Here is a 442,343-nt window from a genome sequence, read left to right on the forward strand (position 1 = left end):
AAGAGTTTCAAACACAGTGATTAAGATGGGTAACCTGGATACAACCACTGCCAGCAGTCAGTGCTGCCTGCTGCAGCAGCCACCAAATCAGACATACCCATCCAAGAAAGAACAGCTGAAGCAGGCTCTGGCAGACAAGTGAATAGCACCAGAAACAGTCGGAAGTCTGTACAGAACAGCCAGGGAAGGAAAAATTGATGATCACCCGGGACAGAAATACTGGCAGTCCTTTCAAAATGTGCCCATGACATAAGCAGCAAGCGGGCTTTTCAAACTTGCCTGGCACACAGACCCTGCTTAGTTCAGAAGCATTTCATTATAGTTTCAGGGCCTCTCTTGAACCCAGCACTGTCCCTCCCTGCTGCATTATAAGCACAGTGAGATGAGGTTGGGTGATTCAGCAGGAAAGGCTTTAAAAACTCAGCAAGAGAGGTTAGCATCAGCTAATTCAAGCACATGGGGGCCGGAAAAACAAGAGGTTCCTGTTTGGCATGCAAGGGCCCTTTGCAATGCAAAAGCACTCTTACAGTCACTTGTTTCAGTTTGCCCTCTTCCCTCCGCCCACCGCCCACCCTTGTTTAAAGAATGCTCTCCCATTTTTTTTGCAGCATTAGGGAAAGCACTTTACATCTGGCTGATGGGCCAGAAGCACCTGGCACCACCTACAGAAGGCTAGCAGTTGCTTTTATCATGAAAATTGAAGCTGCCTTGGAGGATGAAGCACTCTACCCAGCTCAAAAAATGCTGAGAAGCAAAATTCAGAGGGAAGTGCAGAAAACTGTGAAGGTGTGAACTGGTTTTCAGTGATCACAAAAAGAAACAGGCTCCCAGTGAGATGGAGAGATGGGGAGAAGTGATAGCTCTGTCTCGGTGCGACAGCTAGCCATAATACAATTTATAGCACAACGTTATAACCGGTAATAATAATCTAATGGGAGGGCATAGCTGGCACTTATGAAACTCTTGGATATGAAGGTCACGCATTTTATCATCAAGATAATCTTTTAAAAGCACCATTGGTGTGAAGCATTAACAGGAGGGTATCAAGCCTTTTATCAACAGCAGGCTGCAGTGGCACATCATGCACCTGAAGACTGGGATGCCCCACTGAGTAAACACAGCACAGTGCCAGTTCCCAAATCAAACTGGCCAGACATCCAGGAAGAAGGCTTCATGCTACATTACTCATTGCAGGCTGCCATCTGCAGTGGTGGCCAGTGAAGCAGTGCAAAGGCAAATTCCTGCTCACATAACTCCATCCAGAGTGTGGGCCAGTCTGTCACCTGGGTCGTGGCACTGTAAGGCACCATGCCAAAGTGGATGTATTTTATTAGGGTCAGACCTTACCTATGGCAATTAGTGGTAAAGCCTAATAAAAGGATTAATTAGATATTGCCAAAGAGGCAAATTGTCTATTGCACGGCTGACTCTTCAACCCATTTCTTGGCTGAAAGATTTCCAGTGGCTTGCAAGCCAAATGCAGGCATAGAGTTAGAAGGAAGGTGAGAAGGAAAAACATAGTAAGGAGCTGTGAAGAGAGGGAGGTGGAAAGCCCTCCATTCATAGTGCTTCTTTATAAAGTACATGGACAAGGTTCTGCTGAGCCTTGCCAGTTAAAGACACACTAACACCAATAGATGACAAGGTCCTTTCTCTGCTAATACTTAATGAGTTTCAGAACCCACAATTTTCTAATAGATAGGTAATTTATATTGGAATCTTCACTGAAGAACAACAAAACACCACAATTATTTCTCCCTTGGCTGTGACACTAATTCCTTTCAGAATTAGAAACATACTATATACAATTAATGTAATGGCTTACATTCTGTATTTTACCTCTTACAGCCACTTCAACTGAGATGACACATTACTGCCTTATTTAAACAAATAAATAATAATAGCTTAATTCCTTTCCATGGGACATTTTGCATGTATAGAAGCAACAGAAGTAGAATGTATATATGCACAAACTGAACTTACGTCACTCTTCCACTTTATAAAAAATCACTTTACACTTAAGGAATGTGAAATGTGAGCTACTGGATATTCCTTTTCTCCCAGATAATAGAAATGGGATCTTCAGTTAGACTTAACTCCTGAAAATCTTCCTTTGCATTTTGCTATTGCCCTGGGGTTATGAATTAGAGGTGCCGTTAAGACAGCGAGATAATTCCACAGTACATCAGTCTCAGTCCTGCCTGGGGCTGTATGGGAAAACACACTCCAGTTCCATATAGAGCTGCAAGGGTTTTCAGAAACATTCTTCACCCCAAACTGTGGCAAGAGGCCAACACTTCAAACATTTTGGTTACACTGAAATCCCTCAGGACCGCATTTGGAAACATCAAAGAACAACATGCTCCTCAGCATTCTCCAGCTGCTAGTCTGGCACACAGCAATGAAATCGTAGCTGATTCAGATTTAAACCGGCACGGTTTCTCTCTCACCTATTCATAGAATCATAAAATCACAGAACCATAGAATAGTTAGGGTTGGAAAGGTCCTTAAGGTCATCTAGTTCCAACCCCCCTCCCATGGGCAGGGACACCTCACACTAAAATTCATTGAATTTTAATATTCATTGAAATAAGTTTAAAATCCATTGCTGCTGCTGCTTCAGGGGCCTGTGCCTCCACAAAGCAGGTCGCAATGCACAAGTGTGAATCAAGGTCCTCTGAACTTTGGTGCCGGAGAGTGCCTTGTTGGGTGTCTGGGGTGCTTGAACACCCATTTGGGATTCATGGCTCAGCAGGCTGACAGGAAGCCAGACAGATGAGCTGCTGAGAAACAATCAGCAGTTCCTTAGAGAGGTCTAGCATTGAGAAAGACCAAGAAAAGTCCAGGCCCTTGAGGAAGTACAATTAGTCACCACAGACGCTCTCATCCTAGCTTCGCCCACACCAAGTGACTGTGATAAATCCACCAACGGGAATTGCATGCTATCCAGTTTCCTGGTATTGTGCCACAGCAAAGAGCTCAGGTCGCACTAATTGCTGCTTAATGTTCACTGTCCACAGCTTTTAGCAGCAGGATTTATCTTACTAGGTGCATCCAGCTTCCCTGGAGAAAGAACTTGTGCCAGCACCAGCCAGATGTGACATGGAGGAAGATCTAATCCAGGACAAGGTGGAGAAAGGAAGGAGAAAACAAATGGAGAGTAGTGGAAATTGGTAAGAACTAGATGTGAGAGGGGAAAATCTGGAATAGTCATGTGAATTTTTCCAATGGGATGGGAGTTGCAATTCCCCCTAAGGAGCTTATGATAAAGTAAACATGTGTAAGAGCAGTACTCACGCTGGCTTCCACCATGCAGGATCAGCCATTAGAATAAACTCTTTCAGGACCAGGAGAGCATAATTTGCCAACATCCTTGTCCAAGACTGACACCAGGACCTAATTCCCTGGCTCAGAGCAAGGCTGTTGGATAAATACAAAATATTCTTCCATCACCTGAGCAATGAGGCTTCCCAGCAGGCTGAGCAATTGCTCTCCATCCTGACATACAGACCTGATCGATAGCCATCCCCCACCACAAAAGTTTTGTTTACACTGCATATTTGGGATGTCGGATAATCACGTTCTCCCTCCCTTTCATTCCCTCTTTCACTTATCCATGTCAATATTTTATTGAGTTAAAGTAGTTACTCTGCTCTGCTTTTGTCTTCCCCCCCCCACCACCAGTATGATTTAACTAAGTGAATTATTTGTTTATTCCAGTAAAGTTTTTTCCCCACTTGGAGCCAGGCAAGAAGGCGGAATAAGCTTAATTTAGAAAGATTTGAAATTCCTGAAATAGATGACAGCTGAAAGAAGACTGGCATGTTAAATCATTCTACTTCATAAACACCCTGCTTTCATTTAGGCTTGACAGATGTAAATGCCAGCCAGGTAGTACCTACCAGCAATGCTGTCTTCCTTTATTTATGCAAATACATAATACAAAATCCTCTTTATGTACACTAGCCATCTGCAGAAGAGTGGATTTTTTAGCTGTTTTTTCCCCCCAGTGTTTCATTTACATCATGTGCAGCGGTGGGAAGACAGACTTGACACTTTCTTCAGGTTAAATAGCTAAGAGATCGTCAAATGCTTTGCCTTAACCATACAAATTATGTCACGAGTTCTGCCAGTCCTCTGTCCTGAGTAACATACCTTTTTTTTTAATGCAATCCTCAAAAAAAAATACCTACCAGGCCTGCAATGTCTGTGGTAATGAGATAGCAGGATAAAACCAATCTATGAGAAAGGCAGTCTTTGCAAATGTGGGCTGTATAAAAATGCCTACCAGACAAAATAAGAAACTGAATCACATTATCCATTTAGTAGCCAGGCAAAAAACACATTCAGAGTCAGATTGAAATCTGAACTGAACAGGAGGTTTCAAACCAACTGCCAGGTCCACCAAAAAGCTATACCTTCTGCTCTGCATCACAGACTCCTGGTTATATTGGCAGGCACAGAGAGATCTGTTTCAGGCACAGTGCTAAGGTCACAACATTAGTTTACTGAAGGTCACCCTGAACACAGTAAGCTCCAGAGACTTTGGTTATCTCAGCTGAAGATTACAAGGGGTGGAAGGATAGGATAGTGATATGCTTCAAATAAAAGGTTTCCCATATTTTATGTTTTTCACTAAAGCAAGGAAATCTTTCCATCAGGAGAATTCCCAGCTGCACTCTCAGACCCAGTGGCTGCTCCTTTCTTACAAGGTGATTTGCTCAAACAAGCAGCTTCCAAACCACAGCATTTTCTTGTTTAGTGCACAAGTGCCAAGCAAATACTCAGTCAAATGTGGTTGGTTGGAGGTGGGAAGTTATCTTATTACAGTGCTCACTGCTTTGCCCACAGTGCCTTGCTGTGGGAGTGAGGAATAGGAAGCCTCTTCTTATTCTTCATTTTTGTACTGTTCAAGTTATTGAACAGTCAAAAATGCAGGGCCAAGGTATTCAACAGCAAAAAAAACAGGTAGCACTTTCTGTCTGATACAAGCAGTTCCTGATATTATGACAGTCCACACACCAAAGGAGGACATCTCAGTCATCCACCTTGGGAGCCCAAGGGCTTCAGATGGAGTCAGAGCCCTTGTGTGCCAGGCACTGTGCAGCTGCATATACACATAACACACATAAACCCAGCCCATGTCCCAGGCAATTTGCAGTGTTTAAGATACTATAATTAAGTGAAGCAGGAGGGGAAAAGGGTGGAAAGGCAAAAGCAGGTTTCCTGCCTGAAGTGAAACCACCCTATCCTGTCACCCCCACACTAAAACCTTCATCTCCCACCTCTCTCCTTTCTTCAGCACCACATGCTGGGTGAAACCACTTAGCCTACCTAAGGCTGACACAGAGACCCTTTCTCCATCAAATCACATCACTCAAGGTGCTTGGGAGACAGAAGACAGATCCCCAGGTCTGCACTCAAATCTCATTCTGATTCTCCCTGTTCAACCTCCTCTGGAAAACACTGAAGACTTGGCATTTTTTTCCTAGAAAAAAAAAACTAAGGAGCTCAGGATGCGTCCCAGGGATGACAGAAACCTGTGGCACCTACAGATGGGCAGATCCAGTTCTCTGCCTTAAGCCCTATCTACAGTTGTGCAGCTTTAATAGAGTTGTTCCCAGCTCCCTCTTCTCAAAGAATACACTGATATCAAGAGGTGAATTCACCTCTTGTTAATAATGTCATTCACTGGAGGAATGTCCCAATGTTTCAGATCTCCCCCAGAAAATTAGGAAGAAAACAGTACGCTGGCTCTCCCCATTTTCTTCTTAATTCCAGTCAGTCACATGTTCTTCTGAGGTCAGAAGCTCTTATAAAGGGACAAAAAGATGCTTGATGAATCCTGAGAACTGCAGGCAGCTTCCACACACATTGCCAAGCACAGCTGAAAAACTTTGGGGCAGCAATTATGAGGAGCCCAGGTTTATGCCTCCAGCAAGCTGTAGCAGTTCTACCCCAGGAGCCTCGGAGATGCTGAGGCTGAGCCAATATAAAATCTGCCCAAGATAAATGTATCTCAGAGCTATGAGCTCCACAGGGGCAAGCGGAACAGTAACCAAGTCCAAGATTCCCAACAGGATCTCTCCAAATGCTCTGCTGGGACTGCCAATGTCATGGCCAGAACCTGAGCACATGTAATCTCTGGTGAGCTGCCATGTGTCTTTTACCAGTATGACCCCTTGTAGGGAGACCTCCAGTATTCATCTCTGCCCAGGAGGTGCTTGTGTACTGGTAAGACCAAGACTTGAGCTAGCAGGGGTATCTAGCAAAATTATGACTGTAGCAAGTAAGATCAAATGTGAGGGTGCTCAACACTGTACGTGTACATATTTAATATAAAATTCTGAATATAGAGGTTGTAAAATGCACCACAATGCCCCTTAGATTGCTGAACTGTGTCAGCTCCATTGCGTTTCTGACATACTCAGATGTGAGCTCAGGCAGGAATGTTTCCCTCCTACTCAGCAGCATAGCCTGTCCTCCTGGAGGAGTTCGTAGAGAGGTATCCCTCACTGCAGGAAAAATAGTGGCACATTTTAAACCCTCCTCTAAATAACCCTGACAGTCTCTCTGAAAAAAGGATTCAGTTTCCTCCGGCAGCAGCTTCTGCTGCACACCCAGATTCTTTCTGTGCCCACTCCAGCGGGCTCAGCCCAGCCCAGCCCAGAATCTGTCAGGGTCTCCGACAGAAGCAAACCCCAAAGAACAGCCCTTTGCTTCTCCCCAGGATGCACAGATAAATCTCTTCCTCTCCACAATGCAAATTCCAGCTCTCTCTACACCTTTCACACACCCTCCTCTCCACTACCATCCCCGAGCTTAGCTGCCACAAATTTGACTGATGAAAGGTGACAGCTCTATTATATTAATTCCCCCAGAAAATGGAAAAAAAGTCTTGCATGCTTTTCATATCAAACACATAACACATTTCAGAGTTTCTCTGCATGCTGTGGCGTCTCTTCTGCAGGCAATGTGGCTGTCGAGAGGAGTGCTTCCCAGATTGGAGGATACTCCTGTCAAAGAAATGGCAGGTTTTCACTTATTCCTATTTTCATACTATGCACACATGCAAGATTAAGTATGCTTGTGCTATCTGTGACTGACCCAGTATGATAGCTGCCTGCAGCTGCCTGCAGTTTAATGGACTCAGACCCTGTCTGTATGGCCTGAAAGGTGTGTTTGTAGAAGATAGCACTTGGTCTGTAGTGTTCCAGTACATGAAATCACACCAGAGACCCTGTCATATCAGAAAATTAACAAAAGGTAAAGACCCAAATTCTCCCAAAGTAGGAAACTTTTATCTCCAAATTATCACACTGTATAAACTCAAATTAAAACACCTCCTGTTCATTTTAATGACAGCCTGTTTCCTGTTTCCATCCTAGCAATCCTCTGCCCATCGCACCATTATGGATGATTTTTACAGCTTAAACACCATCTTAATATCAGCTAATTGCACCAATCTGTGCAAAGTTTCTCCACATGACAGTAATTTCCAACAAACACTGTAATTTGATCTCATGTGTCTGGAGTCTTTTTCTTTAGTTCCCTTTTACAAAGCCTGTACTATGGTTTGTCCCAGTGCTGCACCCTGTGTGTTGGCAAAACTCCCTCTTCACCACAAGATTAACCACAAAAAAGGGCCTGGACCAAAGAACCCATCTTGCCTGATAGAAAGGTTGTTTGGTGACAACCTTCACAATTTATTCAAGCTGGAGTGCACTGAGGGAGACAGTTGCATCTAGTCCCTTCAGAAGTTAGTGGTTTCCCTGCACTGAATTTGCTTTCTGAGCAAGGCAGCTCCCACATTCCCTGAGTGGAGCTGGGTCTTTCTTGGAGGGCACCCTCAAGCCCACAGCCATCTTTTCATCATCTTCCCCAAGTTTCCGATCAGGCCCCTCTGTCTGCAGAATAAGCTCAGCCCCAGCAGAAGCAAAGCAAATGTCCCCCAGACACCCAACCCATGTCAGGAAACTGGCCCATGCAGCCAGCTTTGTAATAACCACACATCAATCAGAAAAACTGAAAACACTTGACCGTTGTCTTCTCTACCCATGTACAAAGGAAGGAGCAAAACTCCCAGACTCTGGTCACAGCCCGAGGACTCTGGAACACAGCAGGTTCCAGCTGAGCTCCAACGAACAGAAGGCAGCAGGATACGGAAACTTCCCTTGGCAGCCAGACATGCCTTTTACTAAAGAAGGGGAACAAACTGCATTTTGCCACTCCTCGGTTTTGGGCCAGTTCCCAAAGACTCTTTGTGACGCGCCGGGTGGAGGAAGCCGACCACCCGGAGGAACAAAAGGCTAGGGACAGCCCCGGCTTTGGGCTGCTGCCGCTCGCCTTGGCGGCAGACTGCTCCCTGAAAATCCCTCCCAAGACTTTTCCTTTAAGACTTTGTCCAAAATCTTCCCCAGTTTGGGACTGCACACTGTTCAGTGGCCTTGGGGCCGGACCCTTCCTTTAGATTGCCGTTCTTACACAGAAGTGGGGAATTGCTTTACAGCAGTTCCTGGGAAAATCAGAGGAAAAGCAACAGGCAGACACGCATCACCTCCTTAACACAGTTTTCTGCTACACAGTCCAGGCAGTGCTGCTAGATGTAGGAGTTGGACTCTGACAGATGAGGATTATTTTAAAATCTAACAATGAAAGATTGTTCTTCTCATTACAAAGTGGAAAAAAAGAGTGAGAGAAAGAAAGTCTTTTCTGCAGTAGTTTGTGCGGCACGAGAGTACATGAACAGATTTTGCAGAAGCAAAAAAGGGGAATTGGGGGCAGCCCTTTCTTCTCTTACAATACCTTGCTAGGAAGGCAAGGAGATGCACGTTTTAAAAGTGAATAAAGTGATGCTCATGCAGACAGGCACATTTATTCAGCACTGCTTCTTGGGATGCTGCAGCCAAAAATCCCACAGAAGAATGTCTCCCCCTCAAAGCATGCCCCCTATCCCCATATGGGCTAATCTAGGGATCTTCATGGGCACCAATCATACAGAAAAACAGGGATCATCAAAATGAGTGGTCTCTCTCCATGTCAGACCAGACTTCCTGCTTCACTTCCCAGCATATTAACACCTCCCTACCCCACCAAAGTAGTCCCTTGAGTATGTTAATGAGACCAAAAACCTAGCAAATGACAAAAGGATCTCATTAAATTGTTTTTACAGCAAGGAGAGACCCTCCCATGTAACTTCACATGGCCATCTGTGTCTACTGACCTCAGGAGGAAGAGAATCTCAAAGCTTTTGTATATCAAACTGGAACATAACTGGAACATCTGCATCTGTCAGAGCTGGGCACAGGAAGCAGTGCAGGGTGAGCAGAGGACATGGAGGCACTTGGGGACAACTGCTTTCTGCCATGGCTCCAGTTGATGTACCGAACAACTCACGTTACGACCCTGCTATCTCCAGCCTCCTCCAGCCCAGCTTGCTGTAGCACGGCTGTGTGTGTACATAGAATGCATTGTAGAGGCTGGACCCGACCTCAGTTGGGGCCTTCAGACCTCACTGGAGCAAAAAACAATTGTGTCACCTTTAAAGATGTGTGTTCACATGAATTTACTAGTTCAGGAAATTCATCTGCCAGTGGGTTTAGTGAGGAGGAGGACGGTATCACACAACCATGTCATCCAACCCTACTATGCAGCCCACCTCTCTGCCAAAACACTGTAGTACCTGTCCTCCAAAAGCCAAATCTGAAAACCGTGAAAATAAGTTTCTTGACTGCCAGAAAAGAGGCTCATAAACTCACTCACTATGGCCTGTGCACCTTGCATCTGGGAGGTTATTTCCCTGCTGCTGGGGAGACAAAGCTCAGCTGGAGATGCCCTCTGGTCCCAGGCCACAGAGCCACACCAGGCAGTGCTAACGGAGAGATGACATTTTGAGGACCTCCCCTTTCAGTCTCCCTCGGAAACCTGGATCTGATATACACAGTGTGTCCTCTCTGTTTTCCATGTTAGCTTCATGGCATTGGTCTGTATTAGGAGTAGTGGTTCCGCCACTAACTTGAACAAAGAAGTGGGGAAGACCAGGACGGTGGTTTCTTCCACAGCTGAGAGATCCCGTATGCCTGAGGAATTTCCCTCTCTTGCTCTATTAGTAGCAGTAGAAGTGTGTGATGGGGGCAAAGCTGTTATCGTATTACAGTCTGATATGTCTGTGTTCCTGGTCCCTGCTTTCCCACTGGATGCAAAGTGGAAACACCTCTCCCTCGCACCCCAGCACAAGGAGACCAGGAGCTCCATTGGAGGTGGCCAAGGAGAGGGTGTGCAGCACGGTTTGGGTTTCTCGTCAAGGGAGAGCAGGGACAGTTGAGCATGGTGAAAAATCATCAGAAGGGCTGCACTTTGAACTCCCCCTGCTCTGTCCCCATCAGCTCATTCCTCATCCAGCTGCTACAGAAAACCTGCTGGAGCACTCAGAGTTTATGTGCTATAATTTGACTCTTTGCCATCTCGGTGAGCTTTCTTTTTTAAAAAAAGGATTAAGGCCTTAAAACTCCCGTTAGAACTGGGTCCTACACCACAGACCTTCACTGCTATGGCTTAGCTGCCAAAACTTTGCATCAGCCAGCACAATAGCCTGGCACCAACTAAAGAAATACTGCATCTTCTCCTTGTGCTCAGCTCAGATCACAGATGTCAAAGTCACCGATGGCTGGAGCTGCTTGGAAATCCCAGGGTGAAACAAAAGCTTTTTTCAAAACATTCAAATCTCCTGGAACAGGAACTGTTTTACTCAAAGCTTCTCAAGCCTGATACACATTTAGCTCGGGGCAAGGTAGAGGTTTCCAGTGGGTCAGCAACGAGAACTGGGACCAGTACAAAGGCAGGTAATGAATGCAGGCAAGACTGCAGGGTCCCGAACAGCTGTTTAATGTCATTGCAATGTTGGCCACCATCCCTATAACAAAGTTGCTTTCACTGAGCAGCTGCATGGTCTAGGGATATTCACTTTGCCAGAAAACTGGAAATACTTTACTTATGTTCATAGTGAGATCAAAAGCAGACGTACAGAAACCAAAGTTTCTGGCCAAAGAGACTGCCTGGTTTCCAGACAACTGTCTTCACAATCTCAGATCCAGCTTTCTACCTCCAGCCTTCTTGCATTCCCCGCATCTCTCCTTCCTGAGGACTTTTTTTTTTTTTTTTTGGCTTCCATGATACTCTCCTATGCTGTTTCTCATACCTCCCTCACAATCTCTCCGAAGATCCTCCTCGCCTCCCTTTTCCCCCAGTGAGAGCACCCTGGTGGGTTCTGCTTTCAGCGCTGCCTTCTCCCACTGCCTCCAAGACCAATCCCATCTCAGACACCAGCTCAGCCATCCTTTCCATGTGAGTGGCTTCTGGGTCAATCCTGACTCTAGAAATGCTCAAAGCCTTGCACTGTCCCTTGATGTGACCATAGACCAAGTCCCTGATACAGACCAGGATCAGTACCTCCAAGCTAAACCTTCCACGTTCAGTCCAAATACCACCACTCAGACGTGGCCTTTTCTGTCATTCTGCATGAAAAAAGTCTGGCCAAATTCTCAGCTTCTCAGTTACTGCAGCATCATCTTTTCTGCTACTCACAGATACAATCCTCAGCCCTTCAGAGCCCCTCTGAATGCTGCTGCAGAATACCCACCATTCACAGTTCACACCTGTATGTCCCCCAAAAGTTCCCCCACAGAGCACTGACTCCAACACAGGCCATTTCCTTTCCTTTTCCACCCCTCTCCCTACTATTACCTGTGGGCCAAGAGGCCACCTCTAAGAGCTCAGCCTGCAATGTAGTTTTCCGCAGCCACACTTTCAGACAGGCACCCTGATGCTTTCCACATCTTGTTCCATGAGCTGAGCTGATCCTTCAGATTCCCCTTTGCCGCAACACCTCCAAAAACCTGGATCCTTCATAAGCTTCTGCTAAGGTGCCGCCACAGCTTGCTCTACTGGCTGGCATCACAGCACTGCTTCCTTGTGCTGCTCCATCTATCTGTACCTGCCTGATGCTGCTAATCCTATATTTAGGGTTAGTAAACTTGGTAGGGCAGGGCCTAGGTTTTGTTCTTTGTTAGTAAAGCAGCTGGCGCCTCTGAATCCTGACTGTGTTAAGAGAAACAACTGATAACAGTAATAATACATCTATCCAGACTAGTGGACTTCAGTTTTCAAAAAAAGCCTTAAGGAGCCTTTTATTTTATCAGGTCCATTCACTCCCTAAAGCAATTCAGCCTGAGCATACCACTGTTCCCCACTGCTCTTGTCCCAGTGCAGCTTCTCCAAGTCCACAAGCATCAGCATTGGTACCCACAGCAGAAACTGTGGTCATACACATCTGCATTTAGCTCAAAGTACTGACAGGAAAAGATCCTGTATCCTATTAGCACTTTCTAAGTATCCAAGACAGTTTCTATATGGGAATCCAGCAGCTGCCTTGACCTGCTTGAGAAAGGTATTATTGCCCTACAGCTATAGTAACATTTTATGGGCTTTGATGGTGTGCCACAGGTGGGATTTGATGAGTCACTTCACCATACTTGCAGCACCACCATTCCTGAGCAGGAAGTAGTTCATCAGCTACTTTAGGCTGTGTCCAAAACAGCATTACTAATATTTATGATGCACATAGTGTTAGCACCATAACGTCAGGCATGTGCACATACACACAGAACTGTGCAGAGACCAAGGTTTAAATAGATGTTGTTTAGTGCTGGCACTAGATCTGATTTTGACTTTGTCAAGCTGTTCAAGGCCATGGTTGGCTAGTGGCTGTCTCTTATTTTGGACCCAGGAAGACCAGAGGTAGCTGCTCCTTCTGTTTTATGTAGTCAGTCAGCCCAGCTGGTTCCTGCTGCATATACTCATCATCAGATGTTGCCATTTTGGTCTCTGTAGAATGCACAACAGTAAGAGGTGGTCTGGAGAATCAGTGAAAGTGGGTGTTAAGACTGCACTGTGCAGTAGAGCACAGCCCCATGAAGAGCTCCTTGTTCCTCATGGGAACAAACTAGTAGGTGCAGTAGTGCAGAGCTGCACTAGGCAGAACATTTCCTCTGTTGATTTGGTCCAGGCCTTCAGTGTGACCAAGCTATTCTCTTTTCCAGGACCAGGATAGTGTCATTGTAGAGCCCTGTTTGGAGCAGCCACACCATCCTGCTCAGAGTCACCTGGTGAGCTCCATTCATCTGATGCAGACATGCCCTTGGACAGCTACACCTACAATCCTATCTGGAAAGGCTTTAAATGGTATCAGCCAGCCAAGCAGATTTGAATTTGAGTCACCTCAGGGTTTTGGGGTGTTTTTTTTCTCCCACCCAGAATTCCCTTCTTCCCTCCCTTTCTCAGTCCCAAGGACTGTCTCTCTCCCTTTGCCCATGATGTGTAACTCACCTTGTAGCACACCCTTAGCCACTGCAGAGCTCTCCTCTGTGTCCCAGCCTGATGTGTCCAAGATGTCTGACTACACTGTAGATTACTTACTCTCTTGTTAGTCTTTCCCTTGGTATCCTTGCCTAGGACAGAGACTGTTTCAGCTCACATCTGTTTGCACACTGCTGGAACATCAACTTAAACTGCAGCATTTCTAGGTTTGTCAATACTAAACTAATCCAGGTTTACATACCTGGGTCCTTTCCGTTGTCATTCTTCACAAGGCACATGAAACATGATGGCCACAATCAGCCTGGAGGGACACTAAGTATAGAAATTATTGTTATGTTTGAGCAGGACATAAATTGTTGGAGCTACCAGACTGGCTACATACCTTGGCCACATCCTGACCTTTATTTGGAATGAAACATTTTTATCCAACTTCCTACAAAACCCATGTTTCCACCAGAAAACCATCCAGGCACAGAAAATAGATTTACAAGTCCAAAATCTTAAGTTGTGTTTCCTGTGCAGGGTTTGCCATAGACTAACAGAAAATAAAGGAAAAAGAGTTAAGAGAGTTCCAAGCCGAGCAGCCAGCTATAATAAATAGAATCGTAGAATCATAGAATACTTAGGGTTGGAAAGGACCTTAAGATCATCTAGTTCCAACCCCCCTGCCATGGGCAGGGACACCTCACACTAAACCATGTCGCCCAAGGCTCTGTCCAACCTGGCCTTTAACACCGCCAGGGATAGAGCGTTCACAACTTCCTTGGGCAACCCATTCCAGTGCCTCACCACCCTAACAGGAAAGAACTTCTTCTGTATATCCAATCTAAACTTCCCCTTCTAAGTTTTAACCCGTTACCCCTTGTCCTGTCACTACAGTCCCTAATGAAGAGTTCCTCCCCAGCATCCTTATAGCTCCCTTCAGAGACTAGCTAGAGACTGCTGTGCTTAGATGGATATGTTTGCATCTGTTCATCAAATAACCTGTGAAGAAACAGCAAAAAGTAAAAATATAGCAAAAAAAAGAAAAGCAAAAGCAGAAAAGAAAAAAATAGCAGCCCAGCTTGTGGTAGGAACCACACAGCACACAAATTAGATACAAGTGGGGACAGAATGGAGGTAGAGCTGTTAATAACTGCACAGGAGCAGGCAAAGCCCACAAGGATGACAAGAGCAGGGCTTAGACCAAGAAAAACCCTCAGCTGCTCCTGACTAGATGTCAGGGCATCAAAGGAGGACCATCGAGAGACAAATTCACTCAGCAGAGGCAGACAGACACCAAGAGCAGATCTACTGCCAATAACAATTATGTAAAGATAAGGTCAAGGGTGCCTGCTAGACCACAACTGAATGACAGTAAAAGCTGTGACCTTTAGGGTGGCCAGCATACTGGCAACCGATGGCTCCAGCAAATCAACAAACACTTGTAACATAAATAAATAAACATTATCAAAAGACACAGCCTGCCTATAACTGGGAGAGGGGTATCCAAGTTGCAGAAGGGAAAAAATATTGTGAGAAGTGTAAGTAGTAAATCAGGGCAGTATGAATGCCATCTCCAGGTACATTTTTGAAATAGTTCTCCTAATAAGGAGCCTCTGTCATTGTACAAGAGGAGAATCTTTGTCATGTTATTCCCCAGCATCTGATGCAAAGAACAGCAAAGGGCCTCCTATATAAGCACCAACTCTGCCCAGATCATTTTTAGCTCATGAAGTTGTTGTTACTCCTGAGCCTGTACTTCAAAACAGCTAGGACAAAGAAAGTGTTCTCAGATGTATGTGAAGAGAAGGTAAACTGCCTAGCAAGCAAAAAAAAAAATATAAAGTCCTAGGGAAAGGGGAAATAATTTATGAGTTTTCTTGTAAAAGAAACTTGCATTGATGGAAAAAACAATCTGGTATTGAGTGGAAAGGAAGCACCAGAAAAATTAAAGACTCCCGTGACAGCATCACCCAAAGAGAAACTGGACTGCAGAAAACAGATAAATCACTTCAGAGAATTAAGACGAGGTGCAAATGAATAGATGGTGTCACTGAAAGGGAACTGGCATTTGAGTGGAAAAAAAAAAAAAAAGGTCCTGTGCTCCTTGGATTTCCAGCCAGGAGAATAGTGTGCAGCCAGCTCAGAAGCAGAGGAGATGGCCACGGTCAGACTCTGGGCCACTACCAGCAAGGCATGCAGCAGCATTTAACACCATACATGCAGCACGCACATGGTCATTTCTGTATCTGAAGAAAACACACTGCTATATTAGATGGAACCCAAAAATCTGACAATGACAACTTGGTGAGCATGCAAAGAGAGGGCCCAGAGCATCACTTTGGCTTCACGGTAAACAGGAAACACACAATGGAAACATTGCACAAAAGTCTTCAGAGCCTCCAGCTACTGCTCAGAAACTATCCCCAGCTGGCAACACAGCTTCTCCACCAGAAAGGACTGGGACGACCCTTTTCTAAATGTTACTGACATGCATCAACAACTGCTGAGCTACAGTGAGGCCTTCTGCAATCACATTAAGGCTAGACAAAGCATGCAAGGTAGAGCTCTAATCTCCCATCTGCACACCAAGACTCCATCCAAATCTCTTCCTTTCTGCCACATCCAGATAATATCGCCCCTCTACCAGGTTTTGCCTCCTTTTCTCCTTTTTCTGGAAGGGGGAAGACCAGCCTGTTCCCAGTACTCCAAAGTTTCTTTTCAGAAATATAATAGCTCAGTCTTGAATTTCCTCAGTGTATTACGTCAATTCATCTCCACTGCTGTAAACCATGTGAATAAACCTAGGTGTGCAGGGGGACAGAAGGAACAGTTCTCAAGCTATGAAAGGAAAAGGGTTGGAAAGCTCCCAAAAAAGGTCTCACACAGGTCAATACAGGCAGCTCAGCTCTGTACTGCTGTGGGAGGAAGTGGCTTCATGTTACTGTAGGTGAAGTGTTTGAAAGTACAATAAAATGCTTCAGCCATGGGACACTTTAGGTTACACTTGGACATTTCATGTAGCACCTAAATTAGTACGTCAGAAGTGACATTCGAGATGGCAGTAATGTCATTGAACTGCTGCAACAAAAGCACAGAGTTTTATTACACAGGGGTTTATGACACGCTCACTTACAGAGAGGCCCCTTTACGCCTGCCTGGCACTGGAGAATAGCCTTACAGTGGGCACAAACAACATCACATTCATCTTTGTGCCCTTCACTTTGGCAGAGGGCTGCAAAGGGGCCCTGCAGTATAAACAAAAACTTGGTTCAATCTATTGTCTTAAGGGACTATATAGCCTACATCACCCCAGTAAATATTTTCCTCCACAAGAAACTAGCTTCAGAGGACAGTTTCACAAGAAACGTGGTTTTAATATAAGCTACAAGATGCCAGGTAGTTTTCTCATAGGGTCATTACGTAAATTTCCATCCCTTTATGCAGCTTTACTTTATTAGTATTTTTTTTACATTGCTGATGAATCCATGAAGCACTTCCCAGGCACACAGCTGGATTTTCAGCTCAGGTGCATTCGCATAGCTGGCCTCTTCCTTTCTGTTGGAATTCGGTTTTCTCCAAAGCCAGGAAAAAACAAACAAAGAAAAACAACACAGTGCACTGGCCTTCCGTGAGCCTAGGGCATCTCAGACCTAGATTAATGCTGACAAATTAGTCATATTCATTCACAGACAGTTTCTGCTTTCACAGTAACTTTAGTGGAGGCCCAGACTTTCACCACCAACACCAAAATGCCATTCCTTCAAGGCAGCACGTTCTGTTCATGGGTAATGAATATTGCCATAGGCAGAGAAAATGTCTTACGTGAAGTCCCACCTCCCTCCATGTCCTCATGCACCCCCGGCAATCCCGCTGCCAGATTCTGCCTCCAGATACATGAGGATACCAGGAGCAGGACGGGGCACCAAGTGTCTGGCTTGCAGACAGTGCCCTAAATGCTGCAGGTTTGCACGAATGCTTGACAGTGTGTGGTCAGGAATTAGGTTAGCATTGATCTGGGTGAGCTGGCGGGAGCGTCCTTTACTTTACCGATAGACAGGCTGGTCACATGAGGAACAGCTGGAGTGCACACAGAGCCTTCTTTAATTAAAGTGCTACTCGCCATTTTTCTGGCAGGGCTCCCAGAAAAGCAATAAAATGGCAGCAGCGAAAACAAATACTACATAACACACTTCCACTCTCCTTTATGTTCCCCAAGTCCCCCTTCTCCTTCAAGCATGATCTTCCTACTTTCTTTTTATATTTCTTTTTCTTTTTTATTTCTGTTAATAATCATTCTTCATTTGTGACAGGCTAGGAAAAGAAAAAGTCAAGATGGAAGAAAAAAGGGTCAGGAGAATTGAAGCAGCCATTCACTGCCGTTCATGATTAAACATGTGGAACAATGTACCTGCTTATTAGGACATCTCCCACTCCAAGAAAACATCTGCAGAGCGTGCACACCTTTTTAGGAGATGTGTGTGCCGTGAACACATGCCGGCACCTCACAGGAACGTTAACAGCGTTCACGTGTCAGTCGTTATGGAAACATTTTCTTTTCCTCTCCTTTCTCCCCCTGGATGTGCTGCTTAAACAACCTTGGGATTGTCAAAACACCAGTAGCTGCTGCCATTTCCCAAATTAGCCAAACTCCATTGGGTGTTGCTTTGTATTTCTCCAACCTCTGCTTCCCATCTGGGGAGCCCAAGAAGGCAGAAGTGCCCTATCCTGCAGCACATGGCCCATTTCACAGACCGATATTGGTTCCCAGCAAGAAACTTGTCTGATGCTAATAATAAAGGCGATGCTATTTTTGTTGTTGCTGTTCTATTATTAGCCACAGGGCATGGAAGGAAAGACACAGGGACACACAGAACAGAAATGTGAAACAAAAGACACATTGCTCCCATTATAGAGGAGATGCATAATCGTCACTGAGAGGGGGCAAGGTTATTGGGAACCTGCTGAAACACAAAGGGCATTTCACTTGGGAAAGCACCTTGGAGTTGAGAGAAATCACAAGCTAATTCAGCATACACAGTATAACAGGAGCTCTGTGCAATAGAGTCCAAGAGCCAACCCTCTCCAAACGTGAAGGAGGAAGCCGAACTTAAATGAGAAGCTGGTCCCTGATCCTCAAACCTGAATCCCTGAATGGAGCTCATCTGAAATAGAGAACATCAGAAAATTGGATTTGAATTTTTCAGCTTGAGCCCATCTCTGTGTCTGAGATTTACAGTATGACATGTTTATATTGAAACAAGATGTCTATAAATACAGTATATTTCTCTCCCAGTAGAGTCTAAGGAGAGGAATGTTTAAAAGCACTCAGCAGGGGACTAGCACAGCTCCCAGTGAATTTAATTATAAACTCTCCCTGCTTTTAGTCCAAGTAGTTTAGGCTGGGAGTAGTTAGACTGCTTTTGAAAATCCCGCTTTATTTGTGTATAGCTACAAATCATCTATATTTATATAGCTGGATGTGCATCATAAGAACATACACAAGAATGGATTTTTTATTAGCATGGCTCAGGAATTTTCCATGCAGGACTTTTTTAATTTAGGAAGAGGATACAAGATGAATTCACTGCATAAGAAAAAACAAATGACAAAACAAATTGATAATGTGAATATCCAAATAAATTATTTCACTTTAGCTCAGTTGGGCCTGAAACATCACCTCTCTGACCTGTTGCTATGCCCACAAGTGCTGTGGGTGGATGGATGGATCTATTCTCCTCCACAGTCAAGGCGCTTTGACTGGAAAACATGCCCTATTGTGCATAAGTCTCATTACTGCTTTAAAAGCAGGCTGGTATCATTCTGAACAAAAGCAACAGTGCTGTTAACTTATTGGGCAACACTGGCCTACTTAGGAGTTTTATCATATCTGTCTGGTGATCCATGGCAGGGACAAGAACCTGTTGCAAAATTTTAGCTGTGGCCAAGTAACCCTACGTGATTATTTTTCCCATTGTCTGAGCAGAATTGTTTTGTCTCATAAGGCAAATGGCCTTTTGCTCTGCACAGAATGAACCAATTTTTTAAATGAAAAAAGGTTGAAGGCACAAAAGCTATTGTGCCTATACAGGCCTCTTAATTATAACACTTTACCTTTGGAGAAAACTATTTTTCATTAACTGAACGGGTAATAGTATATGATGGTGATTAAGTTTAATGGGGCTGAGACCAAGGTGGGGAAGATAAAGTTACAACTGAGAATCCACTTTAAGTGCAAAACCAGCTTCTGTTTGGAGAGGCATTTGATGGAAAACTGCACTGCTTCTAACTAAATGAGGCTTAAATAGATGTAATTTTGTATGTATTAAAATTAAGATTCCTTTAGGTATAAGCCATACAAGTTTCCATGCAATTACCATTCTTGAGAAGCAGCAGAGAGCATACACCATAAAGAATATGGCACTTCTAATTTTATAAATGAGACCAAGCACATGCTTTTCCAATGAGGGAAGGTAATAGAGCCATCAATGAGCTAGGCTTAGCCAAAATAACTGAACAGAATTCAAAAGCATTCACTCCAGTGGATTTTGTCTGTTCCATCCTAATGGAAATGTTTTTCTTCCTCACTGTGGTTTTCCTGATTTGGGCTGTATCACATCACTGTGCTGGGTCCATCTCTTTAGCCTCTCAGTGTGCCTCCTGTGGACTCTCTGCTCCAGCCCCTCATCCTTGGCTCTGGCCTTAAGACTGTGTATTAACATGTTCTCTTTTGTATCTTTCACCTACCTCTGCTCATTTCATTTAACCCAGAGGTTTATCCTGGGAAGGAAGTGGCAAATCTTCCCAGTGGGAATTTCTCTACCACATACTAATTTGGAGTCAGCACCCATGAGCTATGCAATGACCTGTACCCATCCATCAATTACCATGAAATACAGAAAAGTCTGTAACTTCTTCATTAACCCTTGTCAGCAGAGTAGAATAATAGAGTAAAAAGATGGGAAGATAATAAACAGACACCATCTCACAAGAATGTCTTGATGAGAGAAATATCAGGCATCGAACAAAATGCATCCCCTCTTAAGTGGCATTTCTATATTTAACATCACCTAAAATGTGATAATTTACACTGTCACAACATATCTCTTAGAAACAGTCCCATTTTATTTGCAGTCAGCAAGTCTGGAACTCAAATTCTGACCTCTTTTCTAGTAGGAAGAAAAAGGGGTGAGGGCGGGAAGGGAGGAAAGCTAACATCTGGCAGAGCTGGGTATTTATTAGACTTTATAAAACTCCACGCTTCTGTTATACATAAGACAGGCACAAAAGGGGCCCCCAAACTGTTATTTCCCCACCAGTGTGAAACAAGTGGCTTATTCAGTAAGTTTTCAAAGAACAGAGGCAAATGGATTATCTCAAGGAGAAGTTAAACACAGAGAAACGCACTGTAGCTTACTGTTAGGTTTAGCTGCCTGGGTGGATGTGGAGGGGGAAAAATCTATAAAATCTATCATCATGGTGTCCAGCTGAGACTTTACACTTCTCAGGGAAATCTGAACCGTGAACCACCAACAGCTGCTTTTTTCAGTGACTTGTGAAATCACCCACAGAAGGAAAATGTTTTCTTAAGAAATTCTCAAAACACAGCAAGGAAGAACCTGCTAAATCCTTCGGCTCCTGACGCTGGGTCAAGATGACAAGCTTTTTCCAGCCTAGCTGCCACTGTCGGGTGCAATGAGGTGTGATTTGTGACTAACATAGCTGGGATGGTGAAAGCTCCAGGCTGGGGAGAATTACATGGGCTTTTGCTTGTTTTCCTTCAACATCACCAAAACACAGGTTATCCACTTCAACGCCAGGTCCTCCTCAAGCGTTCTTGACTGGTTCCCCACTCCCAGCTTTCTGAACACGGATCTGGACTTAGCCCTGACACAAAGGCAGGTCCAAGGTAGGATCGAGTGTTTCCTTCACATTCCACCCTGGCATAGTGCTCCCTGGGATCTGCTTCAGTCATTGTGCCCAACACCTGGATCACACACACAATAGTGTTTTCTTAGGTGCATGAGGCAAAAAAAAGCACCAGTGTTAGATAGCAAATTTCAGCCAATGAAAGCCAGGAACAGAGAATGAACTGTAACAGCAGGGATAATTTTTCTACCTAGTTTAAAAGCAGCAAAACTGCTCTAAAGCTGGATTTTGAGGTTGTTACCATTGGTCTTGGTCACAAGACACCCTTTTCTTCTCAATCTGCCTTCAGTGAGGCCCTTCACCAAGTTGAATGAGGAGAGGTTTGCACTCCTGCACCTGGATGCATCCTTTCATCTCATACTTTGCTCCTGTTGCAATGGAGTACAGGCAGCAGTTCATATGCATAGCAGTGAACTGCAGGGTTCAAACATACTCTCTGGAAAATAACAGGTGCTTTTAAGGTAGTAAGTTTTGAATCTGAGGTGTTCCTGGTCTTCTTGAGATGAACGAGACAAGGGAAGGCTGATGATGAACGATAAAAGTGAAAGATACAAGTGGGCTGGTGAGCAGCCCCATGGGATAATCAACACAGTACTTGGTCCTAGGTCTGTTTGTAGAGCACAGAGGTAAGGGACTAATACCAGAGCAAGACAGAGTTGCTGGACAGAGGGGGAAAAAGTCCAGGCTGACCTTTGGCTCTGACCACGACACAAATTCTCCATAGACTCTGGGCAGCACAGGGAGCTGAAGGTGAGCCGTTTACTGGCAGGACCCAGCAGCATGGTGCATTGGCTGAGTGCCAGTGAAAAATTAATTACTATAGTTTTCCTTCTCCACACCAAAGAAATTATGGCTACACAGAGATACCATCAATCAGTAACCCCAGTTTACAGACAGGCTGCATTTCTGCTTGACACCATGGTGCAACAGGCTGGAGGAGGCAGACCTGATACAGGGAAGAGCAATTTTTGTAAAGCATACAGTGAAGCTGCTAAAGGATCCTGTTTCAGCCAATCTGAAACAGTTTGGGTTGCACTCATTGAGTACTCTCACATGCACAAATAGTTTCAGGGCATTTGGCATCTTTCACAGATTGAGAGGCACAGCTGATGTCTCTTCTGTTGCAGCATCTCAGGCATTAATCTCAGTTCAAATCCCATCCCAGTTGAATTCAAGGTCTTTCTCCTCCAAAAATAGCCTAACCATCCAGCTATAGGGCATATCCGGGGCGAGCACAGTGGGGTATCCCCACGTACTATGATCTGTGCTTCCCTCCTGAGCTTGGCCTCACTAGACTGAGAAGAGAGACACTACCTCTTCTCCCCTTTGCGAGTTCATGTTCCACGTAAACAGCAGAAGAACTGGAAAGGAGCCCATATCCAATGCACCCTCCTGGAAGGTCAGTGATTGAGAACCTGAGCCCTTATCCAAGGAAATGTTCTTATAACAGACAGTAGAGGGTCATGGCAGGTATTTGTATCTGTTCTGTAGGTCCAAACTTTCTCTTTTATTTATAGGACTCATTTTGGTCAAATAAAGGACTCATTTAACCCTTAATCATCTTTTGACTTTCACTTTACAAATCAAAACTGGCCAACTCTAGGCCAGTCTAAGTAATTGCAACAATTGCTTTAAGGTGGAGCTATTCGTTTAACCTAGCGAATGTATTCATTCAGCCTATCCCTATCACCCCAGAGTCTATGTTTTATACCACCCAGCCTAGGGTGCCTCTACAGTGTCCCACCACCCCAGAGGATGGTTCCCACTGGCAGGAACACGGCAGCCTTGCTCTGTGTCAGGTGCTTTCAAAGTATCCGAAGAAAAATTCAAAACCAGCATCCTCAGATCCTGCTTTATTCTGTCTGCAGCAGAGATGTGCTAGTTACCTAAGGGCATCAAATTAACAAATGAACAGGTCTGGCAGACCAATTAACAGAGTGCAAGCAATTTTCAAACAGGCTGCAGTTGTCAGCAAATGAACTTGGAAGGAGGTTTTTTGAGGGGTTCTCCCTCAGAAAATTCCATATTAAAATTGTTGATAGCAGCTGGGTGTCACTGAGTGTCACTTACTGGACTTTCATGTGTTGGAAGTGCACTGAGGGGGGGGGGGGGGGGGGGGGGGGAGGGTGTGGAGGAAAAGAAAAGAAGGCAAAACTGGGAAGCCAAGTTGGTGTAATTCAAGCAGCACCTCACTGCTTTACCAGTCATTTAAGAGCACAGCCGCTTTGCTGAGCAGACATATCAGCTTCTCTCCGGACCCACCAGCTTCTTAACACCAAGCAGTGCACTACACACGTGCTGTAGCAACCACAGGATGTCCTGCAAGTTTTCTCACATGTCATCATGGGCCCAGGCCATCTCAGCTGCAACCGTGCTCTTTCCAAGCTTAACTAGGGCTTTCGTTAGCGCAAGACAGCAGGTGCCTTACGCCGCTCCAGGAACAGCCCAGGACTGTGAGTCTGCCCAAGAGGCTTTTCTTGGTGCTCCTCCCATTTTTAAAACAAAACCAAACCACTCTGTGATCCACAAGCAATTGTCTATCCCCATTCAGGAGTGAATAACCTGCATGTGCCAAGGGTTAGCTGTACTTCAGTGTCCCACAGGAAAGAATGTTGCTGAAAGTAAGGTGGGACAAGAGATATTTGCAAACCAGAGCATCTCATTTGGGACCTTGACTCCTTGTAGAGGTGTGTGTGTCAGGTTTTCTCACTTCACCAGCTGGCCCCTTCACAGGAGATGCAATCAGTCCTGGACAAGCAAATGAATTAACAGCCAGTATCCGGGCTGAAGATGGAAGGCCTCCTCACCCAGAGCAAGCTAGCACAGCTCTATTGAAGCCAGCAAAGTCCAAGTGATTTGCATCATGGAAGAGACATGACATCACTGAGAAAGAAAATCGTGAGTGCCTAGAGCATTCAGTTTTTTATCCTCATCCACATCCCTCCAAGATAGCAAAGCCTCAGTAAGACAGAAAGAAGCGTCAAGTAGGCTTCGGAAGGTTTTTTTCACATTCCCAAACCCCTTCCTCAGACAACTGGATTAAATGATTCCTAATGAGGTTTTCAGGAGAGTTTAGAGAGGGAACAAAGTAGTGCAAGAGAGCAGAACTGTAAGCGGCGAGGAGAAGCAGACAGGCCAACCCAATATGGGTGATAAGCAACTTCTACTTTATTTGTGACGCAGTTCACACATATATAGGAGTGGTATTCAGCCACTCCTTCTTGGCACAACAGCATTGGTTAGCCCCCCACAGCTTCCTCCACATTCTCCTCCCAGGTCCGGTCTCCGGCCACCTGTGGGGGCCACCCGCTGCCTTGCTTGCACAGTCCTCCAGAACTCTATGGTCCTGCTCTTAGAGTCATTCTGCAACACAGAACTACTGGTGGTTAGTTTTCTCATGCGCCCTGGATTTTGGTATGGAATAGAATCATAGAATAGTTAGGGTTGGAAAGGACCTTAAGATCACCTAGTTCCACGCCCCCTGCCATGGGCAGAGGCACCTCACACTAAACCATGTCACCCAAGGGTTTGTCCAGCCTGGCCTTGACCACTGCCAGGGATGGAGCATTCACAGCTTCCTTGGGCAACCCATTCCAGTGCCTCACCACCCTCACAGTAAAGAACTTCTTCCTTATATGCAATCTAAACTTCCCCTTCTTAAGTTTTAACCCGTTACCCCTTGTCCTACCACTACAGTCCCTAATGAAGAGTCCCTCCCCAGCATTCTTATAGGCCCCCTTCAGATACTGGAAGGCTGCTATGAGGTCTCCACGCAGCCTTCTCTTTTCCAGCCTGAACAGCCCCAACTTCCTCAGCCTGTCTTCATACAGGAGGTGCTCCAGTCCCCTGATCATCCTCGTGGCCCTCCTCTGGACTTGTTCCAAGTCCTTTTTATGTTAAGGACACCAGAACTGTACACAATACTCCAGGTGAGGTCTCACAAGAGCAGAGTAGAGGGGCAGGATCACCTCCTTCGACCTGCTGGTCACGCTCCTTTTGACACAGGCCAGGATACAGTTGGCTTTCTAGGCTGCGAGCGCACACTGAAGCCGGCTCATGTTCATTTTCTCATCAACCAACACCCCCAAGTCCTTCTCCGCAGGGCTGCTCTGAATCTCTTCTCTGCCCAACCTGTAGCTGTGCCTGGGATTGCTCTGACCCAGGTGTAGGACCTTGCACTTGTCATGGTTAAACTTCATGAGGCTGGCATCAGCCCACCTCACAAGTGTGTCAAGGTCCCTCTGGATGGCATTCCTTCCCTCCAGCGTATCAACCGAACCACACAGCTTGGTGTCATCGGCAAACTTGCTGAGGGCACACTCAATCCCACTGTCCATGTCAGTGATGAAGATGTTGAACAAGACCGGTCCCAACACCAATCCCTGAGGGACACCACTTGTTACTGGTCTCCAGCCGGACATTGAGCCATTGACCACAACTCTTTGTGTGCGGCCATCCAGCCAGTTCTTTATCCACCGAGTGGTCCATCCATCAAATTGATATCGCTCCAATTTAGAGACAAGGATGTTGTGTGGGACAGTGTCGAACACTTGCACAAGTCCAGGTAGATGACATCAACTGCTCTACCCCTGTCCATCAGTTCTGTAGCCCTGTCATAGAAGGCCACCAAATTGGTCAGGCAGGATTTCCCCTTAGTGAAGCCATGCTGGCTGTCACCAAGCACCCTGTTGATTTTCATGTGCCTTAGCATGCCTGCCAGGAGAATCTGCTCCAAGATTTTGCCAGGTACAGAGGGGAGACTGACGGGTCTGTAATTCCCCACGTCATCCATTTTCCCCTTCTTGAAAATGGGGGTTATATTTCCCTTTTTCCAGTCATCGGGAACTTCACCTGACTGCCATGATTTCTCAAATATGATGGCCAGCGGCTTAGCAACTTCATTCACCAGCTCCTTCAGGACCCACAAATGGATCTCATCAGGTCCCATGGACCTGTGCACGTTCAGGTTCTTCAGATGGTCTTGAACCAGATCCTCTCCTACAGTGGGCCCAAGGTCTTCATTCTCGCAGTCCCTGCATCTGCCTTCCAAGACTTGGGTGGTGTGGTCAGAGCCTTTCCCAGTGAAGACTGAGGCAAAGAAGTCATTCAGAACCTCAGCCTTCTCCAAATCCTGGGTAGCCAGTTCTCCCAAGAGCTTCCTGAGAGGGCCCATGTTGCCCCTCATCTGTCTTTTATTTGCAATTTAGCTATAGAATCCCTTCCTGCTATCTTTCACATTCCTGGACAAGTTTAATTCTAACTGGGCCTTAGCTTTCCTAACCTGGTCCCTAGCTTCCCGGACAACATCTCTGTATTCTTCCCAGGCCACCTGTCCCTGCTTCCACCTTTTACAAGCCTCTTTTTTCCTTCAAATTTTCCTCAGGAGCTCCTTATCCACCCAAGGAGGTCTCCTGGCCCTCCTGCTGCACTTCCTTCTAGCTGGGATGCAACACTCCTGAGCTTGTAGCAGGTGATCCTTGAATATCAGCCAAGAGTCTTGGGCCACTCTGCCCTCTAGGGCTGTATCCCATGGAACCTTCCGAAGCAGGTTCCTGAAGAGGCCAGAGTCTGCTCTCTTGAAGCCCAGGGCAGTGAGCTTGCTGCACGCTCTTCTCACTGTCCTGAGGATCTCAAACTCAACCATCTCATGATTGCTGCATCCAAGGCTGCCCTGGAGTGTCACATTTCCAACGAGCCCTTCCCTGTTGGTGAGCATGAGGTCAAGCATGGCACCTCTCCTTGTCAGCTCCTCTATCACTTGCAGAAGGAAGTTGTCTTCCACACAATCGAGGAACCTCCTGGATTGCTTGTGCCGGGCCGTACCCTCCTTCCAACAGATGTCAGGGTGGTTGAAGTCCCCCATGAGAACAAGGGCCTGTGACCATGAGGCTGTTCCTATCTGTCTATAGAGTGCTTCATCCGCAGGTTCTCCTTGATCAGGCGGTCTGTAACAGATCCCCACAGTAATGTCTCCCATCGCTGTTCTCCCTTTAACCCTGACCCACGAACTCTCTGTTAACTGCTCACCTGTCCCCAGACAGAGTTCCATACTCTCCAGCCTATCCCTAACATAAAGAGCAACTCCCCCTAGCTGTTTGCTGGACCTCTTTCCTAAAGAGCCTGTAGCCTTCCATTCCAGCACTCCAGTCATAGGAGCCATCCCACCGTATACCTCTTTACCCCCTATAACCCATCCACATCCACAGTACTTCAGGTGCTTTCCTATCTACCATCCAACTCTTCCCACACCCAGGAAGGTCATGCTGCAGTTTCTGATGATGGTCCCCCAAGGCTTCCTCCTGCTTCTAGTTTCGCAACACTCACAAGAACAGAGTATCTTTGAGATCTCTATCGCTCTGACAACTGCACTTGTAATCAAGTGGGGGGCTCACCCTTATTAAAGGTCAAGGGTGGATAGCTCCTGCAACTGTATATGCCTCATTCCATTAGGAAAGCAGGTTAAAGATGGGGGGAAGGGATTAAATTACCTGAAAATGCTTTAGAACAGCTTTTTTAGGTGATATACTGAACATCCACAACTCCTCATGGGAAAAAAACAAGATGAAAAGATTTTAATGGTGATTTGTTTAGGAGGAGCAAATTATTGATTATGTCTGGCTTGGATGCTCCCAAGTACGGGTTCAGACCAAAATGAACCTGAGAAAGCCTTTGCAATTAATATCTCTTTACTATGAGGTAGTGATAGCATCATCTGTCCTAAAGCACTAGGGTTACAGGTAATCATGTAGACCAAAGAATCGGAATAAGCTATTCTGTATGCTGTTTATTTGGTACCACACTGACTCAGAAAACTTAATTCTAATCCTGTTATTGGACCTGACCCAAAACCTCAGCAAGCTCTCGTGCCTCAGTTTCCCCACTACAAAATAGGGATATTAGCGTCAACTTCAGAAAGGGCTTCAAAACAGAAACTGATATTAAAAGGTTACTGTGAGATACATAAATTCTGCTCTCCCACGGTCTTCAGTGTTTGCACTTTCTTGACTTGCTATTGCGACAGAAAAAAGTAACACTTCAGTACATCTCCATGTACAGGTGTAGACAAGTTGCCCTTCAGGCACCCTGGGCACTACCAGAAGCAAGGAGAGACCAAAATAAAGAGCAAAAATAAAAACGGATTGCTATCCACTCTTTAACCCTGCTGTCTTGCAGTTGCAGGTACAGATGTGCTTGCTGCCCTGGGCTTGCTGTTGTCCTGCTCCCACCTCAGGCTGGTGGGATGCATCCTGGCTAGCTCTGCTCTCCTCCTCTTGTGGAAATTCCATTACTACCCTGACAACTGCTCCATAAGTACAACACAGATGTTGCCAGTCCTTGTTTATAGCCAGGGAATCAACAACATAACTTTACAAAGATACTCCCAGACTTGTTTTTTGTGATCTTATGCCGAGCATTTTTGTACAAGCTCTATCCCCACATCACATCTGGGAAGCTAAAGGAGCAGAATCGCTCGTCTAAATAAGAAGCATGAGCCAAGGTTCAGTAAGAGAGAAGACATTTTCTGCTGAGATAGGAAGTGAGATAATGAGCTGATAAGGAGAGATTTTATGTGGCTATGAATACATTGTTATTATATGGCCTTATACCATAAGTATGAGTTAATAAACAAGATGTACTTATATGGTTATCTATCACATCCAGCTGGTGATAAATACATTGAATGACATAACTATACAGCCCATATAGCCAGATATAAATGCAGTGCTTCTTTTGGCAATACACTATACTGCTTCTGGACATAAACATGTTTACTTGATATGTATTGGGCATACACTTTGTGTGTGTGCGTGTGTGTGTGTGTGTGTGTGTGTGTGTGTGTGTGACAACGGTTGATCTCAGCCCCTTTGCTCTGGTACCCCTGTTACAGGCTTCTTCGAGCCCCTTAGGCTCCTGCTGCCTAAAATCTCACCTGCATGCTTCTCAAACTGTGTTGAGTTCAGAGCACTGCCAGACTGGATTCATGCACAGCATGAGAGCTCACCACACCATAGAAATGAATACCCAGCTTTTAGGCCATCACTTTGAAATCACACTTAACACAAGCCAGGTTTAACTAAGACCTAACACAATAAAAACCCAAATCATTCCAAAGTGGACAGTAACATTTCAAAGGCTTATAAGGACATCCATCACAGAAAGGAAATAAAAGGGCATTTCATATGGTTGTTGCAAGGTCAAAACCAATAGGAAACTTCCTCCCCCGTGGCAAATCAACAGTCTGAGATACTTACCTCACCAGGGGATTACTCAGAGAATGCCCTTTCTGCATTCTCAGTTTGCATTCACAAGGGGGTGGGAAGGAACTGGGATTCGTATAGCCTGTTGCTTCGCCTCCTTAAATTCAAGGCTCCCTTTAGTTTTGAGTCAAGGGTACATTGATGGCCCTCCAACAGGAGGCAATTTCACCCTTTTTCCCTCTGGGCTAAGGAGAGCTCTCCTCTCCTTGGAAATGCAAATACACAGGTGCAATTAGCTCCTGCGCTTTCAAGCCGTTAGCAAATCATTCACCTACTAAACGATAAGCTGACCTTTCCTACCTGGGCAGGTGCTATACAGCTCTCAGCATGAAGTGTTTCTGCATACTTAGTCATTTCAGCGTGCTAACTACCTGCTCAACTCTGTCTCAAATCTTGCACATATGCTAATACCCACAAATGCCTCTCGACTGAGACCAGACCCAGCTGAAACCAGTCACTTTAGAATGCAAATGACCTTTGTGGGGAGTGACCTACCCCCATCCGAAAGAAATACTGTGTCATTCTTCTGCTCTGCTGGAGATTAATCACTTGAACACCAGTGAGAAACCTGCTGCAGGTGTGAACACCTGCAAAGGGCCTCCACCTATAATTTCTTTGGCTGTCTACCATAAACAGCATTTGTTGTTCATTTACAGTGAAACAATGGGTTTAAACTTTTAAAACCTGAAACACCACTTGGAGTGCTCAGAAATACACAGATTATAATGTTTCCGTTCCTCCCATCAGATGAAGGGGGTCAGTTTGAAAAATGTGTTCATTTACAACTTTAATTCCTGGAAATCTCAACATTTCACGCACATGCTCACATGCTCCTTAGCTCTGATTCTGAAATTAGAGTTTGGGTTTAGATTTCAATAATTTAAGTTCTATTTTGCTTTGCTTTAAGAGCATTATCCATGGGTTAAAATTACTGCCTTCAATTAAGCAAGAGCCCTCAAATTTCTTTTTTGCAAAGAAGTATACCTAAATCACCCCATATCTGATGATGGAATGTTCTAAGTGATGGAGGGAAACTGCGTAAACTTGGGTATGTACATGAAAACAGTGAGTGGCCCCAAGGACACCACTGCCAAAGCCCTTCTTTTATACTGCCTTTGGCAGGAGGAGAATATGTTTAAACACATTAATCGATTTAAATAGGCAAAAGGAAATTATTTCCTTTAGAATAAGTAATGACTGCAAATCAAAGAAACTTTCTGGAAAACGCAGTAGATGTGATAAAAGACAAAGAGAAACTAATTGCTATAGAAAACAAACAGAAAAAATGTTCAAACTGTGGTGTGTTAGATCCCTGTTCCCTGGGTGCAGGATTTTCCTTCAAAAAGAGAAAATAAAGAAGCAGTTGGAGCTGGTTTCTGTATGCCTCAGTTCATCCAATGTGTGCCTGAAAGATAACCAAGAGAGTCTGGTCTATGCTGTCATCTGCCTTTAATATCTCAACTCGATGAAGTGATGCTGAAGATATTAGGCAAAAGAGCAGCCCTATTAGCCAACCTTTGATCATTCATACATGAGCTATGAAAATAAAACACTGCACATTAAAATTAGCTTGGTCTTTGATAAAAGGGCAGTATTGAAGCACAGAGATGACTGAAGAGGAGAGTGGGTGCTGGGTCAGAACTTGACTGTTGACCTTTCAAAACCATTTTATGAACCAGACCCCACCTGAGGATCACAGACCAATTTCATTGTAGTGGTGGAGGTATGCGTAACTACTTGTGCTGTCCATTCAGCCACAGTTAGCAGGACTCCTGCATGGGCTCATCTGTCAGTTTCCATTCCATGATAGCCTTGAAAACTGCTTGTTGTCTTTGTTAATGCGTTTAAGTATTAAAATAATCCCTGCGAATTGTGGCTGCTCAGGGACTACCACCACGCTGTTCCGCCAGCCCTACACCAGCCAGAGAAGCGCTGTGGATGTCTGCTATGGGCAGAACCTGGTTTATCTTCCTCAGCCCACCCTGCTAGATAGCATGTGTCACAGCTTAGTTTTGCCTGTCTTCACCTGGTTTTATCTACACCATAAGACAAGAATCTGTTATTTAAATGTCTGAAACCATCACATCAAATCACATATTCGTGTTGAGAGCCTGAGACAGATGCCAAGGATGCCATTTGACAGTCAGCAGCATCAAGGCTGACTCAGATTGTAAAAGAAACCCATCCTCTGCTGAAATCAATGATATTCCTTCAAAGTACCCTCTTGTTTGGTTTGTGAAGCATGATACCCTGGAAAGTCACTTGGTATATATATTTTTTGTTGGCATGTTTCATTACGTAGCCACTTGACATTTCTTCCACAACAGGAACTATAATGAATGTGCATGAGGTGTGAGTCAATGCCAGGCAGCAAAGGAGAGCATTTACTGCCTTATCTGTCTGCAAGATTAGAAAGGTGCATAAAGGCTGGGAAGAGAAGAGGAATCCATTAGTTTTACCTGTGAATCACAGTGTGATCCACCCACTTTCCTCTCCCACCACTTACAACAGGCTCAGCATGGCTCAGTTCTCAGAGGTCTGTTGGTGATGAGGGCTGAACCCGCCTTGGTGCCACAGGACCTGTCCAGCGCTGCAAGAGGTGAGGCACTCTGACAAATCAGATACACTGCAGGCCGGTACTCAGCCTTCTTGCAAACCTTTGTTCTTAATATCACTTCAGCCCTGCAGTCACTTACCTGTCATCAATGGGCACAAAGAAAACCCGAGAGAACTTAAAGAGAACACAATAGCTCATGCCTGGGGCTGTGCGTTGAACAATAAGAAGCAAAGTGTCTCCAATAGCTGTTCAGTAAGTGAGGACCATCACTTCACTGCATTAACTGAGACAGGCTTTAGTGGAAAAAATAGACTGTGACAGGGTAAGTGAAGGTAAGATCATGGTGAATTAGGGTTGTACGAGCAACCGTGAGCCTGGACTTCTCTAACACTGAGACCTGAACAATGTTCTGTGAGCAGCAGCGGTATTTCTGGGGAAGCAGCATGTAACAGCCCACACTGAACAGGACAGTAATCAAAATGACGTGGATAAGGCAACTAAAAATACTCCAGGGTTTCTGAGGTTTTTTGGTTTGTTTTTGGTTGGGTTTTGTTTGTTTTTTTTTTAATCTTGTTTTCCTGAAGAACAGACAAAAATGATATAGGCCCTTCATAGCACCATGTTCCCACAGATGCTACACAATCCCTCCACACTAATATTGCATTACAGCAGTTCACATAGTCCTACGTCATGGAAGACAACAGCTAAGCCATGGGGCAAGCTGGGCATCTCTGCTTCTTGGAACAAAAATTACGCATTCACTGTGACCTCATGGCTTTCTCATCTGCTTCATTTTCCTATTCGTGTTGCTGACCATGGTTTTCCAAAAAAGTAAAGTTTTCTGCTTATAAGGTAGTTGGAAGTGTCATGTCCTGGTCTTCATGCCCCCTGAGGGAAATAATTAAGAGAGTGGATGAAGGCTATCAAATGATGGGTTTAGACCTAACAGTATGAAACTCTAATGCTCAAGACAGCCACCACTAATGAGAGCCCTTGGAGAGATGGTCCTGATTTCTCAGGATAGAGAGATACATCTGCCAGGAACGAGTTAGGCTGAAGTGACACTGCCAAGGGCCAAGAGAGTTGACAGATGAGCTCCTGCAGTTCCTTCTAGTCTGCTCCTATGATTTGTGGCCAGCATTAAGGCCTTGGGGTCAGAGAGGAATCACAGAAGTGGGGACATGGGTAGCTTTAACCTAGCTGAAAACATAACAAGATTATAATAATAACCTTCTGGGTTATACTATGAGTCTATTACACCTGATGGCCTGTCTCCAAAGTCAGCCAACCAACAGCAGAATATAGGGAAGAGCAGGAGGATAGGACAAGTGTATAGTAAAACCTCATCAGAAAGCTTTCCTAGCTCCCAAGTTTTTCAATTTGAAAACTTTCTGAGCCAAAACTGGAGGTTTTGATGTTAAGAAACTGCAGTAGACTCTATTCCAATTCCAAGTTTTTATTCATCCTTTTTGAAAATGCCTAGTGATGAGTTACAGTGAAGTTATGAGCCCATGTGACAAACTACCTCCCGTGTTTTACTTTGAACCTGCACTCATCTAGTAAAGTCCCATAGTGTTTTCTACAGAATTAGAGAGAAAAGAGTGACCGAATGATGAATTATTCTTTATTCATCTGCTGTTGATGTTTTAAGTACTCTATGCTTGGAAAACAGCTGATGCCTCTGTCGTTCAAACCCTCACTCAGGCTGAAGACCCCTTTCTAGTCAGAGGCATGTCACAAGGAAGCCACTCCAAACCTCCCCTTATCTCTGCAGCATTTCTAGGTCTGCATATCTTTTCTGAGGTGCGTCCTATCATAGCTGCATGTGTTGATACCACTGCAGAATGGTGCTGGTGGTCTCTATTCTCATCTCTATTGCCAACAACATGGCAGGCTAGGCGAGGAAACAGAGCAGGTCCATCAAAACATGCAGTCAGATTGTCAGCTTGATTTAAAACTTCTGCCACTGCATCTTTACTGTTGGCATTTCCAGTTGTAACTAGATTGAATGGTCATAGCAAGAGAACAGAAATGCTCTCCGTATGTTTACAGCTGGGGTCTAATGCAATGGGGGTCTAACCCTGGGATGACCACACTGTAATGTAGTTCACAGTCCTTCCCAAGCACATACAGCTCATTCAGCCAGTGGGATTAAGACACACAGATGCCTGCTGGCAACAGGACTTTTGACTCCAAGTTTCAGCTCTGGACAATTACCCAGGAATAGCAGGGTCAGTTGGTCCTCAACTTTAGCTTGCCTCAAGGATTCAAGTCAACTCAAATTTACTCTCTGAAACCCCCCCCAGAGGGTTTTCCTCTAGCACGATGCACCTGAAAAAAAGAAATCAGTGAAATGGCTGAGACAAACCTAAATACAATGTTATTCTCCATATAAATATAAATATATTTTTGATAGCAGTCAAATAGTCTAGTTCTGCAAGTCCAAATTGTTGACTACTTCTCCCTGCTCTCCAGGCTGCTAGGGCAATGCCTGTGCTAAGTTGGGTTTTACTTTGTTAACAGTATTTCTTTCTTTTTTTCCAGACCACTGCTCCTCTTCTTCTCAGGGACATTTGCCATCTGTTTTATAATTTCACCATTATCTGATGGTAGGACTCAATGACCTTTCTAGATTTTAATTAAAGTTTCTTTCTTTTTAAATCATCTTCATCAAATTCATGTTTCCAAGCCACCTCTCTTTGAATATTTTATCGTTCTGACTGCAAGGAGATACATGATGGAAACGTATTAGTTACTTTTTATTTTATCAAGCTGATGAATTAATCTATGATTGGGTATGAAAAGGGTAGAAAATGTCTTCTGAAGTCTATATAGATGTCATGTTAGTCATTTTACGAGTCACTTTACAGTTTTTACACTATTTGAATTTTCAATTGTGAATGCAGGCCTTAGCAGTTCAAACTCAACATGTAACCACCCAGTTAAGCCTAGTTAAGCATTTATAGAATCTGTACTTCAGCATGTCATGCACAGAGCAGTGGGATCACTTTCCTCTGCAGCATGTGCTTAAGATGATAGAAATGAGGTAATGAGGTCATTATCTATCCCAGATGGAGGAACCGGGATGGGAGCAATGGGGACATGAACTCCAGGTTTGGGCTGGGGGAAACCTCCCTGCCTCAGGAGCATGGGGCTGCCCAGGCATGGAGATGCTCTCCCCAGACCCAGCCGGAGCCTCCCTGGTGCCCAGGTGGCCCCATTGGCCAATGTCACTCAGCTCCTCTTCATGGAAGGGAAATATTTGGTGACATTTTCCTTCCTGTACTGGCTTTTTTTGATGGCTGTGGTAAGACAGTCAGGTTGAGCTTTAGCATCTCTACTCCACTCCTCATGTATAAAACAGAGGGAGAAGAGGGGAACACACTGCTTTGTATTCCAGGGAGCTGAGGATAAATACATCAAGCTCTGCCATGCTGTCAGGTGCTGTGTTTGTGCAGGGACATGCAAAAAACACAAGCTTAGAAAGTCAGCCTCTGCTTTTGAGTAAACAGCAGGACAAGAGTGACTGTATTTCCCCCTTTGCTAGCTTTAGAAATGGACTCCTCCAGGCTGGGAAGGAAGGGAGGAAACACCATAGCTCCATTTTATCTGCTGAAAGCAACAGAGCCCCAGCGATGAACTGCAAGTGCAGACTGAGCTGCATCTGTTCACCTGCAATTGCTGTTAGGACTGCTGCAATGGTGCATCCCAGAGAACAAGCCTGTAAGTGCAAATTTCTACAAGGGCTGAAAGATGTTATTAAAAGTAGGAACCACATTTCTCATTTAACCATCTGTGGTACAATGATCTCTTTCTTGAGTTTCCAGTATTGTATTACACATAAATATCACAAAAGTATTACACATAAATATCATTTTTTGGTAATACGATGTACAAGGTTTTACAAGAGTATGTCCAGAATGGAATTAGAGAAACAAGCAGCCTAATTTTCAGACTGACACAGAAATATTACTGAAAACAACTCTGGAGAAAGCACAAGTGGGTAAATGAACAACATGGCATGAAAATTATCATAACAGTGTTCAGAAAGAAAGAAGCGTCTTTCATTGTCCAGCCTGATCAGGAAAACTGTCTGGCATGGAGTACAGCAGGGAGGTGCATACCTGAACCCCAAGGAGCCCCAGGGAGTTTGTGAAGGCCACTACTCCTAACAACCAAAAAAATACACTACTATTATATCCATAGTAGACCAAAGTTTAGGTTGTCCTAAGCCCCACCACTGCACTCCTCTGTCTCTATATTTGGAGAAATCTGTCTTCTGTTCAGATGCCTGGTACAACTGTGCAAAGGATACATCAATTATGCATGAAATATGCATAAATTGACACTTGAATTGGGAGTTTCAGCACAGAAGCAGGACCCTGGCTTTACGAGAGGATAAGAAAGGAAAGGGCACAGACCATAGGCTGCCTCTTTTCAAAGGCAGTGGGCCTATCAAGGTGTTTGAGAGCACCAGCAGTGCAGTGAGTACCTGGGTTATGGATGGTGGGAGCATGTGTGAAGGCTTTCTGTGTCATCTGGAAGCCAGACTGACACTAACTTCCAGTACAACAACCCTCAGAGACACTTCATGCCTTGAAAAATGTAGAAATTATATGTACTTTTAAATTGAGGAAGCAATGAGAAACTCTTTTTTAAAGCAGGACAGGGAGCAAGAATACCTCTGCTCTGTCCTTTGGTTTACTGTAAACTATTTGTGCTAATTGCTGAAGTGTTTTGTGCCTCAGTTTCCCAATCTTAGTGGTGGCGATGATGCTGCTCTGCCCTGAGAAGTGTTCTAGGAGTACACAGACCCCTCTTTAGGGATGCAGAGTATTTTTTTAATACTCTGTCATTCTGACGGGACCATGCTGTGCCTATCCATCTTTCCATCCATCCCTCCACCTTCAGGAAGCATTACACTCAGCCTGCTAGGAGAGCCTCCCTGCTCTTGCACACTATAGCTGTTCATAAACCCTGCAGCACAGCTGTGCCTCTGTTTTCCCATTGCTCTGCCTGTACTGCAGAGCAAAGTGATGCACAGGGCCTCAGGACCCTTTGGGACTTTTAGCTGCTCTGAAAACAAACCTTTCCCCTCCACACTGGAGGGGCACCTCAGGGAAATAACTCAGCTCCATTGCCTGCCTTTCAGCTCCCCAACCAATGATCCCACTGATGATTTCCTCCCACCAAGCAACTCTCTGCTGGTTTTATGACACAATCCAAACAAGCATGTTGCACTTGTTTTTTTTGCCCCCTCCAGTTGGAGAAGGAAGAGTAATTGCATTTGTCACCTCGGATCGTACACCCACAACCCACTGAAAGTGAGCCATTATTCTCATTTACAAACAGGTAGGCAATCTCTTCTCACATGCCCTTAAAAATCATTGTGTTGTCGGAGCAGACGGTGCAGATTAACCGATAGTGGGAGATTGTCTTCAGCAAAGCAGTAAAAGCTTTAAGTGCACTAGATTGGTTTTTGATTGACTTTTGGAGGAATAGTATATCAGAAGAATCCCAATAAGCTCTCCCTGTGGTATTTTAAGTGGATATAATGGTCAGAACTGACAGATAGTAATGAGCCTTTTAGACAGGGGCAACTGTATGTTATTTAATTTCCATGAAAGAAGGTATCTCAGCAAGGAAGTTCAGGTTTAAGACAACACACAAATACTCAAAAGCCAGATATTGTTTCTGTCAATGCTGAAGCACAGGGTGGTCCAGTCCTTCTACAGCTTAAAATTTGGAAGCAAACATCTTAAATGTCACCAGTCAAGGAATGCAAATACAAAATGACTTTCTCTTTGGAAAGACTGAGAACATCTCTCATGCACCCTGCTTCCTAGCAACTTATGGCTTCCACACAAATCACTTCAAGCTGAAAATGTGAAACTGCTGATTAGTACCTGGGGAATTTCAGCTTGGTTGTGGGAGAATCACAGAATCATAGAATAGTTAGGGTTGGAAAGGACGTTAAGATCATCTATTTCCAGGCCCCCTGCCATGGGGAGTGATGACTCACCCTAGACCATGCTGCCCAAGACTCTGTCCAACCTGGTCCTCAACACTGCCAGGGATGGAAATGAATTAATCCCCTTTGCATCAAATGTCAGACAGCAAGACATGGACACCCTGCAGCCAGAGGTACCGTGGGTTATTTTCTTTGAAGTGTTGTGATTGAGACCTGAAGGAGAGTTTCTTAGAGAGCTTGGAATAATTACCCCGTCAGACACTCCACACCAGGTCTTGGGAAGGTCTCCCTGACTTTGCACTCTCCCCTGATACAGAGGGACAAGAACAAAAATTAAAAATAACCCTTTCATGGATATTCCTCACAATCCATAAAATGTTTGCTAAAATAAACAGTCAGTTGGATGCTTTCATCCACTCTACCGAAGATGTAAACAGGCTCTTCTCTGACTAGCAATGTTGCTGTTTTCTCATGGTTTCTGTCCATGAGATGGACATCCAGATTTTGGCTCTCCCAGCTGGGTCAAACAAGCCTGTAGGCAGAGCAGGCAGGTGCCAGCCCTGCAGGGAGGAACCACCACCCCATCCATACCTTGCTGAAATCTCTCCCAGGAAAGGAGCCAGTGCCAGCTCACACTGCCTTTGCTGCCCCACTGCCCAGCCCATCACAGGCAGCCGGGTGTGCTGCTGCTCCCACTGACAATGGAGTGATCAGCAGTCATGTTTTAATCAGGAGCCAGGCCAGCAAACCTACCTCTCCTGGACGCCGTCCCAGCATCTCATCCTATTGTCTGGCAGAAGCTGTTCACCATCCAGCTCCTTTCCTCTTACAGGGGTCTGAGGTGGTGGTAAAAACATTGAAGTGCCTTTTTGCCTCTGTTTTTATACAGTTGGAAGTAGTTTTAATGGATTAAGACCTTCCCTGCAGGAGTATCATGTCCTTCAGTTTCCAAGAGCTTGCAGAGGAACCTGTGGATCCTAAAATTGGAGCTATTTTTAGTACTGTTTCTTATTTTCATCTTGATTGTCTCAGCAGTCACCCTGTTGATCTCTGCTGCTGCCTATCTGTTTACTTGCTTGTCCTCTCCTGTGGCTTTTTAATTACATGCAGCCCAAGACCTTAAGTCCCTAGAAGATCTGGATAAAATGAGCCTAAGACCTGAAGCCTTTACGGTGAGAAAATGGTTGCTACGAGTCAGTCCCTCACTTACTGTTAAAGGCAGCAGTTGGTGGCAAGCGGTTCGCGTGCACCAGCCCAAGCAGCCGGCATTGTGCCCAGTAATCTGCTTTAAGTCTGCTGCTATTTGCCACCCGGATGGGGAGCAGACAGGGTGGGAGGCACAGCAGATAAGAGGCTAAAGCAAAATCTATAGGAAAGTAGAAGGCAGTAATTCTGCTTGTTTAATGAGAGATTGAGGCACTGTGGCTTTTAAGAAAAAAGGAATTAGTCACCGCTCAATCTGTATACTGCTGAAGCAGAAAGACCAATACAGGGAATCGCTGCTTGCGTGCTGCAAGATGTGTATTCAGAGGGTCCTGAGTAAAATTCATGGAGCCCCATGCATGTGGGTACCCTGACAGCCTGTGCCTGGAGCCACACACATGTACACTCTCTCTCACAGCGATCCTTAGCCCCTGCAGTAGCAGGAGTGGATGGATGCTTTTATGGGCCTCCAAGGGAAGGGAAAATGTCATGTCGAGGAATTCCAATGGAGTTCAGAGCATGTCTCAACACAGCTCTGCAAAACTTCTTTTTAGTGAGTTGTGTTTTCAGGGCATGGGCAAGAAGAAACCAAGCTGTGGCCAGGGCTGGCCACCACTGCAGGGAATGGCTGAAAACTGTGCTCAGCTACAGCTGCTCTGAGGGGCTGATGGTGACATTCCTGTGTTTCAGTTCAGTCCTATGGGCAGGAAGGGACCAGAAGGCACCCCTTTGTGCTCTGTGTCTCAAAGCCCTGTTATCGGCTCACACTCAAGTCTGATGTCTGAGAGCACTGGCAGTGAATTAAGGGCTAAAGGCTGCCTAAAAAGTGTTTCTAATCCCACAAAACCATCACAAACTATTATTTTTCCTTCTTTAAGTGTCTTGCTTAATTTCTTTGATTTTTTTCAGCTTTTGCAGCATTCTGTGGCCTTCAGAGATGGTCTAAGACACATTGCCTGGGTGTGCAGGTGCTGCACTGGACACCCATGACGCCCATGACACCCACGACACCCACCTCCCCCATTTTGCCTCTGTCCTCCAATCTACAGGAAACCCCAAATCACATTCTCTGAACTCAGTCCCAGGGTGGTAGAGGGGCTTTTCCACTTCTTTTTTAGCAGGGGGCTGTGACAGCTGGGAGACTCGACTCAGTCTCCATGATTTAAATGGGTTTCACCAAGGTTAGACATGAGCTGGGCAGCCAGCACAGCTCAGGAACTTGCTTTGACTATATATAGAAGATTTAAATAACAAAAGATACTTACATAAAGCCCCTGGTTGTCCTGCCTCCTAATTACAGTCCAAATACACTAATACCTGCCACAGCATTCAGAAACAAAAATTCACACAGGAGCAGGAATTCAAGCACTGAGCTAGAGACAAAAGTCTCCATTCTAAGCCGATCTCCTGATGCCTCTCCTTCTCTTTCCAGCATGATAAGAGCTTTCCCCTTCCCAGAGGCATTGCAGAAAAATTCACAGTTTTTAACTTCATTTTACCAAGATCTCCATCCCTTGGCATTGGCTCAGTGGGCCTTGTCCTTAGAGGAATATTCAGGAAAATTAACCCATACAAGAAACAGCTAAACAGGCTTTGCCCTGCTTCTCACATTGGGAGAGAAATGACAGGGGAAATGCGATAAAGGTCTGTAAACTGTAATATGGAGAGGGTGAGCAGGGGATGATGTCTTACTGCCTTCCACAGCACAAAACCAAGGTGGCATGAAACTAGTGGATGGCATGTTAAAAACAAACAAAAAAAAAGAGGGTTTTCCAGAAACAAAAAAACAAACCCTCTGAAAGCTTCTTGCAGCATAACCCAGGGATACTGAGGGTTTATCCAGCTTCAAAGGAGGCATGAACAGGTCTACAGGAAATAAATAAATCTTTTGGGGATGGTTAAACACACAGAAACCACATCAGGCTTGTAAGGTCCCTGAGATGGACATTGGTATGGAGTGGGGGTTGTTGCAGGGAAACATTAGCTCATGGTTACTCTGCTCTTACCCTCTTCCCTTTGTGGCCAGGATCCAGGTGCACCAGCAGCCTGTGGCGTCTTTGGGCTGTTCCCATACTCAGCCAAACCAAGTGACCCCATGGGCTTATCATGGAGAAGACACTCCATCACCATGCTCATCTGGGGATGCCTGCAACACAGCCAGAGGCTCAAGGCATGAACTGAATTCACTAAAAGTATTCACATCTAAGCAGTCTAAGTAAGCTATTTCACAAATTCAATCAGACAAACTGTACAGAGCACACCCATGCGGACACCTTCTGCTGCCTGTCTCAGCCCAGACCATGAGCAGTGCAAAGATATCCCACAACACCATCTCTGACTGGCTTCATTTTCAGCTGCGGATTCAAAGGAAAACCAGTATTGAGTGATTAGATGGTGGTTTTCATTTCCCACTGCTTTCTAATCAGCAACTAATTAATTCTCAATGCCCCAGTGAGGTAAATGTATCTGTTTCTTGCATTAATACATATATATGTATTATGTTTGATCTTTCCTTAACAAGTCCCCATAGTCCTGGAAATCTACACTGAAAACAGAGCAGGGGGAGAGGAGGGAGAAACAGCACCAGCTTTGAAATCCAGAAGATCTTCATTTGTATGTCAGATTGAAAGTAAAAAGAAAATAGTTATTTGGCAGGTCTGTTCCCACTGAGGGATTAGTTTGCCTCAATTTGTATTTAATAAGTGTACCACTGAAAAGTATTTAATGCATAATGTATAATATAACTAGCACTACACTAAATAATAACCTGTGACTTTAAACATTAATGACTGTTTGTGACTATTTCTTTTGAATTTCAAACAACACAGAAAATATTTGTCAGCAGTAAAAATAAGCTTGCGATAAATAAATAAAATATTGGTGCAATAAACCCAAGTCATGATGTGCCTATTTAAATGCATATATGCCTCTGTTTAATGAAGAACAGTGAACGCTGTTTTTGTATAATATTCTACTAATGCGTACACTACAATACAGTAATATTCAACATCTTTTCACTTCAGCTGCAGAAGAATTGGCAATTCAGTACAACACTCGCAGCTGAAGGATATGTTTATACCTTCTCACTTTTTTAGTTTCTTGGGTTTTATGCAAAGATGAAAGAAATCCTTTCACCCACATACAGACGGGAGATTTCACACCAAAGAATATTTAGATGAGATAAATCCAATTATTGCAATTGCATTTAATGATAGTTTTTACATTTCTGGAAACTGTACTAGGCTCATTCTCTCTACCCAAGGAGGCAACAGGTTCCAGGGACCTTTTGGATAACAATGAATTGAGCTCTGGACAGCATATAAGCATTTTCAAGGGCATGCTTATGTCCACTTCAAGTGAGTTTCAGTACACGCTTAAGGCTGGGAACACATTTAAGTGCTGTCCTAGCTAAGGCTGAGTTGAATTAACTTCATAACTGTTTTCTGAGCCAGGGTTTAAGTTCTTTTAGTTATTTATTTTAAATTGGACTTGAATCAACACTTGGCTGGCACAATGAAATGCCCTGCTACAGCTTGGATGGCCTGCAACACACAGGCTTTCCACTGGGATGCTTATGCAGATCAGAGCCTAAAAGTTTGTCCCTCACAACAGTTTTTAGTCCTTCTATTGCTCAGAAAACTGCTGGTCTCTGGGAAGCTGCCCTGAGTTGTCTCTGGAGACCATCCTGAAGGACGGGCTGCTCTTCAAGCCAAAGTCACGCTTGACAACACATATGTCAGTTCACCCAGAGCTTTCACATGGGGCACAGTGCCAGAGACAAGATTGGGGTCATCAGATTGGGTGCTCCCTGTAGGAAAACCAGCCAGAAGTATTAAGGTGAAACATTTTACTAAAAATGAAATTTTCAAGATGGCCAGATTTTATTAGCTTGGAATGGACTTCTTGAGTATGTTCCAAATTTAAAAAAAAAAAAAAAAATTGAAAAAAGAGGGAAGTGGAATTCTTGGAAATTCAGGCATGAAATACATGGCTTTGTTTCAAACGTCATAATGAAAAAATAACAAAGTTAAGTATCCAAGCAGTTAGACCTTATGTTCTCAGTAAAACAAAACATTTTGCTTAATATTTCACCTTGCAAAAATATTTAAAAAAAAAATAATAATCTAGTTTGAATTGACCTAACCTGAGCTCTCTTTCCACTTTGGTCAATTAACAAAAAAAGGAATCCAGCATTTGCATGGTTCCCTTGTGTTCAAATGGACATCCTATTTTATTATGACCCAAAAAAGATCTTTCACTCCTCTGATACCTGGTGAAAAGGAACACTGGTACTTCCTGCCTTGCTCAGCTCCTCTCAGGATCACAGAACGGTTTGGGTTGGAAGTGACCTTAAAAGCTCATCCAGTTCCAACCTCCTGCCATGGGCAGGGATCTTCCACTAGAGCAGGTTGCTCCAAGACCCATCCAACCTGGCCTTGAAACCTGCCAAGGATGGGACAGTCACAGCTTCTCTGGGCAACCAGTGCCAGCGCTTCATCAGTCCTAAAGAATTTCTTCATGCCTGATCTAAACCTACTGAGATGCAGAAGCTGGGCACAGGGGAGTGTCTCAAATGTTTTAAAAAGAGTTAGAAATTTTGTTTCCAAATTAAAGCTACGAAGTGTGGAACAAATGCAGCTGATGCAGAGATATTTTCCTGAGTTTGCCGAGAGCCTGGAGCAAAGAGCTCTAAGGTGCCTCACTTAGCTGATCAAGCGATGGCTCACAGGGCAGACAGACTGTTTTAAAGGACTTCAATGCAACACAGGAAAAATAATTAAATATGTAAGCTGGTAACCTACCTAAATAGCAATAGGTCAAGGACATACTCATTTTGGTACACAGAGGCCTTTACAAGCCACTCAAATTACAAACGCTACGAAAGTGCTGAGTTAACATCTATGTTGGTAAATGCAATTTTAATCCATGGCACAGGCATTCTTGAAGCATGCAGTTGTCAGGGTGGGGTCATAGTCAGGAAAAGATGGTTTCTGAGGCATTCAGATCTGCGCCACTGCTTTATTACTCAAGAACCACTGATAGCTCTGAAGTATGGGCCACATGCTGCTCTCTGTTACACTGGATTAAATCTGTAACCCATAGGGTGCTAAATCTGGATTTACACTTGCTTTGAAAATGCAGAGCCTGGCTTTTGTCCCTGCAAAGTGTCAAAAGGCACAAACACTTGAGAGAATCTTTGCAGCATCTCTGGATCTCACTGAATGCAGCATCCTGCATGACCCAGCACTCATTTGCAAGCACTCGACCAGTTTTCCAGCCAGTCTATCAGAAAAAAAAACCAACATGACAGAAGAGCGGAAGTATTCCCAAAACATAAACCACACAGTGTTTTAGTATGCTGCTCTATTGATTTTAATGAGATCACTTCAAAGAGGTACAGAGGACACTCTGTGCTTTTACAAAGAGCTGTACAACCTCCATCACCTGAACTTCAATTATCCAATTTCCCCGGCACCTGGAAAGGCAGTGCATGTTAATTACAATGAAAGTTATTTTAGTAACTCAATCATTCAAATTTTGCCAAGCTTCTCATAAATTCAGAGAAGCCAAGGTTATGCTACAGACATGGGTGTGTTCACATCAGCTTTATGTATCTAAAAAATTACAGACTTAACAGCAATTTATAAACTGAGCTGCTGGGTTTTTTTTATACACCAAACAGATCAAAGGGTTGATGCAATTTGGGGATATGCTGTACTTAACTGCTTTAGAAGGGATCTCCTAGACAGGCATTCAGTTTGAGCAATTGTTTGCAAAGGTATAGGATCACTCTGTATCTTCCAGCCTCAGAACTAGCACGGAAATATGCATGTGATTTACTGCAGCAGGGGAAAAAAACCCTCCTCATTTGGAGCTGGGCTAATCTCAGAGCAAGACAGCTGAGGCAGGAAAAGCCATTTAAGTAATGTAGTGTTTAAAAGGCCTGGGCTGACCTTCATTTCTGTCTATCTGCTTTCTTGCAGTGCTGCCTCTCAAGTGCTCTACAACATAAATAGCATCTGTCCTGGGATTTTTTAGCCTGAGCTTAGCAGAAATGACTCTGGTGACTGTGATGCACCCTTTTGCAGCGATTAGTCACCAAAGTTTTTCAGTTCTCCTACAATTTGGGCCCTATGTTACATTTCTATTTAGCCAGACACGATTGGGGAGGCGGCTGATTAGGAGTGACTGAGGGCACTCTTGCTCAGCAAACCTGTGTACAAGGTAAAAATAGAAAGCAGAAAGCACACAAAATAGGAGGGCAAGAGCCAGCCCAGCAGAGAAGGCAGCTTTAGGACATAAAGTTTTCCTTTAGCCTCCAAGTATGTTGGACTTAAACCTGTCACCAGAGTCAAGTGATCAGACTGGCATGGACTTTCTTGCCCTCTCTGCAGTGTGGGAGCACAGGCAGATTTCCAGGGTAAGTTATGCAAGAAGCTGTTATTGCAGTGGCTTGGCATTGCTGATCTTCTCAGCCTCCTCTGTATCTTTCCTCCTGCATTTTGGTCTTCAGTGCTATAGAATGCCAAGAAGCATCTGTAACCTATGGAAGGATAACCTATGGATTTCATGATTCCTCCTCAACATAAAACCTCTCATTCGTGACTGCAGCAGCTCGTCTCCAGAGCTGCGGTGGTCCCTGGCATCCCATGTGCCTTGGTATGGTTTGGTGGTGTCCAAGAGCCAGTCCCAGTCCTGTGAAGTGTCATCCTTCAAGCACAAATAGCACACAGCTGGCTCACATGCCCTGCTCCGAGGTTGGCAGGAATTCTCATCACACAAGTGACCGCTGCTCTGCGGTCACCTGGGAACATGCATCCCCATGCAGCCCAGCACAGGGGCCTCTCCCCCATCTGACAGCACTGTATAAGGTGCTGTGGAAGTACCAGGAGCTCTTGAGGTCTGCAGATTTTGGCTTACACAGAGATCCTGATGAGAGACCGCAGTGCACAAGCATGACAAGCATAATCCAAGGCAGAGACAGTGCAGGCCACACTCTGCTCTTTCTCCCAGGAAGAAAGGAAGAGACATGGTGGAGCTGTGTCTCAGTAGATCTTTGCAGCACCACAGAAGTGGTGGAAGCCTTTTAGGTGGAAGAGCTGCCATCATGATTTCACACCCCTCCCAGCACAGCCATGGGGCAGAAAAGGTTCGTCTGAATTCACTGCTGAGCACCAAGAAGGGGACTGCAGTAATGGGTACTGGGTACCGTCTGCTGTGCATTTGCATGCAAAAACACAGGGCTGTTTCCAGTTTCAGGAGGCTAGAAGCAGGACGGCAGCAAGCTCCTATGCACAGCTCAATTCGCAGCTGCTGCAGCTTTCGTAACTCTTCTCTTCAGTTCATCCCCTCCCGCCTGATTCCATTTGCACTATCATCCATTTTCCGGCCTCTGAATTATGTGGCCTCTGACTGGAGCTGGGGAACAACAGGGGTAATGCTCACCCTTCCCAAGTGCTGCACAAAACACTCCTGCAGCAGTGCCAGTGGAGGGGATCATGATGATACCAGGGAGTGACACAGGGAGGGATGTCCAGCTGGCCAGAGGGATGTCCACATAGAGGATGGGGTCTTGGAGCAGCCATAGGAACAGAGACAACTTTGCAAGCACAAAGCGAGGCTGATAAAACATCAGAACCTAACTGAAAGCAGAGCATAAAACAAACCAAATGCCAAGCGAGTGATTGTACTTATTGCTGTAACGATGTTATTCGCTCACTTGAAAACAAGCACACACCTATGCACTTCGCAGCTGAGGACCTCAGAGGAGCTGCTGGGCTGGTGCATTGCTTTGCACAGGACAGTGAAACCAGAAGGGCAACCCTTACTCCAGCAACATTTTGGGACAAATATTTTGGAATATTTGGAAATTTTTGGAATATTTGGAAATTTTCTCAGAGCACTGCCAAGGGCAGACAATGTATTAAAGGCCTTTTAAAGGAAGCCCAGCAATTCTGAACACATCCACCAAGCTGCCAGCGCCTGAAGGAGCAGAATCAACAGTCCTGACCGGGCGGTGAAATCATTCAGAAACGTTCAGCCTTAGGCGCTAACTTGTAACAGCAACCTGGGCACAAAGCAATTTGAGCATCTCCTCTCACCACACCTCAGATGTTGCACAGATAAAAGAAACAAACACCAAACCATGAGACACCTTCCTAGTGAAAATCTACCTTGTTGGGCTCTTAATCCAAAACTCTGGAAAACAGGAGACATAATTTCTCCATAGGGCTACCTCACACACCAGGGGGTGGAATCCTCCCACAGCTCCGCTCCTGGAAAGCTTGGGATCCCTGTTAGTTATCTGCCAGTCTGCACTTGAGGTTTCTCTTGTAGCTCCTGCCTGGACATAACAGAGTTCCTAGATGCTTAACGCAAGTCCATAAGCACATTGTGGGATACCACACACTGGAAACATGGATAGATGAAGGATGGGCAAGGAGAATAGCAGCATCCTCAGGTTGCAGACCAAAGTGTGTCCCCAAGACAAGGTGTGTTTTGGGCCCCCTGTGCCTCCTTTGCTGAGGAGGCAGCTCTGCTACAGCTCTGGGGGTAAAGAGTCAGGAGCCTCTAGTTTTGGTGGCAAATCTAGTTTCCAAAGTTCCTCTTTCCCAGCTGACCCCACAGCCCTGGTTGCAAACAGGACCACTGAAATAATCCCAGGATTGGTTTGGTTTTAACCTGTGGTTAAAAGGGCATATAACAAAGAAGGGTATTTTTAACGTGGATCACTTCAGGGACTCAAAAAACCCTCAGCTGTTGCCAGGGCAGAGAAGGACATGGTGATCTGACCCTGATACATCCATGTTTCTGTCACATCTAGATGTGACCCAGCAGAGCTGTTGAGCCCCCAGGGACCCCAGTTAGACCACTGGTCCCATGAGGTAAACGGGAAGGGGATGCAGCATAGTAGAGGCACCGAAGAGTGCGCAAACATTTTGAATTTCCCTAAAATGTGAAAGGGTGGCTCTCTGGTGGGAGTGGAGGCCTGGCTCTTCCTCCTGCCAAGAGGGAAGTTCCCATCCCCCTCTGAAAAGACTTGGAGCAATATGTGCCTCATCCAAAATCAACTGTCATGAATGAGAGCCTGGTATTGACTTCCAAGGCTGAAACTTCCAGTCCTTATACAAATAGAATATGACAGTAATACAAACAGAAAGTGCTCACCATTTCCAGCACATTTCCAAGGAGTGGTGTTTGCGCCCCAAGATTGAGGAGAAGTCCCAAGAAGGCAGGAGGAAGAAGTTAATAAAGTTTTTCCATGTGGTGTCAAGCTTCAGCCAGTTTGCCCATCTGGGATATCAATAATGCAAATAGTGCTAAAGGTTGCTTTGCTCAGAATAAGCCACGGGAACTTACAGAGTTCATTAGACTCACATATTTTCTCTCCTCCCACTTAAATAAAGAGAGAGAATGCCGTGCCATTTCCTTTCACACAAAACTGTTGGGCTTTGGCAAGGTTTTTACATTGTTTAATTAGCCCACTCGAATTTCACTGAATCAGGAATATTCTAGTGACAATAATGTCCCTCTCCTGCTGAGTATCAGAAGGTGGAAAATAAAAAGCTCTGTCATGCAAATGCAGCCTCAGCAAAACCCCTAAGGTGGTTGGAAAGATCATTTACTCAAATTATTCTTCCTGCATTTGCTTGCGAATTTTAGAGAATGAAAACGAGACAGAGTTTTCCCCTCTCTAAAACCTGTTTCTACCTCACCCTATGGAAAAAACCCCACCACTCCACAGCTCAGCCTTACTCGCTGTTGGTGCAGTATCCCATAAACCCCTGCAAAAACATCTTGCAATCACCAGAAAGAAAAACAACCAACACAACACAACCCAAAATATGATAAGCAGCCAAAAGCCTGATTCAGAGCCTAATGTAAAATACCCTTCTACCATTCACTGAAGTTAGCAAGCAGACATATTACTCACTGATTGATATATTATCCTCCCCTGCCAAAGCATCTGGGCACATCGCAAAGTGGAAAACAGTACATTAATCTCTGTCAGAGGGAAATCAATGGGAATCAGGCACCTAATTCCCTTAGCTGCTTTGGGAAGTCCCACCCTTTCTCCACTTATCATAAATCAAATTTAAAAGAAAATCTTTCTGTGTGTTCTGGGAACACACTGTATCTGCCCAGCTGTGATCTCTTCTCTCTCAGATTCATCCCTTAGCAGCTGGTCCTGGGTCCAAGGACCATGTGCCATTGTGGTGCTTCCTGAGGTCCACAGATGATGCTACAAGAGGCTGTTACGGTTTTGTGTGCTGAATGAGAGTCAGGTCCTCTGTACCCAAGCATCCCTTAGAAGGTGAAAGCAAAATGAAGGTGATGCCTCAAAATAAATATGGAATCAAGAATCAAACATTAATTTTGCAGTTGGATACCTGCTGGCTGAGTTATTCTGCTCCTCAAAGCATTGTGGCTTCTGCCTGCGGTAGGAACATTTGTCAAATTCACATTTGTTATTTGGTTGGTACCAGTTCAGCAATTTAGATACATATCTATGAGCAATCACTTTCTCATTCCTGGCTTGAAATGTTCTGGGTAGGTTTTTCATAGGAAAAGCTGATAAATCACAGGCTTCTGAAGGTAACATCAGAAGGGCTGAGCAAGGTGGACACCTGGTGGATTTGCCCACTGAACATTATGGAACTGGGTCCATAATGACCCAATTGTGTTGCAAAACATTGCTCCTGCCAAGAAGCCTCTAAACTTCACTCCCAGATCCATGCCTAATGGTGAGCTGAGCAGATGCACCTCTCTGTACATTTTTCTGAGGTGCCACAGAGAAAAGGTTTACACATGGGACAAGCACCAAGAAGCTGATTCTTCCTCTTTCATTTCAGACAAAGAGGAAACAGATGACCATCTACCCCCAGTCCCCCCTTACCACATTTCTGTGGCACCTAGTGCTCTAGAAAGCATCTCAAACCAAATGACACAAGTACAGGGCAGCTTCTCTGGGTCCAAGTGGGACTTACACCTACCTCAGCCATGTCTGCCGAAGTCCTGTTAATCTTGTTCCTGCTCAGATACCTCCACCAACAAGGGTGTGAGTTATTTCCAGCCCTGCTATCCTTGCTGGGCTGGAAATAATGTCTGAGCAAAGATGACGACAGTCTCTAGCATCCACTACCAAGCAGCACAATCACCACAGTGCTAAAAGCAAACACATTTTCTTTTTGCTCCTCAGGAGGCGTTGCGTTGTTTTGGGTTTTTTAAAATCTTCAAGAGAAATTGATTCATGTTAAATTGTATAGAAATAATTTTCCTTTCACAGCACCATGAAAGTCCCTTTCTGTCACGAAGTCCCACCTCTATAAAGCTGTTGGCTTCATGCCTATTAATTTTCTCCTTTAGAAATCAGCAGGAGGAAAGGCAGAAACTATCCCTGCAGAGATAGGAACACAACCAGGAAGAGGGAGCTCCATAAGGCCCCGGCCCTAAAACACCAAGTGTATCAATACAGAATGGTGCTTTCTTATTCTACTCTCTGAAATTGCCACTGGACAATGAGGAGTGATGCAGACACTTCTCAGCCAAGAAAAGGAGCAGGAGAGGAGCAGGGGCAGGTGATTGTGTTGGGGGCAGAGCAAGCAGAGCAGCTTTCTCAAATGCAGCGAGGAGATCTCTTTGTTCAGCGCTAATGCAATTGAAAATGCAGATTTAGATGGACCCAAAGAGTTTACAAATCCATGTCAGGCTGGTCAAAGCAAAAAGAGCCCAAAGGATTGTCTAACAAGGGGAAGCTTGATTACAAAATTATTTTCTTTTATTTTACATTAACTTTTCCTTTTGAAGCAGTATTTTAAAAGTTTATATACAGCCCTTAACTATAAATGTTAGAGCAAATGTACATTAAATGTGACTTACATTTAAGTGTATGTGAAGAATAAATATTACAAAATACAGTTTATCTGAAGTGAAATTAGATATCTGGATTTAAATCAAGCAAAATGTTTAGAGATGCGTTTTTTTTCCCTTCAGTGTTTTAGCTCAGCTGGCAAATCTAAACATCCATCATTGCCCTGCTTATTCTTCCATCCTGTCTGAGCTCAGATAATGCATCTCCACGTGAGGATCAGAGGCAGTGGCTTTCCATAAAGCCCACCTTCCAAACAGCGCAAGTAAATCAGCCTCAACAAGCCCTACAAGAGCTGCCAAGGAAAAGAAAAAAACACATGAAAATGAACTAGATCAAATCAGGGTCTGTGCATGCATTTGACAGGTTCTGTCCTATGTAGTTAAAATAAACCTACTGTACCAGAGATGTTTTCATTGTAGTGCACAAACATCAAGTGCTAAGAGCATTTCGGTTTATTGCAAAGAACCTGTTTCCCAGCAGATGCTCTGAATCCAATCTCATTTTTCTCTGATCTTACTGGTTTTACATCTATCAGAGACTTTAGTCTCCTGCTACTTGTATAGCATTTCAAACCCCAACTCTGACAGGCTTTGGGAAGAAGGGCGGCCCCGAGAAACCCCTGGCAGAGCAGGGCCTCCTCTCAGGAGCTGCCTTCCAGCAAAGCAGCTTATCATGGTATTGCTCAGGGAGGGTTTGTTCACATACCCACACCAGCACAGTTCAGCAAAGACCAGGAGAGTAAGACGGAGACCAAGGTTTCCAGCTTTGCCTGTTCTTCTCCTCCCCACAGCACAGTTAGCACTCCTCCATGCACCCCCTATGCTCAAAAGCTGACGTGGTATCAACGGTACCCCTACTGTACTGCTGTCTAGGGCTTGGGCATTGAGGAACAAGATGCTTTCACCTGCTTCTGTTCAAAACTGCACAAAAAAAACCCAAACAACTCCTTGAGCTTTGTGGGAACCTTGACCTACAGTCCCAAGGAGCCCCACAGCCCTGTAGTGTTTTGCTCCTCCCACAAGGTGTTTATTTTGCATTACATACACAGAAGCATTGCCCAGCAGCTCTGTCAGCACTTTGCCTCGCTGTACTCTCAGGTGTGCTGCAAACCACCCCACAGCAGAGCAGTATCCTGCAGTGACCCCAGCTCATTCACAGCCCTGGAGCTGCAGCTCATCCATACAGTGGAGCTGATCACACTCCCAGCCTCCTGGCCTGCCCTCTGTATGCAGTTAGCTAATACAGAAGGGAAATATCAAACCTGCCACTGTTTTGCTTCCTTTAGCTTCTGTGCTGGCCCACCCTGAGGTCAGTACGTCCCACTTGCTGGCAGAACAGCATCATAGCAAAAGAAGGATAAAAGGCATCCCCTGGCTATCTGAGCTTCTGCTGGCTGCTTTCCTGGGGAGTGAAGGGATGAGCTGCATCAGGATGTCAGCGCTGCCTGCATAATCCTACACCAACAGTTAATGTTCACACTTAACAGCTCTGTGAGCACAGACTGAACCAGCACAGTGGGAAAATGCTACCCCAGCGCCTCAAGGCTGGGGATGGGAGGGCTTATCCCCAAGAACCTGCAGATGTGAGTTCCTGGGGAAGGCAGACAACCCCACTAAGGGTGGAGGCCCTTAGTGCAAGTTGGGAAACTCCTGCTTTCTTCAGGGTAGCAAACTGCCTTTGCCCTCGTCCCTCACAGAGCCTGCAGCAGCATGGGGTGGGAGAGCACTGGCTGGGACATAGCTGCTGGCAGGGTTTGAGCTGAAGCTGGGGACATGTCTACAAAACCAGATGGTGGCTTGGCAAACAGAATTAACTAAATGTTATCACCTTCCCCAGCCACCAAGTGGCTTTCGCAGCACATCAGCACTCTTGACTGTCTGGCCACAACATCTCCTCTTACCTTTGCTTGCCAACTCTGCTGCCACCGCATCCAGCATGAACCATGCTGGGAATGCAGTGATAGGTAGGTAAGCAAGGGAGATTTCTTTTACTTCAAAACCAAACAAATCCAAAACCGGCAAAGTTCTTTTTAAGGAGACTTTTGCCCAGACCCCATCATTGGGTCTATTCACCAGGTGATTGGTGTGACACTGCAATATGATGTGTGCTCAGAAGTGGCAGCTGGGAACAGAGCTGTCAGGGGAAAAGCCAAGAGCTATAAAGGTGCAGGGGAAAAAACCTGAGGTGAGATTTCAGCTGTTAACACATAGCTTCATGTGTGCAAGAGGCAGTTGGCACCTATGGAACCAGGGGAGGGAGACATGCTTATTGCATTCAGAGATCACCTCGCCAGCCCTGGCCCCTCCATCAGGCTGGCATCCAAAGTAAAGCTAACGTATAACCTATGGGGTAGTTGCAGTAAGAGATCTGTGTGCCAGAAACCTTCCACTCCCAGAGGGCTGGAGGCATCTCAGGTCCCACTTGCCTGGTGTGGCAGGTCCCATGGTGGCCAGATGCTGCTGCACATGAGGGAAGCTGGCTGAGAAACCTGCACCCGCCAGAGATTGAAAACCATTTTATTCAATTAAATGCCAAGAGTGATCATGCAAATCAGCACAACCCCATCCCTGTTCCCATGACATTTTCCTGTTCAGTTTAATTGACTTTTATATTGGCCTAATGCCTCTTGGTTTCTTACCAGGAGAGATTTTTCATCACCAGTCCTTGAATCTACTCAAGCCACTGCCAGAAGCCAGCCACAGACAGTCCTGGAGGTGGGATGGGAAGGAGGATGCTGCCCATCATGGGGACAGGGCAGGGCTCAGGAACATTCATAAGCACATTCATTGTACATTGCTGCCAGAAGCAATTGCCAGCAGGACAGCAATGTTGGTGGGGACCTGGTTGGTCATTACATTTCACACTCAATCTCTGGGATGAAAGGAGCAGCCTTTATCTCCCTTTCCCAAATAAACAGAACAGAAACCCAGGAAAACCTCCCCAGAATACCAACAAATCTCAGAGTTTTTAGCCTAGATTACTTCACAGTTAATTTATTCTTGTACAACCTTGTTCCCTTTGCTTTTTCCTTTTCCTGGTGCTTGCCCCTTTGAGGTATTTATAGATTCAACTCAGATCCCCTCTTTGCCTTTGCTGGGTGAGACAAGCCACACACTTCCAAGTCTCTCCCAAGATAAATTCTCTATTTTCCTACCCATCTGCTCGTATTTCCATCCACATTATAGGATTGACCAGGACATGAGATCTGGTAGCCACATGCACCAAGCCAGGGACAGCTTCACACAACCAGCTCCTTCCCCTTCAGGGCCGTACCTCATGGTGACCTCTCTCTTGGGGCCAGACATCCCTTCTGTAAATGTGAGGACAAGGATGTGATTTCCGTGGTGCAAGGTGGCACTGTCCCCACAGCCCAGTGCATGACTGGAAGCATCCAAACCTACATCAAGGAAAGGAAAACGCACAGATACAGCGGTGCACATAGGAGCACACTCAGCCCTTTCTGCCAGCTGCAACGTCTCTATCTGCTGCGTGGAAATTGGTGCTGGATACCGCAAAATGTCCTGCTGCTGCTGCGCAGGGTTCCCACCTCTTGTGAAGCCCTGTGGGTTTGCACAAAGCTCCCAAACTCACTGCCTGTCCGTGGCTGCTCCGCTCACACCCCACCAGCACGCAGCCCTGTGGTTCTCCCCCACACGTTTCTTCTTCTCCTCTCTGTCAGCAGCGCTTAGGGGAATTTCACGGTGATGAAGCTACACAGTGATCAGTGGTGTTCGCCTGGGAAACAGAGAGCAGCAGAAATGGTCTAAATACTTTCAGACTTCTGGCAGTTCACAGAGCAATACCCCAGGCAAAGAAAAAGATATCTTGATTAGAATAATTATAATTGTCTTTTCCTTTGCTCTTTCTACAGAAATTCCAGGCTAAATTATCATCTAATTTCAGAGAGCTCCATGACCAAGATTATCTATGAGTCATTTGTAATTACGTGCCAGATTGTATTAAAGCATGAAAATACAAAGGTCTCTCATCAAATACTAAGTGGGGGAAGAGAGAGAATCAAATTACATCAGAGGAAGGTAACTGTTCCAGCCACTTTCTGATTCATGACATCCAGCAAATGGAAAGGGAGGGGAAGAAAAAAAAAAAAAAAAGAGAAATTTCTCATTTTAATAATTGTAGAATTGTGAAAACTGACAAATTACAGGAAATTCCAGTTTAAGGCTGACATATCAACCTTTTCCAGTGCTCTGGAAAACAGTGAAAGGAGCTTTAAGACACTCCCATTCTGATGCTGCACTAATTCTCATGGGAATTTCTACCACAGCTTCGCCACAGTCCTGAGTTTAGTATTAAGAAGCGTATAAAACCTGCCCATTCAGAAATGCAGCCCATAGCAACCCAAGTTTAGCCACACTGCCATGCTGCACACCCTCATACCCAGCAGCAGGCAGTGTTCCTGGACTCCTGCATCCCTGCCTGGCCACCTCCCGAGCCCAGCTTTCCTGGCAAATTGGGGCTCTTCTCCCATAGCAGGATATCCACAGCCCCGGATTTGCAGCACCAGTGGTGAGCCCCAGGATCAATCCTGGCATGCTGCATATTGTATTTAAAATAGCCAGAGGGAAGCAAAGGCATGAAGATGTGGAGAGAAAAGGAGTGAGGACACGGGGTGCTGGAAGTAGTCATTGGTTGTGTGCACAAAGTGCAGGGCTGCATGTCAAGGGAGACCCACATGACAGTCTTGACAAGGCTGTAACATGTGTTCATGAACAAATGCACATATGAACTTTAAATTAAATATTAACACACTGTACAACTTGGATGGGGCCATTTGTCTGTCCTCAGAAAACAGTCCTGTTTTTTCCCTACAAAAATGAGCAGTATTGAGCAGTCATAGACAACAGGGAAATATCTGAAACCTCAGCAGACATGTGCAAGCAAAGCACAAGATGATGATAGCTCCTGTATGAATCAAAGGTCTGGGATACATCCCTGCAGACTTCCATGCCTCTGGTTAACTTGGATGCTATCCCTGCAGCCACAGCCAGGGCTCCTCCAGGTGCACCCACCTACCTCATCCCAGGACATCACTCCTACCTCTGCTGTCTGCAGACACAGCAGCTCAAACTACTCACCATCAGATATACAGCTCTTCCAGAGAGTTGTTTCGTGAGAAATTGAACTCCTTTCATTCGGTTTCCTTACTAAAGGAAAACATTTGTTTTGCTTACTAAAACAAGGAGATTTTCAGATGCCAGTGTCTCCTACAGCTTCATGCATCTGCCTAGCTCCTTAATGACTCCCTGCCACAGGGAAGGGCACAAATTCACCTTTCCCTTCTCCATCTCACTGGAGTGTCTGGAAACAATGAGATCCTTTAGGTGAAACTTTATTTACACATGACCTTCCCCATGCAGCATTTCTCCAACACATGTGGTTGGCACAAACATCTAGATGGATGCCCATGTGTATCTATTGAGTGGGGGTTTGAGGGCAGCCAGCCCTGGGCCCTAATGAGCTCCTGCCTTCCCATTTCTACCCTTCAAGTCCTGACCTTCAGTGAAACATCAGGGACCAGTGCTGGTGATCCCTATAGTGGATGCCAGTGCTGCCAGAGCACAGACAGATTTCAGGGACAGTAGTGGGCAGGAATTTCATCTCCAGGTCCATATGACACTGTAACCCAGGTGCTTTCCTGCGAAGAGACTTGTACTTTAGCTTTAGGGGTAGAGAAAGTTCACAGTCACCATGACTCTGGATCAAAAGAGATCCAGAAGCAGATAGAGCACTCACTTCTGGAGGGATGAGAGCACTCTGGGGTTGTTCTGATGAATCCATGCCACAACACAGACACAGGCACCACAGGAGTGGGCCAGGGACAGGAGAATGTCCATAGCATTTAAGATGTGGCCTACATGAACTTCAGATTTCATTGATGGAGTCCAAATTAAACATGATCATGCATCAGGACATGACACAACTTAAGTAATAGAAGTGCAGTGTGGGAAATGAGAGAAGGAAGCTAGCAGCAGCAGCAATTAATGTGCAGGGCAAACAGGCCAGCTGCAGTTAATCCTACACGTGCTTCAGACATTCTGAATTCTCTTCATTCCGTGAAGTTTTTGTGATGCCTGTCGCATAAGCATGTTTTAAATGCCAAATTTAGCTGCAATAAGCGCTGCTTAGCAGCCTCATAAATGCTCCTCCTGCCTCTTGCAAAGTGGCAAATAAACAAATTATTAATCTAAGATATTTATGGTGCAACTTAAAAAAAGCTCTTTTGTTTTGTGGCAAGTGGTAGCTGGTTAATAGCAGACGGGAGGTACTCAAGCATCTTGCTCTTTAGAAGGATCAGGACCTTAAACTAAGGCTGAAAGAGGTGAGAATGGGATTTCCGCACCTCACTCCTGCTGACTACAAGGCAGACACTGTCCCAACAACTCACCAGGAGCTCCTTTATGTTCAGCGGAGAGAAACAGGCAGCCCAGTGTGTCACCAAGTGAAGATCATAGAATCATAGACAAAATTACAACAGATGCCCCCTATTTGCTAATTAATATTAGTATTGCAAAGCAGAGGAGAAAATGAAGAGCTGGTACTTCCCTTGATACAGAGGTACCTTTGTTGTGGGGATCCTGAAGGGCAGTTGATCACAATCTCCTTCCTAAGCTCCCCCTGAGCAGTGGGGCAGGGAAATGCACTGCTGTTAGAAGAAGGAAACCATGTCAACTCTTGGGAGCTCACAGAGCTTTTCCAAGCAACTGTTAGGGTTCTCAGGGCTCACAAGTAGAGAAATTCTCCTCTGCTGAGTGCGAATGTCCTAGCAAAATTCCTTATTTTCCCTCCTATACATCGGTGAGGTCATTGTTAACAAGTCCATCACTATAGGTCCCAGGTATCTTACAGCATGTTACTTCTCACTGGTGTTTAGGTGATCCTACGTGTTCAATCCGGAAAGAAAGGGGAAGGCTTTTCTTAATGACCTGTATAGCACACATAGCTGCAAGGCTTTTCCAAATCTGAAAGAATAGCTTCTGAGATTAGATCAGCTAGGTCTAGAAAAACTAGAAGGACAAAGGTCTCCAACAGTGCAAAAAGCTGACTCTGAAGCTTGGCCAGGTGTGACAGGGTCAGCAGTCCAGCCACGGGAGGAACAAAGGGCTGGACAGCTAAGAAGGTAGCCAGGCAATTACTCATTTAGTAAGCATCTTTTATTGCTTTTGTGAAGCATGATTCATCTCTTAATATATGCAGGGACAGTCAATCCTCTGGCTGTGCAGATGAATCACTACACACTCCCCACTCCCTGCTCCCACGAGGCCAAGACCCTGCACAGCCAAAACAAACCCTCAGAGGAAGCAGGTCTGAAAGTCAGCAAACCACTCACATAAAAAAAAAACACAAACAAAAGCTCACATTTTTAAAGGGACAGAAACCCCCTGTCACGGATTGGGTGTTCCAGATATGAGTATACTCCTTATGAGACAGCTCACACCTCCAAACAACATGGCATTGGTTGCTCAAGAGAGAAATAAAGGCATGGAAGAACCACTGAGACCTGAAAAGGTTTTTTTGACAATCATGTTCGTACCTGCTTTCAACACAAGCATTTTGTACCTCAGGAGATTTAGCAAAGGTGGAAGAAGGAAGCCAAGATTCATAAGGCAGGGTCTCTCCCATCTCCTTTTTCTTATCCTCACATGCTGCTGATGCCGATATCCATAAAGGATGTCCACAAGGAGTTGGCACACTGCTGTCCTGCCTGCAAGGGCTGCCTGTAAGCTTCCCAAAAAATTTTACTGCAGCAATGGAATGAGGCAAGTACACGACAAATGCAGTATTTCTCCTGAACTGCAGCAAGTTAATGACATTTCCCTCTCCCTTTGCACCTCTGTAAATCACGGCGTGACTGTGGAACTTGACAATGTTACACTGATGTAAAACCACCCTTGAGAGGAACCAGTCGGCATAAATCACCCTCTTCTATTTCCGAGTACATAATCTGGTGCCAAGCTCCACCAAAAACAAGGAGAAAACATTCCCAAGATTTTTTCAAAGGCAATAGTCTGTCTAAGCACAAGTTTAAATGTCTGCCATTAAAGTTTTCTTTATCTCATTAAAATGACTTGCAAAACCATCTGCTAGCTAATAAAGACTTTTTAAAGCTTTAATATTGTATTTTATAATGAAATACACTAAGGGGAAAACAGGACATGTATTAAAAAAGACAGAACAGCAACAATCTGCTGCTCTTGAATGGAAAGCCAATAATGTTCACTTCCTTGACTAACTAAAGAGACTGAAGACCTCAGCCCTTTGAATATTTCTCGTACAAATACCGTAATTCCTAAATGCCTCTACATTTTTCGTCAGACTGCTCCCAGACACTGCGTCCTTGCTCACATCACTGTCAGGTTTAAAAAGGCAGATTTCACTTTCATGTCTGACTCCATTCCATTTTGTTAGCTTTTCACACCTTAAATATTCATTACAGACTGCAGAGATTCCAGCAGGTAACTTTGCTTCCTCTAGAGACATTTTCTGGTTTTGCTGGCAGATGGGGTGACCACGAGTTTGACTTCCACCCACCCATAAGGGTGACTCTGGCATGGGACTGAGTCTCACAAAGCACTGATGGCTGCACCATCCAAGGATGCAACCCAAGGTTTTGATGAGCTGCCATCCAGAAGCAAAACCCACTCCTGTCCCTAAAGCTCTCCTCCAGCGTCGGTTGGGAAGTAGTTGTTACTCCTACTTTCCAATTAGACCAGACTGTGCCATGCTCCCAGCTCGGTCCTTTCTCACATGTTGCACCCTCAGATACAAGGACTCTCTTCATTACTTCCTTCTTGCTGGTCCTGGATGCTGCTGTGGCTGCGACATTGGTGCTTTCTGCACTGATCTCACAGTATCTGCAACAGTGCCTGACATAAGTGAGAGCAGCACTTCCAGAAACTATTTCACAACACCCATCTCTTCCAAAAATACCAATGATTGCAGGTTACAGAGAAGGGCAGACAACATACGCAGTAAGGGTCTACGTGTAAGGGGGACTTAGCAGCCCCATGCCAGTTTGCCAAAAGTCCTTGGTGGTTCTAGATTCCCTCAGCTTCCATATTCATCTCCTTCAGCTACCCATAAGAAATTGTACAAGACGTGAGATCATCAGAGACAGCAAAGCAGACTCAGAGCAAAGGCATGGGTGAAACCTCCAAGTACCAGAACTGCTTGCTCTCTTTCCAGGAACAGGAGCTACTGTGTCCCAGTCCTTTTGCCTTCTGAGTCATTGCTGGGCAGGATCTGGCAGTGAGCGAGCTATAGTCACTAGCTGGAGAGCAAGTCAGGCACCATGCCCATGTGAGCAGTTAAGAGTGAAGAGTAAGGGATGTCATGGGGAGCCATGTGATACAGTTTCACACACACACAAACACACACCTTCCTTTGCAGTATTAGGAAACAGAGACTTGTCTCACAGTGAAATGAGGAGGAATTTCAGATCACAGCTTACCAGCCCAGGTCTCCTCCACTGTGTTCGCTACTTGCTTCTCCACCTCTGGTGAGGGACATCCCTGTCTCTGACATCTGGAGCAACCGATGCTTGCATGCTCCAAGTTTCACCACAATTCCCTGCCTGTGCTGCTTTCCTCCTCTTTTTGTCTCACTTAACATCTCTGCTCTTCAGTAGTGATTGCTTACTCCTGCTGAGCGCTGAGCACTCTGCACTCTGAGCTCAGCGCTCACTTCCTTGCAGAAGGAAAGCTGCAATCACCAGCAAGGTCCTTGCAATTTATTGCAGTAGAGGGAGTAACTTAAAAGTAGACACACACATCCCAAGCCTCTCAAAACATTTCCTTGGATGGCAAGGTAGCCTATGCTCCAAGCAATCTAAGATCTACCCAAGAATTTAATGATAGCTAAGCTTGGCTGGGAAAGTAGGCTTGCAATGACACTGGAAGAGCCATAGCCTTCCTTCCAAACCTGATCTAAGTCCTGTAATAGCTTTGTCTTTATCCTGCCTATTTCTGACCTTGACTTGAGGTGTCACAGATGGCCTCAATTGCTTATCTCCTTCTGAGCATCATACATGCTGTAGTAGTCAAGGTGGATTAATGGATGGGACTGATCCATGGGCTGAACACAGCCCTTGGGACCCCCAAACTACCTCTCTGCACAGTGGTATCAATATAGCTGCTTGTCCCCACTGATGTGTGCAGCAGACTGGGACAGATGTAATCTCCTAATTGATGGACTATCATCTGTCATCTGAGATGTAGCCCCTTTCAAACTGGTATTATATCCACAAGCAGTGACAACACTTAGGGTCTAAGCTGGGCAGCTCTACAAGGGTTGATAGAGACCTTTTGCTTGCCAAGTGGCTAGGGGAGCCTACACTTGCATGAGTGCCAAGAACATTGGCCGAAAGTGTTTTAGATGGCATTTTATTAATGTAGTGCAGCCAGCTCCTCTGAAAAAGGATAAAATGTACAGGGAAGATGAACAACTGGAAAGATCCTTCATCTTACTGCAGGCAGCAAAATCTTTTCAGTCTTTCTTGTAGTGCCTGGTGGTCCAAAAAGAAAACACAATGATTCACATCGCACTGATTTGCTGTTGGAAACCTCAGAGCTTACGGTAGACCCTACTGATTTAATGCAGCACACAGCAGTATCAAGCAGTATTTCCCAGTGGCCTGGTGTTAGTTTGCTTGAAAATCACGGCTAAAGTTCTGAAGCCATCTGCTTTAGCTATATTCTACCCTGTGTCAACCCATGAATCCTACTTCGATTGTACTGGTATGTGTGTGGACTCTCCCCTGGTGAGCTCCCAGTGCATGTGCAGGAATCAAAGCAGGTACAAAAAACAAACACTCATGTGCACAAATGGTAGATGCGGATTTTGGCCTCCAAACTGTGTCGACCAGATGCTGATAAAATAACATGATTTTTAACTCGGCACACACCTTATTTATCAAGATATCACAACTTTCAGAAACAAGCACTGGAAGAGTTCCACAAAACACACACACTATATATTGTTCCCACAGTTAGTTAATTATATAGCTCAGTGGAAAAGACTTGTTAATGTTATGCAGTTTACAGAAGGTATCTACATTTATCAGTGGAACAATATCTTGTAAAAAACACTTGCCTGATTAGACATGTCTTCCATTTTACAGATGAAAGAAACCTCCAAATTATAAATTCTGGCCACTATAAGCCAACCATGCAGCAATCACAAACAAATGTTCATAACAATGAAGATAGAAAAATCAGAACTTAGAAGGAGAGCATCATAAAGGATGGATTCTGCAGGGGTTTATTTGTTTACTTACAGCAAATATATTACAGTAAAAAAGCTTAACATGGCTCATATTGTGGTTGTGTAAGGACAATACAGATGTTTACATCAAACAGGTTTAATTTCCTTGGCACTACCTGAACCAAATGCAAGAATGCAACGTAAAATTAAGAAACAGAATATTTATTAGGCAAATTCTACATTAACTGTACACATCTGCGGCTGGAGTTTCAATGCAATCCAAAGAATACAAATAAGCCATCAGGATGGCAAGAACTTTTTCAACAAACATGTTTAATCCTCAAGACAAGGCTGTCTGGCAACATTTAAAAGTTGCTGTACCGAACACAGTGATTTTAAGGAAATGTCATAGATGATTAAGACACTGAAAATGCACTCACCACACTGAAGAATCCCATTATTTTCCTTATTTTTGTCATTTTTTTTGACTCCCACCATGCAAGAATGTGAAAAGATTGCATGGCAGACAAGCTGAATGCAACTGCTGGAGGGCTTTGCCTGTCAAAAACAAAGTGACTTGCAGCAACAGACATGCTTTATGCAACAAACCCAATGATATATAGCTTGTGTGAGTTCAAATACAAAGATCTAGGAACAACAGATGTTGAAGCCTTATAAGCTCTCTTCATTATAATCAGAATCCTGAGAAAAGCAGGGTCCAAATTACTCCAAGTGAATTTAGGCTTACTTATATGCAACAAAATTGTCCAGATACCTCAACAGTAGTAAACAGAGTTAATGCAGTGTTAATCTTTTTACATTTTAATGACTAGTTATAAAAACAGAAACTAGCGTGTTCTAATCTGTATACATTTCCTGAGCTTAGTTAAATCAAGAAGGAATGAACATTATAAAAATCCTGGTAAGTCACCAATAAATTAAAAATGTACATAACCACTATCGCTTAAGAAGCTTTACAATACTCGGAGTGAAGTCTGCCTGTGTGATTACCATGGCTTTTCCTTTAGAACTCCTGTACAGAAACCATGCCAGCAATACTGAGATGCTATGGAATTGTAGGTCTTTTTTTTTCTGCTCTCCAAGTGGCTTCTAGCAGACCATATGATAGCCGTTCCTAATCAAATCAGATGAGACCATTCAAAACCTGCAATCCTCTACTTCCAGTGCAAGAAACTGTGTTCTTAGAAACACAGCGTGCTACTGCAATTATAATCTCCTAGCAGCAGCTATTTGGGTGGACTCTGGGCTCCTGCACATAACATCACCACACTGGCAGCAGGGTTAGCATCCTTTAGAGGGAACAAACCGATGAAAATCTACACGGAAGACAGGAGGAAAGACCCTCAGCAATAAAGAATTTATTGTGGTGGTTCCTTTAAGAGCCAACATCTTGCATTTGAGAATAGCACTGGACCTCCATGAGTCATACACATCAGAGCGGTGGATGTGGTCTCAGAGCGGTGGATGTGGTCTACCTTGACCTCAGCAAAGCATTCGACACAGTCTCCCACAGCATCCTCACGGCTAAAATGAGGAAGTGTGGACTGGATGATCAGGTAGTGAGGTGGACTGCGAACTGGCTGAAGGAGAGAAGCCAGAGAGTTGTAGTCTATGGGGCTGAGTCTAGTTGGAGGCCTGTAACTAGTGGAGTGCCTCAAGGGTCAGTACTGGGACCGGTATTATTTAATATATTCATCAATGATTTAGATGAGGGAATTGAGTGTACTATCAGCAAGTTTGCTGATGACACTAAGCTGGGAGGAGTGGCTGACACGCCAGAAGGCTGTGCTGCCATCCAGCGAGACCTGGACAGGCTGGAGAGTTGGGCAGGGAGTAACTTGATGAAATATAACAAGGGAAAGTGTAGAGTCCTGCATCTGGGCAGGAACAACCCCAGGTTCCAGTATAGGTTGGGGAATGACCTGTTAGAGAGCAGTGTAGGGGAGAGGGACCTGGGGGTCCTAGTGGACGACAGGATGACCATGAGCCAACACTGTGCCCTTGTGGCTAAGAAGGCCAATGGCATCCTGGGGTGTATTAGAAGGGCGGTGGTTAGTAGGTCGAGAGAGGTCCTCCTTCCCCTCTACTCTGCCCTGGTGAGACCGCATCTGGAATATTGTGTCCAGTTCTGGGCCCCTCAGTTCAAGAAGGACAGGGAGCTGCTGGAGAGAGTCCAGCGCAGGGCAACGAAGATGATTAGGGGTGTGGAACATCTCCCTTATGAGGAAAGACTGAGGGAGCTGGGTCTCTATAGTTTGGAGAAGAGGAGACTGAGGGGTGACCTTATTAGTGTCTATAAATATATAAAGGGGGAGTGTCACGAGGATGGAGCCAGGCTCTACTCAGTGGCAAACAATGATAGGACAAGGGGTAATGGGTACAAACTGGAACACAAGAGGTTCCACTTAAACTTGAGAAGAAACTTCTTCTCAGTGAGGGTGACGGAACACTGGAACAGGCTGCCCAGGGAGGTTGTGGAGTCTCCTTCCCTGGAGACATTCAAAACCCGCCTGGAAGCATTCCTGTGTAACATTATCTAGGTGTTCCTGCTCCGGCAGGGGGATTGGACTAGATGATCTTTCGAGGTCACTTCCAATCTCTAACATACTGTGATACTGTGATACACATGTTTATTTATGCATGTTTATTTCCTGCATAGAGAATAATGTGTACCTTGGAATAAAACCCAGCTTTGAGAATATACTGAGACTATGGGTATTTGTTGTAATGCTATTGGCAGAATAATCCAAACCCAAATGCTCAAAGTCAACTGTTCCGAAGACTTGCAGAGCACAAACTTTGATAAAACAAACTACTTTTAAAAATCTGCTTATAGCATGATTTTTAATTTGTGGTGTAGATAAAAGAGAGGTAGAAAGGTTTATACCCTCAATATTATTTTTTGTGCAGTATTTATAAAGTATCAGAAAAAAATCTATAGGCTTTTGGGAAAATACCAGCTTTTCCTCTAAGAGTTATATGGAATATCTTCTTTCCACTGAAGTGCTGCAAACTAAGCAACTGGCATCTGGTTCGGAAAAGCTCTTCTTCCCATTAGCTTCATTACATCATTTGCGTTACTGAATTCTGCTTTTAAGAAGTTATTCTGGAAATACTCCTATACAGGGCTCAAAAATACCTATCAGATACAACCTACCCAAAAAACTACATTTACCAGGCAAATAATATCAAGTCCGCTCCTAAAAAGAGCACTCGCTCTACTTACATGATCTACATGATCCCTCTTATGCATGCTACTGAGATGGAGAAGTATGGAAGGCCTTTTGGCCCTTCCCCCCTCTTTGCTGATGACCACAGGTATGAGCAGCATCATCACTCTGGCTGATAATAGCTACAGAGCTTCTTCCTAAGGCAGCTTCTCTTCCTCCCATGATTCACCCTCTGCAGCATGAGGATGGATGGTGCTTTAGTGATGAACACTCCTCAAAAAGGGTAGGAAAGACGACTTGACCAGGAGAGACAGCTTAAGAGAAACCACATTGGTAAGACAAATATCCATCTTTACCTGGTGTAAGACCAGCCTGCAGTGCTAAAGTTTTTTATGACTGTCACTAGACAAGGGAAAGAGATGAAAACATTTTGGGTACCGCAGCTGCAGTCATCAATACTGTGATCCAGAGTGCAGTGCAACCCCCACTGAGCCAAGAGCCTCGGACCGAGCAGTGCCAGGAAAGGGCAAGTCAGAGACAACAGGGTGGGATCTGACAATAAGGGCTCCGTCCCTGATCCCCAGTCTAACTGCACTGGGAGAGCTGATGGATCTGAAAGAGAAGGACCTGCCTGTTGCCATTTTGGGGAGCACAGGGCTGGAGCATTACTGCTCCATTACTGCATTACTCAAGTAGCAGCGACTGTTCCAGGGTGGGATTTGAGCCATGAAAGTCAGATTGCTGCATGGTGACCTTTAATTTACCCAGAGAAAGTGAAATAAATTAATTAAATTAAATTGGGCCAAAGCAGATGCTAGCTTATTTATTAAAAAGATCAGCTTTCTCTTTCCTTCAGCCAGTTTTAGAGACAGGCAGCTCCGGGGAGCAGACCGCCATTCCAACTCAGTTGGACAAGAATAGCTACATAGAGATGGTCAGAGTGACTGTCCTGCAGCAATACCAGCCACAAGAAGACCTGGCTGTTGCTAGGAATGCCCAGCAAAGGCATGTGAGCATAGCATTGTTGCCTGCCTGCCCTCTACACTTCTTGCCTCACGCAGGTCTTCTCCCTCCTCCCACATGGGACAGTGGAAAATGATTCTTCACTGCCAACATTGTCTCCTATTGTCGTCCTTTTAAGAAATCTATTACTTGATTAGTACAAAGAAGTATTTACTTAATTTCAAAGAAACAATACTGCATCGCAAACATATAACCTGTCATTACTTTCTGATAGACTTGGGTAAGGAAGCTTGTATACAATAACAGGGTCATGTTCACAATACACGCTGGAAATGTTTTCTTTCTTTCAGTTGCAGCATTATGAAACAACTAATGCTACTGTACTGAAATAATCAACAGGCACACTTCTCCTTTTTACCCGTCCTATCTGTCCTTCAATCTGCTCCCCTTCAACAGCATGCCTAAAAGCACAGTCACATAAATAAGAGATGTGTTGCTTTCAGCCACACATGCTTTATACGCAGTCTGTTTTGGCTTTTTTCTTTTGTTCTCTGGAAACATTAATCCCTTCATTCTGAAACTATGATCCACCACATAAAGAAAAATTCAAGTACAAACCCAAACACTGTTGCTGGGTTACAGGTCAAGGTAAACTGACCAGAGTCAATGGCAACCTAAAATTCACTTACAAAAGTAAGGATTGTTCGATTACATTTGCTGACCATAGAAAGCTTCTTTCATATAGAGAAACCTAATTAAACTCATACAGTTTGAAGACTGAAGATTTGCTGGGAACAAGACATAGTCCATGTCCTTTGGAAGTAAATGGAACTAATAGCCATCATCATCATCCACATCACAGCCATAATCTGAAATATACAAAGACAAAGGCATATAAAAGATACAATATTCCAGCTAGATACAACAGAAGTATTGCTACTTTCAGGTTGTTTTTCCACTGTTTAACTAGATGGTAAGTTTTGTCTTAAGCAAGCATTTTAAAAAAATCATGTTATTTTCTTAGGGCTAAATAAAGTTTGTGCATGTACTTCCCTCAATGAAATAAAGTTATTTGTAAGCATGTATGTACAAATATCTCTTCTGACTTGTCACTGGGGCCTCATTTAGGAATACTTGACACATGGACAAATGAAATATTTGGTTTAATTTGGAGGTTAAGCTGATCAAGCCTGATTGTCACAAGTAATTTGGAACACGGTGGCTGATAAGCGGCAGCATACATTTACAAGTAGGCACGGTCCTCACTAGACATAGCCACCAAGAAAAAAGCTGACTTGTTTACATTATTCATGAATTCATAAGCTGAAACTGCAAGGGTTCAGAGATAGCTCAGAGTTCCCATCAACACCAAAGGAGGCGTGCCACAAATCCTGACCAACGCATCTGACTCAGATCTCCAGTATCTACTTACTCCTAGAGGAGCAGCTTAAAATTTTGCCTAGATTTTTTTTATCCAGTTTTGTTTTCTTAAACAATGCTGAGTGCAGAGACTGTGTGATGTGTGTGTCAGAAGGTAAGACTGTGTGTTTCTAACGCACCAATTTGCCTTCTGTGTGCTATGATTCTGAAGGCAGCGAATCAGGTATTTTCTGTTGCACAGTCTAACCTGTGGATAGCCATTACATATGAGTATTCATTAAAGTTAACCTTTATATTCCAAAATCAATACAGTGCAACCAACATCTCATCCAAAGAGGGAAGCAAATGCTCAGAAGCAGAGTTAAATGTAATTTGTAATAATTTGAGTAGAATGGGTGAAGCTCACCGTCTGTAAATCCTGCAGTTATTCCAGGCAGACAGGTCTAAAATCTATGATGAAAGCACTTAGAAAAGAGCTATTTGTTTTGCTGATAGCTCTGCACACCTGTGTCTCAATGTTGGGAATATTCCTTTCTTTTTCTTTTCATTTTTATTGTTTTTTAACTCTGACTTTTCAGCTGTTGTCCAGACCAGACAGGGAGCAGTGGAATGTTCTCAGAATGGTTTAAAGATAGTAACATTTACAAAGAAAAAAAAGCTCAGTGACCTTTATTCTATTTTTGTGGGGGGGTTATTAATAAACATGGACCCACCCTCCCCCACACTGGTGCCTTTTCTTGGGAACATTATTGTAATAATAAATGCAGGCAACAAACTGTTTTTCCTACAGTTCAGCAACTATTTTCCAGTAGAGAAATCAATTTAAAAGCAACAGACACTCTCGTGAAATGTATACATATTGTCCATGAACACTAAATTTATAGCACTGGAAAGATTTTTGCAATAAATAACATTTCAGTAGGAAACTTACTCTCATCTTGTTTTTCACAACCCGTAATTGGCAGCTCTCACTTAAAAAAATATTTCTGTGTATTTTCAAAGCTTAAGTTCCTATAGGGAAGTTTTTAATAAAGTATAAATGTGGATGTGTCCGGTTAGGAAAAAACCCTGCTTTTTCCTGCCACCAAAGAAACCTAAATTAAATGAGTGGCTTTTTTGGGTAACCCAAAGAAATTAGCACACATCTGTGTACCATACAGCATGTCGTATGCTATCAATGTGACTTCTGTACTTGGTGAAGAACTACTTCCTCCTAACACTTTCCCCAGAAGTGGAGTGGGACCATTCATTCTGTTTTGAGCTGGACAGCCATGTACCCAGGGCTCAGGGACAACTGGATGTTGCTGCAGCCCTAGCTGAGGAAGGAGGCAGGAGCATGACAGCATCGCTTGGGAGGCAACGAGCCCCAAGCACTGCTAATGGAAGGGTCACTGATCCCATAAATCCTCAGATCCATGTTAATAAACCTACTTCAGAAAAATGTGTATAACATCAGTTTGTTTCTGAGAAATCCTCTTAGCTTAAAGCTCAAGAAGCAAAGTTTTCTCAGGAACAGTCTCTAAGAAGGTCAGGTTTTGGACAAAGGTGACTCCAGGCTTTCCCACAGGAATGGGCAATGCTGGAAATGTGTCCATAGCTCTGCACAGGATGAGATGCCAGAGAACAGGGACAAGCAGGGAAAACCTGTCTGTCCTCAGCTCTGAAACAACAAACCCCACAGCATCAGTAGATGATAATTTAGGCAGCAGTTTACCATTTCCTCCCATTAACTGCAAGGCACTCATGCAGTGATCATCATCATCTTCTATTTCTTCCTCTTCCACCTCTTCATCAGGGTTGTAAGCTACTGGGCCACTCTCCACTAGCACAGCTGCTGCTTTTTCTAAGCCAGGGGCTTCTGCTTGTGCACTTGGAAAAGTCACCTGCAAAAAAGGGAAAGGGACAGTAGAGCAGCCCTTCCTTTTGTTCAGTATTTGTATAAAACTTTGGCAGCTTCCAAATGATAGGACAGGAGACCTGGAAGCCCATGTACAGTGCTAGAGGCTTAGCTGTTCTAGCAGACATGGAACTTGCTCAAAGAAACATTGCCTAAATGAAAGTCAGGCACAAAAATCCAGTTTTCACAGAATTCATAGCCAGGTAACCGAAATATTCAGAGACGGTAACAGCAGAACTAGGATCCTCTTGCAAGCACAAGGTAAGGAGAAATCTGGGAGTGAAGGCTCCTCAGTAGAGCTCTAGGTAAAAACTTACAACCTTTTCCTCATTGTGCTTGACTCACATCAGGCCTATCACACAATAACAATATTACTGATACTTTAATGATAGCAAAAATGTACCCTTCAAATCAGAGAAAAAAAAAACGGTACGTATTGGTTTTGACAGCTCTTGGGTTGGTTTTATTTCAAGTCACAATGAGATATGGAACAAACAGCACTTAACATCATGGCAGAGCACTAGATTGATAATACACACCAGCACCAGTAACATTACCTATGAAATTCATCAGAATAATGATCTCCAAAGACTAACTTGGGAATTGATTATTAACGGGACCCATTTGGTATGTGTACCTGCCCAGTTAGCTGTTCCAAGGTTAGGCAGGACACAGCAGGGAGGGTGAAAAGAGGCAACACTGCAAGGAATCAGAGGTGAACTAGGAGAAAGTAATATTGGCTCTGGTTCATTAATGACAGATCTGGGAATGGGGCACGAAGCAGCAACACAGTCTGCCCCAGTACAGCCCAGGCTCTGGTCCCTGAAGTTCTCACTTCTACAGTGGGCTCACTCTAGGGCTGTATCTCCCTCTCTCATCCAGGGAAGAATTACCACAGGAGCTTTGGTCCCTGCTATACAAACAAAATTGTAGACAGAGAAGGACCACAAAGATGATCAAAGGACTGGGAAACCATGTCAGGAAAGGATAAAGGAGCTAAGCTTGTTCAGCCTTGAGAAAAGGCTCAAGGGAGACCTTATCACCATGTTCCAGTATTTAAAGGGTGGCTACAAAGAAGATGGAGACTCCCTTTTTACAAGGAGTCACATAGAAAAGACGAGGGGTAATGGGCACAGGTTACTCCCAGGAAGATTCCCGTTGAACACGAGGAAAATTTTTCACGATGAGAACCATCAGCCATTGCAATAATCTCCCCCGGGAAGTGCTGGATTCCTCAGTGTTGGACACTTTCAAGACTCAACTGGACAGGGTGCTGGGACATTTAGCCTAGGGCATGCTTTTTCAGGAAAAGTTGAACCAGATCATCCTTGAGGTCCCTTCCAAGCTGGTATTCTATGATTCTGTGATTCTTCATCTCCATCAGCTTTGTAACACTGTACTTTTCACAACTGTTCTGTACTTGGACACTACACTACAGCCTGTGACCCAAAAGAACACCCCATTAATGGCAACTTGAAGGAAACTGAAGATTAACCATTAACACCGTTTCGTCATGTACGTAATTTTGAGAAGAGAATACTTAACATACCTGTCACTACTCAGCAGTTACCAGCACTGAGAGTCATCTCCTCTACTAGGAAGGAAGGAGATGACCAGGACTGCTTCCTTGGGAAGAACAGTGGTGAGGTGCTCCTCAGAATCAGTGGTCCAAAGGAGATCAGGAAACCCCAACTCCTCTGGTCCCCACCACAAGAATAGTCCTACAGTACTTTAGGCTTTAAATTACAGTATGGAACTGCGTACTGCTGCATCTTCTGCAGTTCCATTAGCAGTAAGCTCTGATTTGGTGTTGTTAATGTATTTTTATTTATTTATAAATAAATGTATTTACTCAGGATGCAGTAACTCCCAGAATCCCTGTAACTCCAGGCACTTCAGAGGCACACCACAAGAGAAAATCCCTGTACCAGAAATTTGATAGTCTAATTATTCAAACATCAAAGCAGTACCTGAATGTGTCGTATACCATGACAGTCAACCTAAAGAATCTGCCCAAGTTTTTCAAAGTCACCTAAGGGTTTGTTCCAATAGCTCATTAATAGGGCAAAAGACACCCATTAATTTTAATAGAAAATCAAGTATTTAGACATTCAGACCACTCAAAGACAGGTTTTCATGATTTTTTAATGCTCAAATTAATCATATTATTTAGAGGCACTTCCCTCCAGTTTATTTTATATTTCCTACCGCTGCTTTTGTCTCTAGAGTGATCAAATTGAGTCTTATCTAGGTTTTCAGTATAAACAAAAATAGACACAACAGTTTGAGACGAATCAGCATCATAATATGTATCAATTTATATGCTTAAAAGTATCCATCTGCTCTGAAAAAGTGGGTGAATATAAAGGAGCTACAATTGAGTCATTATTTTTTAAAATTGCACCATGCTAATTAAAATGTGACCTTCTTCTAATTATCATGTCCACTTCCAGACAGCTATACTTCTGAAAATGTGCAGAGTTTTCTAATGAGCATAGCATAAGAAGTGAAAATGTATTTCCCCAGGCAGGATATCAAACCGCTTCTGAAAATCAATGGGTTTTAGTAATTTCAAAAATAAGGCAGTCAAATAATGCCTTTAAACAGAACTTCCTGAATTCACTTCCAGACATCCTGGACTTGAGGTTTGCACATATATTTACGGATGGATGGACCACTGGCAAAGCATGTTAAACTCCCCAAGGTTCACTTTCAAAAGGGTGTCAGTGTCACATGTTCATGGGGAAAAAGTAGGAGAAATATCTTTGTTTTATTAGGAGCAGAATTTTAGATACAGAGTAGACAGTTATTTTATCATACACAAAATGCTTATGTCTACTCTGTACAGTGTCAAAATATTAGTGAAAGAAAGCAGTTACCACTATGACTGATAATAATCAAGATCTCTTCAGGAGAAAATGCAAGTGCACAAAGCCATCCATAGAGGGTTTCTGGTGGCGGCCAGTTACTAGCTCTAACTTTTCTATGGCACTATTATATTTTCAAACTAAACAAACAAACCAGCCAAGGAGTAAGCCATGCTGTAAGCTGTCACTTTGTGTTTCCTCACTGGCCTCCTACAGAAGCCCAGCCCTTCCCTTGGGCCGTCGCCGGCTGAACAGAAGCGATGTTTTGCATCATCCCCCTTCTCTGCGGGGACCATCTAAGTGCTGAGAAACAGGCACGAGCTCTGCCCTTTCCTACTCGCCGGTTTGATATATACCTTTTTAGATGCTTGCAGTGAGGTTTTTTCACTGTCTAACCAGGTATTATGAGGCTGTGCTAATGTTACTGACGGGTAAGAAAGGGCGTATCTTGGTTAGAAAACAGGCAACCTTAGCTTGCAGTGTTTGCAGTAACCAGCTCCCAGTCTGATCAGAGAAGCAAGACTCACTTCTTTTGCCCTTATGTAGCACATAACCAGAGCTAGGTTGTGAGAATTTCCAGACTCCAACTGCTATACTAGAAGTGCTGGACTCTACTTACCTCTTCAGTGGCAGCCTTTTTAGCGAGCTGTGTTGAAATCAAGGGTCTTAATCTGCAAACAAGGAAATACAAAATGGTGAACATCAGAAAAGTTATAACATGCACAAGAGTTTGACAGAGTATTCACTCTCCAGACAGTGAAAGCACTTTGCCAGTTTTATGTTGTGCAATTACTTTTTTAAAGATATAAAGAGTGGATAGCCACAGATTCCACAATAATTAATACACACATTCCCTTGTAAGCATCTGCCCCAGTTCCAGATAATAAGAAAAGATGCCAGTCAACAAGCACAGTAGCGAAATCTCATCTCAAACTGCAGCCTGAGCCCATCCTGAAGGTCTTTGAAATAGATGTCATGTTACAAAAGTCAAAAGACAACTGATTTTTTCGGAAGAACACAGCCATGGTAAAAGCAAACTACATTCTGAAATGCCCGGCACCACTCTGCAACTGTTTCCCTGTGATTGATGATATATACAGGATACCCAATAAGATTATACATCCAGGGTATCAAAATAATCACAGGCAAAATTATACTTCCGGCTACAGAAATCACCATTAAAATGAAGGGCAACCTGCATACTTTGTATGAGAAATGACAAAACCTCAACATAAACATTTTGAAAAATGTTGCATATGAAAAAAACCTGCATATACGGGGAGGAAAGACAGATCAGTATTACTTTACAGTTAAGTGTTAAATATTGTTCTTTCTGAAAAACATTTCATAACCTGTTGTCTCCTTACTGCCATGAAGGCTGCTCTCAATCCATCATTTAGTGCTGCTTTCTGGTCTTTTCTCTTCATCGATATGTATCTAGTCATGAAGAGAATGACTTGCTTTCTACTGAAACACTGTTCAGACAGCTTTTCAAGTATGTCTTTTAACTAAGTCTAGGCAAACAACTTAATGAATATCAATTTATGTCTCCAGAGGTAGAGTCTTTTATGATAAACAGTATCTTTCCTCTCATTTTTCTATTAGTCATTCCTCCCTGTTCACACACAGTTACTGGTTGTCTTCCTTCTTATCTACTTCAAATAATCAGCAGGAGGAAACAAAACCCCAAAGAATAAGCAGGGGAGACTCACATCATTATCTCTGATGGGGAAGACAGTATTAAAACACAAGATATTGTCTAAGCTCCAAAAAAGTTCAGAAACTGGTCATCTCTGAAATGTTTTGCCAAGACCCAAAAGGCATTTCAGCAAACAAAGTAGTCCAAGATGCCTCCTTACAGTAGATCTAAACAAAAAGAATCCACAGGAATGCTTCAGGAGCTGTACCTCTGAATGATACAGAGCACATTTTTCTGCTACAGATACTTCTTGTCATATTTCATAATTATAAAAAATTTAAAGAAAGAAATACTCTTGACCCACATAAACTATCTCTTACTTACAAATCCTGGTGGAATTCTGAGCTTAAGAGAGAATGCATCTGAGGGCATGGACACAGTGCTCCCTATGTGCCTGGCCTCTTTCCTTTACTTAACCCGCATTGTAGTGTTTTCACAGAATCACAAAACAACTTGGGTGGAAGGAACCTTTAAAGGTCATCTAGTTCCAACCCTGCTGCAATAAGCAGGGACATATTCAACTCGATCAGGTTGCTCACAGCCCTGTTCAACCTGATCTTGAATGTTCCCAGGATAAAGGATATCTGCCACCTCTCTGGGCAACCTGTTCCAGTGTTTCACCACCCTCATAATGCAAAATACTTCCTTATAAAAATTTCCTAAAATTCGAGCCATCCTATCTATAGTCAATCATTGTTTTCCAAAAGTCACCCTGTTCGGATGCTTACAAGCACTCAGATGCAGCAATGTCAAAAGGTTATGTAGCTGAGGGATGCTAATTACCAAACAGGTTGGATTTTATTGACCTGACAGAAAAAAATCCACCCTACCAGGGGTAAGTAATGAAGGACTTTTATTTTAAACCAGTAGTAGTGATTATTGCAATTAACACTGTACCAAAGATAGCACCTATTTCCTCCTACTACCAAAAGACATTAGACCTCCCTGGAGCACCCTGAAATCCTTCCTCCCCCCAATTAAAATCAAGCTGTTGAGTAAGACTCACAAGGTAATCAGAAACTGCTGACATTTCTTTTAGAGCAAATTATACACGTGTTCACAGAGTGAAAAAAACAATCACAGCTATAGGAAGCAAAGAGTAAACATTCCAGTTTTGTTTTAATTAAAACCGTGCCCTAATGAAAATAAAAAGATTCATGCTTATGAAAAGCCTATTTGCACACCTTAGCGCTAAATCCAAGAGCTTTTCTATACCATTTTTCAGCAGCAACTGACTCTCACAGCCAAACTGAAACTAAACCTGTATTTCTGTTCCATGATAATTACTCACAAAACACACATCTCTACCACTAGAAATATAGTGCTGCCATTTCATTTGGGCAATACAATTTCTCTCTCAGCATAGTATCGAATGCATCCTGAAGCAGTGGGTTGGATTCTCCTCTTTCTCTGGCTGTTCAACATCTGCTGCATGGTAGATCCAAAGGAGTCACTCGCAACGTCTCAGCTCGCTGTGCTCATGGTACTATGTCCTACCTACAAATGGTAGCAATGAAAACTGGAAAAAAAGGTAAAACCATCTTAAGGAGACACAAAAACTTCCCTCCCTCTGAAATAATGTCTTTGATTAAAATGTCCTAAAAGTTATAAATGTACAAAAAGACAAGTTAATTTCTCATTTTTGGCTCTCCTTACACCTATGGAGAATCCCATTATTATGTACAAAACAGTGGGGTTTTGTTTTGCTTCTTAAATGCCCAGATGCCCTGACCTCCTTAAACCAAAGCAGCTGCTACCACACCAGCCATATGGAGCAATAAATTACTGGCTGCCATGGCTACAGATATGGGCTCCTTCTGCTGTCTGGCTGCACCACAGAGGGTGGAAATAAGTGTCTTCATGGAAGAACATGACTGCTTTTGAGGCTGGGGTAGGCCTGAGTATTAATGATCAAGAAAGCACCTTGAAAAAAACAAGTAACTGAAGTATCTTGTCCAACTTTCAATGTGCATGAAAACCTCATCTGTAAAAGGCTACGAAGGTACAAATAAACACACACACACTGTAAGTGAAAAATCCTGCCCATCACAGTCCAGTTTTAACTCGGGGTTGCCAAGTTCCATAAATAACAATAACATCCTGCATTAAGATATGATCCCATATATGCTAAAGCACCAACAGTCTCTATTGAAAATGCAATGTTGCAAATGGTCTTCCCAAGTGTTTCAGCAGTTGTTCACTATGATGATTTCTAGTTCAGGGCACTTTCATTTGCAAATTAATTTTGCAGGTTAATACAATACCTCATGCGAGGCAGTAACAGAACAAGAAACATTCTGAAGAGCAATATGATCCGTAAAAGGGGAAAGAAAAGATTTCACACAGCTCCAAGTGTTATATCCACATTTCAAACTACTTCAAAAATTATGCAGCTCTACAAATGCTCATGTCAGCCAACACACGTACCACTGGAAGCAGATAATCCTGACATGCTCACGACAAAAACTAATGGCATTGTACATGGCATCAGAGGCTGCTCCCTGCTGAATTCGCCCCACTCTCAGCTGAGGTGTGCATGATAACGTCTAGGTTTGTCCTCCAGCTTAACAATTTAAAAGAAGATTTAATATAATAGCACCTGACAGGGCAGATCACACAGACTAAACTTTCAAGGCAAGCAAATTCTCTGAAGAACATGCTTGCTGTGACAAACAAGTGTTTTTATTTTGCTTATTATTTAATAACAGAAGATTACGCAGCATAGTACATAAAATAGAAAGAGCACTGTGAGGTAACAAAACCATCTCACTTGCATTAGGCTGCTCACCCACCAAAAAGGTTTATGATACCATAACAATCTCTTCAGTGCAATCCTGCAAGTAATTTGGAAACTCGCTCAAAGCTCTGTTTCTTACTGAATTTTAATTTAATCCATCCAAGTAGGGAACATCTTACTGCTGCTTACTGCCCATACTAATTTTATACATGGATGATCCCAGAATACGTGATGGAAAGCAGAGATACAACGGAGCCTATAGTCACAAGCCAGCAGTGTAATTATGCAGGTCGTTTAAGACAACTGCCCATAAAACCTGAACATTCATACCACAGGCCTTTCATACGTATGTCACTTCTGTGACAGAAAAAGCTATTGAGAAATGAGTGAACAGAGCCCAGTCAGGTTCTCCAGGCTGGCTGAGATCCTCCTCCCACCTGAGGCCAGATGGTTTTGCCTCAGGAGGTCAGTTTACCAGACATCTGCGTAAGAAGGAAATGAATATAAATGTTTATCTAGGCTAAAAGTACCCTTTAATTAGGTACCGTCAATGTTATCCTTACCGGAAAGCTGGGAATTACCTCCCTGCAAGGATTTAATGCTCTTGTTGGAAATGCAACATCAGGAGATACCAACCCACCTTTCTGCCATAAAGTCAGGACAAAGGGGTGACCCTCCTGGCCTCGGACCACTGCTCTTTTCCACAGAGCAAAACAGAGACTGCAGTCATGACCGCGACCCCAGAGCTCTTCGGGGATCCCACTGCCTTCTACACCTGCTTCTGGCTGAGAGCCGGGTGCTCACAAGAGACATTCCCTCCCCAGGAAACTGAGGCTCATGGCCAAGACCATGGCTGGTTGTGACACCAACGAATGGCTGCACGATGTCTTGAGGACAGGGGCTAGGGTGTAAGAGTGCACTGTGGCGCACCAGAAGAAGTCCAGATACAACCGCAGACAACTTCAAGCTGCAAAGCAAAACAAAGCATCTCTGATGCTCACATCTTGAAACCCCAAATCACACCTTTTTTCCCTGAATCACATTCCCCAGTGACAAGGCCACAGAGACCCCAACCAATGGCAAAAGACCAGATGAAGGGCCTGTCCACATTGCAATGGGCTCAGCTCACACAGAGAGGTCTCCTGGAGCTGGCTAACCCCAGTGCTGCCAACTGCACAAATGTGACTGATGGAGCAGCAGGCAGGGTCCGAACCCTGCTAGATGCTACCAGACTCCTGGCCAGCAAGACTCGGATGCATTGAGCAGTGCTTGAGCCACCTACTTCTAACTCTGCTCCAACACAGCAGTGTAAACTCCACCAACACAGCCAGCGTTTTCTGCCCGTTTCTGAGCAAGCAATGCCACAAAAAGAGCTATTTGAAGCAGAAGAAAAGCAAAGCTGAAATGACAACAAAACCTACAGTGAAATGAGAAATTGTTCCCACTTCTGATTCCCACTCAGTCCTCTTTCATGATGGATCAGAGGAGTTTCACTTTCATCAGTGCAGCATCAGACAACAGCGCCGAGTATATCTTCAGTGCTAATGAGATTGGCCTCTTCTAGCAAATGCCCAGGCTTAAGAATCTAGGGACCAAAACTACAGGAATAAACTGGCAAAAAGTAAGAATCTCCATCATTCACTAAAGGAGATATTTATCAGCGAGGAACTAAGCATCTACGTCAGTCATTGATATGCTTTTGAAAAGCAGGAACTTTGTTATCATAACGTGAACTAAACAGCTATTTCAGAGAGGGACAGAGGCCATGATATCAGTCTTCAATATCCAGACTGAGAGCAGGCAGTATTTTTCTGCATAGCTGCAGCACTCATTCTTCAGTCAAATTCTATCAAATAGCAACTTGCTGTTCTTTCTATGGCCTAAACCAAAACATTTTCAACAGCAAAAATTAATAGAATGACATCTGAGGCCACCTTATTGGGACCAAATGAAATTATGCTACTGCAGCAGCTCCAAAACAATCTCTGCACATATCTGCTTCTAAAGGAAATTGCTGCAGACCATGGGAAATTACAATTGCTCCAGGACAAGAAAGGCTGACTGATCTAATATTTCTGGTTGACACACCTTCTTCCTGGGTTTGTCAATAAGGATACTGATGAGATCATCTCTCCACAGGTCAGGAAAATATTAGCTGAAAATATGCTATTCCTTTCACTATGAAAATTTTTCCAGATGAAATAATGGCAGCAAGGTAAATCTGCACCTTGCTGGGAAAAGCTACTTAAAATAAGGAAGCTATGAATCATTTCAATGAAGGTAAATAAGTAATCATGATGGTCTCAGTTAAGCAAGTCTAATAGAAGCGTCACTTTTAAAACACAGGTGTGAGACAACTCATGTGGCGACAATCCAAGTATGTCTATCTTGTAGGAGGCAGTCTTTCAAATGGTAACAGCGCAGAATGCATCTGTTATGGCAGAAAGCACCATTATTAGCAGATAAGGCAAATTAAATAATTTCTAAATCATGCTTGGAACTACAGTAACAGAAATGAAATATAAAATGTTAAATGAACACACTATCATCTCAACAGAAGGATTCTGCTATTGAAAAGTTCTCAGCAGTAGCACCGCCATCTGTTTCTGGTGCAAATATATTTTTCTAGACTCAAGCAAGGCAGATTAAAGATATTTGCTTTTGGACAGGTGTTTTGATCAATCTCAACCTCATAAAAACAGCTAATGAGGAAAAAGATGAAAAGAAAAACATCTCAGTAACCTGCAGTCTCTGAAAACAATCCACTGAGATTGTTATACCCAAAGGTGATGCCAGATTTATCGTTAGATCTTCCCCGTTGACATTACAAGGACAAAAATCATGCTAGGCAAAACAGTAACTCACCTCTTCCACCACCTAGGATAGCACATATCACTGTGCAAATTAAGCTTCCCTCATCTGTTTATGCAGGCAAACTAATAATCCAAAATTCAGGAAACTATAGATTCTTACAAGTAATCCATCAAGGAATAAACATGGATAACACTTTATTTTTCCTTGTGTCTGGTCTATGATACATTAAAGAGCAATTTCACTGCCAGCCATCTGGAAATCAATGTATTCCAAGCTTTATTTTATGATTACCAACATTCCCCTTCATAACTCATTTCTAATTATAAGCAATAAATCATTCCTTCTTGCTTGTAATTTGTAACAGCCAATTAAGGCAAACCTCTTATTTAAATAGCAAATCTAGCTTTAAAACATCACATATTTCGAGGTATGCACAGAACGTCTAATCAAGCAGCTGAATGGTAGAATAATGATTTAATGTGGCTTTTGCAGCCAGCAAGGAGACAATTGTGGTAGAACTGGCTCTCTCCTGTGCACCATGTACACCAGAACTTTAAAACTGAAAGCACAGGTCTCATCTGATTTCCTGCAGAAGAGATTGATACATAGCAATACGTAAACCAGGACAGGGAAGTCTAGTGTCAAGGCTCCCCTTTACCCTATCAGGAAATGAATAGAGGCTGTAACAGGAGAAGGTCTAGTAAGAAGTTCGGGGCTTTTTCTAATTACGAACTAACACTGTAAGAACACAGCTCTAAATCTAAAACTAAAAAACACCAACTCAAGCAGCTTTTCCTGTGCCTGGATTTGTGTTCAAGAACAGACTGGCCTCTTCCTCCCAAGCCAAAGGACACTACAATGCACTGCCCAGGCGCTTGCTACCTCAGCATCTCTCTGCCACAGAATCACAGAACTGTTAGGGTTGGAAGGGACCTCTGGAGATCATCTAGTCTCCAGAGAGGGAGACTCCATGACCCTCCTGGGCAGCCTGTGCTCTGCAACCCTCAACGTAAAGCACTTCTTCCTCATGCTGAGGTGGAATTTCTTATGGTGTCAGCATATAGCATGGCACTTAGCATGAGGATGTCACTCAGATCACTCCTCCCCATCCCTCCTGGACAGGAGAGGATCAAGCAGAACAAAGCAGTGAAACAGTCTGCAAAGAAAAGCATATAACCAAATAAATCCAGATTATTCCTTTGTGGAGAAGTCTTTAATGGTGGTTAACATTACAGCAACTCTTCCCAAGAAAAAATACTAAAGAAATGCAGTGGAGGACGTCAGATGAGACCAAACAGGGTGGGGTGGGTCAAAAAGCACTGGTGAGGACACTGGGAAGTTTTTACTTCTATTTGTTCTTCAGTGTAGGTCTGAGTAACAGGCATGTGAGTGCAAATACAAGAGAGAGGCTTCTTAAAAATAGCTCTGCTGGGATTTGTCCGTTAGGAAAAAACCCTCACTCTTGTCAGAAAAGTATTTGATACAATTTTGGATACAGAATTTACGACATGAGAAACTGATCTGAGGAACATGGAAGTGGTTCCCACTGAGATTTTATTCAGTCATCACACAGCTCTAGTCTGTTCCAGCTTCACATTGTGTCATCTGGTAAGCGTTTACAGTAGGAATCAAGGGAACTGGATTTGGAAAAAATCCATCACAACTGACCTAAATCTGATCTGACCTGAATAATCCAGATAAATACCAAACTCAAAAATGGCTAGACAGAAGCAAGGAGAAGGAATTCATCAGCTGCAGGAGTCATCTAATGATTTCTCTTTCCTTAACCATACATGAGGGTTATACACCCCACTTTTTTATTCCCAAACAGCAGTAGTGATGGAGGCTATGTGAGTATCTCCTTGTACCAAAGGTGTCAAAAGCCAAATGCACAAGCACTGCAGGCTCCACTGTGTTCCCTTTCCTTTTAAGACACCATTCATTCCTGAGAGAGCAGCACTTGGAAGCAGGGAATGGAAGATAACAAGTAAATAAGAAAATCCAAAGAGAACACCTTCAAAAGGCACTGGCAACCATGTCAGTACTATCTGGTCTTGTCTTTGTCATAGTTACCCAAAGCCATCCCAGAGAGTGGCCTTGGCTGGCACGGTGCATGGAATATGGTGCTACAACAGCCACGTAGTTGCGGGTAATGCCATGTTTGACCCACAGTCACACTTGCCCAACTTGCAAAAGTGTGTCACATTCACAAGCTGTCTCATCACCAAGGCTTGCCCGTACTGCTGCTTCAGGGTGTGAGGTTATGCTGCTAGTATCACTTTATTCCAAGTTGAAGATGTACAGGTGCAGCACCATCTAAGCAAATACACAGCAAGTCTCCAAACATGGATCACTATTTTTGTAGAACTTGTAGCGAAGTGTTCAACAAAAAGCTTCACTGCTTTCAAGACTTATCCTCTTTTTGTGAGAGATCTAAGTATTATTTATCAGTGTTCTCAAAACACAAGGCAAAGACATCTTAACATCTGGTTTAGTCTCTCAGAAATGAGAACAAAACACTAAGAAGGAAACTCAAAAATCATTAGCTTGATGTTGGCGAAAACTGGGCAATATTTCTGGCAAAAGCTCTGGATGAGGATGCAACAAAAAGGCCTGTGCAAAACTGCAAAGGGAGGAAGAAACAGACACCAAAGCCTATAAATTTAATTTTGAAAATAAGGCGTCATTCTTATTATGCCTGTGGATGTATATTTTCCCCATATAAAGTTTTAAAACCTTTACATAAACTATACTTCTAAGCAAGGTTGTAATTAGCTAGGGGCAGGCTTGGTTATAATTACAACTTGTAGAGACACACATTATGGAAATGCTTAGCTAACAATCATAGTGATGCTCTGCTGATGGCTGAAGTCAGGCTGGCATATGATTGCTGTGTAACCATCCCAGTACTTTCTGTCTTGTGTAAACTGGGCTCCTTAATGAAGCCTGTAGGACCGGCCTGTCAGGTCTTCCTCCGCAGCTGTGCCATACCTTGCTCGTATGCCGAGCTTTGCTGCCACTGATACTGTGATGCCCTGTGTGCCTGCATCTAGCTTCCCTCCTGCTTACAAGTACGCTGTCGATACCTGTCCTCATCTCACCAGGAGATGCCGTACCAAAGGGAACAGAGAACATGGTAGAGGGATGAAACTGCACCATTTCAGAAACATGCAAGATCAAACTGGATCCGTGCATTAATCAGCCAGATGTCATCACACTGTGAACATTCATCTGGTACAGCCTTTCTCAAAGTTAAAATGAAGTTGATCCCACATCCCATCCCCAAAATCCAACAGGATCCTCTACTGGAAGAATATCTCTCCAAGTCAAAGTTCCTGTAAAACTGCAAGTTCATAAAGCTCTCTCACACCTTTGGATTTAAACTCTACTGACATAAGAAAGTAAACTGTACCCTTTTATTCCAACCTTGGAAGCTGCTTGCATGGCAGTCTCTACTTGTTTGTCAGTAAGCATGGATAATACAGTGCAAAACCAGTACAAATCATTTGGAAAATGGCTATTTACCATCAAATACGACACAAGTTTAAAAGATGCATTGCTACACACTATAGGTGCTTGCTTGCACATACTGTTACGTGCTAATGAATCACAGAACTGAGCGGCAGAAGCACTTCATGTTATAAAAAGCCTATCTCCTTCACAATGCATTTGGTACATGTAAATAGATGAGTGTAAAAATTCAGCCACATTTTTGACAGAAAGAAAATTCCAAGTGGAAATGTTAAGACGAAAACCAAAATTAATTGCTGGTTTAAAATCTGCGTACAATATATTCAACTCCTTCCAAAAAAGCAGGATGCTACTTTTGATGTGGGGAGCAGACAGCACCATCTTCTCCAGTGTCTTGTGTAAGCTCCACATTACACGTCTGTAACTAAGTTAGGCTAGCTATTGGAGGGGATCCTACATGTAAAGCAGACTTATTTAATAGTGGTTTGTTTTAGTACAGTTTAATACTAGTGTTAACAGACACAAGTTAGCCAATAGAAACCTCATTCAAACTGCAGAGGAGGTGCCTCTCAAGCTGGTTTAACTGGATCTATTTGAAAACCTCTCCAGGTGAAGCCCATGCTGCTTGCAGTCAGCTGCACAGGGCTGGTGAACGGGACAGCTCTGCTTGGGCCACCAGCCCCTAATTTGGCTCAGTCAAAATAAGGAGCAAAACAAGTTAGCAAAGAAACCTTTGCTGACTATTACCTTTTGAAATTGCTGGAGTTTCTGAAGTTTGTTAAAGGGCACTTGCGAAAGCAGGTTTAGCCGGCAGATCTGAGGGACAGCAAGAAGCAGCTGAGTTCAGCTGGGAAGACGGCTCCTGATGCCTCCTCTTCACCAAGTCTTCACCTGGATGGATGGAAGGTGGACCCCAATCTTACACATTCAGATGGACTAAACTTCTATATATGGGCATTTGTCCTCTCTTGTCAAAGCAAATCACAGCAAAAATGATGTGACAAAACCTGCTTAAAAATCCTTTACTACACCTCATTTTTTTTACCTGTCCCTTTCAAGAAATTGTGGCCCCCAGTGCTTAGGTCTTTGGCCATCAAAAATGCAGCATCTGAGAAAGGTCAGTGTAAAAGCCGAAAAGTGATTCCTACAGCTGAACAATGTCCTTTCCTCCTCTTCACTGCAGCTACAGAAGATGCATTAAAAAGAAAATTACTGTAGCTACAAGGCTCCATCTGAAAACTGCTCATCCACAACCTCAACTTTGTGTACACAGCAATAATAAAATGCTCTAACAGTTGCAGTTGCCTTTCAGCACTGTGCTGCTCCCTTGGACATGTACGGCTACAGATGAAATAGGCCATCTGAGAAGGAGTAATATACATGCTGGGCAAGCTACATTCCTAGCACAGTTATTAAGATATGGGCTGTGAATAGTAAAAAGAGTTCAACTGACCGTGAAACATGCAAATACTACAATAAACAGATACTTATACACTGCCTTATTTATACAAAGTTCCTCCTTTCCACCCTATTATTCATATTTTGTCACTGTATTCTGTGAAGTTCTGGAGGCAATTTTTGACATACAATAGATTTTAGTACAATTCTAGTAAGAAGGAGTAAAACATGAAACAAACACTACCCATCTCAAGTAAATCCCTACTTCTTCCTCTGTATCTAGGAGACCTTGCACTTGAACCCTGCCATGAAATAACAATTGTATCAAACAGAGAGAGTACATTCCCACTGTAGTTTAAATCCTTCTAAATATTAACCTATGTTTGAAGATCAATAAAAAACCTGTAATTTGAGTTTAACATGCTTTTTTTTAAATTTTGAACTTTAACTCCTTGTATTAAAAAGTCACAGAAAATAAACCAATATTCCTGCATGACCTGAGCTACTTAAAGCTAAGTGCTAAGAATTATTGTGAGATTTGGTATGTACGGACCCTTTCTAGGCTTTGTGCTGCATGCATCCCTCTCCAAAGGGGCTCCCTGCTGTACACAAAGAGAAGGCTGTTTGGGCTGAAGTCACAACTTCAAAGACCAGTAGCACAAAATTTGCCAACTTACTTGGCCATTCAAGCAAATGTCAACTGAAACAAAAGCGCACCAAGGAAAGTTGTTACCAAATGCCACGCTAGGAAAATAATGCAGATTTGTATCGATGATCAACTTAGCTTTCACTAAGTCTAACGAGCAAGTTTGCTTATGTTCTTTTTCATCACCATGCTCATTTTGCTCTGTAAAGGCATTTTCGAAGCATCAGTTAAAGGAAAAAACTCTAATTGAAAAAAAAACAGTGACACCCCCTTTTTTAAAGAAACATTAGTCTTGAATGCATTAAGTTTAGATTTCCTACATTCTGTACTTGGTGAAAATATGCAGCAAATGCCTAAGAAGTGCTTGGTCCCATGAGACAACAGTCGGCACAAACTCACTTGTAATACATGTCTGCCTTTCAGCTGTTTAAATCTCCATACACAGCATTTCCTTTATCAGCACCACAGCATCATTCCAGTTTGCCTTAGTTTTTTTTTGTCTACAAAGTGTTGTGAGAACATCAATACTTGGCAACCTAACACTTGGGGTTTTAGCATGACACTACAGATCCCTGTGTTACTTTGCTCAGTTAGTTAGCAAATGTTACAGCAAATAAATAGATGTAGAAAGTATTTTTTTAATACAATGTGCCATATTGTAATGTAAACACTTTTCACTGTGCATGTTTTTATGTAAAAAGCTTTTCAGAGTAAACTGTCTTAAAGGAACTGAATCAAATTTAAACAAATGCATGACAAACTTACATCTGGAAATTAAGTTGGTAGTGATTTATGACCCTTTGATATGAATTTTCAGTCTTTCTTTTAGAACAAGAATATATTCGTTCAGAAGTCTTATGACTGGCTTCAATGGGAAGATTACAGCTGAAGCTCTTCTAAGGTTCTTGTTACCTCTGGGCTTCTGAGTGTTAATACTTATTTGAAAATCTTAAAAGATGAACAAGAAAAACACAGAAACCTCATATACAAAACACATGCTTCTACCACAAACACACGGTGTTAAAAACAGTTGCCAACACTGGCAAAAGTTGATCCATCCAATGCTGAACTTATTTACTGCCTCTGCATCTTCCCACTGAATTCTGATGTCCATGCAAGCTGTCTGAACATTTGAATTCCCCATCCATCTCACAAGACAAAAGTGAAAAATACACTCCAGAAACAGCATACGAGTGATGTGGCATTTTTACCAAATGGCAGCACCATGCAGAGAGCCCTGAAGCAGATTTCTCTCATCTCTCGACAAAAGAGATACAGGGAAGTCATTGAGAGAGTGCTGTCCCTCTGGTTGCACCCTGGACTCCTGGCCCATCAGTCCTCCTGGCGGCACAACAAGCACGTTTAGCAAAATCGTATTGGAACAGCCTTTCCTCATCTGCCATACACTGATCCCTGCGATACCTCCATGGGCCCTATGAACAGCTGACAGTATTTAATGCAGAAACAAAATCACGCCTACGGTGTGCTACATCTCCCAGGAAGCTCAGGGCACAGGCTTAGGAGGTTGCGATCACCGAACCCTTCCCCGTAAGACATCACCTAAACAATTTCTCCGAGATGATGCAGGAGATACCAGCCTGATGCTGACACCTGACCCACTGAGCGTGGCTCTGTCCTCCTCTCATTTTGCAATATTCAAAGGAGACCCCATCAGACTCTCTCCCCAGCTTTATCAACAGCAAGCCAGACCAAGCCAAAGGCAATTGCTCCCAAATGCTGGTATCTACCTTGGCCACTAAGCAAGTGCAGGTGTGTACCCTCTCACATGCCCAGCATTTTTGCAGACCAGCTTTTGTTTTCCTTTCATGTACACATTTCAACATCACAGTTTAGATAAGATGATGTGCAAGACCCCCACCTTTTTTAATGGATAATAACATCCTAAGTTCCGTAGGTGTCTTTAGGAGCAAAAGCTAAAAAGTTAGACTCTACATGTCAAACTGCAACACAAAGTTGGCTTCAGTTCTGACATAAATAGCATGCAAGCCTCACGTTTATTAAAAACAGATGAAAAAAGTCCCAATTCTTTCTGAATAGCAGAACTACTGAAGAGACCTGGTAGAGTTTAGCACAGCAGGAGTTTTAGTTGCCTATCACCACACGTTTAAACACTTGAGGACTTTGCAATAAGTGCTGAATTAAATTCATCATCAAAAGACAAAATCCATGTTCTATCTGCCAAAACCTTTAGCAGCCTAAACAGAAAATGTCACAATTGATTTTCAGCAGCAGTACACAAATAAAAACCAACATTTTCAGGTCTTTAGGGGATAGACAGATAGACAGATAAACAGCATGACAGACAGATGGATTTGTTGCTATAGGTAATTTTTTACCCCTCCTAAGCAAAAATCAGGCTTCAAACTGATTGAGAGATCTGAACAGATTAAGAAAAAAACACAACTAATGAGTAATTTTATTTTTAAATCCTGTGGTCTGTCAGAACCAGCAGCCTAGAGGTACACAGTGAACATTTTTTTTTTTTTCTAAAGCGCTACTGTTTTATTTGCATTAAGGTTAAAGAGCCTCCTCTCTCCTTGACTGGTGTCAGATATAATAAAACAAAAGCATTTGAAAGGAGAAAAAAAGGCCAAACAAAACACAACACCCTGAGCTATTAAAAGTGCTGGTTTGGAGGTTATTTTACTCCCTATTTCTCTAACAAAGTCATAAATTAAATCTGGGCTCACTCTGCACCCACAGAACCAGTATTAGAGGTATGTGTGCAGAGCCTCCCAAAATACAGACCCCCTCACACCTCAGCTGGCTCCAGCTCTTGCCAGCTGGGAGATGCATATTTTGTGGGAGGAAGCAGGGCTTGCATATTCACAGGTTCTCTCTTCTCTCTAAATCTAGCAGGGCTTTTAATACTCTTCATTTAAACAGTGCAGTGAAACACAGAGTGTAAGAAACACAAGCCAAGGACCGTAAACTCTCAAGGCTGACTTGCAAGCATTTACTAAACATACGATGTTGGCAAGCTGCAGTGGCTGCTGAGCTGATAAGCTGTCTGCTGTGCTTACAGACAGGCTCCCACATTAAAAAGGACTGAGAAATAAGCAACTTTGTAATACTGCTATAAGGGAATTAATGCTAATATTAGAAAAAAAGAGTGTGAATAATCAGGCTCTGCCAAATGCAGTCCTACTAAGCAGCAAGCTGGACCATTTCCAAAAATACCAAGTAACCTGCTTTCATATAACCTTTTCGACATGGATATCTGACCTGCATCCAGGATCACAGAAAATTAAGACTGTAGTTTCCCCTTCTGCTTGCTACACTAAAAAAAAAGAGAAAAAAATAGAACAAAACACCCTCCCCCCCCAACACCCCCCTCCCCACCCCCAAACCTCAACGTGATTGTTCTGATTTAGAATGGTAAAATGTCTGAGAAAGGCAACCTGAGTGGGGAAATAATTAACTGAAGATTTTTTTCTTTAGGACTAAACCCACTTCAGCAGGGTCAACAGAAGCAAAGGCAGAGAGGTCAAGATGTTTCCAAACCCTTCTGCACTTCTACTTGTATTATTAGCTGGGGGGGGAAGTCAGAGGATCCTATATAGGGAGATGAAACTGGGCCAGCCTGACATCCTCCTCTGTCACCCATTAGTGACCAGGACATGCATTATCCTCTGCTTTGACACAGTTTACGCTCACCTTCATCTACAGAGGGCCCACAGAAGTAAGTAAATGCTCCACCATCACCATTTATTGCTTTCTGCTTCTGTGAGTGCCTTAAGGAAGAAATTCAGACTTAATCTATCAGACACAGCTCCAAAACCAGACAAAGATCTTCTTATGTCACTTCAGTATTTGGCCCTCAACCTGTATTTTGACTGCTGTCTCCAAACATGGCACTCACCCTTACCGCCACTGAGACTTCCCTCCTGCTGTTCTGCTGAAATTAGCCTTTTCCTCAGTTCTGCCATGCCATATGCTGCCGTTTCCCTCATCTATGCTCCAAATGCTTCAACTCTACTATGCTATAGATAGCATTTCAGTGTTTCCTCCAGATCATCACTATTTTGTTTCTTGCTGAAACCACCCTAATGACTACAATTCTCTCCTCCACAGAAGCAAATGGTTCTCCAAGACAGGCCTAATGCCTCTCTAATCTGTCATGTGCTGCTTCTCCACTGCGTGGCCCAAATTGGTTCTTTTGTAGAGCCTCATATCTAATTTGCAGTCCACTATCTCTCTATCTCTTTCAGCCTTATGGCTTTTACAGCTTCTGCTCCCATGTATGTCTGCATTTCAGATTATATTTCTTTGGATGCATTAGCTTGGATTTTTTCCAAGATGCTCTTTTTTATTTCCTGCTCTCAGTTATATTTTTTTTCTTAGTGGCAGTGCTTTGCACGGCCCTTTTTGGTCTTCTTTGCTGTATGACTCACTTTATTGTCTCCTGCAGATTTCATTAGCACTGCTCTCCATCTCATTATGAAGTAGGACTGAATTTTACACATTGTTCAAGCTTTCCACAAAACATCTTCTTGCAAGTTAGCACCCTCCTTGCTGTCTGCCTGGGCAGACATGGTACTCAAAAGGAAAACTCTTGGGGTAAGAGAATCTTCCTGGACAGACAGTTTCCTGAAGTGCTATGAGGAAAATGCTAGCGGTGTTAGAGGAGCGGTGTATGTTAACACCATTAGCTCCTGGAAGAGTTTGGTTTTTCCCATGACCTGTTTTGTTAGGTATTTGAAGGTAACTCCTGCCAGGAACAGATGGTGTTCAAGCAGACAACTGGGCAGGGATCTATAAGAGTGCACTGAGATGGTGCTGTGTGTAAGTCTGGCCAGTTACCCAAAACCCGGTACAGGAGCTGCTAAAAGGCATTGTTTCTGAAAGAAAACGTAATAAGTAGGACAAAAAAAAAAAATACAGGTGAGGAAATTGAAGAAACTTTCCGATACAAGGATGGTGCCCTGTCTATTAGCTCCGTTTTTTGAAGCATTTGTATCAAATAGTCTACAGATGGTTGGATGTGAGTAACGCTTTGACACGTGCCTGTATAAAAGAATATGATAATGATCTTTCACAGATGTGATGGCACAGTTAAATCAGCGGACAAGAGAAGCACTTTTTGAGAAACACTTAAACCCAAACAAATCTTAATCCTCCACAAAATGCCTTCAAGTGGCTGAATAAATTTCCTCCCCATTTTTACTCCAATATTATCTTACTTCAGATCAGAAAAAGGATAACATAGGCGACCTGCAAATTAATTACACTATACATTGTGTACGTGTTCCAGATAATCCCTGCTAACTGTCCAAAAACATTTCATTTTCAGAAATTGCATACTCCCCCAGCATAAACATTACTAAGGATGCAAAATAAAACCAGAAGGGATTCATCTCCTTTCTAAATACTGCACAAGTAACTACCATCTATGTAATCTTAATGCTGCCTCAACACGATTTCCAAAATTGAATACAAAATTGAGAATAAATTGTTAGATTACTCTTCAAGAGAACTACTGCCAGTAATCTCCTAGTAAAACCTGTTACTTTGACCTTTGTGCATATTTTTTAACATCTCCACTTGCTGCAATGTTTGTGTGAGTCTGAGTGCAATGAGGAGCCCATTTAGGAAGAAGTCCCTTGTGCATTACACCTCAACAAGCCACAAGCTTGAAATATCAATGGAACAGTTTAAAATATTTACAGACACCAAGGTCAAGCTCTGGAGATCCTGGGCAGAAATCTATCACACTCTGAAACATTTCTTTCAAACTTTCCCCCCTCAAAAATGTATGTTAAACAAAGACTTAAAAGCATTGTTTTAAGCAAACTCTGCAGAGGTAGGGAAACGCATACAGACTATGTTTCCTCTGTCCATAATTCACCTTTTCTGCAATACATAGATAACATTAATCTTTACAATGCCCCCTATAAAATCTAGATGCAAGGGGTCCTAACCACAAGATTTCATGCCTTTATTTTGAAATACAGCATTTCCGGGGAGCAGGGGATGCTGCAGGTGGGAAGCCAGAGACAGCACTATAATTTCAAGTGCCAAACACTGCAGCAGAAAAGCCCCATAAAGCTGTTTACCAAAGACAGCCCTGATACACTATTACTCATCAGGGGACAGAAGGGCCAGAGCAGCTGCTGCACTTCAGATTGTGATGTAATGCATTGTACAGTTGCAGAAGCTCCACTAAATGCCCTGAGGATTCATCACCCATTGTATGCTAGCTCCACATTTATCTCATAGCAGTGCATATATTTACCACTTAATGGACATATAAAGAGCTCCACACTTTGGAATATCACAGTCCATTTAAAATTCATTTTTTGCCCCTTAAGCATCTCTCCCTGGTACATTATCTTTAAATTATTTTGATTAGGGCATCTTAAGCATAGTCAAATAATTTTGATTACGATAAGACATTTTAATAAGCAAGTAATTGAGGGAAACTTCTAGTTTTCTGTAGGCGCCATTTTGAAAAGAGCCATTTGCTCTGTTCCTCCCACTTCAACAGCAACAGGCTCCTTCTCATTCTTATCATCAGCTGAATGGTATGGAAGAACTATAAAGACCACAAAATGATACTTGCATAGCCATTAACTGCTTGCTGCAATCAAGGCAATAATTAAAACCCATTAAAAGTAAGTCACGTGCTGATGGAGCATCAGACTCAACCCTTTCATGGGACAAGAACTGTTACTGAAAGTGACAACTTCCTGGCTCATCAGGATACCTGCAGAAAAAAGGCCCCAAGAAAACTTGTGATTTTTTTAACAAGGTCCTCTTCTATCTCGTGAGGTTTTCACTGCCAGATGGTCAATAGGAATGCTAATGGAAAGAGTTGAAGCCAAAACAAATCTGCCACTTTTAATCAATCACAGGCAACTGTGTCATCAATAAGCAACACGTGTTACGAGAAACTCCCTTTCGTTTGCTACATGCAAAGTTGGTAACACCCATGTACTCATTGCTGATACTGGGCAACTCTGTAGTAGGCATTTTTGAGGGTTAAAGATTTTTCTTTACCTAGCAATACTGTGATTTTGGATTCACCCTGAAAATTGCTCAAAAGAGCAACAGTCACTAAATATTAGAAGACATTTAAATAGTGGCTCAGTTGAGAGAAAAACCCCAAAACCAAACAAACAGCAAACCAAAACCAAAAACCCCATCACCAAAAGTTCCAAAATTCTTATTAAATCAGCCACTACGTAATAGAAAATCACTCCTTATTTTCGAGTCTTTGTCTACACACGCAAGGTGCACTCTTGAGTGCATGGAAAAGTAATTATAAAAGGATAACTATGCGACATGCTGACAGTCCACCTATTTCTCACTCCACTCCAACCCCTCCAAACGTGGGGACCACAAAATCCGAATGAGGTAAAAGTCACAAAATTACCAAATTCCTATTCCCTTTGTGAAAATTAGAAGTAGGAAGAGGAGACCCAAAAGAGTTGACCATGTCCCACACAGGTTATGAACTGGCTGACAGCTATGTGCTCACACCGGAAAATCCACCTCTGCTTGCAGCAAAGTCTCACAGAGGAGAGCTGGGGCTCTTGCTCCAGGGGAGGAAAAGCATAAATCAAGGGAAAAACAATGGCAACTGGTAGAAAACTAGACTTCACTATTTCCACTGCGCATGGTAAAGGTTGCTTTACAACCACGTTTTTAAGAGGGGCTTCCAAATTTGGCCTCAGTAAGAATTGTGTCTTTTTGGTTTCACTGTTGTCCACCATTGTTTCACAATACAATTGCAAAACCAAGACTCTACAATTAGGCTAAGGAAATCTAATACTTTCCCAATTTAGTGGCAATATAGCCTTCAGTTGCTTGGAAGAAAAAAAAGAATAAATGACAAAAGTTATTACAGCACAACTGCCAACAAGTCATTTTGAATCCACTTACGGAGATGCAGGAAATTATAATTAATCCAAACTCAGTAACTTGTCTTTCAGTACAGCAATAAATACATAACTGAAGATGCTTCTCCTTCCTCACCAAATTACAACCTCCCAGTATGTAAAGATCACAAGTCAATGCAAAAACTTTTAAGCTGTTTTTGCAACTCTCACTGAGCAAAATCATGCTGAAACAGACACTCCTTTGCCCTCCCTTTATCACCAACTAAGAGAGACGACACCTTGACACCTTTGTAATGCTGAGCATCTGATATGAAGCTTGGTTTTTTGCTCTGTTCTTGTTTTCTCTTGGTTTTTTTTTTGCCATCCATCTAGCATAACCATGGACAGGGTCACTGGAACAGCATGATAACCCTTCAATACCATTTTGAAAGAGTATCGAACTGTGTGTGCACACAGAGAATGCTGTTGATCCATTTTATGAAATAATGAATGCCAGGATGAGTATCCCAAGATCTTCAAAATTTAAAACCAGCAATTTTTATTCTAGCAATAACACTCTGAAAGATAATACGTTAGAATTATTACAGACTGCTGCAGCATCATAGATTAGGCTCATAGTATTGGTCTTCAGGAGACCAAATGGCAGATACACGAATGTTCCCTACAGTTGAATCAGTGAGCACCTTTCAATGTTTTTGATTTTTTTTTTCTCCATTTTCCTATTTCTTTTTCCCCCTAGGGAAAAGAACAATACAGCTATTTTTCCTTTTCATCCAAAATGAAAGGTTCTTTTTCTAGATTTTGAGAAGTCAAAACAGTACCTAAAAGCCTAAGTGAGACAGAAAGATAATAAATAACACTGAGATACACTTGATAACAGCTGAAGAAAAGCAAGATCATTAAACACAAGGGTGATGTTCATCCTAAAAAATGTCTCACAAAAGAAAAGAAAGGAAAATACCTGCAGTGATAGACAGCATGTTTAGTAACTTATCAGGCTGTAGTGCAAGGTGGCAAAAATTCAGATGTTCTTAAGTAAATTGTTTTACCATTTCTTTCCAAAAGCCTGCACAAAGCGTGAGAACATCCATTCAGTCAATCACCTGCCTCGTTAGGGACAGAGTCTCACAATTCCTTGTGATGCCTGCATACATACCAAAATACACATTGCCCCACCATCTGACAGCTGAACCCAAATCTACCCATGTCAAAATCCAGCCCTAGGTACGCTACAGTACAGAAAATCCCAAGGTGATCCATTAACAAAAGACATGGGTGATTGAAATCACTTACCTATAGCATTTCCTATTTCATCTTAATGACGTTTTTAAAGCAGCTGCATTTAAATTCCTCTTTAAAAACTCTCTTGAATATTAGTGCTTCTACAGCTCCTGGCTTTGACCTTTTGGTTATTGAGTTTGGTCACTGAATTTGGTAAATTGGGAGAGTTTAAATCATTTCAGATTTGCCCTATTAAGTGAATTTAAACTGGAAGCTGGCCAGATATCTCTGGAGCTGTGATGTGGAGCACAGTTCATAGGCAAGAGGAGCTCCACTGTTCAGAGTGCTTTAGTAAAATATAAGTCTTCCAATAAAAGCCTCAAAATCTTGATCAACCTTTAACATTACATGTAAGCAGGGTCTAATACAGGTACCCTTAGGCCCACTGTGTCTCCTGTAAAGTATGCCCAGCAACCTGACCAGCACAGGCAACAGTATCACAAACATCAGCTCTTAAAACTGTGGTCTGTAGGGAGGTAGGGTATTAAAGGTCTCAATTACTATGCTAGAAAAATATTAGCTATTTCATTTGCTTTAAAATGGGTTTTAAACTGAAATCAGCAGATACTGAAATTGAAAAGAGATGGTAAGTAATTCAGACAAAAATCCATCTGTCACTGTGGCCTGCCTCTCACAAGCACTCTGCAAAAAACATCTTAAATGTGGACTTCCCTGAGTTGCAAATCCTATCAGCAAATGCTGAACCATTAACTTGAATTTTTTAGTGTCATCTTCACCAAAAAGTTGATATAATGCAGTGCTTAATACCTGTGGGCTACTGAAGTAGCAACAAAATAAGGAATATATACTATTCCCACTCAGTGCCTTGGATCTCAGGATTTCCTACTGTTTCATAATTCAAGACCTCCTTATGTTTTAAAGAGTAGTTTTAAATTGCAACCCAAAACTAACAGAAAACTACAGCCTAGTAATCATCAGATCTTAGAAATGGTCTCTTTCAATTCTCCTGTTGAGAGAAATCAATGCATAAAACACACACTTCCCTCCAACAGCTATTTAAAGAACTTTTTCTGCAAAACTTGCATTTATATATATACACACACATATATAAAATATATATATTAAAAAAATCCAGAACCTGAAAATTACAATGTGCTGAAAGACAAACTTTTGATGTGATTTAATTACATTCATGTTTTTTGTCATTGAACAAAATAAGTTACTTATCCGCTCCTGTATAAAATACAGGAAGCACTTGAAAAACGTTGATTCAGAAAAATCAGCAAATCTTCCAAACGAGTTTGGGCAAATGAACCCCAGAGTCAGGTTTCCCATCCATCAGGTTGGGAGCTGTACATTGTTCTTCCAAGGCAGAGTTTGAGGCTGCCAGCCTGACCCACAGCCATGGCTGCATTGTTGGTGCCAGCGGGTGAAGGCTCCGGAGCAGGAGCAGGCTGCTGCTTCCTGATAAATCACTCCTAAACACAATGGGACTCTTGGAGACAATGGCGTCTACAGTTCCTTTTGATGATAAGGGTTTTTCCGATAACTTCAGGTTAGATTAAGAGAGAGACAGCTAGGGTCGGCAAAGGTCAGCGGGATGAGGTTTATTTTTATGGAAACTTTTCCCTTCCAACCAAGACATCTATAGCAAGTCATTCACTTGCTAGTAACTTACTTTGCATTATATAGGATTTATGATTTCTTATGGCTTACACATACCACACTTTACACTGGACTCAGCTCACTGGTTGCAAAAAAAAACCCGAAACCAAACCTCAGTGGCTTTAAATCCTTAATCAGCCCTTTCTTTGTCTTTTTTCTTTTCCTGGTTCCCCTCCCTCTTTTGCTTTCAGTTGGTTTGGGATTTTTTAATAGAACAGAATTATGTATCGTCATTTCATGCTTTTAGAGTTGATGAAGCAGTATTTAGGTTTATTTTTTATGAAACGCATGATACAGTCTACCTTAGCCACATAAGATCAATGTATGGAATCTAGTTAAACCAAATTCCTTTATTACCCCAATGTTTTGTGGATGAAAAGGAACAAGGGTATTTTAAGAAATAGCAGGAAAATGAAAATATGGATGCATGGATAAAAAGTAGTTCTAGTTCTACAAGGATTTAAGAAAATATAAGGTATATGTACTTGGAACTTTTCCCATGATGAGACTGAAGCTTTTTCAGCAAGCTTCTCACTTATGTTTTTTAAGTATATGTTAAAACTAAAATAAGTTATATAAAATCTGACAGTAATTTTTTATATTCCAGATTGCCCAAAGGTCAAAATCACATTTGGACTGGACCAGGCTGTAGGCAAAGAAAACTCTTATTTCACCAATGAGTTTAGAGGATATGAAGAGGTGTGACAGAGGCAGTATCAAGAATGAACACGTCAGCAAAAGGTAGTTTTTTTCCACTGAAAGTCATTGATGATCCTTATCTCCTGGACACTGTCCAGGAGAGGAAGAGGGGGAGGAGTAAAGACCGCAGAAGGTACAGCCTGACGTAGGAACATCTAGAGAAAGCCTGCAGTAGGCATCCATCAGTGATATGAGCAATCCAAGCTCCTCTCCTACCCACTTTGTTCCACGAACAACCTACAAAAAGGAGTTCACCTTCCCTCTACTCTGTTCACATACTTTTTTGTCCTCAGTAATATTTCAAAAGGAATGAAAAAGTGCAAACATGTTTAAAATGTGCTATATTTGCATATCAATTTTTCAAGCCAATATTGCACAGGTCATCTGGCAGAAAAAAAACTTAAGTGTCTTAAACCACCATCAATTAAGTAGCACCTTTAGGCACAGAATTAACCCTTAAATTGACTTACTAAAGCCCCAACTAGAAGAGCCTGTTTCTGCCTCCAGGAGCTGGCCAGCAGGCGATGCTGCCTTGTAATAATCAGTTGTATGTTTCAAACCACCCTGACTTCTGTCTTGCTCCTCTTCGTCTAATAATTCGATTCACTGTTGACTCTCTGTTATTAATTCATCAGATGACTGATTGATTCAAAAACACCTTTAACCTGATGATTGTCTTACTCAACTTCAGCAACAACAGTTTCAGTTGGGATTACAAATTATTTTGTTTCTTCATTGCTGCATGACAAAATCTGTACAGAAGTGTGCAAAGCCATCTTTCCATTAAAATTACCATGTCACCACTTTAGACAGGCAAAGATAACTTTACAAAATAAATATGCCAGCCATTCCATTCCACTTCCAAATCTGTATGCATGCCCTTCATACTTCAGATCTCAAAACATTCAGATTAAAAGAACACTAAGCTGTAAAGTATTATATATTTCTTTCACATAAATACCATATCTAAACTAGTTTCTGAATAAAGAGACAACCAACTATTAAATACATGCCCAATACTTCTATTCAGTATGGGGCCTGAGAGTGATCTCCATGTCCAAGCATCTTCCAGCACTTCAGTTCAGCAAGGTTACACACAACCCTGAGTATCAATACAGTTTTCAAATCTACCACACGAAGTAATGCTGTGGGCTGCAACAGCCTCACTCTATCCTTCCCCTGCCAGCTACCACAGTCCTGCTTGCACGGAAAGATTTCAAATTATTTAGTTTTGGACAGCTGCTGAGCCAAGGGATGCCTTGAAGACCCCGATGCACTCAGGGTGAGAGTTGCCATCACTTGGGTGATGGATTGCAGGTACTGAGGTCTAGACTCTACTCTGTATCTTCCGGTATGACCTCTATAGCAGCACATGTTTCTATTCAAGTGTAAAATGTGGGGGAAAAGGAAAATGTATGTAAAAGTTGGTGGTTTCCTCCATTCCTTCCGGGTCACAACAAATGGGAATGTATGAGAGAAGAGAAGGAGATGGGCTGCTCTAGAGCAGGTGGCTAAGTTTCCCATACCCTAAACAGAGCAATGGGTTTGTTCAGTCTGTCATTGTGTTGCACTGGAGGAAAGGGAAAATCCTGGGCAAAAATTTCTGACTCACTATAAATTGGAAACTAACATAAGAGAAAGTTCAGTTTGCTGCATGCATCTTCCAAAACCACCTTTAGATGTTATATCAGTTTGTTTCATCCTATATTTTGTAACAATCGCAGTAAGGTAAAAATGAACTCAGTCAACACACCAGAAGCATCACTGGCTAATGGAACAGCACTTACATAAATGACTAAGTTACAGCACACTGGCCAATTTCAAACTAATTATGTAGATGCTGTTAAATATTACATGAACAAATAACACCTCAATTTTTGCAACAAACTGCTATAACTCTCTGATGCTTTACCCAGCTACAGCGAAAGAACTGCAGTCATAACCACATAATGACTACCAGCTATCTGGTCTGGCAATGCGTGCAAACATTTAGAAACAAGAAGCTTCACGTGACTGCTCTCCTAGTTTGGGTATTAGTCTTGGTAAAATAATGTACGCCATATTGCAGTGAGAAAAACGTTTTGTTTGTTTTGTTCCTCTTCCTTCAACATTTAACAAACATTGGCTACAGACTCAACTTCATTTGCAACTCTAAAACACATCAGACATACGCTTCCCTTGGTTTATACTAAAAAAATGAGCAGATATATACTGTAAAGATCAACAAGCAGACAGACCCTGCTAGGACTAGGGCCAAAGGAAAATGAATTCAGAAACAAACCATTTTCCACCCATAACAAAAAAAAAAAAACAAACAAAAAACAAAGGAAATAAATCAGAAAAAGATACAAACTGAGGACGAGTATTTCACAGCACTGAAGCACTCTCAGCTGTGACAGCAGGACATGCACCTCTAGGGTTTGATAATAAGAGCCATAACACTTCCACAATCTCTTTGTTTCTTCCCACTCCCCTCACCCTCCACATCACATATAACTATTTTTGCTATCACACTATTAAAGTTGAAGAGACCGTGCATACATATTTATATGAAATCTCCCATTAGACCCACTGAGTGTAATTTGGAACAAAAAAGCTTGCAGAGTATTTCCTTGTAACCAACCTGAAAATGAGAACATAGATAAACAAGGCACTCACAATCCAACTGTCACACAAAATTATCTTCTGGGCTAAAATTGTTCCTATTTGGTCTTAAAACGCAAGACAGAATTATTTCAGACAGTCACAAAAATACCCTCTGCATTTTTGCACTGCCCAGCTGACCTCCCCTGGAATCCGACAAGGAGATTATTTTCTTGAGTGGGAGGCAGAAAAGCAATATCCAATTTATATTAAACAAACAAGAAGGCTGCTGTAAAAATAAGGAGACTTGACCTGGGTCTGGGCCATGAGGTTGAGCCAGATCAATGCCTTTTTAGTTTTAAATTGAAGGCATTCTAATCATTTGGGGTAAATGGAACCAAGTACTGGATTTGGCAGGGGCTTGTTATTGCTGAAACAGTCACACAAGCCTGAATGTGTCCTCAACCAATCTTGAAGGGTTTTTTTTATATATATTTTGCAAAGGTTCTCGTAAGTCCAAATAAATGACAGTTCAGGAATGCTCCTCTGCAGTCCCAGCAGACCATGTTCTCTTACCCTTACTATAAACCAAAATTTGACAACATTAAATGCCTGCACTGTAAAATCTGAATGTCCTTAATGAATGATGCACACCTAGAGGTGATTTGCAGCATCACTGAACTTACATGAATTGGTACAGTTCACACAGGGAAGGCTTCTTTACAGTATTTCTCCTATCATTAAGATATTCCAGAGGCATTTTTCTCCAATTATACTTTACAGAGTGAAAATACAGATGGGTTAACTGCCATACTGAAATGTTGGCATTTTATTCCAGTATTCAAAACCCAGTTCTAGTACTCAAAACCTAACAAATTTAAATCTGGGATTCTTAGGAAAAACCTAAAAAATCCAAAACTGGGATTCTTATGAAAAATACTCCATTTTAAAAATATATAAAGCTAGAAAACCTTTAGCTTCATTTCTCTTAACTCATTTGCAGAACAGTCATAAAAGGGAAAAATGATTCCTTAACTCACGTCCTGCGGAAGGAAGGAAAGGACTGAGGGATGAAGGATGAAAAAATGTCCTTTTTTGTAACCTTGCCCTAACAAACCAAAGCTGCACAACAGAAAAGCACAGAGCTGCTGGAGTAACTGCTGAAATGACTTCGGTGTCAGTGGCAGAAGCAGTTCCTGCAGTAGCAGCAGCACAACTGCATGCGTACCCTGCAGGCTGGGGATTCAAGCTACGCCGAATGGAGCTCCTTTCTTAACAGTGCAGAGCAGAGCCACACAAAACAATATTCATACATGTTTCAGAGTTTAATGTTTTCAGGGGTACCAAGCCTGTCAGATGTGAAAGAAATATGCTATCGTTGGAATCAGGGGGAACTGATCTTCAAAACCAAAAAGAGTAATCAGAATAAACATCAAATCTTGACAAACACCTGCCAGCTTCCAGCAGGATGGGTTGGGAACTGCTTTTTCTTTTCTTCATTTTTTCTTTTCTTCCCCCCGCCCCCCCATTCTGTCTTATCTCTGTGTCACGAGAAGTGAATTTGAGGCTAAAGGGATAACCCTGCTCACCATTCCTGGACAGTGTTCTGGTTCCTGCCTCCCCAGTTTCTCGCCCCAGGTAGCATTTGCTTAACTCTCTCTTCTCAGGAGCATGGTGCTACACACACAAGCAATGCAGTTTTCCTCACTTAATGAAAAAGAAAAGGATGCTGGTCATCACATTTTAGTATTCAGAAGTTAAAAACACACATTCATTTTAAAACATGTTGGCTCAGATATGTTTCTTTCCAGTTCTTGCTTCTGATTTATCTCCTTAATACAAAAGGCTTCTTAGCTCATATGAACAGCAGTAACCCGCAGCATTAGCCAGGTTACAACATTACTACAGGCTTTACTAGATCAACTCCTCAAATCAACTGTGAACAAGTAAATGCATGTGTCAGCTCCTTTCAAGGTCATTCGTAAAGCTCTCCCCCATGCAGCTAACTTTAATAAGGAGATGCATGACTTGAAAAGCAGAACCTTGGAAGTCTTGAATTCATTTTTTCTTGGCTTTGCTTTTTGTAAATAAAATACTAAACATAATTTGTATAAGCTTGTCCCTCTGAAAGTTACAAGACTGGAAAATACTGGTAAGATTTATTTTAAGTGGAGGTACTTATCAAATGTCACCGTTTTCCTGTTCAAAATGACTAATCATTTTGATTAACCTTTGATTTAAATGATTATGTAACACAGCAAAGCACAAACATACATAAAATTACACTCAAAAAAATTCTCAAAGAACAGATCACATAAGAGAACAGTTATTCAAAGTGGTTAGAGAGTTTACTTACCACATACATAACATTCAAACCAAAAGCTGACTCTACACACACCCAACAGGAAGGCTTCCACCACATATACATAAATTCATACCCAGGAAATACATTCTAGTTAATCCCATAGCCAAAATGAGACTTCTTCCAGAGGAAACACCAAAAATATCAACTAAATAGTAATTAAGCATAGAAGGAACTCCTAACTACCACCTCAAAAATACTCCCAGTATCTTCTGTAAGGAATTTTATTCCAGTTGGGAAATTGGTATTAGCACTTTAGTCACATATAAATGAAGGCCTGAAGCAGCACAAGACAAGAAATAAAATTTAGTATTTCACTTTGAATAAATACACATAAACTCCAAACCATGTAACAGACTTCAAAGCAAAGAAAGAAAAACAGGATATCAAAGGTAAAGGAGACAAAGAGCTGAAGGCAATTCTGAAAAATAAAAATATATGGTGGAAAATTTAAGGATATTAAAATACTCTTCAGATCCCATCTCAAAGGGCCAATTTGTACAGAGAATGCATAACACCAAAGTTAGCACAGAAAAGACTCTCTCTCTCAAAAGCTTTGCATCTGCCAAACATGGGGATCTGTCCCTCTTTAGAAACTCTGCTTCATTTTGAATTGCTAGCACATAGGACTTACTGTAGACACTGACCAGCTGGCACTGCATCAGTTACAGTCAATGAACTTTTAAGATACCAATTTCCAAATTTCTAAACCATTACCAGAATGTCATTTTTCCTAGTGAAAAAAGGTTCTGAAACAACAATGCCCTTCCTGACACGGTGAATTGAGCGTGTTTTAACCTTTATAATCACCTGGGTCTAACTGAATAAAAGTTTTTTGTATACCCAGGAATTCCTTGGGTTATTCGAGCTGAACTTTGTTTCACACTGTTCTGGATTGATCTAAGTAATCTAGAACACATAAGCTCACACTCCTCCTGTCCACAAGCAGCAGTCTCACAATGTAAAACAAACTAAAAATATTGTATGTGACAAAAACCCTGTTTGCTTTGGATTTATAAAACTTAATTATAAGCCATGGCCAATGCAGAGTAAGCACTCAGGACATATGGACTTGCAGCTGAGTCAGGAACACCCAGCCGGGATGTGGCATGGCACTCAGCAAACACTTCCACCTGCCTAAACCCTAAAACTACAAGTAAAGGGCTTATCACAATCATTGATCCTGCATGTGAGGGTAAAGCTAGTTTGGGGCTTCTTCCCTCCTCCTTCCCTAGGAGAAAGAAATAGAGATTCTGCTGGACATCTGCAGTATCAACAAGTGAAGAGAAAGTTTTCAGGCTGGGTGTGAGAAACAGAACCCTATGCCCCCTTCTTCCCACAGTGTTACCAAAAATAATCTGGCAAAGACAATGAGCTCAAAACAAACTTCCACCATACAGTGCAGTATTTCCATCCTGGACACCAGAAAGGGCCAGCTGTAGATGAGGGTCAGAGCTGGGGAGCACTGGGGTAGTGCTCCCACTGCCTTGCAGGGGGGAGCCAACTCCATCTCCCCAGGCTCCCTCTGCAGCATGGGATCATCAGGCTCATCCAAAGTACCTAAATTATACTTCTACCCATATTTTACCCCCTGGGGGAACATGATTCCCATTAGAACCAAGAAAGTACCAAGTAATTTATCATGTTAAATGATACACTGAATACTGTAGAAAAGTATTACATACGTTCTCTGTCATAATAAAGGGGATTTTTCTGGGGTCATGACACCCACTAAAAAGCCAACAAAAATGCAGCCAGAGATGCTAATTGAAAGTGTGCATCTTAGGGCAGGAACTTGAGCAGCAGAACAAGTCCCTGGTACTGCAAACACATTGTTTGTGGATCCCATGGCTCCAAAGCAAAGGTGGAGCCGTGTGCCAATGTGTACTAGCAAAATGGGTAGTCAGTAAAAACAACTGAGACTGTGGATAAAATTTGGAGGTGAATTTCCAAATCTAATAAAATCTGAGATGCCTACCAAGGGCTTTTGTCATTTTCATAGCAGGCATGATTTGGTTTTCTATTATAATATTCATATGCTTCCATTCAGAACAACCCTGTTTCATTACAATGGATTCAGCCGTGCTTCGCAGTCCTGCTGCATTTCTTACAAGGCAAATTCTTCAGGAGATTAACCTGACACATTTACTCCCCTGATAATATATCCTGTCTTTTCTGATATCATTACCAATTTCAAGCACATAGCAATAAATAGGCTTCAAATTTTTAAAAAGTAGTGACTTGAAAGCTTTCTTGTTCCCACATTTTCTTGGTTCAACACATTTCACGTCACAAGTAATGCTGTAAGCTTCAGCTCAAGTAAATATATAAAATAAATTATTAAGCTTCTAACCAAAAGCTTCCAGTCCTAAAAAAACCCCTCTGTACTGGACTTGAAGAGCTGCAACACATGCAGAGCTCTAACTGGAGTTCAGGTTTTAAGTAGCTTGAAGTGGTAATCGTTCTTTTGTAGAAGTTCAACATATTATTCTTATGCTTCAGATGCATAGAAGACATTAGTGAAGATAAACTCAGCAACTGGTAATTGAAATTAAAGTTGCAACATCTATTATGGTAACATCCACTATGCAACATCTTGAACGCACAGAGAATGAAACAGCTTTTGCATATGAAGCACCAATCATGATACCCACTGGAACAAAAATGCATTAAGAAATGTAATAAAACACATTTGCACAATATAAAAGTTCCTAAAATGACTTACATTGTCATTACTAGTCTTCTACCATCTTGACAGATACAATAAGTAAAACCCAAGTATAATTCTGGGAGATGGGTCTGAGAAAAGCATCTTTTGCTAAAACTCAAAAAGTTGCACAGCATTCGTGGTAAAGAAACCTGTTCAAAAATCCAGTTTGCTTCTGAACACACTGATGCATATAATGTCTGTCTAAGAAGGAGAAATCCACATGATCTTTGGAATAATTCTTTGAAAGTACCTTCCTTACAAAATTTCAGAAAATACCAAACATTTCCAAGATTACAAAATTAGGATTTTACATGAAGTAACATGATAAACTATATTATCTTGGAATCCAAGTAACCATTAAGAGATTATGGTAGCAATAAAGCGACATTAAAAGGACCACCAACTGAAAGAATATCCAGTTTAAGCACACTCCTGGGACCATACCTAGCATTCCAACTCTTTGCAAATCAACAACTTTTTACAAGACTGTAAAATTTGCTTATTATTATCACATCAGTAAACAAAAGCTTTTCCAATATTTAACTGATTAACACTGTAACTGCTATTTTATCCCATGTTAAAAAAAGAAAAAACAGATTATACCATGTCTGACTGAGGATTGCAATTTTTTTTAGAGATAATCTGAAACTCTCTATAAGTAAATAGCATCCTAGTGTATTTTATAACAAGGGGCAATTAGAAAAATGGAGATGAAGATCAACTTCCTACGTCCCGGGTGCTACATCTAAACAAATAACAAATTTGTCTGCATTGTCAGTCCAAACCTGGTGAAGTATATAAAATTTTGGCTTGCAAAAGGAAGGTAATAAAAGATATTAATTTATTAAAAAATAAATAAATTTACTTTCCTAGTTTTATACCTTTACAGGAGTGCTGCTTTAATCACCAAGAATGAGTATTCTGTTCCTAGCCTGTGAAGTTCCCTGTTACTTGGTACTGGTACCTTCTAATTAAGTTTAGGGCTAACTCAGTAGCTCTTTAAAATCTATTACTCAGATGAACTAAAGGACCAGATCAAAGCATGGTTATTCAAGGAGCTACTGCTGTCAAATGCAGCTTACTAAATGTTTAAGACATAAAAAGATAAACACACAGGACTATACATCACTACAAACCAAAATGTTTGTACGATCTCTGCAAATGCCTCCTGGATAAAGATACATTATGTGCTTCACTCATTTTCTAATGAGCAATGTTCAGGGGTTTTATTATTATTAATTGCATATAAATTACCATGATTTTTGTATCACTGGAAAAGTATTTAGCCATTCACCTCTCAGAGGAACAATGCTGAACAAAGGCAATGAATGTGTGGCATATAAGAATAATGCAGAACACAGAAATTTATGCATGCCATTTAAAAGGCATGGCATTTAGACTACTACCAAAAAAAAAATCAAAAGTATGTCATAAATCTCTAATTGTAAGGAAAAAAAAAACAAACCCCAAGTAATGGTTTGCCAAGTCCTTGATATTATTTAAGCAAGCACACTGCCTACTTGGGGAATGCAAAACCTTAACTCACATATCTGCATGTACCCCCAATCCTCTCTCTGAAGTGTTCTGATGCAAAACTCTTTGTATCTGAGATCTGCTAATCAGCATCAGGAAACTCTGTTACGCATCTTAAGGATGTACTTTAGGCTCTCAAGAGGAAAAATAACCATGTTTTATTAGCTGCTTTTGGAAAATACAGATTTCTGTTTATTTAGAAACCTTTTCAAGTTGTACCACTATTAAATTTAATATTTACGGCATGATTTTCCAAAGAGTTTAACACCTGTTAAGAGTTTAACATGCTGACTTCAACAGGAGTTGCGAGTTCCCAACATTTCTGCAAACCTCAGGAGTGACAGGGTTCAGAAGTAGCGAAGCAGCTTGAGCGTGGCTCTTACCAGTGAGCTCTGAAACGCAACCAGGATCCTAACCAGACCCAATCGCCCATTGCAGCACTGCATTTCAGACAACTGAAATGTCCATGCTTTCAGTACATGTCCATGGACTGAAATCATTCATGTTTTACTAGAAATACCAAAATATGACTGCTTAAAGCACAGGCTAAAAGCTTTTAGTTAATCCTCAATGCATCTTCACTTTCCTTCACCAGTGGAAAATTTACATGCTTGAGTTGTTAGACATCACCTTAAGTAGCAACTTACACAGCTCTAAAGAAGAACTGGAAGGCAAAGCTGTGAGAAGTTGAACAAGGATGATGCCATCTTGGTAAAATACAGAATAAAGAAGGCACAGAAAAGAAAGAAAATATGTTTGGTACTCTGCAAAAACCTGTATCCCAGCAACACTGGGACCAGTGATGTGGTCTTCAATTTTGGCTGCCCATGCTCTGGCCTCGCTGCCACACGAGGTCAAAATAGGGGGTTAGGCTTAGTCATCCTTATTATGCTTAGCTTCTCAGAGGGAGGCACATACTATCCCTCCCAGCTTCATGTTTTCAAATATTCTAAGACTCCTGTCCTTGCAGTAGTAGATGATTTCTTGCACCTTGTGGCTGGCTGCCTGCCCTCCCTGTTTAGCCAGTTGCAACACATGCCTACATCTGAACTACAGTGCAAAGACATTGTCTTATATTTCAGAATTAAATTCCTAAGTTTCCTTGTGCTGTTTGGCCTATACTTCTGGAAGCAAAAAACTATGTCTTTTATGCAGCATGTAAATAAATAAGTAACATCTAAGTAAGAAATTACTACACATAGACACAATTTAAATGATCATCCAACATAATTTCATAAATGGAAGACAAATAAAATAGATAAATATTGCAGATAGGACACATCAATCTCCTTATACACTTCATAGCACGCTACAAATCAGCCCAGCAAGTCAAGAATTTTACTCATTTAAATAGGAGCTTTCACCACACTATAAAACATTTGCAAACGCAGACCAGAAAACCGACAAGAGTATTTACTGTAAAGCTTTATATTTGTGTCATCAATTAACAACAAAAGTTTGGAATAAAACTAAAATAAAAGCTAATCAAAGCAGCTAGCTGTCAAAACAGATGGAAACTGTATTTTTCAAATCAAGCAAAAAGCCAAAGCTTTTGAACATTTAGTATTGTGTCAGCTGATACAGACAATTCAGAAAGGAAGGACAGCAAATGTCAGGACCGTACGAAGAAAATGTGTCCCTAGCTGAAAGATTCACGTTTATGAATTTCCATTGATTCTTTTTTGTTGGCTTCAGGATGATTAACTCACACCAAAGCAGACCTTTGATACATGAACTATAAATAAAGTGCTGCCACGACACTGCAGGTAAAATAAATAAAAACAGAGCCCTGACATTATTTTAGCCTCAAACAAATGTTTCAGTCCCTACATTGTCTGTCTCAGAAAGATACACAGAGTCTCACAGACAGAGATATAAATCAACAATTGCAGTACCTTTTTCCCACACTGTTTACAGGGTTGGCTATATTCCTACTGGCAATAGATTTTCTTCTTGACAGCTTCTTGGTGTTGGTGCTGTCATCAGTGCTGTCATCCTCCTTCTTTGGTGCGTTACTTCCTTTGCTGTTCAGGTCCCTTAGCACATTATAATTAATTTTACTTGAGATTTTCTTCTGTTCTAACATCTTTTCAATTGCCTCTCCTGCTGTGCTGGCTTGAATTGGCTCCCGCTTCTTTGCAGATTTCTTTGGCTTAATTAAAACATAAAATTAGTGATGTAAATACAAACAAAGTTTCCATGAAGCAGAAGGGCAAGCTGCAGTTCAGCAGCCCTGGCTCAGCTGCTGCTGATTCGGGGGTGCAGGCAATGCAGCCCGGCTAAGCCAGTGCTCCCTCTCCAGCCACTCAATGGCACCAAGAGGTCTTTTTATTCCAAGAGATAAGTGTTTGCTTTTTGCCAAATGCCCACAGTTTATTACAAATTCTTTACTTAGTATGTGTCACACTGCCAGAGAAGAAACATGGGCCATTTCTCAGGCACACAAAAAAAAGGAACAGGGACCCTGTAGCATCACCCAGTGTGAAAATAAAGAAACTGCCTTGCTAAAATTTCCATTACAGTCCAGCTGGGTCATGATTCCCCTAAACACTGACAACTCTGTATCAAAACTGCAAAACTTAGTATTTTTATATCAAGTCTGAATATGGCCTGGAAGAGCATCTACTCAACTCCCCCTCCACATTGAAAAAGGACAAGAATATTACCAGCAGCTTTCTATGTGTGGACTGGCATTAACACCGACGGACAGAAAGCAGGAGGCTGCAGACACACACACACAGCAGCAACGTAACCTGCAACTGCCCTTCCCAGGCAAATGCTACAAGCCCAAGCCCAGCCTTGTGCTGCGAAGGTTGATGATGTGCAGAGCCAGACAACACAGAAATGACACAAGAGAACATTTCTACCCACGTCCCATAACTACTACCCCTGGGTAGTTATGAAAAAAAGCCCAGAACCTCTGTTTCCATTTGGCATTTCCTTTTCAAAGGCAGGTTTTAACACCAAGTTCTGCAGGAGATTTATTTTTTAATGGATAATAGCCCCTCTGTTTACCTACGTGGGTCAAGTGCTACCTTACAATTGGAAAGCACTATATTAATCAAGCTCTACTCAAGCTGTCAGAAACAATACAGAGTTTAGGAAAAACTCCTGTGTTGTCCGAACAAAAAAGTGGGTGTTTGGGTTACTTGGTGGTGTCAACAAGTTATACAACTTTGAAAACTGCTGGTAGACTGCCATGTTTGCGTCAGCACAGGATGAATGAGAAACTCTGAAGCATAAAACAGTGTTTCATTGTCTGGTTTTGTTTTTATTGTCGAAATACCTAGGGGAAGTAGGAAACTCTGTCTTTTGCATTAGTCAGGAAAAAAAGAAGAGGATATATGCACTAAGAAATAACAAGGATTTTAGTTGCATGTGGAAGATTTGACTTGTCACTTGCTCAGTTACACAAAAAACTAATGCTGTAAATTGTGAATATACAGCCAATTAGGCTGCTTTAAACTGCTAAACATGGAGACAGGACATGCCATTTGTTAACATAACTGTCGCATTCTTTATGAAAGGTAGAAGAAAATACTTCTTCAAGTGACTGGAACAAGGATCTGTTCAGTTTTTCATAAAGAAATCATTATTGTAAGAGCAAAGAAAACTACTGAAGTTATGGCAAGTACAAACAAAATCCCCATGCACATGTTAAAAAAAATTAGGCATGTCTTAAAACCTGTATTTAAATAAGCAAGCAATTAGGACAGCAATCACAAATGCAAAGAGCTAGCTCTGACTTTGCCATGCACAGAATTTCCTCATAATAGTAATTTAAAATAAGAGTTTGGGCATTAGTTTTACTCACCACCTGAAAAATTATAGCCTCATAATTCAATTACAGGTAGATACACAATAGCTTTTGCTCATTTAGTGGTGACCTGTACCAATATGCCCATATATCCTACATGGAGTTGATCAGCAATTGTAATGAATTTCCAGGACATTACCAAACAGACACAATCAGCACACAGTTTAATACCTTGTGTTCCTTATAAATCCCAAGTTCTTTTTCTTTTGCTATTCTTGCTTCCTTTTCTGAAAGATGACAAAAGGGTAACCAGTATGAAGATTATGTAGACTGCGTATTTCAGTAATACTAGCCAAAAGGAGAATTTCAGTCCTAATACTTACCTTTTTGTTCCTTCAAATAATCTGCATTTTCTTTCATCCATAGCTCTGCTTTTATCTGAGCTTCTGTTTCGTTAAGTATATACTAAAAGACAAAACAAGTTTATCTACTTTCAGAAATAAACTTGAAAACCGTAAAGCAAAACTCAGCTGAAAAACCACTGGCAAGGTCAATTCACATTCTGTTTTTAAAAATACATTAATAAAACACGGCTGAGATGTGACAATCACAGAGCATTTCTAGTAAATTCTAAAACTGGCGAAAACAACATGTGTTCAAAAACCAGTTCTTGGTTTCCAAAGTATGATGGGGTGACTGAAAACCATCCAGGAGTCATTGTACATGATCTGTAATAACCCAAAATGATCCCAAGTTTATGATTTTTTTCAGATGACTTTAGAGGGCACCATGACAATGTGGTCGTCTGCAAGTAATTCTGTGTGTTGATGGTGGTCTGTAATTCAAAACAGTATGGGAACCATTGCCCTGTGCCACCAAAACAGAAACATGTGTCTTCTGGATAGGTTTCTGTGAAGGTTTAGGCACAGTTATTGAGGTTATTAGTGCAATGGGCACATCTGTGTGAATGAAACCTGCTTAGATTGCTGTAGATTTAGTCCCCTAGATTTTAGAGCGTTGGGTTCAGTAACTGCACCTAGGCTCTTTTTACAGTTAACTTCACTTAGTCTTGGTAACCTCATTAGTATGTACAGAGCTGTAAAACTCATCTAGGCTTACTCAGATGAATTACAGAATTAAATAAACAGGTAAGTAGCAGGCAGGCTGGCAGACAGATCTCCTCCCAATTGCTTAACTGCAAAACTAAACCTAGCATTTAGCACAACTGTGTGAAACAAGTTCTCTATAGCCAATGCTGTCTGGCAGTGAAGAACTTCTGCAGAACGGAGAAGACAAATTGGGTCATTCTTCATGAACCTGACTTTATTTTTAAGCAGCAGACCCGAGACCTGCAAAACAATTTGAGATTTCTCAATCTTATGGGTTTGAACATGAGATATTCTCCAAAGTAAAATGTACATGTAGGATTTTATGAGAAAAATATCTCCAGTCAAATGAAGCTAATATAGGGAGGAATCTTTCCTCTGAGGACAAGTGAGGCAAGTAAACAGCTATGCAAAGTCCTGGTTTATCAAACCGATATTTTCATTCTTTCATCTGCTTCTATTAGAAGCCACAATAGTAAAACTCACTTTCTCTTAGCACAGTTATTCATCCTTCTTAAGCTTTTAGAGTCTATAATCTCACGTTCACAATATTACAGTCTATTGCCACAGAAATGAACATGAGGTCTTAAAATCAGTTACGGCTCATCACAGACCCTGGGAGGAGGAAAACATGTGCTTGCTCTTCCCCTATGATTGTTTAAATTAGGGACCAGCAATACTGAAAACCTTCAGCCTCCCCACTTCCTCCATACCATATCTGCTCAATTTACAAGACTTCCTACACCCAGCCTAGCAAAACCTGCTTCACAACTGAAGTCAAGCTGAGCATTCACCCACTGCCAACAATGTTCTGCAGACCAGTAACCCCTATGCAACATCATCGCTGTCAATGACTTTGTACCCCAAAATGAGTTTTTTGGCATTATCTGTCCAAATTACACTTTAAAAACAGGGTGGCAGCTGGAGAGGGCAATAGGCTGAGTCAGGAGAGCCGGACTTTGTCGCATGTTCAAGCAGTGACCTGTTCTGCGGCCTTCAACAAGCCATTTCCCACACATCTGTCTGTTATATTCAGGCTATGAGGTAAAGGGTATCTTTTGCTGCCACACACATAATAATAAAACCAGAAAATGTTACAGAAATCTTTAAAAGAACACAGAAGCTGTACACCCTGGTCTTACAGTTTGGTTTCCATAGCAGCCTTCTGTACTGAATAGATATCTTAATTAAATAATTAATTTAGAGCTCCACCAAAGACTTCTAAAAGTCCTTCTTCAGAATAAAGGATATTCTAAAACATAACTTTGGCAAGGAACACAAACATCACAGGCTTGTGTGAACATTAGTTTTGATCTCAGACCACTGAAATCACTGGAACCTCCCCATAGATCAGAGTGAAGAGACAGTGAGGGTAGAAGATAAACCAGGTAAAAATCATTTTGTCTTTCTGGAATATCCAGCTCCAGAGACACCTACAGTAAGAGCGCACCTTACCCGATCTATTTCATTGTCGTCGATCCCGCTCAGATCTAATTCACCATCTCCTGTATTCTCACCTATAGGAAAGAACACATTTTAATCAGGCAGATGTTTGTTCAAAATCTATCACAATTCAAGTTCTGTGGTGAAGTAACACTTAACGGTTGCCCTTCAGATATTTGCATCCTTCTGCATTAATTCAGGAGTTTTAATTTGCTGATGAGTATTTTCAGTCTGGGGTACAGGCACACACAAATCCATTTAAAATTCAGGAATCGGCATATTCTTCTTTAGTACTAAAGATCCGTCAGACACTTCAACTTGCCTTTTTACCCCATTTTAATTTACAGGCACAAATGTTCAGCAGGTAGCTGGGGAAACCATCTTAAAAAGATGACTGTTTTTCTTTCATCTGTCTGAGCCTATAAGTCAACAATTTATCTGTAAATTCTGATTTAGAAAGTATTTTCTGTTTTCAAGGAAGCAGCATGAACCAGCAAATAACATCATGCCAACAGTCATACCATGGTTTTTGTCTTAATTCTGATCTATCACCATTTGAACCACTTAGCTCACACCAGTTCTGTAAAAAGATGTGTATTAGTTTTTCTATCTGTAAAATGGAAATTATTAAAACATTTCCAAATTTTAAAATAACTTTTAAAAGCTACGGAAAGGTCTAGATAAATGTGAAACAATAATTACTTTCTGTAATTACATTTTCAATGTCTTTTTTCTAGTTTTGCATTTATTAAGACATCTTAAAACAATTTTTTAAATATTCTGTGCATTAAAAAGCATTAACAATGCAGAACTTAGGCCTAATTTGGGACTGGCACAGTATACAGCAGCAAAACCTGATTTTCCACATCACCTTAACATACAACAGTAATACAGTATTAAAGTAGTCCAGGTAGAGAAGAAAACAAATTATTCACTCAGATTTATGCTTGGGAATGAAGCAATTTTCTTGGTCTCCTCCATTACGTCTAATCATGACTAGACAAGAGATGACCTAACCAGTTTACTTGCAGAAAAAATAAACAAATACCGTTTCAACAATCTGCAATAACAAATTCAAACCAAAATGGTGCAGAACATCATGGCATCTTCACAGTTCCTGCTCTCCACAAACCAAGAATGGTTTGATTGCCCAGTCTGGTACTTTCCCAAGGAGCAGAGGTTCTGAGCAGTACAGCTCTGGATCAGTGGCAGAGGAAGGCAGCTGCAGCTCTTTGATCCAGCATCAGGTTATGGCAACCAAACGGCGGAAGACAAGCAAAGGTAGGAATTATGAGTATTCCCCGAAGACACAAATGATGCTTTTCTTTGCAAAACTCGGGCATTTAAACCAGTTGCCTAAAGTACATGGAATCACAGGGTCAGGAATCCAACCAAAACACCTGGTTAGGAATATAGGCTGTGCTTCTTGAGATGGTTCTGCTCAACTCAGACCTTTATCAGTATCAGATGTCTTTTCAAAAACCACTTTAAACAACCAACACAAAGTTTTGAACTTTCCATGCTAAGTCATATGTGAAATGGGTTTTACTCATTCCTGTCACAAGGAAGAGTGTAACACCATGATTTGATTTTTTTCTGATATTGTTTCATAATATCAATTCCACCAGTTCAGATAATATGATGTTAATATGACTTAATATGCCTTAAGGAACATTTCTTATTGCTGTCACGTTTAAAAATTAACTGTGTTTCAGTCCCAGGCACCAGATCTATTTTACAACCTTTCTGCCCCCAAAATACTTTAAAAGTATGAAAGATTTTATAACTACTATATATATTCAGTACATTTGCTTTAATTCTGGTCTGATCTCTGTACAGTGATGTAAAGGCAGAACTTTCTGCACCAGGACCACCAGCTCCTCCTGCAGGCACCCTGCCAGTGAGGCAGGGATGCGACCCAAGGACGTGGCAAAGCACACCCTAGCTCAAGACTGGAGAGGAAAAGCAAGGTGACACAATAGGTCCCAGCGATTTGCCACCTCTTTAATACAACTCACTGGAATTTTTTAGCAAAGCATAGAGAGGAATCACTGTATGCTGTATCACCCCTGGAAGACCAGCGTATTCTGCACTACAATGTATCTTCTGCTGGAACAGAAACAGAAACTTCCAGTAAGCAAAATGCTTAAATATTCACCAAGAAAAGGAGTAAATGCTGTCGTCTAATGTCCAAGACACCTTCCCAGGAGACTGCCTACCTGGGTCCAAGAAATGCTTCATTACACAAACTAAAATAGCTCAACAGCAGAGTGCAAGAGTGTGCCCAGGCCAGAATAACCTGTCTCCTAGGTCTTAAGCTATTTGTGCAGAAATGGGTCTTGCACAGCGTTTCCCATATTCTGGGTAAAGTGCTTTAACCACCAAATTGTAGGACAGAAGGGAGGACAACCTCCCCCTTCTTTGTGTTATCTACCTTTTGTTTCCTCAAAGTTTTTGGGTAAAAAAAACACCCCCAATTTTCAATTTGGTTTATCTGAGCAAATAAAGGGTTCTTTTCTTTTTCCGTATTCACTGCACCAGACAAATTTAAATATTGAGTATCTACACAGACTTGGAATTGTGGACACAGAAAAAGGGAGCCATCCTCAAAAATCACCAGTAACTACTGAAAATTCTAGGCTAGAAAATCAAAAATTGGAAGTGGTAACAGAAATACACATCACCGCTCAACTTTACACAAAATTGCATCCCAAAATTATTTGTTGTAAAAACTGCCACAGCATCTTAAGAACAATTAAAAAAACCTACTGAAATCAAGCTGCAACTGCTTTTATTCATCATTAAACACCTCACTCCTTCTGCACCCTGCTATATTTTTGGATCAGAGATTTAAAATTTAGTTTGTCATGGTACAGTAGGTGCCTGTTCACTTATACAGCCCTAATATGCCAGAGTGAAAATGATGTAATTTCAGGCACCATGGACAATTTCACATGTCATTTTAAATATAAGTTGTTACTTAATTAGGTGCCAGTTTTTCTCATTGGATCAATTAGCAATGGGGATGGAAAGCTCATTCTCCAACTGTTAAATTGCAGTGAAGAATCCAGAAGCAAGTTATATGGAATAAGGACTTCTTAGACCCCATAACAGCAGTAGAGGGAGTAATTGCAGGATATCCCTCTGCCCGCAAGTTGTCCTTTTTCCTGCCAAGGCAATAGGTATTCATTAAATGCAAGGGGCTTTTCAGAATCCCTAGTTTTCACTGAGAAAAAAAAGTGTGTTTTGTTGCAGAATGCCAATTCAAAACGGAATACATCCATTTTGATGTGAAAATTTCCATGGCAATAATTTCCAACAGGAGTAGACCTCCCAGCTGTAAATACCTGTCTGCTTGATGTTACACGGCTCACTCCAGCACACAGAAAGTAAACCCCTTGCTTTTTTTGTATACCAGAAAGATCTTCCCAGCTGCTAAACTTTTCAAAACAATTTCTAAATGATCATTTTTTCTTTTAATAAAAGAGCCGGAATAAAATGTTTGATGAAATAAAACCACAGATGTGGCCAACATCTGGTCCAACCTCTTAAAAGCTTATTTATAAAAGCAGCAGCGTCACGTGGAATGGCTCTTAGACATGGATTTCTTCTGCTAAGAAAAACAACCGCTTTACTGCAGGGCACAGGAAGAAGTAAGCTGGGTGTTAAAACACCCCCCCAAGCCAACTCTTAAAGGGAAGTATTATTGGGAAGAGTGCAGAGCAAGGCAGCGAACAGCAGCCTACTACATCCTCACCTAACATCTCCATGGCAAAGCGCACCACGACAGGCACTTCCACAGCTTTCCATCGAGGTCTCAAATCAACTACGTTCATGCCACTTGAAACTATCATTCACCCAGTGAGCTCCCCCAATATTTACAAATAAACCCCCCCCAAAGCCCTTTCTTTACAGCCTTTTAACGTCTTTCCAACCGACTCTGGTAGACACAGGGGCTACAATCAGACACTAGGGATTAGGTTTGTAAACCTGTAGGCTTATTTACTGTTGTCATTACTAAATGCATGCTAAACCCTCTTTCAACACACCATCTCCCCCTCTCTTTACCTCTGTTCAGCTACTTAAATGTATACATCGCACGCTATTATGTGAACTTATTACAGAAGAATCATTCCAGCCATAATATTTTAAACCCCACATTTTTAAAAACAGCAACATGAAGAATGTGTTTTTCTGTTTCTATTACAGGAGGCAGCACTATTTATTGCTCTGCCCAGATAAGAGGATTTCCTTACAGACAGAAATGGAGGCTGAACACTTCCCAGGAAATTCTCTGGAGCAGATATAATAGAAGGCACTTGATGCTCTGGTCCCACGGAGCAAATACACTCTCCTTCACACTGTTGTGTAGCAGTCAAAGAGCCGAAGAGTTTAAACAAAGAACCCTTCCACCTATTCAGCACACCAGCAGATGCTAAGCACTTACAGCATTTAAGAAACACTTTGGGTTGAGATCACAACAAAACATGAAAATAATTGGGAGGGGTTTTTTCACTAAGAAAAATCCTTAACCAACAAAAAAAACGACCTAAGCCTGGGGCATCAGAAATACTGGGATTGATTATTGCTCTCCAGGGAGGGATTAAAACTGACAGGAGCCACAGAAAGTTCCCACAGATCATCGAGGAACCTGACAGGGAAGAAACACTTTTGCAGCTAAATCTGTTGAGTGGTGCCAGTGCCACTTTGGGAGCTGCAAGGAACATGAAGCGAAGGCTGTAGCTTAGCGTCAAAAAGGCACTGCACAACCGTGCCACGATATAATTGATTAGCTGATCAGAGGGGACAAGAACCCATCTGGAGGGGAAGATAACTGATTTACTGAGGGGCATGAAGAGAACAGTCATTACATGCAGGTAACCAGGAGGGGAGCGGCAGCAGCACAGGGCAGACAAAGTGCAGTAGCAATCAGGTACAGAAGAGAAATGGATGTGAAAATGCTGCAGTAGCAGCAGCAGCAGCAGCAGTGTGGCATGAAGTGCGGCATACAAGGATCGATGGGCGTGCGAATGAACCAGCCATGCACCAAGGTGTATGCAAGAGTCCATGGCGATGACGAGCAGAGTATGCTGCCAGTATTAGTCATAAGGGGCTAGGAGGTTATCTTGGCAGTTTTAAACTTTCCAATCTCCTGCTCCAGATAAAGCACCTCTGAGTGTAATCCCAGCCTTCCCCACCATGCTCCCATACCACAGTATGCACCCTGTGGCTGCCAAGGGCTCCAGTTCCTCACAGTCACCTTCGGCAATGTCATCATGTGCCATCATAACAGAAGCATGCCACAAAAACAAAACATTAGGACAAGGCAAACTTAATTGCACTTACTGACAAGGTAAGGTCACAGAATGCATGGTATGTACACTCGTATTTAAGTGAAAACAGTTTTCGTTTTATTGTACCTGAAGCCACCTTGAAAATTACAACCTATTTCTTCATAGTGCCAATTCAACACCAGGATTCAGGTCTGACAGCACACGGAGCACACGAGGCCATGCATACAGCATAAAGATAAATTAAGATTCTCACTTTATTATTTCCTTCTGCCAAGGTAAGGTTAAGGGGTCCTCTCCAGCCAGAGCCAAGTTTCCAGGCTGCTAGCTCTTTCAGAGAAAGTAAACACACTGCGCCACACAGGCTGAGGCCCGTTCTTCCCAGAAACGTTTGTTCCTGACATGGAGGGATGGCAGGAGGCATCGCCACCAGCACTGGGCTGCCTGGAAGCCGCAGGACACACACTCCAGGCAGTGCGAAGTGCCCACCAGCCAGCTCCTCACGCTGGGCTATAAGGAGTGTAGAGGCAAAACCCAAAGGGTGCAACCAATGAGCGAAGAGGGAAAAGACACAATCTAATAAAAGCAAAGGAATTTCACATATCTGCTACATAACCTACTATCGCAAGCCTGAGAGAGCAGCAGTGCAAGGGAAGCCTGTACAAAAGCAGGTACAAGAGCTCATTAGCTCTTTTTTTGCTCCTATGTGCCGAAAAGAGGATCTTCTCACACAGCAAAGAGGCACAAAAGCTAGGACCATCCCCAGCTGGTTTGCACTTACTGACTGGACTCATCTACATCCCTCTAGGCAGAAAGAGCTTTTCCTTCAAGTCCTGGCCTTAGCCTGGCGCATAACTACAAACCTATCTTTATTAAGTGCTTACATTTCTATTTGCTCAAACTGAGATTCAAGCTCCAGGTGCAACATCTGTCCTGCAGCAGCTGACTGACATCCCACATAAGCTGCCTTCGTACAGCGGTCACAGAACAATTATCCCATCACAGGAACAGAATTTCAAATTTGTGTGCTTAATGATATATGGGAATGAATGATGAAAAAAGCTTTTCCTGCAGTCATTGCTCACAGAACTTTTATTAGATACTAAACATATTTCTTAGAAATTAAATTTCAATTTAAGGGGGGAAAAAAAACAAAACCCAACAACCCTGCTGCTTTTCTGGCAGCACATCCACACTGAAAGAAACGCTACTGTTTCACCTCACAGTCCACGGATGATCTAACCAAACCACATCCACATAGTTTATATCCAGTTAAAGGTTAAGCCACTAGTCTAACAGACATGGAAACTTGTTAACTTGGAGGCTAGTTCGTCAGAAAAACAATCACTCCATTCTTTCCAGAAATCCTCCACACAATATATGCTTTTTTAAAGCAGGTAGTGCAAAAATAATGCAGCAATAAACAATGCCTTTCTGATTCTGAAGATTTTTCTTTGAAAAGGTAAGTTCATGCTTATGGAACTATATAGCAATATAAAAAGCCCTTAAGAAAAAAATCCTTTCAACCTCCTGAAATAAATACAGCTGGAAGTTAAGGGTTTGGACTACAGAACATTATGACACTGTCCTCAAAACCAGCAGCAGATGTTCCTTTTTCGGAATAACGCTCATGTCCCCAGCAGCACTTTCAAAAAGAGTGAAAAAGAGCGAAAAAGAGTATCCTTTATATAACCTACTTCACACAACTCATCATTCTTTTGTAATCTCACTACCCTGTTGCTGTGACCAAGTGCTCACAGGACGGCTGCCCAAACAATATGAAAAAAAATGTTTTTTGTGATGAAACCAATAACCATCAATGATCAACTTGACAAATGCTCACCCAGAAACACAACTAATTAGCAACCACAAGTGACATTTTCTGGCTCCAAAGCCCAGAGATGGCAAGAGCTCCCATGCACAGACACAAGTCTTCTCCACCTTGCTATTTCTGCATCAATAAGGCCAAAACCAATCACAGCACCCCCGCCAAATGTGCAACACACATCTCAGTGCTCATCCACATATTTACCCTTCACTGCTTGTGAAGTTATGGACACACAAGTTTTTAAAATGGACACTGTAAGGACAGATTTCCCCTACTTACTGCTCTTTTCCTTATGATCACCAATTCCCTGATACATTTTCCTCCTTTGCTTTTTATGTTGTGCTTGGCATCTTTTCTCTCATTTCCCTTCCCCCACCTTTCCTTCTTTTTGGTGCCTTCTGGCCTGTATTTTCTGCATTTTTTTTGATTCTGCAGAGGTATCCAACAGTAACAGTTTATATAAAGGGAGAGGCCAGGGAGAAGAACTGACCAGCATCTTAATCAGTTCCGCTCTCCAAACCCCACAAAGCACCGCCGTATCTCTTGCAAAGGGTGAGGGCTGTACAAAGCCCTGGAGAGCCGACAGCAAAGGTAGCTGGGCTTAGATCCATCTCCAGCTCGCCTCTCCCATGCTGCCAGACCACTATGTAAAACAGCAAGAGCACTTTACACCCGAGCCAGCCATAAAGGGAACAGCTGGTTTCATGTTTAAGTGCTGAAGCATCATTTCTGCAACTGCAGCTCACTGGTTAAGTAGCCAGGTCTTGCTGTGGGCGCTAAATGCTCTGCTGTCTGTCCCTGTTAGCCCAGGATCCTTGCCTGGCCTGTGCTCAGCAACCCCAGAAGAAGGACATATGTTTTAATGAGAAGTACATCTACATTGTAACATGCCGCCCTCCTTGCACCAGATAAGACTAGATGGCGAGTTCTGCGCTACAGACAATTTTAGAGTTAACCATAGAATTTTGCCTGGATTATTTTTATCTATGTATTTTCAAATCAAAAATCCACTTCTGTCCTACCAGGAAAAAATCTTTAAGTGTATACAGCCATATATACACACACAGTTCTTAAGCTACAAAGTCAGAGGAAAGATTAAAGGAGACTCACAATACAGCACTTAAAGGCTAATTTGAGCGACTGGAACTCAAAAGCAAAGCTAACTTATTTTCCTAGGACATCACTGAAAAGTCACGGTTGGTTCAAATTGCCCAAAAATTAGAGCAATTTTCCTTTAGCAGAAGTACAAGTGGTTGAACCACCATAATGAAGTACAAACTACAGCCCAGCCTAACTCAACCTATCTCTCGCCACATCGGTCACCACACTTCCCCTGCACTCCCACCCCTGGAACAGGCACACAGGCCAGCACTGAAGGCCACAGATTCAATTCCACCCTCACCTGGCCTATGTCAGCTCTCCCATTAAAGAAACGGTCTTCCTCTTGCTCCAGTACTGTGGTCCGGACCAAAGACCTGCTCCAGTTAAAAATGGCCCAGCAAAGTAACTCACCCAGATGAGTGAGAAAGAGGAATGCATTGAACTTTTCAGTTACAGTTTTCTTCTGATTGCCCTTACTGTCTCTCAGCAAAGGTGGGCTAACTTCTGCCTCCTACTTGAGCTTCAGAGCTGGTCTACAGTAGATCTGGCAACAAGCTCAGCACCACCCACCAGAAGCCACCTGGGCTATGGAAAAGCTTCAGCAAGGAATTATTAGCATTAAGACAACACCATAATATAGGGTATGAAACTACACAACCCGAGTCTTTATTTGGAGGAAAAAAGATTAATCAATTTGCATCCTGGCCATTTACCACACTGTCCAGGTGGGCTGAATGGTGAGAAGCTGTTAACTGACAGAAAATTATCAGGTAAGAAATTTCTCATTTTGTTACCCAGCTTCTTTCTTCCTTCACTGCTAATGAGAAATAGCAAGCAGGGAATTACAGAGATGGGGAGAAAAAAAGGAGCTTTATTATCATTATTATTTATTATTACTCTAGTAGAGTAACAGGCAAGAGCAAAAGCTACCCTGCAGAAAGCAAAAGCTTTGTAAATGAAGCAGTTAGGTAGGAACCTAGCCCAAAGGAGAAAGGCTCTGTAGTGGATGGGGGCTGGATTCAGAGCACCTAACAAGCAGTGTTTTATGCCAACAGGACTATCAGAGGCATGGAGCAGAGAGAGATCACACACATAAGATCCTGCCTCTAGTTCAGTGATCTGGACCAGAGGTTTACAAACCTGGAAGTAGGGGACATGGGTTTGAATTCTTAAAAGGCAGCAGCTACAGAAACACAGATCTGTGTTAAGAGCCCATTACAAAACAGATGGCCACAGCCAGCACAGACCATGCTTTTAAATAGAAATCACAGAGGTTGTGCTGTTTCTTGTTGGATGAAGTGCTGCCTTTTTGTCTCTGAACATGCATAATGGCTGAGAAACAGGTAAGCGGCAAAGTACTTGCTCTAGACACCAACAGAGCTCTCATAGGAGCCCTGCCCCAAGTTTTGTGTCCATTTAGGCAACTGCATGAAGCATCTAAAGATCTCTGCAGTCAAAATACAGGCTTGAGGTTTCAGTGGAGTATGGCAAGCTCACTTGGCCATCTGGCCCAAACTGCAGCACAACCTTGCTGCAGACAGCACAATAAACTCCTCTAGGGAACGTACATGTGTTCCCTCCTCCTCTCCCCAGATGTTTTAGGGACTGCAGTGAACCTCTTCCCAGATGCACAGTAGACAGTGGTGAAGGATCTTAACATTTTGCCTGCAGCAGCTCTGAGGCCCCAATGCCTTGGCATTTGGATAAACTGAACTGTAAGCATAGTGTAATTAGCATGTGTACTCCATATGCTTGAGATCCATCATTACAGTGTTGGAATGCCCTCCAACACCACAACTTTCCAAAAGAAGAAAGTTGTGGAGAAGTTCCTGGAGAATAATTTGTCTTATTCTCCAGGAATGGTGGAAAAAGGCACTTCTGTGCACAGGAGGTTTCAGTGGAGCTGGAGAAATAACCTTTTCCTGACAAAACCCAGCAGCATGATTCACCTATAAATAACGGAGCCGGTTTCAAAGCCGGCCTTTCAAGCTAATGGCTATCAGAAAGGCCAGCCATATGCTTGTACAACCTGTCATTCTGATTAATCTCAACATCTGACTTGTATATAAAGTTTATACAGTAACAGAACTATATTTAATATGTCATTTTAGATAGGTTACATATTGCTGACTTTACAGTTTCTCACTAACCTGACAGTCTTCTCCAGGTTACAGGCACACAAAGGACCCTGTTTAAATGCTGATTAGATGCAGAGCAAAGAAAGACTTTGGACAGATTTTAGTAAGTCTCAAGAACCAGGCAGATAGGTAACACGTTTCAAAGAGAGCACTGGAAGAGATGAAGTCCCACATCCAAATGTAATTAATTCTTTATTTAAATATATTAGGCCTCTATTTAACACAGTAACACAGAGGCAAGAAGAAAGTCATAAATCATGGCTAAGCCTCCACACAGACAAAAAGGATTCAGGGCTCTTTCTGCAATGTACTCATTTTATTTTACAGCATATGGCATAGTATCAAAATTGTTGTTCTTTAATTAACTGAATCATGATGCTTTCCCATGAGGCTTAATCTAAGTTCATCATAACATACTGTATTATGACACCAGTCCTCAAAAACACGACTACATGTCCGCAGCCCATTTGGAGAGAGGGATGTGCATTTTATGTACCAATTCATTTAAATATACTCAGCATTACATACAATGTTGATTTCTCCAAAATCAGTGAAGTTTATTTTGAAGTAACTAAACCAAAGTTAGCTTCTGAAACTAAGCTCTGGATAACTTTTTCCTATTTCATTACAAAATGAAACCCAACCCACCAGATCATCATTTCAAATTCAGACCTACTGTCCTTTCCTATGGAATAGATATTTATTTATTTATATTTTATTTCTTTATTCCTTTTACTTCTTTTGATAAGACTAGGATAGTTTGTTGTTTATGTTAGCTTTAACTAGGTAAACCCTTTCCACAGCAGACTTAAGCATCAGTAACTGTGCAGTGAAATAAGCCTGGGATAATGGGCTGACAGAAGGGACTGATGAGGGAAGAGCCAGCAAGGTTCACAGACAAAAACCTTGTCTCCTGAATAAGATTTTGAATCTTACTAGCAAGATAAAGCAGACAATACTAAAGTCCAGACAAAACACTCCCACACAATTCCCTTCAAGCCATCAAAACCAACATAAAAATCTTGAAATGCTAAAATAAAGCCAAGCAAAGGAACATTACTGTCGATGACTGCCAACTGAAATGAATGATCTGAGCTGAAAGTGGTTGCTGACGTAGCTATAAGTTGCCACAAAGAACTGAAGGCTGTGGCAGCAAATCGGTCTGCAGAAGAGCTTCTCACCTCCTGCTGAGAGAAGCCACGCACATGGATCTCAACTTTACCATTGCTCCAGGGACGAAGGGGGTGAAGATGGAGCTATGCCACGAGAGTCTCCTGGGAGCAGGACTAACCGCACCCCTCACTCTGAACTGGGCACAACAGACCCAAGATAAGGCCAAGTCACTCTGTCAGCAACAGCAGAGAATCCATGACTTTTGGCCTTTGCCAAGAGAAGCTTTGCACATCAATTAAAGCATCTTACAGATAGGACGCTGCTGACAGGCAGCCAGTGTGGCTGTGCCAAGTTACCCGTACCCACAAACATCACCCTGGGGAAACCCAACAAGGAGTACCAGGAGGCCATGCTGGAGGCATCCACAAAAGTTTAATCTTCAAGGTGATTTTCAGGTGCTACAATATCATCCCTGTGGTGACCCTGCAATCAACCAGTTTGACTGACCAAAATGATTGTGCATCTACTGGCCATAAAAACTTACTGATTAAGTTATGCCACATTTTGCCCAAAAGAAGAGAACAGACTTGAACAACACAAAGTCATCTCAATCACAGCCTTAACTGTACTGGCACTTAAAGAAAAAAAAAAAGGAAGGAAACAAAAATAACAACTTCAGGCTTTTGTGTTAGTTTTAGACACTGTATTTTCCTCCATATTGTAGTAAAATTAAAAGTAGAAATCTTTGGATGCAGCAAGGAGAATGAGGAAGCTTGCCAAATCTTGGGGAATCAACAACTAATATAACAGCAATTAATTCAGAAGAGTAACTACATGACACTGTAGGGTTCCCTGTGTGTTTTGCCCCAGCGATTGCTTAAAAAATTTGTTAAGCAAAGAAATAAAATAAAAAAATGCTCATTTTTTTTTTTTTTCTTTCCTAAACCACCAGCACTGCAAACTCATGCTGGTATTTGAAAGTCATCTGGGCTCTCCCGAGTTATACATCCTTATTATCATAAACATTCCACAATTGGAAATTACTCTGCGTGGTGCTTACGCCAAAAATAAAATGAGCTGTATTGCATCTGTAGAACCAAAAGTAGTAAAATGTAATAAACACACATCTTTGTCAGTGCCTCTGCAAACCAATCGGTTTGGCATGTAGGTGCCATTTTTACACAGTTGCTTTATTACTACATAATTATTGATGGATCAGCCAAGTGCTCTCTCAAGGAAGACTGTTCTTAAAAACAAGCTCGTTAGAAGTTTAAGCATAAACCTTAGGATAAGAAACAGCAGTTAAATTTCATCTGATCTAAACTTCTAAGAAGAAAAATAAATTGGAGGGACAATTTAAAAAAATGCTACGTTTGAGGCAGGCATGAAATTGAAGCAAACAAGAAACTTTAATGTCATAGAAAGAAAAGAATTGGGGACATCTGTACTGAGAATAAGTTGTAAGGAGCAGGAGGAATTATCAATCTAGTGATGTGCCAGCTCTCCGCATTTCAATTGCTTCACAGGCCTTACCACAAAAATTGTTTGCAATGAAAGCACAATGAAGAATCTCTCAATTTTATTGCTCCCAGTGATATTCTACCCACTTTGTGTGTACACCAACTGTATTCTTTCAAGTACAATACTGTTTCATATTAGTACCTGTTTAAATTAGTCGCCCACAAACATCGTTCCATGTTCAAAATGCCTCACTATTAAATTTTCTGTTTCAGTCAAAGTACTTCAAGAGTTTCTATCAAGCTCTCAGGCAAGAAAGTTTCATGCAAGCTTTCTGAAAATCAAGATAAAGCAGTAAACTTTAAATTTAAAAGAAGGGGTTTTGAGGAGAGAATTCAAAATGCCTTTTTGAATTCCCTCTCCACCTTGTTAAATCAAACTCCTTCATTGCTCCCAGATTTCTAAGTGTTGCATTTCTGGAGCTGAACTCAAGCATCAACCTTACTCCCTCTACAAAGACCCTGCATATAAAATGATTCTGGGCAACAGCATCTCTGAAATTGTCCACTCCAATTCACTGATGGATCATTAAACCTGTCCAGCACTGATACCTCAGTGCAAGTGCAAATGCTGCTCTCCGCATCCAAATACATATTCTTTGCTGCCACAAAGACATGGTGCAAAGTGCTCCTCCAACCCCAGCTGAACTGGGGGAGCTGGTTTCTGCCCCCCGAGACTCAGCCCCATGCCCCTTCCCTCCACAGCATGTACTGCCCCGCTCCTGCCTGCTGCTGTACCAGCCAAGGCATCATTGCTTAGCATGCATCTGCCAAAATGACTCTTATTAAAAATGGCTGCATGAGCCTGTGACATTTTTGACAGACCCAGATGAGGGAGGCAACTACATGTGTACTAATGCCAGCAGATAGGAGGGGAATGAGACAGTGAGGCAAGCACTTAACCTCAACCAGTAGCATCCACAGTATCACACCCCAACACACCTGCATATTCACATTCACATAGTGAAGTATAAACCTGGGCTTTTACCTTTGCTCTTGAGGAAGAACAAGAGCTTCATGCTAGTTCTACAGCAGCTACAAAGCCATGAGACACAGTATCAGCATGGAAAGCAGTGCTCCTACTGAGCATTCCAAAAACTATGGCTTTGACATGCAAAAGAGAGACTTTATGGAAAAGCAACTTCTCACTGAAGTATGTTTTATTAAATGAAAAACACTGTCAGCATACAATACCACCACCAGTGACACAATTTCATGTTGATATGGATGTTGCTGCATCTCAACACATGACTTCAATGTAGATTTGCAGGAATTAATCTTTAGCAGGAAATTAGTAAGGACCATTAAGCATAACTTCCAAAAATCAGTCATTTGCCTTATTCCTATATAAGTCTTAAAGATTTGGTCACAGAGAACTGTTTCACTTCCTTCCCATTTGTGAGCACATGGTGGTCTCCCCACTGTAACTAAATCAAATGTGGGATTTAACTAACAAATTTGCTGAAAAACGGTATCCTTTCACCCACTGTACAGCTGTTTACTTCTGGTTTCTGCATTTATACCTATCTCAAGATTGTTTCTTGCTCCAGATTTCTTTGCATGTACTACTTTACAGCATTATTTACTCTCTCCCATTTCATACTCATTCCCTTATTTCTACTACACAGTTGTAAATGTCCAGGTCTTTTGTCACAGAAAACAACTTCTACAGTCTTAGGTGTACACATACATTTCTATATGAAAGCTGAGCCCGACCTTAAACTTCTGACTTTAAAAAGAAAGTATTTTCTGCTTCCTTTCAGTAAAATTTGCCTGCAAAAAATCCCTAGGGTCAACTCACTGCAATTTCCCACTAATCTGCAGGTACCCCCACACACAGCTTGCCTGCATCTCCTCCTCTGAATGCTTGAGACACTGACCCAACACAGTCCATGCAATCCTAGATAAAAAAATCACTATTTTTGTTATTAATAACCAACCCAAAGTTGTTCTTATCTGCCAGTTTCTACAGCTTTGCACCACTGCAATTAATGACACTGAAAACTCTAAACACAGTTTTTTCAGCCCTACTGAATGCATTCTAGTGAGTACATATGAAAAAAAATTAAATTATAAAGCTGAAGACTACAGTAGCCTCATGTTGACAGGTCACTCTGATTCCAGGTCAAAGTAGACTATGTTTGGCTGCTTTGATTGTAATTGCTTACAGGATAAAAGATAAACAGCAATTATCCCATTGTCGCACCAGAAAAGAGAGTTAATAAATTAACCAATCCTAAAGTAACATTGAAAAACAAATTATTTCAAAAGCAATCAGAAATAGTAAAATTCAGTTTCCAAAATTGTTTTTAATTGCCAACAGTGTCAACATTATTCCTCTATTGGATAATACATTCATTTTAGTTAGGAAAGCATTCAGCAAACTAAAAATGCCACACTACAATTATACAAGGCTAAACTCATGATTGTTTTCATCAACAGTCTGTAGTGCCTTATCTCAAATCCTTAATTACAAGGGCCATCTATCAAGGCACAGTGCAGCCCATGCATCTTGACTACTATGACAGTCCTGCAGATTTCAGACCCACAAACAAAACAGATAAAGTGTGTAGGGGTGTGATGATGTTAATCCTTAAGAGGATACAGGAATTAATTTTTCAAACTGAATTCAAACTACTGAATAAAAACAAAACAACAAACTGCTACACAAACATATTAAGACTTTACAGAATTGGCACTCCACTCAAAGGGTGTATTTTCAGTTTGCAGCACTGCCTTTACACCTGAACCTGTGCCATAAAAAGAATAAAGTACTAAAGGGAGGATTATTTTAGATTTTTCAGAAGATGCAAGACAAATACGAAGTGGTCAAAATCCACTACAGCACTGCACATGGATTTATTATCCATCATATTAAACCCAAAGTAGCTAAGCCTTGCAAAATCTCTCTGCACTGTATTTCCTCTTTCCAAGGGCATGCTATGTGGCTCCTTGACCTAGGTTAATAAGTCTTTATTCTCAGTAACTACTGAGACCATGAAGACTCCTTGAACTGAACCCAGGCCTCCGCTCCTGACATTTCAGATACTGTGATGAATTGCTCAAATAATATCCTCCTGAGCAGTTAGCTTTCCATGCAAATTGCAAACTTAACATCCTCTCTGCAGCCTCCACGTATTTAATTTTCCACAACTCTCTAATGAACAATTTCAGCTTTCAGTTGAGTCTTTTGGTGAAAGACTTCCTTCCTTTTTGGCAGAAGAGTAGGGCAGGAATGTCCATTTCTTCTGCAAACTGGCCACCTAACCAAATAACAGTGAGGATTAATGGGCTCAAATTCTGGCAGGTGCAGAAAAGGAAGTATCATATACTTCTTATACTACAAGAGAGTCATTCAGGTTTTTTAACCAGGTTTCCTGTGTATCTCCCACACAGAGGACCACCATTTTTTTAGATGCTAGAGAGTGCACACAGAAGAAAACCTTGAAAAGAATCCCAAACAGAAAGAAAACCTTAGACTGGCACCTACAAATGCTGAGGTGTCTAAGTCAACCATGAAATACAACCCTCCCTTCGTATTTGAGGAACAACTGTTTTCATAATTCTGCTGTTTACCTACAGGAAAAGGACCACTTCTAAAGCTCAATCTGAACTTCTCCTCTTCTCCCAGCTTGCCCACACCATGCTCCCAGACATTTCCACCTCTTTAAGCCTAAGCCTAAGTACAGCAGGCAGCAGACCTGGATTTCCCCTCAATACAAGGGAAAATAATGCATAAAAACATGCTGGAGCTGATTGCTTCTCCTTGCTCCATCAAAAAGCAGTATCAATGCTGCAGCACACATTTCAATTATCAATATGCAGAATGACACACCAGAGCCCCTGTTCCGCATGTTCAACCTCTTCTCTCAGCCACCTCTCTGAACCAGAGACCCAGCCCTACTGCCACCTCCTTCTCCAAAGAGCCAACAGCCAGCTGAAGCATCAAAAGAGGAGAAAGCAGCTTTTTTGCCTTTTCTCCTCAGGCAAAGGAGGATGAGGCCTTAAGTGGTTGATTAGCCTCAAAGAGCAATGTGAGACTTTTACTCAAATTGAAAATAAAGCTGAGTTTCCATACACTTTTATTGGAGGAATTCAAGACAGAAAAGATACGTTGCACACTGCCTACTCAGCTGTTGGAATGAGGCATGAGTCAGGCAAAAAAGGAAAATCGAAGCCTAGAAAAGCTTTCAAGATTGCAAAACATATCCCAGTCCAGACCAGAATTTTATGAAACTGAAAGTAAGAAAAGAGAAGGAGAAGGACAAAAAGGAGAAGAAGGAGAACAAAAAGGAGAAGAAGGAGAACAAAAAGGAGAAGGAGAAGAAGGGCAGAAAGACTTCCTTCTCTGAAACAGTCAGGGTAACAGGACAGCCACACTGGGCAGCCAGGGGCTAAAGGCATTCATTCACAGGGGACACAGCCAAGAAAGATCTGCTCCATTTGGCTGAGGAACCCGAACCCCACTCTCCAGTACCTTCTCCTGACTACCGCACGCATTACTCTGGGGCAGTTCTTTTTGGCCAAGACTTCTGAGAGAAACAACACATATTTTCCTATAAGCAGTGTCTGTATTGATAAACCAATCCTTTGGAAAGTTCTGAAAAACAAATGTTCTAAAAATGCATTCATGTGATTCAGCTTATGCTTTCACTCAAGTTTATCTCCCTGATGGCTCTAATAAGCTGCAGGTTTCTTGCCAAAACTCCTCTCCAGATCTGTTTGGAAATCTTTCAGCCAACTGTATGATTAGTTTTCATCCCATAACCTTCCTAGTTACTCATGGCATGAATATGGAATGAATTTATATCATTCCTATCCTTTAATGAAATGCAAAGATCCTGCATAAAAAAACGTGTACACAGATTTTGGAGTAGCACATGCACATACAATACTCATGAGTAACATACATAGTCAAGGAAGAAAATCATGTCATTTGTAATTCATACCCAAGACTTCAGATATCAAAAAACTGCATTCAAAGCAGCTGGTGGTCCTCTATTACCATGCTGGCTGCAGCAAGCTCTTCACATCTCATTAACAGCATAATGAAGGCTCAATCAGGGGTACAGTCTATCAAGACTGCCAAACATAGAGGCAAGGTTGGAAAGATTAGTTTGTACCAAGATTTTTATTGCTTAGATCTCAAAATTGGGAAACAGCTAGTCCTGCCACGGAAAATATTTCTCAATGAGCAAACAGCACACAGAAAAAGGTGAAACCCTCACACTGATTGGAAGGCATCACACAAAGAAGGTGGCACCAAGCATGTCATTTCCACAGGTGGGGCTTAAAACTACCAAAGCAACAGCAGCAATGAAGTCAGAGACAAAAGAAGAGCAAGCAGAATGGGGACATACATGCTTGCACTGATGACCAAGTGTACTTTGCATATGTAACACAATTAACACTAAACTTAGCAGCTTTATTTCTCATGTATGCAGTAATTATGATGTAATACGGCTTCATAATGTTCTAATTATGGATTGTATCTTTTTGTACACTTTTACATGCACATATATATTTTTATATTTCCAAGCAGTTGGCACGGATGTACTACGATAAAATCTGAGGAAGAGAGACGGATGCCAGAAGAAGCAGCCAGTACACAGAGGGGGTCAATACCCATCTGTTGATGGCAACAGCAGTAAGCCTGCCCTCCGCCATGCAGCAATCCGAGCTGGGATACCGAATGGAGTGGTCAACTCTCCCTGGCATTTTCCAACCATTTTAAGCCTGTGGACCCTTAAACATCCTTCTACAGCAGCTCAAACCTTGCTGGAAATGTCACATTTCTGCAAACTTCCATGCCCCCAGTCTTGCCAGCACTGGTCACTTGCTGCTGCCAAGAAAAAGGAGGTATCATTTACACATAAGATTTTCCCCCATGGGTGAGGGAGCTGAGATGAGTCACAGAGGGATCAGGCAAGCCTCAAAGCCAGGATGAAGTACAAAGTGGAAGCTGGCAACTGTGGGGGATGAAATTCAGAGGAAGAGTAAGACCCTGGAGGATGATCCCATCCCTGTCTCATGTAACTTCATCTTCAGACACTTTTCACATTCTCGTTCAGTAATGAGTTGAAAAGCACTGCTACAAGGGGACGACAACTATTCAATCAATGAACACTGCCTGCCTGGGGTCTTTAACATCCACAAAAATCAATGGCAGCATCTCTCAACCTCAGCCAATGTCAGATTATACTTGCAGCAGTAATGGAGGCATAAATACAAGGAGCAAGAAATGAGCAAACTATTAATTGTGAACAAGCACAAAACCTTTCTTACGTATTCTTTATGAAATTAGCAGTGAATGCAGTTAGCTGGGTGCCTAACCAAGCACAAGATGGTACATGCACAGCGATTTCTCACTGCAAAGAGCTGTTTACTTTCATGAGGACGTGCAGGAGCAAGTTACCAGCCACTTCACATACTTTATTTGAAACTACTGCCCTAAACGACTGTATGTGAATTTTGATTCAAAACAAAAACTAAAAAAAAATCCAAGCAAACCAAACCCCAAAATCAGGTCTCAAATACTACAGAGATTACAAAGGGGAAGTTATATAAGTCGGTAACTCTCACCCTATATTCTACCTTTACAGAATCATAGAATCAGCTAGGTTGGAAAACACCTTTAAGCTCATCAAGTCCAACCATTACCCCAGGACTGCCAAGACCACCACTAAACCATGTCACTGAAGGCCTCATCTACACGGTTTTTGAACACTCAAGGATGGTGATTCCACCACTTTCCTGGGCAGCCAGTTCCAATGCCTGAGCACCCCTTTGGTGAAGATATTGTTCCCAATATCCAAGCTAAACCTATTTGGTGCAGCTTGAGGCCATTACCTTTTGTCCTATCGCTTGTTACCTGGGAAAAGAGACTGACCCCCACCTCTCTACAACATCCTTTTCAGGAAATTGTAGAAAGCTATAAGGTTCCCCCCAAGCCTTCTCTTCTCCAAACTAAAAAACCCCAGTTCCCTCAGCCGTTCTTCATAAGACTTGGGTTTAGGCCCTTCACCAGCTCTGTTGCCCTTTCCTGGACCCACTCCAGTACCTCAATGTCTCTTGTAGTGAGTGGCCCAGAACTGAACACAGTATTCGAGGTGCAGCCTCACAAGATTATCTCTGTTATTATCAGACCTTTTTCACTTTTAGCTCTGTTCAAAATATACTTCTAAAGTTTAAGTTTATGACTTCTGCTTTATGTTTCAAGAAGAGATGAACTGGCAGTGTACAGCTTAGCAGCATGACATGGGAAGGATAGGGTGAAAGCCAGCAACCATCAGAAGCACAGAAACACCAAGAAAGATGATAAATTAATTGAAGTGGCATAAAAGGAACATTAAAAAAAAACCTGCAAATGGGAAATTTTACACCAAAGAATGTTATTTCTTGAGGACAAAGTCATGATATTTGACTGTGGCAAATTCCTAAAGGAAACAGTGGCCTGTTTCGAGGAACTGCAGAATCAGAAAGAGCACATAGATCATGAAGAAGATGTTGGGATACAGCATGGCCAAGAAAATGGACAGACAAATGTACCTGTCTCCATCTCTAAAACTGAGATCTCACTATAAAGCACTTTTATCATTAAGAAAGAAGCAGTTTGCAAAGACTGAAACAGACTGCAGCTTAAATATCTCTGCAAATTAAGACACTTTGTAGGAAAAACACCAGTCAAATGTAGTGTTTATTCTAAGCACTTTACTGCCTCAGACTCATTAATCTGGTACCTTACAGGCTCTCTTTGTAATGTAAATTTGCTAAAATACTATGTTTTACATAAAACATTCATATAGACAAGCTCACACTGCTCAAACACCAATTGTAAGTGGACCAAAAATACACTAAATTTTCTTAATACTTGAGCTCTGAATCTCAGTCTTATCTGCATAAGCAGTTTGTGAGAAACATTCTGCTGCTGCTGCAGCCACTGCAGCACAAAGGTTCAAGATTTCCAAAGTAGCTGATGTAAGCTATTATAAACTGAATTACCACATGCAAAAGCCAAAAGAAAAGACTTTACATAAGGTACCTAGAGCAGAGGTTTTGAGGAAGAGAAATCATTACAGAGAGGAGAGGAGATACCTTGCATTTAAGGAGGCCAAACATTGCACATACTGCACCTGCTTGCAGAGGTCCTATTTAACAGCCACCTGCTCAACACACGGCGTATTGCCATGAGGGTTTGCTGGGAATCCTCACCACGCAGAACCAGGCATGCTACTTGCAACCACTGCACTGACTGGACATAATGCATCCACCCAACACTGCTTGAAGCCCAACAGGAGATACAAAATCTTCCTGCCCAAAGTCTCCAGCCGAACCTGACGTAGATGGTCCACACAGTGGAGGATGACTCAGGGCTGGAGAGGGCTGAGGGAAGAGAAAGGCTCCTGGTTTATGACTTAAACAGCTGTGGAGAAGGACCAAAATATCCCCTTAAGTGTACAGTGTTATGATGACTCTCTCCCATCTCCAATGGACTTAGGTGTTGGAATAAGAAATACCCTAGCAAACCTATGGCCAGATGAGATTCACAATATAAATTGCATTAAACCAAATTCAAATACACAGGATAAATGCAGAAAATTTTATGATCTTTTCCTCCTCCTACAGGTCCCAACTACTTATGTTTCAAAATGATCTAAAATGGTGCCATCTCAAACTCTGAGCAACCTCCCTCATCCTGTATGTAGTTTTAAAAACTGCCATTTCTTTTTTAGACTTGAAGAAGATTTGGAAGAAACCTGGAAACTGATTTTTACAACTACACAAGTTGACCTGATAGAAGAAGATAACTATCTCCAGGTACAAGCTTTTCCCAGATTTCCCAGAGCTATGAGGCAGAATTCAAGACATTGTTGCCTGAAGTGACTGAAAGATCTACACTGGTTTTCATTGTGGTTCAGAGCTAAACTCCAAAGGTGACGGAGGCATCTTAACAAGAGGTTTTCTTTACTCTGTGTAATAATATACCAGCTGCGAGCCTGGTGTACTCCCAGCCTGTCTGCTAGACCTGGTTCCCAACCATTCAAAACACACTGAGGTTCCATTACTGCTCCCGAACCCAGATGCCTTCTCAAAGGAAACCAGGTCCTCAGTGGAGACATACTGTGATGCACCCACACCACACAGGCACCACGAGGCAAGGGCTCGGACACTGGAAATTGCACCCCAGCATGACTACCCCACAGTAGAGACATAACTAAAGTGAATCTGACTTAACATGAAACTCCTATATAATTAGAAGGAATCAGCAGAGTCAATGGCGGGGGAAAAAAAAGAGGGAGGGGAAAAGTTTGGGGCGGGATCTACCATCAAAACAAAACCAAAACATTAACTCAGCATATCAGCTTCACAACATGTTAACAAAATAAGTACTTGTTCAAACACCTGCACTGATTAAAAGAGAAGGAACATACTGAAACTGATTTGGTTTTGAAATTCAGTTCATTTGGCACACCCTCCACTTCTGAAAGAAAACAAACAGCAAACAGAGACAAGCCATAGCGTGAGCAGCCATGCACTCTCCTGCCCACCTGCTTCAGCCCAACTCAGAGGAACATACCTGGCTATACCAGCTAAGTTTCATCTTTAAACATGGTCCTCAGCCTGTCCATTAAAATGGTTAATAGCAATGCCAGCTGAGAAACATCCATCACTGGAAACTCACTTTCACAGGTCATTGGTTAGCCAGACAACAAGAGCTTCTAGCCATTACTGACCTCACTTTGACATGAACTGCTGATTTCCAGGAAAAAGATGAGCCATGAGCTACCCACTTTCCTAATCATAATTAATCCAAAACCAAAACCATTCATCTGTTTCTGTAAGATTTCGTTCATACAAAATATAAACATGCAATCATAGAATCACAGAATCATAGAATCAGAGAACCATAGAATCATAGAATGGTTAGGGTTGGAAAGGACCTTAAGATCATCTAGCTCCAACCCCTCCTGCCGCAGGCAGGAACACCTCACACTAAACCATCTCACCCAAGGCCTCGTCCAACCAGGTCTTGAACATTGCCAGGGATGGAGCATTCACAACTTCCCTGGGCAACCCATTCCAGTGCCTCACCACCCTAACAGGAAAGAATTTCCTTTTTATATCCAATCTAAACTTTCCCTGTTTAAGTTTTAACCTGTTACCCCTTGTCATATCAATACAGTCCCTAATGAAGAGTCCCTCTCCAGCATCCCTATAGCCCCCCTTCAGACACTGGAAGGCTGCTATGAGGTCTCCACACAGCCTTCTCTTCTCCAGGCTGAACAGCCCCAACTTCCTCAGCCTATCTTCATACGAGAGGTGCTCCAGTCCCCTGATCATCCTCATGGCCCTACATCCTTTCCTACAGTGGGTCCAAGGTCTTCATTCCCACAGTCCCTACATCAGCCTTCCAAGACTTGGGTTGTTTGGTCAGAGCCTTTGCCAGTGAAGACCGAGGCAAAGAAGTCATTCAGAACCTCAGCCTTCTCCAAATCCTGGGTAGCCAGTTCTTCCGAGAGCTTCCTGAGGGGGCCTACATTCTCCCGAGTCTGTTTTTTATTTGCTATCTACCTGTAGAATCCCTTCCCGTTATCTTTAATACCTCTAGCTAAGTTTAATTCTAACTGGGCCTTAGCTTTCCTAACCTGGTCCCTAGCTTCCCGGACAACATCCCTGTACTCTTCCCATGCCACCTGTCCTTGCTTCCACTTATTATAAGCCTCTTTTTTCATGTGAATATTCCTCAGGAGCTCCTTATCCATCCAAGGAGGTCTCCTGCAAAGATCATCCTGCAAAGTTTCTGGAATGTGAACACTAACTTCATAAGAATCTGAATGCATTCAGTTCATTTACTGAGGCAGGGAGTACCTTATTAGAAGTAGGTGCTGTTGAACAGAAATTCACATCAGAACAGTCTGGATAACAAAACATTCTGCTGCATTGATCCCCAAGTAAGCTGACAAAACAGACGCACACAGGTGTGCCTTATGATGGAAAAACTAACTGTGATAAAGAAAAGAATAAAATGTCTTTTAAGTATGTTCCATTCTCAAAGTCATTAAGATGCAAAAGTAATTATAAAAAATGCCATCTCCATACAGCTCAAGCACACAAGAGAAAAAGAACACAAACCTGCCTGGCTGTTTGCAGTAGTGTCTGCTTTAATGGCTCTGGCAAAATTGTCTTCCTTAGCTGATCAGTCCTGCTACCACTGTAACACTCAGAGCAATGATACAGATAGATCTGGGTTTTTTAAGAAAAATGGAGCAAACCCAGCATAACACACACCAAAAAAGCATACAAACAGTTCTCTTCTCTTACAAGCGTTTTAAATACTTGCCATTTGCAAAGTTTCTCAATCAGCGAGACAGACTGCATCATGTTTGACTCCAGTAAAATGTCTCCTGAGAATGTCTGCCTTGATCTAAAATTCTTATACTTGGGTTTTAATTTCCATTCATATTTACAGGAATCTGCTTCCTTCAATTTCTTAATTGAGACTGCACAGCTTGAAATATGCCCACCAGCTATTATATAACTGCAAATCTACTTGTATAAGAGATACACATTCTCAGGCTTCAGAAAATAATTAAGCATTCCAGATGTTCCTGCAGTTTCCTGAGGAGCAGATGTCAATGACCAACACCAACAATCAAGACCACTGGTCACACCCATTCTCACAGCTCCCGTTCCTCGATGTCACAGTGATTCACAGAATTGCTCCCACAGTAACCATCAAGATACACGGAAGTTACACAACAAACCCACAACTGGCTGTGTGTGTCCGGTTTCCACTCTGAGCTAATCTTCTACTCACCAGGTTCTCGGTCCTTAGTGGATATGCACTCTTTTATAGACTCTGTTATGCCAAGACTAGCTGCAGTGGGGAGTGGGCCAAGCAAGGATTCCAGTGCAGGTGGTCTTACAAGAATTTCATTTCCATTTGTGCATTTCTCATCTTCATTTTTTCTTACTCTATCATTCTCATGAAGTTCATTATAGAAGTCCTTGTTTAAGTGATTAGCAGCTGCTTCTAGTTCCTCATCTTCAGCCTCCTCCTCTGCAAGAGTACTAGAGGTATTATCTTCTATAGAATCTGTAAGGAAAAGAAAAACAAACAAATCAACAGATCATACCATCTGTTACAGAAAATAAAGGGAGGTGCTCACATAAAGAATAAAAACTTTTAGAGAAAATCTATAAAAGAAATACACAATATTTTTGTACAATGTATGAATACATGGAGTTTTCAGATACTCTTCAGATTCATTACCTTGGCTATTATTTTTGTGAATATAGTCATCATTTAAAATAGAAGTACTGTGTTATCAAATTATGGCAGGTAAAAGGGCTTTGGGAGAGAAGCCGGCCACTTACTGGTATAATTACAAATGAGCAATAGCCAGTTCAACCCGCACAAAGCCCTTCCGTATCACTTAGTCAACTGGGGGTTCAGTGACAGAAGCGTCCCAGTATTGGTCCACTGCACTCTCAGTGATGAAAAGGAACATTTTCAGATGCCAGGGCCAAGCTTATACTGCACTAAGAAAAAAACCGACTGAAATCACTAATGAATTGTCATTGCAATGAACAATGAAGCTGCTTTGAAAACCAATAAATGAACCAGCTGACTGGCAGAGAGAACCCCAATGCAGTAGAAAACTTGTACTACGCAAGCATATATATGATCACATTTATCATAATAAAGTTCATACATTTAAGACTGCCTGCAGGATCTGAACCCATTACTACTTAGCAGTCACAAGACTTTATGGACTTACCATCTCTAGTGTAATTTGCAAATACACCTTTTGCTTTTGGTCTACTGCTTTCTAATTCAATCTCTATTTCATCTTGATAGCTTGATATTTCACCTGTGGTGTTGAAATAAAAATAAAACTCAGCAATCACTGATGTAATTTTGAATAAATGAGTGATATGTTACACCAAATACAACTTATACCTTCAAAATCCTCCAGCTTTTTTGATAGTGCCTTCTCAAGCTGAAATGAAAATAAACAAACATGAAATTACTATAAGCCCCCACACGTTTGTACTGTTTGTAAACTCTATATAGAGACAGAGAATGGTAGGGTATTTTAAAAGCAATATGCAGGTTTTGAACCTCAACTCAAATTACTTTGTGGTATTGAAGAGGTAAGACAGACAAGTTTCAAAATACCGACCTATTTCAAATGTCATCTCACCCATCTTTATACTTCAAAAGGAACCTTCACTCTGGCAAACTGAAATAAAAGGCCCCATTCTTCAGCAGCCAGATCTATGACTGTGCCTATAGATGTAAGCAAGTGCAAGGACAGCACTGAAATCGCAGTGCCCAGGCTAGACACAGCACACAGGCAATGGCACAGTGAAGACCTACAGCAACTAGCAGACTCTTCAGAACATCATAAACAGACCTACAGACCTTTAAATGATGGCATATATGGAAAGTAAAAACAAAAACCCTAAAAAAAAAAATAAATGTAAGAACAGGGTATGATTGTAGTAAAATCTTCTCCTCTGGTGCCAGCGTTAGTTCATGCTTTGTAAAGAAATTAAGCCACATGAGAACTTATCTGTGGAAGCAGGTGTTGTACCACAGAAAAACCCAGCAGCCTCATTAAAGTAATTGGGTTATTGTCTTCATATGTGTTTTAAAAAAAGAAGTTATATGTAATGGCACTTCTCCCACAGTTACTGATCCAATTACAAATCTTATTCTTTTGCAACCCCAATCCTTGCTAACCAGGGTAGAAGGTGCATTCAGTATATAAAAGCGAAATGGACATTAGGGTATTAGGTGGATATTATAATGAGTATTAGGACAGCTACTCAAGACCTCCACACCACTAGCTCACCTGAACTTGTCACATGAGAGCCTCCTGTTTTGTGAGGATGAAAAGATTTGGTGGTTTGGTAGAAGGTCAAAGCACAAGAAGGGAAACATACAGCAGGAATGCAAGCACAAGGAGGCAACGGTGCTTAGTGTAACTGCATCAGCTTGCAAATGGGGGAGCATCTGGGCAGTGTGCTGAGCCCTCACCTAAAGTAAGTATAGTAGTCATGGGCTAAGCACCAAACACTGGTAGCTGCACAACACAGAAGCTCAGCTGGCGCTCATTTACTCGGCCACCCAGATATCCTGATCTGACTAACAAGAGCAGTGACTCTGTACTTCCCACAGCAGCTGGCTAAGACAGCAGGCATATTTCGATCCCTCATCAGGGGTATTTAAAGGTACATCTGAAGCTACAAATCTGAAAGAGCGTGCCTCCCTGGAGGAGTAAGCAAAAATTATACAGGAGAAAAACTTTCATATATATATGTGTATATATATATATAAACTGGAAGCTGTCCCTTTGTCAGTAAAACAAAAAAAAGCTTTTAGTTAATAGGTCTCATATGCACTAACGCTAACCCTTCTCTCAAGAACCTCAAAATATATGTAACTAAGCCTTATCAAAGGCTGGTCGGTTAGGAATTAGAATATACTGATTCAAAAAGGAATATACATATGTAGAAGAGAGGAGAGAGGTAGAAGAGAGGAGAGAGCATCCGGTTCAGAATTCACCTGCTGTATCTTCAGTTTTTTTTGACCAGCTGTAAATGAAGGAGGATCACATTCTCCTTCCAAGTCAATCTTCATAAACTCATCTATGGTTAACTGACTTGTTGGTGTATCTTCAAACTCTGTCAACCTACCAAAGCATACAACACATTACTATGACAACTTTATGAACACTTTTAAAAGCAATAAAATTTGTTAAACTGCTAAGTTACAGAATAAACATGTCATCCTGAGAAACTCTGGCTCAAATACAGACTACATTAAAACTGAAGTGATACTACTTGTTTCATCTGCTGCAACAAAAGTCTCTTTTCATATCACAAATTAGCTTTTGATTTATTAACAGTATGTTACACACTTTTTTTTTGACTAAGACTGGTCAGAAATACTGCAACCCCTATGGTCAATTAAGCATAGACTGACAAAACCAAGACAAGAAATGCAGCTCATTTCTCCTATCTTGCTGCTTTTGTTATCAACAGCAACAATGAAACAGATTCACAAACTAAAATATCTGCCATCATAGTTTAGGAGTATGCTAAAAATTACTGCTTGTATGTTAGCATGAGTAATTTATGCTAAGCAAATGTTAAGGTAACGTATCTTCAGCAGACTAGAAGAGGGACAAGAATTAACCTTCCCAGGACACACAGAAGCAGTAGTAAAATAAAGGGATCATTCGCACATAGCACAAATAGAACAGATGAATGTGTATAGTTTACAATAATACACTTTGCATTTATTTAATGTTCACATGTTAAAAGTTCCTACCTATGGGAGAGAGAGGACTAGCTCCACAGGGAATTGCCATGAAAGCAGTTGAGTCTTTCAAAGGAACAGAATCTTAAATGAGATCACATTGTCATAACTTCATCCACAAATTCCAGCATTTTATACAGGTGGTTAACAATGAACACATCCATTTTACAGATGGAGAAAGTGAAACAAAAGGTTAAGCACAAAGCCAGATCAGGAAATATCTGGCAGAATGCTGTTCTGACAGAAAGTGCCCTTTTAATAATATCAACATTTTCCATGGGAAAACAGCAATGATTGGTCTGCAGCTGCTTCACTGAAATATTCCCATCTTCCAGAGGAAGCAAAGCTGACAACAGCTTCCATCTGCAAAGCTAGGAAACTGAAAAGGGTGATTCAGTACTTCCATCACAGGACCTTCCAGCATTTCTCCCCCTGCAAAATGCGGTCACGGTTTTCTCCTCTACCTCTAATTGCAAACAAAGCTCCTTCCAAAGAAGAAACTTTCTCTAGGACAGAAATCTAGCCTCCAAACAACTCTAGGGACAAACTCAAGAGCCCAGGGCCACACTCTCTCCTTGTATCCTCATCAGTACCTTTATTCCCTTTTTTGTAAACTGAGGAGTAAGGCAAGACATCTCCCTGCAAAGGGATGCAGGCATGCTGTAACTTCAGGACACTTTTCCTGGAACCACCCTGTTCCCAGAGCACAGGCTACAGGCCCACAAAACACACAAGGAGACACAGGCACCTCTATGTAAAACCAACAACAAACAGCACACTGCGCCCACTCATGGCTATGCCAACCAGAATTAGCACTGCTGAGAAGAAAGCCTCTGAAACCTAGTCTCACTTTTGGAGTTCAGGCATCTCCACAAAGCCCCAATTAGCCATGCATTTGAGAGTGACTGACAGCCCAAATCCTTCTCTCAGAGTACCAGGGACCAGCTCCCTCCTCCTCTTTCAGATCAAACTGGAAAGGAGAAGAGGATGCTGTTCGTGGCAGCAGCACCCAGCTTTTAACTAACAGACTAGAAATTCTTCCCAGTGTTAACGGGCTTCCAGCGTGCATTACCCACCTTCCAGGAGGGAGCCTCATCTATCAGTCTAGAAGGAAAACCTGGCTAGGGCACTGTTATTTTAATTCAGGATTTACTTAATGCCAAACCTATGTATTACTTTAGGAGCATGCATCTTCTCAGTCACCATCATTAAACTACAGGTCAACCATCTCTCCCTGGTATGAATCATGCAATCACACGTAGCTCAGCAAGACTTTTCCTCCCACCCAGCCTCGCCTCGTTACAGTATTATTCTCCTCCCACTGTAAAAAGCCAACATGCACTTTGGCAAAGTCACCCAGTTTGTTTATCCCACGCTTATCGAGTCTGAGATGAGCAGCCAGACTCCGAATCCAGCCAAAATGGCACAACCCGGACATGTGGAACTAGCAGCAAAACCAGTTGCTCATGAAGCAAGGCTGGGGACAAGATGACCATGCCTGGGGTTCAGCACCTAACCCCATGCACGTCTCCTCAAAGACGTGATGGACCCGAGGCTCTGTCTGCCCCTATCCTTGCCCACTGTGTCGTGTGGCTCATGTCACATACTCTGCACCCATCAGACGTTCGTTATCCCACATGTGAGCCAACGTGCAGGTAGCTAGTATGATCTGCAACTCAAGGACCAGCTTCAGCCCTGAGCTAAACCAGCAGCACAAGTCTCTCCCAAGGCCTTCAGAGCATCCTCACCAGGACAGGCACAGCTATGTCATGTTTGCTAGTGGTGCTTCCAGGGAGCTCAAACCAACAGCACAGCACAGTTCAACCATCCACCCTGGCCACAAGTATTCAGTCCTGTGCCCATGCCCATGCCCATGCCCGCTTCTTCCTCAGTCCTCAGCCAAGCCAAACGGGGGTGAGGGCTGCATGCCCACGGTGAGGGCTGCCAGCGTAATGCTGTACGCACAGGCCAGTGGCAAGCTCACATTTAGAGCAGCACATTATTTATTCACTTCTCACTGGTCTTACCCACAAAGCTCAAACCATGCTCCAGAAATGAAAGACCATCCCTGAGTCAGGATCACAGCTCTGTGGGAAAACGAGCTGTTCACTCCTTTTTCTCCTTTAACTTGATATAAATAAATACCTGTGTTTGCCAACCACTTGCCTGCCTCAACATTTTACATTGGCTGATATTCTGTCTATGCATTTTAAAACATTTCTTTAACTTTATGCAGTGTTTGGACACATGCCACCAAGACAACAAACTGATGCACGCAGCAGTCTACACCGCACAAAACAAGGTAGTAGTAGTTCAGCAGCTAAGAAAAACCGACGCAACCTCAATTATAAACACAATAATTTCACAGGCGAGGGAGTGCCCTCATGAAAAAAATAGCTATGGGCTATTTTTCAAGTCGTCCCCCAACCCCCCCCCCCCCCAAAATGATACTTGCTTTGCACTTTTGTTGATCTAAAAAAATCTAGTAAGAGTTGCCATTTCAAGTTTTGCACAGAAGGAGGAAAATAAACAGATACCCAAATTAAGATATTACATCCTTGGCACAAATTCAAAAGGGCTCTAAAAGTTGAAATTTGGCAGACAAGTATTTTCTATTTATAGTCAAAGCAGAACAACTGCTACAGCTCAGGCTAAAATTCAGCTTCCAGTATAAACCCTCCTCTTACAGTTTCTCACAGCAAACTCTTTCAAGCAAATTCCTTTGGGAGAAAAGTTTTTCCAGAGCTTGATGTCATCTGCCCCTAACCCCAACCCTTTATTTTTTTAATAAAGAAAAATTTCCACGGCTTTTATTTCATCCGTTTATGGACAAAACCACACCTCACCATCTGATAAAGCACTTTTGTGTACAAAACAGTAAAGGGATTCTGTTCACACTTAATTTAGCTCCCAATAAGGGAAAATGGGTCAGTCATTTTGAAGTTCCGAGCAATGGTTTTTTTACTTGGTTTTGTTTCAGGGATACCATCCAGTGAAGACTTATGAATCCAGTCTACAGCCAAGGGAATAAAAAAGACTCCTGTGTGCAGCTAGCTGCTCGGGTTTAATGTTTTAATTGAAATTCTGCAGCAGTGGGACGTGACAAAGCACGTAGAAGAACAAGGTCTTCTGGAGCCCAACTCACAAACGCTTCTGGAATCCAAGTTCAAAGTCCAAGAGGGACTTCTAAGAAGACCATTTAGGAAAAGCCACAGCATCCTCCTATGTATACACAATCAGCATCCAGCTCTAGAAAGCAGGCAGCATAAAGCAGAGGTATCTTGTGCTGGACCTCTGTAGAGAAGGGCAAACAAATTATAACTTCAGAGACAACTGTTTTTTTAAAGAGTGAACGTGAAATTTAGACTGAGCAGTCAGCCTTTAAGTTACCTGCTGAAAGAGGTCTTTTTAAAAGTATTAAAAATATTTTATTAATGGATTAAAAAAAGTATTAAGCTGAATATTGGCACATTGATAGCAGGAATACATGAAAAAACTTAACTGCAAGATAAGCTGGTGGTGGTAATTAAGTTCCCCTGATTTTTCCCACATTAAGAATATAATCTAAACCCTAAGTAATAAGTTACATGTTATGCACATGATCTTAACTGCCATATCAATTACAAATATTCTAGTAATAGATCAGCTGATTTGACAACTCCAACACTTGGAAACTCTGGAAAAGTGCAGGATTTATGTCTTAATGAAGTACCAAAATATTGCAGTACATTCCCACTGTGTCTAATGCTGCCCATCACTCTAAACATTTGCACTCACTCACAGGACTGAAGTTCAGAACTTGCACTGATGTGGCAGACCATTGCTGTTTCTTAAACTACAGATTTACCAGTCTATCGCATCACCCTCCTCTCCCACCTTCTTCCAAGCCATACAATGTTTACTCATGAACTACCTAGGGAAGCATGTAAGCACATACCCTGAAAGTGATACTTAGAACATGTATCAAAAACTGTTATTAAATGCTTCCTACATGACATAAAAAATGTTTTCTAATATGTAAATAAACAGAAGTGTAACCTCCTTATATGTAATAATTGTACATATATACTTTTAGACGTACTTCCAGCAATATAAAGGGTATTTTTAAAGCCTGCATGAATGAGTATCTCACTGCTAAAGCTAAGGAAAAAAATCAGAGGTGAGCCAGTTAGTGTGGTTTTACAATTTACAACTTATCACCCGGGCTGTGCTAAATTAGTCTGCCTGTGTTCCTGGCCCGATGCAACTGTAAAGAGAAGTATTTTCACTTAAACAGCTTCCATGGTGTACTATATTAATGCGTTTCATCTCTTTTTGCAATGGACTAAGAGCATACACAGTCATTTGCTGCAAATTAACTTGGTGACTAATAATCTATGGTGCTCATTTGCTGGCAAATCTCAGTCACTCTTCTAAGTACTAAAAAATGGGCACACTGGAAGATTTATTGTACTAAGCAAAGGCACCCTTTAGAATTAGTTGGTTTTACTTGCTTACACCAAAACAGAGATTTCAAATTGTCACAAATTAATTAGCATAAATTTTAAGCCCTTATTCTGCAAGTGATTACACATGGTTAAGTCAGGTTATCGCTTGTGCTCATGCTCAGCCCACCAATGATCCCACCAACAGATCTCCCTGCCATCCCAGAAGTCCGCCAGTCTAAGTCCCCTGGAATTTTCTGTTCTTGACTTTTTTTGGTGGTTCCCCCCTGCCCCAATTCAAGTGCTCACACCATGCTAATGCAACAAAATGCTTTAGCATTCCTTAAAATTTTGTTTCATTAGCAGGGTTCCTCCACCGTGGTCTGTCAAAAACACTTTATGATCTCCCAGAAAACAGAAATAGCGTACTGCTTAATTTCTTAACAGCTGCTCAGATGAAGGAAGTCAAACACAGAGAAAGTTGCTTACAAAATCTTAAGCCTAAGTTAGTGCTGATTATTGTTTCAAAAGTAAGACACTAATTCTAAAATGACATTTTAAGTATGAAGTATGAAAATATTTTAGGTATCTAATTAATGTCTTAGCTTTCTAGTTGTATAGAAGCCAGATTTATAAGAACGAACATTGCCTATGAAATTGGATACCTCAAAAATAAAACCTTTTTCACTAAACCAGACAATCCAACTTACAAAGGTATGCAATGCCAACCTGCGTGGATCAAGCTGTATTTTAATCACCATACTAGAAAGATTTCTAGAAGTCACCTAAGCCACTTGAAATTATTTAACTGATAAAATATTCCTCTATTTACTTTCTTACTTTACCACAACAGCAGCCAGCAAGGGACCTCCACGGCTGCCAAGCTGAGATCAGAGCAGACACACCACCAACTCCTTCACATGAAGTAACCTTCCCAGTTCTCTGAAAGCTTCATATGACACTTCAGCCAAGAGTAGTTACAGCTCTGACATACTGAGCATCCTCCACCCTTCTCCATGCTCACATACCTCAGGTAAATAACTCTCATTTATTCATCATATACCTTTCACAGGATTTTAGCACAGCTTTACTTGGATCACAGATGAACACAAGAGTTCTTCACACCCTTCCCTTCCGTTGATATGGCTTCCGTATTTTGGAAAACATAACCTCACAGCCACCTGGCAGTTACACATGCCCCTGTCACCTCTTCCCACCCTGACTCATAGAATACTATGTTGGAAGGGACCTCAAGGATCATCTGGTCCAACTTTTCTTGACAAAGCGTGACCTAAATTTCCAAGCACCCTGTCAAGTCTTGAAAGTGTCCAACACTGGGGAATCTACCGCTCCCTGGGAAGATGATTCCAATGGCTGATTGTTCTCATTGTGAAAAATTTTCCTCTTGCATCCAATGGGAACCTTGCTGGGAGTACTTTGTGCCCATTACCCCTGGGGTCCTTTCCATGCGACCCCTTGTAAAAAAAGTCTCAATCTTCTTTATAGCCACCCTTTAAATACTGGAACATGGTGATAAGGTTTCCCAAGCCTTCTTTTCATCTCTTTTCATCACATGGATTCCCAGTCCTTTGGTCATCTCTGTGGCCCTTCTCTGGACACTCTCCAGCCTGTCCACATCTTTTTTGTACAGCAGGGACCAAAACAGTATTCCAGGTGTGGACTCACAACTGCTGAATAGAGCAGGATAATGACTTCTTTACCTTTGATGGTGATGCCTTGTTGATGCAACCCAGCATTCTGTTGACTTTCTCTGCAACAGCAAAACACTGTTCACTCACACTGTGATCCACCATGACCCCGAGGTCCCTTTCCACAGAGCTGCTCCCCAGCCTGTGCTGCACTCTTGGATTGCGCTTACCCAGGCGCAAGACCTTACGCCTGTCCTTGTTGAACTTCATCAGGTTCTTGTAAGCCCACTCTTCCAGCAAAAGAAGGTCTTCCTGCAGGGTGGCTCCCCCTTCCAAAGCACCTACTTCCCCACTCAGTTTGGTATCATGACAAACTTCATCGGGGTACATTTGATCCTGTCATTCAGTGTTGATGTGCTCCTTCCTTTGGCTGCACTCACACCCAGCTCGAGATTTCACTGGGAGCTCGGACATGAAGTTTATGTGAGCTATATATTGCAGAAAATAAGAAAAGCTGCAGGTAATACATTCGTCTTTGCATGATTCTTTAATTTTTCCAGAAAAAATACCTAAGCAGTCTTTGAAAGAGTCCCAACGATATGAGCAAAGGACTCCGTTTATGAAGGTCCCCACAGCATATCCAAGGGGTAAATGGCATTGCTACGCAACAAGTCTTGTCTTCCTGCTCCAAAAATGCTATTTAGCTGTGAGAAAAAATATTCACCTCAAAAATGAACCCTTTAAACCCATTCTGGCCTTTCATTCCAATTCCTACTAATTGAAGCTTCACTTCGTCTGAAGTTTACCACAAATAGGTTTTTTAACAGAGAGTACTTTATGGAACTGAAAATAAGTATTTTTTTTTAATGTAAAAAGCAGCTCAATTTAAAGATAAAGAGAGTAAGCAAAAGAACTAAAATGCAAGTGTTAACAAAGATAAGCCAATTTTCTTTTATTTCTATTGAAGAAGCGCCCAAGATATCAAACACTCTTAGATAATGCACAATGGACAAATATCACAAAAATTGTTCTTACTGCAGGTAAGACAGAATTTGTATGCAGAGAAAGTGTGCAATAGGTGAATAAACAGATGAAGGGGTAGAGAATGTAAAGGTTAAAAAGGCAGCAGTGAACACAGGTGCATTGAACACAGGCACAAATGTGAAGATTAAACTAAATAATAGGGTTGGGATTATTAAAAGTTAATTTCTGCTATAGCCACAGATGATGACACATAAAATAACAATTTGGCTAATTAGTTAATATTTATACAGTACTTTGAATGTATACAGTGATATATAAGTTAATCTCATTTCAATTAGACTGAAAAATGAGATAGAACTATCAGTGCATTTATTAATATTTAATACATTCACTTTCAACAACAGCAACAATCTTTACATTTTAATTGTGTGCTTCAAAATATACAGCAAGAAGGCCCTGTGAAGCAAGTACAAAGTTTTCTTACCAAGATCCTACCAAAACCCACAACATGTTTTTAATAAACAAACACGCACTTTTTAAAAATCAAACAGATGGTTAAATTAAGAACTCATGATTCAAAGATGAGTGACAGGATGGGTCCATAGGTCATGCTTTGTTTCTTTTTCCTTCCAAAACAGATTCTTTTTATGATCAGGTCACTCATTTTTATGACCTGAAGGTATGTCACATTTTTGTGAACCTCCTCCTAAGAGCTACTCCTCTGGTACTCAGTAGCAGAAGAGGCAACACACTACAGCCACGCAGGCCTTGGCACTCTCCGGCTGATGGGCAACAGGGTGAAATAATCCCTTTTTACACAGTCAAACAATGGCACTGCACAGGATCAGGAACAGTGCCCTTCCTTGGGATGGGCTGCCACCCCTTGCTGAGGATCTTCCCAAAACGGGAAGCCAGACAGAGCTTTCTTAAAAAGCATCGCTCCTGCATCCTCAGGCAAGCCATGGATAAACACAGCCCTGTCCCCAAGTCTGCTGGGCTGCCTCTAAAGGGCAGAAGGAGCACATCACAGTAGTGCTGTCCCTTGCCTTGTAGGTTCCTTCTATGGAAGTCCATTAGCACCAGAACCAAATCCAGTTTCCAAAGGTCTGTGCTTCCCCAGGAGCCATGTAGCCAGCTGGAAGCTAAATCAAACCATACTGCAGAACCTGTGGGCTGAAGTTGCAGCATTATCTGGACTCCAATTTGGTTTCACTTCAAGAGCTGTCAGGACAAAGTCATCAGCAGTGAACTCAGCATTCAACGTCATCCATTAATAAGCATTCACCCAATTACACTCAACACTTTCACAACACAGAAAGCACAAGTAGCTCTTTCCAAACAGGAGTAACTGTAGTAATAATTAAAAGGAAATAAAACTGTACATCAAAATGAGATGCAAATAAATCTTTAAAAATGTGAAAAAAGCTCTTATTAATTTAAACCACTTCTACTCAATGGCATTTTGAGAGGAATTCTTGAAAGAAGAGGAAAAAACCTGGAGTGCAGGAAGAGTTATTCAAAGGTATTTTTTTTTTATTTGCCTTCGTTAAATACTATATAACGTGCTCTTATTTGAAAAACATCAATCAAATTTATAGATTCATGATAAATAGTTGCAATTATAGCTGCCTGAAAATAATTCAGCTGTCACGTTTACCCTGTCAAAGTAAATAACACTGTCATTTTGGTTGACATGTGTGACTTGAGTAAATATTTCAAAGCATGAATTTTGAAGTAAGATTTCTTCGCTTGAAACAATTGCTCAAATTAATTTTCCTTCCAACTCTAATTTATTATGCTTATGGTTTTAGTAAGAACAAACTCCAGCTATTTAACCAAATCATCTTGAAGTAGATTGTGGGTGCATAAATCATTAATCATACAAATTGTACACTGAAACACATGACCTGTAGGCCAGAGAAAAAAACTGGCATTTGTACTGCGCCATCCTTATGCTTGTCGTATCCTGAGGCAGTTCTAACACTTAAAATTTTTCCCTGTAACACCTATGCATGGTAGGGAAATACCACCATTCCCAATACACAAATGAAGATATGGGGCAAAAATGTTTTTCACAATTAAGAAGTGAATATTATTAACAGGTATCTGACTCAGCTGGATATGCTTAAGCTAGTCTCCATGACATGGAAAGAAAGAGAGACACAAAGGGAGCTTTCTAAAAACCGGCCTTGGAGGAACAAACTTTAGAATATTTCAGTTAGGTTGGTTTCTACTCACACTATGGGGAAAGAAAATATTGCAACTTTTCAGAGCTAAAATGAGGGAATCTGGGTGACTGTTTACTTCATCAGAATATGGAAAATACTACTACATCTCTGAAAACAAACAAACAACCCAGCCAAAGATACCCCGGAAATTCCCATTTTCAGGCTCACATTCTGCTGATAATTCCATTTCAGACCCCTTCAGTGAACTTAAACTCACTGCAATGTCTTCTGTTTATTACCAGTGCAAAACTATCAAAAATTAATACTTCAGCAAAATATTTTGAAAAGTTCTGTTCAGTAACACCTAAAGGACAAGACTTCCCAGCACTGGACTCTGGATTTATGAAGTAAAATCTTCTTTATGAAGTAAAAAAGAGAAAAAATTCCCACAGTACTCCCTCAGCTTTGAGAATCAATCAATTATTTCTTCCAAGGACATGACAATGCTGTTAACATTTCTGACCCAACTTTTTTTGCCTTCAACTCTTCACCTGTTAAATGGACACAGTGCTCCTTGCCATCTCTGCTAAGTATCTGAGGCCCTACATAAGAGACAGATATAAGTACTTAAAAATGACCAGCAAAATCATGTTGTACTTATTATATTCTTGGTGCTTCTGAAAAGATAGAGAACCTGGTTTTCTCTGATATATGTTCATTTTAGACTACACACTTTTCAGTACTATAAATGAAAGATAAAAGCAATAAAACTGCACTGACCTTTTTCTTAATGTAGACTCACAAACCTTGACCACCCTGATGACCTCTTTAACAGTACGTCGGAAATCATGCATCCTTGCTGCCACTAGCAGAGCTAGAGAATAAGCAGGGAAAGTCAGTATCATAAAGCAGAAAATTTCCTGAGGAAAAGCAGAAAACAGGCAGGTAGCTATAACTTCACCTTGACTGTAAATGCTTATGCTCAGCTGTGTCCCTGAATACAGGTGATTGACTTGACTTTACAAACTTTGCTTCCTACTCAGTAATATTAAGCTGACTGCAAATTGCTCCCTGAAAAATTCTGTGCTTTAACATTTGGGAAACAATGGTCACCTACTTAAATTACAGCTCAAGAAAATTTCATTGATCCCATATTTTGAAGGTTCCCATCTTTTTAGCAGAATTTACTATTCCTGAATAACAAGATCTCCAGCAAAACACTGAGTCTACTTAAGCTGTTATCCTCATCACTGTCACCACTGCCACTACATTGCTAGCGCTCAACTGTCCTCCTGCAAGACCCTCCATAGAGCTAGGTAACTAGTGCTGGCTGCACTGATGTTAGTGTGTTTAGAGCACTAGCTCTGTTTTGAATCACCCCCCTCACTCATCATGCAGTGGCTCAGTGGGCAGAACACTTTCAAGCATGCAAAAGTGCTTCCTTTCAGAAGAAACTAAACCGGAGCTCCACAACAGGTAGGTGTTTCAAGCGCTGCAGTTCTTAATGGGAACATCAGGGGCTGAAGGACTGGCCCTCCAAACAATGTGTGGCACAGATATTTAGGACAGAGGACCAAACTAAACCCAGCCATCCAGTCCACAGTACACCATGTGAACTGAGTATATGCAGTAGGGGACTTGGCACCACCTGCTTCAATCTATTGACCTGTATCTACTGAATCAAATTACTTGCTTGTGTAGATACAGTCTCTGCAGTGAATTAAAGACCAGGCCTGTCTCCCATGGTCTATACTAAAATTTTTAGCAATGTGCAATAAGCAAGTGCTATTAACAAAAAGAGGCTAGAAATCAAGAAGATTGCCATAGTCCTGGGTTCCCTAAGGTTTGAGTGCTATTTCTCATTCCAGCATGCACACGTAAGATCTTTCAAATAAAATAAAGCCTATATGTGAACTCTGTGACTGTCTACACCCATCATTATTTCGACCTCGCTGGCTGGTACTAACTTTTAACCTAGCCCTCCCAAACTGGTAGGTTTTAAGTAAGCATCATGACAGCAATGGATCCTGGAAAAAAATGAAGAAGGAGAGGAAAATAATTTCACAGAACAGGTCAAAGAGGGCATTTCTTGCATAAGACTCTGTGTAAAGACACAAATCAAAGGGCTCGCACTAAGGGTGTCATTTTAGCTGACAAAAACGGCCCACTTTTAGCAGCTAGAGCTTCTAGAGAGTAGAGAAGAGCACCAGAAAAGAGGCTAAAATTCCAAAATGTAAGATACAAAGGATCTGAGCAAGTAATGTAAGAGCAAGGGCAAAAATAAAGTCTGAGTTTCAGAAACTGTTTCACTAAAGACATATATAATCTGTAGATGCCTGACAGCACAAACTCCAGAGAACACAGCATCACCAAGGAAGTGAGAAAGTCCTCATCTGTTTCCAATCCCCAGGCTCTCCCATTCAACCCACGAGAGGGAAGCAATACACTGTGTCTGACATACCTGCTCCGCAGAGCCCGGAGGGCCGGCGGCCAGTGTGCATCCAGTCCCTCTTCATTCTCTGCAACAGCCTGAGAGCCGTCATGGACACCTCATGGTTCTTATCTCCAAACTCAAGCATGTGTGCAAAACGAGGAATATATAAACATGGATCTGCAACAGAAAGTAATATAATTCTTCACTGTGAAGGTGACGGGGCACTGGAACAGGGTGCCCAGAGAAGCTGTGGCTGCCCCATTCCTGGCAATGTTAAAGGCCAGGTTGGATGAGGCTAGGAGCAACCTGCTCTAGTGGAAGGTGTCCCTGCCTATAGCAGGGGGATTGGAACTGGATGATATTCAAGATTCCTTCCAACCCAAACCATTCTATGATTCTATTTCTAATCCTAACCTTTGCTTTAGGAAACACAGTATTCAAGCAAGGCTGTTGTAGTTGTCTTGCTTCACGTCTCAGCAACAACACAGACTGTGCTGCTGGGCTAGATCCTCCGATCACTAAGCTTTAGACGCACCGTTATAGTTAAGCTAAACCAAAATCCTTTCTTGCTTTATAGACAAGACATCTTTAAAGCACTGCACGAGGTTTTTCTTACACCCTTTTCAGGGTTCAATGACCAGTTACTGGTGTCAGTGAAATTACACACAAAGATAAGCATTTAGAAAAGCTTTTGCACAATAAGGGCATGACTTAGACCCCAGACTTCTAACATCTCCTGCAAAGTAACAAATCAGGTAACTTGCACATCCCATCTCATGCCTAACTACAAACTAAGCTTTGAAAAAAATGTTTGCTTAAAATCCCACATCCCTAATAGAAGTCTACTTACATCTTCAAAGTTAATTCCAACTCCTTCTCAAGATTCATATTGCAACAATACAAAACACTGTTTATTACAGATACTACTCTCCACCAGCATAAACTGCTGGAACCCAATTAACCACAACAGCGCTATAACAATTTACATAGGTCATGAATCTGCCTCCAGATGTACAAACTTATTTCAAGTGTTGGTGTTATCGGCTTCAAACTAACTGAAATATGTCAGTAGTGATTGTGCTTTGCCTAAACCAATTTAGAATTTATCAAACAATCTTGTAAAATCTACACTTAACACGTTTACTCTTATTTAAGGTATCAATTTCTCATTTCCTGACAGCCTTTTATCACTTGACCAAGAATCCATGATGTATGGTAAATTGTTAACTATTAGTCTCAACTCAATTTCCTTCGCTGATTCCCAATGTGAGCACTTAAACTGATAAAGATGAAAATTCATCTCGAAACACTGGAACAATCTTACAATTTACAATTAATCAAAGCAGTTTCATTTAGCACCAAGTTATAACAATGATGCCCTGTTGCTATTCATAATTACCATGATCACACAGTAGGTGATTATGCCTGTCAGCCCCACAGAAACATTTAAATGAAAGCACTTATCACGCAAGAACTTCCAAACACATCTCCTTCAAAACTGAAGAAACGCCAGAGAGCAGTCAGCTCCTAAATGTGACCCTAAAAATCAGAGGTTTACACAAGATTAACTGATCCCCGTGACATTACGGGCAGTTGCTCTGTATTTCCAAGAATGATTTCATAAAACTGTACTCAACAGAAATGATCAACTCCAAAATACAACAAAAAACATTTCAGAAATTATAGCCTGGTATTCAACAAACACTTAAACTTTGCTCTTCGCAAAAACACAACAGAAACACATGTGATGCTACAGAGTGGTGCTTACTTTGCTTTTCCATTTCCTTTTATCCCAAGAGACCCAACTTCAGCTCATCCAGCACAAGGCAATTCACAACTTTCTCTTCCGAGCTGAGTTTCGGGAGCATTTACACATTCACTTTGTAGCTGCTCAGATGTTTCTACTGGCATTCATGCCCACAGGTCATCTGACAAAACACTGCACATCATTAATTTAAATTCTGAAGCTACCAAAGTCAGAAAATGAATACGTGGGTGGGTTTTAAGTGAAAAGCCTTAAAGAGGCCACAGATAACTAAAAACTAATATTAATATACTAAATTCAGGGCCAAGATTAACATAAGCATGTCCCATATGGATGCAAACATTAAAAACCCCAATTATTTAGAAGTTGTAAAACTCTTTAACACCTTGATTCCTCCCACTGGTACTAAAGCAGCACAATGATCCCAGGGGCAGGGGAATCTCCTTTGAATCACAGAATCACAGAATACCAGGTTGGAAGGAACTTCAAGGATCAACCTTTCTAGCCAAAATGTGACCTAAACTACATGTCCCAGCACCCTGCCCAGCTGAATCTTTAAAGTGTCCAACACTGGGGAATCCACCACTTCCCTGGGGAGATTATTCCAATGGCTGATTGTTCTCACTGTGAAAAACGTTCCTCTTGTCCAGTGGGAACGCTCCCAGCAGACTCCTGGGACTGAAACCCTTGTGCAGGAGCCAGCAAGTTCTCCAAATGCGGCAGAACCATCTTGCTTTCCTGAATGGGGGCTATGGGGGCCATGAAGCAGACAGCAAGAAAAATAGGATATTTTTTAAGACAGGAGCATCTACTTTTCTGAAGACTTCCCTATTTCTCCCTATCCCACTCATGACCAGGAACAGGCTTTTGGAAGCACCTAGATATAACACAGTCGTTAAAAGGAACATAGAAAAAACCCACGGAAACTATTTAAAAGAATTACTTCCTCCCCCAAACAGGTAGCCAGGACAGCACTGCCGGGGACAGGAGCCGGAGCCGTGCCTGGCTGCAGGTCAACCCACGGTACCAGGCAGACAGATAGCCGGTCCCCACTGAAGACCCCAGGCAGGCGAGCGAGAACCCGGCTCGGGAGACCCCGCGCAACCGGGGCACGGCGGCTCCTGGGCTACGAGAGAAGGGGAGGAAAAACATGCTGCAACTTCCTCGACTCCAAAAGTCCGCCTCGGCCGTGCCCCCTGCGCCCGCACCCGCCGACCCCGGCGGCCAGCACGGCGGAGCGGAGCGGTGCCGGGCGGTGAGCGGTGCCGGGCGGTGAGCGGTGCCGGGCGGTGAGCGGCGCGGCGGCGCCCCCGCCCGGGCCGGCCAGGAAGGGCTGTGCGCGCCCGTCTCCACCAGCCCCGCTGCGGGGGCCCCTGGGCCGGTCCCCGGCGCCCCTGCCCAGTGCTCGCTCCCCCTGCGGTAACGGGACCGGGGGCAGCCGGCGGCGGAGCTTCCACCGTGACCAGCGGGAGAGCCTCCGCGCGCCTCAGCGCACGTACAGTGAGGAAGGCGGAGAAGAGCGCAGCAGACTGACACAAGACCGGGCGGGGGGGGCGGATCCCCCGCCGCGCCCCTGCGCTCCCCATTGGCCCCGGCCGCCGTGACGCGCACCGCGGAGGATGCCTATTAGGGCGGGAGGCGGAGGCAGGGCCCGGCAGAGCCAAGCCAAGCCCCGCCGCATCCCGCTGTTGCTTCTGCGAGGGGAACGCCGAGGGCAGCGCCGCCCGCCTGTCGCGGAGCAGCCGGGGCGCCCCGCGGGCAGCAGCGCCCCCGACGAAGGCGGGGGTAGCGCGGAGGAGCAGCGCCGTGTGGCGGCGGCTGCCGCCCGCAGAGCAGGAGGAGGAAAGTTGGTGCGAGCGGCTCTGGGGCCGCCCGGCAGCGGGACTGCAGAGAGCTGCCGCCTCGGCCCGGCCCAGCCGCCGCGGATGTGCCCCCGCCGGGCGGGGAAGGACGGAGCGGAGCGCGGTCGCTGGCAGCGGGGATCGGGCGGCTGGTTGCGCTTCACCCTCGCCGGGCTGCTGCACTAGGAGAATTTGTGGATTGACTGTGGCTACTGACCCGCCGCCTCGGCTTTCTCGGTTGGATCTGTGGAGCTGGGCTGCTGCTGGATTTAGGATTTTCTGTTGTTGTTTTTAATCTCCGCTTTCCCCGGTGGAAGGAAGTGCCTGCCAGCCCCCCCCCCCCCCGCCAGCGCAGCGGAGCCGCGGAGGCTGGGACTCCTCTGGAAGCTAAGGTGAGCGCTGGCACCGATCCGACACAGCGGCATCCCTTTCCCCTCGGAAAAGCGCGTCGGGCTTGTAATCGCAGAGCGCGCATACAAAACACCAAAACCACCAAAAGCCACCGCGCATCTAGAAGCATACAAAATATCCAGATAGTGGGACTCGTATTTGGGATTTGTTAGTTCTCTTGCTCATGCCACTGCCCCATGGTTGCCTCAATGGCAGGATCATGAAGTGTTTGACTTTTTTTCTTCTGCTTCCAGAGACCTTAAAGAAGTCCAAAAAGAGTGTGAGGTCAAACGGCAAGGTGCCAGGATGCTATGAGATAGTGCCCCTGTCCCTGAAGAAGAAGATGGCTGCAGAACTTTACCCTGCCAGCACCAACACCAATATCGCAAACAGTAACGCCGCCGCCACCGCTGCCAACAGCAAGAAGAACGCCCTGCAGCTCCAGCAGAGCGCCCAGCCGCCCCCGCCGCCCCAGCTCCAAAACCTCAACAACAACAACTTGGAGAGCGCCAACTGGCAGTCCTTCCACCCCACACTGCGGGAGAGGTAAGGGCCAGGCCCGCCGGAGCTCGACGGCCGGGCGGGAGTGCGGCCCGGCCCCGTGCACCTGCGCCGAGGCCAGGAGCGAGGGCTGGGCTGGGCCCGCGGGAGGCTGGGCTGCTGCGCGCCAGCGGGGCTGGGGCAACCAGGTCAGGGGTTGCCCGCCGCTAACGGGGCTTCTCCCCCTTCCCCTCGCTTGCAGGAACGCGCTTATGTTTAATAACGAACTCATGGCTGACGTTCACTTCATCGTGGGCCCACCAGGGGCATCCAAGAAAGTTCCTGCCCATAAGGTTTGTGCAGATAATTTTTGGCTTTTTAATACTGCTGTGCATATTGCCTTCTCTCCCGCCTTACAACTAGTCCCACTTTTTTTTTTTCCTAATTGCAGTTCTTGTCTAATACTAGAAGTAATTCACTGCAATTAAAAGGCACAGTCTAAGGCAGTCTTCTGCCTCCACTGTAGCTTTCAACTTTCCCTCAGTGTAGCTCTTAACTGCAAGCCAGCATGCTCAGCTATTGCTGATACATACTACTGAGGCTTCTCTCTGTTTTCCAGTACGTTTTGGCAGTTGGTAGCTCTGTCTTCTACGCTATGTTTTATGGTGATCTCGCAGAGGTCAAATCCGAAATCCATATACCAGATGTGGAACCTGCAGCCTTTCTAATCCTATTAAAGTAAGTGGCCACTACAAGTCTACTAATTACACGGACAGAATCAAAGTAGCTTATAAAATATGCATCTCCTAATTGGCATTGTGCAATATGCACTTATTACTGTTTACTTAATGTGCTGAAAAATACTGTATATCAGATTCACTGCCAGCAAAGATGACAAGAGATCAATCTTTAATGGCCTATATAAATATTTATTTTTTCCCTAAGAAAGTACTTTTTTTTTTCTCCCATCTAGATATATGTATAGTGATGAAATAGACCTGGAAGCTGACACAGTTCTGGCTACGTTGTATGCTGCCAAGAAGTACATTGTGCCAGCCCTAGCAAAGGCTTGCGTCAATTTTCTGGAGACCAGTTTAGAAGCAAAGAACGCTTGTGTCCTGCTGTCTCAGAGCAGGCTCTTTGAGGAGCCGGAGCTGACCCAGCGCTGCTGGGAAGTGATTGATGCTCAAGCAGAAATGGCACTGAAGTCAGAGGGCTTCTGTGAGATAGATCAACAAACACTAGAGATCATTGTAACCCGGGAGGCACTCAACACCAAGGAAGTAGTAGTTTTCGAGGCTGTTCTCAACTGGGCAGAGGCTGAATGCAAAAGGCAAGGGCTGCCAGTTACACCACGTAACAAGAGGAATGTATTAGGAAAAGCTTTGTACCTGGTGCGGATCCCAACCATGACTTTGGAAGAGTTTGCTAATGGAGCTGCCCAGTCTGACATCCTCACCCTTGAGGAAACTCACAACATATTCCTGTGGTACACAGCTGCAAATAAACCCAAACTAGAGTTTCCGCTGACAAAAAGAAAAGGACTGGTACCTCAGCGATGCCATCGGTTTCAGTCCTCTGCATACCGCAGCAATCAGTGGAGGTACCGAGGGCGATGTGACAGTATTCAGTTTGCCGTAGACAAACGGATATTTATAGCAGGACTGGGATTGTATGGATCGAGCTGTGGCAAAGCTGAATACAGTGTCAAAATTGAACTGAAGCGCTTAGGAGTTGTCCTTGCTCAAAATCTGACAAAGTTTACCTCTGATGGCTCCAGTAACACTTTCTCTGTGTGGTTTGAACACCCTGTGCAGGTTGAGCAAGATACCTTTTATAACGTAAGTGCTATTCTGGATGGTAATGAACTCAGTTACTTTGGGCAAGAGGGAATGACTGAAGTGCAGTGCGGGAAAGTGACGTTCCAGTTCCAGTGCTCCTCGGACAGTACTAATGGTACTGGAGTACAAGGAGGACAAATACCTGAGCTCATTTTCTATGCATGATGCATTTCACCTTGATTGTATTCCAGTACTGCAATGATGCACATTAAGGGATTTCTCTGTTTTACTACAAACTCTGCAGCAGTATGGAATGTTATGCTACTTACCTATCTGCTACATCAGCCTATACAAATAAGTGAAGGAATGCTCTTGAATTTAATCTTATTTTATTTATTCATAAGCTATTTGACTTGATAATTAAGACTGCAACAAGCAGAGAAATGTTAAATTTTGCACGTACTGTGCATTTATTTTGTATATAGATAACTAATGTGCAGACTGCAGCTGTAATTAAATAGAATGTTCTAAACTAGAGCAGTTTATGAATCTGTGAAATATAAAACATTTTTACTTGCCCTAAATCCTGTGTATTTGATCACTGCTCATCTTCTAGCTTGTGTCTGTTAATTCCTCTACAGTACAGCTAACGGGTGATGATACTGTAATGTATCCCCTCTGTGCAGCTATATAGGGCATTAGCTATCACTGCAGATACAAGGGTTTCCTTGCCTGGTAACTGAGACTATCCATCAGTAGCCTTTAATTTCCTTCACGTAAAAGGGAGCTGACATCTGTGGAAGCTCAGGGGTTCCTTCGTGTTGCCTAAGCTGAAGCCAGACAAACCCTGAATATAATCAATCAAAATCATCCTGTGGTTATATTTAAGATCTCTAATACCCATCCACATGCACCATCTGCATTAACCTCCAGCCTGTCCAGCAAACAGTAACACTGACACTTGCACCTGTCCAACTGCACCCCAATTGAATGGCCAGAGTCAAGAGAAGGCTTAACTCAGTTACAGGCATTATCACTGATTTAGCCCAAAGCTGCAATACTGGCACCCCTTATCTAAATATACATCCCATCCTCACATTTAGGAGCAGACATTAGAGAAACACTTGAAATACAGCCTTTAAGTTCACTCAAAATTACTAATAAGAACAAAAGCTGCTGGATCTTTGCCTCCCTCCCGTTTTTATTTTTCTTAAAGCAGTCTTAAGCACTATTGGTAATTTTATAGCTAATACCCTTAATTTTTTTTAAGGAGTGATAAAAGTAGGTGTTTTTTTTTCAAGTATCTGACAATCATTACTGATGAGCCAGTTAAAAGTACAGGTTTTTTACAAATTTCTTGCATCATGAGGACCTTGGAAAGAATATTAAAGCAGCAGTCTAAACCAGCATTTTTCCATGTGTGACGAGTACCTCTACATTTAACTGAGAAGGGTTTTCTGTTTGCCTTTTCCTAAGCTGCATTAATTTAGACCTTGAAACTAAGCCACAACACAAATTCTGCCCATTCTGTCTTAAAAAAACAGTAATAACAAATAAGGCAAGTGAATTATTGAAAATAACAACTTTTCACCAAATATCAAGCTGTGCAAATGAAGTCAGCACACCACTACAGCTGATAGCTGTGCACTGCCACATTCTATCTGGATGCTGTTATGACAGTGCTCAGTATGTGAGCTGCGGGTTCTCTTGCTGCAAAGGCAGGCAGTTAGGTGCCTAGCTGAGTACATCTGAAGGGGGGAGTATGTGTATTGTATACAGAGGCATCTGATGCTCTCAGTATAGATTAAGGAGTGTGGGAGTAGGAGTGGGTAAAGATACAGAAATAAAATTTCTGCACAGAGGTGGTAGCAGTCACAAGACCTCTCTATAAACAGTCTTTTAACTGGAATTGACATTAACTCCCTAGACAATAGCTTTTTTGCCCTTTTGACATGTTAGAACCCACCTTCCTATCACTGTTACAATTTCAGTGATGAGTTACTAATTATTCACATGCTTGGAAAAAGTTGCTTCTTTTCCATTGACCCAACTGTATTTCAAGCTCTGAACAACTCAGCTACAGGTGATGGACAAATAGTGAGTTTGGCAAATATTCATCAAACACTGCATCTCTGTAGAACCAAAGTGTGACAGGCCTGTGTGAGCTTGCAAACATACACAAGTTTGTTATACATGAGCCCCATCTTAGCATAGTTTGGAAAAAGCAACAAAATTGTTTTTAAAAGAAAACAGCATCTAGCTCCCAAAACTATTACATAAAGGAGAACAGGCTCCCATAGTCAGCAAAGCTCTTCTGCATCGATTGATTCCAGCTTCACTTTTAAAGGTACCACTTTTGCATTTGGCACACAGTACTATGTCTATCTATACACACACATACGCACTCTTGTCACATAACCATGCAAAACCCACACCCAAATACTCAAAAGTCAACTCAAAAAAAATACCTATAGCTGGAGCGTTTATGCAGAGTTCTCTGGCCAACAGAAGGAAAGTTTTGCCCAGCACATAGACATTCACCTATTTAAAAGACAAAAAAACCCCATTATTTAAATATTAAACCACATTCTTAAACAAACCTTCTTTTAAGAAGTTCAACTGAAGTAATACAAATGATATTCATAGATATAAAATAACACTTGGTACTTGTCAAAAGCTGCACAAATTAGCATTGTAAATAAAAGCAGAAGTTTATATTGAAAAAATGAAAAGAAGCTGTTCTTCATGCTCTTCAGTGAGTTCTGTTGCTCTGTAGTACTTGGACAATTTTTCAGTTGTTACCTAACATTGTGACATTGAGCAGACTTTAACATAACATCAGTGTATATAAAGTGTCATTTGTCTTATAACAAAACCTGAGCAAATACTCACAAGTTATTACAAATTTCAGCTCTGCATGGTCATGTGAAATGGGATAATTAAGTATTGCACAAGCACACACCAAACTTTTCCAGCAAAGCAAGGAGTGGTGCTAGATGCCCCAGGGGTTATTTGTCATTTCTCACTCTCTGGACATTGCCCCATATTACCCTACATTAAAAAAAGATAAATTCAGAAAAACCCTAAGCCACAGCAAACCTGCTGAGGAGCCAGGGACAGAGCCCTGAATCCCTCCTTCACTGTGGCACTCAGGAGGACATTAATAGAGGGGAGGAGTTGCTCTTTATACTCTGATGTGCAATTAATAACATAGGCAAATACATTTGTATTTTAAAAGTCTGAGGAAGTTTTCTTTCACTAGTTTTGTGGTCAGCAGGAAAGGCAGGATATACTTCAGTTTCTAATAAGCCCCAAAATGTTCCCACGAAGCTCCGGGATCACCTTGCTCCCCCCAGGGCATATGTAAAGGTCAAGGTTAGCATAAAACATTCCATTCTTCTACACTCCAAATACATATATTTTTATATTTTAAGGCTACTATATACTCTGTTGCTTTTATGTGACACAACTGTCCCTCTCTTTCCTATGCCAGGATAGTGAAGGTGTTTACTAAGCAGTCAATTACATAGCTAAGTTGCTGATTATGGTAGAAGCCTATGTAAATAAAAATATCCTGTTACTGTGTATATTCTCTTTCAGTTTCACAAGAGTTTTACCAACAACTCTTTAAAACCAAACTTTCCTTCCAGGTTTATAGATGCTTCTACTAAGATAGCAAAAATGCATATATATATATATATAAACAAAACAAAAAATACTGACACATTTTCACCTAGCACGTCAAAATCTGAAATGTTCTTAATGTAAATTTTTCCTCGAATTTAAAAAAAAATTAAAAATGAGAACTTCAAAGACATCCTCAGAATAATCATGTATCCTGAAAGTGACTGTGCATTCAAGTGTACACAATGCAATGGTAATTCATTTCATATTAAGTGGAAGGTGTTGGATATCTATCTTTCATGCTGTGTCTGACCAATGATTGGACTGGCCTAGAAGATACAAAAGTATATTCTCAAATTTTACTGTCCTCTTTTTCCCTGAAATACCGGACCACACAGGAATACTATTCTATGAGAAAGAAGTGAACAAAATATACCCTCTGCATAAGAATAATATTTCTTTGGAAATAAGTCACGGAATTTTTATACTGACAAAAAAGCACCTACTGAATCGGCAATTCACATAGCAGTTTGAGAGTATGTGACTTTCCATAAGCCACAGAGACAGAACAGACATTACTACAAGAAAGCATCCGCAGTGTTCCAGTTGGCTGTAGATGCTCTAGATTCATTGCAAGATTGGAATGGCTTTTTTTGACCTTTCGTCTAAAAATTATTAACATAAAGAATGGGGGCTTGGCTGTAGCTTCAGCCTTCTAAGTTTGCCAACCAAGTAACTGTAAATCTTAAACCTCATCACTTAGATCTTGTTCTGCAAGGATGATTTCTCTGCACAAATCAATAAAGTTACTTCAGTGGAGACAACTACGTATGATGTTTCCATCAGAGGCTTCAAACTCATCAAGTTCTTTCATTTTAGTCTAGGAAAAAAACCACCCTGAAATTCAGACAAGTATTTATCTTTATGGCTTTTTGTCACAACTTCTAAATATTTGATGTGTCCCCCCATCAAACCATCCCACTCTCTAAGAAACTCCTTCCAAGCAAACTTTCCATAAATGCGATCTTCAAAGAACAAATAAATATGAAGAGGCATAAAGTAGCAGGGCTTTAAAATTAAGTTCTAGCAATCAAAGTGGGTGCCAAATTAAATGTAAAGCAAAGACAAATGCATAATAAAATTGCTCAATCACAGTTTATCTTCCTCTCCTTGGCCTAACTAAAAGTCTCCGGATCCATGGTCTATTTGAGATGTACTTAAATCTAACCTGCTTTTCCACTTCACCCCCATCATCAGTGTTTTATGACCAACTTCAAGGTGTAGGCAGCACATTTACACAAAGTAATAAATTCAAATAGAAATGGTACATCAGGGAATTTTTTTTTCTTTTAATCATAAGTGAATTTCTTTGCAGTTTCTGATTACTACCAGTTTAGAAAGAAAGCATAATGTACAGTGGATTATATACTCTGTATTGTTTTCCTCATGAAACATGTGTTTTTGATGCCAAGGTAAAGTCACGAAAAGAATCAGGAATATTTAATTGCTTCCAGTTTTCCTGATAAATCAGTAGGAAAAGAAACTTAAGGCCCTCTTGAACAATACACTTCTCATCTTAAAAAGTTACCAGGTAGTCACAGGTTCTGGGGCATTTCTCATAAATGGAAAATTAAAGATGGCATAAAGCTCATCCAGAAATCTGTAATGCCACTGAACTGCTGAAACATGATATTTAAGATCTTCTGGGTTTAGTGGAAGAAGGCCCTTTCACTAAAATTTTATGCTACTGTCACTAATTTCAACTATTACTTCTGCACACACACATCCTGTGAACATCCTGTGACAGATGAGATATCATATATAATAGGCTCATAGACAGAGTCTTTCTTTACTCTCATCATTTGTATGGGTTTTTTTGCACTTCATTAAGCTTAGAAAATTGAGAGAATTAATTTAGAGGCCTACTTTAATTTCTAGTTCTTTCTTCATTAAGAACTTCTTATAAAAATTCATATATTACAATCCATCAAAAGCTTAACACTCCAAATTTAGAACCGTATGACATTTTGCATTCATAAGCCTTAATTTTATATAAGTCCTTAGAATGATGAATAAACAAAAATGCCCTTCTAAAAAGATGTGTCTGGCTTAGGCTTGAATTGGTGCAGCTTTAAAGCTTACCACATCAACTTCGGCCTGTTTGCCCTCTTAATTTAAAAGAATCATGCTGAAAAACAGTGTATCCCAACTCTGCCCAGTCAAAACTGTCAGTGTTACAATTCTTTTCATAGGCATTCATAAGACTTGCACTTTTTGACTGCAATATTTTAATCAGATATTAAAATTTCCTAAACTTGATGCAACCACTAGGTTCAAGCATCAACAGCTAATACAAGAGTGGCGGCAACCTCTGTCAGAGGGGATATTTTGAAGTATCTGCATACCCTGATAGTTTTTACTGCATTATTTTACATTCTGTTCACATTTAACAAAGTGTATAAACATATGGACCTGACACTGAATTGCTGATTTTCTTTTTTTTAAGAAAAACAAAACTCAGAACAAAACAAAAAATCCCAACAAAAACTGAGATGCTTCAGCAGGAAGACATCTTTCTGACAAAACTTTGCTCACCAAGGCACTGCAAAAAGAAAACAACTGTTTTTACTCTGAAGTTTTTACAGGAGAACTTAAGATTCTCAAAGATGCTATCCTTTACCAATAGTTAGTTTCTGCTCTTATTATAGAAGACTGTATATTAGTTAAAACATGCATTTGGAGAAGGAATGGCATCCAATTATTCAGTTACATCTTTACAGAAAGATTCTTCCACTTGTTATACCCTTTGCCCTTCACAGTATTTTTTGGAGACAGTGTCTTTTCATTTCACATCTGTCAGTCATCAGATGCTGATTTCAAAGGGACAATTCCATAAGGACTTTTACCCTTCCATAATTTCTTCTTGCTTTCACATCATGTCTGATGTGTTCACAAATTCCAATATACTTCCACTTTTAGAAGCAACAACAAATTCTTTGTTTCCACCAACACAGGATTTCAGCTGTTCATCAGGCTAACACCTTCCACAATTTTAAACTCTCTTTGGGAAACAGGGAATCTCCTATTCATACAGTTCCTAGGTCACTTTATCTTGTGGATAGTAGCAGAAAATAAAGCTGCCATCATTGAAGGAAAGTTTTTGCTTCACCCTAAGTTCCATAAATTTATAAATCAAGACTCTTTTCACTACAACCGATTTCCAAAAAGGCCTTTCAAGACCATGGTGTGGCATTCTGGGAACATGTTACAAATGGTGATGATGGTTAAGGTATTCTTTCTTTTAGAAAGACAAAGACTGGGCAGTTGGAACACGATGAGAATTCACACTGTGAAACATCCATGGCTGCTTGCCTAAATAATTAAGCAAGCATGAAAAGCAAATGAGTTTTTAAGGAGAGTGTCTGTTGCTGGGGAAAGAGGCACCTGTGGTTATTTGATTCATTATTAACATTTCTAGTATAGTAATGCCTGAAGGTCCCAACCAGGTTGTTTAAATTAACTCAATCAACACAGTAATTTGCATAGGGGCAATAAAGGCAAATGAAGTCAACATGATAATAACTTTAAATTAACAAAGGGTATTAAAAACTAAAGCAAATGAATGTAGTCTTAAAAAATACTCTATTTTACCCTTCTGCACACAAACTGAAACTTTTTTTTAATACATATTGCAACCAGAACATTCTTTTAACCTCAAAAGACAATACACAAGACTACAAACACGTACCAAACTCAGCTTGTGAGACTGCAGTTCAAAGAGACACAAATCAAAATTAAGCAGCTTCCTCTCATGCTATGCTTTAAAGTGTTGCCTTCAGCCTGAGGACTCTGCAGGGACAATCTACTTTTGCTAATCACATACGGGGTAGTCCTAGAATTCTTCCTCCACCACCACAGCAGTACAATAGACCATTATCATAACACATATGCAAGAAAGTTGGAGTAATTTACAACAAGGATAGAAGAATCAGGTAAGCCAACGCTGCCTTTGGAAAAAAAAAAATAAAGTGTCCAAAATCTCACAATAAAAATCCTTCTGGACAAGAAACCATTGTTACTTGACTAAACAAATTGAAGGTAAAGAAATAGGGAATGAGAACTGTGTGTTGAAGTGGAAGAGAGACCAGCAGAGGACTAGACCAAGCAAGTATTGGTTACTGATTTTTTCTTCCTGTGTAGTCTCTTCCTTTATCTAGAACTGTAGCACAGTTCAAGCTGGAATGGATCTCAGCAGGTCTCCAACCCCAACCTCCTGCTCAGAGCAGGGTCAGCTACAAGAACAGACGAGGTTCCTCAGAATCTTGAAAACTTTTGATTGACAGAGACTTCAGAACTGCTCTGAGCAACCTGTTTCAAAACTTGGCCGTCCTCATGGTGAAAAACCTTTTCATGGTATCAAGTCAAAACATCTCATTTTAATTAATTATTATTGTTGCTGCTAATCCTCCTGCTGCAGACTCCTGTAAAAAACCTGGCTCTGCTTAACATCTTCTAAGTATTAGCCTTATTTAACAGTAGGACACACCAAAGGCACACTAAAAATTATATTCTACTAGGCTAACTGGAGATCAGAGCACTGCAAACACTTCTCCCAAAGTCTTTTGTGACCACATTGCAAAGACCATGACCCTGGAGATGACAAGAGTCTAAAAAAAACCTGCCATTTCTGAGGATGAGAAGGGCAGCATTTCACCACAGCAAGATCAAAACCTTAGCCAAATACTTCTCCAGGTGCAAGGAATGAGGTGCTCAAACAGATGACCAACCCTAAACTGTTCAAAAGTTGGGCCAAGACTAGACAAGCTTCTCAGGTCTCCTAAATAGGCAAGGCCTGTTGCTTAGATTGGACTAACAAAAAAGCAAACCAAAGGCCTGATTACAGACCTCTCTAAAGACTATATTTGCAAGTAAAATGCAGTATCTGAAAATATTAATCAAATACTTTCCCTGTCAGAGACTGATGACTGATCACCCTTCCAACTCAATCAACATGCAGCATGGCTGATCTGCACAAGGAAGGAGCCTGATTTGGAGCAGTGATCTGGACATTTTCAGATAATACTTTAAATGTACCAGAAGCATACTGAATCTGACAACACTTCCAACAGGTTTCCAAGACATAGGATATATTTCACCTGAGGATAAAATGGAAGAAAAAGTACCAAGGAAACTGCCTTTACAATTAAAAAAAGGCAACAACATTTGGCTTTTTCCAAGATGACAGTAATTTTGAAGCTACAAAAACTATTATGAAATGTAGCAGTTCTTCAGTGGAACAAGACAAACTCCCACATCTCAGTCATCAGCATAAGAGAAAAACTGACATGACTTCTTAAACAGACTGCCATTAAACAGTGAAAATTAGTCTCCTCTGTTCTGAGTTTTAGCAGTATAATACTATTCTAAAAGTATTAAACTACAAGGGGCAACTTTTTTTTATTCTTTTATGGGGAATGGGGGACCAAATCCCAAAGCAACTCAGTGAAGACAGAAAGAGAGGCTGGGCAAGTAGTAGAGACCAGAGCTTGAGAGGCCAGTCTTACGGTTTTGTTTTGGGATTTTTTGTTTGTTTTTAAAAAGCTGAACAGTTCAACAAGAGATAAAGAACATAAATATATTAGGTCATTAAACAAACCATGAGTTACAGGTTACAGCAGATTCAAGTCTTCTTCATATCACTCTTACTTTTAGCTACCACCTTTCTTATGTTGTGATCCACAAAGGGTGTTAACTCTCCTAGGGCTTGCAAGACACTGCTTGAAGGTCACTGATGTGGAGGGTGTCATCAAGTGGGATGCAGAATGGCATTGCTAATACTGCTTCCAGCTGCAAGATGGCAGAAGGAAGCAATGAACGGTCTTTTCCATGCGCTTTCATTTATCTTTTTTGCTGGTAGCTAGAGTTACAAAACTTACTTCTTGTTTTGCTTTTAGATGAAGCAATGCACAAAAGGTTGTTCCACTTGTTTTTCCACCCTCAAATGAACTGAAACCTATTTCAAGGTGTTCTGTAACTCACTCCATAATGACACTTGGTAAGGATGTTTCATTTGGTAACTCTCTTCCAAAAATCCCTGCAGTCAGATGATTAGCAGCCCTGCAGGTCCCATCACCTGTCACACAACCGAGCTGCATCAAGCAGAAAATGCTAAAGAAAGAATCTCAAAATCTGCTATTAGCATCTAAGCAAGAGTTAGTGAGTGAAGCTCAGCTGTAACTCATTGCTTAGACTTTCAGATGTGACTTTTTCCAAAATTGACAACTCTCTCACTTCAGCAAGAACAACAGTTCCCTGGACCACTCTGCCCCATTTTGTACAGATGAGTGAGCAAGTTAAATGTTTTGGAAAGATAATACCACTGCCATTACTACTACTACTGCTAACAACCCTTGTTTTCCTCTAATGCCATTCATATCCCAACTTCAGGATAGGAAAGCTGCCCTTGAAAAAAAGAGGCACTTCAAGGTAGTACAGCACAATCTAATGAGGTAATTGCTTTTCTTTATTTAGGCACAAAATCTGTGGGCAAAGGCTGATCTAAAGCAGAATCTACTGATGCTTTTTGCCTGGGCCATAAACATCTTGCCACCAAGTTTTTGTTGAGTTTTTTTGTTTGGTGTTTTTTGGGGGAGAGAGAAGGAGGGCAGAACATTTTGGTTTGGCTTGTGGGGGGTGGTTGCTTGGGGGGTTTTTGGGAGCTGTGGGGCTTCTTGGGTTTTTGGTGTGTTTTGATTTGGGGAATTTTTATTTGAGGGGGTGGGTTCGTTGGTTTTTTTTTCCAGTTGTATTTGTTGTTTGTTTTTTTGTTGGGGGGAGGGAGAAGGGAGGGGATAAGGAGTGGGGAAGGAGTAAACAAACTCCAGGTGGAGGAGAAATGAAGCTAGGACCTGAAAACTCATTTCTAAGTTCTTCAAAGTGAATTTCTGGCTAGCTAAAGTTAAGAATGACATTTAACATTCCTGTTTGCTCAGATTCACCTTAAAGAAGCTATAAAGCAGAGCACATCTTAAGTCTTCACACAGTTAAATACATAAATACAGATAATGATACTGAAATTTTGCATTTTTCCTCTTTCCCTACTATTGATCTATTCCTGTCTCTCCCATCTCTCCAGTTACCCCTCTTTAACGTTCTGATCCTCACAATCCCCAACTCCCCACCTTTTCCAGCTGGCATATACAGAGGGGGAAAGACAAATTGTTCAATCTTTCTTGTCTGTGCTTGCTGACAATACTTTTTTCTTTTACAGATACAATACTGACTCTTCTTCACATTGTGTGACTATTCTTCATATTACTGTCATCACTCTATTTCGTAACAATCACCATGAAAAATCACCAGTGTTTAGAAGGAAATAAACCTCCCATTCTACACATGCATTATTTGGTTATAAGTAATCAAAATAATTCAGTAACAGTTTAAAAGAGAGAAAAAAGTTACTCTTTTTTTTAGGAATTAAAGATTCATTTGATTATTGCAATTCCAGCAGATTGCTTCAAGTAATAAATAGTCTTTACAGGGATGCCATTTACCAAGACAGCTGGGAAGACAAAAATAGATGCAACTAACCTACTCACATTGTATGTAAAACAGTTGTAACATGGAGAATGAGCATAAGAGCATATGTCATTAGAGCTTTCTAATTCCACATACAGAGCAAGTACGCCTTTCTCTCAAAATAAATTTTATAAACCACGTCTCTGTAGTGCACTAATCCATTTAGACAGTATTACCTACCAAAAAAGCTATTTCTGTTTTCAACAACTGTTGTTTTAAAATTGTGTAGCATCTGACTCTGCCATTGCAGTGGCTCTGAATCCTGATGAAAGGATCATACTAACTCTCAATACATTATATGTAGCATTCAAGGGAAAAAAAAATAAATTAACATTTAATTTTACTGAACAATTACTCAGATTTATAAACCCAGTGATTTTCCAAGTCAGAATTTTTAGAGAGAAATTAAAACATCCCCAACAGCCCACACTGACAGCTCTTGGCTTGCAATCGATCTTTAACAATTCAAAAGTTTCAAATAGTAATTAAAAAAAACAACAACTTACCTGAAGAAGGTCACTGAGGTCAAGTAACATGTCTGTGAGGAAGTCAAGGAATATACATGCTTGTTGAATGTGACACTGTTTCTTAATTTCATTAGCAACCCCAAAAAGGAAGCAATAAACCCAGGCTTAACTGTCAAATCAAATACGGACTAGGTACTTTGATGCACCACTTCTGCTAACAGACAGCACCCAGTTAACAGTTCAGCCCCCAAAAAAATTCTGCCAGCACCTGCTGCATTTACTACACAAGCTGTCCATGTGAAGTGATGGTCTCAAAGAACAAGCCAACACCTTGTGCGACTTAAAATGCTCACCACACAAGGCAGCTCAAGAAAGACCCAATGATAACAATAAACCAAATACCTGCATCAAGATAGAATACTCTTACTGCACTTCACTTAAGAACATAAAGTATTATAAGTCTCCTATGCCACCTTAGGAGCACAGAATCCCAGAAAAACAGATAGAAGAGCAACATAAGAAACCTGCAGTAAGTTTCTGTTGTCCTCATAGAAGAGGACCTGTCAAAGAACTGGGAAAAGAAAGCAGCTTTGGCCACTCACTTCTCTGACCAAGCAAATCAGCTGTTACCTATGAGTTTTCACTCCATCCATCATATCCTACACTACTGAAAAAATATTAGGTCACCATCTACTACTCGTTATAGGCACCCTTGGAACTCATTGTAGTGGTTTAAACCCAGTCAGGTAATTCGTTCGCTCACTACCCCCCCTTTCTTGCCCTCCCCCTGCTCCCGGAGGGACAGAGAGGAGAATCGAAAAGAATGCAACTCCCACAGGTTGAGATAAGAACAGTTTAGTAACTAAGGTATAACACAAATCACTGCTGCTACCACCAGTGATAATAGTGATAAAGGAAATAACAAGGGAAGAGAATACAACACCTCAGCACCAGCCGACCGATAACTTGCCCCCCTCAGCCCGACCAAGCACCGACCGATACCTCCTCCAACCCTGCAGTCTCCCAGCCCTTCCGGCTAACTCCCAGTTACCTCCTCGGCATGACGTGCTGTGGTATGGAATACCTCTTTGGTCAGTTTGGGTCAGGTGTCCTGTCTCTGCTTCCTCCCGCCTTCCCCTCCTCCCTGGCAGAGCATGAGGCTCACAAAGTCCTTGGCCAAACCAAAACATCGCTATCAGCTCTGTTCCCAAGCTGAAAGTCAAAACACTGCACTGCACCAGCTACCAAGAAGGAGAAAAATGACTGCTACTGCTGAACCCAGGACACTCATAATAGCTAAAACCAAGCCAAAACCACTACAGGTTTCCATTAGATTGCTGAAAGCAAGCACACTGATAAAAACATCTTGACAATATCTAGAAAGAAAAAAAGCAAGAACCATTAAGCTTAAGGTGCAAAGGTAGTCTTCTCACTGCAGTCAAGGTAAGGAACACATGCTGGATCTCCTATCAGCTACTCAGGTGTGGTTTACATATTGTAAATGGTTCCGGTTTTACCAATAAAAGGAGTGTCAAGATAAAGTGTGAGAGAAGGAGAGTGAGACAGGCAAATAAAATATGTATGTGGGTGTGTGTGTGCATTTGTGTATGTAACACTGTGTTGCGAAATCCAGTATTAAAAAAATACAGGGACGTCAGTATAGTTTGATACATCATGGTAATGCAAGTATTAGCGTATGATGTTCTTGAAGTATGCCAGAGTAATAAAGCACACTTTCTTCTAAGTATTATTAGACATGGAAGAATAATTCAGATAATGTAATCAGTTTATACATAAACATTTGCCTTGTTAAGAATTTTTATCCTTGAGCATTTCTATCCTTACTTTGCATTTGAAATTGTATGAATTTAGAACTCAAAATTTGTTATAATATCCAATACCTTATGTTGTTATTTGGTGAAAGCCAATTTTAGCATTACAAAGACAAAGCATAGCTGGGTATTTATTTAGCTGAAAACTCAACATGTCTCTGAAAAAATCCAAAATCTATTATAGATAGTATTATGCAAGACATTAATCTTAAATTTTAAGGCAGTAAGGAAATTGTTAACAAAATCAATCTGTAAAATATACAGCTTAAATTTACGCACAGCAATATTGAATTTTATGCAACTTTTTTGTCAAAGTAGCTAGAAAAGAGAAAAATGGAAAAACTTTAACAACCCAGTTGCCAAGAAACCATAATAATTGTCAGCTCATCAAACAAAGCTAACAGTTCAGCTCCCCAAAAACTCCTGCCAGCACCTACTGCATTTACTACACAAGTTGTCCATGTGAAACCATGGTCTCAAAGAACAAGCCAACACCTTGTGTGACTTACAATGCTCATGATACAAACCAGCCTAAGAAAGACCCAATGATAACAAAAAAAAAAACACCAAACAATTAACTGCATCAAGATAGAATACTCTTATTAAACTTCATTTAAGAACATAAAGTATTATGAGTCTCCTATGCCAGGAAAAAAATGCTAGGAAAAAAAAAAATGCTAGGGAAATGCTAGGGAAAAAAAACACCTACCATACCAATTTTATGCTTGAGACATAACAGAATGACTTGGGTTTGGAGGGATCTTAAAGATCATCTTGTTCCATCCCCCTGCCATGGGCAGGGACACCTTCCACCACACCAGGCTGATCAAAGACCCATCCAACCTGTCCTTGAACACTGCCAGGGATGGAGCATCCACAGCTTCTCTGGGCAACCTGTTCCAATGTCTCACCACCCTCACAGTAAAGAACTTCCTAGTTTCTGATCTAAATCTCCCCTCTTTCAGCTTAAAGCCCTTCTACCTTGTCCTATCACTACATTTGTAAAAAGTCTCCCACCAGCTTTCTTGTCAGTCCCTTTAGGTACTGGAAGCTGCCCTAAGGTCTCCCAAGAGCCTTCTCTACTCCAGGCTGAACAAGCCCAACTCTCTCAGCCTGTCTCTGTAACAGGAATGCTCCAGCTCTCTGACCATCTTTGCAGTCAACTCTGGACTTGTTCCATGAGGTCCACGTCCCTTTTGCTGAACACAGTACTGTGGATGTGGTCTCACAAGAGTGGACTACAGAAATACTCTAGGTCTGAAAATGTTCCTAGATTCTACTGACCTGAATTGTCAGGTTAATCTATGCCTACCCTGGGATACCTTCACCACTGAGATAAACTAAAATGATCACACACATCTGATAGATTTCATCACGGGGTGGGGGGGGGAGAAAAAAGAAACACCACCACACACACCAGAAGGAGCTCAGAGGTTGTCGGGGCACCAGACTGAGCAGCTGAGTCATCCTAAGGTCTATCTGCTATCACTGGAGACAGAGAATGAGTTAGAAAGAACATCACTGCCAAATGCTAACTCAGATCTTAGGTGAGCCAGAGAACTACTTTTCTAACCTAGGCATTTCAGTTACAGCCACAAAATCTGCATACCAAAGAATTCTCCATCCTCCTCAAACCATTAAAAATACTTTAGTGGAAGACCTAAACTTAACACATTACAAATGCTCAGGCTTTATTACTGTAAGAAAAAGCACCTCTTTGTCCAAGCCACAAGAAACAGAGAGTATTGTATGCATTTACAATGACATGAGATTAGAGCTAAGAAGCTGGGAAATTCACTTGCCAGGGTTCAGGCAACTCTGAGGCAATTTAGTGCTACACTATACGTGTTTTAACATACATTTGCTTTGCTTCTTAGAGAAATTAGTTCAAGTGTCCACTGAAATTGTAAGCAAAGGTCACATTAAAAATGTGGCATTTCTGGACTTTATTTAAGATAGCCTCCAGCAATCTCTCCCCCTGATTAGGCATGTAGCGGCTACAGCAAAGCAAAAGCAAAGGGGAAATTTGAGTCATGCAGTAGCAATGGGTTGGCCTTTACTGTGAATATTGTGAGCACAATTATCAGCAGGAAGTAGTTTTAAAAACAGGCAGTTGTTTTCAAACTCTTTTTCAGAGTTGGAACAGTTCAGGAGAACATACAACAACAGCTGAAACCAGCAGATAATACCTAATATGTATTCAAAAATTATACAATCATAAAATAAATGTTTTCTTTGAGGCTGAAAGAAAACAGTGATAACTTCACGTAGAGAGATTGCTAGCACATGGAAAAGTTCTCTCAAAGGGATAGAAACCTACTGATATTATAGATATACACATACAAAATAACAGGACATAAACACAAGGAGACATAAATGTGCCCAATTAAAAAAAAAAAAAGAAAAGGCATGAGCAGTTTCAACTGCTTTTCCTTTGCTGTTCATTCTTTAAGCTGATTTCACCAAGGTAAGCAACAACTGTCCATCAAGCAATGACTGTCCATCACTATAAACTTTTAAATCAAAATGAGAGGAGTCTAAAGGTTTTACTTCAAAAGATTTAATTCAAGGCAATCCTTTGACCAACGTGATGCAAAAGGTCAGACTGAGTGGCCAGAACACTCCCTTTCTGCCTTTATAATCTGGTAATTTGTGGATAATGTGAGAGCACCATGAATCACCACAATGGTCTCATTCTCAGCAACAGAAGAAACAAATGTTCATGATGAAATGAATAGTATCAGAAACTTAAATCCCAAAATACCAAAACAAGTGTGCATTTGTATTTCACACAGACCTACATTTTACATATTCCAGCAGCCCTAAAGTACTTATATGAAGCAAAATCCCCTTGGTTTTCAGTATTAACATTTAGCAGGAGGCAAAACTGCCATTTGCAAATATATTTGCCAGTATATTTGCAAATATAGAGATGCAGGAGTAAATTGTGAAAGATGCTTTTAAAATAACAACTGTCATTTACAACAGAGTCATTCCCCCTCCTAATAAATAAATATATAAATCCTGATTTAAATGTCTGATAATTTACAACTCTCAGGAAGCCTTCAAATATTATTTCATGCTACTGTGTCAGAATTCTTCCACCACATAGCATGCCCTATCTGGGAAATACAGGCACATGTAAGCAGCACTGAGAAGACAGTCTAGTATTTATATCAGTTAGTTTTCCTCAGCCTCAAAATGTTTTTGATATGATTTGTTTTGGGTGTTTTTTTTTCTTTTTACTTATTTTTACAAACTTACTACAAAATCAGCCATACACCAGAAAGAGGAGTAATGACAAGGAGTCTTGACTGCACACTCTTAAGAGCCATGCTGTCCACTAATGAAGCGTCACCTTTTTACAGTTGAAGCAAAAATGCTTTCTGATTTAACACAAAAAGCAGAGCAATTAAATATATAAAATATTTAAGCATAAAGTCACACTCTGTACTCAACAACAGCAAACCAGCTGGCTGCAAACAAGAAAGCAAAGCTTAAGAGGAAAGCTGACTGAAAAGTAAAACTAATTTCTGTGTATTAAAACAATTGTTCTTCAAGTCCTAAATGAAACAAAATAATTGCAATTTCAACATTAGGGTTCTGTATAAGCTACGTAAGAGATGGAAATTTCCCAGAAGCACTTACAGTAACAAACACACAGAGGTAAGACAAAAGGGAGGGTGGACATAGAAGTGGAGTGATATCAGGGTGAAAAACTAGTGACAGCATTTGACTGTCCCTGAACCCAGTTTTTCCCCTTGCAGATCAACACGCAATTCACAAATGTCCCTTTCCATATTTTCATACACCAAGTGACTTCTGATTATGACTTATTACGATTATCTCTCTGCTGCTTTACAAACTTACAAACCATTTTAATTAGCAATTAACTAAAACTGACAGCACTAATTGTTTAAAGTAAATCTCTTCCCAGCAACACTGAACTAAAATGATTAGAAAATAAAAACCAAAACCAACTCTTTTGTAGAAAACTCATTTCTGATACCTCTAACAAAAGCTTTGCCTTGAGGCTGAAATCCTACAGAGCCAAAGTCTCTTAAGTTTGCAATTTTGTCTGTACACAGTCCACATAGCACAAGCCACGCTCGTGTATATAAACAAAACCCAGCATTTAACAAACCGAACTGGTAAGCACAAATGTCAATTTTATAAAAAGCTGTCTTCATTTATGTGTACATTAATGCATGATTAAGTAAAAAAAAAAACAAACGCATTTTGGTCCATCCTCTTTTGCACACAGCTGCATGCCTAAAGCTTTTCCTTAAACTGCATTTTTCTATATTCTGTATTCTAAAATCCCCAGCTAGGGACAAAAGGCAGTGCCACACTCCTTCCCCAGGTAAATCAGGATGTTTCTCTTGGAGTTCCCTTTCAGCATGTGCACTGTCACCATCTTCATACTTAAGACAGAGTTTTCAGCAGTAATGCATAGAGTCATAGAATGGTTTGGGTTGGAAGGGACCTTAAAGATCATCTAGTTCCAACCCCCCTGCCACGGGCAGGGACACCTCCCGCTAGACCAGGATGCTCCAAACCTCATCCAGCCTGGCCTTGAACACTGCCAGGGATGGGGCATTCAGCATCATACAACCACTTAGGCAGATTGTTAAAAATGAGACAGGCATTCTGGGCTGCATTCAGCCTGCCTGATTTCATGGCATTAACTGAAAGGGCTAGAAATGCAGTGTTTTGGTTCACCTAAGGTCTGAATTAGCCTTTGATCCGAGTTCTCTTCTCCTCTATCTCCAGTGATTGTACACTGTAGTCTAGGGCACCTGGGCTGTTGACTGGCGCCATAGCCAGTTAGACAGGATGGATCCAACCCTGAAAGCTACATTAGCCTTCAGACTCCCCAGTGCACATACAGTTCAGCCTTTACTAAATTAATGCTGTAGCTTTTCTTCATAATTGCGTTCAGAGGCATTCCCATTTAGAGGTACATTTTCAAAAGCATGCCAGCTGAATATAGCTGAATACGCAGCAAGTGCTCAGCACTTCTGAAAATGCTGCCCTTAGAGAGTACAATCTTCAAAGGACTGGGGCTAGTCTGTACTCCTAGTGTTACTGACTTCAAGTAAATAATCTGCTGTATGGGATATTGCAGAGTTTTTACATACTCGCATGTAAATTTAACACAGCAGAACACAAGAAAAGTAAAAAAAACACAACATCTTTTTCTTCCCAAAATGCTTGTACACTTAACTCGAATTATTCAGTATATCAAGATGGATCAAAAACGCAAAGAATATTTGTACTAAGCTACTGAAAGAATAATCTAGTTAGCATATTTGCTTTGGGAAAAGAAAAATTTAAGCATAGAATGAAAATGTAAATATTAATTTAAAAGTTTTGAGACATAAGGTTAATCTTCAACCAGGATGATGTGACCATGTCTAAATAACAGTTGGCTATGTTCAAACAACAAAAGTCTCCAAACAAGAATGAGAGACCCCCTCCCCTCCCCTGAACAAGCACTGGTGAGGGAACACAAGAGGTTGCTAGGAGAAGCAAGGTTTAAGGAAGAACTTAAAAGAAGAGCAGGGCTGGCAGACAAGAATGGGGAGAGAGGCACCAGGAAAGGAGCAAAGCTCAAGCTGCAAAGGAAAAAGAAACCAGAGTAAATAGTAAAATCACTGCAGAAAACATCCCGTGTCTGAAGAGTTCAAACACAAACAGGTATGAAATTGCACAGTCCAAAAATTTGCCCAGAATGACCATTTCATATCAAACTGGGAATGAAAAAAAGTGCAGGTGTAAAGGAGGACACCAACAGTAAAGATTTAAGTAAATGTGAAGTAGTTCAGTTCTCTCTTTTCCCTACATATAAAGTCTGCAAGTGTTCTGACTTGTACCAACAGTGAAAGAAAAGTTTCACAAAACTCAGAGGTACAAATCTGCAAAAACTATTCTGAGATGACAACTAGGTATTCAGCACGGCAGCACCACACGCATTTGGAAATGTGAAGCAGCTGATTAGAGAGAGAAACCAGAAGCAGAGAAAAATCACTGCCGTCTTACAGGTGGCAAAGGAAAACCAGCACTGTCATGAGCCTGGCACTCTGCTTTTCAGAAAAATCCAAAGGGGGGGGGGGGGGGAGGGAATACAAAACACACCACCAACCAAAACAACAACAAAACAACAACAAAAAACCCATACAAAACAAATAAACCAGAATAACCTCAGCCCTGAATTGGCTTGATTCCTGCCCATTACTAGCCCCACTCTTGGGCTGCTATTTGTGCAGCAATGTAGCAAACCAGCCTAGGGAACTGTCTAAATTCTAAACTATTTTTTTTTTCCTTTTCTTTTTTTATGTCCCCATTTTCAACTGGATTAACTCCCCACTTCACATGCAACTGCACAAACACCTGGGTTGATAGAAGGCAAGGATGGGCTGAGGGAGGACTGAGCAGGCAAGGACAAAGCAAGACAACTTCTTTCTGAAGCCATGCCAGCTCATACTGGCTTAAAGCATTCATCAAAACTAGAGCCTGAGACAATCTGTCACTCATCCCACCTTCTCAAATTCCTCTTTAAAGTAACACTGTTTGCAGAGTTCTCCCTAGTTTATTTCCAAACACAAAGACCTACCTTATCTGAAAGAGAAACCTTAAAATAAATAAATAAGGACCAAAGCCTGCAGAATAACTGCTTTATAGTAAGCCAAAATCTTATAAAACTGGTAACACCTTCCTTGTTTTAAGTACATACATGGTTCCTGTGTGAAACTTCATTACAGTACAGCTCTGGTTTACCCACAGTAAACACCCAGCTATCCTTCCAAAAAGTAGCATTATAGTGCTCAACTAAACCAGAACAAAACCAAATTCTGTAGATACAGAATGTTTTACATTTTTCCATGATAGAAGGTAAGCTCTACATCTCTGCTTTGATGCTAATGCACTGGTATTAAGTGCTCCTTGGAGAATTCTCTCAACAGACCTTTGCTGGGATGGGAGCACAGCAGCTACTGTACCCAGCACTGGGACATGGCAAGAATTCACAGAGAAACTCAGATGCTGCTTTCCTGCCAGTATCAGTGAACTTGATTTATCCATGCACAGGCATTATCTAGTATCTTACATGTAAAACAGTGCCACTCATTAGAAAGTTCGACACCAGAGCCTTTGTTTTGAGAAAAACAAAGAAAATGAATTTCATCCCTGCTATTCTGAGGCCTTTAGCAGGAAGTACAATAATCAGATGTGTTAAATTTCACCTTCTCAAAGGCCTTTAAGAGATTCATATCAGCATATGTCACATTACACAATGACAGAATAAAGCCCTCTGTATCAGATGCCTAAGGCACATAACTGTAGAAACCTCTTTTTACCTTGACCTGGTTACCGCCATGCACAGGAGAGCCCTTGCCTTCAGACAGCAGGCACTACATGAGTATCTGTTCCCTAATTCCTGTCGATGAGAAAACCTCACCTCTGCAGGCGGGAAAGTTCTCTACATTCCCAATCACCCTCACACCTACAGCACTCTGTAGGAAAATACTGGGTGTAATGGATTTATGGATGTAGCTGGCTCTCTCCTGGGGCGAGGGGTGAGCAACGCTTCCACAAATGCTACCAAACTGTTAATTGCTAGTCTTGTAGTAATCAAAGCAAGTTTGATTAAAGGCACTACAGTAACTGGCAAGCTTAAGCACAACATGGATCTGAAAAGTGGGTGCTTTGAACTAGTTCATCAGCAGTGCTTGGAAGTCAGGACAGCACACCACTTTTACACTGGTTGAACTCCTCAAAGCAGCCAAGTTTAGTCATTCCCAATAAATTAATAGGAAAACATGGAGCTAAACTGCTGTACTGCATTCACTGCACAGAAAATTCCTGCATAGGAAAAAACCTATGCTTTTACTTTAAGAAATGCCTACTCTAAACATAAAAAAAGGATGTCTACATGTTCACTGCAGAAGAAACCTACATACATCATACCAGCAAAAAGGTATACAGAATTTTATTGTTATTAAAGAGTTGCATTTTCTAACCTGGGCCTGTTTTATGATACATAAATAGGAACTTATCCCAAATGAGTTATTATTGTATTGTTATGAGTTAATAAAGCATTTTACGAAAGGTAGAACAATGCATCTTGCACAGGCTATGCGTTAGAGTACCACTGCAAGACTGTTCAAGGGAGGTTTATTTAGCAGTACGGACTAGATAACTAGAGACTAGTTATTTAGTAGTATGGGAGGTCCATTACCTCCTTGGACAGCTTTCCAGGTATCTTGGGATATGGTAAGAGAAGCAACTGAGTTAGCATGTTTGAATTTACCAACCTGTGGACATGACACAATATGCAGTCATGTCTTCACTTCCACTTCACAGCCATGCTCAAAAGAGGTATTACCCTTAGCTGTCACTGGCAGGGCGAGAAAATACCTTTAATCCCTGAGAGCCCAAGTGAACAAGACTCAGGAAGAATTTAAAAAAAAAAAAAAAGACAATAAAAAGAAAAAAGAACTGCAATAGCTTTTTAAACTTTAAAAATATCAAACACCAATTTTAAAAACCTTTCAGGGCTAGAGACAAGTGATGCATCATACTTTGAAATGGATACAATTCTCAACATGACACATTCCCTTTCAAGGGCATAACATACTGTACTTTCAATTTAAAACAAATTTATGTTTTGGAAAGAATTGCCCTTAGAAAAAGATTAAATTTGGTCCTTGAACAAGTATAATACAGCAGGTGGAGGGAGGAGTCTAATGTTATGAAAGAGAGATGACATATCTCAGATTTGAAGGTAGCTAACTTTTCAGAGTTCCATTACAAGAATAAATCTTTGAGATGATCTATTGAGCAGGGAAAACACAAAGTGTATCAAATGCCTGTGGCTGTATTTTATCTATATGAAAGGCTGGGAAATACATGCTTCCCTTTGGGAATCCGTTTTTCCCAAGAAATTGAAAAGCACAGCCCAGAGGGACTCCAGGCTGTGCCTTAGGACACTAGGCTTCTGTTTCCATTTTTGCCAGTGCCACACAAAAAACATTTAATCACTCTTCACAATGTTTTAAAGTTTCCCCATTCTTGGTAAAATGCTGTGAAATCTTCCGATTACCTTATCGTCATAATACACATCTAACTCTGGGGGTCTCAAGTCTCTCCACAGGGTCAGAGAAACAAGCTTTCAAATGTATTTCAGCTGTAATGTCCCAGTAGGTAACTAACATTACAGTCAACAACTGTTTTTCAGACCATTTCCTTGCCTTTGAAAGACCCAAGCTATACCCCATCCTAATGCAACATCCTGCTGTAACTAGTGAGTTTATTATATGCAAACCAACATAAAATTTGTCCCCTCATGCAAAATATGCAAAAGGGCTTAAGAGCTAAGTTACATCCTGAGCTCCTTATAATAAAAAGAATGCAATGCATATCACAGATTGAGTCCTTTCAAGTATGCCAGTCCTAATTTTCATGCTTCTATTATCCAAAACACGTAGCTAAGAAGCTGTTAAAACAACTTTAAAATCCTTTATTCGGCTTAATATTTAATTCAATTTTGCATCAATTTGCTCTAAAAGCATGCTGTAAATACACTTACCACTTTTCATTGTTAAAATTATAAAGCAAGCATCAACTTGTTTACTGGTTACTCATCTTTATCAGGGAATTCTTAATAAGCAAAAGGAAAGCCCTTTAATGGGGTGAGGCACGAGAGGGAAAAGGAGGGTAGGAAGGGGTCAGAATTCACACACTGATCTCTTACTGAAAACTCAGGTATTTGGTAAGCAATCTGCTGCAATTCTTCACTTGTCAGGGATTCTGCAATTCTGTTGGCGTTACTGTCAGTATTTCCTTTACTTAAGTAGGAACTCCCAAAGCATCTGAAGACAATGTTGCACGGCATCACTGAAGTTAATTTACTTGCAAATTGCATTTCTCACATTCTTAAAAGTTAACAACCTTCATTAAACGGATTTAATCAAGATGGAGAATGAGGAATATTTTCCTGAAGTGTCATTTTAAACTTTTATCCCTGTATTATCTTCTTTTGAATGCTGTAGCAATGGCAAGCACTTAATCTCACATCTCTCTTACAGCACAAAGACTGCTTCATTATCAGTTTTTAAGAAGCTGTAAACTTATCTCAGCTGCTGGAATTCTTCATGAGAGAAAGAAGAAAAAAAAAATAAATCAGTAACGACATACATATCATCTGCCTCTGGGAAAATAAAAGCTGCCCGTGATATGCTGGGAAAGATCTCTTTAGACTTATATCACACAAGGCTTGCAGTAGTTCTATTGTAACCTAGCAGCGTAATTTCAAGTAACGTTCTGCAATGCACTGACGGCAAGCTCCTAAAATACAGCTCTGCTCTGAACAGCCACTGAGAACGCTATTGTGGGTCTTGTGTTTACAGCTGCTCACTGATGGTGTCGTATTTGCAAAGCTGTCAAGAAAGATGATAACTCTGTTCCCACCACTGAGATTTATAAATTCAGCCTAGGATTCCGATAGCAAGCTCAGTACGCTACCAGAGCTAGTGAGCCTGCAGAACGTGCTCCTCTTCACAATTGTAACTGAGAACTCAAAGGGGTTTAGCCAATATACTTGGAATATTCCAGGGCCTTGACAAAATCAAATAGGAGACTAGGATGTAGAACAAGACTCCTGCACTGTGGGAGGCAGCATTAGATGCACATGGGACACAAACATATCTACATCATACTACTGCCTTCATGAGCGAGTTATTTTCCTTCCCTCCAGTGCCTCAGTTTCTATGACAAGAAGATGGGCATTGTAATACTGATCTTCCTTATAAAAAGGTGTAAATTCTACACTTCCATCACCAGGACTTTCAGCTAGGAGGAAAGAAACTGGAGTTACAGTTCTGCTGCCAGAACTGTACATACTAGAACAATATAACCATATATGATATATATAAAATATATTAAGAAAAAAAAAAAAGAAACAGAAATAACCTGAGAAAAAAGCTGAACTAGGTATACATCCCCCCCAAAGCCTGGCAAGTCACCTACAAAAGCTTCCATTTGTTTGCTCTTCTCCCGGCCCTACAATACTTGCATTTCAGACTGCACAGCAACAAGAGCTTCAAAAAGAGAACAGGCGGGGTTCAGTCCCGATTACCCTGTCTGCTTTTAACTCCCCTTACAGAAGTGAATCTGGGTTTTTCACAAGTCAGGAAGAGGCTTTAGTCACCAGCCACAGGGGAAAAATAGAGAAAAAACCCCACAGAACAAAATAAAAAAAAAAAAAACAAACCCCAACCCAAAATAACCCACACAAAACCACCCACCACCCTATATATAGAAAAAAGATAATCAATGAACACCTGTCACTGTATCACCCATCAGAAGACTCACTGCTCTGGACTCTGAGCAAAGAGAAATTTTTACAGGGCACTGGCTAAACAGTTAAACTGCCAAATGGGCAGTTCAGCTGCACCTCCGAGTAACGTGTTACCTCACCTATCAGAGCTTTACATGGCACCTGAACTAACACAGGATCAGGGGAAACTGGTGCTGTGGTGACTGCTGCTTATCTTGACTTTAGCAAAGCTGAAGCTATGGTGTGCCATGGTGTCCTTAAAGCCAAATTGTTGAGACATAATGGTCTGGCCTGCTGTCTAGGAGGTAAGCATAAAATTGGCTAGACTGCCAAGTTTAAAGGGCTGTGATTAACAGTACAAAGTTCAACAAGGAGACAGTTACTGCAGGAATCCCTCAGGGACAATGCTGTCTCAATCAGAAATGAGACAGCAAGGCAGAAGCCACCCTAGGCAAGTGTGTAGATGACACTAAGCTAGGGGAGCAGTCGATAAATCAGAAGGTGAGGCTGCCACTCAGAGGCATCTCAGGAAGTTGGAGAACCGGGCTAACAGAAGCTGCATCTGTCTTTGAACTTCCTCAAGTCTCACACCTGAGAGAGTAACCCCTTGCTACAAGTACAGGTGGGAATGATCAGTTAAGGAACAGTTGTACAAAAGTAGCTGGAAGTCCCACGGACAGGTCAAGCAGGGGTCAGCAGCATGCTCTTGCAAACATGTACTGAGCTGTGTTAGCAGAAATGCAGCCAGCAGCAGAAGTGGTTATTCCCCTCTATTCACTACCTGCGAGGCTGCATCTGGAAAGCCGTGTGCAAGTCTAGGTTTTTAAGTACACTTAAGTATACACTCTGAATGGCTGCAGTGGAGGGCCACTGAGGTAGTTGAGGGGCTGGAGCATGTGATATATAAGGAAAAGCTGAGAGAGCTGGGCTTGTTCTGCCTGGAGAAGAGATGCTTTAGGGGAGATCTAATGCTGTCTTTACCTAATGAGCAGGTATAGAGAATATGGAGCTAAATCCTTCTCAGACACACAACACAAACAGAACAAAAGGCAACACATGCAAGCTGCAGCAAGAGAAAACCTAGTATTAGGGGAAAAAAAACAATAAAATCTTTGCTTTGAAGGTAGTAAAACCCAGAGAGAGTATGTGTCTGTTGCCAAAGACAACCAACACTCAACCAGAGTAGGGCTTCAGCAACCTACTGAGCAGGTCAGCAGGGAACTGGACAAAGTACTTCCAACCTAATTTATTCTACAATCCTACATAGGGCACAGGCTTTCTGGATTGTTTCCCGAGTATTTCAGAACCTTCAGATACACTGCCTATATAAACATTTCCCTGTAAGTACGACATCTTCTTTGACTGCTAGAGAGCTGCTAGAAAATGCTCTGTATTCTCTTCTCTTCGATCCTAGAACCTGTCAGTAGGGATGACTGATTGCTGGGATGAAACACTTCTGTCAAGATACTTCTCCCCTTTCCATCCCCCAGCTTTTTTTTTTTTTTGATGTTGTCCTCATATTTTGGATGCTACCTCTCAGCCAGCATTCCTGGCTCCCAGTTGTGCTCCCAACTTTTCCAGTTGCAACAGGAGGAAAGTGACCAGTTCACAGCTCTGCTGGGAGGGCTGCCAACATTATCAGCAAAAAACAAGGACTGAAGCATTCTCTTGTTTCATCATTGAATGACTATGAGAAACAGCTGAGACACTTGAAGCCACCAGTTCAAAGACTGAGGAATGAGTACAAGAGCAACCAATGCTTGAGTTGCTTTCCTCTGCGACAGTAAGAGCTTAGCGTCTAAGTGAAAGATAATAAATATTAAACTGAACATTGACAAAAATATTTTCCAACTTAAAAACTAGAATCTGAATATGCTGGAAATAATTATTGGCAATGAACTGAGTCCTCCAGATGTGACAAGAATGCAGTGATTTGGGAGTCCCTCAGAGACAGGAGCACAGATGCAGTCCATCTGTTGCATTCTCTAGAAGACTGATCCTTTAAGGACCAGAACTTTTTATACAAAAAAGAAAATTCAACTTAGATTCTGCACAAATTAGCAGCACTCATGTGGGAAAACCAAACTTTCAATTCCAGATAAACACAGAATACAGCATTCTCTGATTTCAGGTACCGAGACACAACAGCTGAAACCTCCAGATGTCTCTTTAAATGAAGACTTCTTCAGTTATGACTTACATTATTTTACATTTGTTTCCTCCTTTCTCTGGAGACTGAGGATGGCCCAAAAGTGATTTCAGTGGCAAATTTCAAAATAAGTATTCTTAATTCAGACAACCCAGCTCTTTCACCCAACAGGAAAAGTGGCAGGAAAGCATCTACAATCCTACAACCTTTGGAGCTGAATAGGCAGAACTTCATTACCCTGAAGCCATGGCTTCATTAGGGAGGGGAAACAAACAAACAAGTGTAGTTCTAAATCAAGTTAGCTCAAAGAGGACAAAATCTCTGCAAAGCAAGGATGCAGTGGTGCTTTCACAGGTACTAGCAAGGTCAGGTAAACTGTGACATTTTCTCCAGTCTAACTTGAAACACCAGCTTTTTGTTTGCTCTAGAATCGTGCCAAACATTACAGTACCTGAAATGATAACAACTTTATCTCCCCTTGGAAAGTGCAAGGCCGGAAGTCTCTCTACAAGCATAGTAAAAACTTAAAAGGATCAATTATAGAAGAAAAAAAAATGTAAAACAGATAAGTTGAGAACTTCTTCTGACAGCAAGACAAAGGCAGTATGTGGAGTTCTGATTTTTATGTAATAAAGACTTTCACATTTCAGTTAGTACATATCATGTTGCTGAATATGCATTTTTACTGCACAATTTTCTCTTAATATTAAAAGGATTAGAGACAAAATTTTTTGTTCATACTAGAAGGCTTTTTTTTTCTTCCAGTCCATATAGTACCTCTTTCAAAATTTGCTTTCCATCATGCGTAGTTCATATATAACATAAAATACATTGTTTGCCATTCCTTCCGACTTACCAATAGAAAAGGAATCTGAAGAGCACAATTTCTATTCCCTGTTAAGACTTTTTTTTTTTTGCAGACAAGCTGCTCCTTCATTGAAGAAACATTTATATATCTCCATTTAAAAATAATAATTAGCAAATCTCATAGCACTTTACCAACACATGTAGTCAAAACATCACTGAGACTGTTTTTCCTGAACTTGAAGGATGTTGAAAACTTAAATGTTTCACTTACAGCTGATCTAAAGATGAGAGCTCCACAATTTATGTTTTATTGTCAAATGTTTAAAGGATTAAATCTAAATAAAATACATAATACACAAGCTTCAAAGCACACGTTATCATCAACATCTTATTTCCAATTAGCAAGTCAAAATAAAGAAGGCATAGGGAACATTTGTCTTCAAAAGCAAAGCTCTGGAAGAAATCAAAATTTTGGTTGGTTTGGGTCTTATTTAGGGCTGCTATTTTCCCAGACTTCTGAAACTGAGTAAGATGGAAAGATTATTTTCTCTCTCTCTCAAAGGGGAAAAACAGCAGACATACCACCATGTGACTATTATATCATTTGTACTTACAACAACACTGAGCCAGTCTGGGAGTTAAAAGACATTTTCTTTTGCCTTCAAGGAAGGACATGGACTTGCCATGAAGACAGGCTTACAGTGAAAAGGTTAGAAGAGGCTCAGCTCACAATTTTACTTGGCACAAGATTACAAAATACTGAAGACCTTTCACTGAGAAGCATTTCCAGTATGAAGATTCCCTATGAAGACTGTATCATGAAGCCAAAATCCTAGAAACAAACATCTGAAGAAACAAGACAGCTCTTGAGAAGTACTTTCACCAATTTTTAAAGGCCTTATACTTTATTAGGAAATAAGAAATCATTATCAAGACCACTTCCAAGGTATGAGGACATGCCAGGTATGAGAATGAATCCTGTTTTTCCAAAATAAATTTGAAAGGTAATATTGTTCCTCTGATATACCTTCACTTTGTTCTTATGACATCAAAAACTACAAGACAAAAAAAGCTGCATAAGAGACTTCAGAATATGATGAAAGCAGACACAGCTTTAGAAGACCTGAAGCTAAAATAACATTTGCAGATAGCAAGCACAGGAAGTGCTTATAGGTCTAATGCAATGGCTTTTATTCACCCTATTTTGCATTACTGATCTTAATTAAACTAATAATGTGAATTTGTCTTCTAAGGCAGCATTCTTACTGCATTAAAAAGCAAATACACAATCTTCAAAATTATTTTAATGAAGGAGAGCATTTAATTTTCTAATTGACTTCTAAAATATTAAAATGCAGACAACATTAGCGACTGCTACAAGCAGGAATATTTTTTAGTCACTGGATCAAAAACATCAGCGATAATTGATCATATTTGCTATCAGGATTTATTTAAACAAACCATCAGGTAATGCTTTTTCCTTTTTTCTTCTTTTTTTTTCTCTTTTCTTAAGGGAGGGGTGGGCATGCAGGGAAGGAAGGGGAAGCGTCTCCTCCACATCCCACACCACATCCAGCATATCCTCTGACAAAAGCAAGACTGTGCTACACAATGACCAGCTGTACCACACTGTTTTTCATTTAGCTGGTGTTCGCAACATCTTGGCTCCCATCAGGTCAAAACACCACTCAGTTATAATGCTGGTTTTGCTGACATAAGCACCAAAATTTAGATGCAAAGATAAACTTCTGAATTAAGCAGAGAGCCAACCTAATTATTTCCTCTTTTAAACGAGCTTTAAGAAGATTGTTAAATATTTATTTTCACAAGCATGCAAGGATCACTGAAGGTCAAAGACATAAGAGGTGTGATCCCTTTCCTTATCGTCCCTCCTTTGTATTTATATTTCACTGGAAGCAGGCCTCTCTGCCATCACATTTCCCTCCCCTCATCCATCACGCAGAACTTATTGTGCCTTTGTTCCCCTTATTAGTTCTCATGTCTCTGCCACCATTCTTCAGAGCATCGCCTCCTGTCAGTGCTGCTGGTAAGCGAGGGCTGCCCTTCGTATTTCTAAATCCAGTATCACTGATGCCATTGTAGCTCTCCTGTTTCTTTCCTTTTTTTCACCTTTACCATGAGAATGTCCCATCAGTTCAGAAACCACAAACTGGAAACTAAGAGGACAGACTGTGCAATTAATTTTATTAATTATTTTACTTAATGCATGCAATAACAGACACTTACATGCATTAAAAATCTGTCTCAGATGCTCTTTCTGCATTAAAGAAGGCCCAACAGGGTGATGGAGAACAGAACTGACAAACAGTAAACACTTCTACCTGCCCATAATGTAATTCAAGCCTGCAGCAAAGGCTTCAGTGGACCTAATCCAGAAGCCTATAAAGCCTATCCCTTCCTCTCAAAGCCAGACCGTGATGTCCAGTTTTGTTCCAACACAAAGGTATGATGGGCAAGGACAAAGGATCTCCAAAATTAAAAACGATCTAGGTGCAACAGCTCTATTGAATGCAAACCCCATGGTTTTCAGCAGTTGTAAACATCTATGTGCTTTAAGAACTGCCTGAAGAGACTTGAAACACTGTTCTGTAAAGCGATAAAGTATTTCTGAAATCGCATTTCAGAAGAGGATTATCTTGACCTTTTCTGCTCAAAATTTCCCTTAAACGAGGAAACAAGCAGAGCTATCAAAACCAGCCAAAATCTGTAATCTTGATAGGCCACCCTGTGACCCTGTCCCCCTCTGTCTCTGCAAATACTTTGTTTAACGCTACATTATCAAAGAGTTGACAATTTGAGGCACCTGCTGGGTAGCATCTTCCCGAGAGGAAAAAGCTGGTCACTCCTCTACTCAAAAGCTGGTGAGAATTTCATCAGCAAATTCAAGGGAGCAGGATCACATCTCTCCTTGCCAGCACCAGAGGTCAAATGCTATTTTATCCTGAGTTAGTAACAAGTTAACAGAAAAGCAGATTTTCAGAGTGAACAATTCTTAAACAAAATACTAGCCCGAACACACACGCACAAAATTACAGTCCTCCTGCTTCTTATGGATGATATATTTAGAAATCCTATTAGCTGGAGAGATCAACATTCTTATCTGAATTTCCAGGATGCTGTAACACGCAAAATTAGAGCGGCTCTCTTAAGTGGGTCAATTATCACTACTGCACTTGCAGCAGCTTTCCCCCTCCCTCCCTGCAGCATCTATAAGGGCATTTAGCACAAGCATTTAAACAGTAAGATGCTGAGTTGACACACACCATAATGTAAAGCTCCTTTCCCTTTTATATTTTCAGAATCTTAAAGGAACAAAGAAAATCACTCAACTACAGAATATCCACATAAAAATTATGGTCTCCCTGGGGAAAGCTTCAACAACTTGCAGCAAGAGGGCACCCTGTGGGATAATGCTAGTCAGCAGCCACACAGTATTTTCCTGCCACATCTGAGTCATGAACAAGTAAGGTTTATGTCTTTCATCCCCAAGGAACAAGAGGAGAACCTGAGGGCCATTAACCATCTCCCTAGCCCTGTGCCCCAGGTGCTGGGCCATCATACACCAGTTTGAAAGGCTTCAAGTTATTTTGTTTTCAAGAACGAATTCTCTCTAAAGACCCCGCAAACCACCAGACACAAGTGGAAAAATCCAGGTATCCAGCACTATACTGTAGATACTTCAAAGGCATCCACAGTGATCTGACAGATATGACACAGGACCTAGAGAAACACAGGGCTCTTCCGCAATACAGCTGGAGTGGAAACACCTCATTTCCTCAGCAACCTACTTGCTTTATACATATCTCTTTCTATGGAAAAAAAAGCATGAGGTAGTACTGCAAAGGAAAAAATCATGTGATTCGTCTTCACCCTGTGGAAAAGAGGACTGGATATGCAGGCTTCAGGTCATGAGCCCTGCTGCTGAAATTCAACAGTCTCAACCCTGACTGGAGGAGAGGGTGACAGGGAGAAATTAAGGTGAGAAATTAAATTTCTATTGCTGTGTCTGGCTGCCCTCCTCCCTCCATTTGCAACATTATTCCTATTTGGTACTACAGGAGAAGAATCACACAAGCCAAGTATTATTACCAAACACGTGAGCTATTTGGAAAGAGGGCAACAACAGCCACACCCTATTTAAGACAGCAAGTTTTCATTAACAGGTTGAAACTCTTCCAGCTAAAATACATCCATGCAAAAGCACACCAATTTTAAAACTTCATTTTGCAATGAAGCGGACAGGCTTTTGCAAGACTTCGAGTCCAAGCAAATGCTTTCTTAGGAAGCATTTCTACTGAGAGGGTGGTTAAACACTGAACAGGCTTCATAGAGAGGTGGTTGATGCCCCAAGCCTGTCAGTGTTTGGACAATGCCCTTAATAGCATACTTTCTTTGACTTTTGGCCAGCCCCAAAGTGTTCAGGCAGTTGGACTAGATGATCGCTATAGGTCCTTTCCAATTAAAGATATTTGATTGGATTAAACTTTTTATGAAGTAACATGTAAAAGCTTGGTAAAATTTACTACACACACAAATCCAAAACAAAACAAAGAAGTGAAATGAAGTTATTTTCTTTTGTAGATATACATACTTTAACTGAGCAATTTAAAATCCTTTTTTAATGTCTTATGTTCTGGTCACACTCAACACTTGAACAAACCACAATTTGAATGCATATATTTAAGCAAAAGGTCAGTTACTATAAAAAAAGTCCTTAACCAAAGAGAAATAGAAACTGGTATTCTTAACTTCCCTAACTAGAGCTCTAAAATTTTGTTGATTTAAGCCTGATTTCAAAAGTTAACTTTTTCATTGGGAACACTAGGGCCTGCTGGCTCCAGGAAGTTCTAGTAGAGGTCAGAAGATTGCTGGAGACCTAATTTTTCATTTATAATAAAAAAGGAAGCCTTGCCTTTTTCCTTGCAAAGATAGACTTTGAAGTGTTAGTAGGGAAACAAAGAAGGTATCCATCAAAGGCTCTCATGGCGTAGTTATACAAAGCTTCCCAGGACAGTATGGAAGCTGACAGAGCCTGTTAATGTGCAAGAGGAAATTAGCTGAACTTTTCTTGCAAAGCCCAGCAAGGCAGAAAGGCTGGGTCGCTGCTGCCTAATCTAGCATTAAAGAGCGCAGTTTCTTACTCCATCACAGATTTTCCGGGTAACTTTGAATGTGTCAAACTTAGCTTCAGTTCTGCACCTGGAAATGAAGATAAATACTCTCAACTTCCTTTACTGTGACATGAAAATAAACACATTAAACCAGAAGGCATTCAAATAGCTTGGCAATAAAGTACAAGTACTGCAGACAAATAGGAAATAACAAAGTACTGCCCCATTCAGTGAGGAGATGCCCTTTTTTTTTTTCAAATCCTTCTTGCCTGCTGGGATCCTGTAATGCCTCCATGATCTTCCCTCAAACAAAAGGGAGGTTCACAGGGCAGGGGAACCAGGGGAGGAAAAGCGCCTTATGCTTACGTATAAAAGACACTAAAGCATCACTGCTCTCAACACTCAAATTCAAGAGGTTATTTTGCTTAGACATTTAGCAGAAAGGCTCTTCTGCAAACAACTGAGAAGAGAGACCTCACTCAGCTGCCTTGGATTGACCCAAGGAGGCCTCATCTGTTTCCTCTCACTACACACAAAACCACTGAAGACCACCTGAATAACTTGGGCATCCACAAACTCAGGAGGCTGCCCCATCCCTGGGCAGTGGGAAGGACTCTGTGAGCTCCCTGGCACTGAGACTGATCAGCAGTACTTGAAGGGGAAAAACCTGCCCTGAATTTACCTCCAGAGGCAAACAGTGGGATATTTACACTGAGAGAACTTTGTGAGGACTCTTCTCATGTGGAAAAGGTTTTATTTACTATGCTTTAACAAGACAGGATTTGATTTACAACTAAGGGTGCATTTTCCAGAGAGCTTCAAAGGAAAAGAATAAATAAATAAAATAAAAAAGGTGCATGTATGTGGGATAAGAGACATCTACCATGGAAAATGTTGCCATTAAAAAAACCCTCCAGGTGATAGCACTGGAAAATATTACAAACAAAATAGTGGAGAGCTGTACAGGTTTTTTTAACAGTTGTATACAATAAAAAGATAAACAGACTGAAATGTGCTTTAATTAAAACAAACTGATAGCCCACCTGCAAAATAACAGCCAGGCTCAAATTGTTCCTGAGTGACCCCAGGGCAGGCATGGGCTACAGCCAAGCCTGTAAGTCACTCAAACACCCTGCCCAGCTCTTCCCAAGTTCTCACTCCCGGGAACGGCAGGACCAGCTAAAGAGCCCTTTGTTTCCATTCAAACATATGTAGGGGTGGAAAAGCTGTTCAAAACATTAAAGAGAAACAACTGAGGACTGTTACTGTTCCAAGAAACAAATTAAGAGCCAGAGTCTAAAATGCCCAGAGCGCTGGCAGTGCCAGATGAAGGCAGATGTCACTGGCAACACAGCATCGCTCAGCCCCTGGGAGGGGGACAACTGGTTCCATCAAACCTGAGGATTTAAAAATCACCATCTCCTTCAGATGTATTTTTGGCATTATACCTTTACTTCTGACACTGATAATATAGACACATTTTATAAAGAGAATAATAAATTAAAGTTTTCATAGCTAGCTCATTAAAAGGATGAAACACCTCCCAAATTCAGCTAATAGCTAGCGAGCCATCTTCCCTCTAAAACATTAACACTGGCAAGTAATATAAGCAGGTCAAATTAAAAGTTATGTCAAAGTTAGTGCATTGTAGGGTTTTGTGTCAAATAAGCTAATAAAAACCATAATCTGGTGTAAAATCAATTCAGATCTCAAACAACATATTAAACTTTCTAAAGAACTATAAATAAAAGCTTGTATTTTAGTCAAGTAAACTTTTACGTTCTCTTTCAGTTCTAGAACTTTTTTCTTCAGATTAAAAAATGTGTGTTACTGAAATACTTTGCATTTTTGCATTAATTAAACAACGCATAAGGAGAACTCAGTGCTTTCCTATTTCAAGCTAAGGTTTATTCAGGCATAATTCAGACTGCACCAGTAGACTTGGCTACAGTTTTCCTCAACATTTGCACAAAGGCTGGCTGGTGACACATACATTATGAAAAGAAAAGAAGAATAAGCAGATATCCATGTCAGATAAATACATTCTACTCCCTCAGACTGAACTTGCAGACAACTAAATCCTGTCTTCTCTCTCCAAACGCTTCCCACTCCTTTGGTTCTGCCACTGGAGAGAACACAACACTTCTTGCGACTTCAGCCCCTGATTGCATCCTACTATACCTCCACAAACCACATACATACTTTGCTCCTTCTAACATATTCTAACATATTCTTTAAGAAACAACTTCAGAGACAACCTGTTCCTAGATAATGTTTGTGACCTCTATGGCTCCCAAAACACTCCACTGTTCATTTGGGCCACCCAAAACCAAGATTCTGTCTGCCTCCAAGGAGGATGCTGTCCTTCACTACTTCCAATATATCTAAAATATATTCACCAGTCTTCAGTCTTTAACTTCCCGTTCTAAATTTCTCACAAATTGCTTCATGAAAGAGTTCTATAAGCAACACAATGGCAATGAACGCTTTGAACTGAGTAAATCTACTTAAGCACTGTATATAAATCTTGAAGTGTTACAAATACTGTATGTCCTTTGTACAGTACATTATATAGTGTGTTTCTCTTCACTGCATGCCATACTCTGCTGGCTTCTCCAGAAGATCAAAACCAACTGCAAGCTCATTACCCGGAATGTGCATCTTCATTCTTGCTAAAGCATCTTGTCACATGGGTGTCTTCTACACATGCTCTGGACCAAAGGCCCTGGGAACATCCCTGCTTCCTGTAGCACAATTCCATATTGCCAGCTCTAGGCTGGACACAAACATAACACACCAATAATGGTGATCATAATCTATGGAGGCTTGAACATATTTCAATTTCAAAGGTCATCAATATGCACCTCAGGTTCCCAAGTTTTTAATGAAAAGATAAGATTCCAGAAAAGGAACTTGTATTTCAAAGTTCATAATCCATAATTTATTTGGGGTTTGTTCTTTAAACTACACTAGACTTTAAATACTAAGAAAACCCAAACCAGAAAAAAACAAGGAAAAAAAAAGCCACGCTACCAAAGCAAAAAACACACCAACCAGCAGAACACAACAAGCAGCTGAACTCACTCTCCAAAAGGTAACAATTAAATTCTTATCTAATGGATTAAAAAATAAAAGTCAACACTAAGAAAACTGAGACACAGTCATTCACTTCAGTACTACTTCTTGATTCCCAGGCAGCACAGTAACAATGCAAATGAAGCAGGAGTATTTTGTGATACTGATATAGAAAGACAACAGCAGTATGACTCATACTCCACATGAAACAATAGCAGTAAAGTATCACATGCAATATTATCTCCACTTAACAAAAGAAGTTGGGAAAATAATTTAGGTATTTATGAAGTGTCAACCAGACCAGTACATCTCGCACATAAGTGAGACAGATGCTGAAGTACTTTAAAGAAGGTTGGAAAACAAGCAAACAACTTTCCATTTGTTGGCTAGAAAAGTTTAGCCCCCTTTGGTTACTGATGGCTGCTATACTGCAATGCACCTGATTGTCTCTTACAGCTGATAGTGCTTCGAATGTTTTATCATCACTACCAGGGGGGAAAAATGGGTCTGCATATTATGACTGAGCTATCATTCAGTAGTATCAAATAATGACTGTAAATGTATTACTTTTAAACTTTTACATGGGTATAAAAAAATACTGGTAATGCTTTTAAATCAACACTGTATTTATGGCAATGAGAGTTCTACTGTTGACACAGAAACTTTACATTAGAAAAGACCAGTGTAATAGTCAGGCCTTCCTTTTAATTCCATTATTCCTGCAAAACTATTTTTCTAGTCAGGCAAATGCAATGACCACAACACTACCAGAAAGCACTAGTTTTAGAATACTGAGTGTAGTTTCTGGAAATAAAAAAAAATAAATTTCAGTCTTAAAAGGGAAGCTAAGCTCAAACGGCTAAAAAAGTGAGAAGAGCAATCAAGAGAAAGCAACAAATCAAACAGAATACTGATGATACGCACATATCGCTTTAAAGTAGAAAATAAGTAAACACATAAGTAATTATTTGATAACAAACTCTAAATTCCAGCAACTGAAACACAACATAAAAGAATTATAAATATGTAAAACAAATAAATTTGCATGGTCATTACAACCCATGTAAGCTTTAAATATTTAAAAATACTTTAAATACTTTAAAATAAGTTCTACAAAACAAAATTAGGGATGACGTAGAGCAAGAAGTACTCACTTGCAATTCTGGCTTGTGTACAATCCCACCTCCAGCCACGTGATTTCGTGAATGATCTCTGAGCAAACTTCAGAATTTATCAAATGCCTTTCCCCCAAAACTAAAATGGGAGTGATACTGACCTTCCCATAAACATTAAAAGAAGGAAATCCAAGTATCTTGATGGAAAAACCTACTGGAATTTCAACCTGTTCTTTAATGCTGATACTGCAAGAGGCTTGGGGTTAATATTCATTTGTTTTTAAATGAGAAAAACAAAATAAATTTACACCACAAACAAGTAATCCCAAGCAAAGCACAGGAAAAGTACAACTTTATACGAGATAAAAACGTTGAGAAAAAAAAGAACTTCAGAGTTACTGATGGGAAGTACAGTGACATTTATAGCTCCTTGTAAATATCAATATTGTATATTTAGAGAGGAACAAATTTTACTTGAACTCCTACTTAATTCATCATATAAAGCCAACAGTGAAAAAGTTCCCTCCTAATCACTTACCTTTTCAAATTCTGAAACCAGGTTTAACTGGGAGAGTCGACTTGCTGAAAGTATATCTTTATTAAATTTATTTTTATTTTTTAAATGTGAAAGGATACGAGGAGTTCCTTCTGTCCTACACACCAGGTAGAGACATGCAGCAATTACATGGGTCATCTTCCTCCCCCGGGTTAGGTGTTTGCTCACAGCCATCTTGAAAAAATTAAAAGCTGTATCCAGACAATGTTGATTGAGTTGAAGCTGGTTTCCCAAGTGGTGAATTTGACGTTTCCCTAGAAAAATTAATAAGGAAACAAAACAAACAAACAAGAGGCTTAACAACTTAATGTGCTTTAGGGTTGTTTTGTTTGTTTGGGGTTTTTTTGTAAGGTGGATTTTTTTGAGATTTTTTTAAAGACAAAATTGAAGGGGCATATTTTGGATTTCATCTCTGTGTGAAATACAATAAGCTGTCAAGCTTCAGATACTATAGTCCTCAACTACTGAGGACAAATAAATGCCTCGTTTTAGACTGCTAGAATTGAAATACGTGCAATCAATGAGCCCTGGAAAACAAGGTTACAAACACCAGCCCCAGAAAGGATCTAGACAAAAGATGATGCCCCCTTCCCTTAACATCAATTGACAATTCGCACTGGTTAGCAGTACATCAGTATAGCTGAAAACAAGACCGAACTGAAAGCAGGAGCTCATGGCGTGCTTGACACTGACATGCAGAGGAAACATTTTGCTGCAGCTCTCCAAGAAGATATGAAGTCTGCAGTTCTTCTAGGCACAACCAAAGCCCACAAGGAAAGGAGATCTGCCTGCAGTTTGCCCGTTATCACCACTGATGGAAGGTACTTCCTCTGAAGCCTATCGCACCCAGGCCTTCATTTCAGGCTTGGCTGCCAGACTGCCGAGATTAGACTGTGGCTTCAAAAAAACAAATGTGCCTTCACCCTTAAATGAAACAATAAAAAGAGTGTGTTTTGGATGATTCATGGCAGGAAGTGGTACAGCTGCTGGGACAGATGCGGGAAATGAGGTCCAGTGCATCCTCACAGCTTCAGCAGAGTGCACCGAAAAGACAGCTTAAGAAAAAGCTGGGGGAAGTCATGAGGAAAACAGAGTGCTGGAGCTCGTCAGCATACGGGGTCAGATGGCACATCAAGAAAAATCCTTTAATTCAATGTGCTGGGCAGATGTTTCCAGTACGTGTATTTACAGGAAGCGTTCATCTGTTCCCTTCAGAGATGTCTTGAGTAGCTTTACTGAAGGACGCACAATACCTGCCCTGCACCTCAGCCACCACCACTCACAGAAAGTGATGGTGACCACACAATGCTTACCAGATCAACATTGGCACCTGCACAGACATCTTAATTTACGCAAATCCCTACATCATCATCACTAACACCACAGTAAAAATGCTTCACCTCTGAGCAGCTTTCTGCCAAAGATGCTGTTTCAATTCAGCTTTAATAAAAAGTGACTTCAGACATTCAGCCAGGGTCAGCAAGACTCCAGCCAAACAGAAGCTGCCACAAAGCAACAGCTTCCTCTTCCTGCCTATGTGGCAATTAGTGTCCTCATCAATGAGATCTCCTTTAAGGCACAGTGGTCAACCAGGTATAACACATTCGGATGAAGAAGTAACCACAGAGGAAGGATACATCACCTTCCACAGGAGGTGTACATACAATAAGCTACTTAAGAGGAATTCAAAGCCTGTTATGTGAATGGTTTTTCCACTGCTATCAACAGGTCCTGGGCTGGTACACACCAGCCTCAAATACAATTACCACACCTTCCCAAAACTAAGCTACTAACTAGCACTTGCCCTCCCCTGATTTTTATTTCACACTTGTCCTGGGTTGAGCAGTAGCAGTCATTTTAATCCTTCATGGTAGCTGGTGCAGTGCAGTGTTTTGACTTTCGGCTCGGGAACAGAGCTAATAACAAGGATGTTTTGGTTTGGCCAAGGACTTTGTGAGCCTCATGCTCTGCCAGGGAGGAGGGGAAGGCGGGAGGAAGCAGAGACAGGACACCTGACCCAAACTGACCAAAGAGGTATTCCATACCACAGCACGTCATGCCGAGGAGGTAACTGGGAGTTAGCCGGAAGGGCTGGGAGACTGCAGGGTTGGAGGAGGTATGGGTCGGAGCTTGGTCGGGCTTGGGGGGGGGGGGGGGGGGCAAGTTATCAGTTGGCTGGTGGTGAGATGATGTATTCTCTTCCCTTGTTATTTCCTTTATCATTGTTATTATTGGTGGTAGCAGCAGTGATTTGTGTTATACCTTAGTTACTAAACTGTTCTTATCTCAACCCGTGGGAGTTGCATTCTTTTCAATTCTCCTCTCTGTCCCGCCGGGAGTAGGGGGAGGGAAAGAAGGGGGGGAGTGAGTGAACAAGTTACCTGACTGGGTTTAAACCACCACAACACTCTACAACCTGTGCACTGAAGGGGGATCACAATTTTATGTCCCCGAGAAAGAATGGATTTGTACTCATCTGTGGGGAAAAAAAACATAAATGTACTTGGAATTGAGTATTACAACTCATTTCTGCAGTGGCAGCAAAGCAGCTTCCCTGATCAACCCCTCCCAAAACAAGTCCACTCTAGAGGCCAGCATGGATCAGCAAGGCTATGGAAATCTGCCTCTTCTTATCACCTGAGCTTTCTTTTTTATCTGGTTGCATTTGCCATGTGTGGCTGCTGAGATGAAGACACAAAGAACCATCATCTGTAGAGATTTTGGGCACTACATGCAGACATAAAACCATTGAAAAATAATAAAAAAAAAAAAGAGAGATAGACATGCCCATGGCTGTGAACCTCCCTCAGCTGCAGGGAGATCCAGACTGGAATCACTGCAGCAGCAACGGCACAGCATTCCCTTTAGGTAAGTTGTTGCAGTTCAGTGTCCTCAAAGTCACAAAGGCAGCTGGTAACAATTTCAGTGGCTTTAAGTGTCAGCTGAATTTTGCTTTTAAGTAAAACTTTTGTAAAATCATGAAGGCGACAGGGGCTGCAATGCCAAGGAAGAGCCACATTCACTCCTGAATGCTTCTTGTGCTAATGGTGGAATGGTGGTATGCAGGGCCCACCTGGCTCTGCAGGACCAGGATTGTGCAGGACACCAAGAAAGAAAAGGCAATGAGGAAGCCTCCCATGCCATGACAGCAGCTGATGTGGTCCAGGGCACACACCAGAGTACAGCCCATATGAATGGAGATGCAGAGCAAGAACAGGACAAGCAACCATGAGACTTCTCTCCCAGCACTCCCCTGGCCCATTCCTGTTACGAGGTAATCCTTCTCCCAGGAACACCACTCTCATTCAGGACTCCAAACCTCAGAAGGCACTTGAGAAACAAAGAACATACTAGAAGAAGGAGGGGTGAGCTCTCCATCCAGCATCAATATTCTTAAAATGCAATTACTTTAGGCGTAGCCAGTCATTGGGTACTTGTCCACTTAGTAAACGTATTTCTTTGATGGTCTTACTCTACCTCCAGCAGACCAGAGAAGGCTTTAATTCTGTGTGCTAGTACTCCCTCAAGCTGCTTTGTAGCATTATGTCAGTCATGCAGCTTGTGGAAAAATTAGACCACTGTTACACTGCCATTGATCCCCAAAATGAACAGCTTTACACAGGACAAGAAGTGCCTTAGAAATTATGTGCATCTTGATGACTAACTTGGGTTTGTCCTTATCTGTTACATGTGAAAAAGAAATGTACTGCTTATAGCATCATCTGAGATAAATATTTATATTCTGTAACCAGTCTCCCATTTACCAAAGATAGATCAAAAGCTTTGTTGCTCCCCAACACCCCTTGATTTAACACAAATGCAAAATTCTATTTTTCTGGTATCTTAGGCAACACAAAAAAAAACCTGGAAAAGTTAGTACCAGCAATCGTGCTTCTAGATTTTTCTGCAGGAATACAAAATACCATGTAGTCCCTTCACAGATTCAAGAAGCATCTCCATTCAAAAAAGTAACTCCAAGAAAAGACAGGTATCAGCTAAATGGCTCTTGCCCCAGTTCTGCAGTACAGTACCAAACTGCTGTACAGTGCCTTCATCACAGTCAGATAAGAGCCAAACTTAATTTTGTGACTTCCAATCTTTTCTGCTAATCTCACCAATGACATTTACAGAGATGAAAACTACATCTTCGTAATATTTTAACTATAAATACAGCAATTTAATCTGTTGATATCTTAAGAGCAGATGCTCATACCTAGAGAAACTGGGCATAAGAAAATAACTGATCAAAATAAAAATTCTCTATCCAACGTTCCAGACACTGTTGACAAAGATAAATATGAGTAGAGACCAAATACCTATTCATATTGCCAGTCCTCAACATGAAAAGCCCTCATGACTGTGCAGTCGTAGCCGCAAAACTTGCTAAGCATTCAGACACCTTCTTACATGAGTTACTGCTCCTCCAGTGATGTGGTCAGTGCAGGGAGGAGCTGTGGAGTAGCTGCAAGCACAGGGCTAGGAAGATGAGCAATTCGCTCCAGCAAATCTACAGTACTGCATTATGCCTATCAGCCCTTGAACATACTCCCACTGCTCCTCGCTAACTGGGTGGCATTTTATAACCTTCCATTTGCTGTTCATCTCCTGACAGCTTCTATCATTTGCTCAAGACTACCAGTGTGGCTTCAATTAGCCCTACTGGCTGGCTAATGCCCTTTATGCCAGTCTTACCATACGGTCCCAGTGGGCAGTGAGCTGGTCCAGCTATCTGCAAGGATACCTTCTGATCTCAGCCAAAACAGTGGGAATATCCAACATTACAATGCAATTTATTAGCAATCTGCTCAGCTCTGTATTCACCAGGTTACATTGCAGTGCTACAAACTCGAGCTAATTGAACTGCTCCAGTGGATAGAGAAGAACTGCCACACCTTTAAACCCTGCTGCACTCTGCATTATAAAACAAAACTCAAGACAACAGCTTCCTGACTTTCTCACCCATTTTATCCAGTAAAATGTTTAGTTTTTTAAAAAAAGTTTGAGTGGAACACTATTCTAAAAACTTGCAGCTATTATCTCAGTAAAGAAATACCATCCTACGGAACAGTCAGAAATAAGTATGTATTGTTTTCTAAACTGCTAGGCAAGAGTACAAGATATAAGACAAAATACACAGGGGTAAAAACAAGTCTCTTAGTAGGCACATCCTTTATTAGTAACTTGCAATAGGAGTTGCCTCTTTTGGGCCCTACAGGTTTTTTGACAGATCCTAGGATTCTTTTTTTAAACCAAAGGCAATACAGCCTTTAAGGTCAATGTTTACACTTCATGTTGCCCTTGAAATTTAGTGATGGCATTAAAGCAGTGTCTAGGTATCTTAGGGAAATGGACAAGGAACAGCGTCTTTCTAAAAAAAGCAGCACGAACTCATAAACAAGGTTACAAAAAACCCTCCCTCACCAGCAAAAGAATAGAACAATTCTTCTTTAAAGAGCAAAATAAGTCCAGAAACTACAGAAATTTTATGACATAGAGGACACATACCAGACAGTTCCCATTTATTTCCCAAAGGCTTATAATGCCAGCAGGGTGGAGGGCAAGGCAGGGGGATACAGGGGAAGAGAGGTAAAAAAAAAAAAAAAGGTTGCACTTTAAGAAAGACAAAAATCAAGTTCCCAGGCTACCAAGTAGTAAAGTTTATCACGCTCCTGAATCTGCATGTAAAAACAAAAGGTCCTTTTCACATTTTAGTTCCAAGCCTACTAAAAAGTGGTTTTACTCATTTACTTCCAGCACACTGAAAGAAATAACATCATCTTCTCAACCAACGCCAACCTCAGTGCTTTGAGCTGGCATATTAGACCTGAACTGACAAGTTCAGATAGGACCACTGAATTCTACTACAGAAAATCTCTGTTCTTTTGGTGGAGGAAACAGTGGTTATTACAAAACAAAATGCGTTTTGTATGGTAAAAAATCACCACCATAAAAATAGATTTGCAAGAAATCTTGGAAATATTAAATGCTTACACAAGAGCCAGTTAATAGCAAAACTGCAGCTAAAGTTATAATAGCAGCAAAATACAGATAAGGGGAAAAAATCAGACCCATTCTTTACAAGCAATTTTCTTTCTTTTATGATCTCAGTACTACAGAAACATCTTGTTCTCTTCCTCTATTCAAGAGGAATCACACCTTTTTTTGGATCCCTTAAAAGTCAGTAATGTCAAGCAGCTACAGCTATATATTACTCTTCTCTGGCTGTTGCTTGCTCATCTGCATCCTTCCCCTCAGACTGACAGAGACTGTAACACTGCTATTTCAAAGTAGTACTTTTCCATATGAAGCATCAGTTTCCCGGGAAATAACAGGCAATATACAGCCAGAACTTAAATTAATTGTTACTATGATATCAAACCACATCAACAAAATTCAGGCATATAGATTCCCCCTCCCCTTTTCTGCAATTTCCTCTAGGGGCCCTGGAAACTAGTACGACTTGGACCTGGCAGTGGAGTCATGTTAACAGCACTAATCCTCTTTTTTCTTTTTTTTTTTTTTCAAAAAAAGACTTATGGTAACAAACACCAGCTTCTATTAAAGAAGCTTTTGAATGGGTTTTGCTTGGGTACTCATTTCCAGAATTTGAATTACTTTACCAACTGAATTGTATGTGCAGATTTTATTCTGCATTTGGGTTTTCACGCCTATTCCTTCTTTGAAAAGGTTCCCCAAAAGAGCTCCTGAAAAAGGGAAAAAAAGAGCAGTTTTTATGTGTGGGCATCCCCTGCATGTTTTGTCATATCTTTCAATTTCAGCAAGTCCATCTCAAAGCCTGAATGAACTTCCTGCTCTTTGCTTCATGCCAGGCTTCCATGCTATTTGTATTACAAATAAGTAAAACAAACAAACAAAGCCACAACAGTGAAAGTTCAAGAGTATCAGTAGGGTACTCTTAGGAAGGCTGGTCCCAGAAACCTAATCAAGGGTAGAGTCCCATGATCAAAAACAAGAAAACATTTAAAGCCCAAACAATGGCAGAGGCAGCGAGGAAACGGAGGCAATGGCTGCAGCGATCACACTGAGCATTTCCAGTAACGTGCACAATACCATGAGTGAGAAGCAGCTTTATCTCTCTGAGCCTGTAATGAAAAAGGCCAATGAACAGTAAATGTAGCAGCACAGTAGGACATTACAGCAGCGCTGACCCAGCACAACAACAACTTCAGTTTTATTAAGGATAGCTAAGAGTTATTCCCAGGAACACCTAATTGCCGATGAGCCAAGTGATGAACATGCTGGCCTCACTCCCATGCTCTGCCTGACTTCAGCCTAGGCCCAGATGCGCACTTTGTCACCATGTTACTGTGGTTGCACCCCATGTCCCCAGACCCACATTTATGCCCAGGAGAACCCACCAGTGTCGGTCCCAGGGTTGCGGAATCTCAAGTCCGTGTGAGCTCAGCCACCCTCTGAAGTGATGCATCCCCATGCCTCTGTCACCTGGACTGCCTAAGGGTACGCTCTGATCCTGTTATCTCACCAGAGTAGAACAGTTCTTGGCGCTTTCCCTGTGATATTCCACCAGCTGTGCCAGCACAACTGTTGGTAGGGATGCACAGAAAACCAAACCAATATACTGAACCTTGTTAAAAATAACCTCATGAAATAAAAAAAAAAGACTTAATCTGAACCTGTTTACTGAAGGATTGATGTCCCCACTTTATCTTCTTAGGGCCAGAACCAGCCTGTCTCAGTGAAGAGACCTGTATTCTATTTCTCTGCCTGCTGACAAGCAGCCAAGCCATCTCCATTTTGCCTCTCCTGAGAGGACCCCAACTACCAGGTGCAGCTCCCCATCCCTCCCAGTAAAGCCCTTCTGTTGCATGTCAAATGTTCATTCAGTCAGCTAAAGAGAACTAGCACACATCTTTAGGAGTAATAGCTTAAAAATTCAGATAGTGGACACTACTCCAACCACTTTTGATACTAAGCTATTTTCACCTAGAAAACCTACTTCTAACTTCTCTTCCCAGCACTTAACTGTACTTCTTTAAGTATTAATTCCCTCAAAATTGGCCCTTGTATTCCATTAATGCCAAAGCTGGCCTGCAGAGCAACCATGTAACTTCCCCAACCGTCCTCCTCAAACACTTTTCCCGTTCCTCGATTATAGGATACCATTCCCACATGGACAGCCTCTCTGCATATACAGCAGCTGGCCATTTGAATTAATTTGCCTTACCCATGCTGAAAAATCTGTCATCATAAGCAGTTCCTCTGACTTTCTGTGCCTTCAGTACCTGGAATTCTGTTTCTCTCACAGGTGGCACTTCTACGGCTGCCATTTCATTCCCATTATCAATCTAACTGCTACCTCAACTTCAGCAACATTAGCCTAGAAGCGTGAGGCAGGGCTGCACCTAACCTGCTGCTAATCTTATCTTGCCCCACTATCCTTAAGACAGTTGTTTGTTTGTTTCTTACCCCCACTCAATGTTTTTGGTTTTTTTTAACACAGATAAAGAACTTCTTGCTCATAAAGACCTCACTGAACTTCACTTCTGATGTCAAGCTGGAAAATCATAGCCAAAGCTAACATTAAAAAAAAAAAAAAACAAAACTGAAAACTACCACCAAAAAACACTCATACCAAAACACCAGTCTATTGATTCACCAGCACCTGAAGGTACTGGATCATGACTAGTTCAAGTCAAGTTAAAGCCCAGCCGTTGCTGCAGACAGCGTTCCCACCTCCAGCACAATATTTACGTGGCCACATGCTGAAACAGATGAGGGAACTTGCTCTGCAGAATATCAGCCCAAACAACAAAAAGTTAAGTTTTCATTAGAACCAGTCCACTCATATAACTCAACAAGCATCCTCCCAAGCCCTAACAGCAGCTGAATGTGAGGAGAAATGCTGTCAGCAGCAACTTACACGTGGATTGACTTAAAGCAAATGTGAGAGTGCAGCCTAAATGGGTCAAAGAGAAAAGTACACACTACCCCTATGCTTCCCCCTGCCTCTCTGGTACTGCTTTCAGCCTTCACCACTCATCTCATGTAAGTGAGCTTACACCACAGTCTGACTCAGCATTTGTTTATATTTTATTTGCGATAACATGTTCATTAGTTGTTTGCATATTAGAATGCTTCACATCATTTAAGATTAATTTTGGAAGCAACAGATACGGAGTTTATTATATCCAAAAGTTTCGTCAATTGAATTTTATACTCACAGAAGATTTGCAGCTGTTTCAAAGTCAAAACAGCTGGAAGACTGCACTACTGGCAAGAACTGTGAGCACATGTATGATAAACGTAACATAACCCTTACCTATATGACATTAGGGGAATTAGAAAGAAAAACTTAAGACAAGAACTTTTAGGTAGTGGTAGCTTTTGAGCATGCAAGACTTCCTTCTGAAAGCACCGTCAGTTAGGCTTTCCTTTAATCTTCCCTGATTTGTTTGGACAATGATTATTTTTTTTTAAATTACATTTTAAGTGACAGTTATTCTGAGAGGTTTTCTATATCTATATACATGTAAAGCTTCTTCCTCACACTTATCAATTACCAATTGTTACTCCTGTCACACAGCATTACTGCTGATCCAAGCACTACCTTCAAACATCCAAAACCATTTCTACATTGCTGCAATATATAAAAACCAAAAATTTGCTCATGACATAATCTGACAGTTTTGAAAAAAATCATTTCGTTTTAAAACCCCATAATTCTACCATTATGAGAGAGATCAGAAGTTGTTTCGTATCTACAAAGCAAAAAGCATTTAACTAATAAGCAACTGTCATCAATCTACACAGCTAGAAAAATTCAAGAATACAGCAAAATATAAGAGAAAATAAATTGCTGCCTATTGGTAAAAGTTATCAAAATCTTTAACATAATACAAAAATGAAGACTAAACACAAAAGGATCCATTGCTGCAATGGAAAACTTTACAGATGTGAACAGCATATAAATCAGTGCAGTGTTATCTGCTCGCTGACAGCAAGTTCTAGTGCCTTCCCTGCAAATCTGGGCTTCTGCAAGGCAAAGAAGAGTGAAAACTGACAGGAACCATTTTTCAGAGTCCTGCAGACACTACGGAAGCAGAGAGGAGCCCTGGGAATCAAGGTGCTTTGCACCGACAAGAAATACTCAGGAGCTGAAGGTATCCGGCCGCTAGAACTGCCACTGAGGCAGATGGGGCAGGAACAAGAACAGGAGTAACTGAGTCACCACAGCTGAACAATTACCACTTCCCAGCTGCACTGCCGCAACTCTTAGCTAAGGTCACACATACACAGATTGTTTAAATACTATTACTAATAATAATAGTAATAGCAGTAATAATAATAATAAACAATAAATCTTCATGTTTAATCCACCTTCCCTGCTATAAAAGCCAGTCTAGCCTCTCTTCCTGACAAAAGGCTCCTGCATATTTCAATGAACCTTCCCTCCTTTCCTTGTCCACCTTTATACTCTTAATACCTACCTTTTAGAACATGTCTGAGAATTTACTCTTCCTCACACACACGCAGAACAATTTTCCTCCCCTAGAGTTCAGCCCTGCTCCTCTGCACACCAGTTGTTCTGTCAAAATACAACTGTTAATACAAGTTATTTCCACTCTCCATTATCCAGCTGTGTAGGCAGGAAAGACCTTACTGACAGAGACTACCACACACTCTGTTCCCAACCTCTTCTTAGGTTGCTGCTGCTTCCTCAGGATTAAAAAAGCCTGTGAGCCCCAAGCTGCTTTAGGGCTCTGGCTGTTTTTTTTTTCTGTTGTGTGGTTTGGTTTTGGGTGGGGTTTTGGGGGCCTTCTGGGGGGCTTTGGGGTTTTATGATTTTTTTCTTCTTTTTTTCTTTTTATTGTGTGTGGGGTTTCAGGAGGTTTAGTTTTTGGTTTTGGTGGCTAGTTGGTTTGGGGGCATTCTGGGGGGTGGTGGGTGTGGCAGTTCTTTTCTTCTCCCCCAATTCTATGTGCAAACCTAACAAAGGGCTCTCTCTGACCATCCAGACCTTCCCCGACTGGCAGTCAAAGATGATGTATGGCACAGTCATTCCTGAAGTAAAAATTTCATGAATATCAACTAATTGGCAAACTTCTTAAATCTCAAAAAATGGAAATATGGGGAGAAGGCATCAAGGGAAAAAGGATGTAGAAAGAAGTAGTTGAGGGTGGGTGAAGAAGAAGTAGTTATTATAGATATCAAAGGGATAAGAGATAAAACATGATCTAAAAGTGGAAGCAGAACGAGAGAAGTGAAATCAAGCTGGGAAAGGCACAGAGCCTTTACAAAAGCAAGAAAGATTGTATTAGGTTAATACTTATTTAAGGTATTTTTATATGAAGCTCACAAGAGCAGCCAAATACTTCTTCCTTTATACAGAAGGGTTAAGAATCCTGGCAGTTAGGTAAGAAAGCATCAATCTTTATCCAGGCTGCAGCTAAAGAATGAAATTTTGTCCTTAGTTTGTCCCTGACAGCCGAGTCTTGTCACCTACAAATAACAAGTAGGGAATATGAATCTGAGGGGGCTGCTCTTCTTTACCACTACAAAAGGCCTATTTAGATCAGATCAGATTACAACTGCCCCTGATAATTTTATCTGTGCACTGCCCATAGATGACGGAAGAAGTTACGGACAGCACTTCAGCCTCACCTTTACATTCCCTTCTTTTTTTAAACTAAACGTAAGTGAAGGTTGCCACAAATCTCAGCTAAACAACATAGTGAATCAGTGATGCTATTTATCAAGCCATACTCTTGTGCTATCTACTTTTGCTTGGAGTTGAAAGGAGATTTATGTTTAAAGAGAGACTGCACATATTTCAGGAACAGCCTTATATTTCTTTTAAACAATAACATTTATGTAAGTCAGACGTACAGACTGTTCCAGTAAAGAATTAAAATTACAATGCCATTTATGCATTTCTACAGAGTCAGTGTGGCTCTCAGATACTATTCAAATATGTCAAATATTTTCTATTTGTATGTTTGTGATCCATTTATATAAAACTACCCTTTACGTATGGGACATCATCAGCCACTGTTCTGGGAAGAGGAAATTCCCACTAGGCTTTGAACAGAACCTCAGGAACCATGATCACCGTAGAATTAAGGATGGAAGTACTGTGGAGAGATAGGTGGTGGGTGTTTAAAGACCCTGAGATTTAATTTATAGCCCTCACCAAATTACAAAGCATGATCTGTTAGAAGAGCAGAAGATCACAAGATTTCTGGACGATAATAGAAGTTTAAGCCATAAATAGATATGTGTGAATCCATGCCTGAGGACTAATAACATGACATTAAAGGAAAATGTAAGCATGATGTTAATGGGAATTTACAACAAAAGTCAGTGGAGCTAGAAATACTTTCCCAGGGGAACTGGTGGAAACTCCCACTGCTTGGAACATATGAGTCCAGGGAGGTCAAAACACAAGAAAAATGCATGACATGGAGTGATCCCATATGAGTAAAATGGGCTAAAATGATTTACTAGTTTAAAGTAAGTTCTTGTCCTTTTGCAAAACTGTAAGCTTAAGAGAGAGGCCACTTTTGCATGACAGAATCGTTCTGTATTCTGAGTTTACAGAACAGGGGAAAAAATCCCCCACCTTTTCCTCCCTAAATAGCCATCCCTGCTGACTCAGTACAACAGCCTTCAGCCTGCTCACAGTTTGGCAGCAGAACAATACAGACCCAATGTCAATCAGACAGACCAGCCTGACCAGTACAGCCAAGATCTACCTACACAAGCTCCTGCCTCTCAGTAGAGTCACCACTCTCATTTTTCCAAATTACACACTGTATTAACAACACACACCACAAAAACCCCTCAATACTTTTTCATGTAACAAAGTCTGAGATTTTTTTTCATAATCAAATCTTTAGATACCAACTTCCTTTGCTCTTCTAGATCATCCACTACTTGCCCCCGGTATGCCACTGCTTAGCTAAAGAAAACTCTGGGTAAGCACAATTACATTTTTCTGTTCTTTATGCGCTAAACCTAAAAGATCAATTACAACAGGTTTTTTCCTGTGCAGTTTGGCTCCAAGATAGGATGCGAGATCATCCATTAAACATACATATCCAAGACTAGATGCAAGACTTAATTCATTTTCCCCTAGGTAATACGGCATGGTGAGAAATAGCTAGCAGAGAAGATACTGACTAAAGACTTAAACAGAAATCAGTGGATTTATGTGATGATAGCTGTGCAGCAACCTAACAGATCTCATTCAAGGAGACATGCATTCTTCTCCTCTGATGCAGTCACTGCTCCTACAGGGTAGATGCTGATGTTCACCACAAGGAAAAGTATTGACTGCAACATACCCAGGAATAGTTCTTACACCAGTTTGAGAATAAGCTATCCGAATTTAACATTGCTCAAGTTTGACTACAGACAGGTCCCAACTATACAGCATTTTTCTGAGTAGTGCCAGTGTTTGGAAAAAACTGTTTTTAAATAAATTGGCTATAAAACACTACCTGCCTCAAAGTTTCAATTAGGAAGGTGATGTAAACATTAATATGAGTTTTCACTGTTACTCAATTTGTCTCTGGACCTGCAATCAAGGAAGCTGTCCTAAGGAATCGCTTCACATCAGCATGATCTCAAACCTAACTAACAAATCACTTCAGTAGAGTTGACAGAATAAATTCTATTTACTGACCTCTTTTAAGATCCCACAAGAATAAACAAACATTTCAATCAACTGCCTGCCTCAGACCTGTTTATGCTACAAGCAGTTCCTCACTGAAGGCCCCTGAAGTTCTACTGCAACATTAATCAACTTCAAGGACCACACTTTTTCTCTGCAAAACAATTATAATCTGGCCTTCCCTCCCCCCCCTTCTTCCTACCTTTTGTACTTTACTCTAGAGTGTTAGGAAAAGCAGACAGGCAGGTGAAGTTCTACATAGTTTTGTGCAAGATAACCTTACATCTACATATCCATGACCCTGGCAGCTACACCAGCAACAGGACACATTGTAATTATGATTTCTATATAGTCAAACATCATTCTATTACATTATCAAGAACCATAGGTGCCACTTCATTTAATCCAGTTTTAATTACCATAAGAATTTTACTCCTATTGAAAGCCATGCTTCTACAGATGAGAAACTGAACTCGGCAAAACCAAACATTTCTGAGGGCCCCAAATAAAGTGTGGTTTTAGCTTCTGGAAACTGCACCTCTAATCGTTTTGAAATCATAGCACTCCAACAACATTTTCCTCCAAGTGGCTGTTATTGTCTCCCTCTTATGCTTTCTACAGGCTAAATCAGGAATGGGTATCTAACATAAGGATCCTTCTTCTTAACAGTGAGTGAGTGTGTCTGGAGGAGACTGAAAACCACACACAATTCTCCCTACTGAACCACAGAGACAGGTGGCAGTCTTTTACTTCTGCTGCGAGATGCAGAGGAGACAAAGCACTCCGAACATACTCTTTGAAGAACTTGATTTTTTGTTTCCATGTCATCATTTACACTCCTTTATGCTCATCTTTATCTAAATTTTCTTAGGATTATATTTGGTATTCAACATTCAGTGTCACTGTAATACCACAACTTGACTTTCCTGGCATGACAAATCAATGTTTCTCAGGGATCCAAAGCAACCTCAAAGCTTTTTTTCTCTGTCTCAAAGACCTTGATCAACACCTTTTCTTCTTAAAGCTGGTATCAAACACAGCAATCATCTCAGAATGAAATTTTTTGTACATGTCAGATCAAAATGTAAAGAACAGAGTTAAAGGGAAACAAAACTATCCACACTTACAGTAGGAATATTGTCTAGTTAATGGAAAAAAGAGCATGTGAGTGCCAACGTAATCCTTCAAAAAGGACATTCTTTCTATTCCCAGTTCTCCAGGATGTGAAATAAGGTGCAAAAGACCTCTGAGGAGACCATCTGCCATCAAAGCATGGTAGACTCATGATGGACCAAGAACGGAAAGAGACAAATACATTTATGATCCACAGGATGTTTAACAACTTTATTTTTACCAAAGCTACAGATACCCATTTGCTCACAAGAAAGAAGCTGGCAGCAAGCAAGAGTTAATCTTTACTATAGGGCCAGCTGGAATAACAGAGACCACTCAGACAACAAACATCACCTCACAAGTACCCTGGACTTGTTCCAAAAATCACTTCAGAAGTGGTATTCTTTCTTGACATGCTCAAGGACCAGTTCAGGTTGCACCAGAAGCAGTATTTTTTTCCCCCTTCCACTGCATGTTAGGAACCATAGTTTCTAAATCTACTCTGAGATGATTTTGAATAATCTCAAGATACACATTTTTCCATAGCATCACTAAGCATTCTTGTAAATTATTCTCCTTGTGTTTAGGCTTAAAGCCACAAATGTCATGCAGCTAAAAAATGTTGGATTAATTCCCCATCTCCTACCTTCCAAAAGAAAAAACCCTTTAGATACAGAAATGTATTTTTATTAGGTAGAAAGCGACTGTGTTTGCAAAGCTATTCACCCACATTAGTACTACTATGAAATCACAAGATTCCAGCTGACATTCAATAATTTTATTTCTAGCTATTTCCCTGAACTCATAGAGCTTTCACAGCCAGGGAAGTAAGCAAACATAACACCTGCTTGGATTTGGCAAGCTGCATGGGGCTCAATAATAAGCCAACCCCGATAGTCTAGCTTATTTACAGATGCTGATTTGCTAACAAGAAGATAGCTATGCTCACCTTCAGAAATGAGGATGAATTTGGATTAGCAAATACTGAAGATTCATCTTACATCTAAAACGGAGGCTGGTAGTTTATCATTCACTCCTCTGTAACTAAGAACTATTACTGATTTGGGGCTTTTTCAGATAAAGTCTGCTTTCCTCTCTTCACTCCACAGCAAACCTAGGGTAAGAAGCAGGAGAGAAGACACAAAGCCCTCACCCTGAAGACGAGATACAACTGGAGCAGCTGTACAGCAGCAACTGTACCTATTTTTATTTTGTGAGAGTATTTTTAATAATTTTTTAGTGATTAGAACAAATTTACTTCTTCGTAACAAATCAGGTAAAATATCAGCAGATGGAGTTACCAGAGTTGGAAGGGGAAATCCAACCTATCCTACCCATCCCTGTACTAATCCCTTGCACCAGCCCCCCAGTGCTCTTCAGATTTTGTGCTGAGACACAATCCCAGGAAAAGAAAAAAAAGCAGACTCCTTTCTACAGGCATCAGCCAGAGCAAGGAGAAGTGACACACATACTGGCAAGAAGTACAGCAGCAAGCCTTAAAAGCAGTTCATCAGTAACATGCAACTCCTCTATTTGTCTAAGATGCTACAAAGAGTTTGGAACCAGAAGTTTACCACTGTCCATGCAGTCCCTCAAAGCATGCAGTATACATATGCCAAGAGCAAAGACATTAATAACCTAACCTGAATTAAGACAGTTATCTTTTTTTCATGTGAAAGAATTTCTATGCATCTAAGTTTCCATGTATACACACAGGCCCGAAGGAACCAGAAATGTCTTTCAGCATCAAATGGCTTTGCAATACCCTGAAAATAAGTACCAGGATGACTACTAAGGATAACCACCCATGCTTTAGCACCCATGCCACCCCATTATAGTGTGGGCTGGAAACTGCAATGTTTGTATCTTCCTTTCAGGCAAGGTAATGTGATACTTTCTCAAAAGGAAGAACATTAAAGATGGCTGTGTCTTATAGCAAGGGCAGAAAACAAGCAACCTTCAGATTCAGTATGTCCTATACTGCTAGAAAAAAAAAAAACACACGATACCCTCAGACCAAACCTAACAATCAGTGTCTGGAGAGCAATCCATTCTTACAAATCCATCCTAAACAGACTACAAAGCAAAGTGCAAATTACTGAGCATTATACAGCTCAATTTGTAGCAATAGTAAGTTTATGATTCCTGCCATAAAAATGCATGGAATGCTTTCCCTGAATACTGATTTATAAAAGAAATAGCATCTTCTAAGGTACAATGTAAGTACTATTCATATATATTCTCTCTAATGAATGACAATAATACAGGAGAACATGCATGTCTAATTCTTATACATGAACCCAGCTCTGAGTATAACCCCCCAGAAACTGGAACTATGATCCTAAACTGCTTTCTTGATATTAGACATTTCATAATACACTGCTCAAAAGCACTACTTATCAACTGTGTCATTTCAGAGCACAAAAAGGAAGAATATACAGCTTTCTTCTAAAAATCCCATTCCTAATTGATTTTATTAAACAATCATTTATATGCTCATTAGCATAATGTAACTTCTTAGGAAGTCACACATTTGAATATAATTAGCCACTTGCTTTTTGCATTCAGTGCTAATGACCTTTCTTTGAAGCAAGATGTATGTTGCTTGATTTTTCTATGGTTAAAACTTAAGCCTCTGTTGGTTGAAAATGCAGGAATCCTCTGAACTGACTTTAAACACCTAAGCAATAAATTACCTTTTCACTTGATTTATACTGTGTTTGTTTGGAACAGCTTTGTTGTAACAGCATGAAGGCTTTAAATCTACGCGAGTAAAGCCAGACTTCTAGGTACATACTTGGGATCACAAACAATAATGCCAAGCAAACACAGCTCCTACTGACATCCAGAGTAGGTCTAAACAGCATAGCTCAAAAAAGGGCTTAAGCATGCTGAAAGCAACTCTTTGCCACATTGCTAGTAGTCCTCACCCACACTGCAGCCTGGGTTTGAGGAGACCGCACTGTACTTCTGTCTCTACTTAGAATAATTTACTTTTAATTTCTATTAGAAAACAAAGTAGGAAACAATTCAATCAATTTTTCAAGTATTACATTTTCAATGTAGGAAGTAACAATAATGCCTTCAGGAGAGGTATGCATTTGACAAGTCTTCCCTCCTCCAGCTATTACTTAAACTTCCTTCTTTTCTATCTACATGGTTGATGGTACTTAGGTTTGGTCTAAGCAGACTGGTACTTAGATGTCTTCGTTATCCAACATGATTCAATTATTTTGAGTACACAAGGGAGGATAAGGGGAGGAATATCTTCATCTAAATAATTCACAACTTTAAACTCTTGATTTCCGATTCCACAATTTATCCATAAATAGCCAGTTCTGCAAAGCCTTATTAAAAAAGTAGCTTTTCTTTACAACTCCAATTACTGTACAAATGTTGAGGAAAAAGATTACTTTGTATGCAAGACCTGAAGTTTGTTCTAAATAAGAGGAAGAGCACTACGTTTACTGAAGACATTTAAAGAAAACTGTGTATTAGGAACCCAGATTGTTTTTGTAAAGAGCCTTCTTCCAGAGCAGGCTGGAGTCCTTGCCCTTCAAAACTCAGAAGGTTAAATTAAATATCATTCATGAAGTAGGTTATGTTCAGCTTATGAAGAGAGATCGCTCTTCAACCTTCCACATTTGATAAAACACGCCATACCTGAACGTTATCTTCTTTCATTACTTAATGCAAACCTTTGTAACCTCATCACCCAAGAAAGAATCACACAGGCTATGGCCCAGACATGGTCCCACAAACCCACTATCCAACCTCTTAAATTATCCTGTACACCATTTTTACAGAGGTGGTCATAAACTATGTGTGGCAAATTTCACTCTGAGCAGCTAGCAGAACAGCAACCCAAAATCTTCAGAAAAATCTCTACTTTAAAGACATGATTAGAGAAAGAAATTCTCTTCCTCACTGCTCCTCCCATGAAATTACAGTTGAGTAACTATGACAATGGCAGAATTTAAACTTATTTTCAAAGTGTTTTAAGCAGTGTGTAACAGCACCACCTGGTGATCTTAGCTTTAAAACATTGTTAAGACACCCACCAAGTTAACACACAGTAATCAGCATAGAAGAACAAGAACAGATTTTAATTCTGGTTGTGTATAATTTGGCAATTTTTCCCCGTTAAAAATACATGTGATTCTTACCAATAAATAGCAACATGTGATTCTGTTAAAAAACAAATCAAACTCCTCAGAGCTAGCATCAGCCAACGTCCATCAGTAAGTGGTGAAAGCTCAAGATAGCAACAGCTAGTTTAGTAAAATTCAGTAACTGGTTCAAATGTTTTAACATCCTAGGTTGATGAACTGTATGCTTAAAGGTTTGGTTTAAAGCTCATACAGATTGAAAGACCACCTCAGAAACAGCCAAGCCTAGGTAATTAAAATCACTGGAAAATTCAAACTGGATGTCATGTATGCTGTATATTCTGAATGGAGTTATATATAAACAGAATAAGCATTTTAGTCCTAATGCATCAAGAATTTTACTGCTGTTCCAGCAAAGAATCACAGAACATCTAACACACATCGCTGGAAAAATCCTAAGGGATCCTGAAATGAAAAAGTACTCCCTAAAGACATCAGGAGCAACATGAATTCTATTAGAGTTGAGCATTTCTTTTTCATCACTCCTTTTTAAGTTGTGACTAAATTAGCACAGCCTGCACACCCCAGGCTGTGTGCTGGGAGGAGGAAGGGGGAGAAAACGGAAGATATAACGGCCTGAAGCACTTCAAGCAGAGAGCATCCATCTGCTAGCAGCAGTCAATGAACAGAACATTTCTAAAAAGCTTCCCACTCATATTAAGTCAAGCCAAAAGAACAGAAAACACCTTCCTTCTCTCTAACTGTGCAGGACTGAACATAACAGGACAGTGGGCTATAAATACACATTAAAAAAAAAAAAAACTAAAAAGTGAGAGAGAAGCTCACAAGGCAGTCCTGTGTTCAGTCTCTCCTGCTGCAAAGCCAGTTTGAGAGGCTCCTGCTCATCTCTGCGTCATCCATTCCCTCCTCCACTCGGTGGTGGCATGTGGAGGAGTGAAATGATCAAAAGGAAATAGGAAAATTTTAAAAAGGGTTGGTTCATTTTTTTTTTTTTTTAATACTGCTTGTGAAACCCAGATGTTTTCACTGTCCCAGGAAACAAACACATAGCCCAAGCCAAGGAAAAGCCGTATTTGAATGAAGGGAATGGGAAAGGGCAGATGAGAGATGGGCAAGCCAGGATAAAACTGACTTTGCTGTCAGAGATGCTTATCATGAACTGCACTCCAGAGCTGCGGCTCTACAAGATGAAGGCCTCTGATGGCAATATCACTGGAAGGAGCTGCTAACTTTTTACACAACAGCTCATTCCTCCTTGTACACCACAGCACATCAGCTCTCTGGGCAAACACAACTATCTACTGCACTTGCAGCAAGCCCCAGTACAGCAATCATCCAGGTTAAAAATAACTTACATGTGTGCAAAGAGTTGTTCTGGTTCAGGCTAGGACTAAGGTTTGGGTTTAAGTTTTTTGTTAGTTTCTTTCTTTGAGCAGAGAGTTTACATACGTTAGTCTGCTGATAAAATTGCTGGTGTTCCTGAACTGGACAAAGGACCCTCCCACTGAACACACATTTCATACTTGGTACAGAACCCTGTAGTTTCTATTAAGTTGTATTTAATACCTACATTTACATTTGAGTCTTACACCAGTGTACTGTATTTGCTTGAGAAAGGCTGGTGTTGCAATGGCACTGAGCAGAAGCCAAAGTCTTTGCCCAACTGACTTTTGAATACCATATACAACAGCAGTGGCTGTCCACCTGGGAGGACACATGACACAACTGGGAAGGCAATAAGGAAAAATCAAAGCTACACATACACTTCACTTCTGCATAACGAATGAGAGGTAATGTGGTGGAGAAGCATCACTGCTTGTGCTGTTCTGATATTGCTCCCTCAGCCATCACTAGATGCCTATGACAGACACTGTGCCAGATGTGACCGAGCAGGTGCTGTTACAGCCCTACAACAGGAATATAACACGCTTGCACATCCTTCCACAGACACACTTAAGCTGATGCCACCTGTATCCCACACCAACACATACATGTCGGCTCCTCCAAGACCATCAGCCACAACTAGATGAAAGTAGCTTGGGATCATAGCTAACTCGTATCCAGCTGCGAAGTGCAGGTAAAATGAGTACACGTGTGTCTGCAAAAACACAAGCAACTGAATCAGTCTTCCTTACAAAAACCAGCATAGACAGGCACGGATTTCTTTGTCATTTGTCAGTCCTACAGAAGGTCCAGAAGTTTAATGCTGTGGCCATTACTTAAGAAAAGCTGTCTTCAAAAAAAACTGCGATAGCTCCACCAGCAAATCACACTTGCAAAACCTCAGGCTTAGGGAATGCTTCCCTGCACTGTCACATCATCAGCTCTCCAATTTATTTCATAGAGCAAGACAAGAAGGCACTTTCAACACATGAAAAAGGAACTAGGCACTATCAGAGAACAGAGCATTAAAAAGCAACAACATTCTCCCTCTCAGGTTTTGAACCACAGTGCCTATGAAATGACACAAACACTTCAAAACTCATGTCTGGATGTTTAAAAAAATCAGTCTTATGCCATAGAAGTGGCATGATCAAAAAGACAGCAGCAGCTACATGGAACTTAAACCAGAGCTATGTTACCTGGAGTGTATTTTAAGCTTGTCTAACAACGTTCCAAAGCTAAAACGGTTTAATTCAGCAGCTTGTTAGAAGAGTCAGATTACCAGAACAGATTTTATAGACATTACTAGAAAGGGGGGGGGGGGGGGAGGAGAAAGGCAGTTACCTATTTTCTGCCACACTGTACAAGAAGGAAAATAGATCTATTAATATCCAACTTCATCTCCTTGTGAATGGTACTATAAAAAGTGAATGTTTTAAAAAACATTAGCCCACTAGGTAAACTGTCGTTAAGTAAAGGATTGCTCTCAAGAGAAATGACAGGTTCCAATTACCTAGACAAGGCTGTAGGGAGATAAATCTCCATCAGTGAATTCCGCAAACGTGAGACAGATAGATATATATATATAGAAATATATATATATAAAATCGTACTCCATCACACAGAAATTGTCAAAGTTAACAGGGAGAAATTTCAAGATACCAGAGGGCAAAACTTCAGTATCCAAGCAACAGATTTCACAAGCATGCAGAACTTTAGAAGGCATTTCTTCTGGTTTGTCAAAATGAAGCAGAGTTTTATGCTTTCCTGACACAACAGGTTTCTTGCCTACATTCAACTAATAAACTAAGAGACAGAGCAAAGGCATCATGAAAGACACCCTCAGCTCCAGAGTCACAAACAGGCCTGACTGTCAACAAAGCAGCTGAACACACAAATATTGTCTGTTATTAGTTAAGACAACAGAAGTTCTCCTAACTCATTTGATAAAGACTTTAATTTTTTTTTTTTTTTATTCAATCAACTTCAAGGACAATCTTCAAAATTAAAAGTAACAACTGAGAGTCCACATACAGACTGAACCAACAGGTCTAAGAAAATTTAGAAATGTCTTTTCTAGTTTTTCCCTTTTCTGGCTAAGCAAAAGCAGGAACAGAATAAGGAAGACCAGCAAAGCTCAAGTACTCCAACCAGGAGAGATGCTGTGCTGTAAGACAAGAGGAAGGAAGGTAAGCTGTGAGTGACCACAACTGGAGGAAGCTTGAACTTGTTAACATGAAAAAGGACAGAGCAGTAAGATGCAATTCAGTAGTTCAGTTCTGGCCAAGCTAATTCAGTAATTTGTCACTTACCTTCAGAGACAAGCATCTGAGTTTAGTCAATCTAGACTTCCCTTCAGTGAGTGAAGAGAAACATAGACTTTAGAGAATGAGTCATTTAACTTCCTTTCGGATTAAATGAATCACACCCTAAATCTGTCTGCCTCTATGCAGAGACCCTGAAAGGACTTCAGGATGATGAGCCACCCAAGCTCAAGCCATGTCATGGGACTAGATGGAAGAGGCATGTTGATGAAGAAAAAGATACACCTGAAACAACAAACGACCTCCAACAAAACACACCCTCAGGTAAAAACCATGTAAAATTATCCTAAATATAAAGTGGAAGATGCCCTTTATCCTCCTTCAAAGAGAGATAAAGTTAATACAAGAAACGGAAAGATCAAGGAAACAAATGAGACAGAAGTTGTTAATGATAACAAAGGACTCAAAGGAGAAGACACTAGGCAGATCAAAGAGAATAAAACTGAAGCAGTGGTCTAGCTAGAAGAGGAAGTCTTTCAAAGCTTCAGTGAGTAAAGAAATTTAGGAGAATACATGACAAAACCAGAAAAAGAGAACTTCAAGCAATGGTTCAAAGACAAGAGAAAATCCCATGGGTTTTGCACTCCACTGAAGGTGGAGATAAGGACTAGCTTTTACCCCAACAGAAATGAAAGCAAAAATGATGAGACTAGAAATTTCATTATTGAAACTGAAGCCAGAGATAGGAGCTGATCCAGAATAAAGAATCAAAGAAAAGACTACATCCAGCAAAGGAAACAACGTGGAATAATTCAAAGTCTATGCACAGCTGCAAAACTACAAATTCAGGGTGGGATGACAGATACGGTGAAACAGCTCACATGGCTGGAGTCATGAGATGGATGCTTTACAGGTCCACAAAAAAGACAGGGAAGGTGACAGAGGACTCGTTTTACACACAGGAACAGTCTGAATGTGTGAAGCTCTGCTGAAAAATAAATGATGGGCCAATAAAGAGTTAATGAGTCTGGATGAGATGTGAAGCCAAAGGAAACACTGTCTAGAGCATCTGCTACAGACCACCTGATCTTGAAGATAAAGCCTTCTTTAAACAAATGGAAGATGTCCTGGTACTCATGGTGAGCTGTAAGCACACTGGCATCTGCTGCAAGGGAATCATAGTGGGGCACAAGCAATGGACTTCTAGAGCACATTCAGAACAGTTCAAGTAGGAGCAGCACTGTAATACATCCACCATTCTCTAGAAAGGAAGAAGTGGTGGATAATTTACAGTTTGATGGCAGGCTTAGTTACAAAAAACCCTGAGATAATAAAGCTTCAGATCTTGAGGAGTGCAAGGAAAATGGGTAGCATAATTACAAGCCTGGATTTCAGAGGGCAGGCTTCAGTTTGCTCAGAGAAGAGGTAAACAGGACCCCTTGAGGTACTGCCATGAAGGCCAAAGGGGCCACGAAGACCAGTCAGTCTTCAAGTACAGTCTCCCCAAAGCAAAAGAGCACTCCATACTGTGCAGGATGTGCAGGAAGTTGAGCAGGCAGGAAGTGTGGCAGCTTGGCTTTACAGCAGCTCATGAATCCTCTTGGTCTTCCATTGCAATGTCTGTTTTCAGGTCTCACAGCTCGCTCTATGTGAGTTTTGAAGAAATGAAGCATTACCTATGGTAGAGAAAGACCAAACACTTCAGAATCTACATCCACAAGTCAATTGGACTGGCTGGGGTACATCTGAGCATGCTAAGAGAGCTGGGAGTAAGGTAAGAGGCATCTTTGCCATCTTTAAAAAGTTGTAGGAAGGACAGATCACAGAATCATTACGGTTGGAACGGACCTCTGGAGATAGTGTAAGTCCAACATCCCCTGCCAAGGCAGGGCCACCTTGAGCAGGTTACACAGGAACATATCCAGGCAGGTTGTGAATGTTCTCTTTGACTAGAAGACAGGAAGCATCAGGCTTGTCTTTCAGGGGGAAAGTAGGACACTGGAGGTGAGCTGGCTTACCCTGTTGGAAAGCTACAGAACAAATCTACCCGGAAATCATTTTCCAGACACAAAAAAGAAAGAAGGTTACTGGGAACTACCAGCGCAGATTTAATAAGGGCAGATCATGCCTGACTGCAATAAAAGCCACACTGCAGTCAAGGTAAACAGTAACTTGTGCTCTTCCCCTCATTCCATTTCATCATTCTCCCTGGCAGCCAAATTGAGGAGATATAGACTAGATAAGTGAACTGCTAGTTCAGTTAAAAACTGGCTAGATTCCAAGGGTAGTGGTCAGCACTTCAATCAGATTTACAAGTGGGACTGAAACCGAAGTTAATAACGTCCAATGCTTCTATTAACAACGTGGACAATGGGACAGGAGGTTCCCTTTCCCAGCCTGCAGACAACATTACATCAGGACACTGGTCAATACATTAATGGGCAAAGCCACTATTCAGAGGTATTTTAAGATACTGTAGAAATGAGCTGGCAGAGGCCTCATGAAGTTCAACAAGGCAAATGCAACTTTTTTTTTTTTTGCACCTGGGATGGAAGAACTGCAGCAGGGGACTGTTTGGCTAGGGAGTAGCTTTGCAGAAAAGGATCTAGATATCTCATGGAAAGAAAGATGGACATGACACAGCAGCACCCAACTGCAGTGATGAAGGCTAACCACATCCTGGAGTTGCATTATTAGGAATGTAGCCAGCATTATTAAGAATGTAGCCAGCAGGTTGAGGGAAGCGCTTATTACCCCCTTTTCAGCATTTGTGAGGCTATACTTTGTCCAGTGCAGGTCTCCTCTGCACAAGACAAGACACTGACATACTGGAGCAAGTCCAGCAGAGAGATGCTAAAATGATTAGGAGACTGGAGACTGAAGCACATGGCGTGAGGCTGAGAGCTGAATTTGCTCAGTCTTAAGATGAGAAAGCAACAGGGGAGATCTCACTGGTGTCTTCAGCTACTCAGTGGAAGGTTAGAAGGAAGATCAAGCCAAAATCGTCAGAGATGCACAGCAAATGGACAAGAAGCAAGAGTCACATTTCATAAGTTCTGACTAGATATAAGGAAAAAATTCTTCACAATGAGGGTGGTCAAGCATTACAGAACAGGTTGTCCAGGGAGATTGTGTCATATTCTTCCTTAGGGACACACAAAGCTCAGGTGCACTAGGCCCTGAGCAGCTTAATGCAACTTCAAAGCCACCATTTTGTGGACGTCCAGAGCTCCCTTCCAATCTACATTATTCTAGGATTCTACTATACTCTCCTCCCTTGTTTTAGTTTTGTAAAGTAGTTCCTTATTGTTTTGTAAAACAGTTCCTCTGTTCCTCTTCTTTGTATATTCCTGTTCTTCACATGTATAATATGCTTTCCTAGTCTAACTCATGCTGTATAGTTCTGCCACTATGATCACCTGTAATAAACCAGCTATGAAATCAGTGATGACCATGAAGGTTAAAGAATTAAGCAAGCAGTTTAAATGTAAGCAGTCAAAAATGCTTTAGAGAACACCTTCAGAAATGTCTTCTCATTTAGCATTAAAATACTGTTAGCTATGTTTTGGTATTTAGAAGGACTAAGGGAAAACACATTCATTTAAAGAAATTATTGAAAACACAGCACAAGAGTTCAGAAATAGGATTAAGCCAGATGCAGCTGCAATCTTCAAACTTAGTTTAAACCAAATCTGAGTATCTGCAACTGTAGCTTTCAAGTTATAATCATGCCATTGACCTTCCTTCCCCGCTCCCTTTTGTTTTTGGCCACTGAAGACTCTGACGCTTTCAATAGCTCCAAGTCAAGAACAACTCCCTTGTAACGATGACTCTGACATGGATATAGTGAGAGCAGATTGCCTGCAAGGAAACAAGAATAAACCAGCTATTTAGAGAGATTATGTAATGCATCCCAGAGCTGTAAAATGAGATTTAAAGAGACAGAACTCTGCATTTCAGCCCTGTAAGTAACCATAGAAGTTGAGCAATACTGTAACAATTTGAAGAGACAAATAGAGGAAGAAGTCTTGCCAAAGCATTCTCTCTCTGAGGTAGTATCTTATTCATAATTCTCACAAAACCAGTACCATTTGGCTATTTTGTCAAACCCTTTAAAACAAAGTTGAAACACCTCTTCATCTCAGAGATGTTTCAACCTCCAGTGGTTGCACATCAAGATGGTGCACAGATTTCTGCTACAAAAATGAGCTCTATGTGAACAAATACAATGCATCTTGTGGACCTGAGCTTGTTGAACTTCTGAAGCTTAGCACTCTCAATTAGCACAGTACTGCATGCTGAAAATCAAACCGATTATGAACAAATACAACAGAATTAGTCTTTCCTGCATGAATATTTTAGCAAGTGTAAACAAGATTCAAGCTTTTATAAGCAGCCAGTTCCCAAGTGAACACCCATGAACATCAGCTGGTTAAGCAAACGAAGACCAAGACTATGAACTGCCATGCAACACCATATTACAAACAGCAAGGAAAAACACAGCAAAGGCATGTGCGCTAAGGGAGACTAGTTCTGTGTATTGGACATTCTTACACAAAGCTGGAAGCTATAAAACCTTGAGGGTTTGTCCATGGATTTGTTTAGAGCATACATGCACACACAGAAAATACACGCACACTGATGCACAAAATAATGATTTTGTAGAAGAGTCCAGAACTGTTGAGCAGTTGTTGAGAGATTTCATTTCTGCATTTCTTCACTTTAGAATGGAAGGAAAAAAAAAAGGTACAATTACCTTAGGAATTCTAATGAAAAACTGGTTTTCATCTAAATCTGAACATCCTTTCATTAAAAGCCCCCAAAAATAGCACCATCATGCATTCAGCCAACCCCAGCTGCTTTGCTAGTGATTAAATAAGACAGTGAGCCCAGATCACCTCCTTTTCACCTCCCCTGAAAAAGGCATTACAGCAAGGAAGAATTTGGCCCAAACTACACGGGGGAGGAAAGGGAAAGCAGGGGGAGAGGGTTTTTTTTCTTTAAAATAAACCCAGGAAGTCCCTGCTCCGTTGCTGGACTTTTCCTCACATCATGTCAAGCCTGCAGGTTGCTGGCAAGCAGATCAGGCACAGTGCAAGACCTGCCAGCATTCCCAGACCACACACACGCTCTCAGCTGCTTTTGAATACACTGGGGATGAAGTGTATCTACCACCCATTCCTGCTTTCCAGAGCCTGGCTCTTCCCTGCAGCAACAGCCCATACAGAGCACTACATGGGGGAAAATCATGCCCTTACAGAAGTGAAGGTAGCACGCAGCCTTGATGCAAGAGCCACCAGCAAGCTGCAGGAACAGGTCTCCTGAACAGTTCTAGCAAGCTGTGCTGCACTGGCATCCCAACGGGATGCTAATTTCAGCAGTTCATTTGCAACTCAGTTAACTTCAGAAATGCAAACGTAGTAGTATCAGCAAATAAATAAATAAGCAGCTCAGCATTTTTTCTGATCAGATAGCATGGTGCTCCGAGGATAACTTCATTTTTAAAACAATCAACTATCAATGCACCTCAGTTTCACTCAATGAACAACCCATACTTTCTCTTTAAAATATATACTGTAAGTTCATTTACTTTGCCACACTTTCATGTCTAAACACAACGGATATTAACATAATTTCACGAAAAAAAACAGGCCATGATCACTGGCCCACAGTGACAGGTGAGATTTTCTAAGTTCACTGCCATAGCTCAATTTACAATTAAAACAATGTAAAACCAAAACTGTGATTAAATGCAGCAGACAACTATCTCATTATATAGCAGCAGAAAGAAAAGACATTCAAACACCAATTGCTCTACCTGAAATACCATCTGCTGCTTTCAATGCCTGGGACTGAGCAAGAACATCACTTAGCTTATTGGAAATAATTTTCCCAGAGACAGACCGGCAGCATGACAAATTGGCTACAAAGTTGGCTACAAAATCAAAGACCAAATTTTTTTTTCATCTATAAAGGACAGCCACAAAAAAACAGGTGGAGAGCCTCAGACAGGTATATGTGAAAACCAAATTGTTTTCCTGTTTCTCAAAACTATTTGGGAGCTAATTTCATTTAAATTTGATTTTAAGCAACCATCATTTCTTGTATTTGATGCTGACAGACTTTAGCCAAGTCAGAATTACTGTGTATGACTGGGGGTCCCACTCAGAAAAGCTGTGGGGAAGGAAGATGCTCAGACATATTTGCCAGCAAACACTCACCCAAGAAAGAAGTCATGTTCAGATTCCGGAAAAACACCTGCAATATCTTTGTGATTACCTTTCAGCATAAATGAAAGGGCTTTAGAAGGATTCAAGCACTCCAAGAAGCAATGGGATAGCATTTTCTCCCCTCAACATTTTACTTTTCTACAATTAAAGACAAGGAACTGAGCAGTCCATACGTACCACAGGCCAATTTACTTCTTAAATGCCCACATAAAATTATTGATTAAAAAAATTTTTATTAAAATGCCTTCATCCAAAGACAAGAAGTGGAATAAACCCACTAGAATACCTTATACAGGTTACACTTTATATAGGCATTTTTAAAACTTGGAAGTTAGCAACTTTGGACCTGACACTGAAACTAGCTCACAGAAAGTGCAAGCTTTACTCTGCCAAGCAAGCAGAGCTCAACACTGTTCAGTACAAACAGCTGAATAACATTCTGCATATAAATCCAGTGAATAATGCTGAGTAAAGCAGTCTGGATACATTTCAACAACATGGATCAATCTTAACCTTTCTATACCTATGGAGATACAGGATCAGATCAGTCTTATCTTTTGCATACCTATGCAGGCGGTGTTTGAGTTCCAAGTATAAGATTTTAATTTAGGAAAATACCTTTACCTAAAATAACCCACCCCCAAAAAGAGTACCATATTAATAAAATCCATCTATGTCCCTTGGTTAACTATGTCAGCTTCCAAGTGTTTGATATGATAGTCCATCAGCTGTCATACCCAAGAGTCATGAGACAAGAGTATTAATTAGCAAAAAAAAAGACAACTCTTGTCCATTAATATGAGTAACAGCAACTCAAAGAACATTCTCTTTCTGGAGTAAAAGCTGGTTTTATTCACTCACTTTAAGAGTGTAGATTCTGTAGATAGCAATTAAAATATAATGAGAATGTTTAAATATCTTATGAACACTACAATCTTTTTTCCATTTTTTCCCCTGCTCTGTTCAACAGTCACATACTAAGCACAATTACCACCAACTGTGCACATATACATAATATATGCATTATCTCACACTTATACCGCATATAAACAAAAGCATTTGAACAAGTATACTTAAAAATAAACATGCATAAAGCTTTACCAGAACTCTGATAAAATACAAAGCTACAATCACTTAAAATAAAAAGTTGCAATGGGCATGCCAACCTTGAAAAAGCCCTTTTAAACTACAATAGTATTATCAGGTGCCATTACCCTTTGTCAGCCAGCTACCTGACCTCATAAATCAGGCATAACAACCAAATGAGAGCACACTGTAAAATCAGCACAAGGCACACTTGTCTAATGAGTAAAAAGTGACCTGCCAAGGTTTTGAGGTCACATTCAAACCGAAAAAATTATTGTAATGAACCATATTAATAAAAACAAATCATACCAACACAACTAAGCTTGCACATACCATTCTGTAGAGTTTGTGCTCGTGACTCCTTCCCCAGATTGGCATGGAATCCTCCTCCTAAAGTTGGTGTTTTGCCTGCACCTATTAGGAAAAAAAAGACACCAAAACAACCCAGATATGTCAAATGCGATAACTGAATTAAAATATTAAAAGAAAACTTACTGTGCCACTACAGCCAGTACCTGTGTAATTTACAACATGCCAAATTACATTAATAAGGGCAACAGAAGTGCTTGAAGGGCTTACAACAATGAATACAATAATCCTGTGCAATTTATTTCTTCCTTGGGATACCTTAAGATTTACATGGCTCCACAAACCCTCCCAATCTCAGCTCCAAAATAAAGTACAAAAATGTCACAATCTCTGTTGTAGCCAGAACATGAAAATCAATATTGTAAAATACTTCTCGAAATAAATGATGAAACAATTGCTTAGTTCATATTTTTTTGTCTGAAGACTGTTCAATACATAATTTTAATATTAAAATTAACATTACTGGCACTATGGAACATAAGCATTTAGCATTCAATGACGACTGTGCTGGATACTACAGGCATAACACTTCAGACCAACATTAGGCACACCCACAGCAATACTTAGGCTACATAAAACACAAGTATGGAACTGCTACTTCTACATCTTGAGAGGTCGGAAATTAAATAAATCCAGGTTGCAAATCAGCATCAACTAGATGATGGCTTTTGCATCCCTGCCAATGCTGAGAAGCCTGAATGCAGAGTTTGCTAAGAGTCAATGGAACTACTCATACAAACCAAGCCCATAGAACAGGGAATTAAACTACCAAGGACAGAAACAGTCTCACACTAAAGCAGAAAGGGTTTTTTTAAAAAACAGTCAGGCTACCTCAGGCAGGATATCTGAATGTATCGGCTTAACAGCAAGTGAGACTAAAATGCTAAATTGCAAAGGACTGAAAAAAAGCAATTTGTTCGTAGTTAGACTTCTACTTAATTCAAGTAGTCTGCTCTTCAGAATCAGGAGAAAAGTCATCTTGTTGCCTATGATGCCTATCTACAGTTTTTCTCAGTTTCTTGTAGCTATGTTTTCTTACCTTTTACCAGTTCTCTAAAACACACTAGAATGTCGTTGGGATAGAATCACGCACGAAAGTGTCCCTTTGGCTAATTTGGGTCAGGTTTCCTGTCTCTGCTCCCTTACGGCTACTTGTGCCTCCCTCCTCACTGCAGAGCATGAGAGGATTGAGAAGTCCTTGACCAGGGTAAGCATTACTTAGCAACAACTAAAACATCGGCGTGTTATCAGCACTGTTCTCAGATTAAAGCTGAAAACACAGCACTGCACCAGCTACTAGGAAGAAAATTAAGCCCATCCCAGTGAAGACCAGGACACAGGTACAAGTGATGAGAAACTGTGACCTAAATTGTTCACTCCTACTGGACTCTCTTAGTCTCCTCTCAGCTGCATTTAATGCACACCCATGTTGAGGGGAAAAAAAAACAAATTAACAGAAAAAAACACAAACAGAAAAGCTAGTATTCCTGCAGTATTAGTGTCTATCAGCCTTCAAAGCGTAATTTTCCATACAACTTTTAAATTGGGTTTCTAGCGCTATCCACAACAGAAACCAACTTCATTTCATTAACATATCCTTTCAATAAACAATCATGAAAAACTCTCCCATAAATGCCCCACAGCTTAAGTACTTCAGCTCAACATTCCAGTTAGAAATGAAGAACATTCAATAGCAACCTACTCACTGGTTACTTAGATACAGCATTTACAGACAGCAATGTCTCCTTGCCATTCTTATAGGTACATCTCTTATTTCCACAAATGCTCCAAAACAAACCAAGCAATGATGCAAAACAGAGAGAGGTTACCAAACTACCCTAGCATACATTACATTTTTGGTATAAATTTAATAAGAACGGTTTTACCTGGGAGAGGCGAGGAGGGAGGGAATATATATATATATATATATATATATATATATATATCAATAGTGGCAATAGTTTTATGCTGCTTTTCTTCAGTAGCAAATCTAACTTCCTGAAACTCTGCCTCCTACCTTCATTTTTTCATTAAGATCTGCTTTATCACAGGCTACCTCACTTATCTGAGTTGCAGCCGGAGAGCACACACTCAAGCATCAGTACAGCAGAGAAGGCCATAAACTGCAGGACAAGAGCAGAAACACACAGCAGGGCAGGCTGGAGGTAGCAGGCTCATCCAGCACTGGAGTCAAAAGCACCGTTGCCCCCTCCTTTGCACAAAGGCTCCACTTTTCAGCCCCATCTATCTTTGAAAACACAAAAATATGGAACTCTGTTGGACTATCATTGCCAAAAGCCCTGATACTCTTTCACAAGTTTCCCTGTTATTACTAAAAAGCTTGCAAAAACAATCCTGCAGTGGCGGAAAACAATACTATTAACAAAATAATTTAACATACTCAGAAGCAAAAATCCAGACTGAATACAAACAACATAAAATTAAGCTGACATTTCAGTGTTTTTATTAAGATTCTTTTCATTAGACATCAAGATACAACATTGTACACAAAAGTTACATAAAAGTGATTTCTCTCCAAGCTACGGAGTCTGCAGCAGATACAGTGGAGCTATCCAAAAGGCAAATTTTGCTATCAGAATTGACATACCCATTTCTCAGTGAGTTAACTGGAAAAACTCTCTCTTTAATTAGCATTTGGCTTTGAAAACTGACAGAAAACTGGTATGTTGAGCTCTTACGCTCAGAACTGCAAACTACTGCTGCCACTGACTATGAAGTCCTACCACCAGCATTAATCTTCAGAGGCAGAACGCAAACCAAACTCATTAATGTAACTGTTCAGCTGGGTAATAAAAAAAAAAAAAAACTATTCCAAAACCCTGTGAAGTCATCAATTTCATATAAAAACAAAAATCCCTACGAAGCCCATAATTTAAAAGTACAAAGGAAAGGAACAGCAATCGCTAGGCACAACCAAATTAACATCCCAGCTTTAGTGAAATTTTTACATTTCTTGACCTTTTCCGTTTTTCCCTCTACAACTTCAAATGTGAAATAAACAGGCTTTGGGTTTTTCACATTCAGCTTTCAAGATCTACAAAAATATATCCGAGAAGTGTTTGGTGTCTTCAAGTGCTGCCTGCCAAATCCTCAACACTTACACTAACATTTCCCTAAGCCAACCCAAATATCCTCCTTCATGAGGTGGTGCCTCCCAAGGTACACTGTCATCTGCTGACTATTTTTAGAAACTAACTCAAGACTCTCAGCTTTACAAAACTGAAGTCTCGGCTTCTAAGTTAGCTTTGGATAATTACATGAAATTTTGGACAACAGAACGTGCGGAGAGATGTGTTAACAGCACAAACACACAGCTACTGAATATTCTGTGGTCCTCCCAGTGTGCCCCAACACACCAAAATAAGAGATCAGATCATGTACGTGGAAACTTGGTGATACTCAGTCAAAGCTTACACGGGTCCAGAGCCAGCCCATAACCACACATTACTCAAGTGCTAAACTACTGTAACTGTCCCTTCAAGCATCCCCACATCTGCTCCTTGCAGCACAGTCTGGGTCAGACCGAGGCACCTCAGCTGTACCTGGTGCTCCACTGACTCACTAATGAAGTAAGAAGTCACATCACCTGCTTCTCTACAAAAATGTTCCTCAAGCAGTAAAAGGAGCAAGCAAAACTTGAAGTCTGTGACAACCTTCAACAGCAACAAGAAGACAACAGATAGCAGGAACAACACTTATCCCTCCATAATGAGGGGGCAAAGAGCAGCCACTCGGGCATCTGCAGCTTAAAGGGCACTTTCCTGAGAGCTAGTGACATGCTGAGTTTCAGATTCAACACCTGGAAAAGAAACAGATTCAGTCCCAGCATTATGGATTTTGTTTCCTCTAGATAAATGAACAAGTGAAGACAGGGAATGAAGCAGCTTGTAACCTGAAATGAAGCATATCTGCTATTTGATAGGACCAGTTCTAACACAATCCTTCCCTATGAAATTAAAACCAAAAAACACCAGCTCTTTCTTCAGGAGAAGGCAGGAGAAAACCCTTCAATTTAAAACCCACATATTTACAGTTCCAGCATAAAATCTGGGTCTGATACTGCACACTTGCATCACATCAACGGTTTCATAATCAGGGTAGACTAAATAATCTAATATAAAACACGAATGAGCTTCCTACTTAAGTTAGATCATAAAAGTCAAAAGGAGAATAAGTTAATGTGCCATTTCAACTCATGCCTACAATAGCAAAATGATGTAATTAAAGTTTTTTTAACACACAAAACTACCAAAGTCTGCAACTGAAATAATTCTCAGCCATTTTTACAGGGACACTAACAGATCTGCACACACTACAGCCTGCTGAAATTGTACTGCTGAATAAATTTACATAGGCAAACTTTTAATCTACTCCATCATAGCTAGCTACCTATGGGCTTATTTTCATAACTACCAATCAAAGAGATAAATATACTGTTGCATCCACCATGCCTGAGTTTAGGACTGCACAAGTCTATGAAAGTTACATCCAACCGTTCACATCCAAGTTACGCACACAATTCTGCATTTTCACAACTGACAGCAGCATACTGCAGCACTTCAAGCAGGAATTTGTTGACACCACAAGGACAGCATGTAAGACTCAAGGCCAGAAAAAAACGCTATGCACTTAACTCTGATGCAAGATTGCCACCTGGAGGATCACAGAAAAGAAGCAAAAATCGATTCCGTTTATTTCACTAAAACATTTTTTTTTTTTGCATGAAATAGATGCAAATTTCCCCTCTTCCTTCCCAACACAATACGATTATAAATTAGTTTTGTAAAGAGAAAAACTAGCACAAAGTAAAACAAGTAAACAGTCCAGGATTTCCCACAAAAGGTCTGTAAATCCAGCATATCCATACTTCCTTCGCTGTTATAAATTATATCATGACCACTCTACATAACTAAAAATTAACATGAATTAGTGTCATTCTAGAAATCTGAACCACAAGTAAGAAGAAATTTGCCAATATTACCATTATTTTCATTTTTCACTACCCAGCGTTTTAATTTCAAGTTTAGTGTATGTATTACTGGTGGAACACACTTCAGGATTGTTCAAAGCTGCACTATAAAAAAATATTTGATATCAGGATTTGGTCTATTAACATATTATACATGGAAACCAATTCATAGAGCATAATGTAGTTAGGATTGGAACTGACCTTAAAAGATGATCTAGCTCCAACCCCTCTGCCATGGGAAAGGACACCTTCCACTAGACCAGGTTGCTCAAAGCCCCATCTAACCTGGCCTTGTAAAAAGTCCCTCACAAGATTTCTTGTAGCCCCCTTTGAAGGTAATGGAAGGCAATTACCAACTACCAATTAAAAACAAAAACCCTACTCCTTCCACTTTAATATTCAAAAATACAGGAGAATCCTTTATTGTACATAACAACTGGCTACACAAGAACCACAGAAAGAGATACAAACACAGAGTTCATCTTCACCAACTGTTTCGCTAGCACTGACTGTGAAAGGTACATTGTACAAAGCTCTAGAGGGAAACAGACATTGGAGATGAAAAGCTAGTAATCTTAGCTTAAATTTTACTAAGCTTTTTCCTCCCTGTATCTGGTCCTCCTCTTTCCAGTTTGCAGACCATAACTTCCCATTTCCACAAACCCCAGTAAGACTGAAATACTTAGATCAAGGCAAACTCAGTCAAGTTCCACACTTGAGGTCATGTAACTCACACTCAATGTAAAAACAAGCAAAAAAAAGCTTTCAAGATTTACACAGCATATACAAAATATTCTGGCAAGCTTCCATAAGCATACCTGGAAAACTGAGCATACCACAGCTTCACTAATAAGATACATTAGATTTATCAAGGGACACTTCAGAGCAGGAGTACACATTCATTGTTTATAGCAGTGCAAATAGGTCACTGTAGTAAGTTGCTTATAATTCACTTGCAACAAAAAAATCATATCAGCAGGAAGAAACTTCCTTAATATTCTAATATCTGAAACAGCCTACTGACAAATGTTGTGCAGCCTTCTCACTAGAAGTTCTAACACTCATTGGTGTGTTAAGGGCTACTAGTTCGTAACTTTCCATTCTCCCTATGAACAAAAGTAAGCAGATCTCTTTTCACAGGCAACATTCTTCCTACCAATCTCAAATCAGTATCCTGCAAACTCATGTACATTTGGAGATGGAGAGTCTTAATGTACTTATGCTGTTCAAGAGCTATACATGATCCTGACTTGGTGCTGAAATTGCACTAATGCTGTCAAAGTCCACTGCAGCCTCCCACTTCTATTTGTCACCATCCTGGCTTAGACACTAAGTAAGCATAAGTTAAAAGACTAATTCACACCTGTTCTTGTAAATGCCATCTTAGAATTTAACGAAAAGATTATACATTTTTAACTTAGTTTGTTACATTACCTTTTTTTTAATCAAAAAGCCCCCAAAAGAAATAGAAATTCCAAGCAATCAACCACAAAACATTAAACCTGTCTCACACAGAGATATCAATGATGTTCACTGACCTCAGACCCCAAAGGCAGGGTATGTCCTGCAGTGCAAGAATCCTACTTCAGTGACCAGGCTATAAGCACTCCATAACACTCCTACTGAAGCTGTGATGTGTATTTGAGGATGAAGTGTCCTGTAAGTCTTATTTGGAGCTGATAATGCCCCTAGCTCCAAGAACTCATCTTTTCCATCCCACAGTCCTGTTGCCTCAGACGATGGAGGCTGCATTTCACTATGCTAACCTCCTTTTTATGCTGTTTTCCCTGGGACAAGTGCACACACTGCAGCAGCGCCTGCCCCTCTCCTCACTCTGCCCACTTTGAGAAAAACTCGAGGGAGACAGAGGTCTCAAAACTACAAGGTTTCTTTCTATTTTGTGGAAGCAGGCAGCTTGTTGGGGAAGACATCCACTAAGTAAGAGCTAGCTAAAAACTTCTGAAAAACAATTCTGATCTAAATTCTCACTAGAGATGTGACTCTGAACTCTGTAGGAGGGCAGGGGCAGCCACAGCCCGGGGCAGCCACAGCCCAGGGCACCAGGCACCTCTGAGTCCAGAGATGGCCTGAGGCCAAGCAGGACATCAGCTTACATGTGGGGATCAGGATCAGGCCCAGCAACGGGAAACAAGACACAGCACTGGGATGGCCAGGCAAGGTCACAGGCATGGGCTGAAGCCAGGCAGGACAAGGACCTGGCTAAGCAGGGCTGTGGGAAGCTGGAGACCAGCCCTGATGTGGAGTCACTGGGGCAAGGGTGGATGTCCACAGGGGCTTCCTGGGCAGGGGGGAAGCAGGTTGTGGACAGCAAGGGCCAGCAATGGCTGGCAAAGCAGGCAGTCCTCCTGCCACCCAACTGCAGACAAAGATCACAAACACTTCTAAAGGACAGGTTTTTGGGCTGATTCATGGTTTATGCCCAAGAAACTCATTGGATGCTGGTTTTCTCTACTTACTACCAAGCATTTAAAGGCAATTTCTGGAACAAAAGAGGCCAAGTTTCCCCAGATACTGAGTGTTTCAGGATCACAAGCTCAGTCTGCTTTGCAGTGCCCTTTTCTCATTCTGCAGTTTCTCAGTTTTGTCTTCCAGCTTGCTGCTGCACTACCTGCACATCAGCTTTCTCAGGCAGGACTGTTCTCTTCTCCTTTGATGAGTGACAGAAGCCCTGGACTCCACTTTCAAAGCTTCTTTAACCCCAAAGAGAGATCTGGACTATCAATGTTCAGCTTTCTTCCTTTCAGTCTCTGTTTGTACTTGTTTTTTTACTCCTGTCAGCCTTAGGGGAAAAAACTCTGAAAACATTTTCTCCCACTAACTACCACAAGACAGGGGACTCCCTCCTAGACACACTGGAAGAGTGATCAGAGAACTCGCCACCTTCAAACATGCCACACAACTTGACATTCTACAAAAGCACCAGCCATCAAAACAGTGCAGGCCGGTGAGGGGCTCTGCGGAGCTCTGTCTTCCAGGATGCAATTACAGTATAATGGAGAGGGAGAAACCTAGCTCACTCTTAAACTCTGTACTGCTGTATTTCATGCTGGTATGCATTTAAATCTTATGACCAATAGAGGAGTCTGTTAAGAACTTTGGTATGAAGAAAAAAAGAAAGATGCATTCATTCCAATTGCAGAAAGAGGAATTTTAATTCAAACTCTCTCCAAATTTGACAACAAATCACAGAGAACAACCTGTTTTGGCCAGTTTGAGACACTCTGAACAGGCTGTCAATTACAAGGTGGCCAGTTATTCTTTAAAACAAGACTCAACTAGGAAAAGCACATACCTCGAACACTTTCTGTGCAATTAACAGAGGTCCTTGGAGCTCAAATGTGCACAGCAACCCTTTTCCACTAGGACCCGATTTACCCGGCATCAAATCAGCCAAGCTCAGAAAGAAACTCAATTTCAACATCTGGCCTTCACAAGCTTCAAGAAAACACAGCTAGAGTTAAGTCTTGAGACTGGATTCTTACCGGACTGCAACCACTTGCAACAGAATTAACAATTACAACTAACTGTAATAAGGCCTATCAAAGCATCTGCTAACTTGTGCTTTGTGAGAACTTCCCTCTCAGAAAATCAACAGAAAGATAAACAGTAGCCCCCTTCTAGAGCATGAAGAGTGTATTCCCTGGCTAGTGAATTTACCATCTTATGACCCAGCAAAGTGACAGGTACCTCACAAGAGATTACTTGCCACTCCCGGAGACAGACAGCATTAAAGGGAATTGTGGGATTAGGGTATCTTGCAAATGTATCCCTCCATTTCCATCAAGACCATGACAATGAAAAGCACTGGTGTTACTACGCTGAGACAAACAGATTATGCCCATGTCTAAAGAGGGTCTCATGAGGCCTGGGATGGCTTAGCTCTCATTTTGTGTACTTATATAAAGTACACCATCTCCTTTTTTATGCCCCAAGTACCACCAAGAAAGATTTCATGGTCCTTATTACAAAGTACTGCATATGCAACTTCATAAACCTTACTCTAAATAAATCTTTGCCTTGCAGTCTGGATTTATGGACGAATTATCACAGACTCTCAAAATTGTAAACATCTCTACCATCTACTTCTCACAAGAACAGAAGAATTAACCAAGCATTTTCAAGAGAGAATGTATCTACATAACTGTCAAAGTCAGAGGACTGTTCTGGTCACAACTTTCCAAAACACAAACAAAATTAAAAAAAAAAAAGAAAAAGAAGGCAAACAAAAAACCACAAAACAACAAACCCTCAAACAAACAAACCACCAAAAAAGCAGTATTAATACCTAAGGACACCTACAGTTTATGCTGTAAAACCATAGCTCCCTGAGTCTTGGACCAGTTTTAAAAGAAGGGTCAAAACCCTCAAAAGCATCTTTGCAGAGCTCAATTAACATGATCACCCCCAAAGACTCAAGAACAGCTGTGCCAGGTCAGATCAGAAAGCTGTCTAGTCCAGTGTGCTACCTCTGAACAGTAAAGTCCATTAACATATATGACTACAAGTGAACACTACACACAGGAGGAAAGCTTGTTACAACAGTTCTCTCATTATCTCCTAGAGCCTAGAGATCTGTGGCTCAAGAATTTCCTGACCCAGAAATACCAGCTTTTTTTTTTATTTTTAGGGGCCATGACACATTTTTATTCTGCTTGTCCAACCATCTTCTGACTGGTACAAACTTTTAACACCTACAGCTTAAGATTGTGGTGACATTTCATAAAATGTCTTTTATGAAAAAAAAAAACGAACAAACACACAAGAACCTAACACTTCTGAACCTCCTACTTGCTACTTTCAAAATAAGCTACCTGCTAGATTTCTCAGCACTCCCTAGTTTTTTCATTATGTGATACTGAACAATAGCTCATCCTTACCATGTTATTCTGCGGTATTTACAGACCTCTACTATGTTCCCATTCAATCATCTGAATCTATTCATTCATTCTAACACAAGCTATTCACAAAGCCCTCCTCTTAATCACCCCATCTTCCTTGGTGTGTCTTTTCCAGTTGTGTTAGAGGTTTTCTTGAGGAGACACAAGACAAAAACACATCAGAACTGCACACAGTATTAGTTGCAGATAGTGCTGTGGATATGTAATAGTGTATGCATATGCTGTCATATTCTTTTTCTGATAACTTCTAATATTCTCTTTCCTGCTCTGCATTTTTGTACTGTGAATGAACATTGAGCTAAACATTTTTACAGAGCTAGCCATTAAGACCTAGTAACCTCCTTCCCTAACTGTACTAGCCAGACCAGATGCTGCCATCCCACATGTGGAAGAAAGGAACAATCCGAACTCTCACTGCCACACTTAATCTCATCTGCTACCCTACTACTCAGATACTAAAAGCAACAGGTCCTTCTACATCTACAGATGATCTTAAGGTCCTTTCCAACCCTACCTATTCTATGATTCACTACCCCAAATCATACTACCAGCAAACCTCATTAACTCACCATTCACCTGTTTTGCAGATCATCAGCCCTGACTATATGGAGCTTTCACTGGCTACTCCTGAAGAAGGCTTATTATTTATTCCTATTCTATTTTCTTATAATTTGAGTAGTTACTCTGCTCTGTAAGGACTTTCCCTTATCCACAACAGCCCAGATTCTTCACAAGCTTCTTGTGAAGGATCTTGCTGACCTCCCTTCACAAATCCAACAGTCTGCTTTGTCCACTTACTGACTTCTTTAGAAGGCTCCAACAGATCTGCAAGGCATGCCACTTTGCCAAAAAAATACTTCACCCAAATTTACCTCTACAGCCTCCTGTTCCGTCCTTCACTGCTTCTACCCTCTGCCCAACAGACTGAACTAGCCTGCATTTCCTCAGACTTTCATGCATCAGCAAAGCTAAGCCTCTCACTCAGTTTCAAGCACAAGCCATGCTTTCTCAGCACACCAATGCTCAGCTGTTAGACCTGTCAAAACAATGGAAAGAAACAGACTCACACACCTGCTCTGGAAAACACTGGCTATACCAAACTTCTGAATGAAAGGCATCAGTGGTGAGACTGTGGCTCCCTACGCTAGATACATTGACAACTAAATGTAAATACTGCCTGGGAACACTTAACTGTGACCTTACACCTTCCTCCAGCCCTGAAGGAACAAAAGAAGGGATTTCCCATGGTTTATAGTGGGGTTGCTGGGCTTACTAGCAAGGACTTGGCATGCCCTAGACAGGCAACTTTGTATTAAAATAGAAAAGCGCAGGACTTTCTTCCTCCTTCAGCAAACAAATGCAAGATTCTGCATCCTTAACAGGCTGCTTGGGAAAATAAAATATTTCGCTAGATGTACCAAAGAGAAGTCAGTAACAGTTGACTTCAGTGCTTTCCATTCTCTTTTGCTTCTTTATGAAGATTAAATTATGAAGAAAGGGATCTATAACTATTTGACATATATAAACACACAAACAGAAGCCCTCGTGTATCTTGGGAGGGTTTGGGAATCTTGTTGCACATCCAGGGGCTCTGAACTCCACAAACACCAAGACTCCTATTCAACTGCCACCTGTGCAACAGAGAACCTGACAGCCCTCATACTTTGCAAAACCTAGACAAAAGTCTCCAAGTCACACAGCCCTACTGACCAACAGCCATGGTCTCAGAAACAGTAGCCTGAGCACCTCTGACACTGCAAACGCTCCACACATTAGGGCTGCCTGTGATCACCAGACTGCAGTCTGAGGAACCTGAGCCCAAGGTATTTCATACACAGGGGATCCCTCAGAGCCATAGACCTGAAGAGCTAACAGAGGACAGGAAAAGATGTTAAAAAGAGTTTGATGGGAACCTGCTTACACAATCAGAAGTCACTGAAAACTATGGCTTACCAGAAAATGCTTTCAGCGAGTACATGTTTTTTGACAATATAAATTCTGTCAGAAATTCTCTACCCAGCACAACATTCAGAGATACAAACTCTACCTTGCTTACACAAGAAAAGACTTTTCTCCCCATTCCCAAGGACTTAAATCAGTGTCATACAAGCATAATGGACAAGCACAGATCATGAAGACACTGTTATCACAGCACAAATACATCTTTTCAAACTGGCTTGCATCACTCAGTTCAAGTCAAGCAAAAAAAAAATATTCACAACAGAAGCATCTGTTTTCAAACATAAAGAATTATACCACCACAAACAACCCGTATCCAAACTTCCTTAAAATGTTTACTGTGAAACAGTACCTGCACTAACCCTTGCAGTAACTTAGTAAATTTACAAAGTGTTGTTTCGAAAGTCCTGCTCTATTGTTTCCACAAACAACACTTCACCAAAATACATACATTAATGCAAATGGGGACTTGCTAGAAAATCAGAGTAGGAAGATTTTCACACATGGTGAAGTCCCTGCAACCACACCTTGTGCAGCCAGATAAAGCCAGTATAAGCATGCTAGAGTGTGCTCCCATTTCCACTTTTACTCACCCACCTATCCCCACTGAGCTTATCTGTCTCCGTGGGTGCTAGAATTGTTTTTTTTGTATAGTAAGGCAACTATCTAGCTATACAAAATCCAAGAATTACTGCACTATCCATAAAAAAAAATATTAGCCAACAGCAGCATCTCAGGACTTGCACAGAAGGGAAAGGGTTCCTTAAAGGAACTTAGGAAAGTACCATGCAATTCATCTAGAAGAAGAAAAAGCCAGAGTATGGTGCAGCTCTCTCTTTTCCTTTTATTTTTTTTTTTTTGTAGGGTAAAGGCATCCCAAAATGTACTCTAGCTTGCACGCCATCTGTCCTGCGTAGTTTTGGGTGGGAGGTAAAAAGCAGTACAAGCCCTTAAAAAAGTACCCTTCACTTTTCCTGTGGTGATGTGGAGGCTACAAGAGCTGCTCATAAGCTATAAAAATAAAATAAAATAACACCAGCACCTTGAGTTGGAAGACACAAATAGCATCAGACAAAGCCTAGTCTACAATAAACTCCTGAACTCCAAAATCTAGTGCTGCCCTCCCCATCACAACTCTTCTGTCTTCACCACAGCCATACAATCCATCAGTCCCCCTTGTTTCACTGCTAAGTTCCTTCCCGTTTCTTCTTTATGCTTCTTTCTCCTTATATACAGTGCCCACATCAGTTTTCCTTCTCTCTCCTTCCAAACCCAATGCCCACTTCACATGGCCTTCTTCCAGGCACACAGGCCTTATCCTCCAGGGCATTCACACAAACACCCCTACCTACCTATTTACAGAAGATGCCTCTTGACCCTTCCAGCCTCCTTCTCCACCACCCCACCCCTGTGCTTCCACATACTCCCTCTACCCAACTCTCCTGGCCTCTACTCCAAATAATTTCATGTATCTCCCCAGTCTCTCCATACAGAGCCCAAAGCCTTCTCTCATATACCCCCCCCCCCCCCAAAGCAGGCAGAGCTCCAGTCCCTCATGCACCTCCTCCCATCACCTAAAGCATCTCTCCCATCTTTTTCCTCAGTCATCCCAGACTCCTCCCAACCCAGTTCCTGCCTCATCTTGCACAGCACACTGTCCTCCCCATGCACTGACTGTCCTATTTCCACTTCGTGCAGCACTATCCCACATGCACAGAAGGGAAAGGGTCCCTTAAAGGAACTTAGTTCCACCATCCTTGACACTATTTTGCACAATACTCTTGTCCCCCCCACACTTTTGCACAACACTCTATCCCCCATGCACCAATCCCTTTACACAGCACCTTTTTCTCTATGCACTATCCTTACCCCTCAGCACCTTACCCCATGCACCATCCCCATAGCCTCACCCTCCGGCTCAGCACCCTCGTGCCTTGTCCCTGCCCCCAATAGCCGACAGCACCCTCACCCCGCTGCACTGTCCCTGTCCTTCATACCCCTTACAGCATCACTCTCCCTCATGCACTGTCCCTGTCCTTCATACCCCTTACAGCATCACTCTCCCTCATGCACTGTCCCTGTCCTTCATACCCCTTACAGCATCACTCTCCCTCATGCACTGTCCCTGTCCTTCATACCCCTTACAGCATCCGTCTCCCTCATGCACTGTCCCGTCCCCCACCACTCTCTCCCCTATCCCCAACATCCTCCCTACATACACTGCCCTCTACCCTCTCCCAGCAGCCTCTCCCCACGCGCAAGCCTCACACCCCCCTGCCCGGTGCACGTGCGCCCCACCCCGCCCCCCCGGCTCTCACCGTCCAGCGACACGAACTGTCCCACGGCGGAGGAGCCGCCGCCGCTGTTCTCCACGAACTGCACCTCGGAGACGATGATGTTGTCCTCCAGCACCGAGCCGCAGCCCGTGCACACAGCATCCCCGCGCGCCGCGTCCACCTCGATCTCTGAGCAGCCGCAGGCGGCGCACACCCGGCCGCCCGGCATATTGCCCAGCGCCTCTAGGCCGAGGCCGGACCCCGGCCGCGCCGCTACCAACGGCGCCTCCCCGCCGCTACCACCGCCCGGCCGGCACGACGCGCGGTAACCCGGCCCCGGCGAAGGCCTCACACTCCGGGACCGGCAGGGGGAGGAGCGCGGCGGCGGCAGCCGTCGCCCGCTCTCGCGAGACTTCGTCTGCCGCTCCCCACCCGTCTGAGCAGCCCCGCCTTCACCTCCGGTGGGGGAGAGGCGGGTGGGTTGGCTGGTTGTGTGTGTTTGGGGGGGGGGGGGGGGTAATGCTTCTAGCGTGTGGAGGGCGGCTTCTCCGTGGGCTTTGGAGTTCCCTTCTCCATCTCCCGCTGAACGACTGCAGACTGTGTCTGCATTCCCGCAGTCCGAACGTAACTGATGGGAGCAGTCCGGTGAACGAGGCGAGACTCGGCACCGCACCGGGAGTCAAAAGGCTCGGAGCGATTAGAGGACTCACGGGGAGGTCCGGCCCGTTAGGCCCTTCCTTTCCCCTTGGGGCAGGCATGGCTGTTACCGAACCGCCTCCTGCGGCCCGGGCGCTGGGGCCTGTAAGGGCATCGCTGAGCTCTTGAGGACTGGCTGAGGGGGAGGGAAGGCGCTCTGCGAGTCAGATCTTGGGGAAAGAAACCATGGATGGCTCTGGAGGTTCTTCCTGAGGAGCCGCTGCGGCCCCGCTCTCAGGAGGATCGTTGTATTTGTATTCTTCGTTCTAAACGGCTGTGCTGCCAGTGGTGAGTATCTACTGGCACCAGGGCACACAATTCGGTCTTCACAGCTCGGCAAAATGGAAAATGGGGCCCACGGTGTTTCAGGCTAAGTGATGTGTCTTGTGCTTATGACAGAACATGATACTCCAATTTTTTTACCAGAATTCGTTCATTAAACTATCAGCTTCTTGCCTAACGTTATGTACGTTATTAAATTCATGCCATGGTTTCTATATGCTAAACCAAGGGTGATAACACTTCCTTTTCTACCAATCTTTGTCGTTCCTCCCAGTATAGGTGGATTTGATCTGTGGGGGAAAAGAGTATTGCTAACAAATGAAACTTGCACTGTGGCTGAGTGGTACATTATTTTTGACACCCTGTAAAGCCTATAGTGATTAAAAGTTGTGCAAAAATGCATGGCATACGGTGAAAAATGTGGGCTTCGTGTTCTCATCTTCCATATGCCAATTCCTTTGTTCCCTGAAAGTAAAATTGGGGCTATAGCGCTCTGAACTTGCATTTCAAAAGTATAACATTTGTTATGCTTCAAAAAATGATTAATTCATCAACTTTCATCAATCATTCTGTAATACATGGGTGAGAGGTTTTGTGAGGCATAATGAATCTCTTTCAGTAAAGCACTTCTAGATCTGCATGCCAATGTTGTAGTATTAGTCTGATGCTTTGTAACCTTTTGAGTTATTTGTTCCTGAATCAAAAAACTGAAATTTTCATCCAAGGTTACTGCTCACTTTAGCACTTAACCCATATGTAATAAATTAGCACGCCATGCCGCAGATAGGAAGGAAACTGAGCAGAAAAAGTGTTGTAGCTGGACGTTTGCATAGACTTTCATCTGTTGGTGTTCGAAATACACAAGTTAATTAATGCAGAAACAAAAACTTTCATACAAACCATTTTGTGAGTCTCTGAAACTCACCACTGTCAGCATCAGTCTCCCACCAAATAACTCAGATGCAGCCAAGCAGCACATACAGACCTCTACAACTGACCAGATACATGGTACAAAATCATAGAATCATACAATAGTTAGGGTTGGAAAGGACCTTAAGATCATCCAGTTCCAACCCCCCTGCCATGGGCAGGGACACCTCACACTAAACCGTGTCACCCAAGGGTCTGTCCAACCAGGCCTTCAACTCCACCAGGGATGGAGCACTCACAACTTCCTTGGGCAACCTATTCCAGTGCCTCACCACCCTTACAGTAAAGAACTCCCTCCTTATATCCAATCTAAACTTCCCCTGTTTAAGTTTTAACCCATTATACCTTGTCCTATCACTACTGTCCCTAATGAATAGTCCATCCCCAGCACCCCTATAGCTCCCTTCAGATACTGGAAGGCTGCTATGAGGTCTCCACGCAGCCTTCTCTTCTCCAGGCTGAAGAGCCGCAACTTTCTAAGCCTGTCTTCATACAGGAGGTGCTCCAGTCCCCTGATCATCCTCGTGGCCCTCCTCTGGACTTGTTCCAACAGTTCCATGTCCTTTTTATGTTGAGGACACCAGAACTGCACACAATACTCCAGGTGAGGTCTCATGAGAGCAGAGTAGAGGGGCAGGATCACCTCCTTCGACCTACTGGTCACGCTCCTTTTGATGCAGCCCAGGATATGGTTGGCTTTCTGGGCTGCGAGCGCACACTGAAGCTGGCTCATGTTCATTTTCTCATCAACCAACACCCCCAAGTCCTCTGCAGGGCTGCTCTGAATTTCTTCTCTGCCCAGGCTGTAGCTGTTCCTGGGATTGCTCCGACCCAGGTATAGGACTTACACTTGGCATGGTTAAACTTCATGGGGTTGGCATCAGCCCACCTCACAAGCGTGTCAAGGTCCCTCTGGATGGCATTCCTTTCTTCCAGCATTATCAACCGAACCACACAGCTTGGTGTCATCAGCAAACTTGCTGAGGGCACACTCAATCCCACTGTCCATGTCAGCGACAAAGATGTTGAACAAGACCCGTCCCAACACCGATCCCTGAGGGACACCACTCGTTACTGGTCTCCAGCCGGACATTGAGCCATTGACCACAACTCTTTGTGTGCGGCCATCCAGCCAGTTCTTTATCCACCGAGTGGTCCATCCATCAAATTGATGTCTCTCCAATTTAGAGACAAGGATGTCGTGTGGGACAGTGTTGAACGCTTTACACAAGTCCAGGTAGATGACGTCAACTGCTCTACCCCTGTCCATCAGTTCTGTAGCCCCATCATAGAAGGCCACCAAATTGGTCAGGCAGGATTTCCCCTTAGTGAAGCCATGCTGGCTGTCACCAAGCACCTTGTTGATTTTCATGTGCCTTAGCATGCCTTCCAGGAGAATCTGCTCCAAGATTTTGCCAGGCACAGGGGTGAGACTGACTGGTCTGTAATTCCCTGGGTCATCCATTTTCCCCTTCTTGAAAATGGGGGTTATATTTCCCTTTTTCCAGTCATCGGGAACTTCACCTGACTGCCATGATTTTTCAAATATGATGGCCAGCGGCTTAGCAACTTCATTCACCAGCTCCTTCAGGACCCGCAAATGGATTTCATCAGGTCCCATGGATTTCATCAGGTCCCATGGACTTGTGCATGTTCAGGTTCTTAAGACGGTCTCGAACCAGATCCTCTCCTACAGTGGGCCCAAGGTCTTCATTTTCACAGTCCCTGCATCTGCCTTCCAAGTCTTGGATGGTGTGGTCAGAGCCTTTGCCAGTGAAGACTGAGGCAAAGAAGTCATTAAGAACCTCAGCCTTCTCCAAATACAGGGTAGCCAGTTCTCCTGATAGCTTCCTGAGGGGGCCCACGTTGTCCCTAGTCTGTCTTTTATTTGCAATTTAGCTATAGAATCCCTTCCTGCTATCTTTCACATTCCTGGCCAAGTTTAATTCTAACTGGGCCTTAGCTTTCCTAACCTGGTCCCTAGCTTCCCAGACAACATCTCTGTATTCTTCCCAGGCTGCCTGTCCCTGCTTCCACTTTTTATAAGCCTCTTTTTTCCTTCAAATTTTCCTCAGCAGCTCCTTATCCATCCAAGGAGGTCTCCTGGCCCTCCTGATGCACTTCCTTCTGGTTGGGATGCGACACTCCTGAGCTTGTAGCAGGTGATGCTTGAATATCAGCCAAGAGTCTTGGGCCCCCCCTGCCCTCTAGGGCTATATCCCATGGAACCTTCCGAAGCAGGTTCCTGAAGAGGCCAGAGTCTGCTCTCTTGAAGCCCAGGGCAGTGAGCTTGCTGCACGCTCTTCTCACTGTCCTGAGGATCTCGAACTCGACCATCTCATGATTGCTGCATCCAAGGCTGCCCTGGAGAGTCACATTTCCAACGAGCCCTTCCGTGTTGGCGAGCATGAGGTCAAGCATGGCACCTCTCCTTGTCAGCTCCTCTATCACTTGCAGAAGGAAGTTGTCTTCCACACAATCGAGGAACCTCCTGGATTGCTTGTGCCGGGCCGTACCGTCCCTCCAACATATATCAGGGTAGCTGAAGTCCCCCATGAGAACAAGGGCCTGTGACCATGAGGCTGTTCCTATCTGTCTATAGAGTGCTTCATCCGCAGGTTCTCCTTGATCAGGCGGTCTGTAACAGATCCCCACAGTAATGTCTCTCATCGCTGTTCTCCCTTTAACCCTGACCCACAAACTCTCTGTTAACTGCTCAACTGTCCCCAGACAGAGTTCCATACTCTCCAGCCTATCCCTAACATAAATAGCAACTCCCCCTCCCCGCCTGCCAGGCCTGTCTTTTCTAAAGAGCCTGTGACCTTCCATTCCAACACTCCAGCCATAGGAGCCATCCCACCATGTTTCTGTGATGCCTATCATATCATAAAATTCATTTGCTGTAGCACATTTAGAGGCATGTTGGGGTACATACTAAAGCTGTATTGGTCCATCCAGAAAGCTGAGCATCTCCTAGCCATGAAATTATGTCACATGCCTAAAAATGTTCAGGTTCTGGGATTCTGCAAAAGGAAAATAACATCATAATGGAGATCGTGTCACTATATACCCTGTTGGGCTGCTTTCTTAACTGTCCTTTCTCTTCTGTTCTCAGAGATGTATTTGTGAAAAATAGGAACTTTTGGTTTCTCAGATTCATTCTGCTTCTGGAGTTTGTTTCCTTCCTAAAGTTTCGCTTGCTGCTGGTAAGGTACTGAGTGCCACAGCAGCCAAGTGATCTCACAAAATTAGACACTGTGTGGATAATACCAGAGGAAAATTATATCCCTGATAAAAATATTTTTAGCAATAAGAGGAGAAAACTCATGAAATAAATACATTTTCTTTCTCAGCAAAGTCCCTTGAATATCAGAAGTTTTTAATTAACAACTGTCAACGCAGATAAGCTGCAGCCTTGCATACCATGCCCCTGCCAGCAGCCAGCATGAATGTAAGATATCCTGCAGCAATCAGTTTGAAAATACCTGCTCATTAAAAAGCCTCTTTTTAGCCCACATCGGTAAAGACTAATGTAGTCCTGATCCTTGAGGACTTAAGTTTTACGTCCCTTGCAAGATTATTGGTGTTTTGCTTGTTTTAAGCATTCTAAGTCTTTTCTGGGAGTCCCAAACAAGTTTGGAGTTTTTCACTCTGTGAGCAGCAGAGGGCCCTAGTGAGAGTTTGACACAGCTGTTGTGCCAAAAAGCTCATTTAATGCCGTACTGAAGAAGGGAGTGTGTTTTAATTTTTATCTTCGTATAAGGTGAGATTAGTGCTGATGACAAAAAATGGGTTTCCAGTCCTGAAGACTGAAGTCTTTTGCCTCCCACTCATGCAAGCTTTCTTCTACAATACCCTTTAAATATTTCAAACATTCTGTAGGATCATTTTCTACCAGCCAAAACGTTAAGTCATTTTCTGCCTCTGTGAGATCTTTGTTCTTTCTGTTTGCAAGAGGGTTTAAACTTTTTTTCACCAATAATATTCAGTGTTCTGAATGAATAAGGTGCAACTCAGTTCACTAAGGTTAACAAAATAATAATCGTTCATAAATTGTCTGAAGCCTGAGAGTAAGAGCTGATCAATTAAAAAATTGTATTGACTAAACCCCATTCCCTGCAGTAATTTGCCTTTTTTTATTAAAGGGAGGAAAGGATCTGTTTGCCATTTCACCTGTTCTCATATTTTATACCTTCTATTCTCATTACTGTGACAAAAAGTGATGAATCAGGATGTCTGTTAGCCCACACCAACCAATTTCCTTCCTGCTGTGCCTGCAGAAACCCCAAATATAAGCCACCCGTGTGTGTGCATGTTTGACATCCAGTTGTTGAGGTTTCAAAGAGAGGAACTGTTCTCATTTGCTTCAAAACTAGATTTTTTTTTTTTTCTTTTTTCCACTGCTTATACAACATTCAGAAGAATGCAGATGGCTTGTACAAATCCCATTCTGGCATGTGAGGGAATCCCACTCTGCTCCCACAAATGCTGAACATCACAGCAGGGAATGTACTAGAGCAAGCTGATGACACATTACCTTACTTTCACAAGAGATGATCCTCTTCTATAAATATAATGTTTTGAAGCAGATGCTTAAGTGTCATGTGACAGAAAAGCCAGAGACTCTCTGGCTTTTTGGTCATATCAAAAGCATCTGGTTACAGAGCCTCCCAATGCTCCAGCCCATGTGGGAAATATTTTCAGCTAGAGGCCTAAAGTTTAATCCCTTGGTTTGATCAACTGCTGAGAGCATCCTCAGCTCTCTAGCATTTCAGCTGGAATTGCTCCTCTTAAAATCAAGTCTTAAGAGCATTGATAAAATCTCTCAAGAAGTTTGAAAATGCACATAGCTTGGGACAAAACACAAGCAGGGGAAGCCGCCTTTGGTTTTGCACTGTCCAAGAAAAGGCATAAACTATGCATTCAACCTGAAAATTTGCACACGGATCCTTTGGAGATGAAGTCGTAGGGATACTAGATAGAGGGAGAAACGAAGGATTTCGAAATGGATTAGCCCTATAAGGTAATAGCAAGTGGATACTGCTTTTTCTTTCTGCGCCAGTCCAAATGAATTTGGCAACACTAGTGATGAACACGAGGGGGCACCCAAGGAAAAGGAAATCGTACAGGAGCTGCAATGTTCCCGCAGATTAGGCTAATTATTTCCTGGCATTACTTTCATGACGTTCATCAATAAATGGTCACTTAAAAAGCTTTGGGAGGAACATTCTTAGAAGAAAAGGTCTTGGCATCTATTAAACCATGTAGTAAACCTGCTTAGCAAACGACCTTATCCTTGCTGTTCAGAGACAGCACTTGGCAGCTGAGCCTCGATTTCTGAGTAAGTGGCAGAGACCCCATGGCCTTCCCACATACCTTGCCAGGATCTGTGCCTGGTACGATTCTTAATGTGAGGACAGCAGCAAGCACACACACTGTAGGTTAGAAAATCCACCAAGAAAGTCCAAGGATATCGAATACAAAGATGCAGAAACCACCGCCAGTCGGGGAAGTCTCTCATCAGCAAATCCCTGGGACCTCTGAACAGCTATTCTGTTCTGAGCACCTCCCCCAGCCAGCACACCACTTGAAGATGCGTGGCTGATCAGCGAGTGCTTTTAGGAAGGACGTAAGCAAGGTAAAAATAGATATGCGTTTCTAGAAATCTGCAACTTAAGGATTTCATAAGCTGAAGGCTCATACACACTAGCAGACTTTTTGTCTAGTTTTTGATCTGTGTATGCTTTCAAGATCCACAACACCCAGTGGTTTGGGGTATATCACAATTCAGTTGGGTAGCAAGTGAAAAAGATTTAAAATGGCCTGAACATTTCAGTTGGCAATTCTGAGTTCTTGGGCTATAAGGAGTGGTGAATAGTTGTTCCCTTCACACTTCTTTCATGTCAGTTAGGATTTTTTACGCCTGCTTTACAGCTTCTCTCAATCGCAATCACTTCACAAGAGCAATTCTTCCTCCAGATAAGTAATGCAATGGACACAAAAATAATCTGTTCAGGAAAGTCATTTAAGAGGAAACCTTTTTTAATTAAGCATTGGTTATATTCTGCACCAAATAACTAAAGCCTTCCATCACTTGGGGATGTAAGCAGAGGACAATATTCCTGTGAAAACACAACTCCTTTTGTCTGCACCTCTCTGGTTGGTTCAAACATTAACGAACTAGTCACCATCAGAAAAACAGTCAGCTAGCTGCCTATTTAGGCAACAGTCTGTGTACCTAGAATTGAACTGAAATGAGAAAATGCCTCATTACAAGTGCCATTTTTATGTGCATGCTTGATGTGTGGATACTTAGGAACAAACACATTTTCTATATAGACTGAAGATGAGGCTTTCAGTAAATGTTAATGTTCACATGCAAAGGAAGAAAACAGGGACATTACACTGTATGGATCTGCACGCTTAAATGCAGAACACACATCTTGCTGACAGTTCCCACTTTTTTTTTTCAAAATTTGGAACTGTAAGCCAGAAATTCAGACCAGTGAGTGGGAAGCTGTAGAAGCCATTCAAAAAAGTAAGTATGAGTCTCCTTTACTTTGGAATAATAAGTTTTGAAAAGCAGTTGCACAATGGTGGATTATCCACTTAGCATCAAGCTAAATTCATTGCAGTTAAAAAATAATGCTGTATAGTATGTAAAGTACTTAAGATAGTGTTGGCCATTTACAAATTATACCTAACATGTCATAAAGAGGATTAGGAGAAAAGATAGTCTCTTAAACAAGAGTTCCCTAGCTACATTAGAACAAGATATTTAAAATCCTGCTGTCACCAGGTGGTATTAATGGTCCCATACTCTTTAATGGCATTTCATAGGCAGAAGTCTGCCATAATCAGAATGACTGCGCTAGCATCAAAGAAGAATATGCCAGTCAAGTGTTATTTAAGACCACGAAACGTCTGTGTGTCAACATAGACTCAGAAGTGGGTATTCATGTATGATAATGTCACAACTCCTTTGGCCATCAGGGACCCCTTTCAAACTGAAAGCCATGGAGATAAAAGGGAACATTGCTGCAGCCAGACATAACCCTCTGCCTTTGCCAGGACAGAAGAAAGGCTGGAAGCAGAGAAAGGAACACAGTGTCCTCCTTATACAACCCCTTAACACCAGGAAAAGGTATGGTAGAGCAAAGCAGCTTGAGTAAGTAAGGGCTGGCCTGTGGGTGAGGCTAGTTCCCTCCTGTTCGTCTCGTAAAAGACATCAAAGAATTGTCCTTTCAATGAGCTGTGTGTCATTGCCAGCTTTTCTTCTGAGGGAGTCCCAGTACAAGTATGCCCAAGTTAACCCAGTGCTAAAGAAACCATCAGTTAGTACTGCAAGTTTTTGTTCACTTCTCAAAGCTAAATAGAAACAGGTTAAATAGAAACAACACTAGCAAAGTCACAGTATAATCCTTTCCTGTCCCTGGAGAATTTTCAAGAATTTGGCAGATTTCCTAGTTTGAATTAGTTGGAATAAATTAGATGACTAACATTTTTTTGAGGGCAGCCATAAAAAATGCTTGGAGTAAATCAAGCTGTTTCATGCCAGTAATTTGAGTTAGCCTAAATTACAAAAGAAAAGAAAATCACTCAAACAATTTAAATATTTTGTTTAAATGTGAAGTTTTCAAAAGGGTGAATCTGCCACAGTTTTCAACATGAGATATTTATAATCAGTTTAGGTATCAGTGAGTGCATCATTCATTTATTTTTATTTTATTTAAAAAAAAGTTCAGGAGAAAAATTCTAGTGCTGTGCATGCCACGCCTTTCCTTCCCTGCTCTCACCTCAAGATAGAAAGTCTCTTTCACACCTCCTGAAGGAAACTAGCATCCGTCCCTAAAGGACTAAAGCTTGCCAACATCTCTTCATAAAAAAAGGCCACATCATTAGTGCAAAGGGGGAATGCTGTCACCTTGGCCATGTCAATCTCTGCTTTTTCTCTCTTCTGTATTTTACAGTGCACCCTCTTAAATGGAAACCAGGAGCTGCACCACTGATGGTCTGAGTGAAGGACAGGTCTGGAAATCAGCACCACCCTGAGAGGGTAAGTCGGTTCACATCTATTAGCCCTCTGTTTCAAGGCACTGCAGATTCAGACTGTCACCTGTCCCCTGTCACCTGTCACCATTAAAATCACAATTTTTAGCTGTTCTTCCCTATCTCATGAGATAAACATGTATTTTTTTCAGTAAATTAAAATTGGAAGTCTGATATAACAATATGCCAGTAAGATCTGGAGCCTTTGGCTTGCCCTTCCATTGTCTGTGCTTCAATCAGTCAGCTCACACCAAGATTATAAAAAACCTGACCCAGGAGTTTACAGTCTGAAGCCCAAATTGAACAGAACAGTCAGCAGGTTATGTATTCCACTGAACAATGAGGTCTTCAGTCCCTTTTTGAACCAGTTTTCATTACATGAGTTAGTTATGCTTGTAGCATATTGCTGAGAATGACACAAAACCATTGTTTTTGAAATGAGTACAGTAAACAACAATGTTGTCAACACTGCAGGTTGTTAGTAGAAGTATTTCAGAGGCCTCTAAGCATGTTCAATTCCACACCCACATGCATTCAGCATTTCAGAAAATGTTAAGCTTAACTACCATATGATTTCCTTTGGAAGAAAAAGCTAGAAGAGGGTGTTCATGGTTTGCCTATGATATTTTACATATATAGAGCCCCTACTGAAAGGTGAAATTCCATTGAATAGAAATTATGTCCAAAAGATAATAAAATCATAGTGTTGGCATTTCTAACAAATATCCTGTCCTTCCTTCACAGTCTATCCCATGCTAAGCAGTAACAGTAGAACTTTTTTCCTAATAAAGCTTTAGAGCTACTACTGTGACTTCTCATCCGTGCTACAGAAATACTATCCAGATGACCAAACATTTTGTAATGAAACAAGCTGCAACAAATATCCAGCTGAAACAGCAGTTTAGTGGGCTCAGAGCAAAACCAAACTATTTTTATGGCATATAAAATTATGAAGAGCCTTTCCCAATATATACTATGACTAAGAATCATCAGCCTGTACAGCAATGACAATTTAGACACTCCCTCTGTGGTCACCTTTCATTTGCAACCATCATGTCTGCTGAAAACAGGATGAGAAATTGCAGATTAAAAGTGAGATTTTTATCAGCTTTCCCAGGCAGAACAAGGTTAGGAAAGATGAGAAAGAGAAAACTTCCTGTCATAGTTTAAGGAATGAATGAGCAACTAATAAACATTCTAATGTAAAAAGTGCATATATCCTGCTAACAAATTTTCCTCTGAATAACAGAGCTGAAAGGTTTTTGTTTGGGTTTGGTTTTGTGAGTTTTTTTCAAAGAGTAAATCCCACAGCTATATTATAGGAATAATGAAGAAAAATTGAGCGATGTCCACACAAAGTTTGATCTGGGAAATCACAAGGCAAATGTTCTTTTTCCAGTCCAGAAATAAAATTCTAACTTGCTGATTTAGGTTCCCTCTAAGCCATTTTTCAGTCAGTGGTAACACAAACAGCATTGGCCTGGGTTCCAATTCTCTTAAAATCCAGATGAACCTTGAACAGCATTGCTGAAATCCTGCGAGTCCCAGAGAGAAAGCCAGGCTAGGGAGGTACCATTCACTCATCCAATTCCACTAAGTATCTCATACATTGTTTTCAACCTGCTATTTACCACAGGACCATGATCCATCAGACTCTCCCACTGTCCACAACACTGTCACTTTGGCCCTTCACTGTCACATAATCCTACTTGTGCTAGAAAAGGTGCCTGAGAGACCCAAATGACAAGAACTAGCCAACCCTGAAGGAGGTCTGGAAGAGCAGCACAGCATTCATCAGGCTGTTAGCAGATATAGCACCCTCCAACTGTGGAGTCTTCTGGGGTAAGCTTCATCAGAATGGGAATCTTAATGTAAAAGAATGATTACTGCTGGGTTCTTCCAGCCCAGCAGGCCAGAACAGGTAAATACCTACTATCTCAGCATTCCAGCAACTATTAGAAATACCCACAGAGATTTCAATCATGCTTAATAATTAAAAGTAAGGAAGGGAGTTTCAGGTATTGTGTTAATCAACAGATGCTAAAGGAATATGACCTTCCTCAGAGGCAAAGTCTGGCATGGCAGCCAATTTTTTCCATGACACATACTAGAAAGCACAGAAACACAATCAGCAAGATGGTTTCCTTGCTTCAAGATACAGTATTTCACCAAATGAGTCACCAATAGATGCTTCAGATATTCCTATGCTAAAACTAGGATATGTCATATGTATAAAATCTACTCTTGCCCCATAAACTGCCTGTGATAGCTTTATCCAAATACTAACCTAGAGAATGTCTGGTATGTTCAGACTGATGTAAAAAGCCTGGATTTTATATTCATGATCCCAGTTTATCAGCAGATGTCATGGGAATGGACTTGTTTCAATGCTGATTTCAATAATTAAGGATCTGTTAGCTGAAGAAGCCAAGATGTCATCAGAAGTACATGCTTCCATTGCTTCAGTAGAGGGAAAACATGTTTTTGTCAGACTGCATATGAGTACACAAAAAAGAGTTCATGTCAGAAGTTGTTAAATACAGAAGGAAAAACATTGATTAGTACATGCAAGGAGAAGTATAGAAAAGAGCTGTTGTGAGTGCTCTAATGACTAAGATAAGGGTCTGGGATTCAGGAAAACTGGATTGAATTGCAGGCTCTAACACAAACTTTCTTTATGACCTTGGGCTACCCATGAGATATTGCTGGCCCCAAGTTATCTAGCTATATAATGGAGATACAGTAACCCTTTTTTGGCCACCTCTCACATGTTGTTACACACAGACATAGACTGAGAGAAACATTTCTTTGACCATGAAGGAAGGGAAGGATGAGGTGGAAGAATCCACTCAAAGATGAATGTGACTGGATTCAAGAAACAAGCAAAGCACAGGTTTGGCAAGCTTGGGGCAGAAGGAGAGGCTTCTTCCATGCAGATGGCATGGTGGTGATCTGGTGGGACAGGCATGGCTGTTGAGCTGTCAAAGACATCAGCACTGTAGGGAGGAAAGACCTGCCTGGGAGGAAGGCAGATCGAGAGAAGGGGAAGTTTTCAAGAGACCTCACATCAGGGAGTTACTGATGAACAGAGAAGCCCACAGATCTTTCAGCAAGCAGACTAAAAATGACAGTAGGGGGCATTTAAATATACAGCCAGGTCTTCATGCCTGGCACACACTCAATGGATTTGTCCGACTAGCTTTTTCCATTGTGATTGCGAAAGAATCATGTTCATAGCAATGACAGCTAAAGCCTCATACCATCAGCCAAGCAACTTCTGCCACACAGCATCCCTTCGTGCAGGGACCTGGAATCAGACCTACTGCTCAAAGCACTCTCTTTTGGATATAAGCTGTGTTTCTGTTAGGAGGGTTTGCCAAAACAGATACGCTGGCAAAGCAGCTGGGGTTGTCAAAGCCGAAGTCATCTCCTTTTACTTCAAGTCAGAGCTACACCGATTTGCACCAGAGAAACAGCTGGCTCTGAAACCAAAATAGCTCATTAGTCAAGAGCATATTCCAAGACTTGAATCATCTTTAGCAAAGGAAAGGGGCTCAGTGTCAGTGAGTTTGACAGGCGACACGGGAAAGGCTAACTGACCTTTAGAAAGAATGTCAGCACAGGGAACCAAGGCCTAATCCTCACAAAGTCCTGAAGTATCACTCTTGTTGGTGCCAGAGAATTTGTTTCTCTCTGAATAGGCAGGCACAATTACTAACAGAGAATGCAAGTCCAGATGCTATGTGTGCCTTGTTTATTGCATAATATTATCAAGTAGGATTTTTAAAAACCATTAAAATGCCCTGCTCGAACAAATTGAACTTCCTTTTTCAGAGATCAGCCAAAAGCCCAGCTCATTTCTTTTATGTAGATATTAACTGAGTATGTTGCATCTGCTCTCTCCCTGTATCACCTCTTTCCTGAAAAGAGTAAGATGGCATGTTGTTGGACACAATTTCCCTTTTGCCAAACTAGAATACCATCTGAAGAATTTGCTAAGCACAGGATACCTCAGGAAGCAACTCTAAGAAGTACAGTACTAACAGCTTTGCCTCATAAGGATGAGAAGCTCTTGACATTCATAGATCTCCATATTTCCTATAAACCTACTGCATTACTTGTAAAATATTTTTAATTGCCTTGACAAAACCACTAAGCCTTTATGGGGATGCCTTTTCAAATTGCCTTTTTGAGCTCCATTTTACTCTTTCTGCTCCTTTTCCATGTGAGAGCAATGAAGAATCACTGAGTTTTCTGTGATACACTGCCGTCATCACTGAACAGTCTACCACTGATGGGGGCCAGCTCCTGCTCACCACTACAAATGCAATTGCATTGAGTATTATTGATGTTGCTACAGTGGGTGCTATAGTTGTGTGAGTATAAAAAAAAACACAGTGCTAGTAAAAGACACTCAAGGATAAATAGCAAAGGTACTGCATTTCATGAGACCAAAATAACTTCATGCTGTGCACTGAAAGTACCTTCCACTGGCTGCCATCTACCTGCCGTTCCCAGCCAGGGTCCTTGTCTTCCCTTGAAGACTTCAAAGGCTTCCCCATATGTCTTCAAAAGCAATGGGGCTCCTCTTTGTCCCTCCAAGATGGTGACACTGAGAAACTGGGACCTACTTGTAAGCACACTGTGTCTCCAAAATCTGCTGGTGTTCTCAGAGCTATGAAGATCTCAGGCAAAATACCAGCACCTATATGGACTCTTCTCTCTCTCCCCCTCCCTTGCAGCCACAGGGCCTCTGCAACAGCTCCCTAATGCAGGGCCCAATCTGGGGGTTTCAGCCATACTCTGTGCCCCCAGATGAGGTTTATGGATGATGTAAACGAACAAAAACATACAGATGGCTGATCTCACTGAAAAGCAGAAGCATGATGGAAAGATTTAGGTTGAGCCAAATGGCATATTTTACCTGAATGTATCTCACTGATTTGGGTGAGAAGGCCTGTGGGTGCTTGGGAAGGCGAGGGGAGAGAAGGATGTGACAGCTCTGAAATGCCCATATTTTGTTGCATTGGGTTGCTTGTGTGAGAGCCAGGGGTCAGTTCTGTAAATTGGACCAATTAAATACTAATTTGATCCTAGAGTAATGGATGCTGACGGAGACACACTTCTGGCATGTGACTCCATTGATATTAATTCATCAGGGATGAGCTTGGCTTGGACAATACCTCAAATGAGAATATGAAACCACAGAAAAATATCCGTCAAAATACAATATGGGGATAAGTTTCTGATCTTCAGTGTAACTGACAGACTCGCATCCAGGACTCATTGGAAAGGTAGAGCAATGTTTGGGCATTGATAACGGTGTTTGTAAATGTCCTCTTACCACTTTTGAATTCTGTTCTTTTACACTACAGAGTTACTGTTCCACTGCTTCCTTTTTTCTTTGCTTATTCTGTTTTAAATTATGGAGAAATCCAAAACTCAGAGCCAATTTGTTTTGCTCTGCTGGGTACAGTGATGTGTATTTTGAAAGGAATCTTTCAGTGATCTTTGCTAAAAAAAAAAATAAAATAAATAAAAAGTCCAGACACCATTCTTGTCTTGCAGTGCTAGCTGCATTACATGTAAGCCCATTTAAGCAGTAGATAACTCTTACTATTAAGGGTATATTCCTGCATTTTTACCTGACTTCTCTGCTTTGCTACCATCCTTCTCCTCAGTGTTCTATATCAGTTTTCCTTTCTTTGAAGAGAACGTCCCCTCCTGAGTGGTATTCTAGTCACAATAGTCAGGCAGGAAGACTGTGTTGAAAAGGTCTAAAACTAAAAAAGAATATAGTTCTACCCATGACAAGTGGACAGTAACACAGCAATCAAGCCCTGTTTGGAAATGAACACTCAGAATTGCACAGAAACCTATTATTTTAATGTGAATATCTGTGCGTGCTTCCAACCGGAAGTCTCCAGAGGATTAAGCAGTCTCCAAGACAGGCCTTCTGAAGCAGTGGTGAATTTAAGAATGTCCAAAACACTGATTAAACCTAAATTAAACCTGAAGTACTTATGGTAGCCTTTCTGTGGGTGTGAACCTGCTGAATGAGCAGCTTTGCAACATCTGAAGCAGCAGCCATTCAGACACAAAGTAAAAGCATAATAAGAACACCAAGATCTTCTTGGGGTACGTTTGCACTGTGCACTGAGGGTATGTATGGTACAAGCTCCTAGGTTAGGTACCAAGAGCTGTGAAGATGCAGTATCATAGGTGCTGGCCCATCCTAGCAACCTGAATATGTGCACAGAGATCTCGCAGACCTTGTCTGCTGGTCACTAATCTGTGAAGGTAAGACCTTCACTGCACTCTACTGCTATTGTAACCTCTGCCACCTGGGTGAAACAAGAACAGATCCATCGCTATCAGCTGCCACAGCTGCTCACATTGATGTTAACACAGTCTCAGAGAGGCCTCAGCCTACCCAGGACTCTTGGAGAGCTATCTGATAGGGACTCATGAAGTCTTTGGAGAGTGTGACACCAACACCTTGAGCACTAGGAGGTTCAGGACGGGAAGCCCTGGAGCACCTACAACATACCTAAAGGGTGACAGATTAGAATAAAGTAGCAGAAAGCATTGTTTTAACCCAGCTAATCCTCACAATCACAGGTTAGAGACCTTTCGGGCAGCTGCAATCCCTGTACCACCATTATTACCCTCTTCTTTAGATTTCTATGTCTCACAGGCCAGTTGGGTTCTGTGTGGCATTTAGGCCATGCTACATTCCATGTTGCACAATATAAGGCACACATTTCCAGGGGATCTTGTTTGTATTCAGATGCTTACTGAGAATCATAGAAAAATAATTAGGTTGGAAAGGACTTCTGCAGGACTCTCATCCAGTCTTATGCTTAATGGAACAGAAGGTGTATCAAGGCCTCACCTAACTGGGGTTTGAATGCCTTCAAGAATAGAAATTGCACGCACTTTGGGGGAGACTTGTTCTAATGCCTGACAGCCCTCACTATGAAGACTTTTCTTCTTTTGCCTAGCTGGACTGCATCCCATCTGGTCCCATGGGTTGTATATGTCCAGTTTACTTAAGTGATCCCAGCATCACCCTCTTCAGCTGTGGGTAGTACATCTCTCTTCCAAACTCTGCTATTACACATGGATGCCTGGGAACAGATTCTACCAGGAAAGACTGAGGTGAATAAAATGCTGAGAACCTCAGACTTTTGTGTGTCCTTCATCATTAGATCATCTGCCCTGTTCAGCAGTGCACCTGTATTTTCGTGGTCTTCCTTTTGCTACTAATGTACCTGTAGAAGCCCTTCCTATAGCTCTTGACATTATCACCAATTATCAGATTAAGCCCAGCTTTAGCTTTCTTAATCACATTCCTGCATGCCTGTGTAGTTCTACAGTGCTCCTTGATTGGCTGTCCCTGCTTCCCCCTATTACATGTTTTCTGCTTAGGTTTTGAGTTCAGTCAGAAGTTCTCTGTACACCAAAGCTGGCCTCATGCACTGCCTGCTTAGCCTCCTGCAAAACAGTATGGACCATTCTTGGGCTTTGGGGAAATGGTCCTTGAGAATCATCTAACTCCATGTCCTTTTACTCTTCACAGCAATATCCCAAGGGAAGCTGCTTCCCAGTTCCCTGAACAAGCCAAAGTCTGCTCTCCTGAATCCAGGGTCACTGTTCTACTCACCTCTTTCTGCTTTCTCATGATCTTAAATTCTACCACCTCTTGATCTCTCCAAGGCTGCCACTGACCATCACAATCCAAACCACTTTTTGTTTGCAAGTAGCAAATCAACCAGAGCATCTCCCTACTCAGTCTGTACAGCACCTGTGTCAAGAAATTGTCCCTGATGCGCTCCAGAAGCCTGGGTTGCTTGTGCCCTACTGTGTTTCCTGCCCAGCAGATTTCAGGTCAGTTCGTATGTCCTGTAAATGTGAGGGCTTGAGACACTGACACTTCTTCTACTTTTCTAGAGAAGGTTTCATCTATTTTGTCCTCTTGACCAGATGACCTGTAGCAGACGCCTACCACAACTGTGTTGGCCTTCCCTCTGACCAGCTCCTGACCAGAACTCCAGGCATCTGGGCTGTTTCTCTCTGTGCAGAGCATAACATCTCTTGCACATCTCACCTTCCTCCTTCTAAAAAACATGTATTCATCCATCACAGCACTTCAGCTGTTAGAGCTCTTACAGCTTCGAAGTACAAAGGAGCAATGGGTGGGTCAAACCCCTGCCTAGCCAGGTCTGCAATACTGTGTCTCCCGATCCAATCAATATAGAGATCTGGGCACTCTCTTGAGATGACTTTTTGTGAAGACCTAAATTAGATGATGCACCTTGTTCTCTTGATTATTACACTGGAAAAATGCTAATAACAGCCTTGGGGCAAGCCTTTAATCCACAATCCCCACACATCCCATCATACTCAGAAACATGTGCATACTCTTCCAGACTCAGTAGAAAGAAAAACTGTCCTTTTCTAATATAGGAAAGACAGATGAACAGTGGAATCCCTCTTTCAAAGACCTAGCTTCCATGGCAAGACTTTACAAAGTAAGGGACTTTCCTGCTTGCCCAGACATGGTCATGGTTTATGTGCTTGTGCTGCATTGGTACAGGAGAGTGAAAAGCAAGGAGCCACATAAAGCGGGACCCTTTTGAGCAGACTTGGGAATGTGTGTCCAGAAACTAGTTTGTCTTTGTTTCTACTGTATTAAAGGAAAGGGAAAAAGGCTCATCTTCCCTTCTGTAAATAAACAAGATCACAGGGAGAAATACACTACATTTATAAAATCAGTCTTTTCCAAACAGAAAGGCTGTAACAGGTGGCAGTACACCTACAGCCTGTTCTTTGAACCTTTAAATCCTCTCTCTCACATGGAGGAAGAAGCAGGGTAAGAAAATCTTTATTTCTGTGAACTGTGGTTCGGTTTATTTGCTTCAGGCTGTAAAAATCTCACTGCAAACATTTACAACTTAGTCTGAGCCACAGCAGCTATAACTGGTACACGGTGCTTCCAGTGCAGTTTGTTTACAAGATGAAGAAGGCCTTAGTCCCAGCCAGAGCAGGAGCACATACCATCGACATCTGAAGCCTTGCTTAAGGAAATCCAGACTGACAGCCTCTTCCTGCTGCAAATCACTGCCTGGTCCCATTTCCAGTTTGACTGCAGCTTTCTTTCTCCCAGCACACCTGCAGGTAAAAAAGCATCACAAGCAACACACCCGTGGCCAGGTGTGGAGCAAGTGAGGAGATGGTGGCAGCTGTCTGTGCAAAGGAGCTGCTGTTGGTCCTTCCTGGCTGGAGGGATGGTTGGTCATTAGTTGCAGATTTGGCTTTGACAAAGCAAAGGAGACAAGCCACAGAACAAACAGGAGCAATAAGGAGCATCTTCAGAACTCTGTCAAGGTTTTGTCTGAGAGGGGAAAGAAAACAGACTAAAAACTATATCCCCCCAGGCAGAGAGGGGACATTAGCAGGATCAGGATACATGGTGACATCTTTTTCACCACAGCAGCACCCAGTGAGTCCCCATTTGGCTATTAGTACAAAGAGCCACATTCATAGAATCACAGAATCCTAGAACAGTTAAGGTTGGAAAGGACCTTAAGATCGTCTAGTTTCAACCCCCCTGCCATGGGCAGGGACACCTCACACTAAACCATATCACCCAAGGCCTTGTCCAACCTGGTCTTGAACACTGACAGGGATGGAGCATTCACAACCTCCCTGGGCAACCTATTCTAGTGCCTCACCACCCTAACAGGAAAGAATTTTCTCCTTATATCTAATCTAAATTTCCCCTGTTCAAGTTTTAACCCGTTACCCCTTGTCCTATCACTACATTCCTGAATACATATAGGAGTGTTAGTCCCCTGGAGCTTAACACTACTAAGGTGACTGTGTGAGTCCAAGCAGAAATGGGCAAAACCTAGTTTTTGCTGGTCAAATGCTGCTTTTAGCCTGTCTTGACCAGAAAAATGGGCAGGCTCAGACTGCCTTGGTTTTCCATGTATATCAGGCACTGGCCCCTAATGGGACAAGAAGAACAGGTCTTGAACTGAAGGCATCAGAGACAAAGAACCTGCAAGACCTCCAGGTCCTGCCATGCTGGCTCACAGAGAACTTGCTGAGCCCTGTAGTCCTGCTACTACATGGGTGCTGCCTTTATAGGTCACTGCTCCAAAGCTGTCTGCAACATGAGTAGAATGGGCTTGAGCGTACTTTGCTTCTTTCCATACCTCAAGACACCCAACTACACATTATGGCCACCCCACATCTAGATGGCTTCTCTTGTTGCACTGCCATCTCTCTCCCAACTACAAAGCCTGAAATTTCCAAGGGCAGATTTTCCTTAATCATCAGGCAGATCATTGTTTTCTCAGTTTCTTTTTCCATTTCTGAGTTGCGATGGTTCCTGCCAGCTTTCTGCCTGGCATGGATTTCTACAGGAGCAACAGAACTTCTGAAAATAGACACTTACAGTGGAAAGCCTGACACACCCTATGTGGAGCTTATGAGTGGCAGAAACACAATCAAAAGCCAGCCAAGACACTAGGCCATGCTAGCAGTGTTCAATTAAGGCTCTGAGCAAAGCAACCCTAGAAGAAACCAAATGGGAACTCCATAAAAGCTGCTGCATAGAACACTCCAGGTTCTTTCCATCACTGAGAGGCATTATGGTAATCCTAGCTCAGGCGAGCTATTCCAATATAGCTGGCATGTTCAGAATCCCTTTAAAAATAAAAATTCATGGAAATGGCCAGCCTGCCGTAATTTCCTGATACAAAATGGTACGCAAAGCCTATGGGAAAAAAGCCAGCAGTGGTATGACACAAGTCTGAGCTCTGCCTGTCATTATCAAGGGTGGGTTTTTCAGGGTAAAATTCTCCTGGGCCAAATAACAGGAGACTGATAAATAAAGCTTGTTAACTGCCCTTTCTGACTCACTCTCTCCTGCTGGAAGGGTGACTCACTGTCATGTGTGAGAGGCTGCCAGGTCTTTCTTACATGCTTAAACAAGCATGGGTTCTCTGTGTTAGACGTACATTGCCTCAGAAGTAGACACTCAATGCTGAGAAGGCAGCCCGGCAAAGGACTCTGCTGACTAAAAGATCTGAACTTCCAGATATTTCTCAATCCTTTCTGGAAAGTTCAAGGTTGTTGTTAGATTACCACAGAAAACTTAGACCCGAAGCCATGGCTGAGGGCTTGGCTGACAATAACAGTATTTTAAACTATGGCTTGCTAGGGCCATCAGATTTTACTAGGTAACTGCTGCAGAGTGAGACATACAGAGTGTTCTGGGTGCAGACAGAAGTAACTGAGACCATGCCTGGTCCAGAGCTGCCTTTTATCCAAGGAAAACAGCATGCCAAAAGCACTTATTGCTCACTGTTTCATGATGAGAAAGTAGCTCCATTGGGCTGCTTCCCTTGAGGAACCTGAGGAACCTGCCCTGAATCTGGAGAGGGGAAAATATCATCTCTCGGTCTGAGTAGCTCATTGACTGCTTCTGAGCAATGCCAGTGGCTGCTCAACGCTTCCTCCTCTCTGCAGTGACACAGACCTTGTAGGCAACTGACAGTGAACAGAAAACTTCTTTGCACCCAAGAGCTTTGCTGCCTACGTGAGTGCATGCACTACCCTTTGGTCTTTCCTGTTATCCTGGGCCCACCACAGGCCAAGTGTGCAACTCTGTGAAAACTCTGCCCCAGGCCGCAGGGACTGTTCACAAATCCCAGTTATTAGCACATACCACAGCCTCCATTTCCCTGCAGGACTGGTGTGGCAAAGGACACATTCCCGCATACTCTTTCTAAAGCCCCATACAATGCCTGCTTGCTTGCCATGAGAAAGCAAGGTGCTTTTGCAAGGACTGGTGTACTGGGATGTCAATACACAGATCAGAGAGGGCCCAGTGTCACAGCTAGAGAGACAAAGCTGTAGCCATCCTTTAGCATATAGAAGTCTCCTCAGGTAGGAACTAAAATGTTTCTCCCGAGACCAAGAGAAGGAAGCTGTGCTGCACCCTCCCTCAGCTCCAGGTATTAACCAACATCTTGCTGCATCATTCAGTAGGGAAACTATGCTGTTGCAGGGCAATGATACCACAACTGCCTCTTGCATGTTTGGCCAAGTATGCACTATCCATACTTGGCCAAACACGCAAGTTTGGCTAAGCTGGTAAAAACAGTTGTGCAGGTTTTGGCGCAGCTCTCAGAAAACCTGCAATGAAAGCACCATGTCTCCCCTTTGGGAGAGAATATGTGTTTTCCGTCCCCAAAAATGTCCAAGAGGTTATTTTAAATATTTTTCTCTTTACCAGAACATTTCTAGTGAAAAGCTTGAGAGAGAAACTGTAGGCCACAACAGCCTCATCAAATGGTAAAAGGACTCACCCAACACATGGAAAATAAGCCTAGGCCACAGTGCTACTGAGCATTAATATAACGTGCCAGTCTAAGTGAAGAGACTAAATAACAGCTGTGAATCTGCAGTTCAAGTGTCTATCTCAACAAGGCAGTGCAGGGCCCTGCTATATAAGTGATCTAGTCCCTGGACCACTGGTTACTCCAGAAGTAAATTTCTCATCACAATTGTGCTGCAAAATTCCATCCTTTTAAAAACTGAACCATACATTGCAGGGGAAAACTGTATTATTTTTATCCAGCATAGATATATTTGGCTGAAAAACTTCCAAACCATCACTGACGTGTCAAATTTCTTCCCTTAACAATGCTGGAAATATTTCCTCTCTGGTTTTCTTTCACTGTTTAATCATCCATTATTTTTTCATTGATTCTTATTAACTATGACAAAATCAGGATTTCATCCTAAATTTTCCTCCTGATGCTAATGATCATCATGTACAGATAGTCTTACAGGTAAAATGATACCATTTCTTGCCATGAATTAATTTTGTTTCAAGATACTAACATCCCAACTGCGTATTTTAAGTTTGAACATCTAAAATCTGCTTTCCCAATAATGTGAAATCAATAATAAAAAAAATATACATAATTTAAAATACAAACTTAAATGAAAAGTTGGTAGATACTTTAAGTAACAGAATTTCCTTTTGCTATACTTATTTCACAATGAGTCATATATCCAAGAACAAAATGAGAGATGATAGAAATAGATTAAGAAGGTAAGATAGCTAGAATAATAGAATAGATAAGAATAATAGAATAAGAATTCTTATTCAAGAAAGTAACTTCCTTCAAAAGCAAAATTTCAGGAACTTTTACACAGCAGTAAGTCACATCTCCTGGTTGCTTTGCTAACCCTTCAGAAATAGAGAGTTGACATTAAAATCAATAATCATATCCATTTGCAGGTGTTAAAGCACTTCCCAAAATAAGTCAGTAAAATAATCTCTGAAATGGTGCAATGAAGGCATTAAGATGAAGGTGGAATTGTTAGTGACAGAACCAGGAATTACAGTCCAGGTTTCCAGTCACCCTTGTGTGCTGAACTATCCCACCTCTGACAAATGTGTTAGGCTTCTTAATCTGCAATTTCCAAGTGATTTATTTAGCAACTTTAAACCATGTCACTCAACACAAATATCACGTCTGCTGGTTGCTCTGATTACAGTCACCTTCTGCCACTGCTCTTCAGAGCACAGTGCTCTGAGTACTGAGCCTGTTTTGGGGGCTTCCCAGAGGTGGCAGACTGAGGTCACTGCTTTTTCTTCCTTGTGTTTCCTCCTGCTCAACCTCCTCTTCTTCCTTTTTCTCCTCAGATGTGCTTAGGAGAGATTTTAACTCACTACAATGAGCTCCAATGATGCCCACCCTGTGAGAAAACATCATGTTAATCTGCTTGACACATTGAAGGAAAAGAAAATAGGAGAAAGGGGAACAGATCTGCCATGTTCCTTAGGTAAACCAGCAAGGAACCTTGCTTCCTTTAGCAGAGAATATCTCCTCTGCCACAGGTTAAAAACAGATCACCATGCTTATACCCTCAGTACCTTATATCATGTTTCTGTCTGGAGTTTACATGTGCACAATACAAATTGCATACATCCAAGAGAAGCTCAGCGCTCCCTGGAAAGTTTGGCCCCGTTGCATACAGATTACATGACTCTGTGCGTAAATTATAAAGCCAAGATGCTCAGGATGCACCTAGCTTCCAAAGCATGCATAGAACAATGACATGTGAATTGTAGCAAATTTCACACTCTCAAGAAGTACCAGACTCGCTGGTTGTGTGTTGTAGATACATCCAAAGGTTTTGCATGCACAGAGCTGTAGCATTCATTAGATTGCCAGAACTCTGAAGATCCAGGCAAATTAAGGCAATTCTCAAATTCTAATTTCCAGGCAGAGAAAGAAGACTTATGAGGGAAAGTCTTACACGAAGCTTTACATACACTACAATGGAGCAAAACTGATTTACAGTGGTCCTGTTTACATTAGTTATTACATTAAAAAGCCCTGTAGTGATATTATTGTTAACCATAGCTGGATGGGTAATGGATTTCCTCTCAGATAGCCTGCCCAGGCTTGAAAGGTTTAGATTATATCAGAATAAAAGGTTCTATTTCTATTACAATCCAAATTATATTTGAAAAATACAATGTAGTAAAATCACTTTTTTTTAATAAAGTGCATCAGTAATGTCTGATCAGAACACTATTAAAAACTAAAAGTCAAGAAGAAATATAAAATGGGAATATCATAAGAAGGAAAAAAATAAACATCCTATTTTGATTTTGTGAGGCTTTGATTAATTTCTGATCAAATTTATGTTAAGGCCTGTTTCCTTTCCCCATGAAACTTCTGAGTTTTAACAAAGCACTACAATGGATGGTAGCTGCTTTGCCATCAGCTAAGCAATGTGCTACCTCTGCAAGTTTCAGGCTTGCTCAGGTCTCTCAGGACTCACACTCCTGTTCCTCTGTAACTCCTGTATAGACCAAGTCCTCAGACCAATGGCCCCTCTCCTGGTGAGGAAGAGCTAGCTGTTTGACATCCTTCCTCATAGCACTACCAAATCTGTTTATGCAGAGAAGTAGCCCCTTACTTGTTAGCAAACACTTCAGAGAAGTCTGGCAGGTCACCACACGTGTGAGGTTGAGAGTCCCTACCCTTACAGTCCTGGTTTGGGAAGAAGTATTGAGCACTGTCCTTTGGTAAGGGCAGCAGCGTGCTCAGCACTGGTGAGCACTGCTGTATCATGGTGCTTATGGAAGGATGCTTGTCACGGTCTTTTCTTGAAAGAAAACAAATGCAGGTGTTAGTTCAGTGTATTCTGACAGGTCAGGTTCCCTAAGGACTCACCACATTGCCAGATGTGTACCTTGGATACAGCAATTGTGCAGTATTTGCATCAGCAGTTCCATCTCCTCGTTTCTGCAGCTCAATATTCTTCTTGCCTCTTAAGGCAGGATTGAACACATCAGAGAAAAGAAGCCTGCCAATTTCTTCCCGAATCACTTGGAAGTGCTTACATCTGAACACAAGCCAAGTCACATAGCTGCTGAAGTTGTGCAAGCCCTAAGCAGAAAACACAGACCCCTTTTTCACTGGGAAATGGCCCAGAGTCCCACTGCATCCCAGAGTACAGCTGGGCATGACTCCACTAAAATTCCAGCAACCATTTGACATCAACCTTTACCATGCTTGCATCAGTGAAGATTTGAAAGGACTGGTTTTTTTAAGGGTATGCAGACGGATGAGGCTAGAAACAGAGTTAGTTCAAATGGATTTAGTCTTGCCCAACTCTGACCAATTTGGCTTAGTTTTGCTGCTAGAAGACTAAGGCAATAACCTGAGATCACCACCCAGTTCCCTCAACAATCAATGGAAAGACACTGATGGGATGAGTCATTCTGTGTGGACTCCTATCACACACATCTGTCTCTAGAGGCAATAATTCACCTGCTGGCTGAGCTTCTCTTTTCTGCAATGGCTGTCAAGGCAACTGTCTGACTGGACTTGTTTGGGCAGCTGCAGGTAGACAAGATGATCCCCACCCTGAATGACAGCATTGTGATCACAGAAAATATTACTAGCAAATATGAACTCATCGCATCTCACCTTCACATGTCTGCTTACTGATTAAAAAAAAAACAGAATCTATCTTTTCCCTCCTATTTAACATTTGTGATCCCTGGCATAAGCTGGTTCAACTCTCAGTATCTCTACTAAGTCTGCTCTTGAAAAGATGGCATTGCTGGGATTGCTGTGTACACTTGGAATTGAATCCAGAGTTCCCCTCTTTCAAAGAAAGGCTTCCAAGTTCATGAAGTACAAAGTTTAACTTGGGTCCAGCTGTTTTGTATTAATTTGCTGTGAGTCTCATAAGTGGCTGATGGAGCTGTATTTTGCAGGCTAGAATAGCTTACTGGCATCTAGATATGTCACCAAGGGCAATGGAAATAAAAGAAGGCTGTAAAATTTCTTACCTACAGAGATAAAACTATGAGGCCAACAATGAGAAAAAATCCATACACCAGACTTCCCAGAGGGACCTCAGGCTATGGTGGGAACTGCCTGGGGTACAAAAGCCACAAAAGGAATGAAACTCCCTGGCTGAAGGCTCCAAGGAGAAAAGGCTTGGGCTGAAGGGCAAAAAGATGGTATTTTATAGGGGCATGTAGGCCCTAGAGGTAAACTTTTATTCAAGGGCTTCTGACCTACAAGATCCTCTACTGGGGGTACCAAAAAGGAAAGGAGCATTTGGATATGCAAGGGAGGGACATGCTCTGGGCTGACACTGAGTCACACTTGCTGTTTATCTTTGTGTCTTTCTTACCTCAAAGTAGCTCCGATCTTTCTGCAATGATGGTTTTTCCCTAAGGCAGTGAACGAGCACAAAATTAATAGCAGCCATCGTCTTTTCAGTTCTCTAAACAGAGCATTGAATATGACTCATGGGGCTATGCCAAGCTAGCATTTCACCAGAGCAATAAAGTTGTTGCTGGTAGATCCTTGTTACGAACGTGTAGAGACCCACTGTCCAAGAGAAAGGCAAGACTTCTGCATTGCCTCAGAAGGAGAAAATGCAAAATGTTGTATGGCTCAGTTAATTAAATCTGAGAACAAAGCTGGATGTGATGAGTGTGCAAGGCTCCCCACTTCTATGCTATCTAGACTGAGCTCTTTTCATGGGCCTCTCTAAAGTGGTCAGTGCTGATCTAATCCAGTTCCTACTGAAGTCAATTAAAAAACTCTTACTGACATCACTGGAAGAGCAACAAGCAGAGTTACCGAGGGCACAAAGCCAGGCCAATGTTGGTCATTAAACATGAAAACTAGGAAGGAGATGCCTGATGTATCTCCAAGAAGAAATATAAAACATGCCCAAGAATGACAAAGGGCCTTTGTTATAGAAGCAGCAATTTGCCCAGTGGAAGCCTGAGAGATGCTCTCACCACTCACTTGAGCTCAGGGATTCTCACACAAAGCCAAATGACTGTTCATTATGGTAACAGCCATTAAAGCAGAGAATGACACACACATCCCAGCAGCCTCTCCATTCTCTTGGAGATGGCACAACTCACCCACAAGGAAATGAAAGCAAATTTTCCCTGATAGCCTACAGATTCCCCACAGATCTGGCTTGGTGCTGCTAGATGCACAGGAAAGCCTGTCTCCACATCAGCTCTCATGATCTTGACTCCTGTCATGTCCCTTATCTTACTGGTAAAGTTAAGTGTTCCACACATCCAGGGCACCCCCAGCTGCCATCACACCAGAAACACCAATACAGAGCAGACAATGAAGATACTACCTTTCAGCACCATAGCAATATTTATCATCTTCTCAGCTTTACTTACTGATTTTTTGATAAAGAAGACCATGTATCTCTCTACCTGGCTCCCACCAGCCATAATCCCACTGACACTTCACATACTGTGCAAGGGAAAAGAAGCTTGACTCTGCAATGGCTGTTTTCCAAAGCACAACTCCCACAACTCGGAATGCTTTTGATTCCTTATGAATTCTGGTAAAGCACATTATTCTGTCTTCAGAGTACTAGAGCAGAGAAATCTAAAGTGACTCCAGCTTCTTACACCTAAATGTGAGACCCAACTTCACCTTTTAACATTACACAGCTTGTGCACTGTCTTACAACCAGTCCTTAGCTTAGTAGAGGGTTAAATGTAGAGGTCAGCAACAGAAAATAATGCTAATAATTAGAGTCAAATAAGGCCAGGGGTCTCCACCCTTCTTTCTCCCAGTGCTTTCTTCCCTGGGGTGAGGTATTAAGCTAAGAGACCTGCTTGAAGCAAAGTTTCCTAAAGTAAGTGTAGAACTAGGAGGCACATCCCATGTCTAGGGCACAGTTGCTTATTACCTAGGAAAATACAGAAAGGGTCAGGAAAACATCTAACTTGCAACAAGCTTCAGGACAGGACTTGAAAGAATGAGCAAAAAGCATCATATTACTAGTGATATGGTCATATTGATTTCTCAGAGCTGTGAACGGGGTGGGATGAGTTCATGCATAAAAGAAGAGGGCAGAACAGCCAAGAGCAAACAGTGCAGTAAGATGGTGTTTGGATGCAAGGTGATAGTGGATTCAGACATCTACAAGATGTGCATAGGGGCACACGGGGAAGAAATGCTTCCTGTGCCGTTGAACATCTCCCTCCACCACTGCTGTGACTCCAGCTGCTCATGGATCAAGCCAGCTTCAAGGATCAGTAAGGGCTGGCTCAGTGTTTGCTCCATCGATACATGCAGCTTTGGGGACATTCTGTATTTTTCCCATTATAACAAATGCCCATAAGGAAACTGGCACCATGAAAAGGTTGCACAATCCCCAACAACTTGAAAGGAGAAAGCCAGACACACCTATTCCTTCCTCAGCACTGGAGGCAGAAAAGGACTAATGCTAACATACACAAATAACAGGTCTGGGATAGTATGAAGATAGGATTCTAATGTTGCATTTTACAAATCATGTAAATGGTTAAGATGAAAATGTTCTCCACCTGAGCCTCCCTTTTTAAAATTCCAGAGAAAATCTTACATGAAAAATTGGTAGTGTGAACACTAAAAATTGTCCATGTGAACACAGGGACATTTGGCAGATCTGGAAAGGAAAGCAGTTTACCAACATAACATAAGATTTCATTAAAATGTTGTCATGGTGAATTAAAGCGAAAAGCAAAACTTGAACAAGACCATGAACCCATAGTTGGGTTATAAGAAAATACAGCAAAACTGGGGATGGCACATTATCAATAATTTCTCAGCTATTTAATCTAAACTTTTTTCAGGTTAAAAAAAAACTATCAAAACTAAACTTTCTGACAGTTTCCATTTTGATGAAGGACCTTTCCCATCCAAAAACATGTGTGCTCAAAAAATTCCTAACCATCTTTGAGAGTGCTAATCAGTTCTGTCCTTTAGCTTTTGTATTTGGCAGTTCATATAATGGTCTGGGAGGATCCAGATAACATTTAAGGCTAAACTGAGTCAGCCTGGAAAAGATTGTATTTATGTAATTGCAGTATGGTATGGGAAGTGCCCTATATTATAACACACTCAGCATTAGCCTAACTCTGAAGTCAGCTGTAGTCAGCTACCGCCACCCTGTTATGAGTAACTCAGTGAGGTCTCTCTTTATGCAGCACCTTACATCATCAAGGCTTTAAGACACAGCTCTTTTATAGCCTTTGTGTTTTCACAGCCTGGACACCGACATCCCAACCCACTGCCAACCTCTAACCCCCCTGTGATGGAAATATTAAAGAATACAATTGTTTCAGCTCTCTGCTCTCACTCCCATGCTGGTATTTTTATTGCTACTGGACACCTTGCTTGCCTCAATCCTGCACATTCCCACCCAGCAGGCAGTAAGAGTGAGTGAAGAGGCAACAGAGCTAACTAGCTGGGTATACAACAGGCTGTTTTATCCAGCTGCTCCCAGTTCCTGGATTCAAGTTATTTTCTGCAGTAAGTTCCTCCAACTGCAGACATTAGGGCCACCCAACAGAAACAATGAAATCCTCCCAGTCCAACAAGTGAGAAAGTTGAGAGGATGTTTTTGCTCAACAGGAACCTGGGAACAAGGATCTGGCAAAGAAGGCTGCTCCCAGGAGTGCCTGGTGAAATGCTGATGTGCCAGGATGCAAGGGAACACATCCTTAATTCTCAGGGCCCAGCACTTTGTGGGCTGGGGCACACTAAAATGAAAGCCCTGTTGGGACAGCAATTTCAGCTCCCCTTTGACTCCATCATTTCACAGGTTACCTTGTCCTCTTGATTAGAAGGAAGCCCAGGTTCTCCCATCCCAGCCAGGAGCAAGGTTGCCCAGGGCTATGTGATAGGAAGGCAGGTGAAGGTGTCTCTGACTCCTCTGGGGACTGGCAGCAGTTTCACACCAACCAACAGAAAAAGTCTGCCTGAAACTGCTCTAAGAAGATCCCATGGGACTGGGGTTCTGGGTGGTGACTGCCAGCTCCTTTTTACTGCCAGGGAAAGGAAACATTGTGCAGGAACATAGATGGCTGACAAAGGACTCCACAACACTAGCACAGCACGTGATCGCTCTGTCGTTACATTCTCCTTCCAATAACCATTTTTTATGGTGCTTAGCTGCCAGCCAGGGCTAAACCATAACACTTTCATGTCCTTTTAAAACTCCCCTTTTCTTGTGCTCATCATTCCATTGTTTTGTCTGCCTTTTTAAACACCCTCCTATCCAATCTGGCCTTCTTCAGTTTCTGTTTCATTCTCTCTGTGGGTTTCTCTCCCTTATCAGTTCACTGTTGGAACCATTGCATCTAAAGAGAAGCTGGTCTCCATCATTCTGAAAAAGCCATGCACTGTCTTCCCCACTAAGAAGACCTACACTTCCAATGCCCAAGCACAAGCTCTTCTTGTCTCTAATTCCTTCACTTACTACTCTTCAGGAACATGGTCTCCATCACTTACTAGGCTAGTCTTGGCAGCCTAGTAAGTCTCACACGTGGCATAAAAGGGAATTCAGGCAGGGATCAGTGGCAACCAGCAGAAACATAGTAATTTGCTGTCAAGATTTAGTTAAGAGGAAGTGGCAGGGGTAAGATCCAGGGCTGGCACCGATTTTTGCCCTGCTGACTTTCACATTGAACCTATTAAAGTTTCCTGCTCTATATACCTAGCAAGGCTTCTGCCTATCAGGGAGAGCTTTCCAGTCTGGTATGCAAAGCTCTGCTGCAACTCATTGTGGACACTCTTGGTGTTGGTTATAGGATGAGATAGAGCTGCAGGGAGATCAGGACACTTCTCTGCCCCATGGTCCTTTAGTCCTCTGTGACTCCTTGGCTTACAAGACATTTATTACCCTGGGCATTTACTTGTATCAATCAACAGAGGCCTTGGCTCTGGGCTGCTGTGGCCCTTGACAAAGTCCCCAGAAGGGACTGGCTTACTTTCCGCTAGACTGCTGTGCCACGCGTCGTCCAAGGATAAGGTTACAGTACGCCTTGGCAAGGTGAATCCTGGACATTGCTAACTTCTCCAACACATTGTCCATTTCTGTCTTCTCAAAAGATATCATAGTCCTGTTGAAAAAAAAAAGGGAAAAAAGTGTTCGGAGAAGGTGCTCTGGACAGAAGGGCTGCCAGAAAGAGTGTCTGTTCTGAGCCTTCGTTTTCATGCACATAGACCAACATGCTGCATGATACCACTGTGAAGAGACCCCACTGTAGCAAGCATGGGTTCAGATGCTTCCAGCGCAGCTTGGCAATGCTGGTGGGGCCACAAGACAGTCTCTCTTACTCCACACAACCTATAAGCTGCATACCCACAGACCATCTTTGATCCTGCATAGCTTACGAACCCTTTCTGCAGCCTGCATAAAAGTCCTGGAGGTGCATTTAGATATCCCCAGGCACAGGCTCTGCCGCTGGGTGGCCTGGAGCAGTTGGTCTGGCTCATTCAGAGACTGCACTCACTCCTCTTCAAAAACACACACGAAATGCTTTTGGGACTGCCTCTAAACAGGAACGGCTGCCACCACAAGCCTGTATTTTAAACCAATTCAGATCAAACACTAAGGAATGCTAAACGAAAGAGCTTTCTATTTCCTCTGCTTCCCCTGTAATCCACCTGAGTGTCTGGTGGTGCCTGGGAGTGCTGCTAGCCTAAAACTTACCAGCCTCCTTTCACACTCAGGAGAGTTGGTTTTATCTGTCCTATCACTGATGGCCTCCAGCTGTAAAACTTCCTACACAATCCATCTTTAATAAATTAGGACAATTACTCTGGGCTTCTGAAGGATAATTGCTAATAAACTTCAACAGATTTTCCCCAAAATACATGAAAGGGTTGGAAGCAGAAACAGAAAATAAAAGGGAAAAAAAATGCAGGACAGAAATAATAGCCCTTGTTCCGTTCATGTCTCATCCACCGCTGGCAAGTTTTTGTTCTTAGAGTCACTATTTCAGAGGTGAATACTCCCAAGCTGTCTGCAGTGTGAGAATGCCTCATGCCCACTGCTTTGGAAAACTGGTTGGTTATTTTTGAAGTTAGTTACAAGATCTTCCTGAATCTAGAAAAAGCCAGGAAAGTCTCAGGCTTGGATTTACAAAGAATCAACATGGCATCAACGAAAGACAAAGTCACAAGAAGTCAAAGATGTCCAGATTCATCCTGATAGGAGCCCCTTTCAATACTTTCTCTTCCAAAGAAAGTTCAACACACAGAAGCAATGACTTCTGAAGCTAGGATGGTCTTAGATGTTGTCTTGAGGCAATGTGGGCTAGGATCAAGACAGTTGAGGAACTCAGGCTAACTCAGGCTAACAGGCCTGGCTCTCTGTGGACAAAAGTAGACCCAACAGCTGAGTCAGGAAGCCCAAATGGCAGGAATCCCAAAACACACCAACTAGGAGCAAGAATAACCAGTGCTGTTTTCTGTATTGCACAGGGTCTACAAGAAGAGTAGCTCGAGAACTGCAAAGCCATTGGATGTGTCTGTCATACAGGAACATGAGGCTGATAAAAGACTAGGTGGGTCACCAAGCCTGTCTCCAAGTAATCTGTCTGTCAGTTAACTAGAAGCAAATTATAGGTATCACTAATGAGAAACATGAAATGGTACCAGCAGGTCTTGCCTGCAGTCTGTCTCTACTTCTGGCACACAGGCTATTCTATATAGGAAAGCAAGAAAGCTTCTATAAAATTTATAAATATAAATTATATCTTGAAGGAAGGGGGAGGGAGTTTTCCTCTAGAGTAGGCCACTCACAACAGCCCTGAACATGGGATTTATGTGGGATAGTTACAGGAAACCAAATGGCTATGCGATTTTTTTCACATGCTCACAAGTACATCAGCATATCACAAACCCAAGGATTCTTATCACCAGTGTAATTTTATGTCATTATGATTCTATTATGTAATTATAAAATCCCTTTCACAAGCTCACGGAGCTCCACCTTCAGAAACAAAGTAGTTTTCTTGTCTGCCCCCACTGCTTCTAGTGGAAGATCATTCCAGATGTTTACTCCACAGGAGGTAAAAGTCCTTGCTACATTTGATTTGAAGTATATCACATACCAAGTGCAGAATTGGACCAGGTGGATTACAGAGGAAATGGGAAGTTATTGCATCTCTTTTCCTGCTTGAACAGGAAAAGAGAGGAAGTACCAGAAAGCTCTTCACACCAAATCAGTGAAGGTGCTAAAACAATTAAGGATGAACTTCAACATTAAATAGGACCTGAAACTGCCTTCTGTCATTTTATTTTCCTTCCTTGTATTTATACTTCAGTATATCAATATCCTGAATTCCTGTTGCTGCATGGTATTTTTCTTTAAGCTTTTCTGATGTTAGCATAGTACAGTATGCAGGTAATCCTGACAAGAAAGCCACTTCCCTCCAGGGGAGGTAATGAATTTAAATGAAACAGTATTGTAGAAGTGGAGAGTAAGTACATGTTTCCCACCAAAAGGCAGACTCACTCTGGGAGCACTGCATGGCAGAACACACTGAAAAGTCTCTCCTGGCACTGCTTATAGCTGATACCTACTAACCAGAGCCCTCTTGATCCAAGAAACATTGCAATAGGTCCAAACTTCTCTTTGTTTCAGCCTGGTTTTGTATTTGCCACACCAGTAGATGATACAATCCATATTGAGGAGTCATGACCCATGGAGTGGCCTCCTTGTCTTCTACCAGCTAAGAGCAAGGGTATCATTTTGCAAATTGCACCCCAGAGCACTTCAACTGAATCTATGATGTTTGTGTGTGAAACTATGCTGATGGTTTTATTTATGAATTACTCATTGCACAATGAAAGAAACACCTGTCTGCATCTATGGATGTAGAGCAAATCAATTCCTTAAGGCCAGCAATCCTCCAACAGTGTTTTCTTCAATCCAGATAAATCAGCCACTCTTTATATCAAAGCTTCCTGAATTGTGAAGCAAGCAATCATTAAGTGTTTTAAGAAAATCAATTCCCAGAGACTGTTACAGACTCCAGAAACTCACTGAAGTTTCTTACAATCATGGTTTGTAATTCTGTAATGCTTTCTCCCATGGCATATAACCCTCTAACACAGCAGCTCCTAAACTATTCCCTTTCCATTCTGCAAGGTAGCAAGTGTGGTCATACACCCTTACTTGGGAGCTGCTTTCCTAGCATGTATTCCTCATGTTATAACATGTTTCTAGCACCCAAGAGTCACCTGAACCTGCTTTGCAAAGTATTTAGAAATGAAGTATTAAAGTGATGTGACCCAAAGCACAAATTAACACCCAGCAGACTCAGGTGTGACTATTTGCTGCTTTGTATTGCAAGAAGAAATGACTGGATGCTAATGTTAATACTGGGAAATGTCATTTAGGGATGGTAATTTGATCCAGGGCACTCACACAGATTTAACGTTGGTGGTAGCATTAATGATTTATTCATTTTTGCAGCATTACCTTGAGAAGCTACATTATTTGGTGACCCTGTTGCAACAAGCACTGGATCCTGCCACCATCTTGAAAGGGAGATTACGGTGATGCCATGCCATGTGAACAACAGTGCATGCTGCTCAGGGCAAAGCTGGGGCAAAGTGGGGTTCCAACCCTTCCAGAAAATCTGCCTCTACATAGTCAGAGGAACCTATGTCTTGGAGAGTATGGGACACCTAAATGGTGAGACCAAGGGCTTTTTCTCTGTACTATTTGATATACTAGTCCAGTACAGCAAGCAGTCCTCGTTCACACACACATTCCCACTGATTCTGACATGAAAGACTGCCCTGTGATTCCAAATTTGCTGGGGCAAGCTCTGTGTACTTACACCCCTAAAGTCTTGTACTCACAAAGTCAAGGATCTGTATTTCTTTTCCAGGGCAATTTTTTCCAGGTAAAAAGATATGTAGAAGAGCAGGGCCATGAGGAAGTCATCTAGTTTCTCATTCCTAAATGAGAGGTAGAAAGGTCACTGTGAAGTCTTCAGATTTACAGATATTGACACTACCAGACCATTATGAAAAAGAACAAAGTCTCTGCTCAAGGGCCTGCATAATACCGAATATTAGCTATGTGGCTGAGATGTATTCGTAGCCAGCACTACACCTCAAACTAAGATTTTGAAGGCTTTTAGAGAATTACTAAGAGTCCAATAAACATGATAAAGAATGGATTCAATTGGATATTACCAGACATACTTCCAAGAAGAATGTTTTCTGCACTAAACATACTGAAAGAGTGGCATTCATTTTCAAAGGAAGAGGGATACAACTCAGACTCCTCTCCCCGTCTGAAAGGACAGTATGACTAAGGATCAACAAGGTCTAGAGATGCATTCCTAAGTCAATGATAATGTAGCCACTGTATGGCCCTGGTGATGACAGGAATATGCCTTTGAGAAATAATGCTCCACCTGCTGCCTCCTTGCTTATAGCCTGTAGAGAAGTGATGCTGATAAGTGACAGTAGCAAATAATGAGCCCTGAAGCTCTTACATGAACAGCAGCAGGACAGGAAGAAAGCCCAGACTCCCAGTCATGTTAGCACTCCTGGTGCACACAATATTGCAGATGTGCTGGCTAACATGGAATTTAACTTAGAGTAAAATGGATAATAGTCTTGGGATATTTAGGCCCAAGTTCTTGGCTTCTCTTAGGTAACAGAGTGGAAGACTTTCAAACAGGTGATAGGATTATTTCTCTGCACATGTCAAGGACAACATGCATTTGGTATTGTTTTCCACTGAACCTTCCAGATGAGATTTTAAACCTCCGATATTTCACATTCTACTTCTCATACACCCTGCTCCCTCCCCTACCATCCACACACAAACGATTCTCAAAACAAACTCTAAATAACATACCCCATAACTACTTCAAGTGCCAACGTGTGATGTGACTCATGTGTGTCTTTCATAAGCAAAGCAGCATCTGAAAACATACACAGGAGAAAAGCAATACTTCCTCAAAAAAATTGCTAGTGTTAGTAGAAATAGCACCCTAACTTGTATGGGCGATGCCTTGCTGATACAAAATACCAGCAATTACTCACATTTGACGTCATCTAACGTCACATATTCATGTTGTACCCACTGGGATATCATATGCAATTTTCCTTCTTTGTCAGCCAGCTTTCTTTCAGGGAGCTTTGAACTGCAATCATCTTGGAAGACGCTGGTGGTTGACCAATATATAACATTTAAGGACACAGTGTTAATTCCAGTTTGAGAATATTATCTCCTTGGCATGTACTGTCTTCATTGCACTTAGTTTCAAAGGGACAGGCAGCGAAATGTGTTTGGCAGGTATTCTGAACTAACTTTCAGCTATTATTACCACAAAACAGGCTGGGGATGTGGAGAAAAATAGGACATTTCACCTCTAAGGTTGCTTCTGAAGTTGCTCTTTTAGTTGCTAATATAATAAATTGCAACTATATTATTTAGATCAAAGAGGTTTTAAGCAATGGATGAAAGTCACTGTGTTGTGAATTTATAAAATTAATATTAATAATAATAATCTTTGAAGTGCCTCACAGAGATGAATTAATTACCTCACAATACTCTTTAGAGTAGATGAGAATTATTACCTCATTCTAAGTGATCTGGAAACAGCAACAAAGATGCTGAATGACTTTACCAAAGTCATACCAGGCTAGTGCCTGAGCTAGCATTCAACATCAGGCATGTCTGGCTCTGTCTTTATGTTCAGACCACTCATCCACCCTGTTGAAATGACAGCTGGTTTCCTGCTTCATGTGCTTTGTTCAGGCATGATCCTAAGACAATGAATAAAAATATTCCCACCCAAATGATCTTGTTTCATTTTGAGCCAGGCTAGTGAAATTGAAATACCTCTTTAACGTCCTTACACGTATTTCCTGAAAGAGAGTATTTTTTCCTTCTTTAAGGTTTTTCTCAGCTGCTGGACTGGAGCTGGAATATAGAGTATGAGCATGATTAGTATGAGTTTAAATTACTAGCAGCAGTACAAAGAGGTCAACATCCTATGATACAAAGCTATATCTACTCTGGCCTCTGACACTAAGAAAACATCTGGGTTGTGGTGAGGTCAGGATGAGACACTGCTTTCAAAAATACAGAAGCAAGAGTAATGGGGTTTCCCTGGGTCTTCCTGCTCTATCTCCTGCTACCATATGCACTCTGTCATGAGAACTCCTCAAGCAATGTCCCGAGTGGCTTTAGGAAGATTTTACACATAAACTGCTCCATTCCAGGGCTTTTATTTGGGATCTTTGAGGGCAGAGACAGGCAGAGGTCACCAGGGAGCTCACACCTCTCCCTGGAGAGCTACTGGGCAGAGTCAGCAGCGTTCCCAAGCCCAACAGAGAAGCTGGCCAGAGCTGCTGAGACACAGACCATGAGAGGAGCCTGCAGTAGTGTATGACCAATAGAGAGGTGAGCAGCCTCGTTCCACCATGACAAAGGTCTGGAAAATGCCCAGCAGGGCAGGCGGCAGCAGCGGGCAGTGCATGACTGACCCACCATAGCCATGATACACCATGCTCCCTGCCCTGCACTTGAGAAGAGAGCAGGAGGGAGATGGTTCAAGTGTTGGGGTCTTTCTGCCCCAGTGGTCTAAATGGCCTGAAAAAGTCTTAATGCACAGTTGCCACAGACATTCAAAGTACAGTTACATGGAGTTTGGTCCCTGTAGAGCTGTGGTTTCCCGAAAGGCCTGCAGTACTCTGATGCTCTCACCATTGCACAGGGTCAAATGTAACACCGGCAAAAGAAAACATCAGTCTGTGGACCTTCACACATAGACACCGAGGGTGGCATCTGGCCCTCACATCCAGCACTGCTATTCCGGTGTCTTGTGCATGATTCTGACACATGGTAGGACTTGCCACATACTTTTAGCCATTCCCCTGTAGTGGCCTTGGCTTGAAAGCAGTATGAAGTAAATGTTTATTTCTGGTTTTCTCTGTTAAGATGATGCCACAGAGCATCATCAGTTAAGGAGCTCCAGTCTCAATTAAAAAGAAAAGAAAAGAGAAGAAAAGAGAAAGAAAAGAGAAAGAAAAAAGAAAAGAAGAAAAGAAAAGAAAAGAAAAGAGAAAAGAAAAGAAAAGAAAAGAAAAGAAAAGAAAAGAAAAGAAAAGAAAAGAAAAGAAAAGAAAAGAAAAGAAAAGAAAAGAAAAGAAAAGAAAAGAAAAGAAAAGAAAAGAAAAGAAAGGAAAAGAAAAGAAAAAGCAAGAATTTGTCCTGTAGTCAATGTTCAAGTAAAAAAAAATATTAGACACTGATTTTACCTTACTTGGAACTGCTGTATCAAGGCCTAAACCTGCATAATTTGAAAATAAACATCTTTCTTACCTTGCAAATTCAAGGGTGTTAGTATCATCTTTCCAGTACCACACACCTGGTCTTACTGTCTGCAAGAAAAACAGTACATGTCATAAATCTATGCTCAAGTTCTCAGCCCAGCAAGGTGTTTATCATTCAAGCACTGTGCGTATGGGCCAATTTCTGTCTTTCTTCAGTTTGCTTTTCACCCAGATGTTAAGAGTTATCTGCACAGAAGTTCTCTAAGATTAAAGGTTGACAGTGAAAGAAAGGAAAACATGTATCTGTCCCTTTTTATGTCTTTCAAGTTATGAATAAATAATTGACAGTTTGCTATCGAACATCAGTCCTTTGATTGCCAGTGAATCAATAAAGCCTGAGAAATCAAATGGAGACACTCACTGAAAAACTAATTGTTGCTTTTATTTAATAACATTTATGTAATTGTAGAGACTAAGTGTCAGGAGAAAGGAATATGTTATGCATTTTCCTGATATTCTGAGAAGTTTAAAGAAACACGAGATAGATGGTTCAGGGGACACTGGACAAAACGACTTGTAACAGCATTTTAGAGTATCCGTATGTTTTTTTAAAAATATCCATTTAAAAAATCCCCTGGAAATAAATAAGAGGTTTTAGTCCTTTCTTAATTAACATGAGAGACTTGCAAACCCTTAACTACTATTTGCAGGTCACCTTTAAAGCAAAATTACTCTTATTGCTGAAATCCTCCTGCCCACAAATTTGAATTTAGTGAAGCTTTAAGGCTTTCTAAGTCTTTCTGCCAGGTACCATTCAGCCAGCCAGCCACAAGGCTCTCACAATTCTTGCTCAATCTAATTTGGTAGTAGAGTGCCGGATATGGGACACCAGAATAATTTCACCTCCGCAGCCAGCAGCCCATGTAATGGTTAGACCACAGAGATGAATATTAGGAAACTATGGCTCTAATCCTTTGACAAAAAGTGGTTATTTCAACTTGTCTGTTCTAGCCTTCAGTTCCAGCTCTCTAAATACTGGTTTACAACTCTTGGATGAACAGGGGCGTGCAGGTGCTGTACTTTTATGTTACACACAAGGGATTACGAACCACGAAAGAAAAACAGAAAAGGTGGTAGCACAGCATAGCAAGGCCTACCAGCACATCACAGGAAGGAGAAAATACTACTCCTGTGTCTTCAAAATACAGCTCAGCTGCTTCTCACTATTACAAATGGCTGAATGACTGTCCCCAACTGCTGTGCTCCCTGGCTGGAGCAGTGGGACAGGTCCGTGCCCTGCCCACCCCATGCAGCCCTCCCATGTGCCCCAGGATCTGCTGCAAAGGCAAACATGAACGGCAGCAACAAGAAGGAGCTGGGAAAGGTGGGGAGACTCACAGGTAACATGATGCTTGGCTGGGAGACACCAGAGCAAGGGGCAAGGCAGGCACTGTTTCTGGCGGTATCCTGGTGACAGCCTCCTGTCCCCTAGGAATCACAGATCCCAACACACAAGTCCCCCTTCAGCCTGCTCTGTTGGCTGGGACTCACAGTCTGCGTGTTTTGCTCCCTCCCAGCTCTGCTAAGCAGCTTCCTTGGGTAACATTTTAGTCCAAACAGGCAAATTAAGCACTTTCCATGCAATAGCATCTCCACAGCCACTCACTGGGCTCACGGTGTTTTTGAGGGGTGGGAGGTGCAGAGGTTTTCCTGGTTACTGGCCCAGGACGAGCAGCAGTGAAGGCAGCTGTGCCTGGCCCCTCTGCTATGGGCATTGGTGTCTGTACAGCACTCTGAATGTTAAACATACTTTAGTTTCAGACTTTACAAGATTCAAAAGTATATCTACAGCATCTCAAGTCTGTGACATGACCTAGGTCCCAACACAAGCAACCAGCTCAAGTTGCCCATTGTGAAGCACTTGCTTTTGCAAGCAGAGAATCTCTCATACTAGTCATTCACAGTGGGTCAGTGTTAAATATAACTGGTACTGCTTACATCGTACCCAAAATTGGTACAAGTTATAGGAACAAAAGCACTTTTTGCCAGTAGAAGTCCCCACGAAGGGTGAGGCTTCACATTACAGCTAAGCCACCTAATAGCTAGTTGTTGACAGAAGAGGCATTTTTGCTCCCTCCCATCAATTTTTACAACATTTATCTTTTGTTGACTCTTTATCTTCTCTGTCCCCACAGCAATGCGGCTCCCTACACTGTCAAAAATAGTAATCCAGCAAAAATAAATAAGAAGCTTTCTGCTGAGTTAGCATTTTACATCAGTTCATGGTGGAGTCAAAGAAGGGCCAGCGGACATACAGGTAAAGACAAGGGGACAGGGGGAGGACCACACTTTTCAGTACATGTGGTCAGCTATAAGGTGAAAACCAGTCATAATCTAAGAAAATTTTGTTAGTATAGCTGCACTAGGCCAGTATATACTTTCAAGAGATGAAAATACCTGACCTAAGACTTTCAGATAAATCAGTTCAGTAAGACAGAAGGAACATATCCTGTGCTTTTGGCTCTTAAAGTTGGCATTAATTTTTGCAATAGTTTCTGAGATGTTCATGATCACATGGAAAAACAAATGGGGAAAGAACATTGTTTTAAAATAACTTGTCCCTAACTTACCCCCATTTCCACAGCCCTCCAAACACTGCAACTATTCTCCTATAGGTACTCTTTAAAGGTTTATTCATGCAAATATAGTCAGCCCATGGATAGATAAGCAAAAATCTCAGATCAGCCTGAAAATTCAGCTCTGGCTCTGTCCTCTACAGCCATCTCATCTCATCTCTTTCTTTTCTTTCTTTTTTTTTTTTCTGCCAGTTGTATTGGGTATGTTTTGTTTCCAGTTGCTATTACAGGCTGCCAAGTACATATCCATGACTTGGCAGCCAAGTTACATATTTAAGAGGATGAGAGAAGCAGGTTTAGAAACGACCTCAGATCTCACCCATGGCAGCCGGCAGCACTATAGAAATAGGCTCCCCACCAGGGTAAATGGGGAGATATGGAACTGGTAGCTTGTTGACTCATTTGCGTAGAGTAGGGCTGTCATCAGCCTCAGGAGACCATTATCCCATCTTGGCTCCAGCAGAAGTCATGCCAAAAGGACTGGCAAAAGTAAAGGCAGAGTTGCAGATAACTTGGGCTACCTGCTAACATTCACAGCACAGGAGGCAGGGGAGACAACCCTCCACCTCTACTAATGTTGGGAGAAAATTGTCACAAAAAGCCCAGACTAAAGATAGGGAGAAACTAAGACTCAGAACTACCTACAGGGAGAACAACTGTGAAGGAAAAGGCTGGGGCTGATTGCTAAAGACAGAGCAGACTAGGCAGGCAGGGAAGGCCTGGGAATCAGGGCAGAAGACAGATGAACTAGGGGAAAACTAAGATAAATCCAGCAGGGATTTATGGAGAGTGGGACAGAATTGGCTCTGGCCCAGCACATGGACCAGGATAGGCCACAGTTTCAGGTGGAAACCCAAGACTGAATTACCAGGGCAGGAGACTTGGGATACTCAGAAGCAGCACTGTACTACCCTTCACCAAGTGTCTGCTGGAGGAGAACAGTTCAGCCCAAGTATTTCATGAGCTAAGGCTGCAGAGGGAAGCATCAAGCATCCCACCCATGCTGACTGCCCAAATGGCTATCAGTCTTGAAAAAGAATTAGAAGCTTGGCATTGTGTGGCAAAGGAGATTAGTGTCTGTTGGACCCCTGCTTCAGCTGTTGCAAGAGTTGGAAGCTGTAAAAGGAGTGAGCCAGAAGATTAGAATTGGAATTAAGGTATAAAAGTTGAAGCAGTTGAAGGCTACATGGGAAACTGATTTCCACATGGGCTTCGGTCACAGAATGCCAGGCAAATCACTCCAACCTGCATTCAACCCTAATGACCATTATTTGAATGCTCTTTTCTTTCTGAGCAAATGGCTTGGCTTTGTGGAATTCTGAAATGCAGGACTCGGTATCCATAACTGTGACAGAAGCCAATGGGAACTCCACTTTGAACAGCCTTAAAAACCATTTAATACTAAGCTGTCTGAAAAAAAAAGTTCCTTGTCATCTCCAGGGAAGACCATGCAATAGACACGTGGCATCTGGCTTTTGCTGATTAGTTTTATCACCATCTTTCTGTGGGAATTATGCACATCTCAGGGCTGAAAACTGAATTGATAATATTGTGAAGCACTTGAGATGTAATGGTGATGACCTCCACAGGCAACCTCCTAAGCGATAATTCTTCTTCAGAGCCAAGGCTGGAAAGCACACAGAAAAGAGAGTGTAAATTGTACTGGGAAGTATTACTTTCTTTGAGCACACGCTGCCCATTGTGTGCACTGTCTCTTTCTACAGAAGAAGAAAAATAAAAAGCAACTGTTACTGCATAATTAAAAACTGGGTTCTAAAGCACAAGCACAAAGCAAGCAAGAAATCAGCTTGCTCTGATGGTCATAATTCTGAACAACTGACCTTGCAGCTGTAATAGGCTTCTTTTCATGTTGCCATGTTTGTGTGTCCATGTGCATCCCAGTAGCTGGGAACACTCAACAGTATGTGAATACATCCATTCTTCAAGTATATCTGATGTTTCAGTTGGATATCACACCCAGAAAATAAACACATGAATAAACTCAACAAAATTATCACTGACTCACCATCCAGCCATTCACTTCTTTTCTGACTCTTACTTCTTCTTGCTGTGTCAGGTCTGCCTTCCATACCCACCGCATTAATTTCCTCCTCTTTTCCCAGGGTCAGTTAAATGACAGGCCTGGTTTCTCTCGGCATATTAGACTCTGTGTGCACACTACTGTTTGTATTAGAAACACAAGTGCAGAATTCAATTTCACAGTAACTAATTCTTAGTCCATGACTACGCCATTTACCTGCCAAGTACTTCTGCCTGCTCATTAGGAACAGGATCATGCTATATGAATGGAATAAATAATGTCCTAAGGCATGATACTGTGAACACTGGTATGTTTTTCCACTTCAGATTTGTGCAAAATTGAAGCTCAAAATTTCTTGGTTTCAACAATTTGCACTGTTTTCACATGCCAGCACTGCTGCATTTCAGTCCCATTCCTTGGACCACACACAGCAAAGGGTAGTTGGACAGCTACACTGTAAGTCCTGGAGAGATACTGTGTCCTTCTCACATCCTGACTTCCTGAGGCACCAGCACTAGCCTTGCCGCAGATTCAGAGCCCTGTGGCCTGGCTATCTGCTGTGTTCAGTGGTGGCTACATCCACAGCCACAAACTGGCTAAAGGTGTTTGATACGCAAAGGCAGCAATAGCTACTGAGCCCACGTCTAAGAGAAATCAGGAGGCAGTGATTGCCTAGCACTGCTTATGGGAATGCAGGCTGCTTTTGGAAAGCCAGAAAAACCAGCTGCACATTCTTTTACTGAAATCCTCATGCAATTACTCCCTCTGCATTGTTTTATCAAATGAGATTACTGAACATTAGCAGTTGTCAGCTGTTTTCATACAGCTAGGCATTTGCCTTGTGCCCCCAGTAATCAGCCTTTTGCTATTAACATGCCTCTAATAGGAAAGCCGAAATATTGAAATGTACCTCATACTCAGTAGGTATTTTCAAAACTTTTATTTTGATTCTGTATTCTGAGGCACTCAGAAATCTATGGAGCTTAACAAAAGTGTCATAGCCTATTTTCTAGTTCTGCTGTAGGATATAATAACCATCTACATGCTACAGAATTAGGAAAACAAGTGAAAATTTAATATAGAAGTACTATAGGCAAGATCTCTATTCAACTCTATAAGTTTTGAAGGTAGCTTTTGCAGGGAACTTCTTCACTTTTAGTTTTAATTTGTTACAGGACTTATTGGCTTATTAGAATTTTTAGTTTAGTTAGCCTCCACCTGCAGTGCTGGGGATAGGACTAAGGACGTACTATCATCAGTTCTCTTTAACCAGACTGTGTTGGTACATTTGCAAACATGTTGTGAATGAGATCTGCAGCAGGAAAAGGATTCTGCCAAATGAGAGATAAATGTGGTTTTGATAGAAATAAGCTTACATTTTTAGATACAGCCTGGAAAAAAAACTAATGCTGTGTTCAGCTATGATATGATTGCTAGAGTGTCAGTTCAACCATGCAACAGCTCGTACAGGGACTGACTTAAAAATATTTCATTATGCTTGCCAGTGAATAGCAAGACAACCAAGACCCTAAATCCATATTTTTATCTAGAGTGCTGCCTGAAACAGATAGCATTGGCACTGCTAGAAGTCTTTTTGTTCTTCAATCTTATTAAAAATAGATTTTTAACTGCTGACCTGCAATCATTTGGAGCAGCAAAATTTTGAACTGCTCCAACAGAAAGGGTACAGGTGCTGCTAACTGCTACCTAAGCATAAGCAAGAATGACTTTACGCTGCTTGGTCCAGGATATAACAGCAATCTGTCAACTTTGCACTGGCCAACACACACTAAACCAAGTCCTGAATGATGGGAGAGAGTGTCTTCAGCAATAGAAAAGGAACAAAAATTTCCTATACTGCTACTGATTTTCCTTAAAAGAAAGACTACAAGAAACATGTTGGCTCTTAAAGGGAAATTCACCCCCTCTCTGAAATTCCTGGCTCATGCTGTTATTGGGATGACGAGGAACCAGCTAGTTTGTGTCTACACCCTACTGATGCAGGAGAGAGTAAAGGCAAATGGGTCATGCAAGGGTGGATCATGGTTTTTTAATACTGCTGTTTCATATGTGGAAATGAAATATGTTGTTGCATCTGGAAATGCTGGCCTGCCCCACTATATAATCACCATGCTGCTGCAAGCAAAATCTACTCTGGAGGCAGGTCTATGCTATAGGCTTCTGCCTGCATAAATAAGTGGATGAGAATGGAGGAGAGATGTGATACCTGACCCACATAGGTGTGCTAAAGCAGCTTTACTAGCATAACTTGTTTTGCTGTGGGGTAGGGAGGGGTTATAACTTTCTTGTGATGAACAACTGCAGAGCGTAATTTTGCTGCTGTAAGAGCATCCACATGCTTTGCTGGTTTAATATCACAGAATTCCCATGTGCCAATGTACAGTGGCTGTGATGTAGGCAGAGATTAGACCACTGTGTGCTTTCTAAAGGGACACAGTAAGGGAAACTTATGGCAGGAAGAAGGCAAAAGAGGAGAACTGGAACACCTTTTAAGTAAGTAGAGCTTGAAATGCAATGCACTGACAAGACTGAAAAAAAAAAAAGAACTTTAAAATACATCATGTCCTAACTGTGAGCGTAAGGACATGCTTTTTAACATGATGCCTTGCATTTAGCAGAAGTGCAGAGTCTGAAAACGTGAATTCCCTGAACATTTCCTTTCTTTTTGCTGTTCCTCGTACGTATCTCTTAGAGTGGCTCACATTGGAGAAGACAAAATTTCTGGTGCAGTACTAAGATGCCACATCTCCTTCAAAGTTGTCACCACGTGGCTGTGCCCCACAGTGCCCTAACCCTTCAAGGAGAACCTCTCAAATAAATGACAGGCAGCTCCCCAGAGAAAGGCTGCCCAGCCTGCAGGGCCCTATGCCGTGTCTCCCGAGAGATAAAAGGAAGGCTGCCAGGATATATTCATTCCTGCCCTTAAGATAGTATCACAAGGGATGAGCAGGGCTGTAGCCTGTCTGCTAAGTCCTGTGTGCAAACTTCAAACAGACGCTCTGGAGGCTGCAGGGCACGGGGCTGACTCACCCAGCCGGCTGGCTGGACGCAGCCTGCCCAAACACGTCTCAGCGTTCCAGCTCCCGGGTGGGTTGCCCCCAGACACCTCACTTGTCCTCAGCTCCCCCCAAGGCCTCTCACATGGCACGTTGTTGCAGTAATGCTTTTGGGCTTTGTCTTTTTCTGGCTCTCCCCTGCAAAGCGAGGGTAGGGAATTGCAGGGTGACCTGCATCACACACAGGAGTGATTGCTTTGCATTGCTCCACACCTGGATGCACCATAAGTAAGGTGCTAAGGCGCCTAAGGTTTTAATTTGGGTGATTAAATTCTTCAGTATTAATGCTACCAGTGTTCTTCTATATGAAATAATACCATCCATACAAACTCAATCAGCAAATATAAGGAGTTACAAAGTTATAATCACTTTATATCCTTCCTATGGGTTTGGTCCTTTGCACAGCCCTGTTTAAGAATAAGCAAGCTCAGAAACCCAGGCCCATGGTTTTGACGGAAGATGCTGGCATTCCTGGTGAGTCAGGACAGTACAAAGGATGAGAGACGCGGAGCACAGAAGCAATGAAACTGCAGATTTTAGACAAGATTATTTTCCTGGCTTTGCCAAATTCATTTGAAATGTGCAACTGCTCCCCAGAACTACAACTATTTGCAAATGAGGAGCAGCATTTTCCCCTCTGACATTTACTTTATTTAAGAAAACGGGGGGGGACAAATGTAGTCCCAGCAGAGTCTACGGGAAGTTTCAACTAATAGGATCAGAGCTCATGCTATGGTAAGTACAGTATACTTAAAATCAATTCAGAGTTTATTCTTTGTTTTATAAACTAAGTGAATGAATGCAAGGAATCTAGCTCTGAGCCCTTCAAGTTTCCTGCCACTTGCATTTTGGGGGCTTGTTCACATATTTGAAAGGCTACTTTGTGCCTCAGGACTTAAATCCTTTTCCAGTCATGTAAGTCAGCAGAAGTTTCTCATGTTTCACATATCCCACACACAGTCCAGGTGTGTCCACACTAAAAAATATCCCTTTCCAAGGGAAAAATAAATAAATAAATAAATATATATATACACACATATATACATATGCACACAATTACTCCACTGTTAACTTGCTCATGCCCTCAGCCTCTGGGGTATTTTAACCATCTGGACAGGCACTACACTTCCGTGGTCTCTGTTGCTCCCTGCCTGCCCCACCACTAACGGGCACAGAGCAGCAGTGGCCAAGCTGAGAGAAAGGACAGATGACAGCACAGGCTTGTGACAAACCATCTGCTGTGTGCATTTAGCTACAGCAGCTCTGCAACACACTTAAATAGACATTTGGGAAAAACAACAAAAAATTGCATTTAATAACTGGGCAGCAATGCTGAGGAATGCACAGCAAGGGCTGAAAAGTAAAGGAAACTATGTGGCAAGGGCAATTACCAGTCAGTTAGTAGGAAAAAAAGGTCACCTACATTTTCAACAAACATGAATGCTACCTAATCCTTACCATTGTGCCACAGTAGTGAGATTTCAGTCAGGAAGAGTGTATCTAGCAAAGCTTGACAGTTTGCAGCAACAACTTTTCACTTACAGATCATCTCCTCTATTCATAAGCATATATACCTATTAGTTCCTTAAAAAAGAAGTAAAATTTGAAACTCATTCTATTGCCTTATTCTCATGGGTCCTGTATACCTCAGCCTGGAAATCAAGAGGGCAATTGCCAGCAAGATGCCATACACATCAATACCAAAAGCACCCAGCCTCATTACAGCCTGACGAGATTTCACTGCAGCACTCAGCAGGTGCTGAAGTTTCTGTGACTTCTCGGATCTCTAAGTGACGGCACAGCCATTTCACTAGGAACCATTCAATAAACTTGGGTTTGAATCACTTGTGACAACAGCTGATCATACAAGCTTTTAACAAGCTTCACACTCCCCCACGGCAGCTACTGGAACCCCTTCCAGTAGCCAGTGAAGAAAACCCCCCAGTCAGTGCCCTGGCAAACCAGCGAGGAAAAATCCACATGGTAAATCAGAGTCCTACATCTGTGATGATTATTAAACACCAAGTCTATTTTTGTCAGCCTCATCACAAAATATTTTTAGATACTTTTTATATACATATATATACATCAGTTACAAGCTGAAGGAACTGAAGTCCTCAACCTTCCTTGCAGCACAGGAAGCCAGCAGGGCAGCGCTGCTGTGCTTCCCAGTACCCCAACAGTCCCACTTACAACCGAGCAAACAAACCAAAGCACAGCAGATGACTGCCTTCAGCTGCCCACTGCTCTGCGGTTTTCTCCCTTAAAGGACAAGCCAGTCAAAAAATGTGCATGTCATCAGAATCCTCCATTAGAGCTCATTAATTTTCAGCTCCTCAGAGTCTAAACACTGCATGTTTTTTGCTTTCTTAAACAAATGAAGAGCTCTGGAGACAGTTTGTAGTAAAGTCAGACAAGTTTAACTACTACAAATTTTGCCTGTTCCCTCAAGTTCTGCATCTCAGCTCCCTGCTCAGCACTCCCAGCTCTCAGGGTGTCCTTGGCATCAGGGAGTGGCAGGGGTGGAAAAACCAAGCCCACAAACAAAAAACCAAACACATTCGGTGAAGTATATGCTCAGTTTGTACACCAGCAATCCAAAAATAACTCTGTAACAACACAATAGCTGGCCACAAACCCATCTGTTTTATCAAGCCTAGCACCTGCCAAGCACGACTGTTTTTGTTGTACTTATTTCCCCACTGTTTGCTCACAGCAAGAGGAACACAGCATTTCCCCGTGTATTTCCAGGGCTGGAGCAGCTGGGCTGGGTCCTGCCGCCCACACCACAAGCTGTGGATTAAGAGCAGGTCCTGCCCCAGAACAACACCCCTTGCTTGGGGTAACTTTTCCCTCCCCAGTGCTCCCCAGGCTGTGCTCTGTTCCAGCGAGCTGCCACCCCCCATCCCACCGAAGCAGCTACTTTACTCACTTTCTGCTCCCAGCACGTTCCTGGGTGCAAGAGCTCAGGGGCTGCAGACACCACCAGGAAGGTCCTCCTCACACACCCACCCCACTACTGCCCCTTCACAGAGAGGAGGAAGATATGTTTATGCTTTAAATAAGTTTTATTTATTACCAAAATTTCCAGAAGCTGAATTTGGCATATATTTTTAATCTTCTGTAAATATTCTCATGCATAACTTGAAACTTGGCAGCTGCAACAGTCAAGTGGTTACTTTAGAAGAGACACTTAAACATCCAGAGTACAAACAGCTGTATCTGAATTAACAAAACTTGTCTATTACTAACCTTATAAAGCAGGACGTGCCTTCCCTTTTATCAAAACCAAGCTGACAGATCTGCCTTTATACACACCCAACAGAATAAACTCTGTTACCAGCAAGGACGTTTTCCTTAAAGGTTAGGAAAAAAAAAAAAAAACAAAAAACCACAAAACAAAGCAAAGAATGGAGTGACTGTCCATTAACCAGTCTATGTTTCAGTCCTCTTTAATCTACTTCTTCGATGGTTGGGCCACCGGAGCCACCTGCCCCGGCACCTCCAGCCCCCTGGTATAATTTTGTGACGATCGGGTTGCAGAGTTTCTCCAGCTCTTTCTGTTTGTGCTCATACTCTTCCTTCTCAGCCATCTGGTTGCGATCGAGCCACGAGACCACCTCCCGGCACTTGTCAAGCACTTTCTGCTTGTCCTGGTCACTTATCTTTCCCTTCAGTTTCTCATCCTCCACTGTCTGCTTCATGTTGTAAGTGTAGGACTCGAGGGAGTTCTTGGCAGACACCCGATCTCTGTTAGCTTCATCCTCTGCTTTGTATTTCTCTGCTTCTTGCACCATACGGTCAATGTCATCCTTGCTAAGGCGACCCTTGTCATTGGTGATGGTGATCTTGTTCTCCTTACCCGTGCTCTTGTCTACAGCACTGACATTCAAGATACCATTGGCATCGATATCAAACGTGACCTCAATCTGGGGGACTCCACGGGGTGCTGGGGGGATGCCCGTTAGGTCAAACTTGCCCAGCAAGTTGTTGTCCTTCGTCATAGCCCTCTCACCCTCATATACCTGGACCAGGACGCTGCTCTGGTTGTCCGAATAGGTGGTGAAGGTCTGAGTTTGTTTGGTGGGAATGGTGGTGTTGCGCTTGATGAGAGCGGTCATCACTCCACCCGCTGTCTCAATGCCCAGGGACAGAGGGGTGACATCCAACAGCAGCAGATCCTGCACATTCTCAGACTTGTCTCCCATGAGGATAGCGGCTTGCACTGCAGCACCATAAGCAACAGCCTCATCGGGGTTGATGCTCTTGTTGAGCTCTTTACCATTGAAGAAGTCCTGTAGAAGCTTCTGGATCTTCGGGATACGGGTAGAGCCACCCACCAGCACGATCTCTTGGATCTGGCCCTTGTCTAGCTTAGCATCACGCAGAGCCTTCTCCACTGGCTCCAGGGTACCACGGAAGAGATCTGCATTGAGCTCCTCAAAGCGGGCACGGGTAATAGAAGTGTAGAAGTCAATACCCTCAAAGAGGGAGTCAATTTCAATGCTAGCTTGTGTGGAAGAGCTGAGGGTGCGCTTTGCCCTCTCACAAGCTGTACGCAGCCGCCTCACCGCACGCTTGTTGCCAGCAATGTCACGCTTGTGCTTACGCTTGAATTCTTCCACAAAATGGTTCACCATACGGTTGTCAAAGTCCTCCCCACCCAGATGGGTATCACCAGCTGTGGACTTCACCTCAAAGATTCCATCCTCAATGGTAAGGATGGACACATCGAAAGTACCCCCTCCCAAGTCAAAGATGAGCACATTCTTCTCACCAGCTCGAGTACCTTTCTTGTCCAAGCCATAGGCTATAGCAGCTGCTGTGGGCTCATTGATAATACGCATCACATTAAGGCCAGTGATAGTGCCAGCATCTTTGGTGGCCTGGCGCTGGGAGTCATTGAAGTAAGCAGGCACTGTAATGACAGCATTCTGCACTTTGCGACCCAGATAGGCCTCGGCAATCTCCTTCATCTTGGTTAGGACCATAGAGCTGATCTCCTCTGGGAAGAAAGTCTTCATCTCACCTTTGTACTCCACTTGCACCTTGGGCTTGCCACAATCATTCACCACACGGAAGGGCCAGTGCTTCATATCTGACTGCACTGTGGGGTCATCATACTTGCGGCCGATGAGACGCTTAGCATCAAAGATGGTGTTGGTAGGGTTCATAGCCACCTGGTTCTTGGCGGCATCACCGATGAGGCGCTCTGTATCAGTGAAGGCCACATAGCTGGGTGTGGTTCGGTTCCCTTGGTCGTTGGCGATGATCTCCACTTTGCCATGCTGGAAGACACCCACGCAGGAGTACGTGGTGCCCAGGTCGATGCCGATTGCCGGCCCTTTGCCAGACATGATGTCAGGTTGCGCTGATCAGCCACTCACCCACGCTGGCCTCACCCACAACTCACTCTCGCTGCTCGCCGCGGCGCGATGTGCCGGTCTGCTGCCGCTGCCGCCCACTTTATAGCCGGCTGGGCCGTCTTCTGGAACCTGCCAGAACCCTGATGGCCAATCTGGACACCGGCCCGCCGCCACCGGCCAATCGCCTCTGAGAATTACCGGAGAGCACCCACCTCCTACCCTCTGGCCAATCAGAGCCGTGGCTCCCACCCGCTAGCCCAGCCCTCCCCGCTGTACCGCTGCCAAACGAACGCCTTCTTCCGGGTCCTTCTCGATCCGTCTCGTCTTGCAGTCTGCGCCATAGCTGTCCACCAATCACCACACGCACTTGGCACTGGCCCCGCCCCGCCGCAAAAGCTGCGAGAAAGTTCCCGTAGGCATTCGAAGCAGGGGCGGTGACTGACATCAGCGCTATCCAATGGGGACCGGGAAGGGTAGGCCGGGTGGGCACTATGCGACTCGCCTGTTCATCCCGCTGAGGGCAGTGGCGGGAGGGAGGAGCGTAGCCGCCCCTCGGGGTGTTCTTCAGCGCTGCGGTCATCTCGCAGCCGGCCGCCAGCTGGTGGGGAATTTACCCTTATTTGGTCGCGAGGAGGCAGAAATTCAGCTCTCTCCACACACACCCCCTCTCTCCCTCCAGTCCCCCCTGCACCCGCGGCTTGTCAGTGCCAAACGGCAGCCGAGCCGTGTCCGCCCTGTCGCCGCGACCCCGGTGGAGCCAGGGCTGAGGCGCCGCCAGCCTGAGGAGCCGCCAGCCTGAGGAGACCTCCGCAGTGCCGGTAGCTTGTCGCCCTCCAGCTATGGCAGAGGGAAGGTCCCGCAGCGAGCGAAGGCTGAGGCAGTTTTTAGCCTTATTTCGGCAGCAGTTGGCTGGCTGACATCCCTCCGCGCACATAGCCGCCTGGGCGGGCACTCCTCGCCCTGAGCGGCGCAGTCGGTGGTCGGTCACGGCTTGTGGGTGCTGCCGAGGTGGCGGGTAGCCTGTCCCGGTACCGGGAGGCAAACATGGAAAGAAGGAGTTAGGGGCTTGGGAAGCTCTGTTGCTGCGTGTTCCTGCGTGGTGACCATTCTTGAAACGTCTCCAAATTTTTTTCTGTTGTGCTAATGCAGAATGTCGTCACGCCTACATTTAGCAAAAGCTATGAAGCTATTAACTCGGAGCTGGGAAAGTGCTTTGATGGAAATCTATTACACATGAAAATGCGCTGCCGTGCTTCCTCCAAATAACCCTTACTTTGAGACAAACGCTTCAAAATATTCCAGTAAGGAGAGCAAAATACCACACCGAGTTCTTTTTTTCTCCGAGGCTTAGTGAGTAGCTCCTTTACGATAGCTACTTTAAAAGTGCGGCTAAAAGTCTGCCACCCACAGACTTCACGTGTTACGTGAGAGAAGTATTAAATACGCTGGACGCTTAAATCATCACTAATTTTGTCCCCAGCCTTCAGCGTTACGCAGTAGCAGCCCTCATAGAAAATACGTTACAGCTTTTCCCAGCCTGGTTTGTTTTCACGCAGTTATTACAGATACTCCAACTCCCGATCAAAAACATCCTTGCTGCAATTACTGTGGTTTTCAAAACCTTTTTGCAAGACATGAAGATTCCACCTCTTTTCTGTGGTATGTAGCTTTGAGATGGAAGAGCTTCCATTTCTGACAGTAAATACTGTACATGCTTAAGTAACTATTATTCTCCCACATATCCTGGTCTTTTTTCACACAGGTTCTGACCTCGGGGAAATCCGAGTAAGTCAGTGGAAAATGGAAACAGTCGGCTCTCCCTGCCTCCAACAGGAGCTGCTCCATATATACCGTGTGCATATTTCTTTGATGGGAAGGGTATCGATTTCTCTTGTAGTTAGACCAGTGACTGATTCATCACTAAGCTATCTTCTTCCTGTAATTCACTGCTACTTCATTCAGTTGATTGTATCGTATGGAGAGAGGAGAAATTCCAGAGCAATACAGAGAGGTGATTGATAAATTCCGTTTCAGCTGAAAAGTTGGTATTATTTATTATTTGTGTCCTCGTGAGGATCGTCCCTTGGGAGCACTAGTAATGCACAAGAACCCCGTTTTGATAGCTGCAGTACAAACTCAGATCATGTTATTTCTGACTAAAAAGAGGATTCCTGCCTCATGTACAGAAAGAGAGATGCAGAGAGCTAAGAAATAATACACCACCGATTAACACAATAACCAGTCTTTGCAGCAAAATTAATTTGATACCCCTTTTAAGTGTAGCCGTCATCAGTCAGGTTTTTATCAGATTTAGAAGTGACATTTCATTAATTTTGGCCTAAAGCTTTTTAATACATGTTTTATCAGCTCAGGCACAAAATACATACAACAGCTCCAGACAAAACTTGTTCGGGGTTTCCTTGGCCCAGTAACTAGTATGTTCCTGATATGGTTGTGCTGATACCCAGATGTGCTGATATCCCAGATGTGCTGATAACCTGTTAAAGAGCTGTTTGCATTGACTGGGTTACTGCTTATCCTGATAGTACTCCCTCAGTCCTATTTATTTCATCATTTGAATGGTTGTTCTGCTATAGTAAATTTGGGGGAAGGATTTTGGAGGAATTTTAATTCTTACGGTGTAAATGACACACTCGTCAGTCTCAGGAAAAATCAAAACGTCTGTAGACTGAGGCTACCAAATACTTCATTTAGCTTGTGGCAGAAATACTTCTTTTCCAATTGAGCACATAGGTACTGTTTTGTTCTCATACAATGATATGTACAGGTCTGAGCTGCTCTTTAAGCTGTTGTTCCTAATCAGAAGTTTATGTGATGTTCTTGCCATCACCTCTCATCTCTTAACAATGTCCTTAGAGAAAGTCCTGTCTAACTAGAGGGAGCAACCTCCAAAACATTATTAAACTTACTCCCTTTCCTCAGCAGAGCTATTACAAGCCTGCTTTTTGTCAGCAGTTCTCCAAGACTTCTTGAACAATTTGTGGACCAGCTCATCTATGCTGTCATACTCTCATATGGGAAGAGCCACATGGTTTATGTTGCTTCACATGCAGTCAGTCATGTTATAGGTGAGCTAAACAGACTGGTTCAGAAATTAAAGTGTGAGCTTATGCTGAGGACTTCAGCACAAGTCTGATTTTCCCTTTAACAAAACATTTGCTGTTATTCTCCCATCCTGAATGTGTAAGCCATATTTTCCTAGTAACTTTCAGAACAGCAAGTTAGCACCTCTGGAAGTAGGAGGCCTCTTCCTAAACCATTTATTTGTGTTTAGGATCAATAATACACCCATGAGTCCTGTTTGGCAGCATTATGTAATGTGCTGTAGGATCTTTGCCGTTACACCACCCAGCCAGAAATGAAGGTGGTATTTAGATTCTTCAATGAAGCAAGAGCTTAGTATCTGGCACAGAGCTAAGAATTCAGCCCTTTATCTTGGTATTTCCTAAGGCAGTGTAGTTTAAAAATAGGAGTGAATACAAGTTATAGTTCAGTCAGACATCAGCCACTTGAATCATTAAAATGTTAAAAAGTTAAAATGCAATGATCTGTTCAGGTTTGAAAATCAGAAGCCCTTAGACCTTAAATTCTGGTATCCATTTCCCTTGTATCCATTTGCCTCATATCCATTTCCCTAGTAAATCTATCCAGAATATTGCATAAATCAGATTGTATTGGTGAGGATAAATGAATTATTTTATAATACAGCAATCAGTTCAGAAAAGTCTAAGTAACAGCTGTGCTAGAATGAAGAATACTTTGCCGTAATACCTTTTCATCACTGAAATTCTTCATCTCACATCTTCCCAAATATATATTTGTGAATATAGGTCTAGTAACTGGAACTCAGACAAGAACTATCAGTATATCTGACAAGGTGCTGCTGTATTAAAAATCATCATGTATGTGGGAGGGAACTATGTAACTTTTTTATGTTACTTTTTTTTTTACATACTTCCACTTTTTGCACAGAGATGCTCCTTGTTAATTTGAAAGGCAGCCACAATACATGATTTTTCTTAAATAAGTGTTCCTTTGTGTTTGTGAATAACAAAGTTCTGATAATCAGTATGTTTTTGGCAGATTACACAACTGCATGATCACTAATATGGACATACTCAGAACAGCAGAATATAGGGTAGGGTAATTTGGTATTGCCAAACCAGAAGTTCAAAAATCATTAGTCAGATCTCCTAAAATTATAAACCTAGTTTAAAATTACAAGCTTAAAAAACACACATGGCTTTATTTACCTTCTGGCTTTTTAGTTTTTAGCATATGGTCAGATTACACTTTTTGGATTTTCCATGTAATCTGCAGAGCTAATTTAAAAAAAAAAAAATAGCTGATTATACTATCTCACAACAAAAACTAAGCTGCTTCAGGTTGATTAGACTCAATAAAATCATGGAAGTTGTCAGCACTGATTAAACTAATGCTTGATGTTTCAAGAAAAATTATTTTATAATTAAGTGGTTTTAAAACACATTCATTTACATAGACTTCTGACAGTTGCGGAGGCATGATTAAAAGCTGGGGTTAGTATCACTAGTGCTAACCAGATGAACTAGTGTGCTGTGCATTTTAGGCAGTTCTTTACTTTCCTAGAACTGCGGCCTCCTCTTCTTGCAGTCAGTGCCTGCTCTACTGACAGTAATAAATAAGGGACTTTAAAGCAGATAGTTTGCAAGTAATAATAGAATCAGATCAGAAAAGGACCTTGGTAAATCATTTAGACTCATTTTGTGTCTAACTAAAATCTCCTTTCTTGCAATTTAAGGTAATTAATTTTTTTTTTCCTCAGTTGTGGGCATGAGAAAAAGTGATTTTATTCTTTTATATATATGAAAAAAACATGTTTCCCTTTTATCATCTTTTCCGTAAGATGACCTAAAATCATTCAATCTGTGCTCAAAAGTTTTCTCAGCTTCTAGACATTCTCATTGCTTTCTTCTCGATTCTCTGCATGCAACTTGTATCTTACTCTTCAAGTGCATGATCAAAACTGGAGATGTTACTAGCTCATGTCTTAGCAGTTCTGAAGGGGCAGATTTTACTCCAGTTTAGACATTTAGGTTCTACCCTTATTTGCAACAGCATGATGCTCCAGACTAATTTGCAGGATTTGCAAAATAACACATTTATTCTTTTCAATGGAAATTGAAAGTGTAGATTTAGATGAGATCTTGGGAATTTCTTTACTGTGAGGGTGGTGAGACATTGGAAGAGGTTGCCCAGAGAAGCTGTGGCTGCCCCAACCCTGTAAGTGTTCAAGGCCAGGTTGGACAGGGCTTGGAGCAACCTGGTGGAAGGTGTCCTTGCCCATGGCAGGCGGGTTGGAACTGGATGATCTTTAAGGTCCCTTCCAACCCAAACCATTGTATGCTTCTATGAAATTAAGCAATTGTTCCTTTACTTTCACAGCTAATGATTCCATCTTGCACTTGTTCCTAGTTCCTATTAAGTAACATCTTATGCTTTCAGATCACATTTGCACCTTGCCAGGATTATTCTGAATTCTGATCTTACCTTCTAGTATACTTGGAAGTCGAATTCTGCTTAGTCTTGTTTGAAGATACTAAAAGGATGCTCTGCATGGTCCAGGGGGTGAATAAATGAAAACAGATCATTTTGTCTAGAACTGGTGTGAACAGGGTTAAACAACATACTGTAATTATTGGCAATAACTGTAAAATACAGTTATTTTAAGCATTAAGGGAAATAGTGTACTGTAAACACAGGCAAAGACCAATACTTCATACTCAGAGATCAATATAATTTGATTAATTGCTCAGATTCCCTTAAATGCTTTGTGTAAAGAATGTTTATAATAACTGAACTGTAGCAGCAGTAAAAATTTCTCATATTTTCTCATTCCTATGATTATTTGGTTTTTACTCATCTCAGTTTTCCTTCTTGTCATTCTTAGCAGGTGAATGGGAAAAACACAGGAGCAGATGAAACGGCTGGTAACTGGAACGTCACCTTGTTGTCAGGACTGTTATTAACTCCGGTATCAGATGGAATTAAATGAAAATAATAAGCAGATTTGTAAGAACATTTTATTAGAGATACTGTATCAAAGCACAGAATAAGCTTTAAAGATGATGAAAACTAACCTGGAATGTCTTCAGCGTTACTCAACATAGACTACAAATAATTGCTACGTTACAGAACAGTCACAGCCTGTTCTAGATGTCCTATGCTTAGTATACTGTTGAAGGCCTGTCTTTAGGTGATGCTATAAACATAATGCCCTTTTCTCCTCTGCTTCATGGTGGTCTTACTGTAAAGGTCCTTCCTGTTCTCTATGGCAAGGACACCCCATTTTCTAACAGAGTTGCCAGCTACATTGTGCCTTCTCCCTGCAGAATCCCCAGTGGGATCTGGCTTTGCCCATATAGTCACCATCTTCCCCTTTGCTCCATCACAGCCACTGGGAAGAAGCATCAGCATTCCAGTATTGTACTGAAGGCTTTTAAAATGCCTACGTTAATGTTCAAGGTGTTACGTGTTAATAGAGCCGATACTTTCAATATCTATATACTGAAATGTTTAGGGCTCTGTAATTAGATGAAGCAACCACATTCAAAAATATCTGAACATCTTTTCTTGCATTTGTATAGCAACTTTATAAACTCAAAAAGGGTAAAGCAAGCACAGACACATGCCCTATACAAGCTGCAATACAGACAGTATTTTACACACTTCATAACAACAGTAATGAAAATTATGCCAATTATATATAAAATTATAGACAGACTTCTTGAGATAACAGTTATACTGAACAATGAAACATCCTTTTATAGTCATGAGTAGAATTAGTAAGATGCGTAACTATAGCAGAATATAGATCAGCATGTTTAGTCTGCTTACATGTCTCAATCTGACCCGTTGCTGTCTGGGGGAAACAAAAGAAATTAATATTTTTTTAAATCCATGCTGGCCCTAAATGGAAACATTTACTGCCTTATTTTTTTGGTTACGGCTTCCCCCTTCCCCCCCCCCCCCCATTAATTTAGCTGTAAACATTATAAAAAATGCATAAAAATGCATTAAAAATGCTTAAATCTGAACATGAATGCCTGATTCTCCTCTTCAAGACAGGTTTTGCAGGGCTTAGATCTAGAACAAGGTGCACCCTGTGCCCTGTGAAGATTGTTTCACATTTACTCATCTCCTTGTTGGTAAAAAATTTTCACCATTCTTGTAATAAGACCAGAGCACCATTTCTTTACTATCCACATACAAGCACTGTGCTTCATGGAAGGTCCGCTTCAGCTTGCAAATGATGATCATGGCAGCAGGGGAATCAGGTCAGCTGGATCTTTCTCACCATCCTGTCCTTCCTCTGCTTTTAAGATTTTTCTTTTTCACCTCATACTTTTTTTTCTTTTTTTTTTTTTTAACACTTGGCAAGTTTATCATTGTACATAAGTATATACTTCTAATGTTTGAACTAAAAAAAATCTAAGCAGTTTTTGACAGAAATTCTAAGAAGCCTTATTTCAGAAAAGGAGCACTCCAGCACATGAATAGCAAATTCTGCAAACTCATTTCAGTGCAGCCCTTAACACCTGGCATCTGCCTCTTTTGGCTGGCTGCTCCATGAAAGGAGTCTTCAAATCTGTTTTTAACAGGTGTAAATAATAGTCACAAGGAGGTAAGTTTTATCATACAGAGAGGAGTCCAACAGAACTTTTACTGCAAGTTCTAATTTGACTGTTTTGGTGCCTTTAGCGACTGCTGCAGTATGTCAAAAAAAGGAAAGGTGGTGCCAATTCAGATCTAGCACACGCAGTTCTGAGTTTTTATGAAATCTTTTGACGACCAGTTCTTCCTCATGTCTTCTCCAAACCTGGTTCTCTCAGTTGTTCAGAAGCTTAGAAGTCCCTATTTCACTACTGCCATGCAGAAAAGAAATGCAAGAAAAATATTAAAAGTCAGAAGCCCACACTCCAGTACTGTATTTGCTAGCATGATGTGGTCCCTCCCACCTCACTATGGTGTAGTTTTGCTCCAAATACCCATCCTTAAGTTCTTTTCAGAGCACCTACCACAATCAGGAACTCTGTTTAAAAGCCATACAGTTCATTTCCTTCAACCCCTACCCTAACAAAATGTAATTTAACCTTCAAACATATTTTGACCTTGTTTCAGAAGCTTCTGTTTGTTCTTTTCTCCTTTGCCTTCCATTTGCAAAACAGCTAAAGATTTACTGAAGAAAAACTTCTCTTTACTTTCCAGCAGTGGTTTATGATTTAGCTTAGTGGATGCTCAAAAAATTGCATGACTGTTACTTCTCCTCAGCCTGGATTTCTCATAGCTTAGAACCCCCCTTACTCTAGAATACTTATTACTGCTTCATATTTGCCTCTGGGTTTTGGGTTGTGGGTTTTGGTTTGTTGTTTTTGGGTTTTTTTTTTGTTAAATGCAGATAAATGCAGATAAATGATATAAACATCTACAATTCCCATAAGTCTCTTTTGACCAAACTAATTTATAACAAATATGAGCAGCTCTGTATCTGACACAAACAGTCAAGAAATTGGAAACATGTGGATGTAACTTTTAAAGACAATCCCCGTTTTTTTTTTGTTGGTGCACCAACTGCTCTCTCTGGATACGTAAATCATGTTGTACAAATACACAACTGTCTTGCTTCTGGCTAATTTACACTTGCTGTGTCTATGTGCACCACAGCAGCCTGGACCAAGTAGCTGTGTCTACACTGCAGAGGAGGAAAAGCTTCAAAGCTGCACATAAGCCAGGTTTATCAGCTGTCTGCATTACTTACCTGTTAGAGCATCCTAAAGGCCAGCTCAGGGCTAAATTTGCTGGCACACCTTTGAGAGGAAAGCCTTGGGAGTGGTGCACCACACTTCAGCGTGCATTATAACATACCCTGTGTGACATGTGTCCAGGCCCTCACAGCATATGCTAGGTCCACAACTGACTCTATATTTTATTTGCTCTCTGTATCATGTCACGTACTTCATGGTAGGCAAAAAAGCAACCTGGGACAAATTACTTTTGTTTCATGACAGGAGGGTGATGTGAACATGCAGGTCTTGGGCAAACTGCTAGCTTCAAAGTACTGCTGGTTCTGGCAGCAAGTACATGTGTCTACCTATTACTTTCTTCAAATCTCTGAGGGGAATTCATTGGACTGATGCTGTTATCTCGAAGTAGCTTTTACCTGACTAGCTCAAAGGTCAAGAAATGCCTTTTTTGTTTGTTTGTAAACAAAGGAGGAAAAAAAAAAGGTATTTAACTGCAGTATGCATGTGAACATTACTTTTCCCCAGGCAACATCAGTGTTTAACACTGCTGTTTATCAAGATGCCGGCCTGCATTTTACAGTCAAAGATCTCTGTCATTTGCAGATCATACATAGCTCATGCAGTGTGACTGAGCTTCTTGACACCACCATCCTCAAATACACCAACTACGCTGTGTGGGACCACCTCTGAATGTGGGAAGGTAGGCTGCCTATGAATATTAAATTACATTTTTCCGATGAGACTGCAAAAATACTGTAAACCAGTGCCAACCGTGGTGGTATGGTGTACATGCAGAACTGTGAACACCCCAGAATTGCTGGCACTGGTAACAGCTTTTAGCCCACAGTAAGCTGGACTAGAGGTAAAACGTGCCCTCCTCCCAGACTCTAAAATCCTCTCGCTACCCTGAAAACAGAAGCTGTTTAAGGAATGCACAGCTGCAAGAGGATCTGCTTCACTCTTCACACAGTAAACTCTGCTCAACTGTGGAAACGTTTTGAGCTTTTTAAAGGTAAATATGTATGTTTCCAGTTATCCACCAGATGGAGCTCATACCTCCCCATCACACAAATTATGAACATCTGCAAAGTTAAAGCTCTTCAGAGATACTACAAAGGATGCAGTTTCTTTCACTCATAAAAGAGGAAGTCTGTGATTAGCTGGATGTTTACAAATAAAAGGAGGATCTGGAGATAGATCAAAGATAACTCCCCAGATTTGGCATAATACCAGGTTCCTGTACTAATAGCTTCTGCATCAGTTTGTTACATTATGTGATTGATCTCATCATGTATTAATAATGCTTTTTTAATTCTTAGCACATTTATTAGAAGTCTTACAATTCAGACAGCTGAAAAAAAATTATAAAAAGAACACCCCACTGCTAACAAGATCTCCCAGGTTCCATTTAAGAGAAGCACCTGCTGGGTTCTTCCTTACCCTGCTTTCTGCAACGTAAAGGGTATCAAGAGGCAAAGATAAGCACAGTTCCAAAATCTGAAGAATTAAATACTTCAAGCTTAGTAAACAGGAGCAGTAGCATTTAAAGCCTGTTCTCTAATGATCTAAACAGCTCCGATGGCCCAGTCATACTATACAGGCTTTTTACTGAACAGTCTATAGTTCATCCAGGATTTCAGTAACTTTGGCACAGCCCCAATGACTGGGGAGAAAAGCAGATCCAAAATAAAAGATTATGGTGTGTGAAATACACTGAATTAATGTATATGTGTTTTAAGGGACATCTTTGTTTTGACTTTGGGTAACAAACCAACATAGCCTGTGAGGTCTGGAAGGCCACAGACTATTCCTGCTTTCATAGTACTGCTCTGTTTGAAGCTAGTATTTCTATTTGGGGTCTAAGCCACACTGAACTTGATCAAATAAACATTCTCCAAACAAAACTGCCTTTGAAGTGTTTAACTCTTTGCCCAGCAAACTGAAGTTGAAGGACCTGTAATAATTACTGTAAGATTTTTTGTGTATTAAGCAACTTATTTTTCAAAGTTACTTATCATCAGGATCTCTGTCTTCTCTGGCAGAACTGACCATGTTAGCAACAGCTTTTAAAATCTGTGGAACACAACCCTGTCTGAAAGCAGACTAGGTGGGGCTCATTCTTGTACTTCAGGCATGCAGACTGTGCCAGTGTCATGTTTGGCAGCATATAGAAGTATACACAAATTAATCTACTTGATAGCAGAGCAGCCCAGAGATCCAAACTCTCTCCTGGGCTGTGGGACATACTAGGACAATTTCTTCATCTGTTCTAAGGGATCCTACCCTGTGTTTCCTCTATACTACTACTGTATCTGTCCTGAAAGAGGGATATTCTAGATTTCATCTCTTAAATTGTTTCCACTTTGTGTAAGTAGTTAAATAACCAATGGCTAGAAACCCAGACCTAAGTAGTTTGGCAGCTGGGGCTCTACCAGCAGGTACCAATAGAGGAACCCCATAGGCAGGGAGGAAATAGGCACTGTCTTTAGCATCCTGAAAAAAAGCTCTCATAATGACTTGTGTAAAAGGAAAGACTGTAACTGATACCAGAAGTATCTGGTGTATCTGTTGCCAAAACCAGAAGTAATCTATGGTATTCGGCAAACTCTTTTTTTTTTTTTTTTAGCCAGCGTATCTGCATTTCCACAAACTTTCGTGGTCTTGGGGCTTTTGCCGTGGAGAGAAGGACATTGTATTATTTCTCCCATCCATTTTCTGGGGAGTTAGAAGCAGAAGCCTCTCTGGTGACCATCCCCAATATAGTGGGATGGTTACCTAAAAAAGGGGAGGATAGATTATTACTGAGTTGCATAGGTTCAATTGAACATGTGAGAACTATTGCAAAAGGCAAATTCTTAGCCCTAGTCACTGCTTTAAAACAGGAAGAAAGCACATCTTCCCATTTCAAAATAACACAAGGCAAATAGAAGAGCCAGAAGGATGATTTTTTTTAAATAGCAGCTTTGTCATCAAAGGAGATGGGGGAGAAGATATGGGAAAAGACTGATTTTTACATCTTTCATGCTGGCAACGCTGCTGCTGCAGAGACAGTAGCAATTCCTGACACTGGTGGCGCTTTCCCTGACAGACAGGTTGCGAAACCAAGGGCTTGCAGACAGTCCTGATTTCCACTGGATGTCCCACAATGCACACAGCCTCCAAGAGCTGTCTTCTTATTCCCTATCAGGAGTCTTGGGATGTCTACAAAACCACAGATGTACCGAGATCATCTCTGATTTGCAACCAAAAAAAAACTACACCCCAAAATCTCAATTGATGCAAATCACAGCTTAGTTTGAGTGAAAACAACAGCAACACTAGGATTTCCTCAGAGAGGGAAGTTCTTGAACAGCTCTTAAAGAGCTAATTATTTTTTTTCTCCCATAGGAAATGCTAGATGCTGCATTGTTCTTGTGGTTGTAGCTGCAGGAAGATTTACTATGGTTTTATTATGCCGGAGGGCAAAAGGATTAAAACCTTTCTGTTTTCTTGCAAGAGAAAAGATACTGACCACTTCTGAAATTCTAGGTTCTTGGGGTGAGGTGTGACATGGTAGCTACACAAAACCAGTTAGTCGAAATCTGGCCTTGGACTATCTGCCTGTTTCTCATTTCATAATTTTGTTCCTATATTTTCAATTACTTATGTATATGGACTGTGCACAAATTACTGAAAATAGTTTCTCTAAAAGCATGAGGCACGTCACTGTTTTCCTTGTTGACGTAAAACAAAACCCAAACCAGAACAAAAAAACAAAACTACAAGACACTTGTGGGCAAAAATGACCCAAATTAAAATCTGGTAGCATTTCTTCTGTAAAGTTGTCACTGGTCATTCAAATACATAACAAGGAACATGGGCTGTTTGTCTCAGGGCTGAATATTTATAGTCATGATGAACTGACTCCTGAGTCATGAGGTCTGTGGCACTGTACCAAATTAAGATTTGTCTTTCTGCATGAAAAAAATAAAATAGAATTAATTCCAGAATTGTAGAAGTGACTGTAGAAGTGGCAGAAGACACTTAATTTATAAAACATGTCCTCGGTATCTCCCCCCTTCAAAATCTCAACCTAGTAACACGTCTTGAGACTACACTGCACAGCAGTATTTTAGGAGTTTTCTGGAAGTTGAAAGAGAACACAGAAAACTGAGAACTACAGAAAAGTCAGCTTTTACAAACATGTTCCTAATTTCTAGCCTTAAACAGATTTTTACGAAGCGAAATTAGAGATGCTTTGTCCTGTAGGTCTTTAAGTCTGTGACAAGCATCAAACCAGCTGAGAATCAGGGAAATCAGAGTATTTGATTTTTAACTGTTTTAGATCAGAAATCGCTTAGAAGTCAGAAGCAAGCACATGTGGATGCAACAGATACTGCCAGCATCTTCTTAAGGAATTGTCCTGAGTTTTCAGTATTAGTTCAGAAAGTAGATGACTGCTCCTTTTATCACAAGACCCAGAGAAGTGCATGTTGTGAGTGGTGAGGGGCACGGAGCAGTAGGAGAGCAGGGGTCCAGCTGCCAAGCATGTGAGCAGCACAGCTGCATCTGGGCCCACAGCTAGAGGGCACAAAGACCAGAGGAAGGTGGAAGCCAGTCCTGGTGTTTGGCTGCACAAGGGGCCCAGCTCGTTCCTGGCCTTAGGCCAGGCCAACTACACGAACCGAGTAGCGTGGAATGCCACACAGTCTGTTTCAAGAAAGGTTAAGAAAGCTCCAGAGCATATTTGAGGGATGAACTGAACACAGGAGGGTTTCCAGTTCTTGTAAAGAGGGCAGATAGCATAGTTGTGTCTCATTTGTACGTAAGAGGCTGGGCTGCCTTTCTTCCTTATCAGGAAATAGGAGATGAATGTAAGAGTTCAGTTTCCACGAGGATGCTTGGGGGAGACAGAGACCAAGTTAAGCTCAGGATGTGCTCTGAGTGCTGCCACAGCTGGTTTAAGCAAACGAGCCCTCTCCCAGCCACTTATTTCTCCCCTCAAGTCACCCCTTCTATTTTGGTAGCACTAAACCTGACATAGAGCCGGAGAGGAAAGCACAGCGGGGAACTGGTCCAGCCAAAAACCAGCCCCACAGGGAATAAAAAAAGGCCCATTGTTTGATTCAATTCATTGTGAAGCTACCTAAATATGTGCTTTTGACAATGGAGAGGGTGGCACACAAGGGCTATGACAGCTGAAACGAGGTGGGGAAGGAGTAAGGAGCTACTAGGGCTCAAGGTGGCACTGCCTTCAGGAGCAAACTTACATCCTCGCCAGCAGCCGAGATAGTCGAGATACTTTAGCACTAGTAAGTTAAAATACAATAGTGTAGTTACTTTTATAACAATGTATTTTTAATATATTGGGCAGTACATTTCCTGTCTAGGGCTTTGAATAAAAAGTATGCTGAACTTTTCTCCATTAACCTGTTAAATAGGTACGTCTCCTAATAAAAGCATAAATTTGTAGAATTCTGATATTCTAATTATTCAAATCAAGATTTCTCCACAGACCTGTTGGCTACAAGTATCATACACAAAGGGAAATACTCTTTGAACTCAAAAGTTGCCAATAAGCATTTACAAATAGATGTAAACATTTCCTCTGAAACTGAAAAAGAAATTTAACAGCTTTTGTGGCATTTTGAAGCTCACTGCAGTCTTCATAAATTCCCTCTTCTTAACTTTCAGTAAACTCTGAAAGCTAAGAGCTAGGCTGGCTATTTACAGATTATTTTCAGGGTTGCAGCCCACACCACTGCCAGAGTTAGCAGAACAACAGAACATAGAGAGGTCCTCCAAAAGTAAGAATAGATCACTTAAAAACATAAGTCAGAACATCCAGCTGGTCTTTCTCTTTCTGGCTGTGCCGTGTGCAATGTGGTATGTTTACATCTCCACTCTCAAAGATCAAGTGCTTTGACACTCTAAAAGACCATATAGCATAGTAAGGAGATGCAAAGGAACTATGCTATGATGCCATAGTACAAATTTGTTAGAGGAAACAGAAGTCTAAATGAAGTATTGTTTGCTGCCCTTCACTATCTTTCAAGTAACAGTAACATTTCTAAGGTATCCTAACTGCAGTTGTTTTGTTGTTGGATTGTTTTCGTTTTTTTTTCAGGTCTGCTTTCGCTCTGTCTGCACAGCAAGCAATGCTTATCATGATAGAAGTGCTGAAACACAATCATTTCACTCTCCTGCTGATGTCCCATTCTGGGGAGAACACCCCAGTCCTCACGAGTGAGCAGCCCCAGACTACCTCAGCACCCACCCCTTTTCCCCTTCACAACAGCCAAATTCCTTCTGCAACTCCAGGCCTTTTCTTCAATAGTCCCATGCTGTTCCCCCCCCCCGCATGCTTTTACACCTCACCATAAACACTCTCCCCATCTATTTGCAAGCCAGGCTATTCTCTCTATGCCTCAGTACCTTTGATTTGCTCTCCTATGTTCCCCGTGATAACTTTTCAGGCTACTTTCTGCTTTTCTCTGCCTACATACAAGTAGATCCACTCTTAAGCTCCCTGAAGTGCAATTCATGCTCTTTTTGAGCCCTACAATGGATATGCATACACGTGAACTCCAAGGCCCTCAGTTTTGTTTCACAAGAACAGGAAAAACAGTTATTCAAGTTCATTTGGAAAGGTTTAACAAACTTTCTTTTGAAAGGCTACTACAACACAGCTTATAATTGAAAACAAAGGTATCGGGGGGTGTTCATAAAGTTAGATAGTACACATAAATACCATCATTCCCAGTTCATCCATTTAACTTCTGTAGTTGTGAGGTCTACTTACACTGAGAAGTCACTTTTTTCTGAAATGTTTTTGGGTCAAGTTCAAGCTAATACACTGTAAACAAGGGCTCCTGACCCCGAGCAGGAGTCTCCATAAATCACCCTTAGCCCTTCACTGTATTGAGGAACAATCTCTTAGTTTGCAGAGGTCACCTCCTCCTTTTCAGTGAAGTCTTTAATTTAGTCTTTGCTGCACCACCACAGCCCTTCCCCAGCGTAGGAGCTGTCTGTACTTGGTGTGCAATCTGGGTGTGCAGTAGTGAGCTAATCACAGGGGCTGACAGCTCCCCCAGCCAGGCTAAGTCATTCTCTGGTCTATAGGATGTTTCATCCATTCCTTCAACTGCCCCCTCCATGCCACCTTTGGGATTTGCTTCCCATTGCACAGCTCTAATCCTGCCCCTCCAGACTTTGCCACTCCATCCCACTCAGGATCTCTGTTCCCACTCAGCCTTCCCACTCTCCAAGTGCCACGAGAACTTTCTGCCAACTCCCCCAGCACCTCCCAGTTCTCCCTCACTTCCCTTGGCAGCATTTCCCAATGCAGACATAGCTGGTACCATAAGGGATAACATGTATGTCAGAGAACTGTCATGTGAGGTGTATTACCCACCTCTGAACTCTTCCACTACAGCACTTTATTAACTAGTTCATCTTTAAGATGATCATTATATTTAACTATTTTGTCTTTTTAAGATCTTAACAGTCACCTTAACACTGATTCCCGTGCTAAAAAGAATTAAAATACCCATCCCGCTTATTTGATCTCTTACACACTGAGTTTTAGTCTGGGTTGGGATGAGGAACGTGGAATAAATTCTGAGGGGGCAGCTCTGAATTAATTGAAATGCTGGAGTACATTCATGTCCATGGTCTTTTTGGCCCCAGGATTATTCAGGACTTGGTTGACTTCATCATCATACAAGAAAACACAGGACTGAGCAGTTAGGGCAAAACTAGCTAAAGGCCTGAACTGCACCTGAAGCAGTCACCACCTAGGGAGCCAGCTGCTGGCAAAGGACTGAGGTCTGGCAGCAGGGTCCTTCTCCATCAGTGCGTAAACACACACATCTACCAACCAAGAGAAATTCAAATGCATGTTTAGAACTGAATAAATGCAAGGCGACTCATACCGATTTAAACAGTTACAGTGGAGACTCTGAACTGTATTAATTTCTCTAACAAGCCTAACATTACAGCTCAATACCCATTATAATCCCCCGCATAATCCCCAAGAAACAACAAGGGATAAAAACTCAACTCTGACAGTGACAAGTGCATGAAAGCCCTGGACTAGATTCAAAGCCCCGGCTCCTATTCTCAACCCCACCACTGGCATGTGAGGTGACAGAGTATTTCGGTTGGAAGGGACCTATAACAATCATCTAGTCCAACTGCCTTAATTGGTGATCTAAATTGCTTTCATCCCTCTCTAGGAAATAGCATTACTGACCTCTCTGATAAAGTAAAATCTGCTGGGAGAAAGTACTGCAAGGTTTTATTTTTTAATAGTTTTCTCCACCATTACATATCAGGATCCTGTCCTCCCCCCATTAAAAATCACACACTTTAACAAACACTGAGACAGCTGGTGCCTAAGAGTCAAAGCCAGTCATTCTCTCAAAGTCCAAACTGCCTCACTGAACTGATGTCAGCTGGTACTTAGTAGAATTTTTAAATTCAATTAAGAGACAACCTACACAGATGAGGGCTATACTAGAATCAGAAAGGAATCTTAAAAGGCATAAAATGTCTTTACATTTATTAAGCAAACTCTGCAGTCTTGTTATATTCCTGTTGAAAACCAGAACATTCAGAACGTATCATGAAAACACAAAACAGAAAGGCTAAGGTTCACATGAGCCACACTCCCCCTTCCCCTCCCCGCCCAAGCAATGGGACTATCTTCACACCCATCCATCCCACTTTTAACTTCCCAACACAAGCAGTAAGGCACCATTTACAGCTAGGCTGAAAAAGAGTCTTCAATGCATATTGCCATTCTGCATTCCTAGCAATCCACCACAGCCACTCTTCCCTTGTATAGTAAGATAAGCAGGTTATATATACCCACACAGGTACAGGTAGTAAAAGAAATGCCAACATCACTTGTACAGTTCTGCTAGTACTTCAAGTCTGGAAAATGACCACTCTGCTGGGAACTCCTCGGGTATCCCAACAGGCATTAACTCCCTTTCCCTTTGCATACACCGATTCAAATCTCCATGGTTTAACTGAGTCTATGTGCTCTCACTCCTGGGATGCACCTTCCAACAAAGCCAAGAAGCAGAGGACCAGGACAGCCAGCTCTGCCCTTACAGACAGAGAGCAAAGGATTATTTCTTGGCATCTTTTTGTCATTTTGAAAATGAATTTGGGGATGATGAACAATTATGCTCTTGCACATTAATGGCTGTTATCTAAAATCTGTACATGAAGAAACAACACATGGAAATATTAAAGCACTCATCTTACGGAAATGGATCCGAGAACTGTTTAATAGCAGTCAGTGAAGGGGTAACATTGTGCTTTTAATCTACAGGTTAAAAATAATGATTTGTATATCTACTTAGTAAAACAATAAAATTAAGAACAGAAACTTGTATTAGGAAACAGTGAAAATGTAATAATTAAACACATGATGCTTTTCAAAGCTATATACTTAATGAGCCTAAATAGACACCTATGGTTAGAAGGGTCTTAAAAAAAATAATAAAAAAAGAGACCTATTTTGTTTTTTTTTTACTTTTTTTTTTTTCTGTACTATACTGTATGCCTTGCTTTGGTGTTCTCTCTGCTGCCAACTTAATGCTTTAACAGTATTTACACTTATGTTCTTTTCAAATGCTTGGCATTATAGTGAGATCTCATATCTTTCCTCAAATTAAATTTTGCTCCACATACTCCACATGTATACAGATGAACATCCATGTGCTGCTCCAGTTGCTCATTATTTGGGAATATCTGAAAGCAGACCTGGCATATAGTCTCTCCAGCTGATAAGTGAGATATCATATGCCGTACATGGTCATGTTTTCGGAAGTTTCCTTGATCACAAATGGAACAGACATACCTGGCCATGCCTTTGTGCATATCATTGTGGAGCCGCAACTGGCGCTCTCTTAAGAACTGCTTCCCACATGTCTGACAAACAAACTGTTTTTCCTTGGTATGAACGGTATAGTGTTCCCGCAAGTGGCAACGCTGATAAAATCCTTTCCCACAAAGATTGCAGAAATGCTTACGTCTGTGATCCCTCTCGTTCTCTTCCATCATGGAGTTCTTGAACAGATCTTGCTCCAGGCAGTTTGACATATGTTCAACCGCAAGGTTTTCAGTTTCAAAACGCTGACCGCAATTAGGGCATCGGAAAGGACAGGCTGAATGCTTGTATAACTGTTTTTTTTGAAGGCTGTTCATTGGGAAGTGACTGTCTCTGAAGTCCTCCAGCATCTCTGCAAACATCATGTCCCTTATTTCCGACTGCTCTTCAGGGGTTTCTTCTAAGTCCATTTTCTCCTCAGAATTTCTGATACCATTCATGGTCAGATCCTGGGGTTCTCCACACGTCTGCGCATGATCTTGTAACTGCTTGCCTTTGACCAGTATTTGACCACACTTGCCACAAGCACATATATTTTCTATGTGTTTGGATAAATAATGAGAGGACAAATCCTCCTCGGTGATTGTTAACCCACAAAGTTCACAGGGAGCATTCTCCATGTCTTCCTGAACTGAAGGAGCCTTCCTGTTAAGGTGCCGCGGACTTTTCAAGCACTTTCTTTCATCCTCATCCATGGATAAACGGGGTTTTAATGTCCTCCGAGCACTTCTCTTCTCTCTGATCTCTTCCTCAACATAGTACCTGTAAAGCGGCTCTTCCTGTTCATCATCTAGGTCATCATTGTCAGAGGACTCATTGCAGTCTTTATCTGTCACCTTAATAATATTAAAATCCTTCAGTTCATCAGCAGGATTGTCCTCTGGTTCCATCTTGATAACAATCCTCTTCCTCTCAGAGGCTCTACTTCCTTCTTCACCTGATGTCTCAGAGGCAACCGTGCTGCTTTTTCTGCTCGTGACGTTTGACACAGGAGACGAAGAATCGTCCACTGCTTGGCTCAAGTCCCCCTTGTGTTTTTCTGTTTGTGTGGAGATAACTTTAGAAGTAGAGTCCTTTTCATTAAAGTCAATTTTTTCAGTACTGTAGTACCTGGCACTTTGGTAGGAATGCCTGTTAGTGCACGTTAACACGTGCTCATCCAGTAGCTTTTCACAGCTAAAACTAAACCCGCAGCTGTCACAGGTGAAGCTTCTTCCAAAGCGGCGTGAGTGGGACACACGCTCTTTTGTGTGAGAGAATTTGGACGTGGTGCTTTTTTTGCAGACATCAAACAGTTGTTCGGGGAAGCTGCTTAGTTGCAAAGCTTCCTCATCAGGCTCTTTGTTATGGGATGTATTTACTGTTGAACTTGGCGGCTCCATGCCCCACCTGTTTGCTTCGCTGCCATTTCTGCCAAGCGTGTCTTCATACATTCTCACGCCAAATATCATTTTGCTATTCTGGGTGCTAGAAGCAGAAGATGAACATTTTAAACCAGATGAGTCTGTATCCTGTATATCTTCTAGACATTCAGGTACATTATATAGCTGTAAATAGTTCATGGCCACTTTAAACTGCTCAAAATTGGTGGGGGCTGTCATAATTTTTCCTAAATACATGAACTGTAAAATCAGATCAAAGCATTCAGCGCTAATCTTCATGTTGCTTAGATTCAGCTGGGCTGTAGTGTGTTGATGGTTCATAAAAAACATCCTAAAATAGGAGCTGCACGCAGCAAGGACTGCTTTGTGTGCCTGAAAATAAATATCATCGATAGCAATACAGCAGTCACACAGAAAGCCCCACTCTCTTTGGTTGTTTAGCTGCTGAAGGACATAGTTGCTGTGGCTGGTTCTTGCCATCTTGTACTTCAATTATAACCCTGCATAAAGAAAAAGACATCTGTTAGATCACGAGCACAAAAACAAAACCTACTTAAACGGAGGGGGGAAATGCCATCATTTTCCTCTGTAGGTCCTCCTATTCTCACACTGTTTGTGGTTCAGCTTCCTGTCTGGAGATCTTCACTGGTAACTACTTACAAATATTGATGCCAGTGAAAACGTCCATAACTCCATGCTCTCACCATGCTCTAGACTTACAAGACTAGTAAACTAATAAACGTAACAACTGCACATGTCAATCAGAGCTGCACTGCTAAAATATAAATTAGCAAATGTATCTCAAAGTCCTGCAGCCAAGATTTTCAGATATGAATTCTGAATGCAGAACTTCAAAAACCTCACAGGGCAGACTTCTGTAAGATGGCCCAAAGACAACACTTATACAAGGTAAGCTGACTCTCAAGAGTAAGCTTACCTTATGAGGTAAATAACCACTCTTCAGTCTCATCTTACATTTTTCACCTGTCAGTCCAATGGGTATACGATACAACACATAGAACACATAGTTCAAGCTCAAACCAGCCTTTCCCTCCCCATTAAAGGAACCTGAGAAGATACATCAGCAGAGCATCCACACAAGCTGCATCCACACAAGCTGCATCCACACGCTTTTGCTCTTCGGGGCAGCTCAGGGACAGTTTCAACCTTATCTGCAAAGCATCTTGCAAACCAGGAACTGCAAACTCAAAGGCATTCTCAGAAGTACAGGGCAGCCCAGCTGTGGTGGCATGTCCCACGTACAAGCCCGCTGCAGATGGTGACCAGGCTAGCTGCGTGACAACCACACAGACTGCACAGAGGCAGGAAGTGGTGCATGCTGTGCCTCCAACTGCTTTCAAAACCACTCGTTCAGAGTACTGTAATATAACCAAAACACGTAGATGGGAGACCAGACAAAGGAAAACTTCACAATGGAGAACTGCGAAAGCTAGCAAGGCAGAGGTGAGGCCACGGTGAAATGAAGCCTTGACAAAGACTAGAGGGAAAGGTCTATGAGTGCTGAGGGTTGCTGTAAGTGAAAGGGCTAATTTGTCCTCAAGAGAAAAGAGGAAGAAAAGATACTGATTTATGTTAACAAAAATATCCAGAAGAAATGTGTTGTACAGAGGAGGCGTGCATTTGATTTACAGAAGATAAACTTCAACTGCAGCCACATCCAACAGCTAGTCACTACTTACTTTGGAAAACCTTCACCTACATACATAATTATACTAACTGCACAGGGAGGGAGGAGAGAAACCAAAAGAGAGTATGAACAATGCCCTAAGTGAAATGAAAAACCTAAAGCAGTAACAAGCATTCTTAACATTTTGCAAAGTTATTGCAAAGAATGCAAACAACTGTAAGAGATCTGTACAAATAATGCATGCATTAAATGGCATTTTATGACTCAATTTTTTAAGCTGTCCAAAATTTAAACAAAATACACACAGAAATGCTCCCTGTTCTTTTTCCCCTAACAGTTTGCATCTCCTAGAGGCTGAGAAAAGGGTGGAGAAATTAAATTCCACAATTAGTACTGAATTTGCAAGTCATAGGTGTTGCCTGGCTTGTTTAGTAGCAAACCTAATGTTAAGTCACCATTCTTCATTCCATGAAGGACTGCCATGGAAGAAACATGCTCAAGCTCTCAAGACAAGAACATTCTCACCCCACTTGGTAATATTCCCTGCTGACTACTCATATAGCACCACCTACAGATCACCACCAGCACAAGACCTTGTCTGGCAACAGGACCCTTGTGATTTGGGTTGACCTGTAGTGAGACAATGAGCAACTGCATGGCAGCTGTGCACCTCTGCTCTCAACCCAATCCTCTCAACACCCAAAACTCAGGGCAAGCACCCTGCCAATAATAATTCTCTGACCAGTTGGCCCAATGGTGTTCACTGCAGAAATACAACTCACGGCATGGAATGAATGTAATGGTTTTGTTAATGACTTGCACAGGGGTGGCTTTCAAAGTAGGATAACCTCTGAGAACTTCACACCGTTTCTACAGAAATTGATTAGAGTCTAAGTCATTGGGCATATTTGGGTGTTTCTGTGAAAACCAGCAAAGCTCTCCACACCAAGTAATAATAAAAGTGCACTTCATATTCTTCCAAGTGCTTTTCTTGGATTTGAGGCAATTCATTAGATGCTTACATGCAACTCAGTATACTGTATCAAGTATTAAGAACAGCAGCCACATAATGACAAAGGATTGACTTCAACTTCCACATTATAAGAGTAAACCAAAAGAAAGCGCAAAGGCACCACAGGCCTCTTGGCATGAACTGCCATCAAGACAAGCAAAGGCTCAGGACAGCTCGTTTTTATCTCCTCATCCTCATAAAGTGGCAAATTTTGTATAATTTTTTTTGCCCTACACTATAAGTACTCCATCATGTCCTCCAATAGCAAAACAGCAGTACAAGCAGCAAGGCTGGACCAAAAAGAAGGTCACAAACTATGTGCACACACCTGCAGACCGGGGCATTTCCAAATGGTGGGAAAGATCTGGCAGCTACTGGAGTGACAGCATGCAAACTCATCAGAATTTTCCACGTTTCCTCCTTCTTTGAAGAAGGTGAAATACATTTTCCTTTTGGCAGGGGAACTCTTGCAGAGCCTTCAGCACAAGTCCCAGTATGTAACAATGACCCACTGGCAATGCCCACCTCCTGCAACGGCTCTGGAAAAAGCCAGCTGGAGCATGAGATCACTTGGCCGGGATAGCAAGGTGCTCAGATACCCAGGCTCTCCTTCGGTAGTACTACACATAGGTATTAAAATAGAGAGTGTTTGAAGTTATTTATGTTAATGAAAGCATTGGCATCCTCCCTCTGGATGCTGTATTAACCTGCTGGATGTAACTATATATTTACAGCTGCCAACACTTCCCACTATGACAGCCTGTGTTGGGCTATTTAAAACTTTGACATATTTCAACCAGCAAAGGCAAAACTTCCCCTTGGAATTGTCTGCTTTGGACTGATTCGTTCTTCTTTTTTCCTTCACAGAAAATTTCAGTCAAAATGGGTCCAAAAATGAAGCTAGAAAAAAGCTTTCATCTATTATTTCATTATTTCTTTTTCTTTTAAAAACATTTCTTTTCCAAAATCTTTGAAGAGAGACTTCATAGGAGAGAAAGTGCTATGACTTGGCTATGTTGTCACAATATAAAAATCTGCCTGAATCTGGCCAAGCTATAAGCTTGACAGGGAGAAGACAGAAATTACCAGTTTGTTCACATGTAAGACTTCTGTTAGTTACTAAAGTTTCAGCTTACAGCTTCACTGAGAACATTTAACCCTCTTGCAGCTCCTCTGTACACAGGGTCCTGCCTGAGCCATCCCACCCATGATGAAACCCTCCTTTTGTGCAGAGCTCTGCCATGGGTTTAAACTCCAAAAGGGTAGATACAAACTAGATACAAGGAATAAAGTTTTTATTATGAGTGTGGTGAAACACTGGCACAGGTTTTGCAGAGAGGTGGTAAATGCCTCATCCCTTACAGGCTAGGCTGGATGGAGCTCTGAGCAACCTCATCTAGTTCAAGATGTCCCTGCTCATTGCAGGTGGGTTGCATTAAATGGCCTTTAAAGGCTCATGCAAACCCAAACCACTCCATGATTCTGTGTCACCTCCACAAAGTCACAGCAGGGCTTGCTGGAGATTGCTCTGTACCACAACTCACTGATGGGTTTTAGCATCCCTCCTGGTAGCTAGATGGAGAATCATAGAATGGTTTGGGTTGGAAAGGACCTTAAGATAATCTGGTTCCTACACCCTGCCATGGGCAGGGACACCTTCCACTAGAGCAGGTTGCTCAAAGCTCCTTCCAACCTGGCCTTGAACACTGCCAGGGATGGAGCATTCACAACTTCCTTGGGCAACCCATTCCAGTGCCTCACCACCCTTACAGTAAAGAACTTCTTCCTTATATCTAACCTGAACTTCCTCTGTTTTATTTTAAATCCACCACCCCTTGTCCTGTCACTACAGTCCCTAATGAATAGTCCCTCTCCAGCATCCCTATAGGCCCCCTTCAGATACTGGAAGGCTGCTATGAGGTCTCCACGCAGCCTTCTCTTCTCCAGGCTGAACAGCCCCAACTTCCTCAGCCTGTCTTCATATGGGAGGTGCTCCAGTCCCCTGATCATCCTTGTGGCCCTCCTCTGGACTTTGCAGAGCTGAATGCAGTACTCCAGGTGGAGCCTCAGCACAGCAGAGTAGAGGCATGGGATCACCTCCCTCGCCCTGCTGGCCATGCTCCTTCTGATGCAGCCAAGGACATAAAAGGCTCCACAGTGAGAGACATGGCCTGTTCCTGCCGCTACTCTGTCCCATTCCTAACAGCCAGGTTCCGGCCCAGCTGCGCTGCTGCAAGGTGGGAGCTCACCCCGCAGGCAAGAGGATGCATGGTTCTGGGTGACGAGAGCCAGACCCAGAAGAGGACTTGGTGAAAACACAGGGAGATTGGGAAATGTAAGAACGTGAGGGAAAGCCTATGTTAATGGAGAAAGCAGGGAGAGGCCCGCTGGGCCTCTGAGCGGAGTGCTGAGCTGAAAGTGGACTGCTCATTCGGCACCGCACTCAGAGATGAGAGTGGAGGACAAAACCAAGAATCTCACAGCAATGAACACTGCCTTGGAGAACAGCATCCCACCACCATCATTGCCAGAACAGGTCATTTCAACCTTTATTTTTTAGTTGTCTGGCTTGCATTTTTTGGATGTCCAGTTTACTCACACAGTGAAACATTATCAACATCAGCTGAGGCCAATGGGAGCTATCCTCTGTAGGTATTAATCACCGAGTATCTTGGAAAATTAAAGCTTTACACAGGCAAGTTTGTCAATCCAAAATTTGCAAGTATTTTTTACTTTCTCTTCTATTTCAAAAACAGGAAAGATGCCAGCCACTTGCTCAATGGACTAGCACACTGCCTTTGTGAAGCACCCGAATGCTGTAGTCACGAACAACCCACATCCACAAGGAACACAAGTAACTTCATCTTCAGCAGTGATCGATTTATGCACTGAATACAGCAATGGGCCGCAGTGTAAGCAACAGTGAACACTGCAGAGGTATTCTGAAAAAAATCAGCTAGAAAAGCATCTGATATGAAAAGTGAAGATATTTGAGTCAGGTATGATTACTCTGATTTTCAAATTTAAAGTCTCTATAGGCATTTTATTTTCCTAATAAGTGTTTATTTTTCACACTGACATGCTTTGATTCAAGCTGTCTGTCTGCTACCAGGTATTTTCTTTTGAGTCAGTTCTCAGATACTACTGCTATTCGGATGTTACCATGAACAAGGTTATATGCGCTATTACACTAACCAAACATGCTGTTTAGAAGTCTGCTAACAAGAATGAACAGGTATTTACTACAGCTCCATGTAGGTTGGTTTTTTTTTCATTTCCTCACACACAAATTTTTCTGAGATGTGTTAAAACTAAGTAAGCCAAAAAGTCCTAAAGAAAAGAACTGGTAAAGTTCTTTTGCTAACTTTGCTGTCTTTAAAAAAGACATACCACAAGGTTCAGAACTTAGGAGTCTTTTGGCTCCTAAAATTAGTAAGTGGTTTTCAAAACCCAGCATTTCCACTGCTGAGCCGGCAAAACGGAGCACTTACACGCTCAGTTACTGGCTGCTTTTCTCTGGAAACGAAGAGCAGGCTGGATAAAAGTATAATACATGAGTGGAGAATTTGGTGCTAATAGAAAATAAGACTGGAAAACCTCAAGAAAACAATGCCCAGTTATCCAAAGACACAAGCACACAGGCACCAAAAAGCAAATTCCCCACTACAGTCTGATACCATGTATCCCACATGGCACAGGTTCCAAAGAACTCTCCTCCCTAAAGAGTTTATCTGCCTTTGTGGGTCAGATCCACCACAGATCCTGGATTCCTAAACAACAGCACCCAGATGCTCAAGAGAAAATTGTACACATCTAAATTCGCCATGTGATGCCTGACAAGCTTAGGTGTTCATGTAGTGCACTGACCATGGAGCTATTAGCAGGCTCCATGTTTTTAACTGGACATACTTAACAGGAAGCCACCCAGTACTGTGTAGTCTAAGAAGGTGCCTCAGTTTACACTAATATTGCAGAAACAGCAAAGACCTTGGGGCCAGGTGACCACCTCAACAGCGGGAATGGGCAAGACGCAGTTTGCAATGCAAGCGTAGCCTTGATCATGAATTAAAACAATTATGGGAATTCCATGCACTGCCAGGGAAAATCTAATTAAGCTCCATTATTCAGGCTACAAAGGACTGAATGTATAATTTATCCTCCTCCCATAGCCCTTCCAGTCGGCTGCCTTCAAGCATGCTAGTTGTGAAGCCATCCCCAATGAAGTAGATACTCATCTTCAGACACATCCTGATGGATGAATTAACTCATTTTAAACAGACTTGTGGCCAACATATAGAAACAAGTTTCAGCTGACACTCAGGCTACTGAAAGGTAAGATGCTCCAAAGCCCTGAACCACGAGCTGTCAGAGCCAACTCAACAGGCAGTTCTCTGCTTATTCAGCATCCATGTCCACAAATGAGAAACAACTGTCAAAATTTAGCAAGTTATTAATTAAAAAATTTAGACAAAGTTTAGCAAGTTTCTCAGTTGCTAATTGAGAATTAAGATGTACTGCATGCTCTTAGGTAAGAACACTCCTCTAAAAACAAGGAATAAGGTGTCAGAAAACCACTGGTGAATAAAATAAGAGTTTGCACTAAAGCCCCATCTCAAAAAACTTTAGATGAGATCTATGGAGTACAAGTACCAGAGAGAACTTGCACAGCCTTTTAAACTAACTTGCTAGCCACAGAGTATTACTCTAGAAAGTCACAGTTATCTTTTATCTGACACCTTTACAGTTGTAAAAAGTTGTCACAACAAGGTAATAATATGTTTAAAAGAAACAATTAGTGGGGAAAAAATTATGACACCCCATTTATGCCTCATAGCAGAGCAACAAGCCTTTTCATCCATGCTCTTTCAAGAGCTTTCAAGAGGCATCTTGGTGGTTTAGCCATCTGTTGCGACCCTTAAATGAAGATACATGTACCTTCCAGGAAAGCATCCCTGGTTACATACAAGTTGCACTTTGGCTAACAACTTGCTGGATGCATATGAATGAAACACAGTAACTTGTGATACACAGGTCCAGCTACAGATTTCATTGGCTCTTTCTGGTCTTAAATGCTTCACATTTTACCTGCAGCACATAAAAAAGATAAAGCCACTAAAGTCTCCATCCAATGAAACAACTTTAATATGGGGGGGAGGGGGGGGGGAGCAACAGCCAGCTAATTCTGGAGAGTTTTGCAGTGGCACAATACACATGAAGAAAAAATTACAAGACAAATCTGAGGATATAGATGGTCTTCATGCAGATTATGTTAGCTATTGTGCCCACACGCTGGGTCTGCAGCAGAACTCTCTGGGTGGTGGTGTATACTGTGCCCAAGCAGAGGGCAGGCAGGATAACCCAACCACTGGGAACCACTGGTCAAACTGAAAAATGCACACATGGCTTCTCACGCTACATGCGTGCAAGGTCTGGAAGGACTCTAGTGAGAGGTCCAGCTGTAACAACTAAGGGGAAGGACACTGGAATTTTTATCAGGAAACTTTCATTATCTCAATTCTGAACAGCTATTTTGTTTCCCTACAGATGGTAAGTAACTACTAAGGCTTTGTGCATCCTTTACTTTCAGGGCTCTCCACTGTCAGCAACAGTGGAAATCTGTGAAAGAAGCAATTAACACATTCAAGTAGAGAAAGTATCTAAAAACCCAAATCACTGGTTGGTATGAGCACTCAATGTAACTGCTGCAAATTCCTGTGCCAGTGACAACACCGGTTGAGCATGATGAAGACAAAACTTGTGCAAGCAGAGCTAGAGCATCTGTGATCTTATTCCACACAAAATGTTCCGGCTACGAGGAAGAAGGGGCTTCTATTACTTTTCCCGGCTTCCCACGCCACACCAACCCATGTCTTCATTACCAACATCCTCCTGCAGCAGTCTGTGAACACACACACACACCCCGGTGCCTGTTGGTTCACTGCTACCTCGAACAGGAGCAGAGTGCAACTAATACGACTTGTTCCTCCTCAGGTTTTCTGGCCAGTCACCGAAAAATCTCTTCATGATGTAGTCAACTTGCTGTGCTGCTGCTGCTAAGAAAATCTCTGCCAGCACTGCAACCATTCGTGTTTAGCCAGTTTTCCCCACGGCCAGATGGTCTTAACACCTCTCCCCCGCTTACCATGAAAGCTTAAGTTGTAATTTGGCAAAAATGAGAAGCCTCCATGCCCCCTGCTCATGGCTGCTGTGTGGGTTTTTCCAAGAGCTGTAATGAGGAATGTTAAACAAACACCTTTAATTAAAGGAATGCTTGTTTAATGTAATTAAATGCCTAAGGAACACCACACTGTTGCAGCCCTGGACAGATCTGCAGTATGTGCTTGCAATACTCTAGTGCAAGGAAAATAATGCAAGCAAATGACATAAGCCGGCAGTAAATACCAAATATTACACAGCATCCAACCCATGCTATCAATTTACCAATGCCTACGTGTCAAGAGGAACCGGCACTCATCTACCAGCTGACAAATAGGCCTATTTGTCCCAAATGTAACTGAGAGTCTCAGTTACAAAAAAAAAATTAAAAATGGAAAAGAATAAAACCCTGGCCCCAAACCCACAGCGTTTTCAGTCCCCTCTACTCCTTCTGCTACTTTTCTAGCCTTTGAGGAACGAGACTTGCGACACTGCTCCCAGAGCAACACAAGGCTTGTTTTTATGTGACAAAACTATTCCCTTTCCTTTCCAGCCGCCTCCAAGGCGATCCTGGGCACTGCCAGCCCCGAGTGAAACCCAAGTCCGCTGCCTGGCAGGGTGGAGCATTCCCTCCAGGCTGCAGCTCCACTCAGTTCTTCGTTCAACTACTGCAACTCGCTCGAAGTTTTGTTTTGTTTTCAGAACAGAGGGAGCAGGGTCAGGACCCCCTGGCCTGCTGCCGGGGGGACAGGGCTCGCCGGCGATAACGGCACTGGGGATGTTTAACGTGACTTCCAGCCTCGCAGCGAGCCGGGCAGCGCCGTGTCCTTCCTGGCCCCGCGCCTCCGCACCTCCCTAGGCCGCTTCTCGTTTCTCAGCGCGGCTCCCCACCGAGAGCCCCGGCACCCCCCCACCCGCTTCCGCCGGGCCCCGCCGACGGGCCCCGCGCCCGCGGCCCCTTCCTCTCTCCGCCACCCCGCAGGTGGAGCGCGCCCGCCCGGCTCCGCGCAACGCGAAACAACCGCGCCAGACCCGCCACCGCGGCGCCGCCACTGCTCGGCCCCCGCACAGCCCGGGCGGCGCCGTGCTGTACCGCGCCGTGCCGTACCATACCGTGCCGTGCCGCGCTGTGGCAGGCCGCCTGGCGCAAGGTCACGGCGGCGGCCGCTCGCCAGGGACCGGCAAAGGCTGGAAAGCCCCTACCTGGCAGCGCCGCTCCCCCCGCAACACTATGGCGGGCCATGCCGCGGCCGGCGCCGCTCGGCACTTCCCACCTCCCGCCGCCGGCGGAGCTGCGGCCGCCGCGCTGCCTCCTGCCTCCCTCCTCCCCAGCGCCCGGCGGCGGCCCCCGGACACGGCGCGGAGGGGCGCGCAGCCCCGCTTACCCGCTGCGAGGGGAAGCGGCGGCCGCCGAAGGGAAACTGCCCGCGCCGCTCCCGCCGCTGCTGCTTTTGCTGCTGCCGCCGCGGCTGCAACAAAGGACTTCCGCCCCGCCGCGCCTGCTGCTGCCGCAGCGCCGGCTCCGCCGCGACCGCACGGAGCCGGACCCCTCCCCTCGGCGGCCGGCGGCTCCCGGCCCCGCCGCTGCCAGCGCTGCTGCGCCGCCGCCAATGCCCGGGCCCGGCGGGCGGCTCCCTGCCGCGCTCCCCTCTCCTCCCATGCCGCCGGGGAGGCGGCGGGGCCGGCGCGGCGCGGCCCGGGCCAGCGCTGGCGGCGCCCCCTCCCCATGTGCCACAAGCCCGGCCCTCCGCCGCCTCTCCCCCCTCCCTCGGCCGGCGAAGCCATTCGGGGAGACCTGGAGCGGAGCATCATCCGCTGGCGGGCGCCCGGCCGGGACCCTCACTGCTGGGCGGTCCCGACCCGCTCCCGGGTGGGAGCCCGCCCCCTCCCCGCGCACCGGGGCTCGCCCCACGGGACGGGATGTCCTCTTCCCTTCCTCAAGCCAGCCCTGACTGGCGGTAACGGAGAAGTCTCGGTTACCCACGTGGACGTCCAACGTTTCAGTTGTGTACCCGCAGTCTTCAGGCCTGCGCTACAGCTTCGTTGCAAGAAAATCAACTGCAAGTTGCATGAGAAAGTGTTTCCTTTTTGCTGCAATTTTCACTTGTCAGTATCACTGCCTTCCCTCGTCGAGTTCTAAAGTGATGCAGGGAGCACAGGGGTTGGCATGATCCCTGCCACACATCCTGAGGACAGCCCTCTTGAGATTTTTTTCCATCTTTCTAGGTGCTTTCCCAGGCCCTCTTCCCATCACTCTCCAGACCTCTCTTGTCTAACAGCATCCAGCTCCTCTCATGCTGGTTCGTGTGAGCAAATGCGATTTCCCGAAGCTGCGGGCGGCCCCTCTGCTACCTGCCACAGTGCTGCGAGCGATCACAAGCCAAGTCGGGCTTTCCCCCGTCTTGCCACTTGACTTTCCCGCCCCCAAAGTGACATTTGTCATTCAGCGTAAGCATCGGAAGTGTTTCATCTGCACAGCTCTTTCACTCAGATCCGGTTTCTAGAGGTATCATCATTTTAATGTTTGCTGCAGCTATCCAAGATCCCTCTTAGCTCCGGACAAGTGGAAGGGGAAAATTTAATTGTAGCTAAGTTAAAATACTTTATTAAAATTTTTAGAATCACAAAAGTAACCAAAAAGCAACAATATGTCACAATGTCAAAATGAACCAGCATCAATCCCTGCTTCAGTGACTGACAAGGTTTTCCTGAAGCATCCCTCTATCATGCAAGAAAAAACAGGATAAACCCAACTAACATAATCCCAATTTCCAAATGGGACATCACCCTGTCCTCCTGGGTCTGTCTGAGCATTTTTTTAACCACTACAAAATAAAAGTGGAGCTTTCAACATGTGTCTCAAAAAAAACCCTTATTTTTTCCCCTCACCCCACTCCTGCTGTGGCTCCAGAGTGTGATGCCTGTAGCGGTGCTGAGGGAAAAAACCTCTGCAGCTGTAAGGCACCAGCCCCCACGAAAGGTGGAAGGACCCCCATGGCCCAACTCCTTCGTAGGTTTTCCTGGTTTATAGGAAGTTAAATAAATGGCCTCCATAAGCCAGGGCTGTGGTTTTGAAATCACACGGAGAAGTTGTTTTTCTCATGGTTCAAGGGTCTTTTTCTTTTCAGCTCCTTACATGTCTTGGGGGAGCGGAAGCCAGGAGTGCCCATATGGGGCTGAAGCAGCCTCTCACTCTGTCCCAGCCCTTTCATGTGCATCACACCAGGAGCTTCTGCCACCGCAACTAAGATGAGGCACAAAGCAGCCCCCTTTTCACAGTCTCCATTCCCTCAGTGCCCACCATCACGCTTCTCTTCCCCATTATTTTCTGGCCACAGAGGAGGAGCAAGCAGAAGCACTCAAAGGCAGCAGTGATTACATCCCGCTCTCCTTTTTGACCTACTGGCATAGGCATATGATATCAGCACCTGTGTTTTTCATTGAAACGCCAAAATCCATTTCTCAACATAGCTTCAATCATTTTGGCTACAGTTCCTCTGAAGCTCTTCAAAGTCCCCTTTGGACCAGAGTCAACCTAAATAAACATGTGAATTGTTAATCATTTAAATAAATAACATGCCATCTGCAAACAGCAACTCACTCTGTATGCAAGTTAATATGTTAAATAACCCAGGACAGAACACAAAACCTTGAGCCACCTCCTGCCAACCATTTCCGGGAAGAAAAGCAGCTACCAATACAAATAGTAGCAGCAGGATCACAGCTCCACCACCCCTCAATATGCTGCTGTGCAAACACAGGAGGGAACGACAGTCCCTGAGCCTTGTGAGCTTTTTATTTAAAATAGACAAACCATAGAGCAATGGAAAAGAGAAAGCTCTACTGGGCAGAGGAATAAGCAGCAAATACTGCATGGAGGTAAATGTCTCAGAGCCTGTGCCCCATCTTCTCTTGGCTTATCTCCATCCCCCACCCAAGCTCAGCCCTCCTCAAGATGCCACTGGAAACAGCCCCAGGAGCACCTGGATTCGGAGGAGCAGGAGCATTATGTGCCCTAAACACTCAGACACAGGCCAATTAAAAAAATTGCAATTATGGGCACACAAGAGGAGAATGAACTGCAAAGTATCACATGCTGAGAGAAAATCAAGAGGGATGATCCAAGGCATGGAATGTCTTGTGCAGAACCCCAAGCTGGGTGAGATGCCACCAAGGAGGGCATGGTAAATCTCTGAAACTGCACTAATAACAGCGAGAGCACATCAAGAACAACTTCCATTCCCTTTTCCATCCCAAAGACAACCTGCTGACAACAAGGGTTGCAGGGACTGGAATTTTAAACGGGTTCAGAGAGCAATTGGATAAAACTCATGGGAAAGACGCCTCAAAGACTGGATTGAGGACCCGTCTAAAGGTGCGCACAGAGGCGGGAGGTCTGAGAGTGGGTGGCACTGCCTGTCTGCACCCTGTCCTCTGCCAGGCCCTGGGGCACCCAGCTGCACCCAACCCAGCGTGGCTGCTCTCACCCAGCATAACCCTGGGTTAAAAATTAGGAAGAGACAGGGGGGGCGGCCGAGAAACGGTGCGTCTATACCATTCACCGGTGGTTAAAGAAAACTCTTAGGCCGCAGACGGTGGTGAAAAACACAGATCGTATCTTCGGTCCATTTTCCTGTGCAGGCAGACCGGGGCGGCGCCTGTTACACACGGGTTTTTCTGTTTAAAAAATGGCAAAAAAATCCAACCCTCAACCAAAAGCTAGCACAACAAAACCACACTCATAGCAACGGCTGAGGAGCTCGGCAGGCGGAACCTCTCATGGGGGGACTGAAGACGCGAAGTGCCCCAGCCCACGGTGAGGTCCCTGCAGGCGGAAAACAACCGCCCCCAGTCCCTCCCTCCCTCCCGCCCGCCCTCAGGGGGTGCGGGCGCGGTGACCGCCGCCAGCAACCGCGCAGCGCCTACGCCCGCGCAGCAGCCGCGCACGGGCCCGCGCTCACTTCTTCCTGCAGCAGCGGCGGGGGCAGACCCGGCCCAGCGCCGGCGGCGGAGGCAGGAAGCGGGTGGGGGGCAGCGCCCACCCCATCCGCCGGGCTCAGCGCTGCGCTTCCGCGGGGGTAAGCGGCTGCGCGGGCGCGGGGACCACGGCAGGGCAGGGTGCTGGTTCCGCTCCACCGCCGCCTGCCCCCGCACAATAGTTTTGGGCTGAACAGTAGCAAGTATCAGCGTTTCTTGTCAAAGCACCGCGGGCGGGGCCGGCTCGGGCCGGCTCAGCTCCGCACAATGGGGCTTTGTCGGGTTCCGCCGCCAGCCCCGCGGCTCCTACACCCCCTGCACGGCCCAGTGATGGCGATCGCCGTGGGCCGTTCGGCACCGAGCACGATCCAGGGGCAGAGCGAAAACGCGAGCGAGGTTTAAAGTTAGTGCCGCACACCACGGAGCGTAGTTAATGTGTAGGAGAAACAGCTCAGCCCGGCACGTGGGAAAATCCCGGGTAGGGTTTGGGCGCATTTAATGCGGGCCTGCGCACCGGCGGTGGTGTAGGAGAGATTAATTAGATCGGAGTGCAGGGACCGGCTGGAGCGGAAAATGGACTCTGCGAGGGCGCCCAGCTCGTTTCAGTGGTGAGAAACCCACATTGGAGCCTTCGCGAGCTGTGCGATTGCTTCATGAGATGAACAAACGCCTTGTGCTCTTGCTCTCAGGCTCACCATGGATGCGACCGGCCACAGCGTCTTCCTCCTCCAGCAGCTGAACATGCAGCGGGAGTTTGGCTTTCTGTGTGACTGCACAGTTGCCATTGGAGATGTTTACTTCAAAGCCCACAGAGCGGTGCTCGCTGCTTTTTCAAACTATTTTAAGATGATATTTATCCATCAGACGAGGTAAGGACACACAGCTCTTCTACCTTTTAAGTACTCTGCCCAGCTTCACACATTTTCCACTTTCTAAAGGTATTAAAGTCTAAAGTGGGGATTTTAGGTGCCCTAAGATCATTTTCCTAACCCATCACATGCCTTGGCTCCAAACGCTCCCAGTCCAGAATGTGCTGTCATTTAAAACCACCCTCTTAGTCTGTATACGCCAATATCAGGTCCCACATTTTAAATAGGAGACATTTGTGTGATGGGAGAAAATAAACGTGTAAGTACCACAGTCCTCCTGCAGTGAGTACCTGACAGATTTGTAATCTAGGGGTTTCCAGGTGCCTCCCACCCATACACAGTACATCCATTACCTTGCATTAGATTGCAGGCAAGTTTGCTGGGTGGGACTGTCCCTTCTGGCAAGATCCACAGGCTTGAAGCAGTGGAGAAGCCATAGCCTTTATCACAGTTCTGCTCTTGAGACTTTTGCAGATAAGAGCTGAAACAGATCATAAACTTCAGGCTGCTGTTCAGGTGCTTCACCCAACTGGCTCAGGAGTGGTTCTGCAGGTATAACAACAGTGGTGCCAAGGTCTAATCTCATCTCTGATCTGGACCTTGCTGCTTGTAGTCGACTTGTCCATTCCGCTTACATTTTGAGGGTCGTGGCCCCCAGCACTTTTGCAAGATAATCATTAAGTATAGGCTGTGTAGACCTTCATCTGGAAGTGAGGCTATCAATTAACTTCCTTTCCGCTAGATGTTGTTTACTGACACTTAAATGCAAATCTCATAAAGATTATACAGTAGCAGCAGCTGATTTTATTACTTAAACACACAAATATTCTTTCCTTGTGTTACTGGAGTGGGACACACTGGTGATGCATAGCTTGCATTCCCTCGCTGCAGTGCTGCATGGCAGCAATTAGCTGTGCATGCAAGTGACGAGGAGACTGGGAGCTGGCCACTCTCAGAATCCCTGGACAGAGTTGTGCACATGGCTTTTATAATAGGGATAAATACACGCTCAGGCACTTTGCTGTGCAAGCAGAGCACTTCTGCTTGTCTTGGCAGGGAGTGTTGCTCTAACAGCAAACAACAGTGCAAATGGACAGGCAGGTGATGGATCAGGACTGAACTTGGAGCCTTGTATGTACTTAATCATCTGTCTTGTTTCAGTGAATGCATAAAGATTCAGCCTACAGACATCCAGCCTGACATATTTAGTTACTTGTTGCATATTATGTACACCGGGAAAGGGCCGAAACAGACTGTCAGCAAGAGCCGACTGGAGGAGGGCATCCGCTTCCTCCATGCAGACCACCTCTCCCATATCGCAATTGAGATGAACCAAGTGTTATCTCCAGAGCTGGTGCAGTCTTCAAATTTGTATGGGATCCAGATCTCGACCACACACAAACCAGCAAAGGAATGCCTGGGAACGAAGGAGAGCCTGCCCAAGGCGGGCAGCAGGCCTGCTGCTCAAGGTGATCACCCCCAGCTGCAGCTCTCCCTGGCCATCGGCCTGGATGACAGCTCCCTGGACCAGCAGGTTGCTTGCCCCTCCGCTCAGCCCGCTGCTGTCACTAAGCCAGCAGAAGAGCATCCGAAGCTCTCGGTCTCCATAAAGCAGGAGAGGTGTGACTCGGAGCCTGTGGTGTCCCAGAGCTGCACCCATCCTTCTCCAGAGGTAGCGAGCCCCATCTTTGCTAAGGCCAGCCTCAAGGTGCACTTGTGTCACTATTGCGGGGAGCGTTTCAGCTCCCGGGGGGGACTGCGGCAGCACTTGCACACCCATGTCTCGGGCTCACTGCCGTTTGGCGTGCCAGCCTCCATCCTCGAGAGCAGCGACCTGGGAGAGGTGCAGCCTTTGGCTGAGGACAGGGAGGTTAGGGATGGCCACCGGCTCGGGACCTTCCTCCTGAAGGAGGATGCCCATCAGCTGGAGCATCCAAGGTGCAGCGACCTGGACCCTCTGCAGATCAGCCAGCTCTCACTCATCTCCAAGGACCATGAACCAGTGGAGTTGAACTGCAATTTTTCTTTCTCAAGAAAGAGAAAAATCAGTTGTACCATTTGCAGCCGCACGTTTTTCCGGAAGAGCCAGCTGCTTGAGCACATGTACACACACACAGGGAAACAGCACAAATACGGACGCTGCCAGCGGCTGGAGAGCCCTGCAACCCCCAGGTTTCATCCTTACTGTGACAGTGAGAGCATAGGCAAGAGCTCCAGTTTACCTCAAGACCACTTAGATGAATGTATACTGGAGTCAGATCTCATCCAAGAGAGCGTTGATACAATCCTGGTAGAGTAGTTCTTCCCCTGTGCAGCCTTCAGATATTGAAACTGAGTATTTTGGCATTCTCTGCATAGTGAGTGACTGCTCTCTGCAGCTGACTTTCTTCAGCCGCCATTCCCGTCACCTCTGAGATGACTGTGAAGAACTGTGTACTTTGATTTGTGTACTTGCTTTTTTACTTCTCTAACTTTTACACTGAAGCTAATTCCCACCCAAGTCCTACTTGGAATCCTCCATGTAACTCAGTTACATTTTTGGTAAATGTGAATCTATTCCTGCTCTGCTTTACTAGAGTTAAGCCTGTGTTGCTGGGTGTGAGGTTTAAACTTTGCTAATATGCTGTGCGGTGCCTAGGACTGTTTGTATCCCATATAGTTGCTCTTCTGAAACTAGATTGGGTGGAAACATAGAGGGAAATATGTGTTGAATTTCCCAAACAGTTTGCTTTTAATTAAGTATCTCAAGGAGATGAATCCTGATGTTCGTATTGTATAACTGTAGTTAATAAATCTCTGCATAAATATATGCAGGAGCCATAAGGCTGGTCTTTTCGTGGGAACTGGCAGTGCTGATGGAGGGGTGGCAGCTTTTGATCTGACAGCCCCTGGAGTCCTATCAGTACAATCTTTTACTTTTGGACTCGAGGTTTGCATGTATTTTTCTTCATTCCTATGTCTCCTTGACAGCTGCTACTGCATAAGCAGAGACAAATTTTGATGCCCCTCTAAGACCACATCCCATTATTGGACCATCTCTGCAAGGACGAATGAAAGCTGCAAAGACGTGTTCTCTCAGAGAGGAGGCACATCCTAACCTGAGTCTTTGTGGGATTAAATGCCACACATTGATTTTCTCAGCAAAAATGATTTCTGACTATTATAAACAGCTTGGTGCAAACACGTTCTTAAACATTACAGTCTGTGTGTTTGGTATGAGCAAACACATAATGTGTTATTTCTTCTCTGCTTATGGAGTCACCACACATCTTTTTGCCTTTCATTTGTCATTACTTGATATCTGAAGAGTAATGAATTATCCAAGAAGGCTTAAAAATTATATGCATTCTTCTTGGATTCATGTTTTGTCCCTCTAGTTTTTCACCTGAGGTATGCTCAGCTTCCTACCAAATGGACAGCCCTCAAGAGATGCTCATAATCAGAAGGCCTCAAAGAGGCCCACAAAGTTCTTACAAGTGCAAAGGTTTCTTCTGCAGTGAAGAGCAAAAGCCCCGAGAGCTGCTCCTGTAATCTCATTACCCAGTTTTTGAGAAGCTGGAGGCTCCCTGCCAGTCCTGGTGTGTTGAGTCATTGCCTTCGGAAACGGGGAGCCTGAACAATGGTGAGGAACTGTCAAAGTGCCCTCTCCAAATCTCTTTGTAGTCAGGACCCTCGACCTGTCTTCTTTGAAACTATCCTGAAGCAAGAGCTACAAGTAAATCGCTGCCAAATGAAAAGACCACCTGAGGTCTTTGTGAGGGCAGCTGCTGCTTCTCCTAGGCAGGGAGCTGCACACTCCAGGGGAGGGATTGGTCACTGAGAGCTGCCAAATTGTGTTTTAAGACAAAGGGGAAAAACAGCCTCTGAGGCTGCCCGGATGATGTTACAAAATGCATGCCGCGGTTTGGTGTGTGCTTGCCTCTTAGACAGAGGGCTCCTCTCACTGCATGTACCCATCAAAGCTGGTCTGGTGTGAATGCATTGTAACTCTGCTTAAAAAGCCTTTCTTTAATACAAGTAAAGCAACAAAACCCTGCCGACATCCAGGCCTGCAAATGCTGTATCTAAGCATGTAGTGCTGCACGTGGAGTGTTTCCTAGAAGAGAGCCTTCTGGGTCTTTCACAGGGTAATCCCACCAGCTTACTCACACCCAGACTGCTTATAACTGGGGCCAATGTCCTCTGGCTTCCACTGATCTCTATTTCTACATGATGGTAAAAAAAACACAAAACAACCAAACCATAAAAAATGGTATTTTATTATCATTCCCTATTTGTGTGCAACACTTTGCCGAGTGGGCTGGCTTCTCTGGGTGCTGCTGCTTCCCTTGGGTTCCCACATTTATTTTAAGAACAAAAAGGAGTATCTGCTGGGTTGGGTATAGCTGTAGACAAGAGCTAAAAGTGAGTTTCCAGACTATTCAGTCAGTAGATGAACATCTTGGAACTTCAGATGCCTAACTTCCTTGAACTAGTTGATGCTGAAAGTCAAACAGCCCTTGACGTCTCTGCAAAGATAACTGGGTACTGGTAATAGAGCTCAGTACTGGGGATGGCAGGGGGGACAGCAAGCAGCAGTGCCCAAAGGCATCTCTGGGACATGCTGGTCACCTTCAGGTTTGTGGCAAGGATTGTTTTGTTCACTTGTTGGTTATTAAAAGGGAGCTTTAATAAAAACTGTGGGCTTGGGTAGAAGATCCAAATGTCTATCAGCAATATGTATGTATGTCTTGTAGGAGTGACTCCAGGGTACTGACTGCAAGTACATCCTTAAGGCTGAAATCATCCTGAAATCAGAACTATGTTCCTGTATGTGTTCAGTATGTCTCTGAAAAGTTACAACTGCAAGCAGTATGTTTTTAATTGTCACACCCCTTTTTAGGGTTTACTTTGTTTAAGCTTTGCGCTCCTGAACATCTGTGACATCAAACATCTGCAAAAGGCATTTTTTTGCATCATTTGCAACACAAGAAATGCATTTTCAGCAGTTTTCTACTGCAAGCATAAAAGTTATAATTTAAGCAGTAGAAAAAGCCTGAGAGACGGAAGTCGTCAGCTCCGAGTTACGTTAACTTGAAAACATCATTCTCTCTAAGTCTTATAAATAGAAAATAACTTTAGAAGACAGTTATGTTTTCTAAGCAGCTGCTCCTGGATGCATCATGAGATGTTTTATTACTCTATGTGGAAGACACTTGAATTATTGAGTGCTTAACCTTTATGGCAGCACATGCTGGAAAGTCTGCCTGACCTGCACAGCTAGGCATGGCAAATGCTCATTTCTTGTGAGGTTTGCAGTTTTTTCTTCATGAAAATGTAAAATAATTTGTCACAATATGCAGAATAATGATACTGGTGATTCCTTCCATGTGCCTGAGATTGTTTGACAGATGCACATGGGCTTAGGCAAAGCAAGTCCCAGGGTGGTGATACTTGAAGTCAGGAAGTCTAACAGCTCCAGGGGATCCACAGAGCTTTGTCCTGTGCTGTGCAGGGGTCCCGGCATCAGGGGTACAGATGTGATGAACCACTGGCATGGAAGTGCCTTGTCTGTGGGCTCTGCAGCTCAGGCTTTATGAAGAATATTTTAGGGGTTGGAACTAGATGATCTGAAGGTCCTTTCCAACCCAAACTATTGATTCTAAAACATGAAAAGACTGGGGCTCAGACCCTTGCCAAAGCCCATAGCATGAGACTCCTTGGCCAGCACAAGTTAACCACTGAAATGCCAGGCTGGGTCTAAGAGGGGCCATGTTTCTTGGGCTGCTTAGGGTGCAGTAAGGAGTGTGGAATAAAGGGTATTTATCCTCCCCTGCAGCGTGGGGTCTAGTTAGTTTACTGAGAAACTTGCATTTCATAACCTGCGGTGCTGAGAAAAGCAGGTGGTGTTTTTTCCACCTGCCTAATGAAAAGCCATTTGGTAGCACTTGTGCAATGAAGGCGCTAGGCTGAACTCCTGCATTATCAGTGCCAGAGGAGCGAGACTTTGGTGCCTGTTATTTACACAAGTCATCCTTAAAAGATAACCCATCTCCTCAACATTCACCTGCAAATGTTCAGATTTTACCTCTTCCACCTTGAACTTTTGGGTGTCAAAGGGATGCTGGCACTTGCCTGCTGGCTGCCCAGGAAGTGACACTGATGGCCAGGCCATGCTCACCCCATCTCCACACAGGACAAAAAAAAAAAACCCTTCAGCTCTTCTTTTTTTTTTTTTTTAATACCTTTTTTACAAGGGCCTGTAGGGGTAGGACAAGGACAAGCCTCTAAACTGCAAGAGGATAGATTTGGACTAAGTATTAGGAAGAAATTCTCCACTATGAGGGTGGTGAAGTGCTGGCACAAGCTGCCCAGAGAAGCTGTGGCTGCCCCATCCCTGGCAGTGTTCAAGACCAGGTTGGACAGGTCATTGAGCAACATGGTCTAATGGAAGGTGTCCCTGCCTGTGGCAGGGGATTGGAACTAGGTGATCTTTAAGGTCCCTTTCAGCCCAAACTATTCTGTGATTCTGTGATGATTCAGTGATTTCACTTTCTGCACAGACTGTGGTTACAACATGCATCTTCAGCCATCTCGCTACACCAGCCATTTGCACAGGCTCTTCACTCATATGTTGCCTCTCAAATCACTGCAAATTGGGTGGCAGCAGCACACAGGGGGTGTGGAAGGGCTGACACGTGAGTGCAGTGCCCCTCACCAGAGGGGTTTGGGACATTTGGGCACACTGAGAAGGTTAAAAAGGGAACAGAAATTTGTTGTCAGGATGTAAACCTGAAGCAGGCAGATCATCGCCATAAAAATAAAACCATGAACTACTAGAGTATAATGTTGGTACTAAATAGTTTTCTACTATTTTGGAGGCAGAAGGTATAAATCTCATGCAAGCAAAGCCTTCAGAAGTGCAGTGAGAAGTGATCTCAGCATCTGCAATTCAGAATCATTGAATGGGACTATCGTGAGCTATCAGTGCCAGGGCAGGAGGCTTTTTGGCTTGTCAAAGCCCTCCCAGGGTAATTTGCCAGCAGCAGGTCGTGTCATAGCTCTGTAATCATCTTCAGCTTCACTGTTTAATAAAGCCCAGCCTTTTCTTTCCCCCTCTTGACGTGGTATGCTAAAAAGGATGGCAACTGAGTGGGTTTCCCAGCAGTCCAGCACAGGGTAAATATATTCTAAGCCATAAGAGACTAGGAGGAAAAAGGTAATGAGGATGGATCTGCCCTAAATTACATGCCAGTTAGATACGTACAACTGGAGCTCTGTCAGGACTGAATTCCTTGAGAGGCAATCACAGCATCTACTAGATTTGCATGTTTCATTAACAAAAATTAATGACACAACTTCAAAAGCAGCCTAGGAGTGGAAGTGTTTCCACTAACTATTCTGAACTGGACGCTGCACCCTCAGAACAAAGGCACAGCAAAGCTCAAAGCCTTGTCTGCTTAATTCGGCTGGTTTTCACCTGAGCCAAGACGCCTCTGGGAACCTTTACAGGACTCCGGGCAGTACTGCAGCCTGTGCGTGGCTTTACCCTCCTGGGCTGCGTAGGGCAATGCTGCTAAATGCTTCCAGCAGCAGCTGGGCAAAACTCAGACTGTTAACCCTGCTGCTCTTGAGACAAACAGCATAAGAAAACATTGTGTAAAGAAAGCCCTCTGTCCCTCCTGGCATTGGACCAGCAACCCGCTGGTTTCAGGATGTAAAGCCATCTCTAAGCACCGGGGAAGGGAAACCAGGGGTGGTGCAGAGGAAGAAACACCATGGTAGGCAGAAACGCGGTGTCAACCATCGAGTCAGGCCTCTGTGGGGCCAGTGCCGGGCGTGCAGCCCCGCCGAGCTACGGCCAAAAGCGCTGCCGTGCCGGGGTGGAGGCTGATGCTCAGCGTCACCCCCGCTCCCCGCAGCCATCCCGGAGGGACCGCTCCGGCAGCGGTCGCCTCCGCCGCCACCCCGCAGCGACGCCGGACCCGGCAGAGCAGGCGCCAAAGCCTGTCATTAGGGGCCAAGCATCCCCCACCAGCCTCTGTTTATGCTGGCGGTGCGGTTGTGAGCCGCTTACTCATCGCGTTAATGAGCAGGGTGCAGGTGTGCATTCCTGTTGTGCCTGTTGCGCACGCCTGCCGGGCCCCGCGTTGGCGAGCCAGCCGGTCCCCAGCCCGCTGCATCGTGCCCGGAGGCTCGCAGCTGCTTTACGAACTTGAGGGAGGTTTGGATGAGAGGCTCGCAGAGCTTTGGCCTTCCCTGCCTTGCTCCAGCGAGCAAAGCAAATGCAAATCCGGTTGCGGGCTGTCTGGGCTGCGAGGAAGCGCCGCGCAGCGTCCGCCCGCGCTGCACCGACAGCGCCCGACGCCTTTGTGCAGCGGCAGTCTGGGGAGCTCTTGGCAGGCAGAGAGCGAGCGGCTGAGGCTGCTGGCAGGAGCTGGGGATGTATCTCTCCTCCTCCCCGGTGGGGATGCTCAGAAGCACCGTAGGAGTCGGAGTACTTGCGCTTCCCACCCAGCTGCCATCTCACCAGTCACATCACACGGAGCTGTCACGGCACTGAGCCTTGACGCATCGGCACCTCAGCCTCGTGTCTTCATTAAAATGGCAAACAGCGAGAGCGAATGTGACACGGATGAGTTAGATCTCAGAGATGACATCCCTCTCCAGATCAGAATTTGCCCTCTGGGACAACAGCAAAGCAATGCTTGACGTGTTTGTTCACCAGCAGGGACTTGGTGCTGGAAAGACACCACCCACCCGAAAGGCCACTGGTGCCTGCAGAAGGGACCCCACTGGAGCACCCACCCTGCCAGTGGTGTGTCTTTCCTCTTCCAGATTAAAGAGGTTTGAAAGGATTATCTCTGCTAGGTCTAATGTAAGGACTGTTGGGGTGACTGCCAGTCATAGCTGCAGATAACACTTTCATCTTAGCAATCTGAATTGCAAAATGTGTTTTTCTAATGTCTCCCTTACTTCTGTATGCAGCATCTTTGACAGTTTTTATGGAACAAAGCTCATTTTAAAATGCTGGGTTTGGGTATTTTAGCTGAAACCCACATTCTACCTAAAAGGACTTTCACCCCTCTGGAAAAATTCCACCGTTAAGCACAGAAGTGCATTCTTCACAATTCTCTGCAAAAGGAAGAAATGTGAAAGTTGTGCCTCCTAAAAAAAAGTTAATTGCAGATGTAAAATAATACTAAAGCAAATTATTTAAATCGATGTGTTCTCTTGGAGCATTTAATTCCTTTGTGTTGCTCATGTTGAAAACCTGTATCTGTAAGACAGGCGATACTAGGGCTTCACTGCCCCCAACACATGGGTCTATCTGCAGGGTCTGGCTTCCATCCATCCATCCATCCATCCATCCATCCATCCATCCATCCATGCAATCCAGACCAGGATTCCTGTGTATTTCATGAGTTCTTACATGCATTTGTGAAAAAAAATAACACCAAAACCAACAAAACAACCAAATGAAAACACAGCTCCTGGATTTTCACTTCTATACATAAGGACACATATGAAAACATCCATCGTTTATGCAGGGGCTGCATCTTAGGTTCAAACACATGATTCCTGGCTGCTGTAGATTTAGCCCTTTCAAGTGTATGGAGCTGCAGTGAACTTCAGCAGCTGGAGATCCAGCCCTAAGCAGCTCATGCATTTCTGATCTCTTTTGGTGTCCCAGGGCAGTGCCCTAGGTTCAGCTGTAACATTACTAAGAAGGAGGAAAACAACTGTTAGGGCTGAACCCAGGACAAGCAGGAAATAAAAGGCAATATTTATTTGTGCCATCATTGCCTACCAGCAATTTCCACAAGGAACTTTTCATTGGATACGCTTGTTTTCTGTTGGACTGACATAACAGAAAACCTTTTTATCTCCTGGAAGCCTTTCTGGGCATGAATAGTTATATGAAACACTCTTTTCTTTGCTGCTAATGTAAAGAAACTGTGGGAAATTAAAATATTCAGAAGACAGGGCAAAGCAGGGAGAGGGGATGTTTCGAATATAGAGCCAAATTGTCCCCACTAAGGAGAGTGCTGTAAACATCTGGGAAACAAGCAGTAACAGCACAGGCTGTGGGGTGAGCAGGAGAGCCAAGTAATTCATGAAGATACTGCTGCAAATCAACCACTTCCTTAATTCAGAGGGGCAGCAAGTAACTAACCCGTGGGTAAGAAGCCAGATGGCCCAAAGCAATCTGAATGGGCTATCGGCAAGCAAGGTTTATTTCATCTATCAGTGAGAAATGTGGTCCTAAAGGCAGACCACCCTTTCATGCTTTGGCACAACCAGGCAGTCACATCCTCACAGGTTGCCTGGCCTGGTACTCCTTCGCAATAGTAAAGTTATTATTCCTTCTCCGACAGAATGGATGTGTTATTAATGTTCAGCTCTCTATCCATAATGAAGGAGTAGGTTGTCTTTAAGTAAGTCATTAGAGTTGTTACAAGTCTGTATTTTGTTCTGTAAACCTGAAAGAATAAATAGTATTAATACTGTTAAAATTTATAACTTTTTTTTTTCCCTATATTTTCTGTTTGTTATAAAGTGCCTCGAGAAATTACACAAAAGATATTATGCAAAAATAGTATCAGGGTGTGGGGCCCATTTGAGCTGTAACAGGAAGTGCCAAAGCACTGAACTTGCTGCTGCCCCTCCAGAGGTGCTGGCCCTACTGCAAACCACATCAGCACCAAACTGCGCACCTGGAAATGGTAATCCAGAGCTCTGTGAGCAGAAAGCATGGACCAGCAGCTCACAGGGGAAACCACACCACCCAGATGGCATCAGCAGGAGCTGCACCGCTCCATGCACAGCGGGGTTTGACCCTGGTCAGTTTGCAGAGCCTCAAATGCTTTCCCCTGGCAGTATGAGGCACACGATCGGGAATTAAACTGTCAGGCAGCAGGATGGCTTTTCTTAGCCACTGAAGACTTGTGATCCTTCACAAATACCTTACAGCAGTTCCCTGGGCAGCCAGGACTCTGATGGAAATGACTGGCCAGGAACTGAAAGGAAATCTTACGAAAAGAGTGCAGGAGGAGCAAGACTCCAAACAATTCAGGTCTGCTACCAACTTTAAGATTTCTCTCTGCTCACCATATGGCTGCCTGAAAAAGCTGGATACAACAGACCACCACTGTGAGTTTATCCTTTCATGTATAAAATCTCTCCATAGCTGCTCACGCAAAACACAAGGCAAGAAAACAACAGGTACAGTCAACTTTAATGAAATAATAATCAGTTATATGTACAGCTATAACAGAAGGAAAAAACAGCTACAGAAAGGATGCAAACACAACTCTGGATGTGGAGAAACAGTCACAGGGACTGGGCTGGACCACAGCATTTCTGCCATTCTCCTCCTCTTTTGAAGACGTGTTTTGCCCAAAAGGCAGTACTGAAATACATGAAATCCTCCCGAAACTGCTTTTCGGGCCAACAGAAGATGACAGCCTGCCCCACAGGGTCATTTCGTGTTTCTTTACCAGAGCCCAGACATCCTCCTCCACAGCCAACACCAGTGGGGCCTCACAGAGCTGCTGCAGCCCTTTGCTCAGCACTGGCCTGCTACAGTGCCCAGCATAATCCCGTAACAACCTCCAGCATCAGTATGGCTCTTTTCAAGGGACTGCAGCAGGTACATACAAAAGTCTTTATAAAGTCCCTTTCAAAAGTATGGCAAAATACCTGGAAAGACCAGTATGAAGTACAAAGCCATTAAAATTGTACACAATGAATTACTGGTATCTGGTAACTTATTAAATAAATCCACACAAAAAAAAAGACACTTTTTTTTTAACACTCTGCTTTTTCTGAAGTTTAACTTGCACAGAAACAAGCTGTGGCACTCGCTGCTCACAGTCCTCTTGTAACAACGGAGATGCTTTATTGAAGTTTAAAACATGGTTGCGCACCAGGTACTATGAAAGTTTACAGCCCTTGTATTCTAACAGGAATCCAAATCCTATGCTGGGAAGGGAATTCTCAGTGCACTGCCTATGGTCAGTGAGCAATTGCCAAGCAAGGCTGCTATTTCTGTATCAGCTGAGAAATACGCAGGAGAATTTTCTCAGAAGAACAGGCGGGCTTGCCTACAGCTGTACGTAAATCCCAGCTGCGCAGATGCAATTCCACATTATTAAAGGCCCCTTTCTCTTGGAGAGCTGGTAGTTAGAGGTGATGCTCGTGTACACACACCATGCTGGTGCAAACCCCCTCGGAACATGGCAGTTGGTGGGTTTTGATGGTGATTGGCCTGTCCAGACATTTACAGCCTCGTCCCCAGGCCCTCATGTCTAGATTTCTTCCCTGAGGACTTCGCTAAGATTGCTCCAGCATTTCCCTGCATGTTTCAGCGCAAGCTACGTGGCATGCCGGAGCCAGCCAGAGCCCGGCAGCAGCGAGCCAGGCATAATGCACATTTCCCAAGGGATGCCCGGGCTTGGCTGAAGTCAGGCAGGCTTTGTAGTGAGGAGGGGCTGGAGCACTGCGGGACAGGCTGCCGCCAGCACCCAGGGATGCCGGCAGCGCTCAGACCAAATCAAAGCAATTCTAGCGCCAGCAGTTCCCCAAACTATGTCAGCACGGAGGCAATAGTTGACTGCTAACACGCATGCAGCTCACTGCTATTTATATCACATGCCATATATCAAAAATATGCTACATCTGAGGACAGCTTCACCACAACATCATGACTGGAATGGAGGAAGGCAAGGGAAGGAGAGGGGCTGCCCGCAGTAGGCACGCTCCAGCCCAACCCGCACTGCTGATGCCACTGGGAATTTTGCCCATTGAGCTTAATGGTGCAAGAATGGCCCCCTGGCAAACTGTCCGGCTGTCATTTCCTTGGCATTTGCACCACAGCCTGGGGTCAGCAAGGCAAGCGGCTGATGCTGTGCTTTAACGTGTGTGGAAATGCACAGGCATTTGACAGAGGAAGAGGCTGAATGAAAACCACCACTCACTGCAGCCATCCAGCTTCATGCAACACGACAGCAGGGGTGACCACGGTTTCTGGCATCTGTACGCAGCAAGTACCTGTCTGCAATACTAAACGCCGGCCTGAGCCTTTCTGGCATTGACGTCTTCATGTTAACATTGCAGTCATTTCACTTTCCCTCGTCTCTGTTGAACCCCAGGGCAAACCTCCAGCTGTCTCTGACGTGCCTTGAATACAGCCCAGCAGTGGGTTGGGTGCTCGTCACCTCTTGGGACCTCTCGCTAAATGCATGTTACATACAGATTTATAGCATGACCAGTGGGGAAACCTGGCATGGATGATGGCAGAAATGTGGCCTTGACACAAAGATGCCAATAATGATAATACAGTCACTGCAATGCCTTCCTTTTTCCGCAGCTGCGGTCAATAGCCTGTTTGAAGCCCCAGCCCCAGGGAACACACTGTACATAGCAAGGTTTGCCCCATGTCCCAGGATCCGTTTCACATAGACACACAACTGAACGGGCATGCAGGATTAACTACACCTCGGCCCCAGGAGCCCTTTGAGCTCTCCATACACACCCCACGCCAACTGGAGCTTTAAATCACTCCCTGTACCCTTTATTTTGGGGGCATCACTGCCATCACAGAAAACTGTTGTGTTTATTCTGTTCCAGGGCCATTTCATTGACCAGCTGCTCTATGGATGACTGAATGGCCGCCTTCACGAGAGAAGAGGCAGTTTCTATGAGGAGCAATTCGTACTGCTCCCCAGTTCTGTGCTCATGGTTGCCTTGAGCTTTTTCCTCTGCTTGGGCATCACCACCAGCCTCAGGACCCTCTTTTTTACCCGAATCAAAGCTGCTGCTTGATTTTTTATTCCCTTTTTGCTTATTTCGGTGCAAAACAGGGGATGGCTCACAGGCCTGGTCAGAGTCGGTGTTGTCAGAGTCCTCAGCTTCGGTGACAGTGATGACAATGCCAACAGCGGTGCCTATGTTTGCTCCTAATGGCACGTCATGGCTGGAGCTGTCCTCCACGCTCACTGCATCATCTTTAGATGTTGACTGACTGAAATCCATTATCGTCTCTTCAGCTTTGCATTCCTCAGGAAGATTTATGCTCTTTTCTGATCCATCCTCTTCAGGCAGCTCTTCACAGATATTAGGGATTTCCTGCAGCTCAGTGGTTTCTAGGGTGCTGTCAGGTTGATCCTTGGAAATGGGCACTTCAGGAGCAATCTCGCCACCTTCCACAGGGACTGTGGTTTCAGGTGGGCTCTCCTCCTGCAGTTTTTCCTGGGATGTTTCATTAACTGTCTCTGAATCAGTTATCTCTGACTTGATGGTGCACTCTGTATGTTCCTCTGCATCAGGTGTGGGCTCTGTCAAGGGCTCACTCTTATCAACAGAGCTGGTACTTTCCTTTGCCATATCCTGGTCCTCCTCCACGGAGACCGGGTTTAAGGATTCAGACTTGTCCACTGGGGACACATCCTTCAGCTCTTCACTAGCTTTATTCACAATGCCCATCGCTTCGTTTGCTTGAACACTGCCCTCTGACTCCTCCACTGCTTCAGAGGGGCTGGGTTTCTTCTTGCCCCTGGAGAACCGAACACAGGGCATCTTCACCCCAGAGCAAACACGTTTCTTTGGGATGCCTTGCTCACAGCCCTCCTCAGCATCCACCTCCAGCTGCACTTGGGAATCAGAGGGCACTTTCTTCCGGGAGGAGGATTTCTGCCTTCTCCGAGGCCTTGCAAGGTTTTTGATGGCTGTCCAGGCTCCTCTGGAGGATTGTGACTGGTTAGAAACTTTCACCTCTCCTAGGTCAGTGCTGACACATTGGCTTTTCTCTTCGGAGGCTCCTTCACACGCGTCCCTTACAGTCAGCCTCTTCTTACGGGACTTCTTTCGCTTCTTAAAACAGAGCATGGAGGGTTTTTCTGCCTGTTCCTCTGATGGGGAGCATGTCGCCCCAGCACTGTGAGTCTCTGCCTCTCTTGGGTTCTCCATTTGAATTTCCACAGCTGCCTTCACCATATTCGCTTTGTTGCCGTTACATTACCAATCTCCTTGGTTAACGCATCAGACACAGGAACTGCAGAGATGCTCCAGGCACATTTTTCCTCAAGTTGTTTTCAAAATAATGTTAGTTGCTTTTTAACAAGCGGATGTGGCAGTGAAGAGTTCTGCTGAAGCTATCACATACATGTAAAGGGAGCTTTACAACTCCCTCTTCGTCTTGTGACTTCCTTTATCATCTCTCCAAGGAATCTAGCATAGACGTGAAGTTGAATAAGCTTCTCCTTGGCTTTGCTGGCCAGAGTCACTCACACCTCTGAGACAATCCACTTCCAGTTGCGCTGGGTCTAAGAGCCAGTCTGACATTACATTTCTTTCCCCCAAAGGATGACAATCAAGACAAAGGTTAACAATTTTTATTCACCCCATGGACCTGGAAAGAACTTGCACTTTCCTAGCTATCTGCAGTTCCATGTTGCCCAGGGAGCTGGGCTGGAGCACCAGTAAAACCAGAGGCCCGCAGTGGCTGTTTTCTGCCCCCAGTGACAAGTCAGATGCTGCTTTGTCTAGCTTTGCTTTCTGCTTCAGTTCCCCTCGCAGGTTACATTAGGTTTGCTGCAAAGCATGGCCAATGCCTCCATCTTTTATCTGTAACACAACAAAGAAATGATAAGACCCGAACAGCAATTATTTTTTTTTAATTAGAAAAGTATTTCAAAGTGTTGTTTGGTTTGGGGTTTGTTTTTTAATATTTCAATCTGGGAGTCAGACCAGGGCTGGCTGGAAAAGCAGTTCTGCCTCGGGATGCCCCATAGCAGTTTTTCCTGCTAATTATCATCAATATCCAGAGGCAAAATAAGGCCACGAAGATGTCAACCCAGTGATATTTCACCACAGAAAAAAAACGTTTTGCTATTTTGTGTGGTAAACGGGAACTTACTTTTTTTAACTGCCCATATTACAGCAAATCCATATTACACATGCACATGCATATATTTTCTTCTCCTACGGTTAGCTGAATCTTTTCCCCACCACTCCATATGCACTCACAGTTCCAGCTAGGGAAATTACACCCTGAGACAGCAGATATTTTTATCTTTAATGCACCATATGACAATATGCAAAAAACACAGAATACAAAAAGAAGGCTTATGGAATACAAAAGCGAAATCACATGGCAAGAAGGGAGCTTATTTATACTATGTGCATGCCTTCCATGGCAACCTCAATTAACACCGCATGTGTTCATCAGATACATGATACTGTAAGATATATGTCACGCTTCAGAAAAAGAAGGAATAATCGCTGCCTCAGAACACCATCAGAACAGTTTTGGATATAAAGACGCAAAAACACGTTACTGTGAACAGACCAACTTCTCCGGGACCGGCTCGAAGACTCAGGGCAAATCTTACACAGCGTTTTGCGCTGTTTTCAGTAGTAAGGCGATTGAAAAGGGGCTCAGCCGGGGCGCGCTCCCCGCGGAGCAGAAATGGGGCTTTAAAAAATAAATGAAATAAAAATGAATGTTAATTTTTAAAGGAACAGGAGCAGAGCCGCGTGTGCGAGCTTGCAGCCCGCAGCTCCCGCTGCCCCGAGCGGAGCCCGCAGCCCCGAGCCCGGTCCGGCCCAACCACGCACCCGCGAAGTTCCGGGTCGCTCGCAGGAGCAGGAGCCGCCCGGCACCGCCGCTGCTCCCCGAGACCTCTCCCCGCCCAGGGCAAGGGCACCCCAAAGCCGACCCCGTCCGCGGGGATGCGGGTGCTGCGCGGGGAGCACCGCGGCCGCCCAGGCCTACCCCCACGCCGCCCGCCCCGCGCCCCCCGCGCCCTCACCTGCGGCCCGGCCCGCGCAGCTCCGCGCCGCTCCGCGCGGCTGCGCTGCCACCGCCTGCGCCGCAGCCGCGCCCCCCGGGCCGGCGGGGAGGGCGCTGCCGGCAGCCCCCCGCCCCCCGCCGCCAGCCCCCGGCCCGCCCCCGGCCCCGCGGCGGCCCTGCCGGCACCCAACCGCAGCGAGCGGAGAGCGCGGCGCTGCGGAGGGGCCCGGGACTGCCCTCGCCTGCGAGCGGGCCCCGTCCCGCCGAGGGCAGGGCTGGGTCTCTCCCGTGGGACGCCACCCCCTCCTCTCGCGGGGCAGCATCCCAATTTGCAAGGCAGCATCCCTCGCTTTTGGCACGGCGGCATCCCTCCCTGTGCGGCAGGATCCCTCTCTCTTGCAGAGTAACCCTTCCCCTCCCAGGTTGTGCACGGCAGCAGCAGGCGCTAACAGCAAACTGCACTCAAGACAAAGGTTTTCCACGAGATTGAGTTGGGATTTTCAATTTGGATCCCAACGGCAGCAAGAGGCACTGTAAGATGTGCACCTCGGTGGAAGAGACCACTGGCGTTTGTGGATCCAGTATTTACCTGGCTGTTCGGGAAGGAAAGGGGTCTTGCTCTTGGCAGCTGCCTTATTTTGTCCCACTTGAAACCTATGCAGCTGTAAGCACACACAATTCGGGCTGCTGCAGGAGCTAGGCCATTGGAGGTGTTGGTAAGGACAGCCAGTTCTTGGGTTTAAACTAGCCCTCACCCCAAATCCCAGAGAAAGTGCCTCTTTCATGAGCCTCTTCTGACTTTGAAAAATCGCATCTCCAGCTCTTACACGATTGGTGGGAAGGCCTCGGGAAAAAGGACTACCAAGTGCAGCTGATGAACTACATGAAGCTATAGTTGGAGATGCCTGAACATCCCCATTCATCTCCACAGGGAGCTGACTGACGCCCACAAAGGTTTTGAGGACATTAACTACTTCACAGCATGCTTGAACATAAGACCCAGGCACAGCAGCACACTTTGAACCTGCAAGTGGCTTCCTGTGAAGGCCAGCCTTAGAAAAACACACATGGCCTCCCACATCCTTGGCTTCTGCATGGGAAAAATGCACACAACAGGCTCATTGGGCTGGAATGTCAGCCAGCAGGGCAGAAACATCAATCAAGCAACAAGGAACTGCCTTTTTAAAAGCTCCCCTATGAGACGTGTTTGCTTGCCTTCACTCAGGATAATAATCTTCATTTGGAAACAGTTTCTCTCCCCAGGGTGGGTGGCGAGTTCTAGTTACGCCTTACTTCTGCATTAAAGACAAGTGAGGCTCCTCAAGGAGATGTCCCCTCGATGGAGCCGGTGGCAGGAGGAAGGGAAACAGTATCACAAGGATGGCTGGCGTGAGGATGGCTTGCATGCATGCCAGCATGATGGAGGCAGGTTCTCCTCAATCCCATGGGGAAATATTGCATGGAATTCAATTATTCCTGTGCCTCTGGGGAAGATGGTACCACCAAAGGCTGTGGTGGAAGGCAAATAAATAACACGGTCTGGGGCACATAGAGGATCTGGTCAGAAGACAGGTAAGCTTGAAAGGTCCTGGCCCAGCTGTAGGCTGTCTTTTCTTTCTGGGCCCACACTGGTAACATGCAGCAAGCCAGCCAAGCAACACTTGCTCCTATTTCTTTTGTCCCTCTTGCCAGTAAAGAAAAATAAACCAAACCAACATCAAACCCCTGCATGATGCAAACCTCTGCATGACATGATGCAGGACTCTTACTATAGCACAGCTGGGAAAACAGATGGCCGTAACACCAGCTAAGGGCTCTAGGCCCACAAAGAGCCCACAGAGAACAAACTCGTACATAATTAGATTTTTCTCTAGGCAACAGAAAGAGAATACAATCTTCCAATATTTACTTAGCAGAAATTAAGTGTCCTTTGTGTCCTATTTAATAGGCAAACACTAGCTGGTGTACTTAGCTGCAAAGGAGAGACTTAAGAATAACCTATTTATGTGTCAGTCCTGCAAGACCCAGAGTATCATCACAGAACAGTTTGGGTTGAAAGGGAGCTTCAAAGGTCATCTATTTCAACCCCTGCAACGAGCAGGGACATCTTTAACGAGATCAGGTTGCTCAGAACTACATCCAGCCTGGCCTTGAATGTCTCCAGGGATGGTGCATCCACCACCTCTCTGGCCAAACTGTGTGCTTCACCACCCTCATTGTAAAAAATGCCTTCCTCACACCCAGCCTGAATCTCCCCTCTATTAAGCTTAAAACCATCACCCCTCATCCTATCACAACAGGCCCTGCTAAAAAGTCTCTCCCCATCTTTCTTATAAGCCCCTTTTAAGTACTGAAAGGCTGCAGTAAGGTCTTCCCAGTCTTCTCCAGGTTGAACAGCTCCAGCTCTCTCAGCTTTTCCTCACAGAAGTGCTCCAGCCCTCTGATCATTACTGTGGCCCTCCTCTGAACCCTCTCCAACAGGTACACATCTTTCCTGTACAGAGGACTCCAGAGCTGGATGTAGTACTCCAGGTGGGGTCTCACCAGGGCAGAGCAGAGAGGCAGAATCACCTCCCTTGACCTGCTGGTCACGCTTCTTTTGACACAGCCCAGGATACATTTGTCCTTCTGAGCTGCAAGCACACACTGCCAGCTCATATCCAACCTTTCATCCACCAGTACCCCTGCTGAGTCCTTCTCCTCTGGGGTACTCTCAATCCCTTTGTCCCCCAGCCTGTGTTGATACTGGGGGTTGCCCCAACCCAGAACACTGGAGAGCTCACATCTCAAAACATTCGAAATGAGGGTTAGCAAAGCATTCCCCACTAACCGCCAGGGATGCTTGGGGTATTTCTTTGCCCCTCTGCTTTGTTGCCACCAGTTCTGCCGTGCACAGGAAGACCTTAGAACAGTGGCTCAGGCATGCAACTGTTTGCCTCCCTGCAGGAGCTGGACTAGCAACCTCTTGAACCATCTCTCAAGCACGTCTATGAGCTCATGCTAAACTAAAAGGAGGCTAATCTTAGCATAAATTTGCACTTATCCCATCTTTCGTAAGCATAAAATGAAGGTGGAACACAGAGCACTTGCAGGAAAGCAGTGCAGCAGGGAAGATTAAATGTAGGAGCTGACAGTGGACTTGGCAGCAGCTCTGGCAACCTGCTGCAGCAGGAGGCCTGGCTGAGGTGCCGCAGGTGAAGAGGTACTTTCAGCCAGGCACAGAGGCTGCAGCAGCAACTTCTGACACCCTTCAGTGGCCTGTGGGCCCTCTGGCAACCCTGGCTGCCAATAAAGCCTTGAATACCATATAAGAGGAAATTTTAGGAGGCCATGAATAGCATCTCAAATGGTCTTAATGACAATTCAAGCTGTTCTGTCTGCTTCTGTGACAATCAGGTCATTTCTAGACAATAATCCTTCCCTCCTGAATAACTCTAGAGCTATAGCACTCTCTGTATATATACACAGTATCTGTCTGCTACAGATGTGCCCTTATACTGGTGCACACCTACGCCCTGATTATTCCAGTTTTCACCAAAATCAGCGTATTTTTGGATTCAGTTCTGATGTAAACAGATTGGCCTTGCAAGTCTTAGTTCAGATCTTTTGCTGTCAACTGCAAGTATCTCAAATTCAGAGTAATTCACGTAGTTTATTTCCTATAGATGACACACATCATCTAGGAAACAGGATTAAATGCACATACACAGTGGTGCATTGCAGGCAACTTACTGCTGCAATGATCACTCTTACTTGTCAATACAGGGATTGCTGCTGTGTACAGTTGATGACAGAATTAAGTTCTACTTCAGTAATCTTGGTGTGTATGTTAACACCTCAAAAGCACTTCCAGTATTTACCAGTTTATTTGTATTAGTTAAAAAATTGGCAGCAATTGTACTTCTACGTTACAGAATGATTCTTGGCCTGCTGACAAAACCTACTACAAGTTACTTGGTCGCTACTCATGTTGTCTCTGTTCACCAAACAGGCAGCTCAGAAAACAAGGCACATCAACAGTGTAACTGTATTGCTTGTTGAGCATAAAATGGTTTAAAAGATGGGTGTAGTAGAAGCCAGTTATGGGCCAGAGATCCAATCCCAACTGATCTGACATCCAGAGGTTCCATTTCCTTCACAGTAAAATACGGTAGTCACAGCTGGGCTTTCTAAAAGGGAAATTTGATGTGGCTCAGGTGGTCTGCAGGAATAATTCAGAGCAGAAGCCAGAGTAACCACTTCTGGAGAGAGGCAAGAAGGAAAGCAGATTCCTCCTTGCTCCCTCTTTTAAATGGCACTGGTGTGGTTTCATAGTGCAGCAGTTTCTCCCATAGCGGAGAAGGAGAATACAGAATTTAGCATTGCAAATAGGAATATGCAGTGTACAAGACTTTCAAAGATAGCATATGCTACAAAACCCCTATGGCTGAGACAATTAAGACCCAAGACTGTTCCAAACAGCTCCAGCTTTAAGATTTTTAATTATTAAAATCAGGTACTTGAATCAGAGGTCACTAAACCTAAGCTTCTGTATTCTGCTTCAGCCACAATTAGGAAGCAGGTTTGTAGAGGAAGTATGATTTATATGCTCAGTGTTAACTAGCTTGGAACACAGAAGTATAAAAACTATTATAGATTAAGTAGTTGATGCTTTAGCACTCCTCCTTCCAGTCACTTCTTGCACTGTATTCTCAGTAATATCTTGTTTTGACTTTAAAGAAAAAAAAAAAGATCAGGGTATAGTTCCGTTTACATGACTCATCAGGTGTTCTTCTGGGAGCTGGAAAGAAAGATAGATTTAATTACCATTATATAGTACTGCAGGCAACTTTCAGGATGAATTATAATCAAATGTCATTTGGAAACATATGGAATAATATGAGACCGGCTTAACTCCATTATCTCAAGATGAGAAATAAAGCCCAAATATTGAAAACCTTGAAGAAGGCACCCACCTTCAGTTACTAACTCCTTTCAAAAGAGCCCGTTTACTGTTCCTGACACTGGGTCTAAGTCTATATCATAGAAACAGGGTCTTGTAGGAAGTCCAGGCATAGTGCTCATCTGTACAACAGAAGATAAAATGTTAAAATGGAAGCAGAATAGTTTCATAGAGAAGATACAATACTAAAGACTATGATGGCAGCTCCTTGCACATATACAGCTAGTTGGATGATGGTCATGTACCATTTTGAAGCATACTGTGAGAGTCAGGAACTTCTGGCTCAGTACACAGATCTGGAGGTTTGGATTTTTATGAGGGTTTAGTTTGGCTTCTGCCACTGCCAGTGACCAATCCCAAGATTTGGCAAAGTACTCAGACATCTAGCTGACCAGTTAACTGTTAGAGGAGTATTCAAGGACTGCTGTGGTGAGCGAGTAATTACCTGTGGCAGTTTCTGGTTATTAAAATGAGGATACATATTTTAATACAACTTTGCTGACTGTAAAGTCTCAGCTGATTACAATTCTTTAAGGATCTAGAACTAGAAGTGTTAAATAATTACATAATTAGGAATAATTATTATTGTGAAGAGAGTTTAAATAGTTTGTGGTTTTCAACTGGGATAAAGCTTAAACAGAGACAGAAAGGTCAGTTCTGACCGGAACATTTCTGAGGCATTCGAGTCAGCAAGGCTGTGCAGTGGCAGAACTGAAGCTAGCAAAACAGCTGCCAGCACTACGCCTGCCTCAGGCCAGTCCCCTCCAGTTGTCCCATTACCAAGTACCGAGTTTCAAAGCCACAGAATGCAAGACCAGCAGGGACTACACTTGGCCTGATTTACTAATGCAGCTGACAGGATTTTCCCTTCCCTAACTCAGCATTTAGTCCAGCAGCACATGTAGGCTAAACATGGATGCTCTATGAAGGTGGGCAATTTGTGACCTTGCTTGGTAGTTTGTGTCAGTGACCATTAACTGCTTTAATAAAAAATTCAAGGTCCCATTTTCTATCTGTATCCTCAGTTTCACAATCAGTACTGTTATGCCTATCTCTAAAAATCTTGTTGCCATCCTGGTGTTTTCTCCCTGAGCAAGTATTTTGCACACTTATCAAATTACCTCCCAATCTTCCTTTGATAATAACCTAAGCAGCAAGGAGGCACAGCTGTATTGCTTAAGCATTTTCTGCAGTACTCAAGACCATTAGGTGAGCTTTTGGAGTCCCATCGATTTTCCTAAGCCATTTACAAGCGCTAACATTAGTCCCATATGGACTATACCATTGCAGGTCTTGTGGTTTATGCGGAGGCAAAAATCACTTCAAGGCCACTCTTTGTAATGAATTCTAGGACTGTATTAGCTTTTTGTCAGAGCTGCTGCTTTCTCTGATAGAGAATAGGGGAGTTACAGAGAAGACCCCCATTCCTTGTATTTGTGTTTAGTTGTATGAATATTTTGCTCTCAAGAGCCAAGATATTAAGGGATTTAAAGTGCCTGGAGAGGTTTTCCTGTTCTCACCATAGTCACCATCGGTCTCTGGTCATGAAGAGCAAGAAACAATTTATTTACCTAACACTGAAGAACCAGAGCTTTGCAGATCTCCACTTACAGATTCAGAGGGCCACAGCAAGAGCTGAGACAGTGCCATTCAATAGAGAATGAGCTGCCATATTGCTGAAGTTGGGCCTGACTTTATTCTTTCTTGCACTGGCTATTCTGAAAGGAAAATAGGGGGCCTATAGGGATGCTGGGGAGGGACTCATCATTAGGGACTGTAGTGACAGGACAAGGGGTAACAGGTTAAAACTTAAACAGGGGAAGTTTAGATTGGATATAAGGAGGAAATTCTTTCCTGTTAGGGTGGTGAGGCACTGGAATGGGTTGCCCAGGGTGGTTGTGAATGCTCCATCCCTGGCAGTGTTCAAGACCAGGTTGGACGAAGCCTTGGGTGACGTGGTTTAGTGTGAGGTGTCCCTGCCCATGGCAGGAGGGTTGGAACTAGATGATCTTAAGGTCCTTTCCAACCCTAACTATTCTATGAATAGTCAATTTTCCTCCTTCCCTATCCATAGGGCACAGCCATAGTAACTAACCTGCTACTTAAAAGCAGTCTGCTTAAACCCTGAATTCTCATGTAGTACAGGATAATTTTCCATCCAAGCTACTAATTTGCTGTACAAGTACCTACAATGCTTAATCCACTCAGTTATTTTCAAAGCTGAAATAAATGAACTTTTCCTCCATTATTCTCCTTGCTTTCAATACCCCATGTGATGTAAAAGAACACAGGGCAATTCACACTATTTACTTACCTGAAAAAATTAGACCATGTGGATATCCCCTTACAAGAATTCAAATAAACCCAATGCCAGCTAAGCACCTATTATTTATTGCACCCATGAAACTCCCCCAAAAAAAGCTATTTAGAAACTAAAAAAATCAGAGCTGAATAAGTAATTTGCTTTTAATTCATCATCAGCATCAGAAAAGAAACCCAGACTCTGAGTCCAATGATTTATTTCACTTTAAAACTAGATAATATTTTAAATTATATTTCTTTTTAAACCTCAAAGTATTTCATTAAACTACAACAGCTTCAACTTTGAGCCAGAAAGGGAAAAACCCAAAACTCAGAAGCTGAGAGAAAAAAAATAAATGTGATATACCTTTGTGATTATCTTCGGATCACAAGAATATGCATGCATTCACCAGTGATTAATTTAACCTCAAATTCCTCATAAAAGCTTCTGCACCGAGCTACATATTTGCTGCATTTTCAGCTCAGAGTTCAGTGGGTGCTGCCAGAAATTTATTCTGAGGCTAAAACACCTCCTGCTGAATGGGTTTAAAATAGTGGTCTGATTCAAAATGCCCTGAATTTTTTCTCTAAAGGAAATCCCTTCCCTGGCTTTAGAAACACCACAGAAATGTTATCTTCGTGACCCTAACTGGAAGACAGATGAGCCAAAGTTGAATCAGGTCGTGGTTATTTTATCTATGTTGGATAATCTGGAAACCCTTACCTAGCTAATTTTTTTTTTTTTTTTTTTTTAGAATTAAGAAGAAAAAAGATATCCAATATTTGGCTCTGGCATTTGAATGAAAAATGGATCCAACTTTGAAATCAGCAAATTCCATAATCAGAGCCATACACCCTTAACGCTTTTGAAAACTTATAAAAAAAAACATGCTGACATGAAGACTTCAGAAAAAGGTTGAGGCCCCAAAATAAGGAAAAGACAAAGCTGCTTGCTCCAACTGCTCCATCCCCTAAAATAACCAAACAACACTCAACATTTACCCAGAGGAGATTCCCCAGATAAGATTTCCCGTGGATCCTTTAATACTAAAATTCTTGCTTTGGATGCAAACCTAAACATTAGTTCATTTTGCAGGTAACTTCTATTTCTGCCCGTCAATTAATATCAAAGCTGTGCCAAGGATCCCGTTTCCATTGTGGCTACTCTCCTCTCAGCTGACATTGTACCAATCACATCAAAGACCAGAAAAAAAAACACTCAAGGGCACAGTGAAATGAATTGCTGGAACTGATGCAGGCTGAATAGCAAACAGATGGTCGACAAAACCATGAGAACCAAATGGGAGGGGAGACTGATAAATGATTAACAGTACAGGTCAGCTCCACTTTGAAGGTGTCACGTCAGAAGTTGTTTGCTTTGTAAGCTTTGGAGTTGTTGTCTTGTTCTACCCTGATCTGTAAGTGTACACAGACTTCACCTGCAATATAGCAAAGTGCTTGCATCAGGAATGCAAAGTCACAACAGCAAGTAGCTGGGCAAGGGTTTCTCCCATCCCCTCTACCAGAATGTAGTTCCCAGATTTCATTAGCTACAGAGCTCACCCCTTCCTCAAAATCCAGGAAGACAGAGATATAGGACCCGAGGAGTATCCTGGGGGCTTGCTAAGTATTCAGATAGTCAGACAGTCTATTTTAGCTTCCCTCTTCCCCTGAAAAAAACCTGTTCAGGGTATCTAATACACCGGACTGTTGAAACACCAATTGCAACTGACATGGATTCTCCTAATCTAAGATACGTAAAAGTAGCTGCTTATTGGAATGCACATAAAGTTTTTTTCCTCGCCCCACAGCTGAAGGCTTCATGCAATCACATACCGTTCCTACGAGTGGATACAGGAACCCAGCACCAACACTGGCCCGAATGTCTCGGATTGGCAGAATAAAACCTGTAGGTGCTCCTTTTTGTTCAGGGTCGTGAGACAATGATAAGTGAGTTTTAGCCATGCAGATTGGCAGGTTTCCAAATCCCTGGAAAAGGCAACAAAAAGAAAGAGAAAGTGGAGAGAAATTTAAGTGAAAACCTTGTTAAGTATTCCTGCACACAAATGTAACTGCTCTATTCTGCCATTCTCTGCAGTCGTCCAACATTTTACCAGCACGTTTTACTCCCCAACTGCTTCATCCGCAGCCTGTCAGACCCATTGACTAGTCTGCATCCCCATTTCTTCTCCCCCCAACTCTCCCCCTGCTCTCCACTAAGTATTAAAGAAAGAATCACCATGCCCCTCCAAACATCCAACTGAGCAAAAAACTTCTGATATGGAAGTGTTAGATATACAACTTTGATAGCCAACTTACTTACTCTCCTCCCAAAATCTTAATTTAAACAGCTTGGAACTAAAGTTCGTGTTCAGATGAAGTCAGTTAATTAGAAATGTTTGATCAATATAATTGAAGTTTAGAAGGAAATGGCGATTACAGGCCTATGGGATTTTGACAGACTTTTAAAGGGATACACAAGAAACACAACAGAGAAAAACCATGTATGCCAGTAGTAAACAAACTGCAAAAGCAAAATTGTTCAAGCACATTGTAAACAAAGAATGGCTAGTTCTCACATTGCTCTTCTCTTCAAAGCCCTTTTATAGACTTTCATTAATGCAGAAGCAGATGAATTCACAAGAATGTCATGGTAGGGAGGAGTAAAAGCAACACAACAACCAAAAAGCACTGAATTCAACAACTAGCTGCCAGGTTCAAAACTTATAAAAGTAGACTTTTTTCCACAAATAGTATTGTATGACTGGAACAATTTCCCCAAAATTGTGACTACCAAAAATCCACATGGGTTTAAAAATTAATTAGACAATTTAGTGGAACAAGAGGGGAAAAAAAATAAAAAAAAACCCCAGAGACTATTTAGCATCAGTGTGACTACTTGTAATTCCCCAATTCCCAAATTGCTGAAATAGAGGAGAATACAGTAGAGAAAGATCACTGAATCTTCCATCCCTCCTCTCCCCATACACTATCACAGATGTGCTACTAGGCCAGATGAGTTCTGTCTTCTCTGCTAGAAACCAGGGCCAGTTTCTCCCTCCACATACCACCCCCTCATCCTCCTCTGCCATGGCAGCATATAGTGAACCCCAGGCAAAGAGATTATTTGAGCGATGATTTCCTTCACACACAGTTTGAACACCACTGTTCAATATGAGTGTTTTAAATGAAAAGCACCACTGATACCATGTGATGTGGAAAACTCACTTGCTTAGTGTACAAGGCAACTTTCTCCTGTGCTTCTGGAAGTAGCTCAATGTCCCTTGCCCCGTAGATCTGCTGTGCAATAATTCTGATCTTATCTACAACAGGGAGCTGGGGGGGGGGGGGGGGGGAAACACCAAGAAAAAAGACAAGTTAGTGGGGCCAAACTACAAAGAGCTGTAACATCACAGCAGCTTCATATTATTGTGCAATGCTCATCTGCAGATGGGAATAGCTCTTCTATTTGCTGTAGACCAAAGCCATACAATTTGAGGGTTTTCAAAAGACACTTCATTTATCTTGTTGCACTCATTTCTCTTGGTAAGAGGGCAAAATGAGTTTATTACAGTAAGAAAAAAAAAAAAAAAGATACACAACAGTATCTCTTATGTGCTGTGCTTATGTATTAACTACTGCCACCACAAAAGAGGCATCTTTATTTTCTCCCAAGTCTAAGCCAAAAAGCAGATGAAAATAATCTGAAGGAATACATGTCAATGGTCAAATAAAAGCACAAATAAAACAGGCTAAAGAAGAAAAACTGAAAGCATCTGTTGAGAAGCTAAAATAAATATAATGACATAGCTGTATACCTCATCAGGTTCTTGAATAGGTGCTTGCTATTCAGGAATTCAGGCTATAACCTAGGAACTAGGACTTCATTACCTCCATGTCATCTGACACATTTGCTTAATAACTTTATAAACACATTCATTAAAAAAACTACCCCCACACACTCTTCCACCTTGACCTGCAGTGTGACTCTGTAAGCCTTACTTGCAGAGAAAGGAGAACCCGCCCCCCCCCCCCCCCCCAAAAAAAAAACACGTTAAAACTGGAAAAATTCTGTTCCATAGGCCGGTATATAGATTTCTACCCTCAGCAACAAGCACACCTAGGTGCTCTGCAGTAAGGTAACAGGTTTGGTCAGGCTTGCTCCAGTCCATGCTCTGATAGAAATGCACACCTTGAGTTCAAGAACTAAACTTCCCCTTAACCTGAAACAGGGATGCCACAGTAGAAACCTATGTGTCATCTCCAGCAGAGTCACAGCAGCATCTTTCAATGCAAAAGTAAACAATATTTCATTGAGCAGTCAAAACAACATGAACTGAATAATTAGGTCTTTGAGATTAGTGGAATAAATGTTATGTTCTAAACCAAAATTTCTTCTCAGTTTCTCAGAGCAGCCTTTCAGGCAGTCCTTAGCACCTTAAGCTAGTGAAACCACCTTATAAACAAGGTACCTCTGTAATATTGCCAGTTCATACCTTCACATCATAGAGGAACCTGAAGTTGCTGGGTGTCTGCGATGCTCTCTGAACAGCTTGGGCCAGTGTAACTGCTCCTTTACCTCCCTCTGCCCAATGAGTGCACACCACAGCATCAAATGCTCCTGCTTCCTTTGCCTGTTGCACTACAAGGGCCATTTCAGCCTTTGTATCTGTTCTGTAAGGAGAAATGTTTGTACATTTGTATCAGAATGCACACACAGTATATTAACTGTTCAATCTAATAATTTTCACTCTTGACAAGACCCAAAAAATGTCCAAAGAAATCACACCATCCAGCCATTGGGAAGCTGCTGAACGACTATCCACCACAGCCTTCACCTTGGTGAAGACAACTACACCACAGAGTAACTGACAGTAATAGAACCCTGGAAGTACATGCCAGAAACCCATGACTCCTGACAGAGAAGTGTTCCAGACTTTCTGCATTTCTGTCCTGTGGATCAGTAATGTAACTTCTGTTCTCACAAGTGAACTCAGGAAGGCATTAGTATTGCTGATTTAGAGATGACAACCTCATGAAGTTTAACCATGACAAGCGCATGGTCCTACACCTGGGTCGGAGCAATCCCAGGCACAGCTACAGGTTGGGCAGAGAAGAGATTCAGAGCAGCCCTGCAGAGAAGGACTTGGGGGTGTTGGTCAATGAGAAACTTAACACGAGCCGGCTCCAGTGTGCACTCTCAGCCCAGAAAGCCAACTGCATCAAAAGGAGCATGACCAGCAGGTCGAAGGAGGTGATCCTGCCCCTCTACTCTGCTCTTGTGATACCTCACTTGGAGTATTGTGTGCAGTTCTGGTGTCCTCAACATAAAAAGGACATGGAACTGTCCACATCGTCACAGGCATCTTTTGTACACAGTAATATGGCCAGTTGGGGCATAAGTAGTGGCAGATACTAGCTGTAAAATCCTAAGCTAATTTTAATTAAGGGATGCATTTAAAATGGCTAAGCAGAGCTCCCCTATTTATTCAACATCTTCCAACAACGTAAAATGCTGCAAACAATATATGAAAAGTACTGAAAACAAGAGATTGCTAAATATAGCAGATAAAATGTCAAAATTTTACACCAATGCACCACATCTCAGCTCGCTTACCTGAAAGCATTGACAGCCACTACTACTGGCACACCAAACATCCGTGCATTTTGGATTTGCTTGTTTAGGTTACTACATCCTTTCGCCAACAGTTGAAGATTCTGTAGAAAAGACAGCAAGCAAAAAGCATGTTTTATTGGGGCACTGAAACTTTTGTTTCAAATCCACTATGTCCACAGCTAATGATAAAAATGTCAAAATGGGAATGACAATAGAAAGACCAATCCCCAGTGGTGCTTTCTGAACAGTCCAGATCAATGCATGCTCTTGAATGGAAGATAGGAAAAGAAATGAATACTTCTAATGATCAGTGGCTCCAGCTGCCAAGCCAAGGTAAGAGAAATCCCTTTTTATCATTTTTTTGTTATTCTTAGTAAGTTAATACCCGTGCTCATTAACTCCCCACAGTAAAGCCTCATTTTCCTCTTTGACACATTCCTCTTTATGTATTAAATATCATTAGCAGTGAATTTCATGACACTTGTTTGAAGTCTGTGGCGCCAGCTTTCGGCTTACACATATTTACATTTTGCAGCATCAGTGACTACTCATGGAGATGCGGACATTTCATCGCTTCCTATGCAACAAATAATCCATACAGAAGCTCCATAAGTGAAAAAGCTACAACAGTGTAAAGAGAGCCAGACCATTTATCCAAATTTACACAACCATTCAAAGAACAGGGATAGAAGCCGAGACTTTAACTCGCTTTTCTCTCTGGTACTGCTAAGAGAGTAATTAGAAAGGCACTCTGAATATTCTCAGAGACAGTATTTCAGCCAAGCAATTACTCCATACTGAGAGGGTCAGGGGACACAGAGTAGATATTACTATGAAAAACTGAGTGCAGAGACAACTGCATGAGCTCAGGAGAAACAAAAAGGCTAGGTCAAGTACAAGAAATGCTTGAAAGAGCAGAGCCAAAGTAACATTATTGAAAAAAGAAGAACATTACAGCTCATATGAGGAAGCATTTCCCTGGCAGCTAAAAAAAGTGACACACTAGCTATCCAGGTGTTCACTGCCTGACAACATTGTGGCATGACCACAGTTAGACGGCCAACTGTCACAACAGCTAAAGAAGGTTACCTCTTCCATGTACTCCTTTGGTAAAGGTACCCCAGCAGTGACCTGGAAAAAAAGATGGAAATCTGTAATATTTTTATCCATAACAGCAATTCATGTTTGATTCTTATTAAACTGCATCAAAATACAACATTCTACTCCAGGCTGATTCCTTTCATAAGAAAAAATACCAAAAAAAAACCAAAAGGAGAGAAAGACTGCAAGATGCACTCACAACTTAAGACTGAGGTAATATCACAAGCGCCCCAACATACAAGCACTTCACTAAGATAATGAAACAAGCAGGTAGGTTCCTGTAACATACTACAACGAAGCAGCTTACAAGCAACAGAGACATAGATTCCTTTTACAACTGCCAATCTCAAGATGATTACAAGCAGATTAAACCATACCAGGCTTTAAGTGACTGGATCAGAACAACAGTAACAGCCCCTCAGGCCTAAAGAAAACCTTGTCTAGTACTTACTGTAGGGCCCCCTCCATGCATTTTGAGAGCTCGGACAGTAGCAACCAACACCACCACATGAGGCCGGAGACCAGAATAGCGGCACTTAATATTAAAGAATTTCTCCATGCCTATGTCTGCACCAAATCCTGCTTCTGTAACTAGAGTAGGAATGAAAAAAAAGCCTGTGAGAGAATTCATGTTCTGATCATATCTGTCAAAAGTTTCTTCCAAGACAAAAAACCCCATCATGATAAAAAAGGCATATCCCTCCCTTCAAAACAAACAAAAAACCACACCCTATACACTTACCAACAAAACCATCTTTACCCACAAGCTTCAGTGCTATTTTGTCTGCCAACACTGAAGAATTCCCATGTGCAATATTGGCAAAAGGTCCAGCATGAACAAACACTGGTGTTCCCTAGAAAACGGCGGGTGTGGGAGAGAGAGAGAAAGAGAAGATCAGAGGCTACAATTTATTAGATCAGCAGCATTTCAGGAACTAAGTACTATGGTATCTGAAGGTAAAGAAAAACACTTTTCGAAGACATATCTTAAAGCCTTCTGATCAAACATTTGTTGTCAGTAATAAGGACTGCAGGGCAAACAGGATTATAATAATCTGCACAAGTGGAGATATTAATCCTCTTAGGAAAAGGATGGCTAAGTCCCAGAAACTCTCTGTCATTCTCCTGCATTCACACCATCCAGATTTCCAAAACACTTCCTGGCATTAAAGACAACAGAACAGAGACATGAAAATTTATTGCATTGCCTTGGGGTCATCCGACAATGTCAGACCTAGAAAGAAAGCAGCCTTCTCCCCTAGCCCTGAACCTTAGGTAGGAAATCACAATAAATCCCCTACTGTATGCCAAGTAAGCGCACACTGACTGTGATGAATGAACTAAATCAGTTGCTTCTTGGCTCCAAGAATTCATGTCCAGCAAATCATCTTTCCTCACCTCTAGTGTCTGCATGAGGTTTGGTTTAACAGCATCTTTCATCAAGACAGCCAGAGCACCAGTCACTCCCTAAGGGAAGGAAAAATAAAAGGCAATCAGTACCAAGACAGCTCCTATGCAATGTCAAGGCTCAGCTTTTTTCCTGGTGAGCTTTCAGGACCATACAATCATAGAATAGTTAAGGTTGGAAAGGACCTTAAGATCATCTAGTTCCAACCCCCCTGCCGTGGGCAGGGACACCTTACGCTAAATCATATCACCCAAGGCCTTGTCCAACCTGGTCTCGAACACTGCCAGGGACCAGAACCAGCAGTTGCTTTAGATAACATTAACACTAAATAGGGCAAGGCAGAATAACGACCTTTACATTCTTGTAAGAGGATTAATGATTTCTGTTCAGGGCAGCCTCTCTGTTGTGACCTTGCTTGGCCATTACTTGCTATAGCAAGGTTAGTAAACAGTAGCTATGAGAGAGTAACCCTTAGGTATGCATGTTTATGGTAGCCCATTCAGTAGTACAAAGCAATGTTGTTAGGTTTTGCAGGCAGACTGGTCTTGGACTTTTTTCCTTCTTCATGTCAGCAGCTAAGCTCAACATATTGGTCTTGAAATGTTGCAAAAAGCTGCTACATCCCACCCTAGTCTCTTGTGCAGAAATAACTTTTAAAGTGAACCTCTATGCTCATGAGAAAGACCAGGCAGCCATCATGAAAGGCAAACACTGGAGCCCATGCTTCCTCTGAGGTGCAGCAATATACCCTGCTGCAATTGTCTCCTGCTAAGTGAAAGCTTGTGAATTCATCCACATTTGCCTTCCAAAGAGAAAATGAGGGTTTGGTCATCCTTGTGACTGACACAGTCCAGTGGGAACCAATCTGGCTGCTACCCAGCGCTTGTAAAAGTAACTAGAATTGCTATCATGGGTACAGAGACAAATGTTCACAGCAGTTATGAAAACCTTGAACCATTTACTTTCCTTTTAATTTCAATGGGATTGCAGCACTCATTATATGTTTTTTTTTAAAGACATTCACTGCTTTGTTTCATTAGTTTCAATCTTGCTACATGAAAGATTATTTAACATTTAGTGGATAAGCTTAAACTTCAGTCATCTCCAGAATAATCAAAACTCCAGAGCATGATTTCCATGGCGACATTTCAGGCCTGTGTCACTCAGCAGCACTTCAATACATCCCAACCAAAAACCTGCAGTCAGTTTTCAATTCCACATTTCTTCCGAGTTTCTTCCTGGTGCGCTTCCTGGTAGCACACTCCTAACACTGGTTATGTCACAGCAGAGGGACCCAGACATCTTATTATGCCAGCGTGGTCTCTGTAATCACCACATTTCTGCCTGCAAGAGGAGCACGTAAGGATGCATTCCTAATGATGCAAACTTATGGCTGCCATCTTTGCAAACATGTAACATTCAAGAGAACCTGCTGAACAGGTCGGACACCATCCTCCATTCTGCAGTTGCAATGGACAAAACTGAATATAATTATTTTTTTTTTTTAAGTAGAAAAAAGAAGTCTTGAGATTCGTCTTCTGTCACCTGGTCTCTACATAAAACTCAGAGCAACTTGCTACCCAAGCACCACCTGCCTCCACTGCAGATGGGCAGCAGGAGAGACTCCTGTTTTCTAGAACAGGGTTTAACTCTGGTAATTAAGGATAAACTGGCAGCATGCTAGCAGCAGGAATTAAAATATCAAAGCTGGCTACAGAACTTTGGCACGTGCCCTCTCTCATTCCCAACAAATGCCTTGCATAAAGACGTTTACAGACAAATGGTTCCCAGCCTTGCCATTTTCCTGCAAGGCCAGAGTCCGGCTACATTGCTAATATACTGTTTCTAGGCTTATCCTGGGAGGAAGTAAAACAAACAAAACAACCAACCCCAAACACACAAGAAAACAAAAACCCCCCAGCAAGATAGCAAGAGCTGGAGAGGCCTTACTGCTGCATCACACCCTGCTGGAAACACTGGTCAGCCTATGTACCCTGTGGATTCTTTTATCTCACTGGAAATGCTCATTCAGAAAACGCAAAACAAACCTCATTAACACCATAACATACAAATTGTTAAGACTTTTATTTTTTGCACAGAAGGCTGTGAAGTATCTACTACACAGGAAGCAGTAAGCACCCAATGTATCTCTATTGACTACCAATATCTGTATCTGTTGACTACTGAACAGTGTCGAGCTTGTTCTGTCTTTAAGCCAATTAGCAGACCATGGTTCAACCTACAGGGCTTGGTTCGCTTTCCATTCTCCAAATAGGGTTGCCATATTCAAAACATTTATTAGAAGTGTCTGGGGCACAGGCTATTCCACTGAAACCATGATGGAGCACCATCTGTGAGAGTGCTTATCCACGTATTCAACAAACATGCCAAGAACTGTACTAAAGTCTTGCATGGGCAGCTGCAACTGCTGCTTGGGTCTGCTTTACATACTGGCAATAGACATCACCAGCGCTACTACATTTAGCATTTCATACAGTGGAAATAAAAGATTTGTGTCCCTCATCAAAGGTTGCCATATGGAGACCTTGCACTTTCTGCAAAGGGTTTAGCTCTTATAGCATTCACAGCCTCCCAGAATGAGATATTTCATAATCTGTAATAAAATTTGCATGAGGCTTTAATCCTGCACAATGTTTTCCTTACTCCAGGGAGCCTGAGAAACAGGATGGCCAGTAGGATACATTTTGAATTCTTCCGATTCGTAAATATGCTTTCTGTCTAGAAGACACCATGTATTTCCCCATTAATTTCTATGGGGTTAACTTCAACTAGACACACAGCACATCACACAGGACCTGCCAGGTCACCTTCACACACACACACACACACACACACCCCCCTCTGGATAAGGTGCTAGCCACAATTAAGTAAGAAAATCTTCATTAACTCCATGGGCTAAGACTTCATCTTTGACCTTCTATATGCTAAGGTCTTTTCTGTACTGAATTGTCTATGCTTTTCAATCCAAGGACTTTCAGAGGTAAAAGCATTTAAAAGCTGAATGACTCTCTTACAAGGTCATCTGTTGTAACTGGTTCTCCCTTCTTGTTGGAAGCCACTACCATTCTGCCCAGTCGCTTTTTCATATCGTCCAATCCATCAGAGAGTGCTAGAACTGCCATGATTTCGCTGCTCACTGTGATATCAAACTGAGCCTGCAAGACATCAATACAGAACATGAATTCATCAAGATTCCCTAGCAGCAGCCCTTACCTGCATTAAATTCTTAAAACAAGGCCAATCACCACCACAACAAACAAACAAAAAAATTGTAAAAATAAAGCTACATTACTCTCAGAACACACTTCATTTAATTTGGACAAACTGAATTTTTTTTTCTGCAAAATTAAGTAAAAAACTATTTTATTCCATTGCTATTACATGACTCTCTCCTGGTGCATACATTAGTGATTCATGTAAGAATGCTTAACACTAACAAATTATATTTTTGAAGACTGTACTAACTCATCTATCACTAAACAGTACAATACATGACAAAAAAAAAAGATTCTATAGGAAACAAAGGGTAGAATTCATCTAACACAGACACCGCCATCAAAGCTAACACCCAAGGGACATTTCAAGTCAATAGAAGGATGCTTTTCTGAGCACAATTAATTTGAACTATTAATTTGACAGTTACTTAAAGGATAAGAGGAGCCACAGCCCAAATTGCCTGTTTTTCTCTATTGATTATATAATGAATCTACACAACTAGCTCAGATACTGTAGCTAGTTTTGGCCAGATACATCCCACCCAAAGGGTCTGCAATGGTGAATATTAGCTATTGCCAACCATCATCTTTACAGAAGGCTCCCATGTACCGCTTAGCCACAGTCATCCCAGTTTGGGAAACCAGCATTCAGGAGAGATCAGGGAAGGAGAGAACTAACAATAAAACCAAATATTGCACCGGTAGTAAATTTAAATGCTTGGTTGAAGGGACATTCTTTCCTTCAACAAGATGTTAGTCAAAGATGGAAATACCTGGAGTTATAGAAATTTGGTTTAGGACCACGTTTTTCAAAGTATTTTTTAAAACATATAACAAGAGGAAATAATTACCGTTCGTGAGAAGCCTTTTTCTGTTAGAGACTGTCCAATAGTGATTTTCCTAAGGAACCTGTCATTTGTATCCAATACTGTGAGGAATGCAGAGAGAAAGATGAGAAGTCACGTTGCAAGTCATGTTACATTTATGCCGTATGACAAACACTCAGCTAGATCACTTATGAAGGAAAGACAGCAGTTTGACATACCAGCCTCTCCCACAGAATGACAAATGCTACTCAACCTGATCCTTCCCCTAGACTGAACTGTGAAGTTATGATACCCAAAGTCACACGCAGACCCTGCACCACATCCAGAGGGCATCTATGTCCTTCTGCGTGCACTGACAAATCCAAAGTCTCTTCGAAAAGCAGAGCTGCTAGTATTACTCCAACTGCATTTTCACCATCATTAGTCAATTTGAAACCAGGAAATTATTACAGCCAAAAAGAAACAAAATTATAGCTTTATAAATTGATAAAATGGCCAGATACTACCATTTAGTAAGAATAGCCTTACACAGACCCATTAACTCAAATTACTTTGGAAACACAAACCACCAAATACTGGCTTAAATCTGCTGTTTCTTACTATCTGCTTGAAAAATTTTAAGTATTTTATAAAATATTTCCTATGAGGCAGAACACTTCAGCCCCATCACGAGTTATGAAGCAAATTCTGGAGAATACATTTCACACTATTTTAATAAGAAGGAGGAAAAGCAATACTCTTGGGGTCTAAATCAGAAAGAAATTTCCGTATTTGAAATTTCTTCTGCTAATGAAATACTAAATCTGCCAGATCAGAGATTGATCTTACCTTCAAGTATCTTTAAAAACCTTTTAAAACTCTGGCCTTTATTTTCTGTCAGTCCCCAAAAGAGCAAGTGGCAGATGAAACTGAGTTTAATCCCAAAGCAGAACCCTCTCCTTGCTCTCAGAGCTTTTTCAGTCAGATTAAGAAGCTGTTGGCTACAGCTGCCAAACTCAACTCTCTCATTGACTGAATAATCTGGGAACACAAACCCGCACAATTTGTGAAGTCTCAATCTTTGTGAATTCAGAGTGGATTCAAAGTCTGTGTATCAGATCCTTTAGAAATGGGATCCAGATGCAGGCATCTATCCCACCAAACACTAGAAAAGAGAGGCCAGCCCTGCCCTCTTTCCCATTTTCCCAGGAAACACAGTTCCGGCTGCACTTGCAAACCTGTTTCTGACACACATTTTGTTTCTTGATAATTCTTTCATTTAATGGCTCTTGTACCTCTTTGCCATGTTATGGTTCCTGGGTCAATGTCCAATCTCACAAATAAATTTACTTCTTCCTTTGTCAAAGCCATAGGATCAGTTTTGTTAATGCCCAATTTCTATGGGAGGAAAGGACAAATAAAAGAAAAGGTATAACAAAAAGATTCACAGAAATTAACTTTTCACTAGAACAATGAGCCTTCAGCAGCAGCATCTGCATCTTTAGAAATAAGGAGGAGCTGCCTTTTTGGTTCCTTTCTCCTAGACTCCACAACAAGGTAACATGATCCATTAGTGTGTACCTGGAAGCAGTGCTTGCTGCTGGCCAGCTAGTAAAGGGCAAGGCAGACAATAGAGCTCATTAGGGCAGGTTGTTTCCAAGCTTTGTGCAAAGCATCTACAGAAAGAGAGCTCTGCAGCTCTTACATGCCTTGCTCTAATCATTAGTCTCACATGCTCACATCCATTTCTCATTAGTTTGCCTAGGGTCACTGCACACACACAGCCATACGTATTTTAAGACACTGCTTTCAGCATGCTGGTTAAGCAACACAAAGGAGGAATTAAACAATTCAGTCACAAGGCTGTCAGCATCCCAGGAAGCTGATCTTGAACATACTGAGAGGATGGGCAGTTTGCCAAGTTGCTTAATTGAAAGAAGAATTATCTCAGGAAGTCTGATACAAGCACAAGCTTAGGAATAAGGAGAATGTTGACTTATGAACAAGCTTTTTTAATTAACCAGACAGCTAATATGTATTTTTCTGAAGAACAGCAGGGAAGAAGAAAGTCTGTTCTCTTTGTCAAGATCATCATTTTGGGAAAAAAACAAAACAAAACCAACCAAACACCCCCTCCCCCCCAAAATAAAGATAAATATAATCCTTCTGGAGTATTGGCATTCCATTCACACCTCAACATTTAATAACCATAAGAATGGTTAGGTTAGAATTCTCTCAGCAGTCCTTCAGGAACACCAAGCAACATGACACACCTTCTTTGCTCAGCAGTAGAAGCAAGCCACACATTCTCTAACACAGAAGACATTATACCCAATTAATAAATCAGAGTTTCAGCTTCCTAAATAGTCTGACTATTGCTCCTGACTTCCAAATGGACAACTGATCCAGCCTGAATACTGTACAAACAGGTTTGTACCTTTAATGACCTGAGCAGGCTCCAGTCTGTCCTCCTAGCCAGAAAGTCCAAGCCCACAGCAAAGCTATTCCTCTGTTAATCTTCATTTTTTGTGGAAGTCAGGGACACATGCTAGGTCACATTCATTTCTGGGGATCAGAGGAGCTGTGGTCTGCTCAGGGTCACTCATCTAACTGGGAATTCTTTTTTTGGGAATAGGAGGAATGGGAAAAAATGCCTGTCACCTATACTGCCCTTTCCCATTTTCTCCGTCTGGGTAAGACAAAAAATTCTCTCTACTCTCCTTTTGCTGAATTTTATAAACTACCTTTTTTTTGTGCTTCATTATCTATATAGCTGTCACATGGGAACTATTCATCTCTAGCTTGGTCCTTTCTTAACTGCATTAAGGACACTGAATGGGCACCATTAATAAAGGGCACTAATCCCTTTGCCTCTTCCCACTGTGTTACTCATCAGCATATGATAGAGTTACATTTATGATTCTTCCCCTTATGGGATGCATCTCAGTTTTCTGTGCTGTAGAAAGGGCTATTACATTTCTACACACTTTATGTAAAAAATAAAATGCCAGCAGAATAACCTAGAGGACAACACGAGGGCTTCTGTAACCTAGTTCTGCCTACATAAAGGATAAGTAAAAGGAACAGAAGTAGAAACCAACGTGAAACTGGTGAAATTACCTGTAGTCTTCGGATCTGAATGTCTGAGAACTTCCTAACACCATTGTCAGAAGGCACCAAACGGTTGTAGAGAGCCTTACATAATGAAACAGATAGTTAATTATCAACACCAGTACAGCCAAAACATCTTGGCCAATGTGGGCTGGGCTCAAATGCCTAAGTAAAGATCATACCTGGTCAGTCTGAGTGAGCTCATGGAGTATACGTGCATCAACAGCAGCAGCAACCAGGTTGTTGGCTGCAGTGATAGCATGGATGTCACCAGTGAGGTGAAGGTTAAACTAGAGGAGATAAAACATATCAGTTACCTCATCCTGCTGCAATTTTCATTTATTTCAGTTCACCATAGACAGATGGAAAGAGAGGTATTAACAGCAATGTTAAAGTGGGTGAGGATGGAGGGGGAGAGATTGCTCAGTGCAGTATATGGAAGAGAGGAAAGAATTCCTCTAAAACAGAAAATTCCTCCCCCACATTTATGTCACTTAAAAACTTCCAGAACAAAGCTTCCAAATAAAAAGGTTTGAGGTTTGTTTGCTTGTTTTCCATGAGAATAGTTCTCACAGGCTCCTTGACACCTGAGAAGACCATGGTGTGGCATGTCTGCATTGCTCTTCCTTCACCTTCCTTCTGACCCACTCTTTTTGCACAAACAGGTTTCACACATACATTAACTGAAGCTGCTGCTGCTCCCACAAAGATATCTGAGCTAAATTGAAACTAGCAACCTTGTGTAGTGCTAGCAGTAGAGCTGTAGTTGCACAGAGCTCTGCATAAGCTAACCACTCAAACACACGGTATCATCGGCAGAACTTGTAGACCATGTACTACACAGTGACACTGCTAATAGTTTTCTCGGTTCTATCTCATCAAAAGATAGTTTGAGTGGGTTTGCCAGCATGCGTTATCTAGCTGCACTGTAGCTATGATGACAAAAGGCTTGGGATATACAGCTTCTGTGACAAACCTGCATTATGGCAGGGGAGTAAAAGGTGTGGTTAAAACAATACTCTGTAGCTGAGCAGCAAAGGAAGATGAAACGGGGACATCAGAAAAGGTGATATGACAAAAGATCATACAATAACATTTTATGGCAGCCTTGCTATTGTCATCTTAAAAACCAGATAGCTAAAAGCAGAACATAACTAGTCACACACAGCAATTAAAAATCCTAATTAGTAAATGCTGATTGTTGTCTCATTCTACATACATGCAATAAGAAGCAATTACTACTACCTTGGTTCTGCAGTATGACCTCAAAAGTGTTTCAATCGCTACCATTTTCCTAGGATGAAAGCTGCATGCAGAAATATCCAGTGATGGATCAAGGTCATTAGTGTAACTAGTGACTCCAGATACTTCAATTTTACGAGACATGCATCAACTAAAACACCCCCACAAAACTGTGTATTTATACCACGTGGGTCATACTTAAAGAAAGTCCTTTCAGCCAGTTTCGTTCCAAGAGTGGAGCTGTTTCCCACTGCTGCATAGAGTGAAGTATTTTGACTCATCTTATTAACAATCCCAAAGAGGAGGAGATTATTTTTCCTGTCACATCTGTCTTTCACACATGTTCTTGGCACCTGACTAAATCAATATTCTGCCTCCTTAACATTTTTATCTTTTATGGACTTGCTGCATCAATTGGAACAAACAGCCCTTTTGATCATTTCTGCTTTTCTTCCTAAAATTGCCCTGTGTCAATCTATAGTGCACAAGACAAAGGTAGAATTCTACAGGCAATTACTCTGAGAATTGAGAGAAGCACGAGAGCACGTGCTACACGTGCCTTTCAATTCCCTGCCCCCAGACACAGGATTTTACTTGCTGCCAAGCCACATCAGAAATATTCTGCAGTGCCAGTCCCCCACAGGCTGAAGTCTTGGCATTACTGATTCCCAACTTCCCTTTTTTCCATTTCATGTTAATAATCTAAACCAGAAGTACACCAAAATAGCTCACAGAAAGAGTCGGTGACCACTGCTGCTGACAGAACTACTTAATATGCTTCCAAAATGTATTACATCATTATCACCTTCATTTCAATGCCGGGAAAAAGAGGCACAGGATGTGCTTTTCTCAAGGGTATACAGCAATTCAAGGCAGAGGAGGGAAGGGAATAGAGAACTGGGAATTCCTAGTTCTGCGAAGTTCCCTGACCATGCAAGCACCCTTCCGAAACAGCCAAACACATTTAAAAGAAAACCAAACATAAAACTGCTGAAATAAAGCATTCTTCAGAGTGCTACACTGGGCCATAAACAATAAAGATTTTGCAAGTTATCCAACAGCAGTATCTCTTCAAGGTCTGTGAGCTCTATGTGCAATGAGACTTTGTATAAAGAATTACCTCTTCCATGGGGATAACTTGACAATAGCCACCACCTGCAGCTCCACCTAGAGAGAGACAATAGTCAAATCACACAAATAAAGGTCTCTCTAGCCCAGAGTGGTATTACACGTGATTGTTTAATGGCTTTAAGAAAGCAGCTACTGTTGAGCAGCTTAGTTTATATCCCAGCATAGAACTTGAAGACAATGCTGAAGGTATTATTTTCTTAAAAGGAAATGCAATTGTAATGGGAATTATGCAGCCGAATGAAATCTCTGAATTCCATCTTCTCCCTTTTAGTTGAACTGCAAGCAACAGAACAGTTGATACCTTTTATACCAAAGGTTGGTCCCTGAGAAGGCTGACGAACACAAGCAAAGACATTCTGGTGAAGGTGTGCTCCTAAGGCTTGAACAAGACCGACAGTGGTGGTGCTTTTCCCCTCTCCCAGGGGAGTAGGAGTTATCCTGCAGTGAAAAACCAGAACAGACACAACTAAACCCTCGTAGTGGGTGAGACTCAAAACACTTACAGGGCTAAAATAGTTACCCAGTAGTGGCAGTTAATGCCAATTCACATTCTGGGTTGGCTCAGACTTGAGCTAATCTTTACCAATTTGAACTTGGAATGAGATTGGCAAATTATAACTGCTGAAGACCTTCCTCTGAAACAATTTGCTAGTTATTTCTGACGGCAGGTTCCTAGACTAGGAGAACTCTGACTACAATCCAGTCTGCCCTTTGTAACCCTGACACGCATATCAGAACTATTCATCTCCAGGAGAGAAATGTTAAACTACATTCCCATGATTTGCCACAAGAGATAAATCCAGATTTTCACAGCATGTTTTCCTAAAACCCAGAGCACCCCATAGAGTCACTTTATCAAAAGACAGTAATTGAACAACATGCCATGCTAATAAAACTTCTTTTCACCTTGACATCATGTAAGTAACATCTCAGTTAAAGAAATACCTACCCAGTAACAACAATGTATTTGCCATCTGGCTGGTTCTTCAACCGTTTCAGAGCTGACAGATGAACCTTGGCTTTAGTTTGGCCGTAGAGTTCCACCTCATCAGGGAGCAGGCCAACTTCTCTTGCAACTTGATCAATGGGCTTGGGTATGTAAGACTGCGATATTTCAATATCACTTAAAGAAAGAAAGGTAAACCTGTAAGTCAAAGACTTCTCACAAATTCCCTGCTTCTGGACAACAAAGTACAAACACCTTGTCTGCATTTTAAAAGGGAAGCTTTAACCCCTCCTAGTTAAATGAAACAATCATACTGATACTGGCTACATCAGAATAGACGAAAAACAAAATACCAAAGTAAACAACAAAGCTATCCCTCAATCCTCCCCCCACCAAGAATACCTTTTTTGTAGGCAGTATCTTATGCTCCCTTATGGTATTTGTGTATTTCAAGTGATCTTTGGGGACTTGACACCAACAACTGCTACTTCCAGAAGCCAGGTATTTGCCTTGTGAGAATGAAAAATTTCCCAAATCCATGTGTCTCACTATCTGTTGAATCAGAAACTATCTAGCTGATCTAAAAAGTCTGTGTAAGTCCATGTTTGTGGCTTAGTATTATCGGGATGACACAAGCCTACACTTCAACATATGTCACAGCATCACTGCAAGTTAGCTATGCTCCCTTAGGAAGGCCTCACAGTTTTCTCTCTAGTTCTCTCTAAACTTCAATGCCAGCTACAGTCTACATATATGTATGCCCCATATTACACAAAGCTTGGGAACAGAAGTGACTACTATACTGTATTAATATTGCCAGTGGGTTCATTTGAAAGCATTACCTTGGAACTGGCATCTTTAGGGTCAGCTGGTTGTATTGGATACTCCATTTCCCAGGTTGGAACTTCTCCAGAAAACGCTGTGCGCTCTCCACTGTGCTCTAAAATGAGCATCAGAGGGCATTATAGCAATCAACTCTTTGAACCATGCTGGTTAACAATGAGACTCAGAAAGGTTCCCCTCCACCCAGCCCCATGTCTCAGTTTGGGATTAACAAAGTCCTTTGATTAAAGCATTTGCTAATAATCCAAAATGAGATTCTGCTCATAGTTTTCTTTAACACCCCCCCCCCCCCAATAAAAAACCAAATCAAAAACCCCCACATCTATCCATCTACTGATCCATATTCCAGTGTGATTGATTTTTTGGAGTGCTCTGTGCCAGCAGGGTTTCTCAAGCAAAGCGGGAAACAGGGAGCTGGCTTATACTGTTACTCTCCTTCTTTTTATCCAACATACCTACAGATAGTTTAGGAATTACAGCCAGAGCATTGTAAGAGAAGCCCATTTCTTGCTGTTTTGCCAGCAGGCTCAAAAAAACCCCAACCCACTTCTCTGTCAAAAAACCAAACTAAACCAACCAACCAACCAACACCACCCCCCAAAACAGCCTCCCTCCCCCCACCCCCAAAGTCACAAAAACCAAAATGCACCCCCTGGCCCCCCAAAACAAAAAAACAAACCCCACAACCGACGAAAAAACCTCTGTCCTAACATTTTCTTAAGGTCCATCTTCTTCCTCAGTTAACTGAATCAAAATTGTTTGGACTAGGAGTTGGAAACCCTAACTACACCTCTGTAAGAGCAAGAAGGAAGCATCAGTTGCCTTGGTAGCATGCTGGTGGTCAGAAGCAACATAATCTAGAAGTAAACGTGGAGGAGATGACCACATACCTGCATCAACATGGCCACAGTCATAGGCCCAACGCCACCAGGAACTGGTGTGATGTAGGAAGCCTTCTCCTTTGCTGTGCTGTATGCCACATCTCCTACAACTCTTTTTCCACTGGCCTTTGTGCTGTCTGGGGATTTAAGGAAAAAGTTCTACATCACATTTCACCAAAACAAAAGGGAAGCCAGCAGTGACTGAAGCTGAAGTATTTTCCTCTACTGGAGTAAACAAAACACAAGGTGAGTACTCAGAAAGATGCAAAGAAAACATAAGAAGTTAAAACATCAAAAGATTAAACTGTTATTATCACACTTCACTAAGAGTGTCAACAGCTCATGCAACACATCATAGAATCATAGAATGGTTTGGGTTGGAAGGGACCTTAATGGTCCTTCTAACCACCCTGCCATGGGCAGAGACACCTTCCACTAGACCAGGTTGCTCAGAGCCCTGTCCAACCTGGCCTTGAACACTGCCAGGGATGAGGCAGCCATAGCTTCTCTAGGCTATGTGTTCCAATGTCTCACCACCCTCACAGTGAAGAATGGGAAGAAGTATCTTTCCATTAAGCACCATTTATCCTCAGCCAGATAGACCTCTCCTTGAGGATGCAATTATTTTCTCAGTGGCACATAGCCCATGGAGCAGTCCAAAGATGACTCCCAAACAAATACAGGGGTGGAAAGCACAGATCAAATTTTACATCTGTGTAATAATAAAACACAAACAGAACATACAATATAGATGTCACCTGAACAATCCCTTCACAGCTCCTGCTATACTGTTGTGAAGGATTAGTACAGCTTCCAGTTTGAAGGAGATACAAACCAATGGTCTAGAAGAAGTGAGAGAAGAAACATGGCTGACTTGTTCCAAAAATCCAGGTTTACATTTGCTCTGTTCAATTTTGGAGGACACCTGGGCCCTACTACCAAATAAAATCATTTGCCTTTACAGAAACTGAAGACAGGAAGTGCTGAGCTACTCAACTTCTCATTGCCATTCTAATGACGGACTGGTAAATACTGCAGTTCACAGAGATCAGTATTGTCAAAACAAACCTCATAGGTGGCTTAAGACAGCATCAGTAGAATAATCTCCTTTTTCTCTAGGGAAAAAAGAAAAGAAAGAAAGAAAAGCTGCATCCTGCTGCACTGCATGGCCTGACAATTCAGAAGCAGATACAGCATTTTTTCCCAGTGGCGACCTTTAAGCTCACCCATAGAGACAGAAAAAGACAAAATGCTTTAGTTAAGTTAGCACAACCATCTAAAGAACTCACTGGTTATAGACACAGCATATAAAAAAAGAGAAAATTTAAGTCTCTCCTGGAATGGCAGATCCTCATTTCAGATATAAGGACTCTATGGAACTTCTAAGCAGTGTGAAAATCTGAAGACAGATTTTAATGCTGTTAACATTGAAATATATTGCATACAATAAGCGTATGTTTGAACAAAACACAGTCAATTAACTTTAACATACATTTGGCAAGGGAGAGAAGAGAAACCAAACTCCTAAACAGCTGATTATGTTAAAACCAAAAAGAGAGAACAAAAGCAGCTCCTGCCAACTCTGATTTTTTGCTGCATTATTACTGACAATTAGCAGTTTGGATGCTTTTGCTGTGTTTGTGCTTTAAGCAACAGCTCTTCCCCCTGAAGTTCAAAGCTTGAATGACATCACAGCTGTTAAACAGTGTTTCTACAGCCACTGTCAGTTTTGTTGCCTGAACTGCAGGCCAATCTGGCCTTCCAGCCCAGAGATCAGTTTAATTAAGGTTGCAAAAGGCAAATAACATAATCATAGTTTCTTCCAAGGACACCAAGGAGGCCTACCTGCTACCCTGACCAGGAAGACTCTAGGCCCAAGAATGATGAAAACAAGTAGGCACACGAAACACAAATAGCCTAATCCGTTACACAGACGTGGTGACCACAAGCTAAACAGACCCCCAGTCCTTGCCTCTGCATCTGCTCCTCACGCCAAGCACTGCTGAGCACAATTTAGGATTAACTTAACTTCTTAACAACTTAATGCTTGATTAGCCTTAAAACATCAGTCTTTTGAAGGAAAGCTCACATACAACACTTTCTGCCTCTCCCCATAATTTTACCTTCTCAGTATTCCTCATTACATTCTTAAAAAAAACACAAACAAACCAAAACCAGTTACAAACAGTAACTGCGACACTATAACCATTCCCAGTGCCTGTGTTTTCCTTAGTCCCATAGGTTCTGTAGCCAACTGGAACACATGAGAGAGCACCTGAGGACCCTGATATCAAAGTGAAAGGCATATCTACACACATGGACTGAACAGGTAAGATGGTCTCCATCTACCTCCAGAGACAGCTGCGTGACAGACAGCCTGAGCGTAGCTTCTGGACTGGAGCTAATTCAGCTACTTTCAATAGATAAGGGCTGGGAATATTCGCATGACTTTCAAGCAAACTTTTGCCAATGTACATACAATTCTAACAAGTTTCTGATGGATATATGACTGTAAACACACAAGCCCATACATGACCCTTATCTATAAAACATTAGATCACCTGCTTCCAGTCTGTTTATTTTCTGTACAGCACTGGGAAAGGCGTTTCATGAGAGATCCAACACAGTCTGATCTTATAGGCCTATGATGGCACCTTGATTCCCAGTACATGAAGATATAAACAAAACATCAAGTCAAAGCTTTCTGTATTTTTCTAGCTCTTCTGGTGTTTAAAGAGCATGGCACCAAGATACACAGAGGCTGAACTTCCTTTGCTGCTCTTATATCCACTGTTCAAGATTTCCTGTTGGCTGGGGTTACAAAACCCCACAGCAGAAGAGGACTCTGAACTGGGTTGCTTCCTCCATCAGGACTCGGGAGAGGGACACTCCAGAGACTATGACATCTCTGAGAATATTCTCTACCTGCACTGCTCTCTCTTCCTGTAGCAGAGCAATTTCTACAGTCCTGGAATAAGGCATTTAAATTTTTGTTGGACTAGCCCTCTCACTGCAGCAGTGAGAAAGACAAATACAATCCAGCCTGGAAAGGGAATAAGACACAGTTGTTTGCTCTAACAGAGGTTTCAGAAGATCCTCCTTCCTCTCTCTCTAGCTGGAGACCTGGAAGAAATTCTGTTCAGCTGTAGTACATGAACACAAAACCAGATGTGCCTAAACTACCTACTCTAGCCTCCAAACTGGCAGCCTTGGGAGCATACAGGTCACCTGCCATTCAAATACACAACAGCTGGATTTGCATGGCATTATGTGGCTATAACTTTTTTTAACTCCAACTTGGCAAGCCTGCATGAAGTCAAGGTCCTGATATGTCAAATCATATTGGCATTTGCCTGAGAGGGCACCCTAAGTTGCAAAGTACGGGTATATTCAGAGATTGCCATGTCCTTCAGCTGTAACTCACATCTACATCTAGGAGACACCGAGCTGGGGGCACTTACAGCCAATGTAAGATGTATTGGAAATGTGTTATTTCTCCCCTCATTCCATTCAAAGCACTATCACAGCTAGCAGCAATATTCTATCTGTAGAATATTGCTGCTAGCAATATCTGTACGGAGATGTAGCTGGAAAAGCTGGCAAACTAGCTACTGTTTTTTTTTCCTGTAGCATTACAATTCCCACAATTCTGGCACCAATTTCCCAAAAGATTCATCTGAGAACTTTTTCACAACCTATCAGAAAGCAAGAAAGCGGCAGGAAAGCTCAGCAGCTTCAGAAAACCACAGAAAAAGAAGTCCATGACATTCATTATTTTGAAACCTCAGAATTTCCATGGCACTCTATCAAGTACCAGACTACCAAGTCTCACAATGACATTAAGCATATTGCCATGCAACACTGACTAGGCTCATAACTCAGTGCACTGCCCAAGGTGCACTAACTGCAAGAGTCAGGGATGTGTCCTCAGAGATGCAGTTCACATCAAGCCTGAAAAAAAAGGTCATACTGTACATCAGAAACACAATGGTAGTTTTATTTGCAACGTGTTAATGGGGGAGATTCCAAGCCGTTCTGTTTCATGCAAATAAGCAGTGACCCTATGGGTTTTGGCGAATTGCCTAAGTTTGGGTACAAATACATCAAACAACAAACAGCAGCAGCAGATGACTTTAATTAGACAGAGGATTAATGTTTTTAAATGCAACTCAATGTCATCTTTGAGGAACAAGACTTCTGAACAGAAATTTCTTTATATTCCATTAAATAATGGCAACAGAATGACTGATTAATTATGAAAACTACCTTCTAAAAGCTATGTGGGTGTAGTACAGAGATAGTTGGATGGTGACTAATTTTCCATATCATTCAATATCTGTAATTTGGATTTAAAATGAGATGAAAACAGAAATTGCCAGACTGCCTGTTCCTTCTTTACAAGGAAGGAGTAGCTAAGTGAAACCCTACCCTAAAATCCATTATGTTAAAGCACTTTGTTCTGTGCCAGAGCCACTGTCACCAAATACTCTTGCAGAAGCTGCTTTGTTTCAAGACAACAGCCATTCAAGCTTAAGAAGTTAATGTTGTGACTCAACAAATCCCCAGCTACTTGCTTGCCATTTATGTATTTCAAACAGAACAGCTTATAAGATCTAACTGCAAAGTAATGACGGCAAAGCTGTGCGCTCACAAATGGCAACAGCAGCAAGACTTCACTATGTAGCTGGAGCAAATTACATGGAAGGAGTAGCTAAGTGAAACCCTACTCTAAAATCCATTATGTTAAAGCACTTTGTTCTGTGCCAGAGCCACTGTCACCAAATACTCTTGCAGAAACTGCTTTGTTTAAAGACAACAGCCATTCAAGCCTAAAAAGTTAATGTTGTGACCCAACAAATCCACAGCTACTTGCTTGTCATTTATGTATTTCAAACAGAACAGCTTATAAGATCTAACTGCAAAGTAATGACAGCAAAGCTGTGTGCTCACAAGTGACAACAGCAGCAAGACTACACTATGTAGATGGGGCAAATTACACGGATATTCTTTTGCTGTATTCCCTAGCCTCCTCTTTCCTCTACTAATCATCAGCATCATGGAAGGCAGAAATAAAACTGCCACTGATCTGCTTTAGGACAGTACTTCAGAACCTCTTTTATGCTAGCTTCTCCAGGGGTTGCAATCATTACCTAAGACAGACTTAAAAGGGAAAGAAGTCCTATTGACTAGAAACACCAAGGAAACAGTATCCTTGTACTTACTTAGCAACTGAATTTATATACAAATAAACACATTCCCACTCTTTATACATTACCCACACACCTGGCACATGGTTAATTCCACAGTCTATTACGATCGCACCAGGTTTGATCCATTCACCTTTCACCATTTCAGCTTTACCAGCTGCAACCACCAGGATATCAGCTTTACCAACCTATATGAAAAAAAAGGCAAACAACTCTGTATCACACTGACTGTGGAAAAATGCAGAGCTGCTTCAGCAGCTTCAATTGCATGAAACTGTGCGCTCACCCATTGCTACTGAAGGGATGAAAGGGCATCGTCAGCAATTAAAGGCAGCTAGCAGTTCCTTGGCATGGACAAATTCCTGTGATCAGAAATTATGGCCTATTTTCACACCCCTACCTTGAATGACTGCTAGTCAACGCTTCCTTTGAACCTCCTTTGAACTCCTCCATGATTCCCAAGTGGATCATACAGACTACTTTTAAATAAAATTAAAGCCTTCTCCATATTCTTATCTTTCTCCCTTCAAATATCCTACATATTCAGTTGTTCTTTTCAATGCTAGAAATACAACCAGCACTCCTCAGTCAGCAGCCAAGAACAATCCCTGCACGTTCACCCTGAAGTGAACTCTTAAGCGTCACTTCACTTGTCTTGAGATTTTTACGTCCAGGATTGTGTAACATACAACTCCAGGGAAGCTACCTGTAATTCAGCACTAATATTTGATCAGACAGTACTCAGGAAATTTGACAGATTTGGTCACAAAGCTGGTGCTGAAGACACTGATTAAAGCTCGTCAGTTCCTGCACTGCTTCATTCATGTTTGCTTAGGAAGTGGATAACCCTTGGAAGTTTCTCTTTTTATCTTCAAAGTAGATAAATTATTTTTAAGATTTCATTAAGAATTAGTACTTCAATTGTTAATCAACCTAATGACAGTCTTATTGAACAGCAGCTTAGTGGCATGAAGCATTGCAGTATTTCTGATCTTTGTGAGTTATATTCAAATACACCTACCCCCTTTTCAGCTTTAATACTTGCCTACAGAGCCTGGCAGTGTTGATTGCTCTATGAAATCCAAGTAGGTGGCAGCACAGCAACACACTATTTCTGTCATTCTCACTGCTAGAGAGGAAAATGGTACCAACTCACAGTCATAGAAAATAGACTGGAAAAAAAAACCAAACTTGAAGAAAGCATTTTCCAGCCATTAGAGCAAAAGAGTACCTGGCCCTTCTGGGAAGAAAACAACCCCCAAAAAGCCAAAACCAAACATGTTGTCTTGCAGGCCACTACATGGAGGAAGGGATGTTTAAATTCTCAGCACTTGCCCAAAGAAAATAAGAATTTTACTGTTATAATTAAACCCCTCTAATTAAGGGCAAAAAATAACCAAGATCCTATTCCAGTGTAAGTATTCACACAGCCATGCAATGAACAGAACTGGCAAACTGATTCAGATGAAAGACGAGCCAGACCTAATGACTTGGTAGAAATACACCAAGCAGGGATGTGCAGACAGCACTGGCTTGCAGCAGGTAACTAACAGACTCATGCATCCAGCCTGTTCTTACCTCCTCCGCCAGTGTTGAGGTCTTTGAATGGCAAGTGGTTACAGTTGCATGATTCCAGAGCAGCAGATCATGCATGGGAGCACCAACAATCTTACTGCGACCAACCACTACAGCCCTTTTTCCTGCAACCTGGATGCCTGCACCACAGAAAGTAAAAATAGGCCATTGTACAAACTAACCCAAACAGCTCTGGAGTCTTTTGGTCAGTTTAAGTCTGGCTCTGGTACTTCAGGATAGTTGTGGTTTAAGCCCCAGCCAGTAATTCAGAATCATGCAGTTACTCCCTCCCTTCTTCCCTTCCACCCTCCATCAGTTCCCAGAGGGATAGGGAAGAGAACTGAAAGAATATAAATCCCACAGGCTGAGATAAGAACAGTCCAAATAACTAAAGGTATAATACAAAACTACTACTGCTAATAAGAATAATGATAAGGGAAATAACATGGGGAGAGAATATAAAACTTAAAACGGAAACAAAAAATAAAAAAAACAAACCAAAACCAATAAACACAAGCGATGCGCAATGCAATTGCTCACCAGCTGCTGACTGATACGCAGCTCAACCCGAGCAGCAATCTGGCCTTTCGGGTGACTCCCCCCCAGTTTATACAGTGAGCATGACCTGCTGTGGTATGGAATACCCCTTTGGCTAGTTCAGGTCAGGTGTCCTTTCTCTGCTTCCTCCCGGCTTCTTGTGCCCCTCCTCACTGGCAGAGCATGAGACTGAAAAGTCCTTGACCAGGGTAAGCATTACTTAGCAATGACTAAAACAATGGTGTGTTAGTTTGTTCTCAGACTAAATCCAAAACCACAGCATTGCACCAGCTACTAGGAAAGAGAAAATAACTGTTATAGCTGAACTCCAGACAAGGATCTATTTTTCTTCTCGGTTGTGTGTGACAGGGAATTGGAGTTGGGAGGGAGGAAGGAAGGACCACTTTAAAACCAGTTTTTTTACTATCTGAAAAGGCAGAGATGACATGCGGCATCTCAACAAAAGTTTTGATGTGAAGCACAGCCTTGCAATGTGCATAATTTATCCTCTTACTGAAGACTACTGCACTCATGAATAATGGATGGAAGCCTCCTTACCTGTCTGTCTGATAAGTTCCATGCATCCTTTTGGTGTACAGGGAATAAAGCAGTCTCCAAGGTCCCCTCTAGAGAGTTTCCCAGCATTGATGCTACTTAAGCTGCATTTTGAAAGAATAAAGGCCAAGTAAGATTCCCAGCCTCATTATCACTGTTTGAAGGGAAAAAAAAAAACAAAAAAAAAAGTTTTCTTTCTGGAGTGCCTGTCATGCTCTCCAGGGGTGAAGTCAGTTTACCCATCTACATCCTTCTCAGGTGCAACAGCATTGGTTATTTTTTCTGTATTGATGGGTTTATCAGAGTCAAGTGGCAGCTGCACTATAAAGCCATGAACAGCAGGGTCTCCATTCAAAGAGGCAATGCACTTGAGGACCTACAAGTAAAGACCAAAAATGCAATGGCCGATAAACTGAAATATGACTGATGTAAATAAAAAACCATAATCCTATCTGGATTAAAAGATACACACAAGAAGTTTAGTTTTTCCACCCAAAAATATAATGACTCATATTTTTTTACTTTTTCAAAAATACCTGTTAAAGTCTAAATTTTATGTTGTAGTTTTTTTATTTAAAAGCTAAAAAATAATAATAATAAAAAAAAACACATCAAAACCCTCAGCAGGTTGCAGCTGTTTTTTTTAATTAGTTAATATCTACAGGCAAGTAGTCTCTTTTTCATATAAAAAGAGAGGACAAACGTAAGTTCACCTATTGAGCTCAACACCAGTGTTATGTATTTTTTCATTACTGGCTATAACTACTTACATCAGCTTCTGTTGCTGTGTTTGGCAGTTTTATGTGATTGGCACTGATCCCAATCTGCAAATGAGAATACCAAAATTATATGATTTCTGAATTGACATCAGGGATTGATGTGGCTATTCTCCCAGTCCAGCCCAGTCACAGCTACATTCTATCACATTTCCCAGGTCTGTCTCCTGTTCCTGTGGCTACAGTCCTATTATTTGGAAATACTATCAATGAAAGAAGAAAGATTAGTGCTTTGCCTATATAGATCATTCCATACTTCAACTGTCCTATTCACCTTTTGACATGAACATAATCTGAACTTGACAGCATACTGCCTTGAAATGCCAGCAAAGAAGATGCTAGATATCACACAGGGAAACAGGGACTAATCTACATTCCCAGCCCTGCTATAGCATGTAACATACCACTTGGTGACAGATGCAAGGCAACTTCAGTTACAAGACATTCAGGAAATATAAGCACATGGTGACAGGTCAGGAAAGACAGAGCATCAGCACTTCAGACACATGTAATCTAGGAGATGATCCCACAAGAAGTGGCACCAGCCCACACTGTTGTTACTGGAATACCCCACTTTGCTACACGTCAGGTTACACACCTACACTACTTACTTACAACAAAGAATTCAGGCCAACACTAGTTTCTCCAATACAGGCAAAGCTTAGACAAAACTATTTGATTTGCATCTGTGTTTTCATATTGAGATTGGACCTACTGTGGGAAGGTAAAAAGAAATATTAAGAGGTTGGGCATTACCTCAGCAGCAGCCTTCAGCTTCATATTAATGTAAAGGTTTGAATCATCCCGATTTCCAACCTAAGGATGAAAAGACAGTTGAGTCATGTTGCAGAATAGAGACCCAGATGCAGGCTGAGATGGGCCTGACCCTTAGCTTCCTTTGAGGTACACCAAGATGGCAGAGGTATTCTTGAGTAACTTTAAAACACACTGGTAGAGGCTTTAAGCATGCGAAGCTAACAGGAAAGATTTCCTATTTCCTCCATAAACACCATTTTCCCTGTTGAAAAACCTTATGAACACAGCGCTCTCCAAAGCAGAAAATACTACCTGCCATCTCATCTGAGAAAGTTAAATCTCTAGCTAATTAACATGATCAGCAGGCATTGGTAACATTAAATTATTGGATTAAGGCGCTCAGAAAAATTGGGCCTCTCTGATATCCAGGAAACTTAATTTTATGCACATACATGTGCCTTTATGGAGCAAATTCTTCTACTACTGTTTCAAACTTTGAGCATTTTCCTGCCAAACAAAAAACACCAAAACTAGAACAAAGCAATGCACAAAAAGAAAGCGGCAAGTGGAGCAAATGCCTGTAGTTTTTTTACAGTACTGGGTGCTTACAGTACAGCTGCATTTCAGAAGACTCCTTGCATCATTCAGTATGTTTTATTAAAGTAATATTCCTTGTAACCATATGAAAATGAGAGGCAAATAAAGAAAAAGCTGATAAGCAAACTCTTGAAACCCCATTCCCTGATACTTGAGGACTATCCCTGGTGCTCACACAGATTACAAACTACAGGCGTGACTGCATTACCTGGTCACTCAGCATACACTGGTTCTTCTTCCCTAATGTTAGACAAAGGGGCTATCTCCCCTTTAAAGCCTGTTAGGTTTAGGAAAAGGTATGCCTCAGACAGGGCAGAAAAGAGTGCAGGGATCAGGAGACGTCAGTCAACAGACCACATATATTTTGTGAAAGAGGTCATTCCTGACTATGGACAAAAAAATTCTTTGATCTCAGAGGACACTAGATACCTCTCAAGAAAAGAGCATGTATTGTGTGAGGTACTACATACCAGAAACAGCTACTTGTCCTAACTTAACTGAAAAATAGACAGCTGAGAGTATCTTTATTAGGAGATGAATGCCAAGCCCAGACTGTTTGGTAGCTTACAAAAGTGTCAGAAAGCCAAAAAGGAAAGAGGTTGTAAAGGACTCTGAGACAATCCAAGACTGAAGAGAACAAAGGCCAACCAAGAAAAAAAAATCCAACATCATAAGACAGCTATTTTTTAAGACAATTCACAAGGTCATCAGTTCAGCAACTTCCATCAAAGTGACCCTTACTAAATTTTAAGACTTTCCTCCTTTTTTCTAAACACCTGAAGACAAGTTTTCTGTAGAGATTATCTTTTTAAAACTAATGTAAAAGAAAAGCAGAAAAACCCCAAACCACAGACAAGTTTGCTCATGGCATTCAAGAGGAGCATGGTCTTTATGGACTACAGTGGTCTTCACACCAGAATCCAGAGACAGGTATCAAGAGCTCTTCAGAAGCCTAGAATACTGAATAAGGAGAGAAGACACTTCTCTAACCAGCCACTTACAATCCGCCAATGCTCTGTGGCCACAGTTTCTTCTTTTTACATGACACTTCCTACTGCTAGTTACCACCTGATCTAAGCATAAAGAATTTCCAATTTTTATAGCCACAAGCTAAAAGAAAACAAAACCCAAACAAATCACCTTAATTCTGCCAAATACGGGCCCAACCCTTGTACTGACAAGTACCTGTTTTCTCCGCAAGTGTTTCTGTGTGGACTCTAGCACTTACACTTCTGATTGACATCAAATTCAGAAATGGGATTTTGCTCCATCCCCCACACTCAAAGCCTCCTTGGCCAAAGGTGGTTTTGATTGGTTCCCCCCACCCCCTTGTCTCTCCATGTTCCGATTTAACAGCATAACAAATCCTGTAATAAACACATTTCAGAGATTTCTGGTACAAACACGTTTCTGAAAGCTGACAGACTTCGTGGCTCACAGAAATGCAAAGACTTGGAATAGAGTCTACAAGCACTGCTTCTTCTTAATAGGCAAGAAGCCTACTTTCACCATTCCACAAACACACATGCTCAAACACAACTGCAAGGGTCTGATTTAATAAAGAAAAAACAGCAAAAATCCCCCAAATTGTTTCCAGGCCTCAGTACCTGGGGAAAAGTCATCTCAGAATTGTGATACTATCCTTCAGGGGAACTCCGCTCTTCTGTTCCTTTTAACTGTTATCTGTGCAAAGCAACTTTGATGAAGTTCACCAGCTGTGCACTTACCATTGCAATAGATTTTCTGTAGTTGTCATTAAAGAAAACAATACCTGCAAAATTGCAAGTCCTGGTCTGAAGCCTGGAAATTTCTCTTTCATCTCAACAACTTGCTGCTTTAGTCTCTCTCTCACTTGTCTGAAAAGGGGAAAACAAACAAACAAACAAGGCTGAAGTTAATCAAGCAGCTGAATTCTCATACAGTAGTAAGTCAGGAATTGAAAAGATGACATGTAGGCAGACTGGTAAGTATGTACTTATGCCCAAGTACTTGGGTCCCAGCAACCTCCAAAGAAGGTTAATGTCCATAAGTCTCTTCAAACACTTTGGAAGTTTCAAACTTACTTAACATCTTCTGGGGTTTATGTTGTTTTGGTGCTTTTTTTAAATAATTCTACTTTGTGCTTCTTCACCCTCCTCTTTTCCACCTCATAGGACACAAGTCAAAAGAAAAAAACAAAACCAACAACACCAACCAAAAAAACTAACCAAAATTTGTCATGGAAATTCCTGGGATTTCAGAAACACATCCTCTTTCCACATATGCCATAACAAATCTACCTGTTTTCCACAAGCACTAGTCAATGGTGTCACATATGCTGTCCTGGTAAAGCATGATGGATCTATAGTGGTAAAACTGTAAAATAGCTAAACAAACGGAAGGTACCTGCAGATACACCTCTCTCAGTTGGTCAATACTATGTGTTTCTATTTCCTGCCTGCTTGGCCTAACCAAGCTGGATAGGCTGCAGTCCTACACTCACCTTTCTGCCTCCTGCCTGCTTCTGAGGTTGCCAACATACATGTGAGAAAATGCCCCCAGCCCAACGGTTGCCAAACAAGACAAAGATTTTTCCATGGGAGCAAGAAAGAGAATGGGAGGTAGACAGACTTTGGCCTCTTCAGGAACCTGCTTCGGAAGGTTCCATGGGATACAGCCCTAGAGGGCAGAGGGGCCCAAGACTGTTGGTTGATATTCAAGGACCACCTGCGGCAAGCTCAGGAGTGTTGCATCCCAACTAGAAGGAAGTGCAGCAGGAGGGCCAGGAGACCTCCTTGGACGGATAAGGAGCTGCTGAGGAAAATTCAAGTGAAAAAAAGAGGCTTATAATAAGCGGAAGCAAGGACAGGTGGCATGGGAAGAGTACAGGGATGTTGTCCGAGAAGCTGGGGAGCAGGTTAGGAAAGCTAAGGCTCAGTTAGAATTAAACTTAGCTAGCGGTATTAAAGATAACAGGAAGGGATTCTACAGGTACATAGCAAATAAAAAACAGACTAGGGAGAATGTAGGCCCCCTCAGGAAGCTCTCAGGAGAACTGGCTACCCAGGATTTGGAGAAGGCTGAAGTTCTTCACTGCCAAAGGCTCTGACTGCACCACCCAAGTCTTGGAAGGCTGATGCAGGGACTGTGAGAATGAAGGCCTTGGGCCCACTGTAGAAGAGGAGCTGGTTCGAGACCATCTTAAAAATCTGAATGTGCACAAGTCCATAGGACCTGATGAGATCCATCCGCGGGTCCTGAAGGAGCTGGTGAATGAAGTTGTGAAGCTGCTGTCCATCATATTTGAGAAATCATGGCAGTCAGGTGAAGTTCCCAATGACTGGAAAAAGGGAAATACAACCCCTATTTTCAAGAAGGGGAAAATGGATGACCCAGGGAATTACAGACCAGTCAGCCTCACCCCTGTGACTGGCAAGATCTTGGAGCAGATTCTCCTGGAAGGCATGCTAACGCACATGAAAAGCAACAAGGTGCTTGGTGACAGCCAGCATGGCTTCACTAAGGGGAAATCCTGCCTGACCAGTTTGGTAGCCTTCTATGATGAGGCTACAGAACTGATGGACAGGGGTAGAGCAGTTGATGTCATCTACCTGGACGTGTGCAAAGCGTTTGACACTGTCCCACATGACATCCTTGTCTCTAAATGGGAGAGACATCAATTTGATGGATGGACCATTTGGTGGATAAAGAACTGGCTGGATGGCCACACGCAAAGAGTTGTGGTCAATGGCTCAATGTCCAGCTGGAGACCAGTAATGAGTGGTGTCCCTCAGGGATCGGTGCTGGGACCGGTCTTGTTCAACATCTTTGTCGCTGACATGGACAGGGGGATTGAGTGTGCCCTCAGCAAGTTTGCCGATGACACCAAGCTGTGTGGTTCGGTTGATACGCTGGAGGGAAGGAATGCCATCCAGAGGGACCTTGACACACTTGTGAGGTGGGCTGATGCCAACCTCATGAAGTTTAACCATGCCAAGTGCAAGGTCCTACACCTGGGTTAGAGCAATCCCAGGCACAGATACAGGCTGGGCAGAGAAGAGATTCAGAGCAGCCCTGTGGAGAAGGACTTGGGGGTGCTGGTTGATGAGAAAATGAACATGAGCCGGCTTCAGTGTGCGCTTGCAGCCCAGAAAGCCAACCGTATCCTGGGCTGCATCAAAAGGAGCGTGACCAGCAGGTCCAAGGTGATCCTGCCCCTCTACTTGGCTCTTGTGAGACCTCACCTGGAGTATTGTGTGCAGTTCTGGTGTCCTCAACATAAAAAGGACATGGAACTGTTGGAACAAGTCCAGAGGAGGGCCATGAGGATGATCAGGGGACTGGAGCACCTCCTGTATGAAGACAGGCTGAGGAAGTTGGAGCTGTTCAGCCTGGAGAAAAGAAGGCTGCGTGGAGACCTCATAGCAGCCTTCCAGTATCTGAAGGGGGCGTATAGGGATGCTGGAGAGGGACTCTTCATTAGAGACTGTAGTGACAGGACAAGGGGTAACAGGTTAAAACTTAAACAGGGGAAGTTTAGATTGGATATAAGGAGGAAATTCTTTCCTGTTAGGGTGGTGAGGCACTGGAATAGGTTGCCCAGGGAGGTTGTGAATGCTCCATCCCTGGCAGTGGTCAAGGCCAGGTTGGACGAGGCCTTGGGTGATATGATTTAGCGTTAGGTGTCCCTGCCCACGGCAGGGGGGTTGGAACTAGATGATCTTAAGGTTCTTTCCAACCCTAATGATTCTATGACAGAGGAGAAGCTGTGAGGAAAATTAGCTAAACCCTTCTACACAGCTCAGATGATGTCTTTAGGAAAAAAGTTTAAAGGTACAATTATTAAAACACAACTTTGAAGGGAAGCATGAGAGGATTCACTGATGAGTTAATCTCTGATGTCAATTCATGTCAGTTCACTCTGTAATGTTTTAGAAATAGCAAGTATCCATCACCAATATATTAGCCACAGACAGCTCAAAAGCCACTGTCACCACCCTCCCTAGCCTTGCACTCCAACTTCTCTGTCTGGGCCACGAGCATGATTCTCCACCTGGGAAGGTGGTAGGAAAGTGGCCCCAGTGCCAGGCTGTTGTGGTTTTTCAAATTTAAAATTCTCCCAAAAGCTCAGGTGCAGCCTAGCACCACTGGTCTGTCTACACACAAGAGGCATTCAGGATTCAGAGAGAACTGACCAATTGTGCCCATCTCATGGGCTCACAGAGCTGGAAGGAGATGGTAGCACTTGACTGCAAATGTACTTAGAAGCAAAAGAAACATAAGCAAAGCTCACAGGACACCATTAGAGGCTTGACAGGTCTGTCCTTCTCCATGTGACCTCCAGCCCGTGTCCCACCCGCTATTCTCAGAGATGAGAAGGCACTACCATCACACTCAGCAAATCCAAACACCCTATGGGTTCAGACACAGATGGTTTCCTTATGTTCACCCACCCTCAAATCAGTATCACAAGGTCTCCCCAGACTGGAGGAGGTCCTGTTGTTGCCAGTTCATTAAAAATGCAAAGAGCAAGGGTACAGGGACAGAGTAAGTAGCTGATGCCAGCTGGAAGGCTGCAATTCCTGCTATACAGGAAAATTCCAAGATGACAGCCAGTGAAGTCAAGTCTACCCTTCAACTATGAGCTCCAAATCACAAATGCAAGAGGCAAAAAGGGAAATGCAAGCAGCATACAGCTCTGCTGCAACCCAGCAGCACTGATCCCAAGGGACAGTTTCAGCTGGCCCAGCCAGAAGCAGCCCTAAGGCTGTTCTAAGCTCTGCCTCAGGGTAAATCACAGCCTCCTGCTACATCCCAAATCATGTATCTCTCCTGCTGCATCCCAAATCACATGGTCAGAGCTCCACTGTACCTGAAGAGAGGGTTCAGAGTACTTTTAGGTGTGTGTGTCTAGCCAAGCTGTACAAAGTCTCTTAACAAGCTTCAGTAAAAGAGCTTGTTTTCAACCTTGTTTAAGAAATAGTAGTTTCTAGGCTTCCTTTAGCTATCACCTCTGTAAAACACCTGACACTACGACTGGCTGATGAGTTCAGAAAACAATGTTACAGCAAGCCCTGTCCTAGCAATTCTTCATGCTGAAGTGACAAAAGTTAAATCTGCTGGGTAGCAAAATCAACTGCCTCTCCTTACACTCCTGCTGTAAGGCCCCAGGGAAGGCTCCAAATCTACAGCAGCAGACACAACAGGGCCTGAGCTCACAAGCAGCACATAACAGCAACGCAATGATCTCAAGGAGCATCAGAAGCCTACTGCACATGTCCTGTGCGTGCGTCCTGGTCCGGCGGGCCAGCTCTTTGAAGGAGCTATTTCTGACAACAGTCTCTGGTGTTCCAGTAAGGAAAGCACATCACTGATTTGTCGCCTAAAAGCAAAAAGAAATGCAAACAAACACAAAACATATGAGAGCTCTACTGCATCATAAATTATGATTGAGTGCGCCCTCAGCAAGTCTGCCGATGACACCAAGCTGTGTGGTTCAGTTGATACCCTGAAGGGAAGGAATGCCATCCAGAGGGACCTTGACACACTTGTGAGGTGGGCTGATGCCAACCTCATGAAGTTTAACCATGACAAGTGCAAGGTCCTACACCTGGGTTAGAGCAATCCCAGGCACAGATACAGGCTGGGCAGAGAAGAGATTCAGAGCAGCCCTGTGGAGAAGGACTTGGGGGTGCTGGTTGATGAGAAAATGAACATGAGCCGGCTTCAGTGTGCGCTTGCAGCCCAGAAAGCCAACTGTACCCTGGGCTGCATCAAAAGGAGCGTGACCAGCAGGTCCAAGGAGGTGATCCTGCCCCTCTACTCTGCTCTTGTGAGACCTCACCTGGAGTATTGTATGCAGTTCTGGTGTCCTCAACATAAAAAGGACATGGAACTGTTGGAACAAGTCCGGAGAAGGGCCATGAGGATGATCAGGGGACTGGAGCACCTCCTGTATGAAGACAGGCTGAGGAAGTTGGAGCTGTTCAGCCTGGAGAAAAGAAGGCTGCGTGGAGACCTCATAGCAGCCTTCCGGTATCTGAAGAGGGCCTATAGGGATGCTGGAGAGGGACTCTTCATTAAAGACTGTAGTGACAGGACAAGGGGTAATGGGCTAAAACTTAAACAGGGGAAGTTTAGATTGGATATAAGGAGGAAATTCTTTCCTGTTAGGGTGGTGAGGCACTGGAATAGGTTGCCCAGGGAGGTTGTGAATGCTCCATCCCTGGCAGTGGTCAAGGCCAGGTTGGACGAGGCCTTGGGTGATATGGTTTAGCGTAAGGTGCCCCTGCCCATGGCAGGGGGGTTAGAACTAGATGATCTTAAGGTCCTTTCCAACCCTAAGTATTCTATGATTCTATGATACTAGACAGGCAACTGGAAAGGGTTTCAGGTCTGGGTTTTACTTTCAATCCAGCCTTCTCAGTGGAGGAGAAACAAGCCCACCCAAGGGTGTAGTTTCTCTCTGTCCTCTGTGAAGCGGGGCAGTGGCATGATTTTACCCCCAGCAGCCATGACTATTCACATATTACACTGCTGTACTCTCTGTAATTAGACATTAGTTCACTTCCCTTTCAGCTACAGAAAAGTACCTTCGTTCACTTCAAGAAACTTAACACACACAGCAGCGCTGATTTGCTTTAGGAGCTTTAAATCAAGAATCACTTGTTAGACAGCCACCTAGTGTTAAGTACCACTGCTCTCTAGTTACCACAAAAGTCACAGGTGCAAAGGTTTGAGAGAATATTAAGGGAAAAATAAATCCCGTTTTAACTCTGCAGACTTACAAATACATTACAAAACAATCTTTGAAAGCCAGCAGCTATTTAGTGATGCAGTTTGCAAAATTTTATTGTGGACTTCAGGTCTTCACAAAGATAAAAGTTCATATTGTTAAATCAACATCTTTTTACTAGCTGTATGAAAACATTTTTAAGTCTTCAGACACAAATTTGCAATTGCATGTGTCTGTTTCTCCAAAATCCCTCTGACGCTAAGACCTATGTGCCCTTCTACAAACTCACAGTGCAAACAAGGGTCCAGGGTCCACACAGGTTAAGGACAGCACATGGCTCTAAGCATACAGTGCAAAAGCCAGATCCAAAGATTAAAGAACCTGTTAGCCTTTCTTTCTCTAGACTGCAACAGAGGGCTGAATTTAAACTCATTACGTGAATTTTCCAGAACAACAAAGGACAAACCATACTCCTCCAGCTCTACTGTAAAAGGAGATTCTTGTCTCCCATACCTCCCATTGTCAGTGCCTCCCACCACCACACCCATGGGATTACATATATGCAATGGCTTGGATATTGAGCACACACACAGCCATACTGAAGATGACACCAGGCTGTTTCTGTCCCTTTCTACGAGCAGTACTGGACCACACAGTCCACTTTAACTTAGCACATCCACATGTGGTACACTTCAGTGCATGCCTGAAACATTCTGGGTAGGACGTGGCAAACAGATCTCACAGATGAGAATATTTTTTTTTAGTTCAGGCTAGAATTAGCTGCAGTTTCAACAGGAACTCCAAAAAAACTTTTGAGGCCCAGTCTGAAAAAAGCTGAACAGTTGTCTTTACTGCAGTTACCTCCAGTTACAAGCTGAGCGTGATCATTGCTATATCCAGTACCTTAAACTCAACGCACTACCTGGCCCATCCCTAAGGGCTGGGAGGTATGTTAAGTTTTCCCTGCCATCACAACGCATCAGCCGCTCATCCACTCCAGGAATGTTCGTACATTCCTGGCGCCATCAAACAATTCAGGCCAAGTGAGGGGTTTCCAAACCTGGGCTACTTAACATGATAATGACTGAATACACTCACTCCTGTGAACATAAGCTGTAAAGAGGAGCCACTATGATGTTTTGCTTTGAGTATGTATTTTCAGAGACAGTATTTTTACTTTAAGGGAATACTAGCAACAAAAGGTTGAGAATACTCTATTTTGATTCCCTCCAGCTCTCCATACGCTGCATACTTGAAACACTGTTTCTCTTCATCTTATTAGCAATTTGTTCACTGTTCTGTTGTGCAGTACATTACCTTTTGCAACTCATTTGCAATGAGGCAAATTTAATTTGCAGCAAAATCTAAGGATGAATTACTAAACAGCCACTCAGAGAAGTAGAGGAAAGCCACTCTGACATAATTAGTCAGCTCAAACATTTTATTCCAACATTACGCAGACTGTCCAGGTACAAGAGTTTGCTTCTACTTGAAAGAAGCAGCCTTAGCAAGAGAAGCATTAACTTAAGCACCACACAATGTCTGCTGCCCTGTATGTTCTCCTTCCCATACATGACATAACCAAGCTTACTATCTTCAGGTAATATTCAAAGCCACTGAAAACATCTATTTTTCTTTGTACCCTTTCTGAGCCTTCCAAGACTTACCAGGTGTGAACTAGCTTTATATCAAGTTTTCCTTACAGAGGCAAGGAAGCTCTCACTCTCTCTCAAAGTATTTCTTCTCTTTACATGTTTCACAAAAATACGAATGGCACTGTCTACCTGATTTTTGTTTAAATAACTGATATGACTCTGAATTACAATATTTTTTCACCTTTTTGGGGGGAAGGGATGTTTGGTGGCAGGAGAAGAAAGTTCACAATATTTACGAGTTTTGATTTAACACACAGAGAAACACAGATGTAGCTGTAACACTACTTCATCAATTCACCTCATTTGTTAATATTTGACTGACTTACAAACACTTTTCTGGACTAAAGGATAAAGTAACAAAACCCACCCTCTACAAGACAGTCACTGAAAAGATTCTACAGTTGATGTAACCAGAAACATTCCCCCTTTCTACAACAGGCAATTCAGCTGAAATTTCCTAGGGACAAAAAGCACACTCCTATTGCTGCTTGTGCTGCTGCAGACTCTTGGCCAGGAGGTGAGCTCCCAGTGAAAATCCTCTGGACCAGCGTTTCTCTAGAGGGCCTGGAGAAACGGACAAGTATCTGCGGGGTGGATAGCACATCTCCTCATGCCTCATTCAAGCACTCCAGTAGGAAAAAGACTGCCGACAGTGTAAGATGAAGCACAAAAACCAGACTGCAATACCCAAGTGGAACTAGCCCAAAAATTACTGGGTAAAAAAATTTACAAGCACTCTTTCATCATCAATATTCAGATTCAAGACATATTAGGCCTACTTTTCAGAAATGCTCCATTGTCACTCAGATGTAGACTGTTGTACATACCCACACTTAGGTCTAACCACTTTTCTAGATTTCTTTAGACCATTTCAAATTTACCCTTTCTGTCCAAATTCCCTGGTTATAGACAGGGGATACCGAACAAAGCTACCTAACCAAACCTTGTTTGCACAGAACATAACAGTGCAAACAAGGTTTGGCAAACAGTTTAGCAAAGGGTAATACTTCGCTAAACACTGCACTTTACTAGGGTTAGGGAAATGGATTTAGCTTTCTTACCAGATGTGCATGTGAAGTAGCAGCAGGAAGAGCAAACAAACTGAAAGCCACAACACAGGCTCACCTATACGCAGGGCTTGCCAGCTAAGTAAAAGCTGAACAGCAGAAAAAAAAACCTTTTCCTTTAGGGTCTGCCAAATCTTCCAAATAGCTTTAGCAGGACACCCATGAACATTCATCTTCATGTTATCCAGTACATTCATTAAAGTATTTTTCCATAAAAAGGAGTGACCAATGCCTGCACGGTATGAACACAGAGACCATACTTAAAGCACATGCTCCCAACTCCTGCTTGTAAACCATCCTAGCATGAATCTATAAAGAGTGCATGTCAGCTAGCACCTGCACACCTCACTGTGCAGAGATCCTGAGCCACCCTACAGGGATGGTGCTGCACACTGCCGAGAACCAAGCAGAGGCACCCCTGGCCTTCTGGATGGGATGTGTGTGTGTGGGGGGGTTGGGGTGTGCGTGTACAGACAGCACTTTACGTTCTTCTGATCTTCAGTGCTACCTTTATTTAATAACTCCCACAATTTCCAGCCGCAAAAAGTGAGCTTTGACTACAACGTAGTGAAAAAACTGCAGGGTATCTTTAAACCTCTGCCCCTGGCAGAGCCAAAGCAAAAGCCACCCCAGGCCCATTCCACTGCTGCCCCCCTCCGTCCCGACAGCCACACCAGGCTCCTTCTCGATCTCAGCCACCTCAAGGGGCAAAAATCCCCTCGGCTACCCCCAGGCTCCCACCCGAGGCAGCCCCAGCCCCACGCAGCGCCGGGCTCTTGGCGGGAAGGATGGGCGGGCGGGCCCCTGAAAGTACGTACGCGGAGACTATCTTGCCGCTGAGGATCTCAGCAGGGGCCATAGCGAGGGCAGGAAAACAGCGGCCGAGCACGACAGGACTCTCCGAGCGTCTGCGAGATGCGCTGCCCCCGCAGCTGACCTCCTACCGCGCCACACGTGCCCCCGCGCTTTCGGCGGTCACCGGACCCACCGCGCAAGCGCTGCCCCCGCCCCTGCGGAGGGAGGGGAGGGATGCCGAGGGGCGGTTATGGGTTCTCGAGGCAGGGGAGGTTGTGTCATGGGTTCGGTTGTTCCCGTTCGGCTGCTGTGAGGAAAAGGGGTTAGAGCGGCGCGGTGAAATGGCGGCCAAAGCGTCACAGTGCCGCCGGTCCTGGCTTTTCCGGCGCCCTGCCCCGCTCTGCTGAGAGCGGCTTAGGCGGTGGGGCTGGCTGCTGGCTGCTGGCGGTGGGAGTGGAGGAGGGCGAACGATGCGTTCGGGGCTGGGGGCGCTGGTCTCCCATGTTGGGTCTGCACGGTGGATCCCTGGCTCTACGTTGAAAGAAAATCGCAGATCCGTATAAGAATTATCTCTTGCGTTTCATGTCCTGGGGCTGCACTGTGGTACCCTTGAGAAGTTATGCTGAGAGTCGTTTATTTGGTCAATATAAAGCCACCAACACACTGGCTAGCCAGTGTAGAAAGAGGGGGATGAAGGGGAGGGGTGGGATTGTGGCCTGTTTATAGAAATTGTCACAGGTGAGAAACAGGTTCCTAGCAGTTGCTTCCAAGGGCTGTACTTGATGTGAGTAATACCGTTAAGACTGGTGAAGGTGTAGTTTCCTGTCAGGTCAGTGCAGTTGTCTATGTGTGCTGTTACCTATACAACCAAGGCTTGCCCTTGTGCTGCAGGCCAGCACAGACGTTTTAGGACCTTGCTGAGAGATTCAGCTTTCAGTGGTTTTCTCACAGATATGGCAAATAGCCAGAGTTGGAAATAGGAAAAGCAGTTAAATGCCACTGAGGCAGGCTTGCTCAGGCAAGATAATGCCATGGCCCAGAGAAGTTAAAGAACTCATAAATGTTCTCTGCTAATATCTAGCATACAGTTAGAGAACAGGACCACAACACAAAACCAGTGACAAAAAAGGCAGGGACAGGGAACTGGCAAATTGGGATCGATGATGGGGTGGGCCCCACAGCATTTGGTTGCTGTTGGGGAGCAGTAGCATATTCCTGTGCCTGCAGTAAAGCAATACTCCTTGTACTGTAGCCACAGCTGTCACATGAAAGAAATGGGATAACCTCTCTGCAGATTAACAAGCAATGAGGAATAGGAGCTGGATGCTAAAACAACAGTGTTCCTGCTGAGAGTTTGAGACTTAAAAGCCTTGTGTGAAATGCTTTCACATAGATTTTTGCTTTACATAGAATGCATAGATTTGGAAAAATAATGTGTCTGTTTCAAAGAGTTTGCTGAGAAAGCATTCAATCCTGCTGTTCCCTAATGTAGTTGGTTCACAAAGGGATTTGGGGAACCATCAGATTTTGAGAAGGAAGAAGTGCAGGCTTTGCAGTTTCCACCTAGGGCACAAAACTGTGAGGACAGAAATACACAAGCCCTTCTGTTTCAGAAGCTTTATGGTTGCTTCTCTGGTGTTCTGGGAGGGGAATATAATCGATATATAGTTCAAAACTTCTCTGAGGATAAGGCTTTTCTTCTTTGTGTTTCCTTTCATGGCCTAGCAAGTGACATTTTTCTCCTTTTTCTGCTTTTTCTCTTTAGGGGAGAGTTTGTTACCTTGAGTGGTTAAGCTATCTTAAATTAACAATATGTTGTAATTGTAGGATTAAAGGTCAGAAATTTCTCTTTAGAAGTGACTTGGCAAAGACAAAAGGCTGTCTTTTAGGGCTGTTATATGCTAAATAGGAAAAGCTAGAAAGAGCTCCTCTTTTTTTCATTATGTATTCCCTGTATTTCCTGGAATGCTCAACAGGCACTTGCAGTATTATACAATCAAGACTGAGATTACACAATTAACTGAGAGAAGGGATTTTTGTAGGCTACTTAAAATTCTGTGCTTTGTTTCTTCTGTTGCCTTTTTCTGAGGCATGAATAAAGTCTTGGGGGGGGGGGGGGGAACGACGGCACGTACGACGACTTGGTGTTTTTTGAAAAATGCAAGAGATGGACTCCTTCAATTAAGGACAGGATAAGCTCACAAAACAAAAGATTTGACACTCAGGATCGTAATGTAAAAATGTAAAAAAAGAAAAAGCTACCTTATTTAAAATATTCAGATGACCTTATTTGCAGGAGCTGTGGATTCCCGCCCAGAGTTGCTAGCTTGCATGATTTGCATACGTGTGAGTATTAATCTTACTTACTGCTTTTTTTTTATTTAAATGCCTCAGCTCCTGAAAAATAAAGTCTCATGATGACAGATAAAACTTGGGAAATTATCTGAATTTATTGTAGTCTAAAAACCTGAATCTGTTGAGTCTGAAAAACAGGAACTAAAAATAATTTTAACAACTTCTACTACTTCACTGGTTTTGAGCTAAATTCTCCTTTTTTGGGAAGGGATAGACTCATGAATTTGAAGTGCTTATGATGGAAAATCAGATTAGCTAATGTCCTTGTATCATAGCAGGACATTCTTTTGTATTTCTGGCTTGTCTCATGTGGCAGTCAAGTGCTAAAGATGAGACTGTTACTCAGAAGTTGTGTGTGTCACACCTTTATGTAAGAACATGTTTTTAAACATTTATTCTTAATTATCATCCTGAGGTCAAAATACTGGAAACGGTATAGGAAAGGTTCAAAAATGGGATTATGTGATGAGAAGTGGCTGAACAGACCTTTCTGATCATGTCAGAGCCAAATCCAGCTCCAAAATGCAGTAAAAAAGTTCAAGCTACTGTTGACATATAGGAAAACTCGGAGAAACAGTGGCAAAGGAGGCAAACATGGTGAAAATGTTTACAAAGTTGGCAGCAATGGCCAATGTTTTGGTTTTTCAATGCAATTCTTCTGACCATATAAATGCAAAAGGATGAAAAAAAGAAAAGGCTAATACCATTATAAGAACAGACAGCCCTGAGCATATGCTGCTTTGTACCAAAGCAGACTTATTTTCTAATGGCTGCTAGGATGAAGAAGGATAAAACCATTTACTTCAAAATAGGCTGAAGCCTAAGGGTAAGAGACCTCTGAGTGTTGCCCCAGAACAGTTGTTCTGCTCATTCACCTCCCTGACAGACATCTCTGGGTCTGGTTTGGCAACTCCCCCAGTTTGATTGTTTATCTTTGCATCCAGCCCCTCTTACCCAACAAGTCAAAAGTCATGGAGGCTGATCTTTAAAAAAAGCCATGAAGGCTGCAAAATTCATGCCAGAAAGACTTTCAGTGTTACTTATGAGCTAGTGAAGGAGGACTGGAAAAATTCAATTAGCTCCATAAACCTTGGTTAGAAAAGAAGTTTTGAGAAAGCTTGTTTGCAGGAGCACACCAGAAGAACAGTATTAGGCTTTGATTCTTCAGATGCTTAAAGGAAGCTTTTCCTTCTTAGAGATGCCCCACTGAACAAAGCAGGATTGGTTAAATGAATGATATTACTCTAGAATGTACCCTAACTACCATGATGGAGAACACAATTTTATAAGGGGGTAACAGTGACATATTTAAATACGTGCTATTGGTCAACTTGCCCTTTGATCAGATCATGCTTTGAAATAGCTGTTATAGCTAAGCTGTATTAATGTAATAGTAGGTAGCATGGGATAACATTTATTCCATCATAACATGTTTCCTCAGTATAGTTATCCCATAATCTGTTTAGCTGCCTCATGTGCCACATTTATTTTTGATATTTCGGAGAAATAACAAGTTGTGATGCAGGCAGCTGTTGGACAGTCACTGAAAATGGAGGTGACCTCGGTTAAGATCGTATTTGCTCTCTGGCTTTCTCAGGGTTCCTGGTCTAATGCTTGAACTAGGAGAACAGGGACTTAAACTGTTAAAAAGCAGTTTTAACTACAATGAACTGATTTTCTGGAAAACAAGGTATTTCCATCACAGGTTTTTCTGACAGAGAGGTAAAGCTGTGTCCCACATGTAGCAAACAGGCCTCTGAAGTGCTGAAGTGAGTGTACACATGCCTATATAGATGTGCATGTATTTCTTAGCATATATGCCTTATTTTACAAACCTTCGTGTCCCAAAAGTTCATCAGCTTCTAGTTGGAGCAAGCACATTTCTGACCTTTCCTTTTGCCTAATAGTTGAGTGATTTGTTTGGTATTTAAAACAAGAACTGCTCCATTTATAAATGAGGCACAGCCTGGTGGAGGCACCAGATTCAGAGACGCATTGCTAATGTTTGCCCTGAGGCTGTGGATTGTGTCTGTTCCCTCATGCTCAGCTGCATCAGAGAAAAAAAGCAGTAAATTAACCTTGGAAGGCTGCAGAGCTTTACTGTCTCCACATCTCTGGAAGAAGGATTTCTCAAAAGAACAGCAGGACTTGCGCATGTCTACTACTGTGAGCTCTCCCTGAGCTTTTCAATTCATAAATCAGCTTGAGATCTGATGAGAAAGGCTGTGCCATGAAATGGTCTGTCCTTTGCTGATGTCCACAAGAGCTTCAAATAATCCAGGAGAGCAGTGTAATGTTTTGTCCTATGGCGTGTGTCAGCTGTAGCTGGCAAAAAGCACAGTAATGGCCCTTCTGGTCCCCTCCAGCCTTTGTTTTGAAGCTAAGCATTTTGAAAACCTTTAATTTGCACACCTTGGTGAAGTTGCTGAGCTTGCACATGGGGGTAGTTTTGCTCTGGAGCCCCAGTGCTTTGCAGAGCAAACCATGATAAGCCTGTGCTTAGAAACTGTGCCTAGGCAGAGCCTGTAGACTTGGTGTGGAACAGCAATACGGTGAGCTTGGTAGAGGGTAATCTGCTTGGCCTGTGATTCCTTTTTATGGTCTAGAACTCTGGAGAAGAAAATGAATAATCCTTCAAGAGGAGCTCTGCCAAGCTGTCATGTTATTGGTGTTACAGGTGTCTCTTGTGCCCACCATAGCAACATAGGACTGGCAGGCTGATTCTGAAGGAGACAGTCCCTGTACTGGTTACAAAGCAAAGAAGTTTGTAGCAACAAGTGAACAAGAAAGAGCAGATTTGGCCCTAAGGACTTTCATGCAGTATAACATTGATGCTAGTTTAGACATTGATCCTGTGAACATATGTGGTGAGATGTCAGTAAAGGACAAGATAAGCAGCATGGCCTGAGCTGCTGCTACAGGAACACGTTTGGGGCCTGAGTCTTTCTTCCCTTTTCCTTTGAGGATTCAGGTAGCATTCCTGGAACTTTGTGAAAGGATCTGCTGAATAGAACAAATAATTTTTCCTCTTTATGGACAGATTTTTATTCCCACCCATATTGCTTTCTATCATTTTACCAGTTACAGGATGACACATTTTGTGCTACAGGCAGCCTATATGGCTTTCAGGAGCAGCAGCCTCTCAGGGAGGCAGACTCTCAGGGGGATGTAGATGTAATAACTGATGCTGGTAGCTCTTAATGTAATATTTATTGTGTCTTATTTAATTGAGGTAGTTACAAGGGGAAGAAAATTCATGTTATTACCTAAAATTGCGTACAAACACAAATATACACTCACGCTTCCCTTTAGTCTCTGTGATTTACCATTTTCAGTTGCCCCAGCGATGCTCAGTTAACAAGAAAAGCAATTGGGGTACAGAGCTTGGCTTTTGTCCTGGCTGTTTCCCACCAGGACCCTTCTTACAGATGATGCCGGCTTAGATTCAGAAGATATATATCATGTTAGAAAGAGGACTTCTATGAAGGAGCCTGGCCAATTTGTCTGCTTGCCATTGCCCATATGACATCCCTTCAAGATCATGGGAGGAGATGGTAGGGAATGGATGAGTCTCTTGGGTGCTGGTGTCCTGCCAAACAGCACTGCAGGATAGATGTGGCAGAGCCTGTGCTGAGCATCTGGACAAGTTCAGTCTTTCCTTCTAAGTGTCCCAAATCTCACCATGACATGAACATGTTCTTCTGGGCTTGGACTCATAACCAGGCAGCTTGACTGCAAGATGAATTTGGGCTTAAAAGTGATCAGGCCGACTTACTTGAAATGGGTCAAGAGCAGTACGCAGGTCTATACCAAACATCCCAGCTCATGGTCTCTTGTGCTAATCACTGTGAACATGGCACACTCGGTCGAAGAAAAGATACCTCATGTGACTGTCACTGTACTTACGGCAGCAAGATTTCCTGCAAAGATGCGCCAACTTTCTATGTTTGTGCAATGGGATGCAGTCAAATAAATGTATCCAGTCTAACTGCTGATATCCTCATGGATCAGTGTCCCCAACAGGCAGAGCCAGTGTTAGACACATGGGTTCAAGGCATTAAGATGTGGACCCCTACTTCCTATCCATGTGCTTAATTGCTTGCACTCTGTGTAGCTTATTTCAGTCCTTCACATCTTGAGCTCCAGTTAATTGTGAAAAACTGGCAGAACAGATAAATTTAAAAGCTCTACATTTGTAATAATTTTCAGATTGGAAGAACAAAAGGCTGCGAACAAATGTCCACTTTTGATATCCAAGTTTTGTTGCATCTTTGGAGCCAAGGAAGTTGTGATAGGAGAAGAAAGAAAAAAAATTCAAACAAGGTGTAAGACATTTAGGGAAAGCACTTTCTGCATGGACACTTTAAAGTGAAACCAAGTGGAAAAAAAGGTAGTTTTCCTTAGCTTTTGGGTTGCATTATGCTAGTTCGTGCAAAAGGTGACACTAATGAAGAGGACATGCTCTTCTGTTGACTCATTACTGAATGTACTCTGGGTTAATGTGAGGAAGGGCAGATGTGAGGACAGTTTGCTGTAATAACTGTCAACTTTGGCATTGGGCTTTCTTTAATCCAAAATTTCACAGAATCATAGAATAGTTAGAATTGGAAAGGACCTTAAGATCATCTAGTTCCAACCCCCCTGCCATGGGCAGGAACACCTTACGCTAAATCATATCACCCAAGGCCTCATCCAACCTGGTCTTGAACACTGACAGGGATGGAGCATTCACAGCCTCCCTGGGCAACCTATTCCAGTGCCTCACCACCCTAACAGGAAAGAATTTCCTCCTTATATCCAATCTAAACTTCCCCTGTTTAAGTTTTAACCCATTACCCCTTGTCCTGTCACTACAGTCCCTAATGAAGAGTCCATCCCCAGCATCCCTATAGGCCCTCTTCAGATACTGGAAGGCTGCTATGAGGTCTCCACGCAGCCTGCTCCAGGCTGAACAGCTCCAACTTCCTCAGCCTGTCTTCATACGAGAGGTGCTCCAGTGCCCCGATCATCCTCGTGGCCCTTCTCTGGACTTGTTCCAACAGTTCCATGTCCTTTTTATATTGAGGACACCAGAACTGCACACAATACTCCAGGTGAGGTCTCACAAGAGCCAAGTAGAGGGGCAGGATCACCTCCTTCGACCTGCTGGTCACGCTCCTTTTGATGCAGCCCAGGATACGGTTGGCTTTCTGGGCTGCAAGCGCACACTGAAGCCGGCTCATGTTCATTTTCTCATCAACCAGCACCCCCAAGTCCTTCTCCGCAGGGCTGCTCTGAATCTCTTCTCTGCCCAGCCTGTATCTGTGCCTGGGATTGCTCTAACCCAGGTGTAGGATCTTGCACTTGTCATGGTTAAACTTCATGAGGTTGGCATCAGCCCACCTCACAAGCATGTCAGGGTCCCTCTGGATGGCACTTTCCAGGTTTTCATGGCAACAGATCTCCCAGCTACCTACTGCATGCGCCTTCATTAATCAGTCAGATTACTCCAGAGTGGAAGGGCAAACATATGAACGTGAGCCAGTATTCTGTTTCTAATGTGCTTCCTATAGCTGTGCAATTTGTAAAGTTTGAAGGGGAGTGCCTTCATGTGTGAAGAAATTAGAAGATGTGGGCATAGTTCAAGTGTGCTTGCCTCCCTGATGCTTTCTAGGGAAGACAGGGTGAGCTCTTAGCACTTCTTATTCAGAGCTGGCTGTTGCACATTAGGAATTCAATGGCATTGGTGGTCCCTTCAGAAGTAGTCTATTCCCAGAAGCATTGACTGAGAACATCTGAGACATTTCTGCCATAATCTCTTTGTAACAGCTATTCTTGACCTTATTCTAGCAGGCTTTGTTAATGCCGCCACCTTAGCCTTTGCTTCTGGGTCCAGTTGTTCTCTGCTGTTGTGTCAATAGCTGAGGCTGGAAGGGACCTCCTGAAAACATCTGATCAAACTGCTCTGCTCAGGCAGGGGCAGCTAGATCTGTTTGCCCAGGACCGGGTCCGGTTGGGTTTTGCTCTCCAAGGATGCGCAGTCCATAACCTCCCTGGGCAACCTATTCCAGTGTTCAGCTGCCCCCATATCTCCCTTATTATTGCTGCTTTTTCACCCTTGTCCCAGCTATTGCCTCACTGAACCACTTCCTTATGTTGTGCTCTGTCCATCTTTAATACTTACACATGTTCCTACTGAGGCCCACCTCATATTTAGGAAGCAGTGAGCCAAACCAGAATAGTTGGCAATTCCACCAGAGGACAATATTCCTAGAAAGCTTTTCATCTTGGCATTACTTGAATATATATGCCTGGACTGGTGAAGAAATCGTAAGTTGTTTTATAAACCAAGAGCTTTGTCTTATCAGAGAGTAATTTCTGTGCTTTTTCAGCCACAGGCAATCTTCTCAAATTCTTAAATACTTAATGCCCTGAATATCATCAAGGTAAAAAGGCACCTGAAGATTACAAGTCCTTATCAGAGAAAAGCCTAAGTCAGCCTTACAGAAATGAATGAGAAGTTTATTAGTATGTGAAAAGGACAACAGAACTTTCTATCAGTTGCTTCTTGTAAAACTTCTTTTTCAGCACTATATTTTAAGAAGTCTAGAGCATTCTTTTGTTTTCTTCTGTGGGCTTTGTTACAGTAAGGTTGCTATAAGGAAGGAAAGAGGCTAAAATCAACCCAGCCTGATTACTTTTAAATCAGAAAGTGCCCCATGAGGAAGAGGGATTTTCCTGAAGATGCAGGTGTAAAACACTACTCATTACATTGCTGAAGTCACAAAATTATGTCCCATGCCCCAGAATTAGTAGATCTCAAATACTTTTTTATGGCAGGGTTAAGAAGCAAACAAATAAAGAGTAATACAATCCATACTGCAATCCATATTGCAGTATTGGAACTGGGTCTGCCCAGGCTAAAAAATCCCTCATTTGTTTTTGGTTGCCTTAGTGCTATGGCACCTCATATGGGGTCCTGGTGTTGTGCTGTTCCTGCTGTGGTGTTGCAATGGTATCACAGTATCACAGTATGTTAGAGATTGGAAGGGACCTCGAGAGATCATCTAGTCCAATCCCCCTGCCGGAGCAGGAACACCTAGATAATGTTACACAGGAATGCGTCCAGGCGGGTTTTGAATGTCTCCAGGGAAGGAGACTCCACAACCTCCCTGGGCAGCCTGTTCCAGTGTTCCGTCACCCTCACTGAGAAGAAGTTTCTTCTCAAGTTTAAGTGGAACCTCTTGTGTTCCAGTTTGTACCCATTACCCCTTGTCCTATCATTGTTTGCCACTGAGTAGAGCTTGGCTCCATCCTCGTGACACTCCCCCTTTATATATTTATAGACACTAAAAAGGTCACCCCTCAGTCTCCTCTTCTCCAAACTATAGAGACCCAGCTCCCTCAGTCTTTCCTCATAAGGGAGATGTTCCACTCCCCTAATCATCTTCGTTGCCCTGCGCTGGACTCTCTCCAGCAGCTCCCTGTCCTTCTTGAACTGAGGGGCCCAGAACTGGACACAATATTCCAGATGGGGTCTCACCAGGGCAGAGTAGAGGGGAAGGAGGACCTCTCTCGACCTACTAACCACCCCCCTTCTAATACACCCCAGGATGCCATTGGCCTTCTTAGCCACAAGGGCACAGTGTTGGCTCATGGTCATCCTGTCGTCCACTAGGACCCCCAGGTCCCTCTCCCCTACACTGCTCTCTAACAGGTCGTTCCCCAACCTGTACTGGAACCTGGGGTTGTTCCTGCCCAGATGCAGGACCCTACACTTTCCCTTGTTATATTTCATCAAGTTACTCCCTGCCCAACTCTCCGGCCTGTCCAGGTCTCGCTGGATGGCAGCACAGCCTTCTGGCGTGTCAGCCACTCCTCCTAGCTTAGTGTCATCAGCAAACTTGCTGATAGTACACTCAATTCCCTCATCTAAATCATTGATGAATATATTAAATAATACTGGTCCCAGTACTGACCCTTGAGGCACTCCACTAGTTACAGGCCTCCAACTAGACTCAGCCCCATAGACTACAACTCTCTGGCTTCTTTCCTTCAGCCAGTTCACAGTCCACCTCACTACCTGATCATCCAGTCCACACTTCCTCATTTTAGCCGTGAGGATGCTGTGGGAGACTGTGTCAAATGCTTTGCTGAAGTCAAGGTAGACCACATCCACCGCTCTGCCATCATCCATCCACCGTGTTATTTCCTCATAAAAGGCTAAGAGATTGGTCAAACATGATTTCCCCCTGGTGAAGCCATGTTGACTGCCCCTCATAACCTTCTTATCCTTGATATGCCTTAAGATGGTACCAAGGATAAGGTGTTCCATCACTTTCCCAGGGATGGAGGTGAGGCTGACCGGTCTATAGTTACCCGGGTCCTCCTCCTTCTTGCCCTTTTTGAAGACTGGAGTGACATTTGCTTTCCTCCAGTCCTCAGGCACCTCTCCCGTTTCCCAAGACTTGGTAAAGATGATGGAGAGTGGTCTAGCAATGACTTCTGCCAGTTCCCTCAGCACCCGCAGGTGCATCCCATCTGGACCCATGGATTTATGGATGTCCAGATTGCTCAACTGGTCTCTAACCCATTCCTCATCGACTAAGGCAAACCGCTCCGTCGACCTGACTTCATCTAAGGTCTCAGGGGTACAGGGCTCTTCAGGACTGCCTGCAGCAGAGTAGACAGAGACAAAGAAGGCATTCAGTAACTCTGCCATCTCTGTATCTTCTGTCACCAGGGCACCCATCCCGTTCATCAGTGGGCCTACATTGCCTCTGGTGTTAGTTTTGTCTGCCATGTATTTGAAAAAGCTCTTTTTGCTGTCCTTGACCCTTCTTGCCAGGTTTAATTCTAAGGATGCCTTAGTCCTCCTAGCTGCCTTCCTACATCCTCTAGCAGCAGCCTTATATTCCTCCCAAGTGGCCAGCCCCTCCTTCCATGACCTGTAAACTCTCCTCTTCCACTTGAGCATACCCAGCAATTCCCTATTTAGCCACGCTATGGTACATGCTATGTGAAATCCCAGCCAGGGAAGTCAGTGGGAATCTTGCCATTTGTCGTGACTATGTCAGTGATTTCTGTTATCATAGGTGATGCAATACCTGTGGTACCATGATACAAACGTCACAATGTAGGTGCTTGACAATGTGGCAAAATAGCAAACAAACAGTGACAGTAACAACCAGCCAAGGCAAATAAAGAATTAGAGCAAGGTAAGTTGCCCACAATTTTTGCAACTTTTACAAGGTGTTTTGGATGCACACAGAATTTCTGTTCTTGCTGTTAATTAGCTATGAAAAAGAATTAGTCAATATTTCTTAAGTATGAGAGGGAGTTTTTACAAGGGCATGCAGTGATAGAACAAGGGGGGAATGCTTTTAAACTGAAAGAGAGTAGATTTAGATTAGACATTAGGAAGAAATTCTTTACTGTAAGGGTGGCGGGGCACTGGCACAGATTGCCTCAAGAAGCTGTGCCTGCCCCATGCCTGGCAGTGTTCAAGACCAGGTTGAATGGAGCTTGGAGCAACCTGGCCTAATGAAAGGTGTCCCTGCCCATGGCAGGGGGTTGGAACTATATGATCTTTAAGGTCCCTTCCAGCTCTAACCATTCTATGATTCTGTGATTCTAAGTAGTTAGAAACGTTTTGTCTGTAGCATCAGTCCAAAGTAAATACTCCTCACACAGCAAGAGTAGAAGTCAATTCTTTCCTCAGTGCTGTAGAAACACAAAGTTCACTAAGAATTTCTTTAATATTATTCTGTGAGGTCTAGATTGAGTTGTCAGCTATGTCCATAGGCATGCTGCTTCAGCCAGAAGCAGTCACTTCAGATGCAGCTTTAGTCTTTCATATTCAATATGGACCTGATTCTGGACGAGGTATGGCAGATTCTACATCTGGGAATGGTGGAGATGAGCAGAAGATGGAAATCTGCACAGAACAGAAGGGTCATTTTAAGCTGCATGTACTGAATGCCACAACCTCACTTTCTCAGTGCTTTGTCACAGAACCCCAACAGCCATATTTGGGTAATCCTGGACACTCCTGGTAAAAAGCAGTGCTGTTTCTTCTAGTTCTGAGGGAGTGATGGATACAAACTGAACCTTTTCCCGCATCCTCTCATAACAAACAGTAGTTGCAGCACATGCTGAACCTATTCAGGCAGTGCTAATGTTCCCAGTGAAGTACATGCTCCCCTGAGCTTCAGGAGTGGAGCTGGCTGGGCCAGACAGAATTTTGCCCAAGGCCTTTCCATGCTTCCAGTTCTAGTTGGAGGGAGCCAGTTGTTTATAGAAAGCAACATGAGTTCTCCTATATGATTCTCTTCCCTGCAAGCCTTTGGCTTTTTAAGATTTTTTTTTTTTGGCAGTGCCATGTTCTGCAACTGGTAGTATAGTCAGAAGTCTCTCTTGGAAGAGTCTGTATAGCCTGCATCTTTTTTTGGAGAGTCCTCTGTACTGTTCAAAAAAAATGGGAAACAGGCTGAATTCAACAGCCTATGAATTAAGCACAGACCCGCCCCTGAAGCCTATTTTATGAATGTTTACAGTTTTTAGTAACTTGAACAAGAGCTTTGTGGATCTAGCTATGTATTCTGCCATTTGTCTTAGTACCAAAACCATTGCTGGAATGAATCTGGTAGAATCAAGAATATTGAAGGACAAAGCAGTTTCCCACTGCCTTGTGTGAGATCAGTAGACTGAGAACAGATAGCAAAGTGATTTGTTTTTCTTGCTTAAGTGACCTGCCTTTGGTTTTCTTCTCAGAACTCCTCCTGCAGTTGTAAAACTGAAATAGATTATACACATTTCCATCTGAATACTGCATTTTCGCTCTAGCATGTAGTAAATATGGTCCACCATACACTGAGGTTAGTGACCATATGGCTATTTACAAGCCAGAATCTGGAAGACTGGACCCACCATAGGCCATAGATAAATTGTGCAGCAAAAGCTGTTATTCATACATTTGACACTAAGGGGAGATCTTGTAACAGAGAAGAGAAATAGGCCATACGTCTTTTATGACCATAGAGCGGGAAGAGGTGGTGTAAGGCTGCTTGTAGTAGCATTAGGCTGGCCTTATGCCTTTATTTTGCAAAAGCTAAATGTATTTATCTAATTTGCTAAAAAAGGTCTCTTTTATTGCAGGCAGCTAAACCTCATACAAGTAGTGAAATAATCGCACATGCCCATGGCCAAGCTTCTGTTCATCTGAATGAAGACAAATGCTTTCTTTATGTCTTTCTGATCTTTTAGGTTTCAGCAACAGTTCTTACTGGTTACAAATTAGTTCAGTCCTTGTGACCCCTTGGTTTGTGCCTGGTCTACAGGGCAGAGTACATACTTTATCTGAAGGTAAGATTCTCTGTTGTAGGATGATCTCATATGTATTGCTATCATTATTATTAACAAAGGAAACAAAATGCTGTAATTTTATTCAGTCTTTTCTGTTTTTATGGGCAGGGTAAAGGCAGAAGGAAAGTTAAGACCAGCTTAAACTTTTTTGGGGTTGCAAAATAATTGTCAGGGAGCAGTAAGGGCTGGTTTTGCCCTAAGGGAAGGAGAACCAGAACCTGAGGGTGGCCCCAGCCTGGGAAGTGCCCTCACTGATGGATAGCCATATCCTGTCTGAACATGGGCAGAGCTGGGTGATGGTAACAGCATCCATCAATAGTCACAGATAAGGCAACCAGTGAGTCAGATTCAGAGTCCAAACAGGGAGTCAGGAGCAGATGAAGACAGGGCCATAGACATGGCTCCTACATGGTCCAAAATCCATCCAGGAGACAGGGACAAAGATAGGCTGGAGACAAGCTACAATGTACATACATGGGGTCCATCCATCTACACGCAGCTCTGAGGCTCATTCAGGAGGCAGGACCAGAGACTGGACTGGAGACAGATTTGCATGTAATATAGCTTGGGCAGGGACTGAAGTGCTTGATGGATCTGGTCAGGGAGTTAAGGCCCAGGGCACTGACAACAGCCTCCCCTTCCCTTGAGGAAGCCATGGGGACAGGGTCCTGCATTCACTGTACAACAGCCACCCATATACAGTGTGGAGTGAGTAGTCAGCCCTGCAGGTGAAAACATACTGCCTGCATACTGAGATCAGTAAAATAAACACACATCATGGATTATAGATTCTTCAGAGACATGGTGAAATAGGGGAAAAAATCATTGGTTGGGATTTCTGTTTAATTCTAGGAATGATAATGAAAACTCTGATTATTAATCGTGGCTCATCTGGATTTTTGTTGTGGCATAACAAGTGTTTTTAAAGCACTACAACCTGCATTTCAGGCTTTTCGTGGCTGCAGCAGGAATTGTTTTTGCAGTAACACCAAAATGATAACTTGCTTAATACTTCCCATTTGCTTTTAACCTGAACAGCACAATTCATGAGAAACAAAATCATATACTTCTTGAAAGAGGAGCACGTAATTCTTTTACAGAAAGCAGTTTCTTTTAGTTGCAGCCTTCCTCCAGCATGTGGAGAAGTTTGTCTGAGAAAGATATTAAATGGTTTACCTCTTGGTATGGCAGATCATTTGTTAGTCACTCCCTTGCTATACATTTGCATGATACACTGGCTCAAGCTGGAGGAAAAAGAAATAAACTTTTCGTGTGCTGGCTGCATTTTCTGTCCAAATCTGATAAACAGCCCAGTTTGAAGTTTGGCTGCAAACTCACACAATTTCTGTTATCTTTTATATTATCTTCTACATTATGGTACCCCAGTTAGCCCAGTCTTCTCTCCTCTTACTATCCAGGTTGTTTAGGTAGATGCTGCTCAATGTGAGGGTATCACCATTTCTGATGCTAAGCCATGATTGCTTGTTCCTGTTACATGTATTGCACCTGCCTACTTAGTCAGATGCTTCATTTCACCTTAAGATTTTGGCTCTTCTGCAACTTAGTCACACTTGATAGGTACATAGCTACAGTAAGATTAGATGTTTCAAACTCCGAGACTTGCAGATGAAGTTTGTGTATCGTTGCTTATGTCAGAATTTCACTGATTTTCTTTCTGGCTAGCTGTTGGCTCCTCTGTTAGGTCAGCTTACTTTAAAAGATCCCGCAGCATAGCAGATTTCTTTTTTGAAACTGAGAGCTTTTGTAAGCTGAGGGGCCAATATTGCTTTTTGGGACAAAAAGATCATGGATCATCTTCAGCTGCTCACCTTTCCACTGGCAAGTGCCTCCTGGAAGATGTTGCTATCCTAGCTAAGCCTGGTGTGACTCAGCCAGGCATGGTATAAAAATAGTAATGACTTTCGGATACTTAGCAAGTGACGAAAGCCACTCTGTTACAGCGTGACACTGATCAACTTTATCCAAAAAAGCAGCCAGGAAATAAGGGTGAGGGACTGACTGGATTATGGATTTAGTAATGTGCTAAAATAGATAAAAAATTCCAAATAATTGTGGTAGGGCTAGCAGAGTTACACTACACAGTTACAAAATAGATATGATAAGAACTGGTACTTTGTTACCTGGAAACTGTACTAAGACCATGCACAGATTGGAACTTGTTAGCTTTCACTCTGAAGACTGCACCAAGAGAATAGTAAATAATTGATGGTAGAGAAAACATCCACCAAAGATAATATTTAAAAAAAAGAAGGGGGGGGGGGGGGGGGAGGGGGGAACATTCATGCCTGTACCTAATAATGGCTTCTCAAAGGACTTTCTTTAAATGAAACTGTGATTAGTTTAAAATAACTATTTCTGACACCTGTTTCCATGATACCAGGAGCAGCAGCAAAAAAAATCATGTGATTGGAGTTCTTGTTGGTTGCACAGACTCAGGGAACCACAGGTATCATGTGTATAAGCATTAGGATCAGTCAGCATAGTGTTGTCAGGAGAAAGGAAGGTTTTATGGTGTTTTTAAATCCCTCAATATACTCATAGGAACTTCTCACAGTTAATATTACTGTTATTTTTTAACAAAAAAAATACTTAAAGGTCATTTTCAAGTTAAAATGATTAGTAAGAAGTAAATTTTGCTTTAGAAAACTGCACCTCTCAAGCAGCAAATAGCAAGAGTTTTGAAAAAGAAACATTGTAACAAAAATCATGTATTATAGTGCACCTGTGAAACTGCCTAATAAGCACTTACTTCCCTTGTATGACATCCTTAATGGTATTCCATTGCATCAATTTTAATATGTGCTAGCAAAACATCTTTTTATGTGTTGCAGACTTACTTATTTACTTGGAGTGGGTTACAAAGAACAGTCCTAATTTTCTATGTGATTAGCTTAAATATTTTCTTGGACCAGAATTGTTTTTCAATGGAAAATTCAGGCATGAATTCTACTTAGTTGGGCAGTACTGTAGAATCTGGAGAGGAACATGGCTAGCATGATGGAGTATTATACTTTTGAAGAAGCTGTCATTCATATGTCTCTAGTGTAAAATGGGAATGTGGCCATTTCTGCAGTTATTTAAAAAAAACAGGCAGAGAAAAACATAGCCCTGAAGTGCAGGCAGAACCTCAGTGACTGCAACTACAGTTACTGCATCAAACCATCAAAACTCATCTAATTTCAACTTTATGAACTGCAGGATCTCTGAATATTTGCAAAGTTGCAGATCTGAGCAGATCTGGACCAAGTATGATAGTTTCCTACTGCTTCCGTGAACTGACTGTTTCTCCTATGAAGTGCAGGCCATTCCATCATCCAGAAATTGTATTTAAAAGTATAATTTATGATTCATAAAGTCTATGAATTAATACTTTAAGCTGAAGGAGGGTAGATTTAGATTAGATATTAGGAAGAATTTTTTCACTGTGAGGGCGGCGAGGCCCTGGCACAGGTTTCCCGGAGGAGCTGTGGCTGCCTCATCCCTGGCAGTGTTCAAGCCCAGGTTGGATGGGGCTTAGAGCAAATTGGTCTAGCGGAAGGTGTGGAACTAGAAAATGATCTTTAAGGCCCCTTCCAACCCAAAAAATTCCATGAATGCATATCTTAGAACAAAGTTCTACTTAGAACAGTATCTCGTTTCTAATACTGGTCATAGGATCATAGAATCATAGAATAGTTAGGGTTGGAAAGGACCTTAAGATCACCTAGTTCTAGCCCCCCTGCCACGGGCAGGGACACCTCCCACTAAACCATGCCACCCAAGGCTCTGTCAATAATTAACATCCAGGAAAAAGTATAAGGAAAGGCTTGTGTATGGAGTGATATTTCCTCAATATGACTACTCCTGGCAATCAGTAATCTAAGTTTAGTTTTTTGTGTGGAGGTATAAAACCCCCTTTCCTGTAGCTGGATATAGGTACCTAATTGTGCAATTTGTTTTCTAAAGCTTTCTTCAATAAACTCTTGCTTACCATGTTCAACAGTATTTAGTGAATTGTGTTGAGCCTATCTAAAAGCAACTTCTTTTCCCAAAGGAAAATCCCACAAGAAATAAGGAGTAAAGCCTGGAGGCTGCAGGTAGCTCATGTGCATGTTGCTTTTGCAGGGAGAGTTTGGGCAGCTTGTAATAGATGCAATTATTGCAGTAACGAAATGTTCCTGACCTTTTGTTGATCACAAAGCAAAGGTACTTTTAGTATGTCAAGCATAATCAAATATCTCTCCTATTTGTCTCCTGCCACTTCTCAAGGCTTCCGTTATATACTAGGCCATTTAATAAGAAATTTGAACTAAAATTATAACAGAATGTTATATTTGGAGATCTTAATGGCTGCCAAACAGCTACCTCAATTTTCCTATATCAGTATTTTTCATATTTACAAGTGACTAAAACATGTATGTATGTGTGAGAGAGCAGGGGACCTGTCAGCATGACACTGAAGAACATAACATTTCAATGCAGGGAGGTTTATGCAAAATAAGGGCATAGGAAGTGTTGCACAACCAATTCCTTATGTTAACTGCCACTCAGATCTCAGAAGAAACGCTAATGGCCCTAGAAGCACATGATACTGCCACTGTAAGAATTAGTATTTTATTCTGCTTATTGTCAGTTGGGGATTTTAGTTAAGCAAAGCAGCTTTGCAAGATTTGAACCTAGGCACAAAGTCCTCAGTTTCAGTACAAGACAGGTTGCAACTGGAAGAGGTCAGAGGAGAGAGGAGCAAGAAGGATACAGTACCTCATGATGGAGATCGTTCCTACTTTGTGCTCCTTCTCCACCTGGGAGATTAGCCCAGTGGTAAGTTTTATCCGAGGATCATCCTGTTCTGCTTTGACTGTCTCCCATGGATTCCTCACGCCAAAAGGAGCTGTGAGCAAGCTAAACCAGATTTATTTCAAACATAAATTCTTTAGCTTAAGCCAGAACCTGTGCAATGATTATGTAGAGAGCTAAACAACTAATAAACTTATATTTGCAGTATGCTCTGAAATAGTTGCTACCTGCATTTGGGGATTTGGGGAGCACTGCACTTTAGTAACACTACTAGTGTTGGAGGGGCACAGAATATCTCAGTTTTGTTTAGAAGTTCTTGCAGACCACTTTAGCCACTATCGAAGTTATTTTAATTTACCAAGTTTTGTAGCTGTCACATATAATTGGGGTGTAATCTTGCTGCTGTTCTTTTAGTTAGTATCACACAAACATAACAATATCCAACAGAAAAAGTTCATGATTTCTGAGCTGCCTTTTCCTTCTCTATTACAGATACTGCATGAAGTTGAACATATGATGTTGGAGCTCAGCATTCTGTGAGAAGAGAACAAGGCAAATAGCAAGATCATAACCCTCAACTTCAGAAGAGCAGACTTTGGCCTGTTCAGGGGATTTACTTGGAAGACTCTCTTAGCATATGACCCTGGAAAGAAGAAGGGCAGAGCAGACCTGGCTGATTTTCAAAGATTTCCAAAATGATCCATTCACATGTGCAGGGAATCAGGAAAAGGTGGCAGGAGGCCAGCATGCATGAACAAGGAGCTCCTGAGTAAACTCAGACATGGAAAGGATGCATAAAGAGTGGGAAGCAGAGACAGGTAACTTTGGAGGAATATAGAGATACTGTCAGCTATATAGAAATGGAGTTAGGAAAGCCAAAGCACGCTTGGAATTGAATTTGTTTGGGGTAGAAAGGTAACAAAAAGGACTTCTACAGGTAAATCAACAGTGAAGGGCAAACCAACCTGGTAGCCTTATACGATGAAATGACAAGTTTGGTGAACAAGAGGAGAGCAGTGCATGTCGTGTATTTGGACTTCAGCAAAGCTTTTGACACTGTCTGCCATGACATCCTCCTAGACAAACCAATGAAATACAGGTTAGATAAATAGACTGTGAAATGGACTGAGAACTGAAATTCTGGTGTCAAAAGATATGAATGACACAAAGTCCAGCTGGACCAGTGATTACTGGTGTATTCCAAGGGTCAATACTGGACCCAGTACTGTGTAACATCTTCATTAATGACCTAGATGATGGGACAGAGTGCACCCTCAGCAAATTTGCAGATGTTAAAAACTGGGAGGTGGTTGTGCTACCATTCAGGGAGAGATCAACAGACTGGAGAAATGGGCAAACAGCAGCTTCATGAAATTAAATAAAGGACAATGCAAAGTCCTGTACCTAGTGAGGAGAAAAATGATGCACCAGTACAATCTGGGGACCAACTGGCTGGAAAGCATCTTTGCAGGAAAAGCCCCAAAGATCTTGGTGGACAGCAAGCTGGCCATGGGCCAGGAATGTGGTCCTGCAGCAGAGAAAGCCAACACTCTGGGTTCAGGGGGGGATCTTATCAATTTATGTAAATACCTGACATGAGGGTGTAAAGGCAGAGCCAGAGTCTTTTCAGCGGTGCACAGCGAAAAGACAAGAGGCAGTGAGCAGAAACTGAAATACCAGAAATCCCACTTAAGCATAAGAACTTTTTTTACTGTGAGGGTGGTCAAACAGTGGAGGTACAGGTACAGTTACAAGTTCTTCTCCTTTGTTATAATTTTGTTTCTGTGGTGTGGCTTCTCTAGAGCCAACTGGTAAATGAAGAGTCACTGTTACAAGGAATGAAGTCAAAATTTGCAACCTATGAAGAAAGATCATGGCAGTCATCTCGCATTCAGTCCTTGAAAGCTTATGTCAAGTAGCTGAAAGAATTTGCTGCCTCTGTAACCACTGTAGAGTCATAGTCAAATATCGGTATTTATATACTGGGTAGGGAGAACTAAGTGAAAGAGTCCGAGAAGTGAAAAAGTGTCTTTGGAAGTAGAATTCCAAATCATTTTCCAAAATGTCGGTTTTACAGATATTATGGTTGTTAACAATTTGTAGCAGGGGTGACACGTTGCTCTACATGAAAGGGAACCATGACAGCCTGGATCCAGTACACCCATGATGTGTCTTTGCAAGGAGTTAAGAGAGAGTTCAAGCATCATTCAGCCACAGTGCACATGTTATGGGTCTGCACAGAATGGCTAAGGGGTATGTAGGGTCGTGGGATTTGGAGTATTGTTATCTCTGGAGTTAAAAGATGTGGATCAACCAGGCTTTTCCTGTGTTTATTGGCTTGAATGCCATGAGTAATAATTATAATCAATGACATTTTCATTCTTTCATGATAGGCAGTGTCATAGTGCCACTAGGCAGGTTTCAGTGGAGTTTCAGAGCAGATAATGGTGGGTTGGAAAGTCTCTTTCAGTGGGAGTCTGGGAGTCTTCCTGGGGACTCCATTCTGCATTGGAGGTTGCACTATGAGGTAGGACTGGGGCACTGGAACTCTCCCATTCTCCTTGTGACACACAATTCTTTACCTGATCATAACCTCTCTTGCCCCCTTCCCTAGTCCTGGAGTGGTGGTTCAGCGCAAATAATGATGGCATCCTCTGAACAGCAGGACACATGAAGAGACAGAATGACAGGGTAATACTGGTTAGAGTCAGGCTATTCCATGGAAGGCAGCACAGGTCATATACAAGAATAGTCTTTCAAAATACCATCAGAGTATGGATACCTCATAATTTTTGGTACTGATTGGTATCATGCTCATTTAAGAAGTACAATGCTACCAAAATATCAATGGATTCCTTCTCACTAGTAGTAATGACTGTGAGAACAGTACATGAACAATGTAATTTACTGCCTCCTCTAAGGACATGCAATTTGAGCATCAGTATTAAAATCTTGATGTTATATGGAAGCTATGTCTTAGAATGCAGTTTCAGGTATTTTAATGAAAAAAAACCCCGCTGTTACAGACTGTCCAGTATATGAGAGCATTCATTGTCTTTTGAAAATCTGGCTGGAAAAATATTCTAGCCCTCACACATAGGCTATGCTGCAGCTTGTAACTATTCCTTGGAAAGTTTTCATAACCTGAACTAGCTTTCTTACCCCTGAGAAGCCAAAAAATGTCAGAGACATGTGCAGTCTTACCTTTCTTGATATTTGCTTATTCCTAGATACCGTTTTCTGCCAATTTTGTTCTGAAGAGTGCTCATTCATATGTTATTCTGAATGACTCTACAGATGGAGAGAAGGAAAAGCAGCAGTAGCCTAGAGAAGAGTCTGAAAGGCATATCCTCTTGTACTGCATTAATGACAAGAGGATCTGCTGGGATTTCTACTAATAAACATGCAGGTAGTCAACTCCTTTATTTGCAGAGATTATGAAACTCTTTCCAGAGGGGACACTTGCTTTTGTTGTTGGCTGTGGTCAGATTCATCAGCACTGACTTAATAGGATATGTTTAGGTAAATTTTGTGCCCAGCTTAGAAACTGGCATGTGTGGAGCGTATTTCTGTGTCATTGAATGCAACTGACTTTCAGCTGACATAATAGTCCTTCAGGATGTCAAAGACTGAGCATATGGTTCCTGCTGTGTGGTAATGAAGTCTAGTGGCTTAGGAAGTAAGTTGTGATACCCAACTGTGAGTGATGTTCTGGTAAAGATACAGGTGAATTTAAAGTCTCATGCTCCAGCTTTGTACTGATGCTCAATAAGCACATCCATAGCCAGTAACAGCTGAACAGTAATGTAAAAAATATGCTCCTAATCATCTCCCAACTAGTAGTACCAACTCCCTTCTGAAACCAGGACTTTCTAAAAATGTACAAGTGGATTTAGCTGTCATCTAGTGTACCTAATCGTTTTGTACATACAGTGTATCAGCAGACATGCTATGTCTGGGACCAAGACCTCAGTGGATGTGGCAAGAGTCAACAGCTCCCCCAAGAGAAACCAGTAGTATCTCTTCTGTAAATCTGGAGCAATTTGTCTCTCTCCATTCCTGTTTCAGGTGAACTCTAGCTAAAAAAGATGGTGATAGAGCAGTGCTGGTACAGCATCCAAATTTTTGTGCTGAGAGAAAAGGTTCTAGGGAGATCGGTGCTCTCTTTAAAGCATTATGTCCTTGGATTCCGCACGGTAACCAACATGTTCCTGTGCAGCAATTTCCAACTGGTGAAATGTTCCTAGAAGAAACATCCTTGCCAGCTGCTCCAGGTCAGAGTAACCAATGGCATCTCAGAGGTGCAAAACAACTCCTTTGTTGACTTGCCGTTCACTTGGTAAAGTGCAGTAAAGGTTGTGTAAATAATGAAAGGTGGCTGCTGTTGAATGACACTGGTGCTCCCATATTGCATTATATACTATCCAATACTACTTTCATTCCCTGACTTGAGCCGTAAGTAGGACGGCAAAATGTAGCAGTTTCTTTGGGCATCTGCTGGTTTTATCTACATGATTCACAATACCTTGAAGAACCTTGGCTGGGGAAGACGGGCATTTCACTCTTGAAAAGGTATTGGCTGCTCAGAAAATTAAGTTTTAAATTAGTAGGGAAGCTAAAGTGACTTTACTTTGAGATATACAGTAAAAGTAATGGGCAGCAGCTTAAGTTTGCTTAATTGAACAACAAGTGATACCTAGAAAAGGTAGGAAATTATTCTTGTGTACCTCTCCTGGCAACTGTCAGTTGGCTAGCATCATTGTGAAGAGCTGTGTTATTTAGCAAGAAAATGGAAAGCAAGATGCTCTTTTTACCTTGTTAGAAAAATGGCACTAATTTGTGGTATCTTGAACTGCTACCTGTTGATGCTCAAGGAAGTGCTTATCTAGGGCATAGTACTTGCTGTTTTCAAGTTCAACAGGAGGTCACTTTCCCTTGTTGCTGGACATTAGTGCCCAGGTAATTCCTGGATAAAAAGTTATGGAGGTACTGGATGATGCAAGAGGGTTCTGAAACTAATTCTGCAGAAAGGAGCACAAAGTACAGGTGCCATCCTTGCCTCAGACATGAACAGACCATTCTGATTTTGTCCTATAAAACAAAAATTGAAAGGTAGTGAAATATGAAAGGGTTTTCATCCTGTTTGGAGGTGTACAGCTTGCAAGGAAAGGGAGTACCTTCCTATGAAAATTGCATTATGTGAATACTGGTGTGTTTAGAAGTCGTAAAAAGATTTAGCAAAAAATACAACAAAGTCACAATCTCTCCCTTAGAAAACAGCAGTAATGTATACTCCATGCCTGGCAGTGTTCAAGGCCAGGTTGGACAAAGCCTTGGGTGACATGGTTTAGCGGGAGGTGCCCCTGCCCATGGCAGGGGGTTGAAACTAGATGATCTTAAGGTTCTTTCCAACCCTAACTATTCTATGATTCTATTTAATAGGCAGGAGAAAAGTATTGCCATTTTTCTGAGTCAAGTTGGTATTAGTTGTTTGTGACCGTCTTCATAGCCTGGGAAACAATGCCTTGATATAATGTATTACTGTTGACAGAGATGAGGCTATACTGACCACGCAAAATGCTGAAGGGAAAGATAGTATTTTCCCAGAGTCAGGCAAAATATTTGCCAAGGTCTAATTCCACAAACTTTCACATAAAGAGGAAAAAAGCACTAAGTTAAAATTCTGTTTGCCTCCAAGGACAATAAAACTACTCAGAGCCTACCTCAGCAGGCTGTACTCCTGAGCAACAGCTGCATGACTGATTGAGACAAAACCAGCCAAAAAGTGATATAATAAATCTGTGGCAATGAAGATTGCAGTAATGTGCAAGATGGATCTGTCTAATTTAAACTAACATTTCCTGTAGGATTTATAGTAAGCTGTCAAATGTGGAACTTTGTATCTTCCACTTTAACACTGGGTACATCACTTTTCTGCAATTCTGCAGAATGAATTATTTCCAGTAGAAGGATTTGAAGTGCTGCAGTTACATCAGTTGGCAAAATATGGCATACAGAACCACATGCATTTTTCTAAAAATGTCTTTGTTTCTGTTTTCTGCTTCACTTCAGCATCATGAAAATCCACAAACATTTGGGCAGATACAGATTGTTTTTTAGCACTGCTAGCACTGCGCCGCTGAGAAAAACTGAAAGGAGGGTTTGGGTAGAATATGTGAGATTTACTTCGTTGAAGCTTTCTTCCTTTTCAGTCTTCCCTTATACATTTTACAGTAGTTCCGTTATTTCCTTTTTCTCCACAAGTGAGAATCGGATTGAACAAAATAACTTTGCATAGATGTGTCAGACATCCCTGTTGCTTTTCAGCCTTTCTGATAAATCTAAAACCAATATATCCTGCATGATCTATGATTCTGTTGAAAAACGGTCAAATATCTGCCCTATTAGTTTTTGGAATAACCCAGAGTGACAATGGGCTAAATTCAGCTATAGTGAAACTTAACAGATTATGAAGAAAAAGGTAAGATAGATGAATTTTCCCTGAAAACTGTTGCTAAAACTATTGCAATATATCAGTGTTACTTGGACATATAATTCCACTATGTCTATTTTAGAAATAGCACAAAAAAAACCAAACCAATGCCATTTACAGCAAAGCGTTAATACATAATTTCCAGACATTTACAGGTTCTACCAAATTGCTTTCTGTAAGATAGATGTATTATGGGAAAAGGTCTTGTTTTAGAGATGTTCTGATTTCATTGGCATGTTTTTGGTTTGCACTAGAAAGAGGACAAAGTAAAGAACTATAGAATCTGTTTCTACTGTCTTCCATAATTGAACCCAAACCTGGCTATGGGCTTACAGAGCCAAACAGTTCAAACTAGCTGTATTCATTCTGTTTCTTGCCTCTGATATCAAGACTGTGTTTTGACAGAAGCGTGTCATACAAGTCTGCTGTCCCACACAGCTACAGCATCACTTTTTGGAAGGCCCTTCTGCCATGCACAGTATTTACATGGGTAGTCCTTGCAAGCCTCATAATTATTCCCTAAATTTGCTGGAAGTAAATTTAAGTAGGATGCTTTGTCCTAATGGCAAATACCACTCTTGTTCCTGGGGAGTGAGGAACTGGAGGGCTGAAAATTTCCTTATTCCTTACTGTGGTGTAGTTCCCAGAGCACTACAGGTTTTCTGGATGGAAGGATGGTCACTCCTTTTCCCAGCCTTATGCCGCACAGGCAATGGGAGAGAAATAATGGTAGTCACTATGGCTGGTATTAGGGTAAGGTAGGCAAGATACACCACAAACTCAAATAACAATGCATCTTTCTTCATGGTTCCACACATGATCTTCCAAATTTACTCGTTTTGCTCTTTCACAGAAAATCATTCTGTCTTTTTTCTTCTTCCTAGAATCCAGGAAATTTCTTTTCTCTCCCTTCCCACCATCAGTTTTCCCCTTCTGTTGCTCTCCTGTAGTGTCCTCAGTAAAATACCTTATTCTCTTTCCTTTTAGTTTTTTAACTAAAAACAGCTTGTGGAATAGGATCAGTACAGATGCTGTTTACTCTCAAATAACCTATTCCTTAGATAAGGGAAGGCATAGACATAAGCATGGAGTGGAATCACTTCGCTTTGGATTGCAGATGTCTTTAAAAAAATATTTTACTTTGTGACTAGAATAATAAAGTTCACAGTTGGTGAAACATCATTGATTTTATTTTAGTTCTATCAGACTGTGAAAGGATCCCTAATTATATTGTTCCTGAAAGCACTTAAATAATACTTTTCTCAGTGATTTTTTAGAGATCTTTTCCTCTTCTTTGCCACTGTATTATAAAAGAAGCAGATGAACAATTGTGTAATATAATTTTGATGAAACTATACTAAAACTAAGAAGACAGCAATATTTTTGCCATTTGATCTATTGCATTTACTCTTGTTCACAAAAACTTCAAATTAAAAACAAGTTCATGGCCAGTTTTCTGTGAAATTTTAAAATAAAATGGACTCCTACACAAATTAATACAGCATCTGTTGTCACTTAATAAAAAACAATTGCGCCATCTTCAGAATTCACAGTGTAAGTTGCTGGTAACCAGGAAGAGACAGGCAATACTGTTTAGTATTGGATGCCTAAACTGAAACATTATGAATGTTTTATTTTCCTTGGTGTTTGTCTACATTGCAGATGGCAGCTTCATATAGACCTACTGGAAGTCAGCTAGCCATGGCATCAGAAAGGTGAGAACTTCTTGGTAGATAAGTGAGGGCTTTGTGAAACACCAGCTTGTCACAGATGCTCCAGGAATTTGCACTTAGTATAGCTATCTTGAATATTTATACAGTTCAGGAATACTATTTGATACAGTGATGACTGTTTTGACAGGAGGCAGAATAAATAACAAAATGGGTAATTGATTTCCCTAGCTACTGCAGTCCGCTGTTCCTGAACTTCTTGATTTCTGGAGCAATATAGTGGTACACTGGATGTTCATTTTCCAGCACTGCAAATGCAGATTAATAAAGGCAGACCACAGCTCTTCTATCAGTGTTTTTGCAGGGCAGCATTCTCACTTTGCTGTTAATTGCAAGTCTGGAAGCAAGCAGCTACCAAATTGCCTGATGAAATACTGGCTCAAGTAAGGAATGATTAGTTAACTGGTAAGTGTTAGAATCCCTTGGTCGCTGAGCTGTCTAGTTTTGTAAACAATTTAGTTTTGTAAACAACTGGATGCACGCACATGTGGACATGCCCTTCTGCAGAGCAAACTCTGTACTACTCTGTTGAAACCTTATCTGTGGCGACAAAAAGCTTCCACAATAGCTCTTGCTGCCTTCCACTCTGCCTGCATGGTTTTATTTAGAAGGAAGATAGTCTGTAAAATCTCTTAGAACTGAACAGCCTGGAAGAAAGGAATGAAGGAATCAGTGTGTCCAATACCGGAGAGAAATGATGAATTGTAGCAGCCTTCTAGCTACTCTATATTGAGCCCAGCAAATGGCTACCAAGAACATTAGAGGGATGGAGTAAAGGATGTACAAGGAGAAGCTGGCTGAGCAGGAGTTTTTCAGCCTGAAGAAGAGAAAGGGATGATCTAATTAATCTAGTTCAAAACCTCTACAAACACCCACTGAAAACACAGCCAGACTCTCCATTCATGTGAACAATGAAGGGACAGCAACAGAAACAAATAGCAGCAAGGAAAATTCCAATCATGTATAAAAAGGACAATTCTTCACAAGAATGAACTAGCACTGTTACAAGCAGCTCAGAGAGGTCCTGGAACTTTGGTCCTTGGAGATTCTCAGAATTGGACTGTCCTGAGCAGCATAATGTAACTGCAGAGAATCCTGCTTTTGAGCAGTGGAGTTGAACCAAATGACTTAAATTATACAGTTACTCTAAAAAAATTTCGTCACTAGGGTATTGTCTAGAACAGCAGTGAGATCCTTACCACAAGGCTCTGAGGACAACTTTAAGGCAGAGGTGAACTTCAAAAATTTGAAAAGCTCAGAAAAGAAAGCTTGAGGGGGAAAGTTTGCATACAGAGACAGCAAGATTCAAAAGAAAGAATAGTGGACCTTGTTAAAGCCACTGTCTAATTCTGGCAATAGCAGGCCTGACATCCTGCTGACTAGTTAGCACTATATTGAGCCTTAATGAGATAGTGACACTGGGTATAAAGCAGGAGAGCACTGGCAATTCTCAAATTCCATAGGGGTTTTAAACCACTCAACACTTTCAGGGAGAAGTGCAGATTTTGACAAGGCAAAAGAAGAGCCCTGTGAGCAAATTAACTGGGAACTCTGTTACAATTTCCTTTCACTACATTTTCCCCTTAATGCTTTTTTTCATTATTGTTCATGCTTTTTCTCATTTCTCTTGCCTATTGCTTTCTCTGATGATTCATCCAATCACACACATCCATTTCTTCTAGGATGTTACATATGGGGCTGTGAGAAGGTAAGGAGTAAATGCATGTGGCACTTCTGTCGATTTCAGTGTCCTGTCTGCATCCTATCATTTGCTGCTGTGCAGAGTATGAACGAACATCTGATTATGTGCTTTATGCCTAGGTGCATCTCTTAACTGAATAATCAAATAGAATTGAGGTATTTTGATTTTATGGGGTTAAAGCTTTTATGACATTCCTTACACTTACAGTAGACACCATCATTCTGTCTTTGCATAATACCTGAGATAATATGCCTTAAAGACAGGGGGGTTCAAAAACGAAGGAAAATGCTAAGTAGATTTAGAAAAGATTAGAGACTGTTAGCTGATTTCTTAGTAATCTTGCCTAGAACAATAGAAAAAATAATTTAATGCTGTTTACTGTCATGTTTTCTGAACACACATGGAAGAAAGCTGGTGGATGCTGGAGATAAGGGAGTTTAGTTTAACAGAGCTCAGGATTCTTACTGTGTTCTTGGAAAAACTGCAACAGCTCAATGAACAAGAGCAAACTATCTCTGCCAGAGCAAATTGGACATCTAACCTACAGGGAAAATCAGTGTAAATTTTCAGTTTCACATGTAAAATCCAGTCTGATTGATTCCTCCTATCTTAAGGTGGCAAATCAGTATTACCAGACTGGGGTAGTATTGTGTCAATTGCTGTGATCCTGTGGTAAACCATGTAGGAATGGGATGAGCAGAAACATAATACATTGACAACTGGATTATGAATCTAATGAATATTCATTAGTTAAAGTTAAAAATACAAACAAATATTCCCCTTTCAATTACAAACCCTTCCTATGGGGTGCAGGTATTTGTAACTTTAATCTGCAAGTACTTCAGATACAATATCAAGTGGCAAAGTACTCCTTAAAAGACAACAATACGTTCCATATATTAAGGCAAGTTTTCTTGGAAGAGAACTTCAGATGAAAAATCTGATCAGTAGAGTTGAAAATAGAGTCTGTCTTTGGTGATCTTATCTGAGAGTAGAGAGAGAGCAATCGCATATGAATCTCACCTGGGTGTTTGGCAGTATTTTCTTGCTGAGCCTCATGATGGAGGCAAGCTGGGTCTTCCTACTGTTTTACAAGAGGAACAGACAGCTTTTCTTCCTCAGAGATTGCTAGAGCATTAGGACATTTTCACTGCTTAGAAACAATTCTAGTTTACTTCCCAAAAATCATGTAAGACATTAACTGTTACTAAAACAGTAAATTCATAACTCCATGAAAGCACTTTGGAATAGTAATATATGTATGTTGAGAAGCAACTGTGCCATCTTGCCCTTTCATTCAAAACCTGTTCATCAGATTGTCTTTGTTTTATGGAAGAGATATCAGATGTTTATGGAAGAAATTCAAGTTTTTCATAGCACATGCTGTATAAAATTAATTCTCATAATATGGGTAAGGTTTCCAAAGAGGGGTAAATAAATCTGCAGAACAGCAGATAATCACATACAAGAGATTTAAGCAGCCCGAGAAAGATGGAAGGCAACAAGTTGGCTTGAATGGTGTAAGTTTCTCAGAACATCAGAACTCCCAATGATGCTGAGAAACTTCAGGAATAACTCTGTGAAAGGAAGATGCCAAATCCACAGGCTCAGTTTACAATCTGAACATTAAGTACAGCAATCCTATTAACTGACCAGGTAGAGGACCTTGCTGCAGATTGCTAACACAGTAGCACCAAGGCAGACAATTTTAAGCAGCTCTTTGCAAGCCAGATGACTGAGCATAATGTTACCCAAGTTACAACAGTGAGGAAAAACAATTAACTGACGCAATTTTAACATTTTAATCCAAATCTGTACCAGCTGGAACAAGATGTCTATACTTGATCATAAGTGCTTCAAGCAAATCAGAAGGTATGTCTGATTCAGTAGGTAGGTCCTTTTAGGACCCACATACTTCCCAAAATTTAGATAATCATTTGAAGATTTGCCCCATCTTATTCTTTCCACTTTAAACTGCTTATTTGATTAATTACACCAAACATGTCTGCAAAGTAACTAGTTTGGGGAATTTAGCTCCTTGTTCATAATTTTAATGTTTGAATGCAATTTCCTGTCTTTCTGAAATATATTTTGCAGGAAAAAAAAAATCATAGCAGAATCCTAAGTATTTTGGGAGGATTTTAGAAGACTAAGGAAAAAGAAGTATCTATCTGGAAAGGTGGTCAGTTCGAAAACAAAGCAAGCTCCACAGGCTATGAAATAAAGATGAAGAAGGCATATGCTGGAAGCAGTCATTAGTGAGCTACATTCAGCCAAAAGAGCACTTGAAGAAATAGCAAGATGGAGAAAAAGGAGAGCCAGGTGCCTTTTTTCTCTGTATTGCTATTACATCAAATCATTAAGGTCTCTTAAACTCTTTAAAAGCTTATTAAACAGTTTTTTTGGGTGGTCTAGCTAATACAAGTTGACTCTCTGTTCATCTGATGGTAGCTTAAGGAGTTTTTAAGAGACTTCTTCAGCAACCTGAAAGAATGATTTTTGTCACAAAGAGATATACAATATATTGCAGAAGAAAAGTACTGTTTGTAAGAGAGGAGTCACAAGAACTGTATTGTTCCGTTAAAAGGCAATCAGGAGTTGGTTTATTCAGTGTCTTAAAAAATGAACAAAACTTTAGAGCTTTAATTAAAAAGAATCTTGGTATTTTATTAAAACTCATTCTAGTCAGAGTTTCATTGCTTTCATACTACTTTGATTATTATTAGCACATTGCTGTGACAGTGAGCATTGGTGCACTACAGCTTGCTGGTTTCAGAGAATATGTAAGAAAGATAATGTGCTTTAATATAAATGCATTGGTGGTATCATATGTAAACATTACAGTAACTGTTGAGGTTACTTAAAGAATTCATTAGAACCTTCAAACTGTTGCCATTTCTTTAGCACCAGAGTAACCTGGATGTCAGAAGTCTGTTCAGTAAAATCAGAATTGGGTACAAGTTTAAAGTGATCAAAATATGAGACTGTATTCTGTGTCTGGCTTTGCTCTTATTTGCAATGCACAGAGTAGCTCTCTTTCCTTGTGCTTTTCTATTTATTTATAGTGAGACTGCAGATGTTCAAAATATTTGAATGTTTTAAGCTAAAGACAAAATGGGTTCTTTTCCTGCGGAATGGAGAGAGATGAAGACTGACCAAAGGTTCAGTAAATGGATACAACTTATGAGTAGGATTATTAGAATGTTTTTATAATAATGTTTGTTTATCTAGCAGCCTTCCAGTATCTGAAGGGGGTGTACAAGAATGCTGGGGAGGGACCCTTCTTTAGGGACTGTGGTGATAAGACAAGTGGTAATGGGTTCAGACTTAAACAGGGGAATTTTAGATTGGGTATAAGGAGGAAATTCTTTACTGTGAGGGTGGTGAGGCACTGGAACAGGCTGCCCAAGGAAGTTGTGAATGCCCCTTCCCTGGCAGTGTTCAAGGCCAGGTGGGATCACAGTATCACAGTATGCTAGAGATTGGAAGGGACCTCGAAAGATCATCTAGTCCAATCCCCCTGCCGGAGCAGGAACACCTAGATAATGTTACACAGGAATGCTTCCAGGCGGGTTTTGAATGTCTCCAGGGAAGGAGACTCCACAACCTCCCTGGGCAGCCTGTTCCAGTGTTCCGTCACCCTCACTGAGAAGAAGTTTCTTCTCAAGTTTAAGTGGAACCTCTTGTGTTCCAGTTTGTACCCATTACCCCTTGTCCTATCATTGTTTGCCACTGAGTAGAGCCTGGCTCCATCCTCGTGACACTCCCCCTTTATATATTTATAGACACTTATAAGGTCACCTCTCAGTCTCCTCTTCTCCAAACTATAGAGACCCAGCTCCCTCAGTCTTTCCTCATAAGGGAGATGCTCCACTCCCCTAATCATCTTTGTTGCCTTGGAGTCTTGGGTGACATGGTTTAATGTGTGGTGTCCTTGTGCATGGCAGGGGGGCTGGAACTTGATGGAACTTGAAGATCCTAAGGTCCTTTCCAAGTCTAACTATTCTATGATTCTGTGATTCTATGATTCTATTCTGTAAGAGAAACCTAGGGATTACAAACTATGTGGAATATTTTAGGATCACTTGTAAGGCATCAAGCAAACCCTTACAGTTTAGAAAGTAATTTAAGCAAATTGTATCTAGATTAAATGTCCATATTCCAGAACGTGGAAAGTATTTGCAGTGTGCTTCCCCAATTATGATTGTACAAACTGTATAGTAGCCTAATCCACTTTTCACAGTATGGGAAATTGGAAGAAACTAAAATGAAGTAAAAATCAAAATAAGTGCAAGTTGGAGTCAGGAGATACTTACCTGTTACATGTAGGACTAATATATGTATTTTTTCTTCCCAAAAAATGCAACTGAGGAGATAGTAGGCAAGTTCAGTCTTGCTGCACACTCTGTCATGGTAAAATAATCTGTTTCTCCCAAGCTATGAATTGTGACCTCTTGGGAAAAATATTTTTGCTACCTTTGGATCACCTTCAAGCTGATATGTTTTTGATTATGTATGTTAGTAGTGTATTCCAGCTCTGAAAGACATGTTTAATCAAGGGGGTTTCACTAATGAGAAAGGAGTTTGGTGTGACTTTGCCCTGCTTTTGAGGTACTCACCCTGTGACATGACTGGCCCGCAAGTGTGTGCAGTCAAGGCGAAGAAGAGGGTTGAGACTTCTGGCGCTGCTCTGAGCATCCCTCTAGCATCCCAGGGGTGGTTTTAGTTTCCCTAAGGCACAGAAGTAGTCTTCAAGCAGCCTTCAAATCAAAATCTGTTATGGTGATATAAACCCTCAATTTTTTTGGCAATCTAACTGGCTTCAGGACATTTACATGCTGAGAACCTGAATATGCCGTTTGTGCTTGCTCTTCTTTGGTTATTTTTGTCACAGAATGCAAGTAAAGCCTAGTCAGTGAAGTTTTGGGATTATTCTGGATTTTGAATGTTAATTTTGCTACAGTTTAATCCCACATGGAAGTAGAGATCCTGGCCCTGGTGAATTTAATAGCAAAACTTCCGCTGACTTCAGCAAGAACAGAACTTCTAGAAGAGACTGTGCTCTTCCACCGGAAATGGTTTCATAGAGCTAAGAATTTGGAGCCAGATAATGAAAATATCTAGAAAGGAGGTTCAGAAAAAAATCACCAAAATAGTTTTGAAAATGATTTTCTAACACTAATAAAGAAAATGTAATAGACCATTTTATGTTCCTGTCCTCAGGCTATGCCTTATACCATGATTAATATAAAAGAAAATTATGTTTCCTTGATTACTCATTCAAGCAGAAAATGAGTTCTGTTACCTGAAAATTTAGAAGTTTCCTGAGTAATTGGATAGCCTTTGTACATCTTCAATTTTTTGATGTTATTGGGTAGTTTATGTTATTTACTAAGATGTTTTAGCCTAATCATTTTTTGACAGGATAAAATATCACCATTACAGAGGGAACATTCTCCTGACAGATGAAACAATTTAACAAATTAGATGCTGAATGCAATTTGCTGGTCAGCGATGCAGAATATACAATGTGCAAGAAATAGTTTAAATATCAACCAGAAATAACTATGTAAATTACACAAAAGCATCCTTCATTGTGCTGTCTTTCTCATTCTTCCAAGACTGCCAAAAGCAGAAATAATTTGAATGTCTCGAATACGCTGTATAGAAATCTGTCTGCTTCAGAATTGCAGGCTCTTCTTTCAGTGCTGAACACACTTAAAAAAATCTAGTTTGACATTTGGAGAAGAGCGGATTGACCATCAGTATTCACTTAATTTCTCCCGGTACTTCTACCATAGTCATCAACTTTTAGGGGTGGCTACCAAAGATAGGCTCATATCTTTTAAAGCCTTCAGAGGAAAGGTCTTTGAGAGTCTCCTTGAGGTACGCTAGCCCTGTTTGAATTTGTGACTAGTGCATTATCCAGCAACAATAGCAATTCAGCAAGTGCCACAGTCAGATTTCCTGGTCCTTGCACCTGCTGAAGTTTCACTAGTGAGCAGAGGCAAACCAGAAATGGAATAAAGCATTCTTGTGTTTGCATCTAGCAGCTGACTGAATACCATGATCTTCCAACAGATACTGTTTGCTTGAAGCAGAAAGTAGCATGGTAAAGACGCAACAGGACACAGACTGATGTTATTTCTGGATTTTATTTGTGGTACCAGGAGATGGGACTGTCACTCAGTGAAAGACGTACAGAGAGCTGCAGCTGCCCTCCAATTCTGTAACATGAAACATGTGATGCGGGGTATAAGAGAGAACAGTTTCCCTCCAGCCTCCTTCTTCTCTATGAAATTGATTCGGTTGTCCTAAATGGTGTCACTGTTAAAGCTTCAGAGCTCCTAGGATCTCTATTTAGCTATTTTGAGCATATGTACTTCAAATAATTAAAGGACCTAGTGTGTTCAAGTGTAACTGCTCAAATAAAAATAATGAGGGCTTGTAAACATTGATCCTAGGTCAGCTTTGCTAATAGAGGGTGCCTCTCTACTGTCATCCTATGAGAGACATATTGAGAAACTGAAGTGAGAGACAATGAAATGCAGATCCTTGAGTGCCTTTTGCTCCTTGCTGGGAAGATAAAAATTTTGATTGCTCTCATCCCACATGGACCACTCTTGTGAGAATTGGTTGAAGCTTTCTTCTACTTTGTGGTGGGCTCAGCAATTGCACGGAATCATTCTTTGTCAGTGGAATAAGGAAGTGGGCTGGACTGTACAGAAGCCAAAAGGCCTTTTCTAATATAGAACAAGCTCAGACTATATGGTAAATTTTAAATATGTTTGAACATTTAACGGTTTGGGGGGGTCCCTTTAAGTTTGTGCAGTGGTCATTAGATTGTAATGTTGCCAGAAACAATTTGAATACAGAATCAGCAAAAAAAAAACCAAAGAAAAAGGTAACCTGGTCAAGATCTGTGCTGTTTATCCCTATATTTTGCCCCGTAATCCACTTCTGATATTTTACTTTCTTCTTTAGGCAGTGGGCTCTGGTATTGGCTTATGTGTAATTTCCCTGTTAGATGCATTTTTTCATTGTAATTTCCCTGTTAGATGCCCATAGATTCCCTAGACTGAATTCATTTTTATCTTGTTTCTTTTGTCTGTGTCTTCGTATATACACACATCTGACTTTTTTCTCTATATCTCTCAAAAGAGACATATTCACCAGATGTCTTCAGTTTGCATGTTACAAAGGTTTGATCTGTATGGAATAACTGAACAGTCTTTATTTTATGTGTTAAATTTGTTCAGGCACGGGCTTCTAATTCCTACCATTATCTATTACTACATCTCTTCATATTGCTGCCCAGACAGAGACTGACAAAATAAGAGATTAATTGGTGAAATGCCTCTAATGTTTATGAATTTTTTGGCTATTCAAGATAAAATGGCTTTGAGAGATAAGTATGAATGCTGGTTTTGCTCAACTACAGCCACTGTTGTTAGTCTCTAACACCCTATTTATTATTCATAACTGGTGCAGCAGAAGTAAGTGCTGTCTGTGCTGTTTTCAGTGTTCACAATCCTGTGGATTCTGTGAATGTCTTTTGCTATCTTTCTTCCTGCCTCCTGGTTTCATGTGAGGATCTCTCAGGGCTCTGTTCTTCATTTTATAGAAGGAGGAAACTGACAGAAAGAGATTAAGGTTAGAATGTCAGGTTTCTCTCAATTTTTGGTGCTGATTTTGTGTGTCCAGGCCCCGATCCTTTCAAGTGCACTCTGCATTATTGGACTTTGAGATGAAAGCTGCCCTTTGAAAACTAGCCATTGTTGCTTCTTGCTTTTCACATCCTTCAAGGCTGGGTAAAAATCTCCTTTAAGATGATGGGTGTGCTAGTTGCTTTCCATTCTGGCTGAAAGTGGGAACAATGATGTGCCCCTTTGTTTAACAGTAATTGGAACATGGGAAGCTACTTCTGAGACTACTTTGAATGCCAAGCACAAACAGGAAAGTTTTGATCTGCTTGTGGGTGCATGTTTAAAAGTAAGGCAACTAAAGAGAGAAATGCTTCTAGTATGGGCTTGGGAAGAAAATTGCTTGGAGCTTTCTGTGCAGAGTATTTCTGGAGGAGCAGAAAGAACTTCTGATTGATTGCTGTCCTGATTGGAGAAGCAGTGTTTTATATGTGTTACGCAAATAAATCGTCAAAGACAAAAGACTGCAGACCCCACAAAGTATAAAAGCATGGGTTTAGGAACCATAAACATTTAAAATTGTTTAATGAGCACTTAGACTAAAAACATTAGGGGTATGGTAATGTTGAAGTCCTGGAACTGAACTTACTAGGACAGTCTCCATTTAGGTGCTGAGTATCTTCTGTATTTAACTTCCTAATGTTGTGCTGAGCCACATAGTCCCCTCCCTAAACTGTGCTCCAGGAATGAATACAGGAGGAGTACTGAAAGATGCAGTTCCCTTGACTGTCTGGCCTCATACCTTATTGAGTTAACATGTTGATGTATAAGAAACAGTTTCCTTCTAGAAAAAAGGATAAAACAGTTAAATGACTCCAAATACTGGATTTTATCCCACCAGTGTATTATGTAGCACTAGGTGATTTTTAAAAAATGGAGTGGGCTGGTTGCTTATCTGCTGCTACTCTCTTTTCCCATGGCTGTCCCCCTCTAGTAGAGAATATAAGTCTGGTCCTTCCAGTTTTGAGAAACTAGGCTACAGACAGGGAAGAATTCAAAAGAGCGAGTGTGAAACCACAGCCAGTCATCCAGCTGATTATCCCTGTTAATCCCCTAAACTAGATAGCCAGATGTCTTTGAGATTATAGATTGTTTGTTTTGGATTTTTATTCCTTAAGTTTTATTTTTTCACCAGTTCAAGCAAGTAAGACTCTGCTACTTCCCTTTGCCCCCACTTGTGTTTTCTTTAGCAATGTAATAGGTGAAAAGAACATGTTCTGTGATAATCCACTGGCAGTAGATTTTCTCTAAAATTCTATTATATTTAAAACCTATTTGTATTTATGATGTTGCATAAATTCCTAGTGATTCTGGATGAAAAGCAAAACTGCTTAGTCTTGGAATATACTAGATCCTCTGTCCTTCAGGAGTTATCCTGGTTGAAAGTCTGGAGCTGCTTTCCTGAGAGAATGCAAAGTCATGTCCCCCCTGTAGGAATTTAACTCCTTTTAAAATGTTCTGTCTCTGCATCAGAGCACTTCGGCTTTACTTTTTCCCAGTAAAGCAGTAATGTACATAACATGCTGTTGTTTCATGACTCCACTGAATATAATGTTTATGTTTTATTATAGCATTTATTATGGAGAGTTGTTTTTTGCTAGAATTCATCTATTTCTTTGTTTCCTTGAGAAAGTGAGGTTTAATTTTGTGGGTTTTTTGTTTTTTTTTTGTTAATTTTGGTTTTGATTTTTTCCTACCACGTAAGTTTGAATCTGGATCCCTTCTCTGCTCTATGAAGCAATGGGAATAGAAGGAGGAAGGAACTTCATCTGGGAGGGTGGATGTTGGTCAAGGATCAGCTATTTAGAAAGGAAAGGGTTGTGGTTTAAGAAGTGAGAGGAGGCTGGTGTAGAGTGAAACTGAAGCGAAGGGAGTGCAGGAATGTGCTGTGGAAGAACAACACACCAGCACAGGGTGATCCAAGGGTCTTCCAAGCTCCAAAGAATAGAATCATAGAATCACAGAACGGTTGGAAGGGACCTTTGAATGTCATCTAGTCCAATCCCCCTGCAATGAATACCCTAATGTTGGTTTTGTGACACCTGAAGTTGGCTCCTGCTGCCCATTGTCCAGCTTTTTTGCTGGATTTTCTTTGTAGCTTTACTTCTCTGGGTGGCAGAGGAGCATTTGCTTGGGGAGCAAGGGTGAGAGGGATGGTTCCTAAGGGGTTTGGGCAGGGGGCTGACTCCTCCACAGTTAGGGATGGTGGGGGAAGGGGGGTGCATACAGAACGTGTGGCCTGACTTCAGTCTAATTTTGTTCAGTCAGTGCCTCAGCCATAGCTAGAAGCCCTCCTTGCAGGAAGAAAGGAACTGATCTGATCTCACAGTTTGCAGTCAAGCATAGGAGCAGTCTTTCCTCCTCTACTCCTGCCTGTGCAGCCCTGCCTTTCTCTTGGTTTGCCATTTGTCTGACCTGTCAAGGACTAGAGTCATCTTATTAGCCCAGCAGTGAGATGAAAAAAGAAAAAAAAAGTAGAAACTCCCCCTCTCCCTTCTTCTTGTTCCTTCTCCTTTTGCTGGGATAGCTTTCTGTAAAGTTTCGCAGCTGAAGTGGCTTCTCCTGGGTCAGGTGAGCTGCAGAGCCAGTACAAGGAACAGGGAGAGCCCACGTGGACCTGAGAAAGCAAAGGAGAGACACTGCTGCTGGTGATGGCATCGAGCCATCAGACGAGATGACCCAATCTGACCTCAGCTGCTGCCATTGAATAATGATTATTTTTTGAAGGGGAAGTTGAACTAAAATTGTTGCAAAATGAGGTCTGATCCAGAAAACTGTGAATTAAAAAGATACATGAGAAGAATCACCTTTTTCTTGTATCTACTTCTTTGTGGTAACATTGAAAAGAAAAACAGGACTTTTTACCACTGTGATGTTTCTGGTAGTTTGATTTCTTTTTAACTGACTCCTTAAAGGGTAAGTTGTTTTTAAGTGTCTGTATTGATCAAAGAATAAAGCTCAGTAAGCTCAGTTGCTTCAATTGTAAATACTTTGGGAATCTTTTAGCCACTTCATATGGCTCTGTAACTCTTTTCTCTTGTTCTTCGACTGGCATTATCTTCTGCATCTTGAACTTTGCTTTGCTAGTTAGATTCAGGTTGTCTGCTAAGGAAAGAAAAAAATATTTCAGTTTGCTTGAGTGTTTTAGTTGTATTGTAAGAGGCTCTGAAGTAAGGACAGCTGTTCTTGATGTCTGTTGAAAAGCTGTTGAAGAGCAGTGGGTGTGACCAATTACATTTCATTCCCATACCGAAGCCACTTCTTTAGTGATTGCTTTGAGCTAGCAGGCCTTCTCTGTCTTGCCCAACTATTCTTTCTCCTCCCATTGCCTACTTTCTCTTAAAATCATAGCAAAAAAAAGGAGTCAGCAATTATTTGCAAGCTTAGGTTGAGTATAGGTTGAGCTTAGGTTGAGTAGGAGCTTAGGATCTAGTAAACAGGTGTATGGCATGAGTCATGTCCTGCATAGTGGTTATTATCTTCTGTAACTTCATGGTTCACATTTCGTATCACCTGCCCAGTATATGTAAAGTACTTCGCTCTCTGCTGATTTTGTTGTTGCTTTGTGGAAAGGAGCCTTTTTTAAAGGGTCCTACACTATAATGAATATGAATAATTTTTCTCCTGAACTTGTCTAGTAGACTAAGCATAACTAGATTAAATGAAAAGGAGTTGTGAAGACCCTTCACAAAAGACAATTTTGGCTAGTGCAACTGCAGGGTAGGAAGGTATATTTAAGGCAAAGAGGTCCAAGGGAAGATACAGGAATAGGCTGCAAGACCATGAGCCATGGCTGGGAGCTGTATCTGGAATGACTTAAATGAGGACAGAAAGGAGTTTAAGCTGTGGCAGCAGGGGAAATTGTTTGCAACCAGCAGACAAAATCTCCTCTTTAGTAAATACCCTATTTTGTATGTGTGATACAGAGACTTGTTTTTTCATGTATGATTTATATAAAAGTTTTGAATATATGTTGAGTATTTAGGAACCCATCTTTCCTACATTTAAAAGCCAACCTATGTTGAACCAGTCTTGAATGAGGTAAATTGAAGGAAGAGAATTCTCTTTTGTACGCAATCAAGAAACACATATTCAACTTGCTCAGCCAGTGACTTTCACCCTTTGACCTTAGTTTGCTGCCAAAACTGCAACTAATTGAAAAGAGAATAAGATACTACATCAATCTTGAATCCTAGTGTATGTTGCAATAATTTAATATTAAACATTTAAAACTTTAGATATTTTTTTTTTCCTCTCTCTAAAGGAGGAACTTACAAGAAATTGTTTTCTTGTATTCCAGTCTGCTAGATGAGAGCCTTGGTTAAAAATGGAAAGATTGGGATTCCTTGAAATGCAAGCAAGAATGAATCCTTAGCAGTATAGACACCAGATGCTTATTGGTCTCTTCCAAGTACAATGGCAGAGCTACTTACCACTGCAGCTGAGCTTCAAAAGAGTGGACCTTCAGAGCCTGCAGGTGGCATTGGGTACTATCTGTATGTATTGCAGCAGCCATACATGTCTGTGCTCAGCTTTAACCTAGGAGCCTCAAGGAGAGGGCTTAGTCTGGTAGCAAAAAAGATTTCCTCAAAGTTTAGTTCTTTTTATGGATGTCTGAGATACTGTGATCAAATAGTGTAGCTTTTTTTTTGCAGCTATAAGAAGGTGTCCTTAAGGAGATTGCTGGGGGAGTTTAATAATAAGCATGCAAGAACATATAACAACTGATGAACACTGCCCAGAGAGATTCTCTTTGCAGTTCTGTTCCGGCCTTTTTTCTTCACTCCTCCTTCAGTATAAGAAGTCCTTTTTCTATAACAGCTTTAAAACCTGTGGGAGGTGATGAAAAAGCTTTATTGTTATATGAATCCTCAAGTTAAACCACTCTTCAGGTTGCTTGTATAGCATGAATTTGCTAGAAAGCCAGGTCATGACTGTGAGATCTAGGGTGCTATATGTAGTGGGAATGCTGAAAAGAAAACTCTGTGCTTTACTTGTGGAGTATACAGGCAGTATATACCATACAATTGGCATGGTGAATCTTTTGGTTCAAGGAACTGCTCAGCCTTGGATAATCTCAGGTGATAATTATATAAGTAACTCTGTGTTAGGCACAAGATAAGATCTATCTGTTCATCAGTGATGGGCCTGGGTTGCCAAGCATTTACCCATTTTATTCACTCCAATGTCGTTGTCTAAAGGAACTGCTTTTGAATCTATTGGCACAAATGTATTCTCCTTCATTCACTTGTACATGCAGGGGAACATACTATCCTGAGCTGTTTGGACTTTGTCTTCCATCTTGTCTCAAGGCTCCTTGTAGCTGTTTCACATGTCTGCTGGACAGGTGCTGCTCCGGTTACAAACTGATATAATTCAGAGTCTAATCATCCCTTTCTATGTGTGGAAACTGCTGTCTTGATGCTCATCCCCCCCCAAAAAATTATCATGAAAATACATTAATTACAGGCCTTTTCATTTTATATTGTTTTAGGAAATAATGATATGTGTTGTATATATAAAAGAGAGAAGAGAAACTGACTTACTCTTCTTTGTCTACTGACAAGCTGTTCCTGATTGTTTATCTTGTTGCTTTTTGTTCCATCTGGTTATCTAACACAAAATCCTTAATACAATCTTAATTTCCCTTGATTGAAGGCTTTTGTTTGTATTACCCAAAATAGCTGTGGCTCCTAAGAGAAGATCTGAATGGAGAGGAAAGGTACAATTCACAGGTAACTACTTAATGCTGCTCCTAATGCTTATTTCGTGTCCACAGTCCTTGTTCCCTTTTTCCCCTCCTAGATCTGCATTTTGTGGACACTTCTGCAGACCTGCACATGTATTATTCTAATCTTAGTCAGGCCTATCTACCAGGCAGAGCATGTACATTAGTTCTTAGATAGGCCTGTGGCAACACATATTGAAGTTATTGAAGGTAGTCAAGTACAGAACAGGTTTTTTCTGTAGAACCTGGTGTACTGTAACGTGACTGATGACAGGAACTGCTGTAGTTTCTGGTAGATTTACCTATAAAATGTCAGGTGTCTATTTTACTAGTTGATATCCTCTGGATTTCATGGAGAGAAAGAACAGGCATAAGGACCTTTTGAGCCCATTGATGTTCTCACAAATCCAACTTTTGCTTATGGCTATGGGTAGCATCCCCTCTGTTCCTCCTGATTCTGGAAGTTTTTGCCATCCATTTGTGGAAAATGAGGGGTCCTTTAGCAACAGAGTCTCTACTGTTGTCTTGAGAAAGGATCAGGAAGACAGTTGCTATGAATAGGGGGAGCTTTGGCAAGGGTCAGGTATTTATAACAAAGGGACTTGCAGGATCAGGGCCTGGTACAGGCGGTTTCAGAGCTATGCCAGGATGCGAGGGGAAAGCAGCTCTTATATGTATGAACAACTAAGAGGCACTTCTGTAGTATTTAGCAGAAAACCTTTACATTGCTATCCCATTAGTACTGAGGATGGTAGGGAACATGACTTTGCCCTGAAACAGTGATTGTGGGTTAGCACAGGCATAAATAAGGTTGGATAGAGACAGGTTCAACTCTGTATAAGAACTAATCATTAGACAGTGCTGGCACTAGGGATTTAAATCCTCTCTAGCTTGCAAAAGGCTTTATCCGTTAAACAAAAAGATTTTGAGGTTAAAAGCAGCTGTATTTGGACCTGAAAAATAGAATGAGAAGAGATGGAGAGGCTCAAGAAAGGTGAAGATACAAGGTAGAAAGGCAAATCTGATGCTGAGGAAAAATTGCATAAGCATAAGGTAATTATGGGAATGACTGATTTAGTGGATAGTAATACTACCTTGGTTTGGTCCTGGCTACACTTGCAGAGAAGCTGAAGGTAGCAAAGGGGGCAGGACTGTTTCAGCTATGTGGGTTGACAACAGTAAATTTCCTAATTCAGATGAGATTTCAGAACATTATGTAGACTTTGAGGTGTTATGGGCTCTAAAATGTAGCAATGAATAACATGAGGCTTTATCCAAGAAAACTTTGCAAGCATGTCAGCTTCTCTAGAGTAAATTAAGTTAATGCTGTGCAACTAATGAAGAATTTTGAAAGCAATCCCAATGTATAATTGAGAATTGAACCTTGCTGCAAGACTTCAATTTTTTTGTAATAAATGTTAACTTGGTGTGCTTGTTGCATCTGCAGTAGAGTTGATTTTCTTCATAGTAGCTAGTATGGGGCTATGTTTTGGATTTGTGCTGGAAACAGTGCTGATAATACAGAGATATTTTGGTTATTGCTGAGCAGAGTCAAAGCCTTTTCTGCTCCTCACCTCACCCCACCACCAGTGGGAAGGCTGGGGATTCACAAGAAGTAGAAAGGGGAAACAGCCGGGAGAGCTGACTGCAACTGACCAAAGGGATATTCCATACCATATGGTGTCATGCTCAGCATATAAAGCTGGAGGAAGAAGAAAGAAGGGAGAGACGTTCAGAGTGATGGCTTTTTGTCTTTCCAAGTAATGGTTACATTTGATGGAACCCTGCTGTCTTGGAGATGGCTGGACACCTGCCTGCCAATGGGAAGTGGTGAATGAATTGTTTTGCTTTGCTTGCATGCACAGCTTTTGCTTTACTTATGAAACTCTTTATCTCAACCCATGAGTTTTCTCACTTATACTCTTCCGATTCTCTCCTGAATCCCACTGCATGGGGATATGAGCAAGCGGCTGTGTGGGGCTTAGTTGCCAGCTGGGATTAAAGCATGACACTTACTAAAATAAGGATATTAACTTAAATAGCTTCCAGTTAATTTCCTTTGTTTCAAAAAGAATGTAGTTACATTAAAAAAAAATAATAAATCCCTACTTGTCTGTGTTTATGCATCTGGTGTTTAAAAACAGTGCCAAAGTAGTTTATTCATTGTGCTACCCAAAATGTCTAAAATGAGTACATTGCTGGTTCAGAGCAAATACTAATTATGTTTCAGCTTTTTCTGTGACAAAGATATAAAAAGTTTGATTTAGCTTTTAAAATCTCAGTATTTACTTCTAGTATTGCTGGTTAGTTAATCATTCATATTTCTGTGCTAAATATGAAAATGCTTGGCTCATAAAATGATTCAATCATGTAAGAGCTTTAACTGCAGTGAACAACAAATTCAGAAGCATGTTATGTCAGAAAGGAGGAGGAGGAACTTCTGTTTAGGTCTTGCCTTTACAGGGAAAGGAAACACTGATAGTATCTGTGTAACCTTGCACTGATGAGCGGGCATCACGTTGCTTTGAAAAGATTCATATTTGAGATCTGATGACTAAGTGGTGGTGGGCACAGCTGCTTTAGAATCAGAGATGAAGGAAAGAAGGAAAACAAATCCAGAATTGCTATGTGAAAGCCTTGCTGACATATAATGCTGTCAGAACATTTATAAAGAGCTGAAACCCTATTCAGTGTCAATCAGGTATGTGCTCTAATGAATGAAATCTTTATTATTTTAAATGTTGCCAAAGCTCTGCATTTGATAGCCTCTGGATTTATGAACAATAACCTCTATAAGTAAAATGACATAGTCAAATTTCTGAGAGTTTTTGTTTTGGTTCCAGTGAAAATTTGTTCTTAAAGTCTGACAGTTTATGCAGATTAAATGGTATTTCAGTAGGCTTATGTTTTAAAAATTCTCTGAGGATTTAGAGAAAATTGTGGAAGTTTGCTATTCTTAAGACAAGTCTTAAGAATCTAGTTAGGATTGCTGAACTAAATACAGGAGGAGTATTTTGTACATGCATTTAGGGGTTGGATTTTTTGAGTTTTTTGGGAAATTGCACAAATGAATATGCTAATAAAAGGTAAAAGCCACTGCTTAGCATCATAGTATTTTTTTTGGACCTGATCCAAAACAAATTGGAATTTTTGGCAGTCTCTTCATCGACTTGAGTGGACTTTAGATCAGGCTTTTAAAATTCCAGGTCCCATACTGATAAATGTCTCAGGTTTTGGTCTTACAATAGCTATGTCTACCTAAGTAGTTTTCCCATATTCAGGTTTGCATTCTTTTAATGAGAACTTGAGTTTTGAAAAGACCTCCTAATTAGACAAGAAGATAAAAGCTGATTTCTTAAGTTTGCTTTTGGCAGTGCTAAAAGATACGTTTAACAATAGGTAAAGATTGGACAGCATGTGTGTATATCTTCATCAAACCTATCAGAACCTCTGTCTGAATGCTAGGAAAGACTTTTGGCTAGCAGTGACAAAAATGATCTGGTCTTTTTGTCTTGGAGGTTTTATAAGTGAAGTTTTATTACAGCAAATAAATTTCAATCTGGAGAGAGGATGGGATAAACAGCAAATGATGCAATTTAGACCTTGGAATGGCTGGTAAATGTTCTATTCTTTTGGGGAAAGGGTTCAGCCTTGTCATATGGAGAATGATGCACAGTTCACATTTATGTGGAGAGAAAGTTTTGATAAGGTTGTGAGCTGCATGAGAAACTGCTTTTGAACATCAAATCATTTAGCATTTGATTATGATGTGCTGAGTATTACCAGCAATCTGTTTCCTCATCTGTATCCTTGAAATTCTTTGCTCATCTGTTGTCCCCCCAAGAAGAGGAGAAATCTGAGACCAAAATATGATGCCTTTACTGAAGCAACAAATGCATTTTGTATTCCTAATTTAAAGCTTTAGAACTTGTATTTGCTATTTCAGACCTTTTTCAAAATTCCTCTTTATGTTTGTGAATGAAGTTTAAACATAGAATCACCCCTCTATTGCTATCCTCCTTTTTGTATTTCTTTCTTAACTTCCCTATATCTTTTTAAACAAGATATAACTTACATTTGGTAGACACAGTGACTGTAACACAGTGTTAGAGGAAGGCAGCTGTAGTGTCTCCATTCTGACTGGTAACTTTGTGTGTGTGTGTGTATGTGTGTAAACAGCTCAGCTTCCTCGGACTTTGACAGGAGAAATAACAATAAAAATCTAAGACCTGGAGGGATAGACTAAATCTGATGCTTCTTTACTGTTGATCTCTTAAGAGCTATGGTTTATGAGAATCAGTTACCAGAGCTTCAAGTATTGCTGGTGAAAGTTGAATTACAACAATTTGTTTGTTGGTAACCTGATAAAATATCGCAGGAAGAAAATACCCATAGTTTTAGAGATGTTCTTAAAATGCTGCAATTGCAGAACTGCTTTCAATAACTCAGCCACTGAGAGTGCCTATGATGATATTCTGGTAAAGAACAGATTAAAATATATTTTTTAAAACCACTATAAATCCGTGTTAGTGTATTGTCTCTTTAAATACTATTAATTTTAGTTCTGGTTCTTGAATATTGACTTAAAGGTATGAGTGGCAAAGAACTCACAGGGAAAAGGAATGGTGATCCAGGGGACTGAATAAATTTTATGTCCACTATGTTATTGTGCTCTTCTTCAGTTATCTGCAACATGCTTTTGCTAGCAGCAAGAAATATTCACATAGAAGAGTTTGCTGGTCCATTCCTCCAGGGTCAGAAAATATCAAGCTCAGAGAACAGAAATCCCAGACTAATTTCAGCATTTCATTTTCATAAGACTAAGAAAACATTAAAGTTTAGTCTTTATTAATATATAAGATAAATGTCCATCTGCATGAATCAAAAACAGAATTCTGACTACCTCAGTTGAGACAGGGTTTTACTCACAGTGAAAGGCATGTTTTCATGTCCAGGTTAATGATGAGGCAAACCTAGAACAGCTGTTTTTAAGAGACTCAAATGTATACACAAACTTTTGTTACCTGTGAATGATGTTAAACATATCTGATCTGGGATTTCATGCAGCATTATAACAAGGTTTCATAGCTTGAAAGGCAAGAATAAGCAATACTTTGGTTTCTGTGTTATTTCAGTGAATTAGGGATGATGGGGGAAAAGTTATGGCATAATTATTAAATTTTTAAAGAAGCTAGAACTGAATTTTCTGTTAATGTGAAGATGCATTGCAAAATGAATATAAGTGAAATATTTTACATAAATTCCAATAAGGAAACAAACTGACATATCTAAAACCAAAAAAGCAGCTAAAACTGTGCTGCATCTCATCCATATTCATACAGATTTCATTTCTAACTGATTGTAGAAAAAGTTGTTTATTCAGGCTTTATGACTAAAAGACAAAAGTTTGCTTTATGCACTAAAAGGTATGGTAACAATGTAGTAGGTAAGGGAGCTTCATATTTATGAAGTGTGGGTTTTGAATGCTGCGTAGAGCAATATATGAACTGGACATTCCTTGCTGTCATAGTCACACAAACAAAGCAAGTCTCTCATGTCTCCCAAAGTGCAGTTCAACTCAACAGCTTCAGCAGCTGCCTCAGTGGCAATGATGGAAAAGGCATCTTGCATGTGGCATGCTTTTCTTGGACAGACACAGTAGGTTGTCTTGAAAACAGTGCTGCCAAGTGCTGTTAGTTGAAGAGGCTTTGGGCATGTTGCTTAGTAAGACCACTAGTGAAACAGACTATTTTGCTATGTAAGTTAATCCTACAGCATAATAAATTTCATAGTAAAGAGGCTGTCTAGGGAAAGGGAAAAAAAAAGGTAATTTTGTCTGGGGAAGAGATAATGGAGTATGGGATATGGCACATAGCCTTACAGGAAAAAGTATGCTTCAGGCCACCTAGATCTTAAAAAAAATGATTCCCTGGCAGCATGTTTGCAGGAAAGGTTTTCTTATGGCAAAGATAACTGTGGTTATCATTGTTGGTTCTCGGCCTTATAAAGCAAGCGGTCATTTGAGGAGCCTGAGGCATGGTGTGCTCAAGGGAACAGCCAATGCATCATGTCTGCTTAGCCAGGAGAAATTAAATGCTGTATTTGCTGATACATGACAAACAGAAACTCCCACCCTGTGTTTTGGAGCTATAGCAGGTCAGATCCTCTGGTGGTATGGCATTTGCTGCAGAAATAAATGAGTTCATGCTATTTGGGTATATGTCACGTTATCTACCCACCTATATAATCTCGTTGCCTATAGATTGCCATGGGGTCTAGGTTTTAGGGGCAGTTATGAGCTTACTTTATTGTACATTGGCCAAAGAGCTCTTAAATCTCATCACGGGTTTTTATACCTCGTGATGGACAGCTGCTGCCAGGAAAAACTTCTCAACTTTGGTTTCTTCAGAAAGCAAGACAAACTGTCTCTCTACCTGAGACATTAGGAAGTTTCAATTCCTGCTCTATTTCTTATTACCCGATTTACTTGTTTTTCTTCACATATTGACTTTTTTCTTCCCTCCCTTTTCTCTCAGATTTCTGTCTGGCATGAGTGCATTGCTGCTGGCACTGCTCTGTGTGTGCCTGCCATATATTCTCAAAGGCTTGCATGGGGCAACTGCTGTGGGAATAGGGAATAAATGCAGTGGTATTTTAAGACTCTAATTTATTCATTTATAATACAGGAGGTGCTGAATTATAAGAGTAAACAAAATGAACTTGACTTGAGTCAAAGAATCTCAGCTCCTGTGCCAGCTCATGTCTACACCATGCCAATAACTAAGAGACAGTTATTCAGTAACCCTCCAAACTGTGTAGAAGTCCTACTGGGCAAAATGAAGCTATTTATCTATATATGTTTGTCCTTTTTGGTCGCAGATGATTGAGTGTGGTACTGTGTTTCTCAGCAGTTATACAAACTAAAGGTGTCCCTCAATATGATTGGCAAATAGTATCCTTCATAGGTCAATACTGGGATCAGTGCTGTTTCACATCTTTGTCAGTGGCATGGACAGTGGGACTGGGTGCAGCCTCAGCAAGTTTGTGGATAACACCAAGCTGTGTGGTGTGGTTGATACTCTAGAAAGAAGGGATGTCATCCAGAGGAAGCTTGACAGGCTTGAGAGGTGGGCCTATGTGAACTTCATGAAGTTCCACAAGGACAAATGCAAGGTCCTGCACCTGGGCCAGGCCAATCCCAAGCACAAATAGAGGCTGGGTGGATAGTGGTTTGAGAACAGCCCTGAGAAGAAGGACTTGGGGCTGTTGGTTGACCAGAAGCTCAACATGACCTGTCGATGTGCACTGGTATCCCAGAAAGCCAACTGTATGCTGGGCTGCATCAAAAGGAGGATGATGAGGAGGTTGAGGGAGGTGGTTCTTCCCCCTACCCCACTGTCATGAGACCCAATCTGGAGTATTGTGTTCAGCTCTGAGGCTCCCAACATTAGAGAGACATGGACCTGTTGGAGCAAGTCCAGAGGAAGGTCACAAAGGTGATAAGAGGGCTGAAGAACCTCTCCTACGAAGAAAGGCTGAGAGAGCGGGAGTTGTTCAACCTGGTGTTGTTCAACCTGGAGAAGGCTCCAGGGAGACCTTAGACCAGCTTCCAGTATCTAAAGAAAGCCTGTAAGAAATCCAGAGAAGGATATTTTACAAGGGCCTGTAGAGATAAGACAGGGGGTAATGGCTTTAAACTGGAAGATAATAGATTTAGATTAGATATTAGGAGGAATTTCTTCACTGGT

General features: G+C 42.3%; 9 protein-coding genes and 2 long non-coding RNA genes across 24 annotated transcripts; 5 read left to right on the top strand and 6 right to left on the bottom strand.

Moving 5' to 3' along the window:
* Window positions 1-65,010: 65,010 nt before the first annotated feature.
* BRF1 (BRF1 RNA polymerase III transcription initiation factor subunit) lies at window positions 65,011-241,133 on the bottom strand. Of its 4 annotated transcripts, XM_061464170.1 has the most exons (18): window positions 240,715-241,055; window positions 226,493-226,573; window positions 196,380-196,553; window positions 170,335-170,366; window positions 161,095-161,167; window positions 152,397-152,546; window positions 150,716-150,809; window positions 139,955-140,081; window positions 138,344-138,383; window positions 138,162-138,254; window positions 137,198-137,476; window positions 112,404-112,465; window positions 110,226-110,307; window positions 110,074-110,129; window positions 107,981-108,237; window positions 73,284-73,335; window positions 69,615-69,783; window positions 65,011-67,389 (listed from the first exon to the last, which is right to left on the bottom strand). In XM_061464170.1, exons 1-18 carry the CDS (start codon window positions 240,899-240,901, stop codon window positions 67,352-67,354), a joined length of 2,046 nt encoding a protein of 681 aa, XP_061320154.1. In that variant the 5' UTR covers window positions 240,902-241,055; the 3' UTR covers window positions 65,011-67,351. The 4 variants fall into 4 exon arrangements, with proteins under 4 accessions (XP_061320154.1, XP_061320155.1, XP_061320153.1 ...); XM_061464171.1 differs by lacking the exon at window positions 226,493-226,573 and having other exon boundaries at window positions 240,715-241,133; XM_061464169.1 differs by lacking the exon at window positions 170,335-170,366 and having other exon boundaries at window positions 196,282-196,553; window positions 240,715-241,133.
* On the top strand, window positions 156,249-159,210 carry BTBD6 (BTB domain containing 6). Of its 3 annotated transcripts, XM_061464174.1 has the most exons (5): window positions 156,249-156,367; window positions 156,620-156,911; window positions 157,108-157,198; window positions 157,465-157,583; window positions 157,819-159,210. In XM_061464174.1, exons 2-5 carry the CDS (start codon window positions 156,709-156,711, stop codon window positions 158,849-158,851), a joined length of 1,446 nt encoding a protein of 481 aa, XP_061320158.1. In that variant the 5' UTR covers window positions 156,249-156,367; window positions 156,620-156,708; the 3' UTR covers window positions 158,852-159,210. The 3 variants fall into 3 exon arrangements, with proteins under 3 accessions (XP_061320158.1, XP_061320157.1, XP_061320159.1); XM_061464173.1 differs by having other exon boundaries at window positions 156,271-156,911; XM_061464175.1 differs by lacking the exons at window positions 156,249-156,367; window positions 157,108-157,198 and having other exon boundaries at window positions 156,768-156,911.
* A 7,908-nt stretch (window positions 241,134-249,041) lies between the features above and the next one.
* Window positions 249,042-252,387, top strand: LOC133274813 (uncharacterized). Its single transcript, XR_009745289.1, has 3 exons — window positions 249,042-249,118; window positions 249,574-249,724; window positions 252,266-252,387. It is a non-coding gene; the product is annotated as an uncharacterized LOC133274813 (long non-coding RNA).
* An 11,742-nt stretch (window positions 252,388-264,129) lies between these two features.
* Window positions 264,130-288,322, bottom strand: PPP1R36 (protein phosphatase 1 regulatory subunit 36). The gene is made up of 11 exons (XM_061464307.1): window positions 288,307-288,322; window positions 287,049-287,134; window positions 279,370-279,428; window positions 277,885-277,965; window positions 277,083-277,204; window positions 276,895-276,961; window positions 275,883-275,981; window positions 271,994-272,125; window positions 267,382-267,421; window positions 265,924-266,120; window positions 264,130-265,836 (listed from the first exon to the last, which is right to left on the bottom strand). Exons 1-11 carry the CDS (start codon window positions 288,320-288,322, stop codon window positions 265,644-265,646), a joined length of 1,092 nt encoding a protein of 363 aa, XP_061320291.1. The 3' UTR covers window positions 264,130-265,643.
* Window positions 288,323-290,123: 1,801 nt separating this feature from the next.
* HSPA2 (heat shock protein family A (Hsp70) member 2) lies at window positions 290,124-292,522 on the bottom strand. The gene has a single exon (XM_061464176.1). It carries the CDS (start codon window positions 292,429-292,431, stop codon window positions 290,527-290,529), a length of 1,905 nt encoding a protein of 634 aa, XP_061320160.1. The 5' UTR covers window positions 292,432-292,522; the 3' UTR covers window positions 290,124-290,526.
* Window positions 292,523-293,225: 703 nt separating this feature from the next.
* On the top strand, window positions 293,226-303,148 carry LOC133274663 (uncharacterized). Of its 3 annotated transcripts, XR_009745203.1 has the most exons (4): window positions 293,226-293,794; window positions 297,946-298,474; window positions 301,848-301,944; window positions 302,564-303,148. It is a non-coding gene; the product is annotated as an uncharacterized LOC133274663 (long non-coding RNA). The 3 variants fall into 3 exon arrangements; XR_009745204.1 differs by lacking the exon at window positions 293,226-293,794 and having other exon boundaries at window positions 296,336-298,474; window positions 301,770-301,944; XR_009745202.1 differs by lacking the exon at window positions 293,226-293,794 and having other exon boundaries at window positions 296,336-298,474.
* On the bottom strand, window positions 299,526-323,675 carry ZBTB1 (zinc finger and BTB domain containing 1). 6 transcript variants are annotated; one of them, XM_061464182.1, is made up of 3 exons: window positions 322,711-322,914; window positions 311,270-313,009; window positions 299,526-300,365 (listed from the first exon to the last, which is right to left on the bottom strand). In XM_061464182.1, the coding sequence occupies exons 2-3, from the start codon at window positions 312,987-312,989 to the stop codon at window positions 300,355-300,357; spliced, it is 1,731 nt and encodes a 576-aa protein (XP_061320166.1). In that variant the 5' UTR covers window positions 312,990-313,009; window positions 322,711-322,914; the 3' UTR covers window positions 299,526-300,354. The 6 variants fall into 6 exon arrangements, with proteins under 6 accessions (XP_061320166.1, XP_061320165.1, XP_061320162.1 ...); XM_061464181.1 differs by having other exon boundaries at window positions 311,098-313,009; window positions 322,711-322,913; XM_061464178.1 differs by lacking the exons at window positions 299,526-300,365; window positions 322,711-322,914 and adding an exon at window positions 323,310-323,675 and having other exon boundaries at window positions 310,505-313,009.
* A 2,704-nt stretch (window positions 323,676-326,379) lies between these two features.
* Window positions 326,380-329,978, top strand: ZBTB25 (zinc finger and BTB domain containing 25). The gene is made up of 3 exons (XM_061464183.1): window positions 326,380-326,403; window positions 326,992-327,171; window positions 328,333-329,978. Exons 2-3 carry the CDS (start codon window positions 326,999-327,001, stop codon window positions 329,468-329,470), a joined length of 1,311 nt encoding a protein of 436 aa, XP_061320167.1. The 5' UTR covers window positions 326,380-326,403; window positions 326,992-326,998; the 3' UTR covers window positions 329,471-329,978.
* Window positions 329,979-338,372: 8,394 nt separating this feature from the next.
* Window positions 338,373-342,479, bottom strand: AKAP5 (A-kinase anchoring protein 5). Its single transcript, XM_061464184.1, has one exon. The coding sequence runs from the start codon at window positions 342,145-342,147 to the stop codon at window positions 340,750-340,752; it is 1,398 nt and encodes a 465-aa protein (XP_061320168.1). The 5' UTR covers window positions 342,148-342,479; the 3' UTR covers window positions 338,373-340,749.
* An 857-nt stretch (window positions 342,480-343,336) lies between these two features.
* Window positions 343,337-344,352, top strand: LOC133274820 (formin-2-like). Its single transcript, XM_061464308.1, has 2 exons — window positions 343,337-343,393; window positions 343,672-344,352. The coding sequence occupies exons 1-2, from the start codon at window positions 343,337-343,339 to the stop codon at window positions 344,350-344,352; spliced, it is 738 nt and encodes a 245-aa protein (XP_061320292.1).
* Window positions 344,353-347,796: 3,444 nt separating this feature from the next.
* On the bottom strand, window positions 347,797-392,876 carry MTHFD1 (methylenetetrahydrofolate dehydrogenase, cyclohydrolase and formyltetrahydrofolate synthetase 1). 2 transcript variants are annotated; one of them, XM_061464185.1, is made up of 28 exons: window positions 392,768-392,876; window positions 383,285-383,369; window positions 380,917-380,976; window positions 380,155-380,208; window positions 379,624-379,760; window positions 379,388-379,488; window positions 378,296-378,432; window positions 376,794-376,905; window positions 371,520-371,647; window positions 370,629-370,726; window positions 369,790-369,963; window positions 369,142-369,278; window positions 368,830-368,876; window positions 366,650-366,757; window positions 366,477-366,551; window positions 364,652-364,754; window positions 363,402-363,478; window positions 362,350-362,490; window positions 359,305-359,373; window positions 358,649-358,760; window positions 358,358-358,497; window positions 357,895-357,936; window positions 356,806-356,906; window positions 355,685-355,862; window positions 354,417-354,524; window positions 353,025-353,177; window positions 348,901-349,009; window positions 347,797-348,725 (listed from the first exon to the last, which is right to left on the bottom strand). In XM_061464185.1, the coding sequence occupies exons 1-27, from the start codon at window positions 392,806-392,808 to the stop codon at window positions 348,920-348,922; spliced, it is 2,808 nt and encodes a 935-aa protein (XP_061320169.1). In that variant the 5' UTR covers window positions 392,809-392,876; the 3' UTR covers window positions 347,797-348,725; window positions 348,901-348,919. The 2 variants fall into 2 exon arrangements, with proteins under 2 accessions (XP_061320169.1, XP_061320170.1); XM_061464186.1 differs by lacking the exon at window positions 383,285-383,369 and having other exon boundaries at window positions 392,768-392,800.
* Window positions 392,877-442,343: the final 49,467 nt, after the last annotated feature.

This window comes from Pezoporus flaviventris, unplaced genomic scaffold, assembly GCF_033815535.1.
Source record: "Pezoporus flaviventris isolate CSIRO_AGI_PZ_B2104156 unplaced genomic scaffold, CSIRO_AGI_Pfla_v1 ptg000036l, whole genome shotgun sequence".
Lineage (NCBI taxonomy): Eukaryota > Metazoa > Chordata > Aves > Psittaciformes > Psittacidae > Pezoporus > Pezoporus flaviventris.

Coding starts and splice junctions, on each gene's coding strand:
- AKAP5 (XM_061464184.1), bottom strand. CDS start 342,147: ATGGTGAAGGCAGCTGTGGAAATTCAAATGGAGAACCCAAGAGAGGCA.
- PPP1R36 (XM_061464307.1), bottom strand. Junction 277,966..279,369: donor AACACCCTTGAATTTGCAAG/GTAAGAAAGATG, acceptor TCTATATTCCAG/CTCCAGTCCAGCAGCTGAGA. Junction 267,422..271,993: donor GCACAGCAGTCTAGCGGAAA/GTAAGCCAGTCC, acceptor TCACTGCCTTAG/GGAAAAACCATCATTGCAGA.
- BRF1 (XM_061464169.1), bottom strand. CDS start 240,901: ATGCCGGGCGGCCGGGTGTGCGCCGCCTGCGGCTGCTCAGAGATCGAG. Junction 196,554..226,492: donor AGCACAAACTCTACAGAATG/GTATGTGCAAGC, acceptor TAATTTTTCTAG/GGAAACGTCAAATTCACCAC. Junction 138,384..139,954: donor AAAAACTGAAGATACAGCAG/GTGAATTCTGAA, acceptor TTTTCATTTCAG/CTTGAGAAGGCACTATCAAA.
- HSPA2 (XM_061464176.1), bottom strand. CDS start 292,431: ATGTCTGGCAAAGGGCCGGCAATCGGCATCGACCTGGGCACCACGTAC.
- BTBD6 (XM_061464173.1), top strand. CDS start 156,550: ATGCCACTGCCCCATGGTTGCCTCAATGGCAGGATCATGAAGTGTTTG. Junction 156,912..157,107: donor CACCCCACACTGCGGGAGAG/GTAAGGGCCAGG, acceptor CCTCGCTTGCAG/GAACGCGCTTATGTTTAATA. Junction 157,584..157,818: donor GCCTTTCTAATCCTATTAAA/GTAAGTGGCCAC, acceptor TCTCCCATCTAG/ATATATGTATAGTGATGAAA.
- MTHFD1 (XM_061464185.1), bottom strand. CDS start 392,808: ATGGCCCCTGCTGAGATCCTCAGCGGCAAGATAGTCTCCGC. Junction 364,755..366,476: donor TTCAGATCCGAAGACTACAG/GTAATTTCACCA, acceptor TTCCTCCCATAG/AAATTGGGCATTAACAAAAC. Junction 353,178..354,416: donor TTGCCTTGTACACTAAGCAA/GTGAGTTTTCCA, acceptor TGCCTTTTCCAG/GGATTTGGAAACCTGCCAAT.
- ZBTB25 (XM_061464183.1), top strand. CDS start 326,999: ATGGATGCGACCGGCCACAGCGTCTTCCTCCTCCAGCAGCTGAACATG. Junction 327,172..328,332: donor ATATTTATCCATCAGACGAG/GTAAGGACACAC, acceptor GTCTTGTTTCAG/TGAATGCATAAAGATTCAGC.
- LOC133274820 (XM_061464308.1), top strand. CDS start 343,337: ATGCCTTCCATGGCAACCTCAATTAACACCGCATGTGTTCATCAGATA. Junction 343,394..343,671: donor TTCATCAGATACATGATACT/GTAAGATATATG, acceptor TAATTTTTAAAG/GAACAGGAGCAGAGCCGCGT.
- ZBTB1 (XM_061464178.1), bottom strand. CDS start 312,989: ATGGCAAGAACCAGCCACAGCAACTATGTCCTTCAGCAGCTAAACAAC.